This window comes from Opisthocomus hoazin, chromosome 6 (assembly GCF_030867145.1).
Source record: "Opisthocomus hoazin isolate bOpiHoa1 chromosome 6, bOpiHoa1.hap1, whole genome shotgun sequence".
Taxonomy (NCBI): domain Eukaryota; kingdom Metazoa; phylum Chordata; class Aves; order Opisthocomiformes; family Opisthocomidae; genus Opisthocomus; species Opisthocomus hoazin.
Genome location: NC_134419.1, coordinates 77,467,759 through 78,022,875, shown reverse-complemented (window position 1 = coordinate 78,022,875; position 555,117 = coordinate 77,467,759). Strand labels below are relative to the sequence as shown.

Sequence of the window (555,117 nt, the reverse complement as noted above, 5' to 3'; positions counted from 1 at the left end):
CTCAAAATGATCCTCTCTGCCCTAGGCTACATACTTTCTGCTTCATGCAGCGGTCTCAGCTTGGCAGATGTTGCCGATGGAGATTTATCAGGTGGCGATGAGGCTGAGGAAGGTGGCAGCTTCCAAAAAGAAGCTTTTTCCTTTCCTTTGAAAAGGTCGGTTATCAGGTAACTGCCTGGATTTGGAAGCACCTGCTCCAAGTTAGATCACAATAGAGGAAAGCTCTGGAATTACCCTTCTTCTGAGAAGGGAGCCAGCTGCCCAGAAGCCGTCCAGGACAGGGCTGGTCCGGGCAAGCAAACACTCAGGATGAACAAACAGGGAGCCCAGCCGTCCAGATATCCATTCCCTGAGTCAAAAGCTCAGTACAAAGGGATTGTGCATCTGGGTTGCAGCCACTTCTACCAGAGGAAGTAAAAAATAGAAAGAAAAAAACAAAGAAGAAAGGATGCAACATAATCCAACCTTGTATTTAGCTTTAGGATATCAAAAAGGAATTGGTCTGGCTCTTGCCAACTAGACAGCCTTTGAAATGAATGGAGCTGTGTTCAGTACACTTATCCCCTTAATGAGGACAAATTCTGGCAGTTTACCCTTAGGTAAAAAGGAAAAAAAAGCTTGCACTGTCAGCTTGATGCACTCTTGAAAGAAAAATCAAGCTCCCATCTTATCTAAACCCGGGGTAATTTTACACATTCATCACTTGCCAGTAGTCGACGCACGTTGCTTTTCACCAGGAGCTGTGTCTGATCAGGTCGAGGGAAGGATCCAGGCTGAAACCAGACAACAGATGAACCCTCCCTCCAGCAGCCGAGCTCCCAGCTCTGAGCTCACCGGGGCAGGGTGCGTGCACCATGCTCCCTCGCCTTGCACCCCAGGTCTGAGGGTGGCTTGGAAATGCAGAAAACCCAGCTCGAGCCCTGCGCCATCGGGCAGCAGCACCCACCACGCACCGAGGTGGGGGGTGAGCCCTCCAGCCGGGCGATTCCAGCACCCTAGAGCTGAGCGGGACGAACGCTGCGTGCTCCACGCTCTCCATCTGCAACGTGCTTGGGAACCCAGGGCTCGCTGCAGCGATTGCAAAGCCCTGCCGGGAGTTTGGCAGCTGGAGAGCAACAAGAAGAGGATTACCCAGCAAGGCAGCCAGCAGCTTCCCTCTGCTCCCCCCTCCAATGGGCGTGAAATGGGCCTTTTCCATCTTTTTCTCCCCAAGGAGAAATCCAAGGCAGCCCCTTGCTCCCAATCCACGGTGACATATCCATACTGGTTCCTCTGACTAAATGAGTGACGTATTTTGCTCTGGCTAAACAAGTCATTTGGCTGCTTCTGCTAAAGTGGTCATGATTGAAATATCTAAAAGATTTTAAAATAATCATATACAGTATTATTTGGTAATACTCAGAAGCTCTGCTTCCTATTCATGCTTTATGGTTCACTTGAAAAGTTTCACACTGGATAGAAGTTGCACCAAATTCAAACTCAGACACACTGAATACATACAGCTTTTTCTTTAAAAATACAGAAGATTTTCAATGCCCGGTAAATTATCAGTTACCTGAATGTTTAGCAGCAGCTGAAAACATTTAATAAGACACATTGCAAACCTCACTGCAGGCAAATGCAATAATTTTTGATGCAGGCATATCTACTTGACAGCACGGCAGAAGCTAGTTAACTTCCCAATTATAGAAAAAAGAGCCAGCGCAGCTTTGCTGTTACCCACAGGCAGAGAGACTCAGTCAATAAAACCAATCCCAGTCCCCCAGGAGCTATTCTGCTGAAGAGTCATCCAGCTCCTGCTATTTAAAAATCTCTGCTGGTAGGAGAACTGCCAGAATTAACAATCGATGTTCTAAATCAAGCGCAGTATCGCCGGCACGGTGATGGTTTTCATTGTAGGGGTATCAGAGAATTAAAAATAAGTATTACTCTTACAGCCCCATGGCAGGTTTGGACGGTGGATGGAAGGGAGGAGAGCCTGAAGCCAGCATCACCACAGCATGGCAGCGTCTCCGCCACCCCGTGACATTAGCTTTGTCACGTCAACTGAGTGCAAAACGCAGGATTGCAGCTTTTCCTCTGAGTGTCCTTTCTTTAAGTGGGACAGGTACTCAAACGTAGAGCAGCTCAAGGAATTTTGGCATGAAAACCTACAGGAGAGCTTTAGACTAGCACACACATTCATTCTCATGGTAAGACAGACCTGTGTGGTACCAGGTTTCCAATATCCACTGACTTAGCAGCTGTACTTCTTACTACTCAAGCACCTTCTCTCTTCACGAGCCCACCTAACACCCCCGCCTGCCATAAAGCTACAGTGCGTAAAACAGTGGTCACCATTGGGTCACACACTCAGAAAAATGCAGAGGTATGGTGGAAGCTGGGAAAGCGCACGTACTGCCAGTGCCTTTGAAATGTGCCCATCAATGGCTGCTCCATTCACTTTCACTTCTCACAACCTTTGCTTTAAAATTGTGATTTAGTCTTCAAAAGCTCAGAGGCTGACACCGGAGAAGCTAGGCGGGCACAGGAGCCCAGAGGTGACGGAGGGTCTGCAAGCCGGTGTGCCCATAACAGCATGGATACGGTGCCCTACCTCATGGTGGCCATGTTCTGGCCAATGCATTTGTTAGCCTAGCCTAAAATTTGGGGTTCTTAAGTAAAGAATTTCAAGAATTTTAACGTTGATGGTGAAGCACACATTAACGCTGCTCCATTATGAGTAACAAAGCCCCCAGAAGTCAAATCTCAGATTAGTTTCCCCATCCCAGAGGGAGGCAAGTCCCACATGGTGCACAGGTCAATGGGTGATGGCCAAAGCTTCACGCACAAGAAGCTCTAACACCTGCCAACAGCATCCTGGCTCTTATCAGGAATGGTGTGGCCAGCAGGAGTAGGGAGGTGATCGTGCCCCTTTACTCGGCACTGGTGAGGCTGTACCTCGAGTACTGTATTCAGTTTTGAGCCCCTCACTACAAGAAGGGCATTGAGTTGCTGGGGAGTGTCCAAAGAGCAGCAATGAAGCTGGTGAAGGGCTAGAGCACAAGTCTTACAAGGAGCAGCTGAGGGAACTGGGGTTGCTTAATCTGGAGAAGAGGAGGCTGAGGGGAGACCTTATTGCTCTCTACAACTACCTGAAAGCAGGTTGTAGTGAGGCAGGTGTTGGTCTCTTCTCCCAGGTAACTAGTGATAGGATGAGAGGCAATGGCCTCAAGTTGCATCAGGGGAGGTTTAGATTGGATATTAGGAAAAATTTCTTCACCCTAAGGGTTATTAAGCATTGGAACTGGCTGCCCAGGGAAGTGGTTGAGTCACCGTCCCTGGAGCTATTGAAAAGACGTGTAGACATGGAGCTCAGGGACACAGTTTAGTGGTGGACTTGGCAGCCTTACGTTAATGGTTGGACTTGAACTTAAAGGGATTTTCTAACCTCAATGATTCTATGGTTCCATGGTTTCATCTGGATGTTTTGCTGATAAATATGTCTTACGTGCCCCTTGAAGAGCACACAGAGTATGGTATGGGACGCATGCTGGGTTTCAGGCAATGTCTCATGGGGTGTGAGGTTGCTCTGGAACGGAGCACTGCTGCAGAAACATCCCAGAGAAATCCTTGCTTGGAAAAATTCACCGCAAGGACAGAAACAAATCTTTTATCCTAAGTTTAAGTGTCCCCTTTCTGGTTAATTTTTGTGATCAGTGCTGCTAGATTAAATTCTCATTCACTTGTCTCAAGAGTGGGCACAAGCTAGTAGTCACGTTTCAGGGATCATCCCATCTCTCTCCTGTCTACTGGTGTATCTTTTAAAAGCAATCCACAAGGGAACTTCAACAGCTTTCAACGAGCATCTCTTTAGAGTTATCTTGTGGAGGGGATGATGTGGTACCTCCTCCTCTTATCACCGCAGGGCAGTACTCGGGGTGAGGGGGCAGCTTCCCAGGAGAAAGCCAGAAGGAAGGAGCTGGTAAGCGCACATCGTCTTATCTGGGTAATAGGGATGGAGTCCTTTTCAAACTGAGATGAGATCAGTGTCAAAATGTAATTCAAAGGAAGAAAACTGCTTACAAACCGGACTCCAAACAGGCAGCAAGACAGAGACCTTCCTGCTCTCCGCAGCGCTCCCCTCGAGGGGCATGGCTCCAAGCAGAGCCCAGCCACGAAAAACACCCACAGCTCTTCTCCCCGCACATTTTGCTAAGGCTGAAGCTTTACCCCGTGCTGCCGAAGGGCAGAGGAGGAGAGCTGCCCGCAGGGACGGAGCAGCAGGCGCTTCCACGCTGCTGGGCACAGTGTCCAACACCAAGGGCGAGGGCTCTGCTCAGGCGCCGCGGGGTTCCACACGTCTTTAGGTTCATGCCTACAAATATCTGAAGGGTGGGTGTCAGGAGGATGGGGCCAAGCTCTTTTCAGTGGTGCCCAGTGACAGGACAAGGGGTAATGGGCACAAACTGAGGCACAGGAAGTTCCATCTGAACATGAGGAGGAACTTCTTCTCTCTGAGGGTGACGGAGCACTGGAACAGGCTGCCCAGGGAGGTTGTGGAGTCTCCTTCTCTGGAGATATTCAAGACCCGCCTGGACAAGGTCCTGTGCAGCCTGCTGTAGGTGACCCTGCTTCGGCGGGGGGGTTGGACTAGATGACCCACAGAGGTCCCTTCCAACCCCTACTATTCTGTGATTCTGTGATTCTGTTCTTTGATAGCTCGCAGCCTGGGCTGCCTTCCCTTTTTCTTTATTTTTCATAATAAAGCAGCTACAAATCCTTGAACATTTAAAGATGACTTGAAACTCACCTTTCTAGGTGACAGGATATAGGTGGTGGTGACAAATATTTCCGTCTTTAATCCTGATGTACTCCGTTATCTCAGGGCAATGAACTCCAGGCATTAATGGGCTTCTGCTGCTGGAGGAGCAGCTACCTGCAGCGGTCAAACCACATCAAAACCTCTTACAAGAAAATGAACCGAAAAGTGAGGAAGTCAAACCCCACAAGCCAGCATCCTCCGCAATAACTCGGCGCATTCAGGGTTGCCCTCTCCTGCTCAGCCTGCTCAAACAGCTGGGTTCTGCTCCTGTGCCTGGCAGGGGAGCTTTGCTGGAAGATAAGCGGGTCCTCTCGGCAGCTCATCAGCCCCTCTCCTCCTCGTTATTCACCTCGGGAACCATCGGAGGGCAGCAGCCTCCTTCCTAGGCGGCCCTGCCAGCCTTGCCTTTTCTCTTTTTCCTTTTCTGTTTTGTTTTCCTTTGGAGGGAAAAGTGAAGAAGAGACGGAGGGGGAGAGAGACAACCAGCTTAACTGTACCTGCAAAGACAACACTGTATTTCACCTCCTTCTCCGAGACACAAAAACCAAAGAAAAAGCATTACCCAAATTACGTGTTAATTTTAGGTGCCCTAATTGACACCCGACCTCTGTGGACATCCTGGAAACAAGCACAAGGGGCACAGCATAGAGTAGTGGGTTGCTTATGCATACACTGGCAAAGGTTTCTTGGCTAGTTCCCGAGATTAGGAGAGGTAAATTGCCAAAATAACTGAAAAAAGAAAAAAAGAGGCATGCAAGGCTAGAGTTCACAGCCATTTGATCAGAGCTGCTGGTGTGAATGCTAAAGAACTACCAAAGCTATTGATTAATAATGGTTAGAAATACAGACTCTGAAAGACAAAATGGGATTTTATACAGCCCCAATCTGCAGAGTAAGGGTAAAAGCACTGTGTTTCGCAAATATTACCAAGACAACATTCACTTATATTTCTTGATCAGTAGGGTATGAGCAAAAATGTTATTCCAAATAAGAATAAAACAGTATCACTCAAAATTATTTTACAAACGTGCTTAATTATCTCCTGGACACAAGAAAGATAGAATACATCCATGACCATGGGAGGGGTGCTTTCTCCCGTTCTTCATCCAAGGCTTTAAAGAAAAAGATGCTTCCCGAGAAGCCAGATCCAGACCAGCCCTCTGCCCGTGTCAAAGCCTGGTACATTTAACCTGATCATCAACTCCACACTCAACGGAAGCAGGGTTTTCAGCTTCATACAGGCTCTGACAAAAAAAATATTTCTTATAGAGGGGAAGTAAATATTCTGGAATGAATATTGACATTTTTCAAACTCCAGATTTCTGAACAATGAAAGAAATAGATTAAGAAAAAATCCTAGGAAAACACAGGGTGATTGAAGTATTTTTCATGTGGTTCTACATACTAAGGCCTCAGAACAAGCATCAGACATATTAAAGTTAATATTAGTGTATTCAGATTTAAACTTCTAGGGCAAAAAGCAATTCTAAAAGTCAGCAGTGCAGAAAAAAAATGTACATAATTAAAAGTGAACATTCAACAACAAACATCAATGTAGGACGATACAGATGCACAGCGGAGTTGTATTACTCTCCCATTTCTATGGGTTTTCCAGTGCTGAAGTAATCTTTTCTGATGAAGAAATGCCCACTTTTCTTAGGAATAGATCAGAAAAAAATAATCAAAACTTAATTTCCAATGTTTTAATAATTCTCTGAAACTATCCCAAATGAAGAGATTGTTGTTTGGAAACATCACCAGCCCTTGTCCCCCATTCTTGGTTTTGGTTTGATTTTGCAGGTGATCAAAAAGTAAGAGAGTCAAATCATTTTCCATGTTTCCAAAGTCTCTGACCAGCTTTAGGATTTGTCTAATAGATTTCCCTTTTGATGATCCATGCATACAGTGTGTACTTCTGATGTCATATTATTTCTTGCATAAGATAAAGGAATAATTTACCCTAGAACATGTCATTTATTTGAGAAAATTTGTCACGATTACTTTGATATATTTAAAGAAGGAGTTTTAACCTCCATTACATTTATGTTTTCCCTATTTAAAAATAAATTTAAAAAGAAAACCACACCTGTGAAGCCTTAAAAATAAAAACCCCATAACTCAACAAAAATCCTTCCCATGCTTTCCCCAGGTGCTCTGTGAAGATGTGAGTGGTCTCTGCAGGTCATTGCTCCTCCAGCAAAGCGCCCTGTGTTGTGACAGCTTCTCCTGAGGGACCTTTCACTGTGCTGCAGAAGCTGCAGCAGTGACCCAATTAACTCTGGGTTATTGAGACTGTTTGTTTTCATGTATGTTTTAAAATGTTACGGATCAGATTCATCTCCCCTTGTTCCCCTCTGTGGAATGGGACTACTTGAGAAGAAAAGCGTCAGTCAGTGCAGAGAAACCGAAGCGATGGGACATGTTGGCAGACTTTTGCAGAACAGGGCAATACATCAACGCGCTGGTGCTCAACCTGTCTACAGCCCCGAGGAAGCTGTCAGTGCTAATAAAGCCACTGAAAGATAGATGATATCTTAGTTACAGGAATTTCAAAGAAAATCACTAATTAAAATAAAATTACAGCTTAATTTCCTAAGGACTTTGGGTTTCAATCTAGACATTGCCTTCATCTGCCCATGCTCTAAGTACGTACAGCATTTCTGGCCTCCTTACTGCAGCTGAGGATTTCATATGCAAGATGTCATGGTAAGGAGAAGAAAAAAAGCATTTCATGTCAAGAGCCAAGAAATCATGGGTTCATATTCAGTCACCCAAAGAAAATTAGCAAATCTAGCGAATTCTTTCATTGCACCGTTGCCAAATGCTTCAACAGAAACTGTTTTAACAGCGGCTTTTGGCGGCAGCTTCCCAGCTAGAATAGACTACAGTCAGGAGGACAAGGTCCTCTACAGCCTACTGTAGGTGACCCTGCTTCGGCAGGAGGGTTGGACTAGATGACCCACAGAGGTCCCTTCCAACCCCTACCATTCTGTGATTCTGCGAAAACAGTCAAACTTCAAAGAGGAGAGGCAACAGGACAGTAGTGTCACACAGCAAATGCAGCACGGCGTGATTTATATTACAAGAAGTGTTTCCTAAAACGGTACCTAACCATCCACACGTGTTTACATTTAGGCACTCCCCGCAGAGATAGGTCTTCTGTTATCTGGAGCTTTCGTTGCACCTCGCCACCAGCCACGCTGCAATATGAAACCAAGCAGTGTCACAGGGCCAGCCCTAGTGCTTGGGAGGAGTCTTGAGAGGTCATCTTAGATGATCCATGAAATGTGTTGGCCTGTGAATGCTCAATTTCTGAATATATGTGTGTGACAGACATTTCACACGATCAGCAGCAGAGTACAGTAAGCTGCAAGCCTTATTACACCTGTGCTCAGACGGACAGAGATCAGGCTGTCCAGATTACGTAGTCGTCTTGGATTTCCACAAGTTCCCCAGCTAAGGCTTTTAAGGAAGCCACATAGCTATGGCATAAGGGAGGGTCTGGCACTGAGAACATACATAAGCCAGGAACCTACACTGGGAGTTGGTGACTGGATCTTGCAAAGGATGGAGGTCACCATTGCTGTCGGTCACACCTGCTGTTCGGTATAGTCACATACTGAAAGGAGAGGAGATGCCTACTGGAAAAGTGATCCTTGTTTCACATTTGCAGTTATATACACTCGGTTGACTCACTCTGAGACTTCAGGGTTTTCAGCTCAGTGCTCAACAGCTGTCAAAAACGCTAATCAAATGTTGGGCAAAGAAAAAATAACAATGAAGGAAAAGAACAGAGATGACAGAATATAATCCAAGGACATGTAAATCCATGGCTTGCCTATACAGGTTAGATATGCTCCATCTCAACAAGAAAGGGTATAGTACTGAAAGGGTTCAGAGAAAGGCAACAAGGACGAAGAAAAGTAAGAAAGAGGTCCTAAGGAGCTGCTAAGGGAGCGGGCAGGCAATTGGGCTAGCTGGACCTCCAACCCAACATAGCTTATACCAGCGCAAGTGACCAGTCTAAAAGCTGGGACTGGAACCAGCAATCCCCATCCACTCTTAGACCCCACTTGTGTAAACTGCAGCACAAAGCGGGAAGCGATGCGAAATACAGGGCCAAATGTCTCAAACCAGGGCACAGTCCAGCTCCAAAGCGTTCAGGAGGTCTGATGAAGACAGCTGAGGGATTGCCCGGGGAACCCAATTTGCTTGTTGAACCCAACATAGCAGGAAGTTGAAGAAAGGCACCCAAGGAACTAATGAATTATCCACAGAGAGTCAATGTCGTGTTACAGGACTAATACAACTTTAAAGATCAAAGTTCCATTACACGCACACTGACATATAGCACCCATGCAGACAGTAGTGTACATACTTTTATTATTATTTTAAAATAAATGATAAATTCTATTCAAAATAAATACAAGTAGGTGATATATGCAGACTCTGTTGGTCTCTGCATACCATTATTCTGTGCAAAAAAGACTTCCACAACATGTGCTGGAGCAAATCAAGAAAATTCTTTCTTTGCATTAAATGCAATAAAAAGACAACTAAGCCCATAAATGAAGTTTTCTAAGATTCCATAATCCCACCCCTCATGAAAAAAAGTTACTCTGGCAACGCAGAGCTAGCAAAGGACACGTAGGTAGACATCTCCAACAGTATCTGTCCAGGTGGGAACCTCCTACCACCGTATCACCTCTAACTTTGCAGTGGCTCAGTTAATCACTTGCCAGCATTTTCAGCTGCCTTTTCAAGCCTCTTCCCAAACCTTGATGTGACTTTAGATTCTTTCTGACAGGAGCGTGTTACAGCATAGTGACCGAAAGCTTGCTTTCCTGGTGGGGGAGCTGCTGTATCTTTCTGTGTTGTGAAAAAAAGAGTCAGAAATCTGCTGGCTTTATGCAAAGTAATTGAAAATAGGAAAGAATAGGAACTTCCAATGACTTTAGTGGGCTTTGGATCAAGTTGTGAACAAATTAACATGACAGTAATGGGGATCTTTTCATGTTTATCCTGTAAGGGGAAACTGATGGGGATCAAAATACCCTCACTAATCTCAACTTCCTTTCCCCACCTCCGTTTAAAGAGAAGATAACACGGATTAGAGCGTGCCAAGAGCAATTTTTGCTTCAACTGTCAAGTGCTCCAGACACTTTTGCATCTTTTGGGGGAAGCAAACAAAATAAAAACAAATCCAAGAATACCTACTTTGAACTAATTTAACAATACAGAGAATCAGGCACCTTTGCATACACATCACATCAGATTGTTACCGCAGTACTGATACACTGCTGAATAAAAAAAGAATAAGTGCTTAAGCACAGCAATTTGTCAGTTAAAGTAGTGTCATCCTTAGAAAACCTGTAAGCCAAGTTATAAACATTGCAAATTAACCATGGATCTTCGTTAATATTTATATATAAACTGACTTATTATCAGAGCTAGATCACTGTTGCATTACAAATATAGTGGGACTACCCAAAAAAACCGATTTATTTAGACGATCACGGCATGACCATGCTTGACAGATGATGTGCATGAAGATCAGATGTGCTCATCAGGCTCTCGTATTAAACCTTGTCTGCATCCCAGCTCAGGAGTATCTGGGCACCAGACCTTGGCAGACACCGTTACTGGGGAGTCTTCCCTATCCATTTCCCTCTGTACAGGGCAAACAGAAACAGCAAATGCCCTCTGTTTCTTGGTTTCCCAACTTGCTCATTTTTCTACAGCTCAATCATGAAAATGCGTTCAATGCAGTGTGATGAAACTAGTACATACACAACATCTATCAGACATTTTTTCCTCTCCCTCAAGTAGAGGAAGCCTCTGCCTTTTTTTGGCAGGACTGAAATATGAGCAACGCTATGGCCGTTGTCACATGGCTATTACAGAAAAAAGACAACGTATTGCCGCAGAACTACCAAATTATTGCAAGATGACCCATTATGGTTGTAAAAAAAAAAAAAAAAACCACCCACCACATGTAAGTGCTGAGTGAGAAAGATTGAAACCTGCCCATCTTATTGCTCGGCACAGAAGAGATGACTCACGTTTTTAAGAAGCAAATCTCCGCTTCCCGGTAGGTAGCTAAATCTGGAACCTCACAAATGCCCCCGAACTGGAGAAATGAAGATAAGGTCTTTCAGTTTTGCACATGTGTGATTTCTACCCTTTGGTACGCGGTGGAGATGTCGCTGCTTTTATGTCTAAATCAGAGACAAAGAGCTCGTGGTTAAGGCTGTGGCCAAGGTCTGGGAAATGCAGGAACCACAGATGCGATCACTGCTCTGTCACGCAGTGCAAAACTTCCAGGGCTAACGTCGCATATTTTAAGATTACAGTCGTGAATTTAACCACAGTACAGCCATAGGCATTCACCTTGATTTTCAAGCAAGCGGTTTCGGTGCTCAGTTTACAGACCATGGTTTTTTTGGAGGACTAGAAGAGTTCTGTAAGTAGGGGTAATTTCTTCCAGAGACTTTGAACTCTGTCGAAAGCAGCACGTGCCTTTCTCACCCTTCCCTCATCACGCTGCACCCAAGTACTTTCCAGTATATATTAGACAAGACTTCAGGCTGTGCAATGCAAAATAAAAAGCCGTGATGTTTCTATTACTCAGACACTGTTGCTCCCATCCCCTGTGCCGGCAGGACCAGGGGCACACAAGGGACGCAGCATTTGCCAGGGCCAGCTGGGCTGCAGCCTTCACACCAATATTTTAAGGGTGTGTTTTACCAGCAAGTTGGGAATAAGAAACAAGCTTTCAAGAACCAACCCATGCATTTATCGGATTTACCAGTCTGTCTGCGGGGAGGAAACCACAGCAAAAGAGGTGAAATGAAAAGGGGCATGCTATAAATCGCAGGTTATGTGTTGTTGACTTTGATGCTACTATCAAACCCACAACCAGCAAAGAGAAACCAAAACAGAAACCACACTGAAGTACACACAGGAATAAACCTGCTGCTGGCTGTGGATTCTGTGAAGTTAGAGCAGCTTGGTAAAACACACCTCTCAAGTAGCACTTTCTAATTTATAAAGAAGGTTTCTCAGCACATAAATTGCGATTTTCCAGGCATGGCATGTTACCTGAAATATAGCTGTAGAGGCAAACGAGAAGAAAACTGACTACCCATATTCATCCATCTTCATTTGTCTTTCACCCATATGAGAAGATAAGCAGGGCCCCCATTTCACAGCGCTAGCCTTTGCTCCCTGATACCATCTTGGTAGTTACTTATCAGTCTCTCCCTTTACTCTGCCTCCCTCCGTCCTGGCCTTATAAGTTGAAACATGCTCAAGTGAGCACAGTTCCTAGATGTTGAAATAAGGTGGTTTTATTTTTTCAACAATTCGCTGGAAATGAGACTTTGCACAGGAGAGGAAAAGCAGAAAAAACAACACAAAGGGACAGCATTCAAGAGAATGTCTAAATGGAGACATCAGTTAAAGTTTAAATGCTACTGATGGGCTCTTCAGTTACAAATATCACAGTGCTCCCTGCAGATCAAAACTGTTGCACAGCATATTGGATTTTAATAGCACCTCTAGGTTTAATATGAGATAAGTGAAATATGCCCACAGATGTCAAAGTATCCTTCAAGCAAGCGTGCATTCAAATTATTTTGCTGCAGCCAGAGGGTGAGTATTTCCAATCTGGAAATAATTTCCATTATTGAAACCAAAGAAAAAGAAGGTTACTAAAAAGTATCTGTAGCTTCTGGTTAGTTCTGGGGTGACTATCCAGACATTTTTTTTATGAAATCCAAATTGAAAACACTTTTGGGCAGCTTATTGCTAGGGAATACAGCTAACACAAGTAAGGCTGATAGGAAACTACACAATGTAAGCGTAGAGAAACTACACGATGTAAGAGAGTATCAAAGTCCTTAATCAAAGAGGGCTGCAGCAGTTAAACTCTGGTATAAGAAAGGAGCCGGGCAGCGTAGCATCTTCTGGTTTTGCTAAAAGTGCATTTCAAAGTAGAGTTGGGGAACAGGGTTCAGACTTTTTCCTGTAGATAATATTCTTCAACCCTCTTTAGAGAAAAGAGGATGTCATCACTTATTCCAAGAAACGCTCCCTGGCATGGACTTGCAAGAATAAATCCCAGAGTCCTCTTTCATCATTTATACTGATTTATTACGTGTCCAAAATAATTTAAAGAACAAAATTTTCTCTAGGAAGCTGACAAGTGCCAACCATGCATTTAACAAGCTTGCAGAAACACTGCTTTCAAACAGGCACTGTAATCCGCTAATTCTGAAAAGCAAAGCCATCTTGTGTATAGACAAACATACTTTGCATATGTGGACTATTGTGCAAGATGAATTTAAAGACTAAATATGTTCACCTGAAAGTCATAAACCATCTTCAAGAAGGATTTGGTCTGCAAGACTTTCCTCTCTTGTAAATCTCAAGCAGCTGTAGCTACTTGTTAGCATTCCTTAAGACTAAGACCACTCTTGCTCTCACCTGTGGAACAGCTTGAAGCCCAAGGATGGTTTTATTTCCCCAGGTTGAAAGAAAAGAAGATTGCTCTGGTCTGGTAGTGTAATGGAACTGATTTGATTATGGCTGAGAAAACCCCACATTTTCCAACATTTGTAAGTTAGTTTTCATAGCACACCAAAGTAAGACATGCATAAATAAGTGTGGGACATATCTATGGATGTCCTTAAACAGGCTCCGTGGGGCAGTAAGGGCTGCTTGTGTGCAGGGGCAGCGCAGCAGGGTCTCCTCCTCCCCATGGCAGGTGCTTTGCTGACCAGCGATGGGGAATTTGCCCGCAGGGGTGCTGCTTCCTCCAAATACTTCTTAGAGGAAGACATTGACGCTGGTACATTCCTTCCTCGAAATGGCAGGCAAGTCTTATGTTGAAAGTCTAACAAATAAAAGGACTCAATTTGTCAGTGTCAGGATGGGGCAGTGATCTTTTTTCCTTCGAGCAGTAAAAGCCTCCCAGCACCTAATGGTGCCTAACCCCGAGATGTGATCAGACAGAAAGAGTCTCTCAGTCAATTCAAACAAGATCCACTTTCAAAAAAAAGCAGGGTTAGACTAAGAAATGGAAAATATGTTATGAATTATATTATAGGCAGTATTAATTATTTCCAACAGTGTTATGAACTAGCAAATGATGTAGAGCTCCAACAGAATAGTGTACACTCCAACAAAAAAGTTTGGTTTTAATTCTGGTTTTCACAGAATTCCAGACTCAAGGTTTGTAAGCCTTACAACACGTTTATTCTGCCTGACACAATGTTTTCTGTTTAATTTCCCACACATCTAGCTCCTCTGCCAATCTAAACACCTGGGCTCCTATTCTGAAAGTCTTCAATCTGGCATCGTTCTCAGAAAAATGGAGGGTGTTAACCATGCCAGATTAAAGGAATATTCAGATATACTGGGTAGAAAAGGGTTTAGACATCCAGTACAGAAGTGTTAGTGCCGAGTGCCAGTGTCCATCCATCTTCACTTTTGAAGATACCCAGACCTGTCCTCCATCTGAAGGAAATCCAGTTCAGTGTCCCTCCTCTCTCACACAGCTACATGCTCTGCCCTCCTCTAAGGGAGGCTAGTCCCCTCCCATGAAGAATTTGAGGTTTTCCAAGCCAGAAAGGAGATAACACAAAAGGTTCCCTTTGACACACACCAGCTACCTGCCCCCATGGCAATGGGGCACTCCTGGTGCTGCTGAGTTGCTTTCCATCACAGGCAAGAGGAGAGAATTTGAATCCGTTCAGCAAGAAGCAGCAATTAAACCTAATACAAGTCTGCCACTTCTCAGCAAAAAGGCCAGCTTCTCAGCTGCTGAAAGGATGAACCAACTCCTGCTGGTTTGGCCTCATTTCTAGCAGAGTGTGGAAGTACTGCTGGGCTGCGATCTCGCCTCCGGCTGCGAGCTCAACATGCCTGCAGGCACCATCCCTAGTCCTGGACTACTACTCATCCCTGTGTTCAGGGCTTCGCTGCTGGGCTGTTTCAAAGCCCACCCTGAGCACGCTGGGGCCACGGGGAAGTTGAGTGTTTGACACAGGTTTCTGTACCCTGCTGGAGGTGCTCATGCCTGGAGGTTGGGCAGTATCTGATCAGATCAAAACCACATCCTCACAACCTGACTTTTATTTTACATCCCAGTGAACTGAAAAGCACTTGGGTTTCTCATGTGAATAATACAAGCTGAACAGTTGGCTTTTACAAGGCCATTGTTGCATTTTATACCTCTTTTATGGTTACTACGTATGGGCATGGAGAAATGAGGAGAACTCCAGCTGATTTTCCATCCTGGATGCCTTGTTAAGAGACATCAAATCTACTTCAGCTTTATTATAAAATTGACTGGGAGTAGTTTTTCTTGAAAGTATGAATAAACATTACAAACAAAAACTGTATGCAGTTTGTCAGCTAAGCTATCAGCTGAAATGAGGAGCAAAACCCAAATAGTTCGTATCAAACAGAGTATTAAAGGCACTGGTACTGTTAGAAAAGCCTCACTAAATAGGCAAGGCACCTTGGCCATAACCCTCAGAGTTGATTGAACACCTCTGAAAATCATCCATGTCCTTTTAAAGGAATAAATGGGCTCCTGCATGGACCCCAAGAGCCACAGTCTACTTCGGAGTAGCTCTCTGGAAAGCAGACTCATTTTAGGGCAGTGTAACGAAGCGGTATCACCTGGGTCAGCACGCTTGGGTGTTGAAGACTTCAGAATAGCTGTGACTAAGTTTTGTAAAGACAGGCTCCAGTGTGTTTAAAAATAAATAACAAAGAATTTACCAATGGGCACATGGTTCAGGTAAACTCTGAAGAACTCTGAAACAAGAGAGTTTAAAGCAATGTTCTTCTTCAGTGCCTGTGGGAACCTCTGACTATCACAATAGCGTGAAATGAAGAATAAAGAAACAGCAAAGGTCCCTGAGGTCAAAGGAAGGGGTGAAAGGGCACAGGAAATCGTGCAAGGCAGTGGAAGCATGGAGGAATGCCGTAAGGTCAAGACTTGAGGATCGCTGCAGTAAGCGCTGCCCAGCAGAGCACCGCTCGCAAACGGTGGATTAAGTATTTTAACTATGCGCTGCCAGAGGCTGTCACGAGGATTTGAAGATCCATTGACCCACAGGCTCTATTTTCCTTTAGAAGCCTTTCTTCCTACACTACCCCAAGCTCTCCAGTCAGTCTTAACTCAAAACAAAGAAGCCTACAATGAAATTGCGGTCTGATGGGAAACCAAAGCTTCTCTGCAAGTCATGCAAAGCCGTATTTTGTGCGGGCAGCTGCAGCCCTGTTGTTGCCCTAGTTAAGAGAAGCCTGCATGCCGTACATACCTCTGTATACAGCCAGAGAAAGAGAGAAAAAACCCATAAAATAAGAAATAAATCAAGTGTTACTGAAGACTCAGTATCTCTAGGACCTTTCCATTCAAGGAACTTAATTGCTTGCTCTCAGAGTGCTCCTGGCTTGCAAAGAGGTATTCTTTGAGTTGCCATTCTCCAGCCAACTACATTATTCATCTTCTTCCTAAAACTGTTCAGGCCTTGCAGTTTTGAGTTTGGCTGCAGCCGTTCTTCAGTTTCTCCACTGTAAATCAATTAAAACGCACACCATTTCAGTGTCCTGCCATGGACTTTTGAACCATCACTGGTAGAAACAGATCAAACCAAACTTCATGTTCTGAACCAGAACCATGTTAGAAAGCCAGCCCCAGAGCTCAGGTCTGCTAATGCCTTTTTTAGAGTTCAAAATACCTCTCAACCCACAAATAAGTAGAAATACCATGACTGGGACATGCACATGTGTCAGTACGTAGTTTGTCTGAATTATCTATTATTCAGCCTTGGGCTTAGACCTTTGTTTGTGCAGTTAATGTGCTGATTTGATTTTCTGTACTTAATACCTTTGCCTGGAGTTGGAGCCAAATTTCCACATACAAAAACTTCATTAATGAAAATAGCTTGAAAAATCTATGTACTGCTAAAGAGATCTGCTTAGTCCACAAGCACTTTTCCCCAACAAGCAGATTCTAATGACTTAATCCAGGTACACAAACGGCTCATTTCAAATCCAGAGGGATTTACACTGTGTGTAAACCATGCAGGGTGCCTGCAGTCCATAAATAAAACTAGATAAATATTGTGTCCTTATTCTGCTCTTTTCTCCAGGCAGGAGGGGAACTCAAGTCAAGACTCTTACTTTTTGTTAATCTTGAGGACTGGTCTACATATTCATCATTCATTCATTCAAAAAAAGTGCGGCTGGGACGTACCAGACCATACAGAAGCCACTGGCAATGCTCTGCTGGTTTCCTTCCCTATGGCAGGCAGCGATTTTCCTCTGCGCTCGGAGCAGAAGCGATGCACACACTGATGTGCACTTGCAGTGTGGAGTAGCACCCGTAGGCAGGCAGCTCCGCGGGCTGTGGCTGCACGATGACATTATTTGAAGTAATTTTGTATTCTACATTCTTCTGTCTTCGTTTTGGGCACCTGCAGTATGGCCTTTATTGCTGCTTTTGTCTTGACTGTTAGGTATCCAGCACTGTCGATTCAAGTTTGCCATTTGTTCAATCAAAAAAATATGAATGGAAAACTTCCAAAAGCTGTTGTTAAACTTCAGGCATTTGAACATCAGAGTCATTGTAACTAGGATGCTTCTGGATGCTTTTTTAAAAAATGGCCCAACTGCAAACCCTTTAGTAGTAAGGGAGTGAGCTGTAGTCCTGAACATGAAATCTCTTAACTGCATTGCTTTAAGATACAAACATTTGGTAGTTAGCAGAAATAGCAACAGTAAGTGCATATCTTATACAAAATGAGAGGGTTTTCTTTGAGCAAACCACTTCTGAAGCTCTCCCAAAGTATTTATTTCAAGCACTCGGAGATATGCAGTGCTTGCTGTGTGAAGTTATTACTTGCTGTGTGAAGTTATTACAGCAAAAACCTGCTGAGATTACACCTGAGGGATTAAGAGCGACGAGCAACCTGTCCCACGTCACTGCCGCACTGGGGATCGCAAGCCAAGCAAGAGGCAGCGCAGGTTGGTACCATTCAGAAACCGATGAACATCTGATTTCTCCATAAGGAATGACATAGAACGAACAGGACTCGCTGGCATTTCGTTAACACTGTCTCAGTGAAAAGAATGACTGCACACATTAGGAGAAGGAGTCTCATTTATGACTGGTTTAGTAAGACCGAACTAATAAGTCACAACCATTGCAGGGAAAATTAATACTTTCCATTCTATTATTCCAGCATTGCTGCTAACATTAGAAAACGGGAGCAAATAAGAGACAGTTGTGGAAAAGCAAGACATGGAGAGCACACAAGCTCAGCTGCATGAAGGAATAGCGTTAAAAATAGATTTCTAAACAGATAAGGCTGTTCGTCTGACCTCCAGTGACCCCAGTGAGGTACTAATTACTGGGCTGCTAATACCCTTGAACCAAAAAAGCGATAATTCAGCCTGGCAAAGGATTACATAGTCAGAAAAAGGACTGGGGGGGAAAAATATGTCACTACCCTTCTGTTTAGAATATTGATTCATTTGCACACCAACTTGTTTAGTATTAAAGTTACAAAACTAGAATCAAGCAACATTCCTCTAAGATTCACAGCTTAAACTGCAACCCAGACCTAAACCCCGCTGACTACTGAGTTGCTGCACTGGAAGGAAACTGGACTATAAAGTCTATTCGATCCCAAGCTCTAATGTGAAGCTTCCTATCACACCATACACAATCTTTCCAGATTAGCATTTCTGAGTGCAACTGCAGGTCAAAACAAATTCCTTTTTGGTCAGATACAGGACAGCAAGTCAAGACATTTGTGGCACAAAACTGAGAAGATCATAAAAGACTTTCTAGAGCAACAACACAATATGTAGCTTCTCTTCTGCATGAGAGGATCAAGACTTAGATCTTCATGTTCTTCACACCATTCTTTTCTCCACTAATGAGTTAACTGAAATATGTTTCAAGAGAAAGATAGATTTGCAAAAAAATATTGGAATAAAAAAATGTAATCCTTTAGGCAGCTATGAAAAAGCCAATTTTTAGTTTTCGGTTTCAGCATGAAGGAAGATGCTAACACGAGGCTGGAGATGGCTGCTTCATGGTCAAGATTTGGCCAGGCAGGTCACAGCCAGCAGAAGCAAAGCCCAGAGACATGCTGGCATACCTGTACTGGCCCTATAGAGAGGCACAGCTATTGCCATGGGGGGGGGGGGGGAGGGAGGTAGCAAAGTTTTTGATTTTGCCCTGTGACCCAAGCCTGCAAATGGGGAAGAGGTGGTGAGGCTCCAGCATGGCCAGCATCAACAAGCACACCATAATCCAAGCCAGGCAGTTCCTACTGACAGTCTGACAGCCTGTTTGCACTCAGAGAGACAAGAGCATACTCAAGTATGACACTTCAAGAAGCTGGGAATAGTTATCTTTGGAAGTTCTGACTGTGGATGTTCAAGTTCGATGGGAAAAATTGAGTCCTTTTTGTGTGAAGCAGGAGAGAGTTCAGGCCCACAATAAAAGTGTTCAAGGGAAGGGCTAGAACAGCTCATAGTGCTGGAAATTATCAGGCAAAGGTGTTCTTCCAGACATTACTCCACCAATGCAACCTCCAGATGTTAACTGCTAGGACAGGGAGGATTTCAGGTCCCCAGCATGCAGGAGGGGACAGCAGCGCAGACATTGTGCTTGAAGAGAAAACAATTTATCCATAGCATCTTCTTAGACTTGCTCTCTTTGCCTTCATGGATGGGGGTTATGCCTCTCCTTGGATGATATCCAAATGACAGTTAAAACAACAAAAATAAATTTTAAAAAGTTTCATTGTAGTAGCAGGTTGGCCAATAACCTCTCCTCCATTCATCTGAGATTGGCACATCTGTTTTGATGTCACCATAGTGACAAAGAAATCAGACTGCAAGTTGAAATAGAATGGTACTTTAGAAAAGCCAAGGTAGAAAGGAAAACAAGTAAGTAAAGGTTCTTAAAATAGTGCTCACTAGAGCATAAAAAGTCAGCAGACTTCCTAAGCTAAAACACCAGGATTTATAGAGCCCCTGACTCCAAGGTGAGCTTCCCTCCTCCTGCCCGTTTCCGAAATGCGTTTTGCCCTCTGGTGCCAGCTATGAAATTATACCGTCTGTATAGAAACTAGTATTTCAGCCCATGTGGGAAGCATTTGGACAAGCGTACTTTCCGAAAGAAAAGAAAACATTTTAAGACCCACAAGTATTTTGCCTCGGGAAACTTCCTCTTAATCTTCGCACTGACACCTCTCTCAGACACTTCTCAGCACTTTAAACCCTACAGGAGGCCAGCAGCAACCATTCCCAAGGTATTTAGTTTCTCCCCACAGATTTCTGCGACGATTATGAGACTTCAGATCTGAAAGGCTGCTCTTCTCCTGAAGTGACAGGTAGTTGAGCGGGTGTGCAGTAAGGGGCTGAACAAAGAATTTTCCTCCAGATCAGCTTCTTCCCCCCAACCCGCCCCAGCCACCGCAAAGACGGCAAGTGCTTCTTGTCTGAAAATGGGGTACACTGCTCAGCTAATATTCTCTTAAAAGAATCCATTTCATAACAAATTATAACTGCCAATTTGGATGAAACTTGGTCAAGAAATACAGCAAAGATCATTTCAGGCATCTCATGACAAAGTGGTTTAACAAAGCTGAGCAACACATAGAGAAATGGTGGCTTTGGGGGCTGACTCCAGCTGCAGCCCCTGGCACGGGGTTATACGCAGATGCAGGGAGGGATCTCTGCAGGAACGTGGTCTGCTGCTGCTGTTCAGTCCCTCCTGCCAGAAAAACACTTTTAGATGTGCTGCAGGTGTGTGTTCCCGAGACAGAAACTCCATTCTCTTCATATTGTCATCTAAAAGAAATGTCAACTTCGATAGAGGAAAGCCAAGTGTCTAAAAAGCTTTCAGCTGTAAAAGTGACAAAGTCCCCAGGCTGCTTTACCAAAACCAGTATATTTCCACTGTAGCATGAAATCACTGCTGTGAACAAGGAGCTGGGCAACAGGGATTCCCAGAGATCCCAGTATCTGTGCCATTCATTCCCAGTTAGCCTCGGGCTGGGCACACCTCAGACCCACTCTGTCACTGAAGCCAGCTCCAGATGCATAGGGAGGCAGCTTGGTGTGTTGGTGATAATTTCGTCATCGTTATAATAATCTGGTAGAGGTAACTGGGCTGCAGTGACGCAGCTGTAAAGCTGTGCCATCAGCATGGCACCTGTATTGCTCCAACAGTGCCTTGGCCACCTTCCCCAGGCAGGGCTCACACCAGCTACATGCTGCTGGCCTGGAAATGCTCTGGGGCAAGGCAATAATATTACTTCAAGTACTAAAAGGCATCTTGTATTGTCCCTGGTCCTCCCTTTAGCTGTATTTTAAGTGTGCAATGTTTGTATTTTCTCATATATCCCTCTTTGTTGTGCAGGCTTGGGAAGGAAGGTGGATTTGGGCATCCCAAGGCTGTGAAATCCCTGCCACGCTGTGTGGGTTTCTGGATGGGTAGTAGAGACCATGGGAGCTGGAAACACCAGCCCGGAGCCATACCCAGTTAGCACTGGGCTTTTTATGAAGACCATTATTATAGCTGACAACGCAAGACAAATTACAGCACTTCTGAGAAATCAGCACAGAGAGTTATTGCACTTTATGCAAAGTGGCAGATCTTTTATGCCAGGATGGGAATACATTGTGAATTTCAATTAATGCGTTCGAAACTCAGAGCCATTTAAACCCTTTTCAAATTCTTATTCACTCTGGCATTAACTAATTCCACTATGCAGCATTTTATGTCAAGATTAGCCACTTTCACTGTTTTTTCAGGTGAGAGAAGGGAAGGACACTGCTGTCACAGCCCGCAGACATATGCGGACCGTTACTTGCTCTCAGCTTTCCACCTGTGAAATAAAACAAATTCTGGGGACATGAAAAATCCAAATTCAGTAAGGAGATAATTACCCTGGCGTAGAAGCTTTACAGAAGTAACAGTAGAAATATTTCCAAAATGGAAGTAAAAACATTCTCGTTGATCTCACCCTCTGTAAGAGAACTGTTTTAAACATGACTTTCCAGGCCTCAAAACCAGATTTCCATCTTTACCAATCCAGAAATTACCTTCACCTATTCTGAAACTCACTTGAGCAGCTGAATTAAAAGATCAAACAGATTTGAGCATTGTAATTTTTTTTGATAGAATGAAGCAAGGTCCTGTACTCAGTATCGATGCATTACATTCAGTAAGGCAGAGAAATACTGTAATTTTTTTTCTAATCAGTACCAAACTTCCCAAGTCTGCTAGTTTCTAAGGAAACTGGAAAACCAGAAGGTAGAGAAAGTCTCTGGGTAGAGGCAAATTAAATACCTCTTTTGTGACAGTCACTTATCACCACTTTCCAGCTCTTTCACCTTGGCTTTACCCACGTTATCAATAGTTTTAAGCATCAAGTGAGTTCTGTCTCAGACAGGAAAGACATAAGGCAAGGAGCTGCAGTGAGCGATCACACGTGGGAGCAAGAGAAGGCGGGGGCAGCTGCCTGTTTGCTAAGGTGGGCCGAGAGGAGTACCCACGTGTGAAGATCAGTATCCACGTCCTGGCAGCTAAGGACTGCTGCTGTACAACCTGCTTGGCCTCTGAAAACAGCGGGATATGAACCTAGACGTGGGAGAAGCAAACACTCGAAACACCTACTATTGAAGGAAAGATGTTGCCTGGAGATGGGGCTGTAAGCGGGGCATGAACCAGTCCACACGGTCTACTTACACTGGAGAAGCCCAATCTCCAATTATTTTCCAGATCTCCTCTCATTTTCCTTCATCAGTGCTGTGCTAGAGGCATCTCAGGGGCTTTTCAGACCATTTTTCTATTCAGTTTCCCAACAGCAGCAATAGTCACAGGCAGTGAGAGGCAACAGGCTGACCTCCAAGACAACCACAACTGATAGTTGCATTGAATTGTTCCAGGAACTGCTGAAGGATTTCAATAGATTACTGCTATTTAGGGTTGGACTAGATGACCCACAGAGGTCCCTTCCAACCCCTTCCATTCTGTGATTTCCTTCCCTCCCAGGTTACAAGGTATACAGTGGTTGTGTCTTGCTTGAAAACAGAAGGTTTTCCATTGCACATTCCAGTTCAGAAAACGAGTTAGGAGAAAGCTTTCCTCCATCTCCTGGTGATCTCCATGCCCGGCTGAAGAGGATGGCTCCATGGCAGTCAGCACCCAAAACCTTCTCTTCCCACTCCTTATCTCCAGGAGCAGCAGCTTGTGGGCACACTGCTCCCTTCTACGAGTGACCCCACAGACAGGGCAGACATACCCAGTGCTGGGCAGCAACTGGGACAGACCTCTGGCCCTCAGCAGGAATCCCCCCCATCATCTCATAACTGCCTCAGGATCTGAACCATTCAGTCCTTTTCGTGGTTACAACTCACCACCAAGGAACACCACAGCCTCCCCTACACAAGCTACCTGGGGGCTTCAGTGTTCACTGAGCTAATCCAGCAACTTCTTTGCTAGATTTTTTGTCTTAGCAGCAATCACAGCGATTCACATGGCATCAGGTAGGCTGAAGAGATTCATCTGCTTCAAATCCAAATCAATGCTCAGCACTGAAAAGCAGGTTTTCACTTTAGGACTGTGCTACCTGCTTAAACTTCATTAAGATCAATTCTGTTGGCCAAATATAGCTGTCTGATGGCATCTGATTTAGCCTGGGTATCTGGCATCCACCCAGGGGTAGTGGAGGCGATGTAGGACATAAAGGAAACCCACAGGTTTAGTAGATGCTGGAGGCTGTCATGGTGAAATGCCACCAGGCATCTCTGTGCAGCCAAGTGAGCTGAATCCTGGGAGCCCACACACAGATTTACAGCACACCTGGCCTGAAGTAAAGCAAAGCAAACCAAATTCTCCATCTCAAGCACTTACCCTCAGCCAGTGATCTGTTTTGCTTTGGAAATCAAGACCCCCCAGAAAGAGAAGGAAAGTGACATTTTGGTGGAGGGCACAGCACTGCGAACTCCTTTACAATTTGTAATGTTTCTGCCTTGTGATGCCTGGGCCAGAGGTGAAAAGGCAGCATGACATTATTCCTTTGGATGACATTGACAGTAAACAGTCTGAAGCTGTCTCAGCTGTTACATAGGGAGAGAAGACAAGTGCCTTGATGGCATTTACAACCGTGGAAAAAACCCAAACAAGAATTTTATGTCTAAATGTCTATAGCAAGCAATACCTTCAGAGCATTTGAAACTGTAAAAGCTTGGGGATGGCAGGAGAACAACACAGACAGCAGTTACAGGTCCTTGGACCAGCTTTCTGCTATGGCCAGCCAGTCGCAATAGAAGGCACAGGACAAAACTCATCCAAAATGACAAAAATCTCTTCTGGAATGGGCAAGACAAAAGTACGCATTAAACCTTCAGTCTGCCAGTTACAGTTAACGTGATCAGTTCAAGTAGTAAGAGCAGTATTGGAAGAGGAGGCAGGAACGAATCCCCCCTCCACCTCCCAGAGCAAGCTTGCGCTTGCTGCCACGCTGTGAAAAGAGGTGACTTCAAATTGGTCTGCTCTACCCTCCTCCTCCTCCTCCCTACCCAAGGCAGGATGGTGTCTGGCTGTCACGCTCCAGCATCTCTCCACAAAGGCACCCCAAAGCCGATTTTAGTTAGTCAAGCTTAGAATTGATTTACAGAGTCCAGAAATTAAAAGACACGAGATTTAAATCTGTACAAGCAGCACGGACACGAGAGGGAGGGCGCGAGCCAAGGCCGAAGACGCAGCGTGCGGTTTGGCTAAAGACACGCCGTACGGACACGGCAGCCTATGGTTGGATACCCAGAGTGAAATAAAAATCATGGTGCTAAAAGAACATCTCGCACCAAATTTACCTTTCAAGGGTCTTTCAGAAAGGATATACACTACCCGAAGCGCTCTTTACTAGCTAATTTTTTTAAAGCTATAAGGAATAAGTGTTAGCACTTTGGTTTTTGGCACCAAAGTAAATTTAAGCGTGGCATCTTATTTTCACGAGAGGAAAAAACAAAGAACTATTTACATTGCACTCAATAGCAGTCATGAAATAGTGCCGCAGGACATTTTTAATCAAATACTGGTATACATCAGGCGAGACAGATTTCAAGCATTGAATCATTCCGGAGAACCAAGCAGTAAGACAAGCTGTCATGATTTTGCCTGAAATTTTCCAGCTATGTGATATTTTGAAGGGAACCTGGACCTTGCCAGAGGCTCTGCAATGGGCGGCACACAGGCTCTTACGAAGGCTTTCTTTTCTTCTGTACAATTTGTGACAACGTATACCTTGACATATTGTTCTCACAGTGACAGTAAGTTGGTGTTTGTTCAGTGCACAGTTTAGATGACCAAGGTGTAGATGCGGTCGAAGATGACTCACAAACACCTTCCTTCAAAGTCTGAAATACGAGGTGCTACCGACTGTCTCTCTGAACGGTTTTTAAAAGCTTGCTCAAGTTTAAAGAGCAATCCAAGAATGAGATGAATCACTGGGAAAGCGGGAGGGGGTTGTAGTTAACCTGCTCCTTGGACAACTGTAGCAGTACGACAAGGACTGAAGGCAAGCCTCCAAAGCTGGAGGTTTTCTGGAGTGCAATCAGAGGAGCATCCCTTCTGTGCAGGGAGAGGGGAGCAACAGCTCCAGCTCCCGCCCTCCTAAAAAGGCTCCTCCACCCAATAAAAGCACAAAAACAACATCATTCAGGGAATTTCTTTGGAAAAAAGTAGTGTTGCCCAGTCATGACTGACCAACAGAAAGAAGTCTGGTGGAAGCCACATACAGATTTTAAACGAGAAAGTTCTCAGCTGCTTTGCAACATCAGCCTTTCAAACCAGAAGAGCAATCTTTCCACATCTCTTCCCCCCCCCCCCAAGCTGCCGAACGATTGGCATCCCTTGCAAACAGTGAAAATTAAAGAAATTTAACATTTTATAGCCAGTCTCCAGCAGCCCAGTGGGTGCTATATTATACATTATTTGACTATTCTGTACACATGCTACTCAGATCCTTCCTCCCAGAAGTACTTTTTCAGGGAAAGACCACAATCCTGATTTATTCCTAGGGCAGTGGAAAATTACCCTACAGAATTACTCACAGGCAAGCTGCAGCATTATTAGAATTCGTTAAAAGCCCAGGGAAAAAATTAAGCTGCCCCCGTAGAGTGGAGCGAACTCAGAGCCTGAAAACCAGTCACAGGCGAACAGTCTGGGTGCCTTGCTGGGAGATGTGCAGGCAGCTTCCTACAACATCCCATCGCAGTTCTCCAGCTGCGAGCTCCTGAGCTGACAGGTGGAAAAAAATATATATTTCAACTTCTTTCTGGAGACAGCTATAGAAGTTCTGGAAACAGGTTTTATGATAATAAATAAAACATAGTAAATTAATTTTTTATGGCCCTGAGCTACCATAACATTCTAGGCATTTCATAAGCAACATTAGAACCATAAAACATGCAACAAAAAGCACAGGTAGTCAGAAAAACATTAAATATTTAACATTTTATCACTGTGTCTTGCCAAAAATGTGTTCAAGTGTCACAAAGATGCCTTTGCACTTGTCTTCAGGCACATTATCTTCTTGCAAGAGAAGGACAGATAGCAAGGTGGAGAGGCTGCACCAAGCACATACCTGCTTTTTCTTCAGACAAAACCTACACAGCCATTTTTGCATCTCAAAGAGGATGAGAATGCTCAGGAGGACACTGGGGTGAAGGCATAACCCTCTGATCTTGATGTCTTGCATAGAAACATTATATGCTGTATGCAGAGAGCTGTTCGGTTCCCCACAAGGAATAAGGCTTTTTGAGCGACACACAAAATCTCATCTCGGCACTAGAGATGTGAGCTTTGGGGTACAGCTAAAACACGTCAGCAATTACCGAGTTGTGTGGCAAAAGCTCAAAAAGGCAGAGGCCAACATGCCCTGGTGGCACGCATACTGGGGAATGTGCTGGGATCCAGGAGCTGGTGACTATTGAAGAGTCCACGAGCCCTGAATCGTCCCCCTGCAACAGGCAAGGGAACATACACAGGGCTGCAAGCAAGTCAACGATCTTCACACCTGAGCACAGCCCAGATTTGGATCCAGACCACATGTCCTAAAACCTTTTGTGAAGCAGAAATCAGGTTCAAATCTCAATTCTCCATGACATCCCTCACAGCTATTGCAGCAAAGCCAACAGAAATGGAGGACTAATTATCCACGTAAAACCCCAACAATACACATTATCTCATTTCATTCAGGTTTTGAGATGATGCAAGTACTGCAGAAGAAGAACGCATTTTCTTGATGCTCTTTAAAGTCGATAATCTTTTTTTACTCCTACTTTCAAGTTATTTAGGAAATAAAGCTGGAAAATTCTCAACTGCTGTTAAAACAACCACCATCTTCTAGAGCCTTTTGAAATATTTATAGAAAATAAAATGCTTATGTGTGCAAGAATAATACAAGTTAAACCTGCGTAAAGAGGGCTGGACACTGAAGAAGTCCAGCATCTTTGGTGGGTTTTCATCTCAGAAATACAGATTAAATTTATACTAGATGGAAAAACAGAGAGAACTGGGAGTCGGAGGAATATGTTTCTAAACCACCCTCTACAGGGTTTCTAATCCAAAAGCCTTCATAAATTACAAGATTAATTTGTAGACAGTGAGAGGTTTTGATAAGAAGTTCATAGCATTATTTTTCCTTATTCCTCATAGCAGCTTTTATTGGTAATCCTAATACTTCTGCAATGTAAAAATGAGTTGGAGAGAAACTTGTGCAATCACATGATTCCCAAAGGCAAGGTTCAACAGAAATAAAAAATTCACAATAAAACAGTGCACCAGCAAACCTACCTCTGACACCACTTAGTATTTTAAATTCTTGGTCCTGGTCAGCAGGTTGAAATAAGCATAATTCATTACTTATTCTGTACCAAGAATTATACATGGAATATTCAGAAAAGTACATTGACTCAGTTACTGTTTTGCTCCTCAGTCACAAATTAAAAGCTTTTCAAACACGGAAGAAGGACAATATAAATACAAGACACATACATTTACCTTTCCTTTGCCGCAGACTTCCAGTTCTGGCTCCCACAGCAAGGTTCTCCACCCTAAAACAAGCTGGCATCATCACAACACTGCTTCCCAGGGAGCTCAGGAGCTGGAAGCCAAACACGTGCCATAGCTCACGTTGCTCCGAGTGAGGAGTTGATGGAGCAACAAGAAGCACAAGCTGCCTATTTAGCATCTCTTATTGATTGATTGCCAAAGTCAGATTTGGGGGGAAAAAAGTGGGAATTAGCACTGTTCTCCTAGCAGGTGGTAACAGGCTCGTAGAATTCCTGGTTAGATGAGCACAGATTAGGAAGGAAACCAAATGACAATGAATTGCAGCTGGCCCTGTGGTTAGGCCATGCCCTTACACATATTTAGGTGAATCCTGTGGGCTCTACCAGATAATTAAAAAAAAAAAATTCAAAACCAAGCCATTGTTAATTTTTCCAAATAAAGAAACATGAAGCACAAACTTTATGCCCCGCTACCAGTGGATGGATGGATTCACTGCTAGCAGATATTTGAGAGGACGTTCTCAGCTGAAGTTCAACCTCAGAGACACTCTTTTTAGGGCTTTTGGGTCATTTACTCCAGAATCCTCATGGTGCTGGAAACCTAAAAAATAGAAGCAGTGTTTCAGAAAGGCAAATGAGATGCACCAGTCCAGATCTGAGGAGATTTAATACACCTCTGTAACTGGACTGGTGATCTGGCAGGTCCTCGTCAAACCTGTGGCACGTCACGTATGTGTCAAAAAGATGTCGACGTAGTTTAAATCTATTTGACTCCAGAGTTCAATTGCTTGAAGGATAAATCTTTCCCTGGGTGGATGCTGCATAACAATTTGTGCAGGCCCCTGCTCTAAAAGGATTAGGAACAAATATTTTGTTCTGCTCCACTTTAATGTGCTCAGAATTTGGCTTTTTGCTGATGCCTGCCAATTTCCACTCGCTTTTTAATTTGCTTGCTTTTTTTCTTTCTAACCAATGACTCTTCTTACTTTCTGGTTATACCCTTCTGGGAGTAGAGCTGGCTTTGCTGCACATAGCAAGGCATTTATTTGTAAGAAAACCTCCAGCTGCCGGGCTGCTCGCAGGTGCTGCTGGAGAGGACCAGGGTGGTGGGGCGGTGATGGAGGACAGCTGGATCGCAAGGACACAGGGCCTTGTCCCCTTGCTGAGGAGGTTTCAGTTGTAGGTTTTGCTGCCAAGATTTTAAGAGCGTGAAGTTATTAAAAATGTTTTGCTACTTAAGTGCTGTAGATTGTCTAAGCCTAGAGGGCAAGGTATTCACTGAGCAAAGAAGTAGTAATGAGGTGTGATGTATGATATTTGTAATAGGCAATATCATTTTACTTCAAGGTATATACTTTCAACTTGTGATCTGCAAAGTTCATTTCCTCCTATTGTTTTTTTTAATTTATTGCAAGCCCAGCTTTTTTATCCCACTGCTTATTTGCAGGGAAATGGCCATAACTGTAGCCCCGGGCTGTGACTCGTCTTTACCCAGGGGGTGATGGGGACTTCTTCACCACTCTCCTCCATCTGAATCCACCCGCGTGCTCTGTTGGCGAGATGATCTCTGGAGGAAGGAGCAGGGGATGAGCCAGTGTCCCGCGTGCACCGGGTGCTCAGGATGCCTGCGTGGGGCTTGCTCCTCCTTCATCCCCACCACAGTGTGCCAGATCTAACTCCCTGAAGGGAGCTCCCCTCCTGGAGTCTAAATAAAGGCACATGGACCAGACCACCTGGGTGCAACAGCGATGAGATGTCTTGAAGAGCACAAAATGTCACGCAGGCAGCTATGCGTGCCGAGACTGGGCAAATAAATACACCCCGGTGCATCAGATTCTGTGAGAAACAATGCACCTTGTAGCTAAAGCCTGTTTTCCAATACCTAGGTACAGCGAGCTGTACTGAGCTTTAACTTTTCTAATATTTCAGTGTTTGCTTAAGGTATGTGCAACTTCAGATCTCTCCTAGAACAAGTAAATGCGAACTAGGTCGTGTTGCTGTGCCCTGTGTGAAAAACTGAACCCGAGCAGACGGGCAGTAATTTATACTTCATAGAGAGCACAAGCTATTAGGGAAAGCAGCGTATGTGGAAGGGTGGTGTTGGAATTAATTAACGATGCAAACGCAAGAAGCTAATTTTACTCCAAGTATGGCCATTAGAAATCTCTGATGTATGTAATTTATCCACAGCAAATTCTGACATGTGCTTATGGAGATAATTCAATGAAGCATCATTTTATCAGTGGCAGTGGGATGCTTTCAAGGACAATATTTGTTTTAAAATGAGAAGCTGCTGCCTTGATAGAAAATAATGATCCTGAAAGGCGAGCGCCAGTAAGCGATCTCCAAAAATAAGGTGAAAGCGTGTTGTCCTCTGGAAGGCCACGTGAAGTTACACTTTAGCAGTCTGTCATCCTCAGCAAGGTACCAGGAAAGTCTGAGATTTCAGCCCCTCTGACACTGCCCATCATGCAGATACATTGAACTGCAGGAACAAGACATTTAGAGGGCAGAGGTAACCCCAAGCATTTTGCCTCAGCCTCAGCAGCTGGCATAGTTCAGCCGTTGAGATGAACCCTATCCAGCACATGGTCAGAGCGGGAGTGTTTCCTGAAAGCCAGGTCAAATCTGTCATTGTTTTGGTGGCGTACTTAAAAAAACAAAACCATTTCTAGCAGAAAAAGAAATGTGAAACGGTGAATCCCCCCAACCACATGGGCTCAGCCTTGAGCGCTCCTCTCACAAAGTTACCTTCCCGAAAGTTTGTTCCCCAAACAAGCCTTTAGCATCAATTAAAAAAAAAAAATATAAAATCCACAAAGTGTTAGAGCTGAGGAAAAGAAAAAGCTAACGTTAAGAGGGCAAGAAGTCTTTGGCATTACCTGACTCTCATTTGAATTGCTGCAGAATGGCAGCAGCTCCTGCAGGGAACGTTTCCCACCGCTGCGTCCGCAGCGAGCACAGCGCAGCAGCGCTGTGCAGCTGGCACACACGGGGCGAAGCACTCGCACCGTAATTCTTTACTTCCTAAAGGCGCCACATTGCAAGGCATGCGGTTAAAAAAAAAATAAAATAGTTAATTTCTGAGTTTCTATTCCCAGAAAGTCCCTACATGTGCTCGCATTGCCGGAGACAAACCCTGGGTCTCTCCCTCACCTCCCACTTGAGAAATTCTAACTCAGGAAAGAGAATTAAAACCGATTTTCTCAGTAGGTCTAAGAACAACTGGACGTTAAGATCCTCTGGGGAAAGGGAAAGTTAATTAACAGTGCATTATCTTAAGAGTGTCTCTGCGAAGCCCTGGAGGTGCCAGGCAAAGCCATTACTGCCTCACTTAAACTGACAGTCCTCTCCACTCTGCTGTCCCCTCCCTGCATTTTCAGGGCAGGAGGAGTCAGCTCCTCCTTACATATTTGTATTTCTTCAGAGCTTTTCTTGCTCTGTTGTTTTCCAAGCTCTTTCATTAAGAGGATTTAATGAAATACTTCTTCCATTAAGAATTCCACCCTTGCTGCTGGATAATTTTTCTTCCACAAAAATATATCAAGATGAAAACAACGTTACATCCCTAGTGGGATCACCCTGGTACCACAGCTACTAATCACCCTTTGGCTGACGGGATTTTTTTTCACAGCTAGACGCTTCAGGGGTAATTTTTTCTTTCATTGCCTCCTCTCTACTCCCAGTGCTCTGTTCTCCTCCTTTTTTTTTTTTTTTCTTCAGTTTCAGGACACCCAATTTACCCTTTGCCTTCAGGTTCCTGAATTTTGGTTTGAGTGATACCTGCCACGAATATCTTCTGGGCAAGACGTAATCATTCAGCTCTCTCAAAAGAACTGCTTTGCCTTCAGAGATGTGACACAGAAGACCTAAATCTCAGTGGTAGCGGCTTGGCACTGCTGTGGGCATAGCAGCAGGGGAAATTCATTTAAGCAACTTTAGTTGCGTCTGTAAAATATAAACGCAGTGAAATGTATCTTGGATTTCAAGAGTCATTCCAGCCTCCTACATCACATCGTCTTGCTGAGCAGAAGGCAGGAGGAGTGAACAGAATTTTTACCTGTATTTCTTTATGAGATGAATTAATGAGTTTCTGCTGTCATTTGCAGTGAGAAATATGGAGAGTGTGTATTATTTTCAGGATCTCAAGAGTGTGAGAAAATTTCAGAAGCATGAAATATCTCACCCCTTTAGCAAACCCTTTTTGTTCGGTTATTTTATAGCCAGCAGGAGAAAACTGTTGGAACTTACTCAGAAAATTGATGACTACTGGTAAAAGATATCGTAATGATTTGGGTCACTTTGAATTATAGAAGTCATCATTGTACTCTTGGCTATTACCTGCTTCCAGAATACAGCGCTCTAGGTGTCAAACCGGAATGACGTGTGATGCATTTAGCTAACCTCTGACTCCAAAAGTATCCGTCTGTAAGATGATCCCCCAGCGATGAGACCCGGTGGGGTGTCCTGGACAGAGACGGCACCAGAAAGAAGAGCAGCGTGGTGCTCCCGATGCGTGCTGGAGGGGACGACGTTAGGGCTCTGCAGTCTGCCCACGCATTTCTGAGACTACAAAACCATTTCAACCTTTCCAAAGTACACAGGTGGGAGACTTTCAAAAAGCAAATTATTTTTCCTATGCTTGGAAAAAAGGAAACTCCAAACTACAGAATCTGTGTCAAGCTCCAGTGTGAAGTGAAAAATCTCCTACCTCTTCCACTGCGTGGAGGAGACCTCCATCATCCTGAGCTGCACTCCATCAGGCCTCCAAGAGGACAGGGGATGGCTGAGCCTGTTACTGCCCTTGGTAGGTTCCTAGCATGGAAATAACTGCCCAGTCTGGGCAAACTTGAAATGCCTGCTGTCTAGGGTCTTAAGGCTGTTTGCCCCTCTCAGATGGACCACCACAAAACCCTCAAGAGGTCCTTGGTTCGTGCTCTATTTCGAGCACCGGTCCATGATTACAATTTGCACTTCTTTAGTCACGCCATTGCTCCTAAGCCCTTTCACCTTCCTACCCTCATCTCTCTTTTTTTCTGGAGTTGCACACTCATCTGTCTCACTCATCAGTTTAATCTGAGATACAGAGACTTCTGAAATGCCTGCTCTGCTCAGAGATCATCGATGACGAGTGGGATCTACAACACAGCACCCATCCACCCTTGTGTGCTCTCCCAGGAGTCGGAAGTCCACCCTGGCTGGCATGGGAATCCATGCAGGTCAGTGCGGAGCACCCCAGATCTCACATTCTCCTTATCGTTGAGAAGGATGGAGAGGGGCTTTTCACAAGGGTGTGTAGGGACAGGACAAGGGGGAACAGCTCTAAACTAAAAGAGAGTAGATTTAGATGAGATATTACGAAGAAATTCTTCACCATGAGGGTGGTGAGACCCTGGCCCAGGTTGCCCAGAGAAGCTGTGGCTGCCCCCTCCCTGGCAGGGTTCAAGGCCAGGTTGGATGGAGCTCTGAGCACCCTGGGCTGGTGGAAGATGTCCCTGCTCATGGCAGGGGGGTTGGAACCAGATGATCTTTAAGGTCCCTTCCAACACCTACCATTCTGTGATTCTATGATGTGCTGCTGCTGAAGACACTGCTTTTAACACAAATCACCGCAGGTACAGTTTACCCTTTCCAGCATGACAGATCCTGCCATCTCTAGACAAGCAACCAGTCTGAAATAGAGCAATGTTAGGAACGATCTAATTCCCAATTAACTCCGTTTTTGCTGCATTTTCTGGCTCTCGGGCTGTGACACCAATTGCTTTCACCAGGATGAGCCCAAATTGCTATCTGTACGTAAAATAAAATCCCGGTAAGCTGCAGGTGGCTGTGTCTGGACTCCAAGTCACAATATTATCCTGCCAACTAGAATGGCCTGGTGCAACGGGCCAAAGATGTGCCAGGGACTGCTCCACCAAAGCGCCAGTATAGACCAGTATAGTCTCTATGTCTCTGGCTATGCTCTGGCACTATTTAACTTCATAGACATAGTCATTATGTGCTCCATGTTCTATCTGCTTAATTTCCGAAATTATTTGGATAGTGCAAGCATTATTTTAAAAGCAAAAGAGTTATTACATGAAAGTCAGTGAGTCAGAAGACCAATGAGGATGGGAATATAACCAGTGCTCCAGTAAACATATAAGTGTAAATGGAAACTGGGATATAATACAAGACTAATTTATTTTTCTTCGATAACTTATTTCCTTCAAGAAAAATGCAATAGCTCTACCTACGCTTCATCAAAGAGCGTGATCTGTTGTAACATGAAAAATGACTTGAGAAAAAGGGAAATGAGCACAAGAATTAGAAGACGTTTCAAGAAGAGGCTGAAAGGGAGACAAGGCCCACGCCACGCTGAAGGAGAGGAGGAGGAGGCATCCCAGGAGACCCCCAGGACGGCACTGCGTAAGGGTGAGTTGTTTGCATTTGCTCTTCACACATTATCTGGAGGGAGAAGGGACAAACATCAGCCACCAAAATGTTACTTTACAAAGTCAATGTTTTCATATTCAGCACAGCACAATTATGTTGGTAACCAGAGCTCAAGGGAGGTATGAACTCGTACAGAAAATGCCACCAGCAGCTCTTAGCTTGTTTTCAGAGAAAAACTGTGTAATTTTGATGAAATCTGAAATGCAGGAGGAGAAGAACTATGTAAGTGAAAGGAAGATTTTGTCCTATCAGAAGAAAGAAATGTTCCAATATAGTTACAACTCAATTTGCATCAGAAAATGGAGGAATACTTCTAACTATCAAGAGGACTGAAATAACGCAGCTGGGTGCGAGAAAGGAAGGAACGGGTTGTAAGGTGGATGTTAATGAGCTGAGGACCAGGATTAGCCGTCTGCATGTCCCTGGGCTAAAGGTCCAGTGCCAGAAGAGCACTACAACTCTAAACTGCAAGGCGTTAATAGGCGTGATTTTCTGAACTATTTCTCCCTCTAAAAAAGGACAAAATCTCTCCTGTAAGTTTGTGTGTAACAGGTAGCAAGAAAGTGTGATTACCTGGCTTCCCCTCCTGAATCAACAGCTTTAAAAACCTTTTTCTTGTGTATTGTATCTTAACAAACCTTGAGATGCTTAATTATCTCATTATAGAAACCAAAGTGTGAAAAAAATGTAAGGGAAGGATTTCAGGGGAACCTGAAGGGCCTGGCCGTGTAATTTAAAAAAAAAAAAAAAATCCTGTAGTTTAAAATTGCTCATATGAATCTGAAACCTTCAATTAAAGTATTAAAACTCTTCATTCTTGAGGCTGTTTCCATCTCCACCGCAAGCTGAACCGATCTGCCCCAAGGCTTGTCAGAGCCAAAGGCTTCCAGCCGAAGTCCCAGTGCCGGAGCAGCTTTGGGGCAGGAGTTAATGGGCGCCTTGGGCAGCCCCGGCCACTCCAGCAGAGAGCAGGCAGCAGTCAAACGTGACGTGATAAATGGCTTTGTACAAAAACTGAGTGCGAGCCAAAACCTATAGGGTCTAAGAGAAAAATAAGCAGGGGCTGCGCTGAAGCATCAATTCATCGCGAGGTCTCCCTGGAAGCAAGCCCCCTCGTCAGTAACTGTGGGTGAACCTCCGTATGGATACACACATTTTTGTACAAACACAGCTATTCTACTGACAGATGAGACACTTATGGGAAAGAATATTTTTTCCACCAAACAACTTTATCGTGGGACTTTTTTGTTTGCTTGTTTAATGGTGCTTTTCTTTCAGAAACCATACAGAGGAAAAAGTGAATGGAGCTGAGCTGTCAGTTCCTCCTGCTCCTGGCTTTATGTTCCACGAGACAGCATCTGAGCAAATCCCCCTTGCAGAATGCTCACCTACACAACTGGGCACTGTGAAGGACTTTTAAACAGATATTAATTACAGTCAGACTTTAGTAAATTTGTCTTAATGTAAATGAGAAGCTCCAGGGTAGAGTTATAAGACATTTCATAAAATTCCTGGTAAGATTTACTGATCCTTTGCAAAACACTTCAAGGGAAAAACAAAGCTAGATATGAACAGCAAAGAACAAAGCTGATTTTAAAAACTCATGGCTAACCCAGCAAAGAGTCTGTGCTGATCGTCTGCTGTGAAGTGATCAGATAGCAGTGCTGCGACTGACTGTACAGCAGCTGAAACGTTTTCTGCATTGGCTTTCCTTAGTCTGAAGAAAAATTAGTGACTCCATCTTAACAAAGTAATGAAAACTCACAAGCCTAAAGTGTCTTTGGCCTCCGCATGAGCAGCAACACCTTGCAAGTTAAGCCCACAATGAAAAATAACATCGTTCAGCTCTATCAAAACCTGACAGTCATAAATGAACAAAGCTGTTAACAGCAATAATAGTATGAAATCTTTCGGCCAGCACAGCAGGAATCATCCTAAAATAAAAAAAATTTCCCTTCCTCTATCTGGTGATAAAGAAGTGTTTTCCTTAAAAGAAAAAATAGCCAAGTCATGTATTGTCATTCTGAAAGAAAAAAAAAAGTCAGTTTGATCTGGTGAAAGGAACAGCTTAATTCTTTTTGGTAGATACGAGTTGGGCGGTGTAAACGCTACTGCTGCAGGCAGGACTAGAGAGTTTGTGGTCCCTACTAGGGCAATACGACCTTAAAGCCAATGAGAGACAGTCACACTTCTAGTAAGATTATTATACTTCAGTTTTTGCACTATTTCATTATATCATTTCCCCTCTACCACCCCCACTTCTGCAATACTTCCTTCAGCACTGACTGGAACTGGTCCCCTCCACAACCAGCGTCTCCCTCTTTGAGTCAGCTCGTGGTGTTACTCAGAGCATCACACCGCTCCGAGCAAATTTGGGTGCCATGAAAATCCCAGATCTGGCTGTCCGCAACAGGGACGAGCACCCTGAACTCACACTGGGTGGGGGGTTGGACTCTTGCACTGTCTGAGTACCATTTCTCTCCATCCCTGTCTTACCCTCTCCCCCCCAGCAGTAAAATCCGGGACCCTCATCGGGGAGATGCTCGGGGCCGGGATGCGACGCTGGGATGTCCTCTGGGAGCACAGCGAGAGGGGCCGATGTCGTGCGAATCCCTGCCCGCAGAAGCAGCGTTTGGTCCCTGGGTGCCCCCTGGGCACAGCTCAGTCAGCACCAGCCTGAGACAGCAGGCACGGTGGGCAGAGATGAATTCCTACGGGTTACCAGTCAATCACATCAAACCTACTGCTGCTGTGTATCTGCCCATGTATTTTCCTCTGACACTGCAGTGTGAATTTCTATACAACAGGAAACCTGTTGAAAAAGATGAATTTTTTGTTATTTTTATGTAATGAGTACATACGCCGTGCTTCCCTTCAGCCCTTGCCCTATTGACTCCGAGGCAGTGACTAGAAAGTGGAAACTTGGATTAGGTATTGATTTTGCCCATACTGTACAGCTGTATAAAATCTGATAGTCCCCACTCTGTTTTGCCACAAGAAATCCTGGGAAGCAATGTCATAATACAGTAAAGCTCTGGGAAATCATAATGGTTAGCAAGAACGAATTGCATGGAAATATCAGAGATGATGGAAAATGGAATCAAAAAATAGAAATAAATTTGATTTGTCACATTCGGTTTGGATTTATTCTGGGCTTCTCCTAAGCAATAATCACTCTAAAAAGAGAGAATAATTGCTTTTGCAATTAGATTAAAATATAACTAAAATTAAAATGTAAGGAATTAAGATCAGTAAAATCATTCATAGACGAAGATTTGGGAGCATTCTTAAGGAATGAAAATTCTGCCTCTCCTATTCAGCTACTGTCTGTCTTTCCCTGCTTAGCCAGCGAGAACTTCAGGGACAGACAGCACGTGGTTTTGGGAACTCGCCATCAGACTTTCCCATTCCTCTGGGTTAATTCAGCAGACACCTCACAGGCACGGTGTGCACGCAACGAGCCAGAGGCCACCGTGCACTCCCCAAGCTTTGTCCTACCCGTTTCATGAGGAAAAACTGCCAGGGACAACAAGCCAGCGATGTGTGGTTGTTCTTTGTGAAGACAACTATCGTCTGCTAAGAGTAGAGGCGAGACCTCCAAACCCGCTGGGCTTCAGACCTGAAGCTTGGCTCAAAACACAGTGCAAAAATTAAATGTTCAGCCCCTTAGCTACTAACCCACCCGCCATGGCTTAACCTGGTGAGCAACACATCACTGCCTGGTCCCAAAAACATGATTTATGACTATATGACAGTCCATTCTCTTTCTTACAAGGGTCAACACATTGCTCTAAAGAAATCATGGCTTTTTTATGACATTGAAGTCTATCCTAATAAAGAAACAGTGTAGTTGAAAGGCCATCTAGGCCACCCCCCCCACCATGAGCAGGGACATCTTCAGCTGGACCAGGCTGCTCAGAGCCACATCCAACCTGGCCTGAAACGTTCCCAGGAATGGGGCATCGACCACCTCTCTGGGCAACCTGTGCCAGGGCCTCACCACCCTCAGAGTAAAAAGTGTCTTTCTTACATCTAATCTAAATCTCCCCTCTTTTAGTTTAAAACCATTACTCCTTGTCCTGTCAAAACAAGCCCTGCTAAAAATTTTGTCCCCATCCCTCCTATGGGCCCCCTTTAAGTACTGGAAGGTCTCAATAAGGTCTCCCTGCAGCCTTCTCTTCCCAAGGCTGAGCAGCCCCAGCTCTCCCAGCCTTTCCTCTCAGCAGAGGGGTTCCAGCCCTCGTATCATTGCTGGGGCCTCCTCTGGCCCCACTCCCACAGCTCCAGCTCTGTCCTGTGCTGAGGGCTCCAGAGCTGGACGCAGGACTACCAAGGGGTCTCAGCAGAGTGGAGCAGAGGGGCAGAATCCTCCCCCTCACCCTGTGCCCACGCTGCTGGGGATGCAGCCCAGGAGATGGTTGGTCTTCTGGGCTGCCAGTGCACACTGCCAGGTCATGTTGAGCTTCCCAGCAACCCCAAGTCCTTCTCCTCAGAGCTGCTCTCCATCCCTTCATGCCCCAACCTGTATTAATACCAGGGGCTGCCCTGACCCAGGTGCAGGACCTTATGTTTGGCCTTGTTGAACCTCATGAGGTTCACATGGGCCTAATTCTCCAGCTTGCCCAGGTCTATCAATCAGCAGTGATTCATACAAGGCCCTGGGAAAGACGGCTAAGGAGCCATCAGCCTACTGCGGTTCAGTTTCTAGAACTCCAGTGACGCCCAAGGAGCCCTGGGATACCCTGCGAGATGCCCTCCAGCCAGTCCCTCCTGGCAGCAGTAAGGGCAGGGACCTGTTGGAAGGCAGCAGCCAGGTCATTTGCTCAGAGGTCTCCAGTTCTCTACACCACAACTCACCCTAAACCTCCAGCAAAACCCCATCACAGCCATGGCCGGTAGGACGAGCGTGGAGCTCGGGGCAGTGCAATGGCCAGGCTGCACCCGATGTGTCCCACCGCGCTGCGTGGGGCTGGGGCTGCCACGGCTCAGCAAAGCATCCGTGGGCTGCCAGTCTGGAGAAGTTGTTCTCCGAGAACAAGATGAGACTATTTCTGGGCTTCCACGGGAGTCTGGCCCAAGCAAGCATGGACCCCAGCATCCCATCACCCTTTTCACTAAAGCCTGCAGCTGCCCAGTTAACCCACAGACTCGTTACCTGATGCAGTTCTTCCTTCAAGCAATGTTTTTGCTTAGAAGGATTGCTAGAAGGATCACTAGAAGGATTGCAACTTCTCTGCTCCAGTTTGATTTATTTTAAAAAATCCTCCCTTTCTTTCCAGTACACAAAAATAGAATTAGAGTACAACAGAAGCACAAAGAAATACAAATTATAACCTCCATGTACACATTGAATCAGCATCTTAAATGGTCCCTGAAGCAAAGTTCTGGCGATGCAGCATGGTCCTTTCACGGAGCTACTCATGGACTTCCCCAGCGCAGGGCCCAGCTGAGCTGCTGACAAAGACCATGCTGGGAAAGCCTGAAGCACAGCATTCTCCTGTGTTTCGCTGCGTTTCTCAGGGTCCCGCGATGGCACGCCGTCCTGGGGCCAACAGTCGCAAGGTGAGAACACACAGTTCAGCCCCTGCGCTTGGATCCAGGACTTTGTATCCTGAAGCAGAAGACAATGTGGGTTGGCTGAAATGATTTATCATTTCTTCCCCTGCTCTGAGGTCAGTGTCTTCGCTGCGTCTCAGGAAGGGTCCTCAGGCTCTGCCAGGACAAGAGTTTCTCCATCCTTCCCATTTCAAGGTGTGTGCCCGCTCCTCGGCAAGCACAGTCCAAGGGCAGCTTTTTGAAAGGTGAATGCCAGTGAAACACACAGCTATTTGCACCAAGAAATCCATCAACAGGCTTTCTTTTTTCGTTTGTTTTTGGTTAAGATACAAGGCCATCATCTCCCCTGTTCACTCTCCACACAACCTGCTCACCACAGCCCTCAGCAACCTGGAAAACAGCAGCTTAAAAACGCAACTTGTTGCAAAAATAACTTTCCCCGCACCCTTTAATGTTGCAGCTCAAGGTTGCCCAGCTGAAACAGGAGCTTGAAGCCTTGAACAGGATTCACCCACTTTAAAAAGGAAACAGGGGTCATGATTTAAGCATCTTCTTACTCAATAGCCCTGGAAAATAACAACATAAAGATGCTGTCTGAAATATTTTAAACGCCATTTCAGAATAGTGATTTTTCTTGTACGAAGATTTTTTTCAAATAGGAGAGTAATAAAAAAGAAATTTGGCTACACAAACCTAGACAGGAGATTGGCTGACAAGCTCTGTTTGCTCTGTCCTTCACTCCAGGTCTGCTAAGGTCGGATATTTGTTAACCACACACTTTGTAACACTATTTATGACATTTTGGGTCAGGAAAAACATGGCTTCTACAGCTGATTCCTCCCCTCTGTCAGGGACTGGTGTCTCTGACACATTTTAGGTTCTCAGACAGCTTGTTCTGTTCATGGGGTTTTCTGTCCCGCTCGCTTTAAAGGAACTTTGAGGAGCTTTACGGTGCCCTTATAATGCACAAAAAGTCTGCACTATACAGGCTTCTGTTTGGGGTTGTTTTCTTGTAAACAACAACAACATTTTCAGCTTTTTATTTAAGGAAGCTGTATTTTTTTGCCACAAGCGAGGAAGAGCGGGCTGGAGGAGACAGAGAGTCAGAAAAGAAAGGCGAGAGTTTATGCAGCTCACAATTTCGTTTCCTTCAAACTCCAGGACCTGCACAGAACGACCAGAAAGCAGCAGCAGGGAACCAGCCATTAACAAGCGAGCAGGGGCGGCCAGAACCGTCCCACCTCAGGTATTTAATAAAAAAATAACCGCTGTGGCTGCAGTCCGCCGCAGCCACACTGCATTTTCCCAAAGCTTCACGAAAAACCCGCAGCAACCGCCGGCCCGCGTGGATGCCACGGCGGAACGAGAGGTGACATCACGAAGCGGTGGGTGCGTGGAGGGGCTGCTGCGTGTGCCGGGACCCCCCGCTCCCCGCACGCCACCGTCGAGGCGGTTAGCGGGAAAACGAGCCGTTAGAGAACCCCTCAGCAGGGACCCAGCTTCATTTCAGACGCCCGATTAAACCTGAAGCTCTTCGTAAAGATGATCCCCAGCTCGGTGGGCCGAGGCGAAGGTGATCTTGCACGTTTGGAGAAATAACAGGGGTTTTATTTAGCAACACTGTGGGGGGATGGCAGGACTGGGTGCCCCCCACGCCAGCCCGGTCCCCGCTGGGGTCAGGGAGCATCCCTCCATCCCTCCCTGCACTCCAGGCTCTCTCCCGGCATCTCCGGGGGGTCCAAAGCCACGACCCCTGGCACTCACCCCCCCAGAGCCACCCCGGCCGCGGCCCCCGGCACTCACTCACCTCCCCAAGCCCACCCAGGAGGGCGGTGGGTGGCAGGACCCTTGCACCCAGCGATGGCTCCGCTCTGTCCCGCGGCCATGGAAAGGGGAGGGGGCCAGCCCGGAGAGCCGGGGGTTGGGAGGGGGGGGGGGAAGCCTTGCCGAGGGGTCAGTGGGAAGGGACAGAGGGAGAAGCGGAGCCCGCGGGCAGCCCCGACGGCTGGCGCACCCCCACCCCCGCACCCCCCTACCTCCGCACCCCTCCCCGCGTTCGTAGGGATGGGTGACAACGCACATTGAGCGCTGCAGCAACACATCTCCGAGGGCATCAAAGGGAGAGGGGCTCCGCTCACGCCTGGGCCCCGGCACGGCCGTAGAGGGGGGCACCGGCACCGGGGGGACCCCGCATCCCGGCCGGGCAGGAGGCCTGGGGGTCCCCGCCACTCCCCCTGGCCACCTCGGGCGCGCTGGCCTCGGCCCTCCTCTTCCTCCTCCTCCTAAAATTGCCATTGTCAAACATCTTCTCGCAGTTGGGGTCGAGGGTCCAGTAGCTGCCTTTGCCTGCGGAGAGAGAGGAAGGGAGGAAGCGATTCGAGGATCCGGTAGGAAAAACCCGACAGCACAGCGCACACCGTTCAGCAGGGATTCCGTATCGCGGCGCCGGGACACGGGGGAGCTCTCCTCCAAACCTGTTACTTCAGGTTCAATACAATCACATATGTAAATATTCGTTATGTTTCTAAGAACTAATTAGAATCTGTAAATATCTTTCCCGCATGTCTGTTAGCATCTTTGGGTGGTCTTCGGGGGTCTCAAGATGAAGGCCCATCCTCTTCATCACGCTGGTCGCTGATTGACGTTTGTTTCTGCGCAGACTCAGTTCTAGGATCGTGTCCATCATGTCCTTCAGGTGGTTTGGCTCCGGTCTTGTTGCTCTCTTGGTGCCTACTTGTCTCTGGAGCTTTGCCCCCCCAAGGCTGAGCTGTCTGGAGTAGAATTATTTAGGAGTCTCTTTTATCCCACAATTATCCCAATTATTTGCTGAGAACCAAGACCACTTTTGTGTCACTTAATTATTTTGTGTAATGACTAAGTGATGGCTTGCGCCCATGTCCTTTGATAGAGGGGACTGTAAGAAATGTGAAACTATAACAAAAAGCCTTAATATTTTCTAGTTTTTAGTACTGTAACTTGTATTTCTGCATGCATAGTGATCTAACAATATAACTGTTACACTAATCCCTGTTTTCTCATTAAGGAATGTAGTGGAAGGACATGGGCACAAGCTATCACTTAGTCGTTAGACAAAATAATTAAGTGAAACAAAAGTGGTCTTGATTCTCAGCAAATAATTGGGATAATTGTGGGATAAAAGAGACTCCTAAATAACTCTACTCCAGACAGCTCAGCCTTGGGAGGGCAAATGCGCTAAGCTACAGAGATAAGGAGGCACCAAGAGAGCAACAAGACCAGAGCCAAACAACCTGAAGGACACGATGGACGTGATGCTAGAACTGAGTTTGCGCAGAAAACAAATGTCAATCAGTGAACAGCGTGATGAAGAGGATGGGCCTTCATCTTGGGACCCCCGAAGACCACCCAAAGATACTAACAGACATGCGTGAAAGATATTCACATATGCTAATTAGTTCCTAGAAATATAATGAATAATTACCTGTGTGATTGTATTTAACCTGAAGTAACAGGGTGTCTGGCGCGCACGTTTGGAGGAGAAATCCCCCGTGTGCCCGGCGCCGCAATAAAGAATCCCTGCTGAACAGTATACATTGTGCTGTTAGGTTTTTCTTACCGGATCTTCGAATCACCTTCCACTACATTCCTTAACGAGAAAGCAGGGATTAGCGTAACGGTTACATCGCTAGATCACGAGGCATGCAGGAATACAAGTTACAGTACTAAAGACTACTGAAAACTAGAAAATATTAAGGCTTATTTGTTATAGTTTCACGTTTCTTACAATCCCCTCTATCAGAAGGGAGGAAGGGACATCCCCACCCCGCGTTGGATGCTGCCGTCCCGTCGCGGCAGGGTCAGCCTGGGGGGGGGGGGTCCCCTTACCCGGGTCGTCCTCGTCCCGCGGGACCTTCTTGAAGCAGTCGTTGAGGGAGAGGTTGTGGCGGATGGAGTTCTGCCAGCCCGCCTTGCTCTTCTGGTAGAAGGGGAAGTTCTCGGCCACGTACTGGTAGATCTGGCGGAGGGTCCGCCGGCGGCCCGGCGCGCTGTGGATGGCCATGGCGATCAGCGCCGAGTAGGAGTAGGGCGGCCGGGCCGGGCGCGGGCACTCGGGCTGCGGGGTCGGCGCCGGCCACCCCCGCCCCGCAGGCACCGGGCAGGGTCCCGCGGGGCCGCCGAGCCACGGGAAGGGGCTGGGGACGGGCGGGGGCCGGCCCGGAGGGAAGGGGCCGGGGGGGACCGCCACGTCCAGCAGGTCCCGGGCGCGGGGAGGGAGCGGGGGGGGCGGCCCGGCGGGCGGCCCGAAGGTCTGCATGGTGCGGCCGGCCGCTTCAGCACCGCTCCGCTATTTATTTAAACACCGCTCCGGTAATTAAACACCGCTCCCACCCCGCACGGGCCTCCCCCCATCCCCCCCCCCCCCCCACGCCCCACGCGTGTCCGCGCCCCGCGGGGAAACCCCTCCCCCCCCCCCCTCCGCCCGGCTTGGGGAATCCCTGGCAAGTGCGGGACCCCCCGCATCGGGCATCCACAGCCCCCCCGCGGGAAAAGCTGAAAAATTTCCTGGGCAAACAGTGAGGTTTTGGGATAAATCCGGCTGGCAGCGCCGGCTGCGCCCTCCCCAGCGCAAGAGCCGCAGCGTGGAAACCGCCAGCGAGTCCGGAGAAGGGGGAAAAAGGTGGCTAAACCCCCCCTCCGCCGGCGTCCCGCCGAGCCCGGAGAGCGAACCAGGGGTGTCCAGGGCTCGGTGGTTTCAGGGTTTGACGTGCAGATTGCAGCGGCGGTTGTGGGGTGACCTGAGCCCACCGTGTGGGAGACACCAGAGCTCCGGCAGCAAAGCCGAAACCTCCCTGCTTATAGAACAGAATCCTCAAGGTTGGGAAAGATCTCCAAGATCATCAAGTCCAGCTGTCACCCCAACCCCACCATGCCTGCTAAACCATGTCCCCAAGTGCCACATCCACACGGTTTTGAACACCCCCAGGGATGGCGACTCCACCACCTCCCTGGGCAGCCTGGTCCAATCCCTGACCACTCTTTCAGTAAAGAAATTTTTCCTAATATCTAATCTAAACCTCCCCTGACGCAGCTTGAGGCCATGTCCTCTTGTCCTGTCACTAGTTATTGGGAGAAGTGACCAACACCCGCCTCACTAGACCGTCCTTTCAATTTCTGGATTCCAACTGACCTGAGCAGCCCCTTCCCTGCGTGACACCTCTGGTTAGGAGCTGTAGGTACAGCAGCCTGGCAGGTCCAGCTGGCCCTTGTTCAGCAAGCATTGGTTTCCAGCAAATAAATACCATTGCAGGAAATCATCAACATGCCCTCCCACATTTCCTTTAAGCCCGAAACAAAAATTATCATCATCCGGAAATTCAAATTTCCCATCTGCAAAACCCCTCAAGGTGGTCCTACGTGCGCATACGAGCTCCTAACCCTGAGCTCCGTAACTCGGACGGAGCTCCTCCTCCCTCCGCTTACCGAAAGCCGTGCTGCTCGCCCGCGCTCACAGCCCCGGCAGAGCCCTCGCACGCCGAGGAAACCCGCGAGGGAGTCCCGCGCTCGCACGCCGCGTTGCAAGGGACGGAAAGGAGTTTGTTCTTTTGGTGATGCTGGCATTGGCTGTGAAGTAAAGTTTGCACCATGCTTTGGTCGGTGGCAAACCATGTGGCGAACCATTCCACCAATATTGGGGGAATATTGCAGCCACAAAAAGCCACTTTCACTTTTTTTTTTTTTTGACATATGCATGAGGTCCTGTAAAAAACTTTTCTTCTGCATTTCTTACTCCCCTGTAAAGCCAGAGTTTTGGGTGAGGTTTTCATGGAATCACAGAACAGTTTGGGTTGGATCTCCTGTTGATGTTAAAATAGAAGAAAATAATCTAAAGTTTTTCGTCTTTCATAGAAGACTTGTCATGATTTGATGAAAAATTGATATTAAGTTGCATTTCTGTACAGGTTTTTGCTATAGAGTATGTCTGACTTTTAGAAATTTGAGATCATTCCTCAGAAACAGAGATAAAAGGCATGACTTTGTCAGTAGCTATGGCTATATACAGGTGAACACAAACGGGATCCTGATCTGTGGCAGGGAATTCACAGAATCACAGAATGGTAGGGGTTGGAAGGGACCTCTCTGGGTCATCTAGTCCAACCCCCCATTAATTAAAACACTTCAGGTGGCATCGTGTGCAAATAAACCCATCTCCCGTTCCTAAGCTGTCGGTCTGTATTTTGGGTCTGGGAATGCCGGTGTGCGAGTACATCTGTGTCAACTGATCTTTACATTTTCAGTATCGTTCTGACGTCTGGACTGCTTCTTTCTCAGCCCTGCTGTTCGCGTGCGCGGGCGTTCTCACGACAGGTCTGGCTGAGCCAGGGCGCTCGCTCCGCGAGGGGCTCGGAGCAGACGCTGCAGGGATGCGAGAAACACTTGGGGGATTGGGTTTCTTCCTAATGGAAGGCGGTTAGCGGATAGCTTCTGCCCTGGAGCATGAGCGTTATAACCCATTTAGACACACACACACACAGAGGCTTACGCCAGGGCAAGGATTTGTCCTTACACGCTGTCGGAGCCATCCCAGGACTCCCGGGCCACAGCCGTCGCGGAAGCAAGGGTGGTGTCAGGAGAACGGGGCCAGACTCTTTTCAGTGGTGCCCAGTGACAGGACAAGGGACAATGGGCACAAACTGAAGCAGAGGAAGTTCCAGCTGAACACGAGGAAGAACTTCTTCCCTCTGAGGGTGACGGAGCCCTGGCCCAGGCTGCCCAGGGAGGCTGTGGAGTCTCCTTCTCTGGAGATATTCCAGACCCACCTGGACGCGGTGCTGTGCAGCCTGCTCTGGGTGACCCTGCTTGGGCAGGGGGTTGGGCTGGGTGACCCCACAGAGGTCCCTTCCAATCCCTGCCATCCTGTGATTCTGTGAAGCAGGGCTGCAGCAGCACGTGGGCAGCCCAGCTTCGCCACAGGCCCCTGCCCTGGCACTCTGCCATATCGCGATAACGTGCCAGGAAAGGTTTAGTCCGCCGAGCTTCGGGCCGTGCGGCGAGGGGCACCTGTCCGTGCTTTTCGAAACCGCCTAAGGAAAAATGAGCCAGTTGTTGGAATTGCAGGCATTCGCGTCTTCACTGGCGGAAAAAAAGAGTTGAAGAGCTGAGAACCGTTGTCCCGCCAATGTAAAGTTTGCCCTGAATGTTCCTACGTGCGCGCTGCAGCGTTAGAAATGGCCGATTGAGACGGCTGACGGGGCGTTCATCCGAACACCAGTCGCTGCGGGCGTATCTGGAGAAGATCTGTCCTCAAACCTCAGAAGCGCAAGGCGAGATGTTCCTGCCACTTCAGTGAAACCAGTTCAGGGGAACACCCCGATCCCACACACTAAACTGGAAGCCATTCCGTTCCCCCCCGCTTATCGACCGCCCGCGGACACCCAGCAGCGCATCGACCTCCAGGCTGACCGCGGGTGCTCCTGCTCCTCGGCAAGGCCAATGTAGGAGCACCCCAGCGCAGCTCAGCCCCTCTGCGACAGCCCAGCCCGGGGGAAACACGCTTCTCGTGACGGAACGGGGAGCTTTTCACCGCTTCCCTCCCGCTCTCCGGCGGCCGCGGCCCGGTGACGCCACACCCGCCCGCCGCGTCACGCCGGCCGGGCTGCGCTCCTGGCGGGGCGGCGGCGCCATCTAGCGGTGTCTCCCGGCCCTGCAGCGGCGTCGCGGTGACGGGGGAAGCGGCTCCGGCGGCTGCGTCCCGGTCCCAGTCCCCGTCCCGGTGCCCCGCCGCGGCCGGCAGCTCCCCGGGGCTGGGCCTCGGGGAGCATTTCCGTGCCGAGGGGGTGGGCAAACGCTGCTACGGGCTGCCGGGAGGAAACCCCCTCCTCCTCGGTGCCCCAAGCCTGTCCTTTAGCAAGGCATTTCTGTAACGCCCTCCATAGCACGCTTGAACTGTTGTAGGTCAGCCCTGAAGGGACCAGGCAGCTGGACGAGGTGGCCTTCTTCCAGCTGAAATGATTCCATTCCATGCTGTGCTGTGTTCTTCAACTCTGTTCTGCAGCCAGTGACCTTCGCAAGTTGTGTAGTGAACCCCCACCGAGTTCAAGGCTTGATCAGCTTGCTAAAGGCAATGCGCACAGCACAGAATCACAGCATGGTCGGGGTTGGAAGGGACCTCTGTGGGTCACCCAGTCCAACTCCCTGCCCAAGCAGGGTCACCCAGAGCAGGCTGCACAGCACCGCGTCCAGGCGGGGCTGGAATATCTCCAGAGAAGGAGACTCCACAGCCTCCCTGGGCAGCCTGGGCCAGGGCTCTGTCACCCTCAGAGGGAAGAAGTTCTTCCTCATGTTCAGCTGGAACTTCCTCTGCTTCAGTTTGTGCCCATTGCCCCTTGTCCTGTTGCTGGGCACCACTGAAAAGAGTCTGGCCCCGTCCTCCTGACCCCCACCCTGCAGATATTTATAAGCATTTATCAGGTCCCCTCTCCGCCTTCTCTTCTTCAGGCTGAACGAGCCCAGCTCCCTCAGCCTCTCCTCCTAGGAGAGATGCTCCAGTCCCCTCATCATCCTCGTAGCCCTCCATTGGACTCTCTCCAGCAGCTCCTCATCTTTCTTGAACTGGGGAGCCCAGAACTGGACACAGTACTCCAGATGGGGCCTCACCAGGGCAGAGTAGAGGGGGAGAAGAACATCCCTTGACCTGCTGGCCACACTCCTCCTAATGCACCCCAGGATGCCACTGGCTTTCTTGGCAGCCAGGGCACACTGCTGGCTCATGGTTAACCTGTTGTCCACCAGCACTCCCAGGTCCCTCTCCGCAGATCTGCTCTCCAGCAGGTCCGCCCCAGCCTGTACTGGTGCCTGGGGTTGTTCCTCCCCAGGTGCAGGACCCTGCATTTGGCTTTGTTGAACCTCATCAGGTTCCTCTCTGCCCAGCTCTCCAGCCTGTCCAGGTCTCGCTGAATGGCAGCACAGCCTGATGGTGTATCCACCACTCCTCCCAGTTCTGTGTCATCAACAAGGCTGTGGTGTGACATTCAGTCCTCGATTATTTATCGCCACCAGTCAATACCGAGCCCCTGTATTTTCTGAGAACGTCACAGCAAAGGCCGCACGTGTCCAGCTGCAGAGCTTGCTGCTGGCAGCCGGGGTGTCAGGACTTCGGGGCGATACGGTTCCTCCCCGTCGCACCGGCTGTTCCCCCACGGCTTTTGGTGGTGGCAATGGGGTTAGCTCCTCTGCACCAAGGGGGAATAAATTCCCCTTTTATTCCTCTACTCAGCAGAGCTAAAATAAACCTGAAGGAGGGGTGTGTGCAGGGGATGGTTGGGAGATGTAAAGACATTCGTTCGCTTGAACACAGCATTCACTACTTTTCTGGCAAAGCTGATTGAAATGGGGGTGGTTTGCACCAAAAACATCGGTCTGTGATTTCTCCTGAAATGCCACACATTAGAACAAACTCCCCTCGTTTAAAATAAAAAGCAGCAGTAGAAAGTGAACTAGAAACACACGGTGAGAAATATTAAACAAGAAGTAATCTAATGTGCAGTATCCAAAGTTTATCCAAACAGAAAGAAATACAGCAAACATCATGAAGAGCAATCCAAATATTATTTTGAATTCAACACAACTATGCTCGTTTGGCATGACAATTATTAGCTAACAAATGAAAGTTTTTCAGGTCAATCAAGCTTGAGCCAATTAGTCTGTGGCAGTTAACTAAATTAACTCTAAAATTAGAACTCAAATAATGTCAGCAATTATGGTTTAATCCTGAAATGCGTCTCTTCAAAAGAAGCCAATAAGACAGACAAGCCCACTAGAGTCTGCCATATTTAAATTACACACTATATTCTAATTTATTTTAATATCTGACTTGCGACAGATCAGGCAATCCTTTTTCATGACCATGTCTTAAGAACGGCTTCATACAAGAGAAGTGCCATATGTGTTTTTCAATCTTTTGTGCCTCAGAATAATAGAATTTGCATAAACCAAAGGTTCTGGCAGAGAATCCAGCTCCTTAGGTGTCGTATCCTGATTATTTGAATTTATATACTTTACATGGCTAAATCGTTTCATTTATATGCACTTCTGATTGTTCATGAAAATTTATGGGTTGGATTTAGTCCATTTTTTTTTCTACTTTAGTCAGAGTTGGCTTTCAATATTTAATTCAATCAGTTAATTTTATTCCTGCCCATCTATCAATAAAAATTGTAATAGTGATTGTTTACTTAATTAAAAGGTTTTTAAAGCCTGGAATGTTGTCTTTTAAAAAAAAAAATCTGCATTTAAAAAAAGTTTTATTAAAACTAAGCTTTTTCATTGATTGAAAAAACTACAAGTAAGTTGAAGTTCATACGCGCTTGCATATCTCAGGCGGAGAACAGATGCTATAGCATGCGAAGTGAGGTCTCTGCTGTGAAAGGGGCTCAGCATCCCCAGCACCCCCTTGGCTGCTGGTGTAGCAATCACAGAATCATTGAGGTTGGGAAAGACCTCTAAGATCATCAAGTCCAACCGTCATCCCAGCACCACCACGCCTGCTAAACCCTGTCCCGAAGTGCCACAGCCACACGTTTTTTGAACCCCTCCAGGGATGGTGACACCACCACCTCCCTGGGCAGCCTCTTCCAAGGCCTGACCACTCTCTCAGTAAAGAAATTTCTCCTAACTTCCAATCTAAACCTCCCCTGAAAGAACTTTGAGGCCATTGCCTCTCCTCCTATCGTTAGTTACTTGGGAGAAGAGACCAACACCCGCCTCACCACAACCGCCTTCCAGGTAGTTGCAGAGAGCAGGTGTATAGTTGTATCTGTATTTAACTATTCCTACTTTATTAAAATAGGAGTAAAACTGCTGACCACGCTGGCAAAGAGCTGGAGGGAGGATGTGGGATGTCAGCCGAGGGTGTACAGGCAGCTCCTGTGAGTAGGGCATGAGGATGATGGTACCAGTGGACAAAATACCTTCCAGTAACAGGGTAACTCTGTAGCCCTGCTCCATGCTCTGCAGTTAATGTGAAGTTAAGGTGAGGAAGGCAATAGTCTTCCTCCCTGGCCTCTCGCAGCCTTTTTCACCCAAGGCTTCTCAAATACGCGAGGTTTTAGCATCAGCAGCTGGCCAGTGATAAAACTCAGCAAAACAGCTCAGTTCTTTACCACACGCAAGCGCTTCAAGTTTCTCCGTGAAGCAACCATCGCAAGTAGGTCGCCTGGCCCACCGACGGGCCGTTCTAGCGTTGTGGGTCCTGCCGTTGAATGGCGAAGCGGCAAACACCGCTCCACACAGCCGGCCACGGCTTGGCCAAGGCGAGACCCTGCCCGCCCCGTCTCACCAGAGCCGCTGTGGCACAAGGGCTGGGGCTGAGCAGGCTGGAAGGCTTCACGCGGTTCAAGCACGGAGCTTCTACACTGCCCTGGTGAGGCCTCATCTGGAGTACTGTGTCCAGTTTTGGGCTCCCCAGTTCAAGAAAGATGAAGAGCTACTGGAGAGAGTCCAGTGGAGGGCTACGAGGATGGTGAGGGGACTGGAGCATCTCCCCTGTGAGGAGAGGTTGAGGGAACTGGGCTTGTTCAGCCTGAAGAAGAGAAGGCTGCGAGGGGACCTTAGAAATGCCTACAAATATCTGAAGGGTGGGTGTCAGGAGGATGGGGCCAAGCTCTTTTCAGTGGTGCCCAGTGACAGGACAAGGGGCAATGGGCACAAACTGAGGCACAGGAAGTTCCGTCTGAACATGAGGAAGAACTTCTTCCCTCTGAGGGTGACGGAGCACTGGAACAGGCTGCCCAGGGAGGTTGTGGAGTCTCCTTCTCTGGAGATATTCAAGACCCGCCTGGACGCGGTCCTGTGCAGCCTGCTGTAGGTGACCCTGCTTCGGCAGGGGGGTTGGACTAGATGACCCGCAGAGGTCCCTTCCAACCCCTACTATTCTGTGATTCTGTGATTCTCTGCGCTGCTGGTACCTCCTGGCACCACTTTCCTGATCTTAATCATGGATGGGGATGCAAAACCCAGAGGCGCCGTGAAGGCGGAGGCGAGACGGACGCGTACCTCTTCCAGCAAGTCAACTCACTGCTCAGTGCCCGTCTGCAGGGCATTTCTCATATTTAAGTTCATATTGAACACCTATCAAACTTGTCAAATTTTCATCTGAAACTAGCAGATGTGGAAATTAGTTTTGAAAACAGCGAAATAGCCGCAACAATAGAAAATTAACCTGTGGGCTTGTGGTGAGTACAGCAGAGAGAAGACGTGGCCTGTAGCAACAAACCCCACACCTGACACACTCACATCTGCCTTCTTAAATTACTCTTGTTAATTCCTCGGTAAGCAGCTCCTTCTCTTCTAAGCTGAGAAAGGATTAATCTTTGCTAAAGAAAACCAGGACATAATGAAAAAGGAAATGAGGCACCAAGAATATTTTGTTTTAACATTTCTGAAGTTTACCAAAGACATATATGAATTGTCCCTTATAAATTTATAGATTGCATATATAAATTGTTGCTTTTATATATAAAATAGAGCGCAGTTTTGCTCCTGAGTAAAAGATTGTAGCTTAACAAGCATAAGCACAAAGTAGCATCAATATCCTCACAACGTGCTAAGATCATACATTTCTTCATGAAGTTTTCCTTCAGTCTCACTACTCAGATTTTGGTAATTTTTAAAGTTTTTTTTTCCCCCCTCTCATGAAAAGGATCTCAGATCAAGCCCTGAGATTCAGAAGAGGCTGTATTGAGAAATAAATTCCCGGCAGCGTCATGAAGGAGCAAACGTGACCAAAGTTCTCACCAGCAGCGTGAAGGTGAGCGCGGCTCCCGTGGGCACCTCTCCGTAGGCTCCAGCCAGGCGCTCTCCTTCCCCTGCGACGGGTGCGTCAAGCGCCTGCCAGGAAAATCTCTAAAAAAAAAAGTAGAAAATGCATTGATTCGTCTTCTTTTGCCCATTAAATGCTTTTTCTTCCATCCTAAATCGCTGGGCTTTTTAGTAAAATCTCCTGTGGGTATATATTCTGTCTGTGCAGTATATTTTTCAGACCGTCCGTTCTAGACTGCTTTAACACGTTATGGCACTATGTTTCACCTGTTTCCACCTACAACTGTAGCCAGCTTTAATATTGTGACCTCAAAAAAAAAAAAAGAACCAAATTATAATTAATGCCTTTCAGAAATACCTAAAATGACCTAAAATAATATTTTCAGAAACAACAGGAGTCCATTTTTCAATTCTCATATTTCCTGAGCTGCCAGACTTAGAAAACATATGGTATACAAGTAAAGCTTATATAAAAAAGGACATACAAATATTTTAAAGTTCTGTGTATTGTATTTCTATTTCCTATTATATGTCCTATTTTATTTCAGTTCATTAAAGATCTGGCGTGAGAGAGGCCCTTTCAGTTTGCTGGTGTTCATACCTGTTGATATGAAGTGTCTTTTGTTTGTTGAATTCTGGGGGTGGAACATCTGCTTTTTACTGAGGAAAAATCTAAAGAAATAATATTTTATGAATTTTATGGAAATAATTTCATTAATTACATGTATAGCTGCTCGTTTATGAACGTGTGGCCCAAATAATACTACAAATCACCTGCTAGCACCTAAATGCAACACTCATTGCCATGGTAGGTTTTGTGCAGCTGTAGCAGCAGGACACTGTTCGTGAGTGGAAGAATGGAGAAGCTGAAGGATTTCTTCTCCATAGTTTGTAAAAAAAAAACACCACCCCATTTGTCGCAAAATTCCCACCCACCTCTCCTGAAGAGCTGGTGTCCCTGTGCCCCTCTCCTGGTGGCTTTGCCCAGAGGGAAATACTGCACACCATGCAGGACAACGCAGCATCGCACTGAAGATGCTTCTATATGTGTGTGACTATACATAGCTACATAGCCGCCTATACAGAGGCTCATATACAAACTTACACTGTAAAGTGAAATGGTTACGGGCATTTTTTTCAAGCAGTGCTCAACAAAAATTACCCAGTTAACGACTTTTTTTCCCGAGGAGCATCTCCTTTTCCACTGCTCACCTGGACTAGACAGGGCAGGTGTCCTGCAGCAGTTTCACCGCAGAAGGGGCAGTGCTCGAGGAGCATCGTGTGCCGCCGCGACAGATCGCAAAGGAAGCCCTTATTGATTATTGAGGGCTGGGTTTTTTGCATTCGTTATTAAGTAGGCTATTCATTACTGCCAAATGCATGTTTAATGGAAAGACATTGCAGAGAATGTCTCCTCAAGGACCTGCTTTGTTTTTGAAAGTCAGAATCACAGAACCACAGAATAGTAGGGGTTGGAAGGGACCTCTGTGGGTCATCTAGTCCAACCCTCCTGCTGAAGCAGGGTCACCTACAGCAGGCTGCACAGGACCTTGTCCAGGCGGGTCTTGAATATCTCCAGAGAAGGAGACTCCACAACCTCCCTGGGCAGCCTGTTCCAGTGCTCCATCACCCTCACAGGGAAGAAGTTCTTCCTCATGTTCAGACGGAACTTCCTGTGCCTCAGTTTGTACCCATTGCCCCTTGTCCTGTCACTGGGCACCACTGAAAAGAGCTTGGCCCCATCCTCCTGACACCCACCCTTCAGATATTTGTAGGCATTTCTAAGGTCCCCTCTCCGCCTTCTCTTCTTCAGGCTGAACAAGCCCAGCTCCCTCAGCCTCTCCTCATAGGGGAGATGTTCCAGTCCTCTCATCATCCTTGTGAGTGTTTACATCATGCTGTGATCGATGTCCAGATTGGCTGAGGCTTGCTATGCTGGACCAAGGACAAAACCCATTTGTTTCTCCAGCCAGAAAGCCCATCTATCAAAGAGTGGGAGAAGGAGGTACGCTGCCAGTCAGGAGCCCGTGAGCTGGGCAGCACAGAGAGCTGGATGCCTGCTCAGCCAGGGACGCCAGCTTGTCCACCATTCTGATTTCCACCCCAAAATAATGGAAAAATTCTTTTTGGTAGTCTTATATGTACAATACCTACCTCATTCCTGCAGCTGGTGCTCAGGGAGTACCTGGAGGAAAAGGACGTGGCAACCAAAGCCCCGTGAAATAAGGCTTGAGCATCCTTGGCTCTCCGTTCTTTTCCTGGAGATCTGCTCACCACCTGAGAGAGCAGGATGTGTCCAGTAGTTTTCGTAATCTGCTGAAGGACGATATAAAGTAAATAACAGCAGAGCTTATTCCTTACCACCACTCCTTGGGCTGTTGGCCATCATTTGGAAACACCTCTCTGGTCTCTTGGAGGAAAAGGTGTTAACAGCTGAGCGCTGGAAGCTCTTGGCTTCCTTTTTGGGCAACTTGAGCTATAAGATGGGAGAGACAGTTCCATTTTCTGCTGGTTATTTATGGTTCTTTGAAGTCCACTTTCATTAGTACCAAGCAGTTGCATTTGATTTACTAGCTCTGGCATTGTTTCAAGCGCAGACTAACCTGTTTTCCCCAGACTGAGTCAAATTTCACAAGGATTTTGCTGGTCACTTGAGATCTTACAAAAATCTGCTTGACAGTGTTTGTACTTTCAACCACTCACCTTTAACTCTTCATTTTTTCAACAAAACAAATGAAGAATTGAAAGAAAATCCAACCTGATTTCACTGACGCAGAGTACTGCTAATATTGGTAAGTTGATGACCTTCTACTAGTGGCCGCCTTCTATTTAGTACGGTGTAAGGGGGATTTGCTTTCTTGCAAAATTGGCTTTGCTACTCCGCAAAGCTCTTTGACCCTGAACAAAGCCTAAATGAAAGGAGGATTTTTGACATAATATTTTGCGCACTGATGACAGCTATAACTGCCTAATCAATGCGCAGGGTGGGAATCTGAAAGCAGAAAAAACTACAACAGGCAACTGATATAACTAATCATCTAGAAGTACTTACGGTACAGAGATGTATCGTACTCACAGAAAAATGATCTAGAAAAGAGGTTTGCAGCCAACACTGGTGTTTCATATACTGTTAATGTGCTCCTCATATATTAGCATTATAAATGATGCTCTAGGCTCAGCAGCTTAACCACAATGACCAAACTGACAGTCTTTTAACAGATTATTACACTATATCCTAACTCCGAATTTGCTAACACCACCAAAAAAAAGTCTTTTCTCTTTCCAGCCTTTTCTTGTAGACACCTTATTATACATTGCAGTGCAAAGATACAAATAAAAATAATAAAGTGAATAACAAATAATCCCAGAGGGCAGAGCATGTTAATTTGATGCACGTTGTAATATGCAATTCCTGCAAAGAATCCAGTGATACAAAATCAACTTGAAATCATATTCATGCTTCGCCAGGCCTGTGATTTCACTTTGAAAAGGAAGACGACTGTACCTGGGCTTTATAGCATATCAGATTTATTTATTTTAGATCGTGTTTTGCTGTATACAGTGTAACTGGCAAGAAACTACAAGATGAATTGCTCACTGAAGCATTTTTCACAGAGAAAGAGTCAAGGACGTTACCTCTGAGAAAAACGTGCATCAGGTGCAATACGTTCCTGATGTTACACAAAGCCCAAATTCTCACTCCCAAGCTCCCCAAAGGCTATTTTTTTCCTTCAGAGCACCACCTTCCCTTCCCCACAGTGACAAATTTATGCTCTTCCCACCCATCCTCGTCCGAGGGGTTTGTTGTGCGGCACCGGAGCCCAGCAGAGAGGCGGGCAGGAGGAAGGGCTGTGTACCCCGGAGAGGAGCATCGCAGGGTGGTGGGGCACCTCTTGCTCCATAGTCTTGCTCCATAGTCTAGCTCAAGTCACTAAAACCCCGATTCCAAGTCACCCATCCTACGTGCCATTTACTTTAATGGATTTGGTTCAGCCAATTAGGCCCTTTCTCCTTTGGATCTCATCTGTATAAAGGATGGCATTAATACTCACAACCTCGTGGGATTAATTGCCTGTAAAGTCACTTGGAGACCTTGGATAGAAGCGCTAGTGATATTAATTATTGCTATAGATATTATAATGTTAAACATAAGCTCGTACATTTATTTGGAAAAAACTTTCAGAATCAAAGGAACTAAACCCGCCCCCAGGCTGTTTAATTATTTTATTGCCCTTCAACGGAAAGGTGATGCCTCAGCTCTGTTTTTCTCCTCGCACCGCACTGTGCCAAGCCCTGTAAGCCCATGTCCGCGTCAGAAATGCGGTTCACTGACTCACAGAAGTCACAGATAAAAAGAAGTATTGTTCACTTGATAATTTCTATTTCTAAATTTTCTACAACCTACATTTTCTCTTTACTTGAATGCTTTAATTTTGTTCTCATGAGATGCGATTAATTTGCTGCTGTAAGAAGTCAAGATGAGCAGGGATTCAGGAAGTTGGGATTTAACAGGGCAAACTGTACTATGCAAAAGTATAGTGCTCGTTATAATTCTGAAATATTTGGCAAGTAGTTTTCTTCCCATAAAGAGAAGATTTCTAACCAATGAAAAATTCAGAGAATAAAATTGCTCTGTGCCCGTATTTACTGACTTGAATGACGTCGCACCAGGGAGGTACCAAAGTGCCGCCACACAGCGTGAAAGTGAAATGAATGAAGGTTGTTTCTGAGGATGGGCTACAAGTAATAGTCATCATTATACTGCAAATCAGAAAACTGAGGAGCTCCATATAGAAAATAGCAGAAAGAGAAACATGGCCCTGAAGATAAGCTACTTGAAGGTACACTGGCAGTCCTTAGAGGGGCTGTTCTATTGATTCTTTCACCAAATGACCAGAGCACATTGAAAACCGGCCACTGCAGCTAAGGAAGCGTGAACATTTACCTCTGTACTAACAGAAAGCCTATTTCAATGCTGGCATTTCCAACCCAAGCTAGGAAAGCGGCTCCCATTATACACTGGGTACATTGGCTGACTTTCTTGTCAGTAAAAGTCAGCCAGCAGCCTGTAATTATACTGAATATCTTCCTGGAACCTTGCTTCCGTAAATGGTGCCATCTTTTGAGTAATATGTCATTGGTTCTGCCCTGCTCAGATTATTACACTAATATATCATTAGAGCAACAGCTTGCTTTGGTGATGGATTGGTGTAAGGCAGCGTGAGAGCTACAGCCCACTCGGGTAACGTATGCTGCTCTTGCGCTGATGTATGGGGTGGTGTATCACTGAGAGGAGCCTCTCGGGTGATCCATTCCCCTAGAGACAGCGCAGCCCTACGATGGACAACCCTGGGATGATGCTTCTTTGCTTTGAACGCTGATGGGCTGCTTTACGCTCCCAACAAGGGCAGCACGCGGGGTCCTCGGCCAGCCCCTGGTGCCTCTGAGCTCTGGGTGACTTGGTGTCCCCCCAGGACCTACCTGCTCTGGCAGCGAGGGACGGCACGTGGCGGGGGCTGGCTGCCTGCAGAGAACTAACTAAAGGGGGAAAACTTCCTGGCTTTGGTTGCCTTCAGTATCATGCTGTCATCAGCACCAAGAAACTCAGAGACACTCTGCTATGCACGCACAGAACTAACACAAACACATGAGAGCACTAGTCATAGCTAAAAAAACCCCAAACTCTCATTTTATGGGGGATATGGAACTAAAGCAAAATCTTCAAACACTTATTTTACAATCTCTTATCGCACGTATTCTGGACCTTCTAAGCCCATTCACTCCAAGGATGTCAAATGTTTAACCGAATATTACCAATGTAAAGTACTTGCATTAGCAACCATGAACTCGTTTGTTAAAAAGTCCATGGTGGTATTCACTGCTCTTCCATTTTCCTGGTTGTGCCAGAATACCTCAGGGTCAGAAATGCGACAGCTAACTTTGGAGCTTGGCAATGTATATTTTTAAACCTAGAAAACTAAAAATGCCTTAATAGACTTTTCCCAAAGTTTACAAAACCAAAAGCAACTCCTAAAAAAACCCCAACCACAACCCACCCTGGATTCTCTTAAGCTTTCCTGCTCGCACACACAAAACTGAATGCTCAACGCTCATAACAAAAACATGCCAACCAGATTCCTGGCAGAGCCCAAATTCACCCTATCTCAAGCCCAAAAAAGGAAAATATTTGCATGATGTGACTCAGTGCGATTGATTTACCTGCAGTTCTTTTCCCAGTTTTAATTACTCTGCTTGTCACTAAAAAAACACTGAAATTCTGCAAGGACACACAGAGGTGATGGTTTTCTTCTGCCGTGATAGCTCTGTTACTCCAAAAATGGGAAAACGTTTAAAATCATCAACAATCATTCAATACATTATTCTTTCTATAATCAAGATAAAACTTCCAATAAAGCAATCTGTGTTCTGTGTGATTTGTTTTGGTTTGCAGACATTCACCTGACCTCTACCTGGTCTTTCTGTTAGCCTCCGGCATGATAATGCTGTATTCCAGTCATTATATGCATGGAAATTAAATTAAGTAGTGGGTGGAAAAGTGAATTAGATCTAGTAAGTTAAACAATGCATGGAAATTGAACTATACGTATTATGCATAACCTTTCTATGCTGATCTGTTCAGCTGCTACTCAGTGCATCTCAGAGCGGCGGCATTAAGCGACATGGCTAGCATCTGCCACATACTTTTCTTTTTATGGACTGAATAATATGATCATTTTATAATCTTTGCTGACCCTCCTTAGTTATCCTTAAATCCAGGCTGATTTGTCAGCCAACACAAACCAGCTGGTGCCTTCACCACCCAGCACCAAAGGCTACGGAAAAATCACGCCGTGCATGCAAACCCAAGCCACTGCTAACAAGGGAATGATTTTTCCTGCCGAGGCTTTGCACAATTAACATAAAATCGTGCTGTGCCTCCTACCCTCTGCCTCCAGGGCAGGTGCCTGCTGGCCCCAAGCCCGCCGGCCCCAGCTTTACCTCCCGACAGCCGGGTTGCTGCTGCTCGCTGCCTGCCCATCGGGGTTTTGGCTTCTCCACCGCATCCTTCTCCTGCTGCCAGGCCTGCAGCTCCGCTCGCCTCCTGCTCCCCGGCGCTGGGCTCCAAGGCTGGTCCCGATTTCCCCAGCAATCTCACAACCGGCGCTGAGCACGGTGCTCCAGCCCCGAGACTTACCCCTTAGCCTGCTCCGTGCCACGCTGCCTGGCAGAGAAGGACCCGCGGCCAAAAAAGCCCCCAAACCCATCGACCTAGGAGGGGAAAGAGGGAAGGAGATGCCATCCTTCGGTGCCAGAGGCAGAAAACCCATTACAGCCGTGGTCCCTACATGCCGTAACTCTGCCAGCCACCCAGCACCGGCGAGGTGTGGGGAGGAGGTGTTTGATGCACCCAACACCTGAGCTACAGCTTGAGGGAGAGGGATATTAAGAAACATATGTGCTGTGTAAAAGGAGAGAAAGCTGCCAGGTATTTCTAGATTAACTAATAACTTCACCCAGTGTACCTTAAGGAAATATTTGGGAGTTAATAAGCTGTATGAAACATAAAAGAAGAAAAAGAGCAATTCAGCAAGGTGTAACCTGGCTCTGCAGCTTTTGGCTGTCTTCTCTCTGCCCAGTATTTCAGGTCTATTGAAGTTAACCATGCAGTTCCCATGCACTCCCTACCACGCGTGCTGAAAGCGCACAGACACAAAAACGTTGGTCAGCAGTTGTTGGAGACACATTCAAAAGCACCTACAGAACTTACACGAGCTCAAATGGAGTTACATACATGGGGGTTGTGTCTGTGTGTCACAATCTGACAGTTCATATTTCCTAAATCCCCCCATTTATCCCCCCCCCATCTAGCATATGAAACAGGAGTTCTCTAACGCAATTATTGTTAGTAGCAGCAGTAGGAGTAGCGTTTGTCGTGCAGCTGGCTGAAGAAGAGGGCTCTAACCATGCACACAAGTGACTGCTAACCCCCTCAAAATACACAACATAAGAATAATAGAAAACAGAGGCACAAAAGAGTGAAATGATACTGGTCAACATGAAAAAGCAGGAATTATTTATTGGCATCCCAGAAGATAAAATAGAAAGGGGAAAAACAGAGGTCGGCAAGGTGACTTTGCAGCAGAGAGGAAAGCTTGTTTAAATACGTTAAGCACCAGCAGCAGCAGTCAGCCCCGTTCACTGGCTGAGTGGAGGTGCTACGGCTCCGTACTGCCAGGGAGATGATGGGTAGGTGGGTGGATTAGGCCAGAAAGGCCTTCAAATGAAGATGTATCATTCCAGCTTGCTATGTATACAAGACATATTCAGGGTGGTGAGACATAGGCTCTCCAGCAAAATAAGAAAAGGCAGTAGGAGTTTGAATGGCTGAAAGGAAGACTAGATTGGACTGGAAAAGCCCAGCACAACATGGAAAAATCTCCCCAATGTGTTAGCATCCCATTACTTTCTTCTTTAATATTGATCTCAGAAAAGAAACATACTGACATTTGCCAGAGAAAGGTGCTAAGGTCAGCTGAGTTGAGACATAAGGTGTGGGAATGAAGAGAAACTGTAGGGTTGTAAGTGGCTCACTGCTCATGCAAATAATGTGATACTATTTGATAATTACTTTTTATAATGCTAAGCATTCACATGAGTTAAGAATTGCAAAAACAGCCAGCAGCAGCACCAGGTTACAGATGCTTCAAATAGCCAGGAAGGCTGAAAATACAAAGTCACAGAATTTCCTATAGAATGGCTGGTTTATGACTGTGGATATGATCTGCCTTCACAAAGCAGCGTCCAAGCGTATCAAAACAGCTGAAACAGGAGCCAAAAATCCTAGTATTAGTCCAGCTGACTTGGGGTACAAAGAAAACTGTCAGGTACCTACCCCAAGAAAGTTATCCACACAATTAGGTTGGGAGTACAAAAGCTGTCCATGTGTGTTTTATTTTATCTATTATTTATTATTTATTATTTTATATGCAGTTTAGCTTCGTTCACCTGAAACAAAACAAGAGCCTTGGACTAGCTGAAAATTTTACTTCATAAAAGGGATTGATTGAAAACATTCACCTGAGGGAGGCAGCAACTGTAGAGGGAAAGTTTCATAGAGTTTAATAGGAGTTACAGCAGTAATTAGGTTCCATGTAATCATCCTAGAAATCCGAGTAAGGTGATGAACTTCCACCTATGTTGGGATTCTCTAAGTTATCCTACAGGAGTGTGTGGTAAAGGCTTAGCTCTCAAATTCTGTGAGTACTTAAATCATGCTCTGAATTGACAGGCAGAGCTGGGAACATTACACATCGTTTTCCGAGTCCCATTTTGGTGTTGTCTTTAGGAACCGCACTGCATGTCTTTTTTTTCCTCCAAAATTCTTCTGGGGTTTCAAAACAAATAAGCAGTTAATATCACTTGCAGAGCATAATATTTGAACTTTGATACTTACAGCCTTCCATTTCTTACACATCTGTTCCAAGACAGTGGCCCCTACTCGACAGCTGTCTCCATGCCACTGGAGACTTGAAGGTGAAAACACGTCCTCTCAAGGTTGCAGTTCGTCCAATTTTTGTCCCTTTTAACTGCTCATAAAAAATTTCCTAGAAATGATTAGATGTTTGCTTATGCAGGGTAATTATGTTGCATAAAGCATCTTCCTATTATGTAGCTAATAAAACCAACAGCAACGTATATCTTGGCCCAAAGAGGCTGGGAGTTTATTAAAGTTGTAAATTATGGATTCCGCTAATGCAGAGTAATAAGATCAAACAGCACAGCCTGAGCAGCAATCATTCCCCTATTTTTGTCTAATATTGTGTAGTTATTAGAAAGTTTGTCCCTTATTAATCTTCTTTGACCTTCTTCCACAATTTCTCCTTCCTATAAAAATGAGTAACTGCTGAGAATCGCAATGTGCCCGCGAATGGCGGTAAGGATAACGGGGCACAGGGTGTTACAAAACAACTGATAAGGCAAATGCCCTGGTGAGATCACACCTCTGCTCCTCTGACCTGGGACGTGACCTGCTGGGCTCACAGGTAGGGAGATGACCAGCAGTAATTTAAAAAACTAAGATTTACTTCAGCAGAATAACTAAACATAATTTCTTAATGTCAGGCAAGGGATTTAAATGGCAATGATTTGAATGGTAACAACGTACTGTTTTCTATTTCTCTATTTTTGTTTTTCAAAGCAAACACAAAATCCTCTCCAAAGTCTTCTTGGTAAATTCAGTGCAAAATCTCCTGCACTGGAAGCCAGCCAGCGTGTCTCCACAGCATTCCCTTTTGTTTTGTGAAACGCTGAAGGAAGAGGAACGTGGCCACCTGCAGCAAGGACGTGACATGGAACAGTGCTCAGCACTTTGCTCACTCCTTGTTGGTACAAACTACAGCCTCAGAGCCTGTTTCACCGGGAATCCGTGTGGTAGCAATATAACTAAACCATTCCTTTTGCTTGTAATATGACTGTCATATAAAAATTTAAATATTTAAGGACTTTATAACTTCTTCATATAAATCACAACACTGCAATTAGAGTGAGACAGGAATGAAGTCTCTGCTGAGAAGTTATGTTCTCCAAAAAGTTTAATTCTTGCCTCTTGATTGTTTTGGGTTTTTTTCCCTTACGTATGGGATAACAAAGGGAAAAAACTGTAAGGCTGGAGTTGATCATTCCATTCCGCTTGTCTGAACAAGCATTAAATAAAATCTCACAAGTCACACAGTTTTAAACAAAGTGCACAGGGCATTTGAATAAATAAATAGCTAAGATATTAAAATTTAAAAATCAGCAGTTCTGCATACAAAGTAAATTAGTTTCAAAAGGCGTTTGCTCACCTGGTCCTCCCTCTGCAGTCTGCAATAAGAACCAGTGCTTACCTGCCATAGCAGAGACCACTGTACTTACAGTCCCTCAGGAGAGGTCGATCTTCAGACCACCCGAGGGACCAGGATCTGAACTCAGAGCAGGTTAACCCCCCCCACCTCCATAATTATGCTGCTATGGCTGAATTTTCTAATGGCTTGAAGTTGCATTCCTCGTTAGGCTGGGGACTGGAGGCTCCCCCAGGCTTCCACCGTGCCCAAGGTTGCTCCAGGCGCAGGGCTCGATGCTCACCGCCCGCGGGAGCCGGAGGATTTCCAGCTGCAGAGGAAGGTGAGCATCCGAGGGCAGGTAGCCATGGAGGGTTAGCAGAAGCATCAGTGCAGCGCTCCAGCCGCACAGCCAAAACGCACCCAGCAGCGAGGGCGAGAAGAAAATGCTGTATTTGAAACGTGCTCTTTACAGTGGCTGGCTAAAGAGCGTTTTCCCAGCATGGGGAGTAACAGCTTTTAAGGACTGTTACAATTATTTTATGTGTAAGCAAAATGGATATTAAAAAAAGAGAACCCAAACCACCTAAATCCTAATAATTTTCATCATTTAATGGGCTCTATGTGAATGCTGAACAGAAGGAAGTCACGGAAATAAAATCATATAAAATGGACGCGCTTCAGCGCATTGAACCATTGTATCTCTGTAGCACGTGGTGCAGTTCAGTGGGCAGCACATGGACAATCACAGCCCAGAATCGAGACGACTTTTAGGATCCCATGAGTTTTCATATTAGTGCAGGGGTGTCTGTACATCTCAGGTGGTCGCAGGAGGCTGTAAGTATCGGGCATCCGCCTACGGCTACTTCAAACGCCACCACTCGCGCCCCTTGGCTGCAACACAGAACTGGAGCTTCCACTGCTTCATGCTTGGCGAAAGGGCTTATATCTCATCTGTTCGTTTTTAATTTAACACCCTCTCTGAGGTTTTATTTAGTTTGGATGTGCTCTGTGATACTTCTGCATTTATATTCAGCGTATTTTAAAAACCACTGGAAGCGACCTGTTTCATGGGATCTCCTCGCCATCTCAGGAGGAACAGACTGGAGCAGGGAAGCTCTTCTGAACAGCTACACTTTCCATTCTAGTGCTCGAGGGAGAAGGGCTGGCTTTTCTAATGAGCGAACAGGAACATGCCAGTGTTGCAGAAGTTGTTTTTTAATTAATTAGAAAGATGGAAATCTTTCAAAATTTGGTGTTGGCACTCAGGATCTGATGCAGGCAAAAGAGAAACAGCAAGGTGACCTATCTAAGGAAGGAGCTGCTTTGGCTGCTGGCATGGGCTTGAGCCTTGGGGTCCTCCTCCTTCGAGGACCTCTGCAAGAGGGTAGAGAGGACAAACTCCTGACAGCACGCGATGCCATCACCCTTGCTCAGATGTCAATCACGGGATATGGTGCAATGCAGAGTTAGAGTTCAGAGATGCTGAAAGCAAGCAATAAACTGTTTATACACATTTTTCATACATCACGACAGATTTATTGCCCTGGTACGCTGACTTAACCCATAAGTAAGGCCACAGCCTGCTCCTGTCCCATCAATACATCTCTTCACCAGAACTGGGAAGTTCACGGCCAAGAAGTGCATGCTCAAGACAACTGGCACCAGGTTTCCATCTTTTTTCTTTACGTGCCCCTGACAGACATCAGCATCTCTCCCCTGTCCCATGCCATCGTGACATCTGGAGGAAGCCTGGGCAGGCGTTTCAGCCAGGACACAGAAGGAATGAAAAGCAATGGTTGAAGAAGCCATGTCAATGCTATATGGCATGGTCTGTGCAAGAGCTTTCATTGAGAATGGGGATGCCTGGGAGCCCTAAGGACATGGTGGCGTGGATCACGAGCTACATTTAGATCTGGCATAAGCCAGCTCTCGCCTGTTTCCCTCTTGCATACCAAAATGCACACAAAAACTATTAAAACCTTGTCCTGGATTATCCTGTAAGGCTTATTTACTCCCATATGGCCAAATACTTATTTGCTTTACTTATTAGCAGTGTTTACTTATCAGCTGTACTTTCTGAGCAACCTCACTTTTTTTCAGTCTTTACAGAAGCAACATCTGTCACAAGTTACTTCCTCAGTCTGCTGTTTTTATACTCCTTAGCTTGCGTTTTCTCTCAGGCAGATATTCTTATTCACATGAAACCAGAAAAAAATTAGCTTTCCTTTTCCTGTTTGTGCAAAACTCTCCCCCCCCAGCTGACCAAAACAGTGAGCAAAGCAGAAAATATATATTAAAAAAAAAGCCCAGTCGTGGCCTTGACTCCAAAAGCACCCTTGGGGTGAACCAAAGGGCTAACACCCGTGCAGCCAAGTGCAAATAAACCTTGGCATCTTCAACGACAATGCCAAGGTCTTTGCTGCTCATTTTAAAGAGGTACCTGTGGTAGGTTGTAGAGCAAACACAAGAGGATATGATCCAGTAAGCCAACCTGTTCATCTCTAACACGCTTCTTTGGCCAACATTGGTGAAATATGAAGGAAAAAAATTAATTTTTTCAATAATATTGCTGATGTCTTTGTGACCTTCCACCCGGACTACTGCAAAGAGTTTAGTAACTGTAGAAAGTGTAAAAGAGGAGTAGTCTGCTCCTGCAACACACTGCCCGTTGATGCACATCAAGTGCCTGGAATTCCCGGGTTCTGCTCCGCAGCGTTGTTCTGGTTCAGCCAGGGGCACAATCCCGTCTTCAAACACCCCTTCTGCCGACGGAGCGGGGTGCTGAAGTACGACGTTTGCCAAAAACATCCTTTCATCCCTGCTAATCAATTCCTCTGCTTTATCTATATGGACCATTGTTTTGTTTTTAAGTAGAAATGTAAATTATGTGCTTCAAAGTATGGAAAACATTAATTTCTATACATCTGCAATTATTCCATCAAGAGAATGCTTAGGGACAATAGCTATGAATGCTAGCATAAAGATTTTCTTTTAATGTAGGACTAACTTACTAAAAACTTTCAATTAATTAAAAATAATCAGAAATAAGCAGGTTTCCTTTAAGCTGGTCCAATACCCATGAAGTTTCCGTGGGCTTCAGTAATGTTTTCTGCAGGACAACAGCATACTCGTAATCATATCTAAGTAAAAGGCTTTAAAGGCATTCTTATCATAGTTTTCCATATGTTGCATATGATTGCTATTGAGTATTATTTTTCACAGCGACAACGCTCCAAACCAGAGCAGGTCCCACCATGCTGGATGCCGTCCAAATACACATCCCTGCTCCAAAGAGTTTATGATAATCTCAGGCCAGCGAAGCCTGTGACAAAAAAGGGGACAAGATGACAATGATGGAGGGATAAGCGGTTTATGTTCACACACGATGCTCAGAAGACATAACTCATGCTATGAAATTAATGAGATAAGTATATGAAATGAGTTCGCAGCACATCTTTGTCTACAGAATATTTTCCAGCCCATTTACATGATTGTAAAGGCTTGTTAGTCTGTTAACAGTCAGCACAAAACAACTTGTTGGCGTTGACCTCTCCCAGCCTGACTGCTAAGTTTTAGGCAGGCCAAGACCCATGGGTGGCAGCAGGCATCTTAATGGGCACGGTCCTGTCCTACACGCTGCAATCAATTCCCAGCTAATCAAGCGTTGCGTGCTATAATTTTTGCAGTGCTGTGTTGTCCAGGTTTCAGATGCCCTAGTGCAGATGCACAAGTGAGGAAAAAGGAGAGGAAAAGGCTTATGTTTGTCTGATTCGCACAACAGGCAGAGGTGCTGGTAATAAAAACTGGTTATCCTGTTCTGCTCTGGCCACAGCACAACCCTCTGTGCTGGCACTGCCCTGTCGCACACACACATAAACACGCACCACTTCAAGACCAACCTTTCTAAGTGAGTGTTGTTCAAGATATCATATATGCAGTAGAGTCTTCTCATTCTAAACTCTCATATTTTAGAGTCCTTCCTCGTGTCATTAGTACTCACTATACACTTTAGATACTCGATGCAAAATTTAAGCTGCTTTTGATTTCATCCCCTCTAGAAAAAAAGGACAAAAATTATTCTTCCTAGCCATCCCCAAATATTTTTTTAATCAACATCCAGTTTATCACCAAAGTCACCTGGCAGCTTTCAGATCGCAGAGGGAAATCTCAGCTTTCAGTCTGCTTATGAAAAGTGACTCCCAGTGAACACTGACTTTTTAATGATATTTATGTTATATCAAGGTTCCCTTGCTCAAAGGCAACAGAAAATGAAGAGCGCTTTTGGGTAAGAACAAGCATGGAAAGATTCAACACTGAAGAAGATTGCTCTGGAAAGTTATCCAAGTATATCAGAGTAATTCTGTGACTTCAGTTATACCAGCCATTACCAATTGTTACAATAACTATATACACATTTTGGATAGGAACTCAGGATAGAAATTGATGCCAGGTTTTGGTAAAATGTCAGCGCATTTCAATTTTCTCTCTTGATTTCAGGTTTGTGGGGTTGTTTTTTAAATTTACTTTTATTTTTACATATTACCAAGATGTTAAGTTGAATAGTATGCAGAATTACCAGCAGCGAATGCACTAGCCAAAAAAAAAAAATCTTTAAATAAAAGTTCTTTTATATCACTTTCAATAAATAGTGGTGTGACTTTATTGAAAAAGAAGATTGAAAACTCTGTGATGTGAGACACTTAAATGGAAACACATTAAATTATTTACTGTGGTAAAATAAGTATTTAATGGAGAAGCATTTAAAATTTAATTGACTGCTGAGATTATCGGTTGAATGATATGAGGCACCCACATGATGTACAGCTTTCTCTTGTAATTGAAAACACCAAGAAAAACATTTTTTATAAATCTATTTTGAAACAAAAAAAAGATAATGGAAGATTTGATATAAGATGTACTGTTATGTTATCACTCAAGTCACTGGAGAAAACTAAAATTGCATAATTTGGGGGGGGCGGAGGACGAGTTGGGCAGTGCTTTAAGCCATAGAGGACTATGACTGAAAGGTCTGTCCAGAATTCTAGAAGGATAATTAAATAACTTAATTAAGTTATTCAATCTGGTATGTAATCTAAGTTTAACTGACTTACTGAAAGCTCTTAATAAAACTATAGTCTCTCTTTTGATCTTCTGCGCACTATCTCTTCCCACCTGAAATCACCAGCCATAGCATTTTTGAACCACAGAATGTACTCACAAGACCGCTGAGCCGTCACAGAGAGGTCCTGCTGCCACCAGACATGCTCCCCTGCTGCCAGCTGCCCTGGAGTTGCCACGTGCAACATGATGCAGTTATGCCCCGTGCAGCCCTGCCTTTACTTTGTTCTTCTCCTTCATCCGTGTGACCATGCAAAGGGAATAAGAAGATCTGACAAATGCAAGAGCCTTTATAAGGTCGATGGATAGGGCTGAAGGACATGGCCCAAGTCCCACAGCCAAGCAAAGCAAACCAAGAGCAGCATCAGGTCTCCTACCTCCTGGACCACCCTCCCACCCAGGCCACTGTCCCACACCACCACACATCTGCTGCTGGAGAGAAGGACGGCTCCTGAGCTGTACAGCTCCCTAGACATTAGGTTTTTATAGTACCTGTCTCTAACGAGAGACTTCATCAACTCCGAGCATTGCCCATGCATCTGCACCTTCCTTTGGGTGAGATACTTCATGCTGTTGTTCTTCCTCACGTGAAATGACTCCCACCAGGTCAACATAGCAGCGCTTTAGAAGTGGAAGCTCTCCACCTTACAAGGATTAATTCCTTTGTAAAATTATAAGAAATTACAGCAAGTTTTTTTAGAAATGGCTATGTAGCCATGTACAGATGAAAATTTTTCTGGGAAGCACCAGCTGAGTCAGCTGTTAAACGATCCTTCCAGACTATTTCTAGAATATTTATAACACTTGATAAAATATTACTAATATTAGACATTGCCAAAAAATGAGTCAAATTGCCGCTCTACTTACTCCACCAGCAACACAAATCCTTTTGCAGCCAATCACATTTGGGTATGTTTGTAAAAACCCATAACTTCTTTATGTTATTTTGAAATTGTTGTAATCTTATTTCAGATTTTCTGGCAGCTGTAGAGCTAGCACAGGGCAATAACCATTCCTTTTATCACAGCACACATTTAACTGACATTTCCATCTATCTAGGGACTTTTCAAAAGAGGGGTTTTTTTAACCAGAATTTAATACATTCACATTTTTAAAAAGTCATTTTGTCTTACAGTTTAACTTGTGATCTGTGCTTAGGATGTATAGCATGAAAATAACACTTTTCTAGAAATTTTCTTTTCTTTCTTTTATACCTCTGTGAGAGACAGCAAAAGTAAACCTCATTCTGAGCAACTAAAGGCTTTAATACTTTTAAATTGCTATCACTGGAAAACCCAGCAACGTGTACCACAAATTAAACAATTTCTGAGGATCCAAAGAAGCATTGTGTTATTACCCTTGAAATGCTGAAAACGTAATGAGTGTACATTGGAGCCATTCGGCAGCGTTAGGGGGAACTTCAGATTTGGGGCAATTTGCTAATTCTCACGGCACAACACTGTGTCCAGCAGCCAGTGAAGCTGGACTGTTTGAATTAACATCTGGGCTACAACAACCGCTGTCGTTTTTTGCATCATCTTCATCGGAGACCAAGTCTCCATCTCTGCAACATCTGAGGGTGATTTGTACGGTAACCTGAACACGACCTCCTCGGGGACCTCCAACGTCCCTCTTCTCCACCACTGAGCAACGGGCTGCAGACACAGCCCTTGAGCAGTTTGCTGTAACCAAACCCCCTTGCCACCCTCTCTCGAGCCATGCCTGCCAACACTTAGGAATATTCACACATCTAGATGCTGTCTGCACTCCAGGCTTTAAAACCTTTCCTGTAAAAAAGTCTTCTCCTCTGTGTAAAAAGAAAATGTTCCCTCCCTTAATGTTAAAAAGCCCCCGCACTCCAGCTGTATAATCCATCCACACTGATCTTTTCTTTTAAATTTAGTAATTAAGTTTAGTCTCAGCTGAGAATCAGTATGCCAGATTTCAGCCTGAAGTGAAAATAAACGGTTGAATTATAAATCCCTAAAAATAGAAATTCCGAATGCAACCACTGACACAACCTTCATTTGGGCCCCTGTGGTATTATAAAAGACATTTAGTAAACAACAAGGTAGCTAATGATGCAGTAAGCATTTTCATACAGCACTTAGAGAAAACTCACTACACATAATTAGAGCATTACTGGAGTCATCAACTGTCTAGTACATCTGATAAAGAAATGTCACCTGCCTCAAAATACGGTAGCAATTCCAGTTGCCTTATGTGCCAAGCTTTAAAAAAACCAGAGAGAGAAGACGACAAAAACAAAGCTAATGACACAGTTCGCATCATCTTGTTTTGAAGCAGTACAGAAATTTGGAAATGAAAGTTTTTTCTTCAGAGTCATGCACTGAACTTTGTAATAAGCTCTTGCGGGAATTAATAAACCAACCAAACAAAAATGTTGCGTCCATCCATGAGCAAATGTGTTGGATTATTCAACGTCTGGGCTAAGAGCCTCTTGTGCAAGGGCTGCGTGGGATTGAAGAGTGAGCCATGAAGGTTGGGCTCATCTCACCCCAGGCTGACAATCCAAACACCGAGCGTATTTGTCACCTAGGCTTTTCTTACATGACACACTGATAAGATGCAACTCAGGAGGATGATTCATGCTCTCGAGGCATTAACTCAGATGGGGTGGAACCGCCTTTGGGAGTGTCAGCCTCTCTCAACTAGAGAGGGAGCAAGATTATTTGTTTAATCAGACATCCAGCTCTTCAGTGCCTGGAGTTAAACGAGATGGATTCCACCCTGAACTTACAGTTCATACAGGTACTCTGTCTCATCCTTTTCCAAACAGAATGACAGAGCAATTCAAGTGATTGCTACCACGGCAAACGCTACTTGTGCATGAGTCAGTAAGCCTGGAGCTTCCACCACTCATCGATTATAATACAGCTGGGAAAATCTGTGCTAGCCTCTTGCCTTGGGCTGCGCTCGGGCTGCTCACCGAAATGTGGCACTTATGGAGTCCTCTACACGGACAGAGGTGTCCGAGCACTGAGATCAGCACGGCACTACTTCCATGTGTTTTCAAACATTCATGAAGGCAACGGGAACTCTGCAAGCAGATCAGCGTCAGTGATGTGGAACCACAGCGTACACATAAATAAAGCATTGAGTGAATAGTGAATAACTCCAGCTCTACAGGAGCTTTGGCAGGAATGGCAGGATTTCAATTACTTGGATGTTTGTTGGAAAAAAAAAAAAAGGTATTTTCTACCCTCAGAAACCAATTTATCAATTGCATTTACACTTGGAGATAATTCAATGTGCATCCACAGGAATCTCTCCTTGGTCTAATTCTACTCAGTATTTTCATTTATGACTTGGATACAGCAATAGAGAGTACTCTGTAAAAATTAAAATGCCACAAAATAGAAAAAAACTCAAACAACTAGAACTCAAAATTACCATAGTAAAGTGACGAAACAGAACGCATTCAGAAATGTGAAATTCAGGTGGGGAGTAGCTTTCTGTGCAGCGATACTTCAAGACTTACTGGGAGCAGGAGGATGATATATTGAATATGAGCCAGTATTGTGACTGCTGCAAAAGATGACATAATTTAAGACAGGTCAGAGATGAACTGTAGAGGCTGGAAGATAGAAGGGAGACTTAAAGGACTTTCAAAAAAATATGACTTTGCTGAAAAATGTGAAAGATTTGATTTTGTCTAATATAAGCAAGAGAAGACTAAGCAAGCCTGTTTAAGGGATGGGGGAACCAGCAGCCAGCTGTTCTCGTCTATTGAAAATGAAGAAAAATGAGATCAACTCAATGGCAACACGAGACATTCTAAGAATTCCTAATCAATCTTCCAGGAGCCTCCCCGACAGACAAGACCTCCCCATTTCCAGTGGCTCTAGTGCTGCTTTTTGTTGTTGTCACAGCAGGACAGTTGCCTGACTTGGTATTTAGAAGAATGAGTTTTTGCTTGGAGGCAACACAAGATCTGGGGCTGAACCATCTTTTGAATCTCTTTCAGCTTTTCTTGTGGAGGATGATTTTTCTTTTTCTGACTCATAACATCAAAACCGCCCGTATTTATTCACATATTACATTGGATGGCAGGCAAGAGCCACTTGGGAGAAGAAACCTCTTTTGAAGCACAACGTGCATGATGACACATGGAAGACTGAAGCCATCCCCTTGCCAACGATGGCCTGGATTAGAAAGATGTAATGAAAATACACACTCTCCGTTTACTCATTGGGAAACAAGTGGTTTCATAAGCCTGTATTTTCCACTGTTCTTGTTATTTTCCCCCCTCAGGGTAGTTCTTTCCCTCTTTTCTAAAGGCTCATGTTACCATGGGAAACATGACAGAAACCAGCAGGCATTGTTAGCCTGGGAGATCTTGAACAATTTCTTATGGGAAAACATATTAATTCCTAAGGTGTAATTTTAAGGTGCTGGTCCAAAGCCCATTGTAGTCTACAAAAGGTTTTTCATCAGAGTTAAATGCATAAGAGTTAACTGATTTTTACTGCATTAACAATTTCTGCAATGAGAACACAAAGGGTACACTGCAGAACACAGAAATAGCTTTTTTGAAGACTAAAAGAGCTGAGTTTTTTAACAACGTAGAAAACCTTTGACTGAGTCAACTCGGAGCCTTTTTCAAAGTGTTTGGCTCGCACAATTCAGAAGTCGATTCACTGTCAGAATATTTGTTCTGGACTTGTCAGGAATCTATGGTAGAGGTAACAGCTCTGTTTGCAGAAGTGCCTGCCAAACACTACCACCATTTCTACTGCCTGATCAGACGTGCTTCTAGCCCATCATTTCTTCTAAGTACGGAGATGTTGCCTTGTTCCACTTTTTAAATTGACTGGGTATCCCTAAGGAGGACTTGGGAAGCCAACTTAACCTGATGCTTAGCTGGTAATCTGCTGAAATACATCACAAAACTTCAGTGAACACTACTTTCATTTTCACATGAGTAACCTTCAGAAAGCTTCACAACTGTGTAATGTACGTAAACATTTTTTAAGAGCGACTGTTTCATCTTTTATTCTATTAATTCCTTTATCAAAGGGGAATAGGAGCCTACGGGTTTATTTACATCTTGTCAGCAAGCAAAACATTGCAATCTAAAATAATCCCAAGCAGAAATCTGCCAAGAACATTGGGAAAACAGCTTTTCTTGCAGGTGTTAATGTGCTGAATCAGAAGTAAAGCCACAGAAACAGACAGAGAGAAAATAAAGATATCTGCAATGCCTGACACACTACAGATTTCATTTTCTTCCAGCATGATCTTTCTAAATCTCACCCTAAAGTATCTGTTTGAATTTGACTGAAGGTCAACATATTCTCTTTGTAAAATGAAAAGTATCCAATTACGCTGTACATTGGGGAGCTAATGCAAGGACAGTTAATGAGATCGGCACAGAAACATGAATATTAAACAGTCAGTATTGCATAACTCATCTTGCTGCCCCGGGATTTGATCCAAAGTCCACTGCAATCAATCGAAGGATCAGCACGCTCAGTCCAACGGGGTTTGGTTCAGCCCCACATACGCAGGTACTTTGTGGGTAGAGCCATGATTAAAGTGAAGGGCTGGAGATGGCTGCACCAGCCCCGAGGCACCAGTCCCAGCCTGCATCCTCCTGGGACACATCAGCTCTGCTGTAACACAAAATCTGGCCCTTCTCACCCGTTATCTGTCTTTGCTAAACAATCACAATCCATCCCTTAAATGCTCTATTTCTTCTGCCAGACCTCACGGCAATTATAAGCGCAATTAGTATTACTGTGTAGCTCATAACAAACTGTCTTGTAACACAGAGTTCTCAAATGCGCTGGGTAATCTGTAGTTTAGAAGATATATACATATATATATGTATATATACACACCTAGACAGACACACACACAAGCGTGAATTTAAAGGTGTAATTATCCTGAGAAACTTCACAAGCTACCAGGTAACTCAAACCAGCCCGGCTGCCAGTGCCCAGAAAAATAAAGCACTCACAATAGCAAAACGCATGTCTGCCCAAAAATAATAGCTAGTTACATACGTGCATGTTTCTAGTTTAGATTTGGCCATTTCATATCCTGAGTTAGACTTCAGCTGAACTGACTTCAAATATTCAATTATCTTTTGTTGATAAGAAGTCCTCTGATTAGTAACATCAGAATGTAGAATGACCTCTATGGATGCTGGAAAGAGGTAGGTGTCTAAATATCTCCCTGTAATGATTTTTACATTAAAAATACTTGATTTTTTTTTTTTTAATTACGAAATAACTTTTCATTTCAGGATGAAATCCGTATTTGCTGCAAGCAGTATATATTCACTTACGTATCAGATCCCAGAGTAGACCCCAACAGTAGAAAGCGCAAGTAACATCTTAGAAAAAAATAGATGAAATCTTTTTATTTTGGTTTTCTATAGCACTACCCTTCCTCCTCACCCATGCCCCTTTGCAGGTCATTGTATTTGCACCTGCAGCTCCAGCCCACCTCTGGTTAGCTGCACTGTAGAGGAACAGCCATCTCTGGTGAGTCAACCTCCCCAGCAGCCAGTGTGGATGCTGCCTGTCCTGTAGCCATCCCAAGTCCAGCACCCTTAGAGATAGGAAAGCTTCAAGATCATTCCCCACAAAGCCATGTATCTGACAGTCCCAGCCCTCAGGTCACGTCTACGCAGGCAGGCTCTGGAAAGGCAGGGTAAACCACGGGGCCACGTGAGGTCAATGGGTATTTTCCAAATTATACTAAATCTCTGTGTGAAGTCTGTCAGTCGGGAATAGAGTGACCTTGGTTCACTGTAGCTTAATCCTCCTCTAATCCTCCTCTCTGAGGCAGGATTACGGTACAGCGAACTAAGAAATTTCTCCTCCTGGATGAGAGCTTCCATACAGGAGTTCAAGATGTTGTAACTCTCCGGCAGTCACCCTGTGCCGCACAGCCCCGCTGCCTGTCCCAGCAGCACCCCTGGCAAGGCACTGCGCTGGCTCCCCTCTTCTCCCCACTGGCACCACCTTATTTTTCAAGGGGTCTACTGAAAATCATGGGACTATTGGGAGAACATGGCACAATCCAGACCAAGACTGTCAAATGTTATATGTCCTGAACTTCATCGCAGAGAAAAATTTTCACAGCCAGTCATACCAATGGACTCGAACGTGTTCATTTTGTTATTGCTGAACAGCAATATTACAGAATCACAGAATAGTAGGGGTTGGAAGGGACCTCTGTGGGTCATCTAGTCCAACCCCCCTGCCGAAGCAGGGTCACCTACAGCAGGCTGCACAGGACCTTGTCCAGGCGGGTCTTGAATATCTCGATATTCTACTTGGGCATTTTAATAGATATGAAGAACAGTACACACTTAGCATGTGGAAGGCGCATAGACAAAATAGTTCCAATTTTCTGATGTTTTAAGGTACTATGCCTGCTGTCAGCTCACGACAAATCAGGTGCCAAGGAGGTCCTCCCTGGGCAAACCACTCTTTGGCAAAAACAGTGTTTTCGTGCTGCCTAATGAGATATTGGATCATTAGAGAAAAGGTAGTTTCCAAGGAACAACAGGAGCAATTAATTTGGTCTCACATCACGGAAGGTTGCAGCACATGCTTGTTTGAGGAGAATAATGCATCACCAGGAGCCCCAGGCAGGCCTTGTGGGCTGCTGGTTTGAAACTGTAATGCTTGTAGAAGACTTGGAACCATTTAAAATTTTATCACTACCGCTTGTTAAAACCAATGACATGAATTATTTTAAGTCTTGGTAGTATTAAGGTAAAAGGAAAAACTTGGCAGAAACTTATAAGTCTGTGCAGAAAAATATCCAGCATGTAGATTTTCCCCCAGTAATGGCTCACGTATCTAATTCATTGCCATGGTTTAGCCCCAGCTGGCAACAAAAAACCACGCAGGCATCCTCATCCCCATCACAGCAGGGTGGGGAGGAGAATCAGAAGGAAAAGGCAAAACTCATGGGTTTGGATGGAAACAGTTCAAAAGAACAGCAAAGGGAGAAGAAAATAACAACAATACTGATAAAAAGAATATACAGAGCACAGCTCACCTCCCAACACCCAGTCAGCTCCTGAGCAGCAAACCACCCTCCTCCAGGCAGCTGCCCCGCTTAAATAGCAAGCAGGCATCGCGTGGTATAGAACAGCCCAGCTGATTGGCTGGTTTGGGGCCACCCAGCTGGCTTCTGGTGAAAATTCACCCTATCCCAGCTGAACCCATGACATTAATTTTAAAAGTTTTGAGTTTTAAATTGTTTTTTTTCTTGGTTCATACCTTTGCTAATGGAAGATTTTACCTAAAATAAAAAATACGTACAAGTAGAACATAAAGATGCCACTCTATGAGTACTAGCAGTAAATATTTTTAATACAAACTTGGAAATACTTTTAAGTTAAGGAGGTATCTGCAATGGCTTTAGTGAAGATGCTTACATGGTGTGCACACCTGACCCAGCCCTTAGCTAATTCAGCTTTCTGCTGACTGCAAGTGGTATTAGATTAGCCCTAACGAGCTCTCCAGACAATTATGCACATCTCATACGTGAAGATCAAACCTGAGCTCTGGTATAGACCAACGTGCTTATCACCAACTTGTTTTTAGACATCGCAGTCAGAAATCTGCTCCTCATTAAGGCTACCCATGTGAAGTAACAATTAACCACATTTTAATGACGGATGAACTGACCCTGAGAGATTTTAAGATACTATCTTCAGGGAGCCCAGCAATACCTGAACCCCAGCTGTTCTGGATCTTTGACTCTTTGCTTTGAATGTCAGACAGATCTCACCCACAACTGAGCTTTCATCCATGGGCAGAAAGTTTTACTTCATCTATAGGAATATTTTCAGGTTCGGATCACCTTTCTCTGTTGGGTACAAACTGCTGAAAGTTATATTTCAAACCGGGAGGTCTGAGGTTTTATTTTTAATTTTTTCTATGCTTGCGTGCGTGTTAAGAAAAAAAATAAGTTGCTTCGACTGTGATATTGACATTCAGAAGAAATCAATAACAGGCTTTTCCACTGTTGGCTGTACAAAAGAAAGGAGGCTGCTGTTTTCAGGAGCTGGATTTTTGTTTCATTTCTGAAGGTGACACAGCAGCTTGAAGAGCCACCCCTCTACGCTCTGCAAGGTACACGCTGTCCCCTTGGTCTGCTGATACGTAGGGGAAAGAGGAGTCCACCAAGCACCAAGGACCAAAGCCACCTCTGGGCAGCCCGCGGCAATCCTTTGCGGATCCCTGGTGCCAGTCCCACTGCTCATCCCACACCGTGCTGGAGGTGATCACTCCCACCGAGCCCCAGGAAAGACCGTGTTCAAACACCTACTCCGAGCAAAGCAGCAAACATTTTTCCAAAGATCTGCAAAGAAAAATCAATTGTCCTTTAAATATTTCCTGTGCTAAAGCTGGAAGCAGAATCCACAGCTGAAATGTGAGATGTGGGGACTTCAGGCTGGCGTCGGTGGGAATATTAATTCAGCCTTAATTACGGACGAGGTTATCCTGTGTGACAGTGCTGAAACACACAGGAAGAAATTAAAGGGTTAATTTAATTTAAGATGGGAAATTAACCTAGGGAAACCGTTCTGTGCCATGGAAAAATCAGCTCTTACATAGGAGTGATGCAAGCACTTGCAGTTTCTTCTTAATTTTAAAAAGAAAATTTGATGCCTCCTATTACAAATTAGAACAATCATTGGGATTTAGCGCTAATTAAGTGAAAAATGCTTGGAATGTAAGAAAACTGACTGGAAGCAGCTAGCCATTTGGAGATTTGGAGGCCTGGGGAAAGGACAAGCCAGGCTGGCGTGGGAGGTGGGATGGCTGCAGTGTCCCAGCAGAGGGACTCGCACATCGCACAGCTGATGGCAGGAGCTCCCTTGCAGCTTCCCTCCCTTGCAGCTTCAAACTCTTCAGCTGCAGGCGATGTTGTCATCCAAACCAGCTGCCTGCTAGCCCTCCTTTGAGGTTTAGATTTGCCCTGAACTGAGTATTGTGGCAAAAGCCTGCGAGCATCCTTTGCTCATGGTGCAGAAAAAAGGCTGTACGTAGCCGTAAGACAGACCCAGGTCTTGTAGGTGGCAAACACTCTCTCCAGGTCAATGCTCCGCGGAGGGTTTGGGGCCCTGAAATTCCCCCATGTCTTCAACTTGCTGAAAGAGCTTAAAAAAAAAAAAAAGCAAAACAAGAACAACCTCAAAAGTCACTGCCTGAGTCTGGGGCCAAAGGAGATTGTCAGTTGTAACGAAAATCTGAAAATCTTGTACCACGATGTGAAACACATCTACTATCGGACTGGTGACTTCTGAGACCGCAATATATCCACTTTCTCTCAGACACAAGGTCAATTGTCAATCCCTCCTGAGCACAGAATTATGCCTCTGAACCTCAACCCCCATTTACAAGATTTCTTTTGCCTGTGATTGTTATGGCAACTTTAAAAAGCTGAACTCCATTTTTCTTGGGTCAGCAGAGAACCTGGAATGATGATTTCAAGCGCATGAACTGTCTCAAGCACAGGAGTAAAAACCGTCCTGGCAATTGCAATGTCAAGGCTGCCAAAGTGTCTTAGCCTCTGCTGATATTTTAGCAAAATCACGAGTGAAGAGGTGGTGACATTTATGGCACCATCCAAAAGTCTTGGCACCAAGACCCATAACTGCCCTGCCTACAGCTGTTCTAACACGGAGCTGCCAGGCTTTATTCCAGCCCCTATCACCAGTGACTCGATGAAACACTGGGCATCAGTAAAAAAATGTGACTCTGAAAAGGCAAATGAATGTCAACATATCTCAATGCCTCAATTCAAATAATGTTACTATGAATTTAAAAATAATCAGTTACAGAACCTGGAGGTGTCTGAACCACGGTGGAGTCTGAGATGCTCGCACCAGTTCATGGAGGTGGAAGATGGTAAAAGTACCTCAGGTACCGGCCACCTTCCTCTGTTGAGCTGAGCTTTGTCCTGAAGGTTTATTTAACAACGTGTTTAAGGTAAAAAGCACTAATTGCATTATCATCAGGTACCTATATTTGAAAAACTATGGGGGGGGGGGGCTACAGATAATCAGAGCTCTCTATTCTGAAAATATATTGACCTAAAATATTCACTTCCAGCTTAGCTGCAGGTTTAAAAAAAAGTGTAATTCTTGCTATGTAAAACCCTAGTCGAAAGCATTTATTAACCAGCTGGTGGCAGTGTTTTCATTAGGAAAAGATAAAAGACATTGCACTCCTTTTCCACAAAATCCACTCTTTCAGCTGTTAAAAGAATCTTACTTGTTACTTGGTTTCCCCCATTAAAATTCTAAGAAAATCCATACAAGAACTAAAACCCCTCAGTCACTGCCACAGAATACTCTGCTTTTAACAGGTTATACAACGTCAGGAGAGCACAGATATGTTTTATTTCCCTGCCGAGCTTGGCTGTTGTTTATGCTGCCAGAATGCTGCTTTGTAAGAGGGATCCTCGCTTGTCTGTGCGAGGTAGCTTAGATTTCGAACAGAGATGTTCAGAACAAAATAAAAACATGACAGATTTAATATTGGTTTCTACCTACTACTGGGCATTGTGTTTTGAAAGACAGAGTTAGAAATGGGTCCTGGAAAATGAGAGCGCTGCAGTATTGCCTTGCCCTCCCCACACACTCAGCAATGGTGTGTTCCCATCCCTCTCCTGAATCTTAATTTAAACCCGACCATGGCTGTGTGGAGGAGAGCTTCATCTCTCCTCATGGTATTTATTAAAAAGAAACAACAATAAATCAGCATTTATCAGAAATAACTTGCAGAATGCAGACGGCCTTATCTGGAAATGCCTCTCACACGCCCGTCCCTCCCAAGCTTCCAGCAATGAGCCTTGACATGCGGTATTTACAGACTTCTCCATCCTGAAATAACAGGTACCAAGAATACGAAGTGCTAAGTGAAAGCTATTCTGACCCCTGTGACTGAGAATAGCATCGCACTCCTGCTCGGAGGAATCCAACACTCCTCCCCATATGTGACAGCCATGCCATCTGCACTAGCTCCGTCTGCTAACAGGCATCTTCAGCCGACACGTAAGTACCCAAAACTGATGCCAATACATGTCGGAACACCTCCTTTATGACTGGGAAGCACATCATGCTCTAGCTAAGATGTAAAAAAAAAAGAGAAATGCTCATTATAATGCACAAACACCTTCAGCAACTTGGGTGCGGAGCCAGCAGGGCCATTAACCGCGGATCCCAACCGCTGCACCCCCGCGCTCGTGCTCTCCCTCTACATCCCCCCCACTGCACCTAAATTAGTGCAGGTGCAGTAGCTGCAGGGCTAATGCCTCCGTGTAGGATATAATGAGGTTTAGGAAAGACTCATGACCCACTGTAAATACCTGCGCTGAAGTTTGGGAACGGCCAATTTAGATGGCAGCGCTCCAAGGCTGGGCACTTGTCTCTCTTTTTAACACCACGACTGCTCAGCTTGCTTTGGATTATCTGAGAACCACTGAAAAACAAAGAATAAACACTTACTAACTTCAATAAAAGTGCTAATCTCTCAGAGACAGGCAGCTATGTGCTTTGCTAAATGGGCAGATCTTTTCTGTAGGTCGTGGTTGTTAGCTTTCAGCTTGGGTTTCCTTCTCCTCGTGCAGCAGACCAGAAACTCCAGCTCCAGGAATCCTGAGATTCAAAAAATACAGTACTAAATGGGAAAAACCAAACCCGCACGCATGTGTCACTTCCAAAGAGGACATCTGTCCTTCCGTTGAACAGAGAGGTCCAAGTGACACTTGCTGTCAGCGGCTTCCAGGGCTGGGGAGGACGCGGGGCACAAGCGGTGGCAGCTCCCTGGCCGCCCGTCCGGGTGCTCGGGTGGGCGACATCACCGATCTGACACCCAGCGGAGAGCGAACCGGGGAGCCAGACAGGCAAGCTGGCAGGAAATCTTCCTTGCTGTGACTTGGTCAGGATTGACTGATTTTTGCAGATCACTTCATTTTTTATGACCTGGCATTTTCCAGCGGAAAACTGTTTGGAGGAGATTTCTGGCCAGCCCGATTTCAGTCCCTTCGGGGTTTTGTTTCATTCCTGGCCTTTTTCAATACTTGATGAGTGAACAATTTCTGCATAGATTGCAAATGTTTGGAGTAAAATTTGCCCATAAACCCCCCTAGGATGCATGTTTCATTATTCCTTTCTCAAGTTAGAAAATACTGTAAATATTTTTCAGTGAATAAGTGATTGATGTTTCAATCATGTCTGAATTTGCATCCACCTTGGTGTTCCTTCCCTGTGCATATTCCTATGAGCTGGCTGAACGATCATAAAATTAAGCATTGCAGCCAGGAGTGTCTGTGGAAGCACATTTCATCTTTATTCCCCAAATACTTCTCCGTGGTTAAGCAGCCACGGTCCCAGGGCGAAAGAGAAGCTGGCGGTGAACTGGTAGGCACACCATAAGCGACCCAGCGTGAAATCCACAGAAATCTGCTGTCAGTCAGCAACGGAAAACAAACTCCAGAAATATGGTGGCGTGCAAATCACAAAAAAGCAGAAAAGATGATGTGTATGCAAGCAGAGAGGGACTCATGCCTTGTGTTCATTAATCTTCGTTATTTATTCACTAGCATATATTAATGCAAACATTGATTTTTTCCTTTTTGGGAGTTGTTATTGGTATCTTCAATATTTTCTAGCACACTGGTTGCAATAGGAAGCTGTAACAGATCCAATACATGTTTACTTTTCTTAATCTGTGTGTTTTGACAATTGGCATCATAATACAAAATATTTTATATTTAGAGTCTACCTTTTCATGGAGAACAGCTTTCCAGACAAACACAAATAAACGCTTCTGAGTTTTTTCTTGTTGCTAGTGGTACTGCTTTATTTTGCCTCCTAAAGCACCTTCTGTAAGAACACAGGTAGCTAGAGGAGCTGACAGCAGTGGGTTGGCTGAACTCAACATAGCTGCTGGGAATGTCAGAAACCTTCTGCAAAGTCCATGCTGGACCCCGGCTAGTCGGAGTGACAATTCCCGTCCCGTAAATGTGAGGTTACGACGTTGCTGAGATCTTTGCACTAGCACATTCCTCAAGGACCCGTGTGTTTTCATAGGCATCCTCGTGCTCAACACCAGAAGACCTTGGGACCTCTTTTCTAGACTCTTCCCTACAACAACGAGGATACAGAGCGGTTCAGTTCTTGCTCCATGCCATTCCGTGCCAGCTGACTTTTGGTGCTAAAATAAACCTGCAGACCTACTTGCCCACAAGCCCTCCCCTGGTTCAGACTCCATCACTACTAAACGTGCATGCCACTAAAAGACAGTGAAGAAACGGCCGAATCCTTATCTGAGGAGGATTTTCAAAGCAATAGAATTGGAGGCTCGGATTGGGCTTTTACCAGGTCCTGGCGTCTCGTCTCCATTTGACGCTTTTGAAATCCCCAAATTTTCAAATGTTCCTCTGTCTGCTTTGCTACCCAAAACACTGTTCTTCCAGAGCGGTTATGGCCAGTCCTTCTTGCCCTCCGCAGCCTTTCGCTGCCCCTTCAGCCCCCTTCGGCTGGCTCTGTTGACGTTAGAGGGCAGTCTTCCATTTGCCTGCTTTTTTTCCAACCTATTTTAAATAACGCTTCTTGCAATGTGCAGAACTGCCAGCGCTTTGGCAGGGTAGGGGTGAGGGGAGAAACGCGTTCAGAACAAAATGATGCTATTTTCATTTTAAAAACTACTACAATTCTGCGACTATATTCTCTCAAATATCGTATTTGCATGATATAGCTAGGAGGGTATACAATTTAGAAAATGTAAGAGACGTTAACTATTTCGCATTGCAACAGCTATCTACGAAGGCTCGGTGATTTCCCAGCAGGAACTGGAGCGAATTAATGCAATGCAGCCATTCCGTGACATTGCGGGGTATTAAATTAGAGGTGGCTAAAGGTGACTACTCTGCACCGAAGTTTTGTGATGAATATCTCTAAAATCCTACGTTCTCTTAAATTCACTTCAAGAAGCATTTTGAAATCAATGACAAGCCAAAAAAAAAAAAAAAAAAAGAAAAGATGTCAAAGACTAGAAGTTGCTTTAAAATGTGTAGGAAATGTATTTCTGAATCAGAGACTAAGAAATGTCTCATAGTCATAAAACCATAAACCATCTATAATGCCATTCCAGCATTCAGAGTGGTAATATTCATATATCAAAGCCGAGGTGCTGTTAGCTTCCAACTTTTTTAGGATGGCATTCATCTTTATGACAAAAATAATTACGGAATGCTAACCTGCAACGACTCTGAGCTCGTGCAGAAAAAAGCACCACGTCTCCCATCGCCAGCCTCACCAAATTTAAAAAGCTAAGCTTGTGATCATCAAAAAGAAGACAGAGCAATATATATATACGCCAGAGGCTTTTATCTCGCTGGTAACTTTTCTCCTTGTGCAAGAAGGCAGGGCAGAAAAACACCCCCAAAATACGGAAATTGCTCAGAGATCCACTTTTAGCCTGTCCTTTCTCTTCTGCAAATCTCCACCCTCGTGCCATCACACGCTGGTTATCCATCGTTCCCACGATTAGTTATTGTTTGCACCACAGTAGCGCAGACACACCAAATTAATTTGCACCGGCTCGACACCGTATAAATCCCAAATAGAGAGCCCGTACCAGCCAGGCTGGCAGAAAGTCACATCAATGGAACAGAGGAATAAAAAAAAGGATAAATTCGTATTTTCTGGATGTAGGACCCGAGTGCAGAAGTAGTAAATAACCTGCCCAAGGTGAGATAGGGAATGTGGGGAAGCTTCTTATAGGAAAAGGAGAAATGGCCCCATTTTTTTAATGGATTTTTTGCACGGCTCCACGTCAGGCGTACTGCGTTCCCGCCCAGGCTCGGCAGTCCTGGACTTGTGCCTCTGCAACTCCACAGCATAAAAATATTAACAGAACGAGAAGAATCTCTTCACTCTCCCTCGCTGGCATGTGAAAGTCATTGTTTATTTATGGCAAGATTGAATCATTTCCTGAAGGTCAAGAATTTTAAAAGCAACTCTCAGAAATAAGAGTTTTCATACACTCCGAGACAGGATTCCCTGGAGAGCGGTTGTGTTTGCTTTTTCTTCCCAGTTTTGTTCAGTTAGTCATGAACAAGTACTTACCTTGCTGCTGTTACTGACCATTACTGGATTCAACAAGGCATTGAGGAAAATATACAACTGCCTCGGGGTCACTACACAAAAGTAATGCAAAACTACTGAAACATCTTTTTCTGTGACCATTGGAAAATGCCAGTATTTTCATGGTGACCGGTGTGACCCTTGTGGACACCTAACGAGTAAGACTGATTTTTTTTCATGATTTGCACAAAATAAATTTTCTGCATTTATTGGAAACACATTAAAAAAAAAAATGTACTGCCATCAAGTGAAAAGCTACTGGCATCAACCGAACAGGCAGGTTCTGATCCTGTCGCAGGCGTAGCCGCATCAAGCTGGTTCGCTTGGAAAAGGCCATGCGTTTGTGCCATCAAACCTGCAGGGAGAAATCCTGTCCTGCAGCAGCACAAAGGCAGGTGCCAGCGGCCGGGACCTCGTCCCCACCCTGTTGTCTGCGCTGCAGGGGAGGAGCCGTGATGACCCAGTGCAAACGGTGTGGTGGCAACGCAGACCCTCATCATGTATTCATTCCCCCACTAACTCTGCAAACACGGAGACGAACGCTTTCCGATTAACGTGTCAAATGAAATGGTCCTCAGCCATGAGATCCTTAACAATGCTGGGGGTTTTAATGCAGTATGACTATATCCATCTAAAGTTGAGGTTAACCATGAGCCAGCAGTGTGCTCTGCTTGCCAAGAAGGCCAATGGCATCCTGGGGTGCATTAGGAGGAGTGTGGCCAGCAGGTCGAGGGAGGTTCTCCTTCCCCTCTACACTGCCCTGGTGAGGCCCCATCTGCAGTGCTGTGTCCAGTTCTGGGCTCCCCAGTTCAAGAAAGATGAGGAGCTACTGGAGAGAGTCCAGTGGAGGGCTACGAGGATGATGAGGGGACTGGAACATCTCTCCTACGAGGAGAGGCTGAGGGAGCTGGGCTTGTTCAGCCTGGAGAAGAGAAGGCTGAGAGGGGACCTAATAAATGCTTATAAATATCTGCAGGGTGGGTGTCAGGAGGACGGGGCCAAGCGCTTTTCAGTGGTGCCCAGCGACAGGACAAGGGGCAATGGGCACAAACTGAAGCAGAGGAAGTTCCAGCTGAACATGAGGAAGAACTTCTTCCCTCTGAGGGTAACGGAGCCCTGGCCCAGGCTGCCCAGGGAGGCTGTGGAGTCTCCTTCTCTGGAGATATTCCAGATCTGCCTGGACAAGGTCCTCTGCAGCCTACTGTAGGTGACCCTGCTTCGGCAGGAGGGTTGGACTGGGTGACCCACAGAGGTCCCTTCCAACCCCTACCATTCTGTGATTTTGTGATTCTGTAAAACACAATGTATTTTACATAAATACAAAGCGAAATAATTGAGTATGGCTTAACAAAATACCCACATTAGGCTAGTGAGCCAAACATCCAGTTTTCATTTTAAGGCTGTAGCGTCTATCGTGGTGTTAATTAAACAGGCTCCAAGGTACAGCCTGGGTGACGGGCGAACAGCACGAGCAGGGCAGCCAGAGCTCGCTCTGTGCCAAAACCTCTGACTTCATTCTGAGAACGTAGTGAAGATAAATGTAACTCATTTCCTTAACACAGGCACGTAAATGACAGCTTATCTGTTGATCACAGGGAGTGATTTGTAAAGTTCAAATACCCAAACATGCAAATTGATGCAATGCTTTACATGCAAAAGAGCAAACGATCTCAACTAACGGCCACGGAGCAGACTTCAACCTGCTATGTGTCTCATTCTCATGCACTCCCTTTTCCTACGCTGGGGAAATGCGCTGTGCAAAGACAACAGGGCATCGCCAAGCACTCGGGCAGCAAAAGCAACAATTTGGTGGCAGAAATTCAGAAAAATGCCAGCCTGATACAAAAACAGAGAAACTGGCTGGGCTTCTCAAAGTGCTTTAAGTGGCCTGATGCTTGAGTTGCATCAATTTGAGATGGAGATGGTGCTCTGACACGGTGGCTTGCCCCGCCGCTGGCACTTAGAAGCATCCAGGAGAAAGCCAGTTACGTTCTTGTATGTATTTGCAGATAGGCAAAGGAAACAATACTTATCAATCCACGTTGGCAAGCGGGAAAAGAGCCATTTTTTTGGTTCATAAGTATCTTTTCATAGACCAATTACATCAATTCCACCCACATGGGTCATTTGTCTTCTTTCATTTAAGGTCGTTTAAAGTAATTAACAGGATCTCCATGCACCAGTTAGCGTACTTCATTACGTTCAGCAAGCAGGGTTTGGCCTGAAATTGCTCCGTGAGCTCCTCTACTCAGTTTTCCTACATTGCCTCAAGTGGCTGTAAGGAACCTCATTAATAAATGAACACGATTAGATCACATAACCAAATGTAACCAAAGATAGGAAAGAATATAAATAGTATATTAAGTAAAGTTTGCTTTCTACCAGTTGTGCTATTTTATTAGAAGATATAGAAATATAGCACTTGCAATTCTCTTGCACATCTGGGGTGCGGACAGTACGATAGCAGCCAGAGCCCAGCACCCAGGGCTGGCCCACACTCGGCGTGACTTCTGATGCCAAACGGTGAAACTGAGTCAATAACGAGCAGCCGAATAGCTTCTCCCCTCGACCGACACATTGCTGCTTCGCGTGATGGTGCACTCCAGCCAGCACCAATTGCCTTCTAATTAAGTGAACGACTTCGCATCCTTCCTGACATGCCATGGTGCCTTGCGCAACAATTATTTTGCCATATTTTGAATGTGAAAATGAATTTAAAACTGAGAAATATGAAATGAAGTGGCATTTCACAGGAGGCACTTTGCCAGGCATCACTGAGAAGCAGAAAATATGCTCGTGACTGTGCTGCTCCCATCACCCAGGAAGCTAACAAGACTCACATTGCCAGCAGGAAGGAATAATTTGCAGACCTGGCTAAAAGGCAAAAAGACCAGCAGAGTCAAACACATCCCTTGTCATAACACTGGGAAACCAAAAGGCATGCCTGTCCAAGAAGCCAGGTTCCTTTAGCCAAAATATATAGAAGTGTTGCAAAAGCCCTGACGACTTCAAACTAAGAACATGTGATATCTCTGACACATTTCCAGCTAGCGGGGAATGTTGCCACAACTGCCATTCAGTGGCTTCAAGAAAACCATTAAGAGAAACAGTTGGACTCAGTTCAAAATTAAGACGGTTAAATTTATAGCCTGCAAGGAGATGTCTGTATGTGAACTGCATGTCCAACCTCCCACCGCAGTCAGCTGAGCTCTGCCTGGTGTCTCGGTGGGTTTTCCAAACCCGTGCAGAGATGCGCTGTTCGGAGACACCCCATGGCTGTGCGTTGCAGACCGTGCTGAGCAAGACCCATCAAACACTGCAGATGGGCACAAGCGTGAAGATCCTGGAATGAAAAAGAAGGTCCATCAAGCAGGCTTCTACCAAAATATTTAATGACTCCAGGTCTTTGTTTGCTGTAAAAATACCCTAAGGCAGCACTGCAGGGGATTACCAATGAAATTGTCAGTGAAGAAGACCAAATACCACTAAAAGGCAATGATTAACTGGCCCAGGTTGCCCAGAGAACCTGTGGCTGCCCCTTCCCTGGCAGTGCTCAAGGCCAGGTTGGATGGAGCTCTGAGCAACCTGGGCTGGTGGAAGATGTCCCTGCTCATGCAGGGGGGTTGGAACCAGATGAGCTTTAAGGTCCCTCCCAACCCAAACCATTCTGTGATTCTATGATTCTATGATTTTTTCCCCCAGTGGTCATTTTAACTTGTACGTATTCTCCCTTTCCCCATGTATTTTGAATCAAGTGGAGACCCATTTGTTCCTTTCATTTACTTTATGATTTTTACTTGAAAACAAACAAAACTCCACAACATCTGTAACCACCATCTACTTCCTAATGTACTTCTTATTTAAAAAAAAAGAAAAAAAGTGGTGGGGGGACTGAAATCACTCTAGAATGATGCTCACTCCTGTATTTGCATCTCTGTGTTTAATGAGAAATTTACACACGTACCCTTGTAGACCTTTGTTTCATCCAAGTGTCATGCTACTAATTATGTTGCAGTGGCTGCTAATGAGGACACAGAGCCAACCGCAGTGGCCTGGGTTCCTCTCAGAGCTCCCAGCTCCAGCCTTTGGCTGCGGTTTTGATATGCCAGCGACGCTATGGTCCCCAAATTGAGATAGGGTGGGCTAAAAGAGACAGTAGGCACAGACCACAAAAATCAATGAAGATGCTTTCTGGGAAGAAAAATCTATTAGTGCACATAGCTGCTAGGAGATGCTCAAGGTTGCCATAGAGACTCACTGGATTCATTCGACCAACCGTAAGAAGCGAACACAAAATACTCTTACCATTAATACGCTGAACGTCTGATCCAAAGCCCATTGAAGATGGTCAGTAGCTTTCTGTTGACTTCAATGAGTTGTGGATGACGTCTCGAGAGCAGCACTTGATAGCTCGTTTCTTATCGCACTGAGCCCTTTTATGTCCTCTGAAAGGTTCATACGGCAGACTTTGAGAAGATAGGTCTCAGCTGATCAAGCTTTTAAGATACGCTTAATTTTAAACATAATCAACCTAGTGACTTCAAATCCAGTAGGGTATTAGACGGAAAGGTTTTTCTATCACCACAAAAGCAGAAAAATTCCCCCTGGCTCTAGGGAGTGAAGCCTGATGTACAGCTGTATCATTTTTTCAGTCAACAAGACACATTCTTGGTTTGGTTATGCTCACTAACCATCGCACGTTAGGGTAGCACAATGAGCTTAGCTTGTTTTCTTTAAAAGATGTAACGCCATACTCTTTCACTATTAAAAATAAATTTCAATATAGTGAAACATTCTGTCAGGCTAATAAAAAGCATATCTTTGACATTTTTTTATCTTTTTCCAAACTCTTTAAACGTTTAAGCAGGCAGCTCATCAATGACATATTGCATAAACGCTTCACTGTTAGAAGTAGTTTTTCATGATGAATCTTTAAAGTGCCAGAATATCTGATAAGTTAAATTTTGATTTTCTTCAGATGACAAATGCTTAATAGTTGTCTTAGAGTCTTTCTGCACTATGATTTTTATCTGTATTTTATTACGGTAATAATAACATCTAATATACTCTCTCATATCTGTCTTGTTCTTTCTTAAGGTCAAAATTCTAGCCAGAGCTAAAAGCAGCAAGAGACTTCTTCTTTTCTTCCTCTCAACATTTTAAGGCAATAAATTACCACCTACAGGCAAATAATACCAAATTAGAAAACCTAAATGTGATCTATATATATATGCCTTAATATAAACTTGGTAATCAGAAAACCAAGTGTTGGTATGTCATTACAACAACTAATTTTCAGTCTTGCAAGTAAATTAGATGCTATTACATCAGGCTATTTAATTGTCTTTCTTGCCAATAATCTGTGAAGAAGAAAAGAATGTTAATTCGTCCTCCTGTCTTCAGGCAGATTTCACTTCTTCATATTTTATTGGATTTGTTCTTTCCATTTTCACCTAGTGGTGAACCTCAGCTGCCTCCTGCAAAGGCACAGATCATTTCTAGGGAGCAGAGGAGCAGCAGGCAACGCGCAATAACGTGCGCAGCCCTTTGCAAGGTGCCCTTCCAGGGGTGACGATGGGGATGCAGCACACGCTCCTGCAGCGGCAGGGCAGCGGCAGCCCAACCCCGGGGCTCAGGACAGGCTGACTGCTAAAAATAGCGACTGCTGTGCTCTGATATGGCTCTCACAGCCCAAAGACCAGGACCCGTTAGTGGAAACTTATCACAGAATCACAGCATGGTTGGGGTTGGAAGGGACCTCTGTGGGTCACCCAGCCCAACCCCCTGCCCAAGCAGGGTCACCTACAGCAGGCTGCAGAGGACCTTGTCCAGGCGGGTCTGGAATATCTCCAGAGAAGGAGACTCCACAGCCTCCCTGGGCAGCCTGGGCCAGGGCTCCGTCACCCTCAGAGGGAAGAAGTTCTTCCTCATGTTCAGCTGGAACTTCCTCTGCTTCAGTTTGTGCCCATTGCCCCTTGTCCTGTCGCTGGGCACCACTGGAAAGAGCTTGGCCCCATCCTCCTGACACCCACCCTGCAGATATTTAAAGGCATTTATCAGGTGCCCTCTCAGCCTTCTCTTCTTCAGGCTGAACAAGCCCAGCTCCCTCAGCCTTTCCTCGTGGGACAGATGCTCCAGGCCCCTCATCATCCTCGTAGCCCTCTGCTGGACTCTATCCAGTAGCTCCTCATCTTTCTTGAACTGGGGAGCCCAGAACTGGACACAGTACTCCAGATGGGGCCTCATCAGGGCAGAGTAGAGGGGGAGAACCTCCCTCGACCCGCTGGCCCCACTCCTCTTAATGCACCCCAGGATCCCACTGGCCTTCTTGGCAGCCAGGGCACACTGCTGGCTCACGGTCAACTTGTCCACCGGGACACCCAGGTCCCTCTCCACAGAGCTGCTCTCCAGCAGGTTATGTCCAAAGCCCCCAAAGGTAGGTACAAGCTAGAGCAAAGTAGGGTAAAAAAGGCCCTATGGATTCAGGGATTCTTCATGTCCTTTAAATGCATTTTAATGTGTTTTACAAAAGGATGCATAATCAAAGAAGAAGCAAATACATAGCATTACTAGCTCTAGATTGAATAAACTATAGCAGCTGCACTGTGAAAGTGCAGGTATAGAGGATGCCTCTCACTCAGCCCTGTCAGGCAATGAGCATCTCACCTGATTGGAGGTAGCTGGAGTAGTGGACAACGCAGATGAAAACAGCTCGTAAACCTGGGAATTGTCTTGCCTGTGAAAGCCACAGGGCTCCCTGGGGGTTATAAAATGTACACGGGCATTAGGGTGCTCAGTCCCGTGCTGAAGGTGACGTTGGGAGCCCCGCTGACCGAGCAGCACAGCTCACCCTTCCCTGCTTCAACACCTCCAAACCATGTCCCACATCCATCAGCCATGACGCTGCTTGTGCCAGATGGCTTGATGAACACAGCTTCTTATTCTGCAGATTAAGAAATTGAGTAGAAATTAAGTGACTTGTCTAAGGTCACAGACTGAATTACTATCCAAGGCCGAGACCGGTCAAGGCATTCCCGACTTCCCAACTTGCTCCTCAATCCCTAGACAGAGCATTACTCTTCCCACCCTCTAAACTTGTTTATCCTTCCTCTTTCTCTTAGGTTAGCCAAGGAAAACAGTAAGGAAAGTTAACAAAATATCTTTTCACAGCGTAATGGATCCTTGTTCTCCAGAAAGGAATATAATTGATTGCAGCGCATTAATTATGCTGCAGGCTAGCATTCCTATTGTCCTCTTTGTATTGAAAAAAGACATCTAATGTCACACTTCCAGCTGCTGTCAGCATAAAAATTAATGTGCTCAGCAATGGCCCCCTTAGATCCTTATTTTCTGACAGAGATCACTAAGGTTACTCTCTGTTCTTTCCAAAATAAAGCCACCTTTAAAGCTCAGAAAAGAGTTTAGCGTTTCATGTCGCAGGCAGCATAAGTGCTGCGAGTTTTCAGTGGGTGGTGATGGTGAGAGCGGACCACCGGCAGCAGAACCACTCCTGTAAGTCAGCTGGATAATCTATGTTTTCCAGGCTTGCTGGGCGTGATTTAGGTGAGTGCAAGACTTATGGCTCTTGGTGGCCTCCTCGTACCATCTTCTTTGTATATGCAGATCCCTCAAGGTGGAGGAGCTTGTCAGGGAATGAGTAAATCATAAATAACGAGCTTTTCCCTGTAGCCAAGAAGCTATTTTTCTTTCAAAAAACGGGGATGAAGGTCTGTGCAAGCAGGATACCGGCTCGCCATCCCTCCTGAATGTACCCTACTCAGAGGCAACTGCCGAATCACTAAACGAGTCTCTCCTATACCTGCACAATAAATGAAGAGGCTGATTTTCCAAGCTACACGTATGGCTCTGTTGGCTTACAGCCAGCCTGGTTTGTCATAGGTTACCAAGGCAGAAATCTATTTGATTATGTGGAAAAAAGTTAACTAACATGGATGTGAAAGCCCAAGATAAAGATAAATCTGGACTTGTTTCGGTTTTTTTCTTCCCTGAAAAACAAGTTGGGTGGTGATGCGAGCTGTGAGGAGCGGGCCAGAGCCACTCCAGGTAGCTGCACTGCGACAAAACACTTCCACCTCACCGAACACAGATGTGCACAGACGCAGGACACACACATTACACCTGCACAAGGGCATGATTAAATCCATGTTACTTTTTTTCCTGAAGTACCGTTGGGACCCTGCACGCAGGACCTGTGTTGAGCAGGTCAGCACCTCCTGGCAGCACTTACCTGCAGGCTCAGCAGTCCCAGGCCAGGAGTCACTCCTAGCCCTTCAGCTTTACATGGCCAAAGGCATGAAAACGCTGCTTCTCGGGCAGTTCTGGACAGAGCTGGAGAGTTGGAAAATTGCATTTGCAGGATGTCTGCAATGGCTGAAACCAAAGCCGCCGAGAATGAAACCGGGCGAACTGCAGCGAAACTCCTCCGTGCCACCACGTTTGCTGGCCTGGGCTTCCTCCCACCCAGACATCGCGTGAGTCAGAGTGCATGAGAATAGTAATTGCCTGACATTTTCCTTCTACATTTTTAAAGGTCTCTAGGTGTCACTTGACTAAGAGCTGCAAGAGCTAAGCAACCTAGACACCAACAGTAGCCAAAAGGAGGGTAAGTGTTTAAGCAGCTTTAAAAAATACGATGCTTTAAACATTTCAGCGTGGACAAACGCAGACAGGAGTGCGTCTGATCTCCTCGAATCAGCCAGAAATTAGCCAGCTGCAGTCCAGAAACCCAGTACTGCACTAGCACAGCTCCGTGCTCGAGTCACTTTTCTGCGTGGGCTCTGGGGTGCACGGCACAGGAACGGCCATTGTGGAGGGGATGATGCCAACCAGCCTTATCCTAGGTTTAATAGTGAGCTCCTGGGTTATGATATTTAATAGAGAAATATTAGAAAGCATCCACATACTGATTTATTATTATCTTAGCTTTGAAGTCAAAATGCATTGCATGGACACTTTGCAACATGTTCAAGCTTTCTGGAGGAAACAGCCACAAGGTAAAATTCACACACACGTAGCTCAGCAGATGACCTTTCCTACACACCACATTTACATATTTTCAGGCCAAATGATTTTTTTTTTTACAGGAAATTTTAAAAAAAAGCAAACCCATTGTTAATTACTGCGCCACAACTGTAGCAGAGGAGCAGGAACTGCGTTCGGCACGTTTCATCAGATGTGTGTTGCCTGCGTAAGTCAATTAACCGAGGCAAAGGGAGCTGCAATGATCCTCTGCCTTAGAGTGATTTCCCAGGACTCTTCTGGAAATGAGATGACACATCTCAAGAGATTATTTCCTGCTAAAGTAATTTTAAATAACTATATTAAAAAGAAACTAGAAGTTACAAGTAGGGCCTGATTCTGTCTTTCACCAGTGACCCTTCATATCTTTCTGAAAGCTGAACTAAAACTTATTTTAAATCTGTATTAATGTGGCCAGAACAGTTGTCTTCGAGTTAAGGTGGTTTGGGACAGGAGAGTCCAGGCATGCCTTGCCTGGCCGGTGGGGTTGCCGCTATGGCCGAGAGGAGGGATGTCAGGAATAACACCGGCAGTCCTCCCGACAGGCTGCACGCACACGTCTTTTCACAGCACAGGACCATTTTTGTATTAATCAAGAGCAAGCTGATTAAATCTGCAGCTTTACAAAGAAGGGGAATTAACCAAATGAAAACATTCATTTCAACACAAAAATTTATGCTACTGTAACTTGGGAAACAAAGCCCTTTCTGAGCAATCCCATCTGCTCCACTTGGCTTGTGCTCTTTGAAACAAGCAGCTGTTTACATGCTGGAGACATGGCTACATTTGTCTCTGTTGGGTTTATCATAGGAAAGCATTAAAATGATCTTAAGCACAGCGTTAAACATCAGCTGCTAAAATCGAGAGCGTGGTTTTGAACATTTGTTTACGACTTTGCTCTTCGAAAGGAAGTTTTTTTAATTCCTGATCCAACACCGTTGCGAAAGGACCTTTTATTGAGAGGCATCTCCAGGTAAGGCTTCAAAAAAGCCAGTTCTTCAGTCCTGCCCACCTTGGCTAAGCAGTTCTTCAGCAGGATGAGGCAGTAATCAGATTTTCCATACAGCTGGCAATTCAAATAAAAAGGATTGCTGGTCTGAAGATTAAAAAAAAAAAAAAAAAAAAAAAAGGAGAAAAGGGAGAGATAAGAAAAGGTAAAATAATGGATTTGCCAGGACTCATTCAGTATAAAAAGCAAAGCAGAAACACAAAAACAATTTATGCTTAAAATGACAAGGATGAACTGTTGTTTGCTAAGGATTCATCACGTTCAAAATCAGACTTTTTCCTAGCTTTCTAGAAAACTCAGCTATGGTACTTCTGGTATGAAATACTGATACGGCTACAATTATGTTTACGGTATGAAATGAATTGTTTTCTGTGATGTTGACCAGTTGTGACACGTAACACATTCCCTAGAGTAGCATGCATGTTTATTGCTGTAAAATGAGATTTTTTTTAAGGTAACAATGAAAGAGCATCACTTGTGTGAAGTCCTGTAGTTTAAATGAGAGAGAAGAGAAAAGGAAAATACCTGTAAAGCAGAAATGTGGGAGAGGAAGCTTTCTAGCAGTTATGACTAGTTATGGTAGCAGTTATGACTCAGTTTAATGATGACAAAATAGTAATGGGAATTTTAAAAAGTCTGGATTAAAATCCATATAGGTTTATGTACACGCTCCTCTTACCTGCACTTCACAGTATAAAAATTTAAACTACATTAAAAAGTTTTATGAATTTGAATTGCATTTAAATTAACATTGAATTTTACAGGAAAGATTTCCTGGCGTGTCTACAGTTCTGTGCATCTTTCATCATATCATCATTTACCAGCTTGCTGATTACCTATCTAAAATAAATACTCTGCCGTCCTTTCTAAAGGTGTCTGCCCACCATTCTTGCTTGGGAAACGGTTGCATGCAAAGCCTTCACTGGGACTGATGGGAATTGCCATTAGCCTCGCTCAGCTCAGGTTTAGCTCAGTATGCTCTTACTGCTATCGATACTGTGCAGCACCTCACGTTATTTCTGCTCTGTGCCTACAAAAGGCAGGTTACTGGCTGTTTCTGCAGCGGGGCCGGGGCGGCTGAGCAGGCGGCTCGCTGGCCACACAGCCGCCTCTTGCCACGGGCTGGGACGCTGGCCCCAGGCTGAAGCTTCTCCCCAGCAAGAAGAAACACTTTCTGCAAGAAACACCTGCACGGAGAAATTCCCCTTTCATTTTTCAGCTGCTGTCTCACAACCTATACAGGGACTTCTGCTACTGAATAAATGACTGTTATTTTGACATGCAGGATATTCATTTATATGAAATAATTAAACTCATTTTACCTATTCTATCACTGCCATAAAGAGAACCCTTAAGAAATGTGGCTAGTCATATCAAGCTGTGTCTAAACTATCCGTGAGCAGAAATGAAAGATGATTCAGCATTTACAGCAGTAAAACATCCAGAGGACCGGGCGATGGATAGATTAAAGCTAACGGGGACTTCACATCAATAAAATAAACAGCTGCACGAGTGGCCACCATCTCTGCTAGTGACAGATCACCTGAATGAAAAGATACTGATGCAAAACACATCAGAGCAAGCAAAGAAATCTGAACCAGGGCTCCAAGAGCTGATTTCACAGCAATAAAGAAACAGGGTGTCTAAAGCGGACGTTATCCGCAGCAGGGAAATATAACATCATTAGATATAAAATATCTCAGTCCACGGTGGTAAAGTCTTAAATGGTGTATGCACAGTTTGACCAGCAACCTGTCACGGTACCCTGGTCAAAATCCGAAATTGAAAGGGTATTAGCATTATTTAAGTAACTGGTTCACTTTGGTTTTAGAGGCTGTGCTCCTTTCTTTCATAGTTCAATCAAAATTGTATTACTGATTCTATGCAATAATTTTCCATAACTTCATATAAGAATTGCTCCTTTACCTACACACTAACAGTGACAAATAAATTTACTAGTTTATAAACCAGCTAGCAAAAAGTGAAATTCATACCTATACCTTATTGTACCTATTTGATATAGACAAGGAATTTAGATGAAATGGAGAGGAGATTGATGTTTTTCTCTTTTCCATACAATATTTCAACTTCGGCAAAAGCTCCCCTCACTCTACATTAAATATGCAATAGATTTCTCACATGATTATTTTAGAGGCTTGCATATTTTATCAGTAACTAAAGCAAAAATTGAGCTATACTTCAGAAAAATTAGGTAATAATATTTAACCAATAGCTTTAATACAAGAAACTTCATATTATAAAAAAACCACCAACAACAAAGTATCCACCAAACAAAAAAATTATTTAAAACTTAATTAAAATAGCTATTTAAAAGAATTGAAACATTTGCTCTTCAAGTAAGTAGGGAGCATCACTTACCATGGAAGGGACAACTGGGTAACCCGAGCACACAAATGTCATTGAGATCCAAAGAATGAAAGCAAAGTTTAACCTGCATAGACTTCAAAGAAAAACTGAGATCAGTTAAAATTTAAAACAAAAGCAAGCAAAACTACATGCACACCGACAAACACCCAAGCGGAATATTTTCTCCATATACAAAGTAATCTGCGGTGTCTTTACCTGATCATTTTTTACTCAGGAGTGTATGTGTATGTACATGCAGTTATACTACCAAATTCCTCACATCTCCTTTCAGTTCTTTCTTAGATGACCATTTTATACCAGAGTTCAGGAGTGAAAATGTCATCAACGCTGATTTTATTATGACTAATTGGTCCTTGTTTGGCCTTTTCTTCTTGTTAAATGGGAAAATGGCAGGAACACACATTCAGCTGCCATTATGAAACTACCAATTGATTTCATTTAAAGTGTTCCATTAAAATGTCTCTCAGGTGGGTTTACTGTTAAGTCTGTATCATCATAGCGAACACAGTCAAAGGTCTAAAGATTTCAAAGACACTTTTCAAGAATTTTTTACCACTTCAAATCTACCATATTAAGACCTTGTGAAGTCTGGCTGCAAGGAACAGCAGTAAAACTGCACTTTAAGTAGAAAGTTCTTCAAAGAATCTTCTCCTACTCCGAGCAGCTACAATACATAGAACAATATGCAACAATATATATAGCTTTTTCTTTTTCTCCCCCCCCCCCTTTTTCTTACATGCTTAGTTTTCTTAGGTGCACCAAAGTTTTAAGTGCTTTTCTTAGAACCTAAGTTCTTTGGATGTGAATCTCTTCTCTTGCATGCAGACATATCTCAGCCTATGTTAAGTTTATTGAATCAAATCTTCTGTAGGATCAATAAATTCTGTTAATCTCCATCAATGTAGCAAATGCTTCATGTCCAAGAGCATCGTTTGTTACTGCAACAAATTTATTTGCGCACATTTAATTTAATTGTGCAACATTTTAGGGGATCCTGTGGTTTATTTATACAGAGCACTGTAAAAGCAGCATGAGTCCCACCAAGCCTCTGGATGTTCGACTGCACAGGCAAGGGGATGCTGAAAAACATTAAATTCAATTTTTTTTTCTCAGAATGAAAACGCTAAGGATCTTTTTTTGACAGTCACCCAGCGTTCAACGCGCACGCCTGTGGCCCAGCAGCCTCAAATGTTGCATTTCCTTCAGCGTTTACACTGGAAAATCAACGTACAAGGGCGTCAGAAGGGAACTCTGTGTGAGTCTTTGGGGAGACATGAGCTGTTCTAAATTATGGCAACTTCTACTGGAACATTCAGTCTCCTGATGTAGATGCATGTAATTCCAGGAGGTAGAAAACAATAAGGCCTTCAGGTAAGGCCGGAAGAAATTCAGTGCCACTCCTGAAGTTGTTACTTAATTTGCTGACTTGCCGCAACTGTTGTTTTTTCATGTTCTTTCTTCAGCGATAGATATGCCATTTAAAACTCTTCCTGTTCAAAGTGGCAAGAACCAAATGTTATGTTAAAAGCCGAACTTCGGTCTCTAGTATGTAGATTGGTGTCAGAATGGTACAGCTGTGCTGCTGTTAGTAATGTTCAAGTACTTAGACTGGTGTAGAAATCGGAAGCAAAGATTTTATTTTCCCGGTGACTCTTGCGTGCTCTGTATTCCTCAGTTGACTTTTTAAAAAATGATTCTCAGTTCAGGTGACCGTTTGTTACCAGGGAAGATAAATGTGGAGTATTTATGGCCAGTATCAGTTGCAGGTGGCAAGATTGCTGGTCTATGCAGATGCCGTTATTCTTGATAGAGAATGAGAGACAGAAAAAGTCAATGTTTTACCTTTCCAGCAACACTCAGTTATTTTTAACTCAGTCAATTCATAGTTTTTAAAATGGTTAATTATAAATCTAGTTTAAATACAAAAGTTGCATTCTCTTTCCTTGCTTATGGAATTCACATGACGCATATTTCATACTCGCTCTTTTTTCCAAGTTCAGTATGCAACCTGATCTAGTTAGCGGTGTCCCTGCTCGCTGCAGGGGGGTTGGACTAGATGACCTCTAGGGGTCCCTTCCGACCCAAAACTTTCTATGATTCTATGATTCTATGATTCTAAGAGCCTTTTACACTTTTTATAGAAAAATTCATAATTTGATCTCAGATTGTGGCTCAATATTTTTATGTTATCATTGTACATGTTGGTGCTGATGACGTCAGTGGTTGAGCTAATCCAATTACTCTTAAACGACTTTTTAAAAGTACATGTTTGTAGTTGCTGGTAAAGTACTTCAGGATTCTTCAGGACCAACAGGACTGTAGAAGCATAAGATGAAATTAGCCTCATTTAAGCACCGCGGTAAGCGATCCATTTATAAAAACTATCAAGAGAACATTTGACTATTTGCATATTCAGTATACGTCCCCTTATTCAGACAGAAAATCCTTTCATTTGAATTGAACATCCCCCTCCAACTCGTACAGGACCTCCAGCTCCAGGCGACAAGCGGATTAGCCCGTGTTTCTGCCGCAACGAGAAGCACGTCGGGTTGGATTCTGCTTGAGCGTAGTTTAGCGTCAGCTTTCATTGTATCTGCATTCAGTTTAACTCCATTTTAATACAAAATTAACCTTCACACAATATTATTTGTGGAAGATGAAGGACAAGAATAGGCTTGTGATTAAAGTTCAGGATTTCTAGGTTCAGTGTTGGAGCTTGTGCCTTTGACGCCTCGGGTAACCTTTGGTGCATTATTGACTTAATTTTTTAAAAACATGAGTTGTTTGAATCCCTGGTGACCTCCCCTTGTGCCTGGTTGGTACCTCCTATGCCTACATTTACCACATCCCTCTAAAGGAGTGGATTTGGCCACATTTCTAAAAGGAGTGGATTTGGCCACATTTCTAGCACCCAAGCTTTGGACATGAGAGGTGCCAGAGACTGTCTGTAGGCACCTTCAGCATGAGCTGGTGGTGAAAGGACAACCAAGGACGTGGCCACACAGGCCCAGACAGGACGAAGCTTTGTGGAGCCTGGAGCAAACAGCAGATTACAGAAACTTCAAACAACACAGGAAAACAGCTCTCGTGTGACTTTCTAAGGAAGGACAAAAAGACGATCAAATACGCTCGTTAAGGATGTTTCACGCAGCGGGTGGGAAAGGGAAAGAGGCTCACAGGGCAGCACATCGCCTAAACGCTTTGCAAAACCAATTGCATCTGGGCTGAGCACTAGGAAGAAAATAATGGTTAACCTGAGGTCTTGCATGTATTTCATTCCTGCTCATATTATAAATGCTCACAGTAAGATCTTTTTTAGCAATATCCTTTAGCCTACTTTGTGTTTCCAGTTCTGCCTAAAAGTCATCTGTGACAGACTGCGGGCCTTAGGACCTGACTCTAAGAGGAGACAGGCAAGTAATGGTTGAGGTTTCCCCCACAAAATCCAAGAGCAGTTTCCACCTTTTCAAAGACTTTGACCAGCTGAGCGACCGCAAACTGCTTTCGCACGAGGCAGACGCAGACTGCAGTCGGGAGAGTATGAGTTACTGAGACATCACCAACCCAGGACCGGGCTCGAGGTGCTTGTCCACCTCCGAGACACACAGAAGCGGCATTATCCGCACAGAACGAAGACTCAGGCTCTCACATTTGCTTCTCGCTTCTTCGAGTTTGTTTTTTCTCGCTGTTCAGGATGCAATTTAACGCACCACAACTGTGATTTGCATGCATAAAGTGTATATGGAGATTTAGATACATTCAAGATCTTCCCACTTCAGGTCTGGATGAATCAGGTTTAAGAGAACAAGTGGCAATTGACATTTCTGTCTTCCACTCTGTCTGCAGAGCACCCAGTCTGAGGCCTCGCCCCCAGGTGAGGTTCACTGCCAGGTATCATGGATCATACGAATCATTAAGAACCGTAATAAAAACTCCCAGCGCCCATAAAATTTGCATTTTATGAGAATAAATTAGCAGCAGTATCTTCCACTTCCCTGCAAAGCCAACAGCATCACCTCTTCTCTCCTGCTTGCTTAGTTAAAGGAACAGTGTATTGCACCTCGCTGCTGCTCCTGTTTGGTTTCCCCATGAAAAACACACGAAACACAACACAAAGCTTGCTGATCAGCCTACCCAGCCTTCAACTTAACGAGGTTAATAGGCCTATAACGTGGTATTTCCCTCCCCTGTTACAGCAGTAAATCTAAAGTGTTTGAACTGGCATTGCGTGCCTTTGCTATGGGATCAAAAGAATAAAAATGGAAGTATACACCAAAACCACATCTGCACGGTCCTCCGGTGTAACCCCAAACACTGTAAAACCACAGCAGTGAGAGGTCTGGATAAAGGCAAGGTGCCAAATCTTCTTGTTCCCCTCTAGGATGCTCACAGTGAAACCTCAGCGTGGCTTTTTTGGAGAAAGCTGCCGGGATATTTCGCTCCGAGCTCAAAGTTTTTCCTGCTTTTAAGAACATCATGAAACCAAAGAGCCTGGATGGTTTGCACTGAGATCGTGGCAAGGTGCAAAATGGAAATTAATCATACTCACAGCCAAAAAATCTCTTTCTGACTCAGTGATAATAGAAAATCCCAGCAAGGCACAAAGATGGAAGAGAAGCAGAAGTCGGAAACCGGGCTTATTCCTTCGTCGTTCTTGCTGTGTTCTCACTACCAGCAAGGGGACGCAACCAAACCCTTCCCTTGCGCTGCTGAGATCTCATCTACAGAGGCACAAAGGAGCTAAAAAGTTGCTGTAGGTGCACACTTGACTATTTCTGCGCATCCCCCTGCCGTGACTGTTTCTAATCCCCTTAAACTTGGTTACGATGCAGAAGGAGCATGTCCCTGGTGGGCAGGGGCGAGGGGTTAGGAGGCCAAACGCTGCGATGGGGGAAACACAGCTCTCGCCTCCCCTCCTGCCCTTGGATATTTGACCAGGCAGCGACCAACGGTCTCCAACCACGCCATGAGCCACGTGTCACCCGTGCCCGTGGGCAGGAGCCTCCCCTCTGTGTGATTTCCTTTGCTCCTCTGCCACCAAGGTGTTTGCACAGGCGTGCTCTCCGAGGAGGACGCCATGGTCTCATCAAAGCTCAGGTGCGTATTTCCCGAGCCCATCAAGGCCCGCGTTGGCTGCCGTGGATAAACAGCTCTGCACTCCTGTTTCAACTTCACAAGTTCTCCAGAAGGAGAGACACCTTTACTGAATTTCATTTTGCTTGCTAACACTGCCGTCCGCAGTGCCAAGAAAGCCAATGGGATTCTTGGGTGCATTAGGAGGAGTGTGGGCAGCAGGTTGAGGGAGGTTCTCCTTCCCCTCTACTCTGCCCTGGTGAGGCCCCATCTGGAGTCCTGTGTCCAGTTCTGGGCTCCCCAGTTCAAGAAAGATGAGGAGCTACTGGAGAGAGTCCAGCGGAGGCTACAAGGATGGTGAGGGGGCTGGAGCATCTCTCCTACGAGGAGAGGCTGAGGGAGCTGGGCTTGTTCAGCCTGGAGAAGAGAAGGCTGAGAGGTGACCTAATATATACTTACAAATATCTGCAGGGTGGGTGTCAGGAGGATGGGGCCAGACTCTTTTCAGTGGTGCCCAGAGACAGGACAAGGGGCAATGGGCACAAACTGAAGCAGAGGAAGTTCCAGCTGAACATGAGGAAGAACTTCTTCCCTCTGAGGGTGACGGAGCCCTGGCCCAGGCTGCCCAGGGAGGCTGTGGAGTCTCCTTCTCTGGAGATATTTAAGATCTGCCTGGACGCGGTCCTGTGCAGCCTGCTCTGGGTGACCCTGCTTTGGCAGGGGGGTTGGATTGGACGATCCACAGAGGTCCCTTCCAACCCCGAACATTCTGTGATTCTGTGATTCTGCCAGCAATAACACTGCTTGCAGACGGGGATGGCTTCTATGAGCCATGGCATTGCAGCCCTCACTTAAAAGACACACGGCTCCTTTTCAAAACCGAATTTTCAGTGCAGCTCCTCTCAGACATCATTCCTCTCTAAGCCTGCGTTAGCAATGGTTAAGGCTCCAGCAATGCACCTCCTGACGCACAGGTTTTTATCGAGGAGGAGAAAAAGCGACTCAAAAGGGCATCAAAGCAAGAAGCAGCACTGCCACTCCTGCCGCCGCTCCTTCACGGCGTCCCGGTCAGCTCGCTTTGCCTGGACAGATGGCAGCTAGGAGGTGCGCAGAAAGCCAGTGCTGTTAGACTACGTAAGACTTGTGGACCTACGCCGTGAACCTCGGGGTGCGGGTTGCCATCCGATTTCGAAGCGCTTCTGCATCATCAGAGCCGTGCACGTCACTGTCACAGCAAAGGGGGTGAAGCTGCGGTCTGCTCCTCCCACGCCAGGAGCAGAAATTAGCTTTAAAGCCATGTTTTTGAGCCTACCTCAGACAGGAATTGTCGGCTGCGTCACAGTCACCATCCTCAGGATTTTAAACTCTAAATCACCGTCTATAATTATATATATTCTTTTTCCTGGCTACAGTCAACGTACACAGAGATGACGCGGGCAGAGACAACACGCGTTTCCTTACCCGGCTCTGCCGGTCCCACTCCCCGGCACGGGGCAGAGCTGCCGATGGCATCACATTGCGCAGTGATGTAAAACCCGAGTCTGTGCTACCAAACATCACCTCCCACAGACCGCGGCGCACGGCACCTTACAGGCCCTCTGCCAAGCGCGCAAACGTCCAGGCGACTTCAGCTGCTGCTACCGCGTTCCTGCTGTATTCTATGAGAAATGACAAGAACAATGCTTTTGGCAAAAACATATCTGAAATGGCAGAATATATTTCTGATTTAGAGATGCTCTTGCATTTTTGTCAAGATTCCTTAGCATGCCTTCAGAAAAACTGAAGTACAACACGAAAAACAAGCTCTTATTATTGTCTGTGCACCACCACCAAATGTTAAAGTAATTTGATAATTTAACTGGAGAAAAAAAAAAATAAAAGCAGAGCAGACTAAACTTGCTCAACCCATTAAGAGGAGGCTCAGCAACTGAAAAGTGGTGGCAATTAACATTTTTGCTACGCTTATTTGTGCATGCAAACATAATTTATGCATTCAGAAATTTCTCAAATAGATCCTGAAGGAAGCTGCTGCCTAAGAAAAGATGTCAGTGCGAAGCTAAAAAGACACCTGTCAAGGCTGAAACCCAATTTCTGTTCAGATGCAACAAAGATCTCGGTGATCTGAGAAACTCTGAATAGTCGGTGAAGTAAAAGCAAGAAAGAGAAAAGAGCCTAGATAGACAAGAAAAGTTTTTTTGAGGAGAGCGAGAAGAAAAAGATGTAGGAAAGTCTCATGTGTCTTAAGCAGAAGAGATCAAACTTTAAAGGCATGAAGCTTTAAAGGAGTCAAGGAAAGCTAACATAAACAGTATAAATAGTAGGGAATAGGGAGAAAGAGTTGAGTGGCTTTGAAGGGCATAATTTTTTATATGTATTATTGCACTGTATCTCCGGGTTCTCCGGTGGATAAGGCTAAGAAAGACAAGGAAAACGTACCAGGTATTTTTTATTAAGCTACGAGGCCAACAGAATATGCTGGCTCAAGCATGTATGCACATTGTTGTGTAGATAATTTCAGTGCAAAACCATTTCTTCTGCTCTCTAAGTCCTTGAGATGTCATACCAACAAGCACTGTGTCATTTGGGAATGGAAAAAAGGGAGTGACGGAGGGCAAAAGTTAGCCGTGGTAGCGCAGCTAACCCAATGAAACAACTATGGTTGGGAGGCAAAAAGTGGGACACAAACCTGTGGACCTGTAGTAACTGGAAGGTCAGGGAGGGACACAGAGGATGCCAAAAGCCCATCAGGACACTCACCATCTACAGACTGGAGAGAAAGGGGTGAATTGCTCACACCTGAGCAGGTTTTTATGCAATCTGGAGCCATCTTCGGGAGGGAAAACAGGTCAGCTGGATGCAAGACATCTGTCACCAGTCTCATTTCATCTACAAACAGTCTTGGGCTGATCAGCCGAGAGAAAAGCAAAGTTAACTCTCACTTGGCACGGAATTATGAGAAAATATCCAAATCACAAGTCAGGAGTGGCTCATTTCCTTCTGAACAGGCAACATTTGTGAGGGAGAAACCTCAGCTGTTCCACAGATTAGCTCTTGGCATTTCTGGAGAAGGGTAAGATGCCAGTTTAAATTTGTGACACGATACCTAAAGTACCTTTAGGAAAGAAGTGGCTACATCTGGAACAGCAGTCTTCATTTGTAGGAGGTGAGAGGACACACCTTTTTTCTCCAAAGCGCAGAGCATTCTCCATCTGTTCTTTATGCTCTTTTAACTCACTGCTATTTTCTTTCTACTTATCTGTGCCACTTCCACAAACAAGGATAGTGAAGCCCTTTTAAAGGAGCCGTCCTTTTCTGCAAAAGCTTTTTGATAGGAAGGGTTCTCCTCCACAACGACTGACTAAACACAAAACAAATAGGCACTAAGCCCTAGAGCAAGCTGCACCTTGTGAATATACCCATGCTTTCAAATTTGCTGGTAGGAAGATAAAACCAAACTATGAGTCTGCCTTGCTCTACAGGCAGTCAAGACACTGAGGTGGTACCCAGGCAGCGGGTACCGCTCGGCGCCTTTGGTACTCCATGCGTGACGGCAAGGAGCTTCACTCCCTTGCAAAATGCCAGCCCTGGATCTTTTCTTGGTGATTATCACTGCTTATAAAGGTCCTCAAGTAGAAGAGAAGTAAGGTTGCTGTCATACAATTCGGTGCCCAAGCTGATATGCCTTTTGTCTGAGCATAAGGTACCGAGGAACCTGATTTCCCCTCATGTTCTCCTCCTGTTATAAAAGGCTTCATCCAAAAATAACACATGCCAAAAGACAGAAGAAGTTTTGGGTTTCTCACTGAAAACCTGTTGCAGCTGACTGGATCCTTCTTGCTCTGTGCAAGCATTTCTTCATACCCAGTTATGTTTTTGCACATGATACAACTCCCCAAGAAGTTGTATCTGCCTCCTTTACCCTTCTATCGCTTGCATTAATACCTAATTCATGAACCACATCTCTCTCCCTGTCTCCACCGTGTGAATTCCCCTTTTAGCATCAGGGTTTTTTTTTTTCCAATTTGTACCCCTCCTCACAGCCGCTAGCTCTGGAGGTAATCAACTGCTGCTTCTTAATCAAGAGTACAGATTACTATGAATAAACACAAAATCCAATATTAGAAGAGCTAATGTGACCTCAGTCTCTGGGGAACAGGAAAGGACACACACGCTGAGGGTCAGGGCTGCTCTCCGTGCACAGGACAGTGGGTATTCTCCAGCTGCTCACTACAGAGCGTCGTTGCTCCGGTCTCACAGGAGAACTGCTGAAGCCACAGTACATGAAGAAAGACCAGCTTGACACTATATTGACTGCCACAAGCAAACATGCAGTCCACAGAAAAAAAGCGTGACTCTTTTTCCTTCCAAAGAGCCTGCCTGCTGACAGCCAGTTCTTTCATTTGAGCAGTAAAAGTTCATGCTTTTAAACCCAATTCTCATCACACAAGTACACTGAAAAAATGACATGATGGACTTCAATATTGCACTTTTCAATAAAGACTGAGCAAGTCCCAGCTGTGAGGAGTGAAGACGGGGTTTAACTTTCAAAGGGGCTGAGGGCCTCTTTTTAAAAGCAAGAAGCTGAAGGACTCGACTGTGCAGCAGCAAGGAGTACACCTGAATTCACACTCCATGGAAGCACCACACGCATCACTCGCCTGGTCCTCAGCACCAAAGAACCACGTGGGCGCGGTGGGACCCAAGCCATCTCAGCAGGGTTTATGGGTGCAGGGACGGTGCCCCGGGGATGAGGCGATGCCTCTCCTGGTGCTCCAGCGAGCACCACCGCCACCAGCTCAGGGACCTCTGCCCAGGGCTCCAACGCCTGGCGTGGGCCTGCCCTTCGCCGTTACTTCGTGAGATCTGAGATGCTCCGACTAGTACAACCAATTATGAATGAGCAAGTAAGAAAGCGAAGCTCACGCCGTTCCCAGGCTCTTCACCGCAGCAGGAACAACAGGACCACATTACAGAATCACAGAATCACAGAATAGTAGGGGTTGGAAGGGACCTCTGTGGGTCATCTAGTCCAACCACCCTGCTGAAGCAGGGTCACCTACAGCAGGCTGCACAGGACCTTGTCCAGGCGGGTCTTGAATATCTCCAGAGAAGGAGACTCCACAACCTCCCTGGGCAGCCTGTTCCAGTGCTCCGTCACCCTCAGAGGGAAGAAGTTCTTCCTCATGTTCAGACGGAACTTCCTGTGCCTCAGTTTGTGCCCGTTGCCCCTTGTCCTGTCACTGGGCACCACTGAAAAGAGCTTGGCCCCATCCTCCTGACACCCACCCTTCAGATATTTGTAGGCATTTATAAGGTCCCCTCGCAGCCTTCTCTTCTTCAGGCTGAACAAGCCCAGTTCCCTCAACCTCTCCTCGTAGGGGAGATGTTCCAGTCCCCTCACCATCCTCATAGCCCATTACATACAAGAGATCCCTTGAAACTCAAACAACCCTACAGTTCTCTGCCTTGCCAAATTTCATAACATGGGCATCATCTAAGCCAACAGGACAGGAGCTAAAAATACTCTGATTCAACTCATTGCAGGCTTCTGTGGTAAGGGCAGAGCCTCTTTAACCTGTGCTGTTTGAAGGTGTTGCAGCTTGTGGCCTCGGGGCATGTCTATACAGCAGGCACACCAAGCTAGCTCAGATACTGCACATCAAAGACGTGACCAAGAGGCGCAGTCCCAAGATCTCCCATTTCACCGGAACGATTCACAGTTCAGCCCTGCTGGGGTTTCTTGGTGTGCATCTCAGAGGCAACGCGCGAGCTTTCAGTGCCAATCACACGCTATGTTCTTAAGCCACATCAAATTGCTGTACAATCCCTGTAGTTCACAAGCTGTAAGATGGCTATTTCTGTTCCAAATGTCAGAGACGGGAAACACGGACCCTGATAACTTTGAATTTCCCAGGGCTATTTTCTAACCTGCAACCTCTCCCGAAGCCCTGCTGACACATTTGGGGTAGCGTAGCATAAATAGGGGCTGGGGATGGAGCTGGAAGAAGAGCACACCATGTTCACACAGACTTCGTGCTCTCCGCCATCCTTCTGAGGTCAGTCCCATTTTCCGCAAGAAGGAAAGCAGTACAAGAACAAAATGTATTCACTACGTCTTTTTCCCCTGCATAAAGTGATCTTTTGATTCTCCCTTTCCTAATTTTAGCATTGTAGGGTTTTTTCTCTTGTACCACTAGTATTTCTCTTTAGAAAGGGGCAGTTCCTGGTTCACCCGCCCACCTCTGGACCCAGAGCAGCGTGTTCCACTGCGTCCACAGAAGCTATCACCCATTCAATCCTGGCTGGCAGGTTGCAACTGGGCGATGTATCTTCCCACCCTGAGCAGTCAGACACTCTTTATTCTGGACAACACCAGACCCATAAATGAGCTTAACTTCCAGAGGAAGTATCCCAAACTCATGCAAACCGTATGTGCTTTTGTATCCCCCGCAAAGCATGGCGAGGCACGTTTGCTGCTCGCAGACTCACTAGCATGAAGAGAAGCTGGCCAGGCAAGCCCTGCACCCTGCTGTGGATGGAGATGTTACAGTTGCCTGGGAAACCACTCCACGGGATCACTAAAATGTGTTCTATATGTTTGCCTTCAGATACAAGATTATCACCTTATCTATGAGCATCGTCAGGAGAAAATCCTGACACAGGGCAAACTTCGATTGTAACCTGCAGAAATCCATTAACTCTTTTACGGCATTAGCTGAAGTTTCACAGAGCTAAACCCATTATAAAATGAAGCATTGTCCAACCTCAACCAAATCTTCCCTGAAGGAATAAAGGTGGGTTACAGTTAGAGCATCTCGTTCCTCAGCGAAGGACACGAGGTTTAAATCGGCTGGTACATTATTAGCAGTTGAAAGAACTGGCTGAGGGGAGACAAAGGATCTATATAATCAAAGGAGATGGGATTATTCGAGGACTGAGAGTAATTATTTAGATTCAGTACTTGGAAATTGGGTTATGTTTTTTCTAGTTTAAGAAACAATAGATTCACTACTTACAGCAGGAGCCACAGCCCAGCCACAGGTGGATGCTGGGGCACAGTCCCCGCTTGCACTTTCTCACAGCGATGAGCAGCTCAGGGCTGGTGCCTCACCGAGAAATTAGAGCTCTGCCACATTCCTCTCCCAAGGTTTTCTCTGGGACCATCATGACACTGCACACAAACCTCCATGGACTTTACAGTGAAGAAATTCCAGTAGGAGCTGGCAAACGTTAGTTTTGGGGGAAAAAGGTTTAACAGCAAGCAGGAAGAAGTAAGTAATTTAGGTTAATTGACATTTTATTACAACATAGCAAACCAACAAGCCAAAACAGGACTGTGCCTAAATATGGTGGAAGTATGAGACAGGTTTTCGAGGAGAAAGAGCAATAAAGAAGAAGAGGATATTGCTCAAAAGTAGCTATTTCTGGCAGCAGTTTAAACAAAGAATCGAGTATGATTTCACTGCTTGCTTATCTTCAATCAAAAACCAACACTGTGCTTTAATTTCTCCTGTGGGTGTAGTCAGCTCTTAAGTTAAAATCCAGGCTTAATATCTTCCACTCATAATTTAGGTCATGGGCTGGGAAGCGACATAGGAAATACAAACGCCAAGCTTTGCAATAGATGCTAAAACTCCATCCTGTGCTTGAGGCTCCCAGGGCATCAACCGCAGACGCTCCTCTGGTCTGAAAGAGCCAGGTCTGCAGCCGAAAAACAGAGGCTGGAATCCCTGCAGGATTTAAAACCCGAGCGACCAGGCCTGTGCTAGGGTCTGCCTTCAATCTCTGAGGCTGCCTGACAGGTTAAGGGGAGCAAAGAATCCGTCCTGCTCTGCCCTCCGCACGCCTCGCACCCTGCGGGCAGCTTGAGGGGCTGCAGAAGGCGGCGGCGAGGTGGGAGCTCGGGGCTGGGTGGCTGCACTTGGGAGCCCCGCTCACGGCTTCGGTCTTGTGTGAGGGTCACAGAATCACAGAATCCCAGCATGGTCGGGGTTGGAAGGGACCTCTGTGGGTCACCCAGCCCAACCCTCCTGCCCAAGCAGGGTCACCCAGAGCAGGCTGCACAGCACCGCGTCCAGGCGGGGCTGGAATATCTCCAGAGAAGGAGACTCCACAGCCTCCCTGGGCAGCCTGGGCCAGGGCTCCGTCACCCTCAGAGGGAAGAAGTTCTTCCTCATCTTCAGCTGGAACTTCCTCTGCTTCAGTTTGTGCCCGTTGCCCCTTGTCCTGTCACTGGGCACCACTGAAAAGAGTCTGGCCCCATCCTCCTGACACCCACCCTGCAGATATTTAGAGGCATTTATTAGGTCCCCTCTCAGCCTTCTCTTCTCCAGGCTGAACAAGCCCAGCTCCCTCAGCCTCTCCTCGTAGGAGAGATGCTCCAGTCCCCTCACCATCCTTATAGCCCTCTGCTGGACTCTCTCCAGTAGCTCCTCATCTCTCTTGAACTGGGGAGCCCAGAACTGGACACAGGACTCCAGATGGGGCCTCACCAGGGCAGAGTAGAGGGGGAGAAGCAAGGAGTCACCAAGGAGCGAACGGGAATGTTGCAGGGATCGTTGGGATCGTGCATGGAGAAGGGGAGAAAAAAGGTGTTTCAAGAGCAGATTACAATAGTACCCGTCTGGGAGCATCTTGGGGACTTTTTTCCAGTCTATGGCTAGCGTTCCAGTCCTTCACTTAAAACACACCCATAAAACAAAACAAAAGACCCTTCCACTCTTGTCTCTGTTACGCAAACCGCGGGGCTGTGTTCGGTATCTCGGCTGTGGTACCGTGTATCACTGGAATTACGCACGCAGTTATCAGTCACTGCTGTGTGACTTGCTACAGCTTATTATGCTCAGGCTCGTATAAACATAATTACATTGCACAAGGCTATAAACTCCACATACTGGAGGATGTAAGTATCTTCTTGTATTTATTAAATTGTGTTTACACACATTCTTATTAATTTATATTGCATCTTTCTTGTTAAATATAACAGCAAAACATAATTGAGTCTTCCATTCCTAATGCTGATTTTTTTATTGCCGAAATACACGTGCATAAATTTTTGTACGTCAGAAAATCATCTGGGGTCTGAGACGAACACAGAGATGTCGTAAGGCAGACCTGTGTTTTTCGCTAGGTCACCATCAGGCCCGTGAGGAGATTGTCCCATCCAGCTAACAGAACGTGATGCTAAAAATACAGTCAGGTCTCTCAAAACTGCAGAAACAAAATTAAACTTCCAGGAAATTGCATGCGACTGATTCCTAACACATATTTTAAGTGTAACTACTTCTAGCTTTTTCTTTAGTATTTCAGCTCTGGCTTGATTTGACCGAGGTTTCCGCTAAGCAATGTGTTCAGGAGAAAATGTTAGAAACAATTAATCACACCAGAGGGAAAGACGCCGTATTATTTTAGTTTATATCCGATGATACTGGGGAGAACGCAGGATGCTATGTGCCCCGTTACCGACCAGCCTCACTGTATGGTTAAAAAAAATAAATAAAAGAAAACAGAATTCCAGTTTGCACATTTTCTTCTGGTTTTAGCATTAATTTTTTGTGCCGGCCTGACAGAGCCGTCAGCAGAGGCTGACGAAGCAGCTGCTGGACCTTGCTGCCAGGGATCCGAAGGGACGGGGTCTGGGGGCCGGCACGGCAATCCCGTGCTCCGACACCTCCCTGGCCTCGCAGCGAGGGCTGCCAGTAACCCTGTCAAATTAGCACTCAGCGAGACGGTGTCTTGTGACGTGGGCTTCGCTCCCGTAGGTGAGAAAACCTCTTCTGGGCTGGGCATCGAAGAGCCGCTGCCGACAAGGGCTGGAGAGCTGCATTAGCCACCCGGAGGGAGGGGATCGATACCCAGCACCAGCGCCTGCAGATCTCCAACCGGCTCTAAAGGCTCATTTTAAACACAAATACAGCTTCAGGTTATTCTCATGGAACGCCAACGATACCGCCGAAGCAGCTCTTCTATCCTGTGGTTATTTTTCTGTCAGCTGTTTAGGCGCTCCAGACAAACCAGCTACGGCCACCGGCCACAGAATCACAGAATAGTAGGGGTTGGAAGGGACCTCTGTGGGTCACCCAGTCCAACCCCCTGCCCAAGCAGGGTCACCCAGAGCAGGCTGCACAGCACCGCGTCCAGGCGGGGCTGGAATATCTCCAGAGAAGGAGACTCCACAGCCTCCCTGGGCAGCCTGGGCCAGGGCTCCGTCACCCTCAGAGGGAAGAAGTTCTTCCTCGGGTTCAGCTGGAGCTTCCTCTGCTTCAGTTTGTGCCCGTTGCCCCTTGTCCTGTCACTGGGCACCACAGCCGGACCTGTGCTGCTTCTGGTCATCCTGCAAACCCATTGCCCCACCAGCACTGCCACAGCCGAGCCCAGCAATTCGCTTTTTCCTCCTTTTCTCCTGAGGGCACAAGCTGAAAAACCCCGCAAGAGCCCCATGTCTCCGGCAGACACGACCTCACCAGAAAGCTCCGTGAGAACAGTTTTCCAATACAAAGGAGAAAATGACTGCTTCCCCAGGAGTACCATATCCCATGTCAGAGAGCAGGGAAAAAAAATTAAACAAATCTGTGAAGTGGGACAGTAGTTCCTTCGTTTCACTATGAAATATTTTGTGATGAAGATTAGCAAGGAAACGAACTGAGTGTCAAGTAACCAGATAAAAACCCTTCACATATTGTTGGACAAGCCACAAGTTTGGGGTTTTTTTTTATAACCACTTTTTCTTCTCAGCCTTTCTGCAAATCAACTTCCCTACACATTTGTCAGGGAGAGCGAGGCAGTGAAACATCAAGCAATAAAGCAGCAATCTGTGCCGATTTCCAGGCAGCCAGGGTTAGCAGGTCAAAGACATCAGGAGTTTCTAGAGAGAATACTGGATGCTGGTTAAAACCCTCTAAAAAGTCACAGCTCTCCTTTACATCACGTCTGTTGCTCCCCTCTCGTGTTCTGCTGCCCACAGAGCAGAAAAATGCCTGGGCTGAAACAACCTTGGAAAAAAAAGGGTGATGCTACTGCCCTGGGGGTGCTGATGGAAAACTCCGCGTGTTCCTTCATCTGCCTTTGCCCGTGGAAAAATCCATCAGCAGTTCAGACTTCAGAACTTTATACAATTATTTTGTTCTGTGTTAAGTGAAAAAAAGGAATCGACATTTCTTGTGCACATCACAATCCTGTGTTTAGCCCCAAAAAGGACTGAAGCTGGACAGCCAGAGAGACGCTATGTCAACAAACACCCGGGCTATGCGCGTTACAGACGCGTCATGGAGCAGATGATTTTGTGAAAGAGCTGAGAGCTTCAGGAACCTTTGGAAATGCCTGGAAACAATCTGCAATTGTAAATGAAGTGCCTAAATTATTTGAGGTTATCATTTCAAACAAGGTTTCTGTATTACAGAGCCCTTTGTACTTGCTTCTAAGACTTGTGTGATTTATCTTGCACTCTATCATTTATTTTGCAGGAGTACATCTCCGTTAGCAGAGCCTACATTTATTTTCATAATTAGGATCATTGGAATATTTTGATTTCGTTTCTAACATTTGCGTCTGTTTACCTGAAAATTCTTTGAGCCCGTACAGCTATATTTTATACAGCCCTGTCCTGCAGCGGCAGAGAACTGGCAAAACACTCTCGCACAGACTTCAGCTCATCAGTTCTAACAGTAAGATGTCCTCAGAGAACCAATTTCAACTTATTTCTAGAATCGGTCCCGTGAAGGACACCATTTGTCTGCAGCAAGCCGGTATTGACCCCCTCTATGCGTCTCTAACTCATTGCCTCTGACGCAGAAATGGGGATGGACATGTTCTCTGCCAGAGATTTCAGCTAGAAACGTACGTATTAGAGTGATTACCTGGGAAAGCACAGCTTTTCAGCCTTCCTCCAGTCTTCTTCTGGAACAGACAGTAGAGAGTTTCGGGGACAGGAGTACGGGGTGGGAGCTCATGAATTTTGAGGTGATGCTTAGCTGGCTGCAGGTTCAAGCATGATGGAAAATTCTAGGTTTTCCGTAGTGGTGGCAGTCATCTGGACCTTCACTGCCTAAGAAATAATTTAAGAGAAGTTATTACAATGAGAAAGTCAACTAGACAAAGCACTGACGTAGAAAAATATCCTCACTTGAGAGGTAAAGGGTTCTTTGTCCCAAACTTGGGTGAAGCATGGGGCAGTGCCGTTCTTTTAGATATTTGCATCAGTTTGGCTTACGTTTCTTTGTGCAGCTCATCATTACCAACAGCCTGAGCACGGGACTGTGCTGGATACACTCATTCTGACAAAAAAGAATGCAAAAAAATTGTGCAAAAGAATGCCCATAAAGATAGATTTCAAAATGTATCAGTAACGTAATATAAAAACCTATAAAGAGTAATATATCAGTATAATTTTCCAGTGCTTCCTAGAATAATTGCTGCTATTCTAGGAAGCGCTGGAAAATGGATGAATTTCACTCAGTGCCTGAATGAAATAGTCAGACAGCACCACACACTACCTGGAATGACAGTCATAAAGTGTTTACAGCTTTTAATTACTGAGCCAAACGTCTGCTTTCACCGCATCTTCGCGGCGCAGCCGGCCGTACGACAGCCCGTGGATATATGAAATCCTGTGGCCGCTGGCAGACACGAAAATGAGACTTCCAGACAGCTTTCCATGAGCTGAGAAGTACGGCCAGCTCTTTGCCGTAGTAACAGGAGTTTGTCTAGGGGGGTCGAGAGGTCTTTATTGCTGTCTGTAGCCATCTCCCACGTCCATTCACACAGCAAACGAGGAAGAAGTGGAGGAATGACCAGGCAGAGACTGCAATGCAATATTTCAACCCCTCCAGTATTAAATTCCGAGGCGCGGAGAACAACGAGGACAGAAATGATGGATGAAATAAGTGGATTTATGTCAGAGGTGTTATCAGGGAAAGCTAATATCTGTTTGGCGCTGCAGTTAATGACACAAATTAGCGTACAAGAGCGAGTTAAGGCGCAAATGCTCCACAACAGCCTTGAGATGGAAGTGATGCGGAGGAGTCACGAAGCCAGGGGTGCCGGGGCTGGAGCGATGCCTGCGGCCGCTGCGGCCGTTGGCCGTTGGGTGGACCTGCTGGAGAGCAGCTCTGCGGAGAGGGACCTGGGTGTCCTGGTGGACGACAGGTTAACCATGAGCCAGCAGTGTGCCCTGGCTGCCAAGAAAGCCAATGGGATCCTGGGGTGCATCAAGAAGAGTGTGGCCAGCAGGACAAGGGAGGTTCTCCTTCCCCTCTACTCTGCCCTAGTGAGGCCTCATCTAGAGTACTGTGTCCAGTTCTGGGCTCCCCAGTTCAAGAAAGATGAAGAGCTACTGGAGAGAGTCCAGCGGAGGGCTACGATGATGATGAGGGGACTGGAACATCTCCCCTATGAGGAGAGGTTGAGGGAACTGGGCTTGTTCAGCCTGAAGAAGAGAAGGCTGAGAGGGGACCTTATAAATGCTTACAAATATCTGAAGGGTGGGTGTCAGGAGGATGGGGCCAGACTCTTTCCAGTGGTGCCCAGCGACACGACAAGGGGCAATGGGCACAAACTGAGGCACAGGAAGTTCCGTCTGAAGATGAGGAAGAACTTCTTCCCTCTGAGGGTGACGGAGCACTGGAACAGGCTGCCCAGGGAGGTTGTGGAGTCTCCTTCTCTGGAGATATTCAAGACCCGCCTGGACAAGGTCCTGTGCAGCCTGCTGTAGGTGACCCTGCTTGGGCAGGAGGGTTGGACTAGATGACCCACAGAGGTCCCTTCCAACCCCTACTATTCTGTGATTCTGTGATTCATCGCGGCAGCCCGCAAAGGGCAGCACCTGGCGGCCCCGGAGGGACCGGGCTTCGCTGCCGGCTGATGCGGTCTGGTCCTGGTGCTGCTGTCATTCATTATCTCAGGGCAGCGTGCCTGGGAATCCCAACGGGGTACGAGGACGGGGCTGTACCTCGCATTATAAGAAATAAGAATAAGCATCCCTAGCTGTACCTGATTTTTACTGGAGGATAGCTGAGGGCGCTCCTGCCAGCGCACACTCCTGGGAAAGCACCCGCCAAAAAAAACGTGTCCCCAGAAACGAATCGCTGCATGAACATTGAACATAATTCTAATTATTTTGCAGTTTCAGAAAAGGAACGTTTTTAACACCAGGCAGCTGCGGACGACAGTACTTTTCCTGCCAGCTTTCACCAAAGGTCACAACAAACCCGACGTAGCTCATGTCTGCGTGACAGGAACTCCCTTCCTGGGAGACATTTCTCAGTCGCAGTGAGTGAAATGCCACGGGACATCGTAAATGAAGACAGAAAAGGAACTAAATCTCGCCGAAGAGATAAATCTTCTTCATCTAGATGTCACATAACAAGGAAGGAGCTTGGTCAGTCAAAATTGGGTGTTTTTACAGATGGGTTTCTGCAGGCTGCAAAGCTTCCCCTCCTGACGGACCGTGACCATGACCTTCCCCTCCATGATGGACCCAGCACCCCTCCGTCCCTCCCGTGACCGTTCGCAGCCCCCCTCCAGGACAGCTCACCTTCTTGTGCCGAAGCATCTGTGCTTTACAACTCTCCAGTAATTTTTTTCCCAACTGGAAAACGCTTTCCCATAGCTCCCTGTTTTTTTCTAAGGTAGCATTCAAGTCCAAAACCGCTAGAAATGGGTTGAAAATTCCAATTCCTTCTTTTTTTCTTTTCATTCTTCTGCTTTCCCTCTGCAATCAGTTGCTCTGCCTGGACCGTCACCTTCCTCCTCTCAAGACAGCACAGGTCTGTGGCTCTGGAGCAGACACCAAAGTCCTTCATGGATTCTTGAAGGGGCAGATGGTCTTGGAGCGAGCTCTGCTGAGTCCCACCAGCGCTATCGAGGGTTTCTCTAGCTGCGGTGGTGCCCCGTGCTGCCGCCCAGCCGCAGGAGTGCAGATGCAAATAGTAATCTCTGTGTTCAGAGTGAGTAAACCACGTGCCTCCCGTCACGGGCTATTTTCCATCCTCTCGGCCCGTGTCTACAGCTCGGTGCGGGCAGGTGGTTCCTGCGAGCTCAGACCCCGGGCCACGCCGGGACCACCGCAGCCGCTTTGATACGCACCATTAGTCTCAAGGTGGTGGAAAAGAGAGAGGATTTTAGGTGACGTCAGTGATGGTTATGAAATGTAACAGTTAAAATGCCTTTTCCAGCGCAGTTACAGTCACCGGCTTTCAGACATCAGACACTAAAGTGGTGTTTTTGCAGCGGCGGGGCAGGCGGATGCGAGACGTGCGTGAGCGGTTAATGCGTCTGAGTGTCTATCTGTGCAAGAGCACTCCGAGCCACGTTTTCCTCCCTCTCACTGAGGTTAATGTGAAAACCTCTTCTGGTTTCAGCCACGTGGAGCTGAAGCATGCAGGCGGTATTTATCCAGCGTCTAAATGGGAGATCGCACGAGCGTGTCAGAATCACAGAATCACACAATGTTAGGGGTTGGAAGGGACCTCTGTGGGTCATCTAGTCCAACCCTCCTGCCGAAGCAGGGTCACCTACAGCAAGCTGCACAGGACCTTGTCCAGGCGGGTCTTGAATATCTCCAGAGAAGGAGACTCCACAGCCTCTCTGGGCAGCCTGTTCCAGTGCTCCGTCACCCTCAGAGGGAAGAAGTTCTTCCTCATGTTCAGATGGAACTTCCTGTGCCTCAGTTTGTGCCCATTGCCCCTTGTCCTGTCACTGGGCAGCACTGAAAAGAGCTTGGCCCCATCCTCCTGACACCCACCCTGCAGATATTTGTAAGCATTTATAAGGTCCCCTCGCAGCCTTCTCTTCTTCAGGCTGAACCAGCCCAGTTCCCTCAACCTCTCCTCGCAGGGGAGATGTTCCAGATGTTCCAGTCCCCTCATCATCCTCGTAGCCGTGTCGTCTGACTGCATTCAAAATTGCGTGGCAAACCATGTCAGGACCATCAGCATCCAGGGCTGTGACATGAAAAACAATACTAAAAGCGAAATGAAAATAGTTCACCTGCACTAACAGCCCAGGAGAGCAAAAGCAGTATGAACCCCCTTGAATTTCTGCGGGTTTAAAACAGCGGTGGCGGCGGTGCATATGTAACATTAGTTTGATTTCCAGAAAGATACGCTCGTTGCTCCCGACCGTGTGCTGAGTAGGAACGCTTTGGGGATGCAGCCTGAAGCGTGACAGTCGGTCAGAGCGGCTTCATTCCCTAAACCAGACGATATTTGTTGATACAAAGGTCTAAGTGAGATGTCTCCATAAGCCAAGCGCTGCTCAACAGGTTCCCGACCCCTTCAGCAAGGGGAGCGAGCAGTCCACGCGACACCGACGGACGTGAAGTGCAGAGCACAAAACTGAGTACAAAAATGGAGGGCAAAAATGAAGAAAATAGAACTAAAATAAATCTTAAGGCTACCATCTGGGGGAAATGTCTCTAAAGTGGAAGGCTTCAAGAGTGCCGGGATGCAGTACATACCTCAGGATGGGACTATTTAGGATACGATAACTGCATGATGTTGCCATTAATATCAAAGCACGCACACGCAATAGTGACATGCAGGCACAGGTATAAATTTTTTTGGGGAAATATTTTAAAATTTTGCTACGTAGGACGAAGATCTCTAAAACATTCACTGAGCTAAACCAGCATGGTCTCATTTTCAGCACTAGACTGATGATTTACATGCGATAAATAACTCACTCCTCTCTGAATCCTTCCTAATAAATAAATAAGTACCCTTGAAAAAAGGTTTATTTTCATGCAGCTAAAGAAAGGCATTTTGATTGCTTATGGCTTTTTTGAAGTGCTTCAGATCTTCCTTTAAATTTGCTCCTTGTGTTCCAGGAGCAAAGATCGTTGCCAGGTTTGATGCTGCCCTGGAGGAGAAGGCCATAGAGAAAGCATTTTCAATTTTTTGTAACCAGTTTAAGAGCCAATTTGAAGATTCAAAATTACTTGAATCCTCCTAACTAATCAAGGCACAGTATAAATAGGTTAAAATTAAAATAGATGTACATTTTCTAGGAAAGCATGTACCAATGCATACGATAAAAAGAAGAAGATACTGAAAAGAAAAAAGCAGAAAGGAAAGAATATGAAAAATAACAGCTACACCCTAGAACATTAAATTCAGGTAAATTATGAGATATCTAATTGCTGTAAGACAAGCCAATCCTTTAAAACCATAGGTAGGAAACAACAGATCGTAATGAAATACAAAAGGTATTGTCCATAGTCTACTCTCCCACCTCTTTATATTAGTTACTTTTCTGCTAGTGTAACAGGAGGTCTGCTTTTTTTACCTGAGCAGCTTCAGCATATGAGGATCACCAACATTCACCTGCAGCAAAGGAGCTTCCAGAGTGCTGCTCTGCCTGCAACGGTGATGCTCCCCAAATTGGAGTTTGAGAAAATGAAAGCAGCAACGTGATTTTTTGTAAAAAAACAAATACCTGTTGATGCAAATACAATATTTCATGACTTATCTTCTGCTTACTAATCTAAGGACAATTTTTTTTCCCAAAAACTTACTGCAAATCACTGACAGATATATATAGAGATATATATATGGTTTTTTTTAACGCATTTAATCCAAGCATCAAGAAAAGATGAGAAAATGTTGTGCCGATCATGAGCATGTGAAGGTCCTATCTTATGCTAGGCACTAGAAAACAGAAATGTTGAGACACAGAAGTCTCCCTTCGATGACAGACTTTGGAAACACGTGGTAAGAGCCAGGTAAGCGGTTCGGGGCACGCAGCTCTTCCATAACCTCTGCCCAAGGCTCTGTCACGGTGCCGAGAGCCCAGAATCACAGAATCACAGAATGGTAGGGGTTGGAAGGGACCTCTGTGGGTCATCTAGTCCAACCCTCCTGCGAAAGCAGGGTCACCTACAGTAGGCTGTAGAGGACCTTGTCCAGGCGGGTCACAACAGTATATTGGCAAACGTCGAACCCATCATCAAGGAAAGAGAGGAGGAAGAGTCAGAGAGGCTCTGGGGAGGTCTGGCTGGGACAAAGAGAAAAAGGTCATCCCAGGACATCATCTCACCGTGTCGCTTCCTACCATCCGCGTTGCAGAGAGATGTCAGATACGATCTCGGCAGCAAATGCAGTGGGACTCTTTGTTTCCTCAGGAACGGTGTTCCTAATTGTCAGCAAAGTCCGTTTCGCTCTTCATCAGCTCCGCGCACGGCAGTGGGGGCTTAGAGGGACTCAACCGCAGAAAAAGGTTCACCAAAATCGAGGTGGAAGGCAGTCTGATTTCAGAGGAGGCAAGCACACAAAGTGCTCCTGGAAAATCCGAGCATGGTGCTCAGTGAGACAAGAGTCGAAGTAAGAATATCTCCTTTTTACTCAGCTACTGAGATATTTTACCAAGCTGTTTAATACGATCCAAAAATGTGCCACTGAAAGCACCTTTCAGGATAAAGACTACATTTTTAGTCATAGAATCACAGAATGGTTTGGGTTGGAAGGGACCTTGAAGATCATCTGGTTCCAACCCCCTGCCATGAGCAGGGACATCTTCCACCAGCCCAGGGTGCTCAGAGCTCCATCCAACCTGGCCTTGAATCCTGCCAAGGAGGGGGCAGCCACAGCTTCTCTGGGCAACCTGGGCCAGTGCCTCACCACCCTCAACAGAACCATCTGAAACACGGGTTTTCAGACCTTGCATGCATGACTTCAATGGAAAAACAGAGCAATACCCTTTAATTTTATTTGCAGATGAATGTAAATAGAAAGATATAATCTACTGCCTACACTGTCAACCCCCATCAGCCCAATACTGCAGCACCCAAAATGGTCCATGCAGGACCTGACTTAAAGCCAGGAAGGTCTTGCAGCCCCTCACACCTCTCCTGGCTCCACCAGCAACTGCTGCAAATGATGAAACTGTGGTTCAGATATTCTGAAGTTTTCTTGGCAATATTACAACAGAGCAAGCTATGATGGTATTATCCAGGGCTAATGCTTATGAAAGGCAGAAAACCAGTATCATCAGTGGAGAATCTGGGTGGTGAGGGGGCGGAAAGACTGTTAATTTTCGAAGCATATTTACATTCAGAATTAAAATAAATGCAATTCTAGCCATTATACACTTTGAGACGGGTTTTTTTCCTTTGCATCTGAAGAATTAAAAAGTGCTCTTACACGCAGTAGAGATAAAAACACATTTAGTACAGATGCTAAAAGAAAGCGTATCAGTGAACTGCGAAGTGATTATGTGGTACCCTTGGGCAATAAGGCTGTCATCAAATTTCAAAACAAGACGCGAGAATCTAGGACAGTTCTGTTGTTGGGTCACAGTATTTGCTTTGCAGCCACATTCTCTATTTTCTAGTTATAAATTAAATTGCAACATTTCTAGCATCAATTCTTCCACTGTCAATGAAAATATGCACAAAAGCCTGACCAGATTTGGGGTGGCGAGGGGAGGTTGTAAGAGCAGAACGTCTTCGGTACAGGTCAAGCACAGTCATTGAAGAAGGGAAATGGGGGGACATGAGAACTTCTGGCTTTTGCTCAAACCCAGACCTCTTCCACTAATTACCTGCCACAAACAAAATTTGAAGTTTCGTCTCTGTTACCCACGTAGACCCCCAAAGACGCAGAGCGGTATTGATGCATAAAGCCATCAGAGGCACAGGATATATGCTAGAGGGAGGTTCATCCAGAAGGCAATTTTATACATCTAACGCTGAACCGTCCCCTGGAGAACCCCTTTCTGCTCCTTTCCTGCTCTCCCTTATTTTTACTTTATGTATTTTTTCAAAAAAAAACCCAAACCCAACCCACACCCAAAAAGAAGCCAAGCAACAACCAAACCAAACTAAAATACTTGCAGGAGTCTTGGTCACATTCCCATGGGGAAGAGACAATTTTGAGGTCGCCTCTGGCACGGGACAGTGTTTTTCTGCACAGCACCCAGGAGAACCGCTGGCAGCTACACAGCGGCGACAGCTCTGGGGGCGAGCCAATTTCTGCCTGTTTGATAGAATAAGTGTAATACCAAAACACCGTATTTACAGACTGTACGCACCGCGAGAGGACTGAGGCGGCACCAGTAAACCCACACAAACCAGTTTTTCTTAAAAAACTGCAACGACTGCCGAATGCCGTCGCCGAGGCAGCCGGGCGAGCGCAACGCCGTGGTTCTACGCAGCGTTTTGAGGCACCCCCCCCCAAAGCAGCTGCTACGCACAACGGACTTCCCAAGTCAGCAGAAACAGAGCTAATCCTACAGCGGAGAGGGTGATTTCAAAAGGTAATTGGCGTCTTTTGAACCTAGAACTGTCAAACTGCATTGAGAATAACAGAGCCTGACAAGGCTAAAGTTAAAAGAGAAATTGTAAGGTTGATCTACTTCAGGCTCTGAATTTTAACGTTGCACTTTTATCAGGATAGTATCAAATAAGTATTTCCCTGTAAATACAGGAGCAAAGCAGAAACGGTCTAACGCTTGGAACAAACCCCAAAATACTCAAAATCCAGAGCTTTCCCCTCAACTTTGTCCGAATGGTTGAATCCCATTTCTCTTGACAGCTACAATGTGCCTGATAAGAGCAACGTGTTGGGAAGTGGAGGTCACCTAGCACGATAAAATCAAATCCATTTAAGTGAAAACGCTTTTAAATCTACCTTATACGTAAGTTACCGCGTTGCCAACTCTGTGCTGCAGAGGCAGATGCAGAGCTCTGTATTGAGAATTTAAGGGCTGATGTGACTAAAAGCCTTGATTCAGTTGAAAAGAGACAGGAAAAGTCACAGAAAGCCGTAAAAACTAGAGACCATATCAGGAGCAAAGAGCAGGACCTGAAACTATAGAGAATGAAGGTGCCATCTTCACTTCTGTCCCCAGTAATTCAGCTCCTCAGGGTGGTGGTGGTGGGGTTGTTCTCCCTCCCTGGGTGGTTCAGCTTGAGCAGGAACGAAGGGGGAGATGCCCAAACCTGGGAAGCGCTGGGGGTGCATGGGATGAACTGGGGAAGGGACCTGGTTTTCTAAGGGCCTCCAGTTCTACGCCCACCAGGGTCCAGACTGAAAAATGCACAGACCTCCCTTTCTCTACATCCTTTGTGAACTAAAGATTAAAGAACCCTTATAAGCATTAAAAAAATAGCCCAACCCTGAGCTAAAATACAGCTTTAGGAATAACAAAGCAGTGGAGAACTTTCACTTGACTCCAGGAGGCCAAGAGCTTCACGCGCACATCATCCAGGCAGCGCCTTGCTGCACCCACCTTGCTAAAGCGGGGTTTGAGGACCAGAGTTACGTCAGACACGGAGCAGCACAATGTAAGATGGAGAAGGTTTAAGCAGGAAGACAGCTGTGGTGTTCCCCAGAGAACTGAAATGGCGCTGCTTATATACACTTTGCTTTTTCTGCATGCAGAAGATCTGCATACCCATATCGTTATCAGAATCTAAACACCACCGTTGGAGTTGTCTGCTTTGATGGGCTAGTTTAGGTAAAGTAAAAAAAACAAACCCCAAACTAGCCTGTAATCTTGTGCATGAATTCACAGGCAAATAACGCAAGACTCGGTTGCCAATGCCCATTTCAGAATAGCCTTAAAAGTTTCGCTCCCATTTACGCAGGCACTTTTTAGATTTGAGACTGAGCAGAAAGCAGAAATAAAAGCACCAGATTTTAGGGGAATACTGTCTAGAAAATTCAGGTGGTAGTTTCTGTAACACAAGCAAAACCCAGACCTGATTAGTGGTGTTTCCTAATGACAATGTCTGTAATTCTTGAGCCTCCCCCCCATTCGGATATAACACTTGATATTCAAAACACAATTATTTATAGTGGAGCTGCAGTTTCAGTATTTCCAATGGTAAGTAAAAAGAAAGACCTTGCTAGCACATTCCTACCGCAGCCCTTGTTTTAAGTATTGAGATTTTAAACACTGACGACCCTACGACGGTGGGAACGTCAGGCAGGTAATCCCACGAGGTCTGCACCAACCAGGCAACGAGCAGATCTTCCTCCCCCTTCAAAAGTGCCACTTCAGAGGAGACAATTTTTCTCTCTCAAACAAATTCAGAGAAAAATAGCTGGATGCCAGTTTCTGGGAAGGAACGAAAGGCAGGGAACGGTTTTCTCTGACAACATGCATCGTACCAGTTCCAGTTTGCTCATCTTCTCCAGCCACGTGCAAGCAGACTCTGCAAGTAGCTTACAATTTAGATGACAGAGAAATTATTTGTTGGTTGACACACACAGAACACAGCTCGCATTTGAGAGCCCCTTAGCTAAGCAAAGGCACGGCCATTATCCCTGACAGAGCACCCGGACCCTCGATGCTGCTGAGCTGCCATCGTTCCTCAGCACCAACACCTCGGTGGCATCAATGTCCCCAGTGATGGACACCTTGACCGAGGACTCCATGATCCACTCACTCCCAGCTCCCTTCCCTGTTCTTTCTTTTATTATTATTTTTTCCTTGAGGATTTTGCAGTTTTCCATGGAAATATTTTTTCTTCTTGAATGCTGGATCTTGGCTCAGAAACCCTACCCTACGCCAGAGCTTGGCTCCCCAGACCATCAGCAGCTGAGCCCAAGGAAGGACAGGAGGTTGTGGCAGGGATGCACAGAGAGATGGGGTGACCCAGCAGAAGTGGGCAAAAAATTACAGAATGTATTTAAAATACTTTATAGCACATCTAATCCACTGAATTGCCAAAGCTCCTCTTTATGTGCAGTGGATGATGCATTAATTATTTGACAGATAATTTCTGACCCATCATCATAACGAGCCAAATGCTTGAAACACCATGATGAGCAGTGGTGATTAAGTGCTTCGGATGGTGCACTCACACCTTTTCCAGTTCATTATAAACGAGAGAAACAGCACTCCGGCAGAAATCCTGCAAAATAAATGAAATTATAACCTAAAGCACCTTACAGAATCACAGAATCACAGAATAGTAGGGGTTGGAAGGGACCTCTGTGGGTCATCTAGTCCAACCCCCCTGCCGAAGCAGGGTCACCCAGAGCAGGCTGCACAGGATCTTGTCCAGGCGGGTCTGGAATGTCTCCAGAGAAGGAGACTCCACAACCTCCCTGGGCAGCCTGTTCCAGTGCTCAGTCACCCTCAGAGAGAAGAAGTTCCTCCTCATGTTCAGACGGAACTTCCTGTGCCTCAGTTTGTGCCCATTGCCCCTTGTCCTGTCACTGGGCACCACTGAAAAGAGCTTGGCCCCATCCTCCTGACACCCACCCTTCAGATATTTGTAGGCATTTATAAGGTCCCCTTGCAGCCTTCTCTTCTTCAGGCTGAACAAGCCCAGTTCCCTCAACCTCTCCTCGTAGTGGAGATGCTCCAGTCCCCTCACCATCCTTGTAGCCCTCCGCTGGACTCTCTCCAGTAGCTCTTCATCCTTCTTGAACTGGGGAGCCCAGAACTGGACACAGTACTCCAGATGAGGCCTCACCAGGGCAGTGTAGAGGGGAAGGAGAACCTCCCTTGTCCTGCTGGCCACACTCTTCTTGATGCACCCCAGGATCCCATTGGCTTTCTTGGCAGCCAGGGGTTTCAACTTACGGTTTCAACTTCCCCACCTGAAGGTAAATCCAGAGGTTAGGAAATAGAGATAAACTTGCCAGCTACTTTTTGCTACCCTCTCTTCATGAGCAGCCTCTCCGTCCCCCTGCCCCTTCGCCCATCCTTCCCCACTCCCCACGCAACGCTCGGGGACCACAGCCCCTTGCGGGGAGCTGCCAAGTGCTCACATCATTTCTCGGCAAACACAACGGGAGCGTGTGCTCGGCTTTGTTTTTCCACTCTGCTCTTGCCTGAAGGTGCCTTCCTCTGCTCCATCATTTTGTCTTAAGAGAGAAGAGAAATGCGAGCGACGTTCATTTTATAGCTCGGCTGCAGGTAAATTATCTGGTAAAATAGGTAAGCACTTGGCTTTCTTCCACTTTTTCTTATCATGAAAATAAAATGCAATGGGTGTGCTGATTTATTCTTACCAGCACACTGTAATGCGAATCTCATTTGAATCCATATGTGCCTGCGTAAATCTTTATCTGAATGACAAAACCCCCTTCCATGTGGCTTGAGATTGCCCCTGCACCTCTGCCCCCCAAAACACACCAACTTTTTTTGCCAGGAAAAAGAAACTTCCCGCAGCTCCATGTCTCCACTGGGATGGTCCCCATGTCTCCACTGGGATGGTCCCCACGTCTCCACTGGGATGGTCCCCACGCTGGGAGGTGCCACGGCCACATCTGCCGACGGCTCCAGCACGGGGCCGTGCTGCGGGCTCAGCCCTTCCTTCGGGGCACGGGGGATGATGCCATCCCCCTCATTAAATAACAGAAATCAAGAAGGAGGGGGAAGGAGAAGGAGGAGGAAAAAAAAGAGCATCTTAAATGCAAACGTCAGTACTTCAAAAAAAGAGGTAGCCGGGCGCTCGCTGCCGCACGGGGCTTTGCGGTCACTGGTCACTTCCAATTAGCTCCTACCACCGGCTAATGCTTGCTGGCAGCCAGAAACAAGGAGCACTGGAGAAAAAGGAGTTCCACGCAGAGATGCTGGTTTTTTTTTAATGGCACTACGATGGCCTGAGGGAAAGAAAAGCATCCGCGCTGAGCTTGGGTAACTCTGCCGGAGCCCAGTCCCCTCCACCCATGACGTCCCCGGGTGAGGTCCCCCCTCGGGACCAGCCTTTCCCTGCCGACACGGAGCTGGCACTCGTCCTGCCGCTGCTCTTGGAAGAGCCTCGCAGGCACCGAGCACACGGGGGAGAAAATCGTAAAGGAAACACAGCCATGAGTGCTGCAGGGATGGGCACTGCTGTGGAGGTCAGCGCTGCTCCGGTGAGCAAAGCACCAAGAAAAAACCACCCCAGCCTGGTCTGAACACCAGGAGCAAGCAACTCAGCAGGTGAAGAAACAAGGGAGATAATCAAACTGAAAATTATAATGAAATGGTAATGTATAATGAAAGGCATCTGGAGATGGATCTGCTGAAAGTGCAGTCGTGGCCACAGGCGGGTTTTGGTCTGTCCCATGGACTTCAGCCTCCACACTGCAACCAACAGGTCTCCCAAGTTCCTTCAGAGGACTTGCATCTTTCCTTACGGTCCAACAAGTGTGTGAATTTTCTTCCACTTGCATCTGGATTTCCCCTATTTGGGTTGATCTTTCTTGCGTTGATGACTCCGGCGGGCAGCGACACGCCGGGAGGGAAGACGTCCGTCTGCCCGAACCCACCTGGAGCACAGCAGGCGTGACCCTGTACCTCTGCTTTCCCAGGGCCCGGCCCCACCACGCTCGGGAAGGTTCTAACTCATCCCGACGTCACGCACCCTCTGCTCTCCCACCGCTCCCCCCTGCCCAGAGAGGGGTGAGCACCCCAGAAGGATGCTGGGGAGCTGGCACCGCAAATTCCATTTGCTAACTGGTTTTGTTCACTGAATAAAACAAAGCAGAAAACTCCATCAGCCACCACCTTGTTTTGGCACACTTCTTCCTCCCCTGAGGCCAGGGAGCTTCAGGTCCCCAGTGCTTGTGGCTACCTTGGGTTTGGCTTTCCCACACACAATCATCATTTTCCTTCCAGTTACCTCAACAACTCTGTGCAGCCGAGCTGAAAGCAGCCCGGTTCGCCATTACATCCAAATTGTTTTTTTTATTTTTTAGAGTAAAGCTCTTTCTAATATAAGATGGTTTCCAATAAAGGCAATTTGCAGTTAAACCACAGCCTTATCAATAACAGGTTACAAAGCATCAAGAATCGCGACTAATCATCATCAAAAACTGACTCATCCTCACTTAAAGTTGACTTTTAAAACTAAACCAAACTTTATTATTGTTTACACTTGCTTGTAACTTTGGCATTGGATTAATTTCTCGGGCAAACAGTCCTTTATTTTCATAAAATCAATATCCAGTTCACTGATACCAACAGCAATTTTGCCTGAATAACTCCTGAACGAAAATTGGTTATTGAGGCAAATCGGACTTGTGCTTAATGACCATTTATTTTAAAAAAAATTATTTTGTTATACTATAGAGTCATAGAGTACAAACAAAGCTTTTATGGCAAGACTTCTCCTCCTGAATGCCACCAACACTTTCGAAAAGCAATCTCACCCCCTCCAGCAGAAGTGTTACATCTGGACCAAGAAAGAAGAACCATGCAATACTGAAACGATGAGTGCAGGTGCCACAGGCACCAACTCAGCCCCAGCCTTGCAGTTTCGATCTCCTGAGGATGCTTCACGGACACCTTCGAGCCCATTAGATATTAGGCGAAGGACGCTAGGTTTTGCCTGCAGCGATACCTGCGCAGGGGTGGCTTCAGTGGACTTGGCAGAGCCGAGCTGTCACTTCGGAGAGGATTTAGCCCCTGGTGTCCCCTTTTTGCTTTTAAAGAAGAGGTGCAAACGCCGTGAGAGCAATTCTGCGCTTGCCATTAGACAAAACGGAACTTCACGTTCTCCAGGTCTTCCAGAGACCTGGCAAGCCTTCAGACCTGATTTCTGCTGCTGACCTGGCACAAGCACCACGTCCCCAGGAAACCTCACACCAGAAAAAGGAAATTAATTTGCCCACAGCCTCGTGAGAGCCCCACGGAGCGGCTGCGGCGGGAGCGAACACAGATTTCTCCCCCGACGCTCCGGATCCGCGTGTCCGAAGGGCTCGCCCCTCTCCGCGGGTTATCGTGTTCGGACTCGCGCTCCCGAGAGCCTCCTCCAGACACTGCAGGCGGCACGGAAGGACGGCCCAGCGCCAAGGCATCCTACAACCTTCCACAGACCTCTGCTCACCTCCAGACGGACCATCGGGTCAGTAACTGAAGACACAAACTGCACGCATTTAAAAAAAAAAAAATCATCTATTTCTAGGCTTTTTCTATTATTTTCCCCAGGGGAGTGAGTTACCAGCACAGAAAAACAACGACAACAAATATATTTGCCAACTACACAAAGTAATAAACTCACGGAAGGAAATTTATAACCTGACTGAGACGTCATTGACAGCCAGATCTCAACATGATTTTAAAAATAACTCAGGCCAGGCCTCTTGTAGCACTAGGAAGCAGCAGATAACTACCTCATTTTTCGAAAGAAGGCATTTTTCTTTTCAAGTTTTGGAATTCATGGTTGATGTATTTGGATTTTTTTCTCTGATAGATTTGGAGCACATGCGATCAAAATGGAGGGAAACACATATAATTTTCAGAGAAGCAATAATTACAGCTTACGTGAACTTCCTGCTCTCCGCGACGGCTTCCTCCCTTGCTACAAGAATACACTTCCCAAACCAACGCTCATCAAGTTAAATTAAATGTTAATCAGCACTTTAAACTGCATAATTTATGCGAATCTAAGAAGTGTTTTGCCTAGACCGAAGCTGGTGGGGTGGTTTTACCTCTCAGACTGTTACCCTTCTACATGAGTCATCTGCGACTCAACCACCGCCCGCGTGTCAAACTGCTCTGAAACGGTGTCCGGGCGCCCGTTCCTTTCCACAGGCTGCTTAACGTCCTGCTAAGTATATATTTTTTTTCAGTCAAGATGTTTTCTGTAGTTTATTTTCTCAGCTCTCCACTGTCGGTGCAGTGATCTGTCATTGGTCGTAGGAATGATGGGAGAAAGAAAACCCAATTTAAATTGGGATTACAGTGCTGAGGAAACGTCAGCACAGCCATAGGAAAGTAAGGCTGGAGAACAAATATAAAGCTTGGAAGAAGAGCCAACAACAGGAGCGCACACAGAAAATGCCTTTTCTATAGGAAAACAGTGTCACATTTGGTTTTGGCTGCGCTTTCTCCTTGTGAAGGACTCCCTCAAATGTTGATGACACCGTATATTCCCCTCCGATGCAAACTGGCCGACGGCCACGGCTTTCAATAACAGCAGAACCAGCATCTTTCCAAGCATCTGCTCAGCAGCTAGACCTCCTGGTCTGGAAATGTGCGAGCGACCGACGACGCTTCTTCTTGCTGATAATGAGGACAGCTAGAGGCTCCAAGCTTTTTTATGTGAGCGAGTCATGCGGAGAACACGGGGCAGGCAACTGGGGACTGCTCATAGCGAGGAGACCTCCGTCGCGATAGCCAAAGAGTGAGGCAGCACGCACCACCTTTGGGGATATTGCCCCAAAAGCCTTTTCAGAGGCGTTTGTTAGGAATCATTTGACAAACAGGAAGATTCAAACACCGTTTGAGTTTCTTGCACTTTAAGGGAGAAAAAACATATGAAAAATGGAAATGGGAGCATCTAGCAAGAAGGCTAAACACCAGGAGAACGTGTTTATACAGGTGACTTACAGAAATCTGCCTTGAGCTCCGACTCAGAAGAAGATTTACAGGATCATTAAGGTTGGGAAAGATCTCTAAGATCACCAAGTCCAACCACCAACCCAGCACCACCGTGCCTGCTAAACCATATCCCCAAGTGCCACATCTACACGTTTTCTGAACACCTCCAGGGATGGGGACTCCACTCCCTGGGCAGCCTGGTCCAAGGCCTGATCACTCTTTCAGTAAAGAAATTTTTCCTGATATCCAATCTGAACCTTCCCTGACGCAACTTGAGGCCATTGCCTCTCGTCCTGTCGCTGGTTACTTCAAGAAGAGATGAACATCCGCCTCACCACAACCTCCTTTCAGGTAGTTGTAGAGAGCGAGGAGGTCTCCCCTCAGCCTCCTCTTTATATATAATTTTGAAATGTTTGCAACTCAAGCAAATTAAACATAAACTGTCAGCGAGGAACGTGAAGTTTCACCTCTGGATCCGTAGCACTGATACGCTGTGGCCAATGGTCCTCTGTTTACCAGCTCTGCAAGAGCGTTTGGGCTGCAAACACAGTTCAACAGCTTCAGAGCCAAACCGTGCAACGAAAAGCTGACAGCACGGCCAAAACAACACGGATTGAACCCAAAATAGCAACATTTCACCACCCATAAAATCTCTGCAAGTTTGGGATGGCAGACGGGGGGTTTGGGTCGCAACAAATCTGAGATGGTCAACTCGGATTCTGAAAACAATACATCAGTGTGTAGCTGCAGCAAGACGGAACCAGGGAATGGAAACCACTTGGCTAAACGCAACATGAGACTGAACGGAGCCACCGTCCCAGCTCGGTCTGACGAGGGGGTCAGGACGTGCCCTCAGCACTCCGGTCCACAGCCAGCTCGGTTCGATGTGAAATGAGTTATTTAATTCAGCAACTTCACATTAACGCGCTAGAATGCAATACCGCACACATTGGAAATTAAAAAAAAAATTAAGTCTGCCATTTGATAAAGAAACCTAATTTACAGTAATTATTCATGTCTGCAGAATACATATGACAAAACCGAGGGAAATTAAAAATCCTATAAATAGCCTCACTGAAGAACAGCTGGTTAGGTCCCATACAATAACCAAGTATTTATACCGATCCACATGCTTCTGATCACCAAGAAGTTGGCAATTGCAACCCTGAAATTCAGTTTAGATCCGCGAAAAGTACAAAAGGAGAACGAGAGGAAATTGAAATGTCAGAGCAGCTGGACCTCACGCTTCCCATTACCGCCTTAACGTCGAAAGCTGAGGATAAAGGAAAACCCTGAATTTCAGTGTTCGCCACCACTCCAGCGCTTGGTCTGTTTTTTCACGGGCACGTTCTACACGTGCCACAGTTTCCTGCTTCGTCCCGAGGTAAGGCGCAGCTACAAACTGAAAAATGCCGTACCCAGGCTGCGCAGCGGGATGCTGGCAGCCGCAGCCCGGCCCCCGGCCCCGCGGCAGCACGGTGCTGAGCGGGCACGAAGCTTGGCCACCTTCCCCACCCACCTCCTGGGAGACCTGCTCCAGCTCGGGGCTGTCCCCGAGCTCTGGTCCCTGTCTGCACCCTGAGCATCCTGCACGGAATTTACAAACATTGAGCAAAGCGCGGGCAGTTTATCAGCGCGGCATCTCCAAGGGCGCGTTAACAGTAAGCAAACAACCAGCAAGTTGTCCTGCGTTTCCTTAGCAAATAACACATTCCCATCCCAGTTTTTATTGCAAGGGAACACAGAGAACTGGAGCAAGAGACAGGGAGAAGCTGGACAAGGCATCGCGTGTTTCCAGCAAGGGTCAAACGGCAGCAGCAATGGGAAGGGGAACCCATTTCCCAGCGGCGTGGACTTCTGGCAGTTATAGACGATGAACAGCACCATCACGCGTAACGATACAGGACCAGAAAAAACAATTTCTGCCTTACCTTCCGCTAGTTTCAGCTTGGGGATAAAATACATCAGTTTTGTTCAAAATGGCATCCAAAAATATTCCAAAGCCCAGTGCAGGATGGCAACTGCCAGGTCAGAAGAGGATGACTCCTGTTACACCATGTACTCTCTGCGTCTGGTCTACATATATTTAAGCATCCAACCAGCTGTAACCTCTGTAAGAAATTTTTCTGCTTTCACCCGACTGTTTCAAATACGTATGCAAGAAATGACTAGTTTATCCAAGCAACATTTACTAAATATAAGTAATTGTGAAGATCCACCACAAGACAACTGGCATCAACAACCCTACGTCGAGCTTCCGACATACAACAGTCTCCAAAAAGGTCATAAGAATCAACAGGGAAGATGTCTAACGTGAAGCAAGAAGGCGGCACACCTCAACTAGTCAATGGAGCGAGATGGTTTACATTAAAAAACAAGAATTTAGATGTGTGTGCACATATACACATACGTATGCAGAGTCACGTAAATCTCTTACTCCTACCTCATAAACATATATATACGCACTGCAAACTTTTTATTGTTTTTCTCTGTAAAGTCACAGCCATCCAGCGTAAAGAAAACTACCTACGTTATGACAAAACTGAACTGAAAAATATTTTTACACTCAGAATTTGTGGTACCATCAGAGACATTTCAGTAATCATAAATGTCAATTACGGAAACTGGCTTCAGAACTGACCTTTGCATTGAGCTTCCCATTGAAAATAAATTTGATTAAAAAACAAACAACCGCTGCCCAGCAAATCTTTTGTGGTTTAGCATGGGATTGACGGGAATCGATGTGTGCACCTGTAAAAATCGCCCTCTTGCTCCCAAGCTAAGACTTAGAGAAACGGTATTAAGGGCTTCTCCTTTTTACCTTGGCACTGTAAGTTAACCTTCAGTAAGCGAATTCAAATTAACTTTCAAGAAGCAAAAATTACTGGCCATTGAAAATCTGTTTTCTCATGCTATCTAGAAACTTGACACCTCTGAATTTCCTCTTTCAGGAAGCCTTGTGTTGCAAAACCTCATGGTATTGCTCTCCAGTCTGAGGGAAGGGACGGCATTTGGTGGGAGGCATATCCCTGACCATAAGCACTTGTCTTCAGTGGTGAAAACTTGGCCCCTGTGGATCCTGCTGATGCCCTGGACATGGTCTACTACGGAAGACACGGAGGGCTCACCTTTCCCAGAAGCTATCTTTCACCATTCTCCTGTAGCAGAAATGTCGACCTGCGTGAAGTCTGAACGAAGACCTTTGGACATGGAGACACCAGGAGAACTGGCAGGAGGGGAAAGCAGTGGCAGCTGGACCAGGTCATCCCAATTCCAGCTACTCAAGGCATTGAGGTGTGGAAAGCAAAAGAGCGATTGAGGCCGTTAAGGAACGATGGTGGGAAGATAAGGAGCAGAACTGGAACTGTACAGCGTCCTCACCAGGCAGGGAGACAACAGACATCGAGTACATCAAGTGTCACCTAATGAATTCCCGCAGAAGTAGGACAGACTGGAGAGACACGAGATCACAGCCACCACCAACTCCCAGAGGGAACCAAGGGCACATTCAGCAACCAGCACATGTCCACCAACCTCAGAACAGCGCAGGAGATGGGACGCTGACTTCACAGCAGGCACCTCTTGTCCTCCACGTGACCGCAAGCAAGCCTGGGCATGTTCCTCGGCCACACGTACCTGGACCCTTGTGAGGACATGAGCAAGACAGCAAGTGTAAGCGATGCCACTTTGGTTAAAATTAAATAACCTTCTTCTTCTGCATTGCCTCGTATGGAGCTGTGCTGCACTGGCTCATCTTTGCTGCAAACAATGTCACAAGAAATTCATATCGCACCAGGATGCTCTGATACGATGCCTCTGGAGTACGAAGGAAGAGGGAATGCTGTAGGAAAAATAACAGCCTTCGCAGGCTTGTTCACTGCTTAGAGACTGCAACTGAATCAGTTGCTGGATTTGCTGAAGTGTGTTTTTACAACACTTGGAGAAGGGTAATGATTTGTTCTGGCTGGATTGTACACGAGTTACAGCCTAGAAGCTGTTAGATTGTAAAAATGGTGACAATTTGGGTCTGAAAGTGAATCTCAGAGTCTGGTTTTCAATTCCCAGGCTCTGCTTGCGTACCTGTAACACACGCACGCGCGTGAGATTTCGAGTTTGTACTGCAGGACCAATTTGAAAGCGCGGCTCTTGTTCCAGGAGTCTTGCAGGGCCAAATATAACCCTTGCGTGAGCACAGGAATTTGCTGAGGACGTGTGAAAACAAATGCATCACCAGAAACACAATCCACAAGCTTCCAGCTGAAGGCCCATGCGAAAGCCTCTTCCTATCCTTTAAAGCATAAATGGAACAGAAGGGAGGAAAACTCACCAGCGTCCCAGCGCAATCTCCCATGCAGACACAAGCGCAGCCTCTCAGGCGATTTTCAACTAAATGAAAGACTTACAGAATTAAAGTTGTAATACATTATTGATCATCTGCGGAAAGAATATCTGATCGACTGCAGCTACGAATCCTTCCCAGCTTGTTCCTCTTGAACAGAGATTACAGTAATAGCAAAACAAACAGGGAATTGTACGACAATATCGAACAGTAAATTCTAGACACTCTGGCAGCTGACGTTATCTCGCACTGCAAGAAGAAGTGGGTTCGTTTGGTCCAAAGCGACACGATGGTTTAAGGCAAGACTACGGGTATATATAATTGACCATCTGAGCCACTCGTTATGAGAAGGGCAATCTTTCTGCCTTTGTAACAAAGTTGTAGTTTTACTGCTGTGTAAGTCATGCTACTTGCATCGTGTCGCAGCTACTTGAGGTAGAAAATATTACCTCAAACTCATTTATTTTCTGAAGTGTTCAGCACCAGATAACTTACAACTCAAAGATAAGCAAGCCATCATTATGAATATTGCCAGCATGCAAAGATGGATGCTTCTAGCGCTGACATGTGTTGTATCTCAGTACTGGATGTACGCAGCACACCAGCACCACGCAGGACTGCAGCCCTTCAGCTATCAGCCCCGTCTCGGGTTCCCTCACCTGTTCAGAAAGAAAGTCAGTCTATCCGTAGCCCCTGATACCAGTGCAACAGTTGCTGAAATTCTGCAATGAGGATCCAAAATGCCAAGGAAATGCATTCATTTTCTTAGACAAGATTTTAAAATAATATTTTATTTTTTTTTGAGTCAGTGTTATATTTAAAAACAATCTACCGTAAGAGTAAAAAGACCGTAGATAGTAAAAAACGAAAGAGCGATGACAACAAAAAATGCTAGAGTACAAAGTTAGCTCCCTTCCTCCCTCCCAACACCCCACCCCATCATTGTCCAACATTTCTCAGAGCCTAATATCTGGAAAAAAAAAATGCTTTGTTTTTTTACACTTTCAGCAATTAGGAAATTAAAAATACGTAAGGCGTTGTTTGCAGGTACATTAATTCATTATAACATGGAAAGCAGGCACCATAAAAATTAAAACATTCTAAAAACCATCATATATACAAACGCTGTACAGAATGATGGCACAAGGACAAAGTGATTCCATTCAGTCCATCCTAATCCACACGCAATATTACACGTTAAAGAAGAAAAGAAGCAGCTCCTCCCGTTGCTGTACTCAACCGCTGGGTTCAGACCGACCAGGAGTCTCCTATCTGCCTACTGTTTCTTCTCCTATGCGCCCGTGCCCGCCAGCAGCGGAGCGGCTTCCTCGCCTCACCCACGGATCCACGCCCAGAAGAAGGGCCAACTGAATGGAAATGGAAATGACCGATCACCAACGACTAATTTGACCAAGCCCGTTAGCAATCAGTTTATTTGTAATGCAGAACAGGTGAAGAGAAGGCACGTTCCACAAATGGGCCGTGCCTGATTTTTAGCCCTGGGCAGAACCGTTATTTGGGGAAACCCTACGGCAGCTTCTCCTCATGGCGAAGCTTGCTCCAATGTGCACTGAATTCAGTGTGAATATCATCATCGATTCCTATATACACTGAGATTAGGTACGGAACACTCAGCTCGTTGTAAACTCCACAGCTACCGAAATGCTTTAGGTACAAAATATTCAACTCTCATTTTGATGTCCGCAGCTACCTACGTGCCTGAAGTTATTCAGAAGAAGCAGGGAGAAGGTTTAGGAGGAGGATACTGTCAGTTGACGAGCACCTCCCGTCCTCAAGCAGAAATCCAGATTTCCTTCAGGTTACGGGAGGGCATAACCCCAGAAGGAGGGGTGATGTAGTGTTGTTTCCGACACACGGCTAGAAATGGGTTTCTTACGGAGTTAGAGCCATCGCACTAAATGTTAGATACTGCACGCCCGAATGAGGTAAACATTACATATCAGAAAATACTTAGGGAAATGAATTGTTACAGCTTTATCTTTGGGAAAAAAAAACCGCTTCCTTCTTCACTGGACAATCCCAGAGTCAACCGACGTCTGCTTCCGAGTCGTCTTTGGAGGCGGAGGTGGGGGAGTCTTGCTGGGGAGCGGAGGCGGCAGGTGCTGGAAGAAACCAATTTTGAGAGACTGTGTTAGCAACGGATGGGTTTCAGAAACGTTCGCTGGTTCATCTGTAACCGCAGGAGACAGCAGGTAAGTCTGCAGCCCTCTGACTCCCGAGAGCCTCACCGCAGGACGTGCTACGATGAATACAGAACGCTCTCGGCCGTTAGCTTAAAATATAACTTTTTCTTTGGACAATGAAAAAAAAAATCTCTCAAGGTTTCCTGATTAATTAGCTCGGTATTTCAGGAAAAATCTTTCGAAAGCACTGGGGAAGTTTATAATTCCCCACTTTATATCATGATAGGATATTGATTTTTCGGTCTGTATCGATTGCGCTCAGCCTCTACGCACTGCAGAGCTTAACAGCCACGCTGAACCAACAGCTTCACTGCTTTTCCATTCTTTTTGTGTTTTTCACATTGAGAACAAAAATAATTAAAAAAAAAGTAAACCATTTAACAGATAAGTAACTGGCAATTTACTATTACACATTCAGTTGTAATTAAAATATTCCAAACAGAAATTCAGACTGTTCAAATATACATATTTGAACTTGAATTTCATTGAATTGAATTGAATTTCATTGACATTGAATATTGAAATTCAGACTGTTCAAATATACATATTTGAACTCACTTCGTATATCATACAACGGAACACGAGCACCCTCAGTCTAGATTCACCGGTTAATTGGACAGATTAAAAAAGTCATTATGGAAATTAAGACTTTTTTCCATAACGTTCAATCACAGATCTGCTTCAGAAAGAGCTGGAGAACACTGCCGTCTGCCCGCATGCTTCGCAGCCAGGATTTCTGCCGCGTTTCGGCCGTGCAGCCACTGCAGGCTTCCCACCACTGCACCGAGGCCGTACGGCAGCGTCACAGCTCGTAAACCCGGCTCTGCTTTGGTTTTCTTCCTAAGATTCTTCCCCCGCTCAGCCAGCCACCGCCTCTTCTGTTCCTCCAAGCAGAAGGATGCTTTTCCACTCCCGCCGGTTCGTGTCTCAGGGTACCCGTCCCGCCTCTCCCACCCCACGCACAACAGTTAGGACCCTCACGAGGCACAGTGATGCTGCCAGACCTCCCCGATCACAGAATCCCAGCATGGTCGGGGTTGGCAGGGACCTCTGTGGGTCACCCAGCCCAACCCCCTGCCCAAGCAGGGTCACCCAGAGCAGGCTGCACAGCACCGCGTCCAGGCGGGTCTGGAATATCTCCAGAGAAGGAGACTCCCTGATCCCCACCACCGGACCAGTTCCAACATCGGACCTGCCTTGGAGTTACACCACTTGTACTGCTTGGATCAGTAACTGGTGATTCCTCAATCACAGTGAGAAACAAGCAACTGCTAAACCGCGTGCAAGTGCACAAGAAACGAGGCTGCTCCCTTCAGAAGGCATCCAGAGCTGCTACCCAAAACGACGAGTGGCTCAGAGTGATGCTGGACGCGTCAGCCCCTCCCCTACATAGAAACAAACACTTTCCAACCCATTTTACAGCTTTCCTCATCCCCCCCAGCAGACGAAGGCGGATCACAAGTCACCGGGGAAAGCTGCAATCCCCAACCCCCCAGGGAAGCCCCCCCACTCACCGACGGGGTGGGAATGAACGGATTTGGCATTGAGAACACTCGAGTTCTCAGTCTGGTTAAAGTTTATAGGAGTTCTTTTGAAGAAACAACCACATTATTAAGAGGTTTGAGCCCCACAAGGGCACGGCTGCTGGAAAGGCACGCATACAGCAGAGCCTGCCGAGGAAGCAGCGATTGCCTCCCGGCGCAGGCTCAGAACCGTGCGCTGATTATTCCTGCCTGGCAGTGGGACACAGCGATCTCCGACTCAGAAATCCAAGTCAACAGACTAATAGTAAAAGCAGGTAAAATCTGAATTTTATTTTACTAAATGTAAACCCAAAGGTTTTTCTCTCTTTTTTTTTTAAAAAATTAAAATGCCACCGCTGATCTGTGTCTGCGTATTACAGCCAGAACCATCACAAATTTCCTCCACCTGACCATACACTTCTCTTAACCAGGTGTGTTAAGTTAGCTCCTGAATCCCTACAAAGGCACCTGAGTAAGAGCTGGACTCCATGGCATTTTCAGCCTCACACATTCCGCTGTGATCTGCAGATTTTGAAACCTTTGGGAACTGCTTAGCTACAGTCCTGTACCCGGGCAGGGGTTTGGGGCAGCTTTAGGAGGTGCTGGTGGTCTGCAGAGCATCCGCGTACAGCACACAAGGACTCCTCATGGAGAAGACATTGATTTAAAAACTAAGTAAACCAGGTGCCTCTTTAAAATACAGTACAAAACGTAAAAATTTCCTCAGTGCTTTGCTCTCAGACGATATCTTTAACTTCGTATTTATCACTAGAAAAAACTAACTTTGCTGATAGCATCATTTGTGAAAATCCATTTTAATTTAAATAACAGTATATTGGCAATAATTCTCAATTCAATTAGATCAAAGGCATTTCTCAAACAAATGAGCCCTTCCTATTGATCAGAGAACAATCAAATTACCCCTGAAAACCTGCTTCTGAAGAACAGATACAATGCAAATACAAGAGAATAAGCTCAATATATATGCTATAAATAACAAGCACAAAACCTACCAGAGCTTAGATTCTGCAAGCAAATTAGCCAGAAAGAAATAACGGAGATAGGTAGATAATTATTATAATGGAATTTACCATTTCCATTAGAAAGCTGGATAATTTTAGTAGATGTTCATTTATATAATAAGCCACCAGCAACTATATTAGGTAGGACATGCAATGCTCGTCGGGGGAACGTTACTGAGAGCTTAGCAGGAGAAAATGTGCCAGTATGAAACCGGTGCAACTCCAGTTCCAGCCACTGCCCTGGGCGCGGACACGCGCTCCCTGTTCTTCCAGCACAGGAAGAAATTCCAGCACGCGTTCTCTCTCCCTTTCACGCCATACTCGGAAAATCATCACTAGGCTTACGGACTTCATTTCTGCTACGCTTCTCCTTAGAAACTTTGAGATCCAGAGCAGAGCTTCCCTTGGTTTCTCTGGCTTTCTGCCGTCGCGCCAGCGCCTGCCGCCTCACGCTCAGACCTACTTTGGGCAGCATCCTTGACTCACGGGTACCTCGGGGGAAGCAGGAACCTGACGTAAAAGGCACATCTGCAACACAGAAGCAATCTGTTCCTCCTGCTGCAGACACGAAATTGCTCCCGTTTGTTTCTGACACAGAAAAGAATTGGGTTTAAGAACGTTTGCCTCCACTCTCTTAGAGATATAAAATACACTACACTATACATGTTCATTATGCAATAAAATCAGTTAAAGAAGATGAAAAAAATACATTTTTTTTTACTCTGTGAAGAAGCAAAATAAGATATGAATTTCTTCTTTAATCAGAAAATACTATTTAAGGAAAAAAAACAACAAAAAAATCAAACAAAATTTGGTTCCCCAAAAATGGTCCTTGTGACACAGTAAGAGATTTCTTCCTGTGTAACTGTTTTTCTTTGAAATAAAATGGTCATAACTACGACAGGCTATGGAGATCCAACCAAAGCCACTCTAGTCAGAAGGATTACCAGATGTAACCAGGTCAGAACCAGCAGAAACGAGAGGTACACAGGCTGTCAACTACCCGGGACCACGCAAAGGCTTCCAAACACTGAGCCCCAAATGGCTCCTTCTCGCTTACGCCGCTGTTTTTAGCACGGAGCCCAGTCGCCTGACAAGCAGCAACTTGCTCATTTAATATCTGCAGTGAAAAATAACACAGAATGTGAGGTCTTGGAGGAACAACACTCCCATTCGGGATGAGCGACCGTGTGCCAGCGGAGAGATCGCCCCAGCCCCACTAATTCGAACCAAATTCTGGACAGTCCGAGCTAACTGGCTGTGTGACCCAGGGAGCAAAGGTGTGTGGAAAATACCATGGATAACTGATGGAAAATGACTGTTTAAGCTCTGCTGTCGTACTCCGTCTATCAGTTTCCTCTGACTTCGTATCACAGGCATCCGCTGCCCTCGCTTAGGCAAGACAAGGTCATTTTCAGAGTCCTGCTCCCACCCGCCGAGCGCTGAGCACCCCCTCCTTGGGCAACGGGAAAGATCCCTTGGAAAGAGCAATGTCCACTCGCTGGCACTCAGTAGCTCTGATTTCCCCCGCCCCGGGGTTCCTCGGCCGGACCCCAGCCGGGAGCGGCGGGGCAATCCCGGGAGGGATGCTCCCGCCAGGAGGGATGCTCCCACCGGGAGCTGGCCCTGGCAGAGGGCTGCAGCCCTGACGCAGGGCAGGGCAGAGGCTGCGCCGGGTGCGTGCCAGCCGTGTCGAAGCACAGGTAACGCGATTTTCCCTCTGCTGAACCACATGTCCACATGTGCAGGCTGTCGGTATTTCAGAGTGCGCTGCCTAACTCGATTTTCAACAGCACTGTTCTGCTCCAGTCCATACAGAAACAGCTCAGGAGTTATGAGCAATACCCTCAGAATTAGGTTTAGACTCCAGACTGAAACTGTATTTCTCACCGAAGGCCCGGGCCCTGCGAGAGCGATAAACAAATGCATTATCAACCGGCCAGAGCGATACCCGCAGCTTGATCCCGCGCGGCGCCGAGGGCAGCGACAGCGACACGGCTCCTTCCCAAACAGAATCAGGGGTGCTGCGCGGGGACGCATCACGGGCTCTATAAATCCGGGCAGACAGCAGAACAACACATTTTTCACTCAAAATCCTGTAATAGGCAGCAGCAGTCCATTGATTTTGAGACTTATTAAAGAGAGACGGTGAGCTTTTTAGAAACTCCTTGCTCGGCAAGAGCTTCACCCACCAAACCCCAGCCCAGCCGAGGCGGGAGGTGGCGGAGACTTTGCGCCGGAGGAAGGGCTTTTGATGCAGGCAAAAATAATGATCAGATGGCAAACAAAACCCCCGTGCTTTTTTTTTCTTTTGGGCACATTATGTACTGCTACGCCCCATGGAAAGCCTTTGGTCAGAGAGTCTGTTTTTTGGACATCTGGAGTATCAGACAGACGAGGAGACATTTATTTCCATTTGTGAGCAGATGCAGCCCACAAAGTCAACCTTCTAATTTAACGTTAACGGATTAATAATGCCCTTTTTCTAATTGCACTTCTTCCAGCATCTCCACGGGACAGTGCCTCTAACGACCGCCCTCGGGTCATTTTTTGCTCACTGTGGCTAACCTAAGAGAAACAATCAGCACTGCAGTATTTGCATCGCAACACATGAAAAATGCCCCGGGTTTTTCCTTCCATTACATCCCAGATAACCCTCCTGAATGCTCCTCGTGCCACAGGATCCCAGCGAGTCAAAGGCAGCGCCGCCGCCGCCAGCCACGCGCGACCGTTCCGGCCCTCGCGTCGCGCGTTACCTTCAGCCTTTGCCGTCCCTCCTTGCCGAGCTCTCCATCTACGCTGCAATGATCGAGGTCTGCTCATCCAAACCATTAGCTGATGCTTAGTAAGTGTTATAGCCGATATTATAAATGGAAGTGATCCTCTGCCTGTTTTCTTTGAGTTTCCCTTCTTGCTGTGAATACTAAGCAGGCAGCCGACTTCTATGCAAGGGTACGGATGAACCCATAAAGACTGAGCCGTGCCTAAAGGAACCCCTTGATGTAATAATAATCCTTGCAGGAGTCCTAGACTTCTTTTTTTATGTTCCCATATATTATTGAGAACAGCTTCAGCAGAACAAATCACACAGCGCAAGAAAATATACATAAGGGTATCACAGTTAACAAGGAATAAGAGGACAATCAGAAAATTAGAATTGGATGGTCACCTGGATAAAGACTTAACGCAGACCAAGTTAACAGTGGCCTCCAAATAATCTATGATTACTGTCTCAGACACTAAATGACACTACTGCCTGCAGTTGGAAGTGTTTCTTGATGCTCTCACTGTGTGCTTTTCAGTTCACTACAGAACTTGTTTTGGTTTTCATAACAGACTGCAGACAACCACGTAATAATTTCTCCTGCAAGGAGATATTTCCAGTTTAAAAGCTACTAAGGTAACCTTCTCTATCATATTTTTTACTGATTTTTCTTCACTGATACAAAGCATGTGTAATTTCAAAGATGATCAGTTTACTAGGCAGAGAATGACAGTTATGAAGTATGCAGCTATCTGACCCATGAAACACACAGCACTAAAAACTGTGGCGTGGGATTTAATCACAGCAGTTATAAGAATTTACCCATCTGATCCTTCATGCCCAGCACTACTCATTTTCTTTACTTTCTTTAACAGCTTTCTTCCCACCAGCTTGATGAAATAAATGTGGAGAGTGACTGTTGTAAGACTAGCAGCCTTTCCTAAAATTAATGCTAAGACTAATACACGTGGCTTTGTGACAAACCTCCTTTAGATCAATTTCTCAGACCTTGAAACTATATTCCCTTGTCTTGAAAAGTTTATAAAAATATAATGCTGAAGAAGATTTTGATTATATTTGTTTGCATTTCTGAGATGTGCTTAAATCCCAAGCTCCTTCAACACTCGATGTTGAACAATGGGCCCATTTCTACAATTACAAAATCCATTTAAAGACAAGTCTGAGCAGTGCAGACAGTAAAGAGAAACAATATTAAGACCTGAATAAAACTTTGCAAAAAACCAAGGGAGCATATTGCCACTATTTTTATGAACTTGCATTTAACGATGCGGAAACCCTGCTCATGAGAGGCACAGGAGCTGCGCGAGGTCCCATCTCCAACAGCAACGTGACCGAGGCTGGAACCTGAGTCGTCCCCAGGTCTGGGCTCTACCCATCGCAGCACGGTGGCATCGGCAAGTAGGACAGTGAATATCCAGTGTTTGGCCACGAAGTGGAAACTCCTCCACAAAACCTAGCAAGGAAGGGAGAAGGAACCCAGCTACTGGGATTTTACTTCTCCCCATACGTTTTATCATTTCATTGTTTAGTGTTTTTTAGCTAAAAATTGAACTCACATTGGCAATCTTGAGCTACTACTGCGACCTAAAACTTATGGTATATCATACAACATGAAATTACTACTCTGGAGCTCATACAGAAAGGAGTTCAAGAAATTTGAAACCTAATCTGAATTTCTCAGATTTCTTCACGGAGATGGATTCCTTAGATAAAACTCCTGGCAGCCCTCCTGTACAGTCTGTAATTTTCCACTTAGAGGTAATCTGGTCAAGCGAGAGCTGGCCCCCGAGAGAGAAGCCAGGGAAATGGGGAAGAGTTTAGTACACTTCGAAGGAAATTGGACAAAAAGGGTTCGCAAAAGAATTTAGTGAAAACATTTACTAAAACCATCCAGCCATGGGGAAGAACTATGGAAGACACAACAGGAATAGAGAATTTTTCAATATATGTCTATAACGAGTAAACCATATTCCAGAATTTACTTCTTTATCTATTCCCCCCCCGCCCCATTTGGCCTGAAAATTCTAAATTCCTGCAACACCACAGTTCTAATTTCAACCATGAAAAAGCCAGACTTGTGTACTGGTGTGCACTGTAACGGTCTGTGTTAAACAAAACTGCTCCCGGAGTTGGAACAGAATTCCCACGCGACTCTCTCTCTGCTGAGCTTAGAAATGCTTTCTCTAACCATGAAATTTACTGGAAAGCAAATCACCCAACAGAATTTCATTTGAATGATGAACTTCAGAGAAATCCTGGAAGATACCTCTGCAAACAGAAGAGAATCGTTACCACTGAGAATTTCTCCACAAAATAACAGCTTTGCCAAAGTTACACATTTCAAAGTCAAAGGAAAGAAAAACTCTAATTTAAACATATTTTTTTCTTCAAAAAAGAAAATAAATGGCCCTTCTCAAAGGCGCTGCTTTAAAGAAAAGGACCAAATTATTTTTAAAACCTTCCAGGATATGGGAAACTAAGTTGAAAAAATGCGTTTTCTTCAGAAAGCTGAAGACTCTGTTGATGATGAAGAGCGTTTCTGAGCTGCTTCCCTCAAAGTGGGCACGGGTGTCTGCCTCTAGGAAACAAGCGGTGATGGAATGTTGACAGAAGGGAGCTCCAGAAAGAAAAGATGTCAGGTACATGTTTTATTTCCTTTCCTGACACAGGATTGAACGGCTGTTCAATCTAATTTGCTGCTGAGACTACATCCTGCCAGTTTAAGCTCCCTCACCAACACAGCTAATAACATTTTGCTTGGTCTTCTCCACCAACATGCATCCAACCTCCCTTCAGGTTGGTCCCCATGAGCGAGGCCGTTCCCTCACACTCCAGAGGCTTCTTTGCAACTGCAGAGATCTCTGGATCTGCTGACACGTCCACGAGCAAGACCACATCTCGCTGTGGAGCGTGCAAAGTAAAAAGCAAAGAAGATTGCCGACAACGATCACCCTCTCTGGGACTCACCCTTTGGTGGGCAGGGGGGGACGTGGTCGGGCTGATCAAGTCTTGACTTTCCATGAGGTTCCCGTAATCGGCCATGCTTCCTTTGAGAGGCAGAGGAGGAGGAACGTCGGGGACGTCGGAGCTGGACATGCCATTCAGCTCCAGATCTGCAAAAAGCAACGCCGGGTTAACTCTTACAAGAACTGAAACGAATCCAAAGATCCAGACTGCGCCCATTCTTACGGCATTGAGACTGCGATACTGCTGCATATGCGGTATCTTTGTCTGCTCTTCACTGCCTCTATAATTATGTGCAGCTCATCTAATGAGGGATTTTAAAGGAAAGTAGAACAAACGAGCCAACCCCCGCACTGACGGGAAGCGTGCACTGAGGAGTCACATTGGGCTCATTTTTACGATACACTCCAAATACTTCAACGATCCCCTCTTTTTTTTTAATAGAAAAAGAGTTTTACTTCAGACTCCACACCAAAATATTCGTAGTTTAGCAAATACAGTTTTCTCAGCTGTAAGCTCGACATTTACACCTTGTACATTAACACACAATACAAGTTTTAGTAAGTGCAGTAAGAACATATAATCAAGCTAAGGTTTATTCACTTTCCCCCAGTAAAATAAAAGCTTCTTGTTAATAAAATGCACAAACGAAAGCCTATAATGAACTAGATCTCTCAAAAACTTTCAAACTCCAGGTAACTATAATAAATGAGCAGTCATTAGTTGTCGAGTAAAAATCATGCAAGACAAAATACAAAACATTTATTATTACTGTTTGCTGGGTAGAAAGTTCCCTTTTCTTAGCAGATAAATCCTAGCAGGTACGTGCTGTAAAGGCGAATAGCCTGAGGGACAATAAAGTTTATTGAGGCCTGAGTGATACATCGGTTTTTGTGCAGAAATCCACCCACGGTGTATTTCAGGGTAATTCAGTCATTCTACCACAGGCAAAACCCACTGTGAGCTCCACGAGATAAGAAACTTCATTATTTCTGATAAATTAGGGAAGTGTTTTCATTTAGGAAGTGAAAAAAGGTTATTTTTATTTTAGTGGGGTGACTTGTGAAACACACGGAGGACGTGTTTACGCAGATATTTTTATTGCAAGGTTCCTATCAATACCTTGCAGAAAATGTCCTTTTGTTGTTCTCTACAATGGCCTCTCACTAACACAATTTCACTATAAGGCGGCTGCATTGATTTGTCACTGAAAACTGTAATTTTACTCTTCACCCCTTCAATTGAACTTTCAACTATGTCAGGAAGAAGAATGTTTTCCATCCTGGGACTTCAATCTTTCAGCGGCTTCCTCCTACGTCAGACTGAAAAGCACTGTTTGTCCTCCACGACCTGAACTTCTCATCGCTTTTTCCATTGCTCCTGTTTCTCATCCTTCATTTTCTTACATGTTATTCCATACAGGATTTCTCTGCTTCACAAATATTCACAATATTTCCCTCTAAGTACCTCCATCAGAATCTATTTCTGCTAAGCTCATGTCATTAAAACACGCAACTGGGAAACCTTTGTAACTAAACATTGATGCTGTGAAGGAACTTCTCTGTTCATTCATGGCATCACTTCCCTGTTCATAAATAAACATTAGAAATTTAGTCCTACAACCTTTCAGTAGCTGAGTTTAACCGCCCTGGACACTTCATCTTTGTATCTTATATGATATCACAGCATCTACTAACTTCACCTAAGCTATTACGTGTAGACTAGCAGGTGCTATCAAGAAGATGGTAAGACAAATTTTGTCAGGAGTTCCACAAACCCTGTGTTTCCTTAAGGTCGACACTGGGAAGATCCATGGAAATGCAAGTGAGCAATGTTTACAGCAGAGCTGCAGAGGAAACGATGTCTGGAGGCAACTCTGCTTCAAGGTTTGTGGTACTCTGACAGCCTGGGTGGTCACCAATGGTCTGCACAACTGCGTCCTGCTCTGCTCCCATCCCTTCCTCTACGCTCCCCAGCCCCTGGTACAGCTCTTGTGTTCTGCAGCCCCCATTGAGTCCCTACAGCCTGTCCACAGCACCTTCACCCCCTCATCCTTCTGTGAGACAGCAATAAAGCCCTGGAAACATGCACAGAGTATTTCCATCCATGTGAGAAGTTCATAAGGTACATCAACAACATATTTGCATTCAGTCTGACAAACTATTTAGTAGAACAACAAAATTCTATAATGAAAAAAGTTATTTGCCCTGACTAGCTAATCTCTCACCCCGTTTGATGAAATCCAGGAGTCATCCACCCTCCCGCAGAAGCAGGTATCGAACACAAGCTTCTGTCGTGCTTCAGGAAGACCTATTTGCTACAGATCTACTCATTATCTCCCGCTCAGTTCCGCTGAACTGCACCTCTCTCACTCAGTCACTACACAAACCATTACTCAGCATTTCTGGCTTGCTATCATTATTTAAAGTGCTGCGTCAGACGTGCACCATCTGATTATTTCTTCCTTACTGGACACGTGCCACGGAGAAGATCTTTGAGTTGGCAAGAGATCAGTTAGACAACTTCTTCCATCTTAACCTAATGACCAAATTTTACACTCCGTTCTCCTAACCTGCCAGCTAACAAGCCAGCAGTATTGCTTAGCAACCCGTTAACTGCTTTTAGCCAATCTGTGCGCCGAAGTAACTTCTCTGTTGTTGGAATTCCTATTATTTTTTATCACTACAGCTCCTCAAATGATTATGCACAAGTCCCGTGGATTTTGCAATGAGATGAACCAGTCTTACAAAACACCCATAAATCTCCAGCACATCGAAATAAATATTGTCAGAAACACGTGAGAGCTTCGGATGCTTTTTTAAAAAAGAGATCAAGGTAGTTTTAATAAAATGTACACAGGAAGAAATACTCCAATTCAAAGAGTATTTCTTGCAAGAGTATACCTACTCTCCTTCTCTGTATTTCTATTTTTTAGCATACTAGTAGTTTTTGGCTATCAAAACTGTAAAGAAAGGAGAGAGTTCACGGTTATCAAAACACTCGTTTCGAGTGCCTGACTGCGCAACGGAAGCGCTGCATCGATTTGCAAGTGCGCATCCCTCTGCCACGTGTTTGCAGCCAACAACTTCAAACCACGAAAACAGAGCACATGCCTTCCAGCAGACAAATCTGGTGCTGTCGATTTGTAGAATAACCCTGGTGAGGCCCCATCTGGAGTACTGTGTCCAGTTCTGGGCTCCCCAGTTCAAGAAAGATGAGGAGCTGCTGGAGAGAGCCCAGCGGAGGGCTACAAGGATCATGAGGGGACTGGAGCATCTCCCCTACGAGGAGAGGCTGAGGGAGCTGGGCTTGTTCAGCCTGGAGAAGAGAAGGCTGCGAGGGGACCTAATAAATGCTTACAAATATCTGCAGAGTGGGTGTCAGGAGGATGGGGCCAAGTTCTTTTCAGTGGTGCCCAGTGACAGGACAAGGGGCAATGGGCACAAACTGAGGCACAGGAAGTTCCGTCTGAACATGAGGAAGAACTTCTTCCCTCTGAGGGTGACGGAGCCCTGGCCCAGGCTGCCCAGGGAGGCTGTGGAGTCTCCTTCTCTGGAGATATTCAAGACCCGCCTGGACAAGGTCCTGTGCAGCCTGCTGTAGGTGACCCTGCTTCAGCAGGAGGGTTGGACTGGGTGACCCACAGAGGTCCCTTCCAACCCCTACTATTCTGTGATTCTGTAACCGCATTCCTGCTCACAGGACACACACCTGCAACTGGTAAGAAGAACTTTCCGAAACACTCACTATGTAAGGGAAAAGGTCTAAAGTATCAAAAAAAAGGTAAATAAAACAGTGAACTTGATCGAACAAGATGTTTTTCTGAAAACTGATGACCTGTTCTCCTCTTTACTAACGCTGAACTCTTGACTACTGTAGTAGCACGTGGGTACATTTATCAAAAAGCTCTTTTTTGGTTTTCTGTCATATGCTAGCAACCGAAAACTCTGAATCACAGGTTTTGGAAAACAGCACCGTAAAACAAATAGGTGTTGTATTACACCCAGTTTTGGGAGAGGGTTTCCTGAAGACCGAAGCAAATACACAATATTTTACAGAAAAACTGAGTGATAGATGTCAACATCAAACAAAAAACATATCAAAAAGACTGACTTTTTCCCCCCTCTGGCTTCTACTCATTACGTAGCAAACAAAAGTTCTTATAAGGTACAATTCTTTAAAAGATGACTTTTTCAGCCTTTATGCTCCAAAATACCCTAAATCCAACACAGAACCAAGTACAACACTGATTTTTGACAGTTACTCTACACCTAAGTAATTGTTAATGATTAGCCGAAAAGGAAAAGAAACTTTTTCAACGCAACAATTTTGCTTGCTTTTCTAAAATGTTGAAATAATTTTTGCTGGCAAATGCAAGGAGCACGACATTAAGAGGCAAATTCTTGTTCCTGCAGGTAGTCCCATGGTGACGGCAGAAGGACCAACTGAAAGAACTCCAACACATCTCCCCAACAGAAGTTATTCTGCCTAAAATATTCTAGGAAAAAATAAAAACTAATTAAAATCCAAGACTTACTGGACTGTAGGCTGAAAGAAAGTTTTGTCCGCGGAGTTATCGGGGGCGGCGTCACTTGGGAGCTGGGAGGTGATGGAGAGACAGAGAAGCGTCTCTCACTTGAAATGACGTTTATGACTTGGCTTTTTGGTCTCTGTGGTCTCAGCGGGCTGATCTGCAGAGGGACAGACCCAGGAAGAGAGCAAAGGAACACGTGTCGTTACTGAGCAGCAGACCTTGGGATCGCTACGTTTTCCCCACTCCCTCCCAAGCAGTAACAGGGCGATAATAACCTACAACGCTTCTGATTTAATGCAGTCCTTCACAGCTCCCAGTGTTCCTCGCTTCTCCCCAGGAATCATAATAAGGCTTAATGCACACACCTTCCCGTAGCCTGGCATATTTTTCTCTGAAGCAATATTCAAAATATCTGAAATGGGACTTTCACCAAACACTTGCTTAGTAACAGCTAAAGAAGTCCATATCCCTACAGAAGGTTGTACAGCATTCAGAAATCTCTTTCTTCTCATGTGGCTCTACTTCCCTTTTACAATGTATTTATTTAATTGTTTCCATGGTCAAAATCTCTTCTGAGTAAGACATCATCTGTCCAGAAACACTTTCCTGATGGTGCCTGTTGATGCTTATATTTAATTCACTGAAGTATCCCTATCGTTTTGCCCTGGCTCCCTCATAGTCTATTTAAATTTCCCATCAGAAACCCTGAAATGATGCTTGTAATCTGATGGGCACCTACTGCCTTTGTTAAGGTGATTCCTTTTACTGAGTTTAATTCTGGGCTCTACTGTTCGTTACCCATCCACCGGCCCCCGTGTTTCTAGTAATCGCAGTGAAGAAAGGAATTCTTCATTTCCAGAAGATCACAGAAAATGGAGCAGCAGCCTGAAGTTAAGAATTGCACCCAAGGTGCTGCACCAGGACAAAACAGAAAATGCTGGCAGCAACTCACGCTTTTCGAAAGAATTATGTCATTTCACAATATTTTTTTTAAAAAGTATGTTGTGAAGGAGAAATCCAAAATGAGGTATGAGTGCTTCCTTTGATTTTCCGCAAACAAACCCTAGAAGGGTTTGAATCAAAGGCTGTGTCTCTGAGACCCTTCTCTGCGAAATGAATGACCATAAAATACGCAACTTTTTTTGGAAAGTTCCTCGAGACCTCAGGGTAACCTTTCAGAAATTTGCCTGACACTAAAATTCAAGTCCTCAAGGCACCAAAGGTTTCTTCTTTCAAGATCTTCTTAAGCATATTTTAATTAGAACAGATAAGCACAGTAATCGCTTTCTCAGAAGCATATAATTATAAAAAAGCAACTAAGGAAAATACGCTAATTGATTCGGAAAGCTGCAATGCCAGAGTCAAGAGAAAAACCAACCACTACAATCAAGCTCCCCAGTTAACCTGCTCTGTAGCTACTTATCTCAAATGCATTCTAACTTCTTCTGTGACTGACAAGCTTGGTCCTCTTCTGAAAGCATCATACAAATGACGGTTCTGCTAGGGAATACGAACTCTTTGGAGACCACTAATCCATAATGAACCCACTGCTGAGTTTTTTTGGTCTGACAAAAGCAAGATCAATAGCGAGTGATGTCAGATGCCATTAAATCAATAAAATGTACAGCCTGTTATTCTGATTTCTAACACAAGCTTTCAAGTGGTCTGTTAACTACCTGGCTTCAATGTTAGGTTTGCTATCAGCTCATCGAATCAAAGAACTAATAATGAGAATTTATGTTACAGAGGTTTATGTGATACTTAAAAGAAGATATAAATCTCTAGAAAACTATAAAGACATTACTGATCATCTTCTCCTACCAAAGTGCTTAATTTGTCTTCCGATAAGATCATGGTAGTACAAAATCTCTGTAATTAGGGCTTGGGTTTTGATCAGTCATTGAATTCATTACGAGTACAGTGAAATTTGGAAAAAAGCATTTAAGCCATACAACTAGGCAAAACAGCCTCTGAATGCTCCTTTTTAAAGAAAATGCAAAAGCTCCAGGAAATAATTCTGCGGTTTTATAATCTTCCCGCTTTCTTCCACAACGACCCATTTGACTGGAAAAAAAAGAAGTTCCTACAGAAGGAAGTCCATTGCAGCGATGGAACCACTTCATTAGACACCATCATCTTTGCACAGAGTAGCAGGAGCTCTGCAGAGACGGGAATGACCGCTGCCTGACACGCCTGCCGCGCCTCCCACTCGGTATTCTCTGTAAATTCGGTATCATGCTCGTAATTACGTTGCACAAACCAATTAGTAGTGAATAACCTAGGATCCAGAATAGGATGTATAAGGTTTTATATGTGTGTATATATATATATAAACATATATATGGTTATTGATGCATCCTTCCCTCCTGAAAGCAAGCCATTGGTAACTACCTATTTGTGGTGGGTGAAGAATAATTCAGAATACGAGTGCTGTCCGGCAATAGATAATTGTGTGCCAGCATGCGTGAGTGTGGGGTGAATATCTGAACCTGGACTTTCAAAACGCCAAGCGCCAGCCTGCTGTTTGCCAGGTACAACTGGCATGGGCTGGTTGTAAACTGAGATGACACCGGGAGGAACCAGAACTGACACGCACCGAACCCTCTTCTTAATAAACAGACATGAGGTAGAGCCAGAGTCAGCGATTAAGAGGCCGACCACACGCTGTGCTTCCGCACATCTGTTATTTTGACATATCCCACCGTCCAAATCCGTCACGGGCTCTCGTTTACTCCGTCTCAGCCATGATAATATTGAGTGCCATTTTTTCAGGCTGCTATGTATCCTTCGGCGTCACCTTAGACCGGCCTTCATCGCCCAGTCTTGCTCCTGAGAGCATCGTGTGAGATGTGGCCAACGTCGGCACATCGCGGGTCCGCCACGTCCTTGCTATCGCAGAAAGAAGCAGGAAGGGCTCGACCAATCTGGTGCCTACAAATCCAAGCTGGCTGTTACTCTTTCATCCCTTTTCCTGAAGGTGCTTCTAAATTGTCATCGTACTAAAGAGAAGCATGTCTTCTGCTGCAAAACTCCCACATATTTTAGGAGTCAGAACAAAGAATCTATTAGAAAATTCATCAAATAACTGAAATCTTCTAATTGAATTAGCGATGTTACAAGTGAATTCTAAAATTCTCAGCAGGAGGAATCCAGTAACTATAATACAAAGTCTAGTAACTAATAGTAGTTTATTACTAAAATCTCACTTCAAAAGCTCTTTAAATCTTTATTTTAATTTCCATTTCTATTCAAATCTGGATTCCAACTTCTTTGATAAAAATCCATCCTTAATTTTTCTCCCCTCCATTTCATCATCGTCTTTTTTTAAGCTAGCAAACTTTCCACTTCCAGGCTCCTAATGCAAGATAAATCAAAATGCCTTTTTCTTCATAAAACTCAGCAGTAACAGTGCTTTGGGAGCAATTTCAACTTAAAAAGGGAACTTGCACACAGTGCAGCCCACAAAAGTAGAACAACGGAGGAGCTGAATTCCTACCCATGAAAGATAACAATTTCCCTTTTATGTCATTAATAAGGGACATATATCTCCAGGGTGCAAAAATTTTAAGACAAGACAAATTTTATCTTTAAACCGCTTGACATTATCTGTACAAAATTCCTGAAGACAGCACTGGGAATTGGACAGTCACTCTTGTAAACCAGTCTCAAAAGTGCTTCCACTGATTCAGCTACCAGCGAAAATGAACCACACCAACATCAAGCATTAAAAATTGACTTGGTCATTTCTGAGCTCATCAAGTAGTTTGCAGATACTGAAAAGGCAGAGTTTTTCTCTCGCCAGTAAACTCCTTTTCATCTTATTGATCTGTGGATTTCAAGAAGCTCAAAGTCACTGTAAGTAACTAATTCTGACATTTAATTTCCTTCCCTCTCCATAACCAGGGGAAAATTAGTCATATCAGTCATCCAGAGAAAGCTCTTGACTGGGAATAGAGGAAAACCTGAGTCAAACCACGCTGGGCTTTGCTCATTTCTGTTCCTCAGATGACAGACGGGAATCTGCCTTGAAGGGTTACCATGTCCTCCTTTCTAGCCAGCGTTTGCATTTTCCCGGTCATAAGCAATCTTCTCCGCTGTCCGAGGCCTCTCAGAGATGACAGTGACCTTGCAGAGACGTCAACCAGCTCTCCAGCATCCTTGGACGCCTCTCCTCTGGTCTCATGCATTTGTGCAAGTCCAACCGACTGAGCTGCTCCAAAATACAATTTTATTGTTTCTGTGACTAACGCTCTTCTCCCACTAACTCTGACAGTCGGGCCGGGGATCGGGGAGACGCTGGTGCAAGCCTTGCCCTTGCAACGTTCAGGCTTCGTCAAAATACGACCGCTGAAATGTGCCTAACGCGTCCAGAGTTGAATGCATCGCACCAAAAAGATGAGACGTATGGAAATCTATGCAAAAGGTATCCGCTGTCTGAAAACACTCTCATGATGCTCACCTGACTGGTTTTGGCAGGAGGAATCTCCATTTAAAATAATCGATCCAAAATTTACTGAAGTCAGTGAGAAAACTCACTAGCTTCAAAGGAGATTGGGTGAAAAGCCCGGGATGAACAAATGGGGTTTTATCTGAGTTTTTGCCGAGCTAATACTGGGCCAAAGGCCACATCACACAAAACAACTCTGATCTTCCAAGATGTCAGAAGACTTGTCTGAGAGATTAGTTCATCTCTGGATGGAAAAGGAAGAGCAAATCCAGAAAACAGAGCAACTATGGCTGAACATCTAAGTACTATTCCACTACAAATACCAAACAGCAAGACTTAAGAGGATCTAGTCACCACAGGTCAGAGAGAAATCGTTTCAAAGTCCACTGTAAATGACACAGCCACCAACGAAACACTCCGCTGAGTTAAAAGTTGGCTCTACAAGTACTCGTGTAAATCCTTAAAAGAACATTACATTTATTTCTGGAGGGCAAGTTTTAAACTATTGGCCTCGAAGCAGGTGTCCAGGCAGAGATTTGGAGGTTACAGCTGGTTCACGCGCTCCCTGGTCCAGCTTAGAATGGTCCTGCTTTCAATTTCAGAGCTGAAACTTCTCAAGTTACCTAAGCCTTTAGGACAGTTTCAGTGAATTAAACATACGCCAAGAAAAGAGGGCTAAAGAGAGATATGCCCTGTCGTTAATATTCTTACACACAGCCACGAGTGGAACTGCCGACGATTTTCTGCTCAAAATCGCCGTTCAAGAATACGTAATTGCCATGCACGAAATGACCTTGCAACATTTCCCCCAAAAAGTGTCTCGCAGTAGCCAGCTGAAATATGAGAAAACCCATCACCATCTCTTAGGAACCATAAATTCAAAAGGCTGCTAAAATGGCAGCCTTTACTTTACATGGGCTACATCACCATTTTATCAAACGGTCATACATAGCTTTTGGTCAGATTTTCACACGAGATACCATGATTTTTTTACACTGTAAATAAAATTGGTATTGTTGATTCATTATTACATACATTAACATCGTAGCATATTGCCTTAGAGTTATTTTTGGTCTAAAAATAAAACTAAATCATAAAAATCCACATTTTTACTTAAAAAGAGAAAGAACACTGCTCAGAATTAGATAAAGCATTACTTGCTAATAAAATTACCGTTTCTGAAAGGATCACAGCTTCAGACTGCTGCAGAGAAATATCAGTAGATTTAAATTCTTTATCAAATATCTCCTGATGCTTGCTGTTCCTTTTCTCCTTCTTCTTTTCTTTCTTATCTTTATCTAGGTCATCCTTGTCCAATTTATCTTGAGACCTAGAATGCATCTTTTTTGGCAGGAGGGGCTCCAGCACAAACCTAAAGAAAATTGTGGTTGCTTAGATCAATAAAATACAATTTTCAAAACATCTCATTTTCATTTACATATTTCCCAAAGTCTCACTTGAGTTAACGATGCTTTGCTAATCCCGGAAAACTCATTAGAGAGAAAAGGAGGGGGCAGAAGGTCATAAGAATCATAATTGTCTTACAATAAAATTTACTGCAGAGCTGCTGAAGAACAGTACCGCATGTTTCCCTGCTCTGCAGTAAATTTACTGGATTACAGCTACACAAACTCCGGCGTTCCACTCTATGTGGTTTACATAGAAATGAGTTTCTAATTCCGCACTCCCACTATAAACCCCGGTGGAAATTGTACAGCGCATCGAAGAAACGTCACCCCTGCTTGCCCGACGCCCCGGAGCCAGTCCCTGTGCCTTAGGGATTGCTGCAAAAAACAGCCAAGTGCCCACGTTCCTCCTGGACAACTCTGGGTTTTCGGTGGAGGAAGAGGACATATTGATTCCCCAAAGCAGGAGTAACGTCTGAGATGTGGTTCTGCAGAGGTGCAGCGATTTTCTGTTGAACACGCACAAATCCCAACGCTTTCTAACCCTTGCAACCCACCCAAATCACAGCACCTTTCCACAGCAAAGCAAACGAGATCACCCTCCACGCAAGGGAAACACCTCGAACTTGCACGAAAGCACGAGGCACAGAGGTTCAGCCACAGAAACCAGCGCCATTCCTGTCCGTGGTAACGCCGCGTGTGCGTGCACGAGGATATCTCCACCCACACGAGTGTGCGCACGTACGCACTCACAGACCCACGCCTCTGCTCACCTACGGCGTGTCCTGGCGAGGGTGGGCTGAGCTTGGGGCCAAGCTCTTTTCAGTGGTGCCCAGCGACAGGACAAGGGGCAACGGGCACAAACTGAAGCAGAGGAACTTCCAGCTGAACATGAGGAAGAACTTCTTCCCTCTGAGGGTGACGGAGCCCTGGCCCAGGCTGCCCAGGGAGGCTGTGGAGTCTCCTTCTCTGGAGGTATTCCAGACCCGCCTGGACAAGGTCCTCTACAGCCTGCTCTGGGTGACCCTGCTTCGGCAGGGGGTTGGACTAGATGACCCACAGAGGTCCCTTCCAACCCCTGTCATTCTGTGATTCTGTGAGTTTATGCGTTCTGATCTTACAGATAAACTCCAGAGTGAAAAATCGGTCATACGACAACCAAGGGCAAGGGTCGTTCCCAAAGAGCAGATGTGTTTTCCCACCTGCAGTGCTCCAAGGGTGTGACTATAGGCAAGGCTGATACACTACTGCCATCAGCTCTGCAAGTTTTACAGTCCATGATTATTTTTTTTCTGGCTACAAAGGAAAAAAATCTTTAAGGGTTCAATGAACTTTTAAAGGAAAACTTCGTTTTTTTAAAGAGTTTTTATTTTGTAGGGAAAGCGCTATTCTAAGTAATATTGGAACTCCTTTTCACTAATTTTCACTCAGTAATTTAAAGGAACCTCTCTTATCTCACCTTTCGTTAATGAACAGTTTAAATAAAAGGTAAACAGATATTTTGCTCTTAACGAGCTAAAATATTCTTACCTAAAGTATTTCATAGTTTATTTTATATGAGAAAACAAACAAACTAGAAAATCATACCCTAGTCAAAATTACACTGGCGGATTTTAAGAGGATGTCTCTAATCATCACACTACAAAACTGAAACCAAACCAAAAATCCCCAAAGGAAGAAAACAGCTTAGTTTTTAACACTGGAGAAGTATCTACCACGCCGCAGTGACGCGTGCATGTACAGGACACAATCTGCTGTAAGATACTGGAGGATTCTTATTTCAGACAATTTGCAGAGAAGTCACCCTAGCCATCTCCACTAGCAGCAACATCCAAAATTATTATTTTTTTGTTGTTGTCCAAAGCACAGAAGGCCCTTCAGTTTTCAGCCTAAGTTAGCTCCTTTGGCAGGGAGATGTTCAGACCAGTCGCTGTGGCCACGGCCCCCGAGCCATCGCCCTCACAACCAAACCCAAAATCACACGTGGGCTGGGAGACAAAACTGCGAGCTTTTCTCATCCCATTTTACAGATGGGGGAAAAGGAGGGCTGTGACTTGCCCGGGGCCACAAAGCCATCAGTGACACAGCCCAGACCAGACGACAGCTCTCCTGACACCGTGCTTGGGCCACCTGAATTGGGTATTTTAGCTGCTTCTGCCGGGCTCTGCAGGGCTGGAGGGCAGCGATGGCCGCCTCGCAGGCTGGCTGCAAGTTTACAAGAAGAATTGCCATCCTTCAGACAATGATTAATTGCCTCCCTTCCAGGCATTACTATTATTAGTACTATTAATTATTTGTATGCAATGTATCAGTGACAAACGGGGCTAGCACGCCCTGCTCCTGCCTGAAGTACATTAGGACTTGCAACAGCTGGCAAGTCAGACGGGCACACTGGGACTTCCCCGCGTCCAACCACCGCTTGTAAGCGCTCAGATTTGTACTTCTACACCCCGTTCTAAGCAGTGAATAAACCCAAGGTCCTTCTTTAAAGTCAGAGTTTTATTTATACATAGAGTTGGGAGTTGTAAAACACATACTATGTCAATGCCTGCTTTGAGTTTTTACTGTTTAAAAGCTCCAAAGCAGCTGAAGCTGGAGCTGGCAGAAAATATAAGGTGGGTGATCTGGGCAAGACAGTCTGCCAGCTCCATTTTGAATTGTTTTTTTTAGCTTCAGCTCTAATCTCAGAATTAATGTATGAAAAAGGGGGAAATGGAAAGCAGGAGAGGACAACTGACCACAAAACCAATCAACTATGGTAGGTACGTGGGTGACCTTCTTCCATGTAAGTAGTGACAAGCCACCCACGTGATCATCACAGTCATTTGCATTTTTGAGGTCTTCCATTGTGTTATTCAGATCACAGAATCACAGCATGGTCAGGGCTGGAAGGGACCTCTGTGGGTCACCCAGTCCAACCCCCTGCTGAAGCAGGGTCACCCAGAGCAGGCTGCACAGGACCACGTCCAGGCGGGTCTTGAATGTCTCCAGAGAAGGATCTGAGGATTTTTCTTCCCCTGCTCCACTGATCAAGCAAATGAGTATTTTTTTAAGGTCTTCTCAGTGATGAGAGTTGTTCATTGTCTTTTCCTCACATGCCTTACAGCTGTGCTGCTCCGGGCTCAGAGCAGGAGTGAAGCTGCACCGTTTTTTTAATACACATATCGAGTGCACTCATGAGATCCTCCTAACTACTAAGTGACACCTGCCACAACAAAGCTGGGATGCAGATGCAAAAATTAAGAAAACAGCATCCAATGGAGAAAGAAAAATACATATAATGATTTTGAAGGGGAAAAGAGAAAGAGGCGGGTGGAGAAGAATCAGTATTTTTCTTCCGAGATAAAATAAAGCTGCCCACTGACCTGGGATGGCAGCGAGCCCCAAGGTCCAGCAAGACAACTTTTGTGAATTCGTCAAAACGCCTGATCGTCTCCGCTGTCCTACATTTCTCTCCATGTGACTCACCGTGTGCACGTTACAGAGGGTAACGTAACGAGGGCTCTGTTGGCAGTTCCTCCCGATGGGTGCATAAACTGTTTGCAATCAAGGTAAGCATCGTGTTGGTCCTTACGAGCTGTATTTAATTTTACTTGATGCTTTTACTCTCTAGTCAGGCAGTAACTCCCTCTGAAGGTGCACAAGGGACACAAACATTTCTAGTGCATCTCTAAGTTAGCAGCCCTGTAGGAGGAGGCTTTTAAAAAACTGCTGCTTTGGTCAAATATTGAGTTTCTGGATTATGGGAATGCCTGGGGGGAGGAAGAGGGGAAAGGGACTTCTGAGGCTGCATGGAAACCCCAGAAAGAAAACAGATTATTTCCTTCTTTTGAGGGATGCGACTGTGAGACAGGGCTTATCAACAGAATTCCCAGTTCTCATGTGAAATATCTTGATAAGTCATGAAGTACAATCTTGCCATGAGCAGCTTTTCCTCCGGCAGCAAAAGTGAGCAGGAATGACTGAGCAGTTGCTAATCCCCTCCTTCTCCCAGGCTCCACCTGCTAACCACAACAGGGCTGGATGAACGCGTCTCATCACCGACCCTGCACAAGATCACTTCTCAACTCTTCCACCTGCAGTATTTTACAAGGGGATAATTTATCTCCCGTCGGTTTGAGGGGGTGGGGTGGTGTTTGAACGCTTAAGGGGTTTTGATTAACTTTATTTTAAAGAGGACCCTGAAGAGCATTATATTTATCTTGCTTAAAAAAACCCACAAGGAATATATCTTGAGCTAAATGTCTATAAATATTAGGCTGTCACTTAAAAGCGCCATCTCCACCCCACACAAGGTACTCACGCCGTTGTGTCCCAGTAATGTTTCTGGGGTATTATTACCATAGAATCATTAAGTTTGGAAAAGACCTCTAAGATCCTGAAGTCCAACCACCAACCCAACACCACCATGCCTGCTAAACCACGTCCTGAAGTGCCACGAACCAAATCCGGAACAAAATACACTGGGAAAAGACCCAACCAAAAAACCCCACAGCTCCTGATGAGATCAAACAGGAGTCAGTGGGATCGGAAGGAGCAACACCGTGAGAGCACAGAGATCTGGAGCGGGGGACGGCAATCCTCAAACCCCATCGATTCGCCCGCCAAACTGTGCTTTGTGGAGCTAAGCCCTGAATGACCATTTCTCACGCACCCGTCGGAGCCAGGCCGAGAAGGCGCGCTGTCCGAGGAGATGGAAGACACCGACGCCACGGAGAGGGGTCTTGAAGACGACGGCATCGTGAAGGATCTCACCATAGACCGTGGCCGACTGCCTCGTCTATCATCCAGACTTGAAAGCTGCAATAAAGAAATATAAGATCTTACTTCTTAAATCACAGTGTAGCTGACGTCTGGCTACCAAAAGCAGTGTGGAAAGGTTTGACGGTTTTTCAGCCACGTAGAGTTTTGTATTATTTAATTATACACTGTGTTTGACAACAAAGAAACAAATTCTGAAGAAAATCCATTTAAAGGACTAGGAAGAAATATTTAGGTCCTCATAGGCATATGTATAATTTTAAACATACTCCAGTAGTTCATTTGTTTCAATGGTATTTATGTGCTTTTTTACACCTGGACTTTAAAAAGGAGCTTTCTACAAATAATTTTTTATTTTTAATCCATCTCTGCAGCTGAAATGACTGCCCTGTCAGTATATTCAAATGCAACAGTTTTATTTTTTTTGAAGAAAAAAAAAACCCACTAAGAAGAACTTTATGTCAAGTGAGCCAATCTAGGATAAGAAGAAGATATATCAAAGTTTTTTTTTTGTTTCAGACAATCTCAGAGTTCTGAATATTTATACAAGCTTTGTTAGTCATTAATAACTCATATATGCATAAAATAATTGAACTCTTTCAGTCAACAAGTAAGAATCTCATGCTGTTTAATTACAGGTATATTTTCCACCCTGTCAACTACAGGTAAATTGGCCTTGTACAAGGAAGACAGAAGCGATAAAACTCCATCAATCCTGACAATTCTTACTGGTGGGTAGAGTGAAATTATAAAGATAACACCACCTGCGTACGACTTTCCAGTCATCTCCTTGATGATGGAAATGTATATTATTGAAGTGACTGACATGCAAGTATCATTAATGTCAATTATTCCTGTTCTCCTTGGGAATAAATTACTATTTGAACTTTTCCTAAATATATTAGCAAGATGGGATCTGAAGGACTACAAACAGAACACCACTGAGAAAGCTACCACAGAGGCTGGCACATTCCACATAAGATCTCAGTGTCCCGATTAAAAAAAAATGTCATCGCTACAGACAAAAGTGAAAATTAATCTCTGAAGGAAGACCTGCCACAAAGTACAACCAGATACCTCACTGGCATGTACTATTCCACTTTGGTCTGGGGCATGCCGCATCGCTTGGCACGTGTTTGCTGCCCCGCCTGCGGCAGCATCCTTCTGGCTGCCTCCTTAGCCAGGATGCTCTGCACCTCAGGCAGCAGAAAGCTGAAGCTCTCTCCCTCACCCTATCCACTCTTCAGAAGAAATACCTGTGGGGCTTCCCAGAGATAATTGGGAACCAAATTCACACCTCGTTTACACAGGCGTGACTGGCGTCACATCATAAGGTGTGGCATGCACCCATTAGTGACCACAGCTGGTACTGGATGAAGAAGGTGCTGGTTTAGGGCTGCTCAGGCACATCTAGGTTGCTTCACTCTTTTCAGAATCAGTTTAGTGATTGCTGCTCATTTAGGGGCTTGTAATTACAACTTGTAATTGTTACCACTTCCCCACCCCCTCATTTTTCAATCTTTTGTTTCTTAACTTCTGAAGGACCAGATTGTGATGGAGCTCCCACCTGATATTCTCGCCTTGGAGGGAGGAAGGGCATGAAGAGGGCACCACTTCCTCTGCGATCTCTCTGTGTGGTTGTGCTTTAGACACCGAGTTTTCAGGTACAAAGTAAAAACCATTACTGCAGATGTTTTTAGCCTCATGGCTGTAGACATAACGTTCAAAACCTGAGCCCACGAAGTAACATCTGCCTCAATACACACGCTCATTGATGCAGCACCTCCAAAAACCATGACCCAACCCCAACCGGGGCAACCATACCATTTGGGATTTTCACAAGGAAGCCACCGCTCCCTGGTGGGGAAGCCCCTGCCATTCCAAACCATGTCCTTCGCCTGCTGGGACCTGCTAACGGGCTCTCTTGTTAAAAGGCAATTACTGGGATTACATGCAAGCTCCTTATCTGCTTCCAGGGTGCTGGGCAAAGCCAGGGATGGAGACGCGACGGCACTCCAAAGTGTGGGCTGGTCAGCTGGTTTTCCTGCGCCACGGCCCAGTAATTAATGGTCCGCTGGTGATTTCCTCTGCTTTTAGATGGCTTTTGCTAACAGAAGGTGGATCTGTGCAATCTTATGAATAAGTCACTGCTTTTCGAGATGGTTTGGTTTAAATACCAGTCCTTTCTGTGGGAAATGGTTTCTGGTATAGGATACTCACCAGTTCAACTTGGGGACAATGCGTATAGTCCTGAACCGTACCACACTGTTTGCTCTTTTGGAGATAAATTGTGTGTTGCTGTAGGCCACATGTAACATTTTCTCTAAAAACCGGCTGTGTGCTGTAGCTTGAAGCCTAACTACACACGGCGAACCAAAACGAACATGGCAACTCAACAGCGAGTAGGTCTGACGATTCCAAGTCCAGCTGAAGACTTCTGCAGAAAAGGGGAAGGGACCCCAGAGCCTCCTGGCCCTTCCACCGTGCCGAGGACAGGCTGCTGCTGGCAGGAGGGAGCTGACTGCGCGCCAGCTCACCTTGGCACCGCACGCACAGCACGCGGGCTGCCTCTGTGTTAGAGGACACATCGGTCTCTTCTGACAAGCATCCGTGCTTTATCTGCTGGAGCAGTCAGAAGATATGCACTGCACATGCAAGTTTCACGTCCCGCTGGCATCTCACAAATAAATCCCCAAAATTATAACGCGTTTACAACGGCGCTGTCAGGATTACAGCTAGACTGAGATAAAACTCGCCCTGGTGGCCTCCAACACATTATTAGGACATCAGCTCCGCGTAGTCAGCCCTAGAGCAACTCGAAACACTTGCATCTCAGGTTTTTAGATTGCTTTAAAAACTGATTCATATAATAGCACCCAACGCGCATGGATTTTGTCAATTATATTCCCAGTTACGAAGCTGTATGCTGACTTTTGGCCTTCCTCCCCAATGGGCAACACTCCAATTAGAAGCAGAAGAAAACCCCACTGGAAACGCCACCAAATTCTGGGCTGTGCCTTAAAGACGAAGCAGCAACTGAAAAGAGCTGGTTGGAATGACAGAAGCATGAACTCCAGCACTACCAAATCTCATTAAGCAGCAGCTATCTATCGCCTGCCTACATTCCGGGTGCTGGAATCCGAGCTGCCGAGCACAGCCCTCACTTCCAAGAGGAACTACACCTACGGAAAGGTGACATTCCGTTCTAGAAGAATGACGCTACAGTGCCCTTGGTGGCAATTTTTTTAAAAAAACCCAATTCCTTAAAAATGGAATATTGAAGAATTATCTTGACTTTCAAGGAACAGACTCGGGAGATTTAAAAATTGTTCCCGTGCTAGAAAATGGAATTACCAAGGCTTTCTGAACATCTCTTACAGCATCTGCTCATTATTTAACGATTTATCTACTGGCTTCAAGTGATGGCCACTGAGAACAACCAGGCAAAGCCGCATCAACACTGCCTCTTTCAGCCCTGAGAACTGTAATACCGAAACACAAAGCTGCACATAAGTTACAGAAAATCCACATGATTGGGAAGTTAGGAGGTGACTTACGACAGCTCGGACCCCGTACTGTTTCTCCACTTTGTCTTTCAGCTGCCTGAAGCAAGCCTCCATCCGCTCGTGGAAGGGCCGCAGTGCCTCTGTCACCTTCTCCCCGTGAATCCGGATGCCTTCCGCCAGGAACGGGATCTGAAAAACCGAGTTACGCTGCTTCAGTCTGCCCAGTCCGTCCTCAGCGAGGGTCAGGGCAAGACTCCCACGTGTGGTGCAAGAGGAGTGAAAGCTCTCATGGAATTATTACTATTATTATTATTATTATTAAAATTATTATCATCACCATCACCCATTGTATATGAAGCACAAACAGTAAAAAAGGATCCAAAGATCTGTTACAGAATCACAGAAAGGTCGGGGTTGGCAGGGCCCTCTGTGGGTCACCCAGCCCAACCCCCTGCCCAAGCAGGGTCACCCAGAGCAGGGTACACCGGACCTTGTCCAGGCGGGTCTGGAGTATCTCCAGAGAGATATTCAAAATCGTATTACATGTGATTTCCTTTTTCCTCTGTGAACCAAAGTCCTTTAAAATTAATACGCCCATAGTTCTGCCCGGTAATCCTATACTGGAGGCACAGCTGACTTCACCAGACAGCACAAATATTCCTGTGACCTTCTACTCACAGGCCCCCCCCATGCTGTACTTCAAAATGGCAAACCCATGAACGATGACCCTCACACCGGGTTCTCAGTATCAGCTCTTTCCCAGGTTCACTAGCATAAAACCTTGAAGAATAAAACACTTGTATGTTTTCTTTAATAAATGTTATGTCTAGAACTGCAAATGAGTTACATCCTCAGACATCTATATATTGCAGAGCAATATTTACTAATAAATCATATAGTTTTATACACTACACGTTTCTCCTTAGAAAACTTATTTTATTTTCTTTGGGAACAAAACAGAAGAGAAAAAAATTAAATTAATTCTCTTTTGTAACTGAAAATAATCATTTATCTTCAAGGCTGCTGTCACAAAATATCCCTGCCAACACAGGATTATATAATTAGTTCATAGTGTGGAGGTGTACCTGACCTTTTAAAATGTTTTAAGAGAGACATTTTCATTCCCACAGCTATCCAGACACACTATTAGAGTTTTCTACCTCCAGCTTAGGAAAAATATTTCCTCTTCCAGGTCTGCTGCAGCCCACGCAGTGCTCTGATTCTAAGATATTCTCTGCAGCAATCAAGATAAGAGGCTTCTTCTTAATAATTCATAATTAAATCATAATACTGATTAAAACCATCTTTTTCTAATAAGACTGATCAGCAATCGGAATGAGTAGCTTTATTAGTAAGGAGAATAATAAATACATAGATAAATTACAGATGAACAAACTCAAGAAATCTTATCAGGGCAATTCTCTGCGATTTGGCACTACTGAAATGGACACAGTTTCTTCTCCTAAAAGACTACAAAGAGAAGTAAGAATAATGACAAAGCTTTTTACTGTAGCCACTTCTATTTATAGCCGTATGGATTTGTACTCTACAAAAATGTAACATGAAAATCACAAAATTTCCCTGCTCTGATTAAATAAATGAATTTCCAAAATTTTGTAATTATCAAGCCACACTGTGACGCTCCTGTTTTGCAGGCATAAGTGGTCACTTGGCTCGTTTATTTAAAAGAACCTGCTGACTTCTGAAATGCATTGTTTAAAAAAAATCAAAGTACCAAGATGAAGTACATGTGGGGTCTGAAGCTCCAGGTCTGCGGTGATTTTTACAAGCAGAAAACGCATGAATGAGCCTGTCCTACGGAGCAGCCATCTCCAATTTAGAAAATCAAGCAATATAAAGTAAATTATATTTTGGAGGGAAATGTCCCAGTCAGGAAAAAAAATGTAGGTGCTTCCTTCTGCACAAGAAACTGAAGGCACTAAGGAGGGTTTCACTGTTGGTACACACCAGAGGTATACACCAGGTGTATGCAGCCAGCCTTCCAGAGCTTCTGGCGCTTGGAGAAGCAAAATAAGAGGAGGGTTGGTGACAAGGTCTGCTGGAGTGAACGTGGGTTGGGCTGGGAGAACGTCAGCACCTGAAGGCTGGTGGCCTCCTGGCACAGGAACTGGTGAGTCAAAAGATCAGGAAACAGGCAAGACGAGGCACCAACTACAAGGGAATGAAAGATGACCAGAAGAAGAAAGAAGAAGGTAGAATAGGAAGGAATAAGAAGAAAGAAAAGAAGAAAAAGAAGAAAGAAGAAGGAAGAAGAACAAGGAAGAAGAAGGAGAACAAAAAGAAAAAGAAAAATAGTAAGAAAAAGAAGAAACAGAAAAAGAAAAAAGAAAAAGAAAAAGAAAAAGAGAAAAAGAAAAAGAGAAAAAGAAAAAGAGAAAAAGAGACAAAGAAAAAGAGAAAAAAAGAAAAGAAAAAAAAAAGAAAAAGGGCTTTTTTTTCCTTAAGGGAAGCTGAATTCAACAAACCTCTCATGGCTTTACTACAGAACTGCAAGGTCTCCGAGTCGGGATATTTGGTCTCCCTGTCCAAGACCTTTAAAAATCCTTTAAACCTTTATCAGTTACATAAAGTACCTTCAGACTGGTTTACCATTTCTGCTTCGCCTTGTTCTACTGACTTCAAAATTCTTCCTACCTCTCCTTTCCAGGCACTGACACAGGGAAATCCGGTGATGAGGAATTTTAAATCTAGTTGCATCTTTGTAGGATGCGGAGAATAAAGGCGGAATTCTGCCACGTCCACGCTCCTGCCAGTTCAGCTGGCTCTGGAGCAACAGGTGGGTTTGCTTACGGGTCTATTGCAAAAGGTCCTACAGGGTGCTCCCACCCTTGGAGAGGTGAATCAAAAAGCAAAGGTCATGGAAGTAGCTGAGCTAGAAACGAATGAGCTGAATGAGAAAGGAAACCAGCTCAAGATAGCACTTGTTCCAAAACTCTAATCCTTGTTGATTTTAAAAATTTACAGTCCACTGCAACTTTAAATTAAAATTATTCCCTGATTTTTTCTTTCTTTTTTTTAAAAAAAATAAATCTTGATCTGCTTGGCTGAAAAGAATGAAAAAGCTACACACATTTGAATTATTAAAATTAATATAAAATCTTACATCTTAAAAGGAAATATTTCATAATAATGGTCTCATAAAATATGATCGTAAAAACTTGGTTTTGTAGGCTAGAATTCTTTCAGCTATGCAGAAGTAGCACGAGACTTTTATGTGACAAATTAGTTTTGGTATGCTGTAAATACATTAGCTAAACGCAGAGTGATGAGTGTCATCAATCATTCATTTCATCACCATCATTTCAATCAATCACTTCATTATCTTCATGCTAAAATAAAAGTTCAGCTTGAAATGATGTAGTTGCATGGAAAGATTTTTTCTAAGTTGAAAAAGCACGAAGATGGATAAAAATGGACATTGCTTTACTAACAATACTTGTCTGAAACCAAAAAAGACAGAAAAACCCCACATAATTACAGTTCATAGGAATTGTAAAAGGCCAACGTCCAGAGGAACATGAATTCCAACGCACAACAGAGACAAAGGGAAGGTAGGGGGATAGAAAAAAATGAAATTTAACAAGTCAGCTGATAATCTGATTGTCAGGCTACAATTTCATCTATCCAGATTGATTTCTACAGCAGAAAGAAAACCTCTGCGTGATTACAAAACTCCAAGCCCCGCATTATTGAAAAATGAAAATTCCTTTTTGCTTTCAATCACTGCCAAGCCCGCGATGAATCCCGACCGCCGCCTCACCGCGCCAAGTTCCCGTCACAACTCCCTCTCCCGCCGGCCGCCAGCCTCCGGCCGGCAGCGCCCACCCCGCTCCCAGCCACGCGGGCTGCCCGGGCCCCCGGAACGGACACCCCGGAGAGGGGCTTCAAGCCTTGGGATCCGCTGAGCGCGTCTGAAACACCTCGGGTAAAAGAAAATTCTCAGACAGAAAAAGAATTTGTGATCCCTTTTCTCTAGTCTTCTGGTTCCTATCGCCTTGGAACTACAATCCTGAAGGGAAATCATGTATTTAAAACCACTGAATAATTAAAATACAATGTGATTAGCTGCCATACATATTTTTCAATAGTAATATTATTTTAATACACACATGTCACCAAAGCGCATCTTTGCTGAGGAAAAGGGTGTTTGCAATTCATCTGAAGTATCGCTATCAGAGGCAAAGACAGAGAGCCGACATGAAGTCAGTCTTCTGGGATCAAATTATTCTCCTCTATAAAACGTAAAGCTCCTAAAATCTAATCTTCTGTAAAAGCTCACAAGAAAATAAAGAAATAAATTCATAATTTTTTTTTCAGGCCAAAAGAGTTTTTATACTGTGATAGTTTTATGGTCTTCAAAGGATTTTTTTTTTTAAATTCTGTAACTTTGGTTCCACTACCTCTCAGACTGACACCTATGGAAATGTAAATTATTCCCTTTATTATCAAGACAAAATTGAATACAAAAAGAAAATGATGCACTTTCTTCTTCATGGAGAAAAACATTTCTAGTCCTTCTGGTATTTTTTTAGTCATCATAAAATTATCTTGGGACCACTGAAAAATGTCCAGTATATGGCTATGGAAGAAATTTGGAGTTGTTTCTTGTTAGCCCTGAAAAATATTCTTTGGTACGCGTAAACACAGTTCTTCAGCAAGAGGGGGTTCCTGCTTTGTCTGAGGCACCGGGCTGGGAAACCGGGATCCATTCCTGGCTCAGGAAACACCACCCACGGGATCTTACATTGAAATGATTTCTGCTCTAACATGGCAACATGAAAATAGCAGGTAATTTTATGCTTTATGATTCAATAATGTTTTTGTACCATGTTCAGTTCTACAGCAAATGAAGCAAAGGTTTAACAATGATGAATTTACTAAATATTGTGCATGCAAGTTAATTTTTGCAACTCTCACATTTTATATTCTGCAGTCTCAGTCTACCTAGGAAGTTTAGTAAATGGAAAATACGTTGTTTGGAGAAAGCAGTGAGTATGTGAGGAAATACTGTCCCGGTTCGTGGAAGCAGGAGGAGGGATTCAGGGTTCAGCATTTCATTGCATTGTCCAAGAAGGATTTCTGAATCCAGCTTTAGAAAATTAAAATGTGAAACTAAAATGCCAGTAAGACTAACCAGCATGTTTAAAAACCTTTTCTCATTTGATACAGATGAGATATTTTCACTGTACTACAGTCACAAAAAAAAAAAAAAGAAAGAAAAAAGAGGCTGATCATGTTTATTCCTTGTGGGTTATCAAATGACAAACGATGTCAGATTTGAAAAGATGAACTTTAGCTCAAGTTCCAGGACAGTTTTAAATGCCAAAGAAGCGTACACAGGGCAAATAGTTTAATGTCTGAACTGTCTCAAACGTGACACTAAACTGTCTTTGTACGAGCGCTGGCCCCAACCAACCTGGCTTCAAATTTCTTTACCTGCCAAGCGATCAGATCCTTTAGTTTTTCGATCTTGTCATGATCTTCTGGATGCTCGTGCATGTATCGTTCAGTAAAAAAAGCCTAGTCAAGAGAGAGAAACGAGCAGTTATTTCAGAAAATGAATCAAAATCTACTACGGAAAAATCACCTCTAGCAAAGATCAACGAGTCAACCCCAAAGTTCTGTAAAATAGTAGCGATAGCTACAGACACAAAGGGAAAATCGAGGAAAGAGACACAGGACTTCACAAGATGAAGACATCAGGCTTTCGTGAGCAGCAAAGGGGGCAGATGAGCAGATGGTGATCAAGGGCCAAACCTCACGGGCAACCCTGCAGAGGACTTCTGCTTGGCACATCTCCCAAATCTCTAGCAGTTCCCAGGGCGTAACAAATGTTGGTGGACGGAACGGGTGAGAGTGCCAGGAGGACACGAACGGATGGATACAGCGACGCGTCAGCATATACCGTCTCCATTTACATTACAAAATACATAATTGCTTGTGTACGCTAGCTTAATAGGATTATTATTCACAACATAAATAACAGATACCGCGTTTATAGCTTTCTGATGTTAATATCTTATCCCACGTAACTTTAAAAGTGAATGTTGTAAATGTGCAGTGAAGATTATTTAGACATATTATATGCTTATAAATATCTGCAGGGTGGGTGTCAGGAGGATGGGGCCAGACTCTTTTCAGTGGTGCCCAGCGACAGGACAAGGGACAACGGGCACAAACCGAAGCAGAGGAAGCTCCAGCTGAACAGGAGGAAGAACTTCTTCCCTCTGAGGGTGACGGAGCCCTGGCCCAGGCTGCCCAGGGAGGCTGTGGAGTCTCCTTCTCTGGAGATATTCCAGACCCGCCTGGATGCGGTGCTGTGCAGCCTGCTGTGGGTGACCCTGCTTGGGCAGGGGGTTGGGCTGGGTGACCCACAGAGGTCCCTGCCAACAGCGAACATTGTGTGATTCTGTGATATTTGCAACCACCTGGTATCTCAGAAGTCTCGGTCGTTTGAATAATCCTTTAAAAACTCCTGCATTTGCAAGCAAAGGAGACAACAGCAATGGGTTACTTTGGTCACTGACACTCCAATGCCCCAGCATATGGGAGCACATGGTGGAAATGTCACCAGTCTCGGTGCCTAACTCCAGTGAGCAACTGTCCGCCACGTCCTTACCGAAGTCCGCTTGCTGCTGAACATACCAAGTTTCACTTCCAATGCAGAATGGCAAAAACGTATCCACAAATCACAGAATCACAGCACGGTCGGTGTTGGAAGGGACCTCCAGAGACCATCTAGCCCAACCCCGCTGCCGAAGCAGGGTCACCTACAGCAGGCTGCACAGGACCACGTCCAGGCGGGGTCTGAGTATCTCCAAACACAAGACATGACGAAAGGCAAGTTCTAAGCAGCATTCCACAAAGCACGTAGGAGACCCCACTCACGTAGTGTCTACGTACAAGCACACACACACACACGTCCTCCAGCATTCCCACCAAGTCCAGGCTCGAGAGGCGAAGCGCTGCAGGACGGGCAATGTTGACGTTACCTTCTCATAGTTTGCGAACCCTCCCATGACCGCAGGATCCACAATGCCGTTCAGCAGCATCGAGAGAGGATTAATGGGCAGATTTGGATCATTTAAATGCTGTTGAACCATATTGTTGATCTTATCATTTGTCAGCTGCATGGTTTCTATGGCATTTTCCAGCGGACTAATTTCAACCTAAAATAAGAACAAACGGAGGTTTTAACGAAGGAGCAGAGCTTTTAACCTGCCACAGAACTGGCTGTCCACCCAACCACCACAACTGGAAACATTTCAGGAATTCCAGAACAAAAGGTATTTTAACCAATAATTAACAGAAAGGGTGGTTTCAGGCACGTAAATGTTTGGTATCTACGTAGTGCCGTAATTGATACGATAATCAATACCAGTGGAGGGAATTAACACATTTCACTGCTGAGGACGGATCAGATCTCAGCACAACGCTCAGAAAGGCTCTGAGAGGATCACGTGAGGTTTGGGAGGATTACGGAGAACAGCAGAGATCACGAGTTGGTAGGTTTGAGCAGTACAAAGATGATCCAGCTCAGTGCAACAGTAAGAAAGAAATGATAACTCCATGGGGCTTTTCCGATGGAAAAACTAATCCTAAGCAGCTCAGAAATCAAGAAGATATTTTTGCAGTGATTACTTTGGTGTATTTCCAAGGAAATGGAGTTTAATATGTTGAAGAAATGACTTCTCAGATGTCTGCTGTGCTTTTTCCCACAAGGTCACGTTTTCTTCATCTGAATGTCGATAACTGAAGGAAGAACTTTTCTTCCTCACATAGACTGGACTTCAACGAAGAGAGCTCCTCAGACGTCTTCCTGGGGTGAATTAGCTCTTACACTGTGTAAAACTTGCTTTGTTTTAATTGACTCATCTCCAACTATTATTTATGACAAGATGATGTGTCTTTCGGAATGACGGTTGCTCATATTGAAAAAGTAGCATTAAAATATTTAAAATATTGCTAAAATATGTACATTTAGTGAAAGGGCTATAAATTACTAACTTGCAACAATCCACGGTGCAGACAGTCCTCATCGGAAGACTCAAGTCATAGTCTACTTACATTAAAAAATGATGTGGTAGGAATAGAAAAGGAAGGTTAATTGAGGCCTGTGAGGAACATGCGAGCATATATTTGATTACACCCTAATTTACATAAATGCTACATAAACAAAGCAGCACTTCTACCTGGCTATCAGCTGCTTACCGTGTTTCTGAGAACCACTTCTAATCAAATCTCTTTAGTTGCTACTCTTACACCTGCCATCTGATTACAGCAAGGATGTTTTAATTAGCATTTTTAAAAGTCTGCCTGATGAATTATGCCGGAGGGCAGGTACGGAGCTCGACGGCCCTGCCGCGGCCACGGAGCAGAGCGGGCTCGGACGGACAGACGGCGGCCGCCCTTCCCAGCGGAACGGGCTACCAGGGAAACCGGGACAGGGGAACTAAGACCTTACGCAACATCTGATTCCGCAGGAACTGTTGTGAACATCATATGCCAAATTTAGGATTCAGTCATTTGTATTAATGAGCTTAAAACTATGCAATAAGACGTTGATGAACCATTGCTTTTAAAGCTCTTGAATATCTACAGAAATTAGCACTCGTTGAGACGTCATTTTTGACTTCTCTATATCGGCAGCCACGGTGTTCTTTCTCTTTCTTTTACTACTCTTATCATCCTCCCTCTAAATTATTAAAAGCAGATGGAGGACTGCAGTTCCCATCCTACTACTGTAAACTGCGCTTTGGACCTTACTGAAAGCTCTTTATTAAAAATATCTATACTTGTCAATTCTGAGCCTTGCTAACTCTGGACACTACACAATCTATTCCTGGCAAACAGAAATAAAATACTCACGATACATTCACAACACTAAAAAGTCCAACATCAAAACAAAACAGAGATCAGTATTTGTAGTTTTTAAAAGTAAGTATAATTCAAAATCCAGCTTCTAATTCACTGGCTGGCCTCAGCAAATTTTTCCCCTACAACTACTTGTGTCCATCTAAAACAAATCAGATACAGAGTAATGAATGTGTACAACAGGTTCCCTGCAGATAATGAGAAGATCAAAAAGGTTTAGGTAAAAGTACTCAGAAGGAATTTAAAAAGCAAATAGGTTTAAGGAAATTATGCATGTTCCTGCGGGTTATGCAACATAATACACCGCATTTATTAAATTACCCAGTTCTCTCTCCGCACTGATTTGATATGATCTCACCGCTTCCTTGCAAGTTATTCTACTTGCATCGATAAAATATGAAATGAGCCAAGCTACTTTAATCCATCGTGTTTAGCAAAACGTCAGTAAGAGCTGTATCCATAACCGAACTTTAGCATCACAGGGATGTGAAGCTCGGGCTCGTGCTCCCAGCACTTCAGCTGACAGGAATCTCCAAGAAAGTCAATACCAATTTCGGAGTAACTATGCCAGAGCTGGGTCAAAAGTTACCCGTTGCCGTCTTCCCACGTATTATTAAGTTCCATTCTGGCATCGTTTTTTAGCTATGTGACTAATAGAGTCCTTGCCTACAAAAAGCTCATAGAAAGCACTCTGGCAGGATTTATGCACTTTTTGGTGACAAGCACAGCATTCAAGGTGCGTGTACACAAATTGCCTGCATAAAGCAGCCTGTCAAGCTCTGCTCCTACCTCCTAAGGGAAAGAGACTTTCATCAGGTTTGCCAGCCTTTATAAACAACACTTTTTGCAATCATGAAGATAAATACAATCTTCTCTATCAGGATGATATTGAAAATACAAAATTCATTAAAAATTCAGTGCGTTTCAGCTGCCTGTTTCTGTCAAACATCACATTCATATTCTGTTACTATAGATACCGTAGTAATTTTCTGCATTACTTCTGTTCATCTAAATACAACTGTCCAACATAACCTCAATGGAGCAATGAAAAAGGTTTTAATTAATCATATGCAAATTGTTCTTTTCCTTTAAAAATAAGCCTCACAAGAGAGATTTAAAAACTGCAGTAACAATGTTTTTATTGCTACTTAAAAATTACAGCTGCTTAAGAATAATTTAATCTTAAAGGCATTTAATGGCTATGCCTTATCTAAACAGTCTAAATGGTAGAACAGAGAAATGCGTAATTTGGAGCTACTCTGGAAGGTTGCTAGAGTGTATTTTAGCTAATGATGGAAAAGAAACAAAAAACAACCTTTAAACACAAATGGTAAGTAAAGAAGAGGTGCAGACAGATACAATGCATTCCACTTTTGGTATATTTTGAATAAATTACAATCAAAATACCAAATCCTCTTTTCCAAACTTCAGACTGTTTCCATTTCGAGGTAGCAGGGTTCCCCTGCACCACCTCTGGCCCCTCCTTGTTTCAGGTCCAGGGCTTATGTCACAGGCTGTAATGGTTCACTTGCTGAAAGCCAGAAATACTTTTAGAAAAGTATTTAAAATACTTGATTGGACCTTGCCCTAAAGGTCTGGGGGAGTCAGCCTGTGTCTCCTTCTCTCAGGAGTGGAAAAGCATCACTTGAGTGACCCTCAGTCAATAACTGGCACCCTTGGCAAGCAGGTCCCCACGTCCTAGGACGCCAGATATCGTCCCATCGATTGCTTGTTCACAGAACTGAAGCACAGTCACCCAGAAATACAAACGCTGCCTGGCTGTACAAGAGCCCCATGCTTTCATGCAGTCTCAATAAAGCCAAATTGATCTTACCATGAAGACTGATTTGACTTCAAACCACCTCAGAATCCCTGGTAATTTATACGCCGTCACATAGATGGTTCTCTCGATCCACATATTCTGCAAACACAACAGAAACATACCGTCATCAGATTGACAGCTTTTCTCTTAAGCAAAGCCTTAAAATACCATCGACAGGAAAAGGAACCGCGGTGCGACAAGACGTTACGGAGCCGGGGGAAACTTCAAATGGAATCTGCTTGGGGAGATGACGGAGCGGCGCTGATTTCAATCTGGTGCGTGAGTCTGTGGAGAACAACGGCTCTCCCACCACAGGAGAACACTACGGAACAGAGCCACCGCTTTTACCAGACTGCCTGTCATTTTGCCCACGTAACTTCCACAGCTTTCAAGGACCATTCTCCACATAACCACAACATCTTGAGAGAGGAAAAGCTTCTTCCCCAGGAGGGCAGCGGAGCCGAGGGCTGGGTTCCCCGGGGAGGCTGTGCCGTCCCCGTCCTCGGAGGTTTCCAGACCCGCTGGGGGAAAGCCCCGAGCAGCCGGCTCTGACACCAGGGCAGGGGCTGGACCTGAGCCCTCCCGAAGTCCCACTCTGGACTGCAGGTCCCGACCTGGATGTGTGAAGCTGTGACTTCACTGGAGCTGCAAACAGCAATGGCTTCGTTGTGACATCTCCTCGCTGGTTTGGATTTAGGGGTACGTGATGTAGCATCTCTCCCTTCACGCGTGTGCACTTGGTTTATAACCAATGTCAAAGACATCTCTTGATCTGATTTTGCTAGAACGGGTAGTTCATCGTATTTATTATGAGGCTTTTTTAAAAAAGAATTTATTCCATCCTCTATGACCAGAAGAAGAGCTTTCAAAGCGATTTAGATATAAGTGAATTTTTTTATCTACACTCAAAACATCTTGTAACCTGTAGCATGCTCTAGCATTGTGGTTTTGGAAAAAGAGCGTTTCCTGCCTCCTCAGCTAAACCCACCTAGATTAGCAAATTGGCAATTTTTGATACAGCAGCCATCACGAGAAGCCAAAGACACTAAAGGAGTCGCTGAATGAACACCTAATCTTAGCTGTACGAAACCAAATACTCCGCATTTATTGGCACGTTGAGTAGATTAGAGCCTGCTACCACAAGGACTTTGCTGAAGAAACGATGCATTAATTTATTACTTTAATTACTACTACTACTTTACTACTAACTGCGCCCACTAGAACCCCTGTGAATCAAATGGTGTCTATAAAAAACCCCCAGGCAATCAACTTGATGTAACCTGTTGTAAACGTTTTGATGAATACAAGCTGTGCTCAAAGGGAGTTTTATTGACCATTAGATGAAACATATGGTTTAGTAAAAAAAAAAAAAAAGAAAGGTATTCCTGCAAAAAGATTTTGAGATGCATGACTGGAATCTTCATGGCAAGCCAAGTTTTGGCAAGAGACATCTATCTTTTCAGGGATATTCATTTGAAACTTAGTTAACATAGTTCTTAACAAAACCAGTTCAGCTTTGTCCATTTTTACAACTGGTATAAAACAGAACATGATCAATTGATTTAATTGAATCTCTATGAAAAACAAACACATTTAAAGCTAGAATTTATTTTTCAACAACTAAAACATTGTGAATGGTTCAGAGTCTCGAAGGGGAATAATGTTTTTATTTTTTTTACCGCAAATTCGTTGTCTGGGTTTTTCTCTCCTTTTCGAACAGGGCGCGAATACTCAAACCGCTGGACTTCATTCACCCTATAGAAACTGAAAAAAGGGAAAAGCACAATGAGTATCACATACTATCTGTTTAGGAACTGCTGCTAAACTCCAGTACCAGGAAAAAAGTTTATGCACAGGTACAAAAGGCTTATGGGATCGCTGTTTTCCAGTGGGCTGGATGGAATCCCTGCTAATACTAAAAATACCCTCACAGTTACCACCCTCCTTGGCTGCGTCCAGATTTGTTATACAACAAGAAGTAGTTTCAGTGCTACAAAGGAGACCGATACGATTGCAAACCCAACCCAAACTCACCTCACGATTTGTTCCGACACTGGCCTGTGAAACCTAGAGGGCAAATCCAGTTTGGGCTTTACAGTGAAGCACTGAATATCTGAATTCCGGAGTTAAGAACTGAAAAGCGAATTTCAATCATGCAGAACAGGCAGCTCAATGGGAACGTGAAGAAAGGACAGACCAACAAAATGAATGTATTGCACCCATGAAGGCAGGAGCGTGACAGCCTCCTGCTCGCGCCGGCCACAAACCCCGGGCGCGGGCGGCCGCGGGAGCCGCTGCGCAGCCGAAGGATACACTGGCCGGAGGAGCTCTTCATGTCCTCGCCCGGTGGAGACGTCGTTTTCATTTTTTCTGCGTTTGGAAACTGCGTCAGTAACCTTGCTTCGAAGTCTTCGCGGCGTTCGTACTCCTTTCCCCGGTAAATGAAGACTTTGTTCTGGAAACAAATCGAGAGGTGAAATCTCAGTAGCAGTATCCTCAGTACCGAACTGGGATCTCAGAAGCCTTCACTCCGGTGGCGGTACGTGAGACATTTTGCTTTCCTCACACAATGATACAATCAACAGTTTACAAATATTTTATGCCAAGTAAAGCCCAAATGATTTCCTTACCTCCAGCTCAGTACGAGATCATTCAGCAGGCGCTCACCTGTACAAACCACACTAAACCCACCGGGATCCAACCCCATCATCTCAAGGGTCCGTAAATAGGTGTCTATTGCACACGTATTAAGACAAATTGTGTCCTCTATCGAATCCAAGATCTCCCTCTGTAATTCCTCTCATCCATCTTCCACAGCTAACGGTGGAATGGATGTAAACAAACAGAATTAGGCTTTTTGTACAGAAACATTTATGGAGAGGCATTGATGTGAGCACCCAAGAGCAGCAGAGCAAAGCACAAACAGAAAATGACGCCAATTTAGGAAGAAGGTCCAAAACCACTGACTCTTTTAGCAAGACTGATACACCCCAGGCTTCACATTAGTCTGTTAGATTTTTGCCGTCGTACAGTTGTCTGCACACAGCCTAACTTTTAAATTAAGTACGCTGTATTTCTAAGTACTGGTTTCCGTTTTTAACAATAAAGAAAATAAAGATTTACACAGTCCATTTGCAGACCGAAAAAGCACATTACATTCTAAAGGAAAATGTAAAAGATGACTTGCATTAACTACTCAAACATATTAAACTAAGTGTTGATCTGAATGCAATACTTGCATCTGAATACGCTTAACCTCAGGACTCATCTCACAATGAACACTTGGTGAAAAAAATATCCAGCACTTATTAGGAAAAAGGTGTTGTGACTAGGGGCAGAAAACTGGAATAATTTACATTTGCCCAGTTGGCTTTCATTTTGCAATGGTGCCTGATGAAATGCACAGTAGATGAAAGAATACTCTTTGTCTGGGGAGAACAAAAAAAGGGGAGGCAGATGCCTACAAAGTGTCTATATTGCTGTAAATCACGGCTACGTACCTGAAATTCCCGGGACAAATTACAATGGAAAAACAGCATGCATTAAGGATTTTCTCAATCAGCTTTTGAGGCAAATAACAGGCAAATTTTCAGGGTTTTTATTGCTCATTTATTACAAACTGACCAACCCATGAGGCTTTTGTCAAGTCTGATGTTTTCCAAAACGCTCACTCCGTTGAGGAGCGAAGAAGCAGTCCCGCACGAACCCGGCGGCTGGGCCCTGCTCTCCATGGCGTCCCTTCGCCGCCGCCGCGCAACGCAGCGCGTCAACGGGAAGATCGCGTCGTGCTCGCTGCATTTTTGCCATGTAAAAACCCAGCTGTGTTAGAGACAGTGCCCCAGGGCTGCCCCGCACCCTCGGCCAGGCAGCTCGCCCTGCCCGCTGTGATCCCAGGCAGCCCTCCCGGGGAGCAGCTCCGGACCACGGGATATTCCCGGTGTTCCTAGACGATAACACAGAATCCCAGCATGGTCAGGGTTGGCAGGGACCTCTGTGGGTCACCCAGCCCAACCCTCCTGCCCAAGCAGGGTCACCCACAGCAGGCTGCACAGCACCGTGTCCAGGCGGGGCTGGAATATCTCCAGAGAAGGAGACTCCACAGCCTCCCTGGGCAGCCTGGGCCAGGGCTCCGTCACCCTCAGAGGGAAGAAGTTCTTCCTCGGGTTCAGCTGGAACTTCCTCTGCTTCAGTTTGTGCCCGTTGCCCCTTGTCCTGTCGCTGGGCACCACTGGAAAGAGCTTGGAAAGAGACTGGATGTGTGACAGAATGCCACGACGACCCCCAGCCACCATCTCCTCTGCAAAGTTATCACTGATTTTATGGCACATTCATTGTTTTGAAGATTCCTGATCATGGAAGTCTTCCCTATCAGAGTATGATAACATATTAATTCAATCGTTTTCCAGAGAAATGGGTTGGTCAATCTTAATGGCGACTCCTTCTTACTGGATATTAGGTATTTTTTGCTTTGTAAAAGTTATCAAGTTATCATTAAACATTAAAGTCTCATCAAAGCTTTTTTACTTGATATACCACAAACAATTTTTGCTGTTTGGTGCCTGATAAAAGCCTGATAAAACGTTACCCTACATGTATTTCAGATACCACAGTAATTCCTACTTTTCCCGCACTGCACCTCTTTAGAGTTGGTCTTTTGATACAGCCGGGAGTCATCACTCCATGGTGCCTCGGTGTCTGTCACCAACACAGGGCTTTGCCACTCCGCAGAACCGCGTCCCACCAGCCCCGGGGCAGCTCCGGGTGCCAACGGTCCCACCACCTCCCGGCACGCTCCGAGCCTCCTCGGCAGGAGCTGCCCAGCCGCGACGTGGAGTCCGAGCAGCGGGTAACAGACCGGAGCTCATCTCCCCGCTTCTGCCTGAGGGTCTGCACGCGGTGGGTGCTGCAAAATTCACTCGTGGCCTGGCAGGAACCGCCTGGGCTCAGCTTAATTCCTCTCAGCTGGAAAGAACTGATCCTTTGTGGCTCTTCTCAGGAGGCACACACGGTAGAAGTACGGCCGTAATACAGCGTCGCAGGGTGCATGAAAAGCCACACGCATCCCCTGCTTCTCGGGACGATTCAACAATTTCAATTTCTTCACGTGGGCTTTAGTTCGTTGGTGGGAAAGGAGGCTTTTCCCAAAGAATACCTGAGTTTTATTCCTGGGGATTTCTGAAAGCCTTTCCCTCCTTCTCCCAATACTTCTAAAGTTTCTGTCTGGATATCAGATCGTAAGATTTCTATGATGGATGGTCATTCTACGACAACTCTTTTCCAAAATCACCATATGTCTGTTTCTTTAATTTTAATGCACCACAAAAATATATTTTGCATGCACTTTTAATACACCATGAAAGACCAGCTGACCACAAGTAACCTAGGAAAACCAGCTTAGCCAGTGTTCACTGGATTTAGCCAGTGAGCCGGGCTTCAGCACAGACTTGGGCTTGCTCTTGGTATTTATTATGGCATAATCTGAGAGCGTTACCATGCAATAACTCAGTCACCACCAGGAACTCACCTCCTAAATGCTGATTTCCAGGAGGAAACCTACTACCAGCCCCTGGTCTTAGGCTAAATCTCTCTGAGACTCCGGGACTCAGAGAATAATCTGAGAATAACAGTAATAATTTTATTCTTCTGTATCTTGAACTGCCGTAATCTACTGTAACTCTTCCACAGGGGGTTGGAGAGATGCCCTGTCCAAACTGAAAATCCTCAGCTCTCCAGATAGATACGAGCAGCACAGCAGCTAAATAGCTAACGTCTTATTTCCATGTCACTGACTGCCATGTGCCAGAGCCCAGAGACTCCCGACACAGTTCAGATGTGTTAAATGCCCACCCTTCTTCAGCCCCTAGGTCAACTCCGTAACAATCCTGCTATCACTGGAAAAAATCCACAATGCTACAGGACTTACATTACAGGCATCAACCAAAAGACACGTTTTAGACTGACGCCTGACTCATGAAAATCGATGATAAAAGGTTGCTTTTGAAGGTATCACACACATCTCTGATATTCAGCTTCATTTTAGTGACTATGCTGGAAAGGATACCCACATGAAAACACGGTCACATACAAAAGGCTTCTCTACCATACTCATACATCTCGATCTCTATCTACCTGTCCGGCAAAACCGTCACCGCTTCAGACGGTGCTGGTTATGACCCTGATTTATGCACTGGGGGGTGTATCTTCATTTCTAGTGACACCCTGAAGAAGTACAAAGTATTGGATACGTCAGAAGAAAAAGTTTCTCTACTAAAATTCAACTATTCCATACCAGAAACTGGAAAGTAAAACCAATGTTTGAATCCCAGCCATCAATGTTAAGACAAATTTTAAATAACACACTGACTTACAACAACGTACTTTCTCTAGAACCAAGGGAAACTTCCAAAGCAAGAAACCTTGCTGGTGTCTGTGGAAAAAGGCGGACGCTCACCCTTATGAATGTCGGAAATCCCTGGCCGTAGTATCCAACAGCAAAGTAGTCTGGTTTTGGTCTTATCACCTTCACGATGTTTTCATAGAACTGGGCTTGCTTTCTCTGCAAAATAAACAGGAGAAACTTTCATGACCTCCACTTTCAGGAGATTCCCTATACTGAAAATCAGGATTTCTTTTATGTACATCTCTAACCCAAAGATGTACATGTTTCATTTGGCCCTTTTTCTTGACCCTTCTACCAGATATATGCTAGTATTTTGAAATACTAGACTTTGTAGCGGTTGTTTTTACGCTCATCTTGGTGAACCTCACTGCTCCATATCCAGCATATCTCAACTTTGATGAAGGTGAAGAATTCGACAGGCAGCCTGCACTCCTGGTCGCGACACCGCCGCTGACTTTACAGTTTTCGGCTGTTACGTTTCATTACATTTCTCTACTACTTCTTTTCCGTATTTACAACTGTTTATTTGCATACGGAAAGCACGCAGTTCAGAACTGCAGAAAAATATCACTTTTGGAATAAAAACGCACATGTCAGATGCCATCTGTTTTTGAAGTGGAATCCTTCTTTATCTCAAATGATGAAATAATAGCACATGTGCAGCTTCAGACGATCTGTTCATTAACTTATTTTTAGTCTATTACTTTCTGGAAGAGCATGCATTCTGATTCGGGGGGAGGTTTATTACTGCTCCCACACGACAGATAACAGCAAATGGTAAGAAGACCACAAAGACCCAGATCTGCTGTATATCTCTCAGTTCACCTCTAGCAAAACTATTTTGTCAGCCGTGAATTGTCTCAGAGTCTAATATTTAATACTGCTTGGACAAAAAGAGACAACAGGGAGAACAGAAAGAAACAAAAAACTTTTCAGTTGTATTGTGGGGGAAAAAACAGAAGAGCTCGCATGCTAATGCTACTCAGCAGCAGCAACGAGCAAGGCCGACGGGGTCTGCGAGACCTGGCTCATCTGGCAGCGTGAATTTCCATCTTTGCCATATTAGGGATGAACGCCCAACACACGTCGGTACGAATTTTTGTGACCTCTCTCTTAATTTCTCCTGTCTGATAAATAAAGAGCATGTGAACTCAGTTGTTTGACTTGAGAAGTGGAAGTTTTGCGTCTCCTCGATCAGAACTGGGAGAAACTCCATTTCCATATGCAAATGAACCCTCCCTGGTTTATGCCACTGTCTGGAATCATGGCACTTCATGTAAACAACGACGTATTTACTGTGCAAGAGAAATGGGGAAAAATACATAACTCGGTATTCTTGGCCATCAGCTACGATGTACAAAGTGCAAATTCAGACTTCTGCTCCCAAAACGGATACGGTGTGGTACGTGCAGAGTGGCTGCCGCCGTGCCAAAAGCTGTTCACGTTCCCACGTGCAGTCACAAAGGAGACGGAAAATTAAAAATGAGGGACTCGGAGAGGAGCTACCCACTGGTGAACAATCATATCTGACACGTGGGCATCATTCCTCGCTGAGCACCAGTTTCTACCAGACTCCTCCTGTAGCAAAATGCAGAAGACCCTCTAGCGAACGCAGCCCGGCTGGCAGCGGCGCAGGCGGCCGGCCGAGGGAGGCTCTTCTGACCTCAGAACTGCGCTGTGTATGCATCCTTCACCTCCTGCAGTACGAAGCTACGGGAAACCAGGCTCCAGAACAGTTAGGCAAAAGAATACCATCAGCCTGGTGCAAAAAACTGTTAAAATGCCACAGGAACAGGACCTTCACAAGGGATATAAATCCAGCTCTAGAGAGCTGGAGGACAGAACCACGGACAAAACAAAGAAGAACACATCTGGGAGTGAAGGAACAGAATCACAGAATCACAGAATCACAGAATAGTAGGGGTTGGAAGGGACCTCTGTGGGTCATCTAGTCCAACCCTCCTGCTGAAGCAGGGTCACCTACAGCAGGCTGCACAGCACCGCGTCCAGGCGGGTCTTGAATATCTCCAGACAAGGAGACTCCACAACCTCCCTGGGCAGCCTGGGCCAGGGCTCCGTCACCCTCAGAGGGAAGAAGTTCTTCCTCATGTTCAGCTGGAACTTCCTCTGCTTCAGTTTGTGCCCATTGCCCCTTGAACCATAAAATTGAGAGAAGTGGTATTTCCCTTTATTCTCTCCTCCCCAAGAAAGGAGATTCTGGGGAGATGGGCATGGGGACGCTCCTGGAGAGATGGCTCCTAGACATCCTCCACCTGAGCATCGGCCTCAGCGGAGGAAGAGGGTGCACTGACACCGCACTAGTGCCCAGCTCAGACCCGCTGGGATAAAGCAGATACACAACTCAAAGAAACTAAGGACAGTGTACTCTGGTGAGTGCAAAGGTGAAATGTATCAAAACCCTGGAAGCCAAGAATTTTCCTAACTCAACTGGAATCACATCCCAGTTCCTGTGAAAGCGGCTGAGAAGTTCGGGGGGACAGTGACAGCTGCCATTTATCTCTTTGGAGAAGAGCAGGAGTAAAAAATGGTGCAGGCCTAATGAATGGGTAACGTCAGGGCAAAAATAACTGACTCTAGACATGAATGCTTGGGGATTATTCATACCTAAAAAAAGAAACGTGAATACGGAAAAACACTTGAGAGAGAATGGGGATTTTTTCATGGTCCCATTTATATTCAAATTCCAAATTTCCTTTTATACCCCAAATAAATCAGCTTAACATTAGCGAAATATTTTTCTTTCAGCTAAAAAAAAAAAAGATTCCATCCTTTTCAGGCACTCCAGTGGTAGCCAGTTAATCAACATTTGTCTAACAAAGCCAAAGTGGGCACTGATTTCTGCATTTTACTGTCATAAGAGAGATTTTCAACACAATTTTAAAAGCTTAGAAATTAAATTCTGAAAAAATTGTTGCAGTGTCTGTCATTAAAAAAACCTACCAGCAGTTCACTGAGTTGTTCATAATCAAACATTTCATTTTCATACTGTTCTGCAAGTTCTTTACCCAAGGCAATGGCCTCTTCCCACATCTGTTGAAAAAAAATCACAAAACAACAACAAAAAACTTGAATTACATACCTTGGTTAAATAACAACATCGGAATAAAATAAATCTTCATAAAACACAACAAAACACATTGTGCCACATGCCCGAAAACACTGTGCATGGGACGTGCCAAACGGCTGTGGCAGCGTTCACCCGCATGTCTCTATTTAATGCAAATCAAGTAAAATGATCAAATTGCTTCAGAAATAAAATGATTCCCGCTCGCCCAACCAGACATCCAACAACGTGTAAACACGGCCTGCCCACAAAGAGACCCAGGACTTTGGATAAATGTTGCTGATTGATTATAGTTCATGATCACCTCTCTCTCCCCCTCTAATATCTATAATTGACATTAGACAGGACAGGCAATTTGCAGATATTGCTTTGAACAAATATTCATTATATTTCTATTGGGTCTTTTTCCTCTCTTGTTCTCCAACCATGAAATTCAGTAGCCGTCTCCACTGACCCAAAGAAATCTAACAACATCCTTCAGCTCTTCAGAAGCCAACAATCTTAATGAAGAGCAGCAAGAATGTTTTTAAATGCATATTTTCAATTTTTTTTTTAAATATAAAGAACCTCTCAAACCCAAAAAGATGCTCAAATTAGCACACCAGGCTATCTAAGATCACACTTGATGATCTGCCTCTGCTGCTGAAATTTGGCTGGCACTACTGGCCTCACTTCATTAAAAAAACGAGATCTGGAATGAGTTATAAATCCATTTGGTTTGTGTTACTCTTCCTCTAAAATTTAAATCCCCTGTCCACACCACCTAATTCTCCTCTCAGCACCAGGCCACATGTTCCTCACCCCGCTGAAATACTGACACGGCCGCAGCTGCCTCCCTGAAGGAGGGCTGAGGAAAAGGGCTGAACAGACGTCTTCCCATCGCTCCCCGAGGCCATCTGCCTTTGGGAACATCCACCTTTGGGGAACATCCACCTTTGGGAACATCCACCTTTGGGAATATTCGCCTTTGGGAACATCCACCTTTGGGGAACATCCACCTTTGGGAATATCCACCTTTGGGAATATTCGCCTTTGGGAACATCCGCCTTTGGGGAACATCCGCCTTGGGGAACATCCGCCTTTGGGGAACATCCACCTTTGGGAACATCCACCTTTGGGAACATTCGCCTTTGGGAACATCCATCTTTGGGAACATCCACCTTTGGGAATATTCGCCTTTGGGAACATCCGCCCTTGGGAACATTCGCCTTTGGGAACATCCGCCTTTGGGGAACATCCGCCTTGGGGAACATCCACCTTTGGGAACATTCGCCTTTGGGAACATCCGCCTTTGGGGAACATCCACCTTTGGGAACATCCACCTTTGGGAACATCCACCTTTGGGGAACATCCACCTTTGGGAACATCCGCCTTTGGGGAACATCCGCCTTTGGGGAACATCCACCTTTGGGAACATTCGCCTTTGGGAACATCCACCTTTGGGAACATCCCCCTTTGGGAACATCCGCCTTTGGGAACATCCACCTTTGGGAACATCCATCTTTGGGAACATCCACCTTTGGGAACATTCGCCTTTGGGAACATCCACCTTTGGGAACATCCACCTTTGGGGAACATCCACCTTTGGGAACATCCACCTTTGGGAACATTCGCCTTTGGGGAACATCCGCCTTTGGGGAACATCCACCTTTGGGAACATTCGCCTTTGGGAACATCCACCTTTGGGAACATCCCCCTTTGGGAACATTCGCCTTTGGGAACATCCACCTTTGGGAACATCCACCTTTGGGGAACATCCGCCTTGGGGAACATCCGCCTTTAGGAACGAGGAGTCTGAGATGAAGCACCACAGCTTCCAAAGATGGTGGGAGCTGGATGCTGGGGACCGACAAGGCGGACGGTGCTCCTGCGGAAACTCCATGCTCACATCCGATTCCTGCGTCCATCCCGCACAGACCTGCCACTCCTGTCCACTTTAACGCACTGCGTAAATAAGAAATCTTTTACCCCCCAAGAACCCCCGAAAACTAAAAACCCCCAAAAACACACAAATGAAATCCCACCACTTGAAGCCTTCAATCAATGTTGGGTGAATTTTATTTGTCTTCTGATCTGCAAGTTGAAATCACATTTATTCATATTTCAGGAAAACTTGGAAAAAAATAAGATTTTTAAGAAAATCCCTATCCTAGATGCTGACTTCAAACCCAGAGTAAAACACGAGTTGATGGTTGGACTTGACGATCTTCGAGGTGTTTTCCAACCTTAATGACTCCGTGATTCCATGACTGTCAGCATGACCGAGACTGCTGCCAGCACTGGCTGAGGACTCAGGCAGGGCACAGCTACCCCTGCTTTAGTGGCACAGCCACCAGACTGGGACCTAGCATATCTTTTTATTTCACTAGGAATCGTCAATTTGGGGCCCAGCCAGGCTGAATACTCAGTAAGCCTTCTCCCACATGGAAGATGCCAACGCCACAGAAGCAAGATGTGGCTCGGGTCCCACCGCTCTGCTTCTCCCTGGAAACGAGGAGCTGGTTTTCAAGCGGAGGGCACAAACCCAAGGATGGACGGAAAGCTTGCCCTGGCAGAGGGCGAGGGGAGGGAGGGGAAAGCAGCGGCCTGATGGCGGAGGAGACGAGGAGCTGCAAAACGAAAAATAGTTATGGGAGATTGCAGGGAGAAAGGATGGAGATTTATGCTCTCCAAGTTAAGGGAGCAAAGGAAGAGAAAATACGGGCCAGAAACCACACTGGTATGGCTGAGCGAGGGAAAAGGAGCCTCTGAGTCCTAAAGAAAAGAAATGGGGAGATGCCTGGGCAAACAGAGACTGAGCGGCGAGCTGACTGAAGACAGAAATGCTCATGAGGGGTAGAGCCTGGTACCTACATTAACTTCTCCTTAGAGCTCCATGTGATGCTCGACCCCTTCTCTTGATTTTTCTCTTTTCTACAACAGAGTTCATAATATTATTTATCTAGGGAAGAGGACTGGAATGATCGTGAGCTACTTCGTGTTTGTAAAGTGCCCTAAAGATGAAAAATGCATTGGAATGTCTAATTACAATCACAGTAATGAGGGATCACGTCTGCACGAAATCAGGAGGCAGTTTCTACACTCTGCAAGATGATTTTTGCAAGTGGAAGGATCTGAATGTTTTTATCTGTATTATGTATCTAATCTGGAATGATGATACAGAGCATATTTTTCTTTCTAAACAAAAATGAACATGAGTTTAATAGCAAAAGCGCATTTGCAGAAAATGAAGTATTTTCTCACATCCTAGACCGAGTTCCTTTTGACTCAGAAGAGCAATACTTTACCAATTTACAGAAACCAAACCAACATTCAGTTGTTTGGTAAGTCACCAAGTGAAACCTTTTCAAATCACTTCTCTTCATTTTGACTGCTTTTTCTTTTTAGCTTCAGTCATCCATAACTACTTCTGCACATATTCCTTTCAAAGAACACGGCGTTACCCTATTTTGTCTTGTCCCAGTTCTCTGTTTGTGTGTTCCAGATTTAACCAGTCCCTCTCTAAAGCTGAAGCACTTCTACTCTCTTTTCCACAGTGAAAATATTTATAGACGATCTCAGGCAAAGAGCTTTGGAGTTGAACAAGACTGGAAATAAACGGAAGCCTAAATAATTTTAGATTTGCATTGACACTGTAAACAAAAGCTCATTCAGTTCTTCCACTGAATCCTGGATAAGCGCAGACATTGCAGAATCAGAGAATCACAGAATGGTTGGGGTTGGAAGGGACCTCTGTGGGTCACCCAGTCCAACCCCCTGCCGAAGCAGGGTCACCCAGAGCAGGCTGCACAGGACCACGTCCAGGTGGGTCTGGAATATCTCCAGAGAAGGAGACTCCACAGCCTCCCTGGGCAGCCTGTTCCAGGGCTCCGGCACCCTCAGAGGGAAGAAGTTCTTCCTCCTGTTCAGATGGAGCTTCCTCTGCTTCAGTTTGTGCCCATTGCCCCTTGTCCTGTTGCCGGGCACCACTGGAAAGAGTCTGGCCCCGTCCTCCTGACACCCACCCTGCAGATATTTGTAAGTATATATTAGGACCCCTCTCAGCCTTCTCTTCTCCAGGCTGAACAAGCCCAGCTCTCTCAGCCTCTCCTCGTAGGAGAGCTGCTCCAGTCCCCTCCTCATCCTCGTAGCCCTCCACTGGACTCTCTCCAGTAGCTCCTCGTCTTTCTTGAACTGGGGAGCCCAGAACTGGACACAGGACTCCAGATGGGGCCTCACTAGGGCAGTGTAGAGGGGAAGGAACCTCCCTTGACCTGCTGGCGACACTCCTCCTAATTGCGATGTGTTTCCAAAGCACACCCGGCAACCCAAAGCCCCGGCTGGGTCCCAAGGCTGTACGCCGTTTGATGCTAACTAATTGCACCTGATTATCTAGAGGCAAGGGGTTCTGGATTAGCAGCGGGAGAGAGGAGGGGAGGAGTGGAGCCGAGCGGGTTGAAATGCCGTGTTGGTATTGCTCAGCACGAGAGCCATCATGATATTGTGCCTGTGGGCTGCACCACAGCGAGCCCACCACGCACCGTCACCCATACCGGAGCTGCAGCCCATCAGAACTTCAGAGAGACCTGGAGCTGAGGGAGCGGGGTCGGAGGAGGCCCCAGCAATGATCCGAGGGCTGGAACCCCTCTGCTGGGAGGACAGGCTGGGAGAGCTGGGGCTGCTCAGCCTGGGGAAGAGAAGGCTGCGGGGAGACCTTATTGTGGCCTTCAAGTAGTTAAAGGGGGCTTGTGAGAAAGATAGGGATAAACTTTTTAGCAGGGCCTGTTGCAACAGGACAAGGGGAGATGGTTTTAAACTAAAAGAGGGGAGATTCAGACTAGGTATAAGGAATCAATTTTTTATGCTGAGGGTGGTGAAACCCTGGCACAGGTTGCCCAGAGAGGTGGTCAATGCCCCATCCCTGGGAACATTCCAGGCCAGGTTGGACGGGGCTCTGAGCAGCCTGGTCCAGCTGAAGCTGTCCCTGCTCATGGCCGCAAGGGTGGCCTAGATGGCTTTGAAAGGTCCCTTCCGACGACCCAGAGCGTTCTGTGGGTCTGCGACTCTAAAAGCAGACCTGTGCTGTCGGAGGCACCAGGTACACATCAACGCCCGCAGGTAGCACAGCACTGTCACTGATTAAATGACTTCTTTAGCAGAATTAAATGTTGGGTTAGATTTTTTTTCCCCTCCCACCCTTGTCAGTCGAGGCCATAAACACACCGGAGCAGAGGCTGCGTTTCCGTTGCATCTCCCCCAGGCTGAACAAGCCTTTTAGATGTTCCTGAAGATTCGTATTAATAATGAATATTAAAAACATTTCAGAGCCTAATAAATATTCCTCAAATGAAATATGATATAGATTTAGTTCATCTACAATACACATGCAGTAATGGCACCACCCAGCATTCTTCCTAGTAACAATTCCCCTGTCTGTAAGTGGATATGAATCGGAAAAAAAACAGGCATTATAAACGTTTGTTTCTGGTTTAAGCTACTGGAATTACTGCAAAAATTCTTCAAAAGTCAGTTTACCAGTTACACTGCTCAGATTTTGTCACATTGTTTTTAACAGAACACTTTCATTTATAGGTAACAGATAAACCTATTCTTCTTCCATCATACTGCAAATACGTGATAGAAGTGCCCCATTGCAGGAAAAGACTCTTTTGATCTTTGCCAGCCTCCGACCTGGCCCCTCTCCAGCCAAGGGACCCGTCTTCGAGAAAAGCATCTCCTTTTTCTTGCTACTACCTCTTAAAATCCCCACTCCCGCTCCAACATCTCTGTTTTGAAATCCAACCGTCGGGTTCGATCCTCTGAAGGAACCACGCGAAGTTGTATTCTAAAACTCTATTTGTAAAATGTCGAGCGCCCCGAACTCCAGAGGCCCGCGAGCCCATCAACCACCCGGCTTCTCCCTCCTCCGTCCGTGCAGCCGGACCGCAACGGCCCGCAACACCGCCGAAAACAAAACCAGAGCCGGGAATCTCTCCAACGTCGTTACAGAAGCAGCAACCGCGCGTTTAAAATCCCTTCGAAAAATTTCTGTTTACTACGGAGCAAATTTATTCAGGTGAGGACAGCACGGCTGTGGCAAAGGATCCTGATAAATGAAATCTATATTCTTGAAGGTCAACAGCTCCCCATCTGCTGCCTCGCAGCTTTCCTGCCTTGGAAGGTTTCCCAGGTTTGCCCAGGACATGGCAGGTCTTCAGGAGGAGTGAGCCGTACGGGGAGCTGCTACGCAGGATTTGTACCATGTACAACTCATTAATGCAAGAAACAATTTATCTGGAGAGTGCACCAGAGAGAGAGGTTGGCGATAGCGGAATGAAAATGCTTCTTTTATACTGAAGGCATAAGAAAAATGTCTACAGCCTGAATTTAGCTGTGTAGACGCTAGCTGCAAATTGTTACGGGAAAGACTTTGAGGATAAAGAAGCAGATCTTTTTAGGGAAAATCTCGCAATTGAATTGATTTTTGAGACTGGATTGCTTGTTGCCCAGAAAGCAGCATCCAATTTAGTTTTTGAGGTTCTTTAATAGCAGCAAAGGAGGATCTTAGGATACTTCTTAGCTCCTGCTGAGTTAATGGTCAGCAAAAATGAAACAGTCAAGGATAAGAATCTTATCGTGCAATAGTCTGATGTATGAGGGACATTCCAAGCTGTTTAAATTTCAGATAGCATTAATTAACCACCATGTAAGCTTAATAATTTAAATAAAATGTTAAAATATAGTATTTCTCTATTGATAGTACTGCATTCAAGATGTCTAAGATACAGCCACGGGTGGAAACCCTTTAAAACGACTTGCTATATTCATTTGGAAGATGGTCAAACACTGTCTCTTTCCTCTCTGAAGGCTGCTCTGGCCTTCACAGCTCTCAGGACGGGCTTACGACCCGACGCGGGACAGGAGCTGGACGTCAGCCTCGCACTGATTTTTGGCAGACAGGTGAATTTCACCAATATCCCGTCAGACGGAAGAAAAAGCCAATTGATGCCACCCCATGAGCTGGAAAAAAAGACATTTTATGCCGAAGCATGGGATTTACTGTGTAGTTTCCAGCATTTTGTGGCTCCAGTAAAACAGCAAAAGTGGATTTTTTTGTAGGGGTGGCGAAGAAGGGAGGAGTGGAAATAAATGAGCAGTGTGCATTTCTTTCTTTTTTTCTCCCTGGGACCAACGCTTCAATTTATGAAGGAGCAGTGTAAAACCTGTACTGATTTATAGACTGCGGCATCCACCGGCAAACCTGAAACCCGTTGCTGCTCGTACGTTTTACCACGCAAGAATGAGAACGCTGCTGCTTCCTTCAGGGCTCCAGAGACCGCCCAAGCCTGTTTAAAAATGATCTCTTATCTTCATCAAGGACACCGAGTATTTCTTGGCCTCGGAAGTTCATCAGCATCGATCAACACCAACTGCTCCACCCGGGCAAAATCTCAACCCGTTTCTCATCACTTTATTACCGCCACTATTTTTGCTTCTCGTCCTGAGATATTCTAACCGACCAATTTTCAGTAAAGTCCCTGGATTAAGGGCTTTGTTGAAAATTACCAAGCTTCAGCCAAACACAGAGTGCAAACACCTCAGAGCAGTTCAGAGGACAGGTCAGATGGCCATGGTCAGCGTGGGGACGAGGCTTTTCAGGGCGAGAGCCGAGAGAGGCGGAGATGAGACTGGGAAGTGCAACGCAGTGAAGAATAACAATCTAGGAGAGAAAACTCTGCATGTGCTAGGGAAACTTGGAAGTAACAACCCTTCATTTTGGAAACAAGTTGCTTAGAAGAGTAATGAAAAGTATTACCAATATGGAATCAAATCCATGAAGGAGAAGAGCAGCAAAATGCAGAAGCTGTAGCTGAAAATGCTGATTTACTAAAGGTCAAGGGTGTACTTCAGCTTCATAGAAGCTTGGCTGAAGGACCAAAAGTCAAATATAAGTAAAAAAGCAAGCTTCCTAAGAATAATATATTAAAAAATAGAAATAAAAATGAGGACTACTAAATGAGTCTCAAACTACAAATAACAGGGATATTCAAGGTGAAGGCCAGTATTTTGTTCTCAGCCAAAATGAGACGCCCACGTTCCCGCTTTCGGTGCAAGCCCACACTCGGTATTATTAAATTACAAATTTCTCAGGCACTTCTGGTTTAGAAGTACGAGGCCCACTCCATTCCAGGCTGTGTATGGAGGATTATACCCTCCTCTAAATTCATCTCCCCATGAATGCTAATATTTAGGGAATAAGCCTCATGGCTGGCCTTCACTTGCAAAGTGCACTGTGCGTTCCTCTTGGGAAATTACTCTGCTAAGAGAAAGGGATCATGATTTTTGAGATGCTGAACTACACCATCCCTTAAAAAACCAAAAGCCAGTGTTTTAAAACCCAATATAACCACCTTTTAAGAAATCCCTCTCCTCCATTTCTTCTACACAATGTTTTCAACCACATCTACCTCCCCTCCCAAGACCACCGCTTCCCATCAGGCAGGCTGGAGTGGAAGAGGCACAGCTTCACAACAACTTTAAAACAAAATTCCCGAGCTTCTGTAAAAGCCTGGAAGCAGTTCTAAGGCTGCCCAGGGTAAAGCGACCGTCTTTGACATCGCTTGTTAACTTTGTGGGAACAGAAAGCCAAGTAGTGGGATCTACCCCCAGTGAATTGCCAGGCAGAGACACAGCTGGTCAAGTATGGTAAAAAAAAGACAAATTGGTTCGTGTATTGTACAGTCTTCTAAAAAAACACAGTAAATACTATTTCAGATGTGTCACTGATCATGGAACGGCGTGGTGAAGCTACCTGCTGGACTACATTTGCAAACTGCATAGGTGAGTGTAAGCAGTTGATTTAACCTAACATCAGATCACCCCAAATGAGAGGATTAACTAAATTCTGCTGTGGAAGCCTCAACTTCGAGCTTCTTGACATTTGAAAATTCACATAAGAAGCTCATATTCTCAGTATATATGGATTTTTATTTTTTTTCCTTTTCACTGAACAATATGAAAATTTACCACCAACTGGAGTGACCAGAAAATGAAAGAAGAAATGTCTGTAACTAGGAAAAAGCTCTCTGAAAATGAACCATCTCCTCACACACACAAGTAATCACACAGGAGTCCCACGATCGGAATTATGCAAAGGAATGAGTAATCCCAGTGGTCCCTTCGCGACCACCGTTCACCAACAATTTTTAGAATAATCAAGATTCAGCCGTTTCATCTAACCGTGAGGGAAAGGGAAAACACAGCATTTTCAGCGCTGGTGCTTTTGAAAGCAGGCAGAGCCTTCTCTCATTTCTAGTCGTAGAACCCGAGAAGATGCAGCGTGGTTCCCCGGTCGAACGGCGGTCTCCGAAGCGCGGACGCCGCGCTGCGTACCGCGGTGCTGCGCTGGCCTGGTGCTCAGCAGAGCAGTTCCCACCACCTCCACACCAGCACCACGAACGACTGACGGTGAAGCCATAAAGACATGAAACAACAACATAAAAACACGTGACTTCTGCCTTTCCCTTTCCAGAGAGGAATGTAATATTAAAATATAATTCCAAATCGGCTATGACCCTGCTCTCCTCGCCCGCCGTGAGCGGGTAAGAGCTTTTTGGGCAGCAGAGGGGTGCGGTGGAAGGTGCTGCTCCCCACGGCGGAAGCACCGAGGCGCCCACGCCAGCCCCAGCCCCACGCAGCCCCTTTGGGCAGCCCGGCTCGCCTGCGGTCTAGAATAACAATTTTTTTAGCATCATTTATTGTCAACTTCTAAACATTGCATGAAGACAAGGCATAAAATTTGACCTTTTAAGCAGAGTTTCTCATCTGATTCTGCTAAAAACTTACTTGGGAGAACAAGAGCTGCTTGGACAATATTCTGGTTCTACCAGAAAATGACATTTCTGTTTGCACAACATTTATGCAACAAAGATGGCTTTTAAAAAAACTGAGTTTACGTTTCTGAACTAGCCTGACAAAGAGCTCTCTACTTCTACATTTAAGCCTTTTATGTGTGAAATACCTGACAAAGAGCTCTCTACTTCTACATTTAAGCCTTTTGTGTGTGAAACACCCGAACCCCGCCACAGCCCTCCACCTCCCTGCCTACCCAGTCAAACCCCTCCATCTCCGCGGACAGGTAACGCCAGCACTCTCCGCTGCCCGCCACGCAACGCCAAACGCAAATTCCCCCTGCGCTGAAAGACGCAATTGCAATGAAGCTTTCTCACCGGAGAGCACTTCTGCCTCCTTACGATGTTCACCGCAGGCATCTGCTCTCTGAGGGAATCATTTTGTGTACGCGAGCAAGAACGAGCAGCTGAAGGCCTGCGTTAGCTACTGCGATTGCTGGAAAAAGTGAGTCCCCCAAATTACATGCATCACTTTTTTTATTTCCTCTGTGGCATAATAGGCACATATATTTACCCTTAACGCAGCAGTTAGAAATGTACCATTGATTTCTCTTTAGTTTTTTTTTTAGTATTATTATCTCTAAGTGCTAGCTGGTGGACCGTTTACATAAAGCACTCCAAATAACTTGTAGTAGCAAGTTTAAAGCTCCCCGAAGGTCACTTGATGTAAACTATATTTACTATTCAACCTGTAAGTTAGAGAGAAAGACAATGCAACATATTTGGACTTTTTTTTCTTTCCTTTTTACCTTGCCCTTGTCGAAGTAATGGATAATTTCTTGATATAGTTGATCTTTCAGCTGTCCTTGAGTAGCAGCCTGGTATCCATCCCGCTGGGTAAGATGTGCCGCACACGCTTCTTCTGACCACTAAATCATACCAGAAAGAGAGGGAAAGTGAAACCAAACCAAAAGTTACGAAAACTGTCAGCAACATCAGGCTAAATAAAATACACATTTTTATTTAACGAACTGGTACTGCAGCTAATGCCCTAACAAAGTTTGTTATTTGCGGTAGTGTACTTTGATTCCTCGGGCACAAGGACCATTTATTTGAACGCTGTAATTGGAGGCTAATTGCACGTATCAGCTGGAAGGAAGCTTCTCGAGGTGGCTTCCTCTCCTCGGAGAGTTTGATGAGACTGACCTTGGCCTGCTGATGGGTACAATCTGCCGGGTGCATCGTGAACACCAGCAGGTTTACGCCGAGAGAAACCAAGATTCTTCAATACAAATGGAAAGCACTGTAGGCACAGAAGTTAAATGGCTAAAATTCATAGAGAACATTTGGAGGCACAGAAAAGCGCAGCTAACTTTATATGGCCTGTCTGCAATTAGTAGCTCTTGTTCTTCCAGCAAATGCCTAACGGAGATATTCCAGACCCGCCTGGACAAGGTCCTGTGCAGCCTGCTGTGGGTGACCCTGCTTTGGCAGGAGGGTTGGACTAGATGACCCACAGAGGTCCCTTCCAACCCCCAACATTCTGTGATTCTGTGATTCTGTGGATGAGGAGCAAGGCATAGGTATTAAAGGAATTTCCCCCTAGACCTGCGAGGCTCAAGGAAAAGCTCTATGGCTTTCTCCCGTGCATCTGCACATCCTGGTGTCCAGGAGGGGACAGATCGAGTTGAAACCTCTGGACTCCAGTATTCACATGACCTCTTCTTCACCTCCCTTCTCTCATGAACGTTCCCTGGAACCTACCTGGGGATGAGACAACACTGGGGCCCTTTCCCAAGCCAGGATGTGAGTACCAGATCCTACCTCCCTATAGCTGTTTCCATGAGGCTAGCAGCAAATCAGGAGCTTAGTGACTCACAAACCTCTATCAAATCAAATCATAAACCTCCATTAAATCAAATAAAACTTCTCCTAGATTGAAAAAGAGACAGGGACAGGTGCTCCAATAGGACTTCTCTCAGAAAACCAAGTTCCAAAATTAAATTAGTTAAAGAACTGTTCACTCGCTGCTCTGCAAACTGAAGTCACTGTAGAAGGAGGACTACCCACAAAAATGAGGCGGTGTAACTTTGGGAAAAGAAGAAATTCAACCAAAGATCAGCAACTCACAGATGTATTCACAGAACTGCTGGTACATCATCCAGTTTTACCTTGTCATTAAATTTCGCCCAGTCACTTATTTTGGCCAGAACATTTGTGTCTGGCTAAGGCAGACACCTCTGACAACTCTGTATGGCAAAGCTGTGGTTCTGAGCAACACAAACCTCGGGGAGTCTGCAATGCAATGGCATTTTTTTGCAGCATACGAAGCCACTGTCTTCTGTTAGTTTTGAACACCTTAATTTTGACTAAATTGGTTAAGAATAAAACTAAAGTGTCTTTTCTTAAGTGTGCTTCATCAGCTTGCAGTGATCTGGAGAAAACGATGGTGGCTTTCTCTCCAGAGAGAGCCTTTGCGCAAATTGAAAGGTGAAATTCTCGACAGCTCTCCGTCTTGACCTAAGTGTGATCCCATTAAAATCAATGTGATGAAATATATGCCAGTGATGGGTGTTATTCAAAACCCTGTCCTCAAGGTTTGAAAGAAAAACTCAACTGCTGAAAGTTACACACACCACAATATTGCTGCTTCTCGAGTGATACCGAACCCCTCCATCCACTGCTAACTACTGGTAGTAACAGGATATTGTATTGCATAGATTGACATAGTTTTGTAATAAAATATTTCCATATGACAACGTAATTATTTTTATAAACAAACATCTGCTTGGAGACAAAAACCTGCAATAAATACTACCCTTACATTTGCCGCCTTCTACTGATTTGCACTGTAAGAAAACTGGATTATTTCTCTCCCCGTAAATCGAGGGGAGGAACCGTCCTCGAGGGGAGCAGAAGGAGATCCAGGTCTCCCTGGAGAGAGGAAGATTTCACTGTGGGTGGTGAGATGTGAGGAAGAAGAACGGGACTAAAGTAAACGCTTCAGAAAACACTAATTCCTACCAAATTTAGGTTTTGACTTATTCTATTGACTGCTTTTTTAAATTACAACACAATCCCCCTCCCTACTAACCTAGTGATGACCAGGCTACATTAAACATGTGATTTCCTGACACGGGTGCCTGCTGTTCCATGCAGGATCCTTCCACATGGGAATGCCAGGAACACGGCTGGCACACACTGCCACAGTCGTGACAGCATCACGGAAACAAGGTGCACCTTAGAGCCACCACCACCTACCCGGGAAGTTTCCAGTGAGATTAATGCTCAGTGCTTACGAAGTACTGCTTCATTCTGCTATATAGTGTTAAAAATTCAAATGCTTTACTGACATGCACCTGGTGTAGGTAAGATTTATTTATATATACACTGCAGGTTACACCAAAACATCCCTTGAAGAACAGCAGTATGGTGAGGTCTCTTTAAATGTGCTATCAACTGTGTAACACTGCATTAAAATTACACGTACCTTTTAATGGCAGGAGCTCGGAAAGAAAACTATTCGAATCTCTCTCTGATTTTTCAAAATCACAACGGAATCTGCAGATACCCAAGAGCGCTCGAGGACAGTCTCCAGCACTCCCTTGCACTGCCTTTGAAAAAACAACTCTGTGGAGAGCTGGTTCACTAAAATATGTGTTTAGATGCTTCTGCGCATCACATCATTTTGATCTTTATAAGCAATTTAAATTACAGCTTTGCGAGTTCTACCTTGTGGTCTTGACTGAAGCGTGCTTCCACCCATTGCAGGGGGGTTGGACTAGATGGCCCTGAAAGGTCCTTTCCAACCCAAACCATTCTATGATTCTATGATTCTGATTTCAGCTCCAGCCGAGCGAAGCACGCTCTGAGGCACACCAAGGGCAGAGGCTGCTTTCCTGCCTCTACCCCTTACACGTGCAGAAGAGAAGGCTGACCTAAGCAGCAGCACGCAGGTGCTCATCAAGATAAAGTGCAGATGTTCTAAGACTGGCAAACAGTGATATTTGTGGTTACGGCCAAGGTGGTTTTCAAAACTTCCAACGTGTTTTGGGGGTTACCTTAAGCAGCTTTGCGTGCAGAAGTAACGTGTAGGCAGCTTCCGTGTAGTTATCACACTCTTTGTGCAGGTCGCACAGTTTGTATAAATACCTGCAAGCCATAAAAACAACGGTTCTTAAAAAAGACTGGTTCTTAAACGCTACTAAATCATTTATTTTGAAGATTACAATGGTTCAATTCTATTTTCAAACATCTAAACACATGTGGGATTATTTAAAGCTCGCATTTCTGTGTGAGGACAACTTCAGGACCATTTGCATCTCTGCTGTGGTTTTTTTCCAATATGTCTCAATAACTTGTGATGCGTAATGAATCCAACCCAGATCTTGTGCAAGAGACATTGCTCTAACTGTTCATCTACGGAGACAAACATATAAGTATTCTTCCTTAACTTCAATATCATCGCACCTCTGGAAGGGGCTTCTCTTCATTTGTTTCTTGGCTTTGTTAATGACAATGAAAAAAAAAACCCAAACCTGAACACCTATTGAAACTGTATTTTGAAAAAGCCAGTGAAAATACAGAACTTTGATGTTCATTATGATACATAATGGAGAGACTTTGGGTGGGGGGTTGACAGTGAGAGACAGTTTGTGATGCTGAACAGGGCAGACCTACGACTCCCAGTGTTACGAGTTTGTCCACTGCTACAGTCCTGCCTATTGCTAGATTTTCTTTTCTTTTTGCCAATTACTAAAGCAATAATTAAAATCATTTAAACAACAGGAAGCGAGTTCAAAAGTGAAAATTCTTCCAAAAAGGTAACAAGCATCTGAGACTGAAGTAATGAATATTTAGATACCTAAAACAGCAGTAAAAACTCAAGCTTCATCACTTTAGCACAATGGTCTAGGCAATTTTAAGCCAAAGTACAAAGAGAGGACTAGGAACCCTGAGGTTTACAAAAAGCACAACAACATATTACTATTTTTACCTTATTGAAAACAAGATTTTGAAAGGTTCCTAAAAGCTTTACATTTAAAGTAAGTATCAGTCACAGTATTATTTAATAGTTCTTTTTACCCCAAGTGACATATTTGGTACCTTACCAGGAGGCAGAGTTATTTATTTGCTCAGCTTTCTTTTGACTTTTTTATTTTCTTCACGTGATGAGACTTCTGAGTATTTCAGTGTTCATCATAATGTAACTGAAGGAGTTGGAGCAGGGAGACAAAAAAAACCTCGTGACTGTAATTTCTAATGCTCACTGTTCCCAGGGAAGGTGAGCTTTGGAACGTACTTAAGGTTCACCAAAGGTCTATTTTTTCACTACTTCTTTCCCTCCTGCCCCTAAGGGACTGCTTAATCTGACCTTCATTTTCTCCAGTTACACTAGGGGAAATCAAGCAGAGTTTGTCAGCGGTCGTGTTTACAAACCTTATGTACATTTCTTCTCTCTCAATCTCCTTGTAGAAATTCTGAAAAACAACATCATTTTGTTACAACGTCTTTGATTTCACAGCCTGGAATGTATACAGAACATGCCCTAAATTAAAAATTCATCATTGCATAACATCAACCTCAAAACTGCAAACTGAAATTTGCCTCTAGTGACAGCAGACGAGTTATTTAACTTCCAAAGCCTAACGCTGTGCTGTTTCACGATGCAGCCTATGAGGGCTCCTGGCTCACCGCAGAGGTTAAGAACTCGCAAGCACAGCACTGCTAGAAATTTGCTGCTGGCATTCGCCAGTCACACCTCATCACCCGTTTCCAGGTGAAATTTCGTAATACACAAAACCATAATTTTGAAGCAACAGCTGTTCTATGGATTTAAAACTCCAGGCTTTAGTCGAGCCATGCATCACCCGTCCTTGAATTCCAACAGTTTCTCTGGAAATAAAAAGTTGGATTAGTGTTATTTATCTGGTTCCACATGCCACACGTTATCGCCGCTCTCTTCAGAACCGTCTGACTGCCTCCGGTCGTGAGATAAACTAGTTAACACCACAAATATTGCAAGTGCAAGATATGATAAATTGGCAAGATATTAAAGGCATTTCTGAATCTTATTTCAAGTTTGCCTTCAAAAGGTAAAATATATCTAAGAAAATGAAATAAGAAATGCCTCCTGCACTGGATTGCAGTGTATTTCAATGGCAAATTAAACCAGTCTGAGTAGTCACTAATAAATGCACAAGCCCAGTACTAACAGACGCACAAGCCCAATACAAAACTGCTTCCTTCAAAAAGAACTGAAATACGAGATAGAATCGAGGTACTGGACTTGAAAATGATGGATTATTCAGTGGATATACCACTTGACATAACTACTCACTGGTTTTGACTTCGACTCCAACGACAAACTGAACCAAATGCAATATTTCTGTTGTTTTTTCTTACTTGTGTTCTGTTTGTTTTTTTAAAGTAGAAGAGACATCTGCGTCAGGTGGATCAACAAGGTAGAACCACTTCATCCCAACATGCCAACACCACTAACATGCTCCGACGCAGCTCAAGCAGCAGCACCAAACCACCCAAAGCGAGCAGAGGCCGGGGCAGCAGGTTGACCCCGAGACGCGGTACACTGACCAGCGTCCCCTCTCCCCAGAAAGCAGCCCCTGCTCCTGCCCCATCTTTGGGCGCGGGTCCCCACGTCCCCCACACGTGTGGGGCCGATAAACCGATGGCGATGAAAAGCAAACGGAGGGGAAGAGCGTAAGCTTGCGGCAAGACCCCTCCTCGGATCAGCCCTGCTGCCCCGGCGGCACGCTCGCTTTCACCAGGTCTGGCAGGGGCAGGAACAGGCTGCTGAGGGAACAGACAGGGCTTTTACTATTATTTTTTTAACATCAGCAGTGGCTTAAATGCGTATCAAAACCTCTGACTTCAACTACAGTCAATACAGACAAACTTAATCCCGCGAAAGCCTCCGCATCATGGAAGTCCCAATTAAGAACTCTTTGAGACCTCAGGTGGGAATGGTGCTGAGTATCAGCCCTGGGCTGGGTTTTTGCAAAGGCATAAATTTCACTTCAGGTGCCTGGAGAATGATGAAAACACTGAGTTGGCCCTGGAGGGCAAATGGGACTTTAAAATCAATGGTTTTAAATTTGATGGTTTTAAATCACGCCTCCTGCAAATGCAGGGAAGGTCTGTCCTGCGACGCTCTCCTGCATTCCCCGCAGACTTCAGGGGCAGGGTTGTGTGCGGATCTCTCACGGTGATTTAACTTGACAGCAGTAAATTGCCCACAAAATTGATCATCTGCAAATACTTGAACAATTCAGATGACAAAAGTCAGGAGATGCCGTTAGAGGCGCTCAGAGAAAACAACCCCAAGCCCCAAGTGCCCCGCTGGACCCCTTGCAGTTGGTATGGTGAGCATTACTAGGAGGAGACTCAGAGCATTACGACGAAGGGAGGAGAAATAAATTCACCTTCCTTAGGAAATTTTCCTAGTTTTAGAAACTGCTGTCATGTTTTCGAGTGTACGGTGTCCGCAATTTTTATTTTCCTCCCTGGCCTGGTGCAAACAGGCAGGTTTTCTAACTCGCCTTCGGCTCGCGAGGATGCTGTGACTTCTCTGCAGGAAACCTATGGGCACTTACTACATCAGCAGCCACCAAGGACTCTCCAAGTTCTGCCTCTTTTCCCGTTTCCTAAACATTCTGATGCTTTTTGATGTGTACAGCGAATAAAATCCCCGTTTCTGATGTGATGTCTTGCTTCTCTCCTATTCCAACGGGCACCGTTTCATTCCCCGCTTCCGTGACCGCGCGGCACAAAGGCTGCACCACACGAGCCCGGGATGGCTGTGTTACTTTTGAGCACCAAAGCTACATTTCCGAACCATTCTGAACAAAATCTACCAGCCATCTCACATAAACGATAAATGCTGTCTGTGCCCCACATACATGAAATTAAAGCTTTGCCCATGATATGGGGATGAAAGCTATGCAACCTTAGTGGCTAACGGTTTGAGCCCTACTGGAAAAATCAAATGTAGCTAGTACTATGTTTGGGGGTCTCTAAAATTTATTTTGACATCATTTTTCAGTATGTGCCAATTTTGTGCCAGTAAAATCTCATACCCTAATGCTTCGGCTGAAAAGCATGATGTGCGTGCTGTGGGAACAACTTCTCCTGCTTCCAGCTCTAGCCTAAATGGACAACAGTTTGCAGTAGATACTCCAAAATATCTGGAACTAAGAGGAGGAAATTCCACATTCTGCTGTGAATGAAACAGTAACTCAAATTGCTTCAAAAATTTTGATTATGGAAGCTGAGCAGTAAGCAGAACACAAATAGGATTGCAAATGCACAAAAATTTTGGTAGTAAACTGTGTATTATCCAATGTTCTGTATGTCAAAGTGTTTTTCTGCATAAAGTTGTCCATACATCAATTGTACATGTCAATGAACAGCCCTCAAAGATCAGGCCCTGAAACATTTCTTCTAAAATTTTTCCTTAGAATCAATTAAGGAGCCATAACCCACATTTTCATAGATTCACCTTCATTAAGAAAGGAATTAAAAAACCCCAAAGTATTTCAAACTTCCATGGGAATCCCACCACGTACTCTGTTTTACACAGAATCATCTGTTAAAGGTGTAAAATTCAGCACGCAGTGTTCGTTTCAGGCTGGTGACCTCTCTCTGCTTACCAGCACGTTGACGGTACAGCTCATGCGGTTCTCCTTGTTCTCGTCGTGCATGATGGTCCTGTAGTCCAACAACCTCTCCATTAAGCGGACCACAAGCTTCACAAACGTCTCTCCACTCTTCGCAAGGTATTTGTGTTTCCTGCAGTGCTCCAAGAGACTGAAAAACCAATTACATCGCCTTGTTAACCACATGCAGAAAAAACCTTGACTCAGGTGCAATCTTAAATATTGTGCATCATTAACAGATTTTAATTATTTCTGGGCCACAAAGTTCATTGTAGTCTAATTGCTCTCTCTCCTGACTTTACGGTGACATAAATCTCGCCGCTGATCAACACTTACATTTTGTCAAATAACACTTTGTACTGTTCATCTCCTCTGCCTCCTTCCACTTCGTGATCCAGTTTGGTGATGATCTCATTTTCAAACTATAATTAAACAAAGCAAGCGTACATAATCAGACGGCAAATATTTCACTTTATTACTGTAGCCTCAACGGTTCACAGATTGGCTGGGCATCTCGGTGAGGTGTTTAGCCACTATTTTGAAGCTTGATTGACTTTAAGAGTTTGCAGTCTTTGGTATTAGTCTGTCCACAACGATCTGCTGCCCTACAAGGGCTCTTTTGCTGAAGAACCATTGGTCATGCTGTTAAATGAAGTGTAAATATTTGCATTACGAAAAACTAAATAAGGAGATTAATGACAAGAATGAGGGCGGGGGAAAAGGAGACACAAAGCCAGGGACAGAATGTCCCCTGCAATAACGGTAACACTAAAAAGTAAAATACGAAAGGAAAATACATGCCCTGGCTGCCAAGAAAGCCAATGGGATCCTGGGGTGCATCAAGAAGAGTGTGGCCAGCAGGACAAGGGAGGTTCTCCTTCCCCTCTACACTGCCCTGGTGAGGCCTCACCTGGAGTACTGTGTCCAGTTCTGGGCTCCCCAGTTCAAGAAAGATGAGGAGATACTGGAGAGAGTCCAGCGGAGGGCTACGAGGATGGTGAGGGGACTGGAGCATCTCCCCTACGAGGAGAGGTTGAGGGAACTGGGCTTGTTCAGCCTGAAGAAGAGAAGGCTGAGAGGGGACCTTATAAATACCTACAAATATCTGAAGGGTGGGGGTCAGGAGGATGGGGCCAAGCTCTTTTCAGTGGTGCCCAGTGACAGGACAAGGGGCAATGGGCACAAACTGAGGCACAGGAAGTTCCATCTGAACATGAGGAAGAACTTCTTCCCTCTGAGGGTGACTGAGCACTGGCCCAGGCTGCCCAGGGAGGTTGTGGAGTCTCCTTCTCTGGAGATATTCAAGACCCGCCTGGACAAGGTCCTGTTCAGCCTGCTGTAGGTGACCCTGCTTCGGCAGGGGGTTGGGCTGGGTGACCCACAGAGGTCCCTTCCAACCCCTACTAATCTGTGATTCTGTGAAAGCTGTGTGAGAGGGGACACGGAACATCGAAGGCTGCGTAACTCAGCCGGACGCACACCCCGGCATCACCAACATCCCTGCCTAGCATACAGACACCGGCTCACGGTGGGGCACAACTCCATTAACCAGCCTCTTAATAGGTCACTTATTAACAAATCTGTTAATACGTCACTGCAGAGGGGAAGGCAAGTGTTCCAAACAACTTAAGAGTAATATTTTTATTTGGGCAATAACAAAGGAATGCAAATTTAAGTGGGCATTAGAATATATTTCATATGCAAACTGGATAATTCACTGGATTTTTGGTGGTTACGGAGGGTTTTACCTGCTGCTGCCACATTCCTTCGGGTCCAGGTTAGGAACAAGCACAAGCTGCCAGTGGAGGAAGGAGCACTCTGGGCCTGCTGCTGTGTAACGAATCGGTCCAGCCACCTAATTCCTATTCATTAAGTAAGCCCAGACATCCACTCCACTAGAGACACAACCTCTTGTTGAGAGAGCTCCGCAGCAGAGCCCTGTGGCAGGGGAGCAGGAGCCCATCAGAGCGGGAGCTCATCGACAGAACCGCCGTCTTCCCCGGCTCATGCAGTCCCCAACTATTCCGAGGAGAAGCAACGGGCCACCCGCGCAAGAACAAAGCAGACTAACACTCTGCAAATGCCAAGGGATGTACTTTGCATCCACAGTTGATATTAACGGCGTGTGATGTACGAACGAGGAAAGCGCGGCCAGTCCGCAGCTCGGTGCACGTCCAGGCTGAGGACCGCGCTTCCACCGCCTCCGCGCTCAGCAGCAGCCACGGACCCGCTGCTCCGAGCCACGAGCTGTCCCTCCCAGTGCTACACAGCCCCACCTCTTACGTGGTACCAGTAACATAGCAACACTTCTTATTCTTTATAAATTCTTTCCACCGATTAAAATATCTACTTTAGTGGCAACGGTATTAGCCCCTCTGCTGAAGCCACTCGATGCTGCCCGCTCCGCAGCGGGGCTCTCTGCAGCTGGAGAAGGCAGGCTTTTGCTGAAAGCCTAGAAGCAAAATTACTTCTCTTTTACTGGGAACAACTGCAAGGAGGCAACAAGGACAACCTCAAAGAGCTTTGCAGCAGAGGTCACGTGCTAAAGATGTAGCTGCTATCTATGCTGAAAGGCAAAAATCACAACTATGTACCAGGAGGAAAAAAATCCCTGCAGGAGAGCCCTGCCAGCCCTGCAGATGAAACCCTGCCAAGAAGAGAGTGCTTTTCGCCACCTCAAATGACACCGCTTTGAGGAGGCGTCGTAGCTACGTCCACCACCGATCTCCTGCCAGTGTACGTGGCGTTTGAAGCTCTGCCCGCACAGCCCCACCTCGGCCAACAGACGTTCTCTCTACCACGTCCCAAGCAGACGTGCTCTCCTTTCTGCCACAGGCCCTTTCTCCTGAAATAATGCTGCACGGGGGGCAAGGTAAACCTGGGCAGAACAAGAGCAAAGCCCGCAGCAGGTAAGGGTGAGGAGAAGCGTCTCGGTGAGCCCCACAGCTGGAGGTCCCTGCCTGCTCTCCTGGAAGGTCCTTCTCTGCTGAAGCCCACCATGGCAGCGAACATGCCCACGCTGGCTAAGGTGAACCTGCGTACAGAACACGGTCATGGACTGTAGAGACCTTCCTGCTTTGCTAAGAAAAAACCTTGTTAGGGAGAAATACACAGGGACGTGAAGGATTTGCTTGATAAATTGTGACACTGCCAAAACACTCCTCTTTGTTAGGACAACTCAACCTCTGAGTATCTTAACAGCCTCAACAGCGTTAATGAAAAAATCCACAGCCAGATCCAGGACACTGTTTCTGTCTTCCCTTCCAAGTCTCCATGTTCTTCTCAGCACTAACTGCAGTAGTGTCGCGTCATTTTCCACCTTCATATGCAACCCCAGACGTTCTGTCCTCTCCATTTGAGTCGGGAAATTTATTTTTACACACTACCTGGCAGCACACTAGAATTCTCTTACAAAAAAATCCCTGCTCCGAGCGCGGTGACTACAAGCTATCGTGATGAATAACAGCAGAAAAAGCCTCGCTTACCTACTGCTCAGTGCAAATTCGGGATACAGTGTAATAAGATGCACAAGTCAACTGACCTGTGAGCTGTCAGGAAGCCTGAACCACAGACTGTACCACGCGTTCAGCAATAAAATCAGCTAGGTGCCACAGCAACTGATATTCCACATTAAAACAATTTTTATTGTTATGCATCGTTTTAAAGATGAAAACCCCAAAGCTCGGATTAAAACATCGCACAGGTCTTGTCTGTACCCCAAATGATCCACAAAATCACAGAAAGACTGGCTGGGAGAGACCTCGAAGGTCGTGTAGCCCAGCCTCCCAGGGGACGCAGGATGACTGCCGAGAGCAGCTCAGGCCAGCGGTGACTTGCTCAGCCAGGCACCACGCATCTCCACGGATGGACGGTCGCACAGCCTCTCCGGGTAACCCGTGCCGCCCTCTCACCGCTCGCCTGGTGAAGCGATGAATGGAGAGTGAAGTGAAACGAGGTTTTTAGTGCAATGAAGCCATTATTCAAAAAAATGACAGGAAAATGAGAGAAGGAAGAATAACGCAATCCACCCCCTCCAAGAAGCAAACACAAGCTGAAAGACGTTCCCATAGTACAAGGACGTGTCAAGTAAAACACTGAGGCAACACAATGATGAAACAGAGAAGTCACAAAATTCATGTGCTCTAATGAGCCCAGAAAGAAATTGACTTTCTATACCAATATGAAAAATGACACTGGCTGCCAGCGTGAGCCCTTTACGTGATGTATCTCTTAGCAAGAGATTACTCACACGAAGCAGAGCAATTACATTTGTCACACAGGATCTTGAGGATCTTCCTGATACCAATTTTACTTAAATTTCTGTAAATCTAGGCTTTGTGGGGCCATCTCCTGAAAGGCCCTCTTGGGTTGAACAGAGCTAGACTTGTGGCACTCCTGGGCTTTTAAGGACCGTTAACAGTATCTTTGCTCTTCAACCACTCCCGATACGTTTCGAGGAATCAGTACGATGCAGATGATGCAAGCCAGATGACTAAACGTTATTTAACGTCGCTAAAACTCCTTCTGCGGTCTTTCCACAGAAGGAGGTTGCATCAACACAAGCTGAGGTTTACAGAGCTGTCGCCTTCCACCATGCGAGTAGGAACACGGCCCTGGAGTCGCACAAGCTAATGGCTCCGGGACACCGCATCTGGCATCTGTCGATGAAGCCTCCATTTTTCCTTTTCTTTTTCAAAAGTGTAAAATAGCACAAATTAGGCCTGCGATTGTTGTGATGGAATTTACTCTCAAGTGAAGAAGCGCCAGATTTTCAGTGCTTACGTTACAGGCAGTGACACTTGCTGAGGCTCTTTCTGGAGGCTTGGGGGGGTGTATCTGGCACCATCAATGAGCTGAGATTCCTATCTTGCTGTTCACAGTGAAAGCTTGAGGGGTGGTGTTAGAGAGATTACCGGAAATTATTATCAACTCTTCCTTGCAGTTGATCAAGATCTCAGCTTCTCTTTAGGATGTGTCTTCGAACCAGAGCAAGGAGTACATCCACTACTTCATCTGCCTGTTACAATCTCCCATCTGGACAAAATATATCAATGTAAGCCATCCAGCATCTTCAAGCATCAGCTCAACTACTCGCTTTTGGGCTTAGGCTCACCTAAAGTGTAGTCAGGCTATGTTTGTAGCATTGACTGTCAATTGATTCTAGCTGTATGAGGAGGACTTCCAATCCTCCAAGCTGCTATACGTTTGTTTTGATATGGGGTAATAATGAATTTGCCACACAAAATTCAAGTGTCAGATAACACCACTAGAAATTAGTCCTAATGCAGGAATAGCACACAAGTACTGTAAAACTTTGTTCGAAGGCTGCTACAAAGGTTGGTGGTAATTCCCAACAGTTTCAGCTGTTCCCTTCCCTATTTTCTGGTTGGAAACAGATCCGGCAGCCATCTAACAGCGGGTGATTCGGGAGGTCTCCAGACTCACTGCATTACCTTTCTGCCTCGCTCTTCAGGTGGGCCGAGGGAAGAATACAGACATTCTCCGAAAGGGCAGAAACCAAGAAAAACTTACACATTTACGTTTCAACTGCAGATAACTAAAAAAGTTACTTATTGAAATTACTCCTTTGTGGGGGACGATTTATTTGAGTTTGCACTTTCAGTGGGATTACAGAGGAGAATCTACAGCACCGCAGAAACTTGGACAAGTCATTAACTTGTCTTCTGTCTGCAAATCCATAGCACAGGGAAAGGGATGTTAACACAGGGCTCAGAAGTGGTAAAAAGACTTAATAAGGAATTACAGGTTCTAAAAGTCGAGCGAGATTCAGATAAACTAGGTACTTCTTATTAAAGAGAATTACATCAATTTCAAATTCGTTGATAACCAAGAAATTACACTGCAAATAAAAATGCTAGTCTGACCGTCTTGATGATACTGAGATGTATTGTTAAATGTTAGAAAGGAATTAAAAGGGTTTCCTCTTTATTTCTTCTGCTCTTTACTCATTTAATTCTCTTCACAACAGAACTCTAGCTAGAAGCACTTTAGCTGCACCCGTGGTTTTACTTTACTAATCATATGCATTATGCATTCATTTCTTATACATTTCTATATGATTTTGCATCATGCATTCATTTATTATGCATTTCTATATGATTCTGCAGTATGCATTCATTGCTTGTGCTTTTCTATATCATTTTCTATCGTTTCGGCTATGGTTCCATTACGATAAACGTCACTCCAACTTGCAGAAAACAGGACAGATGTGTTGTTGCATTTTAGGGGCCCTTTCCTCCGACCATTACTTTTACACAACTCCTTTCTCTAACAGGGTAAGAACACGTGCTGGAGCTTGTATGCCCGCATGGCGGATGCCAACACCGCCGGACACGGACGATTCTCCTCGGGAATGCGGTTCAGCCTGGAAACTGGACATATGGGACTTCTGCTTTCTTCCTGCTCGCGGCTGCGGAGTTGGGGGGTACCCCTCTCCGATTCTGCTTTGACGGGTAAGGGTCCTCCCTTCCTTCCTGGCTGCTGAGCAATGGAATTATGCTGGGGAAGATGGGCCGGGGCAGTGCTTCTGACTCAGCCCCTTACCTTACTTTGTCAATAGGTTTTTTTGGCTCTTCAAGTAAGTTACTTCTGCTAATTCAGTTGTACCAGATTAGTTAAAAGAAATTATGATGCAGTGCCCATGAGATAGGGAGAACCTGCTCAGCATCTCGCCCTGCCTCCGCCCGCTTCCTCCACGCGCTGTTTGGTACCGGTTCCCGCGCTGGCACCTCTCTGTTCAACCCAAACCAAGCAGAACACCGCATCGCCAACGCCAGAAAAGGTAAGTTAAAAGCTTTGGGTAGGCAGACAAAGAGGAGCGCTCATCGGAAATGGAGCCAGAGCAAGCGACAGCTGGAAGGAACAGGCAGCAAAAGCAGGAGGTCGGGGCTTTTTACGCTCTGAATTCCACATTTCAGCTGAATGACTGTGTCATGACGAACTTTCTCTCCTGCTGTCACCACGGGATCCATCGCGTTCACCCGACCAGGCCTTGAACAATCAAATCAATTCTCTTTCATCACTCCTGCGGCTCGGACATATTCCCTTTGATCTGCAGGGTTCGCTAGTAAAACAGGCAAAGGGAAAAAAGCAGAGTGGAGAAGGAGGCATTTTCTCCTATAGAGAAGCTTCGGTCCTGCACAGACTTTAGTACCAGATTCATGCTTTGAGGTACAGGCTACTTTGAAGCCTTATGTAGGCTTCAAAGCACCTCAAGAGCGAGAGGACAAAAATGGGCAACTCCAGCTTTTAATTCAGTCGGCCTTTAATTTAGTTCTGTAAAAATCAGAGGAATTTATCTTCTGTTTTTCTCAGGGCTATATACGCTGGCAGAACAAAAAAAAAAACCCCATTCTGTCCGTTACTGGTTCTACCAGGCAAACCAATTCGTACCGAAATCAAAACCACCATCGGGAAAGCTGTCTGTTTGTAGCACAAGCCATCACAACACAGAAGTTCTGCAAAAAATTTAAATTCCTCCCCCACAAATCATGAGGTTCATACATCTGCTGGAGAAGTGGAGCCAGTCTAAACCCTTGTTGATGTGACTAATAAGGTTAGATAATTGGATTTCTGGCAGATTAGTTTAACAGCAGCCAACCATTCAATTTTGCAGCTCTCTTTGAAAGCCATGCTGGACAATGATAATTGGTGGTTGCATACAGACAACATAATGCAGTGCGTTACACCGACACGGCAAGTATGAAAGCTTGCCTAGGTACCGGGAATACTTCAATTATTTTGCATCTTTTTCTATCACTTCAACACAAAAGAGACAAAAAACGTGAGCCGGGAAGCTACAGGCCAGGCAGGTCCACTTCAGTTCCCGAGTAAACCATGGAGCAAGCCCTCGTGGAAGCTATTTCCAGTACACGCAGGGCGAGCAGGTGACGAGGAGAAGCCAGCACGGATTTACCAAGGGTAAATCACATCTGACCAACCCGACTGCCTTCTGTGATGACACCAGCTGCTGAGCGGTTGTCACCATCTTCGCCATGTGTTCGATACGGTCTCTCAAAACACACTTGTTGACGAGTTGGTAAGATACGGACGGGGCAGAGAGACTATAAGGTGGGTGGAAAAAGTGGCTAAATTGCTGATCTCAACGGGTGGTGGTTTAATGACTTTGACAGTCTGGAAGACAGTCCACAAGAAATTGCACAATATTTAAGGAAGAGAAACTTCACGTCCTGCATCCGGGATGGCATAGGTGCAAGCAGCAGTACAAGACGCTCTGCTAGGAAGGACCTGGAGAACAGCAAGTTGAACATGAAGAAGTGTGCCCCTTCAATGGAGGCAAAATGCACCCCTGCTTGCACCGACAAGAGTACAGCCAGAGGATCACAGAATCGTAGGGTTTGGAAGGGACCTCTGTGGGTCATCTAGTCCAACCCCCTGCCCAAGCAGGGTCACCCAGAGCAGGCTGCACAGGACCTTGTCCAGGTGGGTCTTGAATATCTCCAGAGAAGGAGACTCCACAGCCTCCCTGGGTAGCCTGGGCCAGGGCTCCGTCACCCTCAGAGGGAAGAAGTTCTTCCTCATGTTCAGCTGGAGCTTCCTCTGCTTCAGTTTGTGCCCGTTGCCCCTTGTCCTGTCGCTGGGCACCGCTGAAAAGCGCTTGACCCCATCCTCCTGACACCCACCCTTCAGATATCTGTAAGTATATATTAGGTCCCTCTGATTCTCGGGCCAAGGCTGGAATACTGCACCCAGCTTTGTTTCCTCCAGCTCGAGAGAGACATCGACAAATTGGAGATGGTCTAACAGAGGGCCACCGAGATGAGCAGAGTGTTGGAGAACATGTCCCGAAGAATGGTTGAAGGAATGGGGCTTGTTCAGCCCAGAGAAAAGCAGACTCCAGCCTTCCAACAGCTACACCGTGGTTACAGAGGAGATGGAGCTACTCTGTTCACAAGGGTGCACAGTGACAACGCAAGCAGCAACAGGCACAAGTTGATTCAGGGAAATTCCATCTGGTTGCAAGAAGAAAAGTCTTAAACATTGGAACAGGACACCCAGAGAAGGGTGAAATTGCCCTCACTGGAAATACTCAATACTGAGCTTCAGGTGGCCCCAGAAAACCCAATCTAAGGCCCAGTTTGGACCAGATTACTTCCAGAGGTCACATCCAACCTACACTTTTCTCTAATTCTCCGCTTTTTCCGAGCTGTGATCTTCATTCCCCAAAGACCAATCTGAGATACCCAGCAAACTATACAACTACATTATCTGCAAAACCCTAAACGGACAGATTCATTCTTCCCCGTTAGATGTAACTCTTCACTCCAAATGCACTGAGAAAAGGTTTACTGCCTCTGCACCTGTCATGTCAATGCTACGTCCATAAAGAAAGAAGCTATACTGACGTAAGAAATATATGTTGAGTACCTACAACCCAAGACATTTCTGACTGCAGTGTGAGGCATTTTTCTTCCCAAAAGGCAAAAAGAATTGGTGTGAAATATTTAAGACATTCATTTATTAAAATCACCCAACTATTCCATACAAAGCTGGTTTCCTTCTGTCAAGAAAATACAGGACCATAAATTTAGCTATAAAGTTACCCTTGGATTTTTCATGATCCATATAATTGTACAAATAAAAAATGACAAGCAACAAAAGAGAGCATCTGACAGGAAACTGTTTAAATGGCATCCCAGCGAGCATTTCAATCTTTACAGTATCATCGGAGTCAAACATAAGAAAGAATGATTATGCAGTAATTGGACGGCTCCAAAATACAGTTCACAACCTTTCCACACACCATCCAGCACAAAACAAATCAGAGAAATAAAGCTGATGCCATTTCCCTTGCTTAAGTCTCTCCACGCAGCTATTAATTTACTCTGGCTACGGATTTATCGAGAGCTGGTTGTGAATAATAGTTCACAAAAAAGCATGGAAAAGGGTAAGATTTTTCTTCCGACAAAGGAAACTGCCTATACGAAAGGGAAAAAAGTAAACACACGTCGAACCTTACTGCAGACTTCCCAAGGACATATCCTGAGCGGACAGGAATTTCGCAGCGTAGGGGAGCTACGCTGGCTCGCACCCCAACACCACCTGGCCTAACTGGTCTCAAGCTCCATCCTCAAGGCAAAGTTTCAAGGGAGAGAAGGTCAAACGAACGGTGTCAGGAAACTGGCTTCCACTCCACCCGCCTCTCAAAAGTCGATGCTATCAGGATAAAATTGTCTGCGCTTATTCAAGGATTTCCCTCAGCACGTTAAAATAAAATAGAATAAAAATGCTACGTGAGTAGTTTAGGTTTTGTAGTGCCTGTATAGCACGAAGAAACACTGACACTGACTGGATAGCTTCTTTTCCTCTTCAAAATCCATAAAATGGTAGAGAGCATCAGAATTATAAGATACTAGAGATGATAAATCCTTACAGATCATAGTTTCTTTTGCCACATTATCAGGCTTCCTTCATGTCCATTTTAACTAAGAAGCAGACTCCTTTTCTGAGTCACAGAAAATTTAAGACATCTGTCTTTGCTCTCCTTTTGTACCATACAGAAAGGTTTCCTTGACTTTATTGAAATTTTTTCTTCAGTAAGAATTTAAAACCGACTGATGAAAACTCTATAGCCACTCAACAGAAAACAAGCAACCTCATAACTACATTATTCTTCAGAAAAATACGAAATAACAAAACCTCTTACGTTTTTTCAAAGAACAGTTACAGGTTTCTCACAGACATTCAGCATCTGCAGCTCAGTGCTTACCATCTGGAAGCTTCTCGTCGAGTGAAATTCACACTGCATCATATCAAAGAAAATCGGGATCGTAGCTTTCCGAAGTTCGGTTTCGGGGATCAGCGTCATTTCTAAGATAGGTCCCACCATTTCTGGGATGAACTTGATTTTATGCTGACCTTTAAGAGAAAAGACATAGAGTTAATGAACAGCCACTGACTTGGGTGGAAGATAATTGCTATAAAAGCTGTGTCAGTAAATTCTCATATTGCATAAGACAGTCTTTTTCACGAGCTGACTGCACTGAAAGGTGGATTATTATTTACGCCACAAGAGGGGAAGTATGTGGAATGTATAAACCCGAATTAACCAGAGTTGTTGAATCAGTCATCCAACTGGAACTGCCCCACTTCCCACAAAGCACTCCTATTTGCACACTCATACTAAGGTTCAAGGCTGGTTTTTTTTAAGCACAACGTACGGTTGGAGAGAAGGAGGCTGAGCGGCACATCCCTTGTACTAACTCCTTTAGACTTCTGGATCTTCCGCGGCCTACAAAATGTTCTCCGTGTCAGTCTATCAAAGTGTCACCACCAGCGCACGCTTACACCGCCTCGAGGCACGCAGCTACGTCTCACCGAGCCGACAACACGCCCGCTTTCTTCCAGAGCCGATCTGACTGGCAAACTTCATCTCACATTTACCTTCCCGAGAGAAAACTGCACCTCCTCCAACCCTCCCTGCTACGCTCGCCGCACACGGAAGAGAAACTAAACTTTAACAGGAACAAGGCACCTAATAAATACTGGACTAGTTAAAAACAGAATCACAGAATCCCAGCATGGTCGGGGTTGGCAGGGACCTCTGTGGGTCACCCAGTCCAACCTCCTGCCCAAGCAGGGTCACCCAGAGCAGGCTGCACAGCACCGCATCCAGGCGGGGCTGGAATATCTCCAGAGAAGGAGACTCCACAGCCTCCCTGGGCAGCCTGGGCCAGGGCCACGTCACCCTCAGAGGGAAGAAGTTCTTCCTCACGTTCAGACGGAACTTCCTCTGCATCAGTTACCTCTAGTTACTGTTCAGATTATCAGCTAAAGTGCAGAGAGAGCAGACTGCGTGGTCTGCAAAGCATCGTTCAGCAGCTCCGTGGAAGGATGCTGGCGCAGAGCGGTGTAGCAGGGCACCGGAGAGCCGCAGGCAGAGGACTTGGTGGCAGCAGTTTAGCAAACACAAACAGGTTCCCCTCTCCGCAGCAGGCTGGGATCCCGTCGAACCCCACTGCGCGGCCGGCGGGGTCTCTCGCAGACGCAGCGTTGGTGGGCGCACGCGGCCAGGCTCGTACACTGCTCCTGCACCCGCCGCCGCGCTGCGGACCAAACCTCTTCGGAGCTGAGCTAATTTCAGGAGCCCTCAGCTTCCTCCATGCTAAGACCCTTGTTTCCCATTGCAGCTACCAGTGGAATAGGGCAGAAAGAGATTTTAATTCATTTATATTCCGCTGCCCTACACCAGTACGGCAGTAACTGTGGGAGTCTTTAATTAGCAGCTTCACTTCTGACCAGAACTAACATAAATCTCAACAAACGTAATCAAGAAGAAATCCTTTACTAACAAAACACGCTACTCTTTTTTAGCAGATATAATTTATTTGATTTGGGAAACTTCAGGATCCTATTAGCATCAGCAATCCTATTACAGCAAATTAATACTCCACTAAAATCGCTGCTTTGTATCCTGCTGCAGCGCTGGTTGTTGGTGAGGAATATCAAGTGAGAGGTGCAAAGCCGTCCTCTGTCTCTCTCACAAGTGTTATTACATTCGGCCTCTCAGGTGACGGTTTTCTTGTATTATGCTTGAGAAGTGTCAGAGTTAATATTTCAGAAAACAAATGATAGTGTCAAAAGTTATTCGTCAGGCACTAATTCAATGTCACAAACTTCTCCGTGCGCCACGGCGGGTTTTTCCATCGCATCAAGCACAGGAATTCCCTCGGAAAAGTAACTCACATCTTCAGAACTTTCGATGTGAAAAGCGGCGAATTCGCAACAGCAGGTTCTTCTGAAATCTTTGATCCCCGTTCCTCTTCCCTGGGGGCATACAAACTCCTTGATCAAGAAGGGAGCCACTGACGAGCCGATCAGACGACGCAGGCGCGGCGAGCCGCAGGTCCTCTCCGAGGACATCCCCACCGACGAAGGGGACGGGGAGACGCTGGCGGCTGCAGGACTCGCTCCTGGCCATGCAGGGTCTGGCCAGCAGCAGCCGGCCCCACCAACAGAGCTTTTGAATCAAAGAGGACAGAGAGCACGTGTCGGCGACGTGATGATATACTTACAAATATCTGCAGGGTGGGTGTCAGGAGGACGGGGCCAGACTCTGTTCAGTGGTGCCCAGTGACAGGACAAGGGGCAACGGGCACAAACTGAAGCAGAGGAAGTTCCAGCTGAACACGAGGAAGAACTTCTTCCCTCTGAGGGTGACGGAGCCCTGGCCCAGGCTGCCCAGGGAGGCTGTGGAGTCTCCTTCTCTGGAGATATTCCAGACCCGCCTGGACAAGGTCCTCTACAGCCTGCTCTGGGTGACCCTGCTTCAGCAGGAGGGTTGGACTGGGTGACCCCAGAGATCCCTTCCAACCCCTACTATTCTGTGATTCTGTGATTCTATGATGCACGGGCACGTGTTTGCTGCGATGACGTGATCCAGGGCGATGCTGTGCCACAAAAGCAAGCATGAGAGCAAAAGATGAAAGGGAACGATCCTCCCCTGGCGCTCCCGAGCATCCAGCCCAGCTGCCAGTCACCAGCAGCAATTTCTGACAAACAACCCAACAACGAATTCGCCTTTTTTATTTTCCTGGGAGTGTGGGAACTCCCACGCAGCGACTGAAAATGTGACAAGGCTGGAAGAAAATTGAGGATTCTCTTCTGGAAACCAAATTGTGCAGCTGCTTGAAAAAACACATGCAAGAAAAGTATTCTTTTGAAGATGTAAAAACTTCCCCTTGCAGTGGCTTCTGCCTTGCCATGAGACGTGCTCCTACAGACTGCTTGCAAGAGGAACAGCCCTTGTTACGTGAGCCACATGCAAGGTGCTCTCTTTATTGGATAACGTGCGATTTGCATTTCCCAGGTTCTTCTAATTTAAATTTGGGCCACAAAAAACACTGAATAATTGGCCAGCAACCTCACCCCTCACTTGGGTCAGCTCTGAACATGCATGACTAATTCAGAGAGTGTTATCTGTAATGACTTCTATCTGTCTAATGCTCAAAGTTCAGGTCTATTTTTAACCTTGGCTTTCCCTCCAACGGCATTAACGTCCCTGCCAAGACACCTTGTCTGACGCCAAGCACGGGGACGGAAGGGCCGGGCCCGCGGGAGCTCGCTGGAGGACAGCAGCAGCAACCCTTCCACTCCATCTTCAGGAATCTGACTTCTCCATCTCCCTCCAGCTGGTTCAGATGCCAACTACAAAAGCGATGTTTTCTGAGCTGGCTTTCCTTGAGCAACTTTACCACGAGGACATTATTTTTAACGTCGTTACGATTTCTTTAACATGTAACTGTTGAAACCATTAACCGTTGAAAACCGGTACGCACGACCTAGTGTCCAACTGTGTTTTGCGTGCACTAAATTGCATCACACGACGCTTTTGAGCGCGTGTTGCTTGATTTCCTACATTGCCATGACAGAGGCCACGGCTGGCTTTCTGCTCCTCTGACACTTACTGTCTCCACCAAGGTCTAAGGCCCCAGTTCCAATAACACAGTGACTCAAAATACCACATTATTTTAAAATTCAGGTTGTGCTATAGAGGGAAAAAAGCCTACAAAGACTGATAAGGCAGCGGGGGCTCTGCGTGCCGGGTCCGAGCTCCCCGAAGCCCTCCCCACTGCTGCGGCTGCATCAGAGCCCTCGGATCCAAAGCCCTCACCATCAGACCCAGCAGGGTATCAAACGGCACCGCCACAACTAGGATTGAACTGGAAAATCCACCAGGCTGCACCTCTCGTACGTGGTTCCCCGTTTGAAATAAAAATCTTCTTGCTAAATTGCGGGCATTTAAAGTGTGTGCACACAGTTACCTGGTGCTGCTCTCCACTATACATGCTCTTTTTTTTTTTTTCTATTTGTAAAGGTAGGAAGGTATCACTATTGCTGCCACCACTGCATCAGAAACACACAGACATGAAAAAACCTTTAGAATTTGAATTTTACTGTGTAATTTCAGAAAATGAACTCTACTCTTCCACGTGCATTACAGCCAGAGGACTGTCTTGTTGCCGACTGGGGAGTTTTAACTCAGGCACTACACGTTAATCGTGCTATTTATGAACCAAAAATGATGAGACAAAATATTAATTTTTGAGGCTTATCCACACCCTTTAATACATAAATCAAAAGTCAGGGCTGTTTGACTTCATCGTATCTTATGCACAATGGTGTAGTCATAAAAATTACATGCTCGAGCATATGCAAGAATTACAGCTTTTCACTTCTGATTTTGTTTCTGAACGCATACATTAATAATTTGACTAATGTAGCGCGACTTCTAAGATAAAAGTGCCGAGCGTCCCCCAATCAATTCCCCTGCAGTGGTAAGCCAAAATTTTTTCTGAACTGACGCTGTGACATAGATGAGATTGGTGAATTAAACGTGATCAGCACGGGCTATCTGTATTAGAAAGAAGATGAGCAAAAGCAAGCTGCTCATTACGAGCAGCACAAAGGGCGCCTTCGATTGGGGTCCTGCCCCCGATTTACCTCCCTCTTGCAGCTTTTGTTGGGAAGAGCGGCAATTTACCCACTTGCTCAAGATGTGAGATTTGGGCATTAACGGTCCCAGCCACTCACAGAATCACAAACATTACAGCTAGAGGAGGTCACGGAGCCGTCTACCTGGATAATCCCGGTTTATAAAACCTCTATTAAAAATAAAAGGCTTTCATGACAGCATAGAAATAAATATTGAAGAAAACACCGCCCCCCACACCAATCAATTCACCAAACTCCAGGGGAAATTCTTATCATCTCCCTGTTCATGGTGAAAAACCGAACCCTAGAGCAACTAAGCAACTTGTCCAAGAGCAGCCGGTGTCAGCAGCAGTAGCAAAAATCACAACGTGCCCCACAGCCCCCAGACTGGATAAACTAACCTCAGGTAAGAACAGCCAGACGTGTATCTACGTACGCGAACTTTTCTACTAACAGTCCGGTAATCTCCAGCGAAAGCAGAAAAGGTTTCGGAATCCAAAGATGCTAGAGGAGTTGGTAAAGATAACAGATGAAGACACGGCGCTCAGCCCGGAACGGGGAAGGATTTGGCTAATTACTGCCAAAGCTGCTGCCAGTGCCCGGAGCTGCGCGGCCCAGCAGCAGCCACACCGCCGGTTTTATGAGCTGTCTGTCAGGTCACATCTCAGGTGCGTACCAGCTTTGATCTGCTCTCCAGACACTTAATTCACGAAAGATGCTTCTAATAAAAAGTGAACTCAGCTGCTCTCAGAAGCCTTTTCTCATCATTCCAGCAGAGCAGATGCAAACTCTGAGATATCAAATACTTATGAACCCTCACATTCCCTTCTCTTCTATATGCTGATTTTTTTCAGGTTTCAGCAACAACAGTTCAGCTAGAGATATAAGTGAAGTGGCAATTGCTTTTCTCTCCGACTATGTAAGAAACTTTTGATAAAACTCGGAAGAGCTGAAGTGTCTCTGCTGTTAAGCTCAGGAAAATGAAATCTGGCAGATGAGTACACTCAGGTCACAGTAAATACTCCGGTTCTCATGAAATTCAATCCCCACGTAGCTAAGTTATACTCACAGAATAGCACAGCCTTGAGACAGCCAGATATGCCTCATTTACCTACGAACTCCAGGGATGCCCAAGTTCCCATTCTTTGCTGATCTTCCCGATTCACTCCGAGAGAGCCAGACAAGACTGAAAATCTGACTTTAAGCAGAATTTCCAGGATGCTACTGAGATTCCTCAGACACATTCCTTTTTCTGCAGCCCCAGTTACTGCGTCCACATGTACGTGTGTATACATATGTGTGTATGTGTGTGTGTGTATTTAAGGAGAAAAAAAATATTCAACAGGTATCACCATAACAGTTTCTATTTATTTAGTATTTAGTATGAAGTTGAATACCATGAAAAAACAGAAGATACATAAATGTTGTCTTCCCAGATGGCGAAATAAGCGTGCAGAGGCAGCTTTATTTCTCAAATCATCTGCTTTTCACACGCCTTGTGGAAGCCTACCATTATTTCAAGAGAAAGCAAGTTTGTTTCATCTCTAACTTGGTTTATACAGACACCGAGTGAAAGCATTAAGCAGTAGGTGCTCAGACTACTTACCCAGGTTATACCACATGTCCCTGATTTCAAAACCAATCTGCCTTCTCATATCACCGTACCTTAAAAAAGAAAACAAACCCACTATTAAAAAAAAAAATACCGATATGCAGAAACATCTCATTTCAAAATCTGATCAGCATTTAAAAATATTTGAAGTTACGGAGCAGGCTGTTGAAATTCCCCCCATACGTTGCAGAGCCGCCCTCGCCAGCTCAGCTCCGCGCCCGTGAACACCGGACTTTGCAGCAGGTCCCTTTTACGCAGCGATGACACCACGAGGCTGAAAGCCTCAGCCACGCAGCCAGCAGCTCCTGTTCCTCACCTCGTGTTACTTGCTCTCCCTCAAAAGATCCCCATTTCCAACTTCTGCAGCTTTACTTACCAAAGGAGAACACCCACAAAACCTTCACCTGTGCAAAACCTCTCCTCGCCGTGTTTTCAGATTACCCAACCGTCTTTTGGGACACCGGGTGGTTCGAGAAATTAACTGCGAGCGTTTTCTACTTTTCAAATGGCAACGGCAGGAGGAAGCCTAACAGAGAGCTTCACGGCCTAAGGCTGTATTTTATTTTTAAAATGCCGCTGCCACCGGCACCTCGCCTCTCCCGGGGGGCTGTCGGAACGCTCCGCTCCCTCTCCACGTTACTCCAGCAAAGCTTAAGGAATGGAAAACCTCCTATTGCCTGCATTAACGACGGGATCAGAACCATAATGAGCTCCAAGAAGTTATCTGCTGCACAGAATATTTGTATGTTAAAGATCATTACTCATAACAAGATGAGCAAAATGGTAATATCTGGCAACTTGGGGGATTTCTGTGGGAGAACAGCGAGATGCCCTGTCATTAATACAGATTAAAGAGATTCTTCTGCATCATTAAGAATCTGTTATTATCTAATGCTTAAATGCAATGTTTAGCAAAAGCTACAAACTGAAATAATTAAATTTCACATTATTAAATATTTGACATGTTAATTGAAATACATACTTTAAAAGATGGGTGAGCGTGATATTGAATTAACTGATTAATTGTACCCCTTTGGCACAGAACTGGTGGCGGTTTCACATCGCAATAAAAGTTTGTGCTTCCAGACCACACATTGATTGCATCTTGAAGAATTTATGGTCTTGATTTCTGTCTCCAAAACATGATTAAACCGAAAATAACAACTTGGAAAATCATTATAAACAGAGATTTACGATTTAGCAACCTTCATTAAGTAACCACTTCAAATGACTTCATCTGTTTGCGTCTATTAGCAGTGAGAAATGTCTGTTGATTTCTTGAATTTCTTCAGCAGGATACACTGCTCAGTTTAATATAAAAACCACGTGAAGAACACCTCTGCCTAAGGTCCCGGTCCTCCCAAAGAGGAGCATCGGCCCACAGATGTGTCTGACAGCAATTTCCAGCCCGGTCACCGCTCGGCTGCTGGTGTGTTGTGGAGGTCAGGGGTCTGCTCTGCACTCCGATGCTCCCATGGGTGCACGCCGGCGCTGGACCGCGAGCAGCGGCTGCGGGGAGAGGCGGGACCGATGGCAGCCCCGGCTCCGCTCCCTCTGCTGCGGCGGGAGCACCGCGCCTGCTGCATGGATCCTTCGCACTCCTCATTACAGAAGAGCATTGGCATCATCGGTCCCGTCTTGTACAAAACCACTTTGTTCCATAAATTCTAAAGCTAATGAAATCAAATTTACCTGGCTCTACAAAACCATCTAGATTTCCTTTTGAAAATGTGTAACTAGAATGTTATTTATGATATTTCTAGCAGAAGGGCAAAAGCCCAAGCTCTGCTTGACACCACTTTTCCACTGAACTCGTAAATATTCCCGTTTCATCAAGGAAGCCCCGTGAGTCACAAGCACGTGTTTTAGATCACACAGCGCTTAAAAATTCTGTTTCAACGCTCAGGTAAAGCACAGCTTCCAAAGGAAGCTCCTCAAAACTCAGGACCAAGTGGATGAGTTTGAAGGGCAAAACCTCCCTGCCAAAAAAAAAAGGACGGAACACGGAGCCTGGTCTTTTCTGCAAACCCCCCAGTTAAAGCAAAAAGCCTTTTAAAATGACCTCACATGCAGCACAGATCGACTCTTCCCATTCTGATTGTGATCCCTCTCACAGAATCACAGAACCACAGAATGGTCGGGGTTGGAAGGGACCTCTGTGGGTCACCCAGTCCAACCCCCTGCCCAAGCAGGGTCACCCAGAGCAGGCTGCACAGGACCTTGTCCAGGCAGGTCTGCAATATCTCCAGAGAAGGAGACTCCACAGCCTCCCTGGGCAGCCTGGGCCAGGGCTCTGTCACCCTCAGAGGGAAGAAGTTCTTCCTCATCTTCAGCTGGAACTTCCTCTGCTTCAGTTTGTGCCCGTTGCCCCTTGTCCTGTCGCTGGGCACCACTGAAAAGAGCTTGGCCCCGTCCTCCTGACACCCACCCTGCAGATATTTGTAAGTATACATTAGGTCCTCTCATCATAATAATGCACAAAAAAGGCTTCAGTCTAGAAGGTGAAGTGACCAAAATGCATCTTCTTTCTCTATAGAGATATATATAATACATATTATACATACAGGGAGTCGGAGCTATACTGGCTCAGGGAATCAGCTTTGAAGCTCCCCGTTTTTACGCATCGGCTGCCGTAACCTGCTTGACCATGGGAACAAATTGCTCTTGACCAACGCTACAAGACAGCACGTGAACCCACACTCCGTGTTTGAAAACGTCCACGTGGCTTTTTTCAGTGCTCAGTGTTTAGTTAATTAAAGATAAGGTCCACTACATCGGAACCCCAATGAAATGTAGGAGAAATACAGACATTAAACAAAATATTCATGCTCCAGACTTCTTTCCAGTCTTTTTTTTCTTTTGACAGGTTTGACTTGCTGCGGGATTCAGAACAGCAATGGGGTAGTGCAGGCTCCCTGTCCCAAGGCAGGCAATGTAATCCCTTTGAGCCAGGGACACCTACAAGACTGCAGTTACACAAACCCATTCTTCAGGGATATCGCAGGGAAACTGGCTGTAGTGACAAAAAATCGCTCTAAAAGGCCGTCAGGGATTAAGCAATAAAGAGCGCACGTAAAATGAGATTAGAATAAGCACAAAGCTGAAGTGATTTAAAAATTCCGTTTTATAATACGTTAATACTTCTGAAAAGTCTTGACTTTATGAACATCCTGCAGTATAAAATACTGTCTTCATCAGTAATGAATCATGTAATTTAGATCTTGATTCAAGGGTAGAAACACATGCAATACTTGATTCATGTTTTTAAAGCCAACCTTTCATTATACCATGATTGCATCTCAATTTGAATGGATTTAGCTAAGAAATTAAACTAAAATTATGTTAATAGACCTCAAGTTCTTGTCCATGATTTAGAAGACGAATAGGACTTACTTGTTAAGTATTTTTGCTCTTTTAGCACTTGAAAAATTCTCCAGTTGTAAAGACTCTTGTGTGAGAAAAGCAACAGCCAGGTGGAAGTAGTTGTTCCAAAGCTGAAAGTCCCCAAAATGACAAGAATAGATACCATTAGTTCTCTGCAATGTTCTTCTGCACACCTACAAAACAACTTAGAAGTATCTAAATTATGCACATAAATATTTCAAGGAGAAAATAACAGACACCACAGAGACGGCATTTCTCGATACGTCCTTAGTACCTCTCCTCGTTGTGCTTACGTTTCCATGAAACACTTCCCATCTACAAACCCCAACTGATTGTGTTTTGATGATTCAAGTAAAATTAAATGCGAACACGTAAATATGAAAAAAAAACCCCAGGGATGCTGAACAAGTGCCTTAAACCGGCGCGTTTCTCATCGGCGGGGCCCTCGGACGCTGCGCCTGCGGCTCCACGTGCGAGGCAAGAATTCTGCGGCAGCTTCTGCTGCAGAACCCGGGAGGACACCCCTTTGTGTTCCGGCAGGAAAGGAGTTTTCTGTGATGCTCTGGGTGAGATGTGGTGCTCTTGGAGGCCAAGACCCACCAGACATGAATGGATCATACCTACCTGCTGAGCCTGAACGACTTCACTGGGCTACCTGGTCACCCGGGCTTCACGATGACACACACACGCACCAAAATTACTCATTTAGGGCAGAAATTTATTACAACATTAACATCAATCCCCGAGACACTGGTGTTTTTTTCTTACCTGTAACTCGAAGTTGGCTTGATCAAGAAATTTTTTGTTTAGCATATCTGCATACTGATTAATCGCTCGCAGGAAGACTCTGAAAGATCAAGAGAAAATTACTTAATTACACACTCTTCTGTGGTACCTTTGTACATCTGGCATCCCAGTTAGACAAAAATCTGAGTCTGTCTGGAAAGCGAAATTTGTAGCGGTGACTTGAGAAGCGGTGTGATCTCACCGCTCCGAAGTACACGGAATTCTGTGCAGATGTTCTCAACACTAACCAGGTAAATTAGCATACGCAGAAACACAAGGAATGCTTTGGAGAAAATCACTTTCTTTATGTTAAACAAGAGATCATTCAAAATTCAGTTTATTAGAAAAAAAGTACATATATTTTTAAAGTTGCAGTATCTAACCCAGGCCTGCAGCTGGCTGTATTTCAACTTGCAGGTCAAGAAAACGTGTTTTTAAACACGCGGCAAGCGCTGCTTTACTTCTGGCACCATGACACACAAACAAACTGCTGAAGGACAAAGCTCAAAACATTGCTCACTGTTCTAAAATGTTGATTTAGTATGCAGTGTAGTTTATTGCTCTTCTAAACAGGATGCTTCTTAAATTGCAACAGGAGTCGGCTTGACAAGCTTTAAAAATAACACCAAATAGTACAGCAGAAGTAGGTCACTACATATTCATGGTGCTGAAAAGTAAACATATTATTCTTTGGTACCCTAATCTCCATTTTCAAAATAAACATTGCATTCCTCTTGTAAACTTTAAATTCATGCTATGAAACTGCCAGCTAATGCCCAGACAAATGAGTTTGTCTTTAGAGCAGACTGCGGTAGAGATTTATGTCTCCTGAAAGTACCACCAACGATAAAGACCACTCGTGACACACGCGACTTCTTTTTCCCCCTCCAACAGCAATCTTTAAAAAGAGTGTTCCTCTCAAATGCAAATAACTAAGTTAATCTTTCTACAGGCTGACAAACAAATATCAGAATTATTTAAAACAAACCAGCAGAGGCAGTTCGAAAGATCTTTTATTGAATTTAAGATACCTAGTGATCTCGCCTGAAAAAAACCTAATATTTAGCTAACTGTTTGGTAGCTCATGAGAAATGAAGTCTCCAGATAACACACGGGCATCAGGATGCTATGAGAGGTTCTTTGTGTATACTAAATTAATAAAGTAAGGCAAAAATGTTGACTCCAGTGGGATGTGTCTGTACTATAAATTCAGATGACCCCCTCCCAGTAGTGTAATGGAGAAGCAAAGCAGCCAAACATGAAAATAATAATTAAATTTATGAAAGAAAAAACAAAAGAAAATTGAAAAGCTGAAAGAATATATACAATATAAAAGAAGACTGAAGAAAGTAAACACACACATATATGGAGGCCCACCCAGATACACTCACTTCCCAGTATCACTCTCTACAGCCAAGATGTCCCAGGCATCTACGCAGCTGCATCCAGCATACGCAGAGACGCATTTCAGGAACTGCTGTGCATTAGTCACCAGTCTCGTTGTCAGTGTACATATTTGGAAACAACTTCATTCGAAGATGTTATAAATGCGATGAATCCAGCATACACAATAACCCGCTGCAGATCTATGAATTTTAGATCTATGGTTCAATTACCGAGCTGCAGCACAAACTAAGATTGAAACAAGTTCTCCATGTAATCAGACAGGCAACAGTTTGACATGTAGACTTACACCCTGTTTGGTTTTGTGGTTTTAAAGTCTGATAATAGTAAGAGATTCGTAAGTCTTCCTAGAAGAATTGGTAATTTAACGTAGCAGGAAGGGCCACCTAACGCTCCCTGCCTTATGAAGATAAAATCGGTTCCAATACAGGGAGGATTATGCCTACAATTTAATTATGTTGCCTCAAGACATCAATGTATTCAGTCTGCTCCATCTAATTACGCTTTGGAACAATCTCATTAGTTTATATACCATTATTTTTCTTTAAATTGTAACTCTCATTTTTCCCCCATATTAATTCTAGTGAATGCCATTAACGAAAAAGCAATGCAGAATGCACTGCAGCTGCAGCAGGACCACAGCACATCTGCTGCACTGGAGCTGTAACTGAACAGCTCCGTCCTCTCCCAGCCCTCGTGCCACCCCTGCTACCAGGCTGCGTTCGGAGGGGAGGTGTTCCTCCCAACCGCCTGCAGAGCAACGGCAAAAGAAGAGATGCAGAGGTCGGAGTGTTGATTTTTGAATTATTCAAACCCCTTTTTAACTTTTATTTAATTTCTCGATACACTCAATCCTCCCATTACTGGGTAAAGCACCTCCCAACGTACGGCAGTGAAGAAAGCCCAGTTCTTGTCCCAGTGCAACTCAACAGAACGCACATTTTTATTCTAACAGTATAGAAGCTTTTCAGCTCATTGAAGCAACAGGGGTAGAATCCCTTAAAGGTTTCAAGGTGCATGGAGCACCTCAACCAGCGGGGAGCATATCTGTAATGGTATTTATTCACCATGTCTCACCCTGCTCAGAGTCCACCTACGGGTACTAAGGTGCTGATGGCAACAGTGAGAAGGGTCGTTGCTCCCACAGGTTGCACACTTAGACCTTGTAGTGAGGCTGTAGCAATGGACTTCTTGTATTTAAAGAAAAAAATAAATTCTGTCCCTTTGAGCCTGGCAGTCTCCTGCTCAGCACACCCAGTGCAGAGATGCTGCAGCTAAGGATAGGCTGGATATAAGGAAGAAATTCTTTACAATGAGGGTGGTGAAACACTGGAATGGGTTGCCCAGAGAGGTAGTGGAGGCCCCATCCCTGGAAACATTCAAGACCGGGTTGGACAGGGCTCTGAGCACCCTGATCTCGTTAGCGGTGTCCCTGCTTGCTGCAGGGGGGGTTGGACTAGATGACCTCTAGGGGTCCCTTCCGACCCAAAACTTTCTATGATTCTATGATTCTATGATCTTCAGTTGCAAATCAGACGCAAGACAATGAGGATTTTTTGTGCCTGTTCCGACCAGCACTGAAAAGATTGCTGGAAATACTGGCAGCCCCTTCACTACGACACAGGGACAGTCACAACATGACTGTTCCAGCTCACAGTACGGCAAAGGGAAACACGACTGGCAGAGCGCAGTAACAGCCAGAGCCATCCTGAACAACCCTGGTTTAACTGCGGAGAAGGGAAGTTATGAAGTGGATTAATCAGCAGCCAATTTAAATACTACAACCTCCTGGCACAGCTGAAGTCACCAGAATGACCTTGTCACGGCGAAGCTCACAGCGCCTTCTACTATCATCTGGTACCTCCCGTGCCAAGAGAAAACAGAAAAATCGTGATGATTTTTACCTGATGAAGTTATTTTTAAGAATATATATTCAAATACTGGCAATAAAAAATAGCCAGCTGTACAGCACGCTGGGATGACCAGAGCAGAGAGGTTCCTCACAGCCCTCCTCCTTCACCTCGGTGCAAAGCTTTCTTGTTACGGGGCCCAGTGAGGAAAGGCCGGGTTTTGGTAAGCGCAGTTTTCTATCCGGTGGAGATCCGAGTACTCCTGGTCACCTCGTCATCTCCTCCGTACCCACACGAGAGTGGGGAGAGGCGTCAGCTGAGGCTAAAGGTGAGTATTTCCACCTGGAATTCTCAAACACCATTCTGTGAACGAGGTGCAACTCGGTGAACAAGAATCAGAAGAAACACCAACGGACATAGGGCTGGATGGCCAAAGTCAGACGGTTGGGTTGGCATCGCCTCACCAGTTTGGTACGATGCTCGGTCGTACGGTTGATCAGGCAGAAAAATGACTACCCTGAAGAGATCATCTGGAGAGAAAACAGTTGTCCTGGATGAACTCTTGGCTGTAATCTACGAAATGGTACATCATCACCTCTGAAGTTTACCGCAACGCATGAATGTAAAACCGGTTCAGGTTTATGCCCAAATAAAATTCAAAAGAGGAAGCAGAAAAATTTTATGAATCATTCCAGGTGTTAGTTTAATCCTCTTCCTCCTCCAAAGCAGGTACTGACAACACTGGAACGGGTTGCCCAGAGAGGTGGTGGAGGCCCCATCCCTGGAAACATTCCAGACCAGGTTGGACAGGGCTCTTAGCACCCTGATCTCGTTAGCGGTGTCCCTGCTCGCTGCGGGGGGGTTGGACTAGATGACCTCTGGGGGTCCCTTCCGACCCAAAACTTTCTGTGATTCTGTGATTCTATGATAATTTTCAACGACTTCACTGTCCAAGTTAGAGAAACTGAAAAAACTGAGGGCAAAGTGGCTCTTCAGAACAGGCAGAGCTAAACCAAGTGCATCAGCTCTGTACTGAAGCACAAGCTGGCTGCAGCTAACACACGGAAGGATGGAAGGGGTACTCGGCCATCACTGGGACAAGGAATCACAGCTATCTCCTCTGCCTACATGGAGAACATCAATCCGCAGCGGTGTACCTTATCTTGCCGCAATTAATAATGAAGATTAGTTTCCAGTTGCATGTGCATAAAAAGAAGTGCTTTTCTTGAAGCTCGGTTTCGATTAACAAAAGAATACATTATCCGTGTCAGAAGAGCCACAAAAGTTAAACCTTGAAAGAAGAGAGAGAAGTTCAGAGACGGGAACCGGTCACAACGTACTCCGCTGCCACACCGAGAATGTCACACGCGGCAGCAAAATCTCAGCCTAACATATTGGAAAAGATTTGCTAGACAAAAGACTTTATCAACCCAATTAAAAGAAGGAAATTAACATTTCCTACGATGTGATTGGAATAGAAGGAGTATGATTACAGAAGGAAGTCACTTCAGGGTATGTGGAAGGAAGGATGACCGCTGCTAAAGGGCGTGAGCATCTACCAAACACCCAAACTGACATCTGGGACGGAGGAGGGTTACGTGTGCTGAGCCCCTGGGGATGAGCGGTGCTGGGGGTGGCTCCCACATGCATCAGTAGCCTTCTGTCGTCTCTTCTGCTGCAGTCAGGTCCTCTGAGGTAGGGACTGTCCTCTTACTCTGTCTTTAGATAGCTTCCATCACAGCGAGGTCTTGTACCATTATCAGGATTTCTTGATATTTTATCCCTGTTTATGTATTTCCTGCTACAACGCCTTTACCAAGTCCTCCGTAAGCCGGAGGGAATGACGAATCGCTCAGACACGCAGAGGAAGACCGCACGAGCCTGTCAGTCAGATGGTGGGCTGACCACCTCAGCACCAACGTGCCGCCACGCTGCAGAACGCTCAGTCTGGGCTGTGCTAGGACCAGGGCCCACTGGGAGACGTGAAGTATTTCTCCTTATCTCCTCGGCCCCGGCAAGGCCTTGGCTGGAATATTGCTCAGTAGAAGACACCACACAGAATCACAGAATCCCAGCATGGTCGGGGTTGGAAGGGACCTCTGTGGGTCACCCAGTCCAACCCCCTGCCCAAGCAGGGTCACCCAGAGCAGGCGGCACAGGACCTTGTCCAGGCGGGGCTGGAATATCTCCAGAGAAGGAGACTCCACAGCCTCCCTGGGCAGCCTGGGCCAGTGCTCCGTCACCCTCAGAGGGAAGAAGTTCTTCCTCATCTTCAGCTGGAGCTTCCTCTGCTTCAGTTTGTGCCCGTTGCCCCTTGTCCTGTCGCTGGGCACCACTGGAAAGAGTCTGCAAGAAAGACTCAGAAATACGGCAGAGAGCTCAGGTGAGAGGAGGAAGAGGGCAGGAGATACAGAAAACCACGGCACACCTTAGACATTAGGAAAAACTTTGTGATGCCAAGGACAGGCCGCCAAGAGCAGAAATTCTCAAAAAAACCCCCAAACAAACCAACCCATGTTAAGGAAACCCCTGTGATCTGGGTGGAAATCATTCACCTTGCCCTGTCCAGGGCAAAAGGACAGATTCGTCCTAATTTCTTCATCTATTCCTCCCCATTTATGGCTACCAATCCAGAGTCAATAAATCAATTAACACGCTGCTGATTCAAGCCATTAAATAACTTCAACTGCAGCTACTGAGTGCTGGGTATTTTGACCGTTATTGATTACTAACCGCTGCCAACAGGCCCATGGGTGGTGAGCCCGTTTGTGGGACGCACGCTTAGAGACTGCTCCACCAAATGGCGCAAAACTTAATGGCTCGATTCCGTCATTTTACCTTTGGAGAGAGGCTCTTTTTTCCTACAAAGAACCTCCCTGAAATCAGGAGGCTGTCCATACGTATCAAATCCAGACTCCAACTGGCAATAATAAATGAAGAAGGGACACAGGGATTCCATTTATGAGTGTAACAGTAGTCACTGTGCCAAACAGCTCCTCTATTTTTCTTTCTCTGGTACTGTTGTTGTTTCTTCCTCTGTTCTCTCTTACAATTAGTCCGGTGTCCTGATTTGCTTGTTCGCTCACGTTTAAAACCACTCTGTGCCCTGTTTTCTCTCACTCAGCCTCTCGCATCGTTGGGAAGTGTCTGCAGAAGCTACAGGAGCCGAGGGCAGCTGGAAGCCGCACGATGCTGCAGCACACCTCTGTCACACAGAGATCAAACCGCCCCTGCAGGAAGATTTTTCTGGAGAAATCATCTAGAGATAGTCCAAAAGTAGAAACATTCTTACGGTATATTCCATTTTGTACATTATTTAGTTAGCTCTAGGACCCAGGGACTCGGATTTACACTATAAGCCCTCATGCAAAATACTTCTGACAGGAAAATATGAAACAATATAAGCTACATATGTACTCCTCGGTATTTTTCCTTAAGCAAACATCAAAAAAGAAGAGCACAAGAACGAACAAATGGCTCCCCTCACGACAGAATAATTCTCTACACAGAAGAATATACAGATACAGCTTAAAATAATTTAGGTTTAGCTGATAAATCAATAACAGAGAGGGAATTGGAAGTGAGGTTATAAAAGGCACTATTATGATGACATTTCAGTTAATTTAGATGGAAGGATAATGAATGCCTTATTACAGCTGATCAGCCTTCCTGCACATCATCATGCTTTCCATGCTTGAGCTTTCGCTTCTCTGGGAGACAAATTTGCTGTGCATATATGAGACAGACTACTCTTATCTTGTCAGACGGCGTACGAAACAACAGACCTAGACCTTGAAATCCCAAGGCAAAACCCAACCCCGAACAAATGCTCACTAAGGCATGAATAGCAAAGCCTTCTTTTAAACAGCAATCATTTCAAATACCGCCACATTCTTTTTCAACCTCTCCGAGCTGCAAAGCACAGTTAAGTTTTAAACAACTTTTTACTTCCATATGAATTAATACTAATAGACACCTATAACCACTTCTCTATTGGCCTTGCACACAGTCTGGTAATTCTCCAATTATTGTAATCCTGGAACACAGAGAATACGTCGTGACCTCATAGGTGTATTTTGTACAAGTCAAATGAAAGTCAAAATCATTAAAAGGAGTGAGCAGGAAGGTACTTATTTGCCCTCCTCGCATCTCCCTTTCTCCCTTCCCAAATTCTCTCTCTCTTTTCTGTTCCGGTGATGTTATCACTGTTCACCCGTCTTCACATCTCCAGACCTGACAACTGCCCAGCCCAAATGAAGGTTCCTAAAATCCTTTTCGTTTTTGTAGATGATATTTCTCTGTCCAGTCTACCTCTCTCTCTTTTTAAAAACAAAAAAATTTTAAAAGATTCCTTGTAATATCCTCTAATTCATCACAATAAAGAGCTGTTGCACCTTAAAAAAAAAAAAAAAAGAAACAAAAATCATGATCATTTGCTTTCTTTTGAATTACAGTTCCTGGGCTATGACAACGGCACAGAGTAATCCCAATGAAGACTCGCTACTAAATACTTCCATTAGCATAATCGTCTCAGAATGTCTGCTCCACACCGGCACAGGTGCACCGTGTCACTTTATTAACCTATTTTCTAATAAATATTTCAGAAATGGTTTTAGCATATTATCTACAACCACTGACACCTCTTTCCTAATTTATATTCTGTGCCGCGTGTCCTCGGAAACAAAGGGGACGGATGAATGAAAAACAACGGCAAGTTACGAAATTCTGAAGGGCAAACTTGTGGTCTGACTACCAACAACAGACCCCATCGAGCAGGCACAAGCTACCCTTTTCCAAACCACCTCTGCTGTACAGCTGTCTCGCACCTTCAGATAAACCTGACGGAACAATCCTGTTGGATCAGACAGGCACGAGTGTTACACCATCGGACAACCAAATGATAAATATTTATACAAATAAACCATATAAAAAAGGGTCGGGATTTACAGTGTACTCAAACATCCTGGTGGATGCGCTCTGCCCACCCAGCAGATGGATGGTGTCCACCTCCGACACCTGCGAAGATCGATGGGACTTCCCAGCAAGCAAAGCCTCCTTAGCACGAGGACCTAACCCTCAACCCGAAGCGTAGCTGCCTGTTGAATGGTCTTGGCGTAGAGTCAGAGGAGCGCAGAGATGTGGAGGTGAGAAGGTGCCCCTGAAGGTCTCTGGTCAAACTACAGCAGATTGCTCCAGGCTGTGTCCAGCCAGGCTTTGAGTATCTCCAAGGACGGGGCCACCCTTGGGCAGCCGCCTTGGACAAGCAAGGAGCAAGGTCTGGCTGCCCGCACTCTGCTCCGTTCCTGACCACCACTCTGCGGTCTAGGCTGTGGTTTCTCGACAACTTTCAGAGGGCAGGAAAGAAGAAGCTTTAGACCTCTACACTCTTTTTTCAAACGCACCAGTAAACTTTGTCTCCTGAAATTTTATCTAAGATGCCATGGATATAACCTCATGTACTAAATCTCACCACCTAGAGAATTTTATGACAGAGTAATAAAAGCTTGGAAATAGTGTTTTCTAATGGAAAAGCTAGAAGACAATTTAATTTAGGAGTTCTTAGCTAAGGCTACAATACTGGGAAAGTAGCACCTATGGCAGGTGGACAGCATTAGTTTTCCTCTAACCCAAAAGTTAATATTCTAAAGGAAGAAGACTTGCTGAATTCAGACAGACTGTTTCTTCTTACGGTAGCTGGCAAAAACTTGCCATAGATCTTATAATTTAACACAAATGTAAGTGCTGCTGGAAGAAATCTCTGCAGTCAGGTTAGCTATGAAACGATCAGTTTTCATCATAATGTGCTGCTCCATAAAATGCAAAGAGTCTTTGCTACAGTACAGATATCACCACCTCCCCTTGCTGAGTTTCTTGGCTAAAAACCCTCCCTGCCAAGCACGCAGGCAGCCACGGAGGAGAGCTCCGCCGGCTCTCAGACCACCGCAGCCCACTGGCCAGGACCAGGGGTCCCCCCCGGGCTCTGACACCCAGCTCTGCCGGCAGCCCCCCGGCGGGGTGCTGAGCCCCGCTCTGCCCCAAGCCGAGCAGGAAGGTGCCTTTCCCGCCAGCCCTCCCCGCCAGGCACCCGCGGCTCACAGCGCAGGAGCGGCGTCTCTTGGCAGACAGCATCTTCGTTCTTGTTTCGCCTTGACCTGAGATGGGAATTCAGCTCGTTTTTGCAGTGGTAAAAATCAACGAAACAGAGGATGTTTTTTTCCCACCACGCTGCTTTTTAAAGTAGTATTAAGTGTGGAAAGAGAAGTAATTAAAAAAAGAGAAGTAAATCATGGTAAGTGATTTGCACCAGTACAGGCTTGGGGTGGACCTGCTGGAGAGCAGCTCTGCGGAGAGGGACCTGGGTGTCCTGGTGGACGACAGGTTAACCATGAGCCAGCAGTGTGCCCTGGCTGCCAAGAAGGCCAATGGGATCCTGGGGTGCATCAAGAAGAGTGTGGCCAGCAGGACAAGGGAGGTTCTCCTTCCCCTCTACACTGCCCTGGTGAGGCCTCATCTGGAGTACTGTGTCCAGTTCTGGGCTCCCCAGTTCAAGAAGGATGAAGAGCTACTGGAGAGAGTCCAGCGGAGGGCTACAAGGATGGTGAGGGGACTGGAGCATCTCCCCTACGAGGAGAGGTTGAGGGAACTGGGCTTGTTCAGCCTGAAGAAGAGAAGGCTGCGAGGGGACCTTATAAATGCCTACAAATATCTGAAGGGTGGGGGTCAGGAGGATGGGGCCAAGCTCTTTTCAGTGGTGCCCAGTGACAGGACAAGGGGCAATGGGCACAAACTGAGGCACAGGAAGTTCCGTCTGAACATGAGGAGGAACTTCTTCCCTCTGAGGGTGACGGAGCACTGGCCCAGGCTGCCCAGGGAGGCTGTGGAGTCTCCTTCTCTGGAGATATTCAAGACCCGCCTGGACAAGGTCCTGTGCAGCCTGCTGTAGGTGACCCTGCTTCGGCGGGGGGGTTGGACTAGATGACCCACAGAGGTCCCTTCCAACCCCTACTATTCTGTGATTCTGTGATTCTTTGAAGTGTGGGAAAGGACATCATGGGCAAATTATCCTGCAAAGCGTGAAAGTTCTGACTGAATTTGGCCAAAAGTTTCCAAATACTTGACAGCGCCTCACCGTTTCCAGCACAGGCACCTCCCTCTTTTTCTGCTGACAGCACTGTCCCTTGTAACTCACCCATCTCCGTGGATACCTCGAGGTGAATACAGATTCAGGCTACTTCAGGTAATTATGGATAAATCAATAGAATCGATTCCCTGCACTTCAAATGCTTTGGCAGTTTCATCAATCTCGCAATCAATTGTTAAAACAACAGTAGCTGGCTAAACAAAATGTCATAGTGTTGCTTGAAAAATAATCTCACCTTTTTCCTGTGGGTATATAATTACTTTATCAAAGTCCATCACAGAATACAAATGAGGAAAAAGAAAGTAATCTGCAGAGCCAGAAGGTGTCTGAAGGTTAGTTTAAGACCTCCTCGGTGCTGCTGGGGTCACACATCCGGGGTGCTCAGCAACCCAGCTTGCTGGAGAGGTCTCTTCTCTTTGTCCATCACCCAAAATGTAATGATCATCGTGATGCCTGCTGGCAGAAAGTCTCCACGGGAGCTGAAAAGAATCTGGCTTTTAGTCCTGCGCCCTTCTGTTACTTTGACTGCTGAACCACCAAGAATCACAAACACGGAGACACTGGCCAGCAGAGCTCAACTTTCCCAAAACTGGGATCCACCCCCCCAGCACACACACACCCTGGGAAGAGGTTAAAGTGGGATTTCTTGTAATAGTCAGGAACGATAAACCCCAGCAGCTGCTCCGCTTTGCTGTGCCACGGACGCTTACGTGGCTGACAGCTCTGAGAAGGGATCGCTAATGCTGGTAAAGCACAAAAACCTCCCTGGAGCTTTAGGTAAGCCTGCATTTGATCTGAAGCACGGCCCTCGGATATTAAAGCGACACAAACTGCTCTAGGAAGGCAGCGGGGTACACAGGGAGAGAGCGAAGCGAGCCGAGCCGAGCCGACGTCTCCTGTGCAGGCTGCTGCTCGCCCAACCCAGCCATTACCCTCTGGACAAGATCGGTGGGTTGCTACTCTTGGGATTTCTCTTTCAGCCTTTTGCCTGGTACTGTTTGCAGCCAAGGAGATGGGACTGGAATAAACGCTTCCACGCGATGCTTCAACACCCGCCGGTCACAGAAATCCTCCCAGCGCAGTGCCCAGCAGCCGCCGGTCCCTTCCGCGGGTTTTTTGGCTCTCGTGGAAGAGTTCTTCTCTGGAGATATTCCAGACCCGCCTGGACAAGGTCCTCTACAGCCCACTGTAGGTGACCCTGCTTCGGCAGGAGGGTTGGACTGGGTGACCCACAGAGGTCCCTTCCAACCCCGACCATTCTGTGATTCTGTGATTCTGTTCAGGTGTGCTGCACACCACGGATCGCACACGGAAACAGCCACCGATGATACAGCATAAAATCCGGCTTGAAGGGCAGGTAACAGTATAATATTTATAACATTTGGGGGTTTTCTTCTGTTCTAATATGTCGCTTAAGAAGCCCAGAAACACCAATTACCTACGCCAGCCCTTCAGCATTCATTCAGCATTTACCCCAGGCACCAGTACAGGCTTGGGGTGGACCCGCTGGAGAGCAGCTCTGCGGAGAGGGACCTGGGTGTCCTGGTGGACGACAGGGTGACCATGAGCCAGCAGCGTGCCCTGGCTGCCAAGAAGGCCAATGGCATCCCGAGGTGCATCAAGAGGAGTGTGGCCAGCAGGACGAGGGAGGTTCTCCTCCCCCTCTGCTGTGCCCTGGTGAGGCCCCATCTGCAGTGCTGTGTCCAGTTCTGGGCTCCCCAGTTCAAGAAAGATGAAGAGCTACTGGAGAGAGTCCAGCGGAGGGCTACGAGGATGAGGAGGGGACTGGAGCATCTCTCCTACGAGGAGAGGCTGAGGGAGCTGGGCTTGTTCAGCCTGAAGAAGAGAAGGCTCAGAGGGGACCTAATATATACTTACAAATATCTGAAGGGTGGGTGTCAGGAGGATGGGGTCAAGCGCTTTTCAGTGGTGCCCAGCGACAGGACAAGGGGCAACGGGCACAAACTGAAGCAGAGGAAGCTCCAGCTGAACATGAGGAAGAACTTCTTCCCTCTGAGGGTGACGGAGCCCTGGCCCAGGCTGCCCAGGGAGGCTGTGGAGTCTCCTTCTCTGGAGATATTCCAGCCCCGCCTGGACGCGGTGCTGTGCAGCCTGCTCTGGGTGACCCTGCTTGGGCAGGGGGTTGGGCTGGGTGACCTACAGAGGGCCCTTCCAACCCCAACCATTCTGTGATTCTGTGATTTCATCCTTACCAGGCACGTGTTTTCTCCCATTTGGCAGGGGTAAGTAACGCTGCAGATGGAATGACCTGTCTCTGAACAGACCGCAGTGGCACTGAACAACCCAACCCATCCTGGTTCCCTCTGTCCACAAGCCTCGCAGGCGGCAGCAGATCCGGAAGGCGGCAGAGGGACATTTCCCACACCGCACGCTGAGCCTCTGGCAGCCTTTGAGCAGGTTTCTGCTCTTTGAGCAGGTTTCTGCTCGTCGAGACGCCGGGTCCTCGTGGAAGGTGGCTGCAGTGTGCAGGCTGTGGACGCGTTCAAGGCTAGGGAGGGCCCGGCGCTCGCTCCAACGTGCCAGTCCTCCCGGGAATTCTACCACTGGTAATTAGCTTCTGCCTGGTAAAGTCCAAGCCTCAGAGACAAACATAATGGGGATCACAAAAAAACTGGCCAAGTGTGTCAAGGGACAAAGCTTTTGCTAAAAGAATTCTCGTATTAAATGAGATGTGGAATGTAACTGCGGATGGATGTCGCACCGACACGAACGCAGCACTGTCGGTGAGGACAGCCGAACGCGTCCTTCATTTGCCTAAGAAGCTTAACCCATTCCTCCAGACACTTACCTGGCTGCCAGACACGGGGAACACGCAGAAAGCAGGACCGGTCCCGCTCCGGAGGACGCAGCCATGCAGCCGTACAACCCACGCGCGGCCCCAGCCTCCCCATCGGCGAAGAGCAAACCCTGGCAGCATCACCCGATCTCCAGTGAAGGCTCAGCATCTCTGCGCAGTTATACGACAAATTCTGGTTTCAAAGCCTGAAAACTGGATCCTCCAGGATGAAAGCGGGTTCTCTGCAATTTCTTCTACGCAATACTTTAATTTCACTCTCTCTGTCAATCCTGAGGAAGCTCTTTAAGCTACTGATATATGCTACACGGATAAGTATTTTTAAAACTACAGGAAACTATCTTTTGAAATATAAATAGTAGCTTGGAAACTGTTTCCTTAGGATACCATAAGATTGCAATTTTGTTTTTGACAGCTGAGTTTGTAAGGCAGCACAGTAACCCCAGGGTACTGCCATGTGTTGGATCTCACCTTTGCTAAGCGCCACGCAGAAGTTCGCTTCGCTGTGGACACAGCAATAAGCACGTCCCCAGCACTAAGGCAGGTCTACTCACTCTGTCCAAAAAAGCAGCGCTTTGGGTTTGGAAATGACTCCAATCTGGAAGAGCTCCTGACTCCAGCGGCGTCCCTGGGCCCCCGCGGATCGGAGCATCGTGAACCCCGGAGCGCAGCCGGGCCGCCGTGCCCACACAGTCAGCTCAGCCTCACGGCTGTGCTGTGAACCGCTTTCCGAGCCTCGCAAGGACACGACAGCCAGCCAGTCACTTCACAAATCAATGCCCCTGGACCGGTTTTCCTGGACTGGGTCAAAGTATAGTTGGGCAAAAGGCCCGCGTATCATCTACGCACCATTTATGCTCCTTTTACGCTCTCCTCTGGCCTGAATTACACATTTTGGCTATCTCCAGGCAGATAATTTATAATGCCAATGGCACTGAAAGCCAGCAGCTTCTCCATGAGTAGATTGTAATTATTTTATGGGCTCATACGGGCAATAGAAACTAAGCGGGGAGACATCCAGGCTCGCCCCAGCGCTGGGAGGTTTTCCCACCCAGAAAAAAACAACCAAACAAAATGTTCTTGTTGACTTCTTTTAAACCAACACTTGTGTACACGGTAGCATCTAAAGCTGTCCTAATCTTCTACAGCATAATATTATGCATGGAAGAGTATATTGCTTTGCTGTCAAAATGTTACCAGACTGGGAAGAGCCGGATTTCCAGCTGTCCAGGCCGTCGACCAGCAACAGTGCGGCTCCAGACCCCTGTTTTCAAGTTCACTCATTTCTGTAGGAATACAAGTTTCTGATTCAGAAAGTTTTCAACCAAGAGCTTGAAGCTTCTTTTTCTCCCATTACAGAATCACAGAATCACAGAATAGTAGGGGTTGGAAGGGACCTCTGTGGGTCATCTAGTCCAACCCCCTGCCGAAGCAGGGTCACCTACAGCAGGCTGCACAGGACCTTACGTTACTTTCACCATATTCTCTAAAATTTTCCTATAATATTCTGTTCATAATAAAGCAATGAGTTTGGAAGGTTGATAAAGATATAAGGGAAACCCTTACTGCAATCACTGGAAGGAAAAAGTTGAGCAAAAGCTGAAGATGGTTGTAAGCTACGGAGACAGAATATCCACGTCTTAACCTACACCAACGAGTGGGTTTTGCCTGATGTAAAGGCCCAAATACCAAGGAGCAAGAAGACTTTCTAGCGCTGAAAAATGCAACCTTGAATGACATCTTTCTTTAGTCACCTGTCATCTCACAAGCTTCTCGAGGAACACAAGTCTTCTAGGCCTCACCATGCCGGGACGTCCGCACCACGGCTTCACACTAAGCCAACGCATGGTCGGCTTCACCCCTCCATCACAGTGAGCTTTAAGCAATGAGGTCCGTGCGAGGCTGTGCAGCACCGAGCCTCGTGACGTGGCCGCTGAACATCCAAACCCTGCAGCAGGTACGGCCACCGAGGGCAGGATGGGCTGGGACTGCCACGACGCAGCCAGATCCCGCCGGGACGAAGGCTCGTTGGGAAGCAGCCGGCTTTTCCCCGACTCCCAGTAACGAAGCTGCTGCCGCAGCATCGCCAGCTCAGTGATCAGAGCGGGATGCAGGGACCAGCAGCGGGAGCCTTGGGATGGATGGATGGATGGATGGATGGATGGATGGATGGATGGAGGGATGGAGGGATGGAGGGATGGAGGGATGGAGGGATGGAGGGATGGAGGGAGGGATGCTGGCGTGATTCGTGACGGGCAGGGAGAACGCAGCTCAGAGCTGCCAGCGCTTTCCAGTCCACCTGCAGCAGACGTTATGGAAAGCCTGGCAAAAGCGAGAAGCTCCACAGGCCAGCGCTGGACAACCCGAGGACCGGGCAAAGGTTTAGGTAAGGCGAAAAGCACAGCTTTCTGGATGCTTTCCACGTACTAGCAGAGAAATTAAAAGCAGAATGGCATGCGCAGTTTGTTCAAATTTTACATAATTTCAGCTTGAACGTCAATAATACCCAACCTGTGATTGCTGAAAAATGATATGCAAAAAACCCTGGAAGCTCCCAGAGGCACACAGAACCACGACGTAATTTACAGTGGTGTCAATCAAAAGTTTTAGCATTGCAGCATCAACACAAACGCCTGCAAAAAGGGTTCGGTTTTGACCACACCGACGGGCCAAGGAGATCTGGGAATCACCGCTGATGAACCAGGGGATGTTAACATTGCATGTGTGTGCTGTGTTATGTGTCAGCTTTCCTTAGTTCTTCCAGATTTTCAGCATAAGACAATATTTTGAAAGAAAACACGTAACAAGTATTTTGTAAACTACTGCAAAAATAATTTTTTTTCTCAAAATACCCACTGAGATAAAGATTTTTTTCCCATATTTCCCGTTTTTTCCTTTTTCTCTCGCTTTATTGGAAAGAAAAGTCTCCCCCCTTCGCTCTTTAGCTTAGGTAATTTAAATTTTACTGGGGGAAACAGTGAAATGGTTTTATGATCTTTTTTTTAGCTATATCTACTTCAATATTTAATCTGCTGTACTGCAGTTGTGAAATCCTCACTTTATGCATACTTAAAAGTCAGACCCTTCCTCCACCCCACACCCAGCACATAATCTTGCAAATGAGCCTCACAAACCGGGATGTAGTTCAACTCATAAGAGAGCATCAGACGGCGATACCGCTCCGATGCCGCTCCTATAATGGGGAACATCATTCACATTACCCTCACTCAGATTTGTAATTCCTGACAAAACTCTAATATTTTCAGTCCTAAGGCATCACTAAATGTTTAAGAGCCAAATGCCACTAAGAAGGGAGAAACACAGACTTCTGCAGGGACCTCCTGCCACTCCAACCCTCCCGGCGTCGACATTCTCACCCGAAATGACCTCATCTGCTTCAGCAAAGTCGCTCGCAACCGGGGCCAGCGACGCCGCTCGGAGCCTCTCGCCGAACGAGCAGACGTGACTACTCCGCTGTTGGTCAACCAGCCGTGCTACCAGCCCTCGTTACGCGGGCTCGTAAAAATACTCTGCTACAGCCCAGCTGCAAAGAAGCGTTCTTTCCTCTGCCCCACAGCAGGATAAATTAATTGCACAGGAACACAAAGACAGAAGAACAAGCAACTCGTGGTCCAGATTACCCCTACCCATCTTCTTTCTGCAAGAATCTTAATTGCAATTACGCATTCAGAGACCAACACAACGCTTTGTTCTTAATTTGTATGTAGTATAATTAATGGATTTTGAATTAGTCAAAAAAGTAAATATTAGTCCGTGACAAATCGCAATTACTGCATGATCACAGCTGTATAAATTACCTTCTGCTAAGAAGTTGTCAGTTATGGTAAACACAGTTTTGGGGTTTTTTAAGTTGCTTTGTTCGGGTGGCATTTTCTTTCTTTCAAAATTGCTTAAAGACACATTTACAGGGACGGGCCCAGACAAAACCAGCTCTGGAAATCCTACGGACGTCTCAGCGTGTCGCTTTGCCTAAATTAATGGGAACTACAACGGGAACAGCGCTGGGACAACTCTGAGTAATTTCTGATCACTGCACCCGCCCAGGTTACCGTATGCGGTGCGGTAAGGACGGAGGGCAGAGCAGGTCAACAGCGACGGGTGTCTCCGGAGCGGGGAATAAAACCCCGTCGGTAATTCCACTGGACATCCCGCCCTGGAGACGCAGGGCAGGGGGACTCAGGCGAGGGCTGGTGAATGAGCACAGGCAGAAAATAAATAAAGGTGTGAAGCAAATTGAGAAAAAAGTTCTTATGTGAAGGAGTAATGGCTATTTGCAGAAAACACACCTCTTTTTTGATACGCATTAGTAAATATTGAACAGAACAGAGTCCTTCGCTTTGCAAGAGCTGTGTAAGCCAACAGCCCCCATGCCGACCTCAAGCCATGGCGAGCCCAGAGCACGGGCTCCGACACGGGGCTTCGGCGCTGCGCGGAGAGAGGGAAACGCGTAGCCCAGATCGATGCAGGCCAGAGGCCCCAGCAAGCAAGGGAAGGCGACTGGCAGATTGGAACTAACAGGGCATTAAATTTCTGTGAAATATCAAACCTTTGGTACCGCTCCCATTTTGTACATCAGAAGATGCTACTGAGAAGCAAATGACTTTCCATCTTGAAAGACCTGCCCTCTACGCTGTGCAAGTCCAATTTTTGACCTTCCTACTCAATAAAGGCAATCTGCCCAGAGGTGAAACCTGCAAAACACAAAACCAAGCAAAATCGGTGTTGATCTTGGAATAGGAGAATGCTGGTGTGACGATGCACTTATGGCAGACAAGGAATTAGCATCTTCTCTTTCGTTTGGTGTTAGAGAATAAACAAAACTTCATTCTTTCATCTGGAACTGCAAAGGCAATCTTTGCTGCCTCCTCTAACAACAGAAACCTCATTTTCTCCTTCTTGAAGAAGTCTCACCACCCAAAAGACTATGATCGATCAGGGCGAGAAGCAGACCTCTGCTTCCCTACCTCCTCCCCAGTGGAATTCAATATTTTCTCCTTTTATGTAAAGAGCAGTCAATAGGCCCATCGTGCACCCAGACACGATCATTCGACTGCGAGGGCAGGGACCCACGGCATGAAACTCCTCATTGCAGGGGAGCACGTGCAAAATCCTGGGGGAGCTGGGCTGAAAAGTTTCTGGGTGCTGGCAGGGCAGCGCAAGGGCTCTGCTGATGGCCCCTTCGTTTCTGCAGGACTCCTAAGGGAGGTCCGACAGCCACTTTGCTTCGGCAGATTTCAAAGCGGGGTGAGTCTCCAGCAGTCTGTACCCGGCTCCTCGGATGGGCCAACGCAGAGTAACGTCTTCCCAACGGCATACAGGGTGTGCTTTCCTCAGGGAAACATGGGGTGAAAGCCCTGCACATCACTGGGGGTTTGCAAGTACATTTTTTTGACTTGAGGGACAGTTCTTGCATTGAAGTTGATGGAATCTTTATCTAAATTAACAGCAATGCAAGGGAAAGCTGAAAGAAAAGTAGGGCGAGATGGAGAAAAGAGCATCTCTCGCTCACGTTGCTCCTCCCAGCCTCCGCAGCCACAGCTGCTCGCTCCAGAGAACCTGGCCTGCTGTTACCAAAGGGTGCTGTTATCAAGTCCAGTGCAGGGCTACGAGGATGATGAGGGGACTGGAGCATCTCTCCTGTGAGGAGAGGCTGAGGGAGCTGGGCTTGTTCAGCCTGGAGAAGAGAAGGCTGAGAGGGGACCTAATATATACTTACAAATATCTGCAGGGTGGGTGTCAGGAGGACGGGGCCAGGCTCTTTCCAGTGGTGCCCAGCGACAGGACAAGGGACAACGGGCACAAACTGAAGCAGAGGAAGTTCCAGCTGAACCCGAGGAAGAACTTCTTCCCTCTGAGGGTGACGGAGCCCTGGCCCAGGCTGCCCAGGGAGGCTGTGGAGTCTCCTTCTCTGGAGATATTCCAGCCCCGCCTGGACAAGGTCCTGTGCAGCCTGCTGTAGGTGACCCTGCTTGGGCAGGGAGTTGGACTGGGTGACCCACAGAGGGCCCTTCCAGCCCCGACCATGCTGTGATTCTGTGATTCTCAGCACAGTTTCGAAAACAGTAAGGACATGCAGCTCAAGACCCCTGCTCTTACCAAGTGCAGTAAATTCAGGACAGAATTTGTACAAACCATGCAGTGCCTCTTCTGGTTCTGTGTTCAGTGTGCAGCAGGCAACCGCCCCTACTCTTCCTAACGAATGCAGTCAAGTCCAGGTCTAAAACAACAGATTCGAACTCAGAAAAAATGTGAAACTGTAGATAAATGTCTACAGTGGCTCCCCACAACTTCTCCTGGGAAAGCAGCGCTATCAGAAGGAATAAAACCCCACACCGAAGCCCCCTCCCCAGGCACTGAGACAGCCCACCCAACGCGGCCGCGTGAGAGCTGCCCTTCCACCTGCCAGCTCCCCCCCTTCTCCACCGCCTCCACCCACCGAGATGCACCAGGAGGCCATGCTATGGCACAGAAAATATTTTTGTTTAAAAAAGTCTCGATTATAACTGTATGGATCCATCAGATCAGGGGCCCACCTGTCTCAAACAGACAGTTTTACATCCTGTTTGCACTCCAGACCTGGAAAACCAGCTTTCCAGCCACCGAGACTGACTTGGGTAAAAGAACTGCAGAAGCCTGACTATAGAACCTTTATTTCAAATTAATTTTCTGCCATCCAGCTACAGCTGTTGATGTTTCCCTCTGAACAGGATCTAATAAGACCTAATAGGTGATAAATCAGTTTCCTGGTTTAGGGCATTAGGAAACTGCAGTGATCTGTTCTGCTGGACCAGTAAGGTCCACAGCACCCCGTTCCACAGCAAGCGGGGCATTAAATAGTCTGAAATCATCCGGCTGTCCCTTTCTTGTATGGCCGCTCCTGCGGCTTCGACATTTCAGAATGAGAAATCATTCTTTATGGCAAACCCTGTAGCTGCAAGCAAAGCAATTTAAAAGGCACTTTCGGAGAGCAGTTCCTACGTACGGCTTCTGTTACAAATTACTTCGCTTCAGCATTTACAAAATACGCAGTTTAAATAATACAAATGGGTTATCAAATTATCATGATGTAAACAGATAGAAAAGTTGTTTCCTATCAACAAATCCATTATAAACTAACAGCAAAACAGGATTATTTACTCAGCATCTATTCATTCCTGCTAATTTGGCACAGCATTATTAGAACTGAAGCTTTACGCGCCACACACTCCAACTCTCCGGATAATTTGGTAATGCAATAAGTGTTGCCTGATCCATCCTTTTCTACGAGCAAGGTGAAATAAACATATTTGCTCACACTACAGTCATTACTCAGCTCCTGCGTGTCACAGCGTATCTACCTCAATTACGAGTAATAACAGTTTTACAAGAAGTCTTGATGAGGCTGACGTTTATTATCCTTGGGTCTACAACCCACGCTCCAAAGGCTTTCTGCTCTAAGTCGAAAGCTAAACCAGGCTGCGCAGAAGGTGTCTTCTCACAGATTCAGCTCTGCAAAGCGGGGAGGCTCCCACCCTCTGCCTCCTCGCCAGCCACCCCCGACTGCCCGTGCAGCTCGTACAGCAAAGGGCTTCACGAGAGCGCTCGCATCTGCGTCAGTCAAAATTAAATGGGTTTAATTTAATTTAATTTTAACCAGGCCCAGCTCCTTTTGCCTGAATCCAGCGGGAGAACGGTTACACGAGGAGTTGTTTTGCAGCAATGCTCTGAAAGTGCTGACCTCCAGCAGGAAGATGGGCATCAGGAAGGACCATCTAGGTAAGGCGTCACGAAAGTACATGCCCCTGTGAGTTTTTTGGGATGAGTGTCTGTCTACGGCTCTGCTGACCTTAAAAACTAAATACTACATTGATATTCCTTATTTTTGTGTAAAATTTTGAATAATTTTTCCACTTATGCACTGAAGATGTGAACTGTGCTATCTCAGCTAGGGTTACAGGTTAATATTCATATAGAAAACATATTAGTTCTCAAAATGGAGCGCAATATTTCATGTGAAAATAATATATGACATGAGTTCTATTCTTCACTGCTGGTTGTTCACTGCATGAGCACAGGCAAATTACTTCATTCCTCTGTGACTGAACTTCAACATCTGTAAGGTCAACACAGCGCAGACGATCTTCCCCAGATGCTCTGAGATTCTTACAAAAATAACTCAAATTAGTATTATTGTTGCTGCATAAAACTGTCAGCATAGATCTTACTTTATGGCAAACAAAGCATCTTTGACACTGGCACCCCTTTAGCAAAGATGAGCTGAACAATTTGGTGAAGTTTAATTTACCAACAATGCCCAGTTGGTTTGGGTAACAAATCCAAAATACAATTTCTCAGATTGAAATGTAACAACAACAGCAATGTATATACTTGCACATAAGATTAAAATGGGCCCATTTGCCAATGATATTTGAGTTGTAATTATAAAAAAAAATATTTTAAGTTAATTGTGTTCAAGCCAAAAGTACCTTTAAATTAGATACTCAGTTAAGTAAGTGGACTGTGAATGGAAGATTGAAAGTACAGGTAATTTCTAACATCACATTGAAAACAGTAAGTAATTTACTGTGATAAACCAGGTACCACAATAAAATGCTATTAAAAAAGGTCATTAGCACGTTCTAGACTAATTTTTATAGAAAATGGAAAACACCATTCTATATTCCTGACAAACAAATCACTGCTTTTCTCGAACCTTGGACTGGCACAAAGTTGGGATAACCAGCGGGTTTGGCTTTACACCACTGCTAACTCACAGCCCTCTGCCACGGCTTGGGAATCACTTCAAAGACTGAAGGAAAGGAAAATTTTAAGGTAAGTTGAAATAATCAAAATTGCATCCTTACCAGTATCAGGAAACATCGTACTGGTGTTTATTTTTACATCACTTGCTAAGACTACACAAGGCAGCAAAACCCAGTATGACAAGGGCGAACGGCTCTAAACTAACAGAGGGCAGATTGTGATTAGATATTCGGAAGAAATTCTTCCCCATGAGGGTGGTGAGGCCCTGGCCCAGGTTGCCCAGAGAAGCTGTGGCTGCCCCCTCCCTGGCAGTGCTCAAGGCCAGGTTGGATGGAGCTCTGAGCAACCTGGGCTGGTGGAAGATGTCCCTGCTCATGGCAGGGGGGTTGGAACCAGATGATCTTTGAGGTCCCTTCCAACCCAAACTGGTCTATGGTTCTATGGATGGAGCTCAGAGCAACCTGGGCTGGTGGAAGATGTCCCTGCTCACGGCAGGGGGGTTGGAACCAGATGATCTTTGAGGTCCCTTCCAACCCAAACTGGTCTATGGTTCTATGGATGGAGCTCTGAGCACCCTGGACTGGTGGAAGATGTCCCTGCTCATGGCAGGGGCATTGGAACCAGATGATCTTTGAGGTCCCTTCCAACCCAAACTGGTCTATGGTTCTACGGATGGAGCTCTGAGCAACCTGGTCTGGTGGAAGATGTCCCTGCTCATGGCACGGGGGGTGGAACCAGATGAGCTTTAAGGTCCCTTCCAACCCAAACCATTCTATGGTTCTATGATGTTACACCACCTTGCACGAGATGCTTCAGTACGTTACCACACTCCCCGCCGCTCTCCTGCGTGCTCAAGGATGGGCAGCGATTAGAAACCCGCCAAGCAAACACCTCTAATTCCCCCGGGCAAGTCCTCAAAGCGGGCTGTAAACCAGCCCCCCGTCCCCAACGCATGCCACCGCGCATCCTCGAGGCCATCGGCTCCCTGCACACTCCACGCACATCGTGATGGAGCCGGTGTCCATCGGAGCCTCCAGCGCCTGCAGAAGCGAGCTGCATCGCGTTAGAAAGGCAGTGCCTGCTGGGCACAGCCACGACTTCACTGCCGGCATCCCCCCCTACACCCGGCTCATAAATTCTCTACGCTGCTGTCCTGAAATACCCGCATTTTGACATTAAATCTGTCGCTTTCTTGCGTTTGCTATAATTCAGGCTCCAGAATGGATTCAGGGACTCCAAAATACGGGCTAAAACTCAAAACCTTCACAAATCTCACGTCCTTCCTCACCCATCGTCGTCACAAGGCGGAATACATTTCCTTTAGCACTTTCCCTGCGCTCCCTCCTCTTCCTCGCCCAGCCTGGAGCCAGGCCCTTGGAAACGGGCTCAGGCACCGGCACGCATAAATCCTCGCAGAGCGAAGCAGGTTTTGTGAGTTGGTTGCTTGAGGTTTTTTTTTAATTTTTTTCACTGGAACTTAGAGCTACTTTTTAAATCTCTTTCACATCAATATAACCCAACGAAATATAGTTACAAAAAAAAAATATTTACACTGAGTTACTGACATGAAAGAGAAAAAAATAGAAACTACTCACTCACATCATCTTATTACGTATTTACTAAATTAGCTTAAGAAAAGGTCAACGTCATGCAAATATGTGTCCAGCTTTAAAAAAAAAACAGAACAAAACCAGAATTACCACAGGTCAACCAATCTGACGAGGCACCGTATTTTTACCTCGCCGAACTCAGCAGAGATTTCCTTTCTGCTCAGTCACGTTCAGGGCCACGCGAGGGGCAGTGCCAAAGAACCAGCATCCAAGAACGGCTGCGGCAAAGCTCTCCCACCCCCTTGGACGTGTTGTGCTGGGATGTCTATCAGAGAGCAAGAAAAAATATGTTTGGTTTTTCTCCATCTCTAACAAGACGCGGAGTCATACCCTGCGTACAAATTACCTCTGCTCTTTTGAAAACCTGGGCTTTAATTTCCTCTCTCTTTTCAATATAGGGACTGTCTTGAATAAGATATAAATAACCAAAATACACACGCCAGTTATTTCTCCCTTGGATCGATGAGGATGAGTTGCACTTTTTGTGCCTCCCTGCCCAGTGTAACCACGCTCTGCGGGGAGGCAGCTCGGCAGCCTCTGCATCCCCCCCTCCCAGGCAGCACTCCCGGAGCCAGGCGATTTACGGCTCGGGGAAAGATGGAAAAGTCTAAGGGAACTGTTTTGCACGTTGACAACGGTCGAAGCCATTGCTGACTGCAGTCAAGGAGAGCTGAAGGATACGACAGCACACCTGGAACCCAAGACCCACTTCTGTTAATGGAATTGTAAAATATACCAGCCAAAAAAGTCATTTTCATAAACATGAATTTTTAATTATCCTATTATTTGCAGATCAGGAGACTTACATGGTGGGATAAGAGCACCTTGTAAATTTATGTTTGCAATTTAAGTAGGTGTAACCATCAACAAATACAGATTAATCAAACTAAAGTTTAGCATGAAGGGGGAAAAAAGGGCTGGCAAAGATTTAACTCTTCATAGTTCTTTTTCTTTGTATTTTAGAACTGAAAAAAAAGGAAAAAAACCCCGTGTTAGGAAAGTGATGAGACAAGTTTAGGATCACTGTATGGTGAGCAGCTTGCTGATGCAGTCAAAGTCAGGGCGCACAGAATCACAGAATCACAGAATATTCAGGGTTGGCAGGGACCTCTGTGGGTCACCCAGCCCAACCCCCTGCCCAAGCAAGGTCACCCAGAGCAGGCTGCACAGGACCTTGTCCAGGCGGGTCTGGAACATCTCCAGAGAAGGAGACTCCACAGCCTCCCTGGGCAGCCTGGGCCAGGGCTCCGTCACCCTCAGAGGGAAGAAGTTCTTCCTCATGTTCAGCTGGAGCTTCCTCTGCTTCAGTTTGTGCCCGTTGCCCCTTGTCCTGTCGCTGGGCACCACTGAAAAGAGCTTGGCCCCGTCCTCCTGACACCCACCCTGCAGATATTTAGAGGCATTTATAAGGTCCCCTCTCAGCCTTCTCTTCTCCAGGCTGAACAAGCCCAGCTCCCTCAGCCTCTCCTCGTAGGAGAGATGTTCCAGTCCCCTCATCATCCTCGTAGCCCTCCACTGGACTCTCTCCAGTAGCTCTTCATCTTTCTTGAACTGGGGAGCCCAGAACTGGACACAGTACTCCAGATGGGGCCTCACCAGGGTAGTGTAGAGGGGAAGGAGAACCTCCCTTGTCCTGCTGCCCACACTCTTCTTGATGCACCCCAGGATTCCATTGGCTTTCTTGGCAGCCAGGGCACACTGCTGGCTCATGGTTAACCTGTCGTCCACCAGGACACCCAGGTCCCTCTCCACAGAGCTGCTCTCCAGCAGGTCAGCCCCAGCCTGTACTGGTGCCTGGGGTTGTTCCTCCCCAGGTGCAGGACCCTGCCCTTGCCCTTGTTGAACCTCATCAGGTTCCTCTCTGCCCAGCTCTCCAGCCTGTCCAGGTCACGCTGAATGGCAGCACAGCCTGCCGGTGTGTCTACCACACCTCCCAGTTTGGTGTCATCAGCAAACTTGCTGCACAGGTGCAGCGAGACGTGGGGCTGGAGCTGCCGCGCCTCGCGCACGGAGCAGACGCCGCAGCGCGTCCCGCGAGCCCGGCACACCGGGAGCTGCGCGCTCCACGCCGCCGGCCTCGGCACCCTGAACGCACCCGGCCTCGGCACACAGAGTCACAGGATCAACGCTCTGGGCTGGAAGGGGCTTTCAAGCTGACGGCGTCCCAGCCGCCCTGCCCGGAGCTGAGGTGCACGTGTGCTGCGGCCTCAGCAGCTGAGCTGCCGCTCCAGGAGGCTGACGGAGCACGGGAGCTAGCAGAGCGGGGACCATCCTCCCCGCCAAAAAAAACCAACAAAAAACAAGGCAAATTTTTCCTTTTTTTCCCCAGTGCAATGAGAAGGAGAATTTGTGTAGGGAAACTTCACTCTACGTAAGAATCAAACCAGCAATACATCTAAATGGGTGTTACAGTGTTCCAATGGACAAACCTCAGAAAGAAAAGAGTTTGCAATGGAAAGACGAAACCTTTGTGCTTTGCTCTCCCAAGACCGACGTGATGGTGCCCAGCCCTAGAAAACCCCTTCTGCTCTCGGTGCGTCTTCAGCCCACAGGTCTGTCACACCACGCTTTATAATTAGCGTATCAAGCTCAGCGGGACCACACTAGAGAGTAGCACAAGACAAAACCTGTACATGGTGATTTTCTCTCTGAGCATACGGAAACCAAAACATGTCAATCTCCCTCTTTAATTTTAGAAAAGGCTTTTCAGGATCGCTCCTTCTCCGCCTAGAGCTCCTGGCAGGTTGTGCAGCATTCCCAAGTCCAGCACCGGCTCTGTAAGGCTTCTTACAGTACTTGCCGCCCCAAACTGGGTTATTTGCTGCACAGAGAGAACTCAGTTATTAATAAATAGCACTGGTGAGCAGGCAAAAAGACCCTTCAACCAAGCTGGTTCAGTATCACTGCAATCCCCCTGAAGCACACAGATGGAAGTGATGTGGTAACTCTGAGACTACCCAGCATCCGTCCTTTCTGACGGTGGCATGCGATGAACGACGGCCACCCTCACAGAATCACAGAACGGTCGGGGTTGGCAGGGACCTCTGTGGGTCACCCAGCCCAACCCCCTGCCCAAGCAGGGTCACCCAGAGCAGGCTGCACAGCACCACGTCCAGGCGGGTCTGGAATATCTCCAGAGAAGGAGACTCCACAGCCTCCGTGGGCAGCCTGGGCCAGGGCTCCGTCACCCTCAGAGGGAAGAAGTTCTTCCTCATCTTCAGCTGGAACTTCCTCTGCTTCAGTTTGTGCCCGTTGCCCCTTGTCCTGTCGCTGGGCACCACTGAAAAGAGTCTGGCCCCGTCCTCCTGACACCCACCCTGCAGATATTTAGAGGCATTTCTAAGTCCCCTCTCAGCCTTCTCTTCTCCAGGCTGAACAAGCCCAGCTCCCTCAGCCTCTCCTCGTAGAAGAGATGCTCCAGTCCCCTCATCATCCTCGCAGCCCTGCGCTGGACTCTCTCCAGTAGCTCCTCAACTTTCTTGAACTGGGGAGCCCAGAACTGGACACAGCACTGCAGATGGGGCCTCACCAGGGCAGTGTAGAGGGGGAGGAGAACGCAGACAGAGAGAAGCTTCAGCTCTTCCCTGACCCAGCGAACCTCTTCTGCTGCATGAGAACCTGCCGCTGGCCAAGTGTCAACAGCATTTATTTGCCATCTAACACATCTATCCATAAACCACAACTCAGCCCTTCCAGACTTTCAACTGAACTATCTGAAAACCTTGGAAAACCAGGGTGCACCACTGAGTCGTGTCTCATCGCCAGCCGGCCATCTCCGAATACGAAACCTTCCCGTTTATCAGCTCCAACGAAACTATGGCAGTCCCCGTGCTGAATCAAGGCAACCGCTGTGTTTCATCTGCCACGCTCATACAGGTAGGATTTCCACGTCAGAACACGGGAGCAGCTTCAACAGCACCACGTAAGTAAAAGGGATATTTCACAGGCGAGAGAACAGCATGCTCTGATTCAAAATTCCATGTACTGCACCGGGAAAGTTTACAAATTCAAATCAAATCCAGGTTAAGCACAAACGGGAAGAGTCAGTGCTGTCACGGGAACCGCGGAAAAAATGTTGACAGCAACAGAGTTTTTGCCCATTGGCTTCAGTGAGGCAATTTTTTTTCCCCTTAACTTTCCAAACGAACAAATTCGCAATTCACACTACAGCTGCCACAAGTCACAGAATCACAGAAGCACAGAATAGTAGGGGTTGGAAGGGACCTCTGTGGGTCACCCAGTCCAACCCTCCTGCCGAAGCAGGGTCACCCAGAGCAGGCTGCACAGGACCTTGTCCAGGTGGGACACAACGGAAATTAATGCAGCGGTCTAACGGAAATAGGGCTGAGCGAAACGCTACCACTTCCCCCGCGGAGTCCTGCGTCCGCACACCCAGCTCTGTTTGGGAAGATCATATCCAGAAACCGCTCCGCAAAAACTTAAAATAAAATTTATCTCTAAACCAATTCTGCTTCCTTTTCAGAGATGCACTTGAGTTTTGGGTTGGGGTTTGTGGGGTTTTTTTGTTTTTTTTATTAAGATGCAGCATGGAAGAATTCGGTGTAAGTTTGTCATTGGCAATATTTTCGTTTTCTCCTAAGGACTTTTATTCCATGAGTTTTTTCTAACATAAAAAATCAGTTTGAAATCATAACTGTGAAACAAACTGAAGTTAGAAGTAGTGAACGTCTAAAACTTCCCCGTGAGTCAAATACCCAGCCCAGTACAGGATGGAAATCCTACAGTGTGCAGTCTGCATGTTCACACAAAACGATCAACAGATTTAATCTATTTTCAAATTTCTTATTACCAGCTCTGGCGTTGGAATTTAAAATACATTTTATATGCTGGATGAATAAATCACATATGCCAGCATAAATTTTTCATGATTTCTTCATAAATTCCTCATTTCTTGTTGTCAGTTGTCTTGGCAGAAACTAAAATATATGAAGCTGTAAAAACATCAGTCTAATTTAATGAAGGCAACTGTCTACTTTCAGTAGTCTTTGACGGGCACCGGGTGATGCTATGGATCAGCCAGTCTGCGCGGCAAACAGCGCGGTGGCCTGGCAGAAATACAGCAACATCAGAAAAACCTGCCTCACCCTTGACTCGTCGGTGACCATCTCACACGTCCCTCAGCTTTTACACTTCATACTTGCTTATAAATGCATATTTCTTAGAAACTGTGCTTTCTTTCACTTTAGCACCGAATGAGAGAGTAGAGGGATTCTCACCTTCTCCAGTCAAGAAACAAGAGTTTGCTCGAGTGGTGGATTTTTTTTCTTTTGGAGACCATTAGACTAGACCAGGAAAGAGTAAATTAAGAGAGGAGTAATGAAGAAATAGATGCAGAAAGAGAGGAAGAACGAAGAAATAGATGCAGAAAGAGAGGAAGAACGAAGAAATGGATGCAGAAAAAGAGTCCTCAGCCTTCAAGAGAAATTCCAGTAGAGCTGAGAACGTGTTCTTCACAGAGAACCAAGCCCCTGCTCCCTTCCTTCGCAGTCCGTCTGGATCAAAACACAGCTAGGGTGAAAAACGAGCTCTGAAGGTTTGGTCTGTGTCCGTCGAAGTGTCGTTTGAAGGAAAGCCAAACTCAGCACGCATTTGTATAATTTCATTGCTGCACTAACGTACTCCAGCACTGAATTTGGCAAGCAGCAAAAACGCAATGATCCACCTCTACACCCCTTGACCGGTGTTCACCTGAAAAAGTACATTTGCTTCTTGGCACTCCTGCAGCAGAAACATTTGGACAAACTGGAAAAGATGAGGAATAATTATTTAAAATTGAAAAAAAAAAATCCTTAGATGCTGTCAAAAGCACTGCGAATTACAGGTTTGTGTAGTCCAGGACAACTCCATGGCTAAGCAGCAGTATTTTCTGGGGTACAATTTAGTACCAAGAGAGGAAGGTACATCCCAGTATGAATATATTCGTCAGGCAATAACTATGAGACGTATCTCAAAGAGAGAAATATTTTCCTTAAGAAAATTTTTCCTTGAGAAAACATGACCGGAGTGGTCGTGGAAGAAGCACGCTCTACAGTTTGACGAATGAAAAAGTCCCCAGCGTTCAAGAAGAACTTAGATAACACATGTTTGGTTTTGACAGCCGAAATTTTACTTTGGTTTTCAAAAATTAAACATAGTTCCTGGCTGAGAAGATCGAAACAGCCCAGCAAGAAGAGAACAAGGCGGGAGGGAGAGTGAATGCTTGCGAACACATCGTCGGGTCACATCGCCTTTTAAAACCTCACTGACAAAAACACGCAACCAAAATTCATTCCAGAAATGTTTCTATTTGGGTATCTTTATGGGGGAGCTGTCAGAAAACCATCAGATATCTTCTTCTACATCTTACTAATTTTTCCAGCTTTACGAGGACTTCTGTTCTGCCTTGCACACTGCAGACACGACCGGGCCTGCAAAAGCTGAACCACGGGGAGTCATACGTTTTATCACAGCCATACACAGGGGGGAACAAAGCCACTGATTACTGAATATCTCATTTCTCACAGAGAAAATTTCAGCACAAAGAAATAAGTAACGTCATAAAGGTAATGTTTTAAGTTCTCTGTTAAGACAGGATCACCTGTTTCTCCCACAAAGCTATTGCAGTTTGACTGCAACAGCAACCAAAATTTATGCTCATCTGTAACGTGAGAAAATCAGAAAAGAGAAATAAACTCCCGGGTGGGTGGATACAAACTGAAGCAGAGGAAGTTCCAGCTGAAGATGAGGAAGAACTTCTTCCCTCTGAGGGTGACGGAGCCCTGGCCCAGGCTGCCCAGGGAGGCTGTGGAGTCTCCTTCTCTGGAGATATTCCAGACCCGCCTGGACAAGGTCTTCTACAGCCTGCTGTGGGTGACCCTGCTTGGGCAGGGGATTGGGCTGGGTGACCCACAGAGGTCCCTTCAACCCCGACCATGCTGGGATTCTGTGATACAACTGTTGGAGCCTTCCCCATGTCGTCGCCCGCACCTTCACCCACCCAACCCCCGCGCAACGCAGCCTGGCGAAGGAGGAGTCTGACGGGCGCTCGGCGCTACGCAGGAGACCGTCTGGTGGAGGAACTCCCAGAACTTCTGATGATGAGCTGACCTGCCACACGCTGCAACGCAGCTCAATGTTCACGTGGCACAAGAAGACTTCTCCTCACCCTGTGCAGTCCCACCTAACCGCTGCTGCACCTTGATCCCAAGCTTCTGGCCAGAGAACGGAGCAGCTGCCGGCCAAAAATCCGCTTTGCAACATGAGTATGGATTTAAGAAGAGCCCAGGAAAGCTGGCAGCGACCGCGGGCAAGCATCAGGGCTGGTTCCCCAACGGCACAGGGGCACCCCGCAGCAGTGCCCCACGGCTGATGGCCACGGTGTGTGACCTGCACACGCTGCAGTAACTCCGAAAGGAAAGTTCACGTTCTGCCCTGCCTCCTCCTGTCCACGCTTCTGTTTCTTACGCCGCCTAACCACAGCGCTCGTGAGCACCTACCCTGCAGCGTAATTACTCTCCACAGTTTAATAACCTGCCAGATGAAGCTCTTTAAAGCAATGCTGCCCATCTCCTCCATTCAGGAGGCCACATCATGTGTGCAATCAACATTGCAGAGCTGGCACCACAGCCCCTGCCCCTCCACGACCGATGGCATACGTGCATATATATATATAGATATAGATACAGATATATATATGGCTGTATAATGGCCAACAGCCTTCCCCACAGACCGCAGCTGGAGGGAGAAGAAGCACCTCCGTAAACTCCTTGCTACCCAGAAGGTAGGTGTGGCGTAGAGACACGACGCCAAGGCTGCGATACAGGGAGCAACGCTCTCCCCGCCAGCACCCTACCCGAGGCCACGCTGCCACAGAATCACAGAATCACAGAATAGTAGGGGTTGGAAGGGACCTCTGTGGGTCACCCAGTCCAACCCCCTGCCGAAGCAGGGTCACCCACAGCAGGCTGCACAGGATCTTGTCCAGGCGGGTCTGGAATATCTCCAGAGAAGGAGACTCCACAACCTCCCTGGGCAGCCTGTTCCAGTGCTCCGTCACCCTCAGAGGGAAGAAGTTCCTCCTCATGTTCAGACGGAAAACCCACCACCCGCACACCAGAACCCACCGGTGTCAGCTCGGTCCGGGTCAGGGGAGCGATCCCCACGCCGGGAATCGCCCCGTGCCCAGGAGATGCAGCCCTCGCACCAGCCCCTGGCTCTGACGTGGGCTCTAGGCCAGCTGCAGAAAGACAGATGACACCTGAGCCAGCGTAGAGCCTGCCGAAACAAATTAAGCTGTCAAATAAATTAACAAATTTAATCAGGCGGATGACATTGTATCGAATCAGTGCTTTGTGTTATGGAGAGGTGCTGGTTTTCACCTGGTAGCGGTATCTCTAAAATGAACTTTAGCAAGTTGTCACACGCAGCCGGAGACAGCGGGCTCAGGGGTGGGAAGCTCTGGTTTCAGTTGTCTCTCTGAAGCTGCTTGCAGATATCCTTTTCATTTTACCAGTAATCATACTGACCTTAAAAACTACAGCTTTCACACTTTCTGGAGCAACCATACACTTCTTGAAATGTCTGTGTTTTATGGAAGTTGCTGGCAATCAGCAGACAGCTCCCACAAAGGCAAGGCTGCACCGCTCTTCCCGAGGCCGAAGGCGAGGGCTTCGGCAGGACAGAAGGTGGGAAAGGCCAGCGGAGGAACGGCAAAGGCACCTCCTGGGCTCTGTCCCTCCAGCAGCCAGCGGGCTCCAGGCTTGGCAGGGAGATGGGACGGTGCTGGGTGCCGGCCGCAGGCAGGCAGGGCGGGAAGCTTTTCCCATACCGGGCAGGACAAAAATCGGAGAAGCTGGGAGAGTCCAGCTGGAGAGTCCAGCAGAGGGCTACAAGGATGGTGAGGGGACTGGAGCATCTCCCCTACGAGGAGAGGTTGAGGGAACTGGGCTTGTTCAGCCTGAAGAAGAGAAGGCTGAGAGGGGACCTTATAAATGCCTACAAATATCTGCAGGGTGGGGGTCAGGAGGATGGGGTCAAGCTCTTTTCAGTAGTGCCCAGCGACAGGACAAGGGGCAACGGGCACAAACTGAGGCACAGGAAGTTCCATCTGAACATGAGGAAGAACTTCTTCCCTCTGAGGGTGACGGAGCACTGGAACAGGCTGCCCAGGGAGGCTGTGGAGTCTCCTTCTCTGGAGATATTCAAGACCCGCCTGGACAAGGTCCTGTGCAGCCTGCTGTGGGTGACCCTGCTTCGGCAGGGGGTTGGACTAGATGACCCACAGAGGTCCCTTCCAACCCCTACTATTCTGTGATTCTGTGATTCTGTGATTCTGAGATGAGAGCTGCCGTCGCTGGCAGAGCAACCGTCAGCGTGTCCTTGAATACACTGAACAGTAAATACCCTCAGCAGCTCAACGGGCATTTGACGCATGAATACATACCATGAATTTAAAGAAGGAAAGCACCTGCTTTCAATTTCTTCTATATTATTGCTTTTAAGACTCCAAATGAAAAACATATTGAAACTTAAAGCTCACCCATTCAAAGAGCAGGAGTTGCACAGAACTACTCGACAGTATGTGGCCCACATTAATATTTGCTAACACGAATTATATGTATCTGTCACCTGCATATTAAGGATGTTCTCATTACGGTAAATGTTAAAATAGGATGAATTTACCTGATCATTTCAACCTGTCCATCCAAAGATCTGTTTGTTTTACTGGCTGCAACAGTGCCTGCTTAACTGTACCACAAAAACTTACGATGAAAAAAGAGAAAAGTCTGTCAAGAATGGCTCAGCTAAACCTACGCCTGCTATGCCATTAGGAGACAAAGAAGATGACTTGTCAGTCCTCATACTCAGCAATATAAACCTTCTTCTCTGGAGATATTCCAGACCTGCCTGGACAAGGTCCTGTGCAGCCTGCTCTGGGTGACCCTGCTTCGGCAGGAGGGTTGGACTGGGTGACCCACAGAGGTCCCTTCCAACCCCTACCATGCTGTGATTCTGTGAAGACCTCTATGGGGACCGCAGGGTTTGGCGCGAGGCCTGGGGTCCGCAGGGCTGGTCCGTTCCGACGAGCTGTCCGCGAGAGCCTGCGGGCAGTAAGCGAGGGGGGCTCAGCGCGACGGCAGAGCGGCTTCACACCCAGCACCCCGAGCAGCTTCCCAGCGCCACAGCTTCGCCCGTCCCTCTCCACGGGCTCGTCTGGGCCAAGGACAGCGTCTCGGGACACCTTTCCTTCCACTTCAGGGAAAGCTCGTTCGGCTCGCCACGCTTCAGTGGGCACGGGTGTTTCCACCAGAAAAAAGCAGTTCAGCCCAGAAGGCTGTGCAAGGTTTCTGCACTTGTCTTTTTTCACCAAATCCTGGCAAAGTACATCAGATGAGATTTCTGAAAGGGCAGAGAGTAAAAGGATACAGCTCTGTACACTGCATCGGTCCTGAAACTCATATCCCAAGCAACAAAAAAAAAAAAGGAAAAGATCATGAACAACCTTTAACAATTCTTGAAGTCTGATAACCCGACGTATTCTTCACATCTGGACCTACGCAGCCAGCCTCACCAGCTCAGTACGCGAAGGATAAACTTCTCCAAACGCCTGCTGAATTTCTGTGTCTCTCATCCCTCAGGTTTAAAGCCCCCCGACTTCTCGCAGCACCACCAAGAAAATTCCTTCTTGCATTTCTTGAGCTCCTGAGATTGGTCATGTACAAGGGACACCGCTGGAGCTCTTACGATCTCCCAATATTTTTATTCCTGTATCACAAAAAGGTGAGTGATGGAAGGCGGTCAGAAGTACTAACCTGGGAACGTCACGGATCTTGCTTTGCCTACGGCAAGGTAACCAACGGGAATCAGCACACCGCTGACTTCCAGCGATGTCTGTCGATACCCAAGGAGAGGGCCACGCACCCCGCTCCATTCTCTTCCCTCTGAGGGTGACGGAGCCCTGGCCCAGGCTGCCCAGGGAGGTTGTGGAGTCTCCTTCTCTGGAGATATTCCAGACCTGCCTGGACAAGGTCCTGTGCAGCCTGCTGTAGGTGACCCTGCTTCGGCAGGGGGGTTGGACTAGATGACCCACAGAGGTCCCTTCCAACCCCTACTATTCTGTGATTCTGTGATTCTCCTTCGCAATCTTCTGACCTCCTCTCAGCAGAAACTCCGCTCTCAGCAGGACGAAAGGGCAAGGGGGTTCCTCGCTTTCCTCTGGGCCTGCTGCACCCCACGGCTGCTGGAGGAACCCCTCGGGAGAGCAAACCCCCCCCGCGCCTGAACCCCAGCAGGCTTGGGATCTGCCTCGTTTGTTTGGAAGAAGAAAAGGGGCATGAATTTCTGTGGTTCTGAAACTTTGTACTATTATTATTTAAAGACAATATGAGAATTACAGTGCAGAGCAACTGACTTTACCGGAAAAGTAAATAAAATGTGTTCTGAAATACGCCCGATCAGCTGAAAGGGCATTTTCTCTCCCACCTCCAAGCGCTGAAAGTATCAGAGTCAGTAACTGATCGTCAGAGCCATAGAATTCACAATCTGGCTTCAAAGCTAACTACAGAAATCTTCACCACAGCCAAGAGATGCATATAAGCCTGAACTTCCATTTATAATCTACAAATAAACATTTTTTGTTATGGCTAAAGACGAAAATATTGGGGTTTTTTTTAAATACTGGAAGAGGAAAAGATGAATAAAACTCACGAGTGAAAAAGCAGCACATACTTCACTCACTCGATATTTTTAAATGTGCAATGGTATTAACTTAAATGAAGCTGACATGGAAAAATAACGATTTCAAGTGAAAATTGCTACACCTTCGGCGTTAAAAATAGACACCACATGACACTAGCTTTTACTGTTAGTAAAAATGGAGTCCTGCTAACACGCTTTTTGATTTAACACCTTCAGCTTCGTTTAATTACCCACTTCACGCTGCTGCTTTTAAAAGAAACAAGTATTCACACATTCTTGTTCACGCCATACATTTTGTGCCAGAAAAAAGAAGCCATTTCATATTTGGGGATGCGATGTGCACAGCACCCCACGCCTTCGGTCGAATATGCAGAACGGATCGATCCGGGCCGTTGCCCCGGAGTACAGGCTGCCGGTCAGGGCACCAGAATTCCAATTAAGGGCACCAGAATTCCAATTAAGGGCACCAGAATTTCAATTAAGGGCACCAGAATTTCAATTAAGGGCACCAGAATTTCAATTACTGACTGGAAGAGCGCATTCGGGTGGGCTTAGCTGTCCTTGTGCCTATGCTGCACGCATCAGGCGGCCGTCCGCAGTGTGACAAGGCAGCACCTTTCTCCCCACGACCAGAAGTTGGAGAATTTGAAGCTGCATTTCGAGACGGGACCGTGAGCAGCCTCGCTCCGTGGCGCAGCACAGGGAGGGCTCGGGACAGGCTCTGCGTCGGGGCGTGTGGTCCTTCTGCGCTCGAAGGGAGAGCGGGGACAGCACGCACGGGGAAGGGCTCTGCTCTTTCTGGCTGATTGGGGGTGTAATGCACGGGGGGGAGAGGACCAGATGCTGTCTGGCTGCTACCCAGCTCCCGTCCTGCAGAAGGGATCCTCTGCCAGCCCTGGACCACCCTGCCTCAGCCCCACGGGAGGAGGGAGAACTGGGATGCTCTTAAACGCTCTTTGGACTCCCACCACCAAACGACAGCATCATCGTTTCCTCAGGCTTGGTTCCTGTCACACTTACGACTGAGACTGAATTTTTCCCATGGGAACCTAGAGAGCAGTCACTCCTCTGGGCAGCCCCACGAAATTCAGTGCTGCAGGGAGAGAGACCGATCTGGCAGCAAAACGGAACACGAGGAGCCAGGCAAAGCGGAGTGAAGCCGTCAGGCGCGTGGTCCCAAAGGCTTCAGGAAATGAGACAGCAAATACCCACACGCAGCTTCACCCCAAACTCCGGCGCTGGCACAGTAACGTGGACTCAAACGTTCGTGATCTGACCTCCCTCAACCTTGCATACAGCTGAACTTTGAGTATCTACACACCAGGGTCTTCTGAGAGCGTTCAGACAGCAAAAGAGAAAAGGAACACTGTAATTATAAAACCCAATTTAAAATTTAAAATTACAGTCAGGGTTTTTTCAGTTATAATTAGAAAACTTCTAATCAGAAAAATTTAAATTAAAGGAACTCTTCCACTAAAGGATCTATCTGATTAAATGCAATCTGCTAAGGTCTTCTGCTACTTTTGAAACAATTAAAGCACAAACCAGACAAATAAAAATATGTGACAACATTAGTATCTCCTATTAAGTGCAGAATATATTGAATTCTTCTTGAACTGCACCATTTGATAACGAACAAATACCATAAATATTGGTTGGTATGATATGCTCATGAGTATAATCATCATAAAGTGCTTTAATGTCAACCCAGGTTTAGACTCTAGGAGGGAAAATAATATCCAAATCATTCCTTTCCATTTAAAATTAATTTGGCAATGCTTCTTCAGATCTCAATTAGACTCTTACCAGAGAATTATCATGACACATAGTTTAATAACCTCTTGTAGCTTTCTTTCAAGACAAGATATTAAACCCAGGAGTTCTTAACACTGTGTACAAGCAAGCAGGGAAAAAAAAGTGCAAGCATCCAAGATAATGAGTTGGCTTTATTAGCATCTAGTTAAAAACAAAAGAAACCAGGCATCCACCTCACGCTGCGGATGATGACTCCAGAAACTGAGGAAGACCAAGCTATTTGCAATGTTGTCCTGCTTTTGCTCCTTGCCACCACCGAGCCAAGCTGTGGCTTTCTCAGAGCCTGTACGCCCCGGTTTTCTGTTCAGGCACCACATTCCTCAGCCGCTCCCCAAAAGGACCGACTGCGAGTGCCTCCCAATTGCTCACTCCCTGTTTGCAGAAGAAGTATCTAAGAGTTGGTAGAATACATCAAGGAAGGTGACCAGCAGGGCGAATTTTTGGTTTAGCAGCTACCGAGCAGTGACAGCCCATGAAATACCCCGTGGGTAAAACCACAGCAGTAACACGGGGAGTCCCCTGGACCAAGTGTTCTTCTAAATTCACACATCTCTCTACAGTTCTCCAGCTTCCTAAGATCCACGCTGCATCGAAAATGTCTTGAAGGGATGAACTCTGCCACCACTCCAAGGAGGATAACCAGTTAATGAACTGAAATATTACCAGGTCTGAACCTTAGGACTGCCTTGCTACTTCAAACTTTGCACGGAGCCAAAAATAGCAAGGCCTTGTAATAGAACACAAGAAGAAAAAATCTCTAAAAAACCTTAGTTCCTTTTTTTTGCCTGTCATACATAAAACTTGAACTCCAGAACACCAGCAGCTGGGATCGTTTTATCCCTGTGTGTTTCCCTCCAGTTCAGAGATGTCCCCGAACACGCAACTCTGCTTTGAAGTCACTGTAATTTTCCTGTGGCAAATAAAAGGTTGAGGTGTCACGGAATCTATCAGAAATACTTCGAGAAGACGTTAACTGCTACTGAGCGATGAACACGTGCGTATTAGCCTGCTGCTTCACGGTGATATTTCTGAAGCGAGTACTGAAGAAGGATCATTCTTTCCCCAGCAAAATTAACAGCATCCTCTCCCTCGTGCTTCAGGATGAAACGCACCTGCAGCGGCCTTTACCTGCTTTATAGCAGGTTCCTGAGGCACAGGAAGTTCCGTCTGAACATGAGGAAGAACTTCTTCCCTCTGAGGGTGACGGAGCACTGGAACAGGCTGCCCAGGGAGGTTGTGGAGTCTCCTTCTCTGGAGATATTCAAGACCCGCCTGGACAAGATCCTGTGCAGCCTGCTCTGGGTGACCCTGCTTCGGCAGGGGGGTTGGACTAGATGACCCACAGAGGTCCCTTCCAACCCCTACTATTCTGTGATTCTGTGATTCTGTGATTCTGTGATTCTATAGCGATGCCAGGGCGCAGAGATCTGCGTTCCCAGGAGCAGAGCGAATCCCCCCAGTGCTTTCGGGGCAGAAAAATGGGTTTGTCGAGGGAAGAACAGCCATAAAAGACAGAACAAGGAGAGTCGTGGCGGACGCCTGACACAGCCGCCCAGCCCCAGCCCACCTTCCTCGCCGCAAGAGCCCTTCCCCAAAACACAAACATGTCTCCAAACACAGCAAATCCGTAATTTAGACTCTATAATAACGACTGACATGGTAACTATTTTAGGCCTGGAAGTCATTATTCCACCTCCAGACCCCAGGAGACATTAACCGTGATGCAAATAGACGGGGGAGCGCTGCGAGAAGCGGCAGACGTTCTGGGGGCTGGGAGGGGGCTGCGGCATCGCACCCGTACGTCCCCAACGGCGGCAGCTTCCCCGGCGCAACGGCTGCGACTCAACTTCTCCGGCATCAGTCGTCACAGATTACAGAAACAAAGGAGGAGACCAGATCCATTAAACCCAGTGGACTGCCAAACCCAGGGCCGTTCGTGAATTCTCACGACAGCACTGCGACCGATACACCAGCCAGGCACAGCGTCCCTGACCCCCAACGGCTGGGATAAAATCACCTGCTACAGAATCACAGACAGGATCACAGCATGGTCAGGGTTGGAAGGGACCCCTGTGGGTCACCCAGTCCAACCCCCCTGCCGAAGCAGGGTCACCCAGAGCAGGCTGCACAGCACCGCGTCCAGGTGGGTCTGGAATATCTCCAGAGAAGGAGACTCCACAGCCTCCCTGGGCAGCCTGGGCCAGGGCTCCGTCACCCTCAGAGGGAAGAAGTTCTTCCTCATCTTCAGCTGGAACTTCCTATGCTTCAGTTTGTGCCCATTGCCCCTTGTCCTGTCACTGGGCACCACCGGAAAGAGTCTGGCCCCGTCCTCCTGACACCCACCCTGAAGATATTTATAGGCATTTATTAGGTCCCCTCTCAGCCTTCTCTTCTCCAGGCTGAACAAGCCCAGCTCCCTCAGCCTTTCGTTGTAGCAGAGATGCTCCAGTCCCCTCATCATCCTCGTAGCCCTCCGCTGGACTCTCTCCAGCAGCTCCTCATCTTTCTTGAACTGGGGAGCCCAGAACTGGACACAGCACTGCAGATGGGGCCTCACCAGGGCAGTGTAGAAGGGAAGGAGAACCTCCCTCGCCCTGCTGGCCACGCTTCTCTTAATGCACCCCAGGATCCCACTGGCCTTCTTGGCACCCAGGGCACACTGCTGGCTCATGGTCAACCTGTCACCCACCAGGACACCCAGGTCCCTCTTCGCAGAGCTGCTCTCCAGCAGGTCCGCCCCAGCCTGTACTGGTGCATGAGGTTGTTCCTCCCCAGGTGCAGGACCCTGCCCTTGCCCTTGTTGAACCTCATCAGGTTCCTCTCTGCCCAACTCTCCAGCCTGTCCAGGTCTCGCTGGATGGCAGCACAGCCTGCTGGTATATCCACCGCTTCTCCCAGTTTTGTGTCATCAGCAAACTTGCTGGGGGTACATTCTAACTCTTCATCCAGGTCACTAATGAAGAAGTTGAATAAGACTGGGCCCAGTACTGACCCCTGAGGGACACCACTAGTTACAGGCTGCCTCCTTTCCTCCCGCTTTGGAAACCAGAAAGGAAAAGAGCACCCGCTGAAACACATTCCTTCAAGGAATCTCAGCCTTTTCAGCAAGACAAAAACTCCCTGTGTTATTTTAAACACAGCCAGGTACATTCATTTTACTCCCAGGTCCAGTTAATTTGACAGGTACAATACCAAACCAAAAATCCTGCAAGGTCTTTACTGAAAAGGTCAGTACATTATGCAACCAGGGTTTACTGACAGCAAAAAAATGTCCTCCATGAACAGAAACTATATCTTTATATAATTTATCAACACACATTCATCTCCCTTCTTCACAGATGAAGACCAAACCGTTGGCCACAGGAGTTCATCATGAAAAGTGGCTCCTAAGAAGGTTACGTGCTTTGAAAATTATTATCCTCAATCTACACACGGTAAACACCGGAAGGTTGTTCTATATAGAGAAATCTTTGGCACTAAAGGAAAGCAAAATTGCTCCCATTTGAAGTCCTTCCAGCCCTAAATAAAATTATTTTGTTGTTCAAGTTGCATGTCTGGACTCTTCAACTTTCTAAATAAGCAAGCACAGACTCCTATAGGAAATGTATGAATAGTCAGGCAATGTCGTGCCAATTGCTTCTAATCAAAGCTTTTCCTACTGGTTAGACTCTTCGTGAAACAACACATCCCTTCTCCTCCTAAAATCTTACTGCATTTATGCCTACAAATATCTGCAGTGTGGGTGTCAGGAGCATGGGGCCAAGCTCTTTTCAGTGGTGCCCAGTGACAGGACAAGGGGCAATGGACACAAACTGAGGCACAGGAAGTTCCGTCTGAACAGGAGGAAGAACTTCTTCCCTCTGAGGGTGACGGAGCCCTGGAACAGGCTGCCCAGGGAGGTTGTGGAGTCTCCTTCTCTGGAGATATTCCAGCCCCGCCTGGACAAGGTCCTCTACAGCCTGCTGTAGGTGACCCTGCTTCGGCAGGAGGGTTGGACTAGATGACCCACAGAGGTCCCTTCCAACCCCTACTATTCTGTGATTCTGTGATTCTGTGATTTCGAGCACCTTTCTCATCACCATGTCCTATTTGGAAATGTAGAACAGTTACCACACTCCATAACAACACGCACTGAGTAAATATTCTAATGACCAGTGCCCCAGTTGTAAGCGCAAGCTTGCAAGGCACATCCATCAATAATCTCTCTGAACACGGTATTAATGCAGGCTTGAACACTGCCCACGTGCAGGGGGTCTGGAAAATAAAGCAATGATTTCAAAGATTTTTTGTGCTTCCTCCCCCCAGCCCGTATGTCTCATGTTACTGGAGAGTCTGGAAAACTGCACTGGGTCCCTGCATTTTCGGTGGTTTTCTATCCAGAATCTTTGCTATCCTTCTGGAATATCTTCCCCTGCTGTGAAAGCCACTTCTCCACCCATCAGGAGCTTGGGATGGAGTTTCAGGAAGACCATCTGCACTTGTGCCTAACTTGACAGATGCAACTTGACTGGTCAATTATGTAAGCCCAAAGAGCCTATTTTCATACATTTATTAAAAAACATCGGTGATTTTGTTTCCGTACGCCTGTATAAAGCCTAGCAGATTATGGCCATGAAGGAAAATTTCAATAATCTCAAAACCAATTTTATTCTGGCTTTGGGTTACTTGTCAGGAAGAATAACTCTCAGGCGACTGAAGCCTGGACTACGTTTCAAGGTTCACAGTTGCCCAAAACTTGCTTCAGTTCAGTTCGCACACTCCTGCTGGACAGTCACACACACGGCCGAGGGGACTTCGGAAAGCGCAGCATAGATCTGACAGGTACTGCTATGACAACCACGGAGCAGAACACAGAATCACAGAATCACAGAATAGTAGGGGTTGGAAGGGACCTCTGTGGGTCATCTAGTCCAACCCCCCCGCCGAAGCAGGGTCACCTACAGCAGGCTGCACAGGACCTTGTCCAGGCGGGTCTTGAATATCTCCAGAGAAGGACACTCCACAGCCTCCCTGGGCAGCCTGTTCCAGGGCTCCATCACCCTCAGAGGGAAGAAGTTCTTCCTCACGTTCAGCTGGAACTTCCTCTGCTTCAGTTTGTGCCCGTTGCCCCTTGTCCTGTCACTGGGCACCACTGGAAAGAGTCTGGCCCCGTCCTCCTGACACCCACCCTGCAGATATTTAGAGGCATTTCTAAGGTCCCCTCTCAGCCTTCTCTTCTCCAGGCTGAACAAGCCCAGCTCCCTCAGCCTCTCCTCGTAGGAGAGATGCTCCAGTCCCCTCACCATCCTTGTAGCTCCAGCAACAGTAAAAAGGTACGTGTTTACCAGATGTATCTCCCCAATCCTTCCTCCGTCTCTTTGCAAGAATTTTTTTTGGTTTTTCACATAGAAAATTCATTAAGATTCTGGACTGGGGGTTCAGGAGGAAACACCCCTCTGCCCGCTGGCATAGCCAGCCCCACACAAGTGGGCAGCAGGTAAGACTCACCAGCTTCCCTCTGCCAGGCAACACAGAGCTCCTCCGGGAAAAATTACGTAGGCACAAGCAACCTCATTCTCACCGAGAAGCATCTCAGCCCTATTTCTCTGACTTCAAAAGGCAAAATAACCAGGTATTTTATGTAAATGTGGACATTAGACACAAAAAATAGAACAGAAGACATCAACTTCATTTTTCACAGGCAACTCAGCTTCCACTGAACAGCTGCAGATGAAAGCAGGAGCTACAAATTAATCTACCGTAAGGTCTGCCACGGCAACTGATTGTCTCAAATGCCAAAAGTAAGACCAAAGATTAAATAATTTTCATTTACAAAAACGCAGAGAGGAACGGTTTTCGTGTTCTGAGTTCTGTGTTTAAGAGGAACCTACGTTTAGCTTGTCAGCTTATATCAAAAGTTAAAAACAATTTCTAAAACATTTCTGAATCATTTCTAAACATGATTTAGAAGGGAAAAATGTGAACAATACAAAAGCCCTGCCTTTTTTTAAGCTACTTTGACAGTTGAAACTCCTCAAGTGCGTTCTCCTGCGGGAGAGAACGAAGAATCCGCCTCCGACGCGCTCCCCAACCCCATGAAAACCTCCTGGCTCCTTCCAACGATTAAATACAGAGATGGGAGCTCGTCCCAAGGACCCACAGGACAGAGACACCAGTGTGGCTGAAGAAGATCAGGCCTCCGTGTCACTATCGAGCATCTGGCGGGTTGCTACAAAGCGGCTGCAGCAGTAGCTGTCAAGGCAGCTGATAAAACCATTTCCTTTTCGTCCAGCGATATCACACCTTTACCTTCGCAGGAATAAGTCTTCCTGAAAATATATACACATAAAAACCTTACGCTAGATGTAAAGGTGCCCAAGTATCTTCAACAGAATTATCAGCCATTTCCAACAGCAATATTTAAAACCACGAGTAGCATTTTCTTTTAAAGTTGCCTTAGCACATCCTTATTTTCAGGCACCGTGCTCATGCGTAGCACGTTTAGTAACCACGCGCCAGGAGTTTTCCAGGCTTCAAAATTCCCGTCGAAAACTGAAACCCAACAGACAAAAAGCTACGTAAATTGAAACCAGACGTCATCCTAACGCAGTCCAACACGGAGAAACAGCGCCGAGGGAGCGATACCCACTGAAAGGGTGGTGAAACAGCAATGGGCAGCAGATTCCCGGATGGAGCCCGGGCGGCCGAGCCCGGCGGCGGATCTCCGGCAAAGCCCAGGGCCAGCCTGCTCCCCCTGAGGCTGCAGACCCCGCGGACGTGCTGCTCCCTGCCACCACCAAGCTCCCCTCCAAGCCCCAGCCCAGCACCCACCACGCAACGCAGAGCGACGGGGCTCAAGATGACTCTCTCGAGACCATTTAGACTACTCGCCCTTTCCCTAAATTATAACAACCAACAATTTAACAGATGCTTCAAGCTGTTTGCAAACACCTCCGCTGCCAGCCTTCACGGAGCGATGCACCACAGCGCCCAGCGCTACGGCACGGCCCCAGCCTCCCGCTCCTATGGTTCTTGCCGCAGGTTATGACCGGTATTTCCCATGCAGCCCAACGTGGCTAGGCCAAGGCTATTCCCACCTGCTCTGCTGCAAGGTTTTGTGTCTCTGAAGACCATTTCCTCTCCTTCTGCCCCTCTGTCTTCTCTCTTCTTTAGATTTACCCAAAAGCAACGGCCATTTCAAGGCAATATATGGATGAAGACTTCATTATTAAATACTATTTGGATACTCTTATCAATCAACCAGGGCTACGAGGATGGTGAGGGGACTGGAGCATCTCTCCTACGAGGAGAGGTTGAGGGAGCTGGGCTTGTTCAGCCTGGAGAAGAGAAGGCTGAGAGGGGACCTAATATATACTTACAAATATCTGCAGGGTGGGTGTCAGGAGGACAGGGCCAGACTCTTTCCAGTGGGGCCCAGTGACAGGACAAGGGGCAATGGGCACAGACTGAAGCAGAGGAAGTTCCAGCTGAAGATGAGGAATAACTTCTTCCCTCTGAGGGTAACGGAGCCCTGGCCCAGGCTGCCCAGGGAGGCTGTGGAGTCTCCTTCTCTGGAGATATTCCAGCCCCGCCTGGCCGCGGTCCTGTGCAGCCTGCTCTGGGTGACCCTGCTTGGGCAGGGGGTTGGGCTGGGTGACCCACAGAGGTCCCTTCCAACCCCGACCATGCTGGGATTCTGTGATTAACCAACCCTAAAAGTACGGTGCCGGTGGGTACTGGCCTTGTAGGCATGCAGCTTCTCGGTTCAAACACAGCCTCTTGCTCCTCTCCTAGCAGCAGCTGCTTCAATCACAACACGCTATGGTCCATCACTCATCTCTGTTGTCCTGTCACCAATGGCTTTTTCCATCTCTGCTGCTTGGCTATTGTTGTTTGCTGCAAAACAGCAGCTGATTTGGACCAAAATTTGACAACGAGAGGAAAAGCCATAGCATCAGTTTGAATATTCTTTTCTTTTATGCCCTCTGGCAGCTTGGGTTGCGCAGCATCTGAGGAGCCGACACCGCGCCCAGCGTGCCTTGTCGTGTCCGGTCTGCAGCCAGCAAACCAGTGCCGCCTCAGCCAGACTGGTGACAAACCAAAGGGTTACGTGACATCGGGAACATTCAAAACAGAATCACAGAATCACAGACTCACAGAATGGCAGGGGTTGGCAGGGACCTCTGTGGGTCACCCAGCCCAACCCCCTGCCGAAGCAGGGTCACCTACAGCAGGCCGCACAGGACCCCGTCCAGGTGGGTCTGGAATATCTCCAGAGAAGGAGACTCCACTCTTCACGAACAAACTGCTTTGCTCAAATAGCAGACTCTGTTTTTAATTAAATTACAGGAGGCAGTAAATAGAGTATTAAGTGGCACATCTAAGAACAAAAAAGTAACAATTATCTCATTAGATACGAAGATTTCTGTGTTCATTTCAGCTCCGTCGGTGGTAACACAGCGTGACTATCAGTGCTACTGAAGCGCAGGCGCGCTGAGCACGGGGACCAATCCTGTGCGCGGCACCGCGTGCTGCGGGGCAGGGAAGAGGGGCTACGCTGGAGCTCTCACGCACTGCACCAAAAACACGCGGGCAAAGCGTACAGAACGAGAGTCCTTGCTGCGGCTGTTAAGGAGTGTGCATGTATTTACGTCTGCGGGAATCCTGCTAGCAAAGTAAAGTTCAAAGAAGTGTAGTACTAAATTTTAATTAAACATGTATTCACAAATATTCCCAGTAATTTGCACACACATTGCTCTGTTTCGCCTCTTCCCCCATAGCTACAACTCCATCTCAGCCAGAATATTTTAATCCTTTGCTACCTGTCTGGGAGTAAACGGCTGCCCGGGCTGCCTCTGCCATGCCAGGGAGGAGACACGGGTTGGACTAGATGACCCACAGAGGTCCCTTCCAACCCCTACCATTCTGTGATTCTGTGATTCTGTGACACCTCCTTAGGAACCGCTCCACCTCCCTTACAACACCCAGTACCACCACCGCGCTGGGAGGTCTCTCCGCTGCATGCAGAGGGAGCGTACAGGTCTAACCTCCAGCTAGGGGCTTTTTTTCCTTCGTTTCACATATAAGGTATCTTTCATGCAGGGGAACAGATGAACTAGTTAAAATTTAGCTCACTTAATTTGGCTTAGGGGACAGGACGACCCGATTTGCAGAAAGCAGTGGTTTGCAACGGTGACACAGAATGGCAGGCTTCAAGTTATTTCTATCGAGAGGGCGCGGTAGCTTTAAAAGACAGAATTGTTCTTAAATTTTCGCTAGTTTTCTCCAATAAAAGTTTATAGGGGTGAAAATAAATGGAGCAGATGGACAAAAATGCATTTCACAACGCAGCTTTGTTTTTGGAAACCACATTAGCTTCAACAGGAAAAATGAAAAGCGCTCAAATCAATTCAGAAGCATTTACAAACGAGCTGGTGTAATGAAAATGAACTTGTAAATTAGAGCTGAACAACCCCCTTTAGCACTTCTGCAGATATTCATCAACACCAGAAAGACCTGGAAACCATTTTTGTTTTTAACTTTAAATACTACTCGAACATTCTATGGGTACTGAGGTTACTTGGTGAGAATCGAAGATCTTAACAATATATCCCATTCCGGCTTCTTCAGGACTTAATATTCAGCGTGGGGAAGGGACGAGACTGTTTTTAAGGATCGGAAAATCAAAGCCCCTACCCTAACTGCGGATCTCTGCATCACCCTTTGTATTACTTCACATTTTCAGAGCGAGGAACTGCCTGGTAAGAACCTCTTTGTGTTTTAAAGAAAAAACGGTGGGGAGGGAAAGGCTCTTTCTGTGCTTCAGCTCTTTCATTTCTACGCCCATAATTTCACAGTTGAAAAAAAAATGACGTCAAATCCCCACCCAAATGAGCACTCAGAGGTCATCAGGCAACATCATGAAGACAGTATCAGGAATACTCATCTTCTTTCTGCCTGGGGAAGAGTCATCGCAGCAGCGTTCACACCGCTGTAACCGCCGTGTGACTGGTGAACTGGCACGGACAGCGTCCAAACCCAGACCTTCCCGACCACATTTCCATCTCCTACAAAATTCAGCGAGGCACAGAGGGGTTACAAAGGACGCCAGGTAACATGCGCTGCGAGGGCTTCCAAAGCACCTGCAACACGGCTCTCGAGACAGTTGGGTGTTCTTGAACCAAAACCACTTTCAAAATTAAGGAAAAAGAAAAAGAAACCCGATGGCCTTTAGCTCCTTTCCTCGGGAGCTGATCTCAAGGGGCTCTTCATTTCAAACCGCAGGTGCTCCGCAAGCTGCAGCCAGGCAGACGTGGGCATCCATAACCAACGCGTGTAACTCCAAGGATAGCCGAGTCTCCTAACTCATATTTATTAAGAATGGATTTTACTAGGCGGTTAAGGAGACTTCAGAAGCCAAGATTAAAGTTACGGCACATTTTTATAACAAGAGTAGGAACTGTGGTTCAGGATTTTATATTAAGTAAACACTGACAACTTTATAGCCATGGTAGCTACCAGTAAGCACAGAAGAGATTTCTCCAGGCTACTAGTAAATATAATGTTGTTTCCTTATACTTTCATCACAGTACACATAAAAACATTTGACACACTTAAAAAATGTCACAAACACAAAATATTGCAGAAAGGCAGGCTAAACAATGACAGTGCTGCAATTATTGAGCAAAAAAATGGGGATCAGCAACACTTGTGGCCCGTCTCTTCGTTGCCGGGTTGATGGGATCTGGGTTTAAATCGCCCTTTCGATTATTTCTTCTTAATACCACCAAAAAAATTCCAGAGTATACAACTACATGTCAGCATTATGACAACCACTAGTTTTTCAGGTAATACGCAAAACACATCATCTATCCCCAATGGAATATATTTAAATATTATAAGATATTTATAGATCCCTGCTGCACCTGCAGTTTGTTCCAAAATTTTGGTTCTCCGAATGATGCCGCCCTTATTCTGTGGTGGACTCCAAGAGCCCCAAAACAGGCCACTAAAACACTGCCCTGCAATCTCCAAAGCCAATTTTTAAATAATTATTTGCATCAGAGAAGGAAAAAAAAAAACAAACCAACACCCACCCTCGCTGCCGCATTGTGTTTTACTGTTTCCAAGCAACACCGCTGTTTCAGCTCAAACGTGAACCAGCCAGCTCAGAAAGGTGCCGTGCTTTTTCCTCTATACTTACTTATTCTGCATCATGTTCATTATAACCCAGTCGAAGGGATAGACGTTCTTCCCAATGAGGTTCTTGAACATGATGAATGTTTCCATCAGAAAATCCTAAAAAAGAAGAGAAAATGTTTGGAAAAGATCACTCTTCTAGAGGGAAAAAATGCAAGCGATCGTGTCAGTTATTAATGACTAGATTCAAAAGGTGTCTCACCGCTCCGCTTCATAAAAAAGCCATTATTCATATACAACATCTACTCAGGCACATTTATACATGATGTACATGAAAGCCTACAATAATTCCGTTTCAACTTTTCAGGAATGGTAACAACCGCAGTCCTACGCCGTGCACAACCCATGGTATTGCTCAGGAACCAGCACCGGTTTGCCAGTTATCCAAAGGTAGTTTCTGCTAAAAAAAAATAATTGATTTTCTGTCCCACGGTCAAAGCCCCGCAGTCCCCTCTCGCGCAGCGCGCACTGCAGCGGACACGCCGCGGCACACGCCTGCGCATGTGGGAACGCTGCTCAAAGCAGGCTGCTACGCGGGAAGAGGATGTTCACTGCTGTTAACCGTACCATTACGCTACAACAGCTCCCTGAAGTCAGCTGAGGAGTTTTCCCTCCCCTTTGTGAATACCTTCCTAGAATTTTCTCTTGCCTGAAATCAAGATTATTTATTAAAAAAGATGCTCTAGCTCCAAACTGGCTTCAGGTAAGCGCGGTGGTGGACGTGACCCCGAGGTGGGGCAGACGACAGCCGTGGTTTGGCCATCCTGAGACGCGGCGAGATCCTCTCCCTAACGGGAGCAGCAGTAATCGCTTCTGCCAGTGAAAACCTGACCCAGAACAAAGTTAATTTAGTAGCATAAACCAATTTATTTCTACACAGATATAAACAAACATCGCTTTGGAACAGAAACCTCGTGTACTTTACAATGTAAATCATCTCCTACAGTTTGGGAATCTATAATTGCTATCTAACAATTTGATTAATATCAAACGCTCGAAGAAAGATAAAGGGGGAAAAAAGAATTAAATGCAAAAGTCCTTGATTCACTTCACGCAGAGATTAAAATGAACTTTTCTTCCAAGGTTAGAATATTTTTCCTTCGCTACAGCTTCTCAGTAGTGGTATTTATCTCGTCTATCTTTCAAATGTCAGATGCCTACAAAAAAACCTAAAATGTTACATTCATTGGAGTTTTAACTAAGGCTGGTTTTTATGTAACCTTTTCAGTGAGAAACAAATCCGAAGTTACTGCTGGCGTGAGCGTGCGAGCCAGCCGCTCTGTCGCATGTCGTCTTTGGATCTGTTGTTCCATGAAGATGTTCCTCCTGGCTCCAGAATTCGCAGTGGGTGGGAAGCAGGGAGCTGCAGAGCTCCTGGGGGGACACCACCGCGGTCCCGAAGCAACGCGCATCTCCAGGCTGCTCAGCTCTGCCATGCGCACGGCACAGGGGTTCCTTGGGATGCTCTGCATCCCGGCTCCCGGTACCCAGGGAGACAGCCAGGCCAAAGAGGGCTTCCACGGCATCAGCAGGCACAAAAGCCACATTTTAACCAAAAAACCTGCACTACTAGTAAAATACCTCCTCGTTTTGCAAAGAGCACTCCCGACAACACGACATCAGTGAAGATGTTTTGACATTCAGAGGGTAGAGATAAAATTGGGAACTGCTCGTGGTTAATGAGTCGTTACTGTCGCGTGAGTCAAAATTCATCCCCGACGCACACTCCACCAGCTCAGTAAATCACAGAACCACAGAATGGTCGGGGTTGGAAGGGACCTCTGTGGGTCATCTAGTTCAACCCTCCTGCCGAAGCAGGGTCACCTACAGTAGGTTGTAGAGGACCTTGTCCAGGCAGGTCTGGAATATCTCCAGAGAAGGAGACTCCACAACCTCCCTGGGCAGCCTGGGCCAGGGCTCCATCACCCTCAGAGGGAAGAAGTTCTTCCTCATCTTCAGCTGCAACTTCCTCTGCTTCAGTTTGTGCCCGTTGCCCCTTGTCCTGTCGCTGGGCACCACTGGAAAGAGTCTGGCCCCATCCTCCTGACCCCCACCCTGCAGATATTTAGAGGCATTTCTAAGGTCCCCTCTCAGCCTTCTCTTTTTCAGGCTGAACAAGCCCAGCTCCCTCAAAAAGGCATCTTCATTTAAGACATCAAACCGCACACTTTACTGCTGCTTTTTCATGTCTTCTGGTGAAAGAGTTACACGGTCGCTAATAACCGCGCTGCGTGTTCTGCTGCCCAAGCACCGCACACTACTTCCTTCGAGCTGTTCTCCAGCTGCAGGTACGGGGTGAATTTCTGACACTGCTCCGCAGCTCACTAACGGCAACGTCGGTGGACGTGGCACCCTGGGAAGGGTCACCACCTACCCAAGAGGGCAGCTTTGAGCTCACCGGGCTTTTTTTTCCCTTAATATTGTACGAATATAGAGCTATACCTCCCCGATTTCTTGCCTCAAACTCCACCTGACACTTTCTTTGTCACCGGTTCCAGCTGCCCAGCCTCTGCACGCTTGGCTGACCAGGCTGCATGGGAGGGCAGACGAATCTGCATACACTTTATTGATGACTGGGGTTCGTTACCGACCCTGGAGGTTGTGCCACGTACGGTCTGACCTACTTTGCTGATTCAGCTCTACATTTTAATCCACTCATATTTACATTTAAATAGTCCTGTTTTCACACAGGTACTCTAAGTCACGCTTTATAACAACTAATCTAATTATTGATCAAATAAAAAGCTTCTGATGCTCGTCTGTATTTCACGTCTTCACAATGTTGCTCTCTTTTCCAGTTCTGTCTTTCTTACAGAAAAGCAAATGGTTCCTATGAATCCACCTCGTATTACGGGCAAAACCCAGCTTTTTGGGGGGAGGGTGGCAGTGGAAGGGGGAGCTGTCGGCTCTCGCTGTGCTGCTGCAGAGCCTGCTTATTTTCAGTACACCTAGAAGCAGAACACACTGTTCTGAACATCAAAAAATGATAAAGACCTGTGCTAACGGAGCAAGGGCTGCGACTCCTGATCTCTCTCCAACTACAATTACAAATCCTATTTAATATCCCAAGGAAGCAAAATTCACAGTAGGTGAGGCCCTTTTGCAATGCCCATCCAGTTACGGACAGCGAACGGAGCAAGCTCAGCCCCGTGACCGGGCACACGGTCATGGAGGAGGCTCAGGAGGTTCCACCTCCCCCAGACTGCTGAGCAGCACACCCCGACACACCTGTACCGCTACTCCTGGTTTTCACGACCTGGATTTCAAAGAGGTTCTTCAATACGTTCTCAGGGTTAATAAAAATAACTAGCTAAAACATGTAGGAACCCGATGAGAAAAAACTTTCGGCCAAGCTGATGAAAACGTCCGCTCTGCTGAGTCCTGAGCTACAGCAGTCAGAAGTCAGGCACATCCCTGCTCCGGCCGGACCATCACCCCCTCGTGTCACCAGCCAGCCAGAGCTGCTCAGGAGGGCACGCGCAGCGCTCCCCGACGCACGGGCTCACATTAACGTCCAAAGGCAGGGAGTGCAAAACATGAGGTGGGGAGAAGAAAACGGAGGTGCAGAAAATTGTAATCTCAAACACCCTGCAGAGTTTGTCTTCCTACAGAATTCAATGACACAGAAGTTTGCTGATGACACAAAGCTGGGAGGAGTGGTGGATACACCATCAGGCTGTGCTGCCATTCAGCGAGACCTGGACAGGATGGAGACTTGGGCAGAGAGGAACCTGATGAGGTTCAACAAGGGCAAGGGCAGGGTCCTGCACCTGGGGAGGAACAACCCCAGGCACCAGTACAGGCTGGGGCTGACCTGCTGGAGAGCAGCTCTGTGGAGAGGGACCTGGGTGTGCTGGTGGATGACAAGGTGACCATGAGCCAGTAGCGTGCCCTGGCTGCCAAGAAGGCCAATGGGATCCTGGGGTGCATTAAGAGAAGCGTGGCCAGCAGGACGAGGGAGGTTCTCCTCCCCCTCTACTCTGCCCTGGTGAGGCCCCATCTGCAGTACTCTGTCCAGTTCTGGGCTCCCCAGTTCAAGAAAGACAAGGAGCTACTGGAGACAGTCCAGCGGAGGGCTACGAGGATGGTGAGGGGACTGGAGCATCTCTCCTACAAGGAGAGGCTGAGGGAGCTGGGCTTGTTCAGCCTGAAGAAGAGAAGGCTGAGAGGGGACCTTAGAAATGCTTACAAATATCTGCAGGGTGGGTGTCAGGAGGATGGGGCCAGACTCTTTCCAGTGGGGCCCAGCGACAGGACAAGGGGCAACGGGCACAAACTGAAGCAGAGGAAGTTCCAGCTGAACCCGAGGAAGAACTTCTTCCCTCTGAGGGTGATGGAACCCTGGCCCAGGCTGCCCAGGGAGGCTGTGGAGTCTCCTTCTCTGGAGATATTCCAGACCTGCCTGGACAAGGTCCTGTGCAGCCTGCTCTGGGTGACCCTGCTTGGGCAGGGGGTTGGACTGGGTGACCCACAGAGGTCCCTGCCAACCCCGAACATTCTGTGATTCTGTGACTCCAGGACATTGTCTTGAAAGCCTTTAGGGAGGAATACTTCTGAGATACTCCACATGGCAAAACATTAGCATATATTTTTTTGTCAACTAATACCACATGGGTCTCGACTGAATATAAATTTACCACCTAAAAAGGGGAGAAAGATCAGTTAGTGCCAGAAATATCCTCACTGATCTCAGATGATGTTTCATCTCAGGATGATAGCAGGCCTGACAGCAAGAAATTCCTCTTTGAACAGAAACACCTTAATGAATCTAAACAATATATTCTGCAGATATAAGACTGGCTTTATCGCATTCCACCGCATATTGTGTAATATTTTCGAGGCCAAATAAGACCATTATAATAATGTAAAACTGACACCTACATAACACAGGCCATAAAGTTTCCTCCAGCAGTTCCAGCACTGGAACTATAACTCCTGGTTGAGCAAAAGCACACGCTGAAGAAAGATTTAAGGGTCTCCAATGGTGAAGAAACAACCTCAGCTTAAGTTCTTCCTTTCTCTTGTAATTTTTTTTTACGAAAAACCTATTCATTTCTGTTTGAATTAATCTCGTTTCAACTCTAAATTGCTGCTTCTTTACGCCTTTGCGATTAACCTGAAAGCCCTGCAGTAGGAGCTGCAGGTATCGCCTCCACATGGAGGGAAGCTGGGTTTGAATGGAAACACGTCTGGATCTAAGACGTAACGGGTGAGTCAAATGGCACTGGCTCAAAAAATTGCTCGACTAAAATGAAAAGGAATAAAGCACGAAAATTTAAAACAAAGAGGAAGTGCAGTACCCAGGACCACATCCACAGCACAGCTCAGCAGCATTCCACCGCTGCAGACAGAAGAAAACAGAAGCTCTAAGAGAGGAACACGGGCAAACATGAACCACAGCATCGCTGAGGTGCTCCTGGGAGAGCCGCACGGGGCCTTCACTCTGATGGTGGAACACGAAACACCAAACAAGATGCGGGTTTCAAATTAGCAACGAAATCTCCTCTGTGGAGAAGTACTCGTGAGAACAATAACATCCCGCGCCGGTTCTCACTGAAAGGGTTACGCAAGCTTTTCTCCTCAACAGAGAAACTGGGCTGCATCTTCATCCTTTTGTCCTAAATGATGACTCAGTTTTATTTGTGTTTAAAAAAGAAAAAAAAAAGAAAAATTCGCTTACTCACCATAGTTTCCTTCTATCAGAGGATTAACAACATTCTGCCGCTGTACCTCCACACTCCACACCTTCATTTCTATTATTTATACTTTAAAGTCAGTTGAAGGTAGCATGTTCTACCACTAACATATTGCCCATTTAATGTTTTACCAGCTTACTATGTGCTCTAGTTTTCCTTAACGTACATGATCATTTAATCAACAACCTTATTAAAACACGTAAAAGGCACGTTTTAATTAAACACATACAAAATATTACAGCAACTGACCGAGTTTGTATTATCATACCTGCTAATACAAACAATAGTCAAGTGGTGTAACAGTGGAAAACAAGTAGTCAAATAGTACAGATGCTGTAGGAAAATTTGATTTTAACAGTACAGAACAATTTCAGCTGCAAAACCCAGGCACACGCACAAAGGGACAAATACCCAGAGTCAAGACAAAAGACTCTTCCTGCATCCCAGTGCGCCGCGTGCACATAAATCACTCTTAAAACGAGCAATTATAAACAGACCACTTGCCAAATTTCAAATACGTAATTACTCTCTTGTTTTCACCACGAAAGATCTGACCTATAGAAGCACCTTTCAGATACTTTCAAATAAACACTTTTATTGCTGTTAGAATAATCACAGATTTCCTACCCAGTATTTTTCCCACTGCATTTTTCCATTACATGGTTTAAGAGCAAACTGCTTTTACCTTTCTCCATGTAAAACTCTGTAATCAGTTTGCCTCTGCCAGAGCCAAATGGTTTGAACGACTTTAAAAGTACAGAAATATTTGGCTTGATTAACCTTAACTCTCCTGTCTTTACGTTCAAACCCCGATGTTCACTCCACCAGCTGTACTCAGCCTGGGAACGTTTTGTTTAGTGGAGAGCCAAGTGACTGTGCATGGAAGTGCTCAGAGGACCCAAAGCAGACTATCAGGGAAGCGACCCTCGCCACATAGTGATGTCCTCCTGCAGGAGCCCTGGCCCAGGCTGCCCAGGGAGGCTGTGGAGTCTCCTTCTCTGGAGATATTCCAGCCCCGCCTGGACGCGGTGCTGTGCAGCCTGCTCTGGGTGACCCTGCTTGGGCAGGGGGTTGGGCTGGGTGACCCACAGAGGTCCCTGCCAGCCCCGACCATGCTGGGATTCTGTGCTTCTGTGAGGCCTTGGCAGCTGGACTTTGTCTTCCCTCTCCTGAATCTTCAGCTCTGTACTCCAGCAACGCCAGACCAGGTACAAACAGACTGAACACCAGAGGCTCTGGCGCCGTATCTGACAACCGACTGAAGCTCAGATCTCGCAGAGCATCAGCAGAAGGAAGAAGAACGAAAAATAAAGACACGAAGGAAAGCGCACGTCAAGAAATCACACAAAGACGAGACCCTGGGCTTTGTTACGTTGGGTTTGGAAAGGAGAAGGGAACCTAACTGAAGGCCACCCTGAAGACTGCAGCGCAGCGCGAGCTGCCCGCGGCGGGTGCTGTGCCACAGCTGAGCAGGCTCAGCCGCTGCCTGACAGCTCCCGGCCCACAGGTTTGGTGGCTGCTTTGCAGCGTGCCCTCGCCGTGCGGCAAGGGTAGTTCCAGGTCACTAGAGACTCGGCTCCTTAGCGATGAACTCTCTTCTATTATGCTCTAATTAAGTTGTGTTGTTGGCTTACTTAGGCTACCAAACGACTCTGAGAAGACAAATTTCAATTATTATTGCTTATTTAACAACTAAGGGCATCTTTAAGGTTAAAATGTTTTGTATGGAATTTGAAGCGAGCGGACCTGTAAGTAAAAGCTATTTAAACAAATGAAATTGGGACGTTTGGAAGATTTAATGCTGAAAGTTCCTTTCCTCAAGAAAGCATTTTTTTTTTCTTCTCTCCTTAAACAAAACAGATTTTTAGTAATGGCTCAGCACCGCTACTTCCTAATGCTTGCTTTTAATTGCCTTAAATCCACCGTCTCGCTGCTTGCTTTTTAAAATATTGAACAGCTCCAGAGAGGAGCTGTATTCTTGTGTGTGGCAGGAAAGTTAATTTTCTCCTTTGCAAATTCAGAAAGTGTATAAGTCATAGTGCTTTATCAATTATTTTTATATTACATCTGTAATGTCCAACACATTTTGTTTACATTTCACAAGTGGGTTTAATTAACAGTAACAGGAAAAAACCCAAACACAACCTAAACTATCTTACGAACAGATAAAACACATTAAACTTACCACAACATCTGACCTCATCTTTCCAAAAGTCTTGATTAAATGAGCATAGTGATAGTCCTCCATTTGCCTTAAAATGGCAGTCATGCACGCAACGAAACTCCCCTATAAAAACAAAGGCACCAACAAATCAATTATTTAAGATATGGCAACACAACACTTGCTATGAAAACGTACTATTGCTAGAGAGCACCACGTAAGACAGCGGTTATAATTCCATCATTTAAATTCATTAATGGATATGCAAAATTCTGTCAAGAAAACAAAAAACATCTTGAAAAGTTTCTATTTCCAATTTCATGGTTTTATCACTATCTTCACTGCAGATTTTGCAACGTATTCTTCACACAAAAATTGCTCACGCATTAAAGGCTCTGGAAGGTAATAAACACCACTGCTAAAAATATCGCCCAGTATCAGGATTTGGATTTGGGAAGTCGATACTCCGCTCAAGGAAGAAATCTCTTAAAAATCGTTATATTGAGTGTCACCGTTAAACCCCAAGTTTTAATTTCACTGAGTGGTGTTTTCAGATACTGTGATGCTTAAAAAAACGAAACCAAACCAAACCAGCAACAGCCATCAAACCGGAACAGCAGTACCAAACATTTCTCTCTCAAAGCATGGAGAAAGTGAAAAGTTTAATCTTTCTGTCTGGCACACGAAAGCATCGTTGTAACAACTCAAACCCACTTCTGAGGCTCTTAGAGGTTCTGATCCCATAAACGGCTTTTCTGCTTGTCCAGCCTCCTCCCTGACCACCTGCTAAAAAGCTGTTGGCTGGTTACAGTAACAGCGTCTACAACTTTTCTGATCTTTAATGAAGACTGAATTGTTGGAAAAAGTCAGCGGAATTACTCAGAAAATAAATGATTCTATATAAGGTTTGATAAAATTGTAAATTCCCCTTTCTGCGCCGTTTTCAAGGTTATTCAATGCCACGCACAGCCTGACAGAACACTGAGGAATTTTCCTTCTAAGCATAGCACAGAGTTTTTATTGTTACCTTGAAGATCTGCATTACTTTCAATTTAGAACATTTATTTCTACATCAGTCCAAGTAACTGCGATCGAATGCGACATGACGCTAGGTTATCTGTGTGCGTTCTGAGCCTCCTTATTCACAGTCTCATCCCCAGCCTCCCCCCACCAGAGCAGCACTCCTTCAATTTGCTTTTCTCCCGTGTAATGGAGTTTAGAGCTGAACTCCTACGTAGCCGATGTCGGCCATGCGAGAGCGTCGCTGCTCTACACGAGGCCGAGGGACCTGCCCAGACACGCAGACGGCACGAATACCAGCGGGAAAGGCCAGCCGAGCTGCTGCGCCGTGACATCAAAAGAACTTTATAACAAACTATGACAAGTATAGAAGCTGTGGCTGGATAATGTTTACTACTATGAAATGTAAATGAGATGGGACCTAATATATGCTTACAAATATCTGCAGGGTGGGTGTCAGGAGGACGGGGTCAGACTCTTTCCAGTGGTGCCCAGCGACAGGACAAGGGGCAACGGGCACAAACTGAAGCAGAGGAACCTCCAGCTGAAGATGAGGAAGAACTTCTTCCCTCTGAGGGTGACGGAGCCCTGGCCCAGGCTGCCCAGGGAGGCTGTGGAGTCTCCTTCTCTGGAGATATTCCAGACCTGCCTGGACGTGGTGCTGTGCAGCCTGCTCTGGGTGACCCTGCTTGGGCAGGGGGTTGGGCTGGGTGACCCACAGAGGTCCCTTCCAACCCCTACCATTCTGTGACTCTATTTCATTGTCAAAACACCGTGTAACAAGCACTCGAGACAGAAGACGCTGCAAAAGTGCTTACACCTGCACGAAAATATCCAATTGCCCACATTCAGTCCTATTTCCCCTAATGACGTCATCAGCCAAAGCGATGTTTCATTGCTAGTCAGAATTATAAATTTTTTAAACTGGCTGCGTAAGACTAGGCTGCAGACGTCATCCAGTCCACCGCTTCACGGAAGGCTCTGGAGCTGGTCATGAACGCTCAGGAGAGCTGGAGACAGACTGTGCTCTGCTCATGGTATCTTTGTACAGACGCTCGCCCACTGAAACAACCTGGGGAGTCCACCGCTTTGCAAAGACATAACTGGATCTTCACCTTCCTTCACACCAACGCATCGACCCCACAGCTGCAAACCCAGCCCTCCCCAGGCGACCCAGCAGCCAGCGCACAGCCGCCGCTGGCTGCTGACCGCGAGGTTCCTGCAGCCGCCTTACAGCTCCCGTCATGTTTCTGGGCTGGGTGAGCAACCTCAGTTAACACACGTGGCTGCAAGAGTCAAAAGATGAATTTCACACCGGAGGAAATTATCGTGGCAACCTTCCATGCGAAAAAAACAACTGTGGAGCAACTGCTAAACTTTCAAATCACAGAATCACAGAATCACAGAATCACAGAATAGTAGGGGTTGGAAGGGACCTCTGTGGGTCACCCAGTCCAACCCCCTGCCCAAGCAGGGTCACCCAGAGCAGGCTGCACAGCACCGCGTCCAGGTGGGTCTGGAATATCTCCAGAGAAGGAGACTCCACAGCCTCCCTGGGCAGCCTGGGCCAGGGCTCCGTCACCCTCAGAGGGAAGAAGTTCTTCCTCACATTCAGCTGGAACTTCCTGTGCCTCAGTTTGTGCCCGTTGCCCCTTGTCCTGTCGCTGGGCACCACTGGAAAGAGCTTGGCCCCATCCTCCTGACACCCACCCTGCAGATATTTGTAGGCATTTATAAGGTCCCCTCTCAGCCTTCTCTTCTTCAGGCTGAACAAGCCCAGTTCCCTCAACCTCTCCTCGTAGGGGAGATGCTCCAGTCCCCTCACCATCCTCGTAGCCCTCCGCTGGACTCTCTCCAGTAGCTCCTCATCTTTCTTGAACTGGGGAGCCCAGAACTGGACACAGCACTGCAGATGGGGCCTCACCAGGGCAGAGTAGAGAGGGAGGAGAACCTCCCTCGTCCTGCTGGCCACACTCTTCTTGATGCACCCCAGGATCCCAAATGCATATTAATATTCATTTTCAGACACAGGAGCAGCTAAAGATGCAGATGAATTTGATTGCCGTCATCTCGCAGTGATTCATGCTCATCTTAGGACTATCTTGGTAACAAGAAACCTTTCCTCCTTTGATGCAGCACCGTTCCTTTGAGCCTCTGCCACCTTACACACACAGACATCCCTGCTACCACATTTATCTTCAGATCCCCACCCGCTAACCAGCGTTTGAGCCCCCGCTGGTTAGCAAAATCTATTTAATATGAGAAAAAAGTACACTACCAGTCATCTGCTTACTTTTCATAATTTTCTTTGCACTCACTGAGGTAGCATTTGCAGCCAGCATGCTCTTAATTACAATGCTAATAAAAATTTGTAATTATTTATAGGCAGGAAATATTTGTACTGTAGGTGTTTTTAATATGGTCTATTAACTATTTAGCAATAGCTAACAACATTATTAAATTTTAATCTTTGGTTGATTTTTAATCTTTAGCTGCAATCGGAGACCACTGTCACCTTCTGCAGCACACTACTCCAAGCAATGCAGGGAAAAAAAGGACCTAATTCTCGAAAAAATGAATTTCACTTTTAACTGCAGGAGTAATTGCAAACCTGCGTTCATCCAGCAAGCACTGCAAGGGCAACACAGGGGCCTGCCATTGCCCTGGGAAATTATGAGCTCTTTATTCACTGAAATTGTGTCCAGGTTTGCACCGAAAGCCTTTCACGTCCTGCCGTCCTCCCAGAGCTCGGAAATGAAGCGGTCGCACCGTGGCTGAGATCATTACTACACCTGGTCCCAGAGAACCGCCTCTGAGGCACTCTGGGAGCAGTCTGAGACAACCAGCTCCTCTCCTGCCCAAAAGCAGAGGTGCTGGACTCGTTCTTTGCTTTCAAACCAGGTACGTTGAGGCCAGCATGACTCTGTGAAGCGGGAATTCAGTATTCCCAAAGCCAAACCGTGGGATCCAGGACATCCATCGTCAGGGAAGCCAGAGCTAGCTCCCACGCGGCATCACATGGGTCACAGAATCCCAGCATGGTCGGGGTTGGAAGGGACCTCTGTGGGTCACCCAGCCCAACCCCCTGCCCAAGCAGGGTCACCCAGAGCAGGCTGCACAGCACCGCGTCCAGGCGGGTCTGGAATATCTCCAGAGAAGGAGACTCCACAGCCTCCCTGGGCAGCCTGGGCCAGGGCTCCATCACCCTCAGAGGGAAGAAGTTCTTCCTCATCTTCAGCTGGAGCTTCCTGTGCTTCAGTTTGTGCCCACTGCCCCTTGTCCTGTCTCTGGGCACCACTGAAAAGAGTCTGGCCCCATCCTCCTGACCCCCACCCTGCAGATATTTAGAGGCATTTCTAAGGTCCCCTCTCAGCCTTCTCTTCTTCAGGCTGAACAAGCGCAGCTCCCTCAGCCTCTCCTCGTAGGAGAGATGCTCCAGTCCCCTCCTCATCCTCATAGCCCTGCACTGGACTCTCTCCAGTAGCTCCTCATCTTTCTTGAACTGGGGAGCCCAGAACTGGACACAGCACTGCAGATGGGGCCTCATCAGGGCAGAGCAGAGGGGAAGGAGAACCTTCCTCGACCTGCTGGCCACACTCCTCTTGATGCACCCCAGGATCCCATTGGCCTTCTTGGCACCCAGGGCACACTGCTGGCTCATGGTCAACTTGTCATCTACCAGGACACCCAGGTCCCTCTCCGCAGAGCTGCTCTCCAGCAGGTCTGCCCCAAGGTCAGGGCAGGAATCAGAAGCAAAGCAAAGCAAACATCCCCAGAGATACATATCTATATGTGTGTTTGTGTATATAAATTCATACATATACTTCTCGTAGTATTCAAACAACCATTTCTTTTCCTCTAACAGAAAATCCATCAGTAAATTCAGCAGCACCTGCAGAAAGCAAGGTATTCCACGGCTACTGCAGCAGAACCTAACCAAGCCAAGCACCTCCATAGGCCAAATCTTGCCTTCTCGAACACCAGGAGATGGGAGGAATAAAGCACGTGAGTCTTCTTCCTCCGAGAAACACAAGTTAACATTTGTAATCATGTGAGTGGTAAAAGTTTAGCTTTTTTCCTGCTGCCACAAACGTTACTGCAATGGCGTCTTTCTGGAAATGACGCAAGATCCACTCGGGCTTTTTCCACTGACAAACTTTGCTCTCGGAGCTCTTGGACAAGATGCGCCACCTCCTTCACCCAACCTGATCTCAGCGCCCGCCTGGCAGAAACCTCGCTCAGGTCACCCCGACGCAGCGCAGGCCCGTTCCCAATGCAGAAGACTGATATGGAAATTTATAGCTGAATCTTAGTTTATCTCGTCTTGCATATCTTGTTTTACCTCAAAACATATTTTACAGATCCAGATTTGATCTCTGACAGTTCAACCGCTACCAATCGATAGAAAACTTGTCTTAAAAGGAAATCCTTTCCAGGACTTCAATGCTGATTATGACCTCCTGACCAGCTAAGCTCTCTGGCTCCAAAACAGAAAATAAGGTAAATGTAGTCCATTTTCCTGAAAAGAGCACAAGGTCTAAGGACATTTTCCATCTTCATAGGTGGGGCGTAAAAGAACAGCATTGAGGTGTGCTAAGCATGTCACAGGGATAACGACGCAGGCTGTCTGAGGAACCTCAGGAGGCTTCTCCTCCAGCCTGCTGAAGGCAGGGCTGCTCCAGGGTTGGACCAGGCTGCTCAGGGCTTTTTGTTGGGTCCTGAAGCCTCCGAGGCTGAAGGTCAACTGCAATGAAGGACCTGGCTTGGGCACCCCAACAGCCTGGGGGCTGTTGGCAGGTCCCCCCAAAGCCTCCTTGAAGGCAGAGCAGAGCCATCCTTCTGCTGCCAGCAGTCACAAGCTCCTCGTGGGACCTCGCCCGCACCATCCGGAGACCAGGACCTGCCAACCCCACGGCGCTGCCCCACGTGCTCACCCCTCCCCACGGCAGAGCAGTCCCACACCTGCCCGCAGCTTCCAGCCCCTTCGGTCCAAGCTGCTGCATCGCAAGCTCTTACAAACCACTCAAATCCAGCATTTTACCTAAAAGGGAAAATTTGAGAGAGGACAGTTCCACGCTGAGCCCCTGCAGGGCTTCGCACGACTCCTAGCCGGCAAACCAGTAAGCAAAAACGTCCCGAGATACATTTGAAGTCAACAAAAGCTCCCACAGCCAACAAAATCACTTTGCAGATGCAAAATAAGTACAAGAAAGGTGTGTTTTCCAGTTTCCTACTTCATGTTTTACTGAAAATCACAGAATCACAGCATGGTCGGGGTTGGCAGGGACCTCTGTGGGTCACCCAGCCCAACCCCCTGCCCAAGCAGGGTCACCCAGAGCAGGCTGCACAGCAGCGCGTCCAGGCGGGTCTGGAATATCTCCAGAGAAGGAGACTCCACAGCCTCCCTGGGCAGCCTGGGCCAGGGCTCCGTCACCCTTAGAGGGAAGAAGTTCTTCCTCATGTTCAGCTCCAACTTCCTGTGCTTCAGTTTGTGCCCGTTGCCCCTTGTCCTGTCGCTGGGCACCACTGGAAAGAGTCTGGCCCCGTCCTCCTGACACCCACCCTGCAGATATTTATAAGCATTTCTAAGGTCCCCTCTCAGCCTTCTCTTCTCCAGGCTGAACAAGCCCAGCTCCCTCAGCCTCTCCTCGTAGGAGAGATGCTCCAGTCCCCTCATCATCCACGTAGCCCTCCGCTGGACTCTGTCCAGTAGCTCCTCATCTTTCTTGAAGTGGGGAGCCCAGAACTGGACACAGGACTCCAGATGGGGCCTCACTAGGGCAGAGTAGAGGGGGAGGAGAACCTCTCTCGACCTGCTGGCCACACTCCTCCTAATGCACTCCAGGATCCCATTGGTCTTCTTGGCAGCAAAGACTAGTTGGAGAACTGCAGCCAAAAAAGCCACACTGAAGTACAATTACATATTTATTTGGGAAGGTATTTCTTTTGAAAGGCATTTTATTTGGAAAGGCTGGTTCTCAGCAAGAAGTCCTCACTCGAAGGCTTCCAAACTTCTTTCAGCTGTCACCTGCTGGAGGAAGACCCAATGTTCCCCCGTTTCGGAGGCAGCTCTCTGCAACGGATGGACCCGCAGGCTCCCGCTCCTTCCCAGTCTCGGTGAGCCCCGGCAAGGTAAAAACACCCAACAGCTCCCCTCCGACACCTTTCCGTGCTGTAACACTGCTGCGGGCTCTCCTCTCCTGCTTCCAAATGAGCTTGGAATAAGCAAAATCCCAATCATTGTTTCGTTCAAAGGAAAATCCTATCTTCCCAAACCGTTCGGACAAAAATCCCACATCCCTGAACACAGGTAAACCTTTCTGGGAAGAACAGATCAAAAGCAGAACCCAAGATTTAGGTCAAAACCAGAACCCAAGATTTAGGCTGGATATAAGGAAGAAATTCTTTACAATGAGGGTGGTGAAACACTGGAACGGGTTGCCCAGAGAGGTGGTGGAGGCCCCATCCCTGGAAACATTCCAGACCAGGTTGGACAGGGCTCTGAGCAACCTGATCTCACAGAATCACAGAATCACAGAATAGTAGGGGTTGGAAGGGACCTCCGTGGGTCATCTAGTCCAACCCCCCTGCCGAAGCAGGGTCACCTACAGTAGGCTGCACAGGTTCTTGTCCAGGCGGGTCTTGAATATCTCCAGAGAAGGAGACTCCACAACCTCCCTGGGCAGCCTGTTCCAGTGCTCCGTCACCCTCAGAGGGAAGAAGTTCTTCCTCATGTTCAGACGGAACTTCCTATGCTTCAGTTTGTGCCCATTGCCCCTTGTCCTGTCACTGGGCACCACTGAAAAGAGCTTGGCCCCATCCTCCTGACACCCACCCTTCAGATATTTGTAGGCATTTCCAAGGTCCCCTCGCAGCCTTCTCTTCTTCAGGCTGAACAAGCCCAGTTCCCTCAACCTCTCCTCGTAGTGGAGATGCTCCAGTCCCCTCCTCATCCTTGTAGCCCTCCGCTGGACTCTCTCCAGTAGCTCTTCATCCTTCTTGAACTGGGGAGTCCAGAACTGGACACAGTACTCCAGATGAGGCCTCACCAGGGCAGTGTAGAGGGGAAGGAGGTGTCCCTGCTCGCTGCGGGGGGGTTGGACTAGATGACCTCTGGGGGTCCCTTCCGACCCAAAACTTTCTATGATTCTATGATTCTATCATTCTATGATCACAACAGCTCAACCGAAATTCGTTTTCTCAGAGGTTTACTTCTTAGAGACTTGACGACACGCACAATGCGAAGGTACACAAAGCGCTCCCCAGTCTGAGAGCGCTTTGCACCAACTTTCGTAAAAGGCAAGCAAAAAATTAATGAGACGTTTTAACACCACCATTTATCATTTTTCTAAGGCTCTTTCTCAAAGAAGTCCATTTTAACCAAAAAATGCTTCGCTTTAAAAAGCTCTATACAGTCTCAGCATTAAACAGCGTGCCCTTCGATTGAAATCACAGTGCTTAAGATTTTTGAAGGTCAGTCCATTTATTTTTGGTTTTTTAACTGCAATTGCTTTTCCCTATCTTTTTTCTCCCCCTGCTATACTAAAAGTTATTTCACTGAAAATCGAGAGAACTTCCCTCAGTAATTCTGTTTCAGGTATCCTGGTTTACACTTCCACTAATGCTAATAATAAAATTATAAATATAAGTAATAAATTACAGAAAACAACATTATTTATGGGTATGGCCAGTATTCAAACGTTAAAAAAAAAATAGGGAAAAGCCATACAAAGTATGCTTTAAAGAATTTTGCACACATGCAGCACTGAGTAGGGGAACAGAACCATGCTGGGATCCGCATCATCACTGGTGGGCACCCAACGCCTTTCATACCACTCGTGTGACGTCCGGACACATCGGGAAGGACAAGGACAGAGACGCAGAACAAACAAGCGCCAGCGAGCCCCTTCATCGGTCCCTGTTTGAGGAACCGTCTCCACAGAGCCCCACGCAGAGGAGCAACCTTTGAGTAAGGCTTCAAAGCTGCAAACTCACAGCAGAGCAGAGATGCGCGCTGACATTTTCACACCATCTCAAAAGATACTCCTTCCCATGGGACCCTCCATGCCCTCTCCTTCCCATGGGACCCTCCATGCCCTCTCCTTCCCATGGGACCCTCCGTGCCCTCTCCTTCCCATGGGACCCTCTGAGCGCTCTCCTTCCCATGGGACCCTCCGAGCGCTCTCCTTCCCATGGGACCCTCCGAGCCCTCTCCCTCCCATGGGACCCTCCATGCCCTCTCCCTCCCATGGGACCCTCCAAGCCCTCTCCCTCCCATGGGACCCTCCGAGCCCTCTCCTTCCCATGGGACCCTCCGAGCCTTCTCCCTCCCATGGGACCCTCCGAGCCCTCTCCCTCCCATGGGACCCTCCGTGCCCTCTCCTTCCCATGGGACCCTCCGAGCCCTCTCCCTCCCATGGGACCCTCCGTGCCCTCTCCCTCCCATGGGACCCTCCGTGCCCTCTCCTTCCCATGGGACCCTCCGAGTCCTCTCCTTCCCACGGGACCCTCCGAGCCCTCTCCTTCCCATGGGACCCTCCAAGCCCTCTCCCTCCCATGGGACCCTCCGAGCCCTCTCCCTCCCATGGGACCCTCCATGCCCTCTCCTTCCCATGGGACCCTCCATGCCCTCTCCCTCCCATGGGACCCTCCGTGCCCTCTCCTTCCCATGGGACCCTCCGAGTCCTCTCCTTCCCACGGGACCCTCCGAGCCCTCTCCTTCCCATGGGACCCTCCAAGCCCTCTCCTTCCCATGGGACCCTCCAAGCCCTCTCCTTCCCATGGGACCCTCCAAGCGCTCTCCTTCCCATGGGACCCTCCAAGCCCTCTCCCTCCCATGGGGCCCTCCATGCCCTCTCCCTCCCATGGGACCCTCCAAGCCCTCTCCTTCCCATGGGACCCTCCGAGCCCTCTCCCTCCCATGGGACCCTCCATGCCCTCTCCTTCCCATGGGACCCTCCGAGCCTTCTCCTTCCCATGGGACCCTCCGTGCCCTCTCCTTCCCATGGGACCCTCCAAGCCCTCTTGTTCCTTCCCGTGAGCCCCTCTTAGCGTCAGCCTCCACTCTTCCTAGGTTTTGGCAAGAAAACACTGTTCTGGCCCTCTTCTTTGACAATTCAACCCACTGTCATTTAAAAACCTCTCTTTGTGGAAAGATCTTGTTTGCCTCTTTCAAGCTCTCTCGTCAACTGGACGTTTCTTTCTTATAACGAAACCTGACTGGAGATGGCTTATGTCCAAAGTTCACGCACGTACTGGAAATCTCTGCTGTCCAATTTCGGCACCAGTGCCGCTACTCACTACTTACTCGGGGTTGGAGTTCAGCTCAGCGAACCGGCGCACTCCTACACACCCACGCTCATCTGTACTTCTCCAAAATCCTCCCCAACTGTTTCAGCGCCCGGGGAATTACTCGGACAAGGGCACCTCACTCCGGCCTCTGCCTCTCCCCGTCCCCAGCGCCGCAGAGGAGCGACAGATCCGCGGGCCAACAGCCCACAGAGGCGGCTGCACGCTCGCGACCTGGCAGCGCAGCCGTCTTGGTACAGACTTCATATGAATCACAGAATCACAGAATCACAGAATGGTCGGGGTGGGAAGGGACCTCTGTGGGTCACCCAGTCCAAACCCCTGCCGAAGCAGGGTCACCCAGAGCAGGCTGCACAGGACCGCGTCCAGGCGGGGCTGGAATATCTCCAGAGAAGGAGACTCCACAGCCTCCCTGGGCAGCCTGGGCCAGGGCTCCGTCACCCTCAGAGGGAAGAAGTTCTTCCTCATCTTCAGCTGGAACTTCCTCTGCTTCAGTTTGTGCCCCTTGCCCCTTGTCCTGTCGCTGGGCACCACTGGAAAGAGCTCGGCCCTATCCTCCTGAAATGGGAATATGGGAATAACAAAGCTCCCGGCGCTAATATGAACCTCGAAACTGCCTTCCTCGCCCCAGGGAAAGCCTTTCATCTTGTTTATTTGACATTTCCCAACACAAAATTATGTCTTACTTTCTTCACATTATTGTTAGGAAGCTAATTTAACACTAATTACTATTATCCTCCTCCGCAGCACTCTCAGAATGAAAGCGATACCTGTTCCAGCACTCAGGGTTAGAGCGACGACAAGCAAAAAAACAGCTGAACTTTCTCTGGAGCAAAGCGAAGTCCCAAGAGGTCAAACCAACCCAAAGCTGGAGGAAAACGTGGCGTGGCGTGGGCGGCTGCGGCAGCCCCAGCTGCGGGGCAGCGCGGGGGGCTCCGCGCCCACCCGCCGCGGACGCGGCGTCACCGCGGCGGGGCAGGAGATGCAAGGTGCTGGCAGAGGGCACGAGCACCACACAGCCATGCACCTGCCTTGTTGGGGTTTTTTTTGACACCTTTCAGCCCTTTCGATGGAACAGATCAATCAAAGCGGGGATGGGATTGCGAGTTCTGCAGGAAAGAAGACAAGAAACCCCCAAGCTCTCGCTGGACTGTGAGTTTACGGATCCCACACCACGAAACCTTACTCACGGCTGCACCCATCTGTAAATCACAACGTTAGCTGCTGCAATCAGAAACACAGTTTTACTGCTCAAACGTGATCGATATTGAAAGCCGGGTCAATAAACTATGATCACGCTGATGCAGTCCAGCTAACGACTTTCTGTTCTGCAAATACAGGGAAAAGCTGATTTAAACTCACTAAAATCCTATGTTAAGAACGATTGCACTGAAGTACTTTCCATAATTGTGATAGCCTACAGGTATGGACGTCATCTATCTGGATGTTTGTAAAGCCTTTGACACGGTCCCCCACAACATCCTTCTCTCTAAGTTGGAGAGCCGTGGATTTGATGGGTGGACCGTTCGGTGGATAAGGAATTGGTTGGATGGTCGTAGCCAAAGGGTAGTGGTCAACGGCTCAATGTCCAGATGGAGACCAGTGACGAGTGGAGTCCCTCAGGGGTCCGTACTGGGACCGGTGCTGTTCAATATATTCATCAATGACATGGACAGTGACATCGAGTGTACCCTCAGCAAGTTTGCAGATGACACCAAGCTGAGTGGTACGGTTGAGACACCAGAAGGACGGGATGCCATCCAGAGGGACCTGGACAAGCTGGAGAGGTGGGCCTGTGTGAACCTCAGGAGGTTCAACAAGACCAAGTGCAAGGTCCTGCACCTGGGTCGGGGTAATCCCCGCTATCAATACAGGCTGGGGGATGAAAGGATCGAGAGCAGCTCTGCTGAGAGGGACTTGGGGGCACTGACAGACGAAAGGCTGGACATGAGCCGGCAATGTGCGCTGGCAGCCCAGAGGGCCAACCGTGTCCTGGGCTGCATCAAGAGAAGCGTGGCCAGCAGGGCGAGAGAGGTGATTCTGCCCCTCTGCTCTGCTCTGGTGAGATCTCACCTGGAGTCCTGCGTCCAGCTCTGGAGCCCTCAGCACAAGAAGGACATGGAACTGTTGGAGCGGGTCCAAAGGAGGGCTACAAAAATGATCCGAGGGCTGGAGCACCTCTCCTATGAGGACAGGCTGGGAGAGTTGGGCTTGTTCAGCCTGGAGAAGAGAAGGCTGCGGGGAGACCTGATTGCAGCCGTTCAGTACTTAAAGGGAGCCGATAGGAAAGATGGGGACAATCTGTTTAGTAGAGACAGCAGTGACAGGACGAGGGGTAATGGTTTTAAACTAAAACAGGGTAGGTTTAGGCTGGATATAAGGAAGAAATTCTTTACAATGAGGGTGGTGAAACACTGGAACGGGTTGCCCAGAGAGGTGGTGGAGGCCCCATCCCTGGAAACATTCCAGACCAGGTTGGACAGGGCTCTGAGCAACCTGATCCAGTTAGCGGTGTCCCTGCTCACTGCGGGGGGGTTGGACTAGATGACCTCTAGGGGTCCCTTCCGACCCAAAACTTTCTATGATTCTATGATTCTATTATGGATATCGTCTCCGCAGCAAGCAGATCACCCTGCTGTGAGGTATCACGATGACAAATCATGGCAATGCTACGGGCAGACAGATTACCTTTCAAAGGACGCTTCTCTTCACACGCGACAGGTGACCCTGCCAGATGAGCACACCTCTAAAAGCAACAGCCACTTCCAAGACAAATTATTCTACTTTTGGTGCTTCTCATTTGACCGTTGTGACGTACAATATTTAACAAGTGGTTTACTGAAGGGCTCAGCAAAAGAAAGGTCAGAAATCTGTGCAATCAAAATCTAATTGATAGAAACACGCAGTTTTGAGGAAGAACTTCTTCCCTCCGAGGGTGACGGAGCCCTGGAACAGGCTGCCCAGGGAGGTTGTGGAGTCTCCTTCTCTGGAGATACTCAACACCCTCCTGGACAAGGTCCTCTACAGCCTGCTGTAGGTGACCCTGCTTCGGCAGGAGCATTGAACTAGATGACCCACAGAGGTCCCTGCCAACCCTGACCATTCTGCAATTCTGTGATTCTGTTTAGACAGCCTTGGATTAAAGAGCAAACTGCAAGAAGGGGTCTCTCTGGGGAAGCCTTCACATTTTTTAACTGATTTCTGCCTCTGGCTCGTGATCACCGAACCCCTCGCGCTGCTCCGTTGCGAAGTTCTCGGGGCAGAACGGAGAGCACCCACGGGGCGGGGGTTTCGGGGAAGGCAGCCTCTCACGCCGCGCTGCTCAGCTTTCCGTGCTGGAGCAGGTTACGCAGTCCTCGCAGACGGGAATTACCTCAAGGCCCTCATCAACGGTAAAAACAAAGACAGGGCTCTTCTCGCATTTGCACGTTATCAAAATGAACCCCCCATTACAGGCAATGCTCTCATTCCCTCCTCTCCAAGAGCAGCAAAAACTGATTAAATAGAGAACGATAGCACTGCTGAAAAAGCCTTGGTCATTTCTTATGACTCTTCTAATGCAAGTTCAACTTCCTGTGATACCTCATAGTATAGCAGCAAAATTAGTAGTATTTATACAAATCCATGTGCCAGTATGATAAAGAAGAGAAATACAATTCCCACAGAGGTTATATCTTAAGTTAGACTTTCTGTGCCAGTATTTACCCCAGACAGGTTACATTTTATGTTAGACTTAGCATTTAAAGACGAGAGGAGCAGCAAAGATTAACATCTAGTAGTAGCAAACAGGGGATGTCGCTGAAGTCCAGCTGCTCTCTTCTGCCTAGAGGAGGATCCTCGCCTTCCCTGCCTCTTCCCTCGGGATCCGGCTCCCAGTTCCCACCCGCACTCCTCCAGGCCAGAGGCACGGACGGGCTCTGGAGGAGCGCAGCTCCCGCCAACGCAGACGCTGCACCTTCCCTTCAAAAGGCAGATTCTGCTTCACCAGAGGAATGAGCAACCCCATTATTTCCAAGACAGAGCCACGAAACCAGAAGCACCGTGAGACCCGCGCGAGACGGTCGCAGCGCTGCGAGCAGAGCTCCGCCGCCCGCCGAGTGACACCCACGGCGGGGTCCGGGCTGCCGGCTCCCACCGCTCCCGGGGGACAGACGGGAGCGTCACCACCATCACCCCGCAGGAACTGTCTGCCACAAAGCCGTCCCTCTGTCCTACGCCTGCGCGCGTTGTCTCTCGCGCTTTGTAATTTTTCAGCTTGTTGGATTTTGTAAAATGTGCCCAAGGTTTGCCCGGAGCAGAGGAGAAACTCCGCAGTTTTTCCTTTTTCGCAATGAAAAGCAAGAAGCTCGGATTTAAATATTTTCCTGCAGGCAGCACGGCAGGCTATCTACACATACTTAGAGAAGCAGCCATATCTATATTTCATAAGCAGACACTATCAAGGAACACAGACCTAGTTAGCACTTTGCATTTAATTAAAGGGAACAGGGAAGGACTCACCTGCAGAAACTGAAAACGGTAATATGTGGGTTGTGTCTCCAAGAACGAGACAATCCTTCCCCGTAACTTTATTAAATTTTAATTTTATTTCTTATTAAACTCAGACTACCTCACAATACTTTGGGGGCTTCTTTCAGATGGCCTATTGCTAATCAATGCACAGTATCAAGAAGAGCTTCAAAGACACTTCATGAAAAGAATGTGAAATCCATCTAGAATATGCAATCAAAGCAAAAAGAGCTGAACATTTCTATTGTGGAAAACTTAATTAATTAAAACTATTTTTTATTACTATTTGGAACGATGCCCACCAAGTTCAACATGGTATGCTCCACCAGGATGCTACTGACAAACAGCTCTTGGTCCAGGAACTGGCGAACCGGAGCCCAGCAGAAACCCAGCACCAGCAGGACGAAAGGAGACTGTCACAGAATCACAGAATCCCAGCATGGTCGGGGTTGGAAGGGACCTCTGTGGGTCACCCAGCCCAACCCCCTGCCCAAGCAGGGTCACCCAGAGCAGGCTGCACAGCACCGCGTCCAGGCGGGGCTGGAATATCTCCAGAGAAGGAGACTCCACAGCCTCCCTGGGCAGTCTGGGCCAGGGCTCCATCACCCTCAGAGGGAAGAAGTTCTTCCTCATGTTCAGCTGGAACTTCCTCTGCTTCAGTTTGTGCCCATTGCCCCTTGTCCTGTCGCTGGGCACCACTGGAAAGAGTCTGGCCCCATCCTCCTGACACCCACCCTGCAGATATTTATAAGCTTTTCTAAGGTCCCCTTGCAGCCTTCTCTTCTTCAAGCTAAACAAGCCCAGCTCCCTCAGCCTCTCCTCGTAGGAGAGATGCTCCAGTCCCCTCATCATCCTCGTAGCCCTCCGCTGGACTCTCTCCAGTAGCTCCTCATCTTTCTTGAACTGGGGAGCCCAGAACTGGACACAGGACTCCAGATGGGGCCTCACCAGGGTAGTGTAGAGGGGGAGGAGAGCCTCCCTCGACCTGCTGGCCACACTCCTCTTGATGCACCCCAGGATCTCATTGGCCTTCCTGGCAGCCAGGGCACACTGCTGGCTCATGGTCAACCTGTCACCCACCAGCACACCCAGGTCCCTCTCCACACAGCTGCTCTCCAGCAGGTCCGCCCCAGCCTGTACTGGTGCCTGGGGTTGTTCCTCCCCAGGTGCAGGACCCTGCCCTTGCCCTTGCTGAACTTAGCTAGGTGGATTGTCAGCTAGGTTAAGGACAAACAGGGCTTCTTCCCTGCTCTGGGGCCAAGCACAAGATCCACCAGCACAAAAGGAAACACAGAACTCCTGGCAGGAGCCCAGGAGAAGCCGGGTGGGACCGCACCGCCCGAGCTACGCAGTCCCCTCTCTGCAGGGGTGGGTGCAGGGACAGCTCTGCCTCGCTGGCAGCCGCAGCAGCCACGCTTCCACTCGGGAGACGGCAGCAGCGCAGAAAAAGGAGGCAGCCGAGATCACGAAGCCAACAGCACCTACTGAGCTACGGGCACCGAGGGCAACGGGAGGCCATTTCGGCTTCCAGCCCCTCCTGAGAATTCTCAGGGTAAGAACAAACAGAAAATGGGAGCAGCGCTAAGTCATGTGAATAAAAAAGGATGAATTCAAAAAAGCATTAAATCGAAATACATTTCTTTAAAAAAAGTATTTAGAACACATGAAAAGCATGATGACTTCAAGAACTAATCAGCTGGAATAGTTAAAATTTGAAAAGCCTCTTTCAAGCAAGCAGAACTGCAGCAAGCAGCCGGCACCTGCGCACACGTCCTTCTGAAGTAATCAGACCAGGTTATGACCACAGGAGTTTCCTCTGCACGCACGCAGATTTTCATTTTTAAATTCAATTTATTCCACTTACTTCAGATGAGTAACATCTCCTTGGAAGACAGGAAACAAAGTGAAAATTTTCAACCCAGGCTATCTCTCTTCCCTCTTCCACCCAACGGCAAAGCCGCAACGCGGGTTTCACAGAATCACAGAATCACAGAATAGTAGGGGTTGGAAGGGACCTCTGTGGGTCATCTAGTCCAACCCCCCTGCTGAAGCAGGGTCACCCACAGCAGGCTGCACAGGTTCTTGTCCAGGCGGGTCTTGAATATCTCCAGAGAAGGAGACTCCACAACCTCCCTGGGCAGCCTGGGCCAGGGCTCCGTCACCCTCAGAGGGAAGAAGTTCTTCCTCATGTTCAGACGGAACTTCCTATGCTTCAGTTTGTCCCCATTGCCCCTTGTCCTGTCACTGGGCACCACTGAAAAGAGCTTGGCCCCATCCTCCTGACACCCACCCTTCAGATATTTGTAGGCATTTATAAGGTCCCCTCGCAGCCTTCTCTTCTTCAGGCTGAACAAGCCCAGTTCCCTCAACCTCTCCTCGTAGGGGAGATGCTCCAGTCCCCTCACCATCCTTGTAGCCCTCTGCTGGACTCTCTCCAGTAGCTCTTCATCCTTCTTGAACTGGGGAGCCCAGAACTGGACACAGTACTCCAGATGAGGCCTCACCAGGGCAGTGTAGAGGGGAAGGAGAACCTCCCTTGTCCTGCTGGCCACACTCTTCTTGATGCACCCCAGGATCCCATTGGCTTTCTTGGCAGCCAGGGCACACTGCTGGCTCATGGTTAACCTGTCGTCCACCAGGACACCCAGGTCCCTCTCCGCAGAGCTGTTTCCCAGCTCCCGGAGGACAGAGCCCGTCTGCGTCCAGGGCCCGGTGACAGCCAGGTACCCCAGACCCGCAGGCAGCCCCCCCGTGTCTGCAGGGCCCCCCCCTTGCTAGTTAGCCCGGCACGGCAGCGCTAAGCACAGGGCCAAGAGGGAATGTTTGCTCAGAAAGCTCTCCTGGTTCCAGACGAAGCTAATTCGGGTTTCTCTGTGCTTGTGAGCCGACCAAAAAGCACCTACAGCCTTCTAGGGGAACACCTTCTGTAGGGAATAACTCACTCTGACCCAAGTGCAAGGCACGCTCTGATAATGTGCCTCATGATATCCAACACACTCCAGACGTTCAAGTAACAACAAAGCATTTTTAAGGGCTGGTTTTCCACCACTGAAATAAATTTCGATTTATAATTGAATTTCATTTTCCTTCCAACATCGTCTTGGCAGAAGTCATAAGGGAAAAAAGTAAATCCCCTCACAAATAAGAAGTCGTTTATCATTTTCGAACACAATAACACTTACACGTGAAGAACAGGATTAGATGTATATTCAGCTATGTAATTGCTTTCGCATACGTACCGCCTATGCATGCGGTTCACAAAAGCAACTTAAGTCGAGAGATCTTTTTTAATTACGCAGCCACACCTAAACGAGCATTAATCTCTCTTTGAAAAAGCAATTAAAATTAAATCCAAAACAAGATTAAAATCAGTGACTTAAAACGTTGCAGAGGAAAAGCCAAGCTCCCCGGCTGCCGCGGCAGCAGCGCTCGGGTGCGGGGCTGCCAGCCCGGCGAGGGACGGCGACGCTCGGGGATGGCGCTGGGACGGGGCGGCTGCCTCCTTCCTCCCCAGTCCACACTCCTCCTCCTCCTCTCCCCCCCGACTGCAGCCAAGCACAACCACGGGGCTGCCAGAACCTCTTTCACATTTGCTGATGTTCGGCTCGGACTCACCCGGGTTCCCCATCCCAGTCCTGGAGGCCCAGGTTGTCTCTACCAAGTTCACCTGGAGAAGAGAAGGCTGCGAGGGGACTTTAGAAAAGCTTATAAATATCTGCAGGGTGGGTGTCAGGAGGACGGGGCCAGACTCTTTTCAGTGGTGCCCAGCGACAGGACAAGGGGCAATGGGCACAAACTGAAGCACAGGAAGCTCCAGCTGAACATGAGGAAGAACTTCTTCCCTCTGAGGGTGACGGAGCCCTGGCCCAGGCTGCCCAGGGAGGCTGTGGAGTCTCCTTCTCTGGAGATATTCCAGACCCGCCTGGACGTGGTCCTGTGCAGCCTGCTCTGGGTGACCCTGCTTCGGCAGGGGGTTGGGCTGGGTGACCCACAGAGGGCCCTTCCAACCCCGACCATGCTGGGATTCTGTGACTCTCTGAACCCACCGCAACTGAGGCAAAGCAGCAGCTTTGATACATGTTCAAAATACATAAAAAATATTAAGAAAGAATAAGTAAAACTAAAACCAGTGCGCTTGCTTAAGTATAAGCTATACGGAATGAATTTAATTTAGCAATGCTGCCTCCCCTGCCATCTTTAGTTACTACTCAGTCACTTCATTAAGATTTTCATGATAATCCACATATTTATGTGCATAACCCTTCTTCCCGTGGCTGGAATACGGCACCAAAGCTGAGGGCAGGGAAAGAGCTGTACAGTTTGCGGTACCGCAGACTGCAAGTCGTCCCAGCTCAGTGCCGGCAGCAGCGACCGGCGCCATCCGAGCACCCCGCTCTCTGCTCGGGACGCGGGAGATGGTAGCCAGGGCGAAGATGGGCTGCAGCGCTCTGTTCTTACAGAATCACAGAATCACAGAATGGTAGGGGTTGGAAGGGACCTCTGTGGGTCACCCAGTCCAACCCTCCTGCTGAAGCAGGGTCACCCAGAGCAGGCTGCACAGGACCTTGTCCAGGTGGGTCTTGAATGTCTCCAGAGAAGGAGACTCTTATGTTTCATTTCCATTTTGCTTCTCATATATATTCAGGAGATATTACTGACAATTGTGGGTCTGCTTCTCTTCCCTTCTTTGCTGCTGTGCGCACTCCTGGATCCAGCTCTGCATTAACAGCTCTGGGTACCTCACGTAAATACCACCAATATTTTCGCCACCAAGCCCGTGAAAAAAAAGCTGGAAGGCAGACCTGATGCCCTCAGACCACGGCTAAGACAGCTCAGATGTTCAAACAGCGGGAAAAAAACAACAACAAGATCTGTGGACAAAAGCACTGAGCTCGTAAATGGTGAGGAGGAAAGTTTGAGGAGTTGCTCCGGAGGAAAGCCAGCACGGTGATGGCCAAGGAAAGCACCACTGAAAGCAAGGAGTAAGAGGTTCTCAGCGGCAGAGTTTCACTGCCAAGAGGGACAACATCCTAAGAGTCTGCAGCTGCATCCAGCCCCTCCGCACATGCACAGCTGTCCGGTCCCCAAGCCCATTCAAGGACAGAAATTAGCTGTCGTTTGGAACATCCTTCTCCACACTGAATGCTAAAAAGACATCCATATTGCCACAGGAACCCCGAGGGACGCAGCGAAAGAGCTAGACACAAATCACACTGTTCCTGCCTTCGCCTGCTCACATCTGTGCGGAACACTGCGCAGCCTTCACTAGCTCAAGCTTCTTTTTTTCTGCAGATCTCTTTTCAATAATTCCCAAAAGGTGAATCGCAAACAGGATCAGCAACATGATCCCTCAAAAAAGGCTCCTCTATGGAGAACCCTCCGCCCTCCACGCACAAACGTGCCCGCTTCTGTCCTGCTAAACCCTGGATTAATTTGGAAAGCTCGAACCACGTTAGTGTTTGGGTATCAATAATATTTTTGAAGCAGATCAACTGATTTCTTTGCAAGGAACAATCCCAAAACCACAGACGGACGCCAAAGCTGCAGGAGTGGGAGGACGGCTGCACCGGGCGGTCCTGCGAGATCTTCACTCCCCTGTTCCGATCCCACGGTTTATCCGAATTCCTCATGAACCATGATAGGAAGTTTGGGTAATTTCATTATTCTCCTGAGAAAAGTTAGGGGGTTTTATGTTCCACTAAAAACACCGTTCACTTTGGGGTATCAACATCACCCATTTCTTCACGATACAGATAGGAGCGTGTTTACCACCCACTGCCCCTTCCAATACTTAAAAATAATAAAACTACCATATAATTAAAACATCATAGAATACAAATATGCCAGTACATTTCTATAGGACACAATACTACTTACATATCCTAAAAATACAAAGAATAGGAGAAGAGTACAGAGTCCCACAGCCGAAGAACCGAAAACAGCTTGAGAGATCTCCAATACTCCAGTGAACCCCAGTCAACCCCAGGGCCTGCCTTTATGTTGGAAAACACGAGTGCCATGATTTATTCCTACTTGAACGCAATAGCGTCGTTATTTTGCAAGTGTTTTTCCTGACACAACGTCCATGCATTTAATACCACCAGAACTACTTCCTCTGGGGGCAAAACATTTTAAATCGCAGCAGAAAAATAAACCAACCCCGATTTACGGCCGAGCCTACAACACTCAGCCCACTCTTGACATCTGGCAAAAGTAAGTCTTGAAAACACTACGTAATTTCTATTGACAACGCTGGAAATTACTGATTATCTGTTGAGAAGGCAATTCTAAGGATTAAAAAAAATTTAAAAAGAAAAAAGAGCCTTAAAAATACCTTAGAAAAAGTACTTAGAGTAAGATGAAACGTCTTCCCGGGCTGAGGAAGTCGGCCTGACCAAGTCCACTCCTGTAAGTAACTATGAGGTATAGGGACAGTTTCTGCATAACGAGAGTACCAGCACTACCCAAAGTCATTAACTCGCAGGCAGGAATTAATACATTTACAACTGAAGCTAAGTGGCAAAAATGCATAAATAAAAGGAAAATACTCATCGTGTCCCTGCAAACTATTAAAACTTTTTTTGTTTTGCTATGTTCCTTATTAAATGGAAAAATGTACAAGTATTCGGCTTTTTCCAGTTACTGGGTTTTTTCTAGGCGGGAAACTTCACATTGTGATTTTTGCTAGCAACATCTAAACTTCAGAAGTTTTCATTAAAACCCCACCAAAACAAAGAAGAAAAAAAAAAGAGAGCTTTTCAAGTTCAACTCTGTTTAATCAAAATATTATGAAAAACATCACGGCATAAATTCTCTCCTAAATGAGCTCCTACGGAGGACAGTGGCAAGAGCAAGGGGCACAATCCTTCGCTGCTCGGTTAGAGGACAGGACAGAAGCACCTGCAACAACGGCAGGTAGCATCACCTTCAGTCTCCAGGGGCTTTCCCACAGCATCTCAAGCCCCTTCTTTAGAGAATCAATCGCTGCAGAGCTCATCTGTCGTCTGCTAATTGATGTGAAGTGATGAAATCACACATCAAAACAAACCTCATTAGCTCATCATCCCAGCTCATCATCCTGAGTAAAAACTCAGCTGACAAATAAAGTTCCAGTGATGTTTACTGCTATCCTTCAATGAAATCTTTGATTTATAACATCTCCCAGAGAAGTAAAACTGAATTCAGTAAATAAATACGGCCTCCACAGCTCGAGGGGGACATAATAGATTGCAGAAGGCACAGGGAAGGGCAACCAAACTGACAGCTTGGAGAAGAGAAGGCTCCAGGGAGACCTTCTTGAAGCCTTCCAATACTGCAGGGGGTCTTGTAAGAAACATGGAGAGAGACTTTTACCAGGCCCTGCAGCGACAGGACAAGGAGTGATGGCTTTAAACTGAAAGAGGGGAGATTTAGATCAGACATAAGGAGGAAACTCTTGACGACGACGGTGGTGAAGCACCGCAGCAGGCTGGATGCCCCATCATGGAAGTGTTCAAGGCCAGGTTGGATGGGGCTTCGAGCAACCTCACCTAGCGAAGACAATCAAAAGGTGGTGCTACTTCTAATCTCGCGTCCCAGGGATCACGTCTCGGAAAGGACAGAGCCACTTTGATCGCACTCTGCTTTGAAGAGCCACAGACCTAGCGTTACGACTTCACTTGGCCTCCGCGGTCAATCGTAAACTCATTTAATGTCATCATCAGGCGTCCCATGTTTGTCATCAGGATGCTGCATAACACAACTGACTTAAATATTTTGTTCCTTTAGGATTTTCAGACTTTGAAAAATCACTTCTTCTAGTCCCTTCTCAGGGTAGAACTTAGTCACATACTTTTTAATACATGAAAGAATTAAGTCTTTGCACAGTCAATCATAAATTCAGCATAACCTCATTTGCAAATGCTTAAGTTCCTGGGTTATTTTATTAAAAAAAAAAAAATCAGCTGGAGCACTGGCACTACTCAAAGCTTAATGTTTCTATACAAACATTTGACGTTAGTACTACCAACAGCACAGATACGCACAGTTTGCTCGGCGTAAGCTGTGTCACGTCCTGCAGTGCGACGTGCTCCTGCCGGACACGGCACGCACAAAGCAAGGCTTCCAACAGTTCCCGTCTGGTTTCGGACTAAAGAAAAAGTTGTTGTTTTGGTCTGATTTTTTCAGCAACGTTGGACTATGGAAGTGTGTTACTATGCTACTTTGCAAGCCACATTAGGACATGAACATCTAAACTGTTGGTTTTAAGAAATCTACAGTGGATACAATAACAGGTTTAAATAAATTCCAGATAAGACCTTGCTGTTTAATTACTCATTCGGCAGTAAGATATTGTGTGAAAAAGGCCACATTGACCAAGACCATACAGCAGCAATGCCCTCCCAGAGCAGCCCACAGACTGTGAAATTCTCTTTTTTAAATCTGTATAACACTTTTTAACATTAGTGGTGACCATTAGGTTCATACCACTGCACCTCTTCATCGTGCCCCTCGTTAAACAGGGAGTAGAAGCTCTTAATTGCGAGCGTACGGCTAAAGGTTTGGGGTGCCCGTGGTGCTGCAACCCGCCTCCCTCGAGCCGTATTCATTCCCTGCCATCATTCCTCTGCCCTCTAGCAACACTAGGCAGGGCAATTTTGGTTTGGTGCCTGCATATGGATTTTGGAATTTTTCTTCTCTGAACATTATGGCCAAAATACTTAATTTTGGTCTAGACTCCGAGCATGGGTAGAAATTTCCTTCTGACTATCTGTACTGTTTACTTGTCTCTCTCTTACATAAATTTGCATGATTTTCTTTTTTCACTTGTTGAATACATTTTATTCTAGCTTGTTTTTTTTGTTAAGTACTAGGCATTAGCATCAGACTGCTGCCTGGGCTTCTAACTTTAAAGCAACATGCAGAAGCACATAAAAACCTGCATTTTTATGCCAGATTCAAATTTGAAATTGTTCAATATTTCAACTGAGAAAACCTTACTGATGGGGTGGGAGCTTACACTACCTTACATCATTTAATGGTTCTCCAGTCTGACAGAAGAGTTGCCTCAAATCCTCCTTCTCCTGAAATCAATGTTGTATAAATAATGCACTACTCCACCCAAGAGCGAATACGAAGCAGATGAAAATATCCCCATTTTTTGTTACATTTGCCTTTCGTTTGTTAACTTGAATTCTGAGACGGAATTCATGCTCACTCCAGATTTCATTAGGTGCTTAAATCTGAAACCATTTGTTTGTAGGCAATAAAAAGTATGATCGCATTTTTTATTTTTAAACAGGGCAGTATTTCTCTCTTTGCCATAAAGAAGGTGGAGATGCATCCCTGGGATTTGAAAAGGGAATAAAATAAACAAGACAAGCCAGAATATTTTAAAAGTTGGCAGAGTATTCCTTTAAAAAAATTTCACCCACACTTACAGTTTCTCAAGACATCTTAATAAGAATGTAATTTCACATTTGCTCTTACTGAACAAATCAAACACGGTGATTTATTATTCAGATGGGCACAAAGGGTTTCTGAAATGCAAAAAGAAGGGCCATAAAAGCACAAATCATCAGTAATGACGACAAGCTAAACTGCCTTTCAAATATGAACAAAATGCAGCCATTTAGGGTCTCATACATCACGGTCTCCCAGACCCTCATTTATTTCCTAACGGCACAGGCTGCATGATAATTTCAGCAGCGCAGAACTCGGCATCTGCTGAGAACATCTCCATCAGGCAAGCGACCCCACAGCCCGCCCCTGCCCCAAGAGCCCAGGTCAGAAGCCCCATGCCGAGAAGAACGAACAAGCGTTTCCAGCCATCAGTTTAGTTCCCTTCCCCAAAACATTTATGTACTGAGAATGAACTTTTCTGAACTATAAATACAGTGAAAATATGAAAAAAAAAACCCCTCCTATCTGCAGGTTGGGTGTCAGGAGGATGGGGCCAAGCTCTTTTCAGTGGTGCCCAGCGACAGGACAAGGGGCAATGGGCACAAACTGAAGCAGAGGAAGTTCCAGCTGGACAGGAGGAAGAACTTCTTCCCTCTGAGGGTGACGGAGCCCTGGCCCAGGCTGCCCAGGGAGGCTGTGGAGTCTCCTTCTCTGGAGATATTCCAGCCCCGCCTGGACGTGGTCCTGTGCAGCCTGCTCTGGGTGACCCTGCTTGGGCAGGGGGTTGGGCTGGGGGACCCACAGAGGTCCCTTCCAATCCCTACCATTCTGTGATGCTGTGATTCTATCCCAATAAAATTAGGGCTTCTGAGTATGAATGATAAACTGGCACCTACAGCAATTTGTGCTCCTAATGAGACACGTTCAGCTGGAGCTCCAAAGCCCGGCTTTAGCTGCTAAGACCTGCTGTTACGTTTTTCTTCCAACGATTTCTACAAAGGGAAATTGAGGGAGAGGTCTAAATCCCGCTCATACTCACACCAGTGCAGTACAGAAATAACTATCATAGCTAACGAGGTTACTCAGCATTTTCCCTCTTAGTGCAGAAAACCCATAAATAGCAGTTCACTTCATCAGCCATTTAATATTTCAGCTGCACGCAGGTATTATGGGTATTACACACATCATCTTAAATCCACTTTATCTTCAAAATGTTCCTCCAAGTTAACAGATGTGCAATTACTTGCACTTTACCAATAAAGAACAGACATATAAGCACAGTCTCAAACGAATTGTCCAAGCTCATGGAAAAAACTTCTCACGGAGGAAGACACTAAAAGAAATCTCTCAAATTTCGGCCTAACGTGACTCTGAGAGACCTTATTTTTTTGTCATCGCAGCCAAGCAGATCGTATCCTTCCTCAAAGCCAGGAGCACCTTGGAGGATTTGACGGCGCGAGGGCCTGTTTGAAGTTCAAGCCGAGCCTGCGCTCACCTCAGCTGGAGAAGAGGAGTGGATTTAACGGTCCTCTATTCCTCTTCCAGCGGCAGGTTCAAGTAAATAAATAAATAACAGATGTAGCACAGAAAGCCAGGCAGCTATCACACAAAGGCATGAAAATAACGACCTGTTGAACGCGAACGAAGATTCAGCAATGTGAAAGGATCTCCCTTTAGCACAGATGTAACGACAGCGTTGGTCCCAAATGACTACGGCGAGAAAAGCTACGACATCGTCCACACCTCCGTGTTCCAAACCAAGTAAACTTCGCTCTTCTTCCACCCAGGCAGGAGGTGGGAAGGTTCTGCCGCACATTAGGCTGGGCCTAAACAACCACGTACATCCCTTGTTGAGATGTTCCAGTTCCTTGTAGCAGAGGGCTACGAGGATGATGAGGGGACTGGAGCATCTCTCCTACGAGGAGAGGCTGAGGGAGCTGGGCTTGTTCAGCCTGGAGAAGAGAAGGCTGAGAGGGGACCTTAGAAATGCTTACAAATATCTGCAGAGTGGGTGTCAGGAGGACGGGGCCAGACTCTTTCCAGTGGTGCCCAGTGACAGGACAAGGGGCAACGGGCACAAACTGAAGCAGAGGAAGCTCCAGCTGAACATGAGGAAGAACTTCTTCCCTCTGAGGGTGACGGAGCACTGGAACAGGCTGCCCAGGGAGGCTGTGGAGTCTCCTTCTCTGGAGATATTCCAGACCCGCCTGGACAAGGTCCTCTACAGCCTACTGTAGGTGACCCTGCTTCGGCAGGAGGGTTGGACTGGGTGACCCACAGAGGTCCCTTCCAACCCCGACCATGCTGTGATTCTGTGATTCTGTGACACTCCGTCAGAGAGAAATGAGTTTGTCATCTTAAATAAAAGCAGGAAATTGTTTCTTTTCTCTTTGCCTCTTTCCAGGTTGAAGTCAGACCTCTCTGTCCCTTCTCCAGCATCGTTCTGACACTACGTTTCATTACACAACAGTTGTGCTCAGCATTTTTTGAAGGCTCAAAAATTGGCAAAAGGGATGACGAAGGACCTCCGCTTTCCCAGCGTACTTACTTCTCTACACTTTTACAGTAACATGAAGCACGATAATCAGGAAACATGTTATTTTTCACAAACCATGATTTAAAATCTCCCTACGTACACCAGCAGTGCGAGCAGTCCCACACGTGCAGGACAAGCAGCAATCTGGTACACGACTGGAAAATCCTTTCTAATTCTCTAAAAATCTACAGAAAAATGCTGTACAGTTGCCTAGCTTCAGAAATGGGGCATCTGCATAATGCCGTGCAAGAATAATCAGCCCTGGGACAACAGCCTCGAAACATAATTATGGAGAAGATAATAATGTTGTTTTAACTGCTCCTTCTGTCAGACAGCTTTTCCTCTCAAGTCACCGAGGTTATCTAGGATTTTCTTCCAGCAATCACGGTCCGCACGTCCTGGGACGCAGCCTGCACAGCTCACATCTTCAGCTCATAAAAAAGTAACGGCACCTGCTCACCACGGATCTATCTGCTTCTGCTGAGGGTGCATATATATTTAAAATGTGGTGGCAATTCCATGTTATTTTACCCCTGTCTGTATCCAGGCTGCAGCTAAGACCAAGTGTGTTTTGACAGAGAGAAAACCACAGAGGTCCTGGAATACGGCAACTCAGCGCCGCTGAAAAGAAAAGGAGTGGAAGAAAATAACTCTGGTGTCACTTGTATGAACAAGCACGCTGACACCTAAGTTTTAGGGAGAATATTCCCTTGTAAGAAACGCGGCGAGATCACAAACCGCGACCGAAGCCGTGCCACGAGCTCGCTGCTGGCGGTGCGGCTGCGGGAGGCAGGCAGCCCCGCTCCCCGGGCACCCTCCTCGGGGACCCGGCAGCAGGCGTGCGGAGGCAGGGCAGGCAGCGAGGAGGGCGAGCCGGGCACCTGCGCAGGTAGCAGCCAGGGAGAGCGGCTCAGCTGCCCTCTGCCGACTGCCGGCTTCGCTGAGCGCTTCTCCGACCCAGTCCTGCGCAGCCAAACCGCAACTCACCAGGCGAGGATTGCGGAGAATTCTCCTCCGCGCTGCCACAACCGATGCTGGCGGGACAGCCAGGTCCGTACGGATTTCTCTACCCTATTTCTCCTCTCCGTCAGCAGAGCCCCGGGCAAAGCTGGCACCAACCGGGCGCTCCGGCCGCTGCCGCGGTGCGACGGGCCGCTCCAGCTAATTAACTCTAAAAAGGTGTCCAGGACCCGAGCCAGTGTTTCTGCTGCATCGCGCTACGCCGATGTACGGACTCGTTCAGCGCCCAGCTCGGGCATCCCTCGTGGTGCACAGAATCACAGCATGGTCAGGGTTGGCAGGGACCTCTGTGGGTCACCCAGTCCAACCCCCTGCCCAAGCACGCTCAGCCCAGGCAGCAGCGGGGTGTCCTGTGCTAGGGGCAACCGGCCCAACCAGGGGTCCCTCCTTCAGCGAGCCCAGAGATCAACGTCCCCGTCAACCCCACCGACAGGAAGGTGGTGCCGCCACCGACAAACCCCGCGGTCTGCGACTGGGGCAGCTGGGCTGGGCGAGTTCCACACCGTGGCGAGAAACATGGGTTAAGCAGCGATGCCAGGGAAAGCCTGAAGAGGGAAGGGGACCGAGACCAACCCACCACCGCCCACCTCGAACAAATTCTCGTGGCATCTTCTGCCTGACAGATGGGTCCGGTTCAACACACACGACCCACTTAACGTCTGAATTTTATTGTTATGAAAAAACATCTCCAAAAAGCCCTCTATGAAATGATAAAGTGGGCTGAGGGAAAAGGAGGAAAGATGGGATTGAGGTGCTAAGCGCATCACGGCGTCTGCCAGCCCTCGCCGCTTGGCCAGCCCGCTTCGCTTCCAGCTGGCGCCCACGTTTTTCGGGGTCCCCCCGCTCTGCCACCGCCGCCCTCCGCACCACGGCCACCGGCCCTTCGGACGCGCCCGCTCCGCCGGTTCGAGTCCCCCCGCCGCCCGCGGGAGCCCCTCCCGCCTTCAGACCCCCCGCCCGCGGCCGAACCCGGGGATCCGGGGGTAACCGCGGGTTCTCCCGTCACGCAGCACACCCCCCCCCCGCGCCCCGCAGCATCCCCGCCCCCCCGCCCCGCCCCCCGGCTCCGCCCCCCGCCCCAGCCCGCTCCCTGCCGGCTGGGGGCCGCCCGCCGCTCCCGCTCAACAAGTCCCCCCCCCCCCCTCCCCGAGCGGAGACCCCCGCGCCGTGCCCCCCCCCCACCCCCCCCCAGCCCCCGCCCCCCGCGCCGGGCGCCGCAGCCGATGAGGGCGGCGGGGGAGCGGCGCGGCGGCGGCTGCCTCTAGCGAGCGGCTGCGGGGCGGCCGCAGCCGAGCGCCCGCCCGGCGGCTGCGGGGCGGTGCGGGGGGCTCCTCCGCCCGGCCAGCTTCGCCCCGGCGCCGGGAAGGGAGATGTGCGGCGAGGGCAGCGCGCAGAGCGGCGCCGCCGACTGAGGAAGCCTCAGGTAAGCCCCGAGGGCCGGCCCCCGCCGGGCCGAGCCCGCCGCCCCGGCCCCCTCCCCGAGCGGGGGGGGGGGGGGGGGCCGGGATAGCCGGTTCCCGGGGGTTTTTCCCGGTGGAAACTTCGCGGGGTGGGGGAGCGGAGAGCAGCGGCGAGCGTTATGCAATGGCGTGGGGCTGCCCGCCCGCCCGCCGGCAGCCCCTGCCTTCCCCAACTTCGGTGACAGATCCGCGTCCAAACCGCTACTTTCTTCTAGAAAAGCGTTTTCTCCTAAGGCCGGCTGGAGGGGGAGAGGTGGAGCTGGGGAGGACGCGCCGAGGGCTGTAGTTTGGCAGAGGGTTGATGGGGGGGGAACCGGCGCTGCTGATTAACTTCAGCGCTGGGGAGTCCAGCGGCGAAGCGTCCGTGCGACACGGCCGGGGGAGAGCGCCCGACGTGCTCAGCCCCTAACTTGCAGCACAGCACTCGACGAAAGACCAAACCAACCCAAAAATCCTCACCGGGGGTACGGGGGGGGTGAAGCTGCTGCTGTTCTGTGACCTGTCATCACGGAGAAGCAGCGGTTCTCCCGGTTTAACACACCCTCCCGCCCCCCGAGCCCCCTGCCACCGCCATCCAGCACATCGACATTGGAGATGCCGTGAGAATGCGGTAGGCGAACGGGACAAAAAGGTAGCCCGGCTCCAGCACCGAGGTCGCAGTCCTGGACCTTGGCGTCTTGCAAGACATCCAAGGCTTCCCACTTCGCATTTCCACCCTGCCTTCCTAGCGCTAGTAAAAATCCTCTCCCGTGACCTCAGCGTCTGCACTTCGTGTTTACACAGAGCCCCAGCAGCGAGGGGATGCGGGACTGCAGCCACCTTGGCTCTGGCTGGGGAGGCGGGCGGGGGGGCGGCCAGCCCTAACCAAACAGGGACATCTTGTCGTGTGGAAAGCCGCGAATGCGCTCTCTGCTGATGTCACCAGCTCCCGAGGGGTCTGTCCCAAAGGGACCGTGCCCCCCTCGCTGCCACCAGTCCGGACGGGGGGATGGACCAGTTTCCTCTGACCTTGTGTGTCCAAGCAGCCAAAATCCCGCACGAACACCGCGGAGGAAGATTTAACTCATTAGGCTCTCTGGTCGGGAAGTTTGGAAAGACCTGTTCTTGCAGCCTCCGAGAATCATTATTTTTCTGCTGAATACTGGAAAGCAGTAACCAAAGAGAGAGCAGTAACAGGTCATGTCTGATAGAGACGGGAGATACAGTCCCTCCGCGTAAGCGTTTCATTGCGATTACCGTTCGTGTTTACAGTGCTGTCAGGAATGCTGCATGTATCAAGGTTAAAATCTAGCTGCTAGATGAAAAACTACTAGCTAAAACCAAAAAAAAAAACCCCAATTACCAAATGTCGCATGACGTGGAACTGTCGTAGCTATGTACTCGGAATAACAGCATGTAAAATTGCAAGCAAACGGATCTATAGTAAAAATAGGGCAAGCATGGAGAGTAACGTATTTGCTTACTTTTGGTGTGAAGCCTACGGGTGTTCTGCCGGTCTGCTCATGCCTGCCTTTCCTCACTCCAAAAACGCTGTTCTCTTCAAGTACAAATAACAGTTCTAAGTCAAAAGCTGGGTTTTTTTTCTTAGCGTTCCAAATGCATTCGAGCAGCTCAGATGAAAATATCTCAGTGGTCAGATATAACTAATTTATCATCTGGAGGTTTATATGCTTCTGTGCAGTGATGGCATGCAGTCATTGATTTCAACAGAAATACATAATGTATATTGCTAATCCAAATACTCAGAATGAACAGTTGTAAAATAAAATTACTGCCCCAGAGTTTAAGGTGCTGTTGCATTTAAAGCATACTGCCTTCACTGAACGAGCTCACTGGGGGAGGCTGAGACTAAATCAGCTTTTCTTTCTTTTTTTTTTTTTTTTTTTGGTAAGGACGTCATGATGCCCTTGATGAAAAATATGTGTTCTTCAGGACTCTGTAATTATTAACAATCTATATTTTTAACAAGATGCTCAAAATAATTCTAATCTTGAATGAAATCAGTGCCTTTCCCCCAGACTGACACATGAAAAACCAGCTGGGTAACAGCACCGGAAAAGAAACTGTTAGTTACTTATCAAGAGGGACAGCACTGAACATTCCACGCACCCTCCTACCCATTAAGCTCACAAACAAGTAGCTGGTAAGATCAGCGCCGCATTTTTTTCCCCAGTTAACTGTTTCACTGACAGAAGCATTTCTGCATGAGCTGCACGGCATATGTAATGGATCCAGAGGGGGGGAAAAAAAAAGGCCTAGCTAAGTTCAGTGGGGACTTCACCTACAGAAGGAAAATGTGGCTAAGAAGCCCAAGGGCCTGCCCAGGTGCCGAGTGACAGAGCTCATGTCATCGTCCTCCCATGCACTGCTGGGGACCGAACACTATTGGCCACCACCACAGACCATTACGGCACTGGGAAACCCAAACTCAGCAACGGACTGCACAAATGGCAAGGGTAAAGTAACCGTTAGTGTTAGCATCTCCTGTTCTAGAGATTTTCAAAGCCAACATAACCATACCAGACCGATGTGGTAGGGAAAGGCAGGAAAACCTATCAGCTTGCCAAAAACCTGTGCTAAAATGTGAGGAGACCTCCACAAAGCTATCTCAAAGCAGTTTCTGATCCCACCACAGCCAGCTCGGACAGGGAGGACTGAGGATGTGGAGTCACATTAATTCATGCGTACCCGAGGAAATTGCAGTAAATCTGGAATATTTGAGAACATAAGAAATTCACATGCTTGTTTAAACTAGCTATTGGAAAGGTCTTCTATTCTGCTCTATGACAGCCACTATTTAAAGAACTGCTGAAAATTTGTTCAAGATATTAAAAATCATGTAAGCAACAAATCTATTTTACAGCGCAATGGTCCCTTATATTTTTATTAATCGTTTTGCAAATTAAATAGGCTTTAAGGAAATGAGATCACGAGCATATTTTAAGGCAAAAAAAAAAAATCTCAGCGTGGTGAATTCAGCGGACTTCCATATTTAGCCTTCTGAAAATCAGTGCTTGATTTTATTCTGCTTAGAAAATCCTGTGTAACCTCTGAACAGACACAGGTCCAACTTGCTAGGTACTGACATTCAGTTTGAAATTATTATTGACCACACAGAATGTGATCAGAGCATTCTCTTATTTTAGTGGCACATCCCCACTTTGAAGTCTATTTACTACAATTTTACTACACTCAGGCAGAAAACAGCCTCTCTGCTGTTCCCCTAATACTTGCAAAAATAGTTTGACCTGTTTTTACATCTGCATAGCAGGGTGTCATGGTGATCTGTGCCTGAAAACTCACCTGCCTTCCAGTTACACAGCTGAGCACAAGTCTCATAGGCAAAGATAATTGGTTGTAAAAATAACAATTCGGTGATCAAACTGCAACTTTTGGTGTCTTCCTCTTTGCCTGTTTTTTTTCCCTTCAGTGGCAGAAAGACACCAGGCCTGATTTTACTCTAACAGTTTACCACTAACAGTTTTTCCAGCCAAATCCACCAATTTCAACAGAGAGGAGTGTAGAAGAGTAAGGGCCATTTTCCCAGTCTGAATTAAACAGAGGTGGATTTAAAAGCCCTGGGACTGAAGGCCTCCAAGTCCCACAGTACTTGGGAGCAGACCTGAACTTCATCTATCACTACAAGAGCAGCTTTTGGTCCTTACGGGAAGGTGCTGGAGCTCTCCCGCGCGTCAGATTGCCCAGTCTCTGCCCATCGCTGATCGCTTGGCCGCCTCACGCTCAGCCCGTGTCAAAAGAGGGTGCTAAACATCTCACAAACGCTACCCAGCTATGGCCAAATACATCTGAGGCTGCAGCATCTAGAAAAGACAGACTGGAGTAGTCATTTGTGACCAGTAGTAGTCTTGCCCACGACGTGCTCACGTACACGTTACAAATGCAACCGTATGGCTAAATGCAGCCAAATTGCATGGAAATTTCTGATATCTGAAATGAGACCTTAGCATTAATTTTCAATGCAAGAAACTACAAATAGTAAAATAATAAATAAATCAAAGTATTCACCCATAGTCCAGTACTCGGTGTTCAGGAGAGCAGAACGGAGTCATCGGCCAGCGACACACTAAAAGGAACGTTTTGCTGCAGGACTACAACAGCCTGAGATAACCCTGCACTGGCTTCTCCTGCAGGAACGCTACCAGTTTGATTTCTAAAATCCTCATCTAACACCAGAGTTTCATTAAACAGGCTAAAAATGCAGTTACACGGCAGACCCAAGGACACGTAAGCACGCGGGGTTCGCGCCTGGTTTAACAAGAGCTGCAGAACCAGCGCAGGGCCTGGCACGCTGACTTCCAAACAGCAAACGAGCCTTGCAGAAGCCCTCGGCAAACTTTTATCCTATAGGTGCTGGCTGCCTCAGCTGTGTGCTCCTTTCTCAGCATCAGTTCTGTCTGCTTTCTCCCGTATTGATTTCTGCTTGGACATCCTGCTCCTTCGGATGCAAAGCTCAAGTCTTCCGCCCATCTCCAGAGAGACCATTACCTTCTGGTTTTTTTAGCAGTCTGCACCACCCAAAGACTTTTTCCTCTCTCTGTATTTACTTTTAACTTCCATTTTACCTGGTACAGGAATTCCTTATTATTTGTACTGAAATAATCCTGGCAAAATCCCGACCTTAACTCATGTTTACAACATCCACAGGGAAGAGCAGCAAGTGGCTGGTGTTATTTTTGCCTGTCCGTGATTGCTATAGCATGCCTGTAAATGAAGCCCACATAGTTACAAAATTAAACCATTTTAAAAACAAAAGCAAAGGAAGATCATTCCATATGGTCTGAGTGAGGAGGAAGTGTCAAAAGCTTACAGAGAAGGATTTGCTTGGTTTGTGCTCGTTTCCTCCCTCCCCTGCTTGTTTTATACCTGCCCTTCCTCACCGCTTCATTTTCTTTTCACCTCCAGGAAAAACGCAGACACTTAGTAATTCAGTCATACAAGAGGCAGTCCTCAAACAAGTCCCAGCCACAGCACTTCAAGCTGTAGAATCTTTGCTGCACTGCCAAAAATGTCCAGCACAATTTCCAACTGGTTAAAAATTGTCATTTTCTATTTAGACCCAGCTTTGACCAGACTTGAGAGACCTATACAACTTCAATACTTCCATCCCACTTCCGCAGTGCCCTAAGCCACAGGACTAAGAGGTCTTGTTAAACTGTGGCGAGACACGCAAAGCCAAACGCAGGTATGGTGGCCCACCACTGGGACCACAGTATGGATGGACATACACAAAACTGTCTCTCACTGGGGTCGTTTGGGTAGTGGCAATACCCCAGCTTAGCCACAGCAAGCCTGCTTTGTGCTGCCGGAAAAAATCACCGCAGCCACCGCTCAGGCCAGGGCTGTGCTGCTGCTGTTGCTGGGAACAAGGCGGTGAGGTCAAAGCTGATGCAAGTTCCCAGCCCGACCACGGCGGCAGCGGCTTTTAAAAACTGAACTAGAGGTTCTGAGACGCTCAGAACAAACCCGCTTCAGGAGGAGGGCACATTCGGGACTGTATGGTAAAGTTGGTAGCACAGACAGTAGTTTGGGCTGGTTAGTTACTTACAGCTCTGCTTAGGAGAAGGAATCACAGAATCACAGAATAGTAGGGGTTGGAAGGGACCTCTGTGGGTCACCCAGTCCAACCCTCCTGCCGAAGCAGGGTCACCTACAGTAGGCTGCACAGGACCTTGTCCAGGCAAAGAAGGAAGAAGAGACAATTCAGTGAAATCATTAATATTTGTGTATTTATATACGAATTTAAAAAAAAAAAAATCTACAGCAAGCCCAATCTCTCCTTCAAATCATTAGTAATTGGTTGTTCATGGTCATTTTGTTATTATTTTCATTATTCTCTTCTGCAAATAAAATCAGCAGTGAATGAAGAGATATCCACAAGTAAAGAAATTTAGCTTGTGGATCAGTTTAATACATTTTTATGTATCAAAGCCATCAGCAAATAAAACGCAGCAATATCTCTAAGGAGCTGACAAAGAGACAGATAAAGCATCCCAGTGCTGAAGTGAGTAATTCAGCAGAAATTATGCTCCAGCTGCCTGGTAACACCGGTAACACCGCTCCGTTCTGTAGGCTGAGCCTGAGCTGCTGAACTCGCCGCGGCTCTGTGGATCCGAGGCAGTCCTAGCCGAGTGAGCTGGTGAGAACACTGTGTTATAGTCTTGCATTCGAGCTTTGTGGTGGTAGAAAAACACACAGGGACACGATAAGCGTGATGCAGATTATCTGTCTAGTAGAGGGTTCTGGTGGCTTCAGCGTTACCAGGCAATTCTGATTAACCATAGGGGAGTTCTCAGCCCTGGTCCCACAGCTTCGGGCAAGCAGAGTACGGAACTCGAACGGACAAAAAGGCCATATGAATATTCTTAAGCAGATCTCTAATTATTATTTTAATACACTTCCTAACTGTCCGTATCACAAATAACCCATCTTAAACCACCATCACCAGAATGTTGTATTTCAAGATATTACTCCTCCTTGTCTCCCAGGTCCAAAACCTGGAAGCAGTTTATTCTTCATCTCCCCACCATCCCTGCAGGCTCTCATTGCTTCCCTCTTCATCTCCACGCAGTTCTTCCCACATCAAACCAAAGACATCTTCCCTGGTGACCTGGAATGAGCCGTTTGCACTGGTGCTACCCACGAACCGTGACCCTTCTCCCAGAGTCCTCGTGTTGGATGAGAACTTCAGGCTTTGGGAGTTGAGAGTTGGGGCATCTGCACCGAGGTTCAGATCTGAGAGAACTCCCCCCTCACATCAGAGTTTGGCTCTTCCCTCACCTTATTTATTTCAAAAGCATCTTAGAGACAGCTTTTGTGAAAGAAGTTTGACAGCGTTAGGGACTACTGTCCACTTGCAGTACAGCGAGTACAGCGCAGCACTTTGCTCTACTAATACCACTCTTCTTGGGTAACTAATGCTCATTTTTGTACCAGCCTTTGCTATCGCCGAAGTCAATCCACTTTACATGCTCCTCTCTTCTCTCACCAAGGTCAGCACGCCCAGGTCTAACTGTACATTGAGAATTTACAATTACAGCAGAACCAGAACCTGCTGGAAACCAGAAACTGTTTGCAAACGTGCTCCTCAAGAAGGTGAGAATTACCCGGCCTTTATTTCCTGGTGATTGCTGACAGCACTGGAGTGCAAATGCAAATCTCCGTGACTGATACTATTCCCCAATTAATATCCCGCTAACGATGTGAGGTTTTAGACCTGAATTACCCAGTTCTTTAGCACCACTTCACACCCTCCCAGGGCTTGCCTGCACGGAGCCCTAATCCAAGCAGAAAGAGCTGACAAAGTCCTTACAACCACTGACCTCAGGGAAGTCGCTCACGTCTGCCACCTCGATCTGTAGGAAGCCCGGCACAGACAGCAGAGGACATCTTCCACGCAGTGAGATGAGCCGCATTCCCAGGGGAGCGGACTCTCCTGCGCACCTTGCGCTGAGCCCGGCGGTGCCGCTCCGTTACCCCCGCAGCTACCCCGCAGACGCAAGACCGAAGCGTGGAGCTGGAACCCGCTTATCCCATTTTTCCTCTTTCCCCGACGCAACGTTTGGAGAGCTACAAGGAAAAAGCAAGTGCGCTGCGGCTGATGTAGATGCTCGCAGTCCGGACATGTTCTCGGTGCCTAGCACCAGGATCACTCTCTCTCTCGAGGTCTGAGAGTTCTGCAGACCTGTTGGCCGAAGCTAAGGAACAGAACTGCTTTTTTTCCTGTCATTTGCTGGGTTTTTTTTTTCTTCCTGAACTCCCACAAACCCTATTGCTACTTACTAAGAACAATTAGGAGTTTGTATTCGACAATAACGCAGATAAGGAACTGTCTTTAAGCTCTAGTTTTTAACAGCTTGCTATTTAAATTATTTAACAGAAAGCCCCATAAAAATGAAAAAGCCTTCCAGTGAAAGTACGCTGGCTTTTGGACTCGTGGAAGACAGCACGGTAGAAGCAGAACTATCTGTGATTCTCCTAGCAACACATCCTCAGCAGCCGCCTTATACTGCGAGTACCAGCTGTAACACTGATAAAGAGTTGCACAGATTTACATGGCAAAATAATGCTAATAAACCTCTCCTCCGATTTCCATAGTAGCAATGGCTGCGTAGCACAGTAAGAAAAACAAGCACAGTCCCTCTAACAGTAATATTATTTTTTCCAGTACACTAAATCCTAGCAAACGTTGGACGTTACGGCAGCACTGTGAATTGACAGGGAGCAGCTTCTGACACCGCGTTTGTTCCAGTGTGAAGTTCACGGCTATTAACTCCGACCACAAGGGTCTACACTGGTTTTCATGCAAGTGCAAAACTCCTCGTAGTGTTACTATCAGTTGCACAAACATATTATGCAAAAAGTAACCCTCACTGTACAGAATTTTATCACATTGAATGGATTCCTTTTCATATTATGCATGTAACAGTATAGGAAGGACCAAAGCCTAAGTATTATTAAAATTTGTGTTCAAAACGCAGAGTAGACCTGTCAGAAGTATAGAAGACAGCCTATACTGTCCCGTGCATCCAGGGAAATTGTTTTGTTTTGTAAGGCAAATATTGAACAGTTATCCTACACTAAATTCCTGTTTTATCTAAAATTCTACAGGCTTATTAAATCATACATTTCGTTTGTTGCCATTTAGTTCTAAAACTAAAGCTCAGAAGAGCATTTAAAGGCATTTGTTGTCTCTCTCAGCCATTAGCTAGGATATGATTTTTATACAGCATTCTCACAGAGCCTACCAATGGATGGGAGGGGAAAAAAAAAAGGGGGCAAATCAAATGCCATGTGATCGTGTTTATTCCCAAAGCAGACTTTCAAGGCAATTACGAATCTATCGTATGTCAGCGCTGAAACTAGATGATCGATAGATCCTTTTTCTGAAATTGTATTAAGAACCATCAGAACTCTACCAAACGTTTGTAGTTTCCAGTGCAACGCATTATTTCTAAACCATGCATCCTAAAGCTGTTTCTTTTCAGGGAAATGCAACTAAAAAATAAAGGATCAGTCTAAGTCAGTAGACTGTTTCAGCCTGTGGAACGTCTGAAATATTTTTCAGTGAAAATCCAACCCCCCCTTGGCAAGCTAACCTTGCTGGGGAGCAGACAGGAGCTGTCTCTTCTGGCACGCAGGGTAAGGCTCTGTCAGTCAGCGAAGCGGTGCCAGCTTCTCCGAACAGGGAGGTGGTAAGACTAGGGCAAGTCCCCCTCTACTTGATAAAATAGAGACTACATCAATGCAGCAGGAAGAACAACTTCAGTACTGAGCAATAAATAAGAAAGTTCAAGAGAGAGAGAGAAAATTCAAGTTCAATGCCTAAGGGTTTCAAAACAGATTTAAAAAAAACCCCCAAAACATACTAGTTTGACATTTACCAGCACTGCTAACTCTATTATTCTGCATGAACAATTCTGATCAAAGGAAGACAAGACTGGTCTACCACATCGGTTTTTAATGTCAACAGATATATTTGGGGGTCGGGCGGGGTGTCCTAATTAGAGTCATCAGTACTTTTTACACCACAAAAATCTGGCACACCTCCACCACTGAATTTATGCAGAAGTCATATTTTGTCCTCATACTTCTGTATTAAAACCCTATTAAAAATTTGTAACATACAGGAAAAGTTTCTGCAAACAACTAGTAACTGGCTAAGATCATTCATATTTTCCAATATTTTTATCAGTACAGTTTTGTTTACTGGGCATTGCTTACTAATATTTAGGGTACTACAATATGATTTTTAGTTTGTATCATAACAACATGATCAGTTAATCTAAAAGACTGAAAATATTCCTAAATTAATGAAGTCAAAATGTGTGAAAGTCACAGAAATAGCATGATATGAGGAGCAATCTGTCTAACTCAAAATTAAGAAAAACATTTAGATTACGTGTAAAATATCCTCAGGTTGCTCTCACTGGTTTACACGATAGTATATTTAGAATTAACATAAAATAGGCTTCTCTATTGTATTTGTTTATATGAAGTAAATCCAAGTTTCTTTCAAATGTCTGGTTTGAATGAGAGAAGTGTATTATATTCTATGAATACTCTTACAAGATGACTTATAGACATCAAGTAGTTTTTGAAAACAAATACGCATTATTCAATTTTATGATAATATTTAGACATGTAAAAATGGCATATGAGGCAGCAGGGATTTTTCATGAGAAAGTATGGCCTCTATATACTGAGAAGCCTAAAGATGTTGCAGATCACTGATGAGCCTTCCTTTAAATGGTAAAGCCCAATTATCTGCAAACCTGGCATTATTTTTTCCTTGAAGTTATCACAAGTGGGCATAAAAAACCCTGTGTGCTCTTATTGCGTGCACAGAAGCTTACAGATACATCTCTAAAGCCTTCATTTGCTCTGAAAATACAGAGATGGAAATCTGTGCCTTTCATCTGCAACTGGAACTTGGCACATTTAACTCCACTCTGCTTATGAACACATTTAGTCTTTGAGTATATTTCTGTATCATAAAACTGACCGAAATAAAATTTAAATCATAAGGTAAGCTCCAAATCTCCTTTTCCTTCATTAACAAATCAGTCTGGAAATTCACCGCTCTGTTTCACCTTACAGTGCAGTGACTTTGCAGAGTGTGGGATAAAGAGGGAAGGTCCTGCAGAGATTCACCGACGGACCTCAGCTTTACCTGCTGGCACAGACCTGACCAGGACTGCTGGGAACCCAGTGCTCCTCGCAATCGAGGCGTGAATCCCATCAAATGGGTCTCCTTCCTAGAAATGCCCACTGCGCTGCTGAACTGAGGGGAAGAAATCTGGACAGCATCAAGAAATGCAGAACTGAAAGGGCAGGGTTTATTTAATTGGATAAAACGTGCCATGGAGAATCTGAAAGAATGAAGATGGTGGTTTCCATAACTTACCCTGAAGATTTTACGCTAACTTAAGGCTTCTCTGTGCACCGCTTTTTTATTATTATTATTTATTATTTAATAGTTTATTTCCATGTTCAAACATAAGGGAACACTGCGTAAGGGTAATCAGCTGGAAGTTTATAAACAAATCAAGGCTAAAAACTGAAAAATAAGCTCTGTGATTACTTAAATATTTAGCTTAGAAAATCATCTCATGCTATCAAGGTTTGTTTAGAGTAACTACAGACAAAAAGTTTAAATCTATTTAACCTGCATTTAATTGGCATCTGCAACGAAAAGTCAAATGCGACGCCTTTGTTAGCCCCCTGACAGAGGAAGCCCCACTCTGCGGCGCTCCGGCGAACTGAGAAACCCCATCTCAGCCGTTGCCTAAAGCCTCCAGAAATCCCGCAGCTTCTATCCCATTTCACAGCCGCACATTTCGGGGGTTCCAGAGAGCAGGAGCGAGCTGAGGAACGGGCAGCGGAATTGCAGAGAAGTAATGCAGGGAAAGGAGACGCATCCCTTATGAGAAGAGAAGGCTGCGAGGGGACCTTATAAATGCCTACAAATATCTGCAGGGTGGGTGTCAGGAGGATGGGGCCAAGCTCTTTTCAGTGGTGCCCAGTGACAGGACAAGGGGCAACGGGCACAAACTGAGGCACAGGAAGCTCCGTCTGAACATGAGGAAGAACTTCTTCCCTCTGAGGGTGACGGAGCCCTGGCCCAGGCTGCCCAGGGAGGTTGTGGAGTCTCCTTCTCTGGAGATATTCAAGACCCGCCTGGACAAGATCCTGTGCAGCCTACTGTAGGTGACCCTGCTTCGGCAGGGGGGTTGGACTAGATGACCCACAGAGGTCCCTTCCAACCCCTACCATTCTGTGATTCTGTGATCCCGGGGAGATTTCCTTTCCCAGCCTCCCGGTGCGGGTCCGGGAGCGCTGCCCTTCCCCAGGAGAGCGGCACGAGCACTGGCACCGGCGTCAGCGGGAAGAGCGCAGACCTCGCGCCCGGGCTGATCTCAAGCCCAGGTTGAACAGTTAAGCCAGACCTCCCAGGAGATGCCAGTGTCAATGCTAGGGCCCAAGTAAGCCAAAATCAGAGTCCACACCTTACAGAACCACAGAATCACTAAGGTTGGGAAAGACCTCTAAGATCATCAAGTCCAGCCGTCACCCCACCACCCCCACGTCTGCTAAACCATGTCCCCAAGTGCCACATCCACACAGTTTTGAACCCCTCCAGGGATGGGGACTCCACCACTACCCTGGGCAGCCTGCTCCAAGGCCTTGTCCAAACCAAAAATGAAACAAACCAAAAAACTATTCTATAAACTCTTCCGTGTTAAATATTTAACTTGCAATCAACCTTTTGCTCAAAAGTTCTTTTATCAAATGCGCCCAAGTAGTTCTCCTTGGAGACACCGAGATTGGAGTAAGGCTTTAAAAAATCTAGGTCTTTTGGTTGTTGTCACTCTTAATCACAGATATCTATAAAATTATTAGTACAAGCTACTCGTGGGAACAGGAAACTCTAGATTAGCTAAATCAATCAGGCCTGTGCAACTGGGGAAGGGAGACAAGCAATTTCTGAAGAATCAATTTATTGGCTATTAAAGACGCACTTAACATTAACTGCATCACAGATTATAGTACCCCATTTATCTACTTCTATTCTGCAGAATATCGCCAGGCTCCCGGTTTCATTTGGGTTATGGACTCCATTAATTCCATCTATTGAATCATTCCAAACAGACCCAGCGATCCGGCAGCCCCAGAGATTACGGGATTAAAGCGGTATCTGAATAATCTGAGAACGGAGACAGGTCAGAGGCACACTAATCAAATGTCTTTAGAATAAAGTGTATGCTGGTGGATCCTACAGTCCAGTAACCAAATGCCAGAAAACTCACTTTGACAGCTCCGAGGTATCCCAAGAGATGCTTGCAAGAAGGGACTTTTGGATCTAACAACCGATTTTTGTCAGCTGCTTTTATGGGTGAAAATGTGTGCCCTCTATTCAGACGTAATTACTCAGTATCTCACATCTTTGTAAATGCAACATTTCATACTCGCTACAATTCCTTCGCAGTGCACGAACCCACAGGGGCAGATCTGAAAACTGATGGATATAACGGCTGCAGTGTTAGTGTGTTTAGTTTTTTGGTACGCTCATTAATTTACCAGAGCGTAAGATTTGCTTCCAGTAGTTCCACCTGAATGAAAGTGCAGAGTTTTTGGTTTTGACAGTAGTTTTTACAACGTGTTTTAGCTGTGACTACAGCTAATGTCTGTCCAGTTGCAGGCTAACGGATCAGGTTGGTGTCTTCTAAGGCCCTTCATTACTCACTACAGCATTCCAAAATTCCAGCCCAAGACAGACAGACGGGCAGTCAGGTGGGTGCGTGTCTGCACTGCCCACCATCCCCACCTGTGGAAGCTGTGAAGCAGTGGGACTCCGGACGCCCAGCGTCTCGCAAAGAAAGGCCTGACTTCACTTGGCAAAGATTAGAAGACAGCCCAGAGCAGCCAGGGCAGGACACTCAGATTGCCCACAGAGCACGACCGGCTCCTCATGGAGGGTTTCGACTGACTCCTTATTGAAGGTTTTAACTGACTCCTTATTTAGGGTTTACACTGGAACAAGAAATTCCCGACATTCGTATGTAGCTAAGTTATTCCCCCCCAATTTCTCTGTATTTGTACCTCACCTATTAAAGGCTTCCCTCCAGTGTTTCCCTTCTATCATCTTTTCTCCCCAGAAGAGGGGCTCGGTCACCCTGGTGTCAGATACTGGGTCTATATATTCCTATATAGTTTGAAAGCCAGTATCTAGCAACCCAGTCCATTATTTGAACGTTTTTGTCCCAAATCTTCCCTGGTTTTGGTGTCTTCTACAGACTTTCTACCTCCCACCGATTCAGATAGAAACTTCCCCTTCTGACGTGGCTGCTGCTCGCTCGCTGCTCCCCAAACCTGACAAGTTGGGTACAAAAAGCCAAACTAGGCAGACCCCGGCATATTTCAGTCACTTGTTTGCAAATTCCTGGGACCAGGGAATGAAAAAATGAAAAAAATATTAAGTAATGACACATTTGCGTGAGACTTTTTGCAAGCCATTTGATACCTTGGAAGTCCAACCTTGCAGAACGCAGACTGCCTGCCACGCGCTTCTGTGTGTCTTAAGAACTTCTCAGAAACGTTACTATTACTTTTAAAAACCCACACACATTCAGTTGCCCATTGAAAATTATTTCTCCACCATGTTTTCCTACATTAAAACGAAACAGAGACTATTCCTAAGGATCCACTCACTTGAACCATGGAGTTGACTTTATAAAACACGTGCTGTTGTGGCACTTCACTCTTCAAGAGTTTCACATTTTTTACTTAATGGACAAAAGAATTTTAACTAAAAATGTGTTTCAGATACTACACCTGCAAGCCCCTCTGCTCGTTTTACGTGGTACTGAGTCCCTCCGAGGGTACGTCGGTGTTTAAATAGGAGATACATGCAAAGCACTCGGATTAAGTGGGAATTTGGTAATTCAGTCAATCTCAGCATTAGGGAGAAATTGGTGCAACAGAAGAGTAAAACCGACAACTTCAAATGAGGTGTAAAAATGAGGTCTGAACTACCCAGTTACTACAGATCCCATGATCTGCGTAGCAAAAGAGCTGCTGGGGTTTTTTGCCAACTGCTTAACGCAGCACATCGCATCTTTTCCTCCTTGAGGAGGTGCTTGTATTTCAATAGCAGATTAAGTCACTCCGGTGAATCATCACAGGTTTTTTGTGGTTTTTTTTTTTTTTTAGTGCTTTAGGATCCTTTGGGATAAGAAGCTCTATTATAAAGGCATATTACTGCTTCTAGTAAAGGATGGGCTGTTTTGCATTTGAAGCAAAACCTTAATTGATGCTCTGCTGACTTCTTCCACAAGCTTCAATAGTTCATAAATTCCATGCATACGGCGGTACCAACCAGTTGCTAAGAATTAATCTATATTCAGGTTTTAGGTATAGCTATGAGATAAGTTTAAAAAAATCCAAATGATGACACCCGTAACGACCAATTAACTTCTTGCAAAGCAGCAGAGTGCATTACACGGCAGAAACATGTTTCGTAAGCGAGCGTACTGTAAAAAATAATGCCAGTTTGACACTTCTGGCTGCCCAAGCTTTGCATCAAAGGAGCATTAAGGGTGGTCGGTGCTCTAGACTCTTCTTTATTTGCACAAAGACTCCGGTTTTCATTTTCCCTGTATTTTTTATTAGCTATCAAGTAAATTCAGCTGGCTTGCTTCCCGAGAGCCCATACTCCCTTGCCGTGAAGCCCGCGTGGCACCGCGGCATGCCAGCCATGGTGCCTGTCCTCGGAAAAGGGTTCTGGAAACAGCTCCTGGTGCCACGAGAACCCGTTTGAGCCCTGCTCCTCTCTGAGGAGCGAGCGTTAACAAGTCAAGGTAAAAAGCACGAGTTTCTAGCAAAACACCAAAATATAATATGAAGGACGAAAGAGAATCGAGCAAAAACGTTGCGATGGCAGCCATTTCCATCACAGCAGAGGAGGCTACTGGAGAGAGTCCAGCGGAGGGCTACGAGCATGAGGAGGGCACTGGAGCGTCTCTCCTACGAGGAGAGGCTGAGGGAGCTGGGCTTGTTCAGCCTGGAGAAGAGAAGGCTGCGAGGGGACCTTATAAATGCCTACAAATATCTGCAGGGTGGGGGTCAGGAGGACGGGGCCAGACTCTTTCCAGTGGTGCCCAGCGACAGGACAAGGGGCAATGGGCACAAACTGAGGCACAGGAAGCTCCAGCTGAAGATGAGGGAGAACTTCTTCCCTCTGAGGGTGACGGAGCCCTGGAACAGGCTGCCCAGGGAGGCTGTGGAGTCTCCTTCTCTGGAGATATTCCAGACCCGCCTGGACGCGGTGCTGTGCAGCCTGCTCTGGGTGACCCTGCTTGGGCAGGGGGTTGGACTGGGTGACCCACAGAGGGCCCTTCCAGCCCCAACCATCCTGTGATTCTGTGAAGTCAGCTCAAATACTGCAAACCTTGGGGGAAAGTGGCCTTTCTGCTCTAACACGAGCCTTTCTGCACTCTTTTTGCACGCAGGCACCATGGTGAGTAAGGAGCCCAGCAAATGCTTACTCACCGCCTCGGAAAGCGAAGTTGAGCCGGCGGCTTCGCTCGCTCTGGAGATGAAATACGCGCTGGATCCCAACCGGCAGATTAAGAAGCGGAACAAAGCCCTCCAGGTGAGATTTAAGGACATCTGCGAGGCGCAGAACGAGCAGCGGGACAAGCAGCTGTCCACCACGCAGGAGCCCGACCGGAGGGAAGCCAAGGCCGTCTCCTACAAAACGGCGTACCGCAAGTACATGACGGTGCCCGCCCGGCGGTCGATCCCCAACGTCACCAAGAGCACAGGAGTCCAGACCTCACCCGATCTCAAAAAGTGTTACCAGACCTTTCCTCTGGACCGGAAAAAGGGGAATATTCTTAAAAGCGCCTCGACCGTCGACACCTTCAAGAGCCAGAACAACGGGTTTCTAATCGACGTGAAGGAGAAGGACGGCGGGAGCTCGGGGGAGGCCGCGCCGTGGGGCAGGAAAGCCAGCAGCCTGCAGACGGCGGAGTTCATCTCGCACCTCGGCGAGCGCACCAGCGCGGCGCCTCGCGACGACGGCGACGACGCCTGGGGACGCGGCGACGCGCACGGCTCTCCCGGCACGCCGACGCTCCCCGACGCCGCCCGGCCGCCCGGCCCAGGGAAGCAGGCAGCGGGGCAGCCGGGGGGCGAGGAGGTTGCCCAAGCCCTCCCCGGGAGGGTCTTCAAGACCGAAGTGGCCGCCGTTTACCTACCGGCGCCCGGTCCGAACGCCTCGCAGCCCGAGCTGCCAAACCTGGCGGCCGAGGCCGACGGGTCGCCGTGCCCGGCAGCCGAGGAGGCCAAAAAGAGGACGGTGCAGCTGAACGGTGTTCAGCCCCAGGCGGGGGATGCCGGCGCCTGCTCGTCGCGGTGCCAAGCCGCCGAATGTCCCGAGCAGACCCTCCAGGTAAACGTTTCGCCGGCGGAGGAGAACCAGCCTTGCCGGACGGCCGTCGCGGTGAGCGAGGAATGCCAACAAATCGTGCCTCACACGGAAGTTGTGGACTTGAAAGCCCAGCTTCAGATGATGGAAAATTTGATCAGCTCCAGTCAGGAAACCATAAAAGTCTTGCTGGGTGTTATACAGGAGCTAGAGAAAGGAGAAGCTCACAGAGAAGGGTGAGTAGATGCTTTTTAAATGAGAATAAGCTGTTTTGCCTTGCCTAACCAGTTCTGCCCTTGCGTTTGCTGCGGTGAACTTGCACCCGTTGCTCGCAGACCGAGGTTTGCTGCCTTACAGAATCACAGAATCACAGAATAGTAGGGGTTGGAAGGGACCTCTGTGGGTCATCTAGTCCAACCCCCCTGCCAAAGCAGGGAAATTGCCTTAGGGCAATTAGAAAAATGCCTTAGGGGTGAGTCCTAGGGACGCTGCCGGCAGCACTCATGGATTTGGTATCTGCTCGTCCTAGCATGTAATTAAGTAGTTATTTAATGAAGGACCTAGCATATCTTTTCCTATACCTTTTCTAACGAGCACGGAACGAGCGGCTCCCCAGACAGGATTAGGGAGGATGCCTTCCCATCACAACCTGTATTAACTGTAATACCTCGCACGGCGTGAAAAGCAGCAGAAAAACCTTCATTCTGTAAGAGATTTACCTTTTTAAGATTAAGGGATATTATTGCAATTCTTAATATAATTCCATTAATAGCATACGAATCTCGTCTGGTTTACTTTCACCTTCTGAGTATTTAATGATATTTATTTCACAAGGAAATTAAATTAAAACTTTGAATATCAGTCTTCTTTACAGCATTCACACTACTCTGCACACAACAAACTCGAGCATGAAGGAACAAAATTGACGTTACTTGAATCAACCTGTAAGGCATTACAAGTAATAGTTCCTAGAACAGGCTACAACTTTAGTCTTTGCCTAGACAGTTCAACCCATCTCGTTCATTACTTCAACACGCATTTTTCAGACTTACTTCCCTTAGTTCACTAACCTTTATTCCCTGAATGCACTTCTAAATGTATGTGTGCTGATTGTGTGTTTCTAAATACTTCTGTAATTGAATCATAATTTGCCAGAAGAAATCTGGATTTTAAAAATAGACACCAGTAGCTCTTGCTACCTGAAGTAGTACCTGTTTTAGTTTGAGTCAAAAACGTACATCTTAAGATTTGTAATTCAACCCTTTCTCTAGGAATACAGAAAATATTTTGTTAATCCTAAAAATTCAAAATGTTTTTCACTAAAAACATCACCTTAGCTGTTGGACAATGTTGTCAATACAGCCTTAGCGTTTCCAGTTTATTTTCCAGCTGGTTATAGTATTTTTAGAATACCTTGTCAAATCCTGGATCTTCAGACTGCGAAGCTTCTTGATCTAGCTGAAAGCAACACAGATGTACTGACTTTTTTTTTTTGTTTAATTATTATTCAGAAAAAGTCTTCCTCCGCCTTTCTCAACTTACAGAAAATGCAGTAGAATTGGGAAAAAAGGGCATGCTGCTTGTCAAATCACAAAATACAGAAAAATATTTCTTCATCGTAACTCATTAGCTGATCATCGAGAACGCCGTGTGCACGCACACACACATCTGCCCACAAAGTCACCTGCTACCAACCCCACTGCTCCCCCCATACACTTCTGTATCAATTCTTCGTCTTTTCCCAAAGATAGCAGAGCAACAGGTGCAGCAAATACTTATTTTTTCATTGCTCTGACACAAGCAGACCCATTTAACGTGGCCAAAATCAGGAGTGTATCCCTGCCCTCTGCGCAAAGGAGGTCTGGCCCCAACTGTTGATGATTGCTATCTTCAAATAATCCTTCAAAGCTGTTGCGTGTATTAGCCCTGAAGTAATGCAACCATCCATGAACCCTGGTTCTTCAGAAGGTCTCTGCTGCCTCTTACACACACGGACTTGTGCATTAGGAGTCTGCCAGACCACGTTATGTTGGACCAAAAAGAGCCTATTTATTAGCGCGCCTTTACTTTCCCCCTCATAGGTTCCCCAGCAATGGTGAAACCACCACCTAAAGATGCATCCCACATTCTGAAAGCTTTTAAAACATGTTGTATGTGGAAGAGACAATTAAAATGTTTCAAGGATGCTTTGACGTTAACTGTAACCAGTGGCTGAAGTTAGATTAATTGTAAGAACTGGAAGCAGAGTATCTACAGATCAAAGTGTGATCTCGGACAGGGGTGTTGTTTTAAACACAGCGACATGCGAAGGTGCTGCCTTAAAACTTCCCGAGAGCAGGAAAGGGTTTCTGCTTGGAGCCGCTTCCAGCTCCTCTTCCGTACGCTCTCAGCATGTCCCAGCCATGCCCCCTCCCAGCTGGACGCGAAGCAGGTGGAGATGGGGAAGGAGGAAAGAAGGGAGATGCATACTTGCATATTTTCTCCTGATTTAGGAATTCCTGTATTCCAGATGCCTCAAATTTTCTAGCACCTGGGTGATTTTAAAGGAGCTTGCACAAAGGAGTCCGGCATTATGCTTGGGACATTTCTGTTCTCCACTGATCACACTCCAGAGCTGAAAGAACACGCTGTTCTTGTGCAAAGCACCAACACATGATTAACAGGAAGCCTATCTTTATCCCTATTTCCCTCAAATTAGACAACTATTTCAAGAATAGGTTGCCCCATCCTTTTATTAGAATAATTCTTCCTAATGATTGCATTCATTTCTACAACATTTTTGCCCTAGACCCACCACTGTGTGCGTTATTACGTAGCTTCTCGATTTTAGCATGTTGATCCTTTTTCCTTTTATAGCCAGGTATGAGGTCAGCCTATAACAAGAAATTAAAAGCAGTGCTACTGCTACGTCTTTGCGTCTTGTAGCGTATATGAGCCTTCCATCTGCTAAACCAGAAAGCAATGTTCTGTGTTTATGCCACTCACCTGGTTCTCTTATGTATATTAAATTCCTTACAATAACATACATCAAGAAACAAATAGAAGTAACACACTACTGGTAAAAAAAAAAAAAAAATCAAAACCAAAACACACCAAAAAACCAGCAGTTAAATCGCTTAATCAGATTTCCCTTGAAGAAAATCAGTGTTCTCTAAGTGCTGCCGTAGCGCCGTGGGACCGGCGCTCAGCGGATTCATTTTCACTAATATGCTGTAGGTCTTGAACTGCTATTACTGCAATTCATCACGAAATGAGTCTGTGCCAGCAAAACTGTATCAGCATCTCGGAAGACAGCAGTGTCATCCTTTGGATGAACATCAGCTAGGTATACTTTTCAAAATGTCAGTACTACATTATCTGCAATTAGCAGCAACATGCAGCACTCCGCTCTCCCAAACAGCAAGGGAAAACCCACGGGAGGAGGAGGAGGAGGAGGAGGAGAAACACGGCGCGGCTCTAACACCCGACGGAGCCACGGGCTCTCGTCGCTCCGCCGAACCCGAGGCTTCCAGGGTGCGGCCGGACCTCCCTCCTCCTCTGGCCTGGGATCAGGCCCCATTTACTGACCACAGAACGCACAAGTTGAGAAACACAGCTCCTACTGTCAGGCACTACATAATTTTAAAGCATAAATCTGTCTGAATAACACATAGTGGATTTGGGGATGGGGGCAGAAATAATTATCGCTAGCCTGTGACCCCCCAAGAGCGCAGGAAGTTATTCACACTGTGTATTTTGTATGTGCATCATTATTTAGTAAATATTTGGCAAAACGGTAATTATATCTTACTATGTGGAAGCTTCCATGCCAAAAACAACCCCAATTCCATCACAGCAAAAGGCATTCAGCAGCGTTTGCGTTCAGCCATGCATGAGTAGAATGTTACAGAGCTACAGCTTCAGTACAGACTTCCAGCTCAAAGTTGGGAAAATGTTGAATATTACATGATGCAAGGTGCAGCTCTACAACACAAGTTTTCCACTCCGAATCAGCTGTTTGCTTTATCATCTAGTAAACTACCAGCAATCTATATCCACTGTAGGCACATCTGTCTGCGTTCCGATACGACGCGTCCCGTTAAGCAGGCCAAATTCTGCTCCGCTTGCCTGCGCGGAGCTTCCCTGAGGACAGCAGGATTGACAGCGAGACGCAAGTCGCGAATTCCAAAACCTGGCTAACTACAGTACTGCCTACGAAATATGAAACAGGAGATGAGCAGATAATCAAAAACATTTTGCAGCTGGAGAACACCGGTGACCTGCCCTTTAAATCCTTACCGTGAAAAGTAACAGTAATCTAGGCCCTCCTCATTATACAACAAATCAGCAATTTTAGTAAACAAAGTACTCAATTTGCCATACAAAAATAAGTCACAGTATTTTGACTCTGACAGGCCAAATGCTATACATTAGACAGGAGTTAAATGAACCTGTTTCGGAGATAATTTATATTCATTTATTAGGCGACAGTGGCTCAGGAATTTCAAGAGCTCTCAGCAAACATTCATGAAACAAGCAGTCCCAGGCTCCTTCGAAGAGGCTTTGAAAGAACATGTTCTCATGGACGGAATTTAAATGCCATTCCACATTTCCCAATGAATAAGGGATATTTGTGTCTCCTATTATCATTTCCAAGCAGAAAATAAACCGATGCTGTGTGTGTCTGGACAGATGCTTAAACCGAAGAGGAGAGGAGAGCTGCACCCGGTGCAGAGACAGCATCCTCACCCAAATACTTCTGCCTCGAAAACGCTGCAAGCAATCGTCCTCAAGGTCACAACAGCTGAGCGTAAACTTATCACCCTGACTCAGGAACGATGGCGAATCGAAGCCAGACAGCCAAAGCAATTATTGCCCAGATTGTTTGCTTTTTACCTTTTCAGGAGCTACGTCAAGTCCAGTCCAGCTCTTCAGCTCAGACGAAGGAGACAGAGCAAACAGAGGCAGTAACAGCCTCTGCTGTCTACCTCAATCCATCTACGCACACGAGCTGATAACTCTTAAAAACTGGGGAGTTCCTTATTTCACACAAGGAGACAAGAAAGCTTAAAGAGCTGACAGGAGTCCAGCCTTGAAAGCACAGCCTTTGGCAGTAAGGGGCTAGCTGCAGAAATCATATGGCGTTGTTTCGTTTGGCATTCCTCCCCCCCCCCACCTTTGGTTTTGTTTTGCTTTTTCAATTACAGACACGGCAAAGGAACAGTTTAAGAAAATCACTTCTAAGAGAAAAGCTGGAAATGGAGGGAAGCAATAGATAGATAAGCTTAACAGCAGAAGACAGCAGCGCTACAAATAGAAGAAAACCAGAAAGAACACGACAAATTCCATCTGTGATGCACGAACGGTATCATACACTGAACGTCACCAGGTTTTAAGACACTGTAAGAGCAGTCCTTTGGAAAAGGACGACGATGAGGACCTTCATTTCCAGCTCGGTGATCTCTCCACACATCCGTTTTGCCTGTCCTTTGGTGCGGTCATGTTCATTCCGACTGTTACTCTGCCGGAGACCACCTCCCAGCCTCTCCCCTCCTCACCCTCACTACAGTTGCTGGGTTTCACAGAATCACAGAATAGTAGGGGTTGGAAGGGACCTCTGTGGGTCACCCAGTCCAACCCCCTGCCCAAGCAGGGTCACCCAGAGCAGGCTGCACAGGACCTTGTCCAGGCGGGTCTTGAATATCTCCAGAGAAGGAGACTCCACAGCCTCCCTGGGCAGCCTGGGCCAGGGCTCCGTCACCCTCAGAGGGAAGAAGTTCTTCCTCATGTTCAGAGTGTGGGTCATGCACAGATCGTTCCCAAGCACAGATACACCAAAACTCCTGAGAGACTGTAACAGTTCACCTTTCTAAGGCAAAGACAGGAAATCTCTTTGGATGCGTCTTCTCAGTCAAGGAAAAGAAGTAATTTTTGCACAAATCAGGGCTTTGTGGATCTTGCGGTCCTCAGGCCGGTGGATGGGTGGGTGTTTTTTAAATTCTAATCCATACGAACCATTTTCTCTGCTGTTTCCACAAAGATTAGTGAAGCAACGTGACTACTATTGTAGCAGTTTTCATATTCTAGTTCCAACAGCAACAGAACACCCTTCTCTTCCTTTTCTTAGAGCCACTGCTATAACTACTCCCCCTCTTTTTGTAAGTATGCCGTTAATTCTAGTTATGAATAGCTGAACTGTCGGGCTTCGCCATTGCCCAAAAGGTGTATGTGTCACACGATGACCTTTGAGCCACACTGAAGCAAAGTGCATTCCATGATCATTTATGCTTTCCCCTTCGGTCACTACAGCAGTTTTAAGACAAATCCCTGGCATGTGGACCCGTGCCAATTCCGATTGCCCTAGCCCTGTGCTCATTTCCCCAGCAGAGTTCAGCCATCCCTCAGATGCTCACTTACCCTTCCCTGAAAGCAGGAAAGTATTAAGATGCCGTGAAAGTCACAGAATCACAGAATCACAGCATGGTAGGGGCTGGAAGGGACCTCTGTGGGTCACCCAGTCCAACTCCCCTGCCCAAGCAGGGTCACCCACAGCAGGCTGCACAGGACCTTGTCCAGGTGTCTTGAATATCTTCAGAGAAGGAGACTCCACAACCTCCCTGGGCAGCCTGTTCCAGTGCTCCGTCACCCTCAGAGTGAAAAAGTTCTTCCCTTTACCTGCTCTCACCATAAGTAACCTGGTTTTCCAAGCTATAAACCAGCAGTCCAGCCTTCTCCCCTCTGTGTTGCCCCCAAGCACCAATCGAGCAGACGTGGCAGAGCAGCACGCTACACGCTGACACCTCGTCACCAGAACACTGGCATTCTATGCCAAAACCGTGCATTTCCTAACGCAGACTCTTTCAATACCTACCAGCAGTCCGCATGAGCACCCTCGAGCCCTCTTCTTTAAAATTCTCAGTAACCCCAGAGGAAAGCTGATTCCATAAGATCGATCATTGAAAGATCCAGCATCGCCCAAGGTTTTGCCTCCTATTACACTTTTTCTGAATTAGATGAGTAAAAACCAATCTGGAGTTAGACCTACAAGGATGGGTAACGTGAGTATTTCATAGCACAGTATTTCATAGACCTTCCAAACTTGATGAGATTTATATTTTGGATAGGATTTTTCATTAGAGTTAGACAAATTTCTTCCATTGCTCATAATCAAAGCTTCAGATGAATTTGTCGGAGTGGGTAAAAAGGGCAAACTTTCACAGTTCACAGCCATTCCCGGAACATATGTCACAGGGACTCAAAGTACCTCTGTACCGTAACATTTAAGATGAAGAGCACTGTCACAGCTAGCTCACAGCTATTAAACATCCTTTGCTAGGAGTATAGTGCTAGGAGGTTTTGAACAAGCCAACGCTGATCAACGAAGGTGAAAAGTGAGCTGTTGGCAACATCCAGTATGTGGAATAAACGTAACAACAAAAAAGAAACATCATCTTTTTCACAAAGTTCCTTGATCTTAATGCTTACTCTGTTTTCTCAAAAGGTTACACTAGGAACACTCTGAGTCTCAGAAAATATAACTATTTTCCTAATATATTCCAGCTATTTATCAGTGTATACTATACAGGCACAATTCGAAGAAAAAGTATTTGACGTATTCAGAAAAATAATTTGATTTATATCTAGTTGCTATTCAGTAGACTTTAAAACCAACACGGAATACCACTCAGCCCCACACCTCCCCATTTCAGCAGGGTCCAGCAGCGCTTCAGGCTTTGAAGTGAAATGAAGGTTCACGACTCTTCCGTCAGATTGGCCGCAGTGACACAAAGGCCACTAAAAGCCAATTTCCACAATTCAGGTTTGGAAACACCGGTGAAGTCTTATAATGAACGATTTAAAAAAGCGTAAGCAGCATACGTTCTCGCTAAATATATCCATATGAGTTCCTGCAGATCGTAAGGGACGCTTTTCCAGCTGTCACCGAGCTGTCCAAATCACATACCTGCAAGGAGAGTTTTTCTGCTAAATCAGGCTTTTAAAGAGGATGTTATTGAGGTACTGCAGTATCAGTTTTCACTTTACACAATTAGAGTAATCCTTTAATAACCACATTTTGACTGTTGGTGGTATTAGCATCCAAAGAGACAGAGCAATGAGCCAGTTACCTATCCAGTCATGTAAAAATGAGACAGAATGAGCTTTACAGTGTCAAATTTCTCACTGCTGTTCCTTCACCAAGAGATTAATCCCCAGATTTCTAATTGACACCTACTTCTGAGCCCCTGTGCTTACATGAAGATACACTTATCTCTTTTCCTGACTAGGGGAAAATGGATTTTGACTGGACAATCCTAGTAAAAAGACTTGGCTGAAGCGGGGCGCTTTGTTTTTGAACTGTTGCACTCCCTGCTACCCCATTTCCAGAATTAAGACATAAGAATGCAATTCAGTCGTAAGAACCGTGCAGCACGTTCAGGGAACCGAGGGTAAGCAAGCACTGGAGACGATGCAGGGTTTCAGCTGGATTCAGGTACCCGTGCAGCGTTTCGGAAGCGGGAGGGAAGCGCCTTTTAAGCGAGGAGCTCCTAGGCTCGTGTCTGTCCATCCTCCCTGCCTGCCACCTCCGCGTCACTGCTGGCTGCTTTGCTCAGTTACGGAGCCAGGAGCTGTTCTCAGCTCAGACCTTGAAAAAACTAAGGTGGTCTAGACCGTCCCGTAGCTCTCAATGGCTTCATTGTGAGCTTTGCAAACACAGAGGAATTTTGAAGACAGATGTAAATAGATCACAGAATCACAGAATAGTAGGGGTTGGAAGGGACCTCTGTGGGTCATCTAGTCCAACCCCCTGCCCAAGCAGGGTCACCCAGAGCAGGCTGCACAGGACCTTGTCCAGGCGGGTCTGGAATATCTCCAGAGAAGGAGACTCCACAGCCTCCCTGGGCAGCCTGTGCCAGGGCTCCGTCACCCTCAGAGGGAAGAAGTTCTTCCTCATGTTCAGACGGAACTTCCTGTGCTTCAGTTTGTGCCCGTTGCCCCTTGTCCTGTCACTGGGCACCACTGAAAAGAGCTTGGCCCCATCCTCCTGACACCCACCCTGCAGATATTTGTAGGCATTTATAAGGTCCCCTCGCAGCCTTCTCTTCTCCAGGCTGAACAAGCCCAGTTCCCTCAACCTCTCCTCATAGGAGAGATGCTCCAGTCCCCTCACCATCCTCGTAGCCTCCGCTGGACTCTCTCCAGTAGCTCTTCGATAACCACGTTAAAATACGCAGGGCAGTCCAGCACAGGGCGCAGGCACATACTCACTGCCTGCAGTCAGCACGAGGTGACTTCCCTGGCATCGAACCGTTTTTCCCCACATTATAAGCAAACCCTTCGAAATGCAGCCGTTTAACAGAACGCTTCAGTGAGGCTGGGACAGTTCTGAGCTTTTTGCCGTGGTTCACTGCATCGCACAGAGCAGCAGCACAGGGATCAGTTGTGCTGAAGGTCACCCAAGCAAGAGAACCGCCGTTCAGAGGGAGGGTGGACATCTCTCCGAACACGCCCAGCTGTGTTTAGCCCTCTTTTACTAATAAGATGATGACAGAGGATGTTTTTCACCGTGTTACTTGCCGCATGAACGCACCCGAAGGGGACAGATAGCACTGTATTGGGTATACTACGATTTTTTTTCTCTTGGTTCCAATATCCTGAGAAGACATGATAGAAGCTAAGTGTGGTCTCATGCATCAGCCCGAGGGACTGGATTGTAGAGATGAGTGGAGGTATTTTGACATTAACAAGGCCATTTACACTCCGAAGTAGTTCAACCTGGCATGACTTAGGTCATTTCTTTGCTAAATGCAAAGAGATTTGTCTCCTTCATTGTCATCTGCACAAGCGCAGAAAGAATTCCCAGCGACGAGACTTTGTGAGCCTCTGCACACAAACCTCACGCAAACGCCGAGCTGCTGCTCTCGGATATTCCCGTGCTGCAGTGAGATCTCCAGCTACCGCTATTTCAGGAAATCGGGAAACAGAAAGCACTGAGACCTGCAAAGAGTTATTTAAGCCTCAACAGAAAAAGAGTTCAGCAGCTCCTGGGTCCTTCCTGCTTTTTTTTCCCCCACACAATTCACCATCCTTCCTGCAGGTACCACATATTCAGAAAGATCAGTGGCCAGCAATTGTACTCCATAGTCTCAATTTTATGCTGCTGCATAACATTTAGAATTTTGAACAAGCTCTTTGGTTTGCATATAGTATGGCTGATGTAGTTATTATTGTAAGCTGGTATAGGCTTATGTATGTAATGAAAACAGTGTTTGAGCTTGCACTGAAATCTCAACCACCTTGGAATGATGAAAAAACACCACAGACTGCTTAGTTCTCTTACCTTCCCTCCTTTATAGAAACAAGGCCTGTTAGCAGCCCTCTTCATTCAGAAGCCCGACTCAAGCAGAATCCAAGGTGTCGTGTTTTCATAGTTATTCGCCCGTAATCGCACTGTTAGTTCAGACCTGTGAAACACCCTTTGCTCCGACCGGTTGAGAGGGTTTCATTCGCAGTAAAACCGTGCAGTTCTGAGTCTCCGTGCTGCAGCTGACGAAGGGCTGTTAGCCACAGAGCAGGGAGCTGAAAAACCGCTCCGTAGTTGAGAAACAGCCGGGCTCCGGGTAGGAGAAAGGAGGTGCGAAGGCACGGGCTGCAGGCAGGGCTTTGTGCTCAGCGGTGTAGCCATCAGGCACGTCGCCCCAGCGAGTCCCAAAAACGACATGCGGAAGAAACGGATTTTAAAATGCGGTGGGTTTGGGGGTGGAAGAGGAATGGGGACTCAGCAGAGGAGCGCAACACGCGGCGGAGCTGCAGTAAAGGGATGGGTGCAGCAGAGCTGCTGGTTCAGAGGTCTCGGCCGCTCTGAGGTGCAGAGCAAGGCGCAGCAGAAAGATGGAGAGTGCAAGGGGTAAAGAGACAGAGCCCATCTCAGCCTAACTCCTGGAGAGCGCTCCCCGATAACAGAATCACAGAATCACAAACTCACAGAATGGCAGGGGTTGGAAGGGACCTCTGTGGGTCACCCAACCCAACCCCTGCCCAAGCAGGGTCACCCAGAGCAGGCTGCACAGGACCTTGTCCAGGCGGGGCTGGAATATCTCCAGAGAAGGAGACTCCACAGCCTCCCTGGGCAGCCTGGGCCAGTGCTCCGTCACCCTCAGAGGGAAGAAGTTCTTCCTCCTGTTCAGCTGGAGCTTCCTCTGCTTCAGTTTGTGCCCGTTGCCCCTTGTCCTGTCGCTGGGCACCACTGGAAAGAGTCTGGCCCTGTCCTCCTGACACCCACCCTGCAGATATTTAGAGGCATTTCTAAGGTCCCCTCTCAGCCTTCTCTTCTCCAGGCTGAACAAGCCCAGCTCCCTCAGCCTCTCCTCGTAGGAGAGATGCTCCAGTCCCCTCATCATCCTCGTAGCCCGCCAGAAGCGTTCGGCCGAAGAATTCTGTGCCAGCGATACAGCTGCTACTCAGCTAGATCAAACAAATTCCCTGAATTAATACAAAGAGTTGACATTTTAATTGTCCTCCTGATTTTTCTGATGAGGTAACAGAGGCACAAATATTCAAGAGAGATGCGAGACCTCACGTGCACTTAATTCCTGTAAGATTTTGTGATTTCACTTGAAATACGTTTTCATTCTCTCTGTTCTCAGTGGGTTTTTTAAAATCTCTAGACAGCCTTATTAAAATATGTATTTTTTAAAAAACTCGTCACTCCCTGACTAACCTGAGTATAATATAAAATGTATTTATGGGGTGAAAGTACTTGAATTGCTGTCTTGGGAGTCATGCCATACACCCACAGTGCAAATACCTCAAAAAGAAAATTAGTCATCTGCTTCCAACTGTCAGGATTCAGTAAAAGACAACAAACTACTGTCTTGGAAACAGTCTCAAAAATCTCACCATTGAGCTTCTGTACATTTCAAAGTGTTTTCAAAAACCAAATGAATAATATCAGCCCTGTAATAACAAGACAGATAGGAAAAACAAGAGGAAAAAAGTCTGATATTATTTTAGAGCATCAGAGGATTTCTGCTTTCATCCTCTGCCATCAGTTAAAACAACCTCTCAAAAATGAGTTAGTGAATTTGTGCAGTGTTTCTTTTGCCTTTTTCTTTTTTGGTGCGTGTTAAAACACACTCATACCCAGCACGACACCTAGGTTCTTCCCCTCTACTCTGATGGCCACAGCGACTGACGAGGACGGCCTGAGCCTCGGTCCCTCCAGCCGTGCCACTGCGCGTCTGCCCAGCCCGCCGGCCTCCCACGTCCCTGCGACTCACGGGCTCTCCTCTTCCTCAGAGAGAGGAGAACTCTGTTCATTAGGGCTTAGTTAATCCTCACACAGTAACGACTTAAAGAAAACCAGCCGACTGGACCTGCGCGGCTCTCGCCGAGCGCTCCCCGGATCCCAGCACACCCCACAAGCAAACTGGTTTGTGCTTGAGCTTTGTACCACAGGACAAGAAAGCTGCAGAGGGACTTTTTGCAAGGGCATGGAGTGATAGGACAAGGGGGAATGGCTTCAAACTGAAAAAGGGTAAGTTTAGGTTAGATATAAGGAACAAATTCTTCCCCATGAGGGTGGTGAGGCACTGGCCCAGGTTGCCCAGAGAAGCTGTGGCTGCCCCCTCCCTGGCAGTGCTCAAGGCCAGGTTGGATGGAGCTCTGAGCACCCTGGGCTGGTGGAAGGGGTCCCTGCTGATGGCGGGGGGGTTGAAACCAGATGATCCTTAACGTCCCTTCCAACCCAAACGGTTCTACAATTTCTGCACATGTGCTCCAGTGCACAGGCACAGAGCTTTCCTGCAGCTGCTAAATACGTTGATGGTTCCCAGAAAAGCTGCACTGATAACTTCAGACCAGTATGGGAAAGAACCACCACGAAGGTAAATGCTGACTGCAAGTCCATGCGACTTTGCTAAAGAAAGTCGGGCAACAGCTTCCAGCTGGGTGGAGCTGCCAGTGCTGGAGGTACAAGAGAGCTCCGCAGCCCTTCACCAGCCTCTGCAAAAAGCTACAGAGCAGAACCAAAGAGCTGACTTCTACTCATAATTCGTTTAACATGACCCATCTGTAAGAATCGGGCTCAGTCCAAGCCAACCTACCCTGGTGCAGGGCACCCTGCAGCACCTCTTTCTGTCGCTGCTCGGAACGGTGCCAGGACTGCCTGCTGCTGGGGGAGCTCAGCCCTGCTCGGTCACACGCAGGGGAACGGAGCCGCTCAGACACCAGGAAGGGGCCCACCTTCACTGGGAGACACGCCAAGGATGCTCCCAGGGCTTGCACTGGGGAGCCAAATAAGCAACGCCAACAAACAACAGGGAAAAAAGAAAAATCTTTAGGTGAAAGCCAAGGAGGGGAAAAAAAAAAAAAAAAGGGAAAAAAAAGCCCTGAGACAAACACCAAAACCCAACAGACCTCTGAAAAGCATGAAACAATTAAATGCTTGCATCCAGCTGTAGGCATCAAACAAAAAAGCCTCAAGATAACTGCTCAAAGCACAACGCTATTCTTGATATTTATCAGGCTGTACTGCTATCTCTATAAATGAAAACTGCTAATTGGTAATTATGAATGTAATGACAACACAGCAGCAGCAAGGCTGAAACACTTTTTCTGCTTGTCTACTGGGCCAGCAGAACACCTTTACACAAGCCAGAGGGTGACCTGAGATGTTTTCTACCTGTACATACCTGCTGGTTTGACAGCAGAATGCAAGTTCTTAAGGGGACCAGAGGCAGATATTCGTCCTACAGAAACAGGATTCTGCCGATACAAATGCGTTTATACGAGGCTTTCCATTAAAATAGCAAATCTGTCCTAGGTTAAACTAAACCTATATGGCTAAGCAGGATTTATTTTAACCTGCAAAACACAGCCGAGTGATTTTCCTGCAGTTTACATAGCTAAAATGTGACTTATTCAAGTCATAAGGACAACTAGAACACACGTGACATAGTGAAGTTATCTTCTTCTGCCAAAAGGCCAATTATGTTAATGGTAAGTGTGGATAATCTTCTCCTGAAGCATAGTTATTAGCAGTATTAGCTCTGTAATACTTTACAGTAGGAAACAAAGGGTTTGAGAAGTTCTCCACCAGGCTATTTATTTTTAAACCATTATTCTGTAAAGACGGGTAACATGAGGGTGTTTGGCTCGCTACGCTGTGAATAGTCCCCGCAGCACCAGGCCACGCACGGCAATACAACTCCCATTTACACAAAGACCTAAGGAGAAGCACGGCCCACACTTCCTCAGCTACTCAGCGCGGCCAGAGCTGTCACTTCAAAACCACTTCAAAGGCCCACTGCCTCCTTAAGATGATTTGTTTCACTACATTTTAATGAAAACATCAACAAAAAAAAATTCCTGAAGTCTGCTGATCCTCCTTGTTGGTGGCAATACATCAAAAGCGTGATGAACATCAGCATCATCTGAAGAGCACACCCATCAGAGCATAAACACACTCTGAAGCACAGCCACTTCTGTAAAATCATGCCATTAAGTAACTCAATTAATATGAAGTATTCCCTACATCCCAGCAGATAAGGGAAGACATCCAGATGTAACAGAGCTGCCCTTTCAAATCGCTTCGTAAGATTTTTTCTTTATTTATTTGTTTTCAATAGATGTCCAGGACACTTGAATTAGTGCCCCTTCACTAGCTGCCTACTGAACAATGGAAAAAAATCAGCATTATATAAATCCAAGTTTCCCTCTACCAGCTCAGTGGGGTCTCTAACTTATACGAGCAAAAAACTACTCTAATGCAAAGAAGATTTTGATGTTTCAGTCGGTATTTTCAAAAAAGCCTCAAGCAGGTGCACAAATTCTGCATTTCACAGGGATTTAGAGGGTGTAATTCCCTGAGGCTGCTCTGAAAATTGCAGCCTATTATTAGTTACTGCCAGTCCATGTCAGCAAAATGGTTGCTCTTCATTATAATATTTTAATACTTGGAAGTGTTAATTGAGGTTAAGCTCAGGTTGTGCCAAGAATGCTAAAAGAAACGCAATAAAATGAAAGCCTCCTGAAAATAATATGCAATGTAGACAGCAAGCGTATGTGAAAAACTGAGGATGGGGATGAGATACCCTTCCCAAGGTGACACAGCGATCCAACGAATCGATTCCCAGAGCCCAGCCACACAGCACCGCGTAATGCAGGAGACCAACCGTGCCCCTCTGCATCCATCCGTTCCAAAACAGAAAACACAAGATGTAAGGTCTTGAAGAATCAAGCTACTGGAGTAATGACTTCTTGTTAGTGCATGAGGAAGAACTTCTTCCCTCTGAGGGTGACGGAGCCCTGGCCCAGGCTGCCCAGGGAGGCTGTGGAGTCTCCTTCTCTGAAGATACTCAAGCCCCACCTGGACGCGGTGCTGTGCAGCCTGCTCTGGGTGACCCTGCTTGGGCAGGGGGCTGGGCTGGGTGACCCACAGAGGTCCCTTCCAACTCCGACCATGCTGTGATTCTGTATATCAAAACACATGTTAGATGCTAAAGTAGTATGAGACACGGTGATAATATGAGTTCCAGGGAAGCTGGTTAAGCATTCCAGTACAGGCGTTCAGTTCCCTTCGTGCAGATCAGCGTGCATCCCATCAAACCAGTAATGAATAGTGCCATGTTTACTTTGCTATACTGATAGGATTTAAAAAAAAAAACAAAACACATACTTACTCAAGTCTATTTTCATTACTGTTTTTGAAGAAAAATCTTAAAGTACTACAGGTTCTAGACAGCTACCCAGAAAGCAATCTAATTAAACCAAAAGATTTCTTTCAGCATCCACAAGATCATATTTTGCCAAATATAAATTAGAATGTCTTTCTTACTATGATCACTAAGGAAAAAATGGGCCGTTGCTGACTGGCAGGGGAAGGGGCTAGATTTGCTGGGGTCTTATTCATGGAGGTCAGCAGTAGAAGTCAAGAACCAACTTGTTGTAGAAGGCCAGGATGCCAGGTGCTGCCCTCTGACTGCACCTCACATCTTCGTACCAGCGGATTCCAGATGTTGCATCTCTCAGGAGACCTGAAGTGAGCAGCCCACCCTGCAGCACAAACACGTGCAACTCTGCGTCCAAGAGCCCCCAGGAGCACCCAAGGGACCGCACCGCGCAAGGTCAGGAGACCGGGATGACAACCAGAAAGGCAAAATCAACCACCTCTCATTCAACATTCACCATTTCTGCTCACACCTCAGTACCAAAAATGTAACTAGATCTCCATTTCACTTCAAGGCTGATGGACCTTCTTCCTCCCGAGAGCGATCAGGCGTTACGGGGCGGCAGCACAGCAGCGGTGCCCCAGCCTACAGACCAGACGGGTCAGCCCAACCTCGCTGTCATCCACTTTAACCTTCCTGAAGAAGGGATGAAAAAAGGGAGAGACTCCAGCAAGTTAAAAAATGTAACACTTCTTATGCTTAAACTGATGAGGCATCCCCAAAATCAAGATGTTGAGATCAGTAAAATAAGATGCAAGGCTTAATGCTGAGATTATTTTTACGTGAAGTACATTGCCCACGGGAGTCGTAGCTTGGGGGGAGCTCCGGGCTGCCAGGCGTTTCAGTCCGTACAAACTGAATACTCCACTTTGGATCTAAAACAGACCAAAGCCAACTTTCATTTCTCTAAAAAGAAAACAAATTTTCTGCAGGAATCTTTGTTTTGTGAAAAACTTCACATTTTACAGGATTTACTCTTACAGAAAAACATCAACCAGTTTACCAATGAAGAAAGAAGTTACTGGTCTCCAGCCTGAGCTCTTCTACACTGGAATACTCTTCAAGTTATTTTTAAGAGAAGGAAAAAAGTAGCTTATCCAAAACACTCTATCTCACAGGCAGGTGCCCAGAACTCTGCTCTCCCGAGCCCGGTACCCAGCCTGTGCTCACAAACTGTTTCTCACAGTTAATGCTGATGGGAAGCCCAGATTTTCAGTAATTCTGCACTGCAGATCAACCTCACTGCCTCGGATTGGCATGGAAACATCGTGCCAATACTAAAATCTTTGCTGGCGTGGAGTAGATGAATTCCATGCAAGTGTTTATGTGCATAATTATGTGAAAACAAGCAAGGGAAGGTCCAAAGCCCTGGGGTATCAACAACAGAATTCTTTCCTGAAGAGTTTAATTTATATAGAAATGACTGAATTCATACTGCACTAACACTCACACAACACAGTCCCGGCGAAAGAGCTATCAAACTGCCTAACAGAAACCAAACACCGTGACACCACGTTGTGTTCTCGGGGCTTACAAAGCAGCCCAACTAATAGGATGGTTCAGAGAAGGCAACATCACTAGATCTGTAGTTAGAAAGCAAAATCATCTCTGAGAAGCTAAAAATATTGAATAAGGAAAATGATGCTTTAAGAAAAGTTCATCATGAATTACATCTGACTAGGGGGGGAAAGAAAAATGTATTGCTGTTAACAGCAGAGTTTGTGAATGACAATGATGCTAAAAGAAAGCAGTGTTGAATGTGTCAGCTGAGGAAACAGGATTTCAAACCAATCATCCAAAAATCACATAATTTTTAAACACTTATATCAAAGGACCATTTTCACCAGCTTAATGATTCTGCCTTATACCATCAGCTAGGAAATATGTTTTTAAGTATCTGAAAGGCTGGAATTATTGTGCATTTAAAGATCATCTTACGTGTTAGAAAAATTTAAGTAAAATACTGAAAATTCAATTTTTAGGAAGATGGTTTGTTAACCTAAGTTTGTTTGATAACTTATTTTTAATATGATATCAAAACCACTGCAAGTTATAGAGAAGAGGAGGCTGAGGGGAGACCTCATCCCTTTCTACCTGAAAGGAGGTTGTAGTGAGGTGGGGGTCAGTCTCTTCTCTCAAGGAACAGGCAGTAAGACAAGAGGCAATGGCCTCAAGTTGCATCAGGGGAGGTTTAGATTGGATATTCAGAGAAATTTCTTCACTGAAAGAGTGGTCAGGCATTGGACCAGGCTTCTAGGGCAGTGGTGGAGTCACCATCCCTGGAGGGGTTCAAAAACGTGTGGCGTTTTGGGACACGGGTTAGCAAGCATGGTGGTGTTGGGGTGACGACTGGACCTGATGATTTTGGAGGTCTTTTCCAACGTTAATGATTCTGTGATTCCGCGAACCACAATGAGACCAAACAGAGTATAACTTTTGCTAAGTGAGTAACCAGCCTACCAGCACTGGATGAGTTTCTCCCAACTAACATGTTATTTTGTTAAGATGGGCCTGGTGCTGGTGGAAACTGGGTGGTAAAGCCAGCGTGGTGATTAAGACAGTGACCAGGTACACGCTTCTGTTGTATGGGTGTGAGCGTACAGGGAAGGTACGGATGCAGAGACACACCTGTATGAGTTCCAATACAGCAATATGTTTATTTGGGTGTTTATTCCCATATGACTTCTTGCTGAAGTGTTTCTAAGTTCTGCGCCAGATCGAGTGGGCTATCGCTGGGATACGCCACCGCTACAGTTTTGCCCTGGGGGCTCTGTTTTATTCCTCTTCTCCACTCACGCTTTTCAGCACATACAGGAATACTCCTCATCCCCCCTTCTCTTTCCGACAAAAAATTCTCACCTTTTCCCAATCCCACAGTGAAAGCCACAATTCTCAAACACCCCGGGCTAGGGGAAGAAATAAATACAAATAAAGCCTTGTCAAGATTTGCTGTAAACAGACGACCTGACAACCTCGCTTTTACAACTGCTGCCAGAAACCGTGCTTTTCTAGAGCAAATCCCTCGGAGCACCAGGCATGTCCCTAAAATACGACCAACCCTTTTCCCAAGGAACTCTACAAACGAGATGTCACAGGGCTCCTCTCACAGCCGTCCAGGCTAGCGGGGACAGGAATTAGCAGGGTAAGTGACCTACATCCTGCTTCTGCAAACACTGGACTTTGAGAAACCTATGGAAAAACCCTTCTAATTAAATTATTTCTTAAACAGCAGAGCAGAGAGGCGGGCCAAACGTGCACAGCATCAACCCTGCAGCGCTGCGCAGGAAGAGGAGAGGCTGGCAGAGAGCAGGAGGCTGTCAGCCTCCGAGCCAGATAATTAACCGACTGCAATGGCAGCTTGCAGGCGTACAAAGATGAATGAAAACGTCCCAACTGGAAACTAATGAGGAGAACAACCCCAAACACCAACTTGGCACCCAAGGCAGTGTGTTTATGCCTTTACCTCTACGGAGGCACTCAGACAACCGCGCCGCGTTCCTCTGCAGGCAATTATTAACTGCCCTCTTTGTCCTCAGGACATAAAGGCAGTCAGCAGCCCAGCAGTAAACCTGAAATGTTGTATCTTCAGGAAGAGTTTTTAGTATTTGATCAATAGCTTGGAAAAAACATTTTACAAGTCCACGTTTAATAGTGTGGTGACAATTTGAATGTCAGCTTCCAAAAAATTTCACAAGGGGAAGTGAAAAACACTACTTCACCCCTCTTCGAGAGCAGGCAAAGCAGGTATAATCAAATATAAAACAGTACTGGTTTTTCCCCCTCTAAGGAACAGTACATAATATAGAAATCTTGCTTTGTAGAAGTTCTTTCACATCTGACTTTGTTGTTGTGTTAAAATTTGGCAATCTAGTTAATTTGAGTATGTTCCTCTGAAGAAAAAGTATTTCTGATGCTGAATTATTACTCGAGATGTTAAACCCAGAGCGTTCCAGCCCTCTCCCAATAAAGCAAAGCGACTAGATCAGCAAGAACTCCCCCTTGCATTTTGCTTCAGGAGGGAAAAACAGCTTTTATTATAAAAGCAGCAGATTCACCCCGTTATGAACTGCTGTCTGTGCTATCAGTGTGCCAAGGAGCCGCGCTCACAGGCCAGAGCGCCCCGCGGTCACCCCACCCCGACCCACGGACAATCCCAGGAACTGGGGTGGAAGCAGAAACGTCACCTGTGAAGACAAGCTTGGGCTACTATGGGTTCACTCTCTGCCGTCAAGTTCATGCTGATGAATTTCTTCTTCCTTAAAAGTCTATATAAAACGCATAAGTGATGTCATCTATAAAACACATAAGCGATGCCATCAACTTTTAAACCGTGTTCAAACCTTTAAAATAATAAGGAGAAGTGACACAGGACCAGATGATGGCTTTCAAAGAAACCAGTACGTTCACTAGGATAAATAAATCGCCTGCAGCATTTAGGAAGTGCTGGTTTCCCATCTTAGGGACCTTCCCGTTAACACTTCCTATTATACAGGTCTGATATTTTGTCACATAAAAATTAAGTCAACTTTTCTGCAGATGCTGGATTTTTCATTACTGTTCCTTTGTCAGGGGGGCAGAGCAGAAGGCAGCCTGCCCCCCCAGCAAGGGCAGCGGAGGGCAGGGAGGGCAGGGCTGCTCCTGCTCAGCCACGCCAGCACCCAGTTAGCTGAGGTCCGTCAGGGGAGCTGCCTGGGCGAGGAGGGGCCCAGGCTCCAGGGTGGCACCCGGCTTCAGCAGCATGCCCTTCGGTAATCCCGCCCAGATCGATTTTCCACATCTTCAAAATTCCACCGGTGAGGTATTTCCCTATTTCTTTTAAGAACAACTATGAAGAAACTGCACGTACTAGTCTGGATTCTACACAAACTAAAAATAACTTCAAAAGATCCTAACTTTGTGGTTTTACAAAAAAAAGTAACTACCTAAATATTGACTTAGGAATTTTAATTTTAAACTTATTTGCATGCATGAACATTTGTGTTGATAGGTAGGCAACTGTGTTCTTTTTAATTTAATATATTTAAATAAAATTTCTATATAGAATAAAGTACTTCACAGAATCACAGAATGGTAGGGGTTGGAAGGGACCTCTGTGGGTCATCTAGTCCAACCCTGCTTAAAAAAAAAAAAACTGTTAAAATTCAAACTGGCCAAGTCAGAGACAAGACCTAGGTGAATTAAGAGTCACTGCTATAACAGACTTCAAACCAAAGCGTGACAAAGCACAGCTGGTGAGTACGGGAAGTGTTATTTAAATTACATTTCCTTCCTTTTAAGACGCAAACACCATTACAACAGATCTCCAGACCTCATTGCTGGGGGAGAGCATTTCTAAATAGATGCTGTTTTCCAGTATTATGTTCTATACATCCAGCAACAGCTAGGAAAAGCCTTGTGCGTTTGAGAGGGCAGAAGGACCCCAGGCCACCAGCACCGTCCCGTCTGTGGGAAGTGGAAGCGTGTCCGTGTGCAGTGATGGTTCATCACTCCGGTACACAGCAGCTGTACGTAAAGAGAGGCTCACGTAACGTGGTTTCCTTGTTATTTAGAAAAGCATAATGGAAATAAATCTTATCTCCTTGCAGTCATTAAAGACTCATTTTGCAGAATAATTTCATCTTCCCGTTGTTCAGGGAAGCTGGATATGCTATTTTTGATCCTGTTTTCCTAATGGCTAGATTTCTGTATTCAATATTGAAGTTAAAAAAAAGTATTCCTGAAGTTCTGATTTCTATTAAGAGCATCATAGAAGGCAAAAACGTGTTAAAACAAATTACTTTTTAATGACCTCGTGTTCTTGTCTTTGTAGGCTTTCATATCGGACTGGTCAAGACACGGCTAATTGCGACACATGCAGGAACAGTGCATGTATTATCTATAGGTAGGTTAAAAATACGAATATTCCCACTTTTTTCTGAGTGAAAGTAATGATTTACTCACTAATGAAGGATCAGTTGTTAGCCTTGGTTTTTAAGCAACATGAAAACAGTTTAAAAACAGAACACAAATTTAACTTCACTGAATTCATACAGTTCAACAGACACCTGTTTCCAAGTCTCAAATTTTCAGATCGAAACTAGAGGATTACGGTCACTCCTACTGCCGAGCCCTCGGATGTGCAGTGTTACAAGGTGCGAGCTTCCCTTTCACGTCGCTGGAGATATTTAGCATTTGCTGTCCCCCAAGTCAACATCATGCCAAGGGATTTCTGTAGCAGTAACTGCTGGACTCGGGGAGCGACTCTGAGCGAGGGGCTTTACAGCAAAGAGAACCAGATTCAATCACAGAATCACAGAATAGTAGGGGTTGGAAGGGACCTCTGTGGGTCACCCAGTCCAACCCCCCTGCCCAAGCAGGGTCACCCAGAGCAGGCTGCACAGGATCTTGTCCAGGCGGGTCTTGAATATCTCCAGAGAAGGAGACTCCACAACCTCCCTGGGCAGCCTGTTCCAGTGCTCCGTCACCCTCAGAGGGAAGAAGTTCTTCCTCATGTTCAGACGGAACTTTCTATGCTTCAGTTTGTGCCCATTGCCCCTTGTCCTGTCACTGGGCACCACTGAAAAGAGCTTGGCCCCATCCTCCTGACACCCACCCTTCAGATATTTGTAGGCATTTATAAGGTCCCCTCGCAGCCTTCTCTTCTTCAGGCTGAACAAGCCCAGTTCCCTCAACCTCTCCTCGTAGTGGAGATGCTCCAGTCCCCTCACCATCCTCGTAGCCCTCCGCTGGACTCTCTCCAGTAGCTCTTCATCCTTCTTGAACTGGGGAGCCCAGAACTGGACACAGTACTCCAGATGAGGCCTCACCAGGGCATTGTAGAGGGGAAGGAGAACCTCCCTCGTCCTGCTGGCCACACTCTTCTTGATGCACCCCAGGATCCCATTGGCTTTCTTGGCAGCCAGGGCACACTGCTGGCTCATGGTTAACCTGTCGTCCACCAGGACACCCAGGTCCCTCTCCGCAGAGCTGCTCTCCAGCAGGTCCACCCCAAGCCTGTACTGGTGCATGAGGTTGTTCCTCCCCAGGTGCAGGACCCTGCTAGACAGCTTTATCAGCAAAACCACGCTGTGACCCAGGCTTTTAGGTACTTTCACATTAATGAAGAAGTCTGGAAATGTGCACGGCGAATACGCCCTGCCCGACACGAACGGCACCGCCGCCTTCTTCAAGCCCCCGCGCAGCACGCGAGGTTTACGCTGTACGTGTTTTACTCGCTGTACGCGTCCAGAGAGCTCCTTCAGCAGACCCGCCGCGGTGCCCGGTCCTGTGAGGAGAATGCAGCTTTGCTCATTACTGCCAAACAGCTAAAAAAAAATGACAAAGTGCCTAAAGGTTTTGGTACAGATTGCTCGCACCTGCAGAAGGAAGCACCTGGGGTCTGCTGGCTAGAAACAGCGCGGGTGCAGAAGGGGAAGGGATGCTGCTGCTTGTTCCTCCAGCACAGAGGTTCACAGAATCACAGAACAGTAGGGGTTGGAAGGGACCTCTGTGGGTCACCCAGTCCAACCCCCTGCCCAAGCAGGGTCACCTACAGCAGGCTGCACAGGACCTTGTCCAGGCGGGTCTTGAATATCTCCAGAGAAGGAGACTCCACAACCTCCCTGGGCAGCCTGTTCCACTGCTCCTTCACCCTCAGAGGGAAGAAGTTCTTCCTCATGTTCAGACGGAAAAGGTTCCCCTCCTGGAGTTTCCCCGTGCTGGCATGAGCTGGGTTACAGCGAAGGCACAACAGATAGGCAGCGGGCACGATGCGAAGCCATCGTCAGTCTGATGATGTGTTTCTTACCCACAACTTCACTGTCCCCCTCCATCAGGCTTAAAAAAAACCACCCGAGTATTTTCACGCGTTGCAGGTAAGATGAGAACAACTGCATCTCAGTAGTAGGGTGTTTCAGAGAATCAGGGAATATAGCACAGATGAAAATGTCTGAAGATGACTAGGCATTACAGTGAAGACACAAACTAAAATGAAGGTGCAAACGTTGGCCAGGTCTGCAAAGCCCCGGATTTTCCCCCTTCACCCCCTAATTCTCTACTCAACCTCTGACTCGGGCACAAGACCTGGAGCAATTTAGAGATTATCTGCTAGCTGCCTACAAGTGAACTTCAATTCCATCTTTCCTACTTCCCAGCTAACTAGAAAGGGAACTATGCTGTTCCGTGCAGGGGAAGGAACCAATTAATTTATTTCTTTGTCCTTTAGAGCAATGTTTAGAAGCACACATATAACTAAAACCTCCCTTTTTCTGAGCTCGCCCCTGTGCAATTTCTTGCTCAGGGCAGCTTGGGAAGGTACGGCATAGCACATTTCTATCAGGGAAACTATTTTTGTTTCATTAGCTAAAAAAAAAACACCCAGTTGGAAATTTTTTTAAATCTTGATTTCTAGTCAGCAGATTTAAAGTTACGGAACCTTCCAGCTTCTACCTCTGGCAAATGAAATGACTCCAGAAATGCGGATTTCCCACGTTTCCCTGCCGACAGACTAACAGGGCAGCAGGCAGGCCTGGCTCTTCAGCACGTCCCCCCAGAGCAGCCATTGGGACTGAAACCATCGATGCTGGGCGTCCCCCTAAAGCGATGTTTCCAGGGGAAGTTTTAGCAAAACTCAGCTCAGCTTTTTGACAGATTAGGAGAATATAGGCTGCAGGGAAGAGGTCTAAAACCGAAGACAGCGTAAAACAGGGGAACTATGAGAAGACTGAATTACTAAAACAAGATAGGTAGCCAGAAGGGATAAAAGAGAAATTCACTGATAAAACTACCGGGGGGACAAACTGCCTTGTAGGAGCTTCTGCTCCTCTGCAAGTCAAACCCTACAGCACCGCAGCCTCTGCAAGAAGCGCAGCATTTCACTAGTGAGGATGCCAAAGCTACTCTTAAGCCTAGACGCAATACACGCCGCACCTTTGCGTGACAAGAGCTGCATAGAGTTGGGTGGTTTCTCTTTAAGACAGAACACCTTTTAGGAACAGAAATTAAGACTCAGATTAAAGCATTCAGGATGCACTGACAACCCGGGTGTCCGAGGGCACTGGACCCTGCAGGCTGTCCGTACCTGTCGGTGCCAGACCAGGAGGATTGTCCCACACGTGCCTCCGACTGCTCCTACAACGTGCTCCTGTTTTGGACCCTCCTCAATTCTTGGGCTCTTGCACCCGAGTAGTAGATACAGGAGACCTCAGAAAAATATAACCAATGCCCTCACGGGACAAATAAATCATTTCAAGAGAAAACCTTAACTTTTCCACAACAGACGTTGGGTTTTTTAAAAATACAATTCAATCCTGAACACAGTAATACTAAAAAATATTCAGAGCTCTTTCAAACCTGTTCTGTGAAGGAACATCTTGAAGAATTCATGCTAGACTTCCCCCTAGTCACAAAGGTCAGAAACACTCAATAGCTTTTACAAGGCTACTTTAGCTTCTGGAAGTAAACTTTTTACTAGATCGAATCACTAGCCAATTTCTGCACAGGGAGGAACAAACTAACTTAAATCAGTACTAAATCACTGTAGTTGTTGGAGAGAAGAATTACAAAAAACTGTGTCGCCTATTAATTTGGCTACTTTTTACTCCTTTGAAATTTTGAATTAATACATGCTGGTTTTCAGTATTTAATTTTGTCTTTGGCATTGAAGTTCTAAGGTGCACTCCAGCTATTCAACAGAAATATGTTAATGGAATCTACAAAATTTAACTGTCCATACAACAGTGGCAAATAAACCAGGTTAAAATCATGGTGATGCAAGTTAACTAGGTAGCACAGAGCCCTCGCGGAAGCAGATCGCTTGTAAAGGTTAGATATAGTGATTATTATTAAAGTTAATAAAAATGGCAATTCAAAGTGACATAAATAGTAGACATAGATAAGGAGACAAAATCCTAAGATATCACTAGTATAGCAAAATCAGGTAACTAAATGATGGTCATTTTCATCATCTTTTTATTTCCTACTCGCTTTAATGAATTTACATTCTTTCTCATCTTATCTCTAGACTGTAAGATGCTTAGTAAAAAAAAAAAAAGGACCTTACTGGCCTGCCAACGCTGACCATGCCTTGGATCCTAAGCGTTTGTGACTTTCAGGCTGAAATAGGAAAGTTAACAGAGATTGCTTAAAAGTGTATTAAGCTCATTTTCGAGTGATTAATGCTTATCTGGATCCCGTTCTTCCGAGACGTGGCATGCACTAATGCCATGTCATCCAATTAATGTCACCCAGAAGGAGACACGATGGTATTCTTTAATTCCTGCTTCACCTAGCCGACTTAAATGCTGAGAGTTAAGCCGCTCCACAAATGCTTGCAGGATTTGGGCCTTAACATTACCAACTAGGTAATAAAAAGGTAAACAGAAGGGGTGTCGACTGAGATGAGAAGGCTCAGGCTGAGTAGGAGGAGAAGGTTTTCTTTGAGGCAGAAAGCAGAGGAACAGGCTGCCCAGAGCCTGCGCAGGCTCCGTCCTTCGAGGTTTCAAGAGGAAACTGGATAAAGCCCTCAGCAACCCAGTCCCAAACCTGAATTACTCCGATTCGGTGATCTTACCAAGTAACCAACATGTCAAACTGTCAGCACCTAATGTCTTAAAATTATTTGTGTTAATAACTTGTGACTGTGTTAGAAAAGAAGAAACCCCGTCCGTATTTCTAAGCTTGTCGCTAGGTACCCTCCCACAGTCCATATGCTCAGAACCAAATGGTTATGACTCCTCAAACTGTTTTCAATCCCTTATACAGCAACAAAATTAGAAAAAGTTCGCTCTATTGCCAACATGCAAAAAATAAACTCATTAACATATATTCTGAAAAACCACTTAAAAAAATGTGAAGCCCAACCCAGAAAACCCGGCACACCGATCCGTGCTCCGCCGCGCCAGGGTTCAGAAGAAGGGCTTGGCCAGGGAGCGCAGCAGCCTGAGCGAGGTGCCCCAAGTGCCCACCTTGGCCACCTTCCACAAACTAAAAGACACATTTACAAACAAAAGACAAACTCATGTAGATTCACCCCTGAAAATTTTAAGGATAGAAGGTGAGTTTTATTAGGGTATATTGTCTGGACAAAGTCAACTTAAATACTGAAGCGTGGCAAAATCTTGCTGTTAAGAAGAAACTGTGTTGATCTGCACAAACTTAGCCAGGGAGAGCAGCAGCCTGAGCGAGGGGGCCACCTTGGCTCCGCATCCCTCCCTTTGTTGTACCATGGACCCTCCGTCCCCAGCTGCCACCCCTCCTGATTTCACCCGCACGCGTTACGCAGCACGCGCAGGCGTACGGTGCCACGCGAGCCCCGAAGAACCTCCGAGATGTTCTCAGCGCTGCAGCACCAGGAGCGCTCAGCCGGCAGGGCGGGCCATCCCGTGCTCCTCTCCCCGGGGGCTGCAGGCACCCAGCACCCAGCCCCTCACTGCTGAGCGGCTGCTCAAGGGGTTTGGTTTCTCTTTTTGTCCTGAATACGATTCAAACCATTTGACCATGAGCCAGCAGTGTGCCCTGGCTGCCAAGAAAGCCAGTGGCATTCTGGGGTGCATTAGGAGGAGTGTGGCCAGCAGGTCGAGGGAGGTTCTCCTCCCCCTCTACACTGCCCTAGTGAGGCCTCATCTCGAGTACCCTGTCCAGTTCTGGGCTCCCCAGTTCAAGAAAGATGAGGAGCTACTGGACAGAGTTCAGTGGAGGGCTACGAGGATGATGAGGGGACTGGAGCATCTCTCCTACGAGGAGAGGCTGAGGGAGCTGGGCTTGTTCAGCCTGGAGAAGAGAAGGCTGAGAGGGGACCTAATAAATGCCTCTAAATATCTGCAGGATGGGTGTCAGGAGGATGGGGCCAGACTCTTTCCAGTAGTGCCCAGAGACAGGGCAAGGGGCAACGGGCACAAACTGAAGCAGAGGAAGCTCCAGCTGAACATGAGGAAGAACTTCTTCCCTCTGAGGGTGACGGAGCCCTGGCCCAGGCTGCCCAGGGAGGCTGTGGAGTCTCCTTCTCTGGAGATATTCCAGCCCCGCCTGGACGCGGTGCTGTGCAGCCTGCTCTGGGTGACCCTGCTTGGGCAGGGGGGTTGGACTGGGTGACCCACAGAGGTCCCTGCCAACCCTGACTGTTCTGTGATTCTAAGAAACTCTGCACAGAAAGTAGTTCTGTTCCAAGGTCATCCTGGGGTACTCGTTATTGCAGCCGTCAAGTCTTCATTGCCCTCCGAGCACAGTAACTCCGTTTCACAACTACAAGCAGCGAAGGCTGAGGGACGCTAAGCGCAAAGCAAAACAAACAGTGACACTCCAGAGAGGTTCCCGCTGACTCCCATGCCAAAATTAACACTCGTGTATGAAAACAGTTCTCAAGGCGGCGTTCAGCCGCCCTGCTGTTACCCTCCACCTTTCCACAACACTGCCTCGTCCGCTAGAAACCCAGCTGCCAGAGCACGTCGGTGGCACTGCCCAGGGCCAGAACCAGATCCTGAGTCACCTTTCAGCCAGGCTCCTCAGGCAGCTCAGTGCACATCCACGCCGGGCAATAAATAACACCAGCACCTGGGAAATGGCAAAGGAAGGAAGAAAACAAAAAGAAATTCAAAAAACTCTCCTGTTGGGGTCCCTTCGTACTGGTATCCACGGCAGAAAACAAGACGACAGAAAAAGCAGGCTCGGGGCCCTGCACTCTGGGGCTCAGCCAAGCACAGGCTAACGTGACTCAGAGCTGCAACTGCAGGGAGGTTTTTGATCAGTCCCAGACAAGACCCTTCTCCCTGTGAAGGAATTTCAGAGATTTTAATGACAAAGTTCTCGCCTGTGTTTAATGAGCACACCAAAATAAAATTCTCAACGGCCTGTTATTTCATTTTACTTGGCCAGATTTTCACGGGAGTGACATCTGTGCAAACACCGATACACAGGCAACTGCCCTAAAAAGTAGAGTTTCTGTTGTAAACCTTGTCAGTCTATAGTTGCTTTGGGGAGAAAACACAGAAAACCAGAATACTGATCGCAGACAAAATTTTACTGCTTATACTTGTTCACAAAACCAGCCTATTAATTTGCACTGGAGTTTCATCCACAGGAAAAATTTGAGATGGACATTGAACATGGAGAAACTCCAACCCAGTGTTCCAAATTTGGCAACACTGTGGGTAAGGGAGCCTTTAGTACGTCCTGAGCAGGCGTGCCAGGCCAACGCTGGCCACAATAGCATGGTGTGGTATTTGGATTCGCTGCTTGTTTTCGTAGGGCTTATTCACAATTGTCAGCCTAGTGAAAAAAATTGTGATTTCATCTACGGAAAAATGCTTCCCAAGCCAATAATTATAATCTCCATCACGTGGAATGCTAGAAGAACCCTCGCTAATTAAGTTCACGGAGTTATCAGGAGGAGAGTTAAAGAGGCAAAATCAGACAAAGTTTGAAAGTGAAGAGAGCCACACGGCGCAGGGAATATTTCAAGGAAAGGTCATTTTGAGAGGAAGCCTAGAGATTCTTAGGATACAAAAATAGCCCTGAGCCAAACAAAATCGTCAGAGCTGTGACAGGTGACAGCACCAAGCTGACGAATGCAAGGGCTGGAAAGCCAGAGGAACGGTCTGCAGAAGTCATACGGACCTGCAGCCCTTGCTGAAATTAATAGCACGTTCGATATAAAGACCAAAAATAAAGTCAGCTCTAGCTGATTTGGAACAATATGTGAAAAACTACAGAAGAAGGTTGTTGTCTTGCTGCTGCAGCACAGACAAGCGCGCGCTAAACCCTCCGGCTGCAAGCAGACAGCTCGCCGGCCCGAGAGGAGCGGCTGCAGGGAGAGCCTACCAAGCTCGACCCACACATCTCGATAACCAACAGTCAGTTCTTCTGTGAAATCTACAGTTCTAAATGCTGAAGCAATAGGAATGTTTTCATTCTTCCTCTCTGTGCTCTTCAGAAGTAAAACATTGTGAGGCAGAACAGCTGAAAGACAGCCTGAACGGTGCTGCAAGTGGTTTCATGCAGTAGAAAATGGGAATAACACGGGTTTCATCATATGGACTCAAACCAAGATAGTTTTTCTCTTCAGGTCTATCTTTAATAGAAATTGATTACGAAAAAAAGTTCTTCTGTTCAGCAAGAGGTTTTTTTTAAAACAATTTATCTTGTACATCCATTTCAAGCAGCTTTTAAGAGAGCTCCCCTGCAAGAGGAACGTTTTGAAAGAAATAAAAACGAACTCCGCCAATGCCAGAGCTGTGATGCCTTTGTTTCTTTTGCAAAATTTATACTGAGAAACAAGCCAACTATCATACATGCCAAGGTCTGCACGGATTTGCACGCCACCTTAAATGCGATTTAGAGAAGAATCTGCTCCATGCAGAGCTTCTCTCCCCGCGTTGCTGACAGCATTTACGTGGTGGGGCATTCACAAGCAACTGATAACTCGGTCTTAGCACAAAATTAACGCCGCAGTTATCCAACCAACTGCTTTTTGCTAGCTGAACTGCAAACAAGAATGCGTTATCAAGTTGAAGACTGCACTGTTCTTTCATTAACAAGGACTGATATTAGATTAATCAGTAGGCTCGTAGTGTGCTTCTGCGGTAGCAGGGTGCCCAACACAGCTGCCTCCTGCAAATTCAGCCTTCAGAGGTACAGTTCCAGCATGGAGCTGCAATTTTCAAAATTGTCTTCTTTGATTTGGAATGTCTTTTGACTGCTTAACAACACAGAGATGGGGAAAATATTTGGAATATTTAAACTCTTACCTAGCGTATTTCTCTCCTCCACTATTGGAAAGTTTATCCAAATCACCCCAGCTGACTGAAATGCTGACACTTTGGCTCCGAATGTATTTAACAGTTAAACCAGGCACAGCCAGATGCAAACCCAACCAAGCACCAAACCAGGCACAGTCAAATGCAAACCCAACCAAGCACCAAACCAGGCACAGCCAAATGCGAACCCAACCAAGCACCAAACCAGGCACAGCCAGATGCAAACCCAGCCAAGCACCAAACCAGGCACAGCCAGATGCAAACCCAGCCAAGCACCAAACCAGGCATAGCCAGATGCAAAACAAGACCTCACACCCTTCCAGCAGCCCTTTCTAGGGCTTCACTTGAAGTCCTTATAGGTAGACTCTTCAGCTCTTCAAAAAACCAAGCCACAAAAGTATCCCAAACTTCTCTTAGCATCTTTGATTCCCTCTCCTCCACTCTAAGAGGAAAATGAAATCCACCCAGATCAGCAGATGGCATTAGCTGGCATTATGTGCTCCATGTGCAAAGGCTGTGGCACTCACGTCCACCAGACTTTCCCATGACTTCTGTCATTGCAGCTTACTGGGAGAACTTCCTCTGAAACGATTCCAGGCGGTCCGCACCGTGTGCTGGCACGCCCTCGGGGTGGGCTGCCGCTCTCCTCCAGCTAGGGACAAGCAACAGCAGCAAAAGTTTAAAAACCTCTTTTGAGAAGAACTCTGCTGGGAGCACGAGGCCTGAACAAGCAGACCCAACGTCTCTAGGGGTTTACGCCAAACCAGCAATGGCAGAAGTAACTCAGAAAACACATTTAAGACTTGTTAAAAGTGAACTGATGTCCGGGAAGAGTAACCTTGTGTTCATGCAGCACTGGAGTAGCAAAGGCAGTGCAAAGCCCCAGAAACCTCGGCAGGAGCAGTGAAAGGGAAACCTCTCAAGTGCCCCAACAGACGCATTCACACACAACCTTCACCTCAGTCATCCAGCAAGAGGTAGGGAAGAAATAAATTAACTCCAGGGTCTAAATTCCCTTAATTTCACTCCATCTTCCAAATTCATCCTCCGATGTCCAGGTGCCACGTTGCAATGCGATGCCCGAGACGGGCCGAAAAGACTCGGTGCAGAACTCGCCCACAAGCTGCTGCACGCGGAACCATCCAGCGTCAGGGTGCTTCCACGTGCCCAGATTTGGTTTCGAGTATCAGACAGAATTCACCTTTTGCTGACGTTTATAACGCAGTTCCTTTGCTTTAGAAGGTAAACTTGAAACGATCTGTAGCACACTGTTGAAGTAAAGGTTATCATTTCATCTTTATTATGTTTCCAGTTGCTGGCAGGATTATGTAGCCGACAGTGTTTAGACTTCAGGAGGTGGATTTTAGAGCTTCAGAGTATTTTCTGAATGCAAGCTCACGTTTAAATGAGTATTTCCCTTATTTCTATTAAATTTTAGTAGCAATGGAACAAGCAAGTGCACACTAGCTGCTACCAAAACAGGTTCTTTCCATGTTACCTATTTTACCCACAGATCTGGTAGAAAGAAACAGAAATACATCAGTAGATGGTTTTATCTCCGCACTCATTTACAGCAGGGGCTGTAAAAGTAGATTTATATTGTTATCCTCACCGCAGGGCGAAGTTTAGATGCTGTCAGCGCATACTGAAGAGTTGCATTGTAAAAGATAACTGGATTTATTTATTTTTTCCATATACGAGTATATATACACACAGGACAGTAGTTGGGTGAAATTAATCTAACTCATGGCAAAACTTGCAAGAAACAGCTACGGTAAAGAAACTGCCCCGGCAGCCTTGCTGCTCACGGCCAGCCCACGCACGTGCCGGGCGGCCACGCCAACCTCCCAGGCCACGCAGGCAGGAGGGAGAACAGAGCCTGGGGCCCCCCTGCAAAGAGCGTTTCTCCACAGAGACGAGGGGAAAAGTAGTATTTCTAATTTGCAATTACTTCACAGCCCTTCCACCATCATCCTCAAAGCCCTCCTAAACAGGAGGGAGAAGTCTGCACAAGCCCATTCCCGTTTCTCTTCTGCAATACGTCCTTTTTGGACCTTACCCACCCTTCACTTTCAGTGCAAGAAATGTGGAGATCCGATTTAAACATTTATTTTGTATTTGAATTTCATTAAGTTAAGCACTTGTATATTGGTGTTGGCTTAACGAAATCTTTCTATCATTGTAATTAGCAACTGATTGCTTTTTTTCCTCTCGTTTTTAGTGTGGAATTGGATTTTAAACAGCAAGAAGATAAATTACAGCCAGTTTTGAGAAAACTTCATCCTATTGAGGAAACTCAGGTTGCACCTTTGCCTTATTCTCAGGAGAGCTACTCCTCCACTCCCAAGCAAAAATCCAAAACTGAATCAAAAAAGCATGGAAGATGGAAACTCTGGTTTCTTTAACCCAAGTCCATTACCTGTGGAGTTCAAGGCCTTCTTTGAAAAAAAAATACTTGGGAGTTCTATAATCAGCTATAACGGGATCTCGGTAGACTGACCAGTGTTACCGGCCGATGTCATCCTGACCGTTCTGGCAGCGTTCAGTTCTCACCGTATGTACCAAAAAGGCCTTTGTACCTATGAACTCGTGTCCGGAAGCAAGGCGTTGGGTAACACCTTGCCAGCTTTTATTTGCAGTTCACCAATGTGGGATGTAAAACCTGAATTGAAATTTGTACAAAGATGGAAAGTAAAACTATTCTCCCCCCCCCTTAGATCCGAAAGCGTCACCTTCTAACCTGTTAAATTGTAGGCTGTCATCCTGTACACAGCTAAATATCACTGTTCTTTCAAAGCCTTTTGGGGGTCTGGTTTATTGTCTTTAAACAATGAGGGGAAAAAAAAAACCAAACAAGCAAGCCTTACGTTTGCGATGGTCTTCAGTTTTACAAATCCATGTTGATCGGGGAGTGCAGTTTTCAGCACATATATCCTGGACAAAGCACAATTTTTCATGTGGTCCGAGACCACGAATAATCTCTAAGATGTGACTATATGTATATTTGCCTTCACGCGACGTAGACTTCAACCGAGCGATCCCATTTCGACAAGGCACCATCATTTCTAATTTCGATATGTCCTCGTCACCAGGCGAACAAGTCCGCTGCTCATCTCCGAGGGGGGAGCACCTGGAAACCCCCCCGAGTCAGGACAAGCCTTTAACCACAGCGGGCTGACAGGGTCAAGGCTACGGGACAATCAGCTGTCCGCTTCTAGCCTTTTGGTACCCAAAAGGCCTAAATGACACAGTCTGGCACAGGAAAAAAAAACCAAAAACAAACAAAAAAACCAACACAAGCCCACAAACAGAATAAGTAAAAGCTCCACGGATTGTTGGCATTTGCCATAATTTAATATCTTTTTGCAGTGCAGCCTTTGGAAAGCCTCTGCTGCAGAAGGCACCAGAAAATTTATGGTATGCATTACGCTCTCAGACCTGTCGGGAAGGAGCAGTGCTTTTAAACGCTGTTTCTTTACAAAGCTTCTCAGATGGGTTTCCCAACGTATTATAATTTATATCTTCAATCTATTAATTGTACTTGCTAACCAACACACTTAGGGAAGAAATGTGAATCCATTCGCCCACCACCACCACTTTTTTTTTACACCACAATTAAAATTTTGCTCTGAATCACAGCCTGCAACTTTTCCCTTAAGTATTTGCTCCTGTCATTAAACTTGCCTCTGGAATGACCGCTTGTGGAAAAATTTCTCATGCTACAAGTGGCCACGGAGTGGGAATCTTTTGGTCTTGTTTTATTTTGAAAGGATTTCAGATCATTTGAGTCATGAAGTGTCATGTGACAAACTGGCCTACTGAGAAGTGGTTTTGAAATTGCTTACCCTGCAGCATCAGCAACACACAAATTCTTCAGCCTTTAGGTGGAAGAAATGTAATCCTTAGCAGAAGAGTTTAACATACCAAAAAAGTGGAAGTGTTTCCACTGCCACTATTTTTCCTCTTAGCTCAGCATCAAATCGATTACGGCAAGAAAACTTGAGGAAAACAACTTCTTTCCCCCTGCCCCCAAAGGAAAGAGCAAGCAAAGCGTGTTCTGTTGGGCACAGAGATGCAGCAGCTGCCTGCGCCCACCTCCAGCTGAATCCCAGCAGGCTTTAAGGGAGAGCGGTCACCTTGGCAGGCAACCTGGAAGAGGGCAGAAGCAAACAATATCCTGAAATACTCTGGAGAAAGCTGGAGGATTAGGAAAGGCGATCCTGTGCACCAGGGAGGAAGTGCCATGGTCTCGCGTGGAAAAAAATGGTTCATGTATTTTCTACCGTTTCTAATTGAAAATATAAAAACTGTTTACAAGACAGCCTGCCCTACATGTTTCAGAAACCCACAAGTACTTCCAATCAAGAAAATATATATATTTTTTTTTTCCTAAACAGAAAGAAATATCAAATACGGACATAACAAGAAAGATACAAGAGTACTCAGTATTATTTTAAAATAGTGTTAATAATTAACGGACTCATCCATGCTAACATGCCTAGTGTTTGTGGTTTCTTTTAAAAAGAAATGAAATCAAGCAGCTCTCGACGGCGATCAGTCACAAACCGTCAGCGACAGCGAACCAGTAGCTTTCCCCATAAACCCACTCCCAACGTTCCTGTGCGCAGGGACTCTGACACAAAGCTGAACTGCGTTTATGTGCGGTTACTGACTCACTCCGAGACCAATATTCTGTAAGCATTTAAAACGAGAGAGGAAAATTCACTGGTGAAACATATAAGAGCTAAAAGTGAAAGTTCTCACGGCGTGTTCTGTACATGTCCAGGCTATTTTCTTAAGAAGTTGCAAATTTTTAATTTTTTACATTTTTTTAAAACTGGAAAAGCTAACATACATATAGTCTTGCTTAAAATTACATATCGTGTTCTACCGTACCATACAATGTAATTTGTAATAAAATGTTTTTGCAAGTGTGTAAAATGTATCATATTGTATTACATTTAGAGTCACTCAGGCTCAGGTCAGGTAGACACCGAGAGAAAAACCGAATTTGTTAGAGCTTTTAAATGTGACCGACAAAGCTATTTTCACCCCGATGTAGAAGATCTTACAAAACACAGGTATGGGGTTATAACGAAGAAAATGCATCTTCGCTTCCAATCCGGCACATAGCGGAGCTTTGCTGAGTTCACTGACAATACCGTGCACTTCCACACACTAATTTGCTACATGCACTTCTCCCATATCATGCTTAACAATACTTTTTAGTCAATAAATACTGCAGTGCTTTTATATTACTTGCTATTTTCTGAGTCCGTATAATTCCCATTAAGCAACAGTTACATTCTTTGTTTTAGAACTATTAGGAAACACTATTCATGTGAGTATCACTTGTTTTCTTACAGGAAAAAAGTCACTGTAATAATAGTTTAAAAATCAGGATAACCTGAAAAAAATAATGATTAAAACTGAAAAATCCTACCATCGGTACAAAGTGTTTGCTTTTTCTTGCTTAAGATGAAAACCACCATCTACGCCTTTAATTTTACTCCATGCTTTAAAGGTTAATCACTGTTTCAAAATCAAGTATGTTCATTTTTCATGAACACTTTCAAACCAAGTATGCTGTCAGATTATTCCATTTCTTTCACTTCTGTATAACAGCACGCACTCTCTGCTACTACCGGAATTTGTTAACTGGATTGCCACTAAAGCTCTGACTGCCATAGCGACACAATTCTGCTCTGCTAGAATGAAACAGACTGCAGGAAACAATTTCTGGTATTACTTCAGCATCCATAAAATACAACTGTGGCTTATTAAAATAACTGGAGTGCTAGAAATGAGCTGTCGGTCGGTTTAGGAGGCGGTTTGCTCCCGATCAACGCTGGCAGGGCAGGCTCCGTGCCCACGCGCTGCGGCCGTGCTGCGTCTTACAACACGGATCGGCTCAGTGCGAGTGACGGAACAGAATCACGACCGTCACCCAAATACTGCTCGAGTTCTTGTGACATTAGTTTGCAATACCTAACTTCAAATGTTTTTGAAAGATAGGAAAACAGGCAATTCAATAAAACCAAGTGTAATTTTTCACATCATAGAAGCCCGGTGAAGAAAACGAAGCTTTCTCCCCAACGTTTTGGAACCCGTTAACCCTATACCTGACAGATTTTAAGGCACAGCAAGACAATTTACATCTAGCTTCAGCTCCGACATAACTTAATCCCCAGAACTCTCTCCTGCAACCCTCAATAACTCATGTTTTACTCGGACTTAGACTCATATTTCACTGCCTTCCAGAAAGGCGTCCTGCCTGGAAGACGCCAAGAGATGGAGAATCCACTGCTGTCTCCGACGGGTGGATTACTCCGGCGCTGGCTTCCCATGCCAGCACCACGCTTGCTGCTCTCCACGTCTCGCCCTCCAGTGCTGCCACCAGCTCCTCCTCTTTCCTCTGACAGGCGTCAGCTTCACCCGACAGAGAGTCTCCTTCACGACCACCCAGGGGCACCTCGAAATCTCCTTTCTGTTAACCTCAGGTGGCTTTCGCATCTCACACCACAAACCACTCACTGTCTCCACTTTGTGATGGTTTCTGCAGCATTTCTGCTTTGGTTTTAAAGTGTAGAGGGGGAAACAAAAAATCGCTGTGGAAAACACTCCACTCATCAGTAAAGTCAGAAAGTCCTCTCCTGTCCGCCGCTTCCCAGCCACACATCCCAGGAGAGCCTAAACCAGCATTTTTCCCCCGATCACAGCAGATCTTCACGCTGACTTTGTTCACCACGCGCCACGGTTTTCAGAGCCACCGCTGTTAAAGACAGAGTCCCTTGGGAGCAGAGCCACTGCCCACGCTCTTTGCCCTTACATCTAGGAGCTAGATTTTTTTTCCCTGTATCAAAGTGGAATTTGATTTGTTCCACCATGTAAAGCCACCAAGACTGTCTGCTTCGCCGACAGTGACCACACGGTCGCACAAACCTGCCAACAGAGGCAGCTTCCAAACATCGTACGTGCAGGGATCCAAAAACCCCATCTGGCTGTCCTTTCCGAAACGAAAGGGTTCAGCAACGAGCTTGTTTTTCTTGGCTTTCTAAACGAAAAACGGACCAGGCTGCTGACCACGAGCAGGCAGGGAGCAGTCACGATTCCTTCTGGCCCCACCATCGTGGCCGGTCAGTTCTGCTGTGCTGAAGGAGGCCAAGACGCCGGCTCGCGTGGAACGCGACGTCCTGCTAAAGCTACTCGGCACGGGAAGAGATGGTTTGCAATTCTCCTTCACAAACGACCCAAGGAAGCATGCTCCATCTTTTTATTTTCAAGCGACATGTTCTCCAGTAGGAAAGACTTCGTGATCCTGTTGCAGGTGCCATAGCAGGAGCAGGTCGAGGGGCGTGCAGAAGCGGTCCCAAGCAGCCAAGCCCTGGGAGCAGGAGTGGTCCCCGACCCGGCATCGGGCCACACCTCGCTCCTACCTTCCCTGCAGCCACGCACGCAGAACCCCCTGCTCAGGCAGCAAATGGAGCAGGTGAAAATCATAAGTAATAGTAAGTACTAACATGGTGACTACATTTTTTTTCCTTGCACATTAAAAACTCGTTTGATACGGCAGGCTGGAAACTAATGCTAATTTCCAAGTATATAAATTCACTGCTTTCATTGAAGCAACCTGTATAAGTCACCAGAATATGCTTAATCTTCGTTAATACAGACACCGGTGAAACTAAGGGTCTGGGTTTGTTTTTTAACAAGTTCTGGAGGCTAGAAGAGAGTTTGCAGTATCATAAATGTCAACTTCAATCCATCTTGCTACCAACTTCTCCCAAAATTACAGCCAAATCAGATTTTCATCTATCACTTCTACTCCATTTTATTTATTATCTAGTTTTTCTTACAACTGGTCTATCTTATTTCCAGGTAATTCTCTTTTGAAGGCATATGATAAAAATAGCTTATGATTTTTATCTAGAAACTCACACATTTAAGGAAGCAAAAATTCAAAGATGTGCAAAGTCAAAAGAGACAACTGGAGAATCTTTCACGTCTGCTCAACACAGGGGAAAAGGCACCTCCTGTAATTAAGCACGGCTAACTGGCAATTTAGCTTGAGAACAGCCCTGGAGGATACTGAAGACCAAAAACCTTTAGAAGGTTGTACCCAACACCTCCCATATTCAGACTGAGACATGGCAGGCGTCTGGTAAGAGGCATAAATTAGGGAAGAGTTACCAAAATCCTTTCTTCTCTCCTGGTTTCTACGTTCTGCAGCGAAGCAGCCACGTTTAAGCAGCTGACTGTGCTGGGACGGCCATCGCCGCAGGCTGGTCCCTCGCCTGACCCTGAAGGACAGGGCTTTGGTCAGGTGGGTACCACAGCTCATCCCACCCTTCACGAACATCCTTCCACGGGAAACGGACCCGGTAACAGTCGTGCAGTATCAGACACACAGAACCCTATCCATAGGTTATAACGCAGAGAAAGTAATTTGAATTATTTATGATAACTTTAATAGTCTCTAATTGCATATCCTCCTGAAACAACAAATTTGGTGTCCTGTGTTCTTGTTACATTACCACATCCAGCAACCTCACCCCCTACCGAAGATTTCTGTGCACTGATGTACAATCACGTTATATTTACGCATTCGACTTCCACCACCTCTGTCCCAAGAGAACTGCGTTTTCACCTGACCGCCTGGATTCCTGACAGTCCTCCACCGACCACGCAGAACTCCAGCCTCTCAGAAACGCCAGCTCTCACTGACGTATCACACAGCCAAAAACAACAGGAGTGTAAGCCATGTATGCCTCCAACTCAGAAACGTACACAAAGAATACTATTAACACAGATATTGAAACAATTTCTACAGAACAGTTGTCTTCTGATGTTTACCCCTACAGATGCCAAGGTTCCTGCATCCCAACCGCCACAGCAGTTCAGCAGTGGTTAGCACAGAGGTTTATAAAGAACGTGAAATTAAGCCAAGTTGACTGACACTGCAAGGGGATTATGAATTTATGTTTCTGTATTGCTGCCTAACAGAGGAGAAGTCTTATCTCGGTGAGGATGACTGCACCTTCCCTCCACTGGAGCTATTCAAGCAGGGTCCTCAGAGAAATGTTGCCGGAGCAAAGCTAACAGCTGATAAATCTTAAGGGATATAGTTCGTGTCTACAGCAGAAAATACCAATTTTTCAGAATTTTTGACCCCAAGGTCTTTTTTTATATTCAAAGTGTATTACGCAATGTGTAGGTTTGGGATGAAGATGACACAGCTCAGCATTTCTTCACGGTGAAAACACGCCAGCTGTAGCACACTAATACAGCTACATTTATAGAAGAAACAAATTGCTATGCCCTGTATTTAACTTCTTTTGAAAAAGTCATCGTTCCCTGAACTACGCCTCTGCAAGATTCTATGTTTTTAAAATTCCTTCCTTCTACTCATCCCCTATGGTTAAATCTCTAATATAATTGCCAGGCAACACTAGTCTAGTATTGACAAAATACAAGTTAATGCCCAGTTTCACCCTGATCCTGAGCCAAGAGGGCTCAGGTTATGCTCGCTCATTATCGCTCGCGTTTTACTCTTCCTACTTTGCTGACGCCACAAAAATGAGTTGTTACTGGCTGACAACAGGAGGATCCATTCAGCAACAGAGTGAATTTTAAGATAGGAGTAAGTACTCCTCAAAAATACCCGCTCCTAGTAATACTCATCACATAATTATAGAGTGCAGATAGAGTGATTTCAAGCTGTATTCATGATCACTATGGATATTTTTAATACAGCTGTACTTAGTTAAAACATATACATGAGAAGTTTTCAAACATAATTTGATAAATGCAAAAGGAATAATTAACATGTTAAAATATCACCTAAATCATCTTCATCAAAACAATAATTAATTTGCATTCAAACCGTAACTGAAGAGGTTTCCTGTATGTATGTCTTACAAGACTACACCTTCTGCACAACTGGGGGAAGAAGTAAGGTTTCGTACCCTTGTACAGAAAGATATTAAAATATTAAGACCTTAAGGTATCTGTTCTGCATATTATTAGTAATTTCTGTAGTAACATACAAAGTAACCATAAGAAACTTTCTGGCTTTCACTGTCAGTGCATCCCAGCACTAGAATATTCTGCAAGAATGATCTCTGCTTATAACCATTCCTTGCTCCAGCAAGGGATCTGGCGATCCACTGTCACTTCCTTACAGCAAAAACTATTATTGCACATCAAAGAGATAAAAGTGGAAGACAAAAAAAAGTTAGTGGATGGCGCACTGAAGACAAAACTAAAACTGTAGGCTGTTTGCCGACACAAGCACCACCGCATGCCAAGTAAATGGGACAGCAGCAGGTGGGTAAGATGTGCTGAGGACAGAGAAACTCGTCATAAAAAGTCAAATGTCACTGCGTGCGATTATACAGAGAAATAAAATCAGAAAAGGGGAGATCAAAAAAAAAGTGCTGATGGACTCAGATATATCCCACCAACAAATAAACCCTTTTTTAAGAATGAAATCAGTGTATTGAACCAAGCTGAACCAAATGTAGACGAGAAGGCAGCTACTCAGCCAGAGGAGAAACCTGCTCCACTTTGACCCGTCCCTTACACGCATTAGTAGCCAGATGTAGACGCCCAAGGAAGAATATAAGGTCAAGGCACACACACGGTGAGACCCCCAAAAAACAGCAAGATCTACCCCCGTTTTAGATATCAGTAGGCCCCACTATTTTTTTCATTATTTAGACCAACATTAGTGATACAGTCGAAAAATTCAAACGTCAGGCTTTAACACCACAGTGCCACGCCACCACAGTGGGACATGGTAACTTGCAGCTGCTCTATCAGTCCTTCTGCTAGATTTTCAAAAAGTAACAGTTTGGGGCTCTGTTCTAAAATCAAACTCTGCCGTTGTCTTGGTTATCTCAGTCGTAGTCAAGAAAGGCAAGTAAATACTTGTGGAGTCAAATGATGGCTCACACTAGTAACAAATGGGCAAGTCTCTCATTCCCACACTGTTCAGCTCTCTAATTACAAATAACCCATCACTCTGGTTAACACAAACCTCTAAAATCTGGCTAATCACCCGGCCATCGATATTTTTAAAAAATATTTCTTCTCCCCCTGTGTAAACCGCAGAAAAATTACATGCTGATGTTTTACAGCTTACTGAACAAAGACAGTGACAGAAGGTTTTGATTGCTTTGGGTGACCTGGGATTTAAATTCTATTACAGTCAGGCTCGAAAAGATGTGACAGAGATATTTAAGTTGACATCAAGAGACACTTACGATGAGCTCCGAATCACGTCCCATGGAAATGACTGTTCTGTTCACTGTCCTCAATAGCTTTTCCATGATTATCTGTACATGTCGTTGTGTTGGCCCCTAAGGAAAAAAAAATAAATTAGTGGTAACTAGATACAACAGACACCAATACAATTGAACCACTTTAAATCCGCCTGTCTGGTGGAAGTTAAACAAAACATCACTCACTGCCGTTGATCAAAAGCAGAAAATTAGTCTCTCATTTTAACAAACACCATGCAAAATCTATTTTATTAATACATGCTGCTGATAAATTAACATGTACTGTTACAATTATTTAAACGAAAAGCAAGTCCCTGGAAATATTTGAATGAAAAGCAAAGCCTATGACATTTAGTTACCCAATAATTTTATTTTCCTAAGTCATTTTTCCAACACCAAAAGCCCATTGGTGTCGGGGGGCTATTCTGCAACAGCTCAATTAAAAGAAACAGAAAAGCAAAGCAAGACTTTGGTCAAGGAATTTTGATTTCAGCCAATTGTTTCAAATTAATAGTTCTATATTAGAAGTAATCTGCCACTATCTTTGAAAGACTTGAAAATTAAATACTTAGTGCAACCAGCTTTTAACAACAAGTTCAGAAACCTTATGCAAAATGATGGCTACAAAACTGAAGCCAACAACACATGGCAAGGAGAAAGCAACAGATGAGCTTTGCTCCCACCCTTTACTTTATAAACAGGCTCCTTCACAGTTTTCGTTGGTCTGAAGGAGACATCAAAAGGGGTCTGTGAGATGGAAAGGGAAACAATTCCACAGCCAACATTTGCAAGCGATTTCCTAGGCAATATTAATCTACACAAAGCAGCTTCTTGAGGTTGCTTCTCGACCATCGAACAGCCTGATGAGCCAGTTTCTCGCTTGCCCTTGGATCTGTGTAACAACCCCCACCTCATCACTGGATTATGCTGAATTACCAAAGGCAGGCTTGACTACATGAAAAATGCATTTGCGTATTTGAAGAGCGAGCCAGCACCAGCACGGACCTGCACAGCTACTGCTCCAGCACAGACTCCTCTCCCTGCTGCCGCCAGGTCTGCCTTTGGGAGAAAGCCGACGTCTGCAGGGAAGAATCCATCTGTCTCAGGGCCCTGCTCCTCTCTACCCTTCAGCTCTCCCTGCTTTCCCTCCTACCGGGTTTTTCTAAGACTTTCCTCCTCTCTGCATTCCCAGCACTTGGGCTGCTCCTGCCCACTTTCCATTTTACTTTACGTCGCTCCTCACTCGCAGCTCTTCCTTCCTTTCCCTGTCCTCTTCCCGATCCCCCTGCCCCAATGGCAAATGGGTACCTATTTTCTGCAGCCCCCTCGCTGCAGGCCACGAGCCGGGGCAGCTCTCGGCTCGGCTCCTACCACTCCCGGACAGGGAGAGCCCAGGAGACGCTGGAGCTGCGAGGGAGCTGCTACCGGGTGGAGAAATGCAGCCAACCAAGTGCGAAAGGAAGCAGCTGAGCTGTCAAAAGCAAATTGTGTTTTTTATAATAACCCACTCTCCGAAGCAGTCACACAGAAGTACTTTACAAAAGAAACAAAATCAGAACGAGCCCAGAAAACATAATCAAGATGCTCGACAGGATGTGTGTAGCTGGCCCCTGAGGCCTTTCCAATAAGTCAGAGTACGATTCTGCATCGGACTGAAGGTTCAGACAGCAGCCGCATCAGCCCAAACTTCACTTCTCATCACATCACTGCAGCTCTCCAGCAAAGCACCAATATTTGCGTATTTGTGTGAAGTCAAGAGAAGACAAAAACGGGGCTGTTGGGCAAGCTACACATCTGCACCCCAGCCCAGGGCCCTGTGCAGGTTCTCGCGTGCAGCCACCTCCTCCGTTTACATTCTGCACGGGTGAGACAGCTACGCTTGTTAGAATATTCATGCAGAAGCCACCACTTTTCAATTCAGATTCTCTCTTACTGAGGCAGAAAATTCTACTACCTAACTTTAAATGGCACTTCAAAAGGCTAAACAAGTTTGCTGTGTCGATAGAAGTATACATTCATATATATATATATATGTATACACACACACATTCCCCTTCAGGCTGGCCTTGCAGACCAGTATCAATACAACTCAAATGTGCATTTCCCAAAATACTCATGAAAAAAAACCAAACACAAAAATCCTCCAAACATTTTCCTCCTGGCAGAGGCTAGACACCACGTATGACAGCGGCTGAACCAGTAAGAGTATCTATTTACTCACAATCCAACCAGTGTCTGGAAAAGTGTTACCGGGTAACAGTGCTGTATTGGACGGGCCTCAGGAACAGTGAGAAACATCCCGAGATGTCACACAACGCATCCTCACCAGTGGATGCGCAAAAAGAAGACTTAGAAGAGACTGGTTAGGGGGGAAAAAAAGAGAGAAAGGGAAAAAAAAGAGAGAAAGGGAAAAAAAAGAGAGAAAGGGAAAAAAAAGAGAGAGAAAGGGAAAAAAAAAAAGAGAGAAAGGGAAAAAAAGAGAGAGAAAGGGAAAAAAGAGAGAGAAAGGGAAAAAGAGAGAGAAAGGGAAAAAAAAGAGAAAGGGAAAAAAAGAGAAAGGGAAAAAAAGAGAAAGGGAAAAAAAGAGAAAGGGAAAAAAAGAGAAAGGGAAAAAAGAGAGAAAGAAAGGGAAAAAAAGAGAGAAAAGGAAAAAAAAGAGAGCGAAAGAGAGGGGGAAAAAAAGAGAGAAAGAGAGGGAAAAAGAGAAAGAGAGAGAAAGAGAGGGAAAAAAGAGAGAGAAAGAGAGGGAAAAAAGAGAGAGAAAGAGAGGGAAAAAAGAGAGAAACAGAGGGGGAAAAAAGAGAGAGAAAGAGAGGGAAAAAAGAGAGAGAAAGAGAGGGGAAAAAAAGAGAGAGAAAGAGAGGGGAAAAAAAGAGAGAGAAAGAGAGGGGAAAAAAAAGAGGGAGAAAGAGAGGGGAAAAAAAAGAGAAAGAGAGAAAAGAAAAAAAGAAAAAAAATCTAAGCCATCAGGAGTTACCGGCTTAATTCATTCTACTAAGATCCATTTGAGTGCTCATCATCACGGAGCCGCAGGATACTAACCACATCCTTCTTGTAAAGCACTTCCAGGATGTTACTCAGCAACTGGCAGCAGGCCTCCAGATCTTCTTGCCTTTCCAAGTGATACTTCAGCTGATCTGTCATTGTCGGCAGCAGGATTTCCCGGCAGTCTGCACACAGAAGACAAGGTTACCTACACAGCTTCAAACAACCTCACAGCGCTACCCACAACAGCCAATCTGCTTCATAAGACGAAAACTTCACAAAAAGAATGTAACTTCTACATTTCCAGTCACCTGCTTTTTAACCCAAAACATAAAAACCTGAAGAAGTTAGAAGCAAACTAAAATGAAGTCACTGGGTTAAGAACATTTCACAGAATCACAGAATCACAGCATGATCGGGGTTGGAAGGGACCTCTGTGGGTCACCCAGTCCAACCCCCTGCCCAAGCAGGGTCACCCACAGCAGGCTGCACAGCACCGCGTCCAGGCGGGTCTGGAATATCTCCAGAGAAGGAGACTCCACAGCCTCCCTGGGCAGCCTGGGCCAGGGCTCCGTCACCCTCAGAGGGAAGAAGTTCTTCCTCATCTTCAGCTGGAAGTTCCTCTGCTTCAGTTTGTGCCCGTTGCCCCTTGTCCTGTCACTGGGCACCACTGGAAAGAGCTTGGCCCCATCCTCCTGACACCCACCCTGCAGATATTTGTAAGCATTTCTAAGGTCCCCTCTCAGCCTTCTCTTCTCCAGGCTGAACAAGCCCAGCTCCCTCAGCCTCTCCTCGTAGGAGAGATGCTCCAGTCCCCTCACCATCCTTGTAGCCCTCCGCTGGACTCTCTCCAGTAGCTCTTCATCTTTCTTGAACTGGGGAGCCCAGAACTGGACACAGGACTCCAGATGAGGCCTCACCAGGGCAGATCAGAGGGGAAGGAGAACCTCCCTTGACCTGCTGGCCACACTCTGGTTAATGCACCCCAGGATGCCATTGGCCTTCTTGGCAGCCAGGGCACACTGCTGGCTCATGGTCACCTTGTCACCCACCAGCACAAAGGCATATCAGAGTCAGTCTCTGCAGATGAGGAGAAAGTCAGAGTCATCTGACTCACAAGACAGTGTTTTGCTCCAAAAATGCTGCTGAAATGCTTTCTGACGGTATCCAGACGTAGCTTCTGTAAGCCCTGTACAAGGCACGTTCGTGAGAAAGGGGAGATATGGGGAAGATAAGGAAAACTGGGACATGGCTTAATAATTAAGCTCAACATTCAGGCTCAAGTCAGGAATGTAAGGGAAATAAAGCAAGGACCGACACTCCTAAGCCTACCAGCCGGTAACACTGGACACTGATTTAATGAATCGAATGACTGTATAACCTGCTAATTGTCTTGCCCAGAGGGAGCACAGGGATCTCGGGTTCACTCCTAAGCCCGGCCCACGCTCTCCTTCCTTCAGGAGAGGTGGCACAGCCAGAGGTACCTGCCTGCCGTGTGGTGGCATCAGCTGCCGCCCACCGCAGCCCGACACTGGGAGCACGCAGGCTCCAGCCTCCACAGCAGGGAAGAGCGAGGATAAAACCCTTCAGCGTCCTCCATTCCCAGCCCCCATATAAATCCATGCCCAAAGGAGGGGAACTGGTTATTCTTGCTAGCCAGAGCGTGACTGAAGAAGAAAATTATGATGATTAAATTACACAGTGTGTATACAGTCAGCATAGTCCTGAAACATATTTGGGGAGTGAGGGAAAGGAGAGCAGGAAGGGACAAGGGAAAATTAACAGTATTTTGGTGTTAGTAACACCGTACAACAGAATCACAGAATGGTAGGGGTTGGAAGGGACCTCTGTGGGTCATCTAGTCCAGCCCTCCTGCCGAAGCAGGGTCACCTACAGCAGGCTGTAGAGGACCTTGTCCAGGCGGGTCTGGAATATCTCCAGAGAAGGAGACAGGAACAGAAGAAAGACATCAGCCTTTTCCAGCTATTTTACCCTACTAGACACCAGTTCCCAAGTCCCTTTCCCTCCCGATCTGCCCAACTTTCTCATCTTCACACGGAAGAAGGTGGGAGCTCTGCTTTTCCCCAAGGAAAGAGTACTACTCCTCTGTGCTAAAAGGGCTGGATGACCAAGCTGGCAGGCAGCTTCTTCTCAGAGAAGTCGTACACGTAACACAAGACAGAAAGCAGCACAGCTATGTTTGTCTACGCACGCGAACAGTTTCTTGAAAAACAATAGTTACTATTAAGAAATTTTTATTTTCCCAACTAACGGACATACACTGTCACAACGTGGGTCACTCCAAAAAAGCTGCCCTTCTACTACATAAAATCTACCTGGCAGATGATCTCTGAAAACACAACCGAAGGATTCACTTTGTCAAATGCTACACTGGCTGTTGGCCCGCGAGATCTCTAATTATACAGTACCCGGGAAAATATGGATGAAGCTCTTGACAGCCACAGAAAAGATATAAGACACTGACATACTTTTTTTTAGTGATATTACCCAAATTGCTTGGATTTGATGGCATATGGATGAGTCACAAGAGGAGGCTTCACGGCAGTCTTTAATGACTGTATCATTGCTTAGAGATTATTTTCACACAAAAGCTGAAGTCCCTGGAACATTCAGAAATGCTCACGAGCACTCAATTAAGTCTTTATTTAAGAGGATTTTAAATAGTTCTGGACCAGTAAGCATCACCATCCTGACATCAAGAGCGCAAGTAACATGCAGCCCACAGCAGGAGGCACAAGACTAAAAAATCAAAGCTGGACATTAATCTCAATTAAAAGGGGATGACCCCATACTACAATGTGAAAACACTAATTCAGGGTTATACCCAACGCCTTCCTGAGAAGCCAAGAGGTCAATGGCTCAAAGTAACGCTTTCAACGCTAGGAAGCCTCCTTCTGCAGCCAGACATTCCCTTTATCGACACGCACTTGGTCTCTGTCCTTCTGCAGTGCGTGTAACCAACACCCAGCAGCACGCAGCACTGGCAGGAGTTACAGAATGAGAAAATCGGTGCTGAGAAGCTACAGCAATTGCCAGTAGCTCAAGGGATGATGATGATCTGTGTCACCGAAAGATGGTGACTCTGGCTTTGATTCACCAGAATTAAATGTCTTTAGAATTACGGAATTGTTTAGGTTGGAGGAGACCTTCAAGATCATTGAAGTCCAACCATCAATGTAACGCTGTCAATTCCACCACTAAACCATGTCCGCATCTACACGCCTTTTAGATAACTCCAGGGACAGTGACTCCACCACTTCCCTGGGCAGGCTGTTCCAACGCTTGACCATTCTTTCAGTGAAGAAATTTTTCCTAATATCCAATTTAAACCTCCCCTGGCACAACTGGAGCCCATTTCCCCTTGTCCTACTGCCTGCTACACGGCAGAAGAGACCAACACCTGCCTCACTACAACCTCCTTTCAGGTAGTCATAGAGAGGGATGAGGTCTCCCCTCACCCTCCTCTTCTCCAGACTGAGTAATCCCAGCTCCCTCAGCCATCCCTCATAAGACTTGTTCTCTAGACCCTTCACCAGCCCCACTGCCCTTCTCTGGACATGCTCCAGCATCTTTACAAGCTTCATCTTCTGCTGAAGAGACACCCAGAGACAGCACAGGCACTTCCCTCCTCGTGATGATCACAGAATCACAGAAACATTAAGGTTGGAAAAGACCTCTAAGATCATCAAGTCCAATTGTCACCCAACATCACCATGCCTACTAAACCATGTCCCAAAGTGCCACACCTACACATCTTTCAAATACCTCCAGGGATGGTGACTCCACCACTTCCCTGGGCAGCCTGTTCCAATGCTTTAGAACCCTTCCAGTAAAGAAATTTTTCCTAATATCCAGTCTAAACCTCCCCTGGCACAACTCGAGGCCATTTCCTCTCATCCTATCACTTGCTTCTTGGGAGAAGAGACCAACACCCGCCTCACTACAACCTCCTTTTAGGTAGTTATAGAGCGCGATAACATCTCCCCTCAGCCTCCTCTTCTCCAGACTGAACAGCACCAGTTCCCTCAGCCACTCCTTGTAAGACTTGTTCTCCAGACCCTTCACCAGCCTCGTTGCCCTTCTCCACTCCTGAAGATGCCCGTCAGTACCCAGGAGATGCCGCAGCCCGAGTGCCAAGGTACTGCTGTAACACGGTACCCAACGGCACTGCACGGGCCCCACAGAGGTGCCAACTTCAAAATCGCTCCTTCGGGAAAACTGCGGCTCAGCTGACAGTCTGCTGGCCACAAGCATGGGATGGACAAGGCAGTATCACCAGTGCTAAAATACGCACTGCAGGTACCAGAAAAAACTGAGAGCTGGGAGGCAAGGGGATGCCGAGGATGAAGAAATCAATACGTGCTTACGGTGTTGTGTTTTGGCTTGCAGTGGAAAAATTGCTACAGGCATTAAAAACTCAGTACCAAGGTGAAAATTACTCTCACTTGATGAGTCTCAGTGGTAAAGTATGGCCTTAAGAGGAGCTGCTTTTGCTACTGAAAAACGGAAGGAAACGGGATGGATGAGACAAAGATGGACGTCCTAAGGAAACAGTCTCTGCCCAAAGCCTGGCAGAAGCCTTCAGCCATGCCGTGGGGCCCAGCTGCAGTGACCTGAACCACTCTCTGCAGCTGCTCCAGGACTCCCGGGCCACCGGTGACCGCAGCCTCCTGTCCCCCACAGCGAAGGGAAGGGGCACCTCCACGAACTCGCCCCTGCGCAGCACAAAGGCTGGAACCCCGCTCTCTCAAACTGCACAATGGGAAAAATGAAAAGTCACTGACTTCAAAAAAATAATAAAGATAAACCACGCTATAAAGCAGAACAGCGAGCACTCCATCTCAAGGAGATGCCAGAGAGGAACTGAAACAGCAGCACCCCCAATTCTGCCTTGTAAGCTCACACATAGAGGACGAAAAAATAACAGTGCATAAGCACACCCAGCTTCTAGCAGTTCAAGAGAAATATTCTTCAGTCTCCAGCGACTCACGTAAGTAAGCGTTCACTAGGAATGCATAAGCGGGCTCTTCTTCAAAGCAAGTACTTTGATGAGCTAGTTCCTTCAATGCAGAGTTTTTCCTGTTTAATTACTTCTTGGTCATTTAACCTCCAGCTTCATAGCTCAAAAATACGAAAAAAGATAGCGTGTTTGTTGAAATTTTTTGCCTCCAGAAGCAGACATTAGACCCTGCAATGTATTTACATAGGGAGATACACCCAGCCTGACTGATCGCATCCCCTCGCATTCATTTCCATTACGTAGCAGAGAACTGGATTACAAAAGATCCAAATCTAATAACAGAGAAATGCCTTAATCGTAAGTTCCTGTTATTTATTTACAACTATGTTATCCTGAATCTATGCAGATATTAGAAATGAAAGGAGGTGGTGAACTCTGCAAAAAAATGGCTAAACAGGATTGACCTCACCGAAAAAGTGTATGTCCCAGGATGCTCACTAAATGATCTGAAGTTATTTATACAGAAATGAAGTCTCCAAACTGCCCTAATGCGGTAGGCAATGATACATGTGCATTCAACGTAACAGCCTGCTGTCACAGACTTCAAATGCATAAACTTGGCTAAAAAAAAAAAAAAACAAACACAAATAAAAACCCATAAAACACAGCACCCACTGAACAGAAAGAAAAAATTCAAGTGAAGATCCAGCCATTATCTAAAGAAGGTTTTCCTGGTACTGACTGGCCATGTATTCTGTATAATCACCGTTCTACGTTCAGTTTAAACTTCTGCTTCTGAACAGCTTCAGCCCTTCACCACTCCTTCCTATCCCAAAGAACATCCCCTTCTTTGCTGAAGTCCTCAGACTGTTCTTACACGACAGGAATCACCAGATGGATGCAGGTCAAAATTAACTGCTCATTTTCCATATCAATTTCAGCCTAATGAATGGCCTAGCTGAGCTCAGCCTGCTTGTCCCAGAGACGCTTTGCAGCCTCGTGCCTCCACATCTCTGAAACCTCACTGTATGTCGTTGCCTTAGGTTTTGGCTAACTTGGAAAGAAAGGAGCAGATGCAGAAAAAACCCGAGGAAACAGTGGTGTAGCACACTCTGTTCACCAAACGCAGAGGGAAGAACGAACCCAGGCAGCCAGCTGCTAAGAAGTCCAGCAAAGACATACGAACATGCTTTTGTAAAGCCTGCGAGGTGAATCATCTTTAATAACTTGAAGGCCCCTAATTAGAGGTCTGAAAATGCTTCGTGCCTCCATTAAGCCCCACTAGTACAGAACGGTCAAAGATCAATTTAATATCTCCAAGCATGCAGAAGGTGAAAATTGCAGCTATGTCACCTTTGAGTTAGATTGTCTCGAGTACGCTCTCATCGATAGGGAAGGTATTCAAGTTGAATTTCTAAGAAAACAAAAACTAATTGATTTGTCATACCACTTCATTTGGAATGACACAACCTACACAAAAGACTAAGTTCCCTCGGGCAGACTTGACAGCGCTCCTCAGATACCACCTTGGAGGCTCTCTGCCTTCCCCAGCAACACGCGAACATCTGCTCCTTGGTTCGTAGCCGTTGCAGGTTTTAGAACGTGGGAGGGTAAAACAAAGCACCGAGGTGTGTTGGGTACTTGATAAGAAGATCCAAATGCTTCCCAGTTTTTAAAAACAAATCAAAAAAGCCCATAAATCACCACCACCAAAGAACCCAAACACCCACACCCCAGTGAACCGTGCAAGCACCAACACCGTGAAATCTTTCTAAAGATTACTTGGCCCTCAAATTAACAATGCAACTTCTCTGCTAACGAAGAAGGACTGATGTAGAACTTACTCTGAAGTAAGCAAAAAGAAATAAATATTGCCAATGGCAAAGACAAAAGCTAGGTCTAAAATCAAGAGAGGACTTCATGATACTCAGCACCTCGCAGGTAACAAAATCCTGTTTACACAGTGGATGATTTTTACACACTTTTCCTTTCCCTGGCAGTTTTGAAGGCCTGCTTGCAGAGTATCAGAAGAGCTTCCCCAGCCCTGCTGCCCAGGCTCTCGTCTCCAGGCCGCAGCATGGAGGTGACCCTCACTGGTGCGAGGTGCCTGGCACCGCTGGATCAGGCTCGGGTGCTGCCCCGGCACCGCCACCGCTTCGCTGCTGCAGCGTCGCTTCCAGCAGACCCCATCCTGCAGACCGGTACCTTTGTCATCACCCAACAGATCCCAGCTTCGCTTGGAACGGAGGCAGCAACGGCTGCTGAAACCATTCCATCGTTACAAGGCTTTCCAGATACCTCTATTAAAATACGAGAGCCAGAAGGCAACAAAATCCACGGATGGAACTCACAGACGCACACACAAATATCTGCACACATATTTTAACAAATCTCGGACTATGGTAATACGGTCTACATGGAGACAAGATGTTAAGTGCATCCTGTTCTGTAAACTATTTTAAAAAACACTGGGGTGATCAACTCTACCTCGATTACTGAGAAGTACAGAAGAGGAGAGGTTAACCTTCATCAGCCCGCCCGTCACAAACACCTCCCAGCCCTGATTAATGGCCAACCTTGATCAAGCCACAGACTACAACATCAGTCTCCGGCTCAAAAGCCAGCTCTGAAGGTAGCTCATGAGTATGATGCACAATGATTACAGATAACGATAATTTGACATCTGTTCTCGACTGCACAAGTCCAACCCACAATGATTGATGTCTCCGGAACGTGCAGTGAGAATAAAATATTAATCTTTATAAAATTATGCTCGGGAGGCATTATCAACTTATGAGCATCCAAGCAAAGACTTCAAATGAAACACTGACACAGGAACTATGCTGAAGTAAATACACCGATAAATTTTTGTCACATTAAAAACATTTCATTTGGAGGGACACTGACAAATGCATTTCTTTATTTTATGATTCATTTAGTTATTGCAGCCAAAAAGTAAAACCTATGCTTAGTAACCTCACTTCCACTACACAGCACAAAGATTGTACGTTTAGTCATAATTAAACCATGAGAACTCTTATAAATGCTATCTGCTGTCTACTAATATTTAACAGACTAACAATTTTCTAAAGGAGAACTCACTAGATTTCCTAACTATTTAAGAATACAGCAGCTACACAGCTCACTTGGTCATTAGCTGGAAGCCGTTTGTAAAACGAAGCAACAGAGAATACCAACGACTCTATGGAACAAATCAGATAAATCAGTATTTACATAAAACCACAATTTTGAAGTTTGCAAGGACAGGACACTTCATTTAACCACCAACCGTAAGTACTTCCACATCTAGAACTGAAAAGATGCATTAGGTTATTTTTAAAACTGTTCCACACTAGTTTTTATATTCATACTTATATTCGGACAAACTCTTACAGAAGACTTTTACAACCCAGAGTTGTTTCAGGCACTAATCTGAAGAAATGCTTCTCTGTTTAAGGGGGTTGGGGGAGGGAACGACACAAAAGGAAGAAGAGACACATAGAAGCGTATCACAGAATGGTTTGGGTTGGGAGGGACCTTACAGATCATCCCATTCCAACCCCCTGCCATGGGCAGGGACATCTTCCACCAGACCAGGGTGCTCAGAGCTCCATCCAACCAGGCCTTCAGCACTGCCAGAGAGGGGGCAGCCACAGCTTCTCTGGGACACCAGAGGGTTGGGGTCAACCAAAAGTCTGCTGCTCTACGCAGACTTATAAAAAAGACTTTGTGTCAATATGTAAGAACATACTCATATACTTATGTCACAGAATCACTGAATGGTCAGGGTCGGAAGGGACCTCTGTGGGTCACCCAGCCCAACCCCCTGCCCAAGCAGGGTCACCCAGAGCAGGCTGCACAGCACCGCGTCCAGGTGGGTCTGGAATATCTCCAGAGAAGGAGACTCCACAACCTCCCTGGGCAGCCTGGGCCAGGGCTCCGTCACCCTCAGAGGGAAGAAGTTCTTCCTCATCTTCAGCTGGAACTTCCTCTGCTTCAGTTTGTGCCCGTTGCCCCTTGTCCTGTCGCTGGGCACCACTGGAAAGAGTCTGGCCCCATCCTCCTGACCCCCGCCCTGCAGATATTTGTAGGCATTTATTAGGTCCCCTCTCAGCCTTCTCTTCTCCAGGCTGAACAAGCCCAGCTCCCTCAGCCTCTCCTCCTAGGAGAGATGCTCCAGTCCCCTCCTCATCCTCGTAGCCCTCCATTGGACTCTCTCCAGTAGCTCCTCATCTTTCTTCAACTGGGGAGCCCAGAACTGGACACAGCACTGCAGATGGGGCCTCACTAGGGCTGAGTAGAGGGGAAGGAGAACCTCCCTCGACCTGCTGGCCACACTCCTCCTCATGCACCCCAGGATCCCATCGGCCTTCTTGGCAGCCAGGGCACACTGCTGGCTCATGGTTAACCTGTCGTCCCCCAGCACACCCAGGTCCCTCTCCGCAGAGCTGCTCTCCAGCAGGTCAGCCCCAGCCTGTACTGGTGCATGAGTTTGTTCCTCCCCAGGTGCAGGACCCTGCCCTTGCCCTGGTTGAATTTGATCAGGTTGATGTCCTTACTGAGCAAGATGCATACATATTTGTCTAAACTAGTACATTCAAGGCTCTATTCAAGTCTCAAAACCAAGTAACTTGCTGAATCAGGGTGTTAATCACTGACAGTTTAAAATGCTTCACTGCATGCAAAAAGCTGCATCCCAGTTAGGCACAGGTGCACACTGGGGTTTTCAAAGACCCTACAGAATCGCCCAGCCCCTACACACAGGACTACTTCTGCCCAAGAATTGTCTTCTCTACAAAAACCAGGGAGTGGGACAGAGTCAAACGAACTCTTCCAAAGCACAGACTACAAATCTCCCTTTCACAACTACCTTTTATCCTGCTGATGTCACTGCCTGGGCAATACCTACACACAAAAACGAGACAAATTGTCCACAGAGAGTATGGGAAAACACGTCAGTTTAGCTCTTTAAAAAATCCTGCAGGGCACGCTCTTAGATCCTCGCTGTGATTTAGCCCCTGGAAATAGTTGTGCTAAGCGCTGTGGGGAACTTCTGCAGGAACCGTGACCAAGCGGTCTTTCCAGTGACCTTCCAGGGAGCGTTTCCTCACATAAGGACGGGGAAAAAAGACTAAACCAAGGTACGACACAGACCCACTGTGTGAACAGAGAAAGAGCAACTGAGCATCATCACCAGAGGGATTATCTTCCATGCTCCAGAAAAAACATGATGCAACCTTATGCTTTTTCAGAAGAAAATTGACATTTACGTTGCCAAAGCCGTAACAGATCATTGATACAACCGTGGAGGGGATAAAAGGCATCATCTAAGACGTGCAAAACAGGCCTTGAACTCGATGAACATAACCCCTGAAAATGGGCAGAAACAGCTGTCCTTATGTTGGCAGGGGATCAGCTTGAGCATCATCTTAGAGATATTTGAGTATTTTTTGTTTCAAGGTCAGAAACCAGAAGCCTGAAGATCTGATACAGATTTAGTCTACACAGAGAGATGATTTCTACTTGTTGCTCTCTGTAAATAACCACCAGCTTGGAAAACGACACTCCTTGAAGCCACCTAGCTGTTCTTCTCCTGTCATATACATATACACAGGTGCACACCTACACACACTCTGCTTAACACTGCCTTGACTGACCAGCTATGTACTGTTTTTTCTTTTACCTTTTGGTACTAGGGCTCAATTATGAGCCACTGTTGGGACAAAAGCACCAAAACCTAAGGAATGCACAGGGCTTTCCCGCCAGGGCTGCAGAAAGCTTACTAAAAATAAGCACAAGTTCCGCAAAGAAGAAAAGTGACCTTGAATTTCAGAAGGAAACATATTAATGGCACCCAACGTAACCAGAAAAGTAGTGAACAAATTTTAAAACTGTGTTTTACATCCTTTTTTAAAGACATACAAACCCCAACACCATAGCACATTCTCATCCAAGGTTCCAAACTCTTCAGATTTCGTAAAGACCACCGAAGCCATCCATCCCTCAACACCGTTCTTCAAGAACAATGCTTCAGCAAACTACTTCACACACACCCCTCTCACCCCCAAACCCTTCGAGCTTCACAAATTCATTTATTTTGAATTTTAATTCCTCTGGAGGCACAAATAAATCTTCCTTGACCTCTCGAAGCACAGAATTAGAGCATTTTTCTCCAGCAGAAATACACTGATGAAATGTCGTTTGATTTTCTGTACATTTTACAGCTTTCCATCAATTCCACAATCCTGTACTGCAGATTGCTTTTAGAAAAGAAAATCTCATTTCTGCAATATGATACAGGATTAGTCGGATACTTATATGAAAGTATTGCCTATCAGTTAAAAATTATTGAATCAATGAGGCGGAGGAGAGGCAGTGAAACTATGTTTTAGTAATAAGAACTCAAACCCACAGAGCAAGGGGGGGTGCAGAAAAAAAAAAAATCTAAATTTAACAAAGGCTGTGGCTAGGGGTTTAATTTATTCTCAGGTGAATTTCAGTGTTTATGAAAGGTTCCCAGCACAACTGCTTCTCCAGATACAAGCTTTATAGAGAATTACCAGTGGCAAGAGAAGTTATTAAGATAAAAAAAAAAACTTGCTGTGCCATGCACGCCAAGCTGGGCAGCACTAGCAGCGTGCGTGCCTTGCATCTCCACTGCGGCTCGACTGAAGCACGTTAGATTTAAGACATTCTTAACAGCCAGGAACATGAAAACCCCTGGTTAGGAGCCTCCCGATAAGATCCAAAAGCCATTAAGTAACACTGTTCTGTCAACAAAACTGGACTCTGTTCAGATTAATGACCCTGCTATTAAAACAGATTCATTTAAATTTCTCAGGAGCTCAGCAATGTTGGTCTATACTACTCACTGCAACCAACACAGCTGAGTTGGGGAGTCAGGTTTAACAAACAAGCCAGCCACACACAATTCCTCCTTTCACTTCTGAAAGTCAAATTCGCTGGATAAGAGGAGTAAAATATTAATAAAATAAATACATGATGTGCCCCTATAGCCTTCCTTAACAGTGCTTTTTATACTCATAATTTCTTGTTTCTGAGTTATCTCAATTTCTTCCTACCCAAGACAGTCAAGTATAACACCTTACATTACTGACTTCTGCCCCAAAGACCTTGCAACCTAAAAGCAGCCAGGAGAAGGAAAAATTGTAGTAACTGTAGTTACTGTAGTAACACAGACAGTGAGCCGAGAACGAAATGAAGGAGCAAAGTAACACTGATGTACATATCTGAAAGAGCAAGCGTTAAAATGGCCTCAGAGAGACTAGCACCATTTGACCCAAGCGCAAGCAACTCCACCTGCATTCCTCCTTTTTACTCCTGCAAACCCTGCAATTCAGAATAAAATCATCTGATGTGGCTCATCGGGGCTGAATAATTTCAAAAGAAGATCTCACAAGTGAAGATCAAGCTGAACTGCATTTGGACTTGCTGGTGCAGGACGTGGTGACATGGCTGGTAGACGTCTTCCAAGATTCATTCTTACTTCATCACCATTAAGTGCAGGAAGTAAATTTACAACCTGTTTTACGCCTTGCTACTCTGCTCAAGTGGGACTGTAACTGTACTGAAGGCTTCCTTATGGAAAAGCTCTGTCTCTTTCTTGAAAGGTTCAGAGTCTCCAGGATCTCCATCCTCCAGTCTTAATTCTCATTAGAATTTGGTTTTTTTCACATGAACTTTAAGGTTTAAACTTGCATGTAACATATCATGTAGGCCAAAGAATTTTACAGGTACTTGTTATAAATAATAAACTTGGAGAATAGCCTTACCGCAAATTCAGTCTAAATAAAAATCGCCATGAAAATTTAAAGCTCGTTCTTTGAACCTCATTCTTCATTGCTACTTGTGCAGAACTAGCAAGAAAATTTCAAGCAGAAAGCAGCGGAAAGAGCACGGGCACTTCATTCCACAGCTGTCAGGACCAGCTCCATGCGATACCCCCCTTCCAGCAGAGCTGCTGAACCGCACCAGCCGCCCGCACGTGCAGCTCTGCGACGTGAAGGAGCAGAACAGGTCGCAGCACAGATTGTGCTGGCTTTGGACTTGCTTTCTAACTGGAAGAAAATAAAAGTTCCTACAACCAGAAAAAGTTACGTAGCTGTGGTGAGACGTTACCTGATCTGGTACAAGGCCTGCCAATGCCAAGCCCATCCACCAAGAACATTTTTTGAATGGGAACCAGGAAAGTTTGTTTTATCAGCACTTTGCATCACGCGGCCCCAGCACTTTTAATCTGACAGAAGAACCCTTTCAAATTTCGCTTCTCACTGAACCACTGCCTGCCACCCCCTCATTACTTCCTCCGACAGCCCGTGAACGCTTAGTTTAGGTTAGTTTAACCTGCAGATATCTAGGACAGAGTAACACATTTCACCTCCAGTGAAGAAATCTGCAAGACAAGTGCTTGAACTTAGCTTTCGCTGGCCCACTCATGTAAAAGGGAAGTAAGAAAATAAGAAAGCACGGACGAATGGCACACTCTGAAGGGTTTATATGTTGTTTTACCTCAGCTAGGGGACAGCTTAAGGGAGAAGAACAATGCTTTGGGAGAAAGGACATCAAAAATTTCCATTCTCTCCACAGAACATGACCGTGCACAAAAGCTGAGCTCATCGCTTTTGATAAAATATCTCCTTGTTAAAGTTATAACACACACCAGTAACACCGGACACTTAGCGTCCTTTTAAATTAAAAATTACAAGACTTTGCTCTCACTTCACGATCTATAACCTGCAGTAAGTGTCAATTAGCACTTCTTCACTTCTTTTAAATCTTCTCATCCTTCTAATGGAATAACCCTAAGTGGTTACAACCTCCACCGCCTTGGGCAGCAAGGACAAACCTGGGGACAACGAGTAAGGCCACAGTTTAACGGCTGCAAAGGTCCCGCTCACCGTGCTGCGTGAAGAGGTCACTGTGAACGATTTCGATCAGGCAGTACAGCTTCTGGATTGTCAGCCGGCTCACCGGGACGTTCAGGATGAATTCGGTAAAGAGTTTGCTACATGCAAAGGGACAAGCAAAAAGATATTAATCTCTCCTCAAAATACGTAAAAAACATCCAATAGCACAGAACAAGATAAGCAACTACATACTTTTGGACAAGCAAACTCCTTTCTTCCCCAGACATAAAGGAGTTAGACAGGAATTTCAGAGAAATGCGACTTAGCTTTAATACATTTGTTTTGTTTCTCTGTCTTTTCCCTTTTATCTCAGTTTTACACTCTTTTCCCATGTTTCATTTAAGGTTTTAGATTTCAAATTTCAGTTGTCTGTGTATTGCCTCTTTACTTCAATCATCACATACCATTAATGGAACAACACATGAACACAAGCCAAAAATAAAAAAAATTATAATTAACGTTACAAGCTTTCACCAACAAAACCAAACAAACCCAACCCTCCCTCCCCCCAGAAACACACAGGTTTTAGAATGCCAAGGTACCATCACACTCCTCAGCTGAGCTCCCACACAATACAGATTTTTAAAAGGCTTTTCAATAACTTTGCATCGCTTCCTAAAATCTTGGGGGTTTTTTGTTTTTCCTATTATGCCTTCACTTCTAAGTATTACTCAATCTCAGTTTAAACACTCTTAAGTGACAGAAAACATGTAGTGCTTGGGGTAAACCAGGCCAAATCCTGGTATTTTTCTTCTGGTATGTTTTCCCTATACTTTTGCTATCATATACTAAAATTATGATTTAGTCCAGAAACTCTTAGGCCCACAGAAATCATCAGTGGCCACATAAAAGTTTCACAGTACAGGCAAGCAGAAGTTCAATGCCAGGTTCCTCGGGCCACTGGAATGTTAGACTAAGATTATACTTACCTATTTTATTTCTAGCTTATCTTTCTTTTCCTCATTTTGACACACCAGAACATAAAAATGAAAACAGACAATATATAGAAGTGTTTGTGCAATCAAATTAGATAAAATAAGGGATTTTTTTCAATTTAAACACCTTGTAACAGTACTGTGGAAGAGAAATTGATTTTTTCTCTTTAAGTTAAAGCTTCTCCTGAAATACCAGCTTTGATTTGGTTTCTCTATTGTCTTTTTGTTCTAAAACATCTTCCTATAACCCCTTCTATTTATTAACAACATTCCGGTGTTTATGAGGTACTGAAATGTCGATCCAGCAATAGGGTTCACTGAACAAATTTATTATTGACATTACATTTGTACTTGAAAGAGTGAAGCATCAAGTATACAGCTTAAGAGTTTCGATGTCGGCCGCCTGACCGGTAATTCTTGCTATCTCATCACACGATTCTACAAGTCAAGACTGCAAAGTTTGCCAAGACACTTACCAAACCTTAATGTCATTCATATTACTTTAAAGACAGGCTATTTGTGTAGCCCTAGAAATATTCACCAGGAAAAAAGAAAGGTAACAAAACAAAAGTGATAAAACATCCCAGGTGATCATATTTCATTGCTTCTAGATATAATTTAATTTTACATATATATACACACACATATAAAGATCCAGATAAAGTTCACACATTTCAGTAAGTCTACTCACCTAAGTTCTTTTGGATCAAATACTAATTTCACATCATTGACAATAGCTGGCAAGTATTTAAGTGCTGCCCCCTAAAAAAATAAAAACAAGAAATAAACAAATGAAACTCCTATGTCTTCAAAGGCGATGCAAAGACCGCAAGAAGAGCATCACCCAAGAGCCGGTGGCCTCGGCTTCGGCGGCAGCCCTGCGCCTTGCTCTTCGCGTATTCTGTTGGGGGTAAGCTACGTAAACTGACACTCAGATTTAAGAGTATCGTTTTCACTAAGAGATTTAAAAGAAGAAAGAGGCATGAAAGATAGGAAGCTGGGAAAACTGACAACTTACACTAAAATTAGAGACCTATGAACTCCTTCCAACCTGTTACAGAAACCTTCTGGTGTATCAGTACACAACACATACCCAAGCCATATTCCTCCTATCACTTTTCCCCCCATCTTCTGTAGGGCTGGAGAAGCACCTTCTCCTCAGCCTCCTCACCAGCCACGCTGTGGTGGTTTGGGTTGAATTTTCCCTGCACTACATACCAATAAAACACTTGTCATTTGTCCCTGCAGTAAACTCTTGGTAGCCACTAACGAAACCGCAGTTCTTTCTAACTCCCCTCAAACGCGCAGTTGTCACTCCATTTCACAGCACACGACATGAAATGATTCAGAAGATACAAACAGATACTTAATATTTTAATTATTCCTAGTAATTTTAGCTGATATTGGCTTTCCAATTCTTAGTAACAATTAGTAGTTAGTTATTTCCAGAGCAAAAAATCCAGCAAATCAAAATGAGTGCCCAGCAATTTCATGCAATCATGCCAGAACACACCTTGGGGCAGTAAGTAAGCGGACCTCTAGTAACACCACAGATAAAAATCCTTTAGTCTACACAAACAGTAATTTCAACCAGAAAAAGTTGGGGTCTTTCCTTCATTTGCAAATAGATTTCAATGTCTAATTTCGAATAACAGATGAGAAAATGTCCCACCTAAGAAACCCTATGACACAAGTCTTTGGTTTTAATCTTAACAGCTCACAAGCACGCACTCTTCTTACTGAGATTCTGCAAGTTCTTCTGTCCACTGAGCACCAGACTAAAAAAAAAATGCACGGGCATTCAAACAAAACCCACAACAGCCAGACTTATTTCACTTTCCTCTGCATTTTGTTGGTAATATCAAGCAGTCTGATACCAGATGTATTCTCGACAGAAAAAGAGGGAGTGATTCACTCCCCATACAAGGCATTTCTGTTTGGGTGTTTAAGGCGTAGAATTTGCAGTCTCCGTCAATGCCAGCACCATGTGCTCACTATCCTTCTGAATTAGCAGGAAGACGAGCCCTTTTACTCTTCCTTTTTAATCAATTCTGTTCTAGTCCGCAGTCCGTGACGCGACACGCGATCACGCTACCCAACTCCACGGTCCGAGGAGCTCCAGAGACAGCAGCATCCCACCCAGCAGCAGCTGTTAGCAGTCGGGAGAGCCACAGGGACACAGACTCCAGGAGTACTGCTCGCAGGTACTCACAAACCCGCTCGGCTATTTCCAAACCACCATCCTTTGCTGCCACGAGCCCAGTAATTCAAAATCAAATTCCACCGGTCTGGAATGCAGGAGGTCAACTGTTTGCTGACAGTCACAAGGGACACCTCCATCCACGTTGTTAAGCAAAGAAGAGGGGAAAAAAGTTTAGAACCCACTCTCAATCAAATACTTCGCCTTTGTGGCTAAAAATACAAGTACCATTAATGATTAATACATACTATTTCAGAGCAAAGTTCAGGTATATTATACAGTATAATTATTTTAATTAAATCATTTGCATATCTTTAGATAAGATTAGCAGCGCTATCAGCCATACAAAACATGCCTTTTCTTGAATAATGTATGAAGCAGTTATTAATTTACATATTTCTCAATAAAAATGCAGATTAAATTGATTTGGGTTAGATGGTTTAAGAAAGCATATAACCACGTCCAAAACCATACCCAAAAGCACAAATTCAGGCAATTTGTTTCTCTAGATTATAAAGGACTACTAGATTATTTAAGAATTTTATACGCTTTGCTATTCCAGCATGGACACAAGCGGCTGCAAGTGAGCCCTGACCACAGCCCTGGCAATGTCACCCAGCCTGGAGGAACACACTAGCTACAGCAGCTGAACCAAAATATCCCATTATTAAAACTTAAGCTCACACTACACTCACCTCCAAATCGGCTCGTATATTCTTCAAGGTGAATACACACATTTTTTTCCATTGAATATTCATTATCACAGCAAAAAGTTTAAGGTGAGACTATTGCAGCCCATGCTCAATTCTGTTCTTAAATTCAGTCTATCAACTAGAAGGGAGTAAACACCCAACACTTCCCACCAACATTTGCTCAAATAATGAAAAAAAGGTGTATGTCCACAGCATTGATACTACTTGGTGTTCGCTAATTAGGTAAAAGAAAGAAAGAAAAAAAAAAAAGTTGTGATTTTTTCACCTGCTGAAGCATTCACAGAAAAAATGCATTTTGAATTCAAAACCACCGACAGTCTCTGCTTCTACAGAATGAACCCTTCAGGACAGACAGACAGACACCTGCCAAAGAACCTGAGGCCCCCAGCGCGGGGGGTTCGCCCCCGCCTGCTGACCACTCCCAAGAGCAAAAACCAAAAGTGCCAATAGGTTAGATGCAAAATTCTGAGCATTCCAGTTTTTATTCACAGTCCATTTAAACTGTCAAGCTTGATCATCAAACATTTCCACGTATGCTTAAAGGACTACTTACATGCTCAGAAATCAAGCTCATAACTGTAATTATGCAAATAGCCCCATTATGTGTTTTGACGGATGAGGACTCTAATGACCAGTTATGAACCACAGCCATCGCTGTGTTTTTATTTGCTTATCACTCAAATGCGTGTAGCAATAAATGTTTAGTAACACGTACTAAAAAAGAGCTTGTGTTTTATATCCTGAATTAAAATTTCACACTGTGCTGGCACAATCATTAAAATTAACACTTTAATGGCTTAAATGAAGTACTATCAGGTAAAACTATTTACAACATCAATTTAAAGCCTGTAGTTACAACAATTAGCGCCAACTTAGGTTCTACTTTATGGACAAGCCAATTAAAGTTTAGTATCTTAAAATTTACAGAAAATTGGGGAAGTATATTTCCCAATTTCCAGTCTCAGCTGACTCAATGGTATGACAGACAGCACGATCAGACAAGCAGGCTCTGCAGCCCCGTGATTAAATCTGCATCGGTGTAATCCAAAGGTCTACTGAAATAGCTTTTTCTTGACATCAACTCTCGTAAAAGAGCAGCTCTCACTGTAGGTTTTACTCTGTTAGAAGCTGCTGCTGAACGTAGCTCTTTTGTTAGCAACAGCACAATTGCCATGTTGGTTATTCCCAGGATACTTCAATACATAAGTGAGGAATATTAAATTCAGCAGATAAAAAAAAAACCTGTTCTGGTTTTTTCGTGTAACATCAGGAAAAAAAATAGACCAACAAATAAGCAATCTGTTTGGGTTTTCTTCCATTGAAAGAAACGAAATTAGATTACTTTCCACTCTTGATCAGTGCTGGACAAAGGTCCAAATTCTTCCTCTCTGCAGGAAGTACAGGGCAAACCAAATCAAAATCTTAATTTCATAGTTACACAGTGATGCTCAACACACTTGAAAATTCAAAAACATTAGCGAAAACACAATAATGACAAACCTTAATTCTCTGATTTTTAATCCAACAGGTTTTTGCAGTAATTGCTACGTGATCACATTACATACCCACCAAGAGCTGGAAATACCAGTCTCACATACTTGGGCAATAATTATAACATACTTTCAAGCTGGGCTGCAATAAAACTTCTACTGCCCAAAGGGGCTTCTCCCTTTGCGGAAAACAAGTGACAAATTATTAGCACCCCTACCAAGTTACAAAATCATTCATTTTAAGTACTACAAAGCACACGAATAAACTAGCAAAGGGGAAGAATAAAAAAAGAGAGAAAGCAGAAAACAAGACAGTCCATCATATGAGTAACGGATATATTTTTCCCGTCACAGAGTTAAACTCCCTTGTACAGTCACTGTTGTATTGACCATCAGGGTATTATTAGGGTTTGTTTTCCCTCTGGGACGTGATTTACACCGAGCCAAGGAGCAGCATGACGTCCAGGAGCTCCCATCAGCTGGTGAGCTAACTCCAAGCACCTTTTCATAGAATTATAGAATGGTTTGGGTTGGAAGAGACCTTAAAGATCACCCAGTTCCAACCCCTGCCATGAGCAGGGACATCTCCCACCAGCCCAGGGTGCTCAGAGCTCCATCCAACCTGGCCTTGAGCACTGCCAGGGAGGGGGCAGCCACGGCTTCTCTGGGCAACCTGGACCAGTGTTTCACCACCCTCATGGGGAAGAATTTCTTCCTAATAACTCATGTAAATCTGCCCTGAGCTTTTGCTATGACGTCCCATCCCGCACTTCTCCCTCTCCCCACCACACACAACCAGACACACGGGCATGTCAAGCTCCCCTTTATCAATACCCTATCGATGGGTAGAAGCTATTATACCACAGCCAAGGCACCTACATATGAAAAGAACCATTAACTGACACTTACTACACGAACCAGCTGCCAACACAACCTACTGAGCTGCTAAGTCAGCGAGTGCAGTGCTTCAAGGATACCCTTCTAAACGATAAGAAAGGCAATTAAGTAAGCCAAGAAATAAAACTCACTAAGTGAAAATAATAAGGTCCAGAAAAGTCAAAGCTTTGCCTTAAATAGAATAAATTAAGCAATAATTGATGGTCACAGTTCTCTGCACAGCCAATAGAGACGACAAAACTCCTAGGTTTTATCGTTCCAGCAGTCATCCTTTGCAACCTTTAAGATAAATTCATTGATGTGCTTATAACGACTTAACAGCTAATTGTATTCTTCTGAACTTCTTCAGAGCTAGCAGCTAAATTATCACATTAAAGAAACAAGTTCAGCGATGGCCTGCATCAAAATATTAGCTGGGGGGGGGAACTTCAGACACGGTAAGGAGGCCAGAATAAACAAGACCAAGTGCAGTGGAGGTGTTATTTCTAACAGTGGTCCCTCCGAACATCACTGAAGGTCCATCACAGTGCCCACGCTGCCACGGCTCGTTTGCCTGATCATTCATTTCCGGACAGGTTTAATGAGACAAGAATGGGTAAGGAACGGGATCCACCACGAGAAAAACTAGAACATTCCTCAGATCCAAGGGCTCAAGGAGTCTCTATAACTAAAGATTTATCCCAGCCTAGCTCTTTAGAAAACACTGTCAGCAAAACAGTCACTTTATTCTGTAACAAACTTTTTCCACATTTTTTGTTTTTTGAGGGGGATGACGAAAAAACATTAAAATAAAACAAACCACCAAAAAAAAAAATGTTAGAGCACTTTGACATTTGCATTTATAAGCTGTGTAAAATAAAAGTAAGCTGCATTTATTCTCTGGTACAGCCAAAAGAATCTCAGAAACCCCAAATCCCTAAAACTACCCAGCGGAGCTGCCTTATGGAAACATTCCTCAGCTTCTCATTTCTTCATGAAGTCAGGGACGCGTTGGTTTTTGGGGGTCCCACCAGGGTCACGGCAACCCAAACCCCTCCTCATTCCTCATGGTTTCCTCTCAGACACCAGGTAAGCCGGTCCTCTGACCCCAGCTCACTTCAAGCCTTCCCTAGTTTCAGGTTGGGAAAAGACAAGAGACAGACGACGACTTCTCAGTGGAGTCCGTTTTGGCAAGCCTCTGAGTTTGTTGGAGACAGCTTTGCTCCTGAAAAGTGGCATTACCTTCAGCAAAGTCACCTCGTCCCCCTTTTGAAAAGCCACGTAGATTATCGCTTCAAACGCTGACAATCCAACATAACAGCAAGCCACGAAGAACAAAGAATCACAGAATGGTGGGGTTGGCAGGGACCTCTGTGGGTCACCCAGTCCAACCCCCTGCCCAAGCAGAGTCACCCAGAGCAGGCTGCACAGGACTGCATCCAGGCGGGTCTGGAATATCTCCAGAGAAGGAGACTCCACAGCCTCCCTGGGCAGCCTGGGCCAGGGCTCCGTCACCCTCAGAGGGAAGAAGTTCTTCCTCATCTTCATAGGGAACTTCCTCTGCTTCAGTTTGTGCCCGTTGCCCCTTGTCCTGTCGCTGGGCACCACTGAAAAGAGCTTGGCCCCATCCTCCTGACACCCACCCTGCAGATATTTGTAAGCATTTATTAGGTCCCCTCTCAGCCTTCTCTTCTCCAGGCTGAACAAGCCCAGCTCCCTCAGCCTCTCCTTGTAGGAGAGATGCTCCAGGCCCCTCCTCATCCTTGTAGCCCTCCGCTGGGCTCTCTCCAGCAGCTCCTCATCTTTCTCGAACTGGGGAGCCCAGCACTGGACACAGCACTGCAGATGGGGCCTCACCAGGGCAGAGCAGAAGGGAAGGAGAACCTCCCTCGCCCTGCTGCCCACACTCCTCCTAATGCACCCCAGGATCTCGTTAGCTCTGTTGACAGCCAGGGCACACTGCTGGCTCATGCTCAACACATTTACACAGAAGTGTGTACGCTCAGAAACAGATTTACGAAGCACAACAGGATTAGCACGATTACAGTGTATTTTGTACACCATTTGGAGACGTATCTTACATATACGCTCTGCCTCAAAGCCACAAAGTCACGCCGCAGCCTCTGTGCTCAGCACGCATCGCTACTACTTGGCCACATCTGGTAGCCGTTAGTAAATTCAAAGGCTCGTAGAAGAAGAAAAGTTCTCCTCTCCCAACACAAAAATTGTGTTTTACCACTACTGAACTTACACCCTGATGTACTAACAAAAAGCTACACTAAAAGGGGACAAAAATACAGCACTATACTGCATCATAGCATCCTTCTGCCACCTGATAGAAGACAAATCGTCTGCACAAGCACTTCTTTGTGATACAAAAGCATGCTGAAATAAGATAGGGTAGCCTTGTTAAGTAGCTTTAAGTCATTTCTGATATATTTTTGGACAAAAGATAAAAGCAATGGAAGTTTTATTAGTTCAATTTTGTTTATTACACAGTTGAGAGCACTGAACAATCTATTCATTAATACAAAACAGAAATTACCACTGTGGTAATAACTCTGGCCACTGGTAAATGAAAGCAAAGCAGTACAGAGTACAGCAAAGCAGTCTTGCGACAACAGAAAACTAACTTTTATCCCATTCTTGTGTTTATACTGACAAGAAATATCAAAAACCAAGAACAAAAGCTTATTTAATAGTGCCAGTTTAAGAAAACTGCAATACTAACTTAAAGATGTCATTACACTGAACAAATGACGTTTGCAAAGTATTACATGATGTATTCTGAATAGTATACTACAGGTTTTGTCTCGGATTTGAGTTCATCTCTTTGCACTACATAAAAGCAAAATACCTAATTTAGGAGTGTCATTTTCTATCGCCATTCATTTCAAGCAGCTGGCCTAGTCTCAAAATTCAGCACCAAATCTCTTTGCCAAATAGAACATATTCTTATGAACTCTTTTGTTTGGTGAAGCAATACATTTTTTTTACCTGACTCAATCCGTACATGTTTTTAATGTTAATTTTCACCTCTTGTGTCACTCCACACAAAGCACACACCTTCCACACAAGCACTATCCCAGATGCCGTTTTATTAAACTCCCCGACCCAGCCACATCAAGCCCGGGCAGCAGCTGGATGCGACAAGTTCCAGGAATGTCCCAACACTACTTGGGAATCGCCCCAGTCGACAGCAGCCATTCGTTCCAAGGCACAAAATCACAGAATCACAGAATAGCAGGGGTTGGAAGGGACCTCTGTGGGTCACCCAGCCCAACCCCCTGCCCAACCTCCTGCCCAAGCAGGGTCACCCAGAGCAGGCTGCACAGCACCGCGTCCAGGCGGGTCTGGAATATCTCCAGAGAAGGAGACTCCACAACCTCTCTGGGCGGCCTGGGCCAGGGCTCCGTCACCTTCAGAGGGAAGAAGTTCTTCCTCATCTTCATAGGGAACTTCCTCTGCTTCAGTTTGTGCCCGTTGCCCCTTGTCCTGTCACTGGGCACCACTGAAAAGAGCTTGGCACAACGGAACCAGTGCCTCCGGCACCAAATCCAGTGTAAAACAGCCCAAAGCACGATGACAAGCAAAGCAGCACGGCACTTTTCTAGAGTTTATTGTATCTGCAGCCAGCGTAACATCAGACTTTCCCATATCGGCTCTAAGAGACACAGAAACCTCGCTCCATCGTTGCAGTTTGTTACTCAACCAATTTAACACTGTGGTTATAAAGCATTCGACCTGCATTCATTTAAATGCTTTTCTGTGGCTTTGGCAATAACTGCTTAATATCAGAGCAGGAAAAAGAATGGTATGGATACGGAGAAATATGCAACATGTGTTCCATGTGACAAGGATTATTAAAAACACCACACGGCAAGAGAATTCGCATTAGCACAACGTTATCATCTTCTGCCCCGGCTCTCTGTGGTCACATTACAAGATAATTTGATATACACACCTACTTTATCAAGCTCATTTAAAGCACAGAGAACTAACTCGGCTCCCAGCCTGTCTTTTTTCAGTCCCCCTCCACAGCGGTACGAAGTCACACGTGACAGCCAACATCAGAGCAAACTGCAAGAACCCTGCTGAGAATAGTTCAGCTGCCTCATGCAAACACCGCTGAAATCCGACAGTCCTCAAATTCGACTGCAGCTGGCTCAGCCGCCCTTGTTTCAAAGAGATACAAGAATAAATTACCAGGAAACATTTACATTTTTATCGAAACGTGAAACGTCATGCTAGGCTTCAGCTGAGCTCATGCTTAAACAGTAAAAGGTTCAGGAAATAATTATCATGCACCAATTAGCAGAAAATAGGAAAAAAGACCAGGAAAGCTCGCTACACTTGTAACCATTAAAAATACGTGCACGCACCAAATGCTGCACAATTTATTGAATCAAGTAATTCTCAAAACCAAACTGATATTTGAAAAACAACATTTAATCGCTCTACTTCTCAAACCATTGCTGCAGCCCGCTACCGCTCACCACGCAAGAAAAATTTCTGTTCGTAAGAGGACGACCGAAACACCCGTCAGCTCAAAGCACTGCTCGAATCCCCTCTCCAGTTTGGACAACTGCACGCCTTAAAAAGAAGAAATATCAAGTGTAAAAGGGGCCTGCCTCCGCTGCAGACAACACTGACACACACAAAAAAAACCAACCCTACCAATTATAAATAGTTAATTTACAATAAAAACCAAACTCTGCTTGAACACTGTAATTTACACCACACCAGCTTCTCAAATTCAAATTGATAGGATTGACTACTGCTGCCTTGATAGTCTAGGATGGAGGTGGTTTCACTCATTCTTACACCTTCACGTTTGGATTGCAACATATTTGAGCGCACTAAGAAGTATAAACGCTGGTAAAGCTCTGCTCAAATCGCGTTCCAAGAATACACGGATTTTTACCTACCTATTGTAAAAACACACAGCTGAAGCGAAAGGCTGGGGGAGCTGGGCTTGTTCAGCCTGGAGAAGAGAAGGCTGAGAGGGGACCTTAGAAATGCCCATAAATATCTGCAGGGTGGGTGTCAGGAGGACGGGGCCAGACTCTTCCCAGTGGTGCCCAGCGACAGGACAAGGGGCAACGGGCACAAACTGAAGCAGAGGAAGTTCCAGCTGAACCCGAGGAAGAACTTCTTCCCTCTGAGGGTGACGGAGCCCTGGCCCAGGCTGCCCAGGGAGGCTGTGGAGTCTCCTTCTCTGGAGATATTCCAGCCCCGCCTGGATGCGGTGCTGTGCAGCCTGCTCTGGGTGACCCTGCTTGGGCAGGGGGTTGGGCTGGGTGACCCACAGAGGGCCCTGCCAACCCCGACCATGCTGTGATTCTGTGAAATGTCAAATTGCCATAATCCTAAAAGATGTAGAAATTCACAGTCTCTTTTTGTGCTCTACAACCTTAAATCCTTCTATAATTCATACAGTCTTCTTTTGAGGAAACTTCCTTTTTTTTTTTTACATGTACCCAAAGCCTTGAAAAATTCAAATTAAAAAAAAAAGGAGCAATTTAAATGCAAAATATTAAGTAACTGAAGACCTGAGCTACAGTCAGAAACAGCTCATCAGCTTCCACAAGGACATAAATATTTGAATAGGTAAAGAGTAATTCTTGCTAAGAACATAACACTGCAGTCATTCATTCTCCCTCACACAGTGTCAGCTTGAAGGCTACTCTCCTCACACACAGGCTGGGGAAAGGGGAAAAAAACAAAAAATTGGTATAACCAGCCCAAAGAGAGAAGTCATGAACATTTCAGAAAAACTTTCCAGTGGCAGTTCTGCTTCATGTTGATAAACTATCAGGACAGATTACTATTTTTGCAAGGAGAAATAGAAATATTCAAATGTGGGAATTAAGCATCTGTCTCTTTTAATGTGAAGCACCTTAATTTTCTACGTAGGTCTTTTCAACTTCTTATCTCTCAAACAGACTTCTTTTGATTACACTTATTTAGCTTCCCCCATATATATTAAAAACAGTAAAACAAGCCTGAAACTGCTACAGCTAGATCTGCTGATCTTAACAGCACAACACGGGGACCCAGCAACTTATCTGCTTATCTTCCCTAATTTCCTGCAACACTTCAACAGCACAAGAAACACGCACTGTGTCACATCAACGGTGAGTATGGCCCAGCACATGGTCTCCACAGGAGATGCCATTTCCAGTTTCTGTGGTCCCTTCCCCTCCCGGCTGCCCCCGCATCCTTTCGAGGCTGCATCCCCACCCGCCCTTTCAGAACATCTACGGACCTGTGGTCTGCAGATCTGCCCGCACTCCCTGCGGGCCCGCTGACGCTGGCTGCCTCCATAGCCCCCTGTGACAGCAAGCTTCAGAAATGGAAAATTTTTCTTCACTTCTTTTGAACCAACCTCCGACTGACATCAGCGAGCGCAGCCTACTTCTTGCTCTCTGGGATGTGGTGCAGCAGAGTTTCAGGGACCGCTCACCTGCGCCGTTCCCAGCGCCCGTCCTCTGCACACCTGGAACCGTTTCCCAAGGTAGAGAGACCACAACAGCCGCTGGCACGCGAGGTGCCGATGCACCAAGGGTATCTAACAACAAAACAGCAGCCCTGCCATGTTCTCATCATCGCTCTGACACCCAGCGCCCTGTTGCTTCTTCGTCGGCCGCGGCACGTGGAACCGATGACCCTGGAGAGCTGGCAGCTCTGACTCCAAGGGGTCTTCCCCAGATGGCAGCTGCCAGCTTCACGCAGACCATCACACAGGGATTCATTTCTTCTTCCTGAGTACAATTCTACAATTCATCCAGGTTTCTTTTGAGGAAACCGAGACTGCCTGACGCTTTTCTATCTTGAAGGTCATCTTTTAGACCACCTGGTTTTGTGAGGTCCTTCTGGCGTTCCTCACCACTAGCATGGTACATAACTACCAGCTCCAGATGACTGATAAAGATGCTGAAGGAAGCCTGTAATGTCACGGCCACTTTACGTGGTTACTGACACCCTCCCAGGACTCCAACAGCTTTGTCAGGCAAGATTCACAGAAGCCATCCTCACTCACTCTCAGAAAAAAAAAAAAACACCACACATTTATCCACCTCTTCAGTCATTTTATTCTTTGTAATAGAACCACACATTTCCAGTTACTGAAAAAACACAGTGCTTCAGTGGATGTTTGAACATAATGAAAGCAATCTCACGAGCTGCAAAAAGCCAATACTAACAATCACGTATTCTAAGAGCTAAGTAATTAGAGTTCAAAGGAGATGAAAGCAATGAATAATGAATGAAAGGCTGTCCAGGCTTCTGAAAGGCATCCACCAGCATGCTTCTCAGACAACCCCACGCTGGCTCATCTGCCGGTGCCTCACCTACCAGCGCACTTCACGTAGCCAAACACAGACAGCAGATGTGCTCTACTCAAGTTTGCAGAGATCTGAACGTGACACTACGCCCAATAGGACAGACTGCGACAGAATGTGATCTCTCTGGCCTTTGCCAGGAAGTTTGTCTTATTTTCGTGCATCTGAGTGAGGACAACCAAGTCTATTTTTGGGGAGTATTTTAAATTTTTTTTTTCCCCCAAGGCATAAACTGATGAGAAAGAAAAAAAGCTCATGTTCATCTGCCTTCCTGAAGCAGGCCTTCACAAACGACACTTGGGAAAATGAATCTTACATTTGATCCTCGTAATACGAAAACGTCCGATTTGTAAAACACCAGTTAGAACACTCTGAGTCACTGACTCCAACTTACCAATTTCCAACCAGGATAGATGCTTTGTCTGAACAAGAGGAAGAACTTCTTCCCTCTGAGGGCGACGGAGCCCTGGCCCAGGCTGCCCAGGGAGGCTGTGGAGTCTCCTTCTCTGGAGATATTCCAGACACGCCTGGACAAGGTCCTCTACAGCCTACTGTAGGTGACCCTGCTTGGGCAGGGGGTTGGACTACATGACCCACAGAGGTCCCTTCCAACACCAACCATTCTGTGTGATTCTGTGATTTGTCAATGGAATGAAAATACAGCCTTCCCAAAATATGTAATATCCCTATTTTGTTATCAGATGATAGGGTCTCCATTCTCTCTGTCTAAAATACTCAAACTCATCCGCTTTACCCTCACTACCAATTTTTGCTGAGTGCTCAGGACAGTATTCCTGGCCTAAGACCTGCGCAGCGTTTCCGTGCTGTACATTTCCCAGCTCCCTTGCACCTCTAGCACTGGCACAGCGCTTTGCCACCGTCTGTCCCTACCTCCCAGCTGCTACAAGAAGTTCTTCTTAAGCACAACCCCTGCACATCTGAGCAGGAGGAGTCATCTTGTCTAACTGTCCCCAAACTCAACCCCGACTCTCAGCCCCTTTCTGATCGCCATCCTTCGACTGACTCAGCACGGCTGGGTCAGGAGAAACGTCCTTTTATAAACTGTACTTGGAACCACCAGCAGAACTTCAAGGTGTGGCTTATCAAATGTGTGTTTATGACAGTCTCTGTGCTCTTCCACGGTGAACGAAATTCACTAACAGAACACGAGACTGGTATTGGCACACTGACCTCAGACTCCTCTGGATACAAAAACCTATTAGTCCTACACTTCCATGCTTCTGCTCTGTGATTTCAACACCCAAGTTCACCTGAGGTCAGAGACCACATTCCCAATTCCACACACCAGCTAACACTACCAGAAGTAGCTACCATTTTAAAGTGACAAAAGAAGAGGGGTCTGGGGTGGTGTTTGCAGCCTGACTCACTACTGATTTTCCACGAAAAGCACATACAAGGGCTTAAGATATTATACTGAAATTCCTGAACAGCCTAGGATATAAATAAATGCGTAAAAATACAATGATCTACACTGACATCAGCATGTTAAAGATAATCCTTTACAAATACCTTAAAGTTATACAAGTCAAATAATTTCCTTCCCCTCTACACTGCCCTAGTGAGGCCTCATCTGGAGTACCCTGTCCAGTTCCAGGCTCCCCAGTTCAAGAAAGATGAGGAGCTACTGGACAGAGTCCAGCGGAGGGCTACGAGGATGAGGAGGGGACTGGAGCATCTCTCCTACGAGGAGAGGCTGAGGGAGCTGGGCTTGTTCAGCCTGGAGAAGAGAAGGCTGAGAGGGGACCTTAGAAATGCCTCTAAATATCTGCAGGGTGGGTGTCAGGAGGATGGGGCCAGACTCTTTCCAGTGGTGCCCAGCGACAGGACAAGGGGCAACGGGCACAAACTGAAGCACAGGAAGTTCCAGCTGAACATGAGGAAGAACTTCTTCCCTCTGAGGGTGACGGAGCCCTGGCACAGGCTGCCCAGGGAGGCTGTGGAGTCTCCTTCTCTGGAGATATTCCAGACCCACCTGGACGTGGTCCTGTGCAGCCTGCTGTGGGTGACCCTGCTTGGGCAGGGGGTTGGACTGGGTGACCCACAGAGGGCCCTGCCAACCCCGACCATGCTGTGATTCTGTGAAATAAGCTACACATCGTTTAACTCTTAAATTCTCTTTTAAAAATAAAAGTGAGGTATTTGCAGCAATTTAAGTAAACTTACTTGCTCAAAGCACTTTCATTATAAATAGTCACAAACCCTTCACTAGAAGCACTAAGCATTCACCACATTTGAGGTAAAACACACTTTTGGAGGCAAACACAAGCACACACTTCATCGACCGCCTAACTGTGGTTTAGGACGCAAAAGCAAAGCCAAGATGAAGATCTGTACAGCACATACCTTCACTATGACAGTTTGATCAGAGATGCTGCTCATCATCTCATTGATGGACTTAAAGAGCTGCAGCAGAGACTCCCTGAAGTCTGCTTCTCCTTTGTTTTCATAGAGTCTGAAAAATAAATAGGTTTCATTAGCATGATCCAACTAAAATGGAAATACATTTTAAAAAATCCGTGCAAATGACAGATGATAATTTACTGTGTTACTTTTTTTTAAGTTCAACAATTTCTACAAGTTTCTTTGCTGAACCAAGAGTTTTCCTTCAGAAAAAAAACTAAAGAGAAGACAGACTGACCGGGCTGGGCCAGCAGGAACAACAGATTTTTATTTTAAAGCTTCCTATGTCAGATGCCACATTCAGTATTGTTGTTTACGCCTCCAAGTCACGGTGAATCCCTCGGCGGTGACCCAATTCCACATGCCCACGCAGCCGTGGGACAGTGTCTCTACACCCTGTGCAAGAGCTAGCAGATGTCTGGGAGGACCAAGGCCAAGCAGCTCTCTGCTGTGGAAGCCGGAAAGCATCAGACAACTTGCCAGCAATCATTAAGATCTACCGTTGGCCTAAAGTGAGTGACTCTAAATTCTGCGAAAGAAAGAAAAAAAACTATCAACCCACTTTTTGCTAAAAAAAAATCCCTTTTTCTTCCACAGGAAGGGAGTGCTAAAGTTAAAATGCATTTCCCTTCTAATTCCTGGCTCACTAATACCAAACTAGTTCAGGCTCAGCTGCCCATACGGTCACTGCTGTGTGTCAGCGCCGCAGATGAATGGCCAAGGCACAGCTAAAGTTCACAAGGCGGGTCCCTGTGCCTTCCGGAGGGATTTTTCAAAGCTGATCTGCCCACAGCAACCCCTCTCTCTCTCCGCCACATGCCTTCAAGGGGATAAAAGGTGCCTGAGATGCCTGAGCAACACCAAAGGTGAGAAATACCCAGTCAAGCTGAAGAACTTGGTTCACTGGTTCAATGCGGAGAGGGACCTGGGTGTCCTGGTGGACAACAGGTTAACCATGAGCCAGCAGTGTGCCCTGGCTGCCAAGAAAGCCAATGGGATCCTGGGGTGCATCAAGAAGAGTGTGGCCAGCAGTCGAGGGAGGTTCTCCTTCCCCTCTACACTGCCCTAGTGAGGCCCCATCTGGAGCACTCTGTCCAGTTCTGAGCTCCCCACTTCAAGAAAGATGAGGAGCTACTGGAGAGAGTCCAGCGGAGGGCTACGAGGATGGTGAGGGGACTGGAGCATCTCTCCTACGAGGAGAGGCTGAGGGAGCTGGGCTTGTTCAGCCTGAAGAAGAGAAGGCTGAGAGGGGACCTTATAAATACTTACAAATATCTGCAGGGTGGGTGTCAGGAGGATGGGGCCAGACTCTTTCCAGTGGTGCCCAGTGACAGGACAAGGGGCAACAGGCACAAACTGAAGCAGAGGAAGCTCCAGCTGAACATGAGGAAGAACTTCTTCCCTCTGAGGGTGACGGAGCCCTGGAACAGGCTGCCCAGGGAGGTTGTGGAGTCTCCTTCTGTGGAGATATTCCAGACCCACCTGGACAAGGTCCTGTGCAGCCTGCTCTGGGTGACCCTGCTTCGGCAGGGGGTTGGACTGGGTGACCCACAGAGGGCCCTGCCAACCCCGACCATTCTGTGATTCTGTAATACAGCACAGGAACGCATGTTCCTGAAACTCCCTTGCATATTTTAAATGCAGCATGACCTCTGGTTCAGGTGTAGGATGAGATAATTCTCACTACAAAAAGGAAAACGAGGGGAAGACGACCACTAGCTCCACATAAATCCTTTAATTCCACCCCCCGCCCTCCCCTTTGGCAACATGTATGGCCAGCCTCACATCAGGGCTATTGCAAACACAGTTCTTGAACCTCTGCGATAAAGACTTAACGTGATCCAAAAAGAAAAAAAAAAAAAAAACCACAAGAAACAACTACCACCACCACCACAAAAAACCAGATCAGCCCTTCACAGAAGCCCAGGAGAATCTGGCATGCAGGTCAGATCTAAACAGGAGCGTTCATAAACATCAGGTGGGACAGTAGCTTCAGATCAGATATAAGGAAGAAAATTTTTATGATGAGGGTGGTGAAACACTGCAACAGGCTGCTGAGAGAAGTGGTAGATGCCCCATCCCTGGAAACATTCAAGGTCAGGTTGGAAGGGGCTCTGATCAACCTGATCTACTGGTAGATGACCCTTACTCATTGCAGGGCGCGGTGGACTAGATGACCTTCAAAGGTCCCTTCCAACCTAAACTATCCTTTGATTCTATCCTTTGATTCTATGACTTTTCCCTCCAGCTAAAACCCCACACCTCTCCGGCTGGCTTTGGTTGCCTCCCAGAGCCTCATCCAACAGCAGCTGGGCTTCCAAAGCCCTCCCTGGTTCCACTAGCTCTGTCCCTGAGCTCACCCAAACCATTCTGCACCAAGACCCAGCAGAGCAGCTCCCAGCAAGAGTTCAAGTCCCCTCTATTCTCCTTCATTTTCTTCTGGGTCTTCAACACAGCCTGCACCACAGCCAGAAGTTCTGTAAGTACAATCATAGCACGATTTCTTCGTGTTTGAAGATATCATGAGGGACCAGAAGGAAAGGGGCTTATCTTAAGATAAACATGGAGCTCAGAATGTTCTTGCTGCTTTACACTGAAGCTAATGCATATCTTTTTTAATGTTGTGTTCATAAACCTTTGGAGGCCACAGATATTAAAAAAAGCTATTTAACCAGTACACAGGGGAAATGAATGCTACAGAAAAAGTATCAAAGTGTGCTATTTTGCTGTGCAAACTTCTGCTCTCCTCTCAGGCTAAAACTGGGGGTTATGCAGAACAAACTACTTGTTAACTCCCAATTTCAGCAACAGATTCCAGTGTCCCTCTGAACAGACTAGAGAGGCAAAACTAATACCAATACAAAGAGTAACTAAACTTGACAGTCTAATAAATCAAACTGCTCCAGACAAAAAGCTTTGCGTTTCAAAAATCAAGTTCTACTACAAATAAACAAGTTAGTCACAAGTGTGTTTCTACTGTCTGTTATTAACGTATATTTAATAAACCTGATAACACACAAAACACTGCAGCTATGAAAAACACAACATTACACCAAATTCACCCTTCTAGCGCTGCCTTCAAAATTTTAAGGCTGTTGTAAATGCAACATAGTTATTGGGATCATTACTGGGTAAAACAAATAAAGATATTTCTCAATTTCACTTCTAATATTTTGCCTCTATAAACCTTGCTATACTGAACAAATAGATTTGCCACCAGGCTTTACCTAGATGAACCAGGCTTCTACGTATTTCTCCAGAACTGAAGCTTGCCTGCAATCACATTACTAAAATGCTCCATATCACAGAATCACAGAATGGTCGGGGTTGGAAGGGACCTCTGTGGGTCACCCAGTCCAACCCCCTGCCCAAGCAGGGTCACCCAGAGCAGGCTGCACAGCACCACGTCCAGGCGGGGCTGGAATATCTCCAGAGAAGGAGACTCCACAGCCTCCCTGGGCAGCCTGGGCCAGGGCTCCATCACCCTCAGAGGGAAGAAGTTCTTCCTCATGTTCAGCTGGAACTTCCTCTGCTTCAGTTTGTGCCCATTGGCCCTTGTCCTGTCGCTGGGCACCACTGGAAAGAGCTTGGCCCCGTCCTCCTGACCCCCACCCTTCAGCTATTTGTAAGCATTTATTAGGTCCCCTCTCAGCCTTCTCTTCTCCAGGCTGAACAAGCCCAGCTCCCTCAGCCTCTCCTCGTAGGAGAGATGCTCCAGTCCCCTCCTCATCCTCGTAGCCCTCCGCTGGACTCTCTCCAGTAGCTCCTCATCTTTCTTGAACTGGGGAGCCCAGAACTGGACACAGTACTCTAGATGAGGCCTCACTAGGGCAGTGTAGAGGGGAAGGAGAATATATTCAGCCCACTACCATTTTACTAAAGTTAAAAATACGTAGCATTTTTTATTAAAAGATTCTGCTTGCTCACTGCAATTTCTCAGCAGACCACTAAGGATATTTCAGAACACCGCTACACTTCTGCGTTATAATCACTTCAAATCGCACACCTCGGGCAGGATTTAAGTCTTACAGCAGAACAAATCACGGTGTCATTCAGCATTCAGCAGCTTCGCTGATTAATCCCTTGTCACCGAGAGCTGTGTCTTCCAGCGCTAAAGAACTGTGAATTAGTGCTTCGCACGAGGAAATCCGATGCCCAGTACTAGAGGGTCATATTGTCTGTAAATCTAATCTGCAGCAAGAGATAATTATTTTTTTCTGTTTTAAAGTGATTTGTAGGACCTGCAACAGTGTAAGTGACATTCGGCATTTTATGAATCTCACAGCAAGACTCCTACAGAAATAAATCACAATCTCTAAATTAGAGAAAGGTTGGTGTAGTTGGTAACTTCAGAGCTCTTCATAAATCCCTTGTAATAAGGTTGTTACCGTCACTAACAAGTAGCAAAAGGACCAAATCTAAGCGAAGACGAATACATCACCAAATTGTTTTAGAACTTTTTTAATATTTTGTGTATAAAACACAGTACTGACTTCCAAATTAACTTAGAATAACCAGTTCTGCTTGGCTCTGTGGATGGACGCCCGCTGCAGCAACTCCCCGTGCAGCTCCCCAGGCAGGGGGTGGAGGGGGAGCAGCAAACAGCCCCCCAGCAGGCACAGAATGGAGCTTTTATATGAACTCCAGTGATTCTCCCATCAAAAATACCACCACGCTTGAGGAGAAGATTTCTGCAGCCCTTCTTTCTTTCCACTTTCCTAATTCGCTGAAACCTATGGAGACTGCAGGGCCCCACGAAGTGCCAGCGACCGCCAGCAGCTTCTGTCTGCTCCGATGGCAGGGCCTGTGGAGCTCCAAGCTGCAAGGGATTTAACCCCAGCAACACTTGTGGCTTTCTTTTATGAGGCAGCGTGTCAAAAATCGGTGCATCTCACACCGCTCCTCGCCCTCACTGTTCATCTGCTCCGACTCTCTCCCCTCTCCATGCCTGCCCTCCAGCTAAAGCCCTCTGCAAACCACGGTTTCTCCCCGAGCCCTGCACGCACCCACAAGGACAAACGTCGCGTTTCCCACCCAGAAAAGCTTTCCCTTTGCTGCAAAATTTTCATTGTTTGAGTCATCCCAGACTGCTGCAGCCATCTGAGGAAAGCCACCAGGCCTGGATGAGGGACAGGGCGGTACGGCTGCTCGGCCCTCACCCTTTCAGTCACAGTATCAGACAGTTATTAACAAAAGTTTCCCAAACAGTGGCAAGCTTTATTCATCCAGACACCTGAACTATAGAGGGTTGAAACACATTATGACTTTAGCAGCATCTCTTAAGGAATCCGGCTGGCTCCTAGGGAGCAGCTGTCTCCTGAAGTAAGTTCTAACAACTTCAGGTGTTTCTAAAACTACCCAGTATTGAGCAACTTCAACCCTGGTGTTACAATTTTGACACATTTTGAATAATAAAGTCAGCAGGAATTACAGCAGGTTTCAGCATTCGCCGTACTTACTGATTGAACAATATCCTGGACCGGACTATAAACTTGAAGATGTACTCCAGCGCTTTCATAGCTTTAAAGAGCTGGTCAGTGATCCCACACTTCTCGGCGTTATCCACGTACGTTTTTAAAACTTTAGTCAGTTTTCTGTTTAAATACAAAAACACATACAAGTTACAGGTGTGCTCGCAGACAAGAATTTGAATTTTGAAAGGTTTAAAGGAAAAATATGTGCCCACCAAGTTTCAAAATTAATTATGCAACTAATACACTCATTATGCTTCTGCTGGTAAGTAGCTGCAACCTACTGAGAAAAAAGAAAAAAACACAAACAGGCCATAACACAGAAGTAATACAGCAAATCTCAGTAAGACTTCTTTTCTGCTGGATATTTAGGGATATAGGCTATTATAAAGATGTGACTACTGCTAGTAATCAGAATAATTAAAATACTTATGGAATACAAACACACTGCTGGAATTCTAACACACAAAATGGGAGTTTCTTCATTAAACAAGGCTTCCCCTTCACACAGCTTTCCGATGGATTTTGGGCTAGAATTTGTGAAATTCATTTCTCAAAAATGTATATAACACCAGTCGGAAATCCTCCTCTTCCACATTTTGAAATCCACATTTTGAAATCCATCAAACTTGGAAGTGAAACAATTTTTAAAATAATACCATTTCAAATACCTCCCTTCCAATGAATACAAATCACCATTTTAATGCAACTAGAAACAATTCCATTTTAAATCATCCTAGCTACACTGTATGTTTCAACATCCACACTGAAAACAAACAAGCACAACATTCTATACTGCTAACAGAAAATAACACTGAGTAGACAGATATCTTTGATACATGGGCATTTATTTCAATAGGAGCAAACTGCCTAAAAATTTCACTTCACCACTTAAGATATTGCCAATGCAATCTCTGTTTACTCAAACTTGTGCAATGAAAGGCGGCGAGAGGGCAGGGACTCGCCATGCCCACGGGCACAAGTCAAACCACAATTCAGAACTTCCAGCATCCTCAAGCTTAAACCTGCTTCTGCCTCCCCGCATTTAGGGGAGGGCAGGATGCTTTCCATGCCCGCCAGCGAAAGGGCCACCTTCAGCTCTTGCTAATAAAGCCAGACGCAGGAGGATGCTTCGTCCTTTACCCACTGCCCACAAACACTGCAACAGTGCTGGAACTCAGCGAAGTGACAGTAATATCAAAGTTGTGACTAGAGGCCTAAATCCTCTTCACTATTTTAAATCAATACTTCTTAAATATTTTCTGGTCACATCATAGAGACTGCATAACAGCAAAGTGCATGGCAGGTTTCCCTGTTTGGATGGTTTTTTTCTCCCAACACTGAAAAATGTGCATTACATATTTTGCTCCAACACTAATAGTCTGAAGCAGCAGCAAAGAACCTAACTGTCAAGAAATACTTAAGGCAGCAAAAATAATGGACCTTTGGTTTTTTAGTCTTCACTGCTTCCCCCCAACATGACAGCAACACAGATAATACGGGTTAGAACATCAATTTAATGCACCAAACAACATATTTGAAGCATCTTAAATGGACATGTTTTCTTTCTCTAGTCTGACTGAGAATTGCTTATGAATATTTTCCTTAGAAAATAATTCTTGAAATAATCAAATCATCCACTCCTTCAATACAACAAAATCAAGATTTCCTCCTTGCAAACGACCGAAACTTTCATTACTGGAATTTCAAGAGAGAAACACATACTATCTCCTGTCTCCCTCAAGAACCTCCCACCCTCCAAAGCTCTATGGGCAAATTCCTAATTAAACTACATGAACAAGTAACTGAATAACATTATCTGGAAAAACTGTGCAAGCCACATTAGAAAAACTAATTTTAAAAATTTACGTGTAGGCCAACGTAGCGCTGAAATGCTTCTTAATGTAGGTTTCCAAGACAGGATTAAAGTGTTGAAATTTTCTGTCAGCAATCAGTCCAATGATAAATACCTGAAAAAACAGCATAATTATTGCACTATCCTCCAAAAAATCTTTAACATTGTACATTCTCCTACCTTTATTTTCAGAGAACACGTATTAATAACATTAAAAAGCACGTAGACTTTGGCTATTGATTATCTTCTGAATGCATTAATATTGTCCTTTCCTATTAAAAAATCCTGTTCATAACAGAGTTTTCTGTTTCAAGCAGAAACTTCCCATTTCTGTCCTATATTCTGCTGTTATTCCACTAAAATGACTGCACTTGATGGCTTCCATCTCTTCTGGGAGGGTGACATGATGTAATCCAATCCCCTTTTGACCAAGTCCAACTGAAACTCCAAATATAATAAAAATCTGCCTTGTATTTCGAATTAAATAATAAATAACAGCTAGTAAGATCTGTTTCATTAGCAGTCTTCATTCTAGCATTTATGCCCTGTTTTATTTGTTGATCTCTGCCATATCTACATTTTATTCCACCAACACTGCAAACTTACCAAAGCATCAAACACTAACGTGTCAAACGTCTCGCTCTCCGAGTTCTCCATCATTATGTTAAAAAGTGCATCCAACGTGTCTTGAAGAAACTACAAATAAATACACAATTCATCACATTTTACAGCAAAAATGAAATTCAGGTGTCATACAGTTTTCCACAGATGTACTTGCTTCCATTTGTACATTTTACAAAGGAATGACATTTTAAGAGTTAGCTGAAAAAGGAAAACTAACATTTTGTTTTTCAGCAAATTATTTTTTAGTTGATTATTTATAGATCTGTATCACTCAAATATAAAAAAAAAAAAAAAGGTCAGGAATCACACTTGGTACACCTGAACAGTAAGTTTAATCTATTATAGTGAATGAACAAAAACTCTATTTCAAAACTCATTTTCAACAGACAGCCAACAGGATCATGCAGCTTCTAAAAACCGATGTTTCGGAGCACAAACCAGACAAGCAGCTCAGCCTCATGCCAAACAAACCAAGTCATCCTCAGCAGTCTTGCGCTGAGCGACCAAAAGTGCACAGCGCAGCGCTTTTCACGACTGCATAAGCTCAGCTCCACAACTGCACATGAGAGCACGCATGCAGGCAGGGGAAACAGAGCGCACAACCCTCTGCCCCAGCCCGAAACCTGCACGCCTCTGGCCCTGCAACAGAGGAAGAGTCTTCACTAGCCAGCTGCCTGGACACCCTCATCTGTGCAACACGAAAGTAAAAGCAGATTAGTGCCACAGGATCCAAGTGAAGCAGAGGGATAAAAGCTGTTTTCTGCATGTATAATTACAGTACTTCTTCCCAGTGCCAAGCAGTACACGCACAGACCAGAGATACTCATCACCACACTCAGTTTTACTGGCATGGGATTCTGTGTCTGGGCATTTTCTTCCACCAGATAACGCATAAACAACACAGCCGCCTCCAGCGCAGAACGAGGATGGATCACGGCCTCATTCTGTATTTGTTTTGGTCGAGAAAGAAGGGGTTCAGCATGAATTGTTCCAGCAAGTCTCTCTCGAATGAAGTAAAAATGGTTTTTGTCTTGTAGACGAGACAAGGTAAAGTTGGGGAAGAACATCTGAACAAGCAGAAGGCCATTGATTCCTGAGATTGTAACTTCAAAGAGATATTGTACACACGGTGGAAGCGACAGAAAAACAGCCCAACTCCCACCTTCCTCCCTTAAAAATTGTTATCTATGCAATGAGTCTCCTAGATCAAACATGATTCACGTGGACTATCTACTAAATCCAGAGTCAGATCTCAGGACTTAACCTCCATCTAGCAGCTCACTAAACACCGCTGAATGCCAAACTTCCTCAAAACAAGTGAGCAAGGAGCCACAATTCGTGCTACCCATCTCTGAAGATGAAAAAACAGAAAGGTCAAAATGTTTGCAGCCGATTCTAGACTGCAGTTCTGGAAGAGATCGAGCTCGTAATTTCACTACAGGATTCAGGGCTGGAGGGGGGAAAACAGCCTTCTCACAGTCCCATTCGTTCAGTGAAAGAATATGTGCAAATAAAGTACATTTAACCACCAGCTGGCAGGAAGGAAAGAGCAAAGCACGGGTTTGAGCTTTGACAGGAGAAGGTTCTGTCTTGACTTGAAGAGAAGCAGTGCTCCCAGATCCCAGACACTGCCTGGCTGAGTCCCTCTGAAAACAACGGATGGTTAGGTGACCGCTCAAGTCTTCATTTCACTTTGAGGCATCATACATGGCCTTTCATTAGTGGAGTTCAAGTTTTAAATCTGTTCACAAGGACATCATGTAACAGCAAGGAGAACACAGGACAGATGCTTTTGTTGAATGAAGTAGCAGGAAAACATTTCTCAGGTAGGCAGCTAGCATGAATAATTTCTAGGCTATTAGTTTCCCTTCTCATATCCTACAGACTCTACGCACAAACGGAGTCAGAGCCTCTGTTCAAGGGAGATAACATTTACAGTTTCCATATGCCATTGAAACAGTCAATCAGAATGAGTTTCTTGGCCAATATCTACTCAGCAATGAATGCACACCAGCAGGCAGAGGCATTTTACCAGAGTTACAAAAAACAGAAATAGTTTAACAGAAAATCTGGGCATGTTTTATCAAATGCGTACTGTTTTTAATATACCTAGACTGTACTGTGTATCATATTTAAAACAGGAAGGACAAAAAAAGCTGAAAGAACAGAAAGGAACAGTTACAAGCTAGATATTAGAAATGTGCAACAGAGCAGTCTACGCAAATGTTTTCTGAACACTGCAGTAACAGATGGACAATGTAAACAGTGGTCTTCTAAAAAACAGAATAAAAAACGGTGAAGAGAGCAATATCAAACATCCCCTCTTCTGCCCTATGCGTAAGTCAAGTTCTGCTCAGACCCCTACGCAACTGGGAGAAGGGAACATGATCTCACACGAGTCCTGCGACAGCGCAGGGAGGAGTGAGCGTGTGCCAGCTGGAAAACTCGCTCCGATACTGCTTTTACTTAAGCCTCGCTTAAGCTGCATTCTGATGCTTCTAAAATCCCCAATATCCACCACGCAGTCATCTGCCGTGCGCTCTCTGATGTCGTCTGGAGCAGAGGGAAAATTACAAACGACAGAGCTATGACAACGCTTGGCAGAAGCAAGCGTCGGTGTCAAGTTTTTAGCTGTCAAATGACCCACAACAAAACAGCAGCAGGTAGAACCTTCCTGAAATACAAATCATGCGAGGTACTGCACCACGCTCAGTAAAGGATACTACCTGCATTCTCACATATTTTAAGCTATTTCAAGCTGAGGCATTCATTATGCTTCTGTTAACCAAATTAAAATCCATTGAGGTAAGGAAACAACACTAGAGGCCCTGAAGGGTCATCTGTCCCCAGCACATTACATCTCCTGACACTCCTTTAGATTTGTTTGCTTACAACATACTGAATAAAGTCCCAGCCTACTCTTTTTCACTGCTAAAGTCTGTCTTTATTTAGGTCTCTACAATCACCCAGTGGCCTTGACAAATGTAAATAACTTGGCTCAGCTAAGTATTTTCAAGAGAAATAATTTTTTTAAAAAAATACCAGCATCACACAGTAGGACTGCATTTCACATGAATATATTAAAAACATATATAATATCACGATGTAAGAATTCCAAGATGTTTTAATCTTGCAAAGAAAAACACCCTTTGCCTTTGTGTACCTGTACATTAAAATTCACCCTACAATTTCAGAAATTTGCTTTTTATGTGTGTTTTACCAGTACTCAACATCTGAAATGTTCTTTGAGGGCAGGGAGAGGGGCACTAGATACCTGGTTACAATTCAAATTTGTTTTTAAAGAAATTAACTTGTTACCTTAACCACTTCTCCACCATCAACTTTCATCAGCTGCTTCAAATTCTGCTGCAACAGGTTTGTGTTGGATCGCCATTTCAGAAGTCCCAAGAGATCAACTAGGAATAAGAAAAACCATTATATCTTGCAGGATATCTGCCTCCACTCACACTCCATAACTGTGTTCAGGACAAACAGGCTCACTTCTTTGGGTCAGCCATTTTGGCTGGACAACAACGTCTTTCAAGCATGCCTCCGACACGGCAGAAACCTAGGACAAGACTTCTGTCATGAAAGGACTCCGAAAGGCTTTCAAAAATGCAGCCTGCTTTTAAAATGTCAGCGTTAAAATCTAGGCCAAGAAAGTCTGATCCCTCAGTTTTAATTTGTTGAACACAACAGCTGTGTGTTTAGCAGAAGATGCCAAAACGAAATTAGTCAGCCACCAACACCATCGTATCTACGGGGCCGTGACTCTCCCAGCATTAATGTTTCTAGCTTCTTCGCTCTCGCTGAACAAACCGAAAAGAAAATAAGGCAAAATGCAAGGCAAACAGTTGTGAACTGAGCTAATTCAGTGGAAAGCTGTCTGCTTAATAACTCATAACACCCAAATGGCTTCCAAGTAATGGGAGAGCCAGGGTACAGACCAGATCACAAAACAAACCAACTGCAAATGGACTTTCCCCCAAATTCTACACCCCCCTGCTAAGCGTGTGTCCCTTCGGCACTCACTGATGAGGAAGGGGATACAGAAGGCAAGCGCTCGCTCTTCTATTAAGCACAAAGAGCCCCAACACTGTTTTTCAGCTTCCTTTAAGGAAAACATCTCAAAAGGAACTCACAATTGGGGTTCCCCCACAAATAAGCATGGTAGCAAATACCAGACCACCAGCAGGTTAAACCCACCCCAGCACTTGCTGAGATGCGACCTGGATTGCCCACAAACCCACAATCCCAGGCTTGTCCTGCCATAGCCAGATCAGCATCAGGGAAGAATTGCTCCCTGCCCCATTAAAAGTCAGTTTTCAGCACAAAACAAGCTATCTGCAAGTCATCCTCAGCAGAAGCCCCTAAAGAGAGACAAAGAGGAGACCTTAAAAACTGTCTGCCTTCAGATTCACCACTGGATTACTACTGCACATTACCCACCCGCCCATACAGTTAATATTACGTGAATTCTGCCCAATATAACTCTTAGCAGACAGGTGGCTTCTCCCAACCAATACCCCCTCACTTCTTTTATTCAAACTTTCAAAGCAACCAGCAAAATGTTTTCCAAGGCATGCATCTGCAGAGTATATTCTGGAAATTATACGCAGAGACCCAGAGCAGCTGCTATACCTTCCCCAGCATCTCCCATTCCAAGCAATAAACAAAATTACTTCTAGTGGAACGGACTGCAGTTCTCCCTGGGACAGATTCCCCTCCAAGCACCACTCAAACCACGCCATCTCTTTATCTCTTTGGGAGTAGAAGTAAAGAGTGTTTTACTACATTACAGCTTTGAACAATCCAAGCCCTCCATTTTTTTAATTTTTTGTTTTTTAATATAACCCACAAGAAGTCTATAGGCTGAAACCAAAGTCTTAGAAACTCCACATTAACTGAAAAATTGCTTCCGGAATGGAAGTAAAGATGTCTCCATGAGTTCTCCAAAGTGTTTCATGAGTATGTTTATACCAGCTTCCCACCACTGAATTTGGTTTCAGCCTGACTTTTAAACTGGCATCAGCCCGGCAAAAGAAATGATCTGAACAAAAGTCTGCCCACGGACTATCTCTCAACGGCTTCGTGTACTGCCCCAAGAAAACAAACCCACGTGTACTTTCAGCGTGATGACACAGCAAATGCTAAATGAATATACATATGCAAACAGAAAAGGACAATGCAGTCCAACTACCAGAAAGAAAAAAACAAGTTACAGTGTACAGCAAAAATGTGCATTCATGCTGTTACTGCAAGCATCGACCCCAGCAAGTACCCGTTGGTGAGTTAATCCTAGTGTTTTAAGAGGCCTAGGTACAAAACCATGCAGAAAGTAGAATCAGGTAAGAATGTAAAACAGTGGTTTAGCCTATAGTAAGCAGTCATTACTGCAGTCAGCCTAGGTCAAGTGAAATTTATGGGATCGGAAATATCAGAGGAAGAAGACAGAATGAGGATTTTATGTTGACTACAGGATGGAAGACTTGCTTTTACACCGTGTTTAGCACTTGGAAGCAAACAGTCCAACTTCCTGGTTATACACGTTCCCTGACCTGCATCCATGCAAAGGTTTCCCCAGAGAGATACCCAAACTCTTCTCCAAGCCCAGTCACTGCATCGGTTAGACAATACTGCCACTCTAACTAAATTTCCACGTGTTCTTTGAAACAATCTTCCCTCTTGACTTTAAGCATTTGGTTTCCACTCTTTGTGATTAGCAGACTGGAGCATCTCTCCTACGAGGAGAGGCTGAGGGAGCTGGGCTTGTTCAGCCTGGAGAAGAGAAGGCTGAGAGGGCACCTTAGAAATGCCGATAAATATCTGCAGGGTGGGGGTCAGGAGGATGGGGCCAAACTCTTTTCAGTGGTGCCCACCGACAGGACAAGGGGCAACGGGCACAAACTGGAACAGAGGAAGTTCCAGCTGAACATGAGGAAGAACTTCTTCCCTCTGAGGGTGACGGAGCCCTGGCCCAGGCTGCCCAGGGAGGCTGTGGAGTCTCCTTCTCTGGAGATATTCCAGCCCCGCCTGGACGCGGTGCTGTGCAGCCTGCTCTGGGTGACCCTGCTTGGGCAGGGGGCTGGGCTGGGTGACCCACAGAGGTCCCTCCCAACCCCGACCATGCTGTGATTCTGTGATTTGTTTTATTTTAATTCTGTATTTACATCTTCATTTCTATGCCACTGTAGCACCTGAATGTCGTATCATGTGTATTGCTGCCTTTTTTTTCTTTAATTATCAATTGTGCTGAATGACTAAGTAGAATTCCTCTCAACTGTTTTCTGAAAGCCCAGCCTCCTTGGTTCCTCGAAGTCTTCACTCCAGCTCAGTAACAGTCACTATTATCTAGAGGTTTGAGTCCTTCAGGCAGAAAAGAAAACCTAGCAATACTTTCAAGAAGCCTTACAGACACTCTGGATGCTTCACAACAGCAAACACACGGGTAGAACTCTAGACGGCTCTCTGGCTACTGGTAATCGGAAATGTTTTCCAGCAAGCCCATTAATGCAATTTCAGTTCTGCTCCCATCACCCTGATAATACAAGGACATCCATCTTGCTAGTCCTGTAAGAGGCAGTGGTAAGATCCACTATCCACAGGTAGTCTCCATGTAGAGGGGGATGTCGCTTTCGATGCCATTTTGCCCCCTCCTCCTGCATTTCCAGGTAGCTCCAGCTTCCAGCCGACACAAAAAGAAGATTCAAATACCAAAACTGCCTTGCCTACACAGGAGAAAACAAGACCCCAGGTTGTCACAGCTCAACAGGCTACTCAGAAACAGGAAAACAAAACAGACACATAATCCTAATTTGGACGTGACCTCAGGAACAGATTCACACCAGGCCTGGCTATCCATTCACCCTAAGAACAGAAGGTCCAACATTTCCCACCCCAGAGAGATTTACTGAGGTGTCACCAACTACAAGCAGATATCCCACAACACATGGGATCAAATTTCTCACTTCTGACCTTAAAATAAACCAAACAAAACCAAAGAAAACCAATAAAAAGTTAACCAAAAAAACCCCCACAAAAACCCCACCAACTTGGGGTGTCTGCTGATGCATTCATTGCCCCACAACAAGTGAACAGCAGCAAAGCAAGCGCGAGGTATCAAGGAGCCAACCACCCCGAGCGAAGGTGGGGACCCAGGGCCACGTCGGGTGACAGCAGTACCGTCAGTCATGGCTTCACCACACACACACACACAGATCTCTATTTTGATACTGTTTCATATCAATTCTTGAATTCCACAGTTTTAATACAGAAGCTTTATTTCATTACACAAAAATGTCCCTCATGTTTATGTCAAAGTGTTTTTTCAGCCCGCAAAGGACTTTTTGTTACAGAAAGTCCTGAGTGCAGAACAAAAATAAAGGCATGGACTGCCACTGCGCTGTGGATATGGGAGGAAGAACATTCTCTTCTGCCTCACACGGCAAAGAGGAAGAGTGTGGCCAAGAGGCAAGGTGACGACGAAGAGCAACTTCTGACACCTCCAAGAGCAGATCCTCCCACTGATTCCCGCGGTGGTTGGGTTTTTTCTCTTATTTTTAACTGGTTCTCCTCTTTGGCTTACAGTGCTGCTCTTCCTCAAAATTACACGCAAAATCTAAGAAAAGGCCAGGAAATGTGCTGCTCTAATATCTTCTGCCACAAATCACTAACAACTGCTCAAACGTTACCTAAGCAGATACTTCATACTATCACTTTCTCTCAAAGAAAATTGCTGAAGTCTTACCAGTGGCCAAGTTTGCTGTCCTGGAGACTTCTCAGATGCTAAGGACATCGATTACTAACAGAAAAGCAACGGTAATAACTTACAGTTCACAGAGAACTGAAGTCAAGTTCAGAGAGCTGATATAGTCTGCAACATCAAATACAATGCAGAAAGAGTTTTGCTGAATGAGGATAATCATGGATTTTTACTTACTTGTTTCAAAGAAAGTTAAAGGAAGACTAGCAACCAACAATTTTACAGAAGTTAAAATCAGCTTCAGAAACGATAATCTGAACAGTGCTGCCAATTTTTAGATGAAAAGTGATACTTGAGGGAGGAATTTAATGATGAAATTTTTTCGTTTCTTTTCTAAATTGCTTAAGGATACATGGTGGTCTTGCTTAATAACATCAAAATAATTGGAAGAAAGAGAAAAGGTTTCGGCAACTTCACAGAATCACAGAATCCCAGAATGGCTGGGGTTGGCAGGGACCTCTGTGGGTCACCCAGCCCAACCCCCTGCCCAAGCAGGGTCACCCAGAGCAGGCTGCACAGGACCGCGTCCAGGCGGGGCTGGAATATCTCCAGAGAAGGAGACTCCACAGCCTCCCTGGGCAGCCTGGGCCAGGGCTCCATCACCCTCAGAGGGAAGAAGTTCTTCCTCATGTTCAGCTGGAGCTTCCTCTGCTTCAGTTTGTGCCCATTGCCCCTTGTCCTGTCGCTGGGCACCACTGAAAAGAGCTTGGCCCCATCCTCCTGACACCCACCCTGCAGATATTTGTAAGCATTTCTAAGGTCCCCTCTCAGCCTTCTCTTCTCCAGGATGAACAAGCCCAGCTCCCTCAGCCTCTCCTCGTAGCAGAGATGCTCCAGTCCCCTCACCATCCTCGTAGCCCTCCGCTGGGCTCTCTCCAGCAGCTCCTCATCTTTCTTGAACTGGGGAGCCCAGAACTGGACACAGTACTCCAGATGGGGCCTCACCAGGGCAGAGTAGAGGGGAAGGAGAACCTCCCTCGACCTGCTGGCCACACTCCTCCTAATGCATCCCAGGATCCCATTAGATTTCTTGGCAGTCAGGGCACACTTCGAGAAAACGTTCCACAGACAATATAAACAGTAACATGAAATAAAGATCAAAAGTTCAGAGCAAACTGTAGGTAAATTAAGCATGACGGGATGCTCAGTCTTAATTTTAACAATAGTTCTGCGAAAGAAACGTCAATATATTGATCACTATGAAATACTTCTGACTGCTAAGAAGCAGTAGGAAAGACTGAGGGGGGGAAAAAAAAACCTGATCACATCACAAACAAAACGCAGCTCAATTCTACATGCTGGTTCCTGCGCTCCACAAAACCCCAAACCCACTGTGTTACTGTTGAGCTGTGGTCCCATCTTTGCTAGGAAATTCCAAAATCAGTTACGAATATTTTGCTAAATGCCCTCTTAGGCTATAAGACCGCCAGACTGCAGTGAATCTGATGTGCTCTGAATACGAAACACCGAGGATGTGCTGTAACAGAGACGCCGCTGAAAAACACTGCAATAGAATTGTGAGTTGACTACGAAGTCGTACCAGGGCAGTAACTTTCCCCGTGGACAGAGGAGGACTCGTTAACGTGACAATCCCATCACGACGCCCACCCACCCCGTGTCCCAAGCCCTCCTCATCCACTGCCGACAGATTCACCCGAGCTGAGCCCTCCCTCCTCCGGAGTCATGACGGAGCGATCCCTCTCCCTGGCATGACTCACTCACGGCTCAGTGACCCACCCACACTCCCCAGTCTCCTTCTGGTGCCGCGACGAGAACAAGGGACCGCTCCATGGCAACAAAGCACAAAAATTACAGACGGGGCACAGTCTGGAAATGTGAAATATTCACTTTGGTGGCTGCCATCAGCTTTACTTTCCACAGCCTTTGGATGCAGTCAGCCAGCTGACAAATACACATGAAAAATGTATGTTAAGGCAAGTTTTAAAAGGAACAAAATATGCCAGCTCCATTCCTGGTACTCTCTGTTCATGTGAGAATGCGTGAGCATGAAAGTGACCTCCACGCAACACATTCTCACGCTCACATTTCTTCTGACCAACGCAAGAAAACATCAGAGCTTTCCTCAGGTATAAGATAAGGATGTTGCACCTCGGAAATAACACAAACCAGCTTATTTGGGAGCAGAGCCATGACATTACCTACGCTTGAAAGCAAACTCCTCCTCTTTCTCAGTGCTATTATTCATACCCACAGAGAAGTAAAATGCCATATGGTCTGTTCCCAGTGTACATCAGTGTAAAAGTCTCAACTATACAGCAAACCATGCTCCTGTTTCCATTTAACTTGGAATTCTTCTGTTTTCTTAGTCATGTACTGCTCTAAAGCAAAACACAGCCCACGGGCAGAGAAAAGGCTGGGTACTACACACACTCCGTAGACGCTTTTGCTGCATCCAGACCTTTTAACCCAAGGCTGCGTGGCAAACAACCCACCATCCATTCACAGCAAAGGGGGATGGAGAAGGCAGGAAAGTCGGTACCTACAACCCCACTCCAACCGTGAGGAGCAGAAGCTCCAGCAGTTCTATGAACTTACCATTCTGGGTAAGTTTCGTTGAACACACTAGAGTAGAAATCTGGAAAGAGTCTTTGCTGATGGTGCAGCTTCCGAGGTTCTGCATGCTCTTCCCCGTTGCAGAGTGTCCCTTTTCCTCCAATTCTATTTTAGTGGATGGCAGACTTAAATACGTCGAGGCATCCTCCAGCTTCTTTGCTTCTGCCTAGAGCGGTGTTTTAAATACAACACGAAACAATCTGAAAATATCTAGTAAAAAACCTTAGTAATAAAAAAATTTTATTATTTAAACTGGATTTTCTTAGGTTTGCTCCAGAATTGGAGCTATCCAATAGGTCTTTAACAACAGTAATTTAGCACTAACCTGCCTACAGATTAGAGCCAAGATGTGATATTTAAAGGGCTACAGCAGCAACTTTTCCCAGCCATGAAAACCCACATAAAACTGAGTAACAAGTGCTTTTGAAAACAAAACACCCCCAGCAAAACATATTCAAGGTTTAACAATCACTCTGCCAAATCTGCAAATTGCACAGTACTTGCTATTTAGTTGCTTTATCTAACAGAATAGTCTGTAACAGTTTTCTGCGCAGTTCTGTGACAGTAATTCACTCAAAGTCAGTCAGCTGAGCTAACTACTACGGAAAGACTGAATTATCTCCAAATTCTACCTTGTAAACTATAAGGTCATGTTCTCCATCTCTCAAAGTTGTGCCATCATATCTCATGAGCTTCACAAATCCTAGGGCAAATATTTTCTCAGATTTATCTTTGGCTGTTATAAAAAAAAAAACACCACACATCACATAAGTGTTTGATACTTATACAGACAGTCCACCTAAATCTCAAAAACACGGATAACCTGTAAATGAACAACTATAGTAAAGATTCTCAGATGGACAAAGTGTACGAGAAATGAGGAGACTCCTCTAAATGCAAGACATGAACCAAAACCATGCAAAATACATGCGTAAGAATCTGACCACACCAACAGTAACCAGATGCTTACTACTTCTATATTCTGCCTGTTCTTTTAGAAAGCTGGATTAAGGCAGCTTTTACAAACAAAACAGAAGTTTAATGCATTTATACTGTTTGGGTTTTTAGCAGTTAGAAGAATGGCGGCGCTTGATACCTAGAACAACTGGGGGGTTGGACTAGATGACCCACAGAGGTCCCTTCCAACCGCGACCATTCTGTGATAATGATCTAAAGTCCAGCATTGAGGATCTCGCCAGGGCTCTATCAGGAGGGGGAACATTAGAACCTGAACAGAAACTGGATCCATAACGACAGATGAAGTGGCCCAGTCTCTGAAAGCTGACCCGCTCTACAACCAACATGAACTAGAAAATGCACTCAGTTTGTTCTCATTGTTCAAAACCTACTAGCAAAAGGTAGATAAAAACAAAGCAACAGGGCAAGTAGAAATCACAAAGTTAAGAAGCAGAACCAGAAGGAAAGTGCAAACAACTTGAGATAGCCCAAGGAGCCTGTGAGAAAGCCCTGCAGCCCTAAGACATAGCCTCTACTTAACATCTCAACCACAGCCAACCTAAATTTGAGTCACCACAAAAATATTTCTGACTTGAGTAATTTGTAGCGCAATCGTAATTCTGACACTAACAATACTGATTTTCAGCACATGGTTTTCATTAGCAAGTATCATTCTCTTGATTAAGTAAATCTTTTATTAATGATTAATTTGTAAAATATACAGCTTCAATTCAATAACCACTGTGGAGTAAGGTACTACATATTACATAGATACGTACACATGAAGAGTACTGCATGTCTTCAAACGCATCCAGTGGACACTACCTGATCTATTCTTTTGTCTGCACATTTATTCTACAGCTAAAAATTTTGCTGCGGATTTAGCAAGGCTTTCCTACCAAGAGAGCCAGTCCCTGTAATCACTACATGGAATGAACATTATCACAGCCAAGGCAAATCCCCAAACTTTACTACAAAGCAACTGTTGACAAATGGAAGATGTCTAGCTGTCTCGATCTGATCCTCAACAGCTCAAAGCATCTCAGCTGCCAGCAACATGACAGGAAAGCAGAGGAAAACCACAAGCTCTCTATCTTTTAGACCAAAAGGTCTTCAAAACAACCACAAGTCAGTCTGAAACTTGAAACCAAGTTTCTTAATAGTTAAGTCTTCAATTACTGATGCTAAGCCTACTGTAAACTCTTTCAGGTTCCCACTTCACACATGCGGTTGTTAAATCTCTTTACTACTCCCTACCCACCCACCTCTACGATACACAATACCACAACCCTTTCAGTTGCTAACCAAAAGCTTTATTCACTAGCCCCCTTATTCAACTTGGAGAAATAACTGGGCAGGAAAGGAAAAACTTGACGTCGATAGGTAAGAGTGAGAAATATGTCAAGGGAAAAAGAAGCAGAAATGCTAACATAAGATAAGCAGGCAAAAAAACCTTATCCCTGCAATAAAAGTAATTAGAACAGTCAATTACAGATCAGGGACGTTAGGCCTGTTTCAGCAGATCTGGGCACGAGACGTTGACAAGAACCTTAACAAAAAGGCTGAATTACTCACAGTCCTGTGATGATCTATGACGGAACGTGAACCTTAAATGACTGCGGTTCACATCTTCAATGGGGATTGCGACCTTCGCGTATTGGGAAAGAGGACAGAGAAAGAAAACAGTTGGTACAGTATCTTCAAACACCATCGACCACCACCAGATCTCATCTAGACATCTTTGAACAATACACTTGCCACTTTCAAAGTGACCGATGTTAAGCACCAGCTTCATTTTGTCATAGAAGACCTTGCAAGGTCACAGACTGCCCAGGAAAATCACCAGTTCTGGCACCAAGAAAGAGAGCAGGAACGAAGCAAGCCTGTTCTGCAGATGGAGCAGGAGCACCTCTGGACTTCAAGCAGCGGTGTGGGGAGCAGCTGTATGTCCCTTCTCAGCACACATACACTGCTCCCACTGACTCCAGCTAGACAGAACACATTTTATGAAGCTAACATCAGCCTCCTCTCTAATATTAAAACTCAGCACTTCAGCTAAAATGTTATTACCCAAGCAAACTCAGCAAGCTTAAAGCACAATCAGCCAGATCCCAAAACACTGATGAGTTCAACACTATGGCAATTATGTTTTAACATTACTACACTGCTTCTCCAGGTCAGCTTTATGGAAATAAGAGTAAATCATTCCTAACCAGATGTTGGAGCGCCTCTGTAACACTCGTCTTGAATTCTGTTTCATCCCTTTAGTCACTATGCAATAACAGTCAAATCTATTTCCCAGCAGTCTCTGAAAGCCTGCCTCCGTGGAGTTATTCCTTTTGTCCCGCTAAACGTGGTCAGAAGCACTGAATTTCCTGAGTTTTGTTTCTCACGGCTTTCCCCCGAAACTTACATTAATTGCATATTAACCCAGAGGAAGTTATTGTAAGTTTATCTACCTTTACAGTCTCAAACCAGCGAGGCTGCTTTACTTGGTAATATATTACTGACTTGTACTCCGAGATGGCTTCATCACCAGCGCCAGGAAAAATAACACTCTGGAAAACACAAACAAAAGATAAAATGTTTATGTCTAACTTCAACTCCGCTTTTTCATACAGATAAACAAAAAAAAAAAAAAGAGTGAAGTGGGTCAAAATAAGAAAGAATGGCTCATGCTCAGAGCGCCTCGCAAAGTTAGTGTCAAAGTGCATGCACTGATATGATTTATTTAGCTATGATAAAGCAGAAAGTTTTGCTGTAAATAAAAATAGCGACTTAAGCTGACAAAGAGAGAAAGATGTTGAAAAGGTTTAAACGGATACGTATCAAAATCAATAAAACCCAGGCATTAAATGCTTTAATACCTCTAATCTTTTGCCGTCTTCGTCATAAACAGACACTGTAACTTCTACATTCTTTGCTGTGGTTTTACTGCCCTTGTCAAAATCTCCCTGAACCAACGTTACATAGATGTCGTTACGAACATCACCTAAAAGAAAAAGCAAAGCACGGAGTTCGCAGCGATTTCACAGCATACCTGCCGATTTGTGGAGCCAGTGACACACAGAAACAACGACCAACGCATTTTAGCGACCGCAATCATACATCTACACGGCAAAACACGTCAAAGCCACGGCACCTCGAACATTCAAAACTAGTAGTACCAAAAACGGTCGTTCAGCTAAAATTGTGCCAAGACTTCTCAAGTCTGACCTCGCAACTCATTGCAGAGCAAGCTGAAACTCACAAACAAGCAAAAAAAATAAGCCACACATGATTTCTGGACTGAAAGAATACCACATCGTTATTAAGAGTATGTACTGTATCACTCAGAAAACATCCCAGTTTCATTTATTTTTTTCCCCCCACAACTTCTTTCATTATTAATTTGAAAGAATGAATTTCAACACAGTCATTAATTTATCCCACACAAAGATATTTTGCAATATAAAAATATTTAACAGCCTAAAGAGGTCTGTTTAACTTGTTACATCGGGAAGTGGTTTGATGTTTTTGCTGGCTTGGGGGTTGCAAGGGAGCACTGTATTTAGCTTTATGTCTTAAAACACTCTTCAACTACACCCCCATTCAATTGAAATTTTGAAAATGAACTGGGGAAGCAGGGGATTTCCAATAATTTCACGAGGCAGATGGTTTACATGCTGACATACGATCATAACAAGCAGAGGTGCTGAGGCACTTGCACCATACTGGGTATACAGTAAAATACCTGACAAACGCACAGTCAGCAACCACAGCGAGAGCTGGAACTGGGATGTTTTTTCAAAATATCTAACGGATCCTCCAAAGCCCATCAATCTGAAAAGGGCAGTGCAGGGTTTTTTTCTGTAGTCTGTTGCTTAGGCAGTTTTTCTTTGGAGAAGCACCATATTTTGGGGTGGTTTTCTTTGTAAACACCAGAACTGACCATCCACGAATGTTCAACATTTATTAAAAAAAGACAATACAGCTTTCTTTAAAATACATTATCCAAATCTAGTACAAACCCAAAAGAGACTTGCATATCTCCAAATCAAACCTGCTCCTCTGAAAAATGTTTCTGGTTTGGATTCATCACGGGATAGAAGTTTTACATACGCCCTTGCTAGGGAGACAAGATGAAGCATTTACTTTGTATACATTTTTCTTCACTGGAGAGACAGAAGAATGCCCACTGTCACTGTGATATCACGCCTTTTGGGGGGTTGTTAGTTTTTTTTATTGATGCATCACATGTGGCAGGTATTACCAAAGTATTTTACATTTATTTTAAATCAGACAAAAACCTCTGATGACCCATTATTTGTAATGTACACCATATCCCAAATTAATCATCATCTTTTTTCTGCAAAGCTTCCATACACGCAGATATTGAAAGAAGGCTAAAACAGAACAAAGCAGCATTAATTCACAGAATGGCTTACCAGGCATAATGATCTCGGGAAATCCCATTTTCCGAGCCACGGCTGTTGACCTATCCACTAAGTGCGGAAACTCTTTCCTAATCTGATGAATATCTCCTGGAAGAAGTTTCAAAGTCACCCACAAACCTGTTGTGCAAAACCCACAATTATTAAACTGCTGGGGTTTTTTTTCTAGTTACTATAGATTTCTTTTTACACATTCTAAAATGTAAGAACATACATTAAGATAGCTGAAATTCATTTTCAAAAAAAAAAAAAAACACTTTACGAAGTATTTTAAAACACTCAAAAAACTCCACCACTTCAAGCAGAAACATAAGTACAGTACACATAAGCATGTCTGATTATATCCCACTTTCTGGAAAACTGTATAAAATCCTCACCTGGAAGCTGACTGTCTCATAAAAAAACCTGAGAAACTGGAAATCTGTGCAAGGTAAGGATTTAAGCCTTTGTACTGTGCACTTCGCAGCAATACCATCTAGAAGGAGACTTGCTAGGGAGAAGTTGGCAGATGCTCGAAAGTAGATGCATGCTCCTTCCCTTACATAGGCTTACTGAAGGCAAAGATTTTATTCACAGCCTAAAAATTTCACTACAGCAGATCTGCATTCAGAAGAAAACCAGGTTAGCAAGGCCATACAACAGAGAGGAAGCTTACTGTGCCCTTGGTATGAAGCCAGAGTGACCCTAGAAGAATCCCTCCTCCTCGCTGAACTAGAATTCTCTCACCACTGAACTCTTCCACAAAGGGTCTCGTGGAAATACAGTTACTACGCCATCAGCAGCACTGCCTCAGGCTTGTATCTAGCCTTTGAACTCTCACAATTTCGTTCTGACAAAATGTTTACCTTCCACAGGAAGAAAGGAAACTATGCTAAGGCACATGCAAAATAAGGAGGTGACTGGTGACAGCCAACATGGCTTCACTACAGGCAAATTGTGCCTGACAAATTTGGCAGCCTTCTACGACAGGGTTACTGCACTGATGGATAAGGGAAGAGCAACTGGCATCACCTACTTGGACTTGAGCACAGGATTTGACACCATCCCACACGACATCCTTGTCTCCAAACTGCAGAGACATGGATTTGATCGATGGACCACTCCAAGAACAAGAACAAGAGATTGGCTGGATGGTCGCACTCAAAGACTTGCAGTCAATGGCTTGATGTCCAAGTGGAGACAGTGATGAGTGGCGTTCCTCAGGGGTCAGTGTTGGAACCGGTGCTGTTTAACATCTTTCTCGGCAACATGGACAGTGGGACTGAGTGCACCCTCAGCAAGTTTGCCGACGACACCAAGCTGGGTGGTGCGGTCCACGCACTGGAGGGAAGGGATGCCATCCAGAGGGACCTGGACAGGCTTGAGAGGCTGAACTTCATGAGCTTTGTACGGGCCCACAAGACCAAGCGCAAGGTCCTGCACATAGGCCATGGCAATCCCAACCACAAATACAGGCAGGGCAGAGAATGGATTGAGAGCAGCCCTGAGGAGAAGGGCTTGGGGGTGCAGCGGGATGAAAAGCTGGCCATGACCCAGCAGTGTGTGCTGGCAGCCCAGCAGGACAGCCGTGCCCTGGGCTGCATCCCCAGCAGCGTGGGCACAGGGCGAGGGGGGGATTTTGCCCCTCTGCCCCACTCTGCTGAGACCCCCAGGGAGTCCTGCGTCCAGCTCTGGAGCCCTCAGCACAGGACAGAGCTGGAGCTGTGGGAGCGGGGCCAGAGGAGGCCCCAGCAATGATCCGAGGGCTGGAACCCCTCTGCTGGGAGGACAGGCTGGGAGAGCTGGGGCTGCTCAGCCTGGGGAGAAGGCGGCTGCAGGGAGACCTTAGAGCAGCCTTCCAGTACTTAAAGGGGGTCTACAACAAAGCTGGGGAGAGACTTTTTACAAGGGCATGGAGTGATAGGACAAGGGCTAACGGCTTCAAGCTGAAAGAGGGCAGATTTAGATGAGATATTAGGAAGAAATTCTTCCCCATGAGGGTGGTGAGGCCCTGGCCCAGGCTGCCCAGAGAAGCTGTGGCTGCCCCCTCCCTGGCAGTGCTCAAGGCAAGGTTGGATGGAGCTCTGAGCACCCTGGGCTGGTGGAAGGGGTCCCTGCCCATGGCAGGGGGTTGGAACTGGATGGTCTGTAAGGTCCCTCCCAACCCAAACCATTGCGTGATTCTGTGATGAAAGCGAAGTGGCAACACAGATTGGAAGGGAAAAACCTAAGTACCACAACCAACCAGTATCGAGATGCCAACAAAGGCAGCACCAACAGCAGATACATATCCCAAACTGACTGATCGCCACCACCCCCATACGCTGTTTTTTACTGCACTGAGCACAAAGAAATCTACAGCATCAGCTTTACCCAGTTGACATTTTTCTCTTGAGTAGCAGAAGCAGCCACTAAAAAGCCGGTGTCTGCCAACAAACATCAGGCACATTTGTTACAGGAAAGATACAAAAGTGATAAAAAAGAAAAGCCCAAAAAACCCAAAGAAGTCTTACACTTGGCAAAGTGACTGGCAATCAAATTTAAGCATGAAATCACTGCAGCAGTAATTTGCAGAAGAAAATCCTAGAATTAAAATCTATGAAAAAATACCCCCAAAATATTCGTCTATAAAACAAATTGTGGGTTACCCTGTTACACACACAATTAACTATACATTCATCTTATACATATTTGGCAGCAGTTTTCTTTCCTATTAATATCTCTGTAAAAGCCTATATGCTGGCTGGTTGCCGGAGATGGCTCTACCAGCTGCTATTTTATTGAACAGTAACTGCACCTCCACTGACCAGCTAAGCAACCACTCTTCATCCTTTCCATTTTGCACGGGCGCCTTTGGCAAAGAATCCAAAAATGAATCAAAGAAGCTGAAATAAGTTTCATCCTTTCGATACACATTAGCCGCAGGTGAAATCAGAGGGGAAAAGCAGATCTAAGTTTTCCTCTTTAGCTACTGGATAATTTAAAAAGTTTATTTAGATTTTCATTTGCTATTAGTTTTTCTAAAAGCTAAAAAACCCAGATATTTTCTTTGGGTCTTTTGTTCTGTTATTCCCTACAAATGATATAAATATACACATACATAGCATCACGTGGAAACTCCACATTAGCCTGCCTAGAAGTATATTTAACCAGATAGACAGACCCCTCCTCCCCCCAAAAAATACTGAAGCCAGTACAGTAATAATTGAGCCATCACGCAATTCACTTTTTAACTGGCAGACACAGTACGACCATAAAGTGTCGTTTTTAAAAATAAGAAAAAACACCACACACACACAAAAAAATTCCCCAAACCAAAAAAAGCCGCAGACCTGGGAAGCAAACCCAGTTCCACGTCAGCAGACCGGCTGCCAAGCTACGACCAGCGACACGAGCAGCCCGTGGGACAAGGTACCAGCGGGGCTGCCTCACCCGGGCTCCGTCCTTCCCACCTCTGGGCTCGGGCGGGACCAGTGCCCTGGTCTTCTCGAGAGGGAGCCAAAAGTGAAGTGGAAAAATGAGGTGAAGGAAGGGAAGGAAGAGAATATCCCTTTCTTCAACATGCAGAGACCAAAGTCCGCAGCTCAAGGGCACGCGAGCCGACTCCCTCAGCCATCGTTTCCGCACAGAAATATAACGATGTCCAAGCGATGGACAGTGCAGAGAAAGGCCAGACAACCTGTAGACTGAACACAGGGCCGGGAGGAAAAGGTGCAGGGATGGGGGATGAGCAGACTGAGCCCTGAAGGACAGGCAAGGGGGAGAACAAACCGTGCAGATATTTTCCATCACCAACCAGCGGTGAACAAGTGAAGGTAATATTATGCACCCTTGATTCCAAAATTAAAATCATCACGTTGCAAATCAAGCGATGAGCAGTTTCAGGTACACCGGTGTATATAAAGAACAGTACCTACCCTGACCCTTGTGGTTGACTTCTTTAGCAGCAATCACTTTGTTTATAACAGTCTGAAGGAAATCATTCTCCCCTGCCACCCTGGGTGAAAAACGGGATGATATGTTCAGCTGCTTGTGTCGAATGGCGTCATCCAACGCTAGCCTGGAGGATGCACATGACGACCAACACCAGGAAACAAAGGGTCACAGAAAACCAGAAGTCACAGCAACAAGGGAACACAAAAGATCATATCACAGTTGTGACAAAGAGTATTTATTAGTCAACGCAAGACAAAGGACAGGAAAGGTAACAAGAAAGACAGGGGAAGATCATTAATCAGAAGAACGCTGATCTACCACAGAGCAGTACAGCACGCTCGCGTTGCGGCTTCTCCCTTCGGGGACACGCATGCACCGGGCCCAGCAGCGCTTTGGGAGGATAGGAAGCATGCCTCCCACCTGAGAAACCCCTGGCAAGCAGTGAAAACCTACACAGGCAGATTTCTCTTGAACATATACAGAGCAGGCTGGCCCCGCGGCACCTCCGGGTCCCTCCTGTCACTCCAGAGGTTAAGCAGCCATGTGTACCGTCCGAAGGAAAAGCTACCATAAATCTCACAGAGATGGCATAGGAGAGGGAAAGCAGATAAGCTAAACGTTCTGTTAAACTTGATGAATAAATGAAAAGATGGAAACTATAAATGAACAGCAGCATTAAGTGTCATTTAAGTAATCTCGCCAAGTGCTTTCGACAGCCTTTGTGTCGGTGGCCAGTGAATGAATACAAACAAACAAAGATGTGAAAACAGAATGGCATGTGGTACAACAGAAGCAAGGCATGGAATGAGAAGAAAAATGTGGCTCATATATACAGCCTAAGTCTACAGTGGAAATAATAACACCAGTATTCATTGCGTGTTTTCCCATTATTCATATTCTTTGGAATATACTTTTTCAGAAGAATGTTTTAATGTAGTGCGGGGGAAAAAAAAAAAGAAAAAATCACATTGTACATCTTTTCAGAAAGCTGATTTATATATACAGAAAAAATAAATCAGTGTTAATGGAGCAGAAAACTAGATGTTCCATTAGCATCCACTTTGATACACAAAGATGCATTCTCACTGCACTCACTAAAAAATAAGCTTGCTATTGTTTACCACACAATAAACATATCATGAACGCACTCCTCCCTAAAAACTCCTGTTTTCCTTGAAAAATGGAATTGTGCTTCTGATTTGCACAGTAACACCCCCTGCACCACTCCACTCCAGCGACACTGCCGCAGACACCAGGCACGCACCCGCCCGGCTCCCCGCGGCACCCGCACAGCTCGCAGCCCTGCGTCTTCAACCCACGAGGGCTTCCTGAATTAAGCTGATTTGCCAAAATAAAGTTAATTTGAGATTACATTATCTCAAGCTTTTTTTTTTTTTTTAATGTTATTAAAAACCCTCTGAATAGCTATTAGTACATTAATCAAGGAATTTAGCCAACATAACCGCATTTTGCCTTTTCAAACAGATGGCAGTCCTTCGCACAACAGGAAAACTAAGCACTCATATTTTATGCACATTTCACTTATCCCTTCTACCCTTCCCCACTTCATGGAACTAAAACCCCCCTATGAACTACGGATGGAACAGAGTATTTGCCACACATTCTCTTTTTGTCAATAAGCTTTTACTTTGAAAAGCACTTTCTCTGTAGACCTCTACATATTCACAAAAATTCAAGCTCTTAAACCCATATTCCTTAATATGTTTTTGTGGCTTGAAGTCAAAAGTGGTCTTTGATATTACGTTAAATTCATAACATGTCCATACTTTAAAGGACACTGACTCCACATTTGCTATTAGCTAATTTAATTATTGTAAAATAGCATCAAACTCCACGTCAGCAACCCTAGAGTCAGCGTGGGAAGCTTTGCAGTTTTAAATGACTAAAAGCAAGACCACGTCCACACAGCAGACTGGTTTGATTCCCTGAAGCAGCTACAACAGGAGTGTGCAGCAGACACACCCTCTCCCTTACCATCCAAGCAAAACACCTAAGGTTTCTGGGAAAAGTCTCCTATGATAAAGTTGAATTATGAGAAGATATTGCAGGAGATATATCAAGACATCCTTCAAATGCTCAGCTTTTGTCTGTACTCCAATTACTGTGGCCTCTACTATGAAATTGTATCTGCTACTAAGAAAACTATATATGTTATCATTTACTAATCTCACAGAAGTCACCTGCAGTGGATGCTGGTAACATTGCTGGTCCTTATCAACCTCAGGCAGAGCTAAACCAGCAATGTACTTATCTTAAGCACTTCTCCTCTTACGCATTATCACCCTGACATCTATAAACAAAAAGCAAACAAGACTGCAAAACTGGGAATGCATACTTTAAACTCAAGACTTAAAAAAATAAGCATTTCTGGGGCTACCACTACTACAGCTAACAGGAAATTATCAGGAAGAAATATTAGTAAGTACTACTCGAGATAAAATATCACACTGAACCAAATTAACTTCACAATATCTACAGAACACTTCTTCCAATGAAAAGTTTAATTTTTTTTTTTTTAAACAAAAGTTACAATCTTCATTCTTTCACTTCTGCTTATTCTTTAAGCTCTCCCTACTTACGGTTGAAATGGTATGAAGTGCTGTTTGTCCTCATCGTCAACTTTTCCGTTAATTATGTCAGTAACATCCATTACTGAAAACAAAAACAAAGGGTACTGAATTAAGAGAAGAGGGGTGCTGAGGGAACACCCTGGGAGCTGGGAAGCGATGGTGACTCAGAAGAGGGATGGAGCTATCAACTGTGCAATTTCAGAGTTTCCCTACAGAGTAAGCTCACGCTGCAAATAACCTTTGGCATCTCCGGCTCAACGCGAGTCCCGAAAGCTACAGTAAACTCTAAAACACAACAACAAGTCTCACTAACCTGGACCAGGGAACAGTTCCGAGTTTACACAGCCCCACGGGAGCTTCACACACACAACTTTCCACGCAAGAGTACAGAGTGGTGCAGACAGATCCAGCGCACAGAGTTACCTGCTACTCCAAAAGGTCGCCGCAGCCCAGAGGTTAGTTTTCTCGTGTTGTTGTCCCTCAGCTCCATTCTGCCCACTCGCACAATCTGACAGACAAAACTGATTTTCTCTCTTTTCAGGTCTTTGCTGCCCAGGTCCTAGAAATAGTAGTTTCTTCAGATTACTTCATAATTGAATTTTAAGTTCCATTTTAGCAGGCAGAAGGTGCGCTGCCTACAGTTTGCCTTCGCTGTGGTAGCCCCTAGCACCAGAGCAAACTGTTCTCAGAGTAGAGGAGTTATTGTAACAGTACTTAAACATCTTATCTTGACTTCTGTGTAAATTAATTGCTTAAGAGGCCAAATAATTTCTAGTAAGTTAAAACTTCAAAGAGCAACTTTGGGTTTAGCCCGGTGTTGAGAATTTTTAGTAGCCCCTTATGAGAAGTGTCTCAAGTGAGCCTTCACCAGGATCATGACCTGCAGAGGGATCTCGCCCTGTTTACACGCAGATCATCACACTCCTCAGTTATTCACAAACCATGAAACAAGTGCTTTGCAGTTCGCCAGCGGAACCAAGCCCACACACTTACGGTGAATACTGCTCGGAGGTTATGCAGCCTGTCTATATCTTTGGGGAGTCCGCAGCTTGACCACCGCACCAAGTAGTTTTCACTGAAAAAACAGTATTTTGAGGACTTTTTGTTTAAATTGCTTTAACATAAGTGTATAAAATCAGCTTCAGAATTTACAGAGGACCATTTTAAACCCAATCTACGCATCTTAAACAAATTCATATTTCCACCGTGGAGAGCTGGCATTTCCCTTTGCGTATATCATTTAGAAAAAGAAAGCAACTCCTCAGCAACAAAGTGCAAGAATTTCTTTCGGGAAGCGGGGGATGCAGAAACCGAACCCTCAGACGAGCACCAAGGCTGCTGCTCATGAGGGCACGCAGCCTTGCAGGCGTGTTCAGGTCTCACTGACGCTCTGCGCTTGGGGAACCACGGGCACAGCGTGACCCCGAACCCTGCCCAAGGCCAGGAGACTCGCCCGAGGCTGGGCTGAACACGACGACGAAGCGCCGCTGCACTGCTCCTTCCCCCATGGCCCTTTCCTACGCCTTTCACAGCAGCTGGACTTCCATAAGCCCTCTCATCCTGCTCCTATAACCGAGTAAGCACAGAGTAGGGAGTACGCTCAGGAGTACACTGACCTGATAAATTTGGATTCCAGCGGATCGTACAGTGACATCAGGACTTCAGCATCTTCTCCTATTTTACAGACTACATTTTTTAAATTTACAAATAAAGCAAATGAAGGCGTGGCAGCAAACTTGGCTTGTCTGTTGATATCGATATTCTGCTTCTGAGACTGTAATTCAAGAACAGAAGAAACTGAAGTTTAACTTCACCTAACAAACATCCAACCACTACAAAACTTCTCTAAAACCTTTCAGACAGACAGAAGAGGGGTTCTCTGAGTGTCTGCTCTTGTGATCTTTGTTTGTATTAGGATTTACGACAGACTGTGTTTTCTGGATCTGTCTTGAAGTGCCACACCATGACGAAAGAAGGAGCAAAAAAGAGATGTCTTCACTTACCAAGAAGAGAGCTAAACAAACAGAGGAAAAGATAAGCCTCAAATATACCTAACCAAAAAAAAAAGTTTGTTCTTTGCTTTCTCTGCTGTTTTTTCTGACAGATACAGAGTGCCAAGAAAGACAGGGGAGAAAACAGAGCTATTTGTACAGATTACCCATGCCTTGGACTTTAGCTCCCATAAACTTTCCCCAAGCTACTTTATGTAGGCAGAAGGGAGGAACACCCAAGGCATAAAAAGGAAACTGGCTGAGGCAGAGACAAAGAACAAACTTTGGACGCAAAAATTTAGTAGCTTAAATCACATTTAAACTAGTGGATTTTTACACCAAGTTTTTATGGGCTGCAAAGGCACATATGGCCCATTACAACTCCACAGGACGCAGTAACTCCTGAAGCTGCACTAACACACTCGTGAGAAACTCCTCAGGAACATCCCACTCCACTCACTGCTGCCGACACGGGCAGGACTCCTTACAACAGAAAGGTTCTTCCTTTCAAAAATAATGATTTGAATCGCAAAGAAGCTGACTATTCAAGTCTGAGATGTCTTTAAATTTGCCTCCTGTATTTCAACAAACAAATTTTCAGGACTGGCATACAGAAACCATACAAATATAATAAGGCCATTATTCTACTTGATTCTCAAAAATAAATCCTCATGACAACTGAACGCAAAAACCCGCTACATATGCATCCCTGTTATTAACCTACAAATGCAGTCAACTTATCAATACAGGTCTTAACCATAAATTCTACTAAGCCCTTTAAAAGATGAAAAAAAAAAAATGAAACAGCCTAAGATATATCAGGCTTCAACATTTTGCAAGAACTTGTAACTCTTCATAAATGTATCAAATTCTTCATTACCAATGCTAAAAATAACAGTCAGCTAGTTAGTCTACAGTCTCACGTTTCAAAGGCAGAAGCCACAGTGCACAGCATATCTTACTTTTTCCTCCTGTAGCCTCTCTTCAACTTGCTTAGAAGCTATTTCATGTGCTCTGAAAAGGCTAATCGTGCTGGTCTGCTCTGGGTCCAAAATATTGCCGTCTTCATCTCTAACGACCAAATCTAAATCAAGAATTCTAAACAAACAAAACAATGTACTTGTGAGTTAACAGTGCTCAAACAAATGGTTAGAAAACACCTGCCAAGTGTTTAGTATTGAAGTCATGTGCACCTGACATATGTTAGGAAAAATAAATTATTTGATACATGATGAAACAATTAAACCCACCCCAGAGGCAACCATCCCTGGCTGGAAGTCACTGTTTCCGACAACACAGAAAGAACCGAGGTAAACGGAACAGCAGAACAGCTGGTGAAGTCATTTCTTAAACAACCAAATTTGCAAGAGACCCTGTCTCCTCCTCCAGTTCATCCGACCGTTTGAACGGCCACTACAGCCACACCACGTGCCAACCGGGCAGCGCATTCCGTCCCACTCCACACTCTCCCCCAAAGCAGGCATTTACATGTTTTAGCAAAAACCTACAAGACACAAGGAGGCAGAAGTTGTTTCCCTTTATTTAAAGCAGAAGCCAGACCTCTGTCAGCAGGGTGTTAACGTCCATGCTGACCTTCTGCAGAGAGGAAGCTTTCTGCCATAATCAAACCCAGTCTCAGGAAAGACCTTTCACATTTTTCCCTGCTAGCACAGTGCTGGCAGCAGAACCAAGGATTAAAAAAAAAAAATTCAGGTCTAGGTTGAGCCTCATTTCTCTACCTCTCTTCCCCCTAAGACTGACCCCCTCACCTCTGCTCCAGTACGTATGGTCCCCATTTGCTTCTTCTAACTCTGTAGTCAGCTCTCATGATGGAGCTGCTGTAACTCTGGTTTTGAAATGTATTTGATCAATGAGCTTAAACCAGACTTGCAGCATCTGATAAGCCACACAGAGGTTCGTGGTTTATCTGGTAGTAAAATCCCTTTGGACATGACCTGCAATCACTTGAAAGGAAGAACAGGAGCTGCAGCAGACAACATGTCCCACCTACTCCGAGGATCGCTCCTCTCCCCTCCCCGACACGAGGGAAACCTGGAGGTTTGAAGCAAAGCCTTGAGCAGGCTCAGTACAGAAACCCCTCCAGTCACCTGCACTGCATCAACTCAAAGGTGGGTGACCATCACTCAAACAAGCTCCAGAGTGCAGGCAGCAGCTTGTTAAGAAACACCTCCTAAGGTCTGCTCTGTAACCGGACCTAAGCCGTCACCAAACTCACTCCAGCATCCCTAGACGGTCAAACTCCCAGATGAGCTTTCTAGTGACAAAGTGACAAACAGAAAAGCACCCAAAATCGTCTCGCTCCCCCAACTGCTGTTCCCTGGACAGCAGCCACGGCAAGAGATACCCCCACTGGCCCCTCATATCATACCCACCAGCCCTGGGTGAACAACAGCAGGGTCCTTCCATGGCAGACACCCGCCTGGACCAGAGGAAAAGCCAACCCAGAAATTCAGAGGAGGACTCATCACCCAGCCTGCTACACACTAACAGGGCAAGAATGTTTGCACAGACTGTCAAATACAGAGAAGCAAACTCTCCTTTGATTTAATGCCTTTGGTTTACCCTCTGACTGGCAAATGATGCTTGGAAAAAAAACTGAAATGTTTTCCTAAGCGTCCCAGTTACAGATTTTTGCAACTGAACATAAAACGTGTTTTCACAACAAAATTATCTGACCCAATTTCAGGAAAACATTAAAAATACAAATTCATAGACCATTTTTACTTCCTCAGTTGTTTTGACAATGTGCAGTAAAGTCGTTTATTTATAGAAAAAAATCTTATTTACAAATCAGTATTTCACAAAACAGGAAAAGTTAGGATATGATTAGATCAGAAAACATTTATGAAACGCATAATCAACCCGTTCTGCCTGGATACCGACATCAGCATTCGTGCTTATTTTAGACAAAAGTGGATGTATTACTACAGTAGAAGCATATGGAACCTTTCACTTGTGAGTATTTACTCACAAGTTCAAATTCACTTCCCTCCTGCACTCCACAGAGAACGTTCTGATCACTTAATTAGTCCATCAGAACATTATGAATATAAAGCACAGCACAAGATGTTCCATTGTATTTGAACGCTGAGCATCTGGAGCTTATTCAGAGTAACTTTAACCAACTCCTCAGCCAGATGGTAAAATACAGTAGCCAAACAAATAATACCAACAACATCTGGTTAATCGTCTACTGAGGTACAACAGTCCAGATCTTGGATTATAAATTCTAATTACTGACTGAATGCAGTGACTGGTGATTTTTTATTTTTTTTTTTAAATCACAGCTTTTGCTGATATAAGTGCACGAACAGAAATACCGCAAATTTGGCAGTTCTTAAGGAATAAAACAAAGATAGCTGAAATCTGACGAGTTATTTACATTGTAAGGGATTTAAAGGCTGGGTTGCTGAAAACTTTTTCAGTCCCCAGGTGCGCAGTCCTACGACGCTGTGTCTCTGTTCAAAACACTGCTTCAAGTAATTTCCTGACTGAAAAGTAAGACACGATTCTGATCAAAATGGAAAGTCAGACCTGTATAGACAAATTGTAACCTAAAACTTGGATTTAAAAATAATTTTGCTTTAATCCAGGCCAGTGTTTGGCGAGTTAATACACCTGAATTACTAACATATCTGATGTATGCAACCTACAATGCTGTCTGTCTTTTTTTTTTTTTAAAAATATTTCCTTCACAATTTCCATTTCATTCTGTTAAATAGATACTTTATTTTGTTAAATCTGTCCGTTAATCTTCTGGTACTAGCTAGATACTATAGAAGTAGAGGAACAACAAGCTAAACCACGCTTTTGAGCCAAATCCTTCAACATCACATTACAGCTCAGTGACTTCAGGGCACACACAGCTGGTGGTGCTGAGAAGGCAGCAACTGTTCAGGCTGCAGAAGCAAGTGGAGTTCAAATTGTATTTTGAATGGAGGCAACACTTGCATTTTTCAATTGACCTAAAAAATTACAACTTCATACCAGTATCAAATTGGTATCATTGAGTGTTATATATGGATTCCACTTTACATATTATAATTTGCACTATACTTTAAAGATGCTATACCAACTTCATTCCTAATCTAGCTATAACAGGACTGTTAATATACTACTATTACATCTCCATAAATAGAGGAATGAAAGAATCTTGCAAGAAGTCACCAAAAGCTAATGTGTATTACACAAGCTGATTTGGTTTTCAGCATCAACACTTGGAAAATATTGTTCACAAACCTGTTGCCATAATCAATTTTGGCAGTCACTTTCTTTTTCAGTTCTTTGAGCTCATCTTGGGGCAGGGTTCCAGAGAGTATTTGAGATCTCCACTCGATAAGATCATATATCATGTGCCGCACACTGCGGAACATTTCTCTGTTATCTTGCTGTTTGGAGGGAAAAGATGGGTAGAAGTTAGTTCTGTAGTCTACTGAGCATCTTTTGAATACATATAAAAAATTACAATTATAAAATATGAATTCAAATGGGTAAGAGTCTACAATTAGCTCTAAAACAGGAGTCTAACCTGCTAGAGCACACAACACTCTCATAGAGTCCTACGCTCTGCTTTAGGTATCTAAGTAAGTGCAAATGCTTGTGTTTATGTTGCCATACTGTATCCAGAACAGGCATTCAAGGGAGAGATAATCTTTTCTTGATCACACAGTAATTGTAGTCAATGACCGTGTGTACTGAGTAGAGCAGGACTAAAAATGGTGCATTTTAACAGCAAGCAGCTCAAGTTCTGCAGTACTCCATCTGCAACACATTACAGCATCCTTTTCCCCCCCAGAGTTAAACCTTCAGAATGACACTTTAAAATTCCTCAGTGCGCAAAGCCAAGCGCATCAGTATCTTACGAGTCCACAGGTAACATCTTAGGGAAAGTGAAAAACCAGGAAAGCACTAAGCCTTATAGGCAGCTAAATACCTTAATTGTTTACAAAGGCTTGAACTATGGATATTAAACCATGCTCAGCAGCACACGCAGACTTCAGTGGGCAACATTCAGCTCAGCTAGGACACAGGAAGATGAAGTTCCAGACCTACAATGGAAGCAACCTCTTTGCCACAGCATTTTCTACACGCGTGCCCTTACGCACACGCATTCCAAGACAACAGCTCAAATCTTTAACCACAAAACAGAATCTGACATGTTGGTTCAGACTGTAGACAGTGCACATGCACAACAATTTTAGTGCAAACAAAAAATACTATGCAAAATGATGGCCTTTCTACTTTTATTGTGAAAGATAATGTCGAGACAAAGATGACATGGAGGCTCTGAATGCTTTGATCTTACCCCATAGCAGGCTCTCTTACTGTCTTCATAACCCTCAAAATCTAAGCCATTAGTTCAACACACTCTCAAAAAAAACTCATCTTTCTAAACATCCTACGTCAACAAACTATTCAGGCTATGCGTAACTATCTTTCATTGAGACTACACCCAGGCCTTATTTGACTGAAAACAACTGGAATAAGCAAATAATTCAAATAAAATTCTCTGCTTTATGTAAAAGACAACGAAAAACTGCAGAAGGTGCAGGAAAATAATATAATGACTCAAAGACTCAGGGGAAAAAACATCTAACTGCGAAACTTAAAGACTTCAGTCTGTTCAGATTATAAAAAAGCTCACTTGATTACAGTGTGAGAACCTTCACAGAGAGAAAATACCCGTTATTAAAAGCTCTTTAATGTAGCAAAGAAAGACACAACAGGCACATATGGCTGGAAGCTAAATACAGACAAATCCAAATGGGAAAGAGGTTCATGATTCTCGAAGCTGCAGGCAATCATAAACTAGTGAGATGAACACACCACGTCCTCTGCTATCTGGAAATCAAAACTGAATACCTATTCAATCTACTAACACAAATTATGGACTGAATAAGGGAATATATCTGGTCATTTAATTACTTCCATTATGCAAAATGTGGATAACATGGACTATCTCTCTAGTCTGCAGACTGACCAGTTTGAAACCGGCTACCTTCCATCAACTAAGAATCTCCCCCGAGAAGGTAATCCCATTGCACCGATTCTCTTCTTGCCAGCTGACCACAAGCAGTTAATTAACAGATATCCTTGAGATAAAAACTACAAACAAACTCCCTAAATGATCTGCTTACTCAGACTAAAGCTGTAACAGGGACTGGGACCCCTCCTGCCACCGAACCAAGGCCACCGACAGCACCACACCTTGCCTGCTCTCCGATCACCAAGCACTGCAGTGCTGCTCAGCTGTTCACGGGTCTTCAGGGAAGTAAACGCATGACAATGAGATGCTACACATAAATCATGCTAGAACAAGTGATTCCTACACTAGGAGAATTTCATAATTTCCTAAAAGCTACTGCACACAAGCGCGGGTAAGGAAACCTCCAACAATGTCTCTTGCTCTTCCTCCTTTCTTCTTACGCGTGTGCCACAGTCAAGCCTGGTGCAGTCCTGCAAGCGCCATTTCTCTGACATTAAGCAGTATCAGATTTCATACCCAGGATAATCCCCAAGAAAAGACATCAGTGTCAAAATGCAACCCTCACTGTCCTCAGCAGCACCAAGGCGAAAGCTGCTCTCCGTGCCCTCTCCAGAGTCTGCTCCTAGTTTGCTTCTGCCCATCTGCTTCCTCAACACATGACCTCGCTACTGTCACATCACGTTAAAGCTCCTTCTTCGTATATAATCTGTTTCTCTTCATATAACATATTACCCTTCATCTCATCTACTGCAACACTACATCACTTCCAGCATACTATGGTTTTAACCTTTATTTTCATGGGTGTGATTGAAAACCACCTTAGTCAACACAGAATCACAGAATGGTAGGGGTTGGAAGGGACCTCTGTGGGTCATCTAGTCCAACCCCCTGCCAAAACACAAACATCTTCATTTCCAGTTAGTGTCTTCATTACACAGCTTGCACTTATATGACAAAAGGTTTCAAACACACCTATGAGAAACAGATTCTGCGTTAAACCCTACTTCAAACATAACACTTTCATCCTTACATTATGTTGCTGCAGTGACCTCACACAACGAAGGCATGAGAAGCCCGAGCTAGGTGACCTCCCATCCTACAGCGCGCTGCTGCTTCCCATCCACTCTGAACTCTTCAGTGTATGTTTGAACACTATTTACACCTTACTTACGAGTACTTCCATCTGTGTAGTTTCCTGGCTATTGCATCTTTCTATCATGACATGAGACACTATGATTGCAAATCCTTTTTGATATAAATTTCTAAGAATATATTCTTACATGCTTGGAACTTGAGCATATGAAAATAACGAGGCATGTGACTTAAGGTCAGGATAAACTGGGAACAATCAACTTCAAGGACAAGAACACTGAGCAACAAAAGGCGTACGCTGATGATTTTTCAAAGGTTTAACTTCCACCCACAAATTCAACATCAAATGTTCTATTTTTTTCATCATATAGTTCAAAAACTTTAAGAACCGCCCTCAAAATAATTTTCTTCATTTAACATAACTGTCTACAGATTTGGAAAAACCTAATATATATCCGAGATACATATATACACTGAGATTTGTGCCTTAACACAGAAGATGCGAAACAGCTTTTCAGCATTAAAAGTAGCCTTTAGAAACAGCAAGCAGAATTCCATCAATAGTTCCTTCATCCTCCTCACGCCACCTTTGGCAGCATCACTCTTTCCACAAACCACACGCTGTTGCCCGTGTGTTCTGCAGTGGATACTTACAACGTACAACTGCCGCCAGATTATAGACCACTCCCGCAGCGTCGTGGTCACCTCCTGAATCAGGGGCAGCTCACTGGGTATAACTGTTTCATGTTGTCTTCAGAGGGAGAGGAACAAAAGGTTGCGTTAAGTAGTAGTTTGGGGTAGGATGGCAGAATCATTCCTGCGAAGGAACTGTTCATTTCCACAGACAATTCAGTGACGACAGGGTTGAAAATAACATCCCTTTTTATAACTTTATAAGAATGCATTATCAGACACAGGAGAAGCGGCGTACACCAGCACAGCCACGCGACGCGAAGCGTACTTCGGTGGGCTGACACTATGCTACTGAGCTCACGCTTTTCCCCCCCTTCTTATTTCTCTTCTCACCAGATAACATGATCGATACAAACCTCACCGTACCATTTGCTATTCAGATATCGATTCCACAAGAAGCCACCAAGATGAAAACCAAATATGCACAACCTGCAATGCCACGATACTAGTGTGTAATTGTTTTTCAAAACATTGGTCTTCCAAAGAAAAATTAAGCATGCAAGTTGCTACCATTAAGTTTCTGTATGACTAAAATTATGTGGCATGAAAGTAAGACACAACAGCTAGATCTTTTAATATTTCAGAAGTAGGGTACTTAAAGGCAGTTCTGTAATCAGCAAGAAAGATGTCATTATGCAGCAATCTCATGATTAGCAGTTTCATCATTTACATATTTAACAGCGTATAAAAATAAATCAGGCATGAAGGAATGAAATATTTTAATCCTGTTTCACTCCATTTCATACCTGGCTAATTATTTATTAATTTTACTCCACTTTTTCATTCCAGAATTTGCTTGGGGGTTCTTTCCTGTTTTTTAACTAAACTTCTGATCAATGTTAGGAAATTTTACATGCATGTCCAGCAAAGCTGATTTGGTATATGAAGATATGAACTTTATCAGCTGTTAAACAACAAAAACCAGCCCAAACTATTCAGCATCCCACACATCAGGGAAGGGAGCAGGGGAACCACAAAATGAACAATTCGACCAGGCTTCTCAGTAAGGCAGAAAACGATGCTGGACAACGGCTTGCAGTGAGGAGACCAGTCTACAAGATTTACTGAAGAGGGAACTAAGAAATCACTGAAATTTCACCTGCATAAAAGAAAGGTATTTCATATCAAAGGCTGCTTTGAATATACCAGGTAGAAGCCGCAAGACTCAAGGGCTGGAAGACAAAAGAAGCTGGGACAACTGAATTGGAATTAAAGCAGAGGGGCAGGGAGTGGAGGAAGTTAATCCAGGTAATCACTACTCTAGAGAGTAATAGACATTATAAAGAAAAATGCTAGATTATTAATTTTTCTGAAACATTTACACTAATACAGAGAAGGTTATGCTTTGGCTCAACTATATGGCAATGCAGCTAAGGACAGTACTAGCCAGAAGCACTGCTCACAACAGCACCTCCGAACATGAGGTAACCAATTTAAAATATTTTTTTAAAATTTCTTTTCTTCACGCACGTTTTCATCATCAGCTCCTTAACCAACATGTGTAAGTTATCTGATAACATATCAAAATCATGTACATACAAACAGGAAATGGATTTTTGTTATTTTGAAATCAAACTTACCCTTTGCCTTCAACTGTTGCTTCCTTCAGATGTATATACGAGGCAGGAAATATGCCCTTTGAAAAGAAGGGAGAGGAAAAAAGAAATGTTTTAAATAACCAGTTGCACATAACATATTGTATCTATTACCTAAAAATACGCCAAGACACATCACAGGGTCTGCAGAGCCATTCATGTCCTCTCAAGCACCAGAACAGTTGTGTTTTGGTTTGTTTTTTAGGTACATTTAAATTCTGTATGGCATGTCCTTTCGAGAAGGTGTTATTGTAACCTCAGGCAACACAGATTCAGTGTTTTTAAACTTCTCTTCACAATACTGAAGAAAACTGCAGTGATACCCTATCGTAAGTGGCCCTGTGAAGTGTTTCCTCCCCCAGCTCAAGGTACAGCTTGGCACGGTTCTCCAGGTCCCTGGATGATTATACACAGATAGAAATTACGACAGACTTCCTTTTGAAAGTGTGAAAGATAGATTATTTTAAACAAAATACTCAAAAAATGGCATTTTGCCCATAACGCAGGTCTGCTGCCTGCTTTTCCTCACGTCTAATCAAGCTTTCTTAACCTGCTATCACAGAACCACAGAATGGTCGGGGTTGGCAGGGCCCTCTGTGGGTCACCCAGCCCAACCCCCTGCCCAGAGCAGGCTGCATAGGACCTTGTCCAGGCGGGTCTGGAATATCTCCAGAGGAGGAGACTCCACAACCTCCTTGGGCAGCCTGGGCCAGGGCTCCATCACCCTCAGAGGGAAGAAGTTCTTCCTCCTGTTCAGCTGGAACTTCCTCTGCTTCAGTTTGTGCCCATTTCCCCTTGTCCTGTCGCTGAGCACCACTGAAAAGGGTCTGGCCCCGTCCTCCTGACACCCACCCTGCAGATATTTATAGGCATTTATGAGGTTCCCTCTCAGCCTTCTCCAGGCTAAAGAAGCCCAGCTCAGATGTTGCTTCTGTTCCCTAAGTGTTTTCTCCAGTGCTTCCAGTTAAAGCAACCACTGTGTGAGAACGGGCAGTACACCAGGCTGCCCTGCTGTGAAATAAAGGGGCACATCCTCCATTGCAACCCGCAGTACACAGACTATACATAACACGGGGTCTTCTGCCATCAACCTATCGTTAGTGCTACAAGCCAAAATCCTCATTAGCAGACAGTACTGCAGGCAGCCAGTACTGCTTTTCTGGAAAAAAATGTTCTAAATTAATCTCGAGATTCCAGAAACGCAGCAACTGTTTCAAAATAGTCTAAGCTCATAGTAAAACATCATTCAAGTCAAGCTGAGAAAACAAGCTCCTCCACCTCACCCTCTGAGGTAGAAGTTCAGTTTTCTTATCATCTGGCAACACAAAAAAAGAAATTCTTAGAAAGCTAAAGAAACTGGGGAGCGGGGGTGGGGGTGTCTTTTAGTCCCAGTAAAAGAAAAAAAAAACAAAAATCACTACACTTAGCAGCAGTCAGACAAATGCAGCAACACGTGGAATTAATTTAAACCAAGAAGAATGCGTAATTGCTTCTTAGGCTGTACAAGTCATGTTTGTGAAATACGGTTCCTAAGAAATTCAGTGTATTTCCAAAAAAAGAAAATATCAAAATAGAATAGGAAAAAAAAAAAACACATAGAACCGGCCTGGTTAGGAAATGGGTGGGATGAACCACACGACTCAGCTCTGTACTTTTAGACATGCAGATGCAACTCAAGAGCACTTCTGTAGGCAAACATTACATTCTAAGTGTTTTACTTTAAGTGAAAAAAAGAAGCAAAACCAGAAGTTGTTTAATCCTGCTTAATTACTGCTATAAAGTAAAACACTAGAAAAATAAAACACAATGTTACAACCAGCATTTGTGCTGTTTCCTTTCTTTTCATTTCAGAAAAGCTGCTGTAAACAGCGGCCCTCCACGCACACTAAAGCCGAACAAGTAGGCAAAATTCCGCTGCAGCAGATTACTCCCCCTCTCGCAGAGAACGACTGAAAAATCACCACGTAGATCCGCACATCGCTTCCCAAGCTGCGTTTTACGAGTCACACGTTATTTAACGGACAGCGAAGCAAAGCGTCAGCCTCTACACAGACCAACCAGGACGTAAAGTTTGGAACTTTTTACTGGGGCAAGGGCTCCGGAGCACCAGTTGCCACAGAAAACAACCTGAGGCCCATCAAGCTGCCTACAGTGACTGCACTTACGTATGCCATAAATTGCAAATATTCAACTGCAACTCGGCTTTTAGGCCTTGCTAAAAGAAGTTTCAGCTGACTTGAAAAATTCACGTTTAATGTAGGTTGAGACTACACATTGGAGGTCCGTGGACACACGGCGAGTTGCTCCTGTGCATCACCGTCACACGTGCCCGCGCCTGCCGCTGTCACAACACACCCACCGCCGTGACACACCTCTGTCCAAGAGAAAAAATGAGCATGCCGCTCTGGCAACACTTACTTTCTTGGATTTTTTTCGTAGCGTATAACCTCTGTACCAACCTAGGAGGGAAAAAGGGAAAAGGCATTAAAAAGTTCATCAGCGTCACCCAGCAGCCACCCCTTCTCAGCTCGACAGCACCTCAACGTGGGGCCCCATCACGCTTCGCCCCCGCCAACACGCGCACACGAATTTAAATGCTCTACAGAATTAACATCCTGGCTAAAACAACCCTTCTCAGAAGCTATAAAAATCAGAGTGATGATGATCAAACTGATGGAGAAGACTAAATGACAGAGATGGCATTTCGCATGATGCGTTTAATTGTCATTCATTTCATTTTAATTAGTAATTTACCAACACTAACAAAACCAACTTAAAAGCATTAACTCTACAAAGACGCACTGTTTGACTGGTTTGATTTTAAAACCTATTTAAGTTCCACAAACGCAAGCTTCCAAATGTAGATCAGCCGTGTGTCGTCTCAGCAGAAAACAAGAATAACTTCAGGATTTACGATTCGCACACGCAAATCCAAAAGCAGGGAGCCCCGCAGCCATAACTTGGCACGAGGCAGAGCATGCCCACCCCGCAGCAGCCCCGACGCCGCGCCGTCACGGTCGGACTTGATGATCTTCAGAAGTCTTTTTCCAGCCTTAAGGATTTTACAATCATCCAGCCTCGGCAGGTGGCCACGCCTGGAGAACTGGGAGGGAAAAATCACATTTCTTGTGCCCCCAGTTCACCCCTGCAAGCAAACCAGTCCAGCTTTTAGTGTTTCGCCAGCCATTCCGCTCCAGTGCGACTGGACAACCGAAGCAAAGGCAGAACCCTACAGACGACGGTCGTTCTGCCTCATGGAATACACCATGCCAGAGACAGCAGATAAGATCTTCTGTGCATATTGCCCCCAGTTCAGCACTAGCTTGCTTGCACTGGGGCTATTTCGTATTTCAGTTTCTCCCGGGGAAGCCCTGGGTGACCGGAGCTTCTGGAAGCCTGAGCCTGGGTGCACCACCACCCCCTCTTGCCCGGCGAACAGGGGCTTTATCCAGCAAAGCATCCCTCTCCCGAGATCAACACGGGGGAGGACGGGTGGGAAATCACATAGCAGACGTGGAAACCAAACTGCAGGAAGAGATCACATGCTGATAAATTCATTACCTACGCTCTGGCACTAGAAATACAAATTAAAGTCTCCATCACACAGGACTTTTCAGTCTGCTCTCCAGCAGCAAAGAGTAAGATGGTTCATCATCCTCTGCGACTGCCTGCGGATGGTTAGTGCGACCTTCTTTAACCTGGCACCTACAACTGCCACAGATCACTTCCCTCCAGGGCCTGCCATGGCCTCACATCTCACGTTTCAACTGCTTTCAGAGGAATACCAAGAGAAACTGGCTGAAACAACCACGCAGCTTCTGGCTCAGGTGCAAAGGTGGCAAAGCACTTCTGCTTGCGCTGACTCCACAGGCTGAAATCCAGAGACGTGCGGAGATTTCAATCCCATTAAAGAACTGAATTCCCTTAGTTTTTGAAGTTCTGGAGTCTAAACTGGTAAGCACCACAGCTCTGATTGAACACACTGTACAAACTACAGAACACACAGCCATGTTATCTCTGCCACCTCGCTTCTCCCATTCCATGTCCTGTGCCGTCTCACTCGGGGCATCGCACCGCACCTGCAGGTCACAGAATCATAGAATCATAGCATGGTGAGGGTCGGAAGGGACCTTAAAGCTCATCTGCTTCCAACCCCCCTGCCATGAGCAGGGACCCCTTCCACCAGACCAGGGTGCTCAGAGCTCCATCCAACCTGGCCTTGAGCACTGCCAGGGAGGGGGCAGCCACAGCTTCTCTGGGCAGCCTGGGCCAGTGTTTCACCACCCTCATGGGGAAGAATTTCTTCCTAATATCTAATCCAAATCTGCCCCTTTTTAGTTTACAGCCATTCCCCCTTGTCCTATCACTGCACACCCTTGTGAAAAGCCCCTCTCCATCCTTCCTGCAGGCCCCTTCAGGCACTGGCAGCTGCTCTAAGGTCACCCCGGAGCCTTCTCTTCTCCAGGCTGAACAGCCCCAACCCCCTCAGCCTGTCCTCGTAGGAGAGGTGCTCCAGCCCTCAGATCATCTTCGTGGCCTCCTCTGGACCTGCTCCAACACATCCAGGTCCTTCCTATGTTGGAGGCCCCAGAGCTGGACGCAGGACTCCAGGTGGGGTCTCACAAGAGCAGAGCAAAGGGGCAGAATCGCCTCCCTCGACCTGCTGGCCATGGGGCCAGCAAAAAGCCACGAAGCAAAGAAAGCTCCTCACCGCTGAACCTCTGCTCTCTGAAGCTCTGCAGCAATTAGTAAAAATTACCGATAAGAAAGAAACTAAAATCTGCCTTGGACAACAGGTCACACTCCCGCTCGTTTCAGAGGTACTAACGTGGCCAGGCAAGTCCAGCCAGGCTCTTCCCTGGCAGCCAGCACCTAAATGTTCTTCTTGCTGGGCACCAAGCCTGCAGCTATGCAGCAGGGAGCCCAAGCTTCAGAGAGCGCTAAACTCCCACCCATTCAGCTGGAGGCACCGACTACTGCCATGAACACGCACGTGGAATTTAAATACACGCAGGTATCTCTCATACCCAGACCATAAACACTATTCAGCTGCTCGGTTCTCCACCTGGAAGATGGGGGCAGCTCCTCTCCACATGCAGGCACTACAAGTGACCAAGTCTTTCACAAACGTTGAAGTAATGAAGACCACAAAACTGTGATTTTTCTTCCACGCACAGTACATAAGGTTTGCTGTCAGACACTGGACAAGGGAAAAACCAGCACAGTGCAGCCGCTGCTTCGGGCGAGCGAGACCTGGTCCTCCACACCAACAAGGCCAGGGGCAGAGGGCTGCGTGTGCTTGTTCATGGCATTAAGCAGGTATCCTAACGTACTCACCGACGCATGCCGTGAGCCTGTCTAACTTGAGCTCTTGATTTTGTAATTTCAGCAGTTTTGTAGCTCATGAAGAAGATGAATGAAAAACCCAAAGCTTGAGGGCAGAGAGGGCAAATACCTGACGCCAAACCCTTCCCTGGAGCACACAGCTCCAGATCCTTCGCACTCTATTCATGGGCAACTCCATTTCAGACAAATCACCCGCCAGAGGAAAACAGGCTGAGGCCATAAATATTTTCCTAAGTGACCTGGGCTTTTAAGTGGCTTACTGATGTGTTACAAGGTTTCCAGCCTCCCCCTTAACAAATATTATGGGATATAATGGCTGGAAATATGCATCCACATAAATGTCCAACTCAGAAAAGGAACTAATGAAATATTCGCGCGTCTGTTAGAGCTGAAAAAGACACTCAAAGGGAAAAACTTGCTGATTTTCTATTGAATGATGCATCTTTTACTATACTGTTACCCAGATAAGGTATTTGCTGCATTAAAAAAAAAAAAAAAAACAAACCTGCAACCAACAACAAAACATCCTCACAGTACCAGGAACAACTTCTTTGAAAACACTTCTTTGGGAATCCAAACTCCCCTCCCACAGCAGCACGAGCAATGAACTACTGCTCAAATATGCAGGCTTGGTTTTGAGGCTTATTTATCGTTATGTTTAATAGCTATTCACCTCGAGAAGCCACCCTTATTGAACATACGTTCTGTTTGCCCATTCCACCAACTAATGTAAAGAAACGGAATTAAAAAAATAAAGATCAGGCAAGTACTAATTCAGAACGTGGCAAATATTTGTTTTGAGATATCTCCTGTAAAATACAATCCTTGCAAGATGAAGGATACTTATGAAGTCTAATGGCTTTGCTGTTTGCCTTTTCCTATAAGGCTCACATTAGAAGGAGTGAGAGGAAGTTTTCTAAGTGAAAAATTAAATTATTTGCAATTCTATCTGGAAGAAAAAATATTATTTTGACTTTCAAGATCAATTATACTAGCAAGTAGCTTTTAAACATTGAGATTTAACAGTGAAGTGTGCACATTCATTTCCAATCTCATAACTCCTATTAAAATACAGGCTGGTTGCAACAAGCCTCCAGCTTTACAGGATCTGCACATTGAATGATTTGTACAAACTTTTTCCCTGCATTTCAGAGGGGAAAAAAGTTTTCTTTGATTATAATTTATAAGATTAAAATGGCTTAGTAATAAAATCAAATTCCAACATAAGTTTTATGTACAGGTAAAAAAATAAATAACATTTTAAACACATAAGCAAAGTCCGCCTTAGCAACCCATTCTAGCATATGGTAGCAACATGAAATCCTATGGAAACCTGCCTGTCCTTAAAGCAGGTCTTCTAGACCATGCATGTGAGACCCAGCCCTCCCAGCTTCTCAGCCTCTTTCATCTGCAAAGAGAAGACCAACTGAGCAAAGATTTGCCATAAGCTTTTCTGGACAACAAAGCAGATTCGGAGAAAACAAAAAAACACAAACACATAACAAAGAACTACACTCCACCACTTCAAAGCCCACGGACACATTTAAGTCTTCAAAACTACTCCTAAATTAAGAATTATTGCAGAAAACTATTTCAAAATAGGAACAATTCCACAGTTGCATGCCAAGCACAGAATACAGAAAACAGCAGATACCAAAGTACCCACTTTTCCCCCCCACTATCTTCAATACAGGGAAAAGGGGCAGACCTTGGAGAAGCAGAATCTCAGATCCCCAGCAAAAAGGCATTGCTGACTCTTCAAATGACCTTTCTGTCCCATGCTCCTGTTACTAGGGGGCTTTTCTTCAGACTGGCCCACGCCACCGCAGCCCAACACAACCCTGACACAGACAGGACCGACGGTGGAAAGTTCCCAGGCACACATCTGGACGTTGGTGCAGATGCTACAAAACCTCCCGGGGCACAAGCTACACAGATTTTGTCTAGAGGATCTTGGAGATCAAAAAGCTTAAATAATTACCTAATAACGGCAGCTCTGTGAACAAGAGAGGTAACAATTATGGCATCTCATTTCCCATCACAGCAGGTACATAATGAGTAATCACTGTATAAAATGTTTGCAAGAACATTAACTTATTTGCATTTCTTTTAACACAAACTCATCCCACGTGCTTGAAGCTTAACAACCAGGAGAGTGTGAAGGGCCTTCTATTCTTAAGTCCAGGGGAAAAGTGAGTCATCTCCACTGTCCCACTTAGTTGGCGGCAGTCATGGTTTGATACGGTTTCACATACCCTCTTCAGCATTCAAAGTTTCCCCCACATTTATTAAATAAATCTATTTATATATAAAAGTACAAAGCTGCTCAATATTTAAATCATTCAATTTGCATTTAAAATTTTTTGCATTATTAGATTTTTATTAAAGCATGTAATGTCAGATAACGCAAAGACTACTTTGCTTAGAGTCAAACTCGGCACTGCAGCAAGCTGAGCTCTGAAAGAAAATGCCAGCCCAGGAACAACAAGAAAACTCCCTTGCCCAGCGATGAGTAGAGCTTGTTACTCTTGTTGAGATGGCATTGCTTGTTTCACTAAATGTAACAATAAAAAAACCTATTTTAAGCCAATATCTAAAATAAATGAATCGCTTAGATGTGCCAAAAGATCAATGTCTAGAGAAAAACATTAAATCACTATTTTACAGTAAGTCATTTCTGCAAGACAGTAAGCGTTACAATATTTAAACAAACACAGTTTAGTTACGTGATACTTCTACCTTTCCAAACTGCAGCATGCCATAAAATTTAAAGTCAAGTACATAACGAAAGACCTGCATTTTGCTTGGCTCAGCACAGGATCAAGCAAGAGCTGAAAAGTGCTATGACAATTTTCACATTCTGTTGATTATCGAACTCAGCGTTCAGATTCCCTTTTACGTGGATCAAGGAGGATAGATTTGGTATAGGTAATGTTTCTACAGCTTCATATCAAAACGAGCAAAGCAGTCTATGGCACTGTAACACATCTATCTGTCCTGTAAGAGAGACATAAAGAATTTAGGACCCAGGTGATTTTCAAATTCAGACTTATTTTAGCAGCAGGCTCTTCTGCATTACCCAAGGGTATCCAAAAAGCATCTCTCGTTTCTCTAACAGAGGATGCCACCATTGATCCACACAAATAAAGCTGTGCGAACATCCATCTTCCACAGGAAAGGAAATGGTTGTTCACCAGCTATCAACCACACGCTTCTCCATTCACATCTACCATGGGTTAATTCTGTGTTCGTTAGCAACAACGCGTTTTGTCCTTTAGCGAGAAAGCAAGTCGTTCATCACCTGATAATACCAGAAGAGAGAGTCATGAACAGAAAAGCAAAGCAAGTGCAAAAACAGTGGTTTGAAAAGCAACTTTTGCCAGCTTACCTTCATACGTTTCCAGTATGTGCACGGTGTCGCCTATTTGTAAGCAGAGTTCATCTGGGCCCCTCGCGTCGTAGTTGTAGAGAGCTGGGCAGAGGAAACACGGCTGTTAGCACACGCAAGGCAACGTAACCTCCAGGATTTGTGTTTCTCCACGTAACTGGCAACAATGAGTAACAAACACATTCTCCACCTTTCCGTACAGGATTTCGTAAAAAAATTTGGCCAAGTCACAGAATCCCAGCATGGTCGGGGTTGGCAGGGACCTCTGTGGGTCACCCAGCCCAACCCCCTGCCCAAGCAGGGTCACCCAGAGCAGGCTGCACAGCACCGCGTCCAGCCGGGTCTGGAATATCTCCAGAGAAGGAGACTCCACAGCCTCCCTGGGCAGCCTGGGCCAGTGCTCCGTCACCCTCAGAGGGAAGAAGTTCTTCCTCATCTTCAGCTGGAGCTTCCTCTGCTTCAGTTTGTGCCCGTTGCCCCTTGTCCTGTCACTGGGCACCACTGGAAAGAGTCTGGCCCCGTCCTCCTGACCCCCACCCTGCAGATATTTAGAGGCATTTCTAAGGTCCCCTCTCAGCCTTCTCTTCTCCAGGCTGAACAAGCGCAGCTCCCTCAGCCTCTCCTCATAGGAGAGATAACCCAGCCCACTAAATCTCAAAAAGCCCCAAGTCCACTTTCTAAAGACAGTCCCTCACTCCGTTTATAACGCTTTGCTTCTTCGTAACAATACATTCAATTAACTTTTTTGTTGTACTCGCCTGTCTGCCAGCACTTTGTGTCAATTTTATGCAGTTCTGTAATGAACTACGCTGCCTTCCGCTGTCAGCTCAGGACACAGAAAACCTACAAAGTGTCTTCAGAAAACTCCAATTACCACCGCCAATAGTAAAGAACGATTTCTCAGTCAATTCTTTCATTGACTGCATGGATACTATCTTTAAAACCAACATGATTTCAGCATTCCCAAGTGCCAGAGCTAACTGCATCACCCCACTGCATTCACGGGAGAGACCTGTCCTATCACCCACTTTACAGCATCACCATCACGTTATCACACTTTACCTGCTAGCAAGCCCTGGCAGCTTCCACAGCCTGCACCACCACCACCTGCAAATTCACCAAACGCATTCATTTCCACAAATATTTCTGCGTGGCTCCAGCCACGAGCAGGGCGAGGAATGAAAACGAAGGGAAAACCATTTCCCTTTCCAGCGCTGAATTCGGAGACAGCCTGGAGTCCCACCACCCAGCGTGAGCAGCAAGGGGCACAACACGCAAGAGATGTGAAGGACCTTCACGTTACATCCAGCTGGGGTCAACACCGGGGACCTCAAGGAGATAATCCAAATGGGAAAGATGCCTTACCCCCCTCACCAGCAAAACGACATCACAACCAATGAACAGAAGCCACAGGGGTGTTTTAGTTTTTAAAAAATTGGCTGACCAGAAAGTAGAATTTTGAAGAACTGTCATTTTCAGAGGATTACTAAACTACAACAAAAAAAGTAATTCAAAGACCACTCCTCCCTACCCTTCCCAAAAGCAAAGCTCAAAACTCTTGAGCACTGAGATTAGCAAAGCCCAGAATAACACAGGAAATTTATCTAATAAATACACTGCAGACAAGATATGGATGGGGAAGAAAAAAAAAAGTCTGAAGAATGAAACAGTTATGACTTGTAAAGCTAGATTTTTACACTTCCCATGGAGCAAACTCTCTAAGACACCAAATCTTCTGATACCAAGTAGCATCCTCATGACCGAAGGCAGCGACTCCAGAATTTCACAAGACTGAAGTTAATGAACTGTACTCAAGAGGGACCCACGACGTTTCTGCACCGTTTTGCAACTGCACTCACTCCCTCCAACGAGGTTACCAAGTTTAAAGGCGTTTTATATGCTATTTTAACACCTAATGAAGTGGCAAAAGCAGTCTTCCTCCTTCACCATGAGGCACATGTACGTGTCATCCTCACATTTCCAGCACACACAGCTGTTTTGAGCACGGACCTCCTCTTCACAGCGACAGCTTTGTCATAGCTCTTCGGGGAGCGAAAGCATTTTTTGAACACGATAGTTACCTCAAAAGTTTCTAGCACTCCTCAGACAACCACTTGCTTTCCTTTCCACAGCAGGTCCCGGGGACAGGGCTGGTGGGCAGCACTGCTCAGAAGTGCTCCAGTGGGACTCTCCGCTATCATTACTGGAACAGCAAGACTCAGGTAAGTTCTGCGTAACTCCCCTTCTCGTAGGACATCTTCGCAGATGCTCAGATCCAGAAGAGTTCACAGGACATTAACGACACAGGCCGCGCTCATCACAGGTCACAAAGCACTTCCAAAACAACCCTCGAACTTCAAATCCAGAGCAAAAGGCCAAAAGTCCCAGCTATAAAGGCAATGAGACATCAGACCCAGCAAGCACCCTCAGTTACCTGCCCAGCCTTCTCCTGTTCTCAAGCAGTCCCAAGAAGCAGGCTAGGGCCCGTATTACTCAGAAGATCAACAACACAACTTACATCTACAAGAACTGGCAACTGGAGAAAAATACTTTCTTGATCTCAAATCTGCTAATCGGTTTAGCCCCAAGTGCGCAAGCAGGAACGATCCAAGTGGGCGCGTGAGAAGATCTAATCCCACCATGAGGACGGGGCACGGTGCCTGGCGCTGCCTCCAACCGTGGCTGCGACTTCACTGTCGACCTCCAGAAGTCACTATTTATTCTTCCCAGAATTTCTTGAATTTATTTGTTAGCATTGTAAGTTAGCGGCTTACAATGCTAACAACAACGAATATACGAACTGAAGCAGAGGAAGTTCTGTCTGAAGATGAGGAAGAACTTCTTCCCTCTGAGGGTGACGGAGCCCTGGCCCAGGCTGCCCAGGGAGGTTGTGGAGTCTCCTTCTCTGGAGATATTCCAGACCCGCCTGGACGCAGTGCTGTGCAGCCTGCTCTGGGTGACCCTGCTTGGGCAGGGGGTTGGGCTGGGTGACCCACAGAGGTCCCTTCCAACCCCGATCATGCTGTGATTCTGTGAAGGGCTGCCTTGGTCCTTTTCTCTGTGGTACCCCTCTTGCCTGCCAGACAACAGACTTTAGAGTTAAGAAGCAAATCAATATATCTGAGTGCAAAAATAAAAATAAAAAAAAAAAAAAAACAAACACCACACACAGAACTAGAAAGCAGTTTGGAAAAGAAAACAGTATACTGCATAAGACTATAAACAGAGGAGAGCACACTTCAGGGTAAAAAAAATAAAGGTCAAGTGCATTGCAGAGACTAAGATCAACAGTATTTAAATGCAGGCTTTAGAAAGTAATACAGTTTTACCAACATCAAAACAAGCCAAGCTAGTTATTCCTGTTTTAATGTTTTTTGTTAACTTTTTCATTATTAAAGAGAAATAAACCCTCCCTCTCGGGTATCTGGCGCAGAATACTTCAAAGCCGTAATTGCTATTCTGCTGGAGAAGAGGGTTCTATTAAAAACACATTAACAAAAATTAACATTTTGAACTGCTCTGAGCAGAGGGATGTTAATGCTGGCGAACACAGGGCAGGCAGGAAGGTCTGCTCGGTAACGCTCCTCAGTGTTCTCCGTTCCGTTCTCGTCCCTACCAGGGAAGACAAAGTCACCCAGTCCATACTACCTCCTCCAGACCTGTGCCGATGGAGCTCAACACCAAACTCCATCCCTTGGGTCTTCGTTTGGATCTCTTGAACGCTCACAGCTGTCACTAGAGTCGAGAGGACCTCTGGGTGCTCCACACTTCCAAAAATGAATCCGTCTTGAGCCTTCCACCTCTGGGACCCCGACCAGCAATCTCGCTGCCTCGTACCAGCCACCCCAGTCAGGCAAAATTTGGCTTATGACAAATTAAAAACAGTCCTGTACTCACTTCACACTTCAGCTAGGCAGTTCTCAAACATTTAAATCGAATAACACTACGGATCAAAGACAGCCATGAATAAAAGACATTAAAATTTATATTAAGAGTGCTAACAGGTGTCTGTCATACCAAGGCGGGTCACGTAACGGGAGCTTCACTGTATAGACGGATTCTTTTGACAGAAGAAAACAAACAGCCAGGCTGTAATTACTGCCCACCACAGCTCCCACTGACCTGAACTGAGTGAGGAGCAACAGCCATGGAGGGAAGATTCATCTTTAAAAATATATGTGTGAAAAATAGGTCTTAAAAAAAAAAAAAAAACAAACACAAAGCCACACAATTTTGGCTTGCAGCAGCATTGACAGATCATGAAGCAAACAACCAAAATCAGTATAAAGTGCATTCCACCCCTGTGATTACAAACCAAGGTTTGAACTACACTGCACACTCCTTTGTACGCTAGCATCTAACTCCCTCTCAGCATAATTTTTTACGTAGAGTGACATCAAAAGATGCATGACAGATAAAATGTTTGATTGGAGCAAACAACAAGGCTGAAACTGGTAGCACATATATTTTGTCTGATCAACTGTATTCTGAGTTACCATTTAAAATATTTAAAACCCTGATGTCTAACTTCCAAATTTTTAAATTTTTTTTACTGAAATAAGTTTTGCTTCATTTGGAAAATGCAGTTCTCAGTGTGACAGGTTTTTAGCTTGGAGAGCTCCAAGTTCAATGAAGCATTGGGAATATTTACACCAGCTAACGTTAGGCTTCCCCATTGTGCTTGACCTGTGAATGAATCACAGCTCGCTGTCTTGGCAAAAGAGTTCTGCAGCCTCCCAAGTCAGAAAAACCTTTGCTATCCAATTCACAAGCACGATAAGGAGCACGGTTACTTAAGCATCAAAAGACTTGTGACTAAGACTCAGCCAGTGCAAGTTAACCTCTTGGTTAACACTAATACCGCATCCCGATGCTCTTCGTCCATGCAGATTTATTTCTTCCTCTCTGATAAACTCCAAGTGAAGAAGCACAGCTCAGCTTCCCTACTGCAATCCAATACTTATCCCTTCTCATCAAGAACGCTATTTACAATGTGTTTTCTCCTTAAGGGACACCTCTGTGACAGAGATATAACTCTGGAGACCACGCAGGGGAGGCACCCAGCTCACTGGGGCTGGGGAGGGACGCTCAGGAGGAGTCAGCTCAGGCACTCGCAGCCCGCACCGCTTCCCTCAGCCTGGGCTACAGCCCACACTGTCGGCCAAGAATCAGGTTCATTCAGCCCAGCACATGGCAATCAGCTTTAAACGAGCGAGGGGGTCACCTGTAAAGGTGACTTCCTTCCTGGAGAGGACTGCTCTCCCGGCAGAAGGCCCTTGAAAAGGGTCTCCTTGATGTCTCCAGCATGAGCTATGCACCTCCCAGACACCTCCATCTCACCGTTTTCTAACTCTAAGGTTAGCCTGCTGAAGAGAATGACCGCATTTTCTCAAACTTACGGACAAAGAACTAAAAAAAGCTTTATTATCTAGTTCTAAGCATCATTAACTATGACTGACTTAACCTAGAGCTGTGGGGGTCTATTATATTTGCAGAATCACACCTATAGACCATATATGCTCGACAACCACGTTATGGGTACCCTTGCACTGACTCCTGACCAGACCATTTCGGGCACAGTCTTATACCTAACCTGATCATAAAAACCAAGGTAAACCAAAACTCTTCACGACAGGGGAAGCACTGAGTAATTTTAGGGGACAGCCTGGAGAAGAGAAGGCTGAGAGGGGACCTAATATATACTTACAAATATCTGCAGGGTGGGGGTCAGGAGGACGGGGCCAGACTCTTTCCAGTGGTGCCCAGCGACAGGACAAGGGGCAACGGGCACAAACTGAAGCAGAGGAAGCTCCAGCTGAACAGGAGGAAGAACTTCTTCCCTCTGAGGGTGACAGAGCCCTGGCCCAGGCTGCCAAGGGAGGTTGTGGAGTCTCCTTCTCTGGAGATATTCCAGGCCCTCCTGGACGCGGTGCTGTGCAGCCTGCTCTGGGTGACCCTGCTTGGGCAGGGGGTTGGACTGGGTGACCCACAGAGGGCCCTTCCAACCCCTACCATGCTGTGATTCTGTGACACACTGCTGATGAATGAAGAACAGTCGTGGCTCTCAAGATCCGCCCTGAACAAACCCAGCAGCATCAGGATTTCGTGTCCCAGCCGAGGTGGAACTGGCTGACCTGAAGGCTGAAGAGCAGCCAGCAACCGTGTCGGTGAACTCTGGGGTTCCGCTCCGAGGTGTAACGAGTGGAACCAGGACGCCGAAAGAGAAAACACAAAGTCACGGTGATGAAACCTCCCCGAAGTCACCCCTCATTCCCACGCTGCAGGACAGAAGGTTTCAGCATTTTTCTCGCCGTGCTTTCAGGCGAGTGGCTCTCCGGGTAAAGGCTCTCCCTGGTCCCCTCCTCCTCCCCGCACAGCCACAAAGCACATCCACACAACAGTACTGAAGTGCCAACAGCAAAGGATTAGTGTGGGCATAGAAAGAGCAATTTTTTCAGCCCTAGGAGTTGATAAAGAAAGGAACGGCGAATAGGGCATTACAGTAATTGCACTAAAACCCCATTTACAGCTGAAGAATACAAAACAAACACCTCTACAGAGCCGCACTCATTAATCTGCGTGCATTAGAAAAATGAGGAGGGCAACACTGGAAGAATTAGAGAGCAGTGACAGAGGGGAAAAGAAGGAAAAAGCAAACAAAGGTAACATCAATATCTACTGAAAAAGCTTTCCTCTGACTGTGCGAAAGCTGAGCTACCTTAAGATACCATAAAAATGTTACAGTGTAGTATTCTCTGGAATTACTTTGCATTAGAGACTGTATTAATCGCTCCACACTTCGGAAAGAAAGCAAACTACATTTAACACATTATCAGCTTTATTTTACACTGTCTTTTAAAAAAATCCCCAAATCATAATTGTGCTTTCCCATAAAAGCAGACCCAAACTGCAGAGGCGAAAGCAAAGTCTCTTGCAAATTCTTTAGTGCTAAAAACAAAAGAAACCTGAAGGTTTTCCTCCTATTTTCTCTAAAAGGAAAGTGGTTGCTTTCAGTATTAGATTTCTGAGTCCTCTGTTACTTATCCAGACAAGTTTACAGCTATTACAGCTGAGGCTAATGGAGAAGAAAGCAGAAAAAAGAACGGAAGGAGTCAGGAGCTGCACCTGAGATTTGTTAAAGATGATGATTTCATGTGTGCCTTAACCGAGCGCAGGTCTTCCCACCTGACTGAAGTCACCCTGTATTTTGTCATTCTGGGTCTCGCCAGTTCAGTTCATGGTTCTTTCCCAACATTGCAGTTATTTTGACATCCAACCACTCACAAAAGACAGATTTCCTGTCTGAACGGAGAAGTCTGTAGAAACTCTTATGCTTGAACGGTTGACACCAAGCTAACGAAGAAAACACAGCTCATGGTTCCTCCTCTGATGAAGTCCATGAACAGGACTTCTATCTTAGGTATCTCTCCAGCAGGACTAGACTAAACCCAGCAAGTTTAAGTAGATGGTTAGGATTTACTCTCATTTTCCCTTCCAAAGGGGAGACCATTCCTTTTCCTCCCTGCTCCACCTGAGCAGCAAATTCCCAGGGCTGGGGGGGGAAATGGTTGATCTGGAAACTCTGTAACTCTCTGGCCACGGGAGCCAGGGAGCACTGCCATGAAGTGCAAAGGACATCTGCCGAGGGCTGGAGAATCCTGAAACCCTGGCACCCCTCAACTGAAATCCCTGCAGCGACAGCCTGCCTTCCCTCTTCCCAAGTAAGGGCACAACACACTCCACTACACAGGAGTAAATACTGCCTTTAGATGAGCACCCAAGCAGAGGTGCAGCACCAACTGTCGGCTGAGCACGGCTCAGAAAGAGCAAAGGGCAACCCAAACCTCTATAAAGATAAGTAGACACATCAGGTTTTGTAACAGAGGGCAACACAGGGCAGCACTACGTTTTGCAGCACACCTGGTGCCTTATCACTACCCAACACAAATTGATAAGCTGAGAAAACTTCATAAATCCGGAGCAATCCCCGAACTGAAGCCACGTTGCCTGCCAGAGTGCAATGACCCTGTTTCTGCGTCCTGCAGGCAGAGCTCAGGCAGGACAGAACAAGACGCACACCTGTCCTTTCTGCACTAATTAAAAATAAACAAACAAATAAAGAGTTCTGAACCTATCTGAGATTTCCAAGAACCAAGTTCAGGTTCTTGCTTTTCCTCCTCCTCCGGCCTTTTTAGCCAGATACTTCATATTTAGGGAGCTAATGAAGTACAATGCCAACTCTTAACAGCTTTCTCCCTCCTCCTTCTTGCTACTTAATCTGTATTTAGAGTACTTCACCACTCAGTACTGAGGATATAAAGCTGAAACTAGTGCTAAAAAAAAATATATATATATAACATTATTGACTATAACAGCATTAATGATGTGCCATAATGCATAGCTAACAAGAAGCACAATCAAGAACATTCAAATCGATTTTTAATATTAAAAAGTCCATTAACTGAACTGCATTGTATGCATGGTGTAATCACACCACCCCAAGCTCTTAACACTGGCTTTTGCAGAAAAGCAAGATGCTGATTTAGACAAACAGAAAGCGCTATGTAGAGGCAGACGTCTTGGCATCCATCTTCTGGTAACACAGAACTGCAGAGTGAGTGAGTCTTGATGCTCCCTTCAATCTCCTACGTTTCACTGGGGGACACCAAGAAGCGACAACTCTGCTCTTGCTACGGTGGGTCTACAGGCAATGTCCTCAAAGAGGGCAAGGACAACGTCTGAGCATGCACCACGCTCACCATCGTGTACCTGAGGAAAGGACTTCTGCGCTTTTAATTAACTGAAATTCAAAACAGCCTCTACCTGAAGTCTTTGCAAACTTTGCAAAACCTTCAATATTGCTATCTAAAAAAAGCACCAAGGCAGCTGCTGGGCACGAGAAGGAAGGAAGGAAGGAAGGAAGGAGAAGAGTTAAACACTGGAGAGGAGGAGCAACTCGATCAGCTTACGGTCAATGCTGGCAGAGGATCAAATGTGTGAAGGGGCCGTGAGTCAATGTCAGGCCGTACCACTGGACAGAGGTTCCCCAAGAGACGGTAAGCGCCCATAGCCGGCAGCGCTGCAGCTCCATACCCGCTCCCGGCTGATGGGCCTCCAGCTGCACGTCCCTACCCCTTCCCTTGCACCAGCGCTGCCGCCCACCTCATCCCTCAAAGCTACCAGGAGTTCAGCTGGCTCTAAACCTCCGTGCTTTTTCTGCATTAGCTCTCTAAAAAGCTCTGAGCAGCTATGGAAAATCAGCAACAGTGGAACGGTGAAGGAGGCAGCATGTGGCCAAGCACAGGAGGCCGACACCATCAACCTCAACCGACACCATCAACCTCAACCGACACCAACTACAGCCTTAGGAGAAGGTCCCAAACAGAGCAGCGTAGTTCAAAACCAACCTGCCAAACGCAGAAGTGGGTGCAAACAGCTCCAAACACAACAAGATCAATCTTAAAGCCCACTTGTGGAAGGGACTATATCAAAGTCACGTGAACCACGCAGGCAAACCCTGAATTCCTTCCTACTCCAGTGCCCCAGGCCAGGACACCACCAATTATGGTCCAGCTCTGCACAGGCACCAATGCTCCTTCACCAGTTGCCAGCCTGGTGCTCAAGCAGGGCATACAGCATCCCAGGCAGCTGGGAGCACAGCTTGGGTAGAAGACTGGTCATGGATGATGGACACAGCCAGTTCCTCAGGACCTTTATCTTTCACGGGATGAAGCAGAACCTTCATGAAAATACCTTTTCCAGCTTTTGGCTGCCGCTACGCAAAAGCCAGCAAGAATGAAGCCTGCTTCTACCTGCAGGAGGGCTTCAACAAAAACAACCCACACCACACTCATCTTAGATACATCTGAAGTTGCTTGACGCATCAGCCCCTGCTTCAAGTTTCTCCCCTGCCACTGCAGCAGGTCTCTATTGCACCGAACACAATATTGCAAAGAGGGTGCCTCTTGCTAAGCATTTGTACAACAGCGAGCTTCATGTCACAGCTATATTTTAATAGCCATTTCAATGACGATAAAAATCAAGTTCAACACAATAAAACTGGTATCACACTACTGCGGAAACAGCAAAAAAATGGCCCCTGCAAGACACTGTTCCCTGCAATACAGAGCCGATGATGCAGAGCCAAAAGCCTCAAGCAAGGGGAAAATGGGGTGATGGGAAGAAGTTTTCTTTTCCTACTGTTCTTCCTTCTCCGCATTTCTACAAGAGAACATCACCAAAATTCCTCTGTTGCTTTCTCAGGAAAGCTTACAGAGTGGGGCAGAGCGGAGAAGGCATTTCAGGCTTTTTACACATCAAACCTTACTCAATTTATTTTCATTTGCCATCACCTTATTTGTCTCTCAGTCCTTCCAGCTGTCTCCAACAGCAAGAACTAGAGAGAAAGAGCACAGATTCAGAGTCAAGTAATCCCTGAGGAACTTGTTCTGCTTTCTGAGAAACAGCAGTTGGAGAGAAGAATTACCTGCTAAGAGCCGCAGTCTGATCCACCAACATTCTTTTCCACAACAGCTAGGCTATTGCAGAAATTGGAAATAGGTGACATTTTTCCTGAAGTTGTATGTTATACCGGAATTAATGTAAAAACGTAACCACGGGAGCGAGTCAAGCAGCACTGAATGCATTCAAAGCCAAGAGCCGCATTTTGCAGAAACAGGGAAAAATTGTTTTTCCCCGAACCAGCAAGAGATCACATGCCTCGTGCCGCTTTCAGAGGAGCGGCAGAGTTGGCTCGGCAGCGAGCCTCAACAAAGAGTCACTGTCCGGCTCGCGCCAGGCTGCCGGTGCCTCCTCACCAAGCCCTGCCACCAGCGACCGGGCTTCCTCACAGCGCGGTCAGAGGGAGCTCGTGCCCGTGCAAATTCCATGGCACCCACCTAAGAGGCATCCTCTGAGCCCACGCTAACTTCTGTGTTCGTTCTGGAAGAAATAAGCAGGAAACCCAGCTGGTATGGTATTACTATTCTCTAAAGACCCAGCATCACATTTTGCTCTCTCTACAAATCAAATACACTAACTCCTGGGAAGTGGGGAAGGCTGGAGCAGAGGAACACCTGAAAGCTCTGCTTACGGACGCTGAACTCACAGAATCCCAGAATCACAGAATAGTAGGGGTTGGAAGGGACCTCTGTGGGTCACCTAGTCCAACCCCCTGCCGAAGCAGGGTCACCTACAGTGACTCCACGTCTTTTTGCGCAACAGCAACCTAAATTTATAGTGGCAACGCTTCACTTCAGCAGGAGTTAATGTGTTTGCTCTAAAAAAAAAAAAAAATATATATCTTTCTCACCTAACCGAAGTTGATCTAGCCCAATAATCTATCACAGATGAATGTGGGAAATGCCCAGAGGAGCTCTGCCCACCAGCAGCCACTGAGTCCTGTCCCACTGACCAGCTTGGCCCTCCACTGCCAGGGCAGCCCTCAGCAACGCAGCAAAGGCAAGCCTTGTAACTACCACCCTTACTGCCCCCAGCCTCAAAAATCACCCTCGTTAATTCGGAATAGCTCAAGGCCTTAACACCCGACTTCCTAAGCATAATCACCTGAAAAGAGCATATTTTAAAAATTCCCACTGTCACGTAAATTAATGCTAGTAGGGTGTTTAAGATGCTACTAATCCAGCAGTAATTTGCTAATCTGTTGCTAGAAGAAAAAAATATTTTACCTACTTTTTTTCCACATTATCTCCCCAGCATTGTTCCACCTACTTGCTGAAAAGAGGTGAAGCAGCAGACACGCTCGGGCCAGCCCAGGGTAGGTCCAGCTCCTGGCTAGAAGAGCAAAGCCACGCTGCTCCCAGCGTTGCCCCAGTGGCAACAACGGCTTAAGGAGAACCTTCTCCCTGTCTATTTCCAAAGCAACACACAAAACAATCTGCTCAAACGTTCACATTTAGCAAGCTCTAAGTTGTGGCACAAGCTTGTGCTAAACTGGACAGCACATCTGTCCTCCACAACCACTTTCACCTTAAAACATTTGTCTTCTCCGCTGCAAGACTACTCCGCTAACCAGTGGTTATTTCTCAATTATTCAACCCATTCACCACTTTCAGGACCTCTACCTCAAAACAAAACTATTGAAAAAAAAAACCAAACTAGTGATAGCCAGCACACTGTACAATTCTAGTCCTCATATCCAGAAAAACAGTTCATTTTTCATACATAAATCAACACACATTTACATCAGCTAAGTTTGGGGGGGGGCGGGGAGAGCATTTGTGCCACCTTCCTGCAGGAATCCAACTCACTCCTCTTGATTAGCAGCCTTCAGTGTTCCAAAGAAAAACAGTTTAAACTTTAAAAATGTTTCTTGGTCCATTATAGCCCCAAGAGCAAGACTGCGTTGCTGCACGCAGAGGTGACAACAGGAACGCCTGCGACGTGCAGATGCAGTCAGTGGGGGAACACAACGGCACAGAGCCCAAGGCTTTGCTCGTGTTCACCTGTGCTTTACTTTTCACTAAGTTTAGTCAGTCATTTCTCAACGTTATCACTATCCCACCCATCTTATCAACACTTGAGCTGGTATTCAGTTATTCTATTTCTACCCCGCAAAACCATTTTATATTTTCCACACTCCTTATGTAAATATTATGGAAGCATCGAGATGCCAATATACAAACATAATACATGAAATCCTAATCCTAGAGCTTCTATCTTGATGCAAGAACACCTCCCAGATAAGCACGCTGCGTTGCAGATGGTATCACACCTGGGCTGCAAAAGCTTACAGTCATCCCAATATTTTAGATACTCAAGCCCTAACAGTATTAAAACTTCTTCCAGCGTTCAGCCAGGAACATTTTCACCTTTGTGTGCTCTGACTGCAGAAACCAGCAACTGCTGCATTCAGCCCAAACAGTGCTTTCTGTATTTCAGGCACAAATCTGAGCCAGACAAATCACTCGGTTATCACAGTTCAGTAAATAAACAGAGGCTCCTTTTGCAGCAAAAGTTATTGATAACAATCTGTTAATAAACCATTTCAAGAATACATTCAGCTAGAAAAGCAAACACCAGCTGAACCCGCACAAAATTTCTAAAGATGTAAACAGTACCATAACTGAGCAATTCTCTCAAGTCGTTATTAAAATGTGCTTATCTGGCTATATCCAGTCCACTGGCTTATTTTTTAGGAATGAGAATTCCCACCCCACAGAGCTCCAAGGGAACTACGGTAGGGACGCCTCAAAGACTCACTTGCTTCTCCAAGAAGTTTTTTTCCCCAAATAAAGCCTCGCTAACGGGACGCTCTTCCCACTACGTGGGCAGCGTACACTGACTGAACGGGTAACTCCCCACGTACGCTGCAGCACGATCACACGGCAGCACTGGTTTAACGAAGGATTTGTTATCGTTGCATCGAGACTTGCACGCTACCTGCATCACCACCCCAGCAGTGCCGCTCACCAGGAGAGACCAGGGCGGACTAAGCCGAGTCCAAAGTCCAGTTACCACAACCTCGTTCAGGGACACACCGAGAGCTGACGGGAGGCAATTCTCTATCAGCACCTTATCAGCCCCGGAGCGGTTTCGGACAGTAATGCTCAGCACTAAAGCGATCCAATCTAATGTAACTGCAGATGCCCCTATTAACCAGATAAATGTCTCCTGCTTTTTTTAAACCTCTTAGACTCTTAGGTACACTGAAACACTCAAGGACAAAACCAACAAATAAATATAAACAAAGTGTAATATAATAAACACCAAAAGAATATTTGGCTCTCCATCAAATGTTTGGGGTTGCTGTTTTGACCCATTTGACTCATACGCTATGGAAACTACTGCCTGAGAAATATATCTGTGCCACAAAAAAATCTGTCATCATCTCCAGCCACTTAACTCGTGAGCAAGAACAACTGTTTTCTCACCAGAAGAGCTCAATAATCAAAAACTCTGGGAAAGGGATCTTCATCCACCACTTCAACCCCTTCCAGTGCTGTGTCATATGTCACTCAATTCAGTTTGAAAAGGAGTCAATGCCAGCTGCTGTGTCTCTGAGCAAGTCTTGGTCTCAAAGCAATTCCGAGTTGCTCTCCAGCATACTGCTGCCCATCACCCGGGAAGTCCATAAAGAAAAGGTTCTTTTTTATGCCCAACCCTAAGTGAGCAGCATCAGAAGAGACAAAAAAAAAAAAACAACCCACACAACACATACAGAACAGAATTGACCAAGGTCACATCGAGGTTGTCAACAGCTAGAGGCACTGCCAACAGGCTACTGAGGAAGGAGGCAGTTAGATATGGCCACACCAAAGACACACCTTCCACAGAGGAACTATGACTTGGAATGGAAGATCAGATACCTTCAAAACTAAACTGAAAAACCCCACAAACCACTTTTCTTTAAACCAACTTACTAAGAACACTATCAGCGAAAGCATGTTTTAGTTACACCGCTTAACCTTTACATTGGCAATTTCACAGAGATCACTCCACAGAAGAAGAAAAAAAAAACACCCAAACACCAAAAAACCCCACTACACCCCGACCCCAAAACCAGAACCAGCCTCGGAGGGGAGAAAATAAAGTCTCTCCAGTCTATCCCACCTAAGATTCTTGGTGATAGAAGCATCAGGAAGGCTACAGATTGATGGGGACACAACCAACATGCGGGGTGACACAGGGGTACCCCGGGGAGCAGGGAGGAAGGAATTCCAGCAGGGACGACAAGATGCAGAAAACTGGTGGGCATTTGTGTACAAGGACAAAACACCAGAAATAAAAGGAAAAAGCTTGGAAATCATTAAAAATTAAGAGGCATATGACAGATTAAAAAACATAGAAAGGAAAATAACCAGGTAGTGAGGAAGCTTTCATATATAATCACAGTTTTGTATCCCAATCACATCTTGCTCAAAACAGTCCACTGCTATCCACAGAGCCCGAAGCTACCCGGCCACCCAGCAGCCCAGTTCAGAGTCCAGGCACCAGGCAACATCACCGCTACCTCATCTTAGACAGAGCTTACTACAGGCTTAAATATAAGCATTATTTTCTATATATCTAAGTTACAAATGAGCTACAGACTGTCCAAGGCAGAACGGCAAAAATAGTACAGGCTCCCATGCAACCCCAAAGCAGTAAGTAAAAATAAAGAAACCAAAAGGAGAAGCTGTTCAAACCCAGGCTGTATCGCAAGGCAGCAGCAAGGACGGAGAGACTGACAGCCCACGACACCTCGATGCCTTCCAGTACCTGAAGGGGCCTGCAAGAGAGCTGCATCGGGGCTTTTTACAACAGCATGGAGCGATAGGACAAGGGGTAACAGATTCCAGATGAAAGAGGGGAGACGTACGTTAGATGTAAGAAAGAAATTCTTTACTCTGAGTGTGGTGAGGCCCTAGCACTGGTTGCCCAGAGAGGTGGTCGATGTCCCATCCCTGGGAACATTCCAGGCCAGGTTGGACGGGGCTCTGAGCAGCCTGATCCAGCTGAAGATGTCCCTGCTCATGGCAGGGGGGTTGGAACGGGATGATCTATAAGGTCCCTTCCAACCCAAACCATTCTGTGATTCTGTGACGTGGTGACAGGCTGCACAGAAGTTAAGGAGGGAGTAAGCACAGGCTTGGTCACGTCTGCAGCTGGTCCTTCCTCCAGGTCCACCGACCGACAGGAGGTCCACACAAGTCAAACCAGAGCCAACGAACAAACCCTCTTTTAGCTCTTTCCATTACTTAAAAAAATAATAATAATCAAAGTAAAAACATCACTTCTGGCCATCATGATGTCAGTTTTCATTCATATGCTTATACTTTGGGAGAATAACCTTACGCTTAGCCAAGAGAAAGTTTAAAGGTTCCCACAGACCCTTATCTATAACTTTTCTGGCCCAAGCAGCGGGCTTAACCATATCTCTACTCAGTCATTAAAACTGCAGTGCCACCCCTCCTTTAGAGGACAGCATTTATAGGACATTCCAAGCCACTGCCTTGATAATCCGCAGCCATTTCAGGGTCATGATTTGTTCACTGGAGTCATATGCACAGCAGATTTTTTGAAAGCAAGTGTCCCTTTAAATTGTTCACCATCTGTGTTAAGACTTGGAAACTCAAATTATCATCAGCTACTTCCATCTGGCTCAGTGTCGAGATATTTCCTGTTTCTGGGTCCACTACAGGAATACTTTTTACATTACCACTTGCTCTCATTTCACCTCATTTCTGATACGCAGCCTTCGCTACAGATACTACACACGCACCACACCAAAGCAACTCCTTGAGTAAAGCACCCCACTACATTCACTGAACCGTTCCCTATCGCCAACACTTTTTCCTGCAGACCAGCTGGCACGATGAGGAGGATGTCGAAGGCTAAAGCATCAGCTGGGAGGCATGCAGGAACGCCGCTGCAGACACAGCTAACAGCAGAGCTTTCCACGACCCTGCATCCCTGCCGCCTTCCAACATCTCCCTTTAGCCTCATGCAGGGACCACAAGCACCACCAGTGCCAGGGTTTGCCATCTTACTGCTTCTGGTTTTTGTTAGGTTGGGTTTTTTTCATTCCATGTATGGAAATTAGGAAAACTCTCCTCTGCTAATACAGCACAGTTGAAGATCCTTGCGTGTTAGGTCTGGGTATGGTCTGGTGTCATCAGCTCCTTGTTTGGCATCAGTTACCTTCTCCTGGGACCCAAGGGCTATTCAGCTACGTTCCCAAAACACATGTTATTTTATTACATTCAACTTCAAGCTGAGTGATGTCACTACTTCCGTGCTTTGTGTGGAGCAGAAGGAGAAGGCAGGCAGAGCGACCACAAACACCTAGGGCCAGGCTTCCAAAAGCCTGGATCTTGGAGAGGCTTATCTGGCTGCTCGGAGAGGCTTCGGGGCACACCACGGTCCGTGTGCTCTCACAGACCCCACGCCTTCCAAGCTGCTCCAGAGCCGTAGCTCTAGCAAGCTCTGCCAGCAACCAGCCAGGAACTCACCACGTCAAGTGGCAAAGTGCCTCTGTGGGGAAGACTCTTCTCCACGATGCCACCGATGATGCCCTCTGCACATGGACTCCGGCTTTCTACGGCACGCTCCCGAAACCCCTGCACCTAGCCCAGCTCGGGAGCTGCTCAAGCAGGCTTTCAACCTCAATATTGATTAATCCGGGTAGTAAAAACGCTGAAGTGAGACAGCTGCTACAACAGTACAGATGTACAGAACAGAGTGCCATAACAAACCAAGTGCCTACAAGCATACACACCAATTATGCACGCTTTTACTTCCACTCCTGTTCATAAATTACAGCGCAAACCCTACATCGCTCAGTACTTTCTACTGGGTAACAGAAAGACATTTTGCTACTCCATCACCCTTCGGTAAAATCAGCCACCACAAACCTCTGAAAACACAGTATAAAAAGGTCTGTGCTAAAATAATATAAACAGTACTCTAAATAGAGCAACAGTGCTAAAAAATATTATAAATAAAACCCCAAATTCAAGTATCATGGCCAACAGTTACTTCAGCTATTCACCCATCTGTTTGTTTTGTTATGTGTATGGATACATGATTACACATAATAGTTCTCAACGTGATTATTTCAGTTTAGTTACAAAGCTATATGAAGTGGAAAAATATTTCCAGAGATATTTCATATTTTGCTGATGAAACTGAAATTCAGCAACTGCTGCTTCTGGTGCCACAAGTCTTTACATCAGAAACCAGATTTAATGCACAAATTACACAAACATAGGAAGATAAAGAACACTATAAACATGCAAATGTTTTCACAACTACAGCCTGAAAATGTAGATAAAGTTTCAGAATCACAAGAATTATCTCTCCTTGAACATCCTTTTGGTTTCGACAGGGCATGATTTCAATTTCCCTCCCCAAGCTACATATTCCAGTAACTCATTAAGGAATCCACTAAAGCATTCTTCAGAAAATAACTATTGTCACCACAGCCACAGGCCAGAAAACAGACTTCAAAATGGTTTTAAGTTTATAAAAAAAAAAAAAAAGGAAAGAGAAAAAGAGAGAGAGATGCTAACTTTTCAGCGGTCCATCTCCCTGTCAGGCAAAGCCCATAAAGAAGAGCAGCCCACGTATTTCACAGATGGCAATTAGCCACCACGGAAAGTTCTGTGAAAGTTTCAGACCTCACCTCTTCTCGCTGCAAGTAAGACTGGCATCTTTAATAGAGTAATACTTTACAGCTGGATTTGCACTAGCTCCTCATGTGAGCTTGGATTCATTAATATTGGTCAGCTGTCAGCTATTTATCTAAGGTTGGACGCATCTACAGGTATTTAACAAGCTGTATTGGATTTCAGTCCTGAAGGACCACTGCAGGATTAGACAAAGCATACCCTGCATGTGCTTTACAGCCAGTACTGGACAAGCTCCAGAAACACAACTATTTCAAAGAAAAACTATTGCAAAGCTGATGCCTGTAGTCGCCAGCTGACAGAAAGGATTCCTGGAGACGCTGCTTTGACTATCAGTTGCATCCAGTTTACTTTCCTCTCCCCTGAAATCTTTGCCAATGCAGAAAGGAAAGGGTGTTTGTAATACAAAGCAAGCTTTGCCAAGTATGGCAAACAGCCTAAAATTAAGATCACATCAGTGCATCTAAATCAAGCGTTTAAGGCAAGTGAGAGATAAAGGAAAACTACAAAACCCTCCAACGTACGACTCGAAATGCAGGTGGAAATTCAGAAATGCTTTCCCCCTGAATTCAAATCAAACCAAAAACCTTAAATCAGGACCTTGTCCTACCATCGCTTCCACACCTGTCTACGATGTAAAGTATAAATATTCACCCTGTGAAAATTCCCCCTCCCCTTTCATTTTCTAGGAACAAGAGTGTTAATTAGTAGCTGAAAAACTCCTAAACTGACTGAAACTTTCTCTGCAGAGTTAAATAAATGCTCTGTATTACGCCCGTAGGCAGCCAGCTGCCTATAGGAAGTCAGTATGTGCTCTGTGGGGGGCGGGGGGGGAAGGAAAGGATTCCTGGTAAATCCCTAAGAGGAATCATTTCTCGGAACAATCCCGGTTGGCAATGTTGTCACCGACCTGGACAAAGCCAAACAGAGGAGTACATGCGTGCTTCCACTTATCCGGTATTTCCACGCCTCTCCAATCTGTTGCTTTCAACAAGTATTTATTGACAGAGAGCAATAGTGACGGCTGAGTAAACCGAGCGTAATCAAGCAGATGCCTACAGTCAAACTGAGGACATTCATTTGGGAAGATGTACGCCTCACCTACCAGTCCCTTACCTCTGCTGCACGCCATGCCAGGGACGGGGGAGCACAGAAACGTGTCCCCTCTGCAGGCAGGGAATTGAAAGATATTGTGAAATATCATACAATAGAACTCTAATCTTGGCAGAGAGCAAAGTATATTGTCTCCAGGAAACTGAATTTGCACGTGCTTTCTCAAAATGGAAATACACTGACAAATGTATCAGCAAAGACTGCACCGACATTTTCACTCCATCGGTTTGGGACGCGTCAGTCCTGCTGTCAGTGACAGCACAAAGGCAACCCTCCTGTCCCGGCAGACAGCTCCAAACCTCACTCCTAACACAGCATCGCTAAAATCCCTAAGATGCATTAAGACACATCTTTTTCAACTTCCTAAAAACCTTTTCTTCCCTACTTTAAGGCACGAACACGCAAGCCCAAGTCAATCTCCACGTGCCACCGCCACCCACCACAGCTGCGGACTGCAAATCCGGGACTCCACAAACGCCTTAAATCCGTCCCAAACCGCCGCAGGCCCCCCTCGAGAAGCAGCAGCAGCGAAGCAGCAGTGCTTGGCCGTTGCAGTACCCGTGCTTTCAGCGGCACTGCGCTTACCACTCCTACCCCCTGTTTCAAAGAGCCACTACCAGAGCACAACTCGGTTGCAAAACTTCTGTATCGTGGCCTTCGTGTCACCACCTAGTCCACCAATTCGTTACAGCCCTCCCCCTGTAATAAAAAAATACAGTTTCTGCGTACCTGGCTTGAAGATACTTCTGCATTCACCTTTTGGAAAGCCATCTCGACCTCAGCGAGGCACTAAAACGCCCTAACCTTGAAACATAGCCAAAGACCACCCCATTTCAAAGTGTCTAAAAACCAGGCTAGTTATGATTTGCCCTGTCATAACACGCAACAAAAAATCACCAGTTACAAGCAAAAATACAGGCTCTCCCAACTGGTGTGGCTCACAGTAAAATTGGGTTTGTTTGCGGGCTGGGTTTTTTTTCTTTTCCCTTTGCTTGTTGTTGTTTGTGGGGTGGTTGTTATTTTTAATTAATGCACATGCAGATACACACCCTACACAGTGCAGAGTGCCAGAGCAGCCTGCGTGTTACTGGCTAAGGACTGAGAACCACAGACACCACCTCAAGCACTCACAGCACCCTGTCCGCTCAGGGGACAGCTTGAGGGCACCCAGATACACCCCAGAGGTGCAACAACTGAGTCACAGAGGTACAGACTATTTTTAAAACGCTGGTGTCCTTGACATAATGCCTTATCTTTGACCAAATCCACGGCATTACGAAGCACCTACGCAGGCACCACGTGCTGTCCTGAAGTAGTAACACTCAGTGCAGCTCCCCGTGCAGATATCCAGCTCGTTCTTCATCAAGGCTTCCAATTTACAAAGCCTGTCAAAGCCAGGAGCACCTTGCCTGCACGGCAGAGCCCGCACTGACGTACTGATCACAGCAAGGACAGGACTATCCGTGTCTTCCAGTGACTCATTAGGAGTAGCAAAGGAAAGCAGAGTCACCATCCTGAAAATTAACAGGACCTCAGAGAGCACAAGCCCTGTAGCTGGGAAGCTCTCCTTCAGCACAGACGCACAGCACTATTTTTCTATTACACCATTTATTAAAAAAAAAAAAAAAGGCTTAAACTTTTTAAACTATCACAATAATGCTCTAATTACTCCATATCTGCACATACTTTTGAATACAAAGGCATTTTAAATATGGTATTTGTAGTGACCATAGTAGCACCAGTTCTACCTCTTACTGCAGTTTTAAGTCCAAAGGAAAAGGTCAAATAACAGGAGAAGTCCAGTGGATTTGGAAGCTACTAGAGCCACTTAGGCTAGTCTGCCCTCAGAAGTGCTAGCCAGGCTTGCAGACTCCCTAAAGCAGCTCATTACATCTCTTCTCCACTGGCACAATGAAGAAACAGCAAAATGACAATTTTCGCATCCCACTAAAAGCAGGAGACGCGAGACCGAGCAGCCACGCTCCGCAGCCGCCTGGGACATCGAGGCAGCAGACACCCGCAGCTTCTGGGGCTCTCTGGAAGGCTCTGACATTCCTCCCGAGGAAGCCGTGCACCCACACGGCATCTCACCACCGCCACACGCCTCCCCACCGGCTCGGGGCGAGAGACGGAACGGAGAGCGAGGCGCCGAGACGGAGGAGGACACACAGCATCGGGAGCAGAGAAGGGCTACTGCAGTTAGGCTGAGCGTTTTCCTGTTTTGGATGGTTCCCCGTATGTTAATCTAATAACTGTATTACCCCATTATATCCACACCCATTCCTCATCCAACCTCCCCGCGCGCCGAGCCCTGAACTCTCGCAGGAAGCGGAGCTGAGTCACGCTCACAACTGCCTGCTGAGATAATGCCTATGCACTTTAAGGCACCAAGTTTAGTTTACACCAGTGCTGGGCATCCAGCACCATCTTCAACGCCCACCGCGCACGGGGGAGCAGCTTGGGCAGGGGGAACATTTCTTACCACGCCTGTATCCTACCACAGTTTCAGTACGGGTACGATTCTGTGATACGGGTACGTCGCAATAACTTTTTCCTACCGCATCACGGCCAGCAAATCTTCAGGACTTGAGATGTTAAGAAAGCTTAGTTGTGCACAGACACACACTAGTCAAGTGGAGGAAAAAGAAGCATATGTACATATTACCTACAAACGTGCTTATTTTGTATATACACGTCTTTTATATATATATACACACCCGTGTGTATACATACACACATCCCTGAGCTCCCACAACTGCAACATAAAGCAATATAACCCACAACAATAGGTACTTTCCTGTTATTTCTGCTTTAGTGAAGCAAACACTAGTATATTATACATACACATCATGAAAACAGCAGTTTGATTAACGCTATTTGGGAAAAGGCAGATGTTTCTTTTTCACTGTCAGACAACACCGACCCAACGTCAGTCTCCAGGACAGGCCATGGTAAACAGCTGGGAAGAAAAATATTTGTGTGTTAGCACGTCCAGCTTAACAGTGCCTTGTCCATTTCTGTTTGGGACTATGTAGCTGCTGCACCAATTCTCCACAACCTGAAATTTCACAAGCAGCAAAAAAGAAAACACCTGAAGCCCTGCAGTGCACAGAAGCGCCCTTTTTTAACACCATAAAGATGTGTAAAACATGTGTAACCAAACAGAATATTCACCCTCCTCCGGAGGAAACCCAGCCATGCCGAGAAGCAGCAATCCCTTCCAAAACGGTGTCTAACAGCGTAGCACAGGCCAGTAAATCCCAACGTTCAATTAGCTCTGTATCCGATTTTATCTCCTTGCAACACTACAGCTACTTGCAACGCTCACACTCCTGCAGTTCAGCAGAGAAATACTCCGATTTTGATGAGGCTCAGCCCTCTCCGCTAACTCGCAGGAAAAAGAAAAGGAACTATCATAGAAAACCAAACCTACTATAAAGCCACAACAAACTTCTCTGCAGAGCAGCGGACACAAACAAAAAACAACAACTGAGCGCATAATCTTGTGCTTTTGAAACTGTGAAACAAATTTTTTTTTTCCTTAAATTGCATTTAAGTCCAGTTCTCTTACCACACATACCATTTCCCACACTGGACATCCAAATATAAAGTGTACTGTAAACTACTCAGCCTATTCCGCACTTCTTATTCTCTCACCCTTTCAAAATCACTTCCAAGACATCGATTCCTGGAAAGCCAGGTCTGCGCAACCGCCTCCACCGCAGCAGCAGATGAGAGCTGCTACAAAAGAGGAACTTGCTTTTGACTGTCACTGGTTTATAACGCTGGTATATACGTGCCAATTTAGCCCTTCCAGCCTTCCAGCAACACCCTACCCACCCCACCCCACGAAGCAGCTATTTGGGAAGTTTCACCAGCGAGTGCCACCTGCAGCGTTTCTGCTCTCTTGTGTTTGCACCGCATCCTCGGTGCCGGTGTTACAGCTCCCGCGCGGTGTAACCGGCCGGCTAGGATTTGCTAGTAATTTAAAAGTCATGCTCTTGTTTTCTAGGGATGTACACCCAAAACTCAAAATTAATTCCTAAAATTCACTTGGGCTCTGCTCAAACCCAGAAACTCCCTTCTTCCTGCTCACGTTGTTTATACAAGGCTCAGCTGTGGCTACATATGAAAAGTTAAGTTCTTCTTCACAACTAACAGAGTCCAAGAACTGTGATGGACACTGAATTTCACATTTCCAAGTTAAATAGCTAGATTGATTATTCCCTTCCCTGAGACAAACGCTCCCACTCACGCCAACACAGTTTTCTTCCCGATAACCCCTACAAAACGCTTTCGATCAAAAGGAGAAGCCCTCAATACCAAGATGGGCCCTCCCGGCACACCACTGCCGGATGCCAGTGGTGTTCGGTTCCGTTCCCCTCGAGCGGAGCCGCTCCAACACCGGCAGAGAACCCCTTTCCTTACGAGGGTCGTGCTCCCCGTGAAGAGCCTGGTCCCTCGGTCGCCCCGAAGCCTGGCTCTCCAGAGGAGCGACGGGACGGTGGTGGACACCCCACGACGAGCTCCCCATGGCGGGCTCCCCACGGTGGGCTCCCCACTGTGGGCACAACATGGCGGGCTCCCCACAACGGGCACCCCACGGGCCCTGCGCCCACCGAGGAGCCGGCGCTGGGAGCGGACCCTGCCCAGCTGCCACCAGGGAGGGGAACAAGAAGAACCCGACGCGGGACCGGCCCGAAGCCCTCTCCCAGTCAGCCCAAGGGCCGCTCGGGAAGCAAAGCGATACAGAGGAGGGGAGGGAAAGGCAACTCTCCCAGCGAGCTCGCCTCAGGCGCCGTCCCCCGAGCTCTCCCCTCCGCAGACCCCGGCCGGGCGGCGGCTGCAGCCGGCGGGACGAACCCGCCCGACCCCGCGGCCCGGCCCGGCCCCGCCGCCTCAGGAAACCTCCGCGCCCGGGGAAGCGCGGCCCCGGCCCGCCGGAGGGGAGCGGAGCGGAGCGCCGGGCTGCGGGGGAGCCGCGGAGGGGAGGGGAGGCCCGCGGCTGGGGGTTCCCCGCGGGCGAGCCGCGGCGCAACAGGCGGGTGCGGGGGGCCGGGAGGGTCCTCACCTACGCCGTATTTCTCCTCCCTTTTGGTGGGAACCCAGCGGGTCATGGCGCTGGGGAGGGGGGAAGGGAAGCGACCGGACCGGGCGGGGATGCCAGAGCCCCCACTCCTACGCCGCCATTTTCCAACCGCGGGACGGGAAAAGTTTCTACCGAGGGCGGAGTCATGTGGTGCGGGCGGAGCCGGGAGCCCCGGCCCGGCGCGGGGGGGGCGGGCGATGGCGGGCGGCGGGGCAGAGACGGGGGGGAGCCAGCCCGGCCACCCCGCGGGTCGGTCCCTGGGGCGCTGAGGGGAACGGCGGGCCCCCCGCCAGCGACCGCTCCCCTCGTCCGGCCGGGTCCCGCCCGGTCCCCGCACAAAAGAAAGCGGGCCGGGGTAGAGCCCCCCCCCCGGCAGCCTCCCTCGTCGTGTGATGGCCTGGCAGGCACACCTGGCCTCACTCTGCCCAAAAGTTCCTTTGCCGACGCGGAGCCGGCTCCGTCTGAGAGCGGCGGGACTCGGCGCCGCCTTGCCGGGCAGCCCCAGAAGGACCCCGGTCTGCTTCAGGGCGTTTGCTCCTCAGAAACCACCCGTTGGTTGGGGGTGTTCAGCTCCCGCGCTGATCCCTCTAGGGCTGCCGTCTGCTGCCTTCCTGGAGACACCCCACGAAAACAAGGTGGTTTCTGCTAAAGCAAGGTGGTTTCTGGGCTCCCCAGTTCAAGAAAGATGAGGACCTGCTGGAGAGAGTCCAGCGGAGGGCTACGAGGATGAGGAGGGGACTGGAGCATCTCTCCTACGAGGAGAGGCTGAGGGAGCTGGGCTTGTTCAGCCTGGAGAAGAGAAGGCTGCGAGAGGACCTTATAAATGCTTACAAATATCTGCAGGGTGGGTGTCAGGAGGATGGGGCCAGACTCTTTTCAGTGGTGCCCAGCAACAGGACAAGGGGCAATGGGCACAAACTGAAGCAGAGGGAAGTTCCAGCTGAAGATGAGGAAGAACTTCTTCCTCTGAGGGTGATGGAGCCCTGGCCCAGGCTGCCCAGGGAGGCTGTGGAGTCTCCTTCTCTGGAGATATTCCAGACCTGCCTGGACGCGGTGCTGTGCAGCCTGCTGTGGGTGACCCTGCTTTGGCAGGGGTTTGGACTGGGTGACCCACAGAGGTCCCTTCCAACCCCGACCATGCTGTGATTCTATGAAGAGGAGCAGGCTCTCAGCATTTGGGAATTGCCGTGTTGATGAGCGCACCTTTCCAACTGAAATCCTTCCTTGGCCATAAAGATTAGAAAAACTTCTGATTTCTAAACCTAAATCAGAAACCTGCTCCAAACTTAACATCTCCGGGCTGATTAGAGCGTGGAGTATGTGATTATAAAACGATGAGCAAGGGAAATGGGCTTCCTGATCCCAACCTCTTGGAGAGACTCAGGGCCATGATTTAAAAAGAAAGTTTAGAAAATAGTCTTTAGCAAAAAGAAACTGTGTAAAACCCGGCGGAAAGCAGAAGGATAACACTTGGGAGAAATAAAGAGAGGCGAAACGTCTGACTGGCTGTAATTTGTCAGGTTCAGTCCCCCACCTAAGGAGAAGCCCCGTGCCACAAATTAAAGAATGAAAATAGCTCCTCTTCCGAGGTCAGGGCTGAATCTCTTTTCTCTCCTGCTTTCTTGTGTCCCTGGGAATGCAGGGGGGCAGTTTCTGCAGCAGCTTCGTTATTGCCAGGTTTTGAGATCGGGTACCCGTCTCAAACGTCTGAAGGAGTCTGCTGCTCTTTCCATGCACCTTCCCTTTTCCCATCCTTGGGATTTGTTTCCCAGGTGACCCCCTACACGTTCGAACTAATCTGAATCTCGTTGCTGCAGAATTCAGAGGCCATTGCGATGGAGTGAACTAGTGCACCTTCCTGCAGGATGCCCGCGAGGGAGAATCACAGAATCACAGAATAGTAGGGGTTGGAAGGGACCTCTGTGGGTCACCCAGTCCAACCCTCCTGCTGAAGCAGGGTCACCCAGAGCAGGCTGCACAGCACCGCGTCCAGGTGGGTCTGGAATATCTCCAGAGAAGGAGACTCCACAGCCTCTCTGGGCAGCCTGTTCCAGGGCTCCGTCACCCTCAGAGGGAAGAAGTTCTTCCTCATGTTCAGCTGGAACTTCCTCTGCTTCAGTTTGTGCCCATTGCCCCTTGTCCTGTCGCTGGGCACCACTGGAACGAGTCTGGCCCCATCCTCCTGACCCCCACCCTGCAGATATTTGTAAGCATTTCTAAGGTCCCCTCGCAGCCTTCTCTTCTTCAGGCTGAACAAGCGCAGCTCCCTCAGCCTCTCCTCGTAGGGGAGAGGCTCCAGTCCCCTCATCATCCTCGTAGCCCTCCGCTGGACTCTCTCCAGTAGCTCCTCATCTTTCTTGAAGATCAAAAGGTTTTTTGACATCGGCTTCGTGGCTCATCCTCTTTATCCTGCATTAATGGGTAAATGATCAGCGTCTTACCAAAGACAACCTACAAATGAGCTCTTTGATTTCACGGGTTTATTTTTAGAAGATAAATCAAACTGAAATAGTGGACATGCTTTCCCTGTTCCCGTAGTCGCCTTTGGTTTTCCACACCGGAGAAAGGAGAAGTGAAACGGAGAAGCAGTGCGGCAATAGCGTTTATTTCTGACGATGAGCATTTTGCGGTTTTACACAACTGACGCATTATTTTTGTGGTGCTACTAAAGACGTGCAGCGAAACTGCCGACGCTGCTCAGGCGCTAGATGGGTTAGAGATTTTGAAGGCTACGACTGTCATAACCTGTAAATCGGGGAACCTGGTTGACTTTCCATTTAGATCACTGATGAGCTGGAATCACTTCCGTGAACGCCATGGTAGCTTGGCAGATGCGGGGTGTCAATAGGAGATACAAACCAGCCCTCTGGTGTTAATTTAAACCTGCAGATAGCTGTAATTAGCTCGTTACGTGAGCTATTGCTATATTCTCTCCTTTCTGGGCCTCGAGGTTCAAATCAGAAACTCGAACTGTGGTACTTGTTTCTGTTTGGAGGGATGCTAAAGGAGCGTGTTTCCCCTCGTGAGAAATGCGTGGCTGGAAACCTTTCTCCAGGTGTTAACGAAGGGTTAAACTGAATTCTCGTACGGATTGGCACACCGGAGTCTCGGTTTACATGTGTGTCTGCACTAAATGGGAATTACACCTACCTGAGATTAAGTGCACTCCTCAGGCAGGAAGTACCGGATTCAATAAAATGAAAGCTGAAGAATTACTTACAGCTTCTGCATATTAAATCCATGTTCTGTGCTGCAATAGCAACATTTGTTTTGACGTCAGTGGAAAGAGAGGTTTGTCCTGTTGTCTGAGCGTGATCTATAACAGAAACAACACGAGTAATCCCATGGCCAACATAAAGCCTCGCTGATAGCAGTGAGGGTCTATATTTGTGATATTACTTTCCACATTTTCATTTTAATGAAAACATGTTACCAATAGAGCTAATACCATTAAAATTTTGATAGCGAGTAAAAAATACTCCTCCTAATTCACAATGCATAAATATCCCAATGCTGTACTTTTACAGCTAGGGGAAAAATTATGATGGGATAGGAATGTAATATTGAGAAAATAAAAGTTTTTTATTTTTCTCCAGCAAACATAACATAAAGCATCCTTCTGAAAAATATTTTTCATTAAACTGTAAAATGTTCAAGCTGACAGCATTTACATACTTAGGTATAATATGTTTCTTCACACTGTGCATGTATGTTTCTCATTTATGAAGAGGAAACTGAAAAATGCTTCTTTCCATAAAATCTGAAAGTTTTATCACATCATTATGTCAACTCTTTGGATTCTCGCTTAGTTTTTTAATGCACCGCGTTGGATTGGGGGCACTTCTCTTGGAGCAGAGAAACATTCCTTTTCATCACTTTGACTCCAAGAAATCCGAATGCAGGATGTGGCCATGAATGATATTTGAGATTCTCGTCAGAGAGGTCAGGAATAGCTTTTGAAGAGGGTGAATGGAAACAGAACTGTTACCCTGCATGAAATATATTTGCAATAAATGAGAGATACTCTGTAAATGTACAGATGCAATCAAGTTATATTTCATACTTACTGCATATGACTACACGAGAGGAAGGTTTGTTCCGTCTCAGTTAAATATCACAGGTTTTGTGATATTTTTTTTCATTGTCAGGACTTGTAGGTAAATTCAACATTTTCTGTCAAAACATGTAAGTAGTTATTCTACACGCACAATGCAAATTCCTCTTGGAAATATTCCTCCCAGGAGGTGATGTGGAGGACCTATAAAGTCATATAATAAATAACTGGTTTGCTTTTCTATTTCTATTCTAGAAATAGAAAATATTATTATTTACAATTATTTTTATATATTTATTTATAGATTATTATATATTATAATATATTAATACGTTATATAATAATATATTTATATTTTACTTTTATATAGCTTAATAACTATAGTTTAATAAAAACATTATTTAGAATATCTAAGATATTCTGTTGGAAATGTTATTGGTTCCAATTCAGACACTCCTCATCTGTTTTAGCTATACAGTTTTCATCTGGGGCAGCTGACCTCTATGCTCTAGATCATTTCTGTGATGAATGGCTACCTATGTTCCATGTTTGGGTGTACACAAAGTAAGACATTTTTATACCTGGTGGAAAGACACTTTTAAAAAACACTTTTTTACAATGTATTACACTTAATCAAAATGGAAATAAAATCAAGTTTATGAGTTTGTGCCATGAAAATTACTTCAGCCTAGGTCTTACGTATACCTGGTGTATGATTACCTTGGAGATCTCTTGCAGATGATGGTGGACAGTTTACAGGGAGAATTAAGAAGCCAAAACTGAATTGCCTTTGACGTTCCTATTGGCTTCAGTCAGCCGAGGTGTGGATTTATAAACCTGGACTGAAGTTTGACAATAGCTAGAGGGAAGTTTTGTGCTCTTCCAGGCTTTGCCCGTGCGTTTTTTAAGTACACTCGGTAATCTTTAAGCTTCCTTTTATTTTTATAGAAGCATTTTGACCGTACGTGGGTGTGTCGTAAGCGTTTCTTCTAGTAGGATGACGTTTGTGGTAATGATGGGGCTGGATGCAGGACTTCAGTTGCCAGCAGAAGTATTCAAAGGCAGCATTCTAATTTATAGGGCACTGTGTAGCTCCTGTGGCACAAGTTGGATCCACTGCACTGGCGTAGTATCTGTGAGATGAGTTAGAGAACACCTCTCCTTCCATTCTGTGGACTCGTAATCAGCATTTACTTCCTTCTTGCATTGGAGATTTTTGTTGATAGATTATGGAGTTATTAGGAATATGAAGGCAGATTAATTATTAAGTTCGGAAAGGAGATAAAGATTTTTTATTTTTTATTAAACTTCATGTTTTAGCCGAAAAACAGGGCATGCTTGTATGTAGTAGAAGTGATTATTTGGTAAGTTACGTTCCTCTGGAAATATTTCAGGCTGTTCCTACTGTATTATACTGAAAGTGATGTAATGCCCAAGACATCTTCAGTGGGTTTGACGTTTAAATGCAAATGTATGAACATCTCCTAGTTACTCGTTATAAATACACAAGGGTTTCCAAAGTGCTGTGTTTTGGGAAGGATGTGATGAGTATAGGTACAGCTCAGTTTATACCCTGGTGTTTCATCTTGTGTTCTAGAATAAAAAAAATTTACAGGAGTTTTACAGTGCTACAATAAACGTAAGTGGCTTCATTTCTACAAAAGGGGAAAATCTGTTTTCTGATCATGCCAGAGTGTAAGATTTTACATTCTTCAGAGAAAAAGTGGAATGAGATTTTATGATGGGTCAGTCCCTGCTCCCGCGCGCTCTGCACAACCACCATTTACATCAACAGTACATCTTGTTCTGTGAAAAGCATCGCAGGCATCACCTGAGGTAATGTGTCTGCTTGCTTGACGGTGTGTATCTCGGACACTGGCAAATAACTAGTTAATTTGGACGGAAAGGTTGCCTTGCTAATGAGAGCTTTCTCTGCAGTGCCGGGCAGCAGTGTGTTTACCCTGCTGTCACCCTGCTCAGGCAGGGTGTTGATTCCTGCAGGACTGAGGCAGCTGAAGTACCTAGGAAATAATGTTAGCAATTTTGGGTTTATCCACCTTCACCGCAGCCCAAAATTTCCCCCAATCTCAGTACATATTTTTATTTCCAGCTGGAATACTCAGCAACATGAGCAAGATGCACTCACTGGAGTGTTCTGTTGCAAACTGCAGTGCGCACAAAACTGAATTTTTCATCAGTTCTTTACAAGAGCTGGACTTTAAGCCTTAGTTAATAGTAAGAGAGTCACACCCATGAGTAAGCGCTCCGGAGTATCATTATAAATTTTAGCCCAAAGCAGTTCAGGGAAATGGTAGTACAGATGACTCCAAAATGTAAACTAACATAGAGTTTACTATTGTTTAGTGACAACCTGATCCTCTGCAGTAGCTTTAAATAACCAACAGTGTAAGTTTTTATGTGGATTTTTTCTTGTTTAGTGTTTACTGGTATATGTATCATATATTTGATATTTATACTCAAAATGAGTTTATGAACTGCATTTACATACTCTTTGGCGAACTCAACCGGCAAAACAAAAAGCTGTATGTAACAAATTAGGGAAGAATCGTTCCCAGAGGCCAGCTGTTTTGCTTTAGAAACTCCAACAGATCTATGATTTTAAATCTGACACATTATGTTCAAGTCTCATAATAAAAATTAGGACCATTTTCCAAGAAGAGTGAGAAAGGTATTTTCTGGGACTACATTCTGGTAAAATCGTTATTTATTATACGCTAGATAATGATCGGACAGAAGAGTACAGCTCGAGATGAAAACACACATTATTCCTGTTAATAGGGCTTAGCACTTACGTAGCACTTAACATTTTGAAAGCACTAAACAAATATTAACTCTCTCTTGTGAGACAGAAAGGTGTCGTGATCTCCATTCACAACTGAGAGGCAGCTGAGCTAGGGCCAGCTTTTTAAAATGAGACAGGCATTCAATAATCGAGAAACTCAGAGCATCAGACCGCTTCTGTCACCTCTTGATTCTGTGATTTTCCTAAGGCCAAAAGTGACACGTCAGCCGGGACGGGGTTAGATTTTATGATTTCCTCGGTCTGCAGACAGTGTTCCCTCTCATCTTTTGATGAACGATGTGAGATGACAATGAGAAATGGCAAAGGAAGAGCATGATGTGCTAGCACCTGTTATAAGGTTTGAGAAACTTGTTACGGAAATCTGAACCGTTTGAAGCAACGATGAAAATGATTTTGCAGGAGCAAAGAACCGGGCAGGATTCACAAAAATGGCCTGCATGTATAAAAAAACACCTGTTAATTTTTAAAGAAAAAAATAAAAAAAAAATCCTATCAGCTTTTTATCTAGATTATATAGCCATCTGAGCCCTTACAAGAACAGGGTAGAAAGGGGTGGGAGGATGCCCAGGAGACTGCACGTAGTGTGAGAAGCCGACGTCGCTTTCGACAGCGGCTTGATCCAAAGCATTGGCAAAACCTGCGGCAGCTGGGAGTCGTGCTCCGGGGGCAGCTGGTGCCCGTCACCTCTCCCCACGCCTCGCTGCTGGCAGGCCTCCCAGACCAGGTTTCTAGACGTATCTCTCCCCGGATGGACAGGCAGGCTTTCCTGCCGTACGGTGAAGGTGGCACAGCTGGTTTTCTGAAGAGCCTTTTCGAAGCCTTGCTCAGCTGTGCCATGGAATAACAACGGATTTTGCTGCTTCCTCTGGCTTTGGATAGAGTCCTGCCATTCGACCACTGTCAGGGTAGATGATGGGACGGCAGCTCCACGCTTTCCAGCCGTGTTGGCATGACAAGTCCAGCTCCGTTTGGAAAAAAACAAATGTTTCCATTGAACCTTGTGCTTCACAATTGATTAAAGCAGCTCAAAACAGCTTCTCCAAAATGAGGTATTATTTATTCACCTGGGAGCATATGGCAAGCCAAGAACTCAACCACTTGCCTTTCATCTTCTATAAATGTTAGCCTTTCTTTCCAAGTTTTTTTTTTTCTATTTTGGCACAGTCAGAAAGTTTAAAAATGAAGCTTATTTTAAGCTTCTCTATCCAAATAAACCTCACACCATTACTAGCTCACACTATTTTAACTTTGCTTTTTTCTTGCCTATATTATGACACAAATATTTAGTAATTCTGATATAGTCTCCTTTTGGCTATTAACAGTGCGAGCTGATAAATAGGAAGTAGTTTCGGACCAGGTTCACCAGGCCAATTTTGAAATTTACTTAGGCATAAATATTCCTTTCTGAAACTAGGTGCATTTTTCTTCCAGTCATTGAAGATCCACATCCTGGAAAAGCGGAGGCAGATGCTGCCTATGTTTTGCACGGCTCTCAAGCAGGAGGCAGGGTCGGTTTGCCGCATGGAGCGTGGAGCCCGTTTGCAATCGTGCTGCAGATGCTACCAGACATTGAACAGTGCATTGCTATGCCTAGAAAGAAAGAGCAGAGCTGATCTAATTCTCAGTGCCTGCCTTTTGTCTGGCTTAGAAAAACATCTCAAAATTCTCTCCTGTCATGCTGGAAAAATGTCACTTTTTTATTTTCACGAGGATGCCTCACTCAGGTGAGTCAAATACAATAAAGCTGGTGTCTGTATTCCTGAGCTTGCTCTGGCTGTGCTGAAACTTCAGCTTGCAGGCAACATATGTGGAGTTGTTTGAAAACAGAAAGTTGTGAGTGCTGTTCCTCACGCTGTAATCATAAATCGTTCGTGTCACCCATAGTAACTACTCACAAACGGGCATGGACAGAGGTTGGAATGGAAACGCAGGAGTCCTTGTCTAAATGAGGAAATCTCCCTCCTCATCGGAAGCCTCCATCTGAAAATTGATGGTTTATTTATTTGATAGAGAGAGAAATACTGATCAAATGGACCATTTCCCAGACTATTTTGAATGTTCGTCATTTATCTGTGTATGAATATGTACGTGTATCTATAAAATACATATATTTCCGTAAACTGCAATAAAAGCATTAATATTCTGGACAGGAATCCCATTTTGTCTTTAAGCAGCATTTGCAGGGGATTGTTAAATCATCAAGTGGAAGCTTTGTCTAGACAGTTTTGCAGCTGGCCAAGTTAATTTTTTTACTATGATTGTTTTTAATGTATTTCCTGGAACAGAAAGTCCCAATAATTTGTTTACAACCTTTTCTGGAAACTATGTCAGTTTTATCATATTCAGAACTGATAGTAGTTTTTCTAAACCAAACCATATACTCCCGGAGTCTGATTGTTCTCAGAGAGAACCGTTGGCTGGAAGTTCTCTCGGATTGTTATGAAAAAAGTTATTAGTTTTTTTTCAAGTGAAACATTATCAAGTGTATTACTTGGAAAGGAGCAAAGCTTTCGTTCAATGACTGTGAGATGTTTCCATCTGATGATTTTTATGACGAGTTACTGTATAGAAAATGACTCAGTGTATTTCACAGTGGAAAATCCAGATTATGACCGTTCTCAAAGCCACCGCTGCTACGACAGTCTCAGCATCCAGGCAGAGACCATGACATGGCTTAAAGCCTTGGCGGTGGTCATCGGAAGAAAGGGTGAGAAAATTTTTGTGCAGCATTTTTGAAGCTGCTGCCTTTGTTCTGTTGGCCCCGGGCTCTCTGAAATCAGTGGAAGGACTTGTGTTGATTTTGGTGGGCTTTAGCTCTAGACTGGCTCTTGTGTGAAGAGGTGTCAGACTTTAGATCTCTCAATCACCAGCATTAAACCAAGCCTGACAAAATGTAACTGGTTTGAACAGTGCTGCAGGTGGTGTTTCTAAGGCCTTTAATTCTATTTTTTCATTAATTTTTGAATGCACTTTAATTATGCAGTATTATTTCCTTCCACTTTCAGGGTGTGTACCTCTGAATCACCCCAAAGACAAATATCTGCAGGGTGGGTGTCAGGAGGATGCAGCCAAGCTCTTTTCAGTAGTGCCCAGCGACAGGACAAGGGGCAACGGGCACAAACTGAAGCAGAGGAAGTTCCGTCTGAACATGAGGAAGAACTTCTTCCCTCTGAGGGTGACGGAGCCCTGGAACAGGCTGCCCAGGGAGGCTGTGGAGTCTCCTTCTCTGGAGATATTCCAGACCCGCCTGGACGCGGTGCTGTGCAGCCTGCTCTGGGTGACCCTGCTTGGGCAGGGGGTTGGACTGGGTGACCCACAGAGGGCCCTGCCAACCCCGACCATGCTGAGATTCTGTGATTCTGTGATTCTGTGATAAAAAGAATGCTGAGACCCTTTAAAAAGCTGAAATAGATGTACGAAGCTGAGTTATCACCAAAGGCCACAGGTTCATTTGTGACATCTTTTTTTTTGGTTTGGGTTGTCATTTTTTTGAAGTAATTTTTCCTTACACTCTTCCCCCCACCATTACTTTGTTTTAAATTTAATTCTCTGTCTCCTCAATGTCCCTGCTCTCCGAGAACCTCTGCATCAGTCGGAGAGGAGGAAGTGAAGGTTGCCAAACCCGGCAAAGCGTTTAGAGGGAAAACATTGTTTTACAAGACTCCAGTCATCCCAGTAAGTGCCTGCTGGTGATTCGGCCTGGAAGGCAGCAGACTGCTCCAGAAGGCTCCTCGGATTGCGCTCAGACACCAGGTACATCTGCTGCTAGGTTTCCAAGGGCACACCACAGATCCCATCACCGGGTACCTTCGCTGACAGGAGGGAGGATGGTTTCCATAGCCACGCTGCCATCCCCTTCATCTCACTGCCTGCGAGTACCGCCGCTACCTTCAAATGCAAAGGATTGATTTTCCAATTTAGAAAGGTCTGTGCTTATGCATGTATCAGAATTGTCACATTTTGATTGTTCTTTTAATGTTTTAAAAGCTGAACTTTCAATTCAGCCTCAGAGTAAGAAATATTTTTTCTTGAACTCTTTGTATTTATATAGCTATCTGTCTTTAGATTGGACAAGCAGATACAAGAATTGTCTTGTAAAATTGTGGTTTCCTTTTAATAAGCCACTCTGACAGGCAATTATTCATGCAGTCTGCTCTGTGCTAAATGTTTTTTCATGCTGTGCATCCCTGTCTCTTGATTGCAGGAATGCGCCCCCGTGAATGATAATTATAAGTAAATATGAACTGGTATGTATGAAATGATGTACTAGACCTTCCGTTGCTACATGATATTGATTCTGTTCTTCTGCATTGTAAAGATGCAGAAGTTCTAAGAAAGAGCATGTATTTTTTCATTCTTTGGATTTTTAAAATTGCTGTTAGCATTCGCTGCAAGTTATTTTGACAGAAGGTGGAGATACTAGACGTAAAAAATTTCTTCAGCGACAAATTATTGGCTAATGCTTAAATTGCGGGAGAAAAAAAAGCTGTTAAAGTTTTTGGTCCTGGAAAAATTAATGTATTACACAGATACAACAAGGTCAGTCAAATTCACCTTTATTATTATTCAATTTTCAGGAGATACTTTCAGACAAACAAAAGGCATTGTGGGAATGAATGTTGTCTATGTGTCTGGCAACTTTCAAAGAGCAATTCAAATTATTGGTATTATAGGTTTTATTTTTATTAGGTAAGAATTTGGGGTAGAGCGTCTGCTTGCGAGGTGTTGGAGCCTGGTTGCAGCTGGTCATCTGGGATGCCTTGTGGCCGGTGGAGGAAGAAGATGAATGGGACGAGTGCTGTCTGCACTTCTCTCAGACGTGTCAGGGTGGAATAAATCATCTCCTAATGGTGGCCATCCTTCTCCATAACTAGACAACCTATAGAGACTATACAGACTAGAGACCAGACAGCTCTTCAGGTACTAACACTTAAACTATACTTACCAGTAATTGAAATTTCTATGGAATGGATATATATGTATAAATGATTTTCTGCTGGGGAGAGATTTATGCAACCAGCATGTCGTATTTAACTTCACAAAACAGACATTCACTCACAATAAAAAGAGGTCTGATCGCACTCGATATAGATCCGTGTGTATTTGGGCCATACCGAGTGAAAATCTAAAACTTTATGAAAACTATATAACAACGATGTGCCGTTTTGCTTCTTGGCTTCACAAATGAGCTGTGTGGTAGAAAGACACCAGGAAAGCACAAAAATGGAAACAACATTGGGGATCTTTTAGGATAGAAAGTATTGTTACTCTCAAGACAAATACCATTGACGGAAACGTCATGCTTCCTCAGAGAAAACCTTCGAGGCTATGTAAGGTCCACTGTTGTATTTAGTTTTAAAAATAGTGTCACTTACATGGGTATGTAAAGAACAAATCATGCCAAGCAAAAATTATTATTTTTTTAATTAAATTCTAAATTAGTGGAAGAGGGGAAGGAAGAACATTAAAGCGTCTAGAATTTGCTAAAGCATTTGACACAGCACGTCTCAAAATTGTGTTTGACAAATGAATCAAAATGGCTTACGTAGAAATGCAATTACAAGTACAAGTAATTAGCTGAAGAATGCACTAAGGAGTGATGATAAACATGCAAGTGAAATCCTGGTCCCACACCAGATTTTATTAGTGTTTCACTACACTGTGCAGAAGGAAGTTTCTGGTGATATGCTGCAGAAACGATTTAACTTAAGGGGTTGTGTACCTGGCAGAAATTAGGAGTCAAGAAGTTACACTTTTTTTTTCTTTAATTCCTGCAGTTATTGCTGCCTTCTTCATCTGAAGGTATTGATGGGCAGCAGAGATCTAGCACTTGACTCTGATTGCAGATAACCTGTCTTACATCCATTTAGTCATGCCAGGTCAGCAGAATTATTTCTCTGATTTCCAGTGTTGCAGACAGACTGCGGTGCCCAGCATCACCTCCTACGCAAGGCTGTCCCCTTTTGAAGCTGTTTCCCCATGGCTCTCCCGTGAAAATACTGATTAAACCCCCATGTTTGCTCATGACAGGGCAGCAGTAATTTACAGACCGTGGAGTTTTCTGACCAAGCACGTCCCTGCTGATGCATGCTAGGAATCACGGTGGGGAAGAAAATTTCCTTGCTATAAGAGCTGTAAGGCTAGACAAGAAATAAATGTAAGTTGCTGTGTGTCGGCTTAGTGATTGCCTTCACAGTGAAGAGCAAACCTGAGTAAAAGAAGAGCTTGAATTACACATCAAGGAAGCAACAGGCTGGGGTGGACACAGTGATTGGCTTATTTCACAATTTCACCTTCTGTATTTAGTTATAGCACTGGAAAGAGAGCACGAAGTATTGCAATTAGGGGTTGTGGTCCCAGTTTTCCCTTTATACCGTTTTCCTCTGGTGTAAAGGATTATGCAGGTGCGGAGGTGGTGGGTTTGGCTCCACAAATGCAGTGCAGTTTTGATAGCAAGATGGGACAGAAGAAAAAAAAAGACATGTCAGCTCTCTGGAATGTATAAACAGATGAAGATGAAGCAAGCGCTATATCTTATTGCTCAGGCTACACCTTTGCAGTGGTCTATGGAGCAGCAAAGCTGTGAATATTTATCTAAGTGCTCCATCAGTTACAATGGATTAAAAAAATCCTGCATCCGATATGGGATGAGGTATGGATTCTAGACCATGTGCTCTGCTCCAAGGGCTAAATGTGCACCTTAAGGAGAATTTACCAGCTTTTATGGCAGCAACTCTGGTTTGAGAGGAAGGGCTAGGACAGTTCTCACCATTTCTGTCAGAACACTTGGCTAGGCTGTGTCTCATCTACCCAAAGTAGTTTGAATGGTAAATATTTAGTCTATGTTTTTATCTAGTCTCCCTCAGCGATCAGTGAAGGGAGGATAATTCACCTCACTTTAAAATATGTGCAAAACAGGCCAGTTGCAGGTAGTAGAAGTCAACTCATGTTTTCTGTTGCATAAAGTTAACCGAAACAGCTGTGCCCAGCAGAGCTGCTCTCCCAGCCGATGGAGGTTCATGCGATTCTTGAACTGGATGGTTTTGTTACCCACCTCAGCTCTGGTTTACTTACTCAAAAGGTTGTACACAGTGGCACATGCTATTTTGTTGTTTCCCTCCTACGTTTTTTGTCCTACCTGCAAAGTCCAGCTCTGTCATTCACCCTTTCTGTAGGGCAGGGGACTACATCTGAGGTCTTAAAGTAGACTGGAGTCCACCTCTACTGCGCAAATGACAGTCATCAACGTGTGTGATCAAACTGGTCAAACTCATTCAATTAACATATTTCAATCCAGTAATCACAGGCTGATGGAAAAGCATTGGGTTTGGGGAGCTACTGGAAGTTTTTTCAGATTCCCATGAGCGTAAACCAACTCCACCTGCCCACAGCAGGGTCACCTGGGCTGGTGAACCCCAGCAAGGAGGCCTGAGCTGGTGAACGTAGAAGAACATTGCCATTCATGGTACTTATGAAAAATTAACTGCCTCAGTATTTGACAACCAAATAGCATAAGGACCTCTAATGACCCGGTATTCTTCATTTTCATTTCTAGATCAAGTAGGCACCAGCGCTGAGCAATGTATTGTCACAGTTATGAGTAATGACCCTGAAAAGTGCACATTTTCCTAATTTGCTAAAAATAAGATTTTACATCTCTCTGAAAGTGGTCTCTCTCTCCTTTGGGTGATTAAATACTGCGCTGAGATGTTATGTGACATTAACGCAGAGCCTGGAGAAGTCTCTTATTTAAGCACAGCAGCTATAGCCTTCCGAAAGTTCAGTCTTTAATCCTATTTCATGTATGGTGGTCTCAGAGGGACAACATAAATTGTGAATAGTAGAGTCATAGTCATAAAATAAAGAAAGTAAAAAGGCTTAACATTGGGACTATGAAAGCAGTTTTCAAGCAGTCCTTATTGAAATCAGTTTTTAATCTGGTAAAAATAGAACATACATTTACAAGGCTCTATATAAGGGAACTGAAAATACTGTGAAATAAAAAGCTCCATCGTTTATGCAGTGTGTTACTGTTTGCTTTTATGAGAAATTTGTCATTGACAGAGCAAATACTGTAAGCATTTCCTGATTTTTCCTTTTACTTGGGAAAACAACAAAAAGCCAAAATAATTCTTTATTTTCCCTCTGCCTGTTCGTTCTGATAAAGCTCTGTATCTCTCTTCAAGTTATTTCTCTTCAGTCTTAGTGATAAATGGGACTTTGCAGGGAGCGGTCATAAAGCTCTCGTAGTTTGTTGCACATTGCTTATATGTGTTTTAAAAGAACATTGTATCATAATAAACTTTCATGAAAATTTATATATACTGATCAGTTGTACTAACAAGTATCTGTAAAATAAATCTTAAAACTCATTATGTTCAGTGCTTTCAGCGGATTCTGTTTGCCATACTGTAGTGCAGGGATTTAATTTTTTTCTTTAATATTTTTTTTAATTCAGCTTTGGTTATTTTTAGACTTGCTTTCCCACACAATTTGAAAGCACGTCATCCATCCATCCATCTGTCCATCCATCCATCCCTCCTTCCTTCCCTCTCTCCTTCTGTGTTTCCAGTGGCACTAAGAATGGGATTTCTGTGTGTATCTCCATGGAATTCCAGGCGTTTCTTTCCATTTATCCTGCTGGAAGCTACGTGGGCATTACTCAGCAGTACAGAGTGGGTGCAGGCTCACATTCTGACCTGTGAAGAGCACATTCATTCCAGACAACTTGGCTGTAAGGTCTAGTTAGTAGGAGAAGTCAAACAAGATGTTCTATCGTTATGTTCTCTCTAATGAAATTAATCTCCATTTTCCAATTACGCTTTTCTTTTTTATCAGTTCACACAGTTAATAATATCTACAATTACTAATATAAATTTTAGTTAATAGTGTCTATTAACAACTGACTGTGTAAGAATTTATCTCACATTTAAATATCTGTGGTCATAATAACTGAAACAATTTAGGACTAAATGATTTTTCAGCCTTGAGCATTTGATAGATTGCATGATTTCCTTTTTGTTATTTATACAGCACAGGTACGGGTGGTACTTCATCAGGAGCTCACAGTTTAAATTACACCTAACGCACAAGTATTTTATGGCGATCATAAACAGCCTATAGGAGAATGCTGGAGTTTTTCATTCTTGTGCAGCGTTCCTGACAATTGCTTTTTAATTTAATTAGCAGAGATGCTCTCTGGAATGATGGCCAGGAAGGAAGATCAGTGATAGAATGCTGACCAAAAGACATCAATTTTGAACAGAATTTGTGTACACCAACATAGGCAGTGCACAGGTTTGGTACCTACATGTATCTCTCAATTATTGTCTTCTGTTCTGAATATATGTCCAAAAAATCATTTTTTCTTCCTACAGCTTTGTTCTTTTTTTTTTTTTCCAAATTCAAGGGGACTTTCGCATGTAGGATTTAGTTTAAGCAAAATCTTTAATTTGACCCATAAACGATCCTATAGTAGTTAAAAGTATACAGAACTTTCGCAATAAATACCAGATGAGAAATAGCACTTGAATGCAAATGTCTTTTTCATGTGTCACTCACCTGGCAAAGTGTTGAACATCTGTAAAGAGGCCAGAAGATGTGAACATGTACGCCGGGGCTCCGCAGCGTCGGCAAGCAGATCTCCGTGGAACCCAGCTCAACAGAGACCTGAACTGACCAGGAGCACCATGTACAGTGGAGTGGGCTTGCTTGGAAAGAAGAGGGTAAAGCAAATCGAGAAGAAATTGGCCTGTCTTTGCTGGGGTAACAGAAGCGGGGAAGGGTCAATACCTAAAGACACAGAATAACAGTACTTTTGCTATAAATCACGGTTTCTTGTAAGACAGAGCAGGTAGCAGCGTTGGTCCCTCTGTTACGTAGGACCAATATTCTGTTATGAATCCCACTTCAAAGTCATCTGACAATGTTCACACATCATTGAGGTGTTGATTAACCAAGGATGTGTCTGACAGCAGCATTGGTGGGGCATGACGAGCCGGTGGCCTGCACTGCTTCAGCCACAGCAGAGGATTTAGGAACCCTGTGCTGGACCACTTGGCCGCATGAGTTGCTGCTCGCAGATCCGTGGGTACATGGGCAGGATCAATCCATCTGGACTTACTCCGCTCTCGTGAGACCCCACCTGGAGTACCACGTCCAGCTCTGGAGCCCCCAACATAGGAAGGACATGGATGTGTTGGAGCAGGTCCAGAGGAGGGCCACGAAGATGATCAGAGGGCTGGAGCACCTTTCCTACGAGGACAGGCTGAGGGAGTTGGGGCTGTTCAGCCTGGAGAGGAGAAGGCTCCAGGGTGATCTTAGAGCAGCTGCCAGTGCCTGAAGGGGCCGACAGGAAGGATGGAGAGGGACTTTTCACAAGGGCGTGTAGTGACAGGACAAGGGGGAACAGCTGTAAACTAAAAGAGGGCAGATTTAGATTAGATATTGGGAAGAAATTCTTCCCCGTGAGGGTGGTGAAACACTGGAACAGGTTGCCCAGAGAACCTGTGGCTGCCCCCTCCCTGGCAGTGTTCAAGGCCAGGTTGGATGGAGCTCTGAGCACCCTGGGCTGGTGGAAGATGTCCCTGCTCATGGCAAGGGGGTTGGAACCAGATGATCTTTAAGGTCCCTTCCAACCCAAACCATTCTATGATTCTATGACAGTTGTCTGAAATGTTGACTACGTTGTCTTCCTGGAGGGCTCACATTGAGTTTGGATTCTTCAGCTTCTCCAGTGAGCAAACCCTGCTCCCCTCCATCGCCCCGGCCATGTGCTGCTTGAAGATGCAGTTCTCCAGGCAGACCCTTACTGTAGTGTTGATGCTAACAGCAATACCAGCGGGTTAATGTTGCTTTTCTTCATCAGAAATATTATCCTTCTCTACTACCAAGTAATCCTAAGATGTAACTGGACTACTGGGCTACAAGGATGGTGAGGGGACTGGAGCATCTCTCCTACGAGGAGAGGCTGAGGGAGCTGGGCTTGTTCAGCCTGAAGAAGAGAAGGCTGAGAGGGGACCTTATAAATGCTTACAAATATCTTCAGGGTGGGTGTCAGGAGGATGGGGCCAGACTCTTTTCAGTGGTGCCCAACGACGGGACAAGGGGCAACGGGCACAAACTGAAGCAGAGGAAGCTCCAGCTGAACATGAGGAAGAACTTCTTCCCTCTGAGGGTGACGGAGCCCTGGCCCAGGCTGCCCAGGGAGGCTGTGGAGTCTCCTTCTCTGGAGATATTCCAGCCCCGCCTGGACGCGGTCCTGTGCAGCCTGCTCTGGGTGACCCTGCTTGGGCAGGGGGTTGGGCTGGGTGACCCACAGAGGTCTCTGCCAACCCCTACCATTCTGTGATTCTGTGATTCTCTGATTCTGTGATTCTGTGGACATTACATGATGAAGATATTTCACTGCAGGTTTGGTATCATAAGTTCCTTTCTCGTTCACGTTTGTATTTCTAGACGATCATATTCCCATTCAGTTTTTGGAAGTTACTTTCCCATTGAAAAGCTGCAGTGTTTCCAACCATTTTACCCACTGAACAAGTCCGGAAATGAGATACAAACAATAGTGGCACACAGAACACCCTTCTGAGCAGAAGGCAGATCTCTTTAGTCCTGGTTGATACTGGCTGGGTGCTTGCACTACCAAAATTTCCATACTCATCATTTCTAATTAACAAAATGAAAAATGCGGTGCAGTCATATGAATTTCGTAACAGGTCAGAAGAAGGCAGTGTGTTACAGCGTCTGTTTTGCTATATTGCTCCTCGTTAGGGCCATATCTTCTGCTGGTACCAAACAGCATCTCTTTCTAGCTTCAGATAGTTCATGGGACTGTGCTGCTTCATGCTCACTGAGGATCTTCATTTGCTTCCTCTTTAAAAGAAAATGATATAAATGTATGGTGTAAAAGCAAAAAATTTCAAGGCCAAATCTGGTGAAGGATCTGACCTCCAGGATGGATTGGCGTGCTGCAAGGCTCTTGCCTTTATTACAAGTGCTAAGCACTTTTGGAATGTTCCGGGGTTTTTTTCCTTCCCGGTAGTCTCTTTTCTTTATTTCTGCATTGTTTCCTTTTTTTGTTATTCATTATGTTTCTTTTCATATGTTAATGGTTAGTGTAACCTATATTCTTTTACATTTTCCAGGGACATTCTTTCATTTTCTATTCTTCTCTATTTGTTTTTTCTCTTTACTTCTTTGCTAATTTCCATTTTTTACTCTTTGCAAGAAGATTACATTAAGTGACAAGAATAATGTCAAATAAATGAGATTATATTAATGAACAGATCTTGTCGCATTTCCATGATTCACAGGAAAAAATATTCACACTGGCTGATTTTTCAATTAAATCATTTGCTGTGTTATCTGTTCAGCATATCTTTATGAATATGCATGACTGTAATGCATTTCAGTTGTTTCAGGGTCTTTGTTAACCTCAAAAAGCCACAAGGTGCCTACTAGCAAAATATGGGATTTTTTTGCTTTTTGTGTAAAAATCAGAATACTTTGTTTTAGCCTTGATATCTCTCAAGGAAGTACAGGGGATTAGATGTCTGGGAAAGCATCTTGATTCTTTCCGGAGATAACAGACTTATTCTTTTGTTGTTCAACTTTTATTTAATCTTTAAAGTGTTATCCTTTTTTTTAAAAAAAAATATTTGCTAGAATGCCTCTTTGTCCCAGGAGGACTCTCACCACTAGCAAGTACATCCAAAAATGCCTTGTACAGATTCCATAGAAAATTAGCTGTAACTTCAAAGATATCAGAAGTATTAATTTTGAAGTGAGAGATTGCTGCTACCCACATACAAAGGGAACCTTTTGGGAATGGAAGTAGAGTTTCTCGAACATTTCTTTGCTATGTCTGTGAAAGAATTACAAGGTCTGCCACATGGTTACTGGCAAGCACCAGCATCTCTTATTTCAAAGCCCGTAACAAAATGTAGTATAGCTGTTGCAGTTTTAAAATGAAAAACTTTTATCATCAGCTGAAAAACTGTACTGTCATGGACACATTCCCAGAGGTTTTCTGTACTGAAATTACTGAAATTGTTCTGCGGTGAGATTTCACGGAAAATGAGATAGCAAAGCCTTCTGCCACATGTGCCATGAAGGAGCAAGGAGGATCTCTCTTTCCCCTTCAGAGAGGAGACTCCAAATGCAGGATGGTTTGGAGCAATTAGGAGGAAAAAATTACGTGAGCTGCAAGTTGTTTGCCGAAGGAAATCCCAGAGTACAGACATGCCTGCTCTCACAGGTTCACCAATGTCTTTCACTCTTCATGGGACTTCTCATTTGAAAGCTTATCTGTAGTTTGATTGCTCTACTAGGGACCACATTAAAATCAAATAATAAATAGAGGATTAACGTACTGCAGCAGTACATGTTGAATTCAGCATGTCATTTTATTGCAGTCACATGCAATATGTGCTTCTACTTTATATGGCGCAGAGAGTACTGTAAGAACAGAAGATGGTTGAATATAACACAGGCAAAAGGATAGAGCCCAAGGACAGACAAAGAACTGCGGTGTTCCTCCTTCTTTTTCTTCCATCCTGGTCAAAGCTCCCTTCTTTCCACAGCACATATGTTCGGGTCAGATCCCCCTGCCCTCACACTCCCTCTGATGAAGATCAGAAGTTTCCACTTCCATCAGCCCGTTTTCTCTGGCTCTGCCGTCCCCTCCAGGGAAAGAGGCTCTCCGATTTCAGTGACCTCTGCGACTCTCATGGATCCGGGTCATTCTCCCAGAATCATGACAGCAAAAGTGCCCTGCGGATTCTAGACTTCTTTTGTAGGTCGATTTTTTAAAACAAGAACTGAAAGACAGGAAGCACGATGTACACCCCATTTGTGTTGAATAGAGCATTTAGCAAGACCAGTAATGACCTCAGATGGGAAGGAGGGCAAGACACAAGGAGTCTCTGTGAGCCTGATCAGTAGCCACATTTGCTGTGAGAGAATTCAGGCTTAGATTAAACTAGAGTTTTCCTCCCTGCTGGAGTTCTTCTGGGTGGCCATGGGTGACCGTGGATATGGTTACTCCGCTTTGTCCCAGGCTGACTTAGTCCAGATGACTGCTTTGACTTTGTTTCAGTGGATTGCTTAGGCTATCATTAGTTTCAACATCTCTGCCTTTTGCTGACTTTTCTCGTTTTATCAGAAATAAAAGTCACTAATCAATATCCATTGTTCTGTTAAATTCATTATGTCTTAATTGCTGACAGGGTGCCTGCCCTGCACTGTGCTCCCTATGGAGCTGGAATCCAAATAATGCTCACGTGGCACTGCCGAAGACAAAGTTTTTCACCCCTACTCTATTAACACTCAGGATCGATGTTTTGGTGGGAACCATAACACAGTAACTATAATTTTGAAAATTGCACCGCTGTACATTAAAAATGCAAGTAGAATTGACTTTCTGCCAGACGTTTTTGATTTTCTGGTAGCGCTCGTCCCTAAAATATGCTTGAATTTGCACCCTCAAGGGTTTAAAAAAAGAAGATAATTAAACAGATCCTTCAAAGCAGAGACCTACTGGTGTGATGGAAAACGGTGGTTAAGCACATTCTTTTATTTGAAAACTGTAACTTTGCACATAGTTCTTTTATCTTTCCTACCCATCGTTTATGCTTATGAAATTAGTGTATGCTAATAACAGCCAATTCAATTTTGAACTCCAAATGAGAAATACATTCTTCGAGTTCCATCTCAGGACTCGGATTATGAACTACGCTGTCATAGTCCCAAACTTTCTTCTGATCCTGAAAGAACCTCTCATGAGAGCCTCACAGCTTGTTAAAACGCCAGCTGTTCTGATACCATCAAGCACTGGGGCCACTGGGACTATGCTGGTTGTCCATAGAGGTCACCAGGGACATACGTACACGCTATGCAACCCTCTCTTGCACATTTTCCTTGGGTTTAAAAATTGCAGGTTTTAAGAACTGGATCGGCTCTTCTGCAAGACTCCCTTAGGATCCAAGTGCATTCACTGGTTTCAAGTGGGCAGGAGAAAAAGAGAAAATGGGAGAAAAAAAGCATGGTCATGTGCAGACAGATTTGAAAATAAGGTCAGCTTTAGTAATCAGCTGTAGGGAATAAAGTCTCTCAAGTACTGACTGTCTTCTTTCAAGGTATTATTATTTATATTGTGAAACAGTATCTTTAAATCACTCGCAAATATTTATCGAGAGTAACTGCATAATATAATGCTATTTTGTGACATTCTGAGTTATGGAACAAATAAATCCACTCATTATCAGGGGAGTTAGCGGGCTTTGCATTCTCGAAGCAGCAAATACCCCTTGTTTCCCTCCCACACGCTACAGGTATGACACAGAATGACGCCGTGCTTTGCAATCTTGTTCCTGTTTAGTCAGACTGTTGTGCAAACAAAACCAGATAAAATTACAGAGATATTTGTAATCTCGCTATTTGAGCACTGTTGTTAACAGATGGGCAAATAAATAAGGATTTAAAGTTTTTGATTGTTTTTCCTTTAATGACATAATTAATTTCAAACCTGATCTCATAGCTTCTTTTAGAGGTTAGCAGGATATATGCGCTTTGAGTCTATTTAACTAAACTTCGGTAGAGCTGAGAAATAAAAGGGAAATCTTGATTTCCCTGATGCCAGTGGGAACCTCCCCAGTGAACCGAAGCTCCAGCACGGTTCAGCAGTCCTGTGAGAAATGCGTCCCTACAACACAGATCCACAAAACAGCCCTTAAAAACGTTTTCAGTATAGTTACAGCCATAACTTCACGTGGATTCAGTGGGAATCTTCCTAATGACTTCATTGGTATCGAATTGCATCTGCTCAGCAGTAGAAACCAGTGCCAGAAAATATTGTTCCTCACTTTTTTCAGCTTCCATGTGTAGAGGAACAAGCTGAGAAACACCGTGACAAAAGCTGCAGGACCCAGGTTTGGTCAAATTTCACCATACCCACACACATGATCTAAACAGTTCTGGAGCTGCGGATTAAAGAAATGAGTGCTATTTAGAAAGATGCCTAACTGTAGCTGGCATGCGACATAGGTTGCTGTATGTGATATATTACCTTTGTACCTATTTTTTGCTTTGCTTTTGCCCACGTGAGCCATGGGGCAACCTAACAGAGGGCCAGGAAACCACTCCTGGATGCCAGATTTCCACTGCTTGTGGGGAAAAAAGAATTCAACTGGGAATTAGACATTAACAGAGAGTTACACCAAAGGAGTAAAAAAAGTGGGCAAGAAAATGAGAGAGATGCAACTTGCTAGAGTTTAAAGTAGCTGTCTTTGAAGATCTTTATGTTCCACTCATCTCTTCTAGTGAGGCCTGTTGGGAATCTGTGCATGATAGTACAGAGCTCCATCTTCACGAAAGATGAAAGGCAAAGCCGTTCAGTGGTGAGAGCCAGCTCCTGAGAAGCGCATCCAACCCCACGCAACTGCAATTAAATTACAGTACACGACGTTACTGGGTTAGGGGCAGCGCGGTCCTCAGTGCTGGGCAAAGTGGAATGAAAAGTTCTGAAAATAGCCATAAATCACATACCTTTGCAACACTGGTGGTGTTTGTTGAAAAACGAGTTACTGGGGATTAATTAGGAGAGTGTGCTGTTATAAATTAAACACATGCTAAGGATCATCAATAAAGGTTAAAAAAAGACCCTTTAAATTAGCTTTCTAATTGATCAGGCAAAGTTCTGAGAAAAGACATATAAGCATTTGAGCAGCTGAAGTTGGTAAGCACATTCTGGTCTTTGAAAAGTCTTGGTCTTCTTCATAAATGAAGAGGTATGCAGAATATATCTCAAAAACTGACTCACCATGCTGTATTTCAGCTTATGGAGAAGCAGAATTCAGTGACTCAGGAAAAGGAAATGTTAACTCATTCAGCGGGTACTGGGAATTGAGATGTTTTCCTTTCTTTTTTGTAAATACTATGAAATACAAATAATGCAAAAGTCTTAGTGTTACTTTTGCATGCTGACATAACCATAGGTTTAGAGGAACAAAGAGTAATGGATATTTACTATGCAGAAAGAGCTATGTGAGTGTTTAAGACCTGGATATATTTTCCCTATTTTTATCCCAGCTTCTAGCAATATTGCAAAACACAAAATTGATGAGGTTTTTTCTGTCTGTTTTTGAGTTTGTCTTCTTTCCTATTTAGTTGCTACTTCATTCCAAAATACGGGCAATTTTCCTTTACGTTCAGCTGGGCCAGATGTTGTGGTTTACCTCTGGAAATACCCTGGTCTGCGGTGGAGCGTGCAGGCGGGGAGGTGGTGCCGGTCGCACCGAGGAGTGCTGAGGAGTCACGGAGTGGCCATCGTCTGGTCCGCAGCCTGGGACTCGCTCGGAAGCCAGCCGATACTCTGCCGGCAGCGAGGACCGGCTGAGCTTCCCCCCAAAGGCAAGTGCAATTTCTGCTGAGGCTGGTGACATGCAATTTGAATGCCAGAAAGGCTAAAATAAAACTCATTGGCTGTTAAACAGAGGAAGATAAATAGAAGTAGGAAGCGTCAGTGACCACAGGAGTTATTTTATCTGTCTGCTGAGATCCTGCCATTGCTTTGAAGTTTTAAGGCGATTCTAATAGGAATCATATTTAGGATTTACAGCGAAGAAGGCTGTAAAGGTTCACACTTCTTTGCTTGTCTTGAGGTGGCATTATGAAATGTGGTAAGCAGGATACATCTTCTTCCTTCCCTGGCTCAGATTCCTTCACCTTTCCTGCCACTCACAGCACTTTCAGACATCATTAATCACGTCATGATAGAAGTTCACTCTGCATACGTCTTACTGTGCTGGCAGTTACTTCTGTTAGCTCATTACAGTTAGCTTTTCGCAGGTCAAGTGATAAAAGGAGATGAAAGAGCAGGCATGAAGGACGCCTCTTTTAAAAGGGTTCTCCTGTCTCCTCATGTCCTGCCATTATGTAGTTCTACCTGGGAGAACAGGAGATAATTACAATCCCAAGATGGGAAAACAACTATCTACCTCCTAACTGCCACCCTGGGGAGCGTTTAAGCACTACTTAACCACAGATTAAGCGTTGCTGGCTTTACAGTGACGTTGAAGTACAACTTGCTTTGAACAAGTACAGGGTCTGCTCTCACGGAAGTGCTGTGAGGGCAATCATCGCTTCATCAGTTGGGAAGATTGGCTGGCACCTGAACTGCCTACAAAAACTTGTTCAGCAGTTGAGTTGCTGAAGAGTTCAATAATTTAAAAATGGAGAAGACGTACTGAATTATCTAGGTAATTTCCTGAATATGGGTTTAACTTAATTTTCTATGTCTGAAGCAAAGCAGTGCCCAACAATTCCCTTGGGACCCATCCTAATGAATCTCATTGCCAGAGATTTTTCCCTTATATTCAACCTAATTTTTCCCTGTCTTAATTTAATCCCATTACTTCTGCTTATGCTCCCTCTTGCTAGACTAAATAATTCAGTGTCAGTCATTAGGTACAATTATAGATGCATCAATTAGCATTCATCGGCATGGCTACAACGCTATGGGAAGGTCCGTAAGACCCAGATGAGTTTGTGGAGTTCCAGGAACTGATAAACACGGATGAGGCGATACGTTTGTCTGGTCCCTTCCAGACTTCCATCCCCCTTCTGCTCTCTAGATAGCTGCAGTTGATGGGCGGAATAGCCGAGATGTTCTTATCAGCTTTTCATTATTCTGATGACACTGAACTCTGTCACACCACCCCCCAGCCCAGTAAGTCCTGTTCAGGCTAATAATTAGCAAGATACATCGCCAAAGCACGTGTGGATATAAAAACATAGACATATAGAATTATCTCTAGCTGTAAGAATTATTTTAGTTGGTATTAACCTGGTCAATGTCTTCAAAGAGAGAAGTTATGCAAGTTCAGCTCGTGTCATTATACCATACACTGCTTTGGAGAATTTTCACCATCTTGCGATCGAACAGCATGCGATACTGTTTTTTCTGTTCAAGGCTCGACGTTTCCTCTCATTAAATGCCAACACAACGTTCCTCTTGTTTCCTCTAACAGTTACTGTAATATGAGGTAGATTTTAACTGCTGAACACTCAGCTGGAAAAGATTGACTGTAGCAGTTTTTATAAATATATTTGATGCACAGATGTTCTAAGAACCTCTTCTGCATGCTTGCCCGACTTGGTTTCCTTTCAGTTTTTTAAGGGGGATTCCACCTATTATATCCGTTTGCAACTCTTCCACTCTCTGGCCCACAAGGAAGAGAACAACAAGCCTTCACAGAATCACAGAATGTTCAGGGTTGGCAGGGACCTCTGTGGGTCATCTAGTCCAACCCTCCTGCCAAAGCAGGGTCACCTACAGTAGGTTGTAGAGGACCTTGTCCAGGCGGATCTTGAATATCTCCAGAGAAGGAGACTCCACAGCCTCCCTGGGCAGCCTGGGCCAGTGCTCCATCACCCTCAGAGGGAAGAAGTTCTTCCTCATGTTCAGACAGAACTTCCTGTGCTTCAGTTTGTGCCTATTGTCCCTTGTCCTGTCACTGGGCACTACTGAAAAGAGCTTGGACCCACCTTCCTGACACCCACCCTTCAGATATTTGTAAGTATAAGCCTTGCCCTTGCAGCTTCCTGCGGTTTGGTGCGATGGATCCCGTGGTAAGCTCAGCGGATGGGCAGTGTGCGACTGATGGAGCCAGAGACAATTCGTCCACGTCAGTAATTCAGGACCCTTTTTAGATAGGAAGCGTCCTGTGCCATGTGGCAGTAGATCTGGGAGAAGTGGCAGTACCTGGTCAGCAAACGGCAGCGCTCCTTGACATCTTCCCTGGTCCCACAGCGCCGAGCCCTCCACCCTCGTCCCCTGCAGCGAGGAGGCACTGCCGTCACCTTGGACACCCCTCGAGACTGTCTGTTGGCAACAAAGCTCTCCGGTTCCTGCACATTTTTGATGGTGTGAAATTGTTTGCTGAAGCCTTCTGCAGAGTGCAGATCCGCTTCGGTGGCAGTGCTGCGGGAGAGGCGTTGAACAGGATTTCCCTGAAAACTGCGACATCGGCAGTTATTTTCCAGCGCCGTCCGTAGGTTACACGGTTTGAGGGGTACCAGACGCAGATGTTAAAGCCTGTCCTTATTCCAGCTGATGACCCGGGCTTTTTCTGGAGAATTAGAAAGTGGTCTTATCTGTTCTCCTGAGCTAGATTATGCTTCCAGTTCAGCAATATAACCAATTCTGTAATACTATTATTCCATAGAAATTGGCTTATTATCCTTCTGAAAAGCCTAAAGATCTGTGTTTGCTCTTGTTGATATTTCAGCAGAGATCGACATGAACTTGTTTCAATACATTTTCAATCTTAAAAAAAAAAAATCCCAAAATAGCACAAGTAAATGAATGGGAAATGACTCTTAGATTTTTCATTTTGGGAAAAGAAAGCTGCTCTGTCTAGAAAGAAAGGAACCTCAGGGCGATTTTGCCAGTGAGGTTCGTAAGTATCTTGTTCTGTATCCTATCACCAACATAACAGACAGCCTTCCTGACCTTAGAGGGGAAATGAAAAGGTGCTTAAACTTAATGCATTTTAAAATAATTAATCATCTATTATATATGGCCAAGTTCAAGAAACAGTAAATTGCTTTTTATCTTTTATCAGTGAAAGCGTAATTTCAGTTTTGAGAACAGATAATTCTGGGTCAGTGGATGGATTTTCTGTGGTTTCTCTGGCATTTGAATAAATTAAAAATACATTTTGAACACTGAACAGATCATCACAAAGTATCCAAAAATCAGTGCACCCAGAAAAGACATTTTGGGATTGGTCCTTCAGTAGTTTGCTTCTCAAAGCGTGGCTTTAGTCACAGTTTTGTGATAAACATATTATTAATTGTGTCATCTCTCACATGGCCAAGCTGCTATTTTAATTGTGACTTTTGGCATGTAAGGAGAGCATTTCACTTGTATAACTTATTTTGGCTTTTCCTTTCTGAAAGTCAAACTGTGACGGTCGGGTGTACTTTTCCCGTACCGCGGCATCACCTCACCCTGACCTTTGATGTGAGCATCTGTGTCCTGGTCAGTTATAATTAAGTCGTAAATCCATCAAATTTCAGCAAGGTTAAATTGTGCTATTTCCTGAAAATTCTCTTCCTACACCTGACACTTGTAATTCTCTGGTTTTTCTGCCTCTGGTTCCCCACCCAGCGCCTTAGAACTTTTTAACAAATGGTACTGGCTCGGGCTGCGTGCAGCAGCGTTGTTGGCCCTTGGTCATCTTTAAGCATTTGGTGACAATATCGGGCCGATGTCTGCCAGGTAAGGGGATACCTGCTGAACAGGACGCGTCACTGCAGCCTTCCCTCCTCGCCTGGATTCGCTGGTAGAAACTGGTAGAGTTGGTAGAAGCTGGTAGAAGAGTTGGTAGAAACTCAGTCAGACTGACCTGGAGAAGACAGGGACCACACAAGGGGCACGGAAGTCTAATAAAATAGTCTCAAAGCTGGTTTTTGTGATAACCTTTGTCTAGGTTCATAACGATATCCGAGGCTGTCCCACCTTGTGCTGAACAGAGCGAGGAAATCCCACATTGCGTATTTTTGGCAACAGTGGCACTGCTTCTACGTAACAGGTTATGTCTTCCTCACTCTGGTATCCTCTTATAGATGCACAATATTATGAGTGGTACAAACAAAAGGGTTGGTTGGAAAGCAGAACAATTTTATGACCTTTTTTTTTTTTGATCAGCACTATTTTTATGAGTTCTTATCCATTTTAAGTATTTCAGGTTATATCCCTTGCTACCACACAAACTCTTAGAACTGTTCGATTCTTCGATCATTTATCGTGGACAGAAATGCAAGGTAGAGCTCATTTTTTCTGTGAAATATGCACAAGTACTTAGCCCAAACTAAAATCAGAAAGTGGGTCTGGAGGAGCCCTCCCACGGTCAAGATCAGAGGATGCTGTCGTCGCATCTGCAGATCTGCACGGTCATCGCAGGACACATGGCCTGGGGCTTAAGAGCAGTCAGAAGAGGGGTAAAAAAGAAAATCTGTGATCACACAGTCTGATCCTTTGTATTACTTACTCAAATCAGAGAATGAAACTTCCCTGATGCTTTATTTGACCTTCAGTGAAGGAAAGCAGAAGTAAAGGTAACTGCAAACTGTGATGGAGCAAGGGAAAGAATGCTTCAGCGTACGTACTTAGTTCTGTCATGGTTGGACTCACCCGAGGCAAGCGAGGTGTGTTTGTTTTTCTGATAAATAGTTAGTGCTTTTGTCATCACTCAACAGCACGTTCTCTTCAGGCACCCGTTGGGTCTTCAAAGAATCCATTAGTTGAACATCTTGTTTCAATTATTTTGGAGGCTGTTGGAAGAGCTATTCTAAAACATAAAAACCCACCTCTTCCCCAGTTCGCTGGCCATCTGAATCAAGCAAAAAGACCCTGGACAGCATTTGTCCAACTTTGTTATGGCTTTCTGCTTGTACATTACAACCCCACTTTCCCCTGACCCCACACCCAAAAACCCCTGACAATTTGGACTTCCCACTTACGGGACCTCACCTTAAGGAGGCTGGAGGATTTCATCCTTCCCCCATTTAAAGTGTATCAGAGCATTTGTCAGCTACTGGTGAGATGTGGAAGATAAGGATTTTTAATTTCTTGGCTACCAGGATATAGTAATTATATTCTGCTTTTCCCACGGGATGAGATTCTCCTTTGGTGTACAGGTCCTGTACAAGGGTGAAGTTTTCCCGTGGAAATGCAGAAGATTTGGTCGATGTAAAAGCGAGTCTGAGTTATCCTGTGCAGAAAATGAGGGAGCACCAGGGGACCAGATCCTTGCACACCAACAAGGAATGACGCCACGGCTCCTGCATCGGCATCCCAAGGGTGGAATCCCCAGATGGGAAAGAGCAGAGCTTCCATGGAACTTTAAAAATCATCTGAATAGTTTCAAAGCACCCTTCTTATCCTTAGCTAAATTGGAGCAAAACAAGAAGGAAGCTGAAGTTTCTTACTGATTTGGAACTCACGAACGACGTGATTTCAGATGACGGTAGGTTTGGTAATTTTAAGACAGATCCCGAAGGGCAAACTTTACCCAAGCAAAAGCAGCATGATGGATGTGCTATCTAGGACAAGCAGCTCCACATCTGTGGATATTTTAGTAAAATAAGATTAAATGAGGAGAAACTATATTCTTTTTAATTTCCCCTGGGTTTTGTTAAGCCTCCAGAGACAAAAAGCTTCCCTAGAGGTACCAGATGACTGCAAAAAAAGTCAGCCTCCCAACTGGGAAAATGAGACAGCACTTCCACAAACTTCCTTGGTTGGAAACTGGAAGTTGCTGAGTGATGGACCCAATACCAGAATCCAAAACCAAGAAGGACGTGACTGTCTTGGCCCCCCGTGCAGGGAAGGTGTCCATCATACGAGCTACTCGGCAGTGTTTATGCCCAGCTCTAGCCCTGCGAGATATCCTCGCCTGCTGCAGCAAACCCTGTGGTTCCTCCACACGTGCCCTCGCCGCTGATTTACTCCCGCAACTGAGAGACAACCGCGCTGCCACGGGGCTTTCAGCAGCTCCCTGGCTGGCTCCGAGTGCCGGTGAGCCTAAGCAGCAACGTGAAGCTCAGGGTGAAGAGTACAGTGGAGCCCACTGGAAAAAAAGCTGAAGTCATTAATATGGATTCCAGGGTTAGTTTATATTTCATGAGCTTCTTTTCTCTTTCCCCTTGAGCCCCCAGGAGATGGCAGATGTTTTTGGGTATCACGTGGAGAGCAATGTGTCTTTTTTCTTCATTTTTTTATTGTGAAATTTCCTCCTCACTTGAAAGGATTACGAGAGAAAAATCTTTTTTTTTTTTTGTCAAATGCGTAACTCAGATCTTCATCTCCAAATGCAATCAGCATTTCTGAAAAGTTTGCAGTCGTGCTGCCTCATAGAGCATTTGCTCTTTCAAAGGTATGAACTTGTTCATTAAAGCCGGCTACCCAGAAAGCTTGCATCCCTTATCTCCTTCAGGGGTACGGCTCATATGCAATAAAATATCGGGATCAGTGAAACTGCACAACGTTTGTGCTATTCACAGATTGTACATTTATTCCAGATATGTTATTATCTCCTTCTAAACCAAATTCAGAGCAAAACACCTTGTTAAATCAAATCTATGCATAATATTTGAAAAATTAGGTCTAATCTTGCAGTCTGTAACTAAAGAACGGTATTACAAATAAAACCACTGCAAAAGCCGCATTGAATTTTTTCTGGCAAAATGCGACATTAGCAATAAACCACTGTAACAATGGGCAAGATCTCAGAAGAAAAGTGAAGAGACATAAAATCTCTATTTTCCTCCCTGTAGCATTATTCTGTCTCAGTATGGCATATGCATCTATTGAACTTATCTATAATTGTCCCTTCAATTCCTTTCTGTTGATGTCTTGCTTTCCTTTAACAATAAGGTAATTTTCTCCCTCTTCTGCATGCAGATATAAGGGTGGTAAGACAGAATACATTTTTTTTCCTGAAAAACCATAAAAACTGCAGTGTATTAATTCATTGTACCCAGTACTTGCCGGAATACAGAAATATCTACCAGAAGGGGCCACACCAGCAGCTGCAGCTGTGCAAGGACCAACAGCCGATGAGCTCTTCGCGCCAAGTTCTTTGCACCATGGATTTCTCCTCAAATCTTTCCTTCTGTACCTGGACCATGTCTTTGGCCAGAAGATGCCTTCCAGCCTGAAGGCCAGGCCTCTCCACCGTAACTGTCAACCACTGGATGTAATCAATCAAAAAAAAGGGAGTTCAAAGACCGGTCGTGTATCCATGATGCATGAGCATGCTGCAGATTGCACCTTTTCCACGGTCTACTCCAGCGGTGTTTAGGAACGCTCCGTGAAATGGGGATGGGGAGTAATAGTGCAAGGCTTGCCTGGGTGGGTGCTGTTAGTGCTCGGTCGCTGCATTGCTGCCAGCGGCCAAGACTGGAAACGTCTGTGGATCCTCTTCGAGGGTGGGCATTCGGTGAGGGTGTGTCAGTGCTGAAAGACAGTAGACATAAATACAGTGAAGGAGCACCAGAATAAATGCCAAAGTCCTACCAACTCTAATCCCCCACCCAACTTTTATTTTAGCTTAAATGTAAGAAATAATTTACTTCCTAGCAAATACGGAGGCCAAGTCATAAAGTATTTATTTCCCCCTACCTTGGTGTTTAAGGTGGCTCTATTTTTTTCCCTCCTATTTCCAGGAAGGGAAACAGGCAGCTAACACTCTGCTGAATGAAAGATATATGAACCATAAAATTGCCAGGGAACGTCTAATGCACATGTTCAAGTCATCAGGCTTCAGTTCTTTTTAAGTGTGAGTAAGGACTCTGACTATTCTTGTGTTTGGCTGACGTTAGAGGGTTTGAAAAATCATTTGAAAGGACAAAAGCTAAAATAACTTTAATATATTTCATTCAAAGTAACCAGAAATATTTTACAGAGCGATGAAGATTTTACTTCCTAAACCTAATTGGAAGGGTCTCCCAAACCAGACCTCGTAATATTGGCTGCACAGAGGAAAAAAATGATAATTTTAATGTGCCTTCACAATTTCACTCTGCCTTATCACCTTCACTTGATGCTGAGGAAAATAAAATTGTTATGGACGTGGCAAAAGATCCTTTTAGTATTTCTCATAAAATGAGATACATTAGGCTTTATCAGAGGCTCCTAATGGCGATAATAGAGAGAGGCAGCCTGCAACCCTAGTCTTATTTTGCAATAGATGTGGTGTACAATGAGAACATGAAACAAAGAAAGAGCTGGAAGGAGGATAAGATGATGATGGAGTCCTTCCTCAGTGTGTAATGTTCCTTTGCCCATTCCCAAGAAACAAGGAAGAAAAGTCTTGTAAGAATTGTCAGCAAAATGAAAGCACATTATCTGGGGCACTAAAGAAAAAAAGAATGTAACTTTTGCTCTGTATCCTGTCTATTCCCCTGGTGTCAAAATATATAACTTTAAAATACTTTTTTTGCTTTATTACTTGGAAAATGGAACAAAGTTACAAATCTGAGGTTTTAGATAATGATATTTTAGCAGAAACTTCTTCTAACGATGTTTTTACTTATAAATGACCTGATGTGCAATACTGTGTTCCCTTCGTGGGTGCGTGGGGTGCAGGTTTGCTCCTGGGGTGCTCCGGGAGGTGCCCAGCTCGCAGCAGGCAGAAAGGGCAGCACGTGCTGCTGTGGGCTTGGCTGGAGGGGAACGGATGGAGTCGGGGTTCCCTTCGCCTCTGACCCTCAGCACGGGGCCTTTACGCGCTGGTGTGCCGGACGGTGACGTAAATGGATGTGGAGGAATCGTTTCAGCAAATGGTACGTGGAAAGTACATAACTACAGACCTGAAAGCATCTCAGTGCAGAGAATATTTGCAGAGCTGAGAGGTGGCTGCTGGAAGTGGGGAAGTGCCAGGGAAATCCATCAAAGGGCAGCTTGAGGGTAAAATGTGATTGCACATATGAGTTGGGGAATAGGCAATCGTCTATAAGAACCAACTGAAATATCAATAGACCTGAATATTCTTCACCTTCCAAATAATTAATTTAAATCGCTTCACTTTTTTCATTTTTTCCACCCAAGGGCTGAATATTCCAGAGCTTCAGACAAAGCCCATGAGGTGGAAGAAAGCCCCAAACCCATTGAAGTGGCTGCCATTGCAACAGTTTTTCCTTACATTGTACGTATTAGGAATAGCTGAAAATAATAAACTATGTGCTGTAGCAGAAAATCTGATGGGGGCAGCTGGGATGGGTTTAACAGCCGGCGTGAGGCTTGAGCATGGCACTCCAGAGAAAAGGTGGGGAGCCAGAGCAACGCGACGGATCGTCTGGCGAAGCTTTTCTCTGTGGCTTTGCAGAGGCTCTTGGTGTGTGCAAGGCAGGGCTGCTGTGGGCCTCCCACACGAGAGCTGCCGAGGCTGAACTCTTTTCCAGATGCAAGGCAGCAGTACGTGAGCCTGAGGTTCAGTGAGCATGCAATTATGTGTGAGATTCAATTATGGGCTTTTGAAGGCATCCCTTCTTCATTTTGACTAGTGTTTATATAACTTCTGCATGATATATATAGTTCTTTCTTGCTTACTAAACTAGAAGAAAAATCCCCATCAGAATCAAAAGTTCCCCTGGAATTTGATTCCTGATGCAGTTTTCTTATGTAAACAGCTTCTGGGAAGGGAATAATCTCCAGAAGGGGGTTACTTTTCCTTCCACATTGATTTAAAAGAAGGGACGAGTATTCTTCAAAATACAGTTCATCATTTCTTTAACCATGGCTGTGGCATGCTCTCCTGAGAAAACACACACTCGTTCTATCATTTCACATCAAGCCTGACACTTTCAAATCACATTTCACTGTCACACGTTTTGCCCTAGCGTACACTCCACTATTTGTTTTGACAGAAATGTATTTCCGACCCCTTTTCACAAGGCAGTCATTACCAACGGGTGCAGTCCGTAGGAAGCCTGGGTCGCGGTCACCCTGTGATGCTGGGACTGTCGTGCTGAGGAGCAGAGGAATGGCGCGGGATCCTGTTGTATGCTAGCTAGGAGCCCCTCTCAAAGGAGAATTTATAGAAGACATGAAAAAAAGAAAATTTAAGCCGTGAAGTTTTCATAGAATTCAGGCCAATATTCTTCTTACGTGTGTTAACATTACAAATTTTCTCCCCTTTTGCAAAAATGATGAGAACATGCTTACAAATGTAAATTGTTTGACCTACAAAGCTTATCACCATAGATATATATGGATATACAAATGGAGAGGAGCAGAGGTAGTCAACCACGCTAATAAAGTCCATGCATGACAGAAGCTAAGGACCTAAGGTGATGTGACAGAAACAATTTAAACTTCCCTCTTTGTTCTGTGTCACCGTGTTTGAAATGGGGAGGTGTTTCCAGGACCTGAAGATGGGTTGCTGAAGTGTTCATGGTAACAACATTTCGCATATTACCTTCTACTCCCGTGCACTTAAAGGAATTAAATGCTTCTGTAAATAGGAAATTGGGAAACAGGGAACTGATGTGATTCCTTCAAGACAAAGGGCACTTGACAAGCCAGCAGTGACTCAGGGAAAGGCCAGGAGCAGAGATCTCACTGTTGGACTCAGGCCTGTGCCCAGCCACTGCCCCAGGCTTTTTTCTGCCCCCACTGAGCTCTGCACCCGAGCCATGCGAAAGAGGAGCCGTCCTTTTCTCATGTGGAGGACAGCCTGGTAATGTCTTACTGACACATGCTTTTAGAACTGAGAATAATTTCCTCAGCTACTTCTGATTAATACTTTTTGTCTTCAAGAGTAGTGCTTATTATGGGGAATAGAAACCTTTCTTCGAGGGATATGTATGTGGACTGTAGGATAAGCACACACTGATCATAAATATAGTTTATGATCTAAAATAAGTTTTCTAAATGTAATTCACCAGTTAGCTTAATGTATTGTCTGAGTCCTTCTTTTTCCTTGAAGATATTAAATACTTTTTTTTAACAAATAGGAATATTCATGTTTAAAGAATAAAGTTAAATAACACGCTTATATTTCAAATCTTTTTATTCTAGCTATTAATTTTTTTATAAATACTTCTAGAAATAAATAAATTAAAGAAATCTTCTCAAGCAAGGGACTAATATTGGTTGTCTTGAGAGGAGCAAACTCAGGAGAAATGATAACAAAAAGAGTGCGATCACTTGAGGTTGATCCACAGCCATGGTCAGTAGGAGATGCTTCCACAGAGAAGGCCAGATCATTCCCACGCTGTCCTGGTTTTGGTTACCAAGGTTGGTTCTGGCAGCAGAGGAGAAGGCCATCTCAAGGACACCAGGAAAACAGAAACAGGGGCAAAGCATTGAATGCTTTTTGTTGTTGTCTCCAGTACTCATGTGTTACAGTTTTCCTGATTGTGCCTGCTTTTTTTCCTTTGACTGAAACTGGAAAATGTTTTTTTCCTAAAATCCTGTTATTCAAATGTGTGAACAGTGAAGAAAGAGTAAACACTGAAGGGGACAGCCATCATCTGGGCAATGGGACAGATATTTAGAGGCAAATGAGGTTTCTAAGACCAGATCTGTGAGGTTAAAATTTATCTGTTTTACAGGGCCAGCAGCAGGAAAGTGCCAGACGAAGAAAATGAGGCTTTTTGGGGAGAAATATGGCAATATTATGACTTTCAGATGGTGGCAGTGTGAAGTGAGGGCATTACGGTTCGGCTGCTTCCTTCCCCAGGTCCATCCGGGTAGCAGCTGGGGTGGTCCTGGCTGGAGATCCTGCCCACCCCGCAGGTCCCTGGCATAGGTTGGCTTCTCAGGTGTAATTGTGGACATTGGTGTAAGACATCGTCAGTTGTCCAGGCAGGATCTGTTCTTCATCTACACCAGCCCCCCTGAGTTACAGTAAATAACTGCACACTCATTTTTGCAAAGTGATGGGTGGGATAAAGCACGATCACACCTTCTTAACTAGTCAGTACTATGGGCTTAGGTGTATAAGCTTAGCTCATTCTTCATTATTCTTCATTATATTCCTTTTCTTCTGTTATTCCTATCATGCAGTGTGAGCCTGTGGTGTATCCAAGCCAAAGTTTTTACAGCCACGTTGTCTTTCTTCTAGACAGACAGAAATTGCCATACATGATGTGTGGCAATGTAGAACCAGGCTTTTGAGCTTTAATTCTGCTTTTGAAACAGTCTGAACACAAGGGCTTCAAGAACATGAACATCTTTCTTTGCACAGGGAAGAATTAAAAATACAGATTGTGTTCTAGTATTATACTCCTCTGCTAAACCACTGCTAAACAAACAACCACACTAAATTGTGCCTATAATAAGCACAAGCTCTTGATCTGAAAAACAACATCAACCAGCTTTTTAGAATCAATTTAATTATTAAACAACCCATGACGATTTTGAATGCATGACTGGCTTTTATGAGTCTGTCTGATGACAGACTGAATTTCTCTGTTTAGTTTACATAGATAACTTAAATTTCTTCTCTTTGCTTGAAAATACATCTTTTTGGAGAGATGAGAATGTGTGTTCATTTTGAGCAAGGTGGACTTTTATGAAGCCTGACAGAGAAATGATTGCTCCAGAAATGTTAGAAGTAGAATAGGAGGATTACAGAGAAGTCCATTTTTGGCACTAAATAAAGGTCAAATTCAATTGTGATCAGAGGTTATTAAGAAAATGCTGTAGGGGTAGTAAACACATTGGCCAACATCGGAAAGAAAACCAGGTGTGCAATCAGATGGGCCTGACAACCGAAACGCATTTTCACTCCAGGGTTTAAAGAACACATATTGCACTTGTGTGTAAACGTTCTCCAACTTTCTAAACCCAGTTTCAAGAAGTCGGTACAGGTCTGTTGTTTCTGCTTTGTACCTCTGGTCGGTTCCCTTATTTTTTTCATTTCATTTATAAAGAGAAATGCCGATACAGAGAAGATGTTTATCACACAGCTCTGATTGCCATTTCTGGGCAAGCATGGCAAAAAGCTACTGAGGCTACTTTATGTGGTGTGTGCTCTCCCTGATGGTGTATAGCTTAATTCGAAAAAGCATCTAATTAAGGGTGTGTTCATTTTTCATTTCCATAATGAGCTTTTATAATTCTGTACAGAGCATGGAAAAAACATTTCCAAAATGGAAGTGATTTACATCGTGGTCCTTCCTGTGGATTGATTGCTGCTCTCGCCGAGCTGCTGGCAGATGAGCAGTGTCCCTTCACTGCAGAATTACTTAGAGCCACTATCACAGACCTCGGTCCTACTCCATTGCGTGGGCTCTGGCTGAGGGACCCCCTTATCTACTGCTGCTAGGTGATGGGCATGGCTAAGGAATGAGATCTCTAACGGCAGAAGAAATGGAATAACTGGAATGTAAGTAAATCCATTTCGGACACTTAAGAAAGGTGAAACTCTGTGATTATTTCTCCAGAAAAAGAATTATTATTTCTTTAGTAACTGGAGCCTGTGAAGTAGGTAATAAAGTGAACCCAAGTCCTAGGTGAGAAGGCAGCTGGCATATAGTCAGAGTTACAGACTATAATGATTAGCACATAATTACTATTCCTATTATTTGGGGGGGTTCACAATCAAATACCACTTCTGCCTGCACAAAGCGCTTTTGAAATCAGTGAAGTACATTGGCAATAAAAAGTGAGTGTACTCCAAAGTCACTGTTGGGAGCCTTAGTGTTATTTAAGTATTTTAACTAACTGCTTTGATACAAGGAATATTTTCAAAGGAAGTTATGGCAATAGAATATGCTTGTAGAGAAAGATGGGTTATGTACTACCATAGCTGCTTCACAAAATCATTTTCTGAGAATAGTACATTATGGTAAAAGAAACTGGTACAGGATAGTATAAAGATATATATGCATGCTTTCTTCTGTTTGGTACAATACTCTTACCTTGTTCATCACCAGCAGATCAATAGGTAAGCTTGGTCCTCTGTCTTTTTACTGCCTCAGTTGTTATTGTCCTCTGATTCAGGTCTTAAATATTGAGTAGATTCAAATCACGATCAAGTTTCAAAGTGATAGAGATGTGTGAGGAGTGTGAAGTATCTTAAGTTAATTACGAGGCTGTTTAACAGGAAAAAGTGGAAGTTCTGTGTGATTTAACAGGAAAAAGTGGAAGTTCTGTGTGATTTACTGAGTAACAGGTTGCACAGATTCAATGGCCTTGGAGGGAGCGAGAGTCAGACCTGCTGCTCCATTGGTTTGAATCAACTCAGCCGCATCAGGCAGCGTGGAGTCCATACGTGAAAACTCTGCAGGCAGCAGCTCAGTAAGGACGTGAAGTGCTTCTGAACTCCGAAACGTGAATCTGTAGAAAACAGGCATGGCCATATCGGGGCTGCACGGTTGTTCCTGTTGCAGAACCTTGCCTTGCTGTTTAGTGGATGTTAATAAGCACACATTTAATTACCGTAAGCCTGCACTCTTGGCCCTGTATTGTACTGGCTGTAAAATGCTTTCAGAGCAGTGTAAAAGTTCTCCTTTGGACAATATCCCAGAATAAACCCAGTAATTTGTTACACATGAAAAAGAACTTCTAGTTTTTGATCCCATAGTTTGCCAGTCCAGATAAGTGATTTTATATTCATGCTTCAAGGTGTCCTCATTCTCTTCTGGCAATGTTGAAGCTGTAGTTAAAATGAGAACAAAGCTCCACCAGCTTCCTGAGCCTTTATCTGCTTTTTTTCCCTGCTATTGTTAATATAATGCAGACATTTTAATGCTCTTTAAACACTGATCTTCCTTTTGATTGCCCATCGATCCTAATGTCGAAATACACACCTGCTTCAGTGAGTTATATCATACTATATGTTGGTAAATCTATATTTTTACAATCCGTTATCCAAAAGAGAACAAATTTTAATGTGACACATAGGTTTATGTTACACTTTTATTTCCATATAAATAACAGTGGAGCTCAGGACAGTCCACTAAACCTGCCTGTACGCTATAATTTCACAATTATGTTCACGCATTATTCTTACTTTTTGCATGCTTTGTGAGTAATGAAAAAAACTAAACCAGATATGGATCTTTCATATATATTAAAATGTAGGACTTTCACTGCTTTATCTTCTGTTGTAGAATGTGATAAATTTTCAGCATGTAATTAATCTTCATTGATTTGTTTGGTGCTGAAGTATCTTCTGGCTTGAGATCTCAACATAAGGAGACAAGTCACTTGTTCTTAATAGCATTGATGTCAACTGCTAGTTCATTTTTCTTTAGAACAAGGTTTTCTCAACCAAGAGAAAGACCTAAGAGGTCCTGTTTCGAATAACACTGAGAATGCATGGCCATGGCCACAATGGACCATGGCACCACTGGTACTGCGCGTGGTGGGAGCGAGAGCAGAGCAAGTATCCTCAGAGTGGCCCAAAGAAGGATGCCGTCCATGGGTTTTCTTCCTAACACAGCTATTTTGACGCAGAATAAAATCCTGTTTAAGGCTGCCAAACATATTTCCAAATTTTCTTTCCATCCCTGGAAGTGTCTTTGTTAAATCTTCTTAAACTCAGTGTCAATGGTATTTTATGGCAAAGAGACATAAATGCCAGCTATGCATGAGGTGAAAAATTATTTCTATTTATTTTATTCATAATTTCAATGATTTTTCATCAATTATGACTTTAGGCAAGGCATAAAAGGAGATTGGAAAAAACATAAGTACATATTAATGTGCTGGGGCTGAAATTAACTCACAGACTACTTACCTAGTTATTTCTCTGAGTTACAACCATTGGTCTGAGTTTAGAGAACAGAGGAAGAAGCCTCTTCTGTTCTGAATTCCAGCAAATGGGCTAATCTCCCAAAACATGGTACACAACACTTTTCTAACAAATAGCTTAAAGCAGAGGAGAGCAAGAGTGTGATCCAGAGCAAATTAAAGTCAAGAAACAGATATACCTGAAAGGCAGGACTGGTTTCGAACCAACCACCCACTTCTCTCCAGGGCTTAGGGACTCGAGGAGCTGTGACCTGGAGCAGCGCACATTTTCAACCCTGCCCATGGAGGAACCCCTCCACTGACGCACAACAGCTATTCCAGCTGCTAAACACATGAACTGCAGCGTGGCTGGCTTAGAAGGAAAGGTGCTGCTGGTGCAATGCTTGCTATACAAGGTGAACCTACTCACGTGGAATATGGTTGCAAAAACATTTTTTAAAATACTTTGCAACATGGACCATGTAGACAGGGAAGGCTGTTGAAACAGCTCTACCATTGCCACTCTGCAGATTTAAGTCATTGAGAGGAAATTCCAGTGCTTCATGCTCGTGGTAGCCGGAGTCCTGTGATGCTCCACAGCCTCTCTGCTCGCAATCCCTTAATCCCAGATCCAGTCCATGTGCCCCGTTCAGGTACTGACCCTGTACGTGAACAAGATGGGGGTGTTTTGGCCAAGTTTGGATTCTCTAATGGAGCAAAACTCTACAGACAACAGATCCCTCATTTTTCCATCTTTCATAAAGGGAAATTTGGCCAAGTAATGGACAGAAGCCCCAAGGTAGGACAGTTCAGGTCCTGTGGCTTGCTACTGATGGACATAATGGCTTCAAAATGCAATGGGATGGTCCGTGGCCATTAAAACCCTGAGAGATGCTATTTCAGAGTAAAATTTAGTAAACCAGCACAAGTTGAAGCCCTGAATCATGTATTATGAATGGGGAAAAGAGCTTATATACCCCAAGGGCCAGCACTTCCCCTAACTGCAAAAGGTATGTACCAGTCAAGTCCCTAGCACTGCCATTACAAGAGCTTTATACGATCAGCATCGATCCACTGCTCTGTGTTCTTCAATAATTCAGTCTTCAGAAACTGCCCATTATTATTGTACAATTTCCTGCTAGGATGACCAACTACAGCTGCATTTAATATCTCTTTCTTTCAGTCTGTGAATCTGTGCTTCTTTTCATGTTGTTTTTTAATCTGATTAATGGGTTTAAGCTCTACATTTATATTAACTTCCGTAACACTTGCTTTAGTCGTATCAATCAAGTCACTTAAGGTAGTCTGGCTTATTCTTCTCAGCATTATTTACTTCCAGCATTTTTCATCCTTGCTGCTTTTTACAACTTATTTTGCTTTAAAGGTTACATGGATAACCTGTTTTAAGAAGCAGTGTTTTAGGAACTACTTAAACACGATACAAGCTGTGTAATATTTTGTCTAGACTTTAACGCTAACAGCAGAGAGCTGGTTCTCTCTTCCCTGATGCCAGGAACACCCAAGTGTCAGTTCAGTTCTGCCATAGCCCATGTACAGGACCATTGCATAGGCAAACGTGGAGGTAGGGCAGGCAATTTATATATTGTCAATGAAAAGCAGAAGGGGTTTTTTTGGAAGTTCTTGTGTCATCTTCCCCTGTAAATTTGACATAGAAAGGAATAACCTTCTGTGATGACAATTACTAAAACATACCCTAAACAGAGCCTTGTGATGGTTAGAATATACTGAAAATGGCAAGGAAATGGCATGGAAATGGCAAGATACATTTCTTAAAGGCCATATATAGTAGGATTCCTTCTCTTCTTACCCAAATACGTGACATATAACTTTACAACGTAGTGCAACATCCCACGCCAGAAATAAAAACATTTCTGAATGTTGGTGCCTTGTTTCATTTTTAAATTACAATAAAATGAAAGTGAATTTAATCACCCTGTGCTCTTTTATAACAAATAAAGTCATTTTGATTAATGTTACTACACACAATACCAAATTAATTTTAAATTAAATCACTCTTGCAGTAAGTTACATGTCTACCAAAGACATCACCCCTTTCTGAAATGACATGCCAACTAAAAGGTCACTGAAGTTACTGGTATCGAACGATGTGCAATAGAATGGGAGGAGGCAGAGCCTGGACAGAGGCTTGAGTGAGCACAGGAGTGATTCTGTTTATAGGCAATGGAAATTTTCAAATGGATATGTATGTATATTTTTTAATGAGATGAGATGGATTAACAGATCACAGCTGCAATTCTTAGTTTACCTCTTTGACCTCATTCTCCGTGTGGTTTCTGCGCTGTCAGGTCCATTGTTTTTCTACATTTAATTGTAGGATTATAATTCCAATAACTATCCTTCCTCTTGAGGTGGGATACGTGAAGATTTGGGGGTGGTAGGATTCTGTCTCCTGCCCTTACTTGCTCTAACTTAATGTCTCACCTGCTGTAGTGCAGCTCGCTGCGTCAGGTCTTATTCTTGTGGAGAACTGTCTCCCATGAGAGGGACCTTCATGCTGGAGCAGGGGCAGAGTGTGAGGAGTCATCCTGCTGAGGAGGAAGGAGCGGCAGAGACAACGCGTGATGAACTGACCACAACCCCCATTCCCCTGCGCCGCTCGGGGGGAGGAGGGAGAGAAACGGGGGTGAAGCTGAGCCCGGGAAGAAGGGAGGGGTGGGGGGAGGTGTTTTAAGATCTGGATTTATTTCTCACTATCCTACTCTGATTTGATTGGTGATGAATTTAACTCCCTTTTCTCCCCAAGTTCACTCTGTTTTGTCCGTGATGGTAATTGGTGAGTGATCTCTCCCTGTCCTTGTCTCGACCCTCGAGCCTTTCATCACATTTCCTCTCCGCTGTCCAGCTGAGGAAGGGAGTGATGGAGCCGTTTTGGTGGGCACCTGGGATTTATCCAGGACACAGAAACAATTTGGGCAAGCCAGGCAGGAGACTCGACGAATTTGAGAGAAGGATAGTAATGGAGAGGTAACGGGCAAAACAGGGACTGAACAATGTGAAGAGAGCAGAATAATTGTGAAGAATTATTTTGTTGTAATTGTGGTGAAGGGACGAGGAGTGGATTGTGTGTAAATTGTCCACTTCTGTTTGGTGTTGTGATGAAGTTATTGTGATTTTGGGCAAGAATAGTGAATAAAAGACGTTAACTGCTAAATGACGCTGGTCACTGTCTGTTATCACTACTACAGTTGTTCTATGTTGTGTAAAGGATATTACAGTCAGAATCATCCAAACTAATGGAGCATGGACTTTGATGAAACCTAACAGAGCATGACGGTAGTGGGACTCGACCTGGCTTCAACAGCTGGCACCCAGCAACTTCATCAAGATTGACACCTTCAGCCCGCAGACTGTGAGCATGGGCCACACCAGATACACCAGTCGCGAGCTCCGGACGTAACATGTGATGGCCCATCACCACACATCATCTCTCCTGCCCTGAAAGACGATTACAACAGATGGAGCCCAACATCATACACTGAAGGAACTCAATGGACATTTTAGAGGGATGGTCTGCAAACTAAGGAAATTATATTTGTGTGTGTGTGTGTGTGTGTGTATACATACACATAAAACCAGAAGAAGTGAAAGTAAAATGTGGACCCTGCGCATGACATAGATGGCATAGAATAAGGGATGGGTGATGTCCTGGGTTCAGCTGGGATAGGGTTAATTTTCACAAGAAGCTGGTTGGGCTGTCCCAAACAGCCAATCAAATGGGCTGTTCTGTACCGTGTGACATCATGCTCAGTATTTAAGTGTTGAGCTGGCTGAAGGAAGGGCATTTGCTGCTCAGGAGCAAGTGGAGTATTGGGTGGTGAGAACATTGCATGCGGTATATGCCTTTTATCAGTATTACTGATTGCTATTTTCTTCTCCCTTTGCCGTTCTGTTAAACTGTTGTCATCCCAACCCTGAGTTTTTGCCTTTTTTCCTTGTAATTCTCCTCCCCACCCCACTGGGGAGGGGGAAGGAGTGAGAGAGCAACTGCATGGTTCTTTGTTGCAAATGGAGGCAAAACCACACTACTAGCTTTGCTCCTCCAGCTGCATTTCATTAGTCCCCAAATCCATATCTAAAAACACTATGACATAACATTAATTCAAAGCAAACAAAAGCAGATGAGAGCAGCTGTATCTGAATTTATGCAGTTGTTGTTTTCCTGGGGACCAGAAGCAGAATGACGTGAATGATGATTCCTACCCTACTTTCTGTAAGGGCACAGTAGTCCTCTGCCTCCCCATGTGCACAGCTCACTCTTTCCCCTGTGACAGAGCTGCCTTTGTTTGCCAAGGGAAAACACAAAGTCACTTTTTGTACTGGGATTCGTAATATGCTGTAAATTGTTTGAGAAAAGTAAACTTTTTCAGAGATTCTGAGCAGGAGAGGTTTTTTTAGAGGTTCTAAGCAATTTGCAGAGTCTTTCAAGGAAAGTGCTTGTCAGAGATACAAAAGAAAGTATTTTCAGGTAAAAAGGTTGGGCAAAAAAAAATCCTAAATATGATAACGCCTGTTGCTGAATTCACTTGAGGCTTAATGCAAGAGCAGCAAGAGCGAAGATCTGCATATCTCTTTGTTTTAGAGGACTTGGTAGTTTTAGTGTTTATGGCTGATCCTCTCCAGAAGATAAAATCTCCACATATTCTATTCAAAATGTTAAAAGCGTTAGAAGTAGCATGAGAAGTTTTAGAAGATTTCTGTTCTTTATAAGGCAACACAAGCAGGAAAACATGGAAGTGACTCTCATTTTATGATAGTCATATACACTGAAACTGTTCACAGTTTATTTATCCGACAAGAAGCCATTACTTCTCCTTAGCTGATGCATCCACATTTCAATTGCAATCAGAACTGAATAAGCCAAGGAGGAGTTAGTTCATGCCCTTTCATGGAAATTATTATCCCTCCCTTCTCTGTGTCTCTCAGTTCTCAGTAACAGCCCCCACCTTGAGCACCACAGCATCGGGAGGTGCCCATTCTCATTACAATTCTCTCAAACAAGAAATCATTGCTTCCTGGTGGGTTTGGGGAGGCTTGAAGAGGCTTTTGGCTGATGCAGAAATTAAATAACTGCAGTTGAAGGAGACCTTAGCATCATAAAAAGCACTCACTACTTGTTGCATTTTCTGCCTCGGGGGCTCTGCTTCTGAGAAGGTGACAAACTATATGAAGCCACATACCTGACTATGCCCAGGAAATACCTAGAAGTAAAAAACCGCATGTCAACAGGGTTTCGAAAGAAACTAAGTTATCACTTCAGAGTTATGTTATGAATTCAGAGCAATCTATTTTCCTGCCGCTTAATGCTTTATTGGATCTGTGCAGCCCCTTGCAGATAGGCACAGAAATGCTGTGTAACCTGCAGTGGAAGACCTTTCACAGCAGTGAATGTTAATCTCATTATGAAATAGATTAGGAATTCAGACACGTAAATATCTGGCATAGAGCACCTGTAGTTATTTTGCTTTTTAAAAATAATTTATTATTTAAATACTTAATTGCATATTAAATACTGCAAGCTCTATTGCATTGCAAAAGAAAAAGACTAGATTAATCCCCAGTTTCTGGAGCTTATATACATTGACTGGACACTGAAAGATAAATTTGTGAAAATATCCTTCTTTCACAGGGTGAAAACAGGGAATGGTTTGGCAGACCACACATTTTTTTAGTCCAGTGCAGGTGTAGGAGGACTAGAAAATAAAGCAGTGCTCCTTGGCCATTCCTGGCCATCAGGCAATGGACGCTCCATATGTGACTGAGTGGCACCAGGCTGCCAGTGGTCAGACCCTAGGTTTCCCCTGGGGAGAAATGCAGAGGAAAAAGTGATCCTGTCCCACTCTGTACCCTGCCTGGAGCTTAACTCACTCAGTGAGAGATACGTGATGATTGCTATGAGCAAAACTCTTTCCCTTGGAGCTGCTCTTGCGACGTCATTGCACCCTCGTGCGTGGCTGTGCTTCAACAGAGCAATATGTCTCTTCTTTTAAGCAGCAAAACAAATCATAGAGGTGATGTCTTTTCTCTGCTCTTTCTCCAACGTTAGCGCTTGGCTGGTGTCCTCAGACAGTCGGAGCGTAAGGACGTAGGCTGGAAACACCGCCCAAGATGCAGGGTGTAATTAGAGCAGAACAAAACGCTGCATTTCACAGCTCGCGGGACAGGCTTTCCATCAGCAGGGAGGGGAAAGTCTCACACGTAGTAGCCAGCCCTGGTGATTTAGTGTATAAAAAGCAGAGGGCTAAGAGTATGGCCAGCTCTCAAGGGGCAGGAAAACCCTTTCCTTTCCCTGGGCACACTTTTGAAATAAATCCGTAGATCAACTTCAGTCCAAGGGCAGCTCGGGAACAGGCTGTGTAAGTCCTAACAGGCACAAGTACAATGCCGTTACAGAAATTACATTATTAATTAATGTTTTTGTCAGAAAGAGCGGATTTTCTGAAGTATACAAAAGCTATGATCCCAAAAAATGATTGCACACTAAATGACCCTCTCGCCTCTACTGTGCCCCAGGCAGCTCTCTCTGCCCCAGTGAATGGTTCCAGCACAGAAATCCCAGGGGTCTGGCACCATCACCTTAATAATTTTATGGAACAGTAATAGTGGATTTCTCCATTCATATGACTTGTTCCTGTCAAGTTGTGTTTTTCACCTATGTGTTTGGTTTTCCTAGGACATTTTCAATTTTAGCGTGGAAAATAACCTGGAATAGCCCAACATCTACGTCAGAGCAAGACATACACCTGCGCCAAGTCTTGCGGCACAATGTGGATATAGCCAGAGCGTGCTGTGTGTTAGTACACAGGCCTTCTCTGAATACGTTCATTGTGGAAAAACTCGTTCTGCTGCTTCATTGTGTTATCACAAATGTTTTCGCTGACTTCAGCTCCTCTGGTGACTCACAGAGAGGCAGTTGGTCTCCCAGAATAAAACACTGTTGTAGCAGTTTTTTCACATAAAAGGCGAGTGTTTCAGGGGTCCTGCTTCAACGGGATTTTATTTTTTAATGTATATAATAGATGTCCAGTGTAATCTCTCATGCATTATCTGGCAGCTCTGAGTTTGTATATAAACTAGCAAGGATGGTCTCCCCCTGAAGCAGGGTGGGGAAGGAAGCCACAAACCTTAATAGGCCATCTAAATTTGGATGAGAAATAAATCTGTCTCCTGAGACAGCATTATCTCTATGCCGTTTCTATGGTTGCTAGTTGGGGTCATTCTACTCCTCCTCATGAAGTCTCCCTCTCTGAAATGAATCTAACTTTTTTTTTTCAAATGAAGTATTACTGACATATTCATATTTAGCATAAAGGAATTTGGTATGAGTGACTGACATTTTTCAAGCCTTGTGACTGCATTAACTGGATGCACTTGAACTGTGAGTATTGGTGAAGTGATGAAGGAATGTTACTTGTACACTAATGCCCATGTCTCCTGAACAAAAAACTGGTGGAAGACTTCCAACAAGAGAATATGAGCCATGCAAAGGAGGTGCTGGCTGCCTTTGAAGAAAGCCGGTTCCACCTAATGAACGGAGTGATGGACAAACCCAGGCTTTCACTAGAGTCACTACAATGAAGAGACTGGCTTGTTGTTTGTTTTTGTAAGTTTTCTTGCCAGCCACTTTAAAGGATGTCTGTTTATTTTCATTTCGCCTGTTTAAGAGAACAGTGCCTGGATTTGGCACTGAATTCTCCTCTGTAGACCCAACTGCTGCAAGCCTTGGACCATCCTTCCTGGAGCCCAGTGACAGCAGCAGCTCTGCATGGTGTGGGAGAGTTTATGTCCTGCAGCAGGCAGCAAAATCCTCGTTCTTCTGAATGGGCAAGTTTCACTAACTGACTTCATCAGCACGCAACATTAACCAAGGTTTCATTTGTCTTTTGTTTGCTGTGACCTTCCTTTGCCCACCCAATCCATTTGGGCTTGGTGCTCTAGACCTGGTGAAACTGTAGCCGTTTCCTTGCTGTGATTTGGTACAATGCTCATGTAAAGACACAGCCTCCTTAGGATGATGAAGTGTCAGTGATAATGTGAATTAAGAAGAGAGGTTTTGTTGTGGTAAATCAAAATACTTTATGAGAAAAATCTACTAATACAGTCCTCTGAGTTTGTAAGAACTCTAGAAGTATACAAGAGTATACAGAATTTGTTATTGCAGTTTTGTTACACATGAGGCTCTTTTATTAAAGAATAATCTGACAAAACGTACTCTGTGTAGGTAGCTATTTCTTCCTCAAGTGTGTATCTTTTCTAGCTGTGAGGACACTGAGTCTATTATATGCACGCTCACTCATCAGTCATGTTAAGTAAAAAAGCTTTTGCAGAGTTCTGCAAAACTCCAGAGCTCTGGAGACTCTCTAAAAGACATTTAAGAATTATTTAAAACCAGAGTTTTGAGGCTGAAAAATATAGCTACTTCCTTTGCAATTAGATACTTGGTCTCAGAGCGTCTTACTCCGTGTGAAAGAAGGTCATGCCTTTGAAACCGGAGCGGCGGGAGACACCCGATAACCGTGGGACGGTGGAGCAGCCCCACAAACAAGGGGTGAAGCGTAGGCAGGCTGATGCTCTCAAGGACTTGGCAGGACAGCGTAATGCCAAGGATGAGGCTTTTGCATGCCAAAATATCTCTCCGGAGCTTTAGATACAGCAGGCTTGAAAACTGTATCTCACGGTTTGAAAGTAATTGGGCGGGGAGGTTAAACGAGCGAGTTCAACAGCAGCTCCAAGAAGCTTTCAGCACCTGAACCAAAAACAAAGAGGGATCTGTTCCTCTGCCAGGCTTCCCAACAGCAACAGCATTCCCTCCAGCAGGAAGGATTGGGGAAACTCTGCTGCATCTGTTACGGGGAAGAGTCTTCAAGTGATGCTGAATGTGTGCTCAAGAAACATCAGGTATGATCCTCGCGTACAGAATCTGAAGATGTCCACAGGGTAAGAACCAGATTTATGGAAAGTAACTGATAAAGGAGAACTAAAACAAGAAAAGTTTCATGTGTTACCCGGTGTCTAGCAGGTGCAAAGACAGAAGAATTAGCAAGTGAAAGGTAAAGAGAAGGGTAAATTTGTAATTACGGGGAAAAATGTCCATCTGTTGACATCAGAAATGTTTAGGTACTAGGAGAAGCTTCAGACACGCTAACTGATGCCACAGCAAATGTGAGACCCTTGATTATAAAAAAATTCAATTGCATTTTTCTTTTAGAAGGTACTTCGACTAAGACAATGAATGTGAGATAGTTTGCATTAGTAGCTATTGCCCACCGTGGAGACTGGAGTGGAAGTACAAGGGTCCAACTTCGCAGCCTATTACTTGTCAGGGACCTTGCTCCAAGAGCAAGGGATTGCAGCATGAGGCTCTGCACGTTGCCACTTATTTATGAAACAAGGATTTCTCTATTTCTAAAACTTCAACATGTCACGGCAGATTTAATTAATTTTCCTATCCTTTAAAGTTCTAGACAGAAAGTAAAGACTATCAGAAGTATAGATGCCTTTACTACGAGCCTTTTGTTTCACTTCTGCATATCTAATAAACTTTCAGATATATTGTATGCCTCAAACAAAGCACGACCTCTCATGTTGGGGAGAGATTATTCTCACAAAAGAGAATCGCTTTGTCAAAACAATGAGAAAAAGAAAGTTTTCAAGATTAAAATGTCAGGGAGATAAACACATTACTTTGAACCGTATTTGTATTCCATAGCTGGATCAAACACTCAGACAGTTATCTTTCAAAAAGTAAACATGCATGAAATCTGATCAGCTTTTTATTGTACATGGAATAAATTATACGAGGCATTGTAGTAGACTCCTATATGGCTCATTTACACATCTTTTGATAAATGTAATATGCAGATTCCTGGTCCTTTGTGAGACATTAACCTTCGTGCATATTGATGCTGTTCTTCCGAAAGATGACAGGCAGTCAAAGACCTTGCTGTGTCTCTTTGAAACCAAGCAAGCCCCCTTATTAGGGAGGGACTTGCTCAGCAATGTACAAATGAACTTTCTTTAGACTTCAGTCTTACCATAAATTTTCTTCTCAATGTCAAAGAGTTGAAGGCTTCAAGCAGTTTTAACAGTGGTATGAAGTGGTCAGGATAGAACACCTGCAGTTAGTGCACAACCCGAACGTTGTTCAGAAGGAAGTCAGTCCTAATTCGCCAGCCACAGGAATTACTGGAAAGTTATTTATTTCACTTGTGCTGGATGATAGAAATTCCTGTGGAATGGCTAAATTCTTGGAAGACACATGATTTGGGATACTCGTCCCAGTTTCAGACACCCAGCAAGGCTGATTTTCAGAACTCCTGAAGTGTCTCGATTTGGCGCTCCGTACGTGAACAGACAATCCCAACTTGTGAAGTGCTGGCAGAGAGCACTGCTGGAAGCGTTGCACAAGTACCTGGGAAACAGCAGTTTTTGCCAATACCTTGTCTGATGGGGCTACAAAGCAATACGGGCATGTCTTGCTACAGAACATTTGCTGATAAATGGGATTGAAAATATGGCTATGCTCTTTTCGTGAAACAATGTTCCTTTTTCTTAGGCAGCAGAAAAGAGTCTGAAGGTAAGAATCTAAATCTCTAAAGGTGAGAGGATTTTTAGAATTTTACTTTGAAAGAAGCAAATCCTGGGGAAATCTGAAGGATTACATTTCTATTCTTATTTAAAGTCAAAAGCCAGAAGAGGATCTTTTGCAAAGAAAAAAAAAAAAAGCAGCCTTTTGTGACATGTTCTGTTCCTCGCTTGGGTTAATTATCGGGTTGGAGCACTTCTCAAGCAAGAGCCCACCGAAGGGCAGTGCAGCACGCTGCAGTCAGTGCCATGCTCGTGCCAAAAGGTCCATTTGGCTGCGCCTCCGACGGCAGCTTTGGATGACCTCGGCTGGATGAGCTGCCAGAGAGGTGCTGCAGGAGGAGCGGTGGCATAACCGGCTAGTGGGCTCCTCGGGCTGGGGCTAGACCGGGTGGTGGGTGCACGTCCTCACCCGAGGCTGGCATCATCGCTTTGCTTAACTGAGCGGTTACGTCTGAGTAGCAGAGGAAGTGTTGATGTGATAATATCAGCAGGAAAATAGAGTAATGCTGGCAAACTGACCACTGTGAGAAATTTCCTCTTGGTTTAGCCTGTCCAGTAGGATGAGCCCAGCATGCGTGGGCTGGTGGATGCAAGGAGAGTGGGGGTTTGCTCAACTGCACACGTGTCCTGATAAACAAAACAGCTGGTGGACTGAAATGGAAGGTGTAATTTGCTTGGCAATGCAATGATTATTTCACTTGACAAGACAGGGAAGGACTTTGCTGCAAAACATCCCCAAGCCTAGACCTCTTCTCTTCATCCCTGGTTTCATTCTGGCCAGGAGGAATTGGAAATGAATTGAGGAGCTGGAGAGGGAGGAAAAGAGTTAATCATAGAATCATAGAATCATAAAGCCTGGAAAAGACCTCTAAGATCGTCAAGTCCAACCATCAACCCAGCACCAACATGCCTGCTAAACCATGTCCTGAAGTACTACATCTACACATTTTTTTAACACCTCCAGGGGTGGGGACTCCACAACTGCCCTGGGCAGCCCGTTCCAATGCTTGACCACTCTCTCAGTAATGACATTTTTCCTAATAGCCAGTCTAAACCTCCCCTGACACAACTTGAGGCCATTAAAAATGACTTTTTCTACAAAACTTTTGAGTATTGAAAAATTGAGCTATTGCTAATAACAGAGAAGTTAAAAATCAGCTAGAACTAGGTGAAGCCTCCAAACAAGTAGCTCTGCTTTATAGTAAAGGAGCATGTTAAAAGCCACAGTACCGTCAGGGTGTCATTGGCTTAGTCCTCATGAAGACATGGCAAGAGCAACTCCACCAAAGAGCTTTGCAGCCTAATTAAGTCTCACTCAGACTCCCAGGACCTTGAAGTCCTTTGCATTGCCCTAACAATAAAACACTTCTAACACACTTCCCCCAAAAAACACTGTAAATTTTTAGCCATGCAAAATTCTCATTTTAAGTTTGCAGAAATATAGATAGAGGTTCTAGGTTATATATTTGGCTCTGCAGTGCTGTTCTACAGATGAAAGCAAGTTCCTCGTCTTTCCTCCATTTGCAGTAAATCTGCAGCCAGTGTGCAGGGTGAGAGCAGTAATTCCATTAAACTCATGATCAGGCCAACAGAAAAGTTATTGGCTCAAAAATCATGGGATTAAGGTAATTATATGTATACAGATATATAATGAATTAAACTGTATTAATTATTTTATGAGTTTTAGTGTGTAGGATGCAGTTACTTGAAAAACCTGGAAGCACACGCATGACTGTGGGGCTTGGAATAGACTTTCACTGTAAAACAAAAAAAAAAGGAAGAAACAAGCACAGGAAAGCAATGGACAGAGAGCTAGGTCGCTCGCCTTTAGGAGCGCAGTGTTAGGAACCCGTCTGCACCGGTGAGACTTGGCAACGCCGCGGCAGTGCCAGAAAACGGCATTGCCAGGGGGATGAATTCCCGGTGTCTGCCTGGCTAGAAATGCTTTAAAGACTGTTGTTAATGGGAGAGGACGGACTTGAGAGGAATCGGAGTAAAGAGCAATTAAAGAAACATGCTATTTTCTGATCCCTTTTCTGCCAAATTCTGGATTAATGAGCAAGATCAGCCTACAGGCCCCCTGACTTGGTAGAACATTTGATAACTACACATTTTCAGTTAAGTCTTCAGCTCGGTGGATGTGTTTGGTGCTTGTCTCTGAAGGGAAGAATTACTCACTCTCCAAATTACTAGCTGGCTGCTAGCATGGAAAAATGTTCTTTGTATTTCTCTGCCCTGGACAGGAAGGCTGTCAGATGTTTATTTTAGGTACCAGTATTTCCCTGTTAAGTGATATATGAACATCTGACAGCCTTTTTATGTATGCATTTTCACAATGCTCCTGTGAGATGAGTAAATGCGATTAATCTGTTTTATAGGCAGAGAACTGAAGCAGAGGGAAACCAAGGCTCAGATCTGTGGGTATCTTAAAATGCCCAATGATGCTCCCAAGCTTAAAAGAAAAAATCCCAACCCCAACCTCGTTCAATATCTCCTTGAAATCTTCCAGCATCCCCCTTGATAGCGTCATCAACAGGCTGTCTTGGACCAGGGAGGAGACGAATCTCCCTCTAAAAGTCAAATTTTGCACATCTGCAAGGGTATCTAAACAGATAATCTATAACAGCTCCAAAAGAGGCAAATCAGAAAGAGAGAACAAAATTGTCTAAACTTTGATCACCTTTACCATCACAGCTGCTGCTATACCACTGCCCCTCTGCAGGGCACCTGCAGCTCCAGAGCAGGCAGCTGAACCACATAATTAGTTTTACACTCCTAATGAAGATTCCTCTAAAGGCAGTGCTATAGCCAATGAGGGTTCCAGAAACCCAGAATCTCCCTCAAATCAGGGTATATCACTTATTTTTGGAAAGGTACTCACAGACTACTTGCTTATATAGTTCTGTCCTGACCTACTTTGAAAGACATTTCTAAAATAGCTTGTTTTGTCCGGCAATAATTGAGTAAGCAGACTGAAAAATAATGCTGTGGTGCCCATTTTCCACAGTTGTGCAAGCACTGTAACAATGTGCCTATTAATAGGAAGAAAAAGAAAATTAATCCTTTGTTCCAGAGGGATAAAATTGCTAAAGCATAGAACAACATTTTGTGGTCTTCCTTGCAAAAAGCACGCCAGAAAATTTTTGGATTATAAAATAAGAAGGAAAATTATAATTCAGGAGGAGGAAAGGACAAGGACTGTCTCTCTGCTGATCCTTTTGATACACCATGTCGTTTCATGCCAGACTTGTTCAAGAGAGAGCAGATTGGGTTCTTCCTTCTTTCTGCCCCACATCTGGTGAGTAGCGCGGAGGAGCAGAGGGTGGGTTGCGCGGGCTCCCTTGGCACATTGTGTCTTTCACGCTGTGCTGAAGTGCTTTCTTGCTTCAAAGAGGGTCCTCTGCCTTAGATATTATAGCCAGAGGAAGCTAGAGTGAAATTCTTGCTTTTAGCTGTCTTAGTCCCGGTTTTAAAACTGCATACTAAAAACCCCATCAAATATAGAAATGGGCATCCATACTATTGCTATGGCTAAGCTAATTTAGGGAAAAAAATATCCAACCCAGCTTCCAGATAGGATATAAATATTGCAGCTTGACTCATGAAGATTAAAACAGGTGCTGTAAAATGCACCTCTTCTCTCACCCACTCTACAAGTTGTATGCAAAAAAAGGACTCATTAATGATGGTGCTTAGCAGGCAGTAGTACGTTCTGGAATTAAGGCTTCCTGTTGATAATTGATCTGCATAGGTAAGCAGATGGTAAAAGTGAAGAGCCGCACTTAAGGTACGCTCCTGACATTCAGACTAAAATTATCACAGGGAGAAGGGAAAAAAAAAAAATCGATGACCGAAACGTGAATTTGCTGGTCTTGGCAGTCTTTCTTTAGAACCGTGGAGCTGTTTGAACAGCAGCTCATGATGTATATAACAATCTGAAAATTATTCTCCAGTTCCCAAGCAACCACTCATTTGGAGGGTGGGGTATGGCATTTTCTACTGACCTTCGTGAACCAATGGAAGTTGTAAAAAGCTGAGAGGAGTAGAGTTTTATTCCATTTCTTCAGTCAGCGTTTTCTACAATGAACAAAATCAATACAGTGCAGAATCTACATGGGATTTTGGATGAGTGGGCTGTAAAAAAACCCCACTGAAATGTGCAGAAAAGGTCAAGTAAAAAATAGAAAGGCAAGACCCACGTGGCAAAACCCCACCAATTTCTTCAGAATGCATCCTTAAACTCTTTGCACTGCTTTGGTGACTGCAGTGCTGACTATGGCTGCAGTTCCACAGCGAGGGCTTGACAGAGCCAGACCGCATTATGCAAACCCCAGAATCTAAACACTGTGGCAAGATTTTTGCAGCCTCCTGGTAAAGGTGGATCTACTGGATTGTATCTCTTCTGGTTAATTAGTAGTATCCTGCCCTATTGACTACGTGACAAACTGCACCTCATTGGCATAACATAATGTACATAAAATTCACTAATGAAAAATAAAGTGAGCTCATGTTTTTACAAACTGACTTTTTTTCCCCTTCTATAGTGCTAGAGATCAAATTATAATGGACACAGGTTGAGGATAACCAAAGTTGCCTACAGCAAAAATTCTGAGCTGGGCAAACATTTTCTTCCCCATGCTGTAGATATGTTATTATAGAAATACTGCAAAGTATTTAAGTAAGTAGTCATGAAATGTGCAACATTAGGTTAAAATGGGGGTTACGGAGGAAATTGTTTATTCGGAGTTTTTGCTCGCTGTGCTGAAAGGTCACTGTGACCAGCTTAGATTTAGATGCCTTTTAAACAGCTCTGAAGCAAAATTGAGAAAATGGCGATCCTGCAAAGGAGGTGGTGGGAAATGTTTTGTGGTTGTGACTCTTTAGCACCCAAAAGTACTTTGCAGGGGAAGAAGTGCCACGTTATGTGCCACGCCAGCGTACCCTTGGTGTACGTGCCCGCAAAGCCACCAAGGGTGCCATTTGCAAAGCACAGGAGGAGCTGGTGGGGCTTATCTCCAGACCTGGCCACTGCTCAAAGCAAATGGAAGCTACCTTTAAACCCCAAAATTAAACACGAGCCCTCTGTAAGGCAGGGATCCACGTGCAGGATCTACATCCACCTGCAAACACCCGACTTCTACATTTGAAGATGATAAACCTGATGCTTCTGTAACTGGTTTGATTTGACCCAAGCTTTTTTTTTCTCCATCTGCACCTGAAGGGCAGTGTGAGAGCGAAGTCAAATCAGGTCCTGGCAGTGAGGAGCTTTTCACATCAACTTTTGAATGCCTTTGAAGCCAACGATACTGGAGCAAAGAAAGGAATCCAGGCTATAGCCAGACTGGCTGAAACGCAAGCCGGGAGAGAGATTTTGCGCAAAGCTCCGTGCTGTTCGCAGCCACGTGCGTAGCTCAGGCAGACAGTGTTTACAGGAGAGGGAGCTTTGCCCGTAAGGGATGTCAGGCAGCTGTCAGTTTATTGCTGTAAAGCTCTTACCCATGTGAAATGAGTGTGCTGTGTCAATTGGAGGTGAGAAACGGGCATGGTCTGGATACAGCCGTTGGAAAAGCCAGCGTGGGTAAAGCAATTCATCTCAGTGCAGCAGCATCTTTCCAAATACTGATTTTCAGCCTGGCCCCCATAGGTGAAAACAAAATAAAGACCATCTAAATATTATTGTTGTAAGTGAATGCATAAAGCTGTAATTACATACAAGTGCTCTGTTTTATTTAAATAATGTTGCATTATCTTGTCCATAGAAAAGAACCCCAATTTGCTTTTACTTTTATTAAAGGCAAATAAAATTTAGGTTAGTTTCAAAAAATATGGGGTGACATTTTTATTCATTATTTTTAACCTAACAGTTCTACCATTTAAAATCAGACAAAGGATATTATCTTTGTAATAAAAGGCGATTGAGAATCCAAATGAGAAATCAAACGCTTTCTCATGCTGATTTATTTTAGATTAGAAAAACTTAAACCAGATGTAAACATGAATTGCTGAAGCATGAAAGGGAATCACAGTAGAGTGATAAATATCTGACTCGTGTTGTTATAGGTGCAGATTTGCATTAACTAAAATAAATTGATCTGTAAGCTTTTCTAAAACTTAATTAATGCTGCAGAACAAAGCTGGAGATCGATTATCACCTTGATATCTTGGCACAGATAAATATGAACTAAATTAACCATGCAAAAATGTATGTTATCAATATCATATTGAAGTGATTACTGTCGTAGGACAGAAATGGATCCCAGTGGAGCCTGAACACAGAATCCTCCATTATACCCAGATGCTGTAAATGCAGGAATTACATCCGTAAACTCTGATTTTCGCTTTGCAAAATGTTCATCTTCTGCTGAAATAAATGAGAAGCAAGACTGGTGATGTACAGACAGGATAAGTATTTTTCTAAGCCTTTTCAGGAGCAGGCAGGACTAACTATTTTTTTTCCAGAATAAGAGAATTTACCATTGAGCTGGTGGACAACTACATGAAGCTCTTAGTTACTGTCATGAATTTTGTGGCACTATTGAGTTAGTGAGACAAAGATGTAATTTCCTTGCGTCTCATAGCTCTTCAGGTAATTTCTTTTTACTACTTTTCTCTGCTCCTTCTTTAGGCTAGCTTTATCTGCTTGTAAGTCTGCAGTGTAATAAGGCTTTTTTTTTTACAGTTCGTACAGCGCAATGTTGTCTGCATCATGAAATGAACGTAAGAGATATATGTAGAGATGCAAATTCCCTGGTTAGGAAGATCACGCATGCAGATAAAATGTTCAGGTATCCTCCAAGATGAAAAATTGTCCTGGAGGACGTAATATAAAATTTCTCTGAATTCATTAATTTACTGCAATCTCAACATTATTTGTAGTGAGGCTAAGTGTGAAAAGTCCTGTATCAAAGCATCCCAAATGAGATTCACGACTCCAAGACTGCATTCTATATAAGAAATATAAATTAGTAGTGCATCCAGTCTACTGCATCTGAACCTACATGGGTCTTCACGTGTTGATCTGAATTTCCTGTTGGTTTTAAAAGAAAGACATTAAAGCTCTTTCCAATTCAGTCCGTGCACAACTTGCTGTTCAGGTAGGGAGGGAGGGAAGGAGGTCATCCTGGTGGACGACAGGTTAACCATGAGCCAGCAGTGTGCCCTGGCTGCCAAGAAAGCCAATGGGATCCTGGGGTGCATCAAGAAGAGTGTGGCCAGCAGGTCGAGGGAGGTTCTCCTTCCCCTCTACACTGCCCTGGTGAGGCCTCATCTAGAGTACTGTGTCCAGTTCTGGGCTCCCCAGTTCAAGAAAGATGAAGAGCTACTGGAGAGAGTCCAGCGGAGGGCTACGAGGATGATGAGGGGACTGGAGCATCTCTCCTACGAGGAGAGGCTGAGGGAGCTGGGCTTGTTCAGCCTGGAGAAGAGAAGGCTGGGAGGGGACCTTATAAATGCTTACAAATATCTGCAGGATGGGTGTCAGGAGGATGGGGCCAGGCTCTTTTCAGTGGTGCCCAGTGACAGGACGAGGGGCAATGGGCACAAACTGAGGCACAGGAAGTTCCAGCTGAACATGAGGAAGAACTTCTTCCCTCTGAGGGTGACGGAGTCCTGGCACAGGCTGCCCAGGGAGGCTGTGGAGTCTCCTTCTCTGGAGATATTCAAGACCCGCCTGGACAAGGTCCTCTACAACCTACTGTAGGTGACCCTGCTTCGGCAGGAGGGTTGGACTAGATGACCCACAGAGGTCCCTTCCAACCCCGACCATTCTGTGATTCTGTGATTCTGAGGGATGGATGGATGAGTGGACAGGTGGGTGAATGGGTGGATGGATGAGTGTATGGATGCGTGGTTGAATAGGTGGATGGGTAGGTGGATGAAGGGTTCTGTGTTTTCCTTCTCTTCTTTGATAAAAGGGGTCTTGTGGAAGCTAAAAATATGTGAGCGGGTGTTTTGTCATCGGCATCATCTTCTCCATGATCCCTAATCTCTCTAAAAGCCTGACAAGTCCATCACCTCCCTCTCACGCAGTTTTATTTAAAGGCAATGTCTTCATTTGAAGTTTTTTTTAGTGCTATTTACCCCCATTCTAAAAGTGCCCAGCTAATGGTGTAGGAGGCTGGGAGGGTGTCATGCACTTCAACCTCTGCTTCAGCGAGACATTCAGAAGTTTTCAAGGCAGAAATAAAGTATCCCAGAATGGGTTTAAATCTCTTGAATCAATTGTATTGATCAAACAGTGCTCCATTTTAAATTCTGAGCCAGATAACCCTAATTTGTTTATAAAAGGGTCTCTTTGAAGATGGTCTTAATTAAGTAGAAGGAAAAAATAGCATGTCATTAATGTGAAGAGTGCCATATAGACAGCTAAATAAATATGCCATCACCAAAGACACATGCTGGTGTTAAACCTTTTCAAGAGAATGATTAGGGAATCACTAAATATAAAGATATTTGTCCTTTGATCAAGGGCTTCTGCTTGAGTCCCAACCAGATAACAGACAGCTTCCTCATTTGCTGTATTCACTGAATAACAATGAGCACGTGCATGCAGCGCACTGGAAAACTCAGCCTCAAAAATGTAATTTATACAAATGTTTGCATACTGCCCAGCACCGAGGGACCCCTTCCCAGCGGTGCCTCGAGGAGCTGCTGTAATTCAGGGAAACCGCAGAAGTCCTGTGGCTCTGGGGCCTGGCTGAGTCAAAAGTTCGCTCTGATCATTCGCCTTTAGCCACCACCCACAGTGAGCTAGATTATAAATGAAGCACAGCACCTCCTGTTGAACTTAAAACTGTGTTAACAAAAAGTGAATAAATAGTATTTCACCTCTCCCACGCTGCTGCATTGTGTACTGTGGGTACACAGCCCTGCCAGCCTCATTACACCCTGTAGAAAAATACCATGGACTCAGAATCATTCTTTGCCCTCTAACAGTTTTTCTCTGTCATGGAGTATTTAAGTACATTGGTTGATAAGGGCTTGTTACTTAGTTTTTACAGTTCCTTTGAAGTCATCAATATCCCGGCTTCATTTTGTGGCAGAGTTAGCTGAGGGGAGAGGAGAAGGAATGCATCATGCGTCCAATTCCGCAGCTGACTGCTTATTGGGAGTCTGATCCTGTAACCCTTCATCAAGCAAAACTGCTGTCCTTAGCGAGAGAGGGTGAAAATGCTCCAGGATACTTCTTTGACTTGTTTTCATCCTGATACTCATTATTTGAAAATTACATAGCCAGTAAGTGCAAAAATAGGGGGTTGTTTTTATGTCCCTGCAAGAGCGTCATCTCATCTAGGAAAGACAGCTAACAGAAACGAAGCCTTTCCCAGAAAGTGCTGTGAATTGCCTCCTAACTACAAGGCCAGCTTGTGGAGCTTTTATTTCCGTTTCTCTTATTAACTATTAATAATGATATAGACTCTTTGAAGTACACTCTGTTTACACATAACGAGCATAATGTAACGGCAGTGACGAGGAAGAAGGTGAATCTGGATTTCTAAACAGAACATTTTTAAATGGTGAACAGTTACAAGCAAAACAACGCAAGAAGAAGTCTGGTCGTTTGGGGTACTGTTGCTGACTTCTGGGACTATCAGAAGTTCGCTGACTAGATTAGATTATAATCACCATAGCACACAATTAAATTTTCATGAAAAACTGAATTTTAAGTATTGATGACAATCTTTGCTTGCAAACCACTTAAAAAAATAACTGTAGCAGCACACTAGCAGCACTGAAATACAGTGACACAAGTGAGAGTTATACAACCAGTTATATCCATTCAGTGTCTCGGCGTAGCTCGTTTGCAAACCCAGCCCCACTCCTTTAACGAGGCCGCTGTCGTCTGTGTGGGCCAAGCTCTCCAACGCGCGGTCACGCTTTGCTGTGGGGTTAATGGAAAGTTTCAGTTTGGAGGCAGGTGGTGTATGATGCAAAGGTACGTAGCCAGGGCTCGTATTCTTTCCTCTGAGCTAGTCATCTCAAACTGTTGAAGATTTGAGAACTTCTCACCAGGTCCAAATGACCGACTACGACTTCCCAGATGGGATGGAAGGGTTGTTGTTGCAGGCCATCCCCGTTACCCTCTGAAACTAATCTGTCCCCCTCCCTGCCTGACATCTCCTCACCATGCCCTACCTAAGCCTCTAAGGAACACAGGAAACTACACACAACGTGAGTTATTGTGTGAGAGTTATGCAATTTCTTGTTAAAACAGAAAGCTCTGTCCTGCTGCTGGCCAGGGAGCTGGTGCTCTTGTAGGGTCCGTGCTCCCATGCCTTCAGGTCTGCTCAGTCTGATTTTGCCAAATTCTGATTCAACAGGCACAAGAGTGAGCAGGTTAGGGGCAAAGGGTTTACATGCAGGGAAGGAACTGCAGGTAGCAATGGCTTTTCTGTGTGTTTTTTTCCTTTTTAATACTCTCAGGAGCTGGGAATGCCTCAAAAACTTCAGAATTATTTAAGCCCTACCAGAAAGACAAGGAAAGAAATGTTATGTTAGCTACAAGGTAAAAATGTACAAAAATTTGCATATATAGGGTTTTCATGTACAATTATTTGACATATAATTTAACAAGTAAACAAGAAACAAAGCGGGGGAGTAATAGAGTGAAAGAAGGAGAAAAAAAACCCAGAGGTGGAGACGGTCCTCTTTAAGTGGATGCAGAATAATTTCACAGAATCACAGAATGTTCGGGGTTGGAAGGGACCTCTGTGGGTCATCTGGTCCAACCCCCCTGCCGAAGCAGGGTCACCTTCAGCAGGCTGCACAGGACCTTGTCCAGGCGGGTCTGGAATATCTCCAGAAAAGGAGACTCCACAGCCTCCCTGGGCAGCCTGGGCCAGGGCTCTGTCACCCTCAGAGGGAAGAAGTTCTTCCTCATGTTCAGCTGGAGCTTCCTCTGCTTCAGTTTGTGCCCGTTGCCCCTTGTCCTGTCGCTGGGCACCACTGAAAAGAGTCTGGCCCCATCCTCCTGACACTCACCCTGCAGATGTTTACAAGCATTTCTAAGGTCCCCTCTCAGCCTTCTCTTCTCCAGGCTGAACAAGCCCAGCTGCTGCCATGCCACTTTCTTCATCTCACATTTCTGAAAGAAATCTTCAAGAATGAGCTCCATGGAAGCTGTCAGAGCAGGTAAAACCAACTCCTGTGGGCTAATGTACAGGTGGGGAGGGCCCTGCATTGCAGCCCCTGCTGCGGCTCCCTCCCAGACAGCCTTCCCACCGTGTGTCTGCTCACCACCTAGCATCAGCGATGCGGGAGAGAAAGTTCTATGCTGAAACCTCTGGGCATCATCCCTTTGAGAAAACTCAATGATGACTCCGCGTCAACGCATTTAGGCAGGTACAAGCAAGAGCAGACTCATGCTTTCTTTAATGTTACCTGACTGTCTACAGTCACCCACAGTTTGTGTGAATAAAAAGCACGAAAAAGCATCTGCACAATTCATCCAGCGGCTACCGCAACAGTTTTTGGTTTGTAACTGAGAAGGAAGCAAAGGACAAACAAAAAAACTACATTCAAAACCCGAAATGAGAACGAAGCTCATGTTCTCAAGTAGAAAGCGGTGGCTTGTTTCTCAGCCTGCCTCTTGAACACAAACCCGGGTCAGGGGCTGAAGTTGTTCAGGCAGACCTTTTCCTCCCTTTCCTACACCTGCTTGAAGACTCCTGAAGACCTGCTAGGCGTTTAATCTGACTACCTGCTAGGTGTTTAACCTGGACATTTGCTAGGCAAATTGAAATCATCAATGAGAAATAGGGGCAATATCAACACAGAAAAAAGAAAGACCACAAAGATTTGTTACTAGAATGAAATGTTGAATTCTTGGGACTGCTTTGCTCTTTTCCAAAACTCGCTTTCAAAGGCAACCGGGATTGCCAGGCGCACACGCAGCCTTGCACAAGGGTGAAAGGAATCTCAACGATGTTGTAATAACTTACTGCCGGTGACTGGGTCTGCTGCTGCACCTCCAGAAAAGTGTCCAGATCAGAGGAAATCCTGTTGGGAAAAATAACACTCGCCGCAGGGGCTTGGCTGGCTGCAGCTGCGCTGGCAGACATCGGATCGGGATCGCAGCCGGGGATGCGGGTGAGGAGGAGCTGAGCCATCTCCGCGGCCGGGCGGGTGATAGGAAGCGATAAACTTGTCAGCCTTCCCAAGCTCCGCTCGCCCGTCAGAGCTCTCGCTCTGCCTGTGCCAGCCGGGTTTAGCTGTTTGGAGGTGGAGTCACTGGACTGCGAAGGGCTCTGGGTTTGCCCATCAGTTTTCTTTGTGGGTCACTGAAGTCCTTTATGCTATCGATGCCAAGTACAGAATTGCCCTTAAGACATTAAGGATGAAATCTGGTGAAGTGATGCTCCTCTCTGGATGTATTCATGGGGGCCCTCACCGGGTGCTCTGCGTACCCAGAGCAGAGAAGAAAAGGTGATGAAACAAATGCGTCTGCTAGGTCAAATCTTGGCCACCGAAGCTCATGGCAAAAAGCTCTATGACTGTTGCTGTTTCCGTGGGGTCAGGATTTCATCAGGAGGAAATGGAACTTCATATCTCAGGTTTAAAATTAAAAAAAAAAATCCAGCAAGAACTGTTCTCTGTCATTGCACTCTGCTGAAAACAGTGGGAATACTTTGAAAAGAGCCATCAACAGAATATGCTATTTAGGTTTGGATTTATGGCTGGGCTGAAGGAAAACACTGGACTTTTTTATTGACATTAACTATGCCTCATTCAAATAACTTTAAAAATAAATAATCTAACACTGTTACTCTTTTCTTATTGCAATTTTGTTAGCATTCATTGCAATGTAAAGCTAGTTCTTGTTTCTGTTGTTATGGAATTCTTGTCTCAAGGCTCACCAGAGAAAACAGTTTAAAAACTCTAAATGGGAGATTGACTCAACGACATTGTTTCTACAAAGTGCATTATAATTTCATTCTCTTCTTGCTGTATACCTTTTTTTTGATATCAGAATAGAAATTTAACTGAAGTTTCAAAGATATAACAGACTTTTTCCATCAGAAAAGAATTCTCTCCGCAATTATAAGAAATTATTTAAAAATTGTGGGCAATATAGACCTTGAAAATCATAAGGAGAACTGTGAATGAGGAAAGAATGGTACAAAACCCACCTACTTTATCAATCCAGGGAGGAAAAATATCTAGAGTTTTCAAAAGTCTTTTTTTGTTTATGTCCTTTAAAATGAAAAAGAGCTTATTTCAAATGATGCAAAGGGCTCAGAGTTTCTCCGTTAGGAATGATACTCAGAAAAATTAGGTTTAAAGCTAAGCACATCTTGACTTACACATTCTGTATTGTTAAGAAATGAATATTATTGCCTATTTGTGGACTGAAATCTGAAGCTTTGGAGCAAGTACTCTGGAGAACTCATTCTTTAGATACTGCATAAATGGCTTGAGTTTTGTTGATTTTTTTTTGGTTGTTTTATTTTCCAAGCAGTAAATGTCTGAATTCCATGAGGAAAAAAACACGGCACTGAAATTTGCTGTGAAATTGTGTTATAAGATTCTCCAGGACAAATTAGCTATAAATCTTTTCAGGCAGTGTGACAGCTGCTTGAAAATCGGTGAGTGGATGGGGAGGCGGGCAGGCAGATGGATTGATGGATAGAGCTACAGATCTGTACAGGAGTTGGAAACCTGTTTGGAATATTGTCCCAATCTGCCCTGGAATCACAGCAAAACTGTTTAGCCAGAAATGTACAAAGGGACTAAAACTAGATTTTATAGTATTTGAGCAGGGAGTCTAAAGAGTTTTAGCTCCTGCAATACAGAGACTATTTGTAGCAATTAAATTGCTGCGTTATTCAGGATTAGATCAGAGAGCTGGGGCAAACCTTTAGAAAAAAGCAATACTAGAGTCCATCTGATAATCAGATTTACATTCTTAAGCTCCTCAGCAACTTTTGAAAATGGATTATGAGCTCCTTGGTCACTCGGGTAACATAGTCATTTCTTAGGAAAATACCCTGAAACTCCCAATAACCCAGCAATAACATCAGCTATTACTGGAAAATGGGAGAAAGAGGAAGAAAAACCCGCTGAGCAGTGCATTGACAGCACCAGATTCCCTGTATGCTACAGAAACCCGTCCCTGCTGTCCTGGATGCCGAGCAGCCGAGCAGAATGGAGTCAGCGACGCGGCGTGGCTTTTTGTCACCAATGTTGCTTGGTAAAGCCACGATCCACGCGCTGCTGGTCCTCCCTTTGCTTGCGGAGTTTGATGATCCCAGCCCGGCACGCAGGCACCCTCTGGTACCTCCTGCTCCCCTGCTTTGCTCCCGGCTCCAGCCTTCACCGGAGCTTCAAGCTTACCTGTTCCCTCACCCACCTTCTCTTCAGCTGCCAGCCTGAGGGGTGGAACTGGTGTTTGCCCTCACAAAGCCATTCCAGCAAGGGAAATATCTGTGAAAATGCTCTAAAACATTCCTTGGCTTTAGCATGTCTTCCAAAGCTACCTAAATTATAACTCGCAGAGCGGTGCAGCTCGCAGAATCTCTTTGGTTTCTCCTGTTTATTTGGACACAATATCATGCCCACAACCTTATTTTGTTCAATCACCAACATAACAAACAAGTTTTTATGCATGATTTGCTCATTAGCGGCTGCTTCAAACATCCCATCTCCTGGTACATAATCCAATTTTAAAAATAATTGGGAAAATGATGTAGTGTAATTAACATTCAGAAATGTGTTTTAATCCATATGGCTCTAGGTCAGTTCAGGAGAAGTAATTTCAATTAGTCATTAATTGTTTGGGCTGGGGGGAGCAGGGGGAGTCCGTGTGTTACACAATCCTGCGGTATCACCTCCTGCTGCGGCCGCCTCGGCCGAGCGGCTCCGTGCGGCGGGGAATAGGATCTTCCAGAAAACACAGACTTGCCAACGATTCACTTGGCAGAGCTTTTCCCTTTGATTTATTACAGATGCAAGGATCTGATCTTGCACCTTTGAAAGTTGGAGCAAGTTTAGCAATTTGCTTCAACAGAGGCAAGATTGGAGCTTAAATCCCGGGTTAATGCAGACTGACACGGTCATTGGAACCGGGCTCATTGGAGTTTCTCTGGTTCCTCCGTGTGTGCATGCATGTGTGAAAGTGGAGTGCTAATGTTAACACCTTGGCCACATCCCAACTGCTCTAATGCCACATAAGTAAAATTCAGCCCAAAGCCTCAGCTGGAAGAGCTCTTCACGGCCAGGCTCGTGATGCCGTTGATAAGCAGCTCGTTTGTGGCGTTGCAGAAAGGGATGCTTTTCTGTGAGAGCACCTGTCTAGTTCATCAGGATAAGCACCTGGCAAAAAGTAGTGGCTGAAAGAAATTTCCAAGAAAACGAACGAGAGCAGAATTTATTGAGGTTGGCAACGTCTGTACAAAACCACCCTGTGTGGATAGGAGGAAGATAGATGAGGAGCTACTGAAGAGAGTCCAGTGGAGGGCTACGAGGATGGTGAGGGACTGGAGCATCTCTCCTATGAAGAAAGGCTGAGGGAGCCGGGCTTGTTCAGCCTGAAGAAGAGAAGGCTGAGAGGGGACCTTAGAAATGCCTCTAAGTATCTGCAGGGTGGGGGTCAGGAGGACGGGGCCAGACTCTTTCCAGTGGTGCCCAGTGACAGGACAAGGGGCAACGGGCACGAACTGAGGCACAGGAAGCTCCAGCTGAACATGAGGAAGAACTTCTTCACTCTGAGGGTGACGGAGCCCTGGCCCAGGCTGCCCAGGGAGGCTGTGGAGTCTCCTTCTCTGGAGATATTCCAGACCCACCTGGACGTGGTCCTGTGCAGCCTGCTCTGGGTGACCCTGCTTCGGCAGGGGGTTGGGCTGGGTGACCCACAGAGGTGACCCACAACCCCGACCATTCTGTGATTCTGTGACTCTGTGATACTGTGAGACAGATGGAGATTTTTATTGGTGTGCCAATGACTGTTATGTACAAGTCTAACAAGCTGCAGTGGAGATGAATCATTTGAATGAACTTAATCACTACCTGTTCTGTTAAGGGGTTCTCTGCGAATCTCGTTAAGTATCACTGCTAAGGGCTGACATGTTTAGGTTATCATTTTGAAACTCAGAATTCACAAAGTTTACATCTGACAGAAAAGTAAAATCTTAGAAGCACAGCAGCCTGACTTTGTCTTTTGGGTGCTTCATGTGAGAACTCCTTGGAGAAGAAGAATGACAACATTGGGATTTATGTTTTCACTTCAAGGTCAAGGTATTCCACAATTCATCTTGAGAAACTCTGAGCATTTTCTTAAGCAATTTGAAATAGAATGATTTAGGGTTTCTAAGCATATCTGTTTCTAACTTGTTGCTTGTGCACTTTTCAATTAAGTACACGGGGATGTTGCAATTATCACATTGCTGGGTTCACCAACATTGTAACGCTCCTTTCTCCTTCATCTCATTTAGCATAATTTAGCAAAAACATTATTGATACAGGATTGTGCAGTATAGCTGTATCACGTGCATTTCTAAGATACCTCACCCATCAAATTTCAGGTTGATGACCCTGGGAAGGTGGGTAACTGACCATTTCACATCGCTTCGGCGCCGCTCAGCTCCCGAGCTGGAGCTCACACCGCTGAGAAGTCCCATTTTTATCTCTGTATTAGATTTAATTGTACTGGCTAATACAAGGATTTAGTGAATTGACTTGGGCAATATTTCTTAATGATATCAAGTAGCGTAGGAGGACAAAGCTTGAAGCAGAGGGTTGAATTCTCAAGCTTAACGAGACACTGGGCTTCAGCTTATCTGTTCAAGCAGGGATTTTTATTGACAGAAGGAGCATGAATGCAAGGTTTGGAAATAAAGCGATTTGAGCAGCTACCCAGAAGATGGCCTGGACTGCAGCTCCCAGAGTCAGATGTCCACTCCAGCCTCAGGCAACCGGGGGCTGCCAGGAAGCTTCTGCATTATCCCCTTCCTCAGTCCAAATCTAAAATCCAAAGATTGGAACTCATCCTTGCTACTTACTCGCTCTGCAGCCCAGCCATCACACGGGCCTGCCTCTGTCCTCCTCATCTGCTTTTTCCTCCTTTGGTACTTTTCCACTTAGCACCCCCCCTCCACCTGCTCCCCTAACTTGTTGCAAATCAGATTGCTGTTCTGCAAAATGGACTTAATCCTCCCAGAGCTGCATCATTTGGGCAGAGAGGAACCTGATGAAGTTCAACAAGGGCAAGTGCAGGGTCCTACACCTGGGGAGGAACAACCCCATGCACCAGTATAGGCTGGGGCGGACCTGCTGGAGAGCAGCTCTGCGGAGAGGGACCTGGGAGTGCTGGTGGGTGATAAGTTGACCATGAGCCAGCAGTGTGCCCTGGCTGCCAAGAAGGCCAATGGCATTCTGGGATGCATCAAGAGGAGTGTGGCCAGCAGGTCGAGGGAGGTTCTCTTCCCCCTCTACACTGCCCTGGTGAGGCCCCATCTGCTGTACTGTGTCCAGTTCTGGGCTCCCCAGTTCAAGAAAGATGAGGAGCTACTGGAGAGAGTCCAGCGGAGGGCTACGAAGATGGTGAGGGGACTGGAGCATCTCTCCTCTGAGGAGAGGCTGAGGGAGCTGGGCTTGTACAGCCTAAAGAAGAGAAGGCTGCGAGGGGACCTAATATATACTTACAAATATCTGAAGAGTGGGTGTCAGGAGGACAGGGCCAGACTCTTCAGTGGTGCCCAGCGACAGGACAAGGGGCAACGGGCACAAACTGAAGCAGAGGAAGCTCCAGCTGAAGATGAGGAAGAACTTCTTCCCTCTGAGGGTGACGGAGCCCTGGCCCAGGCTGCCCAGGGAGGTTGTGGAGTCTCCTTCTCTGGAGATATTCCAGACCCGCCTGGACGCGGTGCTGTGCAGCCTGCTCTGGGTGACCCTGCTTCGGCAGCGGATTGGACTGGGTGGCCCACAGAGGTCCTTTCCAACCCCAACCATTCTGTGATCCCTGTGCCCGTGCATGCAATGAAGGAATGCATATGTATGCTCATGATATTCTTAGCGGCTGTAGGTACTGTACGCACCAGAATGTGTTTTGCAAACTCAGCATCTAATACAGTCTCTCTTCCCCCAGAATTTTATTACTGTCGTATCAGTGAGGCTGCTTTGGACTCAGCATGCATTGAGGAGGAGGAAGAGGAGGGCCCAGGTATAGAGGCAGACGAGGGTTAGGTGGGTGCGGGAGCTGCCCCAGCACACCCACTGCACCCCTCTCTGGGCACGGGTGTCAACAGGTCTGCAGAGGAGCATGGCCTCTGTCTTCGGTGACGGGGCGGTGAAATGGTGTTAAACAGCATTAAGATGAGGTGGGAGCGGGGTTTCACAGCTCAGGCCGCTACAGCGGGGGTCCTGGGGGATGCTGAGCATCTGCCGCCAGGATCAGAGGGTTCGAGGCACAGCCCTGAACTCAGCGCAGAAGACGATAACGCTGGTCACACTCAGGTTTTTATGTCTGGTGATCACACAGCGCGCTTTTAAACCGATCAAGAAATATTCAAGTACTACCGCTGCACTTCTTTATGGCTTTAAAACTGATGTAAATTTACATGCAAATTAGGTGCAGCCCTCAAGCTCTTGGCAATTTGCCACTGCAGCCTTCGATATTGCCCCTGAGTAGATCATCTTTTATGAGAAAGCCATCAGTCATCCCACAATACTGGAGGAGGATAATTTCCCTGCATGAGTTGCATAAAGATGGCACCGCATATTGCTGTACTGCCGAAAATCAAGGGAGCAACCAATTCCGCTTTCAGGGTTTGTTTGGCTGGCTGGTTTCTTTTCTAGGCTACTGAGCAACTGCAGAAATTGGATTTATAGGATTAAAACAATAGGTTTCTGGAACTGAAATTCAGCATTCTCATCTATGTGCGAGTGATTGGATCCTGGGATAAAAAGTACAATTTAACTGGCTTGTGTACATTCCCTGATGCAGCTCATTGCAAATATTGTATTTCTTCCCACATCACTGGCTCACTGGTTCAATTTACCTGTCTGTAAAGAAAGTCACACAGAAAAATAATTCCTGGGCGCATAATCTCCATAACAACTGGTCATCCCTACAAAAACATTTTGGGGGAGCAATTACTGTAGAAGGGTCATTACAATTGCTTACTGTTATAAATTAAATTCCTACTGTTTGCTGCTTGATTGCTTGTTTTAGTGAAATGTTAATAATGCAGCAGTGGATAGAAAGAGTCGATAATGAGGTAATGTGTATTTATGGGATATATGTCCAAATGATCCTTAGTGCATGGTTATTTGAAAATAAATAGTCTATTGATTGAAACAGCCATGGAACAAAATGGTATTTCAACAAGTGGTGATGGCCGGTAATTACTTAGAAGCCATTGTTTTTGTTGCTAATATAGCAACTAATCTATTTTTAGCCCCGTTGCACAGAAAGGCAAATCCACTTGGGAAAATATGATAATGTTTCCCAGGGATTTCTGTATCAGTTTCAAAATTCTGCCTCTGATGAAAATACAATATTCATCCATATTTCCCTTCACAGAGGTATCTACATAGTCCTATTTCGACGTGGTCAATACCAAGTTGAAAGAGAGTTTAAATGGCATTTAATGTAGCCATATTACTAATACTCCATTAAAACCACATCATCTTCTGTCACGGGAAAAATCAACAGAACCCATTTCCATGAGCTCCGTGTGGTGGAGGTTTATAGGGTGCAATATCCAACAGTACCCTTAAATTTTGGGAGTGAAATCTTTCATAGCAGTATTTTTGGGTGAATGAATGAAAATTTTTTGCAAGATGAAAAAAAGGATGAAAAAGCAATGAAAAGAACTAACCAAGGTAGGGTTATCACATGAACAGGTTTTCCTCTGTTATCTGATGGACCCTGGTCTCTTATTCAGTTTTCCTTGTATTTTAAAGCCAACAGATAAAATTCCTACACAGAGGAAGAGCTGACATAATTTATTGGGTGAATATCTGATTTGAAAAAATAATTCAGTTTTGAAAAAGCTGCAGTGGGTTGCAGATTTGGAGTAAATGAAGCACCGGTTTCAATCAAAAAATGTAGCAATCGCTTGCTTGTTTTTTCATGTCGAAAGAACACAGGAAAAATTAAAGATTATTTTTACAACATTAACTGTCTGTATTCTGACCTGCAGGCAGTAGGATTGGGTTTTACCAAATATTTGGGATGTTGGGATGTTTTAACCAAATATTTGGTATTGATATTTACCAATGAAACACTAATCCCAAATATTTGGTATTGACTCTTGCAAAGTGATGTAAATATTGACTGGGAAAGCTGCTCTCGGGGTGAAGAAGATACTTTGTCTCTGTTTCGCCTTAGAGTCAACACACATTTCAATTACTGACATCGTTGTAGTACCCTGATTTTGCAGCTGGGAAAAATTTAGGTTAAAGAAGTCTGAGGGCGCGTTCACTCTCCAAAGTATGGTGTAGCACAAAAGCCTCCTCCGCTCGCCTGTATCCTTTAGCCTTACGGTCCCTTGCAGTCAGGTTGCAGCTAAGCCCACAATATCTTCTCCTGTAGGCATTTCTTAAGTGCCATTAGAGGTGTAAAATCTGTAGCGATCTGTCCCTTGGCCTCTTTTATAGGTTATCAAGTATTTTGTAGTTGCGATCATCTACATTAAGGATTTCCCAGCTACCAAACGATGAAATTCAATCCCGTTTAATTGCCTGCCTGCAGCATCAGAAAGCAAAAAGTTGAATCACTTATTCATTTATAAACCTTCTCTACACAGCACATCCAACGTGCTAGATTTAAGGACAGCTATCTTAATACCTGTTAGTTTAAAATGAAAATGAGCAGAACAGAGAGCTCTAAGCATTTACCAAGCAGTCGAGGTATCTTTTGCTCTAGGAAGGCAGAAAGCAGCACACCAGCGCACTGTTTCAGTGATTCAAAGGACAGCTGGGGGTTTTTTGCATAGGAAGAATCAGGGTTAGAGGGCATTTGTTGAAGCAGTTGTAAAGCCAACCCAGTTTCGGTAATTGCCAGTAGAAGTCTAACAGTGCAGCCCGCAGCAGTCGCACCGCTACAGCTCTGTTTATTGATCCCCGTGATTCAATGTTTTTTGCTCACGGGCGTAAGTCAGCACTTTCAGCGGATCAGCACAATGGCTGAAGGATCAATCGTTACTTCCCCCTCCTGATCCATTTTAATTGTGATATCAAAGATGGAGTGATCCTTTCTCAGGTTAGAAGAAGTATTTGAAGCCGGGACAAAACGGGGTTATGAAAGCAGAGCGACTCCGGTATGCAGATCTGAAGAAAAACCTCCTAACTCCAGAGACTGGCCTGAAAGCAGCAGCCAGCAATGCTGAGCTTAGTTTAACCTGTTACAACAACCAACTCAATAAATAAAGTGGTTCACTTCCCTCACCTCTCCCTTGGCAGCAGCCGAGAACTGAAAGGCAAACCTTCTCTGCAGGACAATGGTGCTCCAGGGAAATTATTAAGCTCCGACTCAGAGTCTTTATTTTGACATTCAAGAATAACCCAGAGTGCAGACGTGTTATCAAGCCTGTGAAGGCTGAGCTCATTTGAACTTTAGCTGTGTCTTTTCTTTTTTTATATCTTTTTTTTAAAAAAAAACCACCTCTTTTTTCCTTCCATCCACCAGACTGTTTAACCAATGAGAAATAATTTCTTTAAAACAAAAGAAAAAAAAAAGCTTCACAGAACAGCTGCTGGTTGTTGTACTTAACAGAGAGGTGTAATTAGAGAGCTGGGCTAGCAGCCTGCTAAAATAGAGAGGTGCTGTCTGTGGTGGGTTTGGGGGGTTTTTCTCTTTTGCTGAGAGGTTTGTCCCCTCTGCCTTTAGCTATGGAGGATATTAAGGTTTCCACGTGCTGTGTGGAAGCTTGCTCTACAGCTTCTCAGGCTTTGCTGGCAGATGTACAGTGGAGGCAGCCTGCATGGGAGCCATGAAAAGAGGTGGCAGGAGAAAGGAGATCTCTTCAGGGCTTCTGCGCTGGTACACCATCAAGACAAAGCACTGCAGGCTCTTTGGAGTGGTGTGTAATCTCCTGATCTTCTCCCAGCTCACGTGGGTTTCTCTCCATCCTCTAGTCCTAAGAATTCTACCAAGGAAGTTAAAGTTGAGAAGTCCACAGGATCTGCTGTAGGCTTTGTTCCCTCTGGAGAAGACATCTTGCCCATAGGCTAATGCTGCCCCTTGCAGACAGCCTCCACAGAAGCAGAGGAAGCTCTGAAATGAACCTGGAGTTTCGACAGAGGATTTCTGTCTGGGAAAGAGCTTAGGAAACGTTACACTGTTCAGCTGCCACTCAAGAAGAGCCAGAAGGACAGAAGAAACCATAACTGCTCTTGCTCCCTTTGGGTTGTAAGTGAGGGGTGGGGGACAGGCAGATGGGCTGGCTGGAGATTTTGACCCAGAGAGCAACTGCACTAATGCAAGAGCCACGACTAAAGCTTTTCACTGGAGAGATGCAGAATTTGCCCCCGAGGCCCTGACCAAGGGAGGGGGGCAGAAGCTGCAGGCAGGAGGGATCCTGGCTGTCACCATACGGAGGAAAGCTGCAAGTGGTTGCAACACCAGGCATCTCCATCCTGCAGCTGATGGAAAGGTGAAGTGAGGGCTGCCTGGCCTAATTAATTTAGAGTGGCCTGCAGATAAATCAAGGCTGAAAACACATAGCTTGCCTTAGCTTTGAAATTACATTCGAGGCACGTAGTTATTCAGGGACTTCTGTAGTGGGCTCCAGCAGTGCTGTCTTAACGGCAAGAGCATGTTCTTCTGGTTCCTGCTGAGCTGCTCTTCACCTGTGCTGACACAGGTGACACACCTGGAAGCCACAGGCGTGGGACCTCCTGCAAGATTAATTCCCTGCTTATTTGTGAGAAATGTGCTTATGCAGGCCCTTACAAGAGCCGTTGGTGAAGGGGAAACGTGGGCAGCTGCTGGGCTCCAAGAGCATCCCTGCACTCCTGGGGACATGTCGCATCGGCACCCAGACAGATCCGTGACCGATGTCAGCTTTCCCTGGACCGTAAAAGACCTACAAGGAGAAATGGGCTACAACACGCATGGTGAGATGTGGCGTGAAGAGTTGGGGTATTTTTAATGCCTGTTTTGTCAGATTTTGTGTTCTCTGAGAACTGGGGATGACTCTGCATTTTGGCCAGTCCAGTGGAGTTTCATGGTGTGCCGTGGGAGCAGAGCAATGCCAGCCAGGAGCCAGGCTGTGTCGTGGGCGTCCAGTGCCGGACCTGGAGACTTCCCAGCTGACCCCTGCAGCACCCTCACATGGCAGAGCATGAGCACAGGCAAAGCTGGATAATCTGATTTCTCAAATTGTCCTTCAAAACTGACAAATTGTCCTCGTTTAATTTTGCATTTAACCGCAATTGCAACGGTTGGCTCTTTCATGTTCGTGACATTAGATTGAAAAAGCTTCCCTACACACAGATCGGGTAGCACACCTCGCCACCTTATTTACATCCACAAACGGGGAAAAATTCGAGATCGTCCTACATACATCTGAAGTGAAGTTGGAAGCAGCGAATCTGTGACAGAGATCTTGCGAAGATGGGAGCACCGGCTGGGAAAGGTATATGCGTAAATAAAATAATTAGGAAAAAAGTGTCAGCATACAAAGCAGGGGAGGGACAGAAGAAGAGAAGCAAAGCAAAATGCAGCTTCATCGCGATGGGAACACACAGCAGGTGCTTGGACAGCAAACAGGCGGCAGTAGATGATTTTATGGCAACCCTATAGTGAAATGAGGTCGTGCTGCAGATGGAGGCAAGCTAATGGACAAAGATGGGTGCCTTTAAAAATTAAGATGTACAGGAAGAGGTTGTAGGAGGTAGAGCTGGCACAGAACTGCAGAGATGGATGGAGACACATCAACAAAGAGCAAAATCGTAGGAGAGAAGAGAAGGAGGGGAACCGTATCACGTACTCCCTGTAGAGAAAACGATTATCACTTTTAGATAACTTTAGTAGTCCGAATCCTGGAGATACTGTTATCAGGAGAAGGAGGTTGAAACACAGCACTAGATAAAGGCAAATCCGAGCTCTGACACCACTTCTGTAACAGCACCCCGCCTCCGTAAGGTGATGCTGAGGAGGTTCAGATTCCGACCTGCTGCTGCGCTGCGCTGGGGGTGATCCAGCGCTCCAGGAGTCAGCACAGTTTGACGCTCAGCGTACGATATTCATTGCGTTTTATGCCTAAAGAAAGGCAACTTTCTGGATTTAGGGTTTTTCTCCGAAAAGCAGAAGTTGGGGCAGGTAACCCGGAGCTGGTTTGAGGACAGTAGCGGAGTGGGTTTCTTCTGTTTTGCTGTGAAGCCCTTGTGCTTCTTTTCTTCCCCATCTGGGAACCAAAATCCAAAGTGTTCACAAAGGTCTTTTCAAGACTGTTTTCCTCACTTTACATAGTTTATATGTGTGCATATATATATTTGCATATAGGTAGATTAGATATATAATATAGCTATAACATTATAAATTGTACTACTATAAACTATGCTTTGGTGCTTCTGCCGTACCATCTTAGCCTTTGTTGCCTCTTGTACATTTATCATTTATTTTCCCTTTCTTTTCTCATGCAGATGGTGACCCCAGCTATTTTCTAATCTGTAAGAGCATTCGTTTCTTCTCCTGTACCTAGGGCATTGGAAACCAAAAAATGTATTGTCTGAGAAGCAATCACAGAAAATGCACTCTATGAGTTAAAGGTATGGCTCTGTCTGATAACCGTTTTAGCCCTTCTGTTCCGAGCACTGAGCCAATATTTGATGTCCTGCAGGTTGTTTCCATTAGGAAAAGAAAGCGATGGTACGAGTTGTGTGGTCCTCTGGTGAGCCCCGGTTTGTTTGTAGGGCACGTTCACACTCTCATTTCCCCGAGCGCAGCGGGGCTTGAGCGGCAGGAGACCGTTTCCTCGCTCACCGCACCGATCCCTCTCTACTCAACGTTCAGTACCAGCGATGCTTTCTTAGCTTTATCTCTGGGTGAATCCGCAGCTCTTCTGTGGCCCCAGTAATGCCTCATTGCTGCCTTTTCTTGCTATTTCTCCATTATTTTTTTTTCTTTCTTTTCCCCCCAGCGCACAAGAAGTCCCAAAGCAACCTCGGAAATCTTTGCCCCCGTGTGTGCTTGGCACGCGGTGGCAGTTTGCGTGGAGGCTGCTGTTGTGCGTGCATCAATCCAGCTCCCCGCATTATGGAGAGAGCTTATTGTGTGAATTATTTCTCTGAAAGGTAGGGTGGGTTTTTTCAGCTAATGAGTTAATCCAGAGCTAATCCAACCTATAAGAATAATCTCTCTGGTTTGATACTTGAGCGGGGCTGGCTATCATTGCGCCTTGTTGCAGGTATGGTCCTGGTAATAGTAGGTGGGTTTTACTACTTCTTTCTTTAACTGATTTATTTTTAGTTTCTGTGCTATCAGTCTGAATAGCTGAAAAGAAACATCTTCTGAAAGCTAGCTTGTGTTGTGGGATCTTCCCTAAGCAAGGTGGAAAATCCCTTTGGCAAATCATGGCTGAGTGTGTAATAAATGTCAACCCAGTGTTTGCTGTGGGGTAAAAGATTGCAAACTCACCCACGAAACCACCTACCAAAGCAACCAGTTCTGTGGCAAACGCTCGTGATTCACATCAAGGGTGGGTTTAAAAGAGCACAAAAAGCTGAAGATTTGCGATCGCGGGGAGGTGCTGCGAGGTTACAAGGAGAATGGCCAGCTGCTCGTATCTCACAGCCAAATCCACTCTGGCATGGCCACAGGAGCAGTCTCGATGGGAATCTCTGCTTTATCAGAGATATTGGAGACCTCCGCAGGCATTCAGATAGGAGACTAGCTCTGTGGCTCCCTGCTTCCCAGTTTCTGCCTGAAATGGCTTGATTACTTTGTAGTTTTTGTGGTGTCTTTTTGTGCAACAACAACAACAAAAAAGCAGCACCAAGTATCTAGTAAGCTAAAATGCTCATATTTAAGAAGTGGTTCATGTTTGTTGTATAATGAAGAGGAAAAAGTCTTTTAATTAATATTAACAATTGAGAGAAGATTAGAGAAAAAATACGCTATTACCACTTTCTCTAATCCACCTATAATTGCGTACCAAGCTGCCAGGGAAGCACTTTAAACCTGAAAAAGCCTTAGTAAGAACCAGAAGGCAATTGCCTGCTTCAGCATCTCCGACAGTTGGAGGTGGACGCAATCCAGCTACGTTTGTCTTTTATTCTGTACTTGCAACGCCCTTCACAGTCCTGCAACTGTGTGGGCTGTGAAACCCCATCCGCGTGGCCAAATGCCCACAATGCAGAAGCCATCACTGAGGAGGAACTTTGTTCCCGTGTGGTGGCAAGAAGGTTGTCCTTCGCTGGGTTTTTGGAGCAGAGAGGTATCCTGACTGCGGCGATCTGCGCCTCTGTATTAGAAAGGGTGCATGTTTCTGCATTATTGAAATAATTTAGGTCGCTTTGCCTTGAAAAATGTGGATCTGATTACCACTAGTTTGCATCACTTTTTATGTAAGTTAGGAGAAGGCGAAGCTCTCCAGTGAGCTAATTAATTTCACTCAGTTTTGACAGACTGCTTAAATCAGCTTAGAAGTGCCACAGCTGAGTAAACCCATCCAGCAGTTTATGATTGCTTCTTTTGGAAGGGCCTGCTCAGTACCGACAGCAACTGAAACGGTGCGTTAAGGAGAACCACTTAATTAAATAACTGTTACAAGAGCAGACAATGCTAAAATGTGTAGAGCTCCTATAAGAAATTGCTACGAAGCTTTAAAGAGCAGTAAGGAATTTTTTTTGCATTCATACATCTATCTTCATGATTCAATGGAAGATGTTCCACTGCATCACAGATCTGATCGCCCTTTGGCTTTCTGGCTCTCTGTGTGTCTACACAGCAGGCTTGCATCCTGCAGACAGAAGTTGTGGCTGCCTTTTTCCAAGACTGGGAGATATTTTATTGGTATGTAATTACATTAAAATATTTAATTAACCTAAAGTTTTTAGAAATGATAGGTTAAATATATATATGTATTTATCTCACACTTTAGCCCTCTAAAATATATTTCACTCTTGAAAGGTCCACCAGCCTTTCATGTGACAATCTGGCACAAACTCTGTCCCAAAGACAGTGTACATTAGTAATGTACATACCTAGGAGGGTGAGCTGGCAGACCTCTAGACCAAAAGCATCTTCCCAATATTGGTCTGAGTGGATGCAGTCTGTGGATCATCTTCTGTGAAATATGGATTCCTTCCTTTCCTGCTGTTTAATCTTTTTGTTAAGCACAGCAAAATTTTAAGACGGGATCAACATTCTTAAGCTAACAGATCCCTCTGCCTTCAATTTCTGCAGAAGATAATTTCATATGCTCTATTTTTATTGTGAGAAAAAAATTGAAATGCAGTCAGCTACAACTTAGAGATGGCGATAGCATTTGTGTTATTCTTAATCACTCCTATGTTTTCCCCAGTTCCAGTGGATAATTGTAGCTGTCAACCTCATTGACCTGTTTAAGTTTTAATTTACTAGAGGGCTGCCATTAATGTGACCTCTTCAGAAACAACGCCCTTGCTAGCAACAGCTGCAGTCAGATAAACTTTTGTCATCTCCTGGTTCACTCTTCCCTTTTAAATTATTTACGAAGGTCACAAATTTCTTAGAAAATCAGGCAACAAGACACCGAGAAGTGAAGAAAGCCCTTTATAAGTTTGTATCTGGGAATTAATTTACTTATTTGAGGTGGGAAACGGTACTATGGCCAAAGGGAAAATGGGAAACCCCCTACACTACGCAATGGAATTGCTGCGTGTTGCTCGTTGTTTCAGGTCGAGCAGGTTACTGTGCCTGTAAATTTCTTTTATGTGAGACCAGTTGCTGCAGATGACAAAGTAATCAAACCCTAGACGCCTTGGGGAGCCTTAGCCATCTACATGGCAAAGCAAAGCAGATGCAGGATTTGTGCCTTTTAGCAGCCGATGGGAGCTATTCCATCTGCTGCAGTGAGGCCAAGGTTTCATCCAGGGTGGCTTTGAAGAGCTTCTGGCTAAAACGGACCCAGAGGAAAGGTGCAGCAGCAGGAAAAGCTGATCAGCAGATGAGAGTGCAGGATACGGTCCTGGACTTGCCCTGATGCTTGATGGTAACATGTGTGTTTCCATGATCTTATGTGGAAAAAAAATAATTTCTGTTTTTAAACTATACTGAGAGAACTGAACAGCACCAGTAATATTAAAATTGTGATCTAATGCTATTCTATCACCTAAGCAGTTCCAAAGCTGTAGTGGGCAAACAGGATTCTTCTACTCTTCTGTCTTTTTTTTATCATGTAGTTTTCTCTTAGAAATCAGTGCAGCCTCTTGCACTTTGAATCTGCATGGTTCTGTGCAATCCAGCTAGGTCTGCAGCTTTCCATGATAGAGGGCTGGGTTCCCCGAGGAGGCTGTGCCATCCCCGTCCTCGGAGGTTTCCAGACCCTCTGGGGGAATGTCCCGAGAGCCGGGTCTGACCCCGGGGCAGGGGCTGGACCTGAGCCCTCCCGAGTCCCTTCCCACCGGGATTATCCTGGGATCCTGTGAGCTACGTGGAGAAGACAATTCACTAAATATCAACTGAGAAATTCTATAGATATTGAAAAGGCTTTCTCCTGACCCACATGCACCACTATTTTTTTCTGCTGACCTCTCTTTTGAGCCCTGAACGAACCCGTGAAAATATGAAAGGGAAAGCATTAAATTGATCCGCTCTGAAATAATCTATTTATTTTGGTGTGGCTGCCAAAATGAGAATCACGGTCCCATCTGTACCGCAGT

At 45.6% G+C, this 555,117-nt stretch overlaps 4 protein-coding genes across 6 annotated transcripts; 1 reads left to right on the top strand and 3 right to left on the bottom strand.

Moving 5' to 3' along the window:
• Positions 1-42,050: 42,050 nt before the first annotated feature.
• FOXI2 (forkhead box I2) lies at positions 42,051-44,210 on the bottom strand. The gene is made up of 3 exons (XM_075424135.1): positions 44,136-44,210; positions 43,781-44,009; positions 42,051-42,262 (listed from the first exon to the last, which is right to left on the bottom strand). Exons 1-3 carry the CDS (start codon positions 44,208-44,210, stop codon positions 42,051-42,053), a joined length of 516 nt encoding a protein of 171 aa, XP_075280250.1.
• Positions 44,211-93,754: 49,544 nt separating this feature from the next.
• Positions 93,755-103,833, bottom strand: NPS (neuropeptide S). The gene is made up of 3 exons (XM_075424398.1): positions 103,776-103,833; positions 97,233-97,314; positions 93,755-94,940 (listed from the first exon to the last, which is right to left on the bottom strand). The coding sequence occupies exons 2-3, from the start codon at positions 97,272-97,274 to the stop codon at positions 94,731-94,733; spliced, it is 252 nt and encodes an 83-aa protein (XP_075280513.1). The 5' UTR covers positions 97,275-97,314; positions 103,776-103,833; the 3' UTR covers positions 93,755-94,730.
• A 31,896-nt stretch (positions 103,834-135,729) lies between these two features.
• DOCK1 (dedicator of cytokinesis 1) lies at positions 135,730-475,661 on the bottom strand. 3 transcript variants are annotated; one of them, XM_075423918.1, is made up of 52 exons: positions 475,537-475,661; positions 451,225-451,308; positions 444,909-444,949; positions 442,476-442,531; positions 440,857-440,953; positions 437,364-437,512; positions 434,066-434,201; positions 432,729-432,886; positions 432,106-432,187; positions 431,536-431,671; positions 431,122-431,194; positions 428,503-428,645; positions 424,601-424,726; positions 423,041-423,165; positions 422,633-422,731; positions 421,749-421,821; positions 419,849-419,952; positions 419,199-419,382; positions 412,199-412,296; positions 408,863-408,952; positions 408,271-408,371; positions 406,390-406,524; positions 400,874-400,982; positions 386,579-386,649; positions 384,944-385,050; positions 371,102-371,229; positions 368,042-368,137; positions 280,183-280,284; positions 272,306-272,400; positions 224,011-224,089; positions 223,252-223,352; positions 219,853-219,911; positions 213,523-213,671; positions 203,109-203,194; positions 202,767-202,923; positions 199,537-199,577; positions 198,159-198,249; positions 194,907-195,026; positions 184,144-184,233; positions 181,234-181,338; positions 177,096-177,237; positions 176,817-176,895; positions 176,462-176,546; positions 174,795-174,881; positions 171,079-171,255; positions 169,523-169,606; positions 164,117-164,254; positions 160,453-160,598; positions 155,566-155,764; positions 149,949-150,102; positions 145,415-145,560; positions 135,730-137,036 (listed from the first exon to the last, which is right to left on the bottom strand). In XM_075423918.1, exons 1-52 carry the CDS (start codon positions 475,580-475,582, stop codon positions 136,941-136,943), a joined length of 5,655 nt encoding a protein of 1,884 aa, XP_075280033.1. In that variant the 5' UTR covers positions 475,583-475,661; the 3' UTR covers positions 135,730-136,940. The 3 variants fall into 3 exon arrangements, with proteins under 3 accessions (XP_075280033.1, XP_075280034.1, XP_075280035.1); XM_075423919.1 differs by having other exon boundaries at positions 428,503-428,582; XM_075423920.1 differs by lacking the exons at positions 135,730-137,036; positions 145,415-145,560; positions 149,949-150,102; ... (15 more) ...; positions 203,109-203,194; positions 213,523-213,671 and adding an exon at positions 219,677-219,752.
• On the top strand, positions 309,239-362,398 carry INSYN2A (inhibitory synaptic factor 2A). Its single transcript, XM_075423921.1, has 4 exons — positions 309,239-309,356; positions 325,422-326,577; positions 347,858-347,929; positions 358,999-362,398. Exons 2-4 carry the CDS (start codon positions 325,427-325,429, stop codon positions 359,180-359,182), a joined length of 1,407 nt encoding a protein of 468 aa, XP_075280036.1. The 5' UTR covers positions 309,239-309,356; positions 325,422-325,426; the 3' UTR covers positions 359,183-362,398.
• Positions 475,662-555,117: the final 79,456 nt, after the last annotated feature.

Excerpts from the sequence above, each read along its gene's own strand:
- DOCK1 (XM_075423918.1), bottom strand. The coding sequence starts at position 475,582 with ATGACCCGCTGGGTTCCCACCAAAAGGGAGGAGAAATACGGCGTAG. Across the intron at positions 219,912-223,251 it reads AGAGCAAAAATACTTAACAA|GTACGGTGATATGAGAAGGC; the intron begins GTAAGTCCTATT and ends TTCTTTTTTAAG. Across the intron at positions 160,599-164,116 it reads AGTACGGGGTCCGAGCTGTC|CTTTCAAGTCTGGATGATAG; the intron begins GTAAGTCACCTC and ends TCTTTATTGCAG.
- INSYN2A (XM_075423921.1), top strand. The coding sequence starts at position 325,427 with ATGGTGAGTAAGGAGCCCAGCAAATGCTTACTCACCGCCTCGGAAAGC. Across the intron at positions 326,578-347,857 it reads GGAGAAGCTCACAGAGAAGG|GCTTTCATATCGGACTGGTC; the intron begins GTGAGTAGATGC and ends TTGTCTTTGTAG. Across the intron at positions 347,930-358,998 it reads AGTGCATGTATTATCTATAG|TGTGGAATTGGATTTTAAAC; the intron begins GTAGGTTAAAAA and ends TCTCGTTTTTAG.
- NPS (XM_075424398.1), bottom strand. The coding sequence starts at position 97,274 with ATGACATTTGTGTGCTCGGGTTACCCAGTTGTCCCTTCCATG. Across the intron at positions 94,941-97,232 it reads ACCCAGTTGTCCCTTCCATG|ACCAGCAATCCTTTTTATTT; the intron begins GTAAGTGATGCT and ends TTTAATCTTCAG.
- FOXI2 (XM_075424135.1), bottom strand. The coding sequence starts at position 44,210 with ATGCAGACCTTCGGGCCGCCCGCCGGGCCGCCCCCCCCGCTCCCTCCC. Across the intron at positions 44,010-44,135 it reads GGGACCTGCTGGACGTGGCG|CCCGAGTGCCCGCGCCCGGC; the intron begins GTCCCCCCCGGC and ends CCGACCCCGCAG. Across the intron at positions 42,263-43,780 it reads GCGGGACGAGGACGACCCGG|GCAAAGGCAGCTACTGGACC; the intron begins GTAAGGGGACCC and ends CTCTCTCCGCAG.